A 576,716-nucleotide genomic window follows, 5' to 3' on the forward strand; every position below is an offset into this window, starting at 1 on the left:
GTAAATAGAGGTTCAGGTCGCAGGGGCCCTAGGTCGAATACGCCAGCGCTAGTGCAGTGTGTGGGCGTATTGGTTGACGTGGGCGAGTAAGTGGAGTACTCGGTAAACTGCCACCGCCGGCCTACCCCGGACATCTTGGTTTTTGTAAGGGTTCGCTGAAGACACTGATTTGAAGGTCAGAGGTAGTGAAAGCAACACCTGCAAAGATGGGGGCCAGTTGTTCAGGTAGGGGGCGATCAACCTCGGTTCGGGTTGGTTTAGTAAACCGGCCAATAGGGTCGGCAAGGTCTATAACAGACCAGGAGGTCCGAGATGGATCACACACAAAGGTATTGTGCAATGAATGGGAAAGAATGACTGTGCATGATGGGGAAAAGTTCCCACTGGTAGGCAGTTTTAGTCCCGAGGTGTTACAGAATCTAAGGAGAAGGATATGTCTCATTAAATCTGCAAAGAGACGGATCAAATATTATGATTGTTTACAATTATGGCAACAGGAAGGTGAAATACAAGGAGGATTAGCTTATACAGCTGACTCTCACTTTGGTAAGAAAAATATGGCAGCGAGAGAGAGGGGGAATACAGAGAATGGCACACTGGTGTTTGATAAACATGCACTTAGCAACTGTATTATAGATGATAAGAACAATTGTAATAAATGTAACAAGAATAATTGTAATACTGTTAAATGTACAACTATTAACCCATGCAAGTTGCACCCCATGTTAAACTTCCCTCAGGATTACCAGCAAGAAAGTGAACCTAGCACGATGTCGACATCTTTTCCAGCAGCCATCACACAAGACGTCCAGGTGGACACGACCAATTCGGTAAAGGCAATAATCAAACCCCCTAACGGAGGGTCAGGTGAGGTCGTGTCAACAGGTAAGTACGGTATTGTATGTTACTCACAGACAAATGCATCTTACACCGAAGAGTTAACACAAAATAGCATAATGGAACAAAATCCTGTCAGGGTGAACACAATCCCCAATGAAAGGACTAATAGTCACAAGGTCACTCCCATCAGAGACATTGCTATGCAATGTCCCTGGTCCAGGATGGAATTGATGACAATTATGTCTGAATTCCCTGATCCCAGGAGAAATCTAGCCGCATGTCAGAAGTACATTAGAGAGTTAGGTAATTCTGCAGAACCCACCAACAAAGGTTGGCGGGCAGTGCTGAGGGCATGTCTGCCCTCCAATGTTGACTCTGCAAAATTTATTACTGATTGTGAATTAGACACCGAAGTACCTTGTACGGAGGAACACAATCAGGAGAATATCAAGCAGATCAATCAACAGTTAGCAGTATATTTCCCATCCGATGTGGAATGGGAAGAAATCTTCTCCATAAGACAAAGAGAGGGGGAAATCACTTCTAATTACTTTCATCGGGCACTGCAGGAAATGGCTAGATACACTGGTATAGAAGATATTAAAACAAATGTACACTACAGGAAAGTAGCAGTTTATGTGTTAATAAATGGTTTAAAGGAAGTATTAAGAACGAGTATACAAGCCTCTCTACCTAACTGGAGAGATATCTCAGTGGCCGATTTGAAAGAGTCCGCTATTAATCATGACCGGAACATTAAAAGCAAGCCACAAACCCCTGTGAATAGGTCAAAAGTAAGAAGGTGTTACAACTGCTTAAGGGAAGGTCATGTTGCACGAGATTGTAGGTCTAAAAAAACACAAACAAGATATATACACCCCCTAGACAACGACATGACCATAATAGTCAAAGAACCAGGGAAACACAGGAAGAGCGGTTGATGGTGATGAACATCCAAGCATTAGAGGAGGCATCAAATCAACCAAAACCCCAGGCCATTGGCACATGGAGGAAACCAAGGATTTGTTATCTTTGTAAAAGAGAAGGGCATTATGCCAGTAACTGCAACAGCCCACATAAAGTCAGACCCCCTAGACAAGAACACGAGCAGAGTTACGACACTCGGAAGTATAATCGGGTATCACACATGTCAAATTTTGGTCCACACATATAATTTATGATTAGGAAAGTTGATCATTAACCTTGATAAAGCCTAAGGTAACAGTTAATAAATTGGGAGGTCATTCCTTGAAGACACAGGAATGACCGGGTAAGAATTGTAATGTATCTGTAAAATGTTTCTTTTTCCCCATCTCTGACGTTCACCGCAACAGCTCCAACATCACCTGACTACCTGACCTTTTCAGAAGTCTACCAAACCCCAGTATGACCTACCAGCATCGATGTATCCTGGCCAGATACAAAGGGTGGAGTATGGAAATACGGGCCCTCATTCCGAGTTGTTCGCTCGGTATTTTTCATCGCATCGCAGTGAAAATCCGCTTAGTACGCATGCGCAATGTTCGCACTGCGACTGCGCCAAGTAACTTTACTATGAAGAAAGTATTTTTACTCACGGCTTTTTCTTCGCTCCGGCGATCGTAATGTGATTGACAGGAAATGGGTGTTACTGGGCGGAAACACGGCGTTTCAGGGGCGTGTGGCTGAAAACGCTACCGTTTCCGGAAAAAACGCAGGAGTGGCCGGAGAAACGGTGGGAGTGCCTGGGCGAACGCTGGGTGTGTTTGTGACGTCAACCAGGAACGACAAGCACTGAAATGATCGCACAGGCAGAGTAAGTCTGGAGCTACTCTGAAACTGCTAAGTAGTTAGTAATCGCATTATTGCGAATACATCGGTCGCAATTTTAAGAAGCTAAGATTCACTCCCAGTAGGCGGCGGCTTAGCGTGTGTAACTCTGCTAAATTCGCCTTGCGACCGATCAACTCGGAATGAGGGCCACTGGTGGGAGAGACTATGCAAAGATACCATTGGACATGTAGATGTGACAGCCTGATGGTGAACGGAAGATCTGACAATGTTTTGTTGTTTATTGTTGGTTTATGTAACATATATATATATGAATTGTTCTCTCTCTCTTTTGTTTTTTTTCTTCTTTCTCATGTTCTCATACTTTACAGATGGTATGTCACACATCAGTTAGACAAATGGTAATGCAAGATTTTTGCTCCTTACAGAGAGATCGCTGATTTGGAAGGAATATTGTATCACCGGAGTGTTCGTTTGGAAGACTGAGAGACAGCACCTTTGAGATGACAACAGAACAAGAAGAACAACAAGACTAGAGAACTAATTATCGTAACAAGCAGGGCCGGTGCTAGGGTGTTCGGCGCCCCCCTGCAAACTATAAATTTGCGCCCTCCCATATTCCTTTGGCGCGCGACGGGAAAAGGGGTGTGGTCTCTGAAAGTAAGGGGCATGGCCACACAGTAGTACCCCCATTTAAAATTACGCCACAATGTAGCACAATCTTATTAATCTTATACGTAATGCCCCACCCGTAGTAGTAGCGTCCTTATACGTAATGCCCCACCCGTAGTAGTAGCGTCCTTATATGAAATGCACCCCAGTAGTAGTAGCATCCTTATACATAATGACCCCCCAGTAGTAGTAGCATCCTTATACATAATGCCCCCCGAGTAGTAGTAGCATTCTTATACATAATGCACCCACAGTAGTAGTAGCGTCCTTATACGTAGTGCACCCCCAGTAGTAGACGCGTCCTTATACGTAATACCCCCCAGTAGTAGTAGCGTCCTTATACGTAATGCCCTCCCGGTAATAGTAGCGTCCTTGTACATAATGCCCCCCGAGTAGTAGTAGCATTCTTATACATAATGCACCCACAGTAGTAGTAGCGTCCTTATACGTAGTGCACCCCCAGTAGTAGACGTGTCCTTATACGTAATACCCCCCAGTAGTAGTAGCGTCCTTATACGTAATGCCCTTCCGGTAATAGTAGCGTCCTTGTACATAATGCCCCCCCAGTAGTAGTAGCGTTCTTATACGTAGTGTACCCCAGTAGTAGTATCGTCCTTATACGTAATGCCCCCAGCCCCAGTAGTAGTAGTAGCGTCCTTACACGTAATGGCCCCCACAGTAGTAGTGTTGTTACACGTAATGCCCCCTGTAGTAGTAGCGTCCTTATACGTAATGCCCCCCCAGTAGTGGCGTTTGGGAATCCCAGGAAGCTGAAGCAGCCTCGCTGGGTCTCCATCCAACTTTTGCTGTGAAGCAGACACTTACAATTCCACACAAACACACTTCACACATATATACACACACATACACACCCACCATACACACAATTCACACATATATACACACACATACACACACCCACACACACACTTCTCTCTCACCCTCCACTTACCTAATCCAGTCTCCCTCTGTACAGCAGCCAGGCCCGTGTAGCTCCGCCCCCTTAGGCCCGTTTAGCCACGCCCCCTACCATCCCGTGTAGCTCCGCCCCCTTCTGTCACGTACTCGGCGGCGGCGCACACAGATGAGATGAGGGGAGGGGAGGAGGCGTATCATGCTGCAGGTGCCCGCTGCCAGTGCCTGTCATACAGTGACAGACACAGCAGTGGCAGCAGCAGCAGGGGGGACAGGACGGCGCAGCAGGGAAGGGATGCAGAGTAGGGGAAGCGCCTATCCGTCCCAGCGCCTCCCTGCACTGCATCCCTTCGCTGAGCGGGTAGCGCCGGGCCTGGTAACAAGTTTCTCTCCCCCTCAAACTATTTTTTTTTGTACCCCCATTACAAAATTCTCTTTCTCCTCCTGTAAGATGGACTCGCCCCAAGAGACTGCAGTCCGTGTTTTCCTGTTGACCATGATGTTGACCAGAGCAGTCTGTTTCGGTGAGAGTACCAGTGAGGTCGAGAAAGGATCCAGAATGGGTTTCTGATGACTGAGACGGAGGCGTAAATTTCCAATAGAAACACAATCACCGAGCAAAGGCGAGTACCAGAAAACGATCTAGCAGCCATGTTATTTGTAGACATTGTGAAGGATTGTTAGCTGAAGAGAATTGCATCTGTAGGCATTGTAATAACTTAGTTGAGCACGGGTGCATCAAGAAATGTCAGTCCAGTTTTAATGTCCACATGGACCGGCATCCATTGAGTGACTATCACTCCTTAGTGGGTAAAGTGTTAAATCAGACAGACTGTTGGGTATGCTCTCAAGTACCTCAAGGTCATAGCAAATCAGGACTAGTACCATTCCCATTAACGATAGGGGAGGTACTTGAGTTAAGTGGTGGGAGGCCGGTGGACAAGAGGTTTAATATCTCTAGTCCTCCTAGTTTGAAGCTCCACCAATATCATGTGGATAGGTCTTTAGTATGCTTTAACATTTCCAATCCCCGAAAGCCGGGAAATTGGGAAGTGTCATGGAATAACAAAACCATGACCTTTTCATACAGAGCCGATAGAATGCCTACAGATACAGAGCTCATACGCCACAGTGGAAAATATTTCCGATATAGGTACACCTTAGGAAGTAGGATCATGCGAGTTGGAGAAGTATCACCAGGATACTGTGCACAGATCGTACAAACTGATACGTGTACTAAACAGATGGGAGAATTAGGGTTAGGAGAGTTCACATGGAAAATTTGTAATATGGTTATGTCACACTCCGTCCCATATGTTCTCCCCGATGATGCATATTTCATATGCGGTAGGAAGGCGTATAAGTGGCTTGCCCCAAACTCAGAAGGGTTATGTTATATTGGAAAAGTACTGCCTGAGGTAATGACTGTATCCCACACTAAAATGAAAGATATTCACCGCAGTGCCCAAGCTCCTTATACTCACACTCATTACGAGCACATCGTTAAACGGCACCTGATAGAAAGAACAGAGCATCCGGCCTCTGACCTGATCCATGAATCCACCGGGATTCAATTCCTAATCGCGTTAGATATCACTCGCACCGCCAGAGGAGTGATAAATTACAAATATATATCTGCGCTTGCAAATTTATTAGACAATATCACCGAAATGTATGACGACACATTCAGGTACACTGGGAAAGAGTTACAAGCCTACAAAACAGAACTGGTTCAGCATAGGATGATTCTCAATTACCTCACAGCTGTGACAGGCGGGTATTGTGTTACCCTGGCAACTCAATATGGAATCAAGTGCTGCACGTATATTACAAACAGCACGGAGGACCCAGCCGAGGTCATAGACCAAAAGATGGATGACATCTTACAATTAAAGTGGGAGTTTCGAAGGAAACACAATCTCACACTCGCTGCTGTGGGTAATGAGCTGACCAGTTGGGTGTCATGGTTGAACCCACGAAATTGGTTCTCGGGCTTAGGAGAATGGGCCCAAGGTATTATTATGGATGTAGGGAAATTTTTTTTGTGTATTCTGGGAGTCGCCATATTGGTTGGCCTGATATTTAGATGCGTTCGGGTTTTAGCGAAGCGTAAAAGTAATACCAGGGTGATGAGTCTAAGGAACGAGGACACTGTACTAACAACAACTAATTTGATGTAGGACCCAACGATAGAGACAATGTTGTGATGAAAATGTGATTCCACGGTCCGTTTCTTTCACCCGTTTCTCCTTTGTTTTTCTCCAAGGTACAAAGACTCGCTTGGAAGAAGGATTTGAAGACCACATTTATACAAAGATTTTTTTTATGGACTATGTTGCCGGCCCCCAATATCCCTAGTGACTTTAATGAAAACGCTAGCCCAGAAATTTAGTGATTTAAAATTTTATGGACATTGAAACGGCTTTGCTCGCATTATAGCAAAAGCCCAAAGAGACTCCAGTCAACATGTACATCGAGACAAGACGCAAGACAAGACCTCAATCAACAAATGTATATTAAACTCACATAGTTTATGACTGCATTTACCATAATTGCTTCTTATCTTCATTTCTACAACCTTCAGGTAATGACACACATAGTCGATAGGAAATATAGGCACAGATATCAGCACTCGCATATTCCCCCCCTTCATGTATCATCAACTAAAATGTGCTCCCCCATTTTGTTACAACAAAAAGTCGAAAAGAGCTCGGTAAAGTTTGACAGCCCATCCACAGGCCCGTAATACGGGATAAGAAGGAATTCAAATGTATACTTCGCAATACCTCGAAGCTTGATTTAAAACACGTACGGCACAATGATACATGACCCCCTCAAACATGGACTCATACACACATGCTTCTACTATCTCACTAGGTCATACTTTTTTTCCCACCTTCTTCTCTTCTCCCTTACCCAATCATAGAAATGTATTACATATGACATATATTTTTCTCTTTTTGAACTGTTTTAGGAAGTGGCAGTTATTGATGACTGCCAAAGGGTGGACTGTCAAAGTCAGAAAAATATCACGCTGCACGTTGCCATATATGCACCTCATGCGCGTGCCTGCTGCACGTGCACATTCTCTCCCGTGCGTGTGGATATACGCAGCCGCGTGATGGCGCCTCGGCCATGCGCTCGAGCGCGTGGTATGTGCATTTACGGTAGAGTTTGTGTGCGTCTAGCGGGCGACTCAATCGTTTAATAATAAAACCAAATAGCTCGTTTTATAGATAATGTTCCCCTTAATGATAACTGTAAGTTTGGTTAATGTGACTTGTTCACGGACTTGGGAATCCCTCTTTGCGTGGTACAAAGGGGCTGATTAAGGTTGAACAGTGGTGTCTGGTACCTAACCGAAGAGTATTTTTATAGCAATAATCCGGTGTTGGTTAGGTAAAGATTAATCGCTCCTGCGTGTAGTTATGGCCATTAGTAGTTTCTGGACATATTCTATATTTGCAGTTCATTATCCATGCGGCGGGAATCCGGAGATTCCCACCCACCTGAGCTGTTTGAAATAGTCACAGCCCACCTGTTCAAACTAACCTATGACCTTTTGATATGATGCGAGGAGACATTCCTGTGTCCAATGAACAATGAGATTGTAGGTCCCTTTGTAGTATACTGTACTCAGTGTATATAAGATCAGCCAGCCTGAACAGCTCCCTCACTCTCCACAAACGGTTTTCATATTGACTAACTCGGGGCTGGTACCAGGCTGCGCTGCGATCGTTCCCAGTGTGTGTAAGTAATTCTCTGTGATTATCTCGCTCTTTGTTTGTATTGGCCACATTCTCTCTCTCTCTCTCTCTCTGTTTAGTTTAAGATTGTAACATTATTGTATATTTCTGTCTAGATATTCTGTTAGAATTATATGTTAGTATGTAGTGTATGACTTGTAACTGTTTTACCCCTTTTCGATATAACTAAAAGCTTGTTAGTAAAGGTGTTGGATCCTTAGCACGGTATTGTGTGTTCATTATATTGCAGAGGGTAATAGGAGCGTCTCTATCGCTCAAACAGCTTTAGTGTAAACAAGGTTAAGCAGCGTTATATAGCTACAGTGTTTCAGTACAAGGTCTACAGTATAAGAATATCCTTTCTGTGTGTTACATTCAAGGTTTACTGATTGTTATCTTGTGAGCGTCTGCGCCGCTCGTGATCTCCTCGTGGTCTCGAGCGTCCGCTACGCTGATAGCGTAGCATTACGGTAGTCGCTCGCCTATAGCGTGCTCGACTCCACGCATTAAGCTGTGAGCGAGCGTGCCGCATGTGCGTCTCGATCACGGCCTAGCGTATGCTACGCTAAATACGTTCCCTTACGGTACCCCATACGCCAATTGCGTACTGTGTCTCTTACCCATTATTGTGAAGTTATAAGGTAATCTAAATCAGCATTATCAATGGTCAGTGCCGAGAAGTCAGGAAATATTTGTATGCCTCCAAGCGTATCCGAATCAGACGCAGATCTGGCAGCTTGCATTATCCGTTCCTTGGTCGTGAAGAAGTGAACACGGAGGAGGGTATCCCGAGTGTAGGAGGCGGAAACCGACCGTGGTATCGGAAGCCGGTGAATGCGATCGATGAGAAGGTCTCTGTCATCCGCCCCAGGTAGCAGTTTGCGGAAGAGGGACATAGCATAGTCCAGAAGTTCCGAGTTGGCCACAGAGTCTGGGATACCTCGGATTTTAATATTATTTCTCCGCGACCTGTCCTCTATATCCGCCAGTTTGTCTTTATACGTCTCCATCTCAGCTTGTTGTCGGTCATGGGCCGAAATAAGGTCATTATGATAGGACACCAGTTCCTCCATTTTACGTTCAAGGTGGTCTGTGCAATCACCTAAAGCAATTAGCTCCACTTTAACTTCACAGATAGCCAGAGAGAGGTCTTGAGTGAGCTCAGATTTAAAAGTCGCAAGGACTTGACACAGAGTCTTGACAGTGAGAGGATCCGTAGAATTAGAGTCCACCCCAGGGACCGATAAGGAATGGCCAGAACTCTCCTTAGGACGGTCAGGTTGGCTTGATGGGATGGAGCTCCCGGCAGGAGACGAGGAGATACGAGCCCCTTTTTGATTAGAGAAAGCCACCGGGGGCGGGAGTGCGTCCTTAATTTTTTTAGGGGGCATCGTTAGAGGGCTGCAGTAGGAGTAGACGAGTGAAACTGGAAGGCCAATGCGTCACAGGCCCTGGAGGCAGAGTAGTATGCTGGTTCCAAACAGAAGCTACTATGAATGCATGAGGACCCCGGGTGGAGGCGTAGAGAGGACAGAGCACATCACATCCCTATTCAAACATTATTACATGCAGAGAGATCTTTTCAGGATCGGGGAGAAACGACAAATATGAGAAAGGCACAACAAATCCCAGCAAGGGGGTACTCACAGATCCAGTACAGGGTATTCCAGCATGAATCGGCAGCACTACCACATAATGGAATATACACCCCAAGGGAGATGTAGTAGAAAAAGCTGGAGGAGAGCCCCAGGCAGATATCACTGGTCCCGGTTTAGCTCAGGGTTCAGTTTCAGCCTCAGAAGGAGACAGAGCTGCAGAGATGCACAGACTGAAGAATCCAAAATGGGCGCTGGCTGTGAATGTCTCCTTCCCAGCTGGAGACAGAGGTGGATCCCAGGCACACAGGAGTAAAAGCACAAGGGCCCACGGGTCCTCGGCCTCTGGGAGCCCCCAGAGACCCCCCAGGAGCCTGCAGGGAGAGGTAGGAGCCGTCCGGCAGAGCCACGTCCCGTTTTCCCGGGTCCTGGAAGTCGCAGACATCTGGGAAGAAGACCGAGGAGATCTATCTAATTTAGGATCAAGCACTAAATTATAGTCGCCCAACATAAGCAGGGCACCCTGACGAACCCTCGCAATAGTCGAGCAAACTTTTCTAAGGAAGGGGACTTGGGTAGAATTGGGAGCGTAGAGAGATACAATCGTAACCATCTTATCCTCCAATTTTACAACTAGAATGAGGAAACGTCCATTCTTGTCAACTATCTGGGACAGCAGTTCAAACGAAACAGAGCTCCGAAAAAGAACAGCCACTCCATTGTGCTTGAAGGGGCCATTTGCAAAAAAGCCAACTGGGTATCTCCGGTCTCTCAGAGCCGGGGGACCTGCTGACGAAAAATGCGTTTCCTGCAAGGCAACTATGTCAGCTCTGTGTTTATGAAAAGTGGTCAAGGCTAGCCTGCGTTTATTGGGGGAGTTCAACCCTTTAACATTCAAAGAATATATGCGTACCATTGAAAATATAGAAAAAGCAAAAACATCTGACATCCCAAATTTTTTGGGGTGAGACAAACTAGAGAAAAAAGAGGAAAGGACAGGCAGGAAAAACCAAAAGGGCCCATTATATCGGGACCGCATTGCTACTGCAGGGGAAAGGTATGCAGTAGAAAAAGTATGGGGAGGTGGCGGTAGTATCACCACCCGGGGTACAAAAGGCACATGTATACATGGAGCAATAACGTATAGCCAAACTACAAGTACCAATAAGGGTACCAACAAGCACATCAACAAATAATGTAAGTGACTAGTGAGATACCCTCATGTGTACAGTAAGAAGAAAAAGAAAGATAAAAGAGATAGAATCAGAGGAAAATGCAGGTACACATAGTAATATAAACAGCAAATGAAGGAACCAAAAGCATACACATATATAACATATAAACTCATGTATCCGGTATGCATTATAAGGTGGACGGAGTCCCCAACCAAACATGAAGATCAACCAGGAACTACATTAATTGGAACATTGAATGCTCAGTCAGGTCGCAGACCACTCACGGGTAAGTGGCAGGCGAGGTTTCAATGTAGAGGACACTTTGACCGAAACATCCCAGTCATTAAGCAGCTTAACCCCAGCGTCCAGCGTGGCAACTACGTAGGAGGAATTCTCATGGGAAATCACCAATTTCACTGGGAAGCCCCATCTGTATCTAATGTCATGAGAACGTAGTGCCTCTGTGATAGGAGCCAGAGCTCTACGTTTAGAGATGGTCAGTGCCAAGAAGTCAGGAAATATTTGTATGCCTCCAAGCGTATCCGAATCGGACGCAGATCTGGCAGCTTGCATTATCCGTTCCTTGGTCGTGAAGAAGTGAACACGGAGGAGGGTATCCCGAGTGTAGGAGGCGGAAACCGACCGTGGTTTCGGAAGCTGGTGAATGCGATCGATGAGAAGGTCTCTGTCATCCACCCCAGGTAGCAGTTTGCGGAAGAGGGACATAGCATAGTCCAGAAGTTCCGAATTGGTCACAGAGTCTGGGATACCTCGGATTTTAATATTATTTCTCCGCGACTTGTCCTCTATATCCGCCAGTTTGTCTTTATACGTCTCCATCTCAGCTTGTTGTCGGTCATGGGCCGAAATAAGGTAATTATGATAGGACACCAGTTCCTCCATTTTACGTTCAAGGTGGTCTGTGCAATCACCTAAAGCAGTTAGCTCCACTTTAACTTCACAGATAGCCAGAGAGAGGTCTTGAGTGAGCTCAGATTTAAAAGCCGCAAGGACTTGACACGGGTTCACTACGATATGCCGGCGGTCGGGCTCCCGCCGACTAGCATACCGGCGCCGGGAGCCCGACCACCGGCTTACCGACAGTGTGGCGAGCGCAAATGAGCCCCTTGCGGGCTCGCTGCGCTCGCCACGCTACGGGCACGGTGGCGCGCTACGTGCACCACACTATTTTATTCTCCCTCCAGGGGGGTCGTGGACCCCCACGAGGAAGAATAAGTGTCGGTATGCCGGCTGTCGGGATCCCGGCGCCGGTATACTGTGTGCCGGGATCCCGTCAGTCGGCATACAGAAGACCACCCCTTGACACAGAGTCTTGACAGTGAGAGGATCCGTAGAATTAGAGTCCACCCCAGGGACCGATAAGGAATGGCCAGAACTCTCCTTAGGACGGTCAGGTTGGCTCGATGGGATGGAGCTCCCAGCAGGAGACGAGGAGATACGAGCCCCTTTACGATTAGAGAAAGCCACCGGGGGCGGGAGTGCGTCCTTAATTTTTTTAGGGGGCATCGTTATAGGGCTGCAGTAGGAGTAGACGAGTGAAACTGGAAGGCCAATGCGTCACAGGCCCTGGAGGCAGAGTAGTATGCTGGTTCCAAACAGAAGCTACTATGTATGCATGAGGACCCCGGGTGGAGGCGTAGAGAGGACAGAACACATCACATCCCTATTCAAACATTATTACATGCAGAGAGATCTTTGCAGGATCGGGGAGAAACGACAAATATGAGAGAGGCACAACAAATCCCAGCAAGGGGGTACTCACAGATCCAGTACTGGGGATTCCAGCAGGAATCGGCAGCACTACCACATAATGAAATATACACCCCAAGGGAGATGTAGTAGAAAAAGCTGGAGGAGAGCCCCAGGCAGATATCACTGGTCCCGGTTTAGCTCAGGGTTCAGTTTCAGCCTCAGAAGGAGACAGAGCTGCAGAGATGCACAGACTGAAGAATCCAAAATGGGCGCTGGCTGTGAATGTCTCCTTCCCAGCTGGAGACAGAGGTGGATCCCAGGCACACAGGAGTAAAAGCACAAGGGCCCACGGGTCCTCGGCCTCTGGGAGCCCCCAGAGACCCCCAGGAGCCTGCAGGGAGAGGTAAAAGCCGTCCGGCAGAGCCACGTCCCGTTTTCCCGGGTTCCGGAAGTCCGGCCCGGGTAGGCTTGAAAATTTAGTCCCCAGCTTCAGGGCAGAAGGTAGGCCGCAATCTGCAGGAGCCTCCAGGAGTGCTCCCCGATTCCGCGGACCTCATTAACCGGCCAGCGCACAGCAGCAGGAGTGGGGGAGAGGGCGCCAGGTTGAAAGGAGCAGAGATGGATGTGCAGGGAGGGAGAGAAGTGCCAGAAATCCTGCAGCTCTGCTGATACACTTCCACTCACAGCAGCAGCTAGGCCACGCCCCCAACTAGATCTTTTGAACAAGTGGTCGGGGTCGCATCTACAGATGTATCGGATCATAAATCTTTCACCTCAGGCCAGGATGTCTCTGTGGTGGCTGCAGTCCTCCAATCTGGTGGAAGGTTGGAGCTTCGAGATTCAGTATTGGATTCTCCTAACCAAGGATGCGAAGGGCACAGTTCCAGGGTAGGTGGTCACCCTACGCGGCCCTTCTTCCGATCAATATTCTGGAACTCTGGGCGATCTAAAATGCTCTGCTTCAGACCTGTCCTCTGCTTCAGAATCAGGCCATTTAGGTTCAATCGTACAACGCCACAGGGGTAGAATACATCAACCGACAAGGAGGAATAAAGAGCGGAGCTTGCATGCAAGAGGTGTCAAAGATACTCCTCTGGGCAGAAAGAAATGCAAAGGCAATAGCAGCCATATTCATTCCAGGAGTAGACAACTGGGAGGAGGACTTTCTAAGTCGACATGACCTCTACCTGGGAGAGTGGGGCCTCCACCCACAGGTCTTTCAACAGATTGCGAACCAGTGAGGTTGTTCGCAGATCGATCTGATGGCCTCTCGGCTCAGCAAGACGCTTTGGCTGTATTGTTCAAGGACCCTCAGGCAACAGCAGTGGATGCACTTACGACGCTGTAGTTTTACCAATTTGTATACTTGTTCCCTCCAATCCCGTTGCTACCAAGGGTGCTAAAGAGGATCAGAAGAGAAAGAGTTCAGGCAATTCTGATTGCCCCTGATTGGCCTCGAAGAGCTTGGTACGCAGACCTGGCCATGTCGATAGAAGATCCTTGGCCTCTGCCAATGCGAGAAGATCTTCAGCAAGGGCCTTTCGTCTATCAAGACTTACGGCGGCTTTGTTTGTCGGCATGGTGGTTGAGCAGAACACTCTAGCTTATAAAGGTATTCCGGACAAGGTTATTGCAACCATGATTCAGGCCAGGAAGGCAGTGACATCAAAACACTATCATCTTATCTGGAAAAGATTTGTCTCCAGGTGTGAAGGCCGAAAGTACTCCCCTGTGGATTTCAACCTGGGTCAGTTCTTACATTTCCTACAGGCTGGAGTGGACATGGGCCTACGGTTAGGCGCCATTAAAGTTCAGATCTCTGCATTGTCCATTTTCTTTCAGAAGAAGTTGGCAGCATTGCCGGAAGTAAAGACTTTCTTGAAAGGTGTCCTTCATATACAACCTCCCTTTGTGCCTCCGACAGCGCCCTGGGACTTGAACGTGGTTCTGGATTTTCTACAGTTCTCCTGGTTTGAACCATTGATGATGGTAGAAGACAGGTATCTTACATGGAAGATGGTGATGCTACTGTCCCTAGCTATGGCTAGGCGACCTTTGGAGTTGGGAACCTTATCATGCAGGAGCCCCTATTTGGTCTTTTACGACGACAAAGCGGAGCTCAGGACTCGCCAGCAGTTTCTGCCGAAGGTGGTTTCGGCATTTCATCTGAATCAACCAATTGTGGTTCCGGACAATTCTGACGCCTCTTCTAATCCAGTGACATTGGATGTAGTGAGAGCCTTCAAGAACTACGTCAAGAGGATGGCTCGGGTCAGAAAAACGGATTCCCTTTTTGTGCTCTATGATGCTCAGAAAAAGATTTGCCCTGCTTCGAAACAGTCGATTGCTCGCTGGATCAGGCTTGCTATCCAACAGGCCTATACTTCAGCAGCCTTGCCTGTTCCACAGTCTCTGAGGGCCCACTCTACAAGATCGGTGGGATCCGCCTGGGCGGCTGCCCATGGAGTCTCGGTTTTGCAATTATGCAGAGCGGCTACCTGGTTGGGGAGAAACACTTTTGTAAAGTTCTACAAGTTTGATACCCTGGCCAAAGAGGATACCCAGTTTGGGCAGGCGGTGCTTCAGATGTCTTCACAATTTCCTGACCATTCTGGAAGATTTGGGACATCCTCATCGTACTAAGTGAATCCCAGTATCCCTTATGGATGTCAGAGAAAATAGGATTTTAAATCACCTACCGGTAAATCCCTTTCTCATAGTCCATAAGGGATATTGGTCGCCGCCTCAGTGCGGATTTTTCTGCAGGTTGTTCTTGTATGAAAGTTGTCTATATCAGCTGTTGATGTTATATTAACTAGCTGCTGCTGGTCTGTTTCCTGTTGTGGTGTGCTGGTGTGTTAATCTCACCACTCGTTATCTTGTTATGATCCTTCTCTCAAGTATGTCCATCTCCTTCGGGCAGTTTACCTAGATTGGCTGTTTAAGGGGCATAGAGGGGAGGAGCCAGCACACCCTGTTTGAAGATTTTAAGTGCACCGGCTCCTTTGGACCCCATCTATACCCCATCATACTAAGTGAACCCCATTATCCCTTATGGACTACGAGAAAAGGATTTACCAGTATGTAATTAAAATCCTATTTTTATTCCACATGTAAAGTAGGTAGCCAAGGTTCCAGTGGACAACCCTCATGGAGGTCAGCAGTGAGGGAAATAGGCTTGGTCAGCTAAACAATGGACTGCTAAGCCCTCAGTATCCATGACAGAGAAGGTTCCAAACTCAGAAGGACATCAGTGCCTTCTCAAACTTGCCAGGAGATCACTGCCTTCCATCAATTTTCAGATTCAGACAGTGTTCAGAAAACTCATGGCTGTTATGGTTGCTTTCCTGAAGTTCGGGGAAGGGTGGGGGTGAGATGGTGACTATGGCTGACCTGTTGAGCAAAGCTCCCAAAGTCTTTCAATAGAATGTGGTGCAATGGGGAGTCATCGCGGATGAACCACAAGACTCTGCTCAAGGACTACATATCCAAAGCAATATTCAGTAGTCCGTCATTTGCAACTTTCCTATGATTTCCCTGCTCCTTCAGGTAGCAATGTTTTGCACTTGGGGTATGTTTACTAAAAGTTTCTACATCTGACAAGTGGTGGTGTTACCCATAGCAACCAGATTTTATAATTATTTACAATAAAATTGAGAAATTATCTAGAATCTGATTGGTTGCCAAACAATGTAACTCCAAGTCAATCACACTGCTGCATACCTCCTAACTGTCCCGATTTTCGCGGGACAGTCCCGTTTTTTGGGGACTGTCCCACCCGCGGGCCGCAGTGTCCCGCAGTGGGGGGGGAGGGGCAGTTGGGAGGCTCTGACTCTCGCTGCCCTGCTTAGCAGAGCAGTGGTGAATAGACGCTATTCACTTAAGTCAGAGGGAGAGGGGGCATGCCAGCGGCTCACAGAGCGCTGGGCATGCCCCCCCAGTGACGAAAACAGGGGCGTGACTCACGATCGCGGGTCCTCCAGTGAAGCAACGCCCCTTTTTCTTAGGTCACGCCCTTTTCCGGGAACGCGCGCGGCTTCGCCGCGCGTGTGTCCCTCCTTGAAAATAGGAAAAGTTGGGAGGTATGCTTCTGTGAAATCAAACTGTCCACTTAGGAAGCAACACTGATTGACAATCAATTTCACATGCTGTTGTGCAAATGGAATAGACAACAGGTGGAAATTACAGGCAATTAGCAAGACACCCCCAATAAAGGAGTTGTTCTGCAGGTGGTGACAACAGACCACTTCTTAGCTCCTATGCTTTCTGGCTGATGTTTTGGTCACTTTTGAAAGCTGGCAGTGCTTTCACTCTAGTGGTAGCATGAGACTGGAGTCTACAACCCACACAAGTGGCTCAGGTAGTGCAGCTCATCCAAGATGGCACATCAATGCGAGCTGTGGCAAGAAGGTTTGCTGTGTCTGTCAGCGTAGTGTCCAGAGCATGGAGGCGCTACCAAGAGACAGGCCAGTACATCAGGAGATGTGGAGGAGGCCGTAGGAGGGCAACAACCCAGCAGCAGGACCGTTACCTCCGCCTTTGTGCAAGGAGGAACAGGAGGAGCACTGCCAGAGCACTGCAAAATGACCTCCAGCAAGCCACAAATGTGCATGTGTCTACTCAAACGATCAGAAACAGACTCCATGAGGGTGGTATGAGGGCCCAACGTCCACAGGTGGGGTTGGGCTTACAGCCCAACACCGTGCAGCACGTTTGGCATTTGCCAGAGAACAACAAGATTGGCAAATTCGCCACTGGCGCCCTGTGCTCTTCATAGATGAAAGCAGGTTCTCACTGAGCACATGTGACAGACATGACAGAGTCTGGAGACGCCAAGGAGAACGTTCTGCTGCCTGCAACATCCTCCCGCATGACCGGTTTGGCAGTGGGTCAGTAATGGTGTAGGGTGGCATTTCTTTGGGAGGCCGCATAGCCCTCTATGTGCTCGCCAGAGGTAGCCTGACTGCCATTAGGTTCCGAGATAAGATCCTCAGACCCCTTGTGAGACCATATGCTGGTGCAGTTGGTCCTGGGTTCCTCCTAATGCAAGACAATGCTAGACCTCATGTGGCTGGAGTGTGTCAGCAGTTCCTGCAAGATGAAGGCATTGATGCTATGGACTGGCCCGCCCGTTCCCCAGACCTGAATCCAATTGAGCACATCTGGGACATCATGTCTCGCTCCATCCACCAACGCCACGTTGCACCACAGACTGTCCAGGAGTTGGCGGATGCTTTAGTCCAGGTCTGGGAGGAGATCCCTCAGGAGACCATCCACCACCTCATCAGGAGCATGCCCAGGCATTGTAGGGAGGTCATACAGGCACTTGGAGGCCACACACACTACTGAGCCTCATTTTGACTTGTTTTAAGGACATTTCATCAAAGTTGGATCAGCCTGTAGAGTGTTTTTCCACTTTAATTTTGAGTGTGACTCCAAATCCAGACCTCCATGGGTTAATAAATTTGATTTCCATTGATAATTTTTGTGTGATTTTGTTGTCAGCACATTCAACTATGTAAAGAACAAAGTATTTAATAAGAGTATTTCATTCATTCAGATCTAGGATGTGTTATTTTAGGGTTCCCTTTATTTTTTTGAGCAGTGTACTTTTCCCAGGTAACCATGGCTTTATGAAAAACTTCATCAGCAGTAGAAGCATTAGTACCACCATGTATCTCCCATTTGGGGCATCATTTCAGCATCCAGCACACGACAATGTGGGTACTTCTGAAAAGCCTGTTTTACACCTCTGAATCTCTAGGTTAGCCAGGTTTCATTGCCACTTATGTTTAGAAGTTGAAGCATCACTAACTCCTATTGTCCCTTTGGTGTTTATTCAGAGTTGAAAGCAAATTTAAAATAGCCAGTAACTTTGCACATGCACACTCTATGCTGCACTGTAAGGGGAAACATCGGGATGTAGAGATGGATCTGGATCCAGGGCGCCAACAGGTTAAAGTTTTAGCTGTCCCAGAATGCATTGGGGCCCTCCTCTATAACCCCACCTCCAGGCACTGTGAGCTCAGTTTTGTAGTTGGTGCCTGCAGTAGAAGGTCAATAAACAGGAGGGCAGCCCTGAAAGCTTTACAGAATACATTTTTTTAAAAGGGCTGGCAGTGCTGCAAGCCTGAGAGACTTCAGCGCTGCAGCTCCACCACCTTCCATGTGCGCTGAATACTCCCGCTGGCTTTCCTGGGTACTTGCGGTGGGGAACATTCACAGCACAAGGCACTTCTATGAGATGCTTCCCAGGATCGCGTGGCCGTCACCGGGGGGGCAGGTAAGGTTGAAATTGTGTTCATTTCGCAGTCTAGAGAGGCAGACCGCAGCGCAGGCGTGGACACTGTCACTGAGCAGGGACTCCACTAGACCACCAGGGCATTAGAAGCACAGGTCAGGTGTATTGACACCTGTTTTAAAAAGGCTCCATAGAACCTGGGGTGGAAGTCCAGCATAGGGGAGGTGGCGCTTGACCGGGAACCCCTCCCCCGGCCCAGGGCACCATCTCAAGTAGATTTTCCTGCCATTGGGCAGCCATCAGCAGCAGGTCTCTGGGATGCAGAACAAGCCTCTCTGTAAAGAAAACGACTGAACAAGGCTGTTTTTTTTTTTTTACGTACACTTAAGTATCCTACCTGATCATAAGGCAGTGCTAGTGAAGATAAGTGTTCATTGCAGTTACATTTTGGGCAAGTTTCCTACATTACCCCCCAGCCTCAGGGGCTGTGCTGTGATATAAGGGTCTTTTTGAAGCATTATTAACCATTTGTATACTGCATTGCATGTGACTAATTGCCTCTATGTGCTTTCTAGTTTTCATGTATATGTATCCCAGATATCGGACTCTGATATTCTATACCCTGGGCTAGGTGCATTTGGGTTAGAATTGCAGTTTTCACAGTGTTTATCTATATGTTTATATAAGTATACTACATCTGTGTTGCAGTCACATTATACCCTGTTCTGTCTATCTGTACTCGCACTGTGTTAGTCTACTTTGTTGCTCAGTACAATTATGTCTAGCAAAAAGGGCCACAAACAGGTTGCAGCCCTTGTATTAGGATTGTGCATAGTGTGCTCAGACGGGTTAACTGAGGAGGACATGGTACATGATAATCTCTATACTATGGGGGTAATTCCAAGTTGATCGCAGCAGGAAATTTTTTAGCAGTTGGGCAAAACCATGGCCCTCATTCCGAGTTGTTCGCTCGCAAGCTGCTTTTAGCAGCATTGCACACGCTAAGCCGCCGCCTACTGGGAGTGAATCTTAGCTTATCAAAATTGCGAATGAAAGATTCGCAATATTGCGAAAAGACTTCTCTGTGCAGTTTCTGAGTAGCTCGAGACTTACTCTTCCAGTGCGATCAGTTCAGTGCTTGTCGTTCCTGGTTTGACGTCACAAACACACCCAGCGTTCGCCCAGACACTCCTCCGTTTCTCCAGCCACTCCCGCGTTTTTCCCAGAAACGGTAGCGTTTTTTCACACACTCCCATAAAACGGCCAGTTTCCGCCCAGAAACACCCACTTCCTGTCAATCACACTCCGATCTCCAGAACGAAGAAAAAACCTTGTAATGCCGTGAGTAAAATACCAATCTTCATAGCAAATTTACTTGTCGCAGTGCGAACATTGCGCATGCGCAATTAGCGGAAAATCGATGCGATAAGAAGAAAATTACAGAGCGAACAACTCGGAATGACCACCCATGTGCAGTGCAGGGGAGGCAGATATAACATGTGCAGAGAGAGATAGATTTGGGTGTGGTGAGTTAAATCTGCAATCTAAATTGCAGTGTAAAAGTAAAGCAGCCAGTATTTACCCTGCACAGAAACAAAATAACCCACCCAAATCTAACTCTCTCTGCAAATTTTATATCTGCCACACCTGCACATGGTTTTGCCCAACTACTAAAAAATTTCCTGCTGCGATCAACTTGGAATCACCCCCTATATGTTATACACCTCCCACTCAGTCTGCAGCTCCTGTCCCCGTACAGGATCCTCCATGGGCAGCTTTCACCTCATTGTTGGGCACCCTGGTGGAGCGCCTGGCACGCCCTATGGGTCCGCCAATGGCACTGCCTCCCCAAATCGTCCCTATGGTTAATCTGCTGTTGGCAAATAATTTGTCTAACCAGCTACATATTTTAAACCAGAATCTGGCTAGACAGAAAGAGCCACATGTGTACCCATAGGGAGCTAAGCAGGCCACTTCTTCCTCTCAATCCACTATCCTTTCTGATTTTTCATCTGAAGAGGAGGGGGAGCATACAGCCCAGTCTGACACAGATTCTGGTGCTGCAGATAAGGCTCCTTTAACTGTTGATGGGGGTCATTCCGAGTTGTTCGCTCGCAAGTGGATTTTAGCAGATTTGCTCATGCTAAGCCGCCGCCTACTGGGAGTGAATCTTAGCATCTTAAAATTGCGAACGATGTATTCGCAATATTGCGATTACACACCTCGTAGCAGTTTCTGAGTAGCTCCAGACTTACTCGGCATCTGCGATCATTTCACTGCTTGTCGTTCCTGGTTTGACGTCACAAACACACCCAGCGTTCGCCCAGACACTCCTCCGTTTCTCCGGTCACTCCCGCGTTTTTTCCGGAAACGGTAGCGTTTTTTCCCACACGCCCATAAAACGGCCTGTTTCCGCCCAGTAACACCCATTTCCTGTCAATCACATTACGATCGCCAGAACGATGAAAAAGCCGTGAGTAAAAAACCTAACTGCTTAGCAAATTTACTTGGCGCAGTCGCAGTGCGGACATTGCGCATGCGCATTAAGCGGAAAATCGCTGCGATGCGGAGATTTTTACAGAGCGAACAACTCGGAATGACCCCCGATGTCCAAGCACTGATAGATGATATTAAGCATATTCTCCAACTCACTGAGGAGGAATCTACTACTAGTGCAAAGAAAACTAATAAGTTTAAAAGAGAGAAGGTGGTTAAAGCATACCTCCCAACTTTGTGTTTTTCCAAAGAGGGACACGCTCCTGAAAAAGGGGTGTGGTCTAAGAAAAGGGGAAGTGGCTTCGCGGGAGGACCCGCGATCGCGAGCCACTCCCCCGTTTTCGTCACTGAGGGGGCATGCCCAGCGCTCTGTGAGCCGCAGGCATGCCCCCTCTCCCTCGGACTCCCCTGAATAGACGCTGTGCGCATGCGCACAGCGTCTATTCAACGCTGCTCTGCTAAGCAGGGCAGCGACAGACAGAGACTCCCAACTGCCCCCCCACCGCGGGACACTGCGGCCCGCGGGTGGGACAGCGGGACAGTCCCCAAAAACCGGGACTGTCCCGCGAAAATCTGGACAGTTGGGAGGTATGGTTAAAGCTGTATTACCCCATTCTGATCATTTCTTGGACATCAGACGGGAACTCTGGAATACTCCAGGCAGAAAGTTTCCAGTCTCAAAAATAGACGTTATGGTAAGAACTTACCGTTGATAACGTGATTTCTCTTATGTCCACAGGATAACATTGGGATATGGTTGAGCGACAGCGGAAATGGCACCAACACGGTCACGAGCTTTCTGGCCTCCCAGGATGCATCGGGGCCTCACCATATAGTCCCGCCCACTAACTCAGTGAAATCAGTTCTTTCCACAGCGATTTAGGCAGGAGCATCAGGTAGAGACCTGTTTAGGCGATAAGAACACACATGCACACCCTTCCATACAAGAAGGAAGAGGTTTAGTGATTGTCTAGATCCTCAAATCAGGTGCGTCGGGGTGGGATCCCTGTGGACATAAGAGAAATCACGTTATCAACGGTAAGTTCTTACCATAACGTCTATTTCTCTGACTGGGTCCACAGGATTATCCACAGGATAACATTTGGATTCCCAAAGCCAATTTTAGTGGTGGGGACACTCCTGATTATTACACAGGAGGACCTTTCGCCCAAAGTCTGCGTCATGAAAGGCAAAAGTATCCAAGGCATAATGTCTGATGTATGTGTTTATGGAAGACCATGTGGCTGCCTTACATATCTGTTCTGCTGAAGCACCCTGTTATGCTGCCCATGAAGGACCTACCTTACGTGTAGCGTGTGCAGAGACATTAGCCGGAGTAGGGAGATCTGCATGAGAATGAGCTTCTGATATTACCATTCGGAGCCATCTCGCCAGCGTCTGTTTCCTAGCAGGCCATCCTCTTCTATGGAATCCGTAGAGGATGAAGAGAGAATCTGTTTTTCTGATGGCACTAGTACGATCTATGTAGATTCTTAAAACTCGGACTACGTCCAGCGACGCTTCTCCCGCAGATAGTCCCGGTACCTGAAAAGCTGGGACTACAATCTCTTCATTCAGGTGAAAATTTGAAACCACCTTAGGAAGATAACCAGATCTAGTTCTTAGAACTGCTCTGTCTGGAAAAAAACTTAGGAAAGCAAACTTACACGATAACGCTCCTAAATCTGACACTCTTCTGGCTGACACCATTGCCAGTAGAAAAAGCACTTTAGCCGTTAACCATTTAAGATCTGCTCTCTTAAGCGGTTCAAATGGAGGACCCTGGAGGAATTTAAGCACTAAATTCAGATCCCAGGGAGCTGCAGGAGGAACAAAAGGAGGTTGAATATGTACAACTCCCTGATAGAAAGTACATACATCCTGTAAATCAGCAATCTTTCGCTGAAACCATACAGTTAATGCTGATACTTGAATTCTCGAGGAAGCAACTTTCAAACCCTATATCCAATCCTGCTTGAAGGAAATCCAAAATCCTGGATACTTTAAAAGATCTTCGATTCAAATTTTTTCCAGTACACCTATGAATATAGGCTTGCCATATTCTATGATACATACAAGCTGAAGAAGGCTTTCTTGCTCCAAGCATAGTTTGGATTACTTGTTTCGAAAGTCCTCTCACTTCTAAGATAGAGGTTTGAACAGCCACGCCGTCAAAGACAGGCGATCCAAATGACTGTGGCAACAAGGACCCTGCATTAGCAGATCTGGACGTTGAGGGAGCAGTATCGGTGCTTCCACGGACATTCTTAGCAGATCTGTGTACCAATGCCTTCTTGGCCAAGCTGGAGCTATCAGAATTATTGCTCCCTTTGCTTGCTTTATTTTTCTCACTACTCCTGGGTAACAGAGATATTGGAGGGAACAGATACGCCAGATGAAATTTCCATCCTACTGACAGTGCGTCTACAAGGACCGCTCCCGGGTCCCTTGTTCTCGATCCGTACCTTGGAGTTCTGCCCATCTTAGAATGGGAGTTACCTCCGCCATCAGTCTCTTGCTGTGAGTTCCTCCTTGATGATTGAGGTATACTACTGCTGTCGCATTGTCTGAACGGATCTGGACCTGTCTTCCTTGCAGACTGCCCTTTGCCTGAATTAGAGCCATGTAAATTTTCTTATTTCCAACAGATTTATTGGCAGGCGACTTTCCCTTGCGGTCCATTTTCCCTGGAACCACAGGCTTCCGAGTACCGCACCCCAGCCTTGCAGGCTGGCATCTGTTGCCAGGACTTGCCACTCTTTTATCCAAAAGGGTCTCCCCTTGTTTAAATGGTCTGTCTGTAGCCACCATGCTAGAGACCTTTTTACGTTTACTGGAAACTTTATCATCTGCTTTTTTATCGTCTGATGATTTCCGTTCCATTTGGTCAGAATAAGGTGCTGCAATGGTCTGGAGTGGAATTGCGCATATTCCACCATGTCGAAGGTTGATACCATCAGACCCAACAGTCGCATTGCTGCATGGACTGACATTGTCTGGGCGTGCAACGCTTCCTGAGCCATGACCTGCACCTTGACTATCTTTTTCTCTGGTAAGAGAACCTTCTGTAGGCCTGAATCCAATATGGCCCCCAAATGAACCATCCGCTGTGACGGATTCAGAGACGACTTTTCCCAATTTATGAGCCACCCGTGTCTCTGTAAACAAACTATCGTCTGTTGGAGATGGCTCAGGAGTAAATCTTGCGAATGTGCTAAGATTAACAGGTCGTCGAGGTATGGGAATATTCTTATCCCGTTTGCGCAGACAAGCTGCCATAACCACCATGATCTTGGTAAACACCCTGGGTGCTGTTGCTAGCCCGAAGGGCAAAGCTTGGAACTGAAAATGTTCCTGGAGGATGGCAAACCTGAGGTAACAGTGATGAGACAGTGCTATAGTCACATGTAGGTAAGCATCCCGTACATCCAGAGATACCATGTAATCTCCCGGTTCCACAGCCAACATTATGGAGCATAATGTCTCCATGTGGAACTTCGGGATCTAAATGTATTTGTTCAACATTTTTAGATTGAGAATTGGTCGATATGACCCATTTGGCTTCTGGATCAGAAAAAGATTGGAGTAAAACACCTGTCCCCTTTGTGATGGAGGTACTGGGACAATCACACCAGACTGCAGTAATTTTTGGACTGCTTCTTGCAGGGCATTGGCCTTCGACTCTATACGAGACGGGCTGGTGCAAAAAAAATCTTTGAGGAGGCTGCCTCCTGAATGGGAACCCATACCCCTGAGATACCACCTTCTGCACCCAAGCATCTGTTGTTGACTGTTGCCATATGTGTGCAAAATGAAGGAGTCGGCCCCAACCCTGGAATCCTCCAGGCAGAGGCCCATCTCTTCAGGCTGATGGTTTCTGTTCAGGCTTGGAAGCTGGCCTTTTTGCTAGCCCACTACTTCCTACCCCTGGTTTTGAACTGGGGTTGTTTAGACTCCTCTTTAGCTTTCGCTTTGCTTTGCCAACGAAATGAGCGAAACTTTGAACCCTTGGACTTAGGGTTATAAGTAGCTGGAAATCTGACCTTCTTTGACTCAGCCTCTGATTCTAGGATATCAGATAATGGTTTCCCAAACACTATATTACCAATGAAAGGCAATGCTTCCGCAGCTGGAAATGGATAATAAGAATTCCATCTTTTCGGAATCTTATATTTCTTACTGGGCGTCGCCCAAGACTCATCCATCATTTCCGTCAGCTCATCTGACGCTGGGAATTCAGTTCTCACTGATTTTGTTCATTTGAACACAGATGCTATAGATTTTAACACTGTCTTAGCTGGCTCTTCCAAAGAGAGAACAGCCTTCACAGCATTAATAAGTTCAGCTACATCCTCTGAACTAAAACTCTGCGACTGATCATCATACGGAGTATTTTAATATACTGTATCATCATCTGTTGTATCATCTTGTGTAGTCTGCCACATAGACATATCTGTCTTAAGGGCCCTACACATTTCCCGATGCGCCGCCGAGGTGCCCGACGGGCGATACGGCCGACGAGCGACCCGGCGGCGGGGGGGCAGTGACGGGGGGAGTGAAGTTTCTTCACTCCCCCCGTCACGCGGCTGCATTGAAGTGCAGGCAAATATGGACGAGATCGTCCATATTGGCCTGCATGCACAGCCGACGGGAGACCAGCGATGATCGAGCGCGGGGACACGCATCGTTCATCGCTGGAGTCTCCACACTGAAAGATATGAACGAGTTCTCGTTCATTTATGAACGAGATCGTTCATATCTTTCAGAAAATCGGCCAGTGTGTAGGGCCTTTTAGTCTTACCTGTCCCTTGGTTGCTTGTAGAGGCTACTGGAACCAAGCCGTAGGAAGGGAGTTGCATGTATGGGTTAATAGTGTAACTTAACCCTGGAGGTGGTGCTACCGGAGTTAACCTGTCCGCTATTGAAGATAGAATCTTTGCGAACATATTCCATGGTGGCTCTGTTGGTGACTGAACCAACTCTTGTTTTTTACTTTGCTGAAAAGCAAAACAGTTCGCACACAATCCCTCATAAGTGACCAATTGGTCCATACCAATTAACCCTGTCTTACAAGATAAGCATGTTAGGGATGTAGGAGTGCTTGATAAATTCTCCTCGTCACTTTTGCCGCTCACAGACATGGTAATAATCTGTTAATGACTACACAATTTGTGACTGAAAATCACCTATATTTGAGTATATAGAAGTGAGATCAATCTGACCACAGTGCACCTGAATTGAGGGTCAGAACAGGACTGACATTACACAGAAAAGTCAGCACTCATACTAGCAGTCAGTCACATGTTAAAGCATTAGACATTGTCATATGAGAATACAACCCCCATTACAACTTATAAATAAGTAGGAAAATTGTACTTCTGTTTTTAACTGGTTCTTTTTTCAACATTACATGCAGAAAACACAGTAATATACAGATCTCATATGCAATAGGTACTAAAAATTAACAATTCAAACTTACAAGTAGAGAGAATTTTTAGTACTGTGTACCCTGCCTCCAGAGAGCGGGATACAGGGAGACTCACCACACTTCCATATCCAAGCAAATGCGCTCGTAAGACGCTGAGTGGATTCAGACGCTACTGATGTACACTACCGCTTTTGTATAACTGATAACGCACACAGTCGCTCCTGCGGACACGGACGCTCAGCGACTTCCACGTGTATGCAAACGCTAAGGCCTGCGACTCGGTCTAGGCGGGATCTCTAGTGTACACAACCACAGCGTCTAAGCTGCGACCGAGTACCCTCGTGGTAGTGTCTGAGCCGGAAGTGAGGTCATTCAGTTCATGAAACGAGAGACGCGCGGAAACTGGCCATGAACTCGGAGGAGGGACGGCCAGGAGAGCGTCTGAATCCCCCTGTTGACTTAAACTCTAAGGATCGCGGCCTCTACCTAGTCCTGGTGCCTATGATCCCTGGAGCGTATCGTTGTCGCACTCGAGATGTTTGGCGCATCAACACACTGTTTGTAGTCTCCACCAAATCAGTGTAGCTGTGTCCAGACTCCTCTAGTAAAAGGAAATCCATAGACTTACCTTCCCCCCATGCTCCGGCCACAGCCTGGTTACGTCTGCTGGACCTGCTAAAACATCCAACACAGACGCCCGTCGAGACAGCACTATTGCCGCGAAGGTAAGCATTGTTGCGACCAGGTGGGGATTTGTTCGAGCGACTTATTCCAGTATGCGTTTAAGACGCTGTTAGGACAAGTCGCTCAAAAAAATATAGTAAGTCTATAAAAATAAAATAATAAAATCTTGAGGCTGCATTATTCACCGCAGCCCTGTGACCATGCGGCTTCCTGCCGCACCAAGCAAAAAACTGATTTGACTGAGTCAGTGGGCGGGACTATATGGTGAGACCCCGATGCATCCTGGGAGGCCAGAAAGCTTGTGACCGTGTTGGTGCCATTTCCGCTGCCGCGAAACCATATCCCAATGTTATCCTGTGGACCCAACCAGAGAAATATACGTTATGGTAAGAACTTACCGTTGATAACGGTATTTCTCCTATGTCCACAGGTTTCCACAGGATAACATTGGGATATGATGGAGCGACAGCGGATTGGCACCAAACGATCACAAGCTTTCTGGCCTCCCAGGATGCAACGGGCTCGTCCATATAATCCCGCCCACCGACTCAGTCAAATCAGTTGTTTCCAAAGCATTTAGGCAGGAGCATTATGTAGAACCCTATTCAGGCGAGAAGAACACACATGCACACCCTTCCATGCAAGGGGGAAGAGGTTAGTGAGTATGAAGATTCTCAAATCAGGTGCGTCAGGGTGGGATCCCTGTGGACTTAAGAGAAATACTGTTATCAACAGTAAGTTCTTACCATAACGTATATTTCTCCACAGGATAACATTGGGACTTCCCAAAGCAATTTTTAGTGGTGGGGATGCTCCTGATTAGACAGGAGAACCTTAAGCCTGAATTCAGCGTCATGAGAGGCAAATGTATCCAAGGCATAATGTCTAATGAAAAGTGTTAATGGAAGACCATGTGGCTGCCTTACATATCTGTTCTGCTGAAGCACCATGTTGTGCTGCCCATGAAGAACCTACCTTACGTGTAGAGTGAGCACAGACATTAGCCGGAACAGGGAGATCAGCTCGAGAGTATGCTTCTGAAATAGTCATTCAAAGTCATCTTGCTAGCTTCTGTTTAGTAGCAGGCCATCCCCTCTTGTGAAATCCGTAGAGAATGAAGACTCTGTCTTTCTGATGGCACTGGTACGATCTACGTAGATTCTTAATGCACGGACTACGTCCAGTGACGCTTCTCCCGCAGAAAGTCCCGATACCTGAAAAGCCGGGACTACAATTTCTTCGTTAAGATGAAACTTAGATACCATCTTAGTAAGATAACCAGACCTAGTTCAGAGAACTGCTTTATCTGAATAAAAAAAAACAGAAAAGGAGATTTACATGACAGCGCTCCTAAATCTGATACTCTTCTAGCTGATGTCATAGTCAGTAGAAAGAGTACTTTAGCTGTCAACCATTTAAGATCCATTTTCTTAAGTGGTTCAAACGGAGCACCCTGAAGGGCTTTGAGGACCAGACTTAAATCCCAAGGTACTGCAAGAGGAACAAAAGGTGGTTGAATGCGCAGCATTCCCTGGAAAAAAGTATGCACATCCTGTAAGGTGGCAATTTTCTTTTCAAACCATACAGTTAATGCTGAAACATGAACTCTCAAGGAAGCCACCTTCAAACCCTTATCCATTCCTGCCTGAAGGAAATCTAAGATTCTGGATATTCTGAAAGATATTGGATCCATATTTCTTTCCCTGCACCAGTGAATATAGGCTTGCCATATTCGGTGATAAATGTGAGCAGAGGAGGGTTTCCTTGCTCTGAGCATTGTTTGACTTACCTGTTGTGAAAAACCTCTTGACTTTAGGATAGAGGTTTCAACAGCCACGCCGTCAAAGACAGCTGATCCAGATGCCGGTGATAACAAGGACCCTGGACGTTGAGGGAGCAGAATTGGAGCATCCATCGACATCCTCTGCAGATCTATGTACCAATGCCTTCTGGGCCAAGCCGGAGCTATTAGAATTATGGCACCCCTTGCTTGCTTTATTTTCCTCACCACCCTGGGTATCAGGTAGATTGGAGGAAACAGATATGCCAGATTAAATTCCCATTTCACTGACAGTGCGTCCACAAGGATTGCTCTGGGGTCTTTTGTTCTTGACCCGTATGCCGGAACTTTGTTGTTCAGACTGGACGCCATGAGATCTCTCTCTGGCAACCCCCACTTGTCTACTAGAGTCTGAAATACTTCCAGGTGTAGAGCCCATTCGGTTTCCTGAATGGTGTGTCGACTGAGAAAGTCCGCTTCCCAGTTTAGGACTCCTGGAACGAACACTGTGGATAATGCTGGAAGATGGAGTTCTGCCCACTTTAGAATGTGACTTACCTCCTTCATTGCTCTTTGCCTGTAAGTTCCTCCCTGATGGTTGAGGTACGCTACTGCCGTTGCATTATCCAAGTGGATCTGGACTGGTTTTCCTTGCAGAATGTCCTTTGCCTGGATTAGTGGCATTTATATGGTCCAGAGTTCGAACAGATTTATTGGCAGGCAACTTTCTTCTGTGGTCCATTGTCCCTGGAACCACAATTTTCCGAACACTGCTCCCCAGCCCTGAAGACTGGCATCTGTTGTCAGGATCTCCCAATCTGATATCCAAAAGGGTCTCCCCTTGTCTAGATGGGATGCCTGTAGCCACCAGGCTACCGACCTTTTTAACTTTACTGGAAGTACCATCATTTGTTTCTTTATTGTCTGATTTATTCCATTCCATCTGGTCAGAATCAGATGTTGCAAAGGTCTTGAGTGGAATTGTGCATATTCCACCTGTTAGCAGTGGCACGCGCCGGCTCCCGGTCGTTGCTAAGCAACGGGGCCGGTGTGCTACTTCCGCCTCTGATTCCCCGGCTGGTTGCACGGCAACCTGGGACGCCAAGCAGCCGCCCTGCACAGCGGTCCCGGCAGTTGCTTAGCGGCCGGGACGCTGTGCACCGCGCACCCAGAAGCAACTGGCGTAATCAAGACCCGGGGGCTGGGCTTTGCCTGATTGGTCTGTCAGGCTTTTTAAGGGAGTCAGACCAAGGTAGCCCCACCGGTGATAGCTTCTGGTGGAGCTGCTTCCTGTCCTGCAATGTTTCTATTCTGTGACCCTGTTATCCAGAGTTCCTGTTATCCAGAGTCCTGAGTCCCGGTATCTGGAACCCGTCAGTTGGAATCTTTCCTGCTTTCCAGTTGTGTGTGCCAGTGCCTGCGGCCTTGGGGTTCCTGTTCCCCTGCGTGTACCTATATCGGTGTTGTGAGTAGTTTCCCCTATCTCTTTGTTCCTGTCTTAGTTAGAGGTTCCCCTCGTTCTCTCTCGGGTTTCGCCTTGTGAATCCAAAACAGCCCCTAAGTGAATCATCCGTTGTGACGGAATCAGAGACGACTTTGCACAATTTATGAGCTATCCGTGTTTCTGTAGACAAGTTATTGTCTGTTGGAGATGGCTCAAGAGCAATTCCTGGGATTGTGCCAGGATTAAAAGATCGTCGAGGTATGGGAAAATCCTTATCCCCTGCTTGCGGAGATAAGCTGCCATAACCACCATGATCTTGGTAAATACTCTGGGGGCTGTGGCTAACCCAAAGGGTAATGCCTGGAATTGAAAATGTTGCTGGAGGATAGCAAACCTGAGGGAACACTGATGGGACAATGCTATCGGCACATGCAGGTGAGCATCCTGTATATCCAGAGATACCATGTAATCCCCTGGTTTCATGGCTCAAACTATGCAGCGTAATGTCTCCATGTGGAACCTTGGGACCCAAATGTATTTGTGTAACATTTTGAGATTGAGGATGGACCGAAATGACCCATTTGGCTTCTGGACCAAAAGTAGGTTGGAGTAAAAACCCTGCCCCCGTTGTGCCGGTACCTGAATAATTACCCCGGACTGAATCAATTTCTGAACTGCTTCTTGCAGGGCTCTGGCCTTCGGCTCTTTATGAGATGGGCTGGTGCAAAAAAACCTTTGAGGAGGCTGCTTCTTGAAAGGTAAAACATAACCCAGAGATACCACTTCTTGCACCCAAGCGTCTGTTGTCGACTGTTGCCATATGTGTGCAAACTGAAGAAGACGGACCCTACCTTGGAGTCCCCCAGGTGGAGGCCCGCACCATCAGGCTGATGGTTTCTGTTCTGGTTTGAAAGCTGGCCCTCTAGTGGCCCATTGCTTCTTTGCTTTACCAGACTTAATGTACTGGGTTTGATTTGATTTATTTTTACCTTTTATTTTAACTTGCCACCGAAATGGCCAAATCCCGAGCCCTTAGCCTTAGGGTTATAACTGGCAGGAAACATGACCTTCTTGGATTCAGCTTCTGATTCCAGAATATCTGTCAGTTCCTTACCAAAAAGAATGTTCCCAACAAAAGGCAAAGCTTCCAGAACCTTTTTGGATTCTGAATCAGCTTTCCATGTATGTAGCCAAATTGCTCTGTGAGCAGCTACCGTTAAGGCTGATGCTTTAGAAGCAATCATACCCATATCCATTGCTGCTTCTTCTAGGAATAGTGCAGCCTGTTTCATATGGGCTATATGGGACTCCTGCTCCCTAGTAGGTGCTGAGAGCCCATTTTCCAGTTCTTCAGCCCATTCAACTACTGCTTTTGCCAACCAGGCTGAGGCCATAGCCGGCCTTATGACTGCCCCTGACAGAGAAAATAGGTTTTTCAAAAAAGCATCAACTCTTCTGTCTGTGACATCATTTAATGACGTAGATGGCAAAGGCAGAATAGATTTTCGCACTAATCGAATGACGTGCATATCTACCTTAGGAGGCACTTCTCTTTATAAACAGTCCCCAGTTGGAAAAGGGTAGTAAGAATCCCATTTTTTTGGAATTCTATATTTCCTATGGGGCGTAGCCCAAGGTTCCTCCATAATTTCCGTCAGTTCCTCTGACCATGGAAACTCAACCCTAACTGTTTTGGGACGTTTAAACACGGGTGCCTTAGTTTTAATTACTGGCTCAGCTGAATCCCCTAGAGACAGAATAGTCTTCATTGCTCCAATTAACTCAGCTATATCCTCGGAGCTGAAACCCTCCATTTGTTCTTCATATGGTGAAGTAGAGTATATGGAGTCATCATCTGTTGTATCATTCTGTGTAGCCTGTGAATTTGATGATATATTTACCCTTGGTTTATCAGCTTGATTTGTAGAAGCTGTAGAGGCTGTACCATAAGATGGGAGCTGCATGTATGGGTTAATAGTGTACCCTATTCCTGAGGTTGAAGCTGCAGGGACCAACCTGTCAGTTATTCTGGATAAGGTTTGTGCAAACAAGGCCCAAGGTGGATCTACTTGTCGTTGAACAGGGATCTGCCTTGCAATCTGCTGAAACGCAAAACAATTTGCACATAACCCATCGTGTGCCAGAGTTTGAGTTGATAACCCACCTTGCAGGCTAAACATGTTATGAGTGTTGGTGTTACTGTTAATGTAACCTCGTCACCTTTGCCGCTCTTAGACATGATAAACAATCAGCTTTTTCACAGTATACTACACAATCTGTGACTGAAAACACTTTACATGTATAAAAGTGCCAATGTGACCCCAACCCAAGCATCAGCATTGAGGTTCAGAAGAAAACACTGACAAACTTATAAAAAGTCAGCAATCACACTAGCAGTCAGTCACATGTTATATATTAGTCATATATTTGTCAAATGAGCATATTATCAACTACAAACACATTTCAAGTATGTAGGAGTACATCTACTGTATTCTGTTCTATACAGTTATTTTAATGTATTCAGACGCAATTGCGGAGAAAACCACAGTACTGTACATAAACTCATATGCAATAGGCACTAAACTTAGCTATTCGTACTGACCAATAGTAGATAGAAATTTAGTGCTGTATAACCTCCGTAGAGTGGGATACAGGGAGACTTACCCCACTTCCAGGATTGATCAATACGTTAGCTAACGCTGAGTGGATCCAGATGCTACTAGTGTACACTGCCGCTCCGGTAACTTTTAGTGGACACAGACGCTCAGTGAACATTAGTGCATGCAGACGTGCATGGTCTCTTAGCGGCAAACTTTAGTGTATACAGACGCAGTGGCCTATGCTGCGATCGAGTCCCCCCGTGATAGCATCTGAGACGGAAGTGAGGCAATCAGTTCATGGCGGGAGACGCACGGTAACTGGTCATGAACTGGGGGGAGGGGCGACCAGGAGAGCGTCTGACTCCCTACTGCTGACATCAACCCTAGGGATCGCAGCCTCATACTAATCCTGGCGCCTTATGATCCCTAAAGCCTAGCGCTGGAGCCCCCGTGTTGGCGGCGCACCAGCTACTATTTGGTAGTCTCCTCCCAAAACAGTGCGGCTGTGTCCGTATTCCCCTTCTAAGCGGAACCGATGCCTTACCTTCTCCCCGTGCTCCGGCCACAGCCTGGTAATGTCTGCTGGACCTGCTAGTTACATCCGACACAGACGCCCGTCGAGACAGCACTTGTACCGTGGGCAAGTGTTGTTGCGACCCGGTGGAGAGTTGTTGGAGCGACTCTTTCCAATATGCGTGTAAGACGCTGTTAGGAAAGATCACTCAGAAAACATAGTAAGACTATAAAAATAAATCAAATAAAGCTTAGGGCTGCCAAGAAACAGCAGCCCTGTGTCCATGGTCCGGCTCCTGCCGCACCAAAAAAAAAAACTAATTTGACTGAGTCAGTGGGCGGGATTATATGGACAAGCCTGTTGGGAGGCCAGAAAGCTTGTGATTGTTTGGTGCCAATCCGCTTTCTCTCCATCATATCCCAATGTTATCCTGTGGAAACCTGTGGACCCTGCTGGAGAAAGGGCACCTGCTCATTATCCTGTGCCTGGGGACATCTGTAATAAATGGGAAAATCCACCTCCAGTGTATTCGCATGTCACTCACCTCGTGGTATCATCCGCTCTACCAGATACTACGGTCACTTCCCTAAGGGAACCGACTGATAAACATATTGAAGGTTGCCTGAAGTCTATTTACTCCCTTACAGGGGCTGTCCATAGACCTACTATAGCTGCCTCATGGGCAGGAAAGGCGATTGAGGCTTGAGTTCAAGCACTAGAGGATGAGCTGCCCATGCTTATATCTGAAGAAGCCAGACAATACCAGTGTCATATTAAAACAGCTTCTTATTACATTCAGGAAGCTTCCTTTTAGCCTTATGTGTTGGCCGCCAAGGCATCTGCTACATCTATTCTGGCGAGCCGAATTTTGTGGTTGAGGTCATGGAAGGTCGACCTGGATTCTAAGAAAACCTTAGACACCTGGGTAGGAGGCCGACTCCTGCACTTTGCCAGGGTTTGGCATATGACCACTTTGGACGCTTGGGTGCTAGAAATTGTCTCCCACAGTTACGTAATCCCCCTCACCAGTACTTTACCACGGGCCCGGTAAGGGTGCAGACTCTGCAAACGATGGTCAATTCCCTCCTTCATACAGGAGCGATTGTGCCAGTCCCTCAGTCCCAAAGGGGCAGAGGCTATTGCTTGACCCTGTTTCTTGTTCCAATCCCCAATGAGTCTCACCGGCCTATTCTCAACCTCAAATCATTGAACAAGTTTGTGAGGGTACCCAAGTTACGCATGGAAACTTTGCGCTCGATAGTTCTGGCTATGGAACCTGGAGACTTCATGGTATTCCTGGATATACAGGATGCATATCTGCCTATTCCTATTGCCAAGTCGCATCAGCAGTTCCTGCGGTTTGCTATTGGCAGCCTTCATTAGCAATTCCAGGCTCTGCCATTTGGACTGACTACAGCTCCTCATGTCTTTACCAAGATTATGGCTGTTATGACAGCCACCTTTGTTGGCAGGGAATACAAATTTTGCCATATCTGAACAATCAGCTGCTACTGGCGAAATCACAGGACGTTCTCAGTTATCTCCAACTGATGGCAACCTTCCTTCAAAACACACGGTTTACTGATTAACTGGAAGAAGTCCTCTCTGGTCCCGTTACAGAGTATCGTACACCTAGGGGCACTTCTGGATATGCACAGTCAGAGACTGTTTCTTTCTCCAGACAAGGTTCTGAAAATTCAGGACAGGATACGTCATTTCAGTCATTGTCCCAAGGTGTCAATACACTCGGCGATGCAAATACTCGGTCTGATGGTGTTATCCTTCGACATGATAGAGTATGCTCAATTTCATACCCGCCCTCTACAAAGGTTGATTCTTTCCAGATGGAATGGTCTGCCTGACCGGATCAGATTTCACATGATCTCATTGACTCCGGAGGGTCGGTTGTTATTGATCTGGTGGCTACAGGATCAGCAATTGAGTGTGGATCGACCCTTCTGGATCCCCAGTCTTCGAGGTTGGGGAGCGGTTACAGAGGAAGACTCGTTCCAGGGTTGTTGGACCAGGAAAGAATCTCTGCTTCCAATCAATATAATGGAGTTGAGAGCAGTGTTCTACGCTCTGTCTCTGGCTTGGCCTCTTCTGCAGAACAGGCCTGTTCAAGTACAGTCAGACAATGCCACAACAGTGGCGTATATCAACCATCAGGGTGGCACTCGAAGTTGCTAGGCACTGTTGGAGGTGCTAAAAATTCTTTGTTGGGAGGAATGCCATCTACCAGCCATATCGCAGTGTTCATTCTGGGTGTACTCAACAGGGAGGCAGACTTCCTCAGTCGTCAGGATGTTCACTCAGGAGAGTGGACCCTTCATCCTGAAGTATTTCAACTTCTGGTCGACAGATGGAGCCTACCAGACGTGGATCTCACGGCGTCTCCACACAATCATAAGGTTCCGATCTTCGGACCCCGAACCAGGGCCCCCCAGGCGATGTTCCTGAATGCATTGGCAGTTCCGTGGAAATTTTGTCTGTCTTACGTGTTCCCTCCAGTCTCATTCCTGCCCAGAGTTCTTCGGAAATGTTCAAACAAGAAGAAGGAAATCTCATTCTGGTCGCTCCAGCATGGCCCAGACGTCACTGGTTCCCAGATATCCAGGGACTATCGGCAGAGCGTACTCTTCTACTTCCTCAGTGACAGGACCTCCTACGGCAGGGCCCCTGTCTGCATCCAGACCTAGCCAAACTAGTTTTGATGGCGTGGTGCTTGAAGTTTCACTCCTGAGGACTAAAAGATTCTCAGAGGCTGTCATTCAAACTATGCTGAATGCCCGAAAGACGTCTTTTGCCAGAATTTATTACACAGTGTGGCATGCTTACTTTACTTGGTATGCTACTAAGAAATAGGACCGCTCGAAATTCAGAACTTCCAGACTTCTGGGTTTTCTTCAACGAGGATTACACTTCGTCTGGCATCTCTCAACATACAGATATCATCCTTGTCTGTATGGTTCCAGCACAAGATTGCCTCCATTCCTGATGTACATACATTCCTTCAGGGCGCAATATGTATTCAGCCTCCCTATGTCCCTCCAGTGGCCCCATGGGATCTTTCTATTGTATTGGAGGCTCTTCAAGAAGCTCAGTTTGAACCTCTAGAATCGGTGGACCTTAAGTGTCTCATGTCCAAGGTCTTGTTCCTGCTGGCTATTGCATCTGCAAGTAGGGTTTCGGACTTAAGTGCATTATCCCATCATCCACCCTTGTTGATAATTCACTGGGACAGGGCAGTTCTTCATACTCTGCCTAGTTATCTGCCTAAGGTGGTATCATCCTTCCACCTCAATCAGGAGATTATAGTCCCAGCCTTTTATCTCGCTGGACCTGTTGGCTAAAGAATGTTCTTTGGATGTGGTTAGGGCTCTCAGTGTCTATGTGGACTGTACAGCCTCCATTAGACTGTCTGATGCTCTCTTCATCCTTTTTGGATTTCACAAGAGGGACTGGCCTGCTAATAAGCAAACACTGGCCAGATGGATTAGAATGGTGATTGCACAAGCTTGTACTCAAGCTGGTCTTCCAGCTCCAGCTACGATCAATGCCCATTCTACTCAGTCTGTTGGACCTTCTTAGGTGGCATGCTGTGGGGCGTCCGCTGAACAATTGTGCAAGGCAGCTACGTGGTCTTCAGTGAACACGTTTCTTAGGTTCTATGCCTTTGATACGCTCGCCTTACAGGATGCTTCTGCACATTCCCTCCCTTGAGGTATGGCTTTAGAACACCCCCGATGTTTCCCTGTGGAAACCCTATGTACCCTGCTGCAGAATGTAAAAGTTATGGTAGACTTACCATTCTTATCTCTCTTTCTGCAAAGTACATAGGTTCCACAGGGCACCCACCTTGACGCACCTGGAATCTTTGGGTTTGTATGGCATTGTCCTCTGGTTACCCTCTCCTGTCAGAAGAATGTATTCTTGTGTGCCTAACATCTTCCTTCTCTCTTGCTGCTTCCTGCATTTGGACTGGGGGACTAGAGGAGGGCCCCAAAGCATCCTGGGACACCTAAAGCTTTACCCTGTTGGTGCCCTGGATTCAGATCCATCTCTACCCCCCGATGTTTCCCTGTGTACCCTATGCTATTTGCAGAAAGAGTTAATGATAAGTCTACCATAACTCATTTTGCATGCATATATGAATGCAGGGAAAATGCTGTCTGCTTTTGCAAGTAGCCCATAAATGCTGTACAGCACTGCAATTTAGATTTGAGTTTGGATACACGGGTCTCAAATCTAAAGCTCTCTGCACATTATAAATCAGCCCCACCTTCAGTGCAACATGGTTTTACAAAAGTGGAACGTTACTTGCTTTTTTGCTTTACTCCCAAGTCAGAATCAGCCCCTGTGTGTCCAACTCATGGATTTTAAGTATAGGCAGCTGAGTGTTTCTGCTTATAATCTACATTCAGGGGGCTGCTCTCATCTCTGCCGTTTTGCTCAGACAGAGCTGGTATTTTATTCCAAACCTATTTTTGGTGCATCTTCCAGTGATCTAATGAAGGAGAATTTGACTTTTACGATACATATCTCACATCACTATCTGTTTTGAGCAATCTCCTTCGTCCTTAGTTTCTCATATTGTCATCAAGATCATGGCTGCCAGAGGGTTCTAGTGGGTTGCAAAATTACAGAGTAGCAGTAATTTCTTCAACAATCCTCCATGGCAGCCATTACAATGGGATACCATCCCTGTCCAATAGTTTAGACAGAACATATTCTAGGGACCGCCCACCTGCTGGTATATAGTCTCACTCCTCCCCTTCTTCTGTCTTTTCTCCTGTCTCCTGTTACCTCTCACTAATTTACCCCTGTTTTCAGCAGCCTCTCACACTAATCTATCTTCACTTTTTTCACTATATATTTTTCACTTCAGTGTTGCCCTGGGGTCACTCAGCTGCTTCATTTTGGGGTGTCCCATGCCCTAGACTTGTACCCCCCCACCCCCCCGAAAAAAAAAATTAGGGACTTGCCCGACTAATGAGGCTTGACGCGGTGGGCAAGCCGTTACTTATGGCCATAACTATGCGAAGAACCTCGCTCAAAATGCTAAATTTTATTGCAATGATTATTATTAATAAATTAGTAGTGTTTGAATTGTGCACCTGCAACCTTTGTCTTTGTATGCAATGCCCAAATGAGGTAAGATCCTTTTTTAAAGGGGCTGGTTTTATTATGTTAGATAGTGATAGGCACTATTATTATTATTTTCAGTGTGCTTCCTGGAACTCCGGGACATAGAAAGAAAGTTGCTAAGAAACATTTATCCTTAACACGTACGTCCTGTGATAAAGTTCTCTCTGGGACTCGGGATAAAACGTTTTGAGAGGATTATGATGAAAATCCAGCTTTTATTTCTAATCAGCCTAATCATCTATATGAGTTCATGGCGTGGATGAAGAAATCATTCATCTCTAGACAGGAGCTAGATCTCAGACTAGCCTTAATTATGATGGTGCAGTTTCCACAGATGAATGATATTTCTAGTCAAGAATCTGGTGAGTTAAAGGAGGACAATAGAATGTTTAATATTGAGCTGGTTGAGAGTATGCTTAAGAATATCTATAAGACCATGAAATATAAAGAAAATTTGAAGCCTTGAGAGGGTCAGGACATGTTTGAAGATAGGACTAATAAGATGCTTCCCGGTGCAAAGTTATGGAAGAGTTAATTTCTAAAGAATGGCAAAACCTGGATTAGAGACAAGGGAAGCTGTGTCGTATAGACCGTATCTATCCTATTCGTGAAAAACAGTTCCCAGTTCTTTAATTGGTGTGTAGAGTCTAAGGTGGATGCTGCTGTAGCAGAATTAACTTCTAGAACCACTATACCTTGGGATGACAGTGCATCATCTTGTGACTCAATGGATAGAATGGAAAATTATTTTAGAACATAGCATGTCTCATCTGCTGTGTCTCTGAACTCTGGAGAGGCCATAGCCTCAGTAGCTAAGGCCCTTCGGTTACGGGGTTCTAGTATGCATAAGGATCTGGAGGAAGACTTCTAAACATCATACAATGAGAAATTATGCAGAAGGCCATACAATTCCAGTGTGAAGCATCTTTGGATGTGATTTATTTTTAAGCAAGCTCCATGGCAGCAGGTGTAACAGCAAAGAGGGCTTTATGGCTGCGAGTTTAGTCTGCAGATGCCCATTCAAAGAATAGGCTAGCTACACTGCCGTTTGAAGGTTCCTTATTGTTTGGTGCTAAGCTTGATACCATGATTCAAAGATTGTCCCGTGGAAAGTCAGTCAGGCTACCTCAAGATAAGAGGAATAGATCTTCTTTACCTACATCTTCCAGTATTAGAGGGGCTAAAGCTTATAGACCTGGTAGGCAGTTTGTCAGAAATTATGCCTTTGGAGTGTATAGGCAGTCCTTTTGCCAGCCATATAGAGGAACTAACACAAGACAATGACTACAGAAGTTCAGACCCAGTGGGGAAACACTTTTACGCTTTGCAGGAAGATTTCTGTTCAGGACAAGTGGGTGACCAATCTGGTTGCCAACAATTACCACATAGAATTTCTGAAAGTTCCAAAGCAAAACAGATTTGTGATCTCAAGACCTCCAACAATCAGTATTCAAGTAAAGACACTGGAGGAAAAAAAAAAAAAAGGCTGAAAACAACTATTAGATTCTCAGGCAGTAGAACCTGTACCTCCAACACAGAGAAGAAAAGGTTTTTACTCCTATTTATTCCTGGTTAAGAAAAGTACAGGCGGTTTCAGAACTATCTTAGACCTCAGAGACTTAAACAGCTTTATACAAGTGAAGCAAATTCACATGATTTTTTGGGATTCAATCGACCTTAAGGACGCGTACCATCATGTATCAAGAGAGACGAAAGTATCTAAGATTTTGTGTTTTGAAGGAACACTACCAGTCTACCTTTCTCCCGCTTGCCTAGCAACATCACTAAGAATTTTCACAAAAGGTCCTTATAACATTGACGCCTTGGGGTAAATTTACTAAGGTGGGAGTTTTTTAGAACTGGTGATGTTGCCCATAGCAACCAATCAGATTCTACTTAACATTTGTCTAGCTGCTTCTAGAAGATAATAGATACAATCTGATTGGTTGCTATGGGCAACATCACCAGTTCTAAAAATCTCCCACCTTAGTAAATTTACCCCCTTGTCTGGGGAAACAGAACATACAAGTTTAGCCTTATCTTAATGAAATTCTGATATCCGGAAGATCGAAGGAAATAATAGGATTTTAATACCTACCGGTAGATCCTTTTCTCTTAGTCCGTAGAGGATGCTGGGGACACCATAAGAACCATGGGGTATAGACGGGATCCGCAGGAGACATGGGCACTTTAAGACTTTGAATGGGTGTGAACTGGCTCCTCCCTCTATGCCCCTCCTCCAGACTCCAGTTATAGGAACTGTGCCCAGGGAGACGGACATTGAGGAAAGGAATTATTGTTAAACTAAAGGTGAGATAAATACCAGCTCACACCTCAACACGCCATACAACATGGCATTTAACAGAACTCCAGTCAACAGCATGAACAACGACAGCAACAGGCTGACTATAACATAGCACAACCCGTGTGTAAACATAACTAATAACTGCAGATAGAGTACGCACTGGGACGGGCGCCCAGTATCCTCTACGGACTAAGAGAAAAGGATTTACCGGTAGGTATTAAAATCCTATTTTCTCATACGTCATAGAGGATGCTGGGGACACCATAAGCACCATGGGGTTTATACCAAAGCTCTAGAACGGGCGGGAGAGTGCGGATGATTCTGCAGCACCGATTGACCAAACATGAGCCAGGGTATCAAACTTGTAAAATTTAGCAAAAGTGTTTGAACCGGACCAAGTAGCTGCTCGGCAGAGTTGTAATGCAGAGATCCCGCGGGCAGCCGCGCAGGATGAGCCCACCTTACTGGTAGAGTTGGCCTTCACTGATTTCGGTAACGGCAATCCAGCCGTAGAATGAGCATGCTGAATCGTATTACAGATCCAGCGCACAATAGTCTTCTTGGAAGCAGGCATTCCAATCTTGTTGGCAGCATACAGGACAAACAGAGCTTCTGTTTTCCTAAGTTGAGCCGTTCTGGCGACCTAAATCTTCAAGGCCCTGACAACATCGAGAGATTTTGAGTCCGCGAAGGCGTCAGTAGCCATTGGTACCACAATAGGCTAGTTCATGTGGAACGATGAAACCACCTTCGGCAGAAATTGTTGACGAGTCCTCAACTCCGCTTTATCTTCATGGAAGATTAAATAAGGACTCTTGTGAGACAAAGCCGCTAACTCAGACACCCGCCTTGCGGATGCTAAGGCCAATAGCATGACCACTTTCCAAGTGAGAAATTTCAACTCAACCTTCTGCAAAGGTTCAAACCAATGTGATTGAAGGAACTGCAACACCACGTGAAGATCCCATGGTGATACTGGGGGCACAAATGGAGGTTGGATGTGCAAAACTCCTTTCACGAAAGTCTGAACTTCTGGAAGGGAGGCCAATTGTTTTTGAAAGAAAACCGATAAGGCTGAAATTTGTACTTTAATCGAGCCTAACTTTAGGCCCGCATCCATACATGCTTGCAGGAAATGGAGAAAACGCCCTAGCTGAAATTCTTCCGTAGGAGCCTTCTTGGATTCACACCAAGACACATATTTTCTCCAAATACGGTGATAATGTTTAGACGTCACTCCTTTTCTAGCCTGAAGAAGTGTGGGAATAACTTCACTGGGAATACTCTTTCGGGCTAGAATCCGGTGTTCAACCGCCAAGCCGTCAAACGTAGCCGCGGTAAGTCGTGATACACGCACGGCCCCTGCTGTAACAGATCCTCTCGTAGAGGAAGAGGCCAGGGATCTCTTATGAGTAATTCCTGAAGATCTGAATACCAAGCCCTCCTTGGCCAGTCCGGAGCAATGAGGATCGCCTGAACCTTTGTTCTTCTTATGATCTTTAGCACCTTTGGAATGAGTGGAAGCGGAGGGAACACGTACACCGACAAACACCCATGGTGTTACCATCGCATCCACCTCTATTGCTTGAGGGTCCCTCGGCCTGGAACAATATCTCTGAAGTTTCTTGTTGAGGCGAGGCGCCATCATGTCTATTTGAGGAATTCCCCAAAGACTTGTCACTTCTGTGAAGACCTCTTGATGAAGACCCCACTCTCCTGGACCAATATTTACTAATATTCGTGTTTGAGTCGGTTTGTGTAGTGTTTAAACTCGTTTTGTATCGGGTGCATTTTCATGCAACTTTTTGAATCCATATACGCAAAGTTACGAAGCAGTCGACTTTATGGTTTTCGTGTTTTCCGATGTCGATGCCAGTCGGTTTTTTTTGCCACATTTACGGCCGTCATTGTCGTTTGCGTACGTGTTTTTGTTGTATTTGCTGTTTTTTTTCCTAAGTTAAACGCAACAGGGTTTGTTTGTTTTTTCCCGCGGCCACATTTTCACTTTGTTTCGATTTTCATCCCCGTTCGTGATTGGTTGTGTTTCAGATGGTAGGAGTGTCTGTGCACAACCATATAAATACGCCCCAAACCGTTCGCACCTCGTGGGTTTAGTTAGTAGTGAGGAGGAGGGAGGTTGTGCTGTGGAGGTAGGTGAATTTGTGGTTTGAAGAGGAGTGGTGGTAGCGATTTCTGAGTGTGGTATTGTGTTTGAAAGTCGTCTTGTCATTCTTGTTGTCTTGTATTTTGTGGTTTGGTCTCATTTTTAGTCCTAGTTATTTTTCTTTATAGTCCCGTGTGTGTGTGTGTGTGTGTGTGTGTGTGTGTGTGTGTGTGTGTGTGTGTGTTGTGTAGTGGTAGTGGTGGAGTGTGTTGTTTGTCTTTTTTTCCCCCCTGTGTTAACTGTTTAGACACACAATTATGTGTGACTCAGAGGTGGAGGGTGTGAGTGAGGGGGAGGAGGTCGGTCAGGTGGAGGAGGTGAGTGTTAGTGAGGTGGGTGAGGTTGCTGCAGCAGCCTCAAGTGATAGCGACAGTCAGAGTGCTCCGCAGCCACGCATTACTACTAAGACTGGGCGGAATGTTAAGTATAGTTTTGCTGAAAATGTGGCATTGGTGCGTGAGCTGATGAAGTATCAGAGGCAGCTATTTGGTCCTGAGTCCGCCAAGGTGCCAACACGGAGGAAGACGGTGTTGTGGGCGAAAGTAGTTGCCGCTGTCAATAGTGAGGGGGTGGTCAAGCGGACGGAGGACACGTGCTGCAAACGGTACTATGACATAAAGCGACGTGTCAAGTCCAAAATGGCCAAGGAGGCCAAGGAGGCTCGGAAAACCGGTGGTGGGCAGCCCTATATTGCAAGTTATCTGGAGTATGAGGTAGAGATGAGCGCCGGAAATTTTTCGGGTTTTGTGTTTTGGTTTTGGGATCGGTTCCGCGGCCGTGTTTTGGGTTCGACCGCGTTTTGGCAAAACCTAACCGAATTTTTTTTGTCGGATTCGGGTGTGTTTTGGATTCGGGTGTTTTTTTCCAAAAAACCTAAAAAACAGCTTAAATCATAGAATTTGGGGGTCATTTTGATCCCAAAGTAGTATTAACCTCAAAAACCATCATTTCCACTCATTTTCAGTCTATTCTGAATACCTCACACCTCACAATATTATTTTTAGTCCTAAAATTTGCACCGAGGTCGCTGGATGACTAAGCTCAACGACCCTAGTGGCCGACACAAACACCTGGCCCATCTAGGAGTGGCACTGCAGTGTCACGCAGGATGTCCCTTCCAAAAAACCCACCCCAAACAGCACATGACGCAAAGAAAAAAAGAGGCGCAATGAGGTAGCTGTGTGAGTAAGATAAGCGACCCTAGTGGCCGACACAAACACCGGGCCCATCTAGGAGTGGCACTGCAGTGTCACGCAGGATGTCCCTTCCAAAAAACCCTCCCCAAACAGCACATGACGCAAAGAAAAAAAGAGGCGCAATGAGGTAGCTGTGTGAGTAAGATAAGCGACCCTAGTGGCCGACACAAACACCGGGCCCATCTAGGAGTGGCACTGCAGTGTCACGCAGGATGGCCCTTCCAAAAAACCCTCCCCAAACAGCACATGACGCAAAGAAAAATTAAAGAAAAAAGAGGTGCAAGATGGAATTGTCCTTGGGCCCTCCCACCCACCCTTATGTTGTATAAACAGGACATGCACACTTTAACCAACCCATCATTTCAGTGACAGGGTCTGCCACACGACTGTGACTGATATGACGGGTTGGTTTGGACCCCCACCAAAAAAGAAGCAATTAATCTCTCCTTGCACAAACTGGCTCTACAGAGGCAAGATGTCCACCTCATCATCATCCTCCGATATATCACCGTGTACATCCCGCTCCTCACAGATTATCAATTCGTCCCCACTGGAATCCACCATCTCAGCTCCCTGTGTACTTTGTGGAGGCAATTGCTGCTGGTCAATGTCTCCGCGGAGGAATTGATTATAATTCATTTTAATGAACATCATCTTCTCCACATTTTCTGGATGTAACCTCGTACGCCGATTGCTGACAAGGTGAGCGGCGGCACTAAACACTCTTTCGGAGTACACACTTGTGGGAGGGCAACTTAGGTAGAATAAAGCCAGTTTGTGCAAGGGCCTCCAAATTGCCTCTTTTTCCTGCCAGTATAAGTACGGACTGTGTGACGTGCCTACTTGGATGCGGTCACTCATATAATCCTCCACCATTCTTTCAATGTTGAGAGAATCATATGCAGTGACAGTAGACGACATGTCCGTAATCGTTGTCAGGTCCTTCAGTCCGGACCAGATGTCAGCATCAGCAGTCGCTCCAGACTGCCCTGCATCACCGCCAGCGGGTGGGCTCGGAATTCTGAGCCTTTTCCTCGCACCCCCAGTTGCGGGAGAATGTGAAGGAGGAGATGTTGACAGGTCGCGTTCCGCTTGACTTGACAATTTTCTCACCAGCAGGTCTTTCAACCCCAGCAGACTTGTGTCTGCCGGAAAGAGAGATCCAAGGTAGGTTTTAAATCTAGGATCGAGCACGGTGGCCAAAATGTAGTGCTCTGATTTCAACAGATTGACCACCCGTGAATCCTTGTTAAGCGAATTAAGGGCTCCATCCACAAGTCCCACATGCCTAGCGGAATCGCTCCGTGTTAGCTCCTCCTTCAATGTCTCCAGCTTCTTCTGCAAAAGCCTGATGAGGGGAATGACCTGACTCAGGCTGGCAGTGTCTGAACTGACTTCACGTGTGGCAAGTTCAAAGGGCATCAGAACTTTGCACAACGTTGAAATCATTCTCCACTGCGCTTGAGACAGGTGCATTCCACCTCCTATATCGTGCTCAATTGTATAGGCTTGAATGGCCTTTTGCTGCTCCTCCAACCTCTGAAGCATATAGAGGGTTGAATTCCACCTCGTTACCACTTCTTGCTTCAGATGATGGCAGGGCAGGTTCAGTAGTTTTTGGTGGTGCTCCAGTCTTCTGTACGTGGTGCCTGTACGCCAAAAGTGTCCCGCAATTCTTCTGGCCACCGACAGCATCTCTTGCACGCCCCTGTCGTTTTTTAAAAAATTCTGCACCACCAAATTCAAGGTATGTGCAAAACATGGGACGTGCTGGAATTTGCCCATATTTAATGCACACACAATATTGCTGGCGTTGTCCGATGCCACAAATCCACAGGAGAGTCCAATTGGGGTAAGCCATTCCGCGATGATCTTCCTCAGTTGCCGTAAGAGGTTTTTAGCTGTGTGCGTATTCTGGAAAGCGGTGATACAAAGCGTAGCCTGCCTAGGAAAGAGTTGGCGTTTGCGAGATGCTGCTACTGGTGCCGCCGCTGCTGTTCTTGCGGCGGGAGTCCATACATCTACCCAGTGGGCTGTCACAGTCATATAGTCCTGACCCTGCCCTGCTCCACTTGTCCACATGTCCGTGGTTAAGTGGACATTGGGTACAGCTGCATTTTTTAGGACACTGGTGACTCTTTTTCTGAGGTCTGTGTACATTTTCGGTATCGCCTGCCTAGAGAAATGGAACCTAGATGGTATTTGGTACCGGGGACACAGTACCTCCAACAAGTCTCTAGTTGGCTCTGCAGTAATGATGGATACCGGAACCACGTTTCTCACCACCCAGGATGCCAAGGCCTCAGTTATCCGCTTTGCAGTAGGATGACTGCTGTGATATTTCATCTTCCTCGCAAAGGACTGTTGAACAGTCAATTGCTTACTGGAAGTAGTACAAGTGGGCTTACGACTTCCCCTCTGGGATGACCATCGACTCCCAGCAGCAACAACAGCAGCGCCAGCAGCAGTAGGCGTTACACGCAAGGATGCATCGGAGGAATCCCAGGCAGGAGAGGACTCGTCAGAATTGCCAGTGACATGGCCTGCAGGACTACTGGCATTCCTGGGGAAGGAGGAAATTGACACTGAGGGAGTTGGTGGGGTGGTTTGCGTGAGCTTGGTTACAAGAGGAAGGGATTTACTGGTCAGTGGACTGCTTCCGCTGTCGCCCAAAGTTTTTGAACTTGTCACTGACTTATTATGAATGCGCTGCAGGTGACGTATAAGGGAGGATGTTCCGAGGTGGTTAACGTCCTTACCCCTACTTATTACAGCTTGACAAAGGCAACACACGGCTTGACACCTGTTGTCCGCATTTCTGTTGAAATACTTCCACACCGAAGAGCTGATTTTTTTTGTATTTTCACCAGGCATGTCAGTGGCCATATTCCTCCCACGGACAACAGGTGTCTCCCCGGGTGCCTGACTTAAACAAACCACCTCACCATCAGAATCCTCCTGGTCAATTTCCTCCCCAGCGCCAGCAACACCCATATCCTCCTCATCCTGGTGTACTTCAACACTGACATCTTCAATCTGACTATCAGGAACTGGACTGCGGGTGCTCCTTCCAGCACTTGCAGGGGGCGTGCAAATGGTGGAAGGCGCATGCTCTTCACGTCCAGTGTTGGGAAGGTCAGGCATCGCAACCGACACAATTGGACTCTCCTTGTGGATTTGGGATTTCGAAGAACGCACAGTTCTTTGCGGTGCTTTTGCCAGCTTGAGTCTTTTCAGTTTTCTAGCGAGAGGCTGAGTGCTTCCATCCTCATGTGAAGCTGAACCACTAGCCATGAACATAGGCCAGGGCCTCAGCCGTTCCTTGCCACTCCGTGTGGTAAATGGCATATTGGCAAGTTTACGCTTCTCCTCCGACAATTTTATTTTAGGTTTTGGAGTCCTTTTTTTACTGATATTTGGTGTTTTGGATTTGACATGCTCTGTACTATGACATTGGGCATCGGCCTTGGCAGACGACGTTGCTGGCATTTCATCGTCTCGGCCATGACTAGTGGCAGCAGCTTCAGCACGAGGTGAAAGTGGATCTTGATCTTTCCCTAATTTTGGAACCTCAACATTTTTGTTCTCCATATTTTAATAGGCACAACTAAAAGGCACCTCAGGTAAACAATGGAGATGGATGGATACTAGTATACAATTATGGATGGGCTGCCGAGTGCCGACACAGAGGTAGCTACAGCCGTGAACTACCGTACTGTGTCTGCTAATATAGACTGGTTGATAATGAGATGTAGTATGTATAAAGAAGAAAGAAAAAAAAAAACACGGGTAGGTGGTATACAATTATGGATGGACTGCCGAGTGCCGACACAGAGGTAGCTACAGCCGTGGACTACCGTACTGTACTGTGTCTGCTGCTAATATAGACTGGATGATAATGAGATGTAGTATGTATAAAGAAGAAAGAAAAAAAAAACCACGGGTAGGTGGTATACAATTATGGATGGACTGCCGAGTGCCGACACAGAGGTAGCTACAGCCGTGGACTACCGTACTGTACTGTGTCTGCTGCTAATATAGACTGGATGATAATGAGATGTAGTATGTATAAAGAAGAAAGAAAAAAAAACCACGGGTAGGTGGTATACAATTATGGATGGACTGCCGAGTGCCGACACAGAGGTAGCTACAGCCGTGAACTACCGTACTGTGTCTGCTGCTAATATAGACTGGTTGATAATGAGATGTAGTATGTATAAAGAAGAAAAAAAAAAAACCACGGGTAGGTGGTATACAATTATGGATGGACTGCCGAGTGCCGACACAGAGATAGCTACAGCCGTGGACTACCGTACTGTACTGTGCCTGCTGCTAATATAGACTGGATGATAATGAGATGTAGTATGTATAAAGAAGAAAGAAAAAGAAAAAACCACGGGTAGGTGGTATACAATTATGGATGGACTGCCGAGTGCCGACACAGAGGTAGCTACAGCCGTGGACTACCGTACTGTACTGTGTCTGCTGCTAATATAGACTGGATGATAATGAGATGTAGTATGTATAAAGAAGAAAGAAAAAAAAAACCACGGGTAGGTGGTATACAATTATGGATGGACTGCCGAGTGCCGACACAGAGGTAGCTACAGCCGTGGACTACCGTACTGTACTGTGTCTGCTGCTAATATAGACTGGATGATAATGAGATGTAGTATGTATAAAGAAGAAAGAAAAAAAAAACCACGGGTAGGTGGTATACAATTATGGATGGACTGCCGAGTGCCGACACAGAGGTAGCTACAGCCGTGAACTACCATACTGTGTCTGCTGCTAGTATAGACTGGATGATAAATAATGATATAAAATATATATATATATCACTACTGCAGCCGGACAGGTATATATTATATAATGAGGGACCTGCTGGACACTGTCTGTCAGCAGAATGAGTTTTTTAATTTTTATAGAATAAAAAAACACCACACAAGTCACACGACGAGTGTACTTTTTCAGGCAGACAATCACAATATACTATACTGGTGGTCAGTGTGGTCAGGTCACTGGTCACAGTGGTCAGTGGTCAGTCACACTGGCAGTGGCACTCTGGCAGCAAAAGTGTGCACTGTTTAATATGTACTCCTGGCTCCTGCTATAACCTATAACTGCTCCCCAGTCTCCCCCACAATTAAGCTGTGTGAGCACAGTCCGATATTATACATAGATGATGCAGCACACTGGGCTGAGCACAGATATGGTATGTGAGTGTGACTGAGTCACTGTGTATCGTTTTTTTCAGGCAGAGAACAAGAACAGAACGGATTATTAAATAATAATAAATTATAAAACTGCACTGGTGGGTCAGGTCAATGGTCATCAGTCACTAGTATAACTCCTCCTAAGCTCCAGTAAGTAAATGAAGTGTCTCACTCTCCTATCTATTTTAATTTCTAAACGGAGAGGACGCCAGCCACGTCCTCTCCCTATCAATCTCAATGCACGTGTGAAAATGGCCGCGACGCGCGGCTCCTTATATAGAATCCGAGTCTCGCGATAGAATCCGAGCCTCGCGAGAATCCGACAGCGTGATGATGACGTTCGGGCGCGCTCGGGTTAACCGAGCAAGGCGGGAAGATCCGAGTCGCTCGGACCCGTGTAAAAAAACATGAAGTTCGGGCGGGTTCGGATTCAGAGAAACCGAACCCGCTCATCTCTAGTATGAGGAGCCCATGCGGAGTGTAATACCTCCAGAAGTTGTCTCTGCAACCCATGTCCGGGATTCAGATAGGCCCAGGAAGAATTGTGAGCATTTGCCTTTACTTTTTTTTTTGTAATGTGTGTCATGTGACGTTGCATATTACTCCCATCTTCAAGTGTGTGTCAGCAAATAAATTGTTTTGGTTAATGTTTTATATAAAAGCCAATGTAACATCTTACTTTATTGTATGTCATCTGTTTTTCAGACAGATATTTTGCATGTGTAGTTTGGACTTGGTGTGTCTCTGAATTGTCCTGCAATAATGTATTCCTTTTGGGCGTTTTGTTTTTAAAAATTGTGACTATGGCCCTCATTCCGAGTTGATCGCTCGCAAGGCGAATTTAGCAGAGTTGCTCACGCTAAGCCTACTGGGAGTGTATCTTAGCTTCTTAAAATTGCGACCGATGTATTCGCAATATTGCGATTACAAACTACTTAGCAGTTTCAGAGTAGCTTCAGACTTACTCGGCATCTGCGTTCAGTTCAGTGCTTGTCGTTCCTGGTTTGACGTCATAAACACACCCAGCGTTCGCCCAGACACTCCCCCGTTTCTCCGGCCACTCCTGCGTTTTTTCCGGAAACGGTAGCGTTTTTATCCACACGCCCCGAAAACGCTGTGTTTCCGCCCAGTAACACCCATTTCCTGTCAATCACACTACGTTCGCCAGAGCGAAGAAAAAGCCGTGAGTAAAAATACTATCTTCATTGTAAAATTACTTGGCGCAGTCGCAGTGCGAATATTGCGCATGCGTACTAAGCGGAATTTCACTGCGATGCGAAGAAAATTACCGAGCGATCAACTCGGAATGAGGGCCTATATTTTATATATAAGTGAGCCATGTTGATTTTTTTAGAAAAAAGTAGTTGTCATGTTAGAGGCTAGAGTACTGGAAAGTGGTTTGTAAACCACTTACATGTGTAATGTCATCTTTAGATAATGTTATTTATTTAATTTAAAGAACAATTTTTTTTTTGCTTGTATTTGTACCGTGACACCACACTGCAGTGCAATTTTTTTATAAATTGCAGCATTTTGTTTTTGCTCATATAGTGGTAATGTGTCTTTGGAGTGCCACATCACAGAGCAAATTAGATATTGCATCTGTAATATTTTTCCTTCCAATACAAAATTAAGTTGTGTGTTTTTTGTTTTTTTTAGAAAAAAACCTTTCCTTGAACTTGTGGCCTATGTCAGTGTCCTGTACATGTTTTCCTGTGTTGATGTTGCCATAGTGCATATGTGTTTTGTTTTTTTGTTTTTTAATTTCTGGTCCTTATGTTTGTTTTTAATAAAAACCAAGCATTTCTAAAAGAATAAATGTTTATAAGCATAATGGGTGGATGTATACACAATAGCATGATTTTTTATTATAATTCATTTTATACAGTGTCTGATAAAAGCAGTACTACTCGTCGGCCAGTAACTCCTATCACATCTGATGATGATGACGCTGCGGAAGCAGGTAAAGTGTCCATTGTAGTATAGGGTATGCTTGTAAAGGAATGGGCATAACAAAATTGCACTTTCATTAAAAGATCCATCAAAAGAAGTATGGAGCAGCAGAAGTGGCACTTCTATAAGACATCACAACAAGAAACCTGTGGCTGAAAAGAGAGCAAGGTCGTATGTCCCGGCACAAACACAGCAGGCTACCCCGCTACGAAGATTATCGTCCGTATGTTCTGTACCCCCACTCCAAATTTTGGACACACCTCCAAGACGTCATCCACACTCCCCTCATCTTGATTGTGAGTATCAAACTGAAAAAAATTTGTAAAATGTCAGAACATAATCAAAATCAGTCATAACCGCATTAAGTCAAAACACATCCAAAACTTAAATACTTACCGTAGTAAGTAAAAGCAGAAATGGAATCCAAACTGAATGGCCTTGTCCACTTGAGCCATACAGTATGACATTGGGTATAAGATGCTGCAACAAAAAAGCATGTTGGTTTGTTTGCAAAAAGTAAGTTTGTTTTTCCAAAAATCACATGTGTGCTTGAGTTAACATTGCAAAATACATATAAAAACATTACTATGTTTGTTTGAACAAAGCTATAAGGTAACACATTATGTATTCCAATGTGTTTTTATGGTGGAGTATGTGTGAGCTACAATAAAACTAAAGTGTTTGCTTTCACAATTAAGTAACCAGACAGATTTGCCTCAAACAGGCATATGTATGCATTTAAGCTATGAGTGATGATGTTGCTAGCCAGAATAGTTGAAAGCAACAGTGAATGACATGTGTTCCATGTGTAGTGATTTTTTTACATTTCACCAACATATGGATAGCTAACGGAGATTTGTTTAACATTTCAGCTTCGAGTCCTGGGAACAGCATCCCTCCGCAAACACCAACACAGTGACATGGAGGAGACAAACATCTTAGAAATGCAACCATTAATGCAAGGAATGAGCCCCCCAGCACCTGTGAGTACACCACCACAGCAAAGCACACCACCACCACAACACAGCCCAACAACACCAGGAACACAAGGCCCTGATCAGGTGTTTTGGACTATTTGGGCTAGACAGCAGGCCACTAATGAAGATTGCCTGCGTAAGCAGACACAAATGTTTGCAAGCCTACCATCTCACCTCAGAAGAATTCCAAGAAATCTGAGTAGACAAAATGAGCAAACAACCAGAATAGGCAATACCATGGAACTCATGCGTACAGACATTACACAGGTCATGGGCAACTTACAGCGCATAATGGAAGAACAGCACAGACAACAGCAAAGTTATATGAGCATTTTTCAAAACAATCAAAAGATTAATGAAAGTTTATTCCGAATAGTAGACAATCAAAATGCTGCTACACGTGAACTCAATGCCACCCTCACTAACCTGAATGAAACACTCAGATGCATGCACCAACAGCAAACAAGCAGCAGTTCTGGTACGACTACTCCAAATATCACGCCAGTCTCAACACCACCAAGACGGTCCACCAGAGCACGCCAACATGACAGTGCTAAAGGCAAAGGGCAGGACAAGCAGCCACCCAAAAAAACTTGAAAAAAAACAAGTTAGACATTTGTGATAAGTAACTCAAAATAGTTAGCAAGTGTTTTTGTTGCTTAAAAAAAATATAACACTTAGCTCCTTGACCCTTTTTTCAACATCATTAATTATAAGTGGGCCAAAAAAAAAAATAGTACGCACATTTATTCCTTAACATTTTTTTTGGGTATTGGAGGAGGGAAATGTTGATGGAGCCACACATACATGTTAGCAGGAAGTAAACTGACCACTTGATTTTTTTCTAATCATTACTCTTTCTAGATTCCAATCATTCTCTTTGCCTGCAGATACAATAATTGCCAGCCAGGCAGAATGTCTTTAGCAGGAAGTAAACTGACCACTTGATTTTTTTTCTAATCATTACTCTTTCTAGATTCAAATCATTCTCTTTGCCTGCAGACAATCCAAATTACAATGTTAGTGATACATATCTTAGCTATCTTATCTATAGAACATTACAAGAAGAACACAATTGAGTTGCGTAAAAAGCTTGTAATACTGTATGTTGCCTTTGTTTTGTTTGAAAAACATTGTCCAAATGAATGTCAGTATTGTTGGGACATGTTTGTGTGTGTTTTAAAATATTAAGCATGTTTTTACACATGATGCCGAAACAAACAAATATGTACTTTCCCATCGAAAAACAAAAACTGTGTATAATAATGTATATGGGTGGCAAACTGTGTATTTACTTACACATCATCAAGTTTACAGCATCAAACATTAGGAATTAAATTTTTCCTGATTACAGTAAGTTTGTGATTTTTTAAATATGATGGTGCATCACACATAGGGACACATGTATTCCTCAAGGCTAACATATTATATGTTGAGGAGTGTTTTTTTGAAACACAGGTTCTCAAACTCAGCCCTCAGGAACCCACACAGTGCATGTTTTGCAGGTCTACTCACAGAATCACAAGTGACATAATTAGCTCTACCTGTGAACCTTTTAACATATGTCTGTGAGTAATTCATACACCTGTGCTTCTACTGGGTTACGAGAAAAACATGCACTGTATGTGGTCCTAAGGGCCGAGTTTGTGAACCTGTGCATTAGGACGTTACACACAATGATAAAGTGAAATACTAAATGGATGATGTGGGCTTGTAAGAAATTAGCACTGCAAGTTTTCGATCACTTATCCAGACTTAATGCATGCCACTCATAATCTGTTGTTTTGAGATTAAAAATACACACAATACATATGCAGCATTTGTTTTTCATATAGCGAGGGTATGTTTGTATGTGTCAAGGAGACAGACACATTCTGAGTAATGGTTTTAGGAAAAAAAGACAAAACATCTATTTATGATTACACAACAAATGAAATAAGCAAACCCAGCTTACCTTAGAAATAGCAATTGATGATCTGTTGCCTAACCTGCCTCCCTACATCAGTACTCCAAGTATCACCAGATGTCTCTAATTCCTCTGCTTGCTGGCTGCTTTCTTCCTCCTCCTCAACATGTGGCAGATGTTGTTGCAAACACATGTTATGAAGAAAGCAGCAGCAGAACACAATTTGAGTCACCTTGGAGGGACTATACAACAAAAGGCCACCAGACTTATCCAGACACCGAAACCTAGATTTCAGCACACCAAAACATCTTTCTATCACATTCCGCGTGGACTTATGTGCATTATTGTAATTGTGTTCAGCAGGGGTATCAGTTCGGGACAATGGAGTTAGAAGCCAAGAGAAACAGCCATATCCTCCATCACCTAAAAGACAGATATAGTAACGTGATTCATGTTAAGATACAGCAACACATAAGTAACACACTGTGGGGCAGATGTATTAACCTGTAGAAGGCATAAGGAAGTGAAAAACCAGTGATATGTGCAAGGTAATAAAGGCAGCAGACAATCTGTTCCTAAATGTTAATTTACATATTGGAGCAGATTGGCTGGTGCCTTTATCACCTTGCACAGATCACTGGTTTCTCACTTCCTTATGCCTTCTACAGGTTAATACATCTGCACCTGTATTTGGACAAAGTATACGCAGGCCTACACATATCAAATTACATACCCAGCAGCCATCCATCTGGTATTTGTCCGTCCTCAAACTTATCAAAGAGGGATGACTGACTGAGGATGAAGGAGTCATGGCAGCCCCCAGGGTAACCAGCAACAACACTCATTATTTTGAGATTTGCATCACAAACCACCTGCACATTTGTGGAGTGTTCGAAATGGCGGTTTGTATATATGTGCTGCCTGCCCCTAGGTGGTCTCAGCTGAATGTGTGTGCAATCTATGGCTCCAAGCACATTGGCCATGCCAGCCAGCTCATAGAAATCTACCCTGACGGCATGCCACTGAGACTCCTGGGTAGGGAAGCACATTGATGCCTCGATGTGGGGCTGCAAAACAGCCAACACCTGTGTGAACATTTTAAAGAACAATAAACATGAGATTTTAGGACAGAACTGGCCACCGAGAAATTAAAACAAACACAAAACAGAAGAGGTCGTTAGGTATACATCACCTGTGTTAAGATTCTTGAAAATGAGGGCTGTGAGATTCCTATGACATCCCCAGACACAGCCTGAAAGCTGCCAGTAGCCATAAAGTGCAACACAGCCAGGAGTTTGTGCAGGCCTGAGACAGGGCGAGAGCGTGCTGTCTCAGGGTCTAGGCCCAGTTTGACAAGGTCATACAGACGGAAAATGTTGTTACGATTTAGACGGAACATCTGTATGACCTTATCATCGGACAATGCGTTCAAGTTTAAACGCCCCCTAAAAAAATGAGGCCTGCGCAGCCTCCGCAGAACCTGTACAACCTGCTGACCATGTTCAGTTTCTTGACCCTGGGTATTTACAGGCTGATGTCTGAGTCTGAGGAATCCCACAGCACACAAAAGATCACTGGCCCACAGTCCTGCTGCCATTTCTGAGTGTAGGTGTATTGAAATGGGCCTAACATCCTTTTATAGGCATCCTAATTCAGGTGTGAGTGATTTTTTATTTGCAACACATGTAAACACGACTGAAAAAAGCAGGTCTATTTTTTTGCCGCTTTTTTTTAACGTATCGCAAAAAAATAAGACCGCATTTGAGCACTCAGAGACTAACACCCAAATACGAATGAATAGTGAATTCCCGTATTCTATGAAATAACAGCCGCGTTTGACCGATGGTCTATTCATTCGTATTTCGGAACGTTGTCATTCAAACCATTACGAATAGACCAGACACTGCCGAGATTGGTGCTTAGTGAATTCCCGGATTGGGACTTAGAAAAAAAAACACAAATCGTCCAAACTCGGATTTTTAGTAAATACTGGCCCTGGATGGAGATCGTTTCTGCTGAGGAAGTCTGCTTCCCAGTTGTCCACTCCTGGAATGAAGATCGCTGACAGAGCGCTTGCATGTCTTTCCGCCCAGCGGAGAACTTTTGTGGTCTCTGCCATTGCCGCCCTGCTCTTTGTTCCACCCTGGCGGTTTATGTGCGCTACTGCTGTTATATTGTCCGATTGTATTAGGACGGGCAGGTTGCGAAGAAGACGTTCCGCTTGAAGAAGGCCGTTGTAAATGGCCCTTAACTCCAGACCGTTTATGTGTAGACCAACTTCCTGGCTTATACAAATAAACAGAGCCGAGGACCGCGCTTCTTGCTTCACTTGATATAGTAAGCTGCTTGTGGAGGGGTAAGAGGATTCCACTTTCCTCTCAATATAAATAGATAAAAAAACAAAAGTACCTCCCAGCGCTAATACAATCAAGTGTAATGTCAACTCACACCACCAAATCAATTGATAGTCTCTACCAATAATTGTACAAATATAGACCGGATAAAGTAAAGTATATTGTTTTATTAATAAAATTATGAATAAAAGATAATCATCTATTCAATGTACCTAATAAGAATAAAAATAAAAAGTGATTCCTAATACCGGTATACTATAACATGGACATACATACATACATACATACATACATACATACATACATATAACATAAAAAGGGCTAGTGACACGCCTTTTGGCGATTTACTCACTTTCCTGGCCTTTATAATTATATTCCAAAAGGTGTTCAGGTACTACTCCAGCACTATACCCAGTGACTGGAAGCTTATATTCAAGAGTCTCCTTGTTATGTGTAAAGTATTTTCATATATTGTTAAAAAATCCGTCCTCCTAATGGGCCACTTGAAATGCAGTCAAGAGATGGTCTCTATAAACTGCAGCTTTATATCCAAAAAGAGACTTACTGTGCTTTCTTGTAGCTGGAATTATAAAACATCAGGTGTCTGCCGGCAGACGTTTTACTGGTGCCTCTGCGATCTACTAGTTTCGCCTGTCTCAGCAGGCTTCATCAGGATGCCTGAGCACACCTCCTGACTCGTTTTTATGCTCCACTGATTATTCGTAGTCATGGTTACCCTGTCAGTATAGGTAACGTCATTTCCGCCCATCTCTTGCATGGGCTTCTTTTCACGTACATTGTTCCTTTGTCTCCCTGGTAACGGCCGCGTCATTTCCGCCCTTAGCACTTGGGCTTCTTTCGTACTCTGTGCCAGGTTGCCCGGGGAGCGGCCTCGTCACTTCCGCCCCTCTTGTAGGTCCTGCTGCTGCTCCCGCTTGGCGTCACTTCCGCCCTCTTCTCCAGCATAATGTAGTTGATGTAGTTTCCATAGGAACGTGACGTGACTTCCGTTTTTTCGTCGGGCTGCTTTCTTCATATTATTTCTGTATTTGTTCTTGATCATCACAATGTCCCCAGTTAGTAATTTAATATGGATACCAGTGATCATCCTTTAATGTCCGTTTTGTCCTTCATTCAGACTGTCAGTAATAGTCATGTTACCATAACCATTACTCCCATCGTCAGGCAGTCTTCTTGGTTATCACTCCAGATTATCGTTCATTATAAATGAAGGTAGTTATATTTTAATACATGTTGTACCCTTTATTTAAATTGGGTTTTAGATTGAATACACATGTAACACACATAAAACAAAAATACACATAAAACAAAGTGATAAAGTGTTAGGGTCTCCTTCTCTGTGCTGCCACGTCGTCATGGCAACCGGGAGACAAGTGCTAGCGGAGTAACCTGAGCGTAGCGGATACTCCGGTTCGGGTTTTTTGCTGTGCAGTGGTTACAGGCTCTGTGCACGGCAGGGGATCCGGTGCTGGTTTTTGTGCTCACAGTCTGTGAGGTCTGAGTGGGGCGTGGACAGCACCTGCTATATAAACCCTCTCCTCAGGTTAGGCAGATGCTGCTGAATCTTTGTTGGTTAGTCAGTACCTGAAAGCTAGCTAGTACTGTGTAAACTTTGTATTTGTTTGTTGCTTACTGCAAATAGGCCTTGGGATTTGGTATTACACTCTGCCAATCCAGACCTAGCAGTAAGACTGGAGTCAGTCGTTTAACCTGCTGGGGTTCTTTTGCTACTCTGTGAACCTAGCAAGTTTGCGGCTGTATTCTCAGACTTGCCTGCCAAAATCCTTTCTCACTGTGCAAGGTGTTCAGGTGTCAGTTTAGTGGCAGTAAACTGAACCAGTGCACTGCAAGTGAGGACTAGGATTGTGGAGACTCTCCTTGTGTCTATTATTCCATCTCTGACCAAGGAGTTTACTGCCACACCCGTTGGTAACCCTTTGGGGTTTTGCGGTTGCCCTTAGCAACAGCATTTCGGGTTCTCTACGTATTAAATCACTACATCTTGCTTCTTTCCATCTGAGCATTCCTAATATTAGGGAGACACCCAGTTTCTTAGCCTTTGGGCTTCTCTGTTCACTTTGTTTATTTTGTTACCCTATCACCTTCTGTGTATGTAATGTCATATTCCCCAGTCTGTCTGTGAGTTCATTTGTTTTGCATCTCTCACCGTTCAGACACCAGTACATTCCTGCTGGCACTGGTGTGCATAACATAAAGATTACATATAAAACTAAATGGAACAAAAAAATATAATAAAAATAAGGTTAAAATCAATTAATTGTGTTGCTATCTGCCTATATAATGGTTTTATTTTTCTTAATATATATTGTGACTCTATATCATAGTAAATTATTTATCCAGATGTTGATTATAATTTAATTGGTGGTGGTAAGTCTTTTTTGGAGGAAAAATGGTGGTCCTATTTATTTCATTATCCTTCTTTCAAGAAGGGATGAAGGTCCCAATCTATATTGAGGCCTTTAGGTATAAGCGTCCCAAGTTCAAAGATGGTTCTTGCTTCTTCCTTTAATAATAAACTGTCCCAGTCTCCTCCTCTCCATGCTTTTTTTATTAGTTTGATCCCAATAAAATTCAGAGATGAGGGATCACCATTGTGAATTTTTGTGAAATGTTCCGGGATACTGTGATTTTCTTTATTTGTTCTTATGTTATTGAGATGTTCGTTAATTCTAGTATGTAGACAACGGTAGGTCTTACCCACATACTGGAGTCCACATGGACATGTCAGCAAATAAATTACTCCTTTGGAGTTACATGTGATTTTATCCTTTATCTTGTATTCCTTGCCAGTGGTGCTTGATTTGTATTTCTGAGTGGGTTTCGTGGTTAGTTGCTTTGTTTTTCTACAGACTATACAATTATTGCATCTATAGAAACCCGTCTCCAATTCCTTCAACCAGGTCGTCTTCTCCTTATTCTCCTTTTCCTGGTAGCTTCGCACTATAGTGCTCTTGATTGTGGGCGCCCTTCTGTAAATTATTTTGGGTTTCTGGGGTAGAATGTCTCTCAACTCTTCATCTGTAGTCAGTATATGCCAATGTTTGTATATACTTTGTTCCAATAGTGTGCGCTGACTGGAATAATTAGTCAAAAAAAGCACATCCTCTCTCTCATTCTTGTTCTTATCTTTATATTGGAGGAGGTCTCTTCTATCCACTTTATCAACCTGATAAAGCTAAATATTTATCTTATTTAAAACCCTTTAAGAGGCCTAAGAACACTGTACGCTATTGACGTATGGAGTACCGTAAGGGTACGCACGTTGCGTAACAATCTCTTAGCCGTGGTCGAGACGCTCAAGCGTCACATTCGCTCACGGCCAAGAGATCACAGGCAGGCACGCTATTGGCTGCCGACTAACGTAATGATTCGCTATAGCGTAGCGGACGCTCGGGACCACGAGGAGATCACCAGCGGCGCTGACGCTCACAATGTTAAACCTTTATATCTAAACCATAAACAATGTATTATGCAGCAAAACCTTAGTGTAATGATAGAGTGTAGATGCAACCTTGTGTAGCCTGATTATCTTAAAAGCTGTTCGAGCGTCACCGACGCTCTGAAAATACTTAACACTATAAGAAATACACCGATACCGTGCTTAGGGTCTAACGCCTTATGTGAATGTTATTACTTGCAAAAAGAATAATACAATACAAGTCACACACTACAATATAACATAGACTAACTAACCAGATAACTACACAGGAAATACAATATAATACAATTACGTTTGCAGGAAAATTAAGAGAGAAAGGGGAGAAGAGAGAGAGAGAAAAATGGCCCACAATAACAAGAAATACAATATGATTGCGGAGAAAAACTTACGCACAAAGGGGAACGATCGCATGCGCCTCTGGACATCCAGCTCCCGATTATCAGCAATGAGAACCGTTGAAGAGTGAGCTGGATGTGATCGGCTTGTCTATTTATGCCCCACACACAATACAATTCAATGGTCCCTACAATCTCATTGTTCATTGGACACAGGAATTCCTCCTCGCATTATAACAAAAGGTCATAGGTTGATTCATACAGGTGGGCTGTGACGATTTCCAACTGCTCAGGTGGGTGGGAAACTAGGTTTCCCGCCGCATGGATAAGTAAGTGCAAATAATAGTAAATGGACATAAACTTCTTATGTCCATAACTATTCGCACGAGCGATTAATTCGCTTCAAACCAACACCGGAATATTGCTAATTAAATACTCTTCCGATGGATACTAAACACCACTGTATTACTCCTGTCTGACCCTTCGTATCAAACAAAGAGGGATTTCTCCGTCCATGAACAATCTACATTAACCAAACTTTCAGATTCTATCAAAGGGACCATAATCTACAAAGTACATTATATGGTGAAAATATGTAACGAAAGAGTCGCCCGCTAGACGCATACAATCTCTACCGTAAATGCGCATACCGTGCGCCTGCGGGTGCCCGCAACAGCGAGTATGCGCACGCACGGGAGAGTGCACGCATGCGCAGCAGGGACACATATGAGGTGCAAATATGGCAGTGTGCATCGTGATATTTTTCTGACTTTGACAGTCCACCCTTTGGCAGTCAACAATAACTGCCACTTCCTAAAACATTTCAAAAATAGAAAAATATATGTCAGGGGTTAATACATTTCCATGGTTGGGTAAGGGAGGAGAGAGGAGAAGGTGTGAAGAGGGTATGACCTAGTGAGATAGCAGAAGCATGTGTGTATGAATCCGTGTTTGGGGGTCATGTATCATCGTGCCGTACGTGTTTTAAATCAAGCTTCGAGGTATTGCAAAGTATACATTTGAATTCCTTCTTATCCCGTGGTACGGGTCTGTGGATGGGCTGTCAAACTTTACCGAGCTCTTTTCGGATTTTGGTTGCAACAAAATGGGGAGCACATTTTAGTTGATGATACATGAATGGGGGAATATGTGATTGCTGATATCTGTGCCTGTATTCCCTATCGACTATGTGTGTAATTACCTGAAGGTTGTAGAGATGAAGAAAAGACATAATTACGGTAAATGCAGTGGTATTCTATGTCAGGTTAATGAACATTTGTCGGTTGAAGTCTTGTTCGGTGTCTGTTGAATGCAGTCTTCTTTGTGCTTTTGCCAAAAGGCGTGTGGGCAAAAAGCTTGGTCAATGTCCATAGGCTTACAAAAGTGTTGGGCTAGCGTAATTTTAAAATTTCTAGGGAAACTGGGGGTCTATGGCATTGTTCATCAAATATCTGTGTATAAGGTTGTCAAAACTTCTTCTTTAATCCATCAGTTGTCTGTATACAGGATCATCAAATTCCTCGTCAAAAGTGGGTCTTTTTACCTTGGAAAAACCAGAAAAACAGGTGAAAGAAACGGACCGTAGAAATCGCATTTTCATCACATCATTGTTTCTACATTTGGGTCATAAATCAAATCCATTGGAATTACAATTTCCTCACTCCTTAAACTCATTACCCTGGTACGACGTTTGCACTTCATTAAAGCCTGACCGCATCTAAATATCAAGCCAATGGATATGACAACACCTAAGATACATAGAAGAAACTTCCCTACACCCATTATGACTCCTTGAGCCCATTCTCCTAAACCAGAGAACCAATTTCGCGGGTTCAACCATGACACCCAACCAGTCAGCTTATTACCTACAGCAGCAAGAGTGAGATTGTGTCTCCTGCGAAATTCCCACTTCAATTGGAGAATATCGTCCATCTTTTGGTCTATGACCTCGACCGGGTCCTCGGTACTATTCGTTATATATGTGCAGCATTTCACGCCGTACTGCGTTGCCAGTGTGACGCAATATCCGCCTGTCACTGCTGTGAGATAATTAAGAACCATTCTATGCTGGACCAGTTCTGTTTTATAAGCTTGAAGTTCTCTTCCAGTATACCTGAACGTGTCATCATACATTTCTGTGATATTGTCTAACAAATTTGCAAGCGCAGATATGTATTTATAATTCAACACTCCTCTGGCGGTGCGAGTGATGTCTAACGTGATTAGAAACTGAATCCCGGTGGATTCATGGATCATGTCAGAGGCCGGATGCTCTGTTCTTTCTATCAGGTGCCGTTTAACTACGTGCTCGTAGTGGGTGTGAGTATAAGGAGCTTGGGCAACACGGTGTATATCTTTCATTTTGGCATGTGATACAGTCATTACTTCAGGCAGTACTTTTCCAATATAACACAATCCTTCAGAGTTTGGGGCAAGCCACTTATACGCCTTCCTCCCGCATATGAAATATGCATCATCGGGGAGAACATATGGGACGGAGTAGGACATAACCATATTACACATCTTCCATGTGAAATCTCCTAACCCTAATGCTCCCATCTGTTAAGTACACGTATCAGTTTGTACGATATGTGCGCAGTATCCTGGTGATACCTCTCCAACTCTCGTAATCCTACTTCCTAGGGTATACCTATATCGGAAAGATTTTTCTCTACTGGCTATGTGGCGTATAAGCTCTGTATCTGTAGGCATTCTATCTGCTCTATATGAAAAGGTCATGGTTTGGTTACTCCATGACACTTCCCAATTTCCCGGCTTTCGGGGATTGGAGATGTTAAAACATATTAGGGACCTATCCACATGATATTGGTGGAGCTTCAAACTAGGAGGACTGGAGATATTAAACCTCCTGTCCACCGGTCTCCCACCCTTTAGCTCAAGTACCTCCCCTATCGTTAAAGGAAATGGTACTAGTCCTGATTTGCTATGACCTTGAGGTACTTGAGAGCATACCCAACAATCTGTTTGATTTAACACACTACCCACTAAGGAGTGATAGTCACTCAATGGATGCCGGTCCATATGGATATTAAAACTGGATTGGCATTTCTTAATGCACCCATCCTCAACTACATTGTCACAGAGCCTACAGATACAGTTTTCTTCAGCTAACAATCCTTCACAATTCCTTCTATTGTCAATGTTATCGGATCGTTTTCTGATACTCGCCTTTACTTGTTGATTAGGTTGCTCTTGGAAAACTACGCCTCCATCTTTGTCATCAGAAACCTTTCTGGATCCTTTCTCGACCTCCATGGTACTCTCGCCGGAACAGACTGCTCTGGTCAACATCATGGTCAACAGGAAAATCCGGATCACAGTCTCTTGTGGCAAGTCCATCTTACAGGAGGAGAAAAGAAGAAATTTGTAATGGGGTACAGAAAATCAGTTTGAGGGGGAGAGAGACTTGTTACGATAATTAAGTTCTCTAGTCTTTGTTGTTCTTCCTGTTCTGTCGTCATCTCAAAGGTGCCGTCTCTCAGTCTTCCAAACGAACACTCCGGTGATGCAATCTTTCTTCCAAACCAGCGATCTTTCTGTAAGGAGCAAAAATCTTGCATTACCATTTGTCTAGCTGATGTGTGACATACCATCTTTAAAACACGAAAACATGAGTGAGAAGAGAGAGAAAACAAAAAACAAAAGAGAGAGAGAGAACAATCCATATATATATATATATATATATATATATCACATAAATCAACAGTGAACAACAACAGGGGGAAAAACATTTTTCAAACATTTTAAAACATTGTCAGATCATCAGGCTGTCATATCTACATGTCCAATGGTTTCCTTGCGCAGTCCCTCCCACCAGCACCTCCATATTCCACTGTCTGTATCTGGCCAGAATACATTGATGCGGATAGGTCATGCTGGGGTTTGGTAGACTTCTGCAGAGATGCAATGTTTGAGTCCTACCAATAATCGTCAGAGATGGGGAGAGAGAAAAAGAAACATTTCACAGATACATTTACAACGTTTCACCCGGTCATTCCTGTGTCTTCAGGGAATGACCTCCCAATTTATTAACTGTTACCTCAGGCTTACCATCAGTCCTAATGATCACCTTTCCTGACTACATATCATGGGTGTGGCTCAAAATTCTTCCTATATGATCCCTGATTGTAATTTGGTGTGTCATTTTCATTGTCTAGGGGGTCTGACCTTACGTGGGATGTTACAGTTACTGGCATAATGCCCTTCTCTTTTACAATGATAACAAACCCTGGGCTTCCTCCAAGTGTCAGTGAAATGGGGCCTTGGTTGATTTGATGCCTCCTCAAACGCTCGGATGCTCATCACCATCAACCGCTTTCCCTGTACTTCCCTGCTTCCTTGGATATCATGGTTATGTTGTTGTCTAGGGGGTTTATATACCTTCTGTAAATTTCTTGATCTACAATCTCTTGCATAATGGCCTTCCTTCTGGTAATTATAACACCTTATCACCTTGGACTTACCCACAGGGATCTGAGGCTCCTTTGTTTCCCTTTGCTTGATGCTGGTTTGCTCATGCCCAACAGCAGAGTCCCTTAATGCAATTACTGATTTCTCTCTCCAGTATGGATTGGTGATCTGTATCCTTGTTCTCAACACTTCCTTTAAACCATCCATTAGCACAGATACTGCTACTTCTCTGTGCGGTGCACTTGTTTCAATGTTTTCTATACCCGTATACCTAGTCATGTCCTGCAATGCCCGATGGAAATAATTAGAAGTACTTTCCCCTTTGTTTTGTCTTATGGAGAAGATTTTGTTCCACTCGACAATGGCTGGGAAATATACTTCCAACTGTCGGTTGATCTGCTTAATACATTCCTGATTGTGTTCCTCCGTACAAGGTACCTCCGTGTCTAATTTACAATCAGCAATAAATTTCGCAGGGTCAACACTGGAGGGCAAACATGCCCTCAGCACTGTACGCCACTCTTTGTTGGTGGGTTCTGTGGAGTTTCCTAGTTCTTTAACAAACCTTTGACATGCTACTACGTTTTTCCTAGGATCAGGAAATTCAGACATAATTGATCTCAATTCCATCCGTGACCAGGGACGGCGCAATGCACTGCCCTTGACGGGAATAATTCCCTGATCGTCAGTCTTCCCATTGGGGACTGTGATCACCCTGACAGGACTAAACTCAATTACATCACCTTGCGTTGGTTCTACAATATGAGGTACATTTGTCTGTGCATGATATAAAACATTGTACGTACCTGTGGACACGACCTCACCTGACCCTCCGTTAGGGGGTTTGATTTTTGCCTTTACCGATTTGGTCGCGTCCACCTGGATGTCTTGTAGGATGGCTTCTGGAAGAGGTGCAGACATCGTTCTGGGCTCACTTTCTTGTTTGTATTCCTGAGGGAAGTTTGACATGGGGTGCAACTTGCATAGGTTAATAGTTGTACATTTAACAGTATTACAATTATCATCGTTATGTTTATTACACTTATTCTTATCATCTATACTACAGTTGCTAAGAGCGTTTTTATTGTTCAACCTTGTGCCCTTCTCCGCAACCATAATTCTCTCCATTGCCATGTCTCTCCTCCCAAGATAAGAGTCAGATATGTCAGTTAACTCTCTTTGCAATTCACTTTCCTGTTGCCATAACTGCAAATAATCATAATGTTTAACTCGTCTCTTTGCTGATTTAATGAGACATATCCTTCTCCTTAGATTTAGTAACACTTCTGGGCTAAAGCTACCTATTCTTGGGAATTTCTCCCCGTCATGTACAGTCATTTTCTCCCATTCATCACATAAAATTTCTGTGTGTCTTCCGTATTTTTCACACATTACATACCTTGCCGACCCGACTGGTCGGTTTACAGAATCAACCCGAACCGAGGTTGATCGCCCCCTTCCTGAACAACTGGCCCCCATAATTTGCAGGTGTTGCTTGCTCTACCTCTGACCTCTATATCAGGGTGTTCAGCAAACCCTTACAAAAAACCAAAATATTCAAAGATAGGTTGACGGTGAAGTTTACCGAGCACCTCACTCACTCGCCCACGCCGACCAATATGCCCACACACTGATATAGTGCTGGCGTACTCGACCCAGGGCCCCTATTAACCTTAGTTTACTGGAACATGTAGGTATGATCCGAAGAGCATTAACCCTTTCCAGTAAAGGTGGGGTTGTCGGATAATTCCTGAGTGACCAGCGAACTTCCCTTTTTGAAAAAATAAAAAATTACACAAATCACGTTAGAATGTACAAATAGCGTTTGTGACCGGGCTCGTACACAAATGGTACTGGTCAGGTTACTAACTAATGCACACAATTACGTGCGGTACAATCGTTCAGTACATAAGCAACTAATCTTATGTACGGAGCGACCAGTGGAATCGACATTCGGCAGCTGCGAATTCCTTCAGCCTGAGCTTTATTGGCCTATATGGGTGTTGCACCAACCCTTCTTGGTGTTGTGCCTTGTCTCTATAGCGGACTTCTTTGTACCTAGACCTCCTGGTCTGTTATATGACCTCCTGGTCTGACCTCCTGGTCTGCTATACCTCCTGGTCCGCTACACTCTAATGCTCAAATTTTATGTTTAACCAGAGATGCCTCCCTAGCCACCGTGCATGTCACTTACACGTATGTACCTTCACGAGAACTCGATGATTTCTGTGGTTCAATCCCCAAAATTGTAAAAACAAACACTCACTCACCACATATACACTTTTGTTTCTATTTCTATTTCTGCGCAGAAATTTTCTTTAGACCAGATGTGTTGTAAATTTGGAGAAGGATCTGTTAATTTAAATTTTGAATATTAAAATAGATTTGCGCTATTTATCGCCTGTTGCGCTATTTATCGCCTGTTGCGCTATTTATCGCCTGTTGCGCTATTTATCGCTTTAAAAATCAACACTATCGTGTGACTTGAGTTACGTGGGCGTACCCAGACGCTCCGTTGCGTAATTTACGCTGCGTGCGTCGGCCTTTGCGTACGCGAGTCTCAGCCCTTTGTTAGAGACACGTGTACACAAAACCAATGTCCACCGTAACACAATGTACACGTTTATCAATGTAGAGGATCCTCGATCATCTACTGAACCCCACACCAATCTCTCCTTGTACCTTTAGGTAGAGCTGCGTGTGTGCTTTACACTTTATCTCTTAATATATTACTTTTACACTTTAACTATGAAATAGCGACAAATCTCTCTTAGCACGTTTTATCAATTATAAAATGGCAAACAGGAGAGTGATATATGAAAATACACGAAAAAAATGCAGATATGCGTGTGTGCGTACGCAAGATAGAAAAAAACAGTTTTAAAAGACACTAGCGTGTTGTTCTTACCTCCGGTTCCGGATTCCCTCAGCACCCTTTACTAAGCGAAGCAGACGCTTATCCCGTCAGCACTGCGAAGAATATGATCTCCCGCCCTTTGCTGATGGATAATGTCTGCTGAAATTACCTAGCAGAGATATGTGAAGGACAGGACGAGCCGCCAATTGATAAAGCTAAATATTTATCTTATTTAAAACCCTTTAAGAGGCCTAAGAACACTGTACGCTATTGACGTATGGAGTACCGTAAGGGTACGCACGTTGCGTAACAATCTCTTAGCCGTGGTCGAGACGCTCAAGCGTCACGTTCGCTCACGGCCAAGAGATCACAGGCAGGCACGCTATTGGCTGCCGACTAACGTAATGATTCGCTATAGCGTAGCGGACGCTCGGGACCACGAGGAGATCACCAGCGGCGCTGACGCTCACAATGTTAAACCTTTATATCTAAACCATAAACAATGTATTATGCAGCAAAACCTTAGTGTAATGATAGAGTGTAGATGCAACCTTGTGTAGCCTGATTATCTTAAAAGCTGTTCGAGCGTCACCGACGCTCTGAAAATACTTAACACTATAAGAAATACACTGATACCGTGCTTAGGGTCTAACGCCTTATGTGAATGTTATTACTTGCAAAAAGAATAATACAATACAAGTCACACACTACAATATAACATAGACTAACTAACCAGATAACTACACAGGAAATACAATATAATACAATTACGTTTGCAGGAAAATTAAGAGAGAAAGGGGAGAAGAGAGAGAGAGAAAAATGGCCCACAATAACAAGAAATACAATATGATTGCGGAGAAAAACTTACGCACAAAGGGGAACGATCGCATGCGCCTCTGGACATCCAGCTCCCGATTATCAGCAATGAGAACCGTTGAAGAGTGAGCTGGATGTGATCGGCTTGTCTATTTATGCCCCACACACAATACAATTCAATGGTCCCTACAATCTCATTGTTCATTGGACACAGGAATTCCTCCTCGCATTATAACAAAAGGTCATAGGTTGATTCATATAGGTGGGCTGTGACGATTTCCAACTGCTCAGGTGGGTGGGAAACTAGGTTTCCCGCCGCATGGATAAGTAAGTGCAAATAACAGTAAATGGACATAAACTTCTTATGTCCATAACTATTCGCACGAGCGATTAATTCGCTTCAAACCAACACCGGAATATTGATAATTAAATACTCTTCCGATGGATACTAAACACCACTGTATTACTCCTGTCTGACCCTTCGTATCAAACAAAGAGGGATTTCTCCGTCCATGAACATTCTACATTAACCAAACTTTCAGATTCTATCAAAGGGACCATAATCTACAAAGTACATTATATGGTGAAAATATGTAACGAAAGAGTCGGCCGCTAGACGCATACAATCTCTACCGTAAATGCGCATACCGTGCGCCTGCGGGTGCCCGCAACAGCGAGTATGCACACGCACGGGAGAGCGCATGCATGCGCAGCAGGGACACATATGAGGTGCAAATATGGCAGTGTGCATCGTGATATTTTTCTGACTTTGACAAACCTCTTCTTTATTTTCCTTAAGAGTATTCCTATTATAATTTCTTTCTTCAAACTGTTTTATCAGGCCTGATGCTTGTACTTCATAATCTTCTTTCTTTGAACAGTTTCTTCTTATTCTTTTCATCTGGCCTTTAGGGATATTTGACAGCCATTTCGGATGGTGATTACTCCGAGAGTCCAAATAACTGTTGCAGTCTACTCTAATCCAGGAAGTTTATGCTGGTGTTACTAACTTCCTTCGTAAATTCCAGATTGAATTTATTATTATTAATCCTTATAATAAACTGCTCGAAATCTTCTCTCGTTCCATTCCATACAATGATCACATCATCAATATACCTTGCACATAATACAAGATTTGACAAATATTCATTGTTGGTCCATATAAATTCATTTTCCCACTGAGCAAGAAACAAGTTTGCATACGAGGGGGCAAAATTTGTGCCCATTGCCGTTCCCTAGGTCTGTATATAAAATTTATCACCATACCAGAAGAAATTATGGTTCAACGTGAACTCAATGCCTTCAAGGATGAAATCTATTTGTTCTTTTTTCATTTTTGATTCATTTATCATGATTTTCCGAATATTTTCCACTCCTTGTTCATGTTGAATTGAGGTATAGAGTGACTTTACGTCACATGTTGCTAATAGGAACTCTTTTTTTCCATGTGATACCACTCAGTATATTCAGAATTTGTGTGGTATCTTTGATGTAACTACGCTGTGTAGTTACCATTTTCTTAAGAAAGGTATCGATGTAACATGAAAGATGTGCCGTTAAAGATTGAATCCCCGCCACTATGGGTCTACCTGGGGGAGAGTTTGCATCCTTATGGATCTTTGGCAGACAGTAAAACACTGCCATCTTCGGATGTTCTGGATATAAGAACTTGTACTCATCCTTAGTCAGAATCCCCTTTTCCCATGCTTTTTTAAGGATTTTCTCCAGGTCCTTCTTATATCTCTCCACAGGGTTATTGTGTAGTTGATATGTTTTAGTATCACCCAAAAGTCTAATGCATTCTTCGTCATATTTCACTCGGTCCATTATGACGATGCCACCCTCCTTATCCGCTTGTTTAATAACAATCTCTTTATTTTGTTTCAATCTCTCCAACGCTTCTTTCTCTCTCTTGGCGAGATTGTATTTACCTCTGGGTACTATGTTTTCAGGATTTCTTTTTATGTCTTCTTCTACCATCTTTTGGAATGTGTTAAGGAGATGTCCTTTTAGATGTGTGGGGTAGAATGTAGATTTTTTCCTTCAGGTCCGTATGCTCAAAAGGATCAGGACTCCTACCCCTTTCCTTATTGTTATCTTGTTCTTTACGTTTAAAGAATTTTTTCAGAGTGATCTTCCTGATAAACTTTTGAAGGTCGATAATGGTATTAAATTTATTGAGCTGATTCGTCGGGGCAAACTTCAGTCCCTTTTCCAGAATTTCAGCTTCAGAGGTATCAAGTACATAACTACTTATGTTGAATATCCCCTGCGGTTTTTTCTGGTTTTCTTTGATCTTTTCTTTGGGCCGGTTCTTAACCTCTCCCCGCTTCCCTTGTTTGTGGATACCGAGCTTCTTTTTCGTCTCCTTCTTTTTCTTATTTCTGATTCTGGTTTTTTTTTCGGGATTGCTCCAAGATTCTGTGAAGAGTTGTTCCTCTGTGCTAGTTCTAAAAAAGCATCCAGGAAGGCTTCTGTATCCTCTACTTTTTCATCTTCCATTATTTTATGCTTATCTCCCATCCTCTCTTCTTTTTTACCCCTGTTATTCAGACGTTCCATAAGAGTTCTGGCGGATACATCTAGGGTTTCTTGGTAGTCCTCCCTTCCATTATTGTAACTTCTGATTAGGGTTTCTGTGGTAGGATATTCATATTTCTTATCTTTCTTTTCTGGATCTTTCTTTGTTGTTTGTCTCCCCATCTGATGGTATCTATTGCTCACCATCCTCGGTTCATATTCCTCCTCTCTCAATGATCTTCTTCTTTGTGGTGGCATCTTTTCCTTCTCCGGGTATCTTCGGTAATCTTCATATCTATTCCTTGACTTATTTCTATAGTCATCAAAATCTCTATCCACTCTTGTATGTGGGTATTTAATCCTTCCTCTAAACTGATCATCTCGTTTGGGGAGGTATTGATTTCTTTCCCATCTCTGGGAAACTTGATGATTATTCTGATATCCAAAAGGGGTTTTCTTCCTCTCTTCTATCACATTCTGTACTCTTCTTTCCATTTTCCAATTTCTATAGTCCCCTTTATAGTCCTCATAATCTCTGCCAAACTTTTTCTTCTTTTGTTCAATAACTTCTTGTTCAATCTTTTGTAGTTTGTTATTAGTAAGATTTTCCAAGTTCTTAAAATCATTTAGTTGTTCCATTGGCTTAAATTTCTTCCTTATATTTTTTATTTCCTCCTCTGTATTTTTTATTGTTTCCTCTCTATCTGCAATGATTAATTTCATCAAAGTAAACGAGCAAATGTCCAGGGTCTTGTTCCATTTCTTCAAAAATTCCCCGTTTCTTGATGTGAAGGAGGGAATTTTGTTTAATCTCAGTCCTCTTGGGATCATTTGCTTTTCAATATATTTCGCAAGAGTGGTGCTCTCCCACCATTGTTTTATTTCTTGTATTTCCAATTTCTCTAATCTCATATACAGTTCACAGAACGTACCTTCTGTTACTTCTAGGTTTGCTTGTGGGATTCTTCCTGGTATTGGTACAAGGTCATTTAGGACTCTCATACGTTCCTCCCTGCTGAGTGTCATGATGCAACTAGCTGCTGTCCTTGTATGTGGAAATAGTATACAAATAAACAGAGCCGAGGACCACCATTTTTCCTCCAAAAAAGACTGACCACCACCAATTAAATTATAATCAACATCTGGATAAATAATTTACTATGATATAGAGTCACAATATATATTAAGAAAAATAAAACAATTATATAGGCAGATAGCAATACAATTAATTGATTTTAACCTTATTTTTATTATATTTTTTTGTTCCATTTAGTTTTATATGTAATCTTTATCACTTTGTTTTATGTGTAACTTTGTTTTATGTGTGTTACATGTGTATTCAATCTAAAACCCAATTTAAATAAATGGTACAACATGTATGAAAATATAACTACCTTCATTTATAATGAACGATAATCTGGAGTGATAACCAAGAAGACTGCCTGACGATGGGAGTAATGGTTATGGTAACATGACTATTACTGACAGTCTGAATGAAGGACAAAACGGACATTAAAGGATGATCACTGGTATCCATATTAAATTACTAACTGGGGACATTGTGATGATCAAGAACAAATACAGAAATAATATGAAGAAAGCAGCCCGACGAAAAAACGGAAGTCACGTCACGTTCCTATGGAAGCTACATCAACTACATTATGCTGGAGAAGAGGGCGGAAGTGACGCCAAGCGGGAGCAGCAGCAGGACCTACAAGAGGGGCGGAAGTGACGAGGCCGCTCCCCGGGCAACCTGGCACAGTGTACGAAAGAAGCCCAAGTGCTAAGGGCGGAAATGACGTGGCCGTTACCAGGGAGACAAAGGAACAATGTACGTGAAAAGAAGCCCATGCAAGAGATGGGCGGAAATGACGTTACCTATACTGACAGGGTAACCATGACTACGAATAATCAGTGGAGCATAAAAACGAGTCAGGAGGTGTGCTCAGGCATCCTGATGAAGCCTGCTGAGACAGGCGAAACTAGTAGATCGCAGAGGCACCAGTAAAACGTCTGCCGGCAGACACCTGATGTTTTATGCTTCCAGCTACAAGAAAGCACAGTAAGTCTCTTTTTGGATATAAAGCTGCAGTTTATAGAGACCATCTCTTGACTGCATTTCAAGTGGCCCATTAGGAGGACGGATTTTTTAACAATATATGAAAATACTTTATACATAACAAGGAGACTCTTGAATATAAGCTTCCAGTCACTGGGTATAGTGCTGGAGTAGTACCTGAACACCTTTTGGAATATAATTATAAAGGCCAGGAAAGTGAGTAAATCGTCAAAAGGAGTGTCACTAGCCCTTTTTATGTTATATGTATGTATGTATGTATGTATGTCCAAGTTATAGTATACCGGTATTAGGAATCCCTTTTTATTTTTATTCTTATTAGGTACATTGAATAGATGATTATCTTTTATTCATAATTTTATTAATAAACAATATACTTTACTTTATCCGGTCTATATTTGTACAATTATTGGTAGAGACTATCAATAGATTTGGTGGTGTGAGTTGACATTACACTTGATTGTATTAGCGCTGGGAGGTACTTTTGTTTTTTTATCTATTTATATTGAGTGAAAAGTGGAATCCTCTTACCCCTCCACAAGCAGCTTACTATATCAAGTGAAGCAAGAAGCGCAGTCCTCGGCTCTGTTTATTTGTATATTCTATTTCCACATACGAGGACAGCAGCTAGTTGCATCATGACACTCAGCAGGGAGGAACGTATGAGAGTCCTAAATGACCTTGTACCAATACCAGGAAGAATCCCACAAGCAAACCTAGAAGTAACAGAAAGTACGTTCTGTGAACTGTATATGAGATTAGAGAAATTGGAAATACAAGAAATAAAACAATGGTGGGAGAGCACCACTCTTGCGAAATATATTGAAAAGCAAATGATCCCAAGAGGACTGAGATTAAACAAAATTCCCTCCTTCACATCAAGAAACGGGGAATTTTTGAAGAAATTGAACGAGACCCTGGACATTTGCTCGTTTACTTTGATGAAATTAATCATTGCAGATAGAGAGGAAACAATAAAAAATACAGAGGAGGAAATAAAAAATATAAGGAAGAAATTTAAGCTAATGGAACAACTAACTGATTTTAAGAACTTGGAAAATCTTACTAATAACAAACTACAAAAGATCGAACAAGAAGTTATTGAACAAAAGAAGAAAAAGTTTGGCAGAGATTAGGAGGACTATAAAGGGGACTATAGAAATTGGAAAATGGAAAGAAGAGTACATAATGTGATAGAAGAGAGGAAGAAAACCCCTTTTGGATATCAGAATAATCAAGTTTCCCAGAGATGGGAAAGAAATCAATACCTCCCCAAACGAGATGATCAGTTTAGAGGAAGGATTAAACACCCACATACAAGAGTGGATAGAGATTTTGATGACTATAGAAATAAGTCAAGGAATAGATATGAAGATTACCGAAGATACCCGGAGAAGGAAAAGATGCCACCACAAAGAAGAAGATCATTGAGAGAGGAGGAATATGAACCGAGGATGGTGAGCAATAGATACCATCAGATGGGGAGACAAACAACAAAGAAAGATCCAGAAAAGAAAGATAAGAAATATGAATATCCTACCACAGAAACCCTAATCAGAAGTTACAATAATGGAAGGGAGGACTACCAAGAAACCCTAGATGTATCCGCCAGAACTCTTATGGAACGTCTGAATAACAGGGGTAAAAAAGAAGAGAGGATGGGAGATAAGCATAAAATAATGGAAGATGAAGAAGTAGAGGATACAGAAGCCTTCCTGGATGCTTTTTTAGAACTAGCACAGAGGAACAACTCTTCACAGAATCTTGGAGCAATCCCGAAAAAAACCCAGAATCAGAAATAAGAAAAAGAAGGAGACGAAAAAGAAGCTCGGTATCCACAAACAAGGGAAGCGGGGAGGGGTTAAGAACCGGCCCAAAGAAAAGATCAAAGAAAACCAGAAAAAACCGCAGGGGATATTCAACATAAGTAGTTATGTACTTGATACCTCTGAAGCTGAAATTCTGGAAAAGGGACTGAAGTTTGCCCCGACGAATCAGCTCAATAAATTTAATACCATTATCGACCTTCAAAAGTTTATCAGGAAGATCTCTCTGAAAAAATTCTTTAAACGTAAAGAACAAGATAACAATAAGGAAAGGGGTAGGAGTCCTGATCCTTTTGAGCATACGGACCTGAAGGAAAAATCTACATTCTACCCCACACATCTAAAAGGACATCTCCTTAACACATTCCAAAAGATGGTAGAAGAAGACATGAAAAGAATTCCTGAAAACATAGTACCCAGAGGTAAATACAATCTCGCCAAGAGAGAGAAAGAAGCGTTGGAGAGATTGAAACAAAATAAAGAGATTGTTATTAAACAAGCGGATAAGGGGGGTGGCATCGTCATAATGGACCGAGTGAAATATGACGAAGAATGCATTAGACTTTTGGGTGATACTAAAACATATCAACAACTACACAATAACCCTGTGGAGAGATATAAGAAGGACCTGGAGAAAATCCTTAAAAAAGCATGGGAAAAGGGGATTCTGACTAAGGATGAGTACAAGTTCTTATATCCAGAACATCCGAAGATGGCAGTGTTTTACTGTCTGCCAAAGATCCATAAGGATGCAAACTCTCCCCCAGGTAGACCCATAGTGGCGGGGATTCAATCTTTAACGGCACATCTTTCATGTTACATCGATACCTTTCTTAAGAAAATGGTAACTACACAGCGTAGTTACATCAAAGATACCACACAAATTCTGAATATACTGAGTGGTATCACATGGAAAAGAGTTCCTATTGGCAACATGTGACGTAAAGTCACTCTATACCTCAATTCAACATGAACAAGGAGTGGAAAATATTCGGAAAATCATGATAAATGAATCAAAAATGAAAAAAGAACAAATAGATTTCATCCTTGAAGGCATTGAGTTCACGTTGAACCATAATTTCTTCTGGTACGGTGATAAATTTTATATACAGACCCAGGGAACGGCAATGGGCACAAATTTTGCCCCCTCGTATGCAAACTTGTTTCTTGCTCAGTGGGAAAATTAATTTATATGGACCAACAATGAATATTTGTCAAATCTTGTATTATGGGCAAGGTATATTGATGATGTGATCATTGTATGGAATGGAACGAGAGAAGATTTCGAGCAGTTTATTATAAGGATTAATAATAATAAATTCAATCTGGAATTTACGAAGGAAGTTAGTAACACCAGCATAAACTTCCTGGATTTAACAATTTTTATTGAGAACAATAAGATTGAGACAAAGACCTACAATAAGGAAGTAGACTGCAACAGTTATTTGGACTCTCGGAGTAATCACCATCCGAAATGGCTGTCAAATATCCCTAAAGGCCAGATGAAAAGAATAAGAAGAAACTGTTCAAAGAAAGAAGATTATGAAGTACAAGCATCAGGCCTGATAAAACAGTTTGAAGAAAGAAATTATAATAGGAATACTCTTAAGGAAAATAAAGAAGAGGTTGATAAAGTGGATAGAAGAGTCCTCCTCCAATATAAAGATAAGAACAAGAATGAGAGAGAGGATGTGCTTTTTTTGACTAATTATTCCAGTCAGCGCACACTATTGGAACAAAGTATATGCAAACATTGGCATATCCTGACTACAGATGAAGAGTTGAGAGACATTCTACCCCAGAAACCCAAAATAATTTACAGAAGGGCGCCCACAATCAAGAGCACTATAGTGCGAAGCTACCAGGAAAAGGAGAATAAGGAGAAGACGACCTGGTTGAAGGAATTGGAGACGGGTTTCTATAGATGCAATAATTGTATAGTCTGTAGAAAAACAAAGCAACTAACCACGAAACCCACTCAGAAATACAAATCAAGCACCACTGGCAAGGAATACAAGATAAAGGATAAAATCACATGTAACTCCAAAGGAGTAATTTATTTGCTGACATGTCCATGTGGACTCCAGTATGTGGGTAAGACCTACCGTTGTCTACATACTAGAATTAACGATCATCTCAATAACATAAGAACAAATAAAGAAAATCACAGTATCCCGGAACATTTCACAAAAATTCACAATAGTGATCCCTCATCTCTGAATTTTATTGGGATCAAACTAATAAAAAAAGCATGGAGAGGAGGAGACTGGGACAGTTTATTATTAAAGGAAGAAGCAAGAACCATCTTTGAACTTGGGACGCTTATACCTAAAGGCCTCAATATAGATTGGGACCTTCATCCCTTCTTGAAAGAAGGATAATGAAATAAATAGGACCACCATTTTTTCTCCAAAATAGACTGACCACCACCAATTAAATTATAATCAACATCTGGATAAATAATTTACTATGATATAGAGTCACAATATATAGAGGTTGAGTATCCCTTATCCAAAATGCTTGGGACCAGAGGTATTTTGGATATGGGATTTTTCCGTATTTTGGAATAATTGCATACCATAATGAGATATCATGGTGATGGGTCCTAAATCTAAGCACAGAAAGCAATGAAGGTAATTGTAGCTAGTATTTTTTATAACTTTGTGCATTAAACAAAGTGTGTGTACATTCACACAATTCATTTATGTTCCATATACACCTTATACACACAGCCTGAAGGTCATTTAATACAATGTTTTTAATAACTTTGTGTATTAAACATAGTTTGTGTACATTGAGCCATCAAAAAACAAAGGTTTCACTATCTCACTCTCACACAAAAAAGTCCGTAATTCGGAATATTCCGTATTTCGGAATATTTGGATATGGGATACTCAACCTGTATTAAGAAAAATAAAACCATTATATAGGCAGATAGCAACACAATTAATTGATTTTAACCTTATTTTTATTATATTTTTTTTGTTCCATTTAGTTTTATATGTAATCTTTATCACTTTGTTTTATGTGTAACTTTGTTTTGTGTGTGTTACATGTGTATTCAATCTAAAACCCAATTTAAATAAAGGGTACAACATGTATGAAAATATAACTACCTTCATTTATAATGAACGATAATCTGGAGTGATAACCAAGAAGACTGCCTGACGATGGGAGTAATGGTTATGGTAACATGACTATTACTGACAGTCTGAATGAAGGACAAAACGGACATTAAAGGATGATCACTGGTATCCATATTAAATTACTAACTGGGGATATTGTGATGATCAAGAACAAATACAGAAATAATATGAAGAAAGCAGCCCGACGAAAAAACGGAAATCACGTCACGTTCCTATGGAAACTACATCAACTACATTATGCTGGAGAAGAGGGCGGAAGTGACGCCAAGCGGGAGCAGCAGCAGGACCTACAAGAGGGGCGGAAGTGACGAGGCCGCTCCCCAGGCAACCTGGCACAGAGTACGAAAGAAGCCCAAGTGCTAAGGGCGGAAATGACGCGGCCATTCCTAGGGAGACAAAGGAACAATGTACGTGAAAAGAAGCCCATGCAAAAGATGGGCGGAAATGACGTTACCTATACTGACAGGGTAACCATGACTACGAATAATCAGTGGAGCATAAAAACGAGTCAGGAGGTGCGCTCAGGCATCCTGATGAAGCCTGCTGAGACAGGCGAAACTAGTAGATCGCAGAGGCACCAGTAAAACGTCTGCCGGCAGACACCTGATGTTTTATACTTCCAGCTACAAGAAAGCACAGTAAGTCTCTTTTTGGATATAAAGCTGCAGTTTATAGAGACCATCTCTTGACTGCATTTCAAGTGGCCCATTAGGAGGACGGATTTTTTAACAATATATGAAAATACTTTATACATAACAAGGAGACTCTTGAATATAAGCTTCCAGTCACTGGGTATAGTGCTGGAGTAGTACCTGAACACCTTTTGGAATATAATTATAAAGGCCAGGAAAGTGAGTAAATCGCCAAAAGGCGTGTCACTAGCCCTTTTTATGTTATATGTATGTATGTATGTATGTATGTATGTATGTATGTATGTATGTATGTATGTCCATGTTATAGTATACCGGTATTAGGAATCCCTTTTTATTTTTATTCTTATTAGGTACATTGAATAGATGATTATCTTTTATTCATAATTTTATTAATAAACAATATACTTTACTTTATCCGGTCTATATTTGTACAATTATTGGTAGAGACTATCAATAGATTTGGTGGTGTGAGTTGACATTACAATTGATTGTATTAGCGCTGGGAGGTACTTTTTTTTTTTTTTTCAACTTCCTGGCTTGACCATTTTCCCTGGAAGGTTTCCCCCTGTGTGACTGCTCCGCAGCCTCTGAGACTCGCATCTGTGGTTACTAGGATCCAGTCCTGGATCCCGAACCTGCGTCCCTCTTGGAGGTGAGAGCTGTGCAGCCACCACGGGAGTGAGATTCTGGTCTTGGAGGATAGGATTATTTTCCGGTGCATGTGCAGATGGGATCCGGACAACTTGTCCAATAGGTCCCACTGAAACACTCTGGCATGGAATCTGCCAAACTGAATGGCCTCGTAGGCCGCCACCATCTTCCCTAGCAACCGAGTGCATTGATGAATTGATACTCTCGCTGGTTTCAGAATTTGTTTGACCAAACTCTGAATTTCCAGAGCCTTCTCTTCTGGAAGAAAAAACAAGTTTTTTGGTAAGAACTTATCTTTGTTAAAACTCTTTCTGCGAGGTACACTGGGGTCCACAAGGATAGACATTGGGGTGTAGAGTAGGATCTTGATCCGAAGCACCAACAGGCTCAAAAGCTTTGACCTTCTTCCCAAGATGCATAGCGCCGCCTCCTATATCACCCCGCCTCCGTGCACAGGAGCTCAGTTTTGTTAACCAGCCCAATGCAGTAGCAAGTAAAAGAGACGACAACTGCAAGTTGCCACAAACACCACACTCTCCCAACAGGAGAAAGTGTCAGCGGCTATAGCCACACCAACCCAAAGAAGCTAAGTGCGTCAGGGTGGGCACCTTGTGGAGCCCAGTGTACCTCGCAGAAAGAGTTTTAACAAAGGTAAGTTCCTACCATAAAACTCGTTTTCTTCTGTGGGGTACACTGGGCTCCATAAGGATAGACATTGGGGATGTCCTAAAGCAGTTCCTTAAGGGAAGGGACTCACTGAAGCGGGCACAAGAACCCGGCGTCCAAAGGACGCATCCTGGGAAGCGGCAGTATCGAAGGCATAGAACCTTATGAACGTGTTCACTGAGGACCACGTAGCCGCCATGCACAATTGTTCAAGGGTCGCACCACGGCGGGCCGCCCAAGAAGGTCCAACAGACCGAGTAGAATGGTCCATAATGTGAGCAGGAGCTGACAGACCAGCCCTCACATAAGCATGTGCAATCACCATTCTAATCCATCTAGCCAAAGTCTGCTTGTGAGCAGGCCAGCCCCGTTTGTGAAACCCAAACAGAATAAAGAGAAAATCAGATTTCCTAGCAGAAGCAGTTCTCTTCACATAGATACGGAGAGCCCGTACCACATCCAAAGACCGCTCTTTGGGAGACAGATCAGGAGAGACAAAGGCCGGTAACACAATCTCCTGATTAAGGTGGAACGAAGAAACCACCTTAGGCAAATAACCGTGACGAGTCCTAAGAACCGCCCGGTCACGGTGAAATATCAGATATGGGGAACTACAAGACAAGGCACCCAAATCCGACACACTTCTAGCTGAAGCAATAGCCAGCAGAAACACCACCTTAAGGGAAAGCCACTTAAGATCAGCTGAACCAAGAGGTTCAAACGGAGACTCTTGTAACGCCTCCAAAACCACCGACAAGTGCCAATGAGCCACAGGAGGGACATAGGGAGGTTGGATACGCAACACACCCTGAGTAAAGGTATGCACATCAGGTAAGGTCGCAATATTTCTCTGAAACCACACCGACAAGGCAGATATTTGAACCTTGAGGGAGGCCAGATGCAGGCCTAAGTCCAGGCCCTGCTGAAGAAAGGCCAACAACTTGGCTGTACTAAACTTGGAAGCATCATAATTGTTAGATGCGCACCAAACAAAGTAAGAATGCCAGACCCTATGGTAAATCCGAGCAGAAGCCGGTTTCCGGGCCCGCAACAGTTTGAATGACCGCCTCAGAAAACCCTTTAGCCCTCAAGACGGAAGCTTCAAGAGCCACGCCGTGAAAGACAGCCGGGCTAGGTCCTGGTAGACACAGGGGCCCTGAACGAGGAGGTCTGGGCATTGTGGAAGTAGAATTGGACGCTCTGACGATAGACCCTGCAGGTCTGAGAACCAGTGCCGTCTGGGCCACACTGGAGCCATGAGAAGCAGAATTCCTCTTTCTTGCTTGAACTTCCGAATTACCCTGGGCAGGAGTGACACCGGAGGGAACACGTACGGCAGCCGAAACCTCCACGGCACCGCCAGCGCATCCACGAATGCTGCTTGAGGATCCCTTGTCCTTGCTCCGAAGACCGGAGCCTTGTGATTGTGTCGAGACGCCATCAGATCTACTTCTGGAAAGCCCCACTTTTCCACTAGGTGTTGAAACACTGCTGGGTGGAGGCCCCACTCTCCGGCGTGTACGTCCTGACGACTGAGAGTCTGCTTCCCAATTCAGGACTCCCGGAATGAATATTGCCGATATGGCCAGTAGATGGCGTTCCACCCATTGTAGAATCCGTGAGACTTCCTTCATTGCCAAACGGCTTCGAGTGCCGCCTTGATGATTTATGTAAGCCACTGTGGTGGCGTTGTCCAACTGTACTTGAACAGGACGGTTCTGAATTAAATGATGGACCAGGTTCAACGAACTGAAGACCGCCCGCAATTCCAGAATGTTGATCGAGAGGAGATCCACCGGCCCTGAAGGGAGTGTTGCTCCAGCACCGCGCCCCAGCCTCTTAGACTGGCAGCTGTCATCAACAGGACCCAGTCGGATATCCAGAAGGGACGGCCCCTGCACAATGTTGGTCCTGGAGCCACCAGTGCAGCGACAGATGGACCTCCGGAGTCAATGAGATCATGTGAGACCGGCCGTCCCACTTGGCTAGAATCAGCCTCTGGAGGGAGCGAGAATGGAATTGAGCATACTCCACCATGTCGAATGCTGACACCATGAGGCCCAGCACCTGCATCGCCGAATGTATCGACACTTGCGGACGAGAAAGGAAGCAACAAATCTTTTCCTGAAGGTTCAGGACTTTCTCCTGGGACAAGAACAACCGCTGGTTGTGAGTGTCCAATAGCGCTCCCAGGTGCACCATGCTCTGAGCAGGAACCAGGGAGGATTTCTTCCAGTTGATGAGCCACCCGTGGGCTTGCAGAAACTGGACAGTCATATTCAGATGACGTAGGAGACGTTCTGGGGAATTTGCCAGGATTAACAAGTCGTCCAGATACGGCAGGATCCTGATCCCTTGACGGCGGAGTACCACTGTCATCACCGCCATAACTTTGGTGAAGACTCGCGGAGCCGTAGTTAAACCAAAAGGTAACGCCCGAAACTGGTAATGGAGGTTGCCAATCGCAAACCTCAGGTACTGCTGATGTGACACTGCTATAGGAATATGCAGGTAAGCATCTTGTATGTCCAGGAAGACCATATAATCCCCAGGTTCCAAGGCCAGAACTATAGAGCGAAGGGTTTCCATACGGAACTTGGAAACTTTCACAAACATGTTCAATGCCTTGAGGTTGAGAATGGGCCGAGAAGACCCATTCGGTTTCAGGACTAGAAACAGCGGAGAATAGTACCACAGGCCCCTCTGAGCAAGAGGCACCTGTACCACCACTCCTGCATCCAGGAGGATCTGTACCACTGAGTGTAGAGTTTTTGCCTTTGTCTGGTCCAAAGGGACGTCTGTCAGGCAAAATCGATGAGGGGGACGGTTTTTGAAGGCTATGGCGTAACCTCGAGTGACGACTTCCCGTACCCAGGCATCTGAAGTGGTCTTCAACCATACCTGGGTATATCCTAGAAGCCGGCCCCCCACCCTGGGATCCCCCAGGGGGAAGCCCGCCCCGTCATGCGGCAGGCTTATCTGTCTTGGAAGCTGGCTGACGGGCAGCCCAGGCTATTTTGGGCTTTGGCTTACCAGGTTTGGAAGTGCGGGCCGGCTTGTGGTACGCCTTACCTTTTGCTTTACCTGAAGGACGAAAGGGGCGAAAGGAAGTACCTTTAGCCTTCGACACAGAAGGAGCGGTACTGGGCAGACAGGCAGTTTTGGCAGTAGCCAAGTCAGCCACTATCTTATTTAAGTCCTCCCCACACAGAATATCTCCCTTGAAAGGGAGTACCTCCAGGGTTTTTCTAGAGTCCAGATCCACAGACCAGGATCTCAGCCACAATATCCGGCGAGCCAGGACTGATGTAGTAGAGGCCTTGGCTGCTAGAATACCGGCATCAGAAGCCGCCTCCTTAAAATAGTGAGAAGCTGTGACAATATATGACAAGCATTGTCTAGAATGGTCAGAAGAGATTTCAGCTTCCAACTCTAGGGCCCATGCTTCAATAGCCTCTGTAGCCCATGTTGCTGCAATAGTGGGCTTTTGTGCAGCACCCGTGAGGGTGTAAATCGCTTTCAGACAACCCTCCACACGTTTATCCGTAGGCTCTTTTAGAGACGTGACGGTAGTGACAGGTAGAGCTGAGGAAACCACCATCCTAGCCACATGCGAGTCTACTGGAGGAGGCGTTTCCCAATTTTTAGACCGCTCTGGCGCGAGGGGATAGCGAGCCAGCATCTTCTCTTGAGGCACAAACTTCTTTCCTGGGTTTCCCCAGGATTCCTGATGTATATCCACTAGGTGGTCAGAGTGAGGTAAAACTTGTTTAACCAGCTTCTGACGCTTGAACCTATCTGATTTCTTAGGAGGGATCATCCGTAACCTGTAGAATCAACTTTTCTCTCACGTCCTAAGTGGATGCTTGGACTCCGTAAGGACCATGGGGATTAGCGGCTCCGCAGGAGACTGGGCACAACTAAAGAAAGCTTTAGGACTACCTGGTGTGCACTGGCTCCTCCCACTAAGACCCTCCTCCAGACCTCAGTTAGATTCTTGTGCCCGGCTGAGCTGGATGCACACTAGGGGCTCTCCTGAGCTCCTAGAAAGAAAGTATATTTAGGTTTTTTATTTTACAGTGAGATATGCTGGCAACAGACTCACTGCAGCGAGGGACTAAGGGGAGAAGAAGCGAACCTACCTAACAGGTGGTAGTTTGGGCTTCTTAGGCTACTGGACACCATTAGCTCCAGAGGGATCGACCGCAGGACCCGACCTTGGTGTTCGTTCCCGGAGCCGCGCCGCCGTCCCCCTTACAGAGCCAGAAGTATGAAGAGTACGGAAAATCGGCGGCAGAAAACTTCGGTCTTCACCAAGGTAGCGCACAGCACTGCAGCTGTGCGCCATTGCTCCTCATGTACACCTCACACTCCGGTCACTGATGGGTGCAGGGCGCTGGGGGGGGGGCGCCCTGAGGGCAATATATGACACCTTGGCTGGCAAATCTACATCATATATAGTCCTAGAGGCTATATAGATGTAAAATTACCCCTGCCAGTATTCCAGAAAAAGCGGGAGAAAGTCAGTTGAAAAAGGGGCGGGGCTTCTCCCTCAGCACACTGGCGCCATTTTCTCCTCACAGTGCAGCTGGAAGACAGCTCCCCAGGCTCTCCCCTGTAGTTTTCAGGCTCAAAGGGTTAAAAAGAGAGGGGGGGGCACTAAATTTAGGCGCAATATATGTATACAAGCAGCTATTTGGGGAAAAATCACTCAGTTATAGTGTTAATCCCTGCATTATATAGCGCTCTGGTGTGTGCTGGCATACTCTCTCTCTGTCTCCCCAAAGGACTTTGTGGGGTCCTGTCCTCAGTCAGAGCATTCCCTGTGTGTGTGCGGTGTGTCGGTACGGCTGTGTCGACATGTTGGATGAGGAAGGTTACGTGGAGGCGGAGCAGAGGCCGATAAATGGGATGTCACCCCCTGTGGGGCCGACACCAGAGTGGATGGATAGGTGGAAGGTATTAACCGACAGTGTCAACTCCTTACATAAAAGGCTGGATGACGTAACAGCTGTGGGAAAGCCGGCTTCTCAGCCCGCGCCTGCCCAGGCGTCTCAAAGGCCATCAGGGGCTCAAAAAACGCCTGTTACCTCAGATGGCAGACACAGATGTCGACACGGAGTCTGTCTCCAGTGGCGACGAGGTTGAGACATATACACAATCCACGAGGAACATCCGTTACATGATCTCGGCAATGAAAAATGTGTTACGCATTTTCTGACATGAACCCAAGTACCACATAAAAGGGGTTTTATTTTTGGGGAGAAAAAGCAGCCAGTGTTTTGTTCCCCCATCAGATGAATGAATGAAGTGTAAAGAAGCGTGGTTTCCCCCAATAAGAAACTGGTAATTTCTAAAAAGTTACTGATGGCGTACCCTTTCCCGCCAGAGGATAGGTCACGTTGGGAGATATCCCTTAGGGTGGATAAGGCGCTCACACGTTTGTCAAAAGGTGGCACTGCCGTCTTAGGATACGGCCACCTTGAAGGAACCTGCTGATAAAAAGCAGGGGGCGATCCTGAAGTCTGGATTTACAAACTCAGGTTATATACTGAGACCTGCAATTGCCTCAGCATAAATAGGGCTGCTGCAGCGTGGTCTGATACCCTGTCAGATAATATTAATACGCTAAGACAGGGATAATATTTTGCTAACATTGAGCATATTTAAGACGTTGTCTTATATATAAAGGATGCACAGAGGGATATTTGCCGGCTGGCATCCAGAATTAATGCAATGTCCATTCTGCCAGGAGGGTATTAGAAACCCGGCAGTGGACAGGTGATGCTGCCTGTAAAAGGCACATGGAGATTCTGCCTTATAAGGGTGAGGAATTGTTTGGGGATGGTCTCTGGGACCTCGTATCCACAGCAACAGCTGGGAAGAAAAATTTTTACCTCAGGTTTCCTCTAGAGATGAGCGGGTTCGGTTTCTCTGAATCCGAACCCGCCAGAACTTCATGTTTTTTTTCACGGGTCCGAGCGACTCGGATCTTCCCGCCTTGCTCGGTTAACCCGAGCGCGCCCGAACGTCATCATGACGCTGTCGGATTCTCGCGAGGCTCGGATTCTATCGCGAGACTCGGATTCTATATAAGGAGCCGCGCGTCGCCGCCATTTTCACACGTGCATTGAGATTGATAGGGAGAGGACGTGGCTGGCGTCCTCTCCGTTTAGAATAGATTAGAGAGACACTTGATTTACTAATTTTGGGGAGCATTAGGAGTACTCAGTACAGTGCAGAGTTTTGCTGATAGTGACCAGTGACCACCAGTTTTATTTATAATCCGTTCTCTGCCTGAAAAAAGCGATACACAGCACACAGTGCCTCAGTCACATACCATATCTGTGTGCACTGCTCAGGCTCAGGCCAGTGTGCTGCATCATCTATTATCTATATATAAATAATATTATATATATCTGTCTGACTGCTCAGCTCACACAGCTTATAATTGTGGGGGAGACTGGGGAGCACTACTGCAGTGCCAGTTATAGGTTATAGCAGGAGCCAGGAGTACATAATATATTATATAGTGAGTGACCACCAGACACACAGTGCAGTTTATTTAATATATCCGTTCTCTGCCTGAAAAAAGCGATACACACAGTGACTCAGTCAGTCACATACCATATCTGTGTGCACTGCTCAGGCTCAGGCCAGTGTGCTGCATCATCTATATATATTATATATCTGTCTGACTGCTCAGCTCACACAGCTTATAATTGTGGGGGAGACTGGGGAGCACTACTGCAGTGCCAGTTATAGGTTATAGCAGGAGCCAGGAGTACATAATATTATATTAAAATTAAACAGTGCACACTTTTGCTGCAGGAGTGCCACTGCCAGTGTGACTAGTGACCAGTGACCTGACCACCAGTATATATAATATTAGTAGTATACTATCTCTTTATCAACCAGTCTATATTAGCAGCAGACACAGTACAGTGCGGTAGTTCACGGCTGTGGCTACCTCTGTGTCGGCACTCGGCAGCCCGTCCATAATTGTATATACCACCTAACCGTGGTTTTTTTTTCTTTCTTTATACATACATACTAGTTACGAGTATACTATCTCTTTATCAACCAGTCTATATATTAGCAGCAGACACAGTACAGTGCGGTAGTTCACGGCTGTGGCTACCTCTGTGTCGGCACTCGGCAGCCCGTCCATAATTGTATATACCACCTAACCGTGGTTTTTTTTTCTTTCTTTATACATACATACTAGTTACGAGTATACTATCTCTTTATCAACCAGTCTATATATTAGCAGCAGACACAGTACAATGCGGTAGTTCACGGCTGTGGCTACCTCTGTGTCGGCACTCGGCAGCCCGTCCATAATTGTATATACCACCTAACCGTGGTTTTTTTTTCTTTCTTTATACATACATACTAGTTACGAGTATACTATCTCTTTATCAACCAGTCTATATATTAGCAGCAGACACAGTACAGTGCGGTAGTTCACGGCTGTGGCTACCTCTGTGTCGGCACTCGGCAGCCCGTCCATAATTGTATATACCACCTAACCGTGGTTTTTTTTTCTTTCTTTATACATACATACTAGTTACGAGTATACTATCTCTTTATCAACCAGTCTATATATTAGCAGCAGACACAGTACAGTGCGGTAGTTCACGGCTGTGGCTACCTCTGTGTCGGCACTCGGCAGCCCGTCCATAATTGTATATACCACCTAACCGTGGTTTTTTTTATCTTTCTTTATACATACATACTAGTTACGAGTATACTATCTCTTTATCAACCAGTCTATATTAGCAGCAGACACAGTACAGTGCGGTAGTTCACGGCTGTGGCTACCTCTGTGTCGGCACTCGGCAGCCCGTCCATAATTGTATATACCACCTAACCGTGGTTTTTTTTTCTTTCTTTATACATACATACTAGTTACGAGTATACTATCTCTTTATCAACCAGTCTATATATTAGCAGCAGACACAGTACAGTGCGGTAGTTCACGGCTGTGGCTACCTCTGTGTCGGCACTCGGCAGCCCGTCCATAATTGTATATACCACCTAACCGTGGTTTTTTTTTCTTTCTTTATACATACATACTAGTTACGAGTATACTATCTCTTTATCAACCAGTCTATATATTAGCAGCAGACACAGTACAGTGCGGTAGTTCACGGCTGTGGCTACCTCTGTGTCGGCACTCGGCAGCCCGTCCATAATTGTATATACCACCTAACCGTGGTTTTTTTTTCTTTCTTTATACATACATACTAGTTACGAGTATACTATCTCTTTATCAACCAGTCTATATATTAGCAGCAGACACAGTACAGTGCGGTAGTTCACGGCTGTGGCTACCTCTGTGTCGGCACTCGGCAGCCCGTCCATAATTGTATATACCACCTAACCGTGTTTTTTTTTTCTTTCTTTATACATACATACTAGTTACGAGTATACTATCTCTTTATCAACCAGTCTATATATTAGCAGCAGACACAGTACAGTGCGGTAGTTCACGGCTGTGGCTACCTCTGTGTCGGCACTCGGCAGCCCGTCCATAATTGTATATACCACCTAACCGTGGTTTTTTTTTCTTTCTTTATACATACATACTAGTTACGAGTATACTATCTCTTTATCAACCAGTCTATATTAGCAGCAGACACAGTACAGTGCGGTAGTTCACGGCTGTGGCTACCTCTGTGTCGGCACTCGGCAGCCCGTCCATAATTGTATATACCACCTAACCGTGGTTTTTTTTTCTTTCTTTATACATACATACTAGTTACGAGTATACTATCTCTTTATCAACCAGTCTATATATTAGCAGCAGACACAGTACAGTGCGGTAGTTCACGGCTGTGGCTACCTCTGTGTCGGCACTCGGCAGCCCGTCCATAATTGTATATACCACCTAACCGTGGTTTTTTTTTCTTTCTTTATACATACATACTAGTTACGAGTATACTATCTCTTTATCAACCAGTCTATATATTAGCAGCAGACACAGTACAGTGCGGTAGTTCACGGCTGTGGCTACCTCTGTGTCGGCACTCGGCAGCCCGTCCATAATTGTATATACCACCTAACCGTGGTTTTTTTTTCTTTCTTTATACATACATACTAGTTACGAGTATACTATCTCTTTATCAACCAGTCTATATATTAGCAGCAGACACAGTACAGTGCGGTAGTTCACGGCTGTGGCTACCTCTGTGTCGGCACTCGGCAGCCCGTCCATAATTGTATATACCACCTAACCGTGGTTTTTTTTCTTTCTTTATACATACATACTAGTTACGAGTATACTATCTCTTTATCAACCAGTCTATATATTAGCAGCAGACACAGTACAGTGCGGTAGTTCACGGCTGTGGCTACCTCTGTGTCGGCACTCGGCAGCCCGTCCATAATTGTATATACCACCTAACCGTGGTTTTTTTTTCTTTCTTTATACATACATACTAGTTACGAGTATACTATCTCTTTATCAACCAGTCTATATATTAGCAGCAGACACAGTACAGTGCGGTAGTTCACGGCTGTGGCTACCTCTGTGTCGGCACTCGGCAGCCCGTCCATAATTGTATATACCACCTAACCGTGGTTTTTTTTTCTTTCTTTATACATACATACTAGTTACGAGTATACTATCTCTTTATCAACCAGTCTATATATTAGCAGCAGACACAGTACAGTGCGGTAGTTCACGGCTGTGGCTACCTCTGTGTCGGCACTCGGCAGCCCGTCCATAATTGTATATACCACCTAACCGTGGTTTTTTTTTCTTTCTTTATACATACATACTAGTTACGAGTATACTATCTCTTTATCAACCAGTCTATATATTAGCAGCAGACACAGTACAGTGCGGTAGTTCACGGCTGTGGCTACCTCTGTGTCGGCACTCGGCAGCCCGTCCATAATTGTATATACCACCTAACCGTGGTTTTTTTTTCTTTCTTTATACATACATACTAGTTACGAGTATACTATCTCTTTATCAACCAGTCTATATATTAGCAGCAGACACAGTACAGTGCGGTAGTTCACGGCTGTGGCTACCTCTGTGTCGGCACTCGGCAGCCCGTCCATAATTGTATATACCACCTAACCGTGGTTTTTTTTTCTTTCTTTATACATACATACTAGTTACGAGTATACTATCTCTTTATCAACCAGTCTATATATTAGCAGCAGACACAGTACAGTGCGGTAGTTCACGGCTGTGGCTACCTCTGTGTCGGCACTCGGCAGCCCGTCCATAATTGTATATACCACCTAACCGTGGTTTTTTTTTCTTTCTTTATACATACATACTAGTTACGAGTATACTATCTCTTTATCAACCAGTCTATATATTAGCAGCAGACACAGTACAGTGCGGTAGTTCACGGCTGTGGCTACCTCTGTGTCGGCACTCGGCAGCCCGTCCATAATTGTATATACCACCTAACCGTGGTTTTTTTTTCTTTCTTTATACATACATACTAGTTACGAGTATACTATCTCTTTATCAACCAGTCTATATTAGCAGCAGACACAGTACAGTGCGGTAGTTCACGGCTGTGGCTACCTCTGTGTCGGCACTCGGCAGCCCGTCCATAATTGTATATACCACCTAACCGTGGTTTTTTTTTCTTTCTTTATACATACATACTAGTTACGAGTATACTATCTCTTTATCAACCAGTCTATATATTAGCAGCAGACACAGTACAGTGCGGTAGTTCACGGCTGTGGCTACCTCTGTGTCGGCACTCGGCAGCCCGTCCATAATTGTATATACCACCTAACCGTGGTTTTTTTTTCTTTCTTTATACATACATACTAGTTACGAGTATACTATCTCTTTATCAACCAGTCTATATATTAGCAGCAGACACAGTACAGTGCGGTAGTTCACGGCTGTGGCTACCTCTGTGTCGGCACTCGGCAGCCCGTCCATAATTGTATACTAGTATCCAATCCATCCATCTCCATTGTTTACCTGAGGTGCCTTTTAGTTGTGCCTATTAAAATATGGAGGAGAACAAAAATGTTGAGGTTCCAAAATTAGGGAAAGATCAAGATCCACTTCCACCTCGTGCTGAAGCTGCTGCCACTAGTCATGGCCGAGACGATGAAATGACAGCAACGTCGTCTGCCAAGGCCGATGCCCAATGTCATAGTACAGAGCATGTCAAATCCAAAACACCAAATATCAGTAAAAAAAGGACTCCAAAACCTAAAATAAAATTGTCGGAGGAGAAGCGTAAACTTGCCAATATGCCATTTACCACACGGAGTGGCAAGGAACGGCTGAGGTCCTGGCCTATGTTCATGGCTAGTGGTTCAGCTTCACATGAGGATGGAAGCACTCAGCCTCTCGCTAGAAAAATGAAAAGACTCAAGCTGGCAAAAGCAGCACAGCAAAGAACTGTGCATTCTTCGAAATCCCAAATCCACAAGGAGAGTCCAATTGTGTCGGTTGCGATGCCTGACCTTCCCAACACTGGACGTGAAGAGCATGCGCCTTCCACCATTTGCACGCCCCCTGCAAGTGCTGGAAGGAGCACCCGCAGTCCAGTTCCTGATAGTCAGATTGAAGATGTCAGTGTTGAAGTACACCAGGATGAGGAGGATATGGGTGTTGCTGGCGCTGGGGAGGAAATTGACCAGGAGGATTCTGATGGTGAGGTGGTTTGTTTAAGTCAGGCACCCGGGGAGACACCTGTTGTCCGTGGGAGGAATATGGCCGTTGACATGCCAGGTGAAAATACCAAAAAAATCAGCTCTTCGGTGTGGAGGTATTTCACCAGAAATGCGGACAACAGGTGTCAAGCCGTGTGTTCCCTTTGTCAAGCTGTAATAAGTAGGGGTAAGGACGTTAACCACCTCGGAACATCCTCCCTTATACGTCACCTGCAGCGCATTCATAATAAGTCAGTGACAAGTTCAAAAACTTTGGGTGACAGCGGAAGCAGTCCACTGACCAGTAAATCCCTTCCTCTTGTAACCAAGCTCACGCAAACCACCCCACCAACTCCCTCAGTGTCAATTTCCTCCTTCCCCAGGAATGCCAATAGTCCTGCAGGCCATGTCACTGGCAATTCTGACGAGTCCTCTCCTGCCTGGGATTCCTCCGATGCATCCTTGCGTGTAACGCCTACTGCTGCTGGCGCTGCTGTTGTTGCCGCTGGGAGTCGATGGTCATCCCAGAGGGGAAGTCGTAAGCCCACTTGTACTACTTCCAGTAAGCAATTGACTGTTCAACAGTCCTTTGCGAGGAAGATGAAATATCACAGCAGTCATCCTACTGCAAAGCGGATAACTGAGTCCTTGACAACTATGTTGGTGTTAGACGTGCGTCCGGTATCCGCCGTTAGTTCACAGGGAACTAGACAATTTATTGAGGCAGTGTGCCCCCGTTACCAAATACCATCTAGGTTCCACTTCTCTAGGCAGGCGATACCGAGAATGTACACGGACGTCAGAAAAAGACTCACCAGTGTCCTAAAAAATGCAGTTGTACCCAATGTCCACTTAACCACGGACATGTGGACAAGTGGAGCAGGGCAGGGTCAGGACTATATGACTGTGACAGCCCACTGGGTAGATGTATGGACTCCCGCCGCAAGAACAGCAGCGGCGGCACCAGTAGCAGCATCTCGCAAACGCCAACTCTTTCCTAGGCAGGCTACGCTTTGTATCACCGCTTTCCAGAATACGCACACAGCTGAAAACCTCTTACGGCAACTGAGGAAGATCATCGCGGAATGGCTTACCCCAATTGGACTCTCCTGTGGATTTGTGGCATCGGACAACGCCAGCAATATTGTGTGTGCATTAAATATGGGCAAATTCCAGCACGTCCCATGTTTTGCACATACCTTGAATTTGGTGGTGCAGAATTTTTTTAAAAACGACAGGGGCGTGCAAGAGATGCTGTCGGTGGCCAGAAAAATTGCGGGACACTTTCGGCGTACAGGCACCACGTACAGAAGACTGGAGCACCACCAAAAACTACTGAACCTGCCCTGCCATCATCTGAAGCAAGAAGTGGTAACGAGGTGGAATTCAACCCTCTATATGCTTCAGAGGTTGGAGGAGCAGCAAAAGGCCATTCAAGCCTATACAATTGAGCACGATATAGTAGGTGGAATGCACCTGTCTCAAGCGCAGTGGAGAATGATTTCAACGTTGTGCAAGGTTCTGATGCCCTTTGAACTTGCCACACGTGAAGTCAGTTCAGACACTGCCAGCCTGAGTCAGGTCATTCCCCTCATCAGGCTTTTGCAGAAGAAGCTGGAGGCATTGAAGAAGGAGCTAAAAGGGAGCGATTCCGCTAGGCATGTGGGACTTGTGGATGCAGCCCTTAATTCGCTTAACAAGGATTCACGGGTGGTCAATCTGTTGAAATCAGAGCACTACATTTTGGCCACCGTGCTCGATCCTAGATTTAAAGCCTACCTTGGATCTCTCTTTCCGGCAGACACAGGTCTGCTGGGGTTGAAAGACCTGCTGGTGACAAAATTGTCAAGTCAAGCGGAACGCGACCTGTCAACATCTCCTCCTTCACATTCTCCCGCAACTGGGGGTGCGAGGAAAAGGCTCAGAATTCCGAGCCCACCCGCTGGCGGTGATGCAGGGCAGTCTGGAGCGACTGCTGATGCTGACATCTGGTCCGGACTGAAGGACCTGACAACGATTACGGACATGTCGTCTACTGTCACTGCATATGATTCTCTCAACATTGATAGAATGGTGGAGGATTATATGAGTGACCGCATCCAAGTAGGCACGTCACACAGTCCGTACTTATACTGGCAGGAAAAAGAGGCAATTTGGAGGCCCTTGCACAAACTGGCTTTATTCTACCTAAGTTGCCCTCCCACAAGTGTGTACTCCGAAAGAGTGTTTAGTGCCGCCGCTCACCTTGTCAGCAATCGGCGTACGAGGTTACATCCAGAAAATGTGGAGAAGATGATGTTCATTAAAATGAATTATAATCAATTCCTCCGCGGAGACATTGACCAGCAGCAATTGCCTCCACAAAGTACACAGGGAGCTGAGATGGTGGATTCCAGTGGGGACGAATTGATAATCTGTGAGGAGGGGGATGTACACGGTGATATATCGGAGGGTGAAGATGAGGTGGACATCTTGCCTCTGTAGAGCCAGTTTGTGCAAGGAGAGATTAATTGCTTCTTTTTTGGGGGGGGGTCCAAACCAACCCGTCATATCAGTCACAGTCGTGTGGCAGACCCTGTCACTGAAATGATGGGTTGGTTAAAGTGTGCATGTCCTGTTTTGTTTATACAACATAAGGGTGGGTGGGAGGGCCCAAGGACAATTCCATCTTGCACCTCTTTTTTCTTTTCTTTTTCTTTGCATCATGTGCTGATTGGGGAGGGTTTTTTGGAAGGGACATCCTGCGTGACACTGCAGTGCCACTCCTAGATGGGCCCGGTGTTTGTGTCGGCCACTAGGGTCGCTAATCTTACTCACACAGCTACCTCATTGCGCCTCTTTTTTTCTTTGCGTCATGTGCTGTTTGGGGAGGGTTTTTTGGAAGGGACATCCTGCGTGACACTGCAGTGCCACTCCTAGATGGGCCCGGTGTTTGTGTCGGCCACTAGGGTCGCTAATCTTACTCACACAGCTACCTCATTGCGCCTCTTTTTTTCTTTGCGTCATGTGCTGTTTGGGGAGGGTTTTTTGGAAGGGCCATCCTGCGTGACACTGCAGTGCCACTCCTAGATGGGCCCGGTGTTTGTGTCGGCCACTAGGGTCGCTAATCTTACTCACACAGCTACCTCATTGCGCCTCTTTTTTTCTTTGCGTCATGTGCTGTTTGGGGAGGGTTTTTGGAAGGGACATCCTGCGTGACACTGCAGTGCCACTCCTAGATGGGCCCGGTGTTTGTGTCGGCCACTAGGGTCGCTTATCTTACTCACACAGCGACCTCGGTGCAAATTTTAGGACTAAAAATAATATTGTGAGGTGTGAGGTATTCAGAATAGACTGAAAATGAGTGTAAATTATGGTTTTTGAGGTTAATAATACTTTGGGATCAAAATGACCCCCAAATTCTATGATTTAAGCTGTTTTTTAGTGTTTTTTGAAAAAAACACCCGAATCCAAAACACACCCGAATCCGACAAAAAAAATTCGGTGAGGTTTTGCCAAAACGCGTTCGAACCCAAAACACGGCCGCGGAACCGAACCCAAAACCAAAACACAAAACCCGAAAAATTTCAGGCGCTCATCTCTAGTTTCCTCACATCCTAAGAAAGCACCGTATTTTCAGGTACAGTCCTTTCGGCTTCAGAAAAGCAAGCGGGTCAAAGGCTTTCTGCACAGAGACAAGGGAAGAAGGAAAAAAGCTGCACCACAGCCAGTTCCCAGGATCAAAAATCTTCCCCCGCTTCCTCTGAGTCCACCGCATGACGCTGGGGCTCCACAGGTGGAGACAGGTGCGGTAGGGGCGCGTCTCGGGAACTTCAGGGACCAGTGGGCTTGCCCACAGGTGGATCTCTAGGTTCTGCAAATAGTGATACAGGCTGGAGTTCGAGGCGACTCCCCCTCGCCGTTCCCTCACATCAGCCTTGCCGGCTGCCCTCGGAGAAAGGTAGTACTGGCGGCAATTCACAAGCTGTACTTCCAGCAGGTGAAAGCAAGGTACCCCTCCTTCAACAAGGCCGGGGTTACTATTCCAAAATGTTGTGGTACTGAAACCAGATGGTTCGGTGAGACCCATTCTAAAATTGAAAGCCTTGAACACTTATATACGAAGGTTCAAGTTCAAAATGGAATCGCTCAGGGCGATTATTGCAAGCCTGGAGAATTTCATGGTATCACTGGACATCAAGGATGATTACCTGCATGTCCCTATTTACCCTCTTCACCAGGAGTACCTCAATATTGTGGTACAGGATTGTCATTACCAATTCCAGACGTTGCCGTTGGTCTGTCCCCGGCACCGAGGTATTTACCAAGGTAATGGCCGAAATAATTATCCCGTACTTGGACGATCTCCTTATAAAGGCGAGGTCCAGGGAGCAGTTGTTCGTCGGAGTAGCACTATCTCGGGAAGTGCTACAACAGCACGGCTGGATTCTGAATATTCCAAAGTCGCAGCTGGTTCCTACGACGCGTCTACTGTTCCTGGGTATGATTCTGGACACAGAACAGGATAAAAAGGGTTTCTCCCGGAGGAGAAGTCCAAGGAGTTGTTGTCTCTAGACAGAGACCTCCTAATACGTATACAGGTGTCGGTGCATCAATGCACGCGAGCCCTGGGAAAGATGGTAGCTTCTTACGAAGAAATTCCATTTGCCAGGTCCCATGCAAGGATTTTCCAGTGGGATCTGTTGGACAGGTGGTCCGGGTCGCATCTTCAGTTGCATCGGCGGATAACCCTGTCTCCAAGGGTCAGGGTGTCGCTGTTGTGGTGGCTGCAGAGTGCTCATCTTCTAGGGGGCCGCAGATTCGGCATACAGGACTGGGTCCTGGTGACCACGGATGCCAGCCTTCGAGGCTGGGGGGCAGTCACACAGGGAAGGAACTTCCAAGGCTATGGAAAAGTCAGGAGACTTCCCTACACATAAATATTCTGGAACTTTGGGCCATTTACAATGTCCTAAGTCAGGCTAGACCCCTGCTTCAACACCGGCCGGTGCTGATCCAGTCAGACAACATCACGGCGGTCGCTCATGTAAACCGACAGGGCGGCACAAGAAGCAGGATGGCGATGGCAGAAGCCACAAGGATTCTCCGATGGGCGGAAAATCATGTGTTAGCACTGTCAGCAGTGTTCATTCCCGGAGTGGACAACTAAGAAACCTCCACCCGGGAGAGTGGGGACTTCATCCAGAAGTCTTCCAAATGATTGTACACCGTTGGGAAAGGCCACAGATGGACATGATGGCGTCCCGCCTCAACTAAAAGTTACAAAGATATTGCGCCAGGTCAAGGACCCTCAGGCGATAGCTGTGGACGCTCTGGTAACACCGTGGGTGTACCAGTCGGTGTATGTGTTCCCTTCTCTGCCTCTCTTACCCAGGGTAATGAGAATAATAAGAAGGAGACGAGTAAGAACTATACTCATTGTTCCGGGTTGGCCAAGAAGAGCTTGGTAACCAGAACTCCAAGAAATTATCTCAGAGGACCCATGGCCTCTGCCGCTCAGACAGGACCTGCTGCAGCAGGGGGCCTGTCTGTTCCAAGATGTACCGCGGCTGCGTTGACGGCATGGCGGTTGAACGCCGGATCCTGAAGGAAAAGGGAATTCCGGAGGAAGTTATCCCTACGCTATTTGAAGCTAGGAAAGAAGTGAACGCAAACCATTATCACCGCATATGGCGGAAATATGTTGCGTACTGTGATGCCAGGAAGGCCCCAAAGTAGAAATTTCAGCTAGGTCGATTTCTGCACTTCCTACAGTCAGAGGTGACTATGGGCCTAAAATTGGGTTCCATTAAGGTCCAGATTTCGGCTCTATCGATTTTCTTCCAAAATTGAACTGGCTTCACTGCCTGAAGTTCAGACTTTTGTTAAGGGAGTGCTGCATAGTCAGCCCCCGTTTGTGCCTCCAGTGGCACCGTGGGATCTCAACGTGGTGTTGGATTTCCTGAAGTCGCATTAGGTTGAGCCACTTAAATCCGTAAAGCTATAATACCTCACGTGGAAAGTGGTCATTCTGTGGGCCTTGGCGTCGGCCAGGCGTGTATCAGAATTGGCGCCTTGTCATACAAAAGCCCTTATCTGTATTTTATATGGATAAGGCGGAATTGAGGACTCGTTCCCAATTCCTTCCTAAGGTGGTATAATTTTTAATGTGAACCAACCTATTGTGGTGCCTGCGGCTACTTGGGACTTGAAGGATTCCAAGTTACTGGATGTAGTCAGGGCCCTGAAAAGTATATGTTTCCAGGACAGCTAGAGTCAGGAAAACTGACTCGCTATTTCTCCTGTATGCACCCAACAAGCTGGGTGCTCCTGCTTCTAAGCAGACGATTGCTCGCTGGATCTGTAGCACGATTCAACTTGCACATTCTGCGGCTGGACTGCCACACCCTAATTCTGTAAAAGCCCATTCCACGAGAAAAGTGGGCTCTTCTTGGGCGGCTGCCCGAGTGGTCTCGGCTTTACAACTTTGCCGAGCTGTTACTTGGTCGGGTTAAAACATTTTTGTAAGAGTCTACAAGTTTGATACCCTGGCTGAGGAGGACCTAGAGTTTGCGCATTCGGTGCTGCAGAGTCATCCGCACTCTCCCGCCCATTTTGGAGCTTTGGTATAATCCCCATGGTCCTTACGGAGTCCCAGCATCCACTTAGGACGTCAGAGAAAATAAGATTTTACTCACCGGTAAATCTATTTCTCGTAGTCCGTAGTGGATGCTGGGCGCCCATCCCAAGTGCGGATTGTCTGCAATACTTGTTTATAGTTATTGCCTAACTAAAGGGTTATTGTTGAGCCATCTGTTGAGAGGCTCAGTTATATTTTATACTGTTAACTGGGTATAGTATCACGAGTTATACGGTGTGATTGGTGTGGCTGGTATGAGTCTTACCCGGGATTCAAAATCCTTCCTTATTGTGTCAGCTCTTCCGGGCACAGTATCCTAACTGAGGTCTGGAGGAGGGTCTTAGTGGGAGGAGCCAGTGCACACCAGGTAGTCCTTAAGCTTTCTTTAGTTGTGCCCAGTCTCCTGCGGAGCCGCTAATCCCCATGGTCCTTACGGAGTCCCAGCATCCACTACGGACTACGAGAAATAGATTTACCGGTGAGTAAAATCTTATTAATAGCCTCCAAAAGATCAGGAACATCCACATGTGAACTACCCTCCCCAACAGCAGTATCTGTGTCAGAATCTGTGGGGTCTGTGTAAGCGCCATCTTCATCAGACGAGGTGTCAGTGACAGCAGTGGATTGTGAGGAGGTAAGAGCTCGCTTAGAGGACCCCATGGTCTTAGGCGAGCGAGGAATTTTTAGTAGTCAAGGACTGGTTCAATTTCTTCAATTGAGCAGACAAGTTATCTGCCAACGGCGGGTTAGCCGCGGGGACCACATACGGTTGAACCTGCATAGGAGGTCCCATAGGGGGTGTTAGTTTAGTAACTAGCATATTTAGAAGCGTGGAGAAAGTAGCCCACGGTGGGTCATTATGGACCCCCGTTGCCACAGTCCCACTGGGTGGGCAAGGAGCCCCCAGAACCAGAGCCCGTAGCTGCTATAGTCTCCTCATAGGGATCTATGACTTCAGCAACACCGGCAGTGTGTTCAGCCCAAGAACCATTACCTTCAGAAGCAGACATGATATAACTTGCAATATCAGGTAACACAGTACAATTGTCAGCAGCACAATACCTCATGCCCAAACCCCTGCGCAGTGTAGTCAGCACAAGCAGAGATACAGGAGAGATATGGTGACTAAAATCACAGAGAAAAATACGTATTAGAGTATATCTTGCGAATATCCTATATTATGTCAAAGTCAAAAATATTACATAGAGAGAACATACAAACCACACACACATTTAAGTCGATATACTTGCAAATATGCGCAGCGAGCACAGCAATATATGGAAACACACGCATTTGCTCGGACATGGCACGGAGAGGATTCGGCGCTTGTTTCATACAGTACATGGTTATAATAATGTCAAGCACCAGACATCATGGAGATTTAGAATTGGCTGATGAATTGATGTCATGAATATGTATTATCTGAACAGAACCAGATGCGCCCATCATGTTTGGTATTGAAGCAAGCAGAATGATGTGTGGGTTAGTTTGATGCTGGTTGTGAAGTTGTGGGACATTGCAGCGGATAGATATGATTATATGTATAAAAGCTGAGATCACTTTGTTGAGAACAATGGATGATCAAGCCAACCTTTTACTAAGATTTTCAGGGCTGAACCTGATTAACATATACAAAGGAGAGAGAGAGACCCCTCCCCTAGGAACAGACACACAGGAGGATAGTTCCTGTCTGGGGGGGTTGGGGGTCAGTTTTTGCAGGTGGCCTCAGAGAACAGATGTAATGAAGCTACACTCAGAACAAAGCTCCCAGAAGCATGGCTGGATCATCACCAGGCACCAAAGGCTAAGTATTGAATTCACATGGCTAGATAAGGAAATATAGACAGATTGCTTTCTGGTTTAAATAGGATATTGTAACTTGGTTGTGTGATTGTTGGGTGTTTGTGTGATAGATCTGGGAATCTGTGATGGTAGCTGGGACATTAGACAACCTGTAGCATAGCATTTGTGGTATTTGTTTGCCTATGGTGATTTAAAATAGATTGTGCTGGTTAGTTATAATATATCTTGTTAATCATAAATACCACCATGCAGTTACGTTTGAACATGTGCTGGTAGCAATGGCAGGCTGAGATGTGTGGTTACATTGTGATCTGGTCTTGTGATGAATATGCTCTGGTTATTGAGATACTGAAGTTGTTTGGAATGTGAAAGTGAATAAGATGGTTCTAGGAAGTTGGATTGAAATTGTGAAAGGTGATTTAGATGGTTTGGAATTGTAAAATCAGAACATATGCATTGTTCTGAGGCTTGGACAGTTTGGAATAAAATGGAGTCTTGTGTCTTCTGCTATGTGATTGTGGGGTAGCAGAGAGTGCCATGTGTTTGGACCTGCAAATCTAAAATGGCTGCTGCCGGGTATTTTCCCCTCCCCCTTTCAACCATGTGGTGCAGTCTTTGGAATCATGGGAGCTTTAATAAAATGGAGTCTAGCTTCTGTCCCATGCGGTATTGTAGGGTTAGGGACTGCCAGTATGGGTAAGGTCAAGTATTTTCTCCACAAAGATTCTCAGCATTGAATAACTGCGCAGCGATTGTTCCTCACATGTGTAAGCTTCGCTGCAACCATATTGATCTTCTTGTTATTGTGAGCCAATCTCTCTCTCTCTCTTCTCCTCTTTCTCTCTTATTTTCTCTTAAATAGTAATTGTATTATATTTCCTGTGTAGTTATCTGGTTAGGTAGTCTATGTTATATTGTAGTGTATGATTTGTATTTGTATTAATTCTTTTGCCAGTATATCATTCATAATATATATATTAGGCGTTGGACCCTGAGCACGGTATCTGTGTATTTCTTATAGTGTTAAGTATTCTCAGAGCGTCGGTGACGCTAGAACAGCTTTAAAGGTAATAAGGTTATACTGTGTTGCATTTACACTCTACCACTACACAGAGGTTTACAGTATAAGTACATTCCTTAAGGTATAGTTAAGGGAGTACCCTTGCGGTACTTTTTGCGCCAATTGCGTACTGTGTTCTTTAACCTTTAACGTGTTTTTAATAAGATAAATATTTAGCTTTGTTAATTATTATAAAACCTGACGCACCAAGCCCGCTCAGGTTATAGAATATAGGTATATCAAGGTGAGTGAGAGACACGCAATGGAAATCACACAGCAAGCTAATGCACACACATATAGTCACAGCTATACAATGCAGAGGTTATTACCAACAATAATACTGCACTGGACCAGTATATATATATATATATATATATATATATATATATATATATATATATATATATATATATAGCTCTATACATCAATAGATATACATCCAGTTCTTACTGTGCAGTGTTATATCACAGGGTACTTGTACCAGGGAACCCTGACTAAATGCACTCTCTTAACTAACACTGTCTAATTGACATGTAGAATACTTAAGTGTCATGTAAAGTCACAGCGCTGACAACCAGGCGGCTTTACAAAGGAGGATTTGCCCAAGCAGTCCCAGGAACAGTGTAGCTGGGGAAATGGCGCCCAAACACTGACAGGGAGTGAAGGAGAGACAGATATGCAGCTCCAGGGCGGGAACATTTACTGGAAATGGCGCCCTGGGGCTGGGGCTCTAGGTCTAAGCCTTATCCCCTCTGCTGGCAAAACACGCTACTTGTAAAAAGGTTTAGAGAGAAAACCTGACCTGCACCCATGCCCTGGTGATCTAGTTGGATCGCCCGCCTCCCACCGGCCGTGCCGGATCGCGATAAAGTGCGGGTCCCGCGAGCGGGACTTACTTTCCTCCTGCCGAAGTGCGGCCATGCGATCCCGGAGAGCCCCAGTCGTGTGTGACTGACTTGGAAGAAAACTGGAGCCTCCCAGTGTAGGTACCCGGCACCCAGGGCGCATTAGTGTACAGCGCCGCTGGGGGAGAGATGGAGCTGCAGCAGGTAATGTCTACTGACTTCTAACACAATCTGTGCCTCTGCTGCAGCCCTTGTAGTCTTCCTCAGAAAAAGTTTTTTCTAGAGCTGCTGTGAGCAGCTCTCCCTGTTACATGCTTGAACTGCAAGCATCAACTACAAAACTGAGCTCCTGTGCACGGAGGCGGGGTGATATAGGAGGCGGCGCTATGCATCTTGGGAAGAAGGTCAAAGCTTTTGAGCCTGTTGGTGCTTCGGATCAAGATCCTACTCTACACCCCAATGTCTATCCTTGTGGAGCCCAGTGTACCCCGCAGCAGAAACTCTCTGTAATTCCGTGTCCAGAATCATTCCCAAAAACAACAGCCGTTTCGTCGGATTCAACTGTGACTTCGGCAGGTTTAGGAGCCAATCATGTTGTTGCAGAACTGTCAGGGAGAGCGCAATGTCCTGCTCCAGCTTGTCTTTGGATCTCGCCTTTATCAGGAGATCTCCTTGCTTGCGAAGGAGAACCATCATTTCCGCCATTACCTTGGTGAAAATCCTTGGAGCAGTGGACAGACCAAACGGCAACGTCTGAAATTGGTAATGACAATCCTGAATAGCAAACCTCAGGTAAGCCTGATGCGGAGGATATATGGGGACGTGTAAGTAGGCATCATTTAGGTCGACCGACACCATGAAATCCCCTTCCTCCAGACTGGAGATCACTGCTCAGAGAGATTCCATCTTGAATTTGAATTTTCTTAGGTAAAGATTGAGGGACTTTAGGTTCAGAATTGGTCTGACCGAGCCGTCCGGCTTCGGGACCACAAACAGGCTTGAATAAACGCCGTCTCCCTATTGTGACGGGGGAACTCGGACAATGACTTGATTCAGACACAACTTTTGTATTGCATCACATACTACCTCCCTGTTCGGAATAGAAGCTGGTAAGGCTGATTTGAAAAAACGTCGAGGGGGAACGTCTTGAAACTCCAGTTTGTACCCCTGGGACACTATTTCTAAAATCCATGGGTCTAGGGCCGAACGAGCCCAGAATTGACTGAAGAGCTTGAGACGTGCCCCCACCGGTGCGGACTCCCGCAGAGGAGCCCCAGCGTCATGCGGTAGATTTGGCAGAAGCCGGGGAGGACTTCTGCTCCTGGGAACCTGCCACGGCCGGAGATCTTTTACCTTTTCCTCTATTAGCAAGGAAGGAATAGCCTCGGCCTTTTTTGTATTTATTTGGCCGAAAGGACTGCATCTGCAAGTGGTGAGCTTTCTTTTGCTGTGGAGGAACATAAGGCAAAAATGACGACTTACCTGCGGTAGCCGTAGATACCAAATCAGCGAGACCTTCACCAAACAATACACTACCTTTATGCGGTAGAGACTCCATAGCTTTCTTAGAGTCAGCATTCCACTGATGAATCCATAATGCTCTTCTAGCTGAGACCGCCATGGCATTGGCCCTTGATCCCAAAAGGCCAATATCTCTTGCCGCTTCCTTTAGGTACGCTGCAGCGTCCCTGATATAACCCAGCGTTAAAAGGAAATTATCCCTATCTAGGGTATCTATATCAGATGACAAGTTATCTGCCCACTTTTTGATAGCACTACTCACCCACGCAGATGCAATAGCTGGTCTGAGTAGTGTACCTGTGGTGACGTAAATGTCTTTTAACGTATTTTCCTGTCTACAATCCGCAGGATCCTTAAGGGCTGCCATGTCAGGAGACGGTAAAGCCACCTTTTTAGACAACCGTGATAGCGCCTTGTACACAATGGGAGGTGACTCCCACTTTTCTCTATCCCCAGAGGGGAACGGATATGCCATTTGAATCCTTTTGCGAATCAGAAACTTTTTGTCAGGATTTTCCCAAATTTTTTCAAAAGGGTATTCAGTTCATGAGAGGGAGTAAACGTTACCTCAGGTTTCTTTCCCTTATACATACAGACCCTAGTATCAGGAACAGCAGGTTCCTCGGTGATATGCAACACGTCTTTTATTGCCACAATCATGCTCTTTGCCAATTTTGGGTCTAATCTGGTATCGCTATAGTCGACACTGGAGTCAGTGTCCGTGTCGGTATCTGTGTCTGCTAACTGAGCAAACGAACGTTTGTGACCCGAGGGGGTCTGGACCTGTGATAACACATCCTCCACAGATTTCTTCCATACCTGGTTCTGAGACTCAGATTTATCTAATCTCTTATTAATAAGAGCCACATTAGCATTCAAAGCATTTAACACATTTACCCAATCAGGAGTCGGCGGTGCCGACAGGGTCACTCCCACAGCCGTTTCTGCCCCTTACACAGTCTCCTCCTGGGAAGAGCACTCTGCCTCAAACATGCCGACACATGTGTACCGACACCCACAGACACACTGGGCCAATAGGGGACAGACCCACAGTAAAGCCTGTCAGAGAAACACAGAGGGAGTTTGCCAGCTCACAACCCAGCGCTTATCCCGGTTCTGAAACCTTAATATAATGCCTCAGACCCTGCAGCGCTTTTATAATAACTTATTTTAGCACCAAATTTACTGTGCCCTCCCCCCCATTTTGCACCGTTACTTGAACAGCAGTGGTGAGGAAGGACCAGTGTCTCTGCAGCTCTGTGAAGAGAAAATGGCGCTGATGAGAGCTGTGAGGACTAAGCCCCGCCCCCTTCATGGCGCGCTTCAGCCCTCTATTTTTCAATCTAATTATACTGGCGGGGGTAAGAATTTAGTGCCTAGGCACTCTAATTGCACTTTGCCAGTCTCAAAAGAGGTTTTTAATGCTGCCCAGGGTGCCCCCCCCCGCGCCCTGCACCCTGTAGTGCCGCTGTGTGTGGGAGCATGGCGCGCAGCGCGATCGCTGTGCGGTACCTCAGAAGCGGTCACTGAAGTCTTCTATCTTCTTCTACTCACCTGTCTGACTTCTGGCTCTGCAAGGGGGGTGGCGGCGGGCTCTGGGAATGAACCCCTAGGCGTACCTAGTGTTCCAAACCCTCAGGAGCTAATGGTGTCCTGTAGCCAAGAAGCAGAGCCTTTAAACTCACTAGAAGTAGGTTTGACTTCTCTCCCCTAAGTCCCACGATGCATCGAGACTGTTGCCAGCAGTGCTCCCTGAACATATAAAACCTAACAAAGTATTTTCCGAGAAACTCAGTAGAGCTCATCAGTGTGCATCCAGTCGGCCTGGGCACAGATTCTAAACTGGAGTCTGGAGGAGAGGCATAGAGGGAGGAGCCAGTTCACACCCATTCAAAGTCTTAAAGTGCCCATGTCTCCTGCGGATCCAGTCTATACCCCATGGTTCTTATGGTGTCCCCAGCATCCTCTAGGATGTATGAGAAAGGGAGAAAGAATTTTAATTACTCAATACAGTTTCTTCAGTTCCACAGATGGGAGGTTAATTGGGAAAAGTAAATGGACTCTGGTAGAGAGGATTCCCGGTAGTACAAATAGATGCCAGGAGTTTCAATGTCACTTTGTAAGAAGAAAGATGCATAAATATCCAGCCTTTGGCTACATACAGGAGGGAAAATGTCAGTTTCTCTTTAAAATCAGGACTTTGTCTTTTGGGAATGATGGCATCTACCATACGTATAGTTCTTTGGGCCAAATGGAAAATGAGGCATCTTCAGTGGGATATACTAGAGTACAGCTGAAGAAATTATCCTTCAGAATTCCTGGTAAAATTGAATTAGAAGACAAGAACATCCCTGTCTTGGTGGACAGTGAGGGGTTGAAGAACAGAGCAACCTCTCTGGCTCAACCACAATTTTTAGTGATGAAACGGACACAAGCTCCTCAGAATGGGGGTTACATATCAACCGTCAAATGAAGCAAGGGAGTTGGACTCTAAAAGAAAAATCGAGGTCATCAAATCGGAGAGAGAGACAAGAGCAGTCTAAGAGGCAATATGTTTTCAAAATCAATTGATAGGGACCTTTCAGACAACGTGCCTGTAGTGGTGCACTCAAATCATCAAGGAGGTACAAGAAGCCACCTATTCATGCAGTAAAATGCAAAAATTGTGACATGGGCAGAAAATAATCTAACATCTTTGACAGCAATGCATGTGTCTGAGAAACAGAATGTATTGGCAGCCTTCATCAGCAGGAAAGATGTTCTTCCTAGAGAATTGAAACGTAAAGGCAAAGTATTCCAAATCATCGTGAACAAATTTGGAAGGGCAGATGTGGACTTGATGGTGATGCATCTCAACAGGAAGGTAGAAAACTTTAAGATATCTTAAATATCAGGCAGTAGATGGTCTCTCATTACAGTGGAAGTTCCAACTGGGTTATATCATCCCTCTATTTCCACTAATAACTCAGATTTTGAAGTTAAGAGAAGACCAGGTGAAGATGGTGGTGACTCTGCAGTTCTGGCCAAGAAGAGTGTCGAGCAACTACAATGCATTTCGCAGCACAGGAACCATGGACTCTTCAAATCAGGCTAGATCTTCTACATCAGGGGCAAGTGTGCTACCTGGAATCACAAAAACTCTACTGACAGTGGAGAATAATATGACTCTATTTTGGGGGCACACTTACATATTAACCCAGAACCTGTAGTGTCCAGCTTTTGTTTTGTTTTTTAAATAATAGTAAAGTTTAACCTTTATTGGTATGTGTTTAAATAACTGTTGGGTGTACGGGGCTTTTATTTAGGAAAAAAGTTTTGTTGACAGACAAACATGTATCAAATAACAGTTCACTCAAAGTGAAATATAAAAAAATTCTCAAGCAGTGTAATTGTGTCTTGCTTAATTGTAATTTTACCAAATTATGAAATCTCAATTGATTATTACAGGAAAGCATGGAACCCAAAATTTTTATGCTCAGTAATGCTCCATTCTTGTATACATACACAATCCAACTCGTGTATAGATTTGTTGGTTAGGATTACTGTTTAAGTACCATCTTATTCAAGTAGAGCACAAGCTAAACTTCCCATGCTAATTTATCGATAATGAAACAAATAGTGTATCCCGACGCAGATCGAAAATTAACAAATTGCAGGTATGAAACTGATAATCAAGTAGGTGGTCTCAAAATGATAACCAAGTATCTCAAATACTCTTGAGGACACCGTGATGTGAGCGTGAAATAAAACATGATTAGTGTATCACAGTGCAATTCCAGATTCACGAATTACAACATCCATGTATATGGTCTCACAATTGCAAGTGAATAATTATACTGCTTTAAGCTATGCCCTAGGATACACTCAGCACCCTTTCATTACACGGGAGAACAAGAACCTGTTAACTTAATTTAGATCATATACAGTTTATACATATGTCCAAAACATTTTAACCAGCATGACACCTCTCATTAAATCAGACTTGTACACAACCTAATGTAGTGCAGCTTCAATTTGTTAACTGAATAAGGTTGGTTTTTTGGTAGAGAGAAGGTCAGCATATCATGATTTCCAACTACTTCTGCTTTCTCACAGTCATGATCTCATCCCGCCTATGTTGAATTAGCGGATGAGATGAGAGCGTAGGCAGGATATGCTGGTGTGAAGGAAAGAGTGCCGTTCTACTGTTCCCGTTAGACTAGCTGTGATACCTTGATATTATAATTGCAGGGCATCACGCTGCAACGCAGAAATGAGAGATGGCTGGAAAAGGAAATGTACCTGTGCCAGCAGTGGGAGGTACAAGAGTGGAACGTTCGATAAGCGTGTAGATCCGTGTTTGTCTGGTTGGTGAAACGGCACCTTGATGCAAATTTCTTTTTCCAGTCATCTCTCATTTCTGCATTACAGCGTGATAAGGTAACAAGTGATAAGGTGGTATCCTGACCAGACATAGCTCCATCAAGGCCAATTCCCAAACATTGGGGCACCTTTGTCCCCTCGACAACCTTTAACTCTTTGATTGCACTCCGGTTCGGAGTGACTGCACTCTCTCCCACCATACCTGGACCCAAATTATACTTAGGGCCATTCTGCCCCCAAAACCGGTCCTGGAATTATTATTTGCAACCTGACTGACCTGTGAGTGGGGCTACCCAGTTTGGCTTTACCTTCAACCCTTCACCCACTGCCTTGCCCCATCCAGACTGGCTGAAATATACGTTATGGAAAGAACTTACTGTTGATAACGGTATTTCTCCTAAGTCCACAGGATAACAATGGGATATGAAGGAGCGACAGCGGATTTGCAACAGTCAAAGCTTTCCGGCCTCCCAGCATGCAATGGGCCTGTCCATATATCCACGCCCCCTGGCTCAGGCAAATCAGTTGTATTCCAAAGCAGAAGGCAGGAGCATCATATAGAACCCTAATCAGGCGAGAAGAACCAACATGCACACCCTTCCGTCCAAGAAGGAAGAGGTTATTAAGTAAAATAGGATCCTCAAATCAGGTGCGTCAGGGTGGGATCCTTGTGGAACCTGTGGACTTAGGAGAAATACAGTTATCAACGGTAAGTTCTTACCATAACGTAGATTTCTCCGGCAGGGTCCACAGGATAACAATGGGATTTCCCAAAGCAGTTTAGTGTTGGGGACGCTCCTGATGCATAGGAGAATCCTTCGCCCGAGTTCAGCATTTTGAGAGGCAATGGTTTAGGCACCACATTGTGTTGCCCAAAAAGGACCTACTTTACATGTAGAATGAACAGAGACATTAGCCAGAATAGGGAGATCAGCTTAGAGAATATGTTTCTAAAATCGTCCTCTGAAGCTATCTTGCCAGCATCTGCTTACCAGCCTGCCATCCTCTTCATGTGAAATCCATAGCGAATGAAAAGGGAATCTCTTTCCTGATGGCACTGGTATATTACATGTAGATCCCTTATGCACGGATCACGTCTAGTGATGCATCTCCCGCAGCGAGGCCCGGAACCTGAAAAACCGGGACAACATTTTCCTCGTTAAGGTGGAACTTACTCATCACCTTGGAAATATACCCAAACCTAGTTCTGAGAACTGGTTTAAGTGGATAAAGATCAGAAATGGGGAACAACATGACCATGCCCCTAAGTCTGATATTCCTCTAGCTGAAGCCTTAGTCAGTAGAAAACACATTTATGATCCATTTTAACCAATGGTTCAAACTGGGCAACTTGAAGAGCTTTAAAGGACTAACACTAATCCCACGGCACTGTAGGAGGAACTACCAGAGGCTTTATGCGCTGCATAACCTGGAAAAAAGTACGCACATCCTGTAAGTTGATTATTTAGTTTTGGAACCCTACAGTCAATGCCGACCCTTGCTTTTCCAAGGGAGTCACCTTCAAAGCTTTATCCATTCGTGCCCGAAAGTATGCTAAGACCCCAGAACTCTGAAAGATCTAAGATCCAACCTCACTGCAAGCCTGAACATAGGATTGCCATATTTGGTGATAAAGGAGAGCTAAGGAAGAGTTCCTTGTTCTGACCTCTTGTTTAAATCACCTGCTGCAAATATCCTGTTATCTTCAGGATAAATGTATCAAGGCCATGCCATCAAGGACCGTAGATCCAGATGTCTGTGATAACTAGGACCCTGCATCAGTAGTTCTGGACCTTGGGAGAGCAGAAATGAAGTATCCATTGCCATTCTCTGCTGGTTTTCCTGTTTAGCTTTCTCACCACCCTGGTAATAGGGTGATTGGAGAAACATAAAAACCAGAAGTCAGTCTCATCTCACCGATAAGACATCCGCAAAGATCACTCTGGGATCCATTGTTTTTAACCCCTATGTGAGCACTTTGTTGTTCAGACAAAAACTCCATGGAGATATGTCTCTGGCAAACCTCTCTAGTTCACCGAAATCCGGAACCCTCCGGGTGTAGAGCCCATTCATTTTCCTGAATGGTGTGTCAACTTGAGAAAGTCCGCTTCCCCATTTAAAATTCACGTAATGAAAATAGCGGACCCAGTTGAACAATGAAGTTCTGCCAATCTTAGTATGTCATCGCTTTTCGGCTGCGAGTTCCTTCCTGATGTTGAGGTACGCGCATAGTCCGCACGGCACTGTACTGGTTTTCCTTGAAGACTCTCCTGTGCCTACACCGATGTCCTATATGTGGCCCAAGGTTCCAACTTTGATTGGCATACAACCTACTTCTTTGGGAACACAACCTTCCCAACAACGTTACTCAGTGTCAGAATTTTTCCAATCTAATATCCAAAAGGATTTCACTTTGTCCAGCTGGGATGCCTGTTTCCACCAGGCTGACGACTTTCTTGCTTTTATCGTAAGTACCATTCCGTTTTCATTATGTGAAGCCTTCCATAATTACCTACAGCACCTTGTATTCCCAGGTGGTTCCTCCAAGTACCACCCCGGACAACACTGGCCATCTTCCACGATCCAATGAGATTGGGCACATTTAGTGTGTGTTACGTTCACTGTACTTGGTACTCCAGAGACAGGGTGACTGCTGCAGTAGGAACAGAGTTCAGCAGCAACCCCTACAGAAACCCTGACTCCGTGGTCTCTCCTACAGAGTCAGTCTACACCTGCGAGACTATGTTTGCTTGGGCCCACGGCAGCCGCGTTTGAAGGGTGGATTAGGTCTGCCCAACTCAGATGCCCCCTGGTCTTAGTTGGAGACAAGGCGTAAACCGAGATGAGGCGAGAACAAGGGGAACCTCTAACTAAAACAAAAACACAGGAGGTAGGGGAAAGATACTGAAAACTACAACAAAGGTATGTGTGGCGCGACCGCCAAGACAAACCGTAACAAAAGCGATGCTGTCCTGATACCAAACACGACACCTGTCGTATTTCGTCGAGGACTGCGATAGCGGAAACCTCTGCAGAAAACGCCAAAAGCAAAATAGAGAAAATGGTACGGTCAAGGCCGTAAGGTGCGGCAAAGCCGCTACTCACAACACCGGTAAAGGTGCACGCAGGTGAACAGGAACCTCAACGCCGTAGGCACTGGCACACAGGACAGGAAAGCCAGACAGATATCAATAACAGGCTCCGGACACCAGGACTCAAGGCTCAGGACTACAGGATCATTCCAGGGCAGGAAGCAGCTCACAAGAAGCTATCACTGGCGAGGCTGCCTGAACCTGGCTCCCATAAAAACGTCCTATTGACCTATCACAGGAGAGCCAGCAGACCAGCCTCCCCAGACCTAATTGCCCAGCTGTTGAGAGGCGCGCAGCGTCCCGGCTGTAAATACCAAATTGCTTTCTAACAAATATTTAAAATGCCCGCTCTAATATATATTGTAAACGCCTGCACCTCTTATTACCATGTGCCATGAATGTGCACTATACATAGCAAAACACTGCATCCCACAAGAGAAAACAATACACCCACACATTATCTGAGTTCCAAAGCTCATTGATGTATATATTTGTTATTAAAAAGATATGTATTCAATATAATCACAATGTACAAAGTTACAATTTATACAGTAAGCAGTTAATACAAAATACATACAGTTACAGGCCAGCATACCATACCATTCCCTCAATGCATCTTCCTCTTAATATATCTCTCTCGGCAAATAAATACAGGAACTGGTCTGGCAACATCTCCACCATCGTCTGGGACAAAAAAACTGGCAACTGTGTGTCTCTGTAATGTGTTATCTAGTTTTGGGGGAGGGAACTTTCTCATTCATGATGAGTTACTAGTCTGTTCGTATGCTAAACAGGTTCAGCCTTGAAGACATCAAAAGGGGCTGGCCTGAGCTTCCTGTCCACTACCTGTTTCTGTAAATGTCTATTGTCCTAATAAAAATGACTTTAGCTTTCATACATTTAGTCATAACTATTTGTTGCAATGTCCTACAACTTAACAACAAGTATCAAATGAATCTACACATTAATCTGCTTGCTTTAATACCAAATATGACAGGTGTATGTTGCTTCATTCCAATAATACACATACATGACATTACTCCATTATATAATTTTAAATCCTTATAATGTCTGGCGCTTGATAGTATTAAAATTATGTGCTGTATGAAATAAGTGTCGAATCCATCTCTGTGGCATGTCCGTGTAAATGTGTGTGTTACCATATATTGCTGTGCTCGCTGCGCGTATTTGCAAGTATAGCGACTTATATGTGTGGAGTCTGTATGTTCTTTCTATGTAATATTGTTGACTTCGACAGTCCACCCTTTGGCAGTAAACAATAACTGCCATCAATTATTAACATAAGAAAAAATATTTCAGACAATAATCTGTGACCTAGACACAAGTATGTATTAATTTTGCAAATCAGACACTTGACAATATTTGGGGAAGACAGGGAGGAGGATGAGACATCCTCTATATGCACTCGGCGGTCACGGGACCACTGGTTGGGTGTGGGACAACATTCAACCTATAGAGTATGCTGGGACAGTGCTTTGGCCTATAATGTCTGATTTGCGACAAACATTTCACACATACATGTACCTACGTCGTTGTACACTGATGTTTGGATTCGATTGAGGTTCTGCTGGGTACATGAAGAAGACAAAAACAAATCGTGAAAGTGACATAAAATTTTCATGTTCCACATATTCCTATTATTTTCTGAACATTGTTTCCATTTCTGGAACGTATGCTAGGTCTGTTTAATAATTGAACAAGGGTTATAAGTAGTGTCCTTCCTAAATAACATAAACCTTCGGAGTTCGGGAAGAGCCACTCAAACCTTTCGTCCACATATATTAATGAGCTCTTTATCTGCAATGTGTGAATAGCCATTGTCTGATTGTTCCCGATTACCTCCGAACTCCATAACTACTAGACCTTTGATTTTTCTCTGGCTTTAACAAACTGATTGGCTAATCCTGGGACCCAATAAGGAAATCACTCCTTCCTCCAGAACCAGTTCCAGTCCCACACTCAAAAATAGAATGTCCTGAAAAAAATGTTTGTCAGCGGGAAAGAGAGAAAAGAGAAATAGAACAAAAAACTCTTGTTCATAACAAATCAATTACAATGACTGGTCTTTCTGCAATCCTTTAGTACGCTCAGGTAGTGTTCAACAGTGCCGCCTCTCAGTCTTCACGGAACAGAGTCTGTGGTGATACTTTTGCAATCTCACTCCATTTATGAGTTCCTTCCGGACTACTGACTTTCCTGCAATGGGAATCGTGGACCCAAGTCTCTCTCTCGGCTACTTTCACTGGGATAGTGCTGTCAACAAAACTTGGTAGGGTTCTTCCCACCTATTAGGCAACCTGAGCGTAAGAACAATCACACAGTCTCTTGGTTCACAATCAAGACAGTATTTGGCATACCAGGAATCAACAGTTTCAAGTTCTTTTGTCAAGTTCTCAAATGCTGGCTCATCTCAATAAGGTACTGTACTGTCACCTCATTGGTGTATTTCTGATCATTGTGTGGATCAATCATGACATGAGGTTGTCTTCCAAAAACAACCCAAAAAGACACAAATACCAAAACAAAAACACCCTCTTCGAAATTTTCGAAGAGGGCGATTCGTTAAGTGAAGATCTGGGAGTGGTTCCAATGCTACATAATACTAGTGGCAGTATCTATGATCACAATAGTACAATTTCAAGCTTTGCTCCTACTTCTAGGGGTACCATTATCTACACACAAATTTCTGCACAATTTTTCTTTGCGGTAAACACAGCAGCATCCATGGCGGCAGGAAATGCCTCTACCCAGTTTGAGAAAACATCAGTGCACACCAATACATAACAATAATTCCTAAAGGGTGTTAACTGTACGAAGTCATTGTGTGTTTGCAATGTAGAGTACCATGGCCATAACTAAAAAAAAAGAAAGAAACATCTCTAGAGGAGAGAAAGAAGAAGAAAATGAAAAAGAAAAGGTCAGGTTTGCCATTCACCAACAGGCATATCAGTGTCTATACAAAATTTCCCTTCACCAGTATTCTCATTCTTCCTCCACCCTTTGTGCATGAGAAGGCACACTGACGTAATACTGGTGTTATCGTGCTGTTGAGATATACTTGGTTTGGGCAGAACTCTGAAGGACCTAGGCATGTGGAGTTTGAACTGTACTTGGGTCCATGTATTGTACCACCCTGTGTGAACGCAAAAGATGAAGAGGAAACTGTAGAGAAACAGAATAGAGGTTGGTGACAGGCCACACAACTGGACGGCAGAGATCCCATGATGTAAATACACAAGAGCTTAGGTTTCCAATTGAAGGTAGTAGCATTGATGAAAAAACAAACACTGAAATGTCAGAAAATGTACAGTACTTCCATGGGGGGGTGGGTTTGCATTATAACGAGGTGCTGAGTCCGGCGGAAATGAGAAATGGGGAATTCATTTAAAACCACAACTGTCAGCAGTAGGGAAACCCTTCAGATTTACTATGTTTTTGGTCAGTTTAAAAAAAAAAAAACCACACCCCATAAATTAAATGGTTTGCTCAGTAAACTACAAAGCAGCACTAGAACATAAGTAATAGAGTGGAAGGCAAAAATACAGTGCTGTGCCTTCACCAAAAGAAGCCAAGTAAGAGTACAAGGGGTTTATTTACTATCTCTGAAGAAACGACCGGTTTGAATGGTTGAGAAACGCGTCAGGAGTTAGGACTATTAACTACAATATACGCTGCACATCATCCCGGCTGTCTTCAATCCGTCCCGCTCAGAGCCACCTGCACAGGCTTCCCTGCTAAACGGAAAGCCGCGGCACTTACAATGGGGCTGACCGCAACCAGTTCCTTTCTATCAAGTGGTCTACAGACCTTTCAAGTAGCGCCTGCCCGGCGGCCCTGGAAGTGGACACTTGCAGCACCGTGGATCGTTGGTATTGGACTAGGCAGCTTCACGGACTGTTCCACGCCGTCCGTCCTCTATACATTACTTGTCAGAGAGCCACGCCGATTGGGATACTAGCATTATCCGTGGCTGTTTTCAATGTGAAGCCGCAGAAAAGTAAGACACTTACACCAGATGACGGCATTTATTCAAATGATAGTGTGAGTTGGCACTTCAGGTTTCTGTTATTCTTCAAATTGTGTGAAGAATCAATTCGTGATTTTAACATCATACCTAAATAGTAGTGATTTGGACTCACCTTAGTTGAAAGGGCAAGTATACTTCTTACCATCATTAACTACAACAGAAATAATAGGATTTTGGTTACCTACCGGTAAATCCTTTTCTTGTAGTCCGTAGAGGATGCTCGGGTCCACATTAGTACCATAGGGTATAGACGGGTCCACCAGGAGCAATTGGCACTTTAAGAGTTTAATAGTGTGGGCTGGCTCCTCCCTCTATGTCCCTCCTACCAAACTCAGTCTAGAAACTGTGCCCGAGGAGGCGACATACTTCGAGAGAAGGATTATACACAGATATTGGGGAGATTCATACCAGCTCACACTTACAAAGGCACATCAAGCCAACTAGCTTGAACTACTCAGCAACAGCTGAAACATTACTTACCAAATAACAATGTAGTACTCAACTAAACAAAGTTGTACTGAACCAAACAACATTTGCAGGAAAACGAAGCGCTGGGCGGGCGCCCAGCATCCTCTACGGACTACGAGAAAAGGATTAACCGGTAGGTAACCAAAATCCTATTTTCTCTTAGGTCCTAGAGGATGCTGGGGTCCACATTAGTACCATGGGGATGTACCAAAGCTACCAGAATGGGACAGAGAGCGCTGATTGACTGAACTTCTGATAAGAGGCCAAAGTATCGAACTTGTAAAACTTTGCAAACGTGTTTGACCCAGACCAAGTTGCAGCTCGGCAAAGTTGCACTGCCGAGACACCCCGGGCAGCCGCCCAGGAAGGCCCCACCTTACGAGTAGAGTGGGCCTTAACAGATTTTGGACACAGCAGTCCTGCCGTAGAATAAGCGTGCTGGATAGTAAATCTAATCCAGCGAGAAATAGGGACAATACAAGGACTTATCAGACAATCTGTTTATCAAAAAAACGCTACACAGGACACGGACATGCCCTGAGGTTAGAAGATTTTTTTTTTTCATACACAACGGAGGAAAGGGTTCTTCACAGTAAGAACAATAAAGATCTGGAAATCCCTACGAGAGAAGGTAGTAATGGTGGACTCACTAAATAAGTTCAAAAATGGATTAGATAAATTCCTGATAGATGCTGTAGCCTTGGATATTTATAAGTGATTTATAATTTAAAATACAGGTTGAACTCGATGGACATCTGGTCTTTTTTCAACCTCACCAACTATGTAACTATGTAAATAGTCTGCTTAGAAGCAGGACACCCAATTTTCTTGGTTTCATACAGGACAAACAGAGTCCGACTTCCTGTGACAAGAAGTTCTCTTCACATATATCTTCAGAGCCCTTACGACATCCAAGGACTTTGAAGCAATTGAGGAGTCAGTAGCCACTGGCACCACAATAGGTTGGTTGATATGAAATGCTGACACAACCTTCGGAAGAAACTGCTGACGAGTCCGGAGCTCAGCTCTATCTTCGTGGATGATCAAGTAAGGGATTTTACAGGATAAAGCCCCCAGCTCGGTCACACGTCTAGCAGAAGCTAAGGCCAACAAAGTGACGGCCTTCCATGTAAGAAATATGACCTCTACCTCCTGTAGAGGTTCAAACCAGTCCAACTGGAGGAACTGCAACACCACGTTAAAGGTCCCAAGGCGCCGTAGGCGGAACAAAGGGAGTTTGGACATGCAAAACTCCCTTCAAAAAGGCCTGAACCTCAGGGAAGGCAGCCAATTGTTTCTGAAAGAAAATGGATAGGGCTGAAATCTGGACCTTCACAGATCCCAACCTCAGACCCATATCCACTCTTGCTTGCAGGAAGACAAGGAAACATCCCAGTTGAAACTCCACCATAGGGAACTTCTTGGACTCACACCAAGAGACATATTTCTTCCAAATACAATGTTAATGTTTAGACGTTACCCCTTTCCTAGCCTGTATGAGGGTAGGAATAACCTTCGGAATGCCCTTCCGAGCAAGAATCAGGTGCTCAACTTCCATACAGTCAAAACGTAGCAGTGGTAAGTCTTGATAGGCGAACGGCCCCTGCTGCAGCAGGTCCTCCCGAAAAGGAAGAGGCCTCGGCTCTTCTTGCAGTAGATTCAGAAGGTCTGCGTACCAAGCCCTTCTTGGCCAGTCTGGGGCAATGAGGGTCGCTGGAACCCTTGTTCTCCTTATGAGCTTTATGATTCTTGGGATGAGTAGGAGTGGTGGAAACACATTCACTGACTGGAACATCCACGGAGACACCAGGGCATCCACTGCCTGTCGGTCCCTCGACCTGGCAGTGACCTTGTTGAGACGAGAGGCCAAAGATCTCTTATTTCCTTGAACACCTCCGGATGGAGTCCCCACTCTACTGGATGGAGATTGTGTCTGCTGAGGAAGTCTGCTTCCCAGTTGTCTACTCGTAGAATGAAGATTGCTGACAGCGCTAATGCATGCTTTTCTGTCCAGAGGAGTATTCTTGTCACCTCTGACATTGCCGCTCTGCTCTTTGTTCCGCCTTGTCGGTTTATGTAAGCCACTGTTGTTATGTTGTCCGACTGCACTTGAATAGCCCGATTTCTCAGAAGAGGGGCCGCCTGAAGACCGTTGTAGACGACTTAGTTCCAGGATGTTGATGGGCAGGCCGGCTTCCAGGCTTGACCACCGTCCTTGGAAGGTTACTCCTTGAGTGACTGCACCCCAGCCCCGAAGGCTCGCATCCGTGGTTAGAAGGACCCAGTCTTGAATCCCGAACCTGCTGCCCTCCAGAAGGTGAGGCAATTGGAGTGATATCCTGGCCTTTGGCGACAGACGAATTCTCTGGTGCATGTGGAGGCGAGACCCCGACCACTTGTCCAGGAGATCCGGTTGGAAGGTCCGAGCGTGGAACCTCCCTAACTGGAGAGCCTCGTAAGAGGCCCCCATCTTTCCCAATAGGCGAACACATTGATGAACAGACACCCGGGGTGACTTCAGGACATCCCGGACCATAGCTTGCATCACCAACGCCTTTTTATGAGGAAGAAACACCCTCTGCACTTCCGTATCCAGGATCATCCCCAGAAATGACAACCTCTGGGTTTTTTCCAAATGTGAATTTGGAAGGTTCAGAATCCAACCGCGACTCTGGAGCAGTCGTGTTGTGAGAACAATGGACTGCAGTAGCCTCTCCTTGGACGATGCCTTTAGCAGCAGATCGTCCAGATATGGAATGATGTTCACACCCTGCTTGTGGAGGAGAATCATCATTTCCGCCATCACCTTGGTAAACACCCTCGGTGCTGTGGAGAGTCCGAATGGCAGGGCCTGGAACTGAAAATGACAGTCCAGCAATGCGAAGCGGAGATAAGCCTGATGCGGCAGCCAGATCAGAATGTGGAGGTACGCATCCTTGATATCCAGTGATACCAGGAATTCCCCTTCTTCCAGACCGGATATCACCGCCCTGAGAGACTCCATCTTGAACTTGAATTCCTTTAGAAAGGGGTTCAATGATTTTAGGTTCAGAATGGGCCTGACCGAACCATCTGGTTTTGGTACCACAAAAAGGTTCGAATAGTAACCTATGGTCAGCATGTGAGGTGGTACTGGCACAATGACCTGTGCCTCTACCAGCTTTTGGACAGCGTCTTGTAGTACAGTGCTGTCCTCCAACAGAGTTGGTAAGCCTGACTTGAAAAAGCGATGAGGAGGGAGACTTTGAAATTCCAGCCTGTATCCCTGAGACACACTATCTACCACCCAGGGATCCAGGCCGTACGATACCCAGACATGACTGAATTGTCCGAGTCTTGCTCCCACTGGTCCCACCACCGGGGCGTGCAGTCCACCGTCATGCAGAGGACTTTGGCGTACCCAAAGCAGGCTTTTGTTCCTGGGAACCTGCAGCGGCAGGTTTCTCGGACTTAACCCGACCTCCCCTAAAAGAAGGTATTGGATGTTCTGGCCTTTCTAGGCTTGTTAGGCCGAAAGGACTGCATTGCAGATGAAGAGAAAGATTTCTTCGGAGCAGGTGCTGCTGAGGGAAGATAATGAGACTTACCCGCTGTAGCGGTGGATATCCACGCGTCTACAGCTTCCCCAAAGAGAGCCTGACCTGTATAGGGTAGGGAGTCCACACTTCTTCTGGATTCCGCGTCGGCCGACCACTGGCGCAGCCACAGTCCCAGACGATCTGAAACAGACATGGAAGAAATTCCCAGCCATGGAACCCAGGTCTTTCATGGATTCTACCATAAAACCTGCAGAATCATGTATGTTGCGTAAATACAATGCAACGTCATCCCTATCCATATTATCCAAATCCTCAAGTAAGGTAGCCGACCACTTTACGATTGCCTTTGCAATCCATGCAGTAGCAATAGTGGGACGTAATATGGCCCCTGAAGCAGTATACATTGATGTTATCAATTTTCCTATCAGCCGGCTCCTTTAAGGCGGTAGATCCTGGAACAGGTAAAACCACCTTCTTTGAGAGTCTGGACACAGAGGCGTCAACAATCGGCGGGTTTTCCCATTTTTTCCTATCCTCCTCAGGGAAAGGAAATGCCACCTGGACCCTTTTAAGGACCTGGAATTTTTTTCTCAGGATTTTCCCATGCTTTTTCAAATATAGCATTCAATTCTTTTGACGCAGGGAAGGTTAGCGAGGCTTTTTTTATTTTCAGTGAAAAAAGCCTCCTCAACCTGCTCAGGCATGGTATCATTAACATTTAACACATCCCTCATAGCCTCTATCAACAATTGCACTCACTTTGCAAGAGATGCAGACCCCCGCAACACATCCCCATCACCACCTGTAGTCAGAATAGTTATCCGTGTCATCTTGTGTGACATGCACAAGCGCACGTTTGTGGGGGTATATAGCGGGGCATCCTGACGTACCAGAAACAGGCCATACTGCCAAAGAGCTCTGTAATACCTGGGTGGCAGATTCATTACTTGCAACCCTGTCAGAAATCTGAGAAATCCAAGATTTGACAGAGGAAATCCACTCTGGTTCCCTTGCTGGTATCTGTGCTAAACCAGTGCTATCCTGATTACATGGAATGGGATCATCCTGGGAGGATAAATCCTCTGCAGCATATTACACAGTGTCCCTGGACATAGCTAAAGGAGACCACCAAACACTCCACACACACACACACACACACACACACACACACACACACACACACACACACACACGTGGGGGCAGAGTTTCCCCCCACAAGAATGGCAAGAGAGACACAGAGATCGGAGCCAACCCACACCACAGCGCTTTTAGTAAAGGGAGACCCCTTATCATCACTTACTGTGCTCCTTAATAGGAGACACAGTCGTCTTATAGCCTCCCCTCCCTTCTACAACCCCCTGGTACCGTGTACTGTTAGTTGGAGTTGCTGTGGAGGGATCTGTTCTTCCATCCAGCGCTGTGCAGGCAGGAAAATGGTGCTGGAATGCTGCTGGGTCCGCTCTGAGGAGAAGCTCCGCCCCCTTAATGGCGCTGTCTTCCCATTGTTCATAGATTATACTGGCCTGGGAAATGTGCTGGCTGAGATCCTCGGACCCAGACAGACTTGCTGACCAGTGTGGGGGTAAGCGCTGGCCCAGGGCGCCCCTCACAACGCCGCACCATATGCCTCTGAACCTTCATAAGAGCGCAGTTAATACTGCGCTCCCTCCCCGTTGCCATCTTCACACCGGCCCCCTGCTAGTTAGGGGGTTGGTGTCTCACTCACCACTCTTCAGCTCTGTAAGGGGTTGGCGGCATGCTGCTGGGGTGAACGGTACCCTGTGGCGGAGAACGATCTGACCCCTCTGGAGCTCAGTGTCCAGTCAGCGGAGTCAGTGGCTCAGACCCTGCAGGGCGGACACTGCTCCTCCCCTTAATCCTTCGCTGCAGGCAGGCTGTTGCCAACAGCCTCCTGTAAAAAAATAAACTCTAAAACTAACTTTAACTAAAAAAGCTCAGGAGAGCTCCCCTAGCTGTGACCGGCTCCTCCGGGCACATTTTCTAAACTGAGTCTGGTAGGAGGGGCATAGAGGGAGGGGCACAGCCCACACTCTCAAACTCTTCAAGTGCCAATGGCTCCTGGTGGACCCGTCTATACCTCATGGTACTAATGTGGACCCCAGCATCCTCTAGGACGTAAGAGAAATCATCTTAACGGTTATCTGGAATTATCCAATTATTGGAATATCAAAGCGGCACCACTAATTGAGGAACTGTTACTATTTAAGTCAGGCATGTCCAAACTGCGGCCATCCAGCTGTTGTGAAACTACATATCCCAGCATGCCCCGACACAGTTTTGCTGTCAGAGAATGCTAAAGCTGTGTCAGAGCATGCTGGAATGTGTAGTTTCTAAACAGCTGGAGGGCCGCAGTTTGGACATGTCTGATTTAAGTAGTCATATGTAATAATTGTCCCCCTCTCATTTCATTAATGAGTAACTTGGAGGACTTGAATTAATTTTATTAGTATTAAATTGCATTGTGTATTTTAGTTCAAATGGTGAATGTGCTTTTTATTGTAATACCAATCTAGTCTGTATAGGTTTTTTCTAACGGTTAATTCCTTTGAATAAATTTCTTAACACACCAATATTAAACTGCTTGCGCTCCATATTCTCTTTTTTTCTTTACTATCTGGCAGTTTCTAGAAGCCGCTGCTTCCCAGGATATTTTAGCCCAAAAATGTAAAAAGGGAAATACTTTTAATAACTTCGTAAATAAACCAAGATCTTCAATGCTTATAACAGAAGTTGACAATCGACGACCCTACAACTGTTTGCTGGCTACACACCTTCCGACGAGGCAACCCAGCATTGTGATAAAAACTATACATTGCATCGCTGTACACAATACACGATCCCCTGTACAATAGCGCAATACTATATATCATTACATGCCATACTTGCCTACCTGACCCTCTCCATGAGAAAGAAAATGCTCTGTTCCTGGACTTTCCTGGTAATGTATGATTGCCATCACCTGTGGTGAAACACCTTTCTTATCAATTAACTATTAACTAGCTCACCACAGGTGATGGCAATCATACATTACCAGGAAAGTCCAGGAACAGAGCATTTTCTCCCTCATGGAGAGGGTCAGGTAGGCAAGTATGTTACATGCTGCATGTAACTACACCGCATCATCCTTTTGGACATGCAGCTCATCCAATGGGATGATTCAATGAACGGGCAGGAATGACAGACTGGGAGTAAACACTAAACGATATGCACAATATATTGTTCCAATCCACGCCAGGAAGATATTGTATATTACATACCTCCCAACATGACCCTCTCCAGGAGGGACAGAATGCTCTGCTCCTGGACTTCCCTCTTACTTTATGATTGCCGGCACCTGTTTCAAACAGGTTAGTGGATAAGAAAGGTGTTGAAGCACAGGTGATGGCAATCATACATTAAGAGGGAAGTCCAGGAGCAGAGCATTGTGTCCCTCCTGGAGAGGGTCATGTTGGTAGGTATGATATTAGACCACAGGTTCTCAAACTCGGTCCCCAGGACCCCACACGGTGCATGTTTTGCAGGTCTCCTCACAGAATTGCAAGTGAAATAATTAGCTCCACCTGTGGACCTCTTCAAATGTGTCAGTGAGTAGTGATGTGCACCGGAAATTTTTCGGGTTTTGTGTTTTGGATTCGGTTCCGCGGCCGTGTTTTGAATTCGGACGCGTTTTGGCAAAACCTCCCTGGAAATTTTTTGTCGGATTCGGGTGTGTTTTGGATTCGGGTGTTTTTTTACAAAAAACCCTCAAAAACAGCTTAAATCATAGAATTTGGGGGTCATTTTGATCCCATAGTATTATTAACCTCAATAACCATAATTTCCACTCATTTTCAGTGTATTCTGAACACCTCACAATATTATTTTTAGTCCTAAAATTTGCACCGAGGTCGCTGGATGGCTAAGCTAAGCGACACAAGTGGCCGACACAAACACCTGGCCCATCTAGGAGTGGCACTGCAGTGTCAGGCAGGATGGCACTTCAAAAAAATAGTCCCCAAACAGCACATGATGCAAAGAAAAAAAGAGGCGCACCAAGGTCGCTGTGTGACTAAGCTAAGCGACACAAGTGGCCGACACAAACACCTGGCCCATCTAGGAGTGGCACTGCAGTGTCAGGCAGGATGGCACTTCTAAAAAATTGTCCCCAAACAGCACATGATGCAAAGAAAAATGAAAGAAAAAAAGAGGTGCAAGATGGAATTGTCCTTGGGCCCTCCCACCCACCCTTATGTTGTATAAACAGGACATGCACACTTTAACGAACCCATCAATACAGCAACAGGGTCTGCCACACGACTGTGACTGAAATGACTGGTTGGTTTGGGCCCCCACCAAAAAAGAAGCAATCAATCTCTCCTTGCACAAACTGGCTCTACAGAGGCAAGATGTCCACTTCATCATCAGCCTCCGATTCCTCACCCCTTTCGCTGTGTACATCCCCCTCCTCACAGATTATTAATTCGTCCCCACTGGAATCCACCATCTCAGGTCCCTGTGTACTTTCTGGAGGCAATTGCTGGTGAATGTCTCCACGGAGGAATTGATTATAATTCATTTTGATGAACATCATCTTCTCCACATTTTCTGGAAGTAACCTCGTATGCCGATTGCTGACAAGGTGAGCGGCTGCACTAAACACTCTTTCGGAGTACACACTGGAGGGAGGGCAACTTAGGTAGAATAAAGCCAGTTTGTGCAAGGGCCTCCAAATTGCCTCTTTTTCCTGCCAGTATACGTACGGACTGTCTGACGTGCCTACTTGGATGCGGTCAGTCATATAATCCTCCACCATTCTTTCAATGGTGACAGAATCATATGCAGTGACAGTAGACGACATGTCAGTAATCGTTGGCAGGTCCTTCAGTCCGGACCAGATGTCAGCACTTGCTCCAGACTGCCCTGCATCACCGCCAGCGGATGGGCTCAGAATTCTTAGCCTTTTCCTCGCACCCCCAGTTGCGGGAGAATGTGAAGGAGGAGCTATTGACGGGTCACGTTCCGCTTGACTTGACAATTTTCTCACCAGCAGGTCTTTGAACCTCTGCAGACTTGTGTCTGCCGGAAAGAGAGATACAACATAGGTTTTAAATCTAGGATTGAGCACGGTGGCCAAAATGTAGTGCTCTGATTTCAACAGATTGACCACCCGTGAATCCTGGTTAAGCGAATTAAGGGCTCCATCCACAAGTCCCACATGCCTAGCGGAATTGCTCTGTTTTAGCTCCTCCTTCAATGTCTCCAGCTTCTTCTGCAAAAGCCTGATGAGGGGAATGACCTGACTCAGGCTGGCAGTGTCTGAACTGACTTCACGTGTGGCAAGTTCAAAGGGTTGCAGAACCTTGCACAACGTTGAAATCATTCTCCACTGCGCTTGAGTCAGGTGCATTCCCCCTCCTTTACCTATATCGTAGGCAGATGTATAGGCTTGAATGGCCTTTTGCTGCTCCTCCATCCTCTGAAGCATATAGAGGGTTGAATTCCACCTCGTTACCACCTCTTGCTTCAGATGATGGCAGGGCTGGTTCAGGACTGTTTGCTGGTGCTCCAGTCTTCGGCACGCGGTGGCTGAATGCCGAAAGTGGCCCGCAATTCTTCGGCCACCGACAGCATCTCTTGCACGCCCCTGTCGTTTTTTAAATAATTCTGCACCACCAAATTCAATGTATGTGCAAAACATGGGACGTGCTGGAATTTGCCCAGATGTAATGCACGCACAATATTGGTGGCGTTGTCCGATGTCACAAATCCCTAGGAGAGTCCAATTTGGGTAAGCCATTCTGCGATGATGTTCCTCAGTTTCCGTAAGAGGTTGTCAGCTGTGTGCCTCTTATGGAAAGCGGTGATACAAAGCGTAGCCTGCCTAGGAACGAGTTGGCGTTTGCAAGATGCTGCTACTGGTGCCGCCGCTGCTGTTCTTGCTGCGGGAGGCAATATATCTACCCAGTGGGCTGTCACAGTCATATAGTCCTGAGTCTGCCCTGCTCCACTTGTCCACATGTCCGTGGTTAAGTGGACATTGGGTACAACTGCATTTTTTAGGACACTGGTGACTCTTTTTCTGACATCTGTGTACATTTTTGGTATCGCCTGCCTAGAGAAATGGAACCTAGATGGTATTTGGTACCGGGGATACAGTACCTCAAACAAGTCTCTAGTTGCCTGTGAATTAACGGTGGATACCGGAACCACGTTTCTCACCACCCAGGCTGACAAGACCTGAGTTATCCGCTTTGCAGCAGGATGACTGCTGTGATATTTCATCTTCCTCGCAAAGGACTGTTGGACAGTCAATTGCTTACTGGAAGTAGTACAAGTGGTCTTCCGACTTCCCCTCTGGGATGACGATCGACTCCTAGCAGCAACAACAGCAGCGCCAGCAGCAGTAGGCGTTACACTCAAGGATGCATAGGAGGAATCCCAGGCAGGAGAGGACTTCTCAGACTTGCCAGTGACATGGCCTGCAGGACTATTGGCTTTCCTGTGTAAGGTGGAAATTGACACTGAGGGAGTTGGTGGTGTGGTTTGCAGGAGCTTGGTTACAAGAGGAAGGGATTTAGTGGTCAGTGGACTGCTTCCGCTGTCATCCAAAGTTTTTGAACTTGTCACTGACTTCTGATGAATGCGGACCAGGTGACGTATAAGGGAGGATGTTCCTAGGTGGTTAACGTCCTTACCCCTACTTATTACAGCTTGACAAAGGCAACACACGGCTTGACACCTGTTGTCCGCATTTGTGTTGAAATAATTCCACACCGAAGAGGTGATTTTTTTTTGTATTTTGACCAGGCATGTCAATGGCCATATTCGTCCCACGGACAACAGGTGTCGCGGGTGCCTGACTTAAACAAACCACCTCACCATCAGAATCCTCCTTGTCAATTTCCTCCCCAGTGCCAGCAACACCCATATCCTCATCCTGGTGTACTTCAACACTGACATCTTCAATTTGACTATCAGGAACTGGACTGCGGGTGCTCCTTCCAGCACTTGCAGGGGGCGTGCAAATGGTGGAAGGCGCAAGCTCTTCCCGTCCAGTGTTGGGAAGGTCAGGCATCGCAACCGACACTATTGGACTCTCCTTGGGGATTTGTGATTTAGAAGAACGCACAGTTCTTTGCTGTGCTTTTGCCAGTTTAAGTCTTTTCATTTTTCTAGCGAGAGGATGAGTGCTTCCATTCTCATGTGAATCTGAACCACTAGCCATGAACATAGGCCAGGGCCTCAGCCGTTCCTTGCCACTCCGTGTCGTAAATGGCATATTGGCAAGTTTACGCTTCTCATCAGACGCTTTCAATTTTGATTTTTGGGTCATTTTACTGAACTTTTGTTTTTTGGATTTTACATGCTCTCTACTATGACATTGGGCATCGGCCTTGGCAGACGACGTTGATGGCATTTCATCGTCTCGGCCATGACTAGTGGCAGCAGCTTCAGCACGAGGTGGAAGTGGATCTTTCCCTATTTTAACCTCCACATTTTTGTTCTCCATTTTTTAATGTGTGGAATTATATGCCAGTATCAATAGCAATGGCCTACTACTATATATACTGCGCACAACTGAAATGCACCACAGGTATGGATGGATAGTATACTTGACGACACAGAGGTAGGTAGGTAGAGCAGTGGCCTTCCGTACCGTACTGCTATATATACTGGTGGTCACTGTCAGCAAACTGCAAAACTAAAATGCACCACAGGTATAGAATCTAGATGGATAGTATACTTGACGACACAGAGGTAGGTAGAGCAGTGGCCTTCAGTACCGTACTGCTATATATACTGGTGGTCACTGTCAGCAAACTGCAAAACTAAAATGCACCACAGGTATAGAATCTAGATGGATAGTATACTTGACGACACAGAGGTAGGTAGAGCAGTGGCCTTCCGTACTGTACTGCTGTATATACTGGTGGTCACTGTCAGCAAAACTCTGCACTGTACTCCTCCTATATAATACTGCTGGTCCCCAGTCCCCACAATTAAGCAATAAGCACAAATATTTGCATCAAGATTAATAAACGGAGAGGACGCCAGCCACGTCCTCTCCCTAACATTTCCAATGCACGAGTAAAAATGGCGGCGACGCGCGGCTGCTTATATAGAATCCGAATCTCGCGAGAATCCGACAGCGGGATGATGACGTTCGGGCGCGCTCGGGTTAACCGAGCCATACGGGAGAATCCGAGTATGCCACGGACCCGTGTAAAATGGGTGAAGTTCGGGGGGGTTCGGTTTTCCGAGGAACCGAACCCGCTCATCACTAACAGTGAGTAATTAATACACCTGTGCACCTGCTGGGTTACCTGCAAAACATGCACTGTGTGGGGTCCTGAGGACAGAGTTTGAGAACCTGTGTATTAGACAATAGAATGTACGTGTACCCAGCTTTAGGCTGTCAGAGCACACAGAGATTTGCAATTCTACATCATATATCTAGAGTGTCACAAGTAAAATTGGCATATAAAATTATTTTTAGGGACACTTTTGCTATTGAGCAGGTGCATGTAAGCGCATGATGCCACTATATCTCTTACCCCTTTCACATCGCAAAAATAACCCGGTATATTGCCGAGTTTGAGCCGTGTCAACCCGGTTTGAGGTGCAGTGTGAAAGCGCCATTATGAATTTACCGTATCAAACAACCCGGTATTTCAACCCGTGTAAAAAGAAGGATCCTACACGGTTCGGAACCGGTTCATTTGGCAGTGTGAAAGCCTCAGACCCGCTATATTCAACCCGGTAATCTTAAAAAGGAGGTGATAGGTTGTCTCCCTGCATGATGTCACCTGTCTGAACCCGGAAATATACAGGCAGCACGCTTTAAACAGTGTGTTTTTATTTTTACTACATTCACAGTGCTACAATGCTTGGAGAATATGGCAAACTGGAGTGAGGATGAGGTTAGGGAGCTGTTACGGATAAGAGGGGAGTCTGAAATCACCCACCAAATGACAGGTACTGTTAAGGATGCAATCACGTACAAAAACATAACAAAGATGCTTGCAGCCTCTGGATTCCACCGTACCTCCCAGCAGGTAATCAATAAACTAAAGGCCCTTAAAAGGAATTTCCATAAGGTCCACGACCACAACCGAAATAAAAGTGGTGCTGCCCGTATGGAGTGGCAATATTACGACCAGTGTGCCACCATATTTGGCCACACAGCACTTGCAACACCGGTTAGCTTATCCTCCAGCATAGCAGCAGCAGAAACAAGACAGGCCTGTGCTGCTTCCACCTGCAGCGTACAGGACCCAGACACCCGATCACCACCACCATCTCCACTACTCGTACTGGATGATACGCAACCGATGCAAACCACTATGCCTGACCCAGTTGTACAGGAGCCCAGCAGAACTGAAACCACTGATGCGCCAGAAGACACAGCGGCTGGGCCAAGTCAAATGGCCCCAATTGCACAAACGCAGCCTTTGCGTGGAAACAGTAAGTACAACAATCCTAAAAGCATAATAACTAACATTAACAATTAACGTAAACTAAACACAAACTAACAACTCTAAACATTAACGTCATTAAATCTTAACAATAAATGCATACAATTAAAAATGATAAATGTTGCAGAGTATATGCAGTGTGTAGGTGGAAGGAGGCCACAAACACGTTTGCGAACACTGCTATTTTATATAAGCTCTTTGCAAATTCCAATAACATAATTATTTGATTTGTGTCTGCAGTATATACTGTTCCGCCAAGGAGGCGCCGACCAAACAAAACGGAGCAAGCTGCAAGAATTATGACCACTGTCCTGGTGGAGAAATTAGAGCAGATGGACGCTGGCATGGCTGATCGAGAAGATGCACGTCTCAAGCGTTTTTTGCAGGCAGAGCAAGACATGAACACCACATTTATGACGCAGCTGATATCTATGCAGGAAACCTATAATAGGGATGCAAGAGAACGTCAGAGGGAAATGCAGGAATTTCAAATGTCCATATTTGACCGAATGTTCCAATGCATTGAAGGGCTGCACACAGTGCCACCAAACTACCCTCAACCGTATACCCAATATTACCCTGGCCCCCCCTACTATGATCATACCCCACCTCAACCAACGCCACACTATACCCATCCTCGACATAACCAACCTCAACAAACCCCACCTCCACTAACTCCAACTCACTATACCCATCCTCAACATACACAACCTCAACACACCCAATAACCTTCTGAAACGGAGACAACTACAGTCTCCTTTTTATCGTAATTTATCTTAAATGGTTATTGTTTTTAAAAAAAAGTTGGTTTTAAAATCATAGGAGTGTTTTTCCTACACTATTACTGGTTTGACTTTTATTACTGTAAAGATTTCACTACTTTATTTACCAAAGTTTTATACAAATTAAAATTCTAAGGTCTCTGACCTTTTGTTAATCTTTGGACTTGTCCTATTTTTACTTACAAACAAAATGCATGATACATCCATTTCAAATTGGATATTGATGTTGAACAATTGTTATCGACACAGTAGCAGAACGTCAACTAAACAGGTTTATTTTTTGTAGCAACAACAATTAACTGAATATACAAACTGAAAAAAATTAACGGAGTAATGAGTGAAGGTTGGCCATTATAGCAGACCTCATCTGTTCTGCACTTCCAGAAAGGTCGCCCAGATAGGCCTCACAATCAATTGCAGGTTACGCAGCAGAGGCCTGCACTGTCCACTCTGGTAGGAATTCCTCCCTCTGAAACTCACATAGGTTATGCAGAATACAACATGCTGCAACAATGTTAGGCATGATATTAAGGTCTACTTCATTGCGCTTCATAAGACAGCGCCAACGTCCTTTTAATCGTCCAAAGGCATTTTCGACCACCATTCTTGCTGAGCTCAGGGTGTGCGTATATGTAATTTGAATGGGGCTCAGCTGGACATGTTGGGTGAACCCCTTCATGAGCCATCGTCGTAACGGGTAGGCGGCATCACCAATTATGTGTACCGGGATCTCCACTCCGTCCACAAATTTGGAATTCTAGTAGGAATATAGATAAAAAAAAATAAGAATTTACTTACCGATAATTCTATTTCTCGTAGTCCGTAGTGGATGCTGGGAACTCCGTAAGGACCATGGGGAATAGCGGCTCCGCAGGAGACTGGGCACAAAAGTAAAGCTTTAGGACTACCTGGTGTGCACTGGCTCCTCCCCCTATGACCCTCCTCCAAGCCTCAGTTAGGATACTGTGCCCGGACGAGCGTACACAATAAGGAAGGATTTTGAATCCCGGGTAAGACTCATACCAGCCACACCAATCACACCGTACAACCTGTGATCTGAACCCAGTTAACAGCATGATAACAGCGGAGCCTCTGAAAAGATGGCTCACAACAACAAAAACCCAATTTTTGTAACAGCAACTATGTACAAGTATTACAGACAATCCGCACTTGGGATGGGCGCCCAGCATCCACTACGGACTACGAGAAATAGAATTATCGGTAAGTAAATTCTTATTTTCTCTGACGTCCTAGTGGATGCTGGGAACTCCGTAAGGACAATGGGGATTATACCAAAGCTCCCAAACGGGCGGGAGACTGCGGATGACTCTGCAGCACCGAATGAGAGAACTCCAGGTCCTCCTCAGCCAGGGTATCAAATTTGTAGAATTTAGCAAACGTGTTTGCCCCTGACCAAGTAGCTGCTCGGCAAAGTTGTAAAGCCGAGACCCCTCGGGCAGCCGCCCAAGATGAGCCCACCTTCCTTGTGGAATGGGCTTTTACAGATTTAGGCTGTGGCAGGCCTGCCACAGAATGTGCAAGCTGAATTGTACTACAAATCCAACGAGCAATAGTCTGCTTAGAAGCAGGAGTACCCACCATGTTGGGTGCATACAGGATAAACAGCGAGTCAGATTTTCTGACTCCAGCCGTCCTGGAAACATATATTTTCAGGGCCCTGACTACATCCAGCAACTTGGAGTCCTCCAAGTCCCTAGTAGCCGCAGGTACCACAATAGGCTGGTTCAGGTGAAACGCTGAAACAACCTTAGGGAGAAATTGAGGACGAGTCCTCAATTCTGCCCTGTCCGTATGAAAAATTAGGTAAGGGCTTTTATAGGATAAAGCCGCCAATTCTGACACACGCCTGGCCGAAGCCAGGGCCAACAGCATTACCACTTTCCATGTGAGATATTTTAAGTCCACAGTGGTGAGTGGTTCAAACCAATGTGATTTTAGGAACCCCAAAACTACATTGAGATCCCAAGGTGCCACTGGAGGCACAAAAGGAGGCTGTATATGCAGTACCCCCTTGACAAACGTCTGAACTTCAGGAACTGAAGCCAGTTCTTTCTGGAAGAAAATCGACAGGGCCGAAATTTGAACCTTAATGGACCCTAATTTTAGGCCCATAGACAGTCCTGTTTGCAGGAAATGCAGGAAACGACCCAGTTGAAATTCCTCTGTAGGGGCCTTCCTGGCCTCGCACCACGCAACATATTTACGCCAAATACGGTGATAATGTTGTGCGGTTACATCCTTCCTGGCTTTGATCAGGGTAGGGATGACTTCATCCGGAATGCCTTTTTCCTTCAGGATCCGGCGTTCAACCGCCATGCCATCAAACGCAGCCGCGGTAAGTCTTGGAACAGACAGGGTCCCTGCTGGAGCAGGTCCCTTCTTAGAGGTAGAGGCCACGGGTCCTCTGTGAGCATCTCTTGAAGTTCCGGGTACCAAGTCCTTCTTGGCCAATCCGGAGCCACGAGTATAGTTCTTACTCCTCTCCGTCTTATAATTCTCAGTACCTTGGGTATGAGAGGCAGAGGAGGGAACACATACACTGACTGGTACACCCATGGTGTTACCAGAGCGTCCACAGCTATTGCCTGAGGGTCCCTTGACCTGGCGCAATACCGGTCTAGTTTTTTGTTGAGGCGGGACGCCATCATGTCCACCTTTGGTTTTTCCCAACGGTTCACAATCATGTGGAAGACTTCTGGATGAAGTCCCCACTCTCCCGGGTGGAGGTCGTGCCTGCTGAGGAAGTCTGCTTCCCAGTTGTCCACTCCCGGAATGAACACTGCTGACAGTGCTATCACATGATTTTCCGCCCAGCGAAGAATCCTTGCAGCTTCTGCCCATGCCCTCCTGCTTCTTGTGCCGCCCTGTCTGTTTACGTGGGCGACTGCCGTGATGTTGTCTGACTGGATCAGCACCGGCTGACCTTGAAGCAGAGGTCTTGGTAGGCTTAGAGCATTGTAGATGGCCCTTAGCTCCAGGATATTTATGTGAAGTGATGTCTCCAGGCTTGACCACAAGCCCTGGAAATTTCTTCCCTGTGTGACTGCTCCCCAGCCTCTCAGGCTGGCATCCGTGGTCACCAGGACCCAGTCCTGAATGCCGAATCTGCGGCCCTCTAGAAGATGAGCACTCTGCAACCACCACAGGAGAGACACCCTTGTCTTTGGAGACTTGGCCTGGTTTTAGGAGATTTCTGACTAGCTCGGATAACTCCCTGGCTTTCTCCTCCGGGATAAAAACCTTTTTCTGGACTGTGTCCAGGATCATCGCTAGGAATAGAAGGCGTGTCGTCGGGATCAGCTGCGATTTTGGAATATTGAGAATCCAACCGTGCTGCCTCAACACTATCTGAGATAGTGCTACCCCGACTTCCAACTGTTCCCTGGATCTTGCCCTTATCAGGAGATCGTCCAAGTAAGGGATAACTAAAACTCCCTTCCTTCGAAGGAGTATCATCATTTCGGCCATTACCTTGGTAAAGACCCGGGGTGCCGTGGACAAGCCAAACGGCAGCGTCTGAAACTGATAGTGACAGTTCTGTACCACAAACCTGAGGTACCCTTGGTGAGAAGGGTAAATTGGGACATGTAGGTAAGCATCTTTGATGTCCAGAGACACCATATAATCCCCTTCTTCCAGGTTTGCAATCACTGCTCTGAGTGATTCCATCTTGAATTTGAACCTCTGTATGTAAGTGTTCAAGGATTTTAGATTTAAAATTGGTCTCACCGAGCCGTCCGGCTTCGGTACCACAAACAGTGTGGAATAATACCCCTTTCCCTGTTGCAGGAGGGGTACCTTGATTATCACCTGCTGGGAATACAGCTTGTGAATGGCTTGCAATACTGCCTCCCTGTCTGAGGGAGACGTCGGTAAAGCAGACTTTAGGAAACGGCGAGGGGGAGACGTCTCGAATTCCAATTTGTACCCCTGAGATACCACCTGAAGGATCCAGGGGTCCACTTGCGAGTGGGCCCACTGCGCGCTGAACTTCTTGAGACGGGCCCCCACCGTGCCTGAGTCCACTTGTAAAGCCCCAGCGTCATGCTGAGGACTTTGCGGAGGCGGGAGAGGGCTTCTGTTCCTGGGAACTGGCTGTGTGCTGCAGCCTTTTTACTCTCCCTCTGCCACGGGGCAGAAATGAGGAGCCTTTTGCCCGCTTGCCCTTATGGGGCCGAAAGGACTGCGCCTGATAATACGGCGTCTTCTTATGTTGAGAGGCTACCTGGGGTAAAAATGTGGATTTTCCAGCAGTTGCCGTGGCTACCAGGTCTGATAGACCTACCCCAAATAACTCCTCCCCCTTATAAGGCAATACTTCCATGTGCCTTTTGGAATCCGCATCACCTGACCACTGCTGCGTCCATAACCCTCTTCTTGCAGAAATGGACAGCGCGCTAACTCTTGATGCCAGTCGGCAAATATCCCTCTGCGCATCACGCATATATAAAAATGCATCTTTTAAATGCTCTATAGTCAGTAATATACTGTCCCTATCTAGGGTATCAATATTTTCAGTCAGGGAATCCGACCACGCCACCCCAGCACTGCACATCCAGGCTGAGGCGATTGCTGGTCGCAGTATGACACCCGTGTGAGTGTATATACATTTTAGGATATTCTCCTGCTTTCTGTCGGCAGGTTCCTTCAGGGCGGCCGTATCAGGAGAGGGTAGTGCCACCTGTTTAGACAAGCGTGTGAGCGCTTTATCCACCCTAGGGGGTGTTTCCCAACGTGCCCTATCCTCTGGCGGGAAAGGGTATGATGCCAATAACCTTTTAGGAATTATCAGTTTTTTATCGGGGGAAACCCACGCCTCATCACACACTTCATTTAATTCCTCGGATACAGGAAAAACTACAGGCAGTTTTTTCTCACCAAACATAATACCCTTTTTAGTGGTACTTGTATTATCAGAAATATGCAAAACATTTTTCATTGCCTCAATCATGTAACGTGTGGCCCTACTGGAAGTCACATTTGTCTCATCATCGTCGACACTGGAGTCAGTATCCGTGTCTGTGTCTGCCATCTGAGGTAACGGGCGTTTTAGAGCCCCTGATGGCGTTTGAGACCCCTGGACAGGCACAAGCTGAGTAGCCGGCTGTCTCATATCGTCAACTGTCTTTCGTAAAGAGCTGACATTGTCACGCAATTCCTTCCATAAGCTCATCCACTCAGGTGTCGACTCCCTAGGGGGTGACAACGCTATTATAGGCAATTGTTCCGCCTCCATCTCATTTTCCTCCTCAAACATGTCGACACAATCATACCGACACACCGCACACACACAGGGAATGCTCTGATAGAGGATAGGACCCCACTAGCCCTTTGGGGAGACAGAGGGAGAGTATGCCAGCACACACCAGAGCGCTATATATAGACAGGAATACCACTATATAACGTGCTTTTCCCTTTATAGCTGCTGTTATAATCAAACTGCGCCAAATTAGTGCCCCCCCTCTCTTTTTTACCCTTTTCTGTAGTGCAGGACTGCAGGGGAGAGTCAGGGAGACGTCCTTCCAGCGGAGCTGTGATGGAAAATGGCGCCCGTGTGCTGAGGAGATAGGCTCCGCCCCCTTCTCGGCGGCCTTTTCTCCCGCTTTTTGGTGAATTCTGGCAGGGGTTAAAATACATCCATATAGCCCTGGGGGTTATATGTGGTGTATTTTCGCCAGCCAAGGTGTTTTACATTGCTGCTCAGGGCGCCCCCCCCCCTAGCGCCCTGCACCCTCAGTGACCGGAGTGTGAAGTGTGCCTGAGGAGCAATGGCGCACAGCTGCAGTGCTGTGCGCTACCTTGTTGAAGACTGATGTCTTCTGCCGCCGATTTTTCCGGACCTCTTCTTGCTTCTGGCTCTGTAAGGGGGCCGGCGGCGCGGCTCTGGGACCGGACTCCGAGGCTGGGCCTGTGTTCGGTCCCTCTGGAGCTAATGGTGTCCAGTAGCCTAAGAAGCCCAAGCTGGCTGCAAGCAGGCAGGTTCGCTTCTTCTCCCCTTAGTCCCTCGATGCAGTGAGCCTGTTGCCAGCAGGTCTCGCTGAAAATAAAAAACCTAAAACTAAACTTTCACTAAGAAGCTCAGGAGAGCCCCTAGTGTGCACCCTTCTCGGCCGGGCACAAAAATCTAACTGAGGCTTGGAGGAGGGTCATGGGGGGAGGAGCCAGTGCACACCAGGTAGTCCTAAAGCTTTACTTTTGTGCCCAGTCTCCTGCGGAGCCGCTATTCCCCATGGTCCTTACGGAGTTCCCAGCATCCACTAGGACGTCAGAGAAATGTACGTTAGCAACAAGAAATTGGAATACAAATATGAGCAGACTCCTCCGTGATGGGCAGGCTGGTGGGCACATAGGAAGCATGTTTGAAGGTAACGACAACTAATTGGTCCCAATGTAAATTAAATTGCATTCATCTATTACCTGCTTGATTCATGAACATTGCGTCATTTTAACACATCTTTTCTTGGGCATGTTTTCAAAAGTATTAAAATTATTAAACAAAATCACCTCTCTTGGAAAAAGGTAGCCCCCTTGCTTGTCCTCTGCTAGCCGTTACAGATCAGAGTTAGCAAGCACTCGAGCGTCATGTGACCGTCCCGGCCAACCGATGAATACGTCTGTGAAGCGAATATAAAAATATATATTAAGTTGTAAATTAATTATAAACAATTAGCATTAAGAAAACACACTGACAAGAACATTACCAATACTTATGATCCACCACAGCTTGCAAAACAATGGAATGCCATCCCTTTCTGTTGTAGTCATCGGCAGGATTATCATAAGGTGCGATTATAGGGATGTGGGTACCATAAATTGCACCTGCACACTGCAGATATCCAGACTCCACAAATCCCTTAATTGTTTTATCCAAACGCTGGCCATGCGGAAGAAAAATAAATCTGTGGTATAGGTTGTCCACCAATGCTCTGGTCACCTCATGTACAATGGTGCAAACGGTAGATATCCCCACACCAAATAGGCAAGCAATTGTGCGATATTCACCTGGAGTGGCATACCACTGTAAGAGGTGCGGCTGCGCTTGTGGTGGTGCCTGCTGCCGTGCAGGTGTAGTTTCGGTACTCACCAGGCGCCGCTCTCTCTCACCTTCAGGTACCGGAACCTTCAACGGACCTGGCAAATCTTCCGTCGGATTCGGACACGACGACCTAGGAGGAAGGAGATTGCTGAGTGCCGTCCTCCTAACTGTGGACCGAAACGCCCTCCGACCCCGAGATAAATAGCGCTTTCGGGCTAGGTGAGGGTCATCCCAGGCGTCCGCCTCAGAGCCCGAATTTCACCTATTGGCACTCTAGCACCAGGTGGAAATTCTACCTTGCACCTGCGTGCAAGGCTCACCTTACGCCCTGAAGGAAGGGAGACAGATAGGGACACACACAGAAGGAACCCACAGACCGATGTTACTCACCGTCCTACGTCTTGTACTCCGATCTTCTCCACTTACAGGTCCCTGTAAGGAGGCAAAGAGAGAAACAGCCGTGCAGGGCCTCACTCTAACCTAGTGTGCATCCGCTACACTAACTACATAAACAAAGCCCTCAAACCGGCTCAAGTGTGGGTGGTGCAACACAAACTATGCACAAACTCTAAACAACACTTTGCCCTGCACGGTAACACACATACATATCAGAGTACAACATCAAATGGTGCGGTTCCTTTAGATCCCTACCTGCACTCTGGAGGGTGAGCGCCACACAGCCTACCCACCTCCTGTACCTTCCCTTATGTGGGCCTCAGGCCTGCCTACCTAAATACCTCAGGGTGGCCTGGGCCTAGCGCCCAGTGCCACCTTTATTCACCTCAGGGGAACTTATTCCCTGGGCCTAGCGCCCCCTGACTGCACACAGGCCGGAGGCCTGACTTCACCCACGGGCCTAGTGCCCGCCTAACTTGTCACCCGTTGGGTGACCTGGGCCTAGCGCCCAGGGTCACCTTATGTTACCCTATTCGGCCAGAATACACTAGGGCCTAATGCCCTCTAATGCCCCACAGGCCTATTGCCTGATATGCCCCTCGGGCCTAATGCCCGCCTAACCGTCCCACAGGCCTGTGGCCTGACTATTCCTAAGGGCCTAGTGCCCAACTGTGCCCCAGGCCTAGTGCCTGCCTATCCGGGCCGGGGGGGTTCCCCGGCTACTCGTGGCCACAGGCCTGGAGGACCCGACTAAATGCACCACGGGCCGGGAGGGCTCGACTACGTGCCCACAGGCCGGGAGGGCCTGACTGTGCCCACAGGCCTAATGCCCGAACACCCGGTGGTCTAGGGAGGAGAGAAGGGGGCACCTTAGAAGGGCCTACCTGCGGTGGAGAAGGCTGCAGTGGGGAACTGCACAGCTCAATTGCTTCCCACCACTGCAGCGCTTCTCGGCCTGGATGAACTCGCCGTCTCCTCGCCGCTGGACATCTTCTTCCAGGAGCCCGACGTCTTCCGGCCTCTTCAGCGGCCACCGGAGCTCTTCTTCCCACGGCCGTCGTCTTCTCCTCCGCGCCGGACTATCTTCTGCGCTCCGGCGCGACGACGACCTTCTCCGCTGCTCCCGCCCGGCGGCGTCTTCTGACTTCGCGCCCCCGCGCGCGGACCTATCTTCAGGCTCCCGCCCGGCGTCTGATGTCAGATGCCGGGGGCGGGGCCTATGACGCGGCGAGCGCCGATTGGCTCGCCGCGCCCCTCTCAGATTGGCTGCCGCTCCGGGAGCCGCGATTGGCTCCCGGAGGGCGCCAACATTCAAATGCCCCTGCAGCCTCTGGTCCGGTGCAGGGAAAAGGGTAATCCCTGCACCGGACACCCGCCGCCGCCACACACTGACAGGCGCTGGGGACAGACAAGCTGTCCCAGCGCTGTCAGAGACATTGTCCCGCAGGGGACACAGGCGCCCTGGCTGCTGCAGCTGGAATGTGTCCTGTAAAACAGGACACATTCCCACATTTCCCCCCCTTTTTCCTTTGTAGTCCCTACAAAGGTCTCCACGACGTCCATCGTCCGCGGGTCAGGGAATTCCGAGGTCCCTCCGGCGAGGTTGTGTCCGAGGGCCCAGCCCGGACGGGCTGTGACCCCACCTCCTTCCCCCTCTAGCTCCGGGTTCCTCTTCTTACCTCCTGACCTCCATCGGCAGATCCTCTGGGGGAGTGGCATCTCCTCACGGTCGCTCGACGTTGGCCACCAAGGGGACTCTTCCTCCACGGGGATAACAGTCACCCACTCCTGGCCTTTCAGATAGTCTGTGGCATCGTCCCTGTCTTCAGGGGGTGGTACCGACCACCACCCAACAGTGGAATCCTCCGGGGCATCCGTTTCCTCCCGGGCAACAACCACCATCTGTCGCATCTCCTCGTGGGGCATCTCCAAAGGTCCCATGTCTTCCTCTGGAACGGGTCCTCCCACGGCATCACGATCCTCTCCCCGTACGTCCGTCCATTTCGGCACTTCCGGCAGGTATTCTTGCTCCAGGACTATCTCCTCCTCTTCCCGGAGGGCATTCAACTGGGAGCACGACTCCACCCGATCCTGCCAGTCACTCTCGTCGGCGCTTCCGATGCCAGAGTCGTCCTCCATCTGTTCTTGGAGGGATTCGTCGGCGGACAGCTCACCGTAGTCCGAGTCCTCCTCCAAAATCTGGACTGGGGTATCATTTTCCTCCTCAGCGTACTTAGTCTCTTCCGCTGGTACCTCTGCTTCCTCAGCGTACTCCTTCGCTTCCGCTGGCATCTTTACTTCCTCAGCGTACTCCTCTTCCGCTGGCATCTCTAGGTACCCAGGACACACCTGTTCTGCACGTCCTGGGCGTGGACGGTTCCATCGCGGGGAGATTCCGGACGTCTCAGTCACTGGGTCTTCACGCTTTTCTTCGCAGCGTGGTCTCTTCACCTCCCAGTCGTCCACCTCCGCCTTATGCGGGAAAGGATTCTGCCTTACTGGGGTCACTCTCTTGGGACAAAGTAGGTCCGCGGCATCTTCCCAGGGGCACTCACTGGCCGCATGTCCTGGTCGCCGACACTTCCAACAAGGGAGGGCCACTGCCAACTTCTCCAAGACGGGTTCCTGGTCCACCTCCTTCACTGGGGAATCTTCACCCGTTGGTTCCGGCTCAGAGGAAATGGGCACCTGCGAACTACCTTCAAGCAGGGTCTTCCGCTCCATTTCCCTGGTTTCCTCCTCCCATCTCTGGGCGCGACCATCCGCAATCATCCGGTCTTCATTCCACGGACAATCGGGAAGCGCATGTCCTCTCGCCTCACAGAGCGCACACACGGGCTCTGCAGCCACCCGGTTCCAAAGTTGCTGACGAGACTCAGTCATCTGCTTCACCGTGGCCTCGTAGTCCGTCCTGTCTTCAGTCCATGGACATTCCAGGAGCCGATGTCGGGGATCTCCACAGCTTTCACACCAGGAATCAACCTCGTCTTGGCTCAACTCTTCGTCCCAGGGACAACTGTTATGCGCATGCCCGTAGTTTCCACAGAGCAAACACCAGGACTCCTTCGGTTGGCCCTTCTGACGTCTTCGGTCCGCTTCCTGGACCACCTTCTTTGGGGACGTCTCTCGCCAAGTACACTTGTCGGCAAAGTGCCCCGTTTGCCGACATTTCTTGCAGGGCGTCACCGCGGCCTTCTTGCGCCCCTTCTCCCGGCGCCCTTCCTTTTCACGCTGGACCGACCGCTGCACCATCTTCAGGAGGTCTGCCCCAGACACCGTCACCCAGTCGCTCTGGTCCGCACGCGTCCGTGGGTGGGTCTGTTCCGGAGCCATCCGCAGGGAGGTCTTCTTGGTGGCGTTCCACATCGTGTCCGTGATCCGGTATCCTTGATCCTGCCGACTACGCCACAATGTAAGAGGTGCGGCTGCGCGTGTGGTGGTGCCTGCTGCCGTGCAGGTGTAGTTTCGGTACTCACCAGGCGCCGCTCTCTCTCACCTTCAGGTACCGGAACCTTCAACGGACCTGGCAAATCTTCCGTCGGATCCGGACACGACGACCTAGGAGGAAGGAGATTGCTAAGTGCCGTCCTCCTAACTGTGGACTGAAACGCCCTCCGACCCCGAGATAAATAGCGCTTTCGGGCTAGGTGAGGGTCATCCCAGGCGTCCGCCTCAGAGCCCGAATTTCACCTATTGGCACTCTCGCACCAGGTGGAAATTCTACCTTGCACCGGCGTGCAAGGCTCACCGTACGCCCTGAAGGAAGGGAGACAGATAGGGACACACACAGAAGGAACCCACAGACCGATGTTACTCACCGTCCTACGTCTTGTACTCCGATCTTCTCCACTTACAGGTCCCTGTAAGGAGGCAAAGAGAGAAACAGCCGTGCAGGGCCTCACTCTAACCTAGTGTGCATCCGCTACACTAACTACATAAACAAAGCCCTCAAACCGGCTCAAGTGTGGGTGGTGCAACACAAACTATGCACAAACTCTAAACAACACTTTGCCCTGCACGGTAACACACATACATATCAGAGTACAACATCAAACGGTGCGGTTCCTTTAGATCCCTACCTGCACTCTGGAGGGTGAGCGCCACACAGCCTACCCACCTCCTGTACCTTCCCTTATGTGGGCCTCAGGCCTGCCTACCTAAATACCTCAGGGTGGCCTGGGCCTAGCGCCCAGTGCCACCTTTATTCACCTCGGGGGAACTTATTCCCTGGGCCTAGTGCCCCCTGACTGCACACAGGCCGGAGGCCTGACTTCACCCACGGGCCTAGTGCCCGCCTAACTTGTCACCCGTTGGGTGACCTGGGCCTAGCGCCCAGGGTTACCTTATGTTACCCTATTCGGCCAGAATACACTAGGGCCTAATGCCCTCTAATGCCCCACAGGCCTATTGCCTGATATGCCCCTCGGGCCTAATGCCCGCCTAACCGTCCCACAGGCCTGTGGCCTGACTATTCCTAAGGGCCTAGTGCCCAACTGTGCCCCAGGCCTAGTGCCTGCCTATCCGGGCCGGGGGGTTCCCCGGCTACTCGTGGCCACGGGCCTGGAGGGCCCGACTAAATGCCCCATGGGCCGGGAGGGCCCGACTACATGCCCACAGGCCGGGAGGGCCTGACTGTGCCCACCGGCCTAATGCCCGAACACCCGGTGGTCTAGGGAGGAGAGAAGGGGGCACCTTAGAAGGGCCTACCTGCGGTGGAGAAGGCTGCAGTGGGGAACTGCACAGCTCAATTGCTTCCCACCACTGCAGCGCTTCTCGGCCTGGATGAACTCTTCTGCCGCTGGCCCGTCCTGGCCAGCGGCGCCGCCGTCTCCTCGCCGCGTCCAGCCGCCGCTGGACATCTTCTTCCAGGAGCCCGCCGTCTTCCGGCCTCTTCAGCGGCCACCGGAGCTCTTCTTCCCATGGCCGTCGTCTTCTCCTCCGCGCCGGACTATCTTCTGCGCTCCGGCGCGCCGACGACCTTCTCCGCTGCTCCAGCCCGGCGGAGTCTTCTGACTTCGCGCTCCCGCGCGCGGACCTATTTTCAGTCTGACGCCGGGGGCGGGGCCTATGACGCGGCGAGCGCCGATTGGCTCGCCGCGCCCCTCTCCAATTGGCTGCCGCTCCGGGAGCCGCGATTGGCTCCCGGAGGGCGCCAACATTCAAATGCCCCTGCAGCCTCTGGTCCGGTGCAGGGAAAAGGGTAATCCCTGCACGGGACACCCGCCGCCACCACACACTGACAGGCGCTGGGGACAGACAAGCTGTCCCAGCGCTGTCAGAGACATTGTCCCGCAGGGGACACAGGCGCCCTGGCTGCTGCAGCTGGAATGTGTCCTGTAAAACAGGACACATTCCCACACCACCACAATGCTATAGCTAGCCTCCTGCTTGGCTCTATTGGTGACCTGAAGTTTGTGGTCTGTCTAGAGTGTGCTGGGGACATTAAATCCAAAAGATAGTGGAATGTGTGACATGAGATTCTGAAGCGACACTTCCACTGAACATCCTGAAAGTTCAGCACACTTTGCATAAAAACTTGCCCATGCTGCCGTTCTCTAGACCACAATTTTCGTTGAGTAGTGAGGTTAAGGTTGAGTATGGTGGTCACAGAAGCAGATATAAACGATCTCCTCCTACGCAGGTATTGTCGGCGACGAATGGCGGTGTCTCTCAAATACTGCAGCCTCCTCATAACATAGCTGCTGAACAAGCAACAGAATGTAAGAAGCCCAAATATCCTCTCACAGGCTGAATCCAAGAGCAGTACAGCTGAGACTATCATAAAGTCTATAGAGACATGTGCTGTGTCGGCCATGATTGCTGCACTACTGAGCACTCCCCAGCCCCTCCTTGTAATACCTTTCAAACCTCATCAATAGGAGACAGAAAAGTCCATTTATAATGACATCACAAATGTTTTCAAAGGGTGAACCGGGTTCAGTGTGAAAGGCGCCAACCCGGGAATAACCCGGTAATAACACGGCTCCAAACGGCGATGTGAAAGGGGTATAGCGTGTTCAGACCCGGGTCGGAAGCGTGTTCAAAAGCCGGTTCTTTACCGGGTTAGCGATGTGAAAGCGGTATCTGAGTACTTACTGGTCATCATTAGCATGTTTTTATATATATATACTATTATTATTATTTTAATTTAAGTTTCTCCACTTCAACTAACATTTTTATGGGTCAATCCAATCCAATTACCCACAACTTGCTATAGGAATGGCTTTGGAGGATGTGTCTCTTTTATTCTGGGATGAAAACCGATGATATGTAGTTGCGCTCAATCCAGAGAATTCCGGTACAACATCGCACATTCTTTACGCACCTCTTCAGACTGTTCCTCCGGCATTTTGCAATGCTATTAACTGAATTGTCCCCCTTAAGATCTGCACTACAGAACAGACGTTTAAGGATGACTGTAAGATGTGGATATTTTTGACGGCCAAAAAATAAACTATGAATAATTCGGGTATAAATCAGCTTAGCTCTGCAGCACAGGTTGCCTAAATCATTGACACATGTCTCCACCTGAGTGACAGCTCACTCGCCAATCACTGCGTTCCATTTATGCCACTTCTCGTACAATGAATTAAGCCCCAGCAGGTAAACTTTTTGCAGCCAATAGGATCGCATCGGGCATAACTGACTGTTCACTCCTCCAATCAACGATCGCTCCCTGCCATCCTTGGATGCCCTATGCTCCAAATTAATTCGGTGTCCCCGGTAATGTCGTGCGCCCTTCTCGCCAATCACACTCCCCTTCCTCCTCTAGCTGGATACGATTGACAAACGCATCAGCCAACCACCGGCGTTTGCCGCCTTCACCTTCTTAGATCGACTTTCGCCACACCCAATCACCAACCAGCCTGTCTTTCCTTTACCCTCGCCCACCAATCCGCACTTGTAAGGATCCCGCTGATTGACGCCTGGTTATCCAACGGCACACTCCTGCCCCGCCTCCCTAGCTCGCGTCCGAGTCCAATAGAAACCGCGAAAGGAGGCGGGCGGTATTGATCGACTGGTGCGCTCCCCAATGTCGTCGGCTCCTTCCCCTGACTGACAGTAGAGCCGTCCAGTGCCTTCTCAGAACACGTGAAGAGGGGGCGTGCCTCGGTTTCTCCGCGGAGGAGAGTGGAAGACAGGGGAAAGAGAGCAAACGAGCTAGAGAGGGGGGAGGCCGAACCCGCCGCCGCCATCTTGGATCCCACCGAGCAGTGGACGGAGAGCGAAAGAGGCAATAAATCAGTTCCCGGAGCCTATGCCAGTCCGCAGACCGTTTCCCCGCCCCGCCCTGGGAGTCCAGCTCATGGTTATTACAGTAGCACTGGGGACAAAACCAGTAACGTTGGGGAAATAGACCCAAAACAACCCTGACACCGGAAGCGGCTCCCCCCACCGTTCTGCATCCTCCTGGGGGCGGTGAGAGCTTCTCCTAAAGCACTTTGTGTCTCTTGTCTCCTGTGGCCTGCCCGGGCCCCTGCCTGAGTTCCCTCCCTGAGAGAGTGGCGGGTGCTGTGAGCAGGAGAGGCCTGGGCACAGGCAGATGGGATGTGAGTGGGGAGGATGGTGTTGCTGGGCTGCCTGGGTGATGTGCCCTTGTGTCACAGATGATGTGTGTATGAGGCTCCCCATCTGTCCTGCATGTCTGATTGCCCACATCTGCCCTGTCAAGGGGGAAAGGGTAGGGGAATAACAACTTATTTTACTTTGTGCCAACACCTTGCTCTGCCTTAGTCATCAGCCAAATGGCACCAGGGATACTAGTACTATTTTTATTTTGCACCTGGGTGGTTGGAAGCGTGTGGTCTGCATATAGTCATCAGCCGGCTTTGGTAACTATAGTGTTAAGACACATTGTCCTGCAGAGATGCCATAGCTGGCCTTCTACATAGCGTGTTTACGTAGGCCATCAGGCATGCCTACATAGGTCGTGTGGTCCAAATTAAAATTGATCAGTCAGTTTTACGGGTGCCAGTAAAATGCCATAGTTTTGACTTTTTACAGTGTCCTCTGAAACTATATATTATGTATGGGAGAGGAGAATAGGTAGTCTGCGTGGGCTGCTTTGGTATTCTTAGAAGAATAGGAGTTATTTGGGATCGCACGGTTAATGTGTGCTGTTTTCAAGTAAACCATCTTAAGATGTGGTCTCCATAATGAGGTTACCGGGATCTGTAATTAAGTCTGAATTCCCGCACATCTAGGACTGCATTGCTGTTAAATGCATTTTTTTTTTGCCCTGTTTAAAGATATAAAAGATAGTTAGAACATACATTACAAATATATGTACAATTTCCTATAAGCAGCTAGTTAAGCTGTTAATATTTAGCAGGTATTGTTGTCCTTGTATATAACATTGCAGTACAAACATAATCTTGACTACTGGATTAGTAATTTCTGTTTCCTCACATTTACTGCATGCAGTAATTTATCTTTGCTTTGTTTAATTGCAAATATGGCTTGAGATTATTGTATTTTTGTTTGCAGCCAAGCACCGTACTGTGTTACCTAAGGTTATTTTTTCTTAAAAAGTTAGATTTGCACAATTATCTCTTTGCAAAAACATTATGTAGAGAGATGCTACATACAGTTATGGAAGAATTGTTGATGCAAGAACTGGAAAGTGTTTTCCCTGGGGAAAATGTCTGGTTTTTAAACAGATGACACAGGATTGTATTGTCCATCTCTTGCATTACCTGCATTGTCTATTAAGGACAATTGGCTTATAAGAAAGTCACTGTTTATTTCTAATACTTGACTTGAAACATTCGGAAGAAACTAGCAAATGCCTCTTAAGTATCTGAGTTGGAAGTTCAGTCTATATAAAGAATTTTGGTTTCTAGGGTCACGCAGAATGTGTCTATTGTATCTGTGTAAATTCTGGCTTTTATAGGCGTTACAATTTCGTTTCCAATCCTATGTAATGCTTGTTTACCTCTTTCAGCATAATTGTGTCTCGATCCCGCATATATCTTGTGGCCGCTGGTCAGCTGACTTGGAATGGCATGAAGGTGTTTCCATGAAATCTAGTTTTGCAACGGTAGATCCCACTAGTGCAAAGACTTCCAGTACCCGTGCCCTCGATTTACTTGGCATTGTCCATTAAAGTGCAGGATAGAAAAGCTGTAGCTTTCAGGGCCATTACTGCCAGGTACTGAAGATGGAAAGGCAGGGGTGCAGAAAGAAGAATCCCTTTTATACTAGACTAACTCCACCCACAAGGGAGGCTATTTCTAGAGTTAACTCCTTGCAGTCCAGGGCATTTCATGCACCTAGGTTGATACCTCATGGGACACCATTTATGACCCATCAACTTATCTATGTAATGCTATACCCACCACACAACCCTGTTGACTGGATTACACCAATTTATCCAGTTGTAATCTGGTATTGGTGCTCAACAATTCAAATGCTAATCTCAACAAAAACCTACCAGTGCTTGAGTAAACTTGGCGCTTGGTTATTTACTATATTTGCAGCTGGAATGAAGCAATAGTTCAGGATACACCTGATGAAGGACCAGTTTAATGGAAAGTAACAAAATGTAATGTAAATAATACCTTATAATTATCAACTCAGTCCTTACATTTTAGAAACTTTTGGGAAACGTTTTTCCTTCTTCAAAAACATCTATTGGTCAACATGGAATCACACTCTGAGAATAACATTGAAATATACAGTTGTGTGATGTATGCTGCAATTTGGTTTAGTTAGTACACACATAACAGAAGCCATGATTTCTGTGCAATTTAAGGCAAAGTTTCTTTGTGTAACTTATACTAAGGTGTTCCAGCTAGCCCTCTGCATAGAGCAAGTGTCCCTACAGAGTTGTGTGTTGTTTGGTTATATAGAAAGCCACCCTAGACTCCTGCTCATAAAAATAAATAAATAAAAGAATACCTGGATTCCTCCTTGTAAACATGGGCATTACGAATTTAGTGTGGTCATCAGTAGTCAAATGTTTGTCTTGCAACTTTTTTTTAGGTTATCTAGTTAAGGTCCTTTTAAATTGAGTTACTGTCATGATGTGCCTTTATTCTTGAATAATATAGGAAACAAATCCTCATCCTTACAGTTGTCTGTAGCACAAAAAGGGGTCATTTAGTAAATTAATTCATTATATAGACATATTTAACAATTGTCGAACATTGATACTCTGCCATAAAATGTCACTACTGAGCAGTCAGCACCTGTTCTTGTAACCAGGGCTGCAGTGCCAGAGTTTGAGTGAACAGGCATTTACTATCATGCTTTGCAGGTAATAGACACCTGCAGAAGATTGTGCAAACATAAGAATAACATTGTTACTGTAAACATCTTCCACCGTAATAAAGGCAAGTGACAGCCTTTTCCTTTGTTGGGAATGCTGATACTCTTTTTGCCCCACCTTTTCCTGTGATGTTACATGTAAAAAGAGTTCTGGGTAATTTAAAGATCAACTTGATCACACCCGAACATTTTAGGGTGCATACACACGGTGAGATTCGGACTTATCCGATTCTCACCGTGCGACAGGGGGCCGGGTCGGCACTTAGCCAGTATCGCAAGCACATAATGAGTGTGCTTGCGATGCTGGCTATGTGCGATGTCAATCCTGACTATCTCTTCTATAGAGATAGCCAGGATTGACTTGCCTGCACAGCCTATTTTTTCTGCCGATGCCGACCGCCCGGGGCCGCGCATCTGCATCGGATCGGGATCGCAAGGTGACTGTCACCTTGCGATCTGCACTATCTTTTCTTCCGATTCTGACTATATAGTCAGAATCGGAAGAAAATATCTTACCGTGTGTACACACCTTAACTTGTCCATATGTCTGGCTGTTTGCAGCATACTGCATTATGGATTATGTGCAGTTCTTGTCTTCGGAGTTGTTCCATGTGTGTCTACCCTCCCACTTGAATTATTGTACTGAAGGGGCATATTTGCTGCATGTTAGATATTACCAAGAGGATTTCCCGCAAATTGTGGATTAAAACTGTGTTATACCGAGAGTAAATCGAAATCCTAGGTTTATGGGCATGCGTCTGCTCTTATTGTATATCCTTTTTTCTTTTTTTTTTTTTTGCAGTGTGTGTGTGTGTATCTATCTATCTATCTATCTATCTATCTATCTATCTATCTATCTATCTATCTATCTATCTCACTTCTAATTGGTCTATTTATTAAGCATTAAAAGAAGGATGGGTAGAGAACTTTCATAAAATACAACAGCCATATCATCTGCAGTTCTGATATTGAATGAAAAGTAACACAGCGCAGTTTTAGCTTTCTTCACAACGTAAACATGTTAGGCTTGTTGCAGAGTTGAATGCAAGTCTGTTTTGCGGATGTATGTTTTTGTTTTTTGGACGGCGCAGACTAGACCACTGTGGTTCATATTGAGTTGTGCGTATCTGTCGTATCTCCACTTGCAGGTGAATGGGTGTAAATAGGTATCTACGGTGCATTCACACACAAGCTTTGTTTGGAGGGAGTGTCGATAGAATTGCGGCCTGTGCAAAGTTGTCCTTACGCCTGTTTTCAGACAGATCATTTGCACAAAGGATAGGGCAGGTGTAAGTACTGATGGTGTTGGCTATGAAAACAAGAATTAGGATTAGGGCTGATTGGCATTTGTACCAAGTTCCTAATTTCACATTTTTATGCAATTACCAAAGTTCATGTATTGAGCGATCGCAATGCACATGCATCAAGGTGCTGCTGCGATCTCGCTCATAATGAGGATTTCATGGAGAAGTGATTGACAGGAAGTGACAGTTTGGAAGTGTTAACGGGGAGTGGTTGTAAAAATGCAGGTGTGTCATACCTGTTTTTGGGCTGTGTATTAGCTGCAATCCCTTACGTGCAAAAACATGGCGCCTGCGTCGCTACTGCTGTACAGCCTGCCTAGCCATAGGACTGCCCTTAAGCTCAATTTTGCATATAGGCTGCAAATGAGTTTGCAATGGCTTCTGTAGGTGTCTCTTCATTTCTGGGCGGCAGCTTTACTTGCGTAGCAGTTCTGTAGCCTACAAAATCGCAATTGCATTTGTGTACAAAAATGAATTAGGCCCCATGTGCGCAATATCAATCCGCCGCTGTACGTATGCTTACATTTAACTTTGCTTATGGTCTTTTCACTGTAACAGACTGAATTAGGTCAGCTCTAATCTGACCACCTTCCCTGTGCATCCCTATTAGATCCACCTTAAATAATATATTTGAAAGCATGTGTAGTATATTTGTTTTGACTCGCTGGCACATTAAACTAAGGCACAGCACACACTCTATTTAAAGTTTAGACATACACCAGCTTTATCAGAAACAAATTGTAGTTGTAGTGTTTTATTAGTTTGATTATCCTTGTATGCCTTAAGCTGGATACACACTAGACCGATATATATTGTTTGATTAAGCAATGAATTCTATATCCGTGATTGCAAAAAAAACACGATATAGTGCGTATTTTTCCCGATATTGAGGACCTGAGACTCAAAATGGGTGGGTCCCAGGGGACGCGCTCCACTGGAATTGGCTACAGGTTTAATGAATGATGTCTCCATTACCTGGCTGTAGAAAGGACCATAAAAGTGAAGGAGGAGCCAGCCAAGCAAGGGAGACATCATTCATTAAACCTGTAGCCAGACGTAGCCTGGCAACTGGCTGAGGAGGACGCGGTGACCCCTTACTCACTCACCTACCTGTAGTGCCAGCCCACCATGGGCAGTGTAGGTCGCGGAGCCGGGGGGTGCGCCCTACTGCCCTGTCATTCGACGGGACCTCAAGTCTGCAGGGGACGCGGCGGCACCTTACCCAGCTGCTGTGAGATGGGGACCAGAGACTTCCTGCATCTCTGCTGCCCACTGCCTCATGCATCGGCTGGGGGACCTGGCCTTGCTATCATCACCCAGCGTGGAGTACTGTCGACGGGACTTCCATGCGGGTGATGTACTGCTGTGATGACCGGGAGTGCAGATGTCCTGACTGCTTCTGCTGGGCTCCGGTGATGAGGTGCGGCTGCATCCCACTGTAACTCCCCTGCCTAGCCTGCCTGTGCTCCTCTCACGCTTTCTAGGTGCTGTACAGACACTACAGCCGAGGTGGTGGTGAGTCCTGGGGGTCAGATAGTGTGGACAGGCAGTGCTCCTGGTAACTACACTCCGTTACACACTCCCTTCCCCCCCCAATCTTATACGCTGTACAGTGTATCCCTTTGTATATAGTGCACTCTGTTATTTTCTGTTCACTCCCATTTTTTATTAATTTGTAAGGGACTGTTTGTATTGTCTCCGACTAAGCTAACTATACATACACTACTATCTGTGTATTGCCCTATCTCTCTCAGGCAGGTTTATTAATTTAAACCTGTAGCCAATCCTAGTGGAGCGCGTTCCCAGGGACCCACCTTATTTAAAAAGTACATATGCCGCCAGCAGGGAGCCACGCTCAGGGGTTAAAATGTTCTGCCTCCATCCGCCCACCCACTAGTCCCTCCCACGGCGAGCAGTAGCTGCAGCCTACGCCAACATTGGAGAGCTGCCGGAATCCCTATTCCCATGGCCTCAGCACCGCCCCACAGTTCTCCACAGACCACGCTGCTATGCCACCGGCGGAGGGGAGCTGGGAGGAGAGAGCCACTCGAGCGCATGCCCCCCTGGATCAGTGATCCAGACAGGCCGATGCCTCACGTCACGGAGACCCCCAACAGAGGCCGGGACTGCCTCCTCCTCCTTAACCAGAGTACTCTCTACCCCTAACCCACATACCCCAGCTGCGAACTACCCTTAGCCCCTAACTACCGCCAGCACTGCCTGCCCCTAGCCCCTTAGCACTATTCCAACTGCTGACTGTACTTACCCCCTCCCTACCTCCAACACTGCCTGCCCTTAACCCCTCTGCCCCCAGCTCTACCCTAACGTCTCCCTACCTCTACCTCCAGCTCTGAACAGCTTTTCCATACCTCTCCCACCCATAATCTGTGATGGGACCCAGAAACTGTTGAGTAGGACCCCATTTTTTAACGTAATGGGTCCCTGCGACCCACACACTTTTTCGCTCGTCGCAATTACTGGCGATGTTCATGGATATATTGCGGCGGCCCTGCAGCAAAGCCGATTCCGCTATATCTGCACTGTCTCTGTCTGGCAATGTGTACGGGTGACCTGCCGCCTGCCCGTACACTGGTTGCAGGGACCTCCGACACTGAATTTGCAACTGGGTGGGCAAATTCAAATGCTCGCCCAGTTATAATGTCTAGACCAACATATCGAGCAGCCGATTGGTTTGTGTATAGCTTATTTAATCTGCTGCTTGGTCGGTGCGACTGCCAGTCGTCCACTTCGTCACTGTGGTGTGTAAGAAGCCAAGTAATTCAAATCTTCTGCACTTATGCTTTGTGTCGCTAACCTGTTTATATTGTTCTTGGTATTGTCCTTTCTCTGACGTCCTAGTGGATGCTGGGAACTCCGTAAGGACCATGGGGAATAGCGGGCTCCGAAGGAGGCTGGGCACTCTAGAAAGATCTTAGACTACCTGGTGTGCACTGGCTCCTCCCACTATGACCCTCCTCCAAGCCTCAGTTAGATTTCGTGCCCGGCCGAGGTTGGATGCACACTAGGGGCTCTCCTGAGCTCTTAGAAAGTAATAGTCTTAGATTTTTTTATTTTCAGTGAGACCTGCTGGCAACAGGCTCACTGCAGCGAGGGACTAAGGGGAGAAGAAGCGAACTCGCCTGCTTGCAGCCGGATTGGGCTTCTTAGGCTACTGGACACCATTAGCTCCAGAGGGATCGACCGCAGGCCCAGCCTTGATGTTCGGTCCCGGAGCCGCGCCGCCGTCCCCCTTACAGAGCCAGAAGCAAGAAGATGGTCCGGAAAATCGGCGGCATGAAGACTCTGTCTTCACCAAGGTAGCGCACAGCACTGCAGCTGTGCGCCATTGCTCCTCTCACACACTTCACACTCCGGTCACTGAGGGTGCAGGGCGCTCTGGGGGGGGCGCCCTGAGGCAGCAATAAAAACACCTTGGCTGGCTAAAATACCTCAATATATAGCCCCAGGGGCTATATATGAGGTAAATACCCCTGCCAGAATTCCATAAAAAGCGGGAGAATAGGCCGCTAAAAAGGGGCGGAGCCTATCTCCTCAGCACACTGGCGCCATTTTTCCCTCACAGCTCCTGCTGGAAGGAAGCTCCCTGGCTCTTCCCTGCAATCTACAGTACCAGTAAGAGGGAAAAGAGAGGGGAGGCATTAAATTTGGCAGTATATATATTTTATTGAAAAGCAGCTATTAGGGACATAACTCAGTTAGTCCCTGTATATATATAGCGCTCTGGTGTGTGCTGGCATACTCTTACTCTGTCCCCCCAAAGGGCTTTTTGTGGGTCCTGTCCTCTGTTTGAGCATTCCCTGTGTGTGTGGAGTGTGTCGGTACGGCTGTGTCGACATGTTTGAGGAGGATAATGATGTGGAGGGGGAGCAGATGCCTTTAGCAGGGATGTCACCCCCTGGGGGGCAGACACCTGAGTGGATGAGTTTATGGCAGGAAATGAGTGCACGTATAGACTCCTTACATAAAAAATTTGACGACATGCCGACTGTGGGACAGCCGAGTCTTCAGCTCGTGCCTGTCCAGGTGTCTCAAAAGTCATCAGGGGCTCTGAAACGCCCGCTATCTCAGATGGCACAAGTAGATGTCGACACGGATACTGACACCAGTGTCGACGACGATGAGTCAAATTTAATGCCCGTTAAGGCCATTCACTGCATGATTGAGGCAATGAAAGAGGTGTTAAATATTTCTGATTTACATCCAGGTACCACAAAAAAGGGTATTATGTTTGGGGAGAAAAAAACTACCTGTAGTTTTTCCCCCGTCAGATGAATTAAATGAAGTGTGTGAAGAAGCGTGGGCTTCCCCTGATAAGAAATTGGTAATTCCTAAGAAGATACTAATGGCGTTCCCTTTCCCGCCAGAGGATAGGTTACGTTGGGAAACACCCCCTAGGGTGGATAAAGCGCTCACACGTTTGTCTAAAAAGGTGGCACTACCGTCCCAGGATACGGCCGCCCTTAAGGAACCTGCTGATAGAAAGCAGGAGGCGATCCTGAAGTCTGTATATACACACCTGAGTGTATATACTTATACTTAGACCAGCTATTGCGTCAGCATGGATGTGCAGTGCTGCCGCTGCGTGGTCAGATAAACTATCAGAAAATATTGACACATTAGACAGAGACACGATTCTGCTAACAATTGACCATATCAAAGACTCAGTCTTATACATGAGAGATGCACAGAGGGAAATCTGCCGGCTGGCATCTAAAGTAAGTGCATTATCCATTTCTGCTAGGAGATGCTTATGGACTCGCCAGTGGACTGGAGATGCAGATTCCAAAAGGCACATGGAAGTTTTGCCTTATAAAGGGGAGGAATTATTTGGGGATGGTCTCTCCGACCTAGTTTCCACAGCAACGTCTGGGAAGTCAGCATTTTTACCCCATGTCCCCTCACAGCCTAAGAAGGCGCCATTTTATCAGGTTCAGTCCTTTCGGACCCAGAAAAACAAGCGGGGAAAAGGAGGGTCTTTTCTGTCTAGAGGCAGAGGTAGGGGAAAAAGGCTGCAGCAAACAGCAGGTTCCCAGGAACAAAAGTCCTCCCCCGCTTCCTCTTCCAAGTCCGCCGCATGACGGTGGGGCTCCACAGGCGGAGCCAGGTACGGTGGGGGCCCGCCTCATGAATTTCAGCTATCAGTGGGCTCGCTCACAGGTGGATCCCTGGATCCTTCAAATAGTATCTCAGGGATACAAGCTGGAATTCGAGGCGGCTCCACCCCACCGGTTCCTAAAATCTGCCTTGCCGATTGCTCCCCCAGACAGGGAGGCGGTGCTAGCAGCGATTCACAAGCTGTATTCCCAGCAGGTGATAATCAGGGTACCCCTACTTCAACAAGGCCGGGGTTACTATTCCACACTATTTGTGGTGCCGAAACCGGACGGTTCGGTGAGACCCATTTTAAATTTGAAATCCTTGAACACATACATAAAAAAATTCAAGTTCAAGATGGAATCGCTCAGGGCGGTTATTGCAAGCCTGGACGAGGGCGATTACATGGTATCCCTGGACATCAAGGATGCTTATCTGCATGTCCCCATTTACCATCCTCACCAGGAGTACCTCAGATTTGTGGTACAGGATTGCCATTACCAATTCCAGACGCTGCCGTTTGGACTCTCCACGGCACCGAGGGTATTTACCAAGGTTATGGCGGAAATGATGATACCCCTTCGATAAAAGGGAGTTTTAATTATCCCATACTTGGACGATCTCCTAATAAAGGCACGACCCAAGGAACAGTTGTTAGTGGGAGTAGCACTATCTCAGGAAGTGCTGCGCCAGCACGGCTGGATTCTGAATATCCCAAAGTCACAGCTGGTCCCCACGACACGTCTAATGTTCCTGGGAATGATTCTGGACACAGTCCAGAAAAAAGTGTTTCTCCCGGAGGAGAAAGCCAGGGAGTTGTCTTCTCTAGTCAGAGACCTCCTAAAACCAAAACAGGTATCGGTGCATCACTGCACGCGGGTCCTGGGAAAGATGGTAGCTTCTTACGAAGCAATTCCATTCGGCAGGTTCCATGCCAGAATTTTTCAGTGGGACCTGTTGGACAAGTGGTCCGGATCGCATCTTCAGATGCATCGCTTGATAACCCTGTCCCCAAGAACCAGGGTGTCTCTTCTGTGGTGGCTGCAGAGTGCTCATCTTCTGGAGGGCCGCAGATTCGGCATACAGGACTGGGTCCTGGTGACCACGGATGCCAGCCTACGAGGCTGGGGGGCAGTCACAAAGGGAAGAAACTTCCAAGGACTATGGTCAAGTCAGGAGACTGCCCTTCACATAAATATTCTGGAACTAAGGGCCATTTACAATGCCCTAAGTCAGAAGCCACAAGAATTCTCCGATGGGCGGAGAATCATGTACTAGCACTGTCAGCAGTGTTCATCCCGGGAGTGGACAACTGGGAAGCAGACTTTCTCAGCAGGCACGACCCCCACCCGGGAGAGTGGGGACTTCATCCAGAAGTCTTCCAAATGATTGTAAATCAATGGGGTCATCCACAGGTGGACATGATGGCGTCCCGCCTAAACAAAAAACTAGAGAGGTATTGCGCCAGGTCAAGAGACCCTCAGGCGATAGCTGTGGACGCTCTAGTGTCACCGTGGGTGTACCGGTCAGTTTGTGTTCCCTCCTCTACCTCTCATACCAAAGGTATTGAGAATAATAAGAAAGCGAGGAGTAAACACAATTCTCGTGGTTCCGGATTGGCCAAGAAGAGCGTGGTACCCGGAACTTCAAGAGATGATCTCAGAGGACCCGTGGTCTCTGCCGCTCAGACAAGACCTACTACAGCAGGGGCCCTGTCTGTTCCAAGACTTACCGCGGCTGCGTTTGACGGCATGGCGGTTGAACGCCGGATCCTGAAGGAAAAGGGCATTCCGGAGGAAGTCATTCCTACGCTTATTAAAGCCAGGAAAGAGGTCACAGCAACTCATTATCACCGCATATGGCGGAAGTATGTTGCATGGTGTGAGGCCGAAAAGGCCCCAACGGAGGAATTTCAACTAGGTCGATTTCTGCATTTCCTGCAAGCAGGAGTAAATATGGGCCTAAAACTGGGCTCCATTAAGGTACAGATCTCGGCTCTGTCGATTTTCTTTCAAAAAGAACTAGCTTCAGTACCTGAAGTTCAGACATTTGTTAAAGGAGTGCTGCATATTCAGCCCCCGTTTGTGCCCCCTGTGGCACCTTGGGATCTCAACGTGGTGTTGAGTTTCTTAATATCACATTGGTTTGAACCACTAAAAACCGTGGATCTGAAATATCTCACGTGGAAGGTGGTTATGTTATTAGCCTTGGCTTCTGCCAGGCGAGTATCAGAATTGGCGGCTTTGTCCTGTAAAAGCCCTTATCTGATTTTCCATATGGATAGGGCAGAATTGAGGACTCGTCCCCAGTTTCTCCCAAAGGTGGTGTCAGCGTTTCACCTGAACCAGCCTATTGTGGTGCCTGCGGCTACTAGGGACTTGGAGGACTCCAAGTTGCTAGACGTTGTCAGGGCACTGAAAATATATGTTTCCAGAACGGCTAGAGTCAGAAAATCTTACTCGCTGTTTATCCTATATGCACCCAACAAGCTGGGTGCTCCTGCTTCTAAGCAGACTATTGCTCGTTGGATTTGTAATACAATTCAGCTTGCACATTCTGTGGCAGGCCTGCCACAGCCAAAATCTGTCAATGCCCATTCCACAAGGAAGGTGGGCTCATCCTGGGCGGCTGCCCGAGGGGTCTCGGCTTTACAACTTTGCCGAGCTGCTACTTGGTCAGGGGCAAACACATTTGCAAAATTCTATAAATTTGATACCCTGGCTGAGGAGGACCTGGAGTTCTCTCATTCGGTGTTGCAGAGTCATCCGCACTCTCCCGCCCGTTTGGGAGCTTTGGTATAATCCCCATGGTCCTTACGGAGTTCCCAGCATCCACTAGGACGTCAGAGAAAATAAGAATTTACTCACCGGTAATTCTATTTCTCGTAGTCCGTAGTGGATGCTGGGCGCCCATCCCAAGTGCGGTTTATCTGCAATACTTGTACATAGTTACTGTTAACTAAATCGGGTTATTGTTGAGCCATCTGTTGAGAGGCTCTGTTGTTTCATACTGTTAACTGGGTTTCATATCACGAGTTGTATGGTGTGATTGGTGTGGCTGGTATGAGTCTTACCCGGGATTCAAAATCCTTCCTTATTGTGTACGCTCGTCCGGGCACAGTATCCTAACTGAGGCTTGGAGGAGGGTCATAGTGGGAGGAGCCAGTGCACACCAGGTAGTCTAAGATCTTTCTAGAGTGCCCAGCCTCCTTCGGAGCCCGCTATTCCCCATGGTCCTTACGGAGTTCCCAGCATCCACTACGGACTACGAGAAATAGAATTACCGGTGAGTAAATTCTTATTATTAATATCTCAGAGCACTTTGGTTGTGTCGACAAGAGCCACCAATTATATTATGTATGGGATTTTAGCTATGTAACCGGGAGAGATTTCATTAGCAGTACTAATGGTAAAGAAATGAATGCCACAAACACTTTTGTGTATATATATTTATTTTGTTTGTATTGTCATTTGGAAATAGGTATTGATAACAGTGCTTGTTTTACTATGTATCTACAGTATACTACCTACATGCTGTGATATTGCCCTACTGGCCGGATATTACAGCTTGTGGCCAGAAAACAACCTAATCAGAATTAATCAGACCATTATTAAGCATGTTGATGATAGTGTATTATAGGTGCTATTGGCCTATGTGTGGCCATTTACACTAGTCATGCTATAAGTGACGCAGCCCCAGCAACTGAATGTTTGCATTACTTTCCTATTTGGCCACTGTCTGTATATGCAGCCTATTTGGACGTTGGTCCCATTTCCCAGCGTGTACTCTGAACGGCATAATCAGGCAACGTGTAGGCAGGCATGTCCAAACTGTGGCCCTCCAGCTGTTGAGAAACTACACATCCCAGCATGCCCTGACACAGCTTTAGCATTCTTTGACAGCAAAACTGTGTCAGGGCATGCTGGGATATGTAGTTTCTCAACAGCTGGAGGGCTGCAGTTTGGACGTGCCTGGTATAGGGTATTTTCACCACCATTTCTCTGACGTCCTAGTGGATGCTGGGAACTCCGTAAGGACCGTGGGGAATAGACGGGCTCCGCAGGAGACTGGGCACTCTAAAAGAAAGATTAGGTACTATCTGGTGTGCACTGGCTCCTCCCACTATGACCCTCCTCCAGACCTCAGTTAGATTTCTGTGCCCGGCCGAGCTGGATGCACACTAGGGGCTCTCCTGAGCTCCTAGAAAGAAAGTTTATTTTAGGTTTTTTATTTTACAGTGAGACCTGCTGGCAACAGGCTCACTGCATCAAGGGACTAAGGGGAGAAGAAGCGAACCTACCTGCTTGCAGCTAGCTTGGGCTTCTTAGGCTACTGGACACCATTATCTCCAGAGGGATTGACCGCATGGAACTGGCCTTGGTGTTCGTTCCCGGAGCCGCGCCGCCGTCCCCCTTACAGAGCCAGAAGCAAGAAGAGGTCCGGAAAATCGGCGGCAGAAGACATCAGTCTTCACCAAGGTAGCGCACAGCACTGCAGCTGTGCGCCATTGCTCCTCATGCACACTTCACACTCCGGTCACTGAGGGTGCAGGGCGCTGGGGGGGGGGGGCGCCCTGAGCAGCAATAAAAACACCTTGACTGGCAAATATCACAATATATAGCCCCAGATGCTATATATGTGGTAAATACCCCTGCCAGAATCCAGAAAAAAGCGGGAGAAAAGTCAGCGAAAAAGGGGCGGAGCTATCTCCCTCAGACACACTGGCGCCATTTTCTTTTCACAGTGCAGCTGGAAGAAAGCTCCCCAGGCTCTCCCCTGTAGTTTTCAGGCTCAAAGGGTTAAAAAGAGAGGGGGTCACTAAATTTAGGCGCAATATTATATATACAAGCAGCTATTGGGGAAATTTCACTCAGTTATAGTGTTAATCCCCACATTATATAGCGCTCTGGTGTGTGCTGGCATACTCTCTCTCTGTCTCCCCAAAGGGCTTTGTGGGGTCCTGTCCTCAGTCAGAGCATTCCCTGTGTGTGTGCGGTGTGTCGGTACGGCTGTGTCGACATGTTTAATGGGGAGGCTTATATGGTGACGGAGCAGATGCCGATAAATGTGATGTCGCCCCCTGTGGGGCCGACACCAGAGTGGATGGTTAGGTGAAAGGTATTAACCGACAGTGTCAACTCCTTACATAAAAGGGTGGATGACGTAACAGCTGTGGGACAGCCGGCTTCTCAGTCCGCGCCTGCCCAGGCGTCTCAAAGGCCATCAGGGGCTCAAAAACGCCCGCTCACTCAGATGGCAGACACAGATGTCGACACGGAGTCTGACTCCAGTGTCGACAAGGTTGAGACATATACTCAATCCACTAGGAACATCCGTGACTTGATCCCGGCAATAAAAAATAAAAAAAATGTGTTACACATTTCTGACATTAACCCTCTAAAAATGGGTTTTTATGTTGGGGAGAAAAAGCAGGCAGTGTTTTGTTCCCCCATCAGATGAATGAATGAAGTGTGTGAAAAGCGTGGGTTCCCCCCGATAAGAAACTGGTAATTTCTAAAAAATTACTGATGGCGTACCCTTTCCCGCCAGAGGATAAGTTACGCTGGGAGATATCCCCTAGGGTGGATAAGGCGCTCACACGGTTGTCAAAAAAGGTGGCACTGCCGTTTTAGGAACGGCCACTTTGAAGGTACCTGTTGATAAAAAGCAGGAGGCTATCCTGAAGTCTGTATTTACACACTCAGGTACTAGACTGAGACCTGCAGATAGTGCTGCTGCAGCGTGGTCGGTGACCCTGTCAAACATGAGAACATATTAAAGACGTCGTCTTATATATGAGGGATGCACAGAGGGATATTTTGCCGGCTGGCATCCAAAATGAATGTAATGTCCATTCTGTCAGGAGGGTATTAGAGACCTGTCACTGGACAGGTGATGCTGACTTTAAAAGGCGCATAGAGATTCTGCCTTATAAGGGTGAGGAATTATTTGGGGATGGTCTCTGGGACCTCGTATCCACAGCAACAGCTGGGAAGAAATATTTTTACCTCAGGTTTCCTCACAGACTAAGAAAGCACTGTATTATCAGGTACAGTCCTTTCGGCTTCAGAAAAGCAAGCGGGTCAAAGGCGCTTCCTTTCTGTACAGAGACATGGGAAGAGAGAAAAAGCTGCACCAGTCAGCCTGTTCCCAGAATCAAAATTCTTCTCTCGCTTCCTCTGAGTCCACAGCATGACGCGGGGGCTCCACAGGTGTAGCCAGGTACGGTGGGGGGACGTCTCAAAAATTTCAGCGATCAGTGGGCTCGCTCACAGGTGGATCCCTGTTTCATTCAAGTAGTATTTCAGGGGTACAAGCTGGAATTCGAGGCGTCTCCCCCCCGCCGTTTCCTCAAATATGCCTTGCCGACAACTCCCTCAGGCAGGGAGGCTGCGCTAGAGGCAATTAATAAGCTGTATTCCCAGCAGGTAATACTCAAGGTGCCCCTACTTCAACAAGGACGGGGTTACTATTCCACACGGTTTGGGGTACCGAAACCGCATGGTTCGGTGTGACCCATTTTATATTTAAAATCCTTGAACACATAAAAAAAAAAAAAAAAAAAAATTCAAGTTCAAGATGAAATCGCTCAGGGCGGTTATTGCAAGCCTGGACGAGGGGGATTACATGGGATCCCGGGACATCAAGGATGCTTACCTGCATGTCCCCATTTACCATCCTCGCCAGGAGTACCTCAGATTTGTGGTACAGGATTACCATTACTAAGTCCAGACACTGCCGTTTGGACTGTACATGGCATCGAGGGTGTTTACCAAGGTAATTGCCGAAATGATGATACTCCTTCGAAAAAAGGGAGTTTTAATTATCCCGTACTTGGACAATCTCCTTATAAGGGCAAGGTCCAAGGAGCAGTTGCTAGTCGGGGTAGCACTATTTTGGAAAATGCTACAACAGCACGGTTGGATTCTAAACAGTCCAAAGTCACAGCTGGTTCCTACGACACGTCTACTGTTCCTGGGGATGGTTCTGGACACAGAACAGAAATAAGTGTTTCTCCCGGAGGAGAAAGCCAAGGAGCTGTCATCTCTAGTCAGAGACCTCCTGAAGCCAAAACAGGTATCGGTGCATCATTGCACGCGAGTCCTGGGAGAAATGGTAGCTTCCTACGAAGCAATCCCATTCGGCAGGTTCCATGCAAGAACTTTTCAGTGGGACCTGTTGGACAAGTGGTCCGGATCACATCTTCAGATGCATCGGCTGATAACCCTGTCTTCAAGGACCAGGGTTATCTCTACTGTGGTGGCTGCAGAGTGCCCATCTTCAAGAGGGCCGCAGGTTCGGCATACAGGACTAGGTCCTAGTGATCATGGATGCCAGCCTTTGAGGCTGGGGGGCAGTCACACAGGGAAGAAACTTCCAGGGACTTTGGTCAAGTCAGGTGCCTTCCCTACACATAAATATTCTGGAACTGAGGGCCATTTACAATGCCCTGAGTCAGGCAAGGCCTCGGCTTCAAATCCAGCCGGTACTGATCCAATCAGACAACATCACGGCAGTCGCCCATGTAAACCAACGGGGCGGCACAAGAAGCGCGATGGCAGAAGCCACAAGGATTCTCCGATGGGCGGAAAATCATGTGTTAGCACTGTCAGCAGTGTTCATTCCCGGAGTGGACGACTGGGAAGCAGATCTTCTCAGCAGACACGACCTCCACCCGGGAGAGTGGGGATTTCATCCAGAAGTCTTCCAAAGGATTGTACACCATTGGGAAAGGCCACAGGTGGACATGATGGCGTCCCGCCTCAACAAAAAGCTATAAAAGATATTGCGCCAGGTCAAGGGACCCTCAGGCGATAGCTGTGGACGCTCTGGTAACACCGTGGGTGTACCAGTCGGTTTATGTGTTCCCCCCTCTGCCTCTCATACAAAAGGTACTGAGAATAATAGGAAGGCGCGAGGAGTAAGAACGATACTCGTGGTTCCGGATTGGCCAAGAAGAGCTTGGTACCCAGAACTTCAAGAACTTATATCAGAGGACCCATGGCCTCTGCCGCTCAGACAGGACCTGCGGCAGCAGGGGCCCTGTCTGTTCCAAGACTTACCGCGGCTACGTTTTGACGGCATGGCGGTTGAACGCCGGATCCTAAAGGAAAAGGGCATTCCGGAGGAAGTCATTCCTACGCTGATTCAAGCCAGGAAAAATGTAACTGCAAAACATTATCACCGCATATGGCGGAAATATGTTGCTTGGTGTGAGGCCAAAAAAGACCCCAACAGAGGAATTTCAACTAGGTCGATTTCTGCATTTCCTACAAGCAGGAGTGTCTATGGGCCTAAAATTAGGCTCCATTAAGATACAGATCTCGGCTCTGTCGATTTTCTTCCAGAAAGAACTAGCTTCAGTACCTGAAGTTCAGACATTGTAAAAGGAGTGCTGCATATTCAACCCCCGGTTGTGCCTCCAGTGGCACCTTGGGTTCTCAACGTGGTGTTGTGTTTCTTAAAATCACATTGGTGTGAGCCACTAAAAACCGTGGATCTAAAATATCTCACGCGGAAAGTGGTCATGTTATTGGCCTTGGCTTCGGCCAGGCGTGTATCAGAATTGGCGGCTTTGTCATATAAAAGTCCTTATCTGATTTTCCATATGGATAGGGCAGAATTGAGGACTCGTCCCCAGTTTCTCCCTAAGGTGGTATCAGCTTTTCACTTGAACCAACCTATTGTAGTGCCTGCGGCTACTAGGGACTTGGAGGATTCCAAGTTACTGGACGTAGTCAGGGCCTTGAAAAATTATGTTTCCAGGACGGCTAGAGTCAGGAGAACTGACTCGCTGTTTATCCTGTATGCACCCAACAAACTGGGTGCTCCTGCTTCTAAGCAGACTATTGCTCGCTGAATTTGTAGCACAATTCAGCTGGAGCATTCTGGATTGCCGTATCCTAAATCCGTAAAAGCCCATTCCACGAGGAAAGTGGGCTCATCTTGGGCGGCTGCCCGAGGGGTCTCGGCTTTACAACTTTGCCGAGCTGCTACTTGGTCAGGGGCAAACACGTTTGCTAAATTCTACAGGTTTGATACCCTGGCTGAGGAGGACCTTGAGTTCTCTCATTCGGTGCTGCAGAGTCATCCGCACTCTCCCGCCCGTTTGGGAGCTTTGGTATAATCCCCACGGTCCTTACGGAGTTCCCAGCATCCACTAGGACGTCAGAGAAAATAAGATTTTACTCACCGGTTAATCTATTTCTCGTAGTCCGTAGTGGTTGCTGGGCGCCCATCCCAAGTGCGGATTGTCTGCAATACTTGTATGTAGTTATTGCCTAACTAAGGGTTATTGTTGAGCCATCTGTTGAGAGGCTCAGTTATATTTCATACTGTTAACTGGGTGTAGTATCACGAGTTATACGGTGTGATTGGTGTGGCTGGTATGAGTCTTACCCGGGATTCAAAATCCTTCCTTATTGTGTCAGCTCTTCCGGGTACAGTATTCTAACTGAGGTCTGGAGGAGGGTCATAGTGGGAGGAGCCAGTGCACACCAGATAGTACCTAATCTTTCTTTTAGAGTGCCCAGTCTCCTGCGGAGCCCGTCTATTCCCCACGGTCCTTACGGAGTTCCCAGCATCCACTACGGACTACGAGAAATAGATTTACCGGTGAGTAAAATCTTATTTTCTCTTATTTGGTTTAGACCACAGGTTTCTCAAACTCGGTCCTCAGGACCCCACACAGTGCATGTTTTGCTGGTAACCCAGCAGGTGCACAGGTGTATTTATTAATTACTGACACATTTCAAAAGGTCCACAGGTGAGCTAATTATTTCACTTGTGATTCTGTGAGGAGACCTGCAAAACATGCACTGTGTGGGGTCCTGAGGACCGAGTTTGAGAACCTGTGGTTTAGACCATGGGTAAAAATAGTTTAAGTACAGATGAGGAGTTGAATATGAGTAAAGACATGGCAAAGAACAAGCATATGATCAGATTGACTAATGAATTTATACTTTATGCCTAACTTCTTTGGGATCTAGTCTCTAGATTGACAAGGCTTGGGTCGACAATGTCTAGGTCGACCACTATTGGTCAACAGTAAGTAGGTCAACATGGTTTCTATGTCGACAGGGACTCTAGGTCGACATGTACTAGGTCGACATGACAAAAGGTCGACATGAGTGTTTCACTGGGTTTCTCTGACGTCCTAGTGGATGCTGGGAACTCCGTAAGGACCATGGGGAATAGACGGCTCCGCAGGAGACTGGGCACATCTAAAGAAAGATTTAGGACTATCTGGTGTGCACTGGCTCCTCCCCCTATGACCCTCCTCCAAGCCTCAGTTAGATTTCTGTGCCCGGCTGAGCTGGATGCACACTAGGGGCTCTCCTGAGCTCCTAGAAAGAAAGTATAATTTAGGTTTTTTATTTTACAGTGAGACCTGCTGGCAACAGGCTCACTGCACCGAGGGACTAAGGGGAGAAGAAGCGCGAACCTACCTAAGTGGTGGTAGCTTGGGCTACTTAGGCTACTGGACACCATTAGCTCCAGAGGGATCGCACACAGGACCCGACCTCGTCGTCCGTTCCCGGAGCCGCTCCGCCGTCCCCCTTACAGAGCCAGAAGCAAGAAGGTCTGGAAAATCGGCGGCTGAAGACTTCTGTCTTCTCCAAGGTAGCGCACAGCACTGCAGCTGTGCGCCATTGCTCCTCATGCACACCACACACTTAGGTCACCGATGGGTGCAGGGCGCTGGGGGGGGGCGCCCTGAGCAGCAATAAATAACACCTTGGCTGGCAAACTGACACCATATATAGCCCCAGAGGCTATATAGGTGTATATTAACCCCTGCCAGAAATATTAAAATAGCGGGAGAAAGCCCGCCGAAAAAGGGGCGGAGCCATCTCCCTCAGCACACTGGCGCCATTTTCCCTCACAGCTTCGCTGGAAGGATCGCTCCCTGGCTCTCCCCTGCAGTCCTGCACTACAGAAAGGGTAAAAAAGAGAGGGGGGGCACAAATTTAGGCGCAGTATAATATATATATGCAGCTATATGGGGAAAACACTCTTTATAGGTGATATCCCTGTGGTATATAGCGTTCTGGTGTGTGCTGGCATACTCTCCCTCTGTCTCCCCAAAGGGCTTTGTGGGGTCCTGTCCTCTGTCAGAGCATTCCCTGTGTGTGTGCTGTGTGTCGGTACCGCTGTGTCGACATGTATTATGAGGAAAACGATGTGGAGGCAGAGCAAATGCCTGTAAATGTGTTGTCACTCCCTGAGGGGTCGACACCTGTGTTGATGGACTTATGGAAGGAATTACGTGACAGTGTCAGCTCCTTACATAAAAGGTTTGACGACCTAGGACAGCCGGCTACTCAGCTTGTGACTGTTCCAGCGTCTCAAATGTCATCAGGGTCTTTAAAACGCCCGCTACCTCAGATGACAGACACAAATGTCGACACTGATACCGACTCCAGTGTCGACGACGATGAGACTAGTGTACCCTCCAATAGGTCCACCCGTTACATGATTGAGGCAATGAAAAATGTATTACACATTTCTGATAGTACCCCAGGTACCACAAAAAAGGGTATTCTGTTCGGTGAGCAAAAACTACCAGTAGTTTTTCCTGCATCTGAGGAATTAAATGAGGTGTGTGAGGAAGCCTGGACTTCCCCCGATAAGAAATTGACGGTTATTGGCAGCGTACCCTTTCCCGCCAGAGGATAGGTCACGTTGGGAAACATCCCCTAGGGTAGATAAAGCGCTTACACGTTTATCAAAACAGGTGGCACTACCGTCTCCGGATACGGCCGCCCTAAAGGATCCTGCTGATAGAAGGCAGGAAGCTACCCTAAAAGCTATATATACACACACGGGCATTATATTGCGACCAGCGATTGCATCAGCATGGATGTGCAGTGCTGCTGCTGCGTGGTCAGATTCCCTGTCGGATAATATTGATACCCTGGATAGGGACAATATTTTGCTGAGGGGTGGAACTGTTGGGGATGGTCTTTCAGACCTCGTTTCCACAGCTACGGGCTGGGAAATCGACATTTTGCCACAGGCTACCCCACAGCAAAAGAAAGCACCGTATTATCAAGTACAGTCCTTTTGGCCCCATAAACACAAGAGGGCTCGAGGCGCATCCTTTCTGCTGAGAGGCAAAGGTAGAGGGAAAAAGCTGCAGCATACAGCCAGTTCCCAAGAGCAAAAGTCCTCCCCCGCGTCCGGTAAGTCCACAGCATGACGCTGGGGCTTCACAGGCGGACCCGGGTACGGTGGGGGCCCGTCTCAGAAATTTCAGCACACAGTGGGCTCTCTCACAGGTGGATCCCTGGATCCTTCAAGTAGTATCTCAGGGGTACAGGCTGGAATTTGAGACGCCCCCCCCCCGCCGTTTTCTAAAATCTGCCTTACCAGCAACTCCCTCTGTCAGGGAGGCAGTGTTGGTGGCTATCCAGAAACTGTATTCACAGCAAGTGATTGTCAAGGTACCCCTCCTTCAGCAAGGAAAGGGTTACTATTCCACAATGTTTGTGGTACCGAAACCGGACGGTTCGGTGAGACCCATCTTAAATTTAAAATCCTTGAACACTTATATCAAAAGGTTCAAGTTCAAGATGGAATCGCTCAGGGCGGTTATTGCGAGCCTGGACGAGGGGGATTACATGGTCTCCCTGGACATCAAGGATGCGTACCTACATGTCCCCATTTATCCCCCTCACCAGGAGTACCTCAGATTTGTGGTACAGGACTGTCACTATCAGTTCCAGACGCTGCCGTTTGGGTTATCCACGGCACCGAAGGTCTTTACCAAGGTAATGGCCGAAATGATGATACTCCTTCGCAAGAAGGGAGTTTTAATTATCCCGTACTTGGACGATCTCCTGATAAAGGCGAGGTCCAAGGAACAGTTGGTAGTGGGGGTAGCACTTTCTCGGGAAGTGCTACAACAGCACGGCTGGATTCTCAATATTCCAAAGTCACAGCTGGTCCCGACGACACGTCTTCTGTTCCTGGGAATGATTCTGGACACAGACCAGAAAAAAGTGTTTCTTCCAGTGGAAAAAGCCGAGGAGTTGTCATCTCTAGTCAGAGACCTCCTAAAACCGGGACAGGTGTCGGTACATCAATGCACACGAGTCCTGGGAAAAATGGTAGCTTCGTACGAAGCAATTCCATTCGGAAGGTTCCACGCAAGGACTTTCCAGTGGGACCTGTTGGACAAATGGTCCGGGTCCCATCTCCAGATGCAACAGCGGATAACCCTGTCGGCAAGGACCAGGGTGTCGCTGCTGTGGTGGCTGCAGAGGGCTCATCTACTAGAGGGCCGCAGATTCGGAATACATGACTGGGTCCTGGTGACCACGGATGCCAGCCTTCGGGGCTGGGGGGCAGTCACACAGGGAAGAAATTTCCAAGGACTGTGGTCAAATCAGGAGATTTCGCTTCACATAAATATTCTGGAGCTAAGGGCCATTTACAATGCCCTAAGCCAAGCAAGGCCCCTGCTTCAGAACCAGCCGGTACTGATCCAATCAGACAACATCACGGCGGTCGCCCATGTAAACAGACAGGGCGGCACAAGAAGCAGGAGGGCAATGGCAGAAGCCACAAGGATTCTCCGATGGGCGGAAAATCATGTGTTAGCACTGACAGCAGTGTTCATTCCGGGAGTGGACAACTGGGAAGCAGACTTCCTCAGCAGGCACGACCTCCACCCGGGAGAATGGGGACTTCATCCAGAAGTCTTCCAAATACTGGTAAACCGGTGGGAAAGACCACAGGTGGAATTGCGCCAGGTCAAGGGACCCTCAGGCGATCGCTGTGGACGCTCTAGTAACACCGTGGGTGTACCAGTCGGTTTATGTGTTTCCTTCTCTGCCTCTCATTCCCAAGGTAATACGAAGGCGAGGAGTGAAAACTATACTCGTGGTTCCGGATTGGCCAAGAAGGACTTGGTACCCGGAACTTCAAGAGATGCTTTCAGAGGACCCTTGGCCTCTGCCGCTCAGACAGGACCTGCTGCAGCAGGGGCCCTGTCTGTTCCAAGACTTACCGCAGCTGCGTTTGACGGCATGGCGGTTGAACACCGGATCCTGAAGGAAAAGGGCATTCCGGAGGAAGTCATCCCTACCCTGATCAAAGTCAGGAAGGATGTCACCGCAAAACATTATCACCGCATTGGCGAAAATATGTTGCTTGGTGTGAGGCCAGGAAGGCCCCAACGGAGGAATTTCAACTGGGGCGATTCCTGCATTTCCTACAAGCAGGGGTGACGTTGGGCCTCAAATTGGGGTCCATTAAGGTCCAGATTTCGGCCCTGTCGATTTTCTTCCAGAAAGAACTGGCTTCCCTGCCTGAAGTTCAGACTTTTGTCAAGGGAGTTCTGCATATTCAGCCTCCTTTTGTGCCCCCAGTGGCACCTTGGGATCTCAATGTGGTTTTGGAGTTCCTGAAATCACATTGGTTTGAACCACTTAAGACTGTGGATGTGAAATATCTCACGTGGAAAGTGGTCATGCTGTTGGCCCTGGCTTCGGCCAGGCGTGTGTCAGAATTGGCGGCTTTGTCCTATAAAAGCCCTTATCTGATTTTCCATATGGATAGGGCAGAATTGAGGACTCGTCCTCAGTTTCTCCCGAAGGTGGTATCAGCGTTTCACTTGAACCAGCCTATTGTGGTGCCTGCGGCTGCTGGGAACTTGGAGGATTCCAAGTTACTGGACGTAGTCAGGGCCCTGAAAATTTATGTTTCCAGGACGGCTGGAGTCAGGAAAACTGACTCGCTGTTTATCCTGTATGCACCCAACAAACTGGGTGCTCCTGCTTCTAAGCAGACTATCGCGCGCTGGATTTGTAGCACTATTCAGCTGGTGCATTCTGCGGTGGGACTACCGCAGCCTAAATCTGTAAAAGCACATTCCACAAGGAAGGTGGGCTCATCTTGGGCGGCTGCCCGAGGGGTCTCGGCTTTACAACTTTGCCGAGCTGCTACTTGGTCAGGGGCAAACACGTTTGCAAAATTCTACAAATTTGATACCATGGCTGAGGAGGACCTGGAGTTCTCTCATTCGGTGTTGCAGAGTCGTCCGCACTCTCCCGCCCGTTTGGGAGCTTTGGTATAATCCCCATGGTCCTTACGGAGTTCCCAGCATCCACTAGGACGTCAGAGAAAATAAGAATTTACTCACCGGTAATTCTATTTCTCGTAGTCCGTAGTGGATGCTGGGCGCCCATCCCAAGTGCGGATTGTCTGCAATACTTGTAAATAGTTATTGTTACACAAATCGGGTAATTATTGCGAGCCATCTGTTCAGAGGCTCCTTTTGTTATCATACTGTTAACCGGGGTTCCTATCACGAGTTATACGTGTGATTGGTGTGGCTGGTATGAGTCTTACCCGGGATTCAAAATCCTTCCTTATTGTGTCCAGCCCTTCCGGGCACAGTGTCCTAACTGAGGCTTGGAGGAGGGTCATAGGGGGAGGAGCCAGTGCACACCAGATAGTCCTAAATCTTTCTTTAGATGTGCCCAGTCTCCTGCGGAGCCGTCTATTCCCCATGGTCCTTACGGAGTTCCCAGCATCCACTACGGACTACGAGAAATAGAATTACCGGTGAGTTTTTCATTTTTTTTAACTTTTTCATACATTACGATCCATGTGGACTACAATTGGGAACGGTAACCTGTGCCGAGCGCAGCGAGGCACTTTGCCCGAAGCATGGCGAGCGAACACGGTGCACTAATTGGGGTTCCGGGTCACTCTGCGAAGAAAACAACACAAAAAAAACCAAACCTCATGTCGACCTTTTTTCATGTCCACCTAGAAACCATGTCGACTTACTGTCGACCAATAGTGGTCAACCTAGACACTGTCGATCTAAGTCTAGTCTATCTAACATACCACACACCATTTTTTTTATGTAGCCCTATTGCATTTTCAAATGGAGACTTAGGCTAAGTTTTCATTACCCTTAAATGTAATTGCAAAATTTCATCCACTAAATGATCCAGCATGTTCTACCAGTGACCTCTGTCACTCTTTGTAGTCAATCCAATATAGTGTTGTAGCATTCCGACTATGCCAGGGGTTCCAAACTATGGTCCTCAAGTCCAGGTTTTAACCATAGCCATACTTAAGTACAGGTGACTTAACTAGTAGCTCAGTTATTTTGATTTAACCATCTGTGCTGAAGCATGGATAGCACTAAAACCTGGACTGTTAGTGTGCCTTGATGACCGAGGTTGGGAAACACTGCTCTATGCCCTAAAATGTATGTATTGTATAATTCAGTGGTTCTCAAATTGTATCATGCAGCCCAAGAGTATCGGTTTTATTGATTACATTTAAGTAAATTGTGCTTATATGTCATCCTTTGGTTCAGTTACGTAGTAGTGGTGAACAAAGTTGCACTTCTGTTTGTCCACATATTTTGTGATTGGCAGCCGCATCCATCACATAGACCATAATTTTATTTGGTCCTGGATTACCAACTGTGGTGCCCTCCAGGGTGCCACAGCAGCCAGTTTTGGAGTCACTGGTATAAGGCACTAAGGGGCAGATGTATTAATCTGGAGAAGGCATAAGGAAGTGATAAACCAGTGATATGTGTAAGGTGATAAAAGCACCAGCCAATCAGCTCCAATATGTAAATTAACAGTTAGGATATGATTGGCTGGTGTCTTTATCACCTTGCACATATCATTGGTTTATCACTTCCTTATGCCTTCTCCAGGTTAATACATCTGCCCCTTCAGTTTGTTTATAACAATCAGTGGGGGTATTGCAGCTGTTTAAATAGTGTCACTTTGCTATAAGACCACTTTTGACCCATGTTTCTTAGCTGTTTAAAGTGAGAGTTGTCATGCAAAACTATATGGCCTGTGTGTTCTGAGATGGCATGGTGTGACTAGCGTTCTTAATGTATTCTGCATATGACAACCTAATAAGTTTGGCATTTGTTTTGTAGGTAAATGGTTTTCCAATGCACTTGGGAGAACAACTGTCAATGAGCCTAGTGTCACAACAGAAGGTGAGTTTGTGTAAGCATGTTACGGGTTCTTTATTAAAATACATTTTTATTACAGTTACTCTGCATTCACTATTTTCCATCTTTACAGTACTATAACACCACATAAGACTGTTCAATTATTTTCTGATAGGAAAATTAGAACCTATGAGTCATAATAAAATAGCTCTTTTTTGTATACAGTGTCAGTAAATATTAAAACATTCCCAATATATTAAACCTGAAATCTAATGTTTAAAGTTTATCATCACACACTTAGCCTTGCATGTAAAACAAAGTTAACTGCTATCGTTTGATAGTCCAAGGGGGCAACTGAATTATTTGGGCACCCACTGTCAGCAATTCAATTGTTGTGCCATTGGGGCGCAAATGCAGCGGACACCAACATTTCTGGCCACAGCCTTCTGAGGTGGCGAGCAGAAATGTGCATTGGACAAGTTTAGCCACTTTGCGCTCATCAGAAGTAATGGGTGCCCGATCGGAGCAACAGGTGAATCGAACCCAAGGGCGGTATTCAATTCTTCACCCCCTTCCACACCCATTCTGTTTCTGCTGATGGGCGTGGTATAATAATTTCAGCTCGCTACCCCCATGGTAGCGAGGGCACCCAATACGTTACGCAGCTAAACCTGTTTACTATGGGCGCGATATTCACGATAATGGGGATCACTTTAGAAAGGAGATTGGGCGTGATATATCATTTGAATACCACCCCAAGTGTCTTCAGGTAACTAAGGGGCAGATTTATTAAGCCTGGAGAAGTGATAAAGTGGAAGGTGATAAAGCACCAGCCAATCAGCTCCTAATTGTCATGTTACAGGCTGGGTTTGAAAAATGACAGTTTGGATCTGACAGACCGGTGTGTTATCACCTTACACTTTACCACTTCACCAGGCTTAATCTGCCCCTAAGTATAGAAAACATAAAGTCTCTGCAGAGAAATCTCTTCACAAGTTTCAGTTTGCCAGTTAGTTTAGAAGGGTTTGGGCTGAAATGCCGGTGCTCGGGATGGCGGCAGTCAAAATACCGGTCGCAGCATCCCAGATTGTTAGAATCCCGAGAGGGGTTGGGAAACAATTCTAATTAACCCCTCCTAACCCTCCCTTCCCGCAGCCTAAATCTAACCTCCTGACCGGATCATGTTTAAAACTACATCTGGATTATTATAATTTAAGGCTCTTTCACCAGTGTACTTTACATTACAAGTGATTTGTTGAACCAACACATGTATTTCAGCAGTTAACTCAAATACAGGTTTAGTATCCCATATCCGTATATTCCGAAATACGGATTTTTTTGAGTGACATTGAGATAGTGAAACTTTTATTTTCTGATGGCTCAATGTACACAAACTTTGTTTAATGCACTAACCTATTAAAAATATTGGGTAAAATGACCTTCAGGCTGTGTGTATAAGGTGTATATGGAACATAAATGCATTCTGTGCTTAGACTTGGGTCCCATCGCCATTATATCTCATTATGGGATGCAATTATTCCAAAATACGGAATAATCCGATATCCAAAATACTTCTGGTCCCAAGCATTTTGGATAAGGGATACTCACCTGTACTGTAAAAACCAGAGAGCTATAAAATGATTATACAGCACTGCATACAAAGTTATCTTTATCCTATACAAAAATATAATAGTAATTGTTTGGAGTGGCTGCTTATGCTAGATCGTGTGAACAGAGTAGATTGACGTATCCAGTTCTGTTACTATCCATCTGCACACACAATGGAAACCTCAAGCGTGTCTGGGACACAATCTGCTCTGCAGCTTTTTATTGATACCACTGATGAGGTTTTGGGTCCCATTCCCGGCACAAAGAAGACCTAGGGGTCTATTTACTAAGCCCTGGATGGAGATAAAGCAAACGGAGATAAAGTACCAACCAATCAGCTCCTAACTGTCATTTCTCAAACACAGCCTGTAACAGCTAGGAGCTGACTGGCTGGTACTTTATCTCGGTCTACTTTATCTCTGTTCATGGCTTAGTAAATAGACCTCCTAATCTGTTAGAGCTACTGCTCATTTTCAGAGTGTAAAGGTGCATATTCGCTGGGCTGAAAAGCGCTCAGTGCATACACACTGAGCGCTTTTCTCCCCTGCCCAACGATGTCAGCGGGGGTGAGCAGCTTTCCATAGCAGGACGCTATGGAAAGCTGTTCACCCTGCCGTTCATCTACTGGTTATACCAGTAGATGAACGGCAGCCACCAGCGATGAAGCGGGAGCGTACATCAGCGTTCATCGCTTGCTCATACACAGTGGGCGGCTTTGAGCTGAAAATAGCTCAACACACCAAAAGTGAGCTGCTTTCCACTCAAAATCACCCAGTGTGTATGGGCCTTAACTAGCAGCTTCCCAAAGTGGAAGCAACTGTTTTGTAATGCTGAGACAAAATACTGAGAAACGGCTGCTTCTTCTATGGGAAGGAGACTAGTTGGTAACCCTTAATTGCTCAGTCACTTGTTCTGACAATGTGATGTGCTTGAAGCCGCATGAGATGATAGTAGTATAACCTGAATCCACTTTGTATCACACTAGCTGTAATACTGAGCCTAGAGTAGGGAAATATCTAATTTTAACTGATTCTGATTTATTTTTCTCTATTTTGTGCAAGTAAAAATAATAGTAATATTTGGGGGGCATAATATTTGATTTAACAGGGTAACATTTAATTCCCATACTAGGTGTAAGTAGCTTCTAAAAGCATGATCTACGTTTAACACATTATCTGCCAGAGCCTTAGTAATTAATTGCCAAGAAATGACCTCAGCTGATAGCTATTTTCTCTTGCTTACAGCTTCAAGTGTAGGATCCTGCCTGCTAAGTAGGTAGGTATATTACAGCAGGTGTTCCTACTCCCAATATAGCAGTGTCCCGTTATTAATGAAAGGAAAGCTAAGTAGGATCCTTGTCTCTCTCTTTTTGTTAGGCTATCATCACTTATCTCTCAGGTCTGTGTGATCAAGTCACTCGGCTTCTGCTGAGCAAGAGGAAAGGTAAAAGCAGAGAAGCCAAGCATTAGCCAGTGTTCAGACTGAAAAGCAGAGCCTTACTATTCTGATACATAGCTCACGCATGTCATTTGCATAATAAATCAAATTTCAAGGAGGAAAATGACTGCCCAAATAAACATATCAAATTTTATTAGGGCATTGTATTACTGTCCTGTATGCAAAACAAACAACTTACAGACACATTGATAACATGGCTTTGAAAAAAATACTTACAGGTAAAATAAAAACCTAACCTTTGGTTTGGCAATCTGTTAATGCCTGCACATTGCAATAAAGTGTGTTTTCTGTTTCACAGCATCCTGCCTGTATAAAGTATGAAGAAAACCCATCTCTAGTGAAGGAAATATGGCGGATAAGAGAAAACTACAGGGTAAGTGTGAGTAAGATCTACAGTAAATTATTAAGAAGTAGTGTAAAGTTTGATTTATATTACTACCATTATTTTGTTATAGACCTATTATTGTTGATGCAAGCTGTAGGCATTTTGCTTAGGTAAAATTCATATATTTCATTATAGTTTTTGCTAAATCCTCTAATTTGTAGCTCTATTTAAAGTGCTTGTCAGTAAGATTTGTACAATGATGTCTCTGCAATGTGTTTACAGGGGGATGAGTGTAATGGGGTCTGTGCCTGATCAGTGAACAGTCACACTTACTAGTTAATAGATGATGCTAAAATAGTGTTTCTTTCTCTAACGTCCTAGTGGATGATGGGGACTCCGAAAGGACCATGGGGAATAGACGGGCTCCGCAGGAGACTGGGCACTCTAAAGAAAGATTTAGTACTACCTGGTGTGCACTGGCTCCTCCCTCTATGCCCCTCCTCCAGACCTCAGTTAGAATCTGTGCCCGGCCAGAGCTGGGTGCTTTTAGTGGGCTCTCCTGAGCTTGCTAAGAAGAAAGTATTTTAGTTTAGGTTTTTTTATTTTCAGAGAGCTTCTGCTGGCAACAGACTCTCTGCTACGTGGGACTGAGGGGAGAGAAGCAAACCTACTAACTGCGGCTAGGTTGCGCTTCTTAGGCTACTGGACACCATTAGCTCCAGAGGGATCGAACACTGGTACCTAACCTTGATCGTCCGTTCCCGGAGCCGCGCCGCCGTCCCCCTCGCAGAGCCAGAAGTACAGAAGCAGCAGAAGCATGAAGACATCGAAATCGGCGGCAGAAGACTCCTGTCTTCACTTATGGTAGCGCACAGCACTGCAGCTGTGCGCCGTTGCTCCCGCAGCACCCCCGCACACTCCGGTCACTGTAGGGTGCAGGGCGCGGGGGGGGGGGTGCCCTGGGCAGCAATTAAGGTACCTTTTGGCAAAATAACACATATCCAGTCAGGCACTGGATATATGTTCGAGCCCCCGCCATTTTTTACACATAGAAGCGGGACAGAAGCCCGCCGCTGAGGGGGCGGGGCCTTCTTCCTCAGCACACCAGCGCCATTTTCTCTTCACAGCTCCGCTGGAAAGACGCTCCCCAGGCTCTCCCCTGCAGTATCCAGGTGCAAAAAGGGTAAAAAGAGAGGGGGGGCACATAAATTTAGGCGCAAAACGATCACAAACAGCAGCTACTGGGTAATCACTAAGGTACAGTGTAATCCCTGGGTTATATAGCGCTGTGGTGTGTGCTGGCATACTCTCTCTCTGTCTCCCCAAAAGCCTTTGTGGGGTCCTGTCCTCAGTCAGAGCATTCCCTGTGTCTGTGCGGTGTGTCGGTACGTCAGTGTCGACATGTTTGATGAGGAAGGATATGTGGAGGCAGAACAAGTGCAGGTGAATGAGGTGTCGCCGCCGACGGTGCCGACACCTGATTGGATGGATATGTGGAAGGTGTTAAATGATAATGTAAGCTCCTTGCATAACAGGTTGGATAAAGCTGTAGCCTTGGGACAGTCAGGGTCTCAACCCATGCCTGATCCTACAATGCAGAGGCCGTCAGGGTCTCACAAGCGCCCACTATCCCAGATGGCTGACACAGATGCCGACACGGAGTCTGACTCCAGTGTCGATGACGATGATGCAAAGTTGCAGCCTAAAATGACTAAAGCCATCCGCTACATGATTATAGCAATGAAGGATATATTGCACATATCAGAGGAAAACCCTGTCCCTGACAAGAGGGTTTATATGTATGGGGAGAAAAAGCAAGAAGTGACTTTTCCCCCTTCACATGAATTAAATGAATTATGTGTAAAAGCGTGGGATTCCCCTGATAGGAAAGTAGTAATTTCCAAGAGATTACTGATGGCGTATCCTTTCCCGCCAACGGACAGGTTACGCTGGGAATCCTCCCCGAGGGTAGACAAGGCGTTGACACGCTTATCTAAGAGGGTGGCCCTGCCGTCTCAGGATACGGCCGCCCTAAAGGATCCTGCGGATAGAAAGCAGGAAGCTATCCTGAAGTCAGTTTATACACATTCTGGTACTCTACTGAGGCCAGCAATTGCTTCGGCCTGGATGTGTAGTGCTGTAGCAGCTTGGACTGATAATCTCTCGGAGGAGATAGATACCCTGGACAGGGACACTGTTCTACTGACCCTGGGACATATCAAGGACGCTGTCCTATATATGCGCGATGCCCAGAGGGACATTTGCCTGCTGGGCTCTAGAATAAACGCTATGTCCATTTCTGCCAGAATGGTCTTATGGACTCGGCAATGGACAGGGGATGCCGACTCTAAAAAACACATGGAGGTTTTGCCTTATAAGGATGAGGAATTATTTGGGGACGGTCTCTCGGACCTAGTTTCCACTGCTACGGCAGGGAAGTCAAATTTCTTGCCATATGTTCCCTCACAGCCGAAGAAAGCACCGTATTACCAAATGCAGTCCTTTCGTTCGCAAAAGAGCAAGAAAGTCAGAGGGGCATCTTTTCTTGCCAGAAGCAGGGGTAGAGGAAAAAAGCTGCACCATGCAGCTAGTTCCCAGGAACAAAAGTCCTCCCCGGCTTCCACTAAATCCACCGCATGACGCTGGGGCTCCACAGGCGGAGCCAGGAGCGGAGGGGGCGCGTCTCCGAAATTTCAGCCACCAGTGGGTTCGCTCACAGGTGGATCCTTGGGCTATACAAATTGTGTCTCAGGGATACAAGCTGGAGTTCGAAGTGACGCCCCCTCACCGTTACCTAAAATCGGCCTTGCCAGCTTCCCCCATGGAAAGGGGGGTAGTGCTGGCGGCAATTCACAAGCTATACCTCCAGCAGGTGGTAGTAAAGGTTCCCCTCCTTCAACAGGGAAGGGGTTACTATTCCACTATGTTTGTGGTACCGAAACCGGACGGTTCGGTCAGGCCCATCTTGAATTTAAAATCCCTGAATATTTATCTAAGGAAATTCAAGTTCAAAATGGAATCGCTCAGAGCGGTCATTGCAAGTCTGGAAGAGGGGGATTTCATGGTGTCTCTGGACATCAAGGATGCTTACTTGCATGTCCCCATTTATCCGCCTCATCAAGAGTACCTCAGGTTTGTGGTACAGGACTGTCATTACCAATTCCAGACGCTGCCGTTTGGCCTGTCCACGGCACCGAGAATATTTACCAAGGTGATGGCGGAGATGATGGTGCTCCTTCGGAAGCAAGGAGTTACAATTATCCCATACTTGGACGATCTCCTCATAAAGGCGAGGTCCAGGGAGCAATTACTGATCAGCGTAGCACACTCTCAGGAAGTGTTGCGGCAGCACGGCTGGATTCTGAATATTCCAAAGTCGCAGCTGATCCCTACGAAGCGTCTGCCCTTCCTGGGCATGAATCTGGATACAGGCCAGAAGAAGGTATTTCTCCCGGAGGAGAAGGCTCAGGAGCTCGTGACACTGGTCAGGGACCTCCTGAAACCAAAACAGGTGTCGGTGCATCACTGCACGCGAGTCCTGGGAAAGATGGTGGCGTCATACGAAGCCATTCCCTTCGGCAGGTTCCATGCCAGGATTTTTCAGTGGGATCTGTTGGACAAGTGGTCCGGATCGCATCTTCAGATGCATCGGCTGATCACCCTGGCCCCCAGGGCCAGGGTGTCTCTTCTGTGGTGGCTGCAGAGGGCTCACCTCCTCGAGGGCCGCAGGTTCGGCATACAGGACTGGGTCCTGGTGACCACGGATGCAAGCCTCCGAGGTCGGGGGGGCAGTTACTCAAGGAAGAAACTTCCAAGGGCTGAGGTCAAGCCAGGAGACTTGTATGCACATCAATATCCTAGAACTAAGGGCCATATACAACGCCCTAATCCAAGCGGAGCCTCTGCTTCGAGACCAACCAGTGCTGATTCAGTCAGACAACATCACTGCAGTGGCCCATGTCAACCGACAGGGCGGCACAAGAAGCAGGGTGGCGATGGCAGAAGCCACCAGGATTCTTCGTTGGGCGGAGAATCGCGTGCAGGCACTGTCAGCAGTGTTCATTCCGGGGGTCGACAACTGGGAAGCAGACTTCCTCAGCAGACACGACCTCCACCCGGGAGAGTGGGGACTTCGTCAAGAAGTCTTCACGCTGATTGCAAATCGATGGGAACTCCCACAGGTGGACATGATGGCGTCACGCCTCAACAAAAAGCTAAACAGGTATTGCGCCAGGTCAAGGGATCCTCAGGCGATAGCTGTGGACGCACTAGTAACACCATGGGTGTTCCAGTCGGTCTATATGTTTCCTCCTCTTCCTCTCATACCCAAGGTGCTGAGAATTGTAAGAAAAAGAGGAGTGAGAACAATATTCATTGCTCCGGATTGGCCAAGAAGGACTTGGTACCCGGAACTGCAAGAAATGCTCACAGAGGACCCATGGCCTCTGCCTCTCAGACAGGACCTGTTACAACAAGGGTCCTGTCTGTTCCAAGACTTACTGCGGCTGCGTTTGACGGCATGGCGGTTGAACGCCGGATCCTAGCGGAAAAGGGCATTCCGGATGAAGTTATTCCTACGCTGTTAAAGGCTAGGAAAGACGTGACAGCAAAACATTATCACCGTATATGGCGAACATATGTTGCTTGGTGTGAGGCCAGGAAGGCCCCTACAGAGGAATTCCAGCTTGGTCGATTCCTGCACTTCCTACAGTCAGGAGTGACTATGGGCCTAAAATTAGGGTCCATAAAGGTCCAGATTTCGGCCCTATCCATTTTCTTTCAAAAGGAACTGGCTTCACTGCCTGAGGTTCAGACGTTTGTTAAGGGAGTGCTGCATATTCAGCCCACTTTTGTGCCACCAGTGGCACCTTGGGATCTTAACGTGGTCTTGGGGTTCCTGAAATCCCACTGGTTTGAGCCACTTAAGACCGTGGAGCTAAAGTATCTCACATGGAAAGTGGTCATGCTGTTGGCCTTAGCGTCGGCTAGGCGTGTGTCAGAATTGGCGGCTTTGTCTTGTAAAAGCCCCTATCTGGTTTTTCATATGGACAGGGCAGAATTGCGGACTCGTCCGCAATTTCTACCAAAGGTTGTGTCTTCGTTTCATTTGAACCAACCTATTGTGGTGCCTGCGGCTACTCGTGATTTGGAGGATTCCAAGTTGCTGGACGTGGTCCGGGCTTTGAAGACTTATGTTAACAGAACGGCTGGAGTCAGGAAGACTGACTCACTGTTTATCCTGTAGGCATCCAACAAGTTGGGTGCTCCTGCTTCAAAGCAAACTATTGCGCGCTGGATCTTTAACACGATTCAGCAGGCTCATTCTGCGGCAGGATTGCCGCATCCAAAATCAGTGAAAGCCCACTCCACAAGGAAGGTGGGCTCTTCTTGGGCGGCTGCCCGAGGGGTCTCGGCATTACAGCTTTGCCGAGCTGCTACTTGGTCGGGTTCAAACACTTTTGCAAAATTCTACAAGTTTGATACCCTGGCTGAGGAGGACCTTGTGTTTGCTCAATCGGTGCTGCAGAGTCATCCGCACTCTCCCGCCCGTTTGGAGGCTTTGGTATAATCCCCATGGTCCTTACAGAGTCCCCAGCATCCACTAGGACGTTAGAGAAAATAAGATTTTACTCACCGGTAAATCTTTTTCTCGTAGTCTGTAGTGGATGCTGGGTGCCCGTCCCCAGTGCGGACTTTCTGCAGTACGTGTATATAGTTATTGCTTAATAAAGGGTTATGTTGTATTGGCATCCTTTGGTTGATGCTATGTTGTTTGTTCATACTGTTAACTGGGTAAGGTTATCACAAGTTATACGGTGTGGCTGGTATGAGTCTTACCCTGGATTCCAAAATCCTTTCCTTGTAATGTCAGCTCTTCCGGGCACAGTTTCCTTAACTGAGGTCTGGAGGAGGGGCATAGAGGGAGGAGCCAGTGCACACCAGGTAGTACTAAATCTTTCTTTAGAGTGCCCTGTCTCCTGCGGAGCCCGTCTATTCCCCATGGTCCTTACGGAGTCCGCAGCATCCACTACGGACTACGAGAAAAAGATTTACCGGTGAGTAAAATCTTATCTTATTTTTTCATCCACTAGGGATCACTGGAGTACTCTTGGGATATGGACGGTTTCCGTAGGAACAAGGCACTGAATATTAAAATTTAGAAGTCTCCTCCCCTCCATATCCCAGAGTACCTCAGTGTTTTTTCTGTGCTTCTCGTAGCAACAGGGCTTGGGTGGAGCTTAACCACACTACTTTGAATATTTTAATTTTTCAATTTTTTTTTCTACTTGTAAATTTTTTGCTCACAGCACATCCCTTCCCAGTTTCTGTAAAAACTTGGGTCCGGGATAGTGCCGCTGCACGGAGCAGCGCATGGCGTGTCGGTCCTCACAAAGAGCACCCTCACAGCCACACGCAGCTCACTCCCTGACTGCTGCTACAGCTGGACGGAGCTTACAGATAGAAGCCCCGTCACAGCCTTCGCCTCTGGAGTCAGGTATGCTTGGGGTACGGGGCGGTCAGCGCATGCTGCCGCCCCGCTGTGTGGGGACACTGTTCACTGACGCCTCTCACTGCGCCCGCACCCGCCTCTCCTGACAGGCCGCCCCGGCAACCGCTCCGAGCAGCGCCGCCTCCACCGCTGAGACCCGCTGGCCGCCGCTCACACCCGCCGGCCGCCGCTGTAGTACCGCGCTCCCCGGCTCCCTGCACCCTGATTGCGCTGGGAGTGAGATACCCGCGCCCCGGTAATTCCCGCTCAGACAGCGGTACACGGGCCACGGGGGAGGGAGCAGAAGGGGGGGGGGGGGGAGATGACATTAACGGAGGGCTGCATAAGGGGGGTGACATTGATAAAATAGGCTGTTAATCCTATATTACAGGGTTGGCTGCACTTGTTACATATACCCTGCACTGTGAGGCATGGGGGCCATTTTAATCTTGCTTCCTGTCTTCCAGTTTGTGATTCCAGAACGTTCCTGTACTACATCTCTACTCCATCGGAGGCGCAGGGGTGTTGGTGGGAATTTGGGATCAGTTTCATATAGTACTGTCCACGTGCACTACACTTTGCCAGATATATATATATATATAATGTTAGATGAGTTAAATAACTTAGAATCCACAGTACGTTTCACCGGGGTATGTGACTCCGAATCTATTAATTTTCTGGATGTGACAGTTTTTCGTATGGGAAAGAAATTGGGCACGACCCTATTTCGAAAGGAGACGGACAGAAACACGTTTTTATATGCAACCAGTAATCATCCACCCGCCCTTAAAGCAAGCCTCCCGATATCCCAGTTTATGAGGGTACTCCGCAATAATACGGATTCTGCAATGGCTGAGTTGCAGATTACACAGATGAAAGAGCGGTTCCTCGAGAGGGGATATAAGAAGACTGTCATAGAAGGCTGTCTAAATAAAGCACGGTTGAGACTGACTCAGAAACGAGATCGTCAACAAGGACGGATGATCTTTGTAACGCAATATGACGATAGGTCTCCCGTGATTGCTAAAACCATCAAAAAACATTGGCCGATTATTCAATCTGAGCCAAAATTTAAGGGTACTATGAATAAACTACCAATGATGGCCTACCGGCGTGGTAGGAACCTAAAGCAGATTCTGATGCAGCCGGGACGATCCTTCGTTCCCCGTGAAGACAGCACTTGGCTAAATTCTAGAAAACCTGGATGCTTTAAATGTGCGGGATGTGTAACGTGTCGATCATTACTACCTGGGAGCACATTTCCACATCCACACACTGGAAGCCCAATCAAGATCCGCTATAAATTGCACTGCAGAATGAGTTTTGTAGTTTACATGCTCTTATGCCCTTGTGGCTTAGCCTACGTTGGAATGACCACTTGCAGTTTTAGAGAACGAATGGCGAACCACAGGAGCTCTATTCATCAGGCAGTGGTCTCAGGACGGACGGATAAACCTGTGGCCCAACATTTTTTGACAGCAGGCCATCAAGTTTCCGCACTTAGATGCAGATTGATCGATTGGGTGCCAGACCCTATACGAGGTGGTGATCGAGCAATGATCCTAAAGAAACTGGAAGCCAGATGGATTTTTAGACTGGGGACACTGGCCCCGCATGGACTTAATGAGAACAACCCATTAGGGGTATTTTTGAGATAATTTTTATAGGACCAATGCACCTCTAAACAGTAGTTTTAGACAACACTCTTTGAGAAAAAGAAAAAAAGAACAAAAGTAATATAAAGAAGAAAAAATATTAATGTTATTTGTATAGTATTAAACTAAGGATATATATTAGGCTTTGGATAAGCCACAGGTGGATATATATAGATTTTCATCTGTTGATATAGATCATTAGTTTAATATTTTTTTAGTGGTTAAGTATTTGTATGTCATTTTGTCCGCGATGCTTCACCGGCTCCTTTCCCCTTTTTATTATTAATAAATCATGTTCTTGCCCTTTTAATAAATGAATTAATTACATACCCCTTTAATTATTGAATAATCATGTTTTTGCCCGTTTAAATTAATGAATAAGATTGACGCACAATTTGATAGTATCCTCTTCTTAAGGCCGCTAGAATATATCTACTGGTGTGGTTGCTAAGTGACCAATGTATACCCTAAGCTCTAACAGGTATATTGTTTTGCTGCTGTGATACACAGCCTTCTGTAATAGTACAGCGTCCTCCAGTTACCTAGTAACCAAGAGCGGAACGTCATTTCCGCTATCACGTGACCGAATGTCACGTGTTGCGGTTCACGGAACCCAGGAAACAGCAATGCGATCTCCGAGGGTGGGTTAAATCCACCCGGAGATAAAGGTAACTATAATGGGCAATGTGTATTCTGACTAATGATGTGATTAGATGTTGGCAAAAAACGCTAGCTGTAAGGCATAATGAGTAACACACAAAGCATTTTGAAGTAAGTTTAGCGTGGTTTGGGTGGCTCCGCCCACACGATGAGGTCACTATGACGCCGTATTGGCGCGAATTTTTGAATTTAGGGTATTTAAGGAGCCGGTGAGGCATGGCCAGATATGCTGCAGATGGATGAATGGATGGTTAAGACAGCTTTCTTTGAACACTATTGAATATCTCCTGATGATGGTCTGCAAGGACCGAAAACGTTTGAGATACCCTGTAAACTGGAAGGTATATTTGATACCATATAGGCTGTGAGGCACAGCTGAATCATGCTGTCAATATAAATAAATCTGGTGCATATTTGAATACTGAGACTGGTGAGTGCTCCAATTTCTTCTATATATAATTGGATGTTCGTGAGAATCTCTTTGGATGACACCCCAGCGGATGGACTATGATCTAAACGTGAGTGCGACCCATATACTTATATATATATATATAGAGAGACACCTTAGTACTATTTACTGAGTCGTGCAGGTTGTCTGTCTTTGTATGTTGTATTGTCTGTCTGCATAATGAGTAAGGCATCGGCAAAACCAAAAAAGCACTGCCATGTCTGTCCGAGTGTGTTACCGGATGGATCTACCACATGTACAGTATGTTTTGTGGATTCAGCTACGAATACAATCTCTGCTCCGCTGTCTAAGCCGGTTTCATCCCCGGACCCTCCATGGGCTATGCTAGCAGATGTCATGGCTGGATTGCAATCAGAATTGCCCGCTGCTCGACAGGAGCGGGAAGCGGCAAGATCTGAGTCTAGGGTGAGACCGCTAGGACTACCGTAGGGGTCTCAGCCTTGCCAACAGTCTAAGTCCATTTTGGGTAGTAGGGATAAATTTACTTTGTCTTATGATTTACCAGTTTCTGCTATGTTGCATTCTGACGATTCCATGCCAGACCTCACTGCGCAAGATGAGGGTGAGGAGGGCGAAGTGGACCAGCAGTCCGATAGTGAAGATTTTGACAGCAGAGCGATGCGTCAGTCTCTGAGGTTTACAGAATCTGTGGAGCCTCTGACAAATTATGAAGTCGTCTTTGCTAAACGACAGAGGACTCCGATGTGTTTTCCGGTTTCGGAATCTCTTAATAAGATGTTACTGGAAACACGAAAGAATCCGGATAAACGGTTTTCTATACCTCGCAGATTTAAGTCTAGTTGCCCGTTTCCGGAGTCTGTGACAGCGACATGGGAGAATCCGCCATTGATGGATTCGTCTGTGTCTAAACTTACAAAGAAATTAACCATACCAGTACCAACGGCTAATACGCTTAAAGACCCTTCAGACCGTAAAATTGAAGCTATGCTAAAATCCATGTATATAGCAGCAGGAGTGTTGCTTAGACCTGGGTTGGTTGGCATTTGGGTAACTAAGGCGCTCATGGTATGGATACCAGAACTCAAGTCTGCCCTACATGACGATCACCTTATACTTCTCGCTGATCAAATCTGGGAAGCTGCTGATTATCTATGTACAGCTTCTACTGATGTCTGTCAGCTCACTTCTCGCCTTTCATCGTCGCTAGTTGCAGCACGACGAGCACTCTGGCTGCGCTCTTGGCAAGCGGAGGCGGAGGTCAAAAGAGGTATAGAGGCGTTACCTTACGGTGGCGAGAAGTTGTTTGGTCCTGAATTGGACAACTGGATTGCTGAGGCCACGGGTGGTAAGTCTGTTTTCTTACCATTGCCTCCAACGGCACCTAGACGGAAATACTCTGGCCCGGCGTTCAAATCCTTTCGGCCTCAGCCCTTTCGAGGCCGTGGTAGGGGACCAGCCACGGCCGGTAGACGAGGTCGAGGGCGTGGTTTTGTTAGGGTCTCCTGCTCTGTGCTGCCACGTCGTCATGGCAACCGGGAGACAAGTGCTAGCGGAGTAACCTGAGCGTAGCTGATACTCCGGTTCGGGTCTTTTGCTGTGCAGTGGTTACAGGCTCTGTGCACGGCAGGGGATCCGGTGCTGGTTTTTGTGCTCACAGTCTGTGAGGTCTGAGTGGGGTGTGGACAGCACCTGCTATATAAACCCTCTTCTCAGGTTAGGCAGATGCTGCTGAATATTTGTTGGTTAGTCAGTTCCTGAAAGCTAGCTAGTACTGTGTAAACTTTGTATTTGTTTGTTGCTTACTGCAAATAGGCCTTGGGATTTGGTATTACACTCTGCCAATCCAGACCTAGCAGTAAGACTGGAGTCAGTCGTTTAACCTGCTGGGGTTCTTTTGCTACTCTGTGAACCTAGCAAGTTTGCGGCTGTATTCTCAGACTTGCCTGCCAAAATCCTTTCTCACTGTGCAAGGTGTTCAGGTGTCAGTTTAGTGGCAGTAAGCTGAACCAGTGCACTGCAAGTGAGGACTAGGATTGTGGAGACTCTCCTTGTGTCTATTATTCCATCTCTGACCAAGGAGTTTACTGCCACACCCGTTGGTAACCCTTTAGGGTTTTGCTGTTGCCCTTAGCAACAGCATTTCGGGTTCTCTACGTATTAAATCACTACATCTTGCTTCTTTCCATCTGAGCATTCCTAATACTAGGGAGACACCCAGTTTCTTAGCCTTTGGGCTTCTCTGTGCACTTTGTGTTTATTTTGTTACCCTATCACCTTCTGTGTATGTAATGTCATATTCCCCAGTCTGTCTGTGAGTTCATTTGTTTTGCATCCCTCACCGTTCAGACACCAGTACATTCCTGCTGGCACTGGTGTGCATAACATATTCAGCAGCCCAATACTCCTGTTGAAATTTTGTGGGAATATGGAGCATACCCCTCAAAATACTTTGCAACAGGTGGTCGATCAGGTGCAGGTCCTGACTCGACAATTTAATGATTTGTCCATTAAAATGCACACCTCGCAGGCCGCTGGCGGAGCTCCCGCAGCAGCAGTACCTTCAGGGGTTAATTAGCCGAAAGTAAATCTCCCGGATCGTTTTTCTGGAGATCGCTCGCAGTTCTTTTGTTTCAAGGAGAGCTGCAAGCTATATTTCCAGCTTAGGCCTCAGTCTTCTGGTGGGTATAGTGATTTCCTTGCTACAAGGAGACCCACAGGTCTGGGCATATGGGTTGCAGCCTGACTGTCCGTCGCTTAAAAGTGTTGATGCTTTTTTTACGGCACTGGGCATGTTGTATGATGACCCTGACAAGACGGCCTCAGCCGAGGCTCAGATTTCGATCCTTAAGCAAGGGCGAAGGCCAGTTGAGGTTTATTGTACGGAGTTTCGGAGGTTGGCCCATGATACCCAGTGGAATGACCCAGCCCTGAGACACCAGTACCGAAGAGGTCTTTCTAACCAGTTAAAAGACCAACTGGTACAATATCCCTTGCCTGATAGCTTGGATCAGCTCATGCAGTTATCCATTCGGGTGGATAGACGGCTGAGAGAGCGCAGGCTTGAAAGGGAGACCGAGGTTTCCTTCTTTCCCAAGGGAACCTCAGACTCTGAGGAATTTTCCGAGGAGCCTATGCAGATTGGGGCTACCCGCCTCTCCTCGCGTGAGAAGACGCGGAGGAGACAGCAGGGGTTATGTTTGTACTGTGGGAATAAAGGTCATGTGGTAGTATCATGCCCAGAAAAGCCGGAAAACTTCAGGGCCTGAGGGTGATGGGAAATATCCTGTCGGGCCAGAAGTCAGAATTTCCCAAGAAGACTTTTATCATTCCGGTGACCTTGAAGATCCTCGGTCAAACTGTCAAGACTGAGGCCTTTGTGGACAGTGGGGCCGACGGGGTTTTTATGGACCGCCAATTCGCCCTGAAACACTCTGTTCCCTTAGTACCCTTGGCATCGGAAATTGAGATTTGTGGGTTAAACGGGGAACCATTATCCCAGGGTAAAATTACCTCTTGCACTAGCCAGATTTCTTTGTCTACACTCTGAAAAATTGTCCTTTTATGTGACTGTCTGTACTTTTGCCCCATTGGTGTTGGGGTTACCCTGGTTAAGGGCCCACAATCCTCAATTTGACTGGGTCTCTGGGGAGATTCTTAGTTGGGGTACTGATCGCAGCTAAGTTTGCCAGGATGTTATGCAGATTTTGCGGACGTGTTCTCCAAAAGAGTTGCAGAGGTACTACCTCCCCATCGCCCCTATGACTGTGCCATTGATTTGTTACCGAATGCTAAGCTTCCCAAGAGCAGGTTGTACTCCCTGTCACGTCCTGAGACTCAGGCTATGGCAGAGTACATTCAGGAGAACTTGGCTAAGGGATTTATCAGACCTTCACAGTCTCCAGTTGGGTCGGGGTTCTTCTTCGTGGGTAAAAAGGACGGTTCGTTGCGACCCTGCATCGACTTCAGGGAATTGAACCGTATCACTATTAAAAACTCATACGCACTGCCTCTCATTTCGGTCTTGTTTGACCAGCTTCGTACTGCCACCATTTTTTCTAGGATTGACCTATGCGGTGCGTACAATCTAATCCGAATAAGAGAGGGGGATGAATGAAAGACTACCTTTAATACCCACTCAGGGCATTATGAATATTTGGTGATGCCTTTTGGGCTCTGTAATGCCCCGGCAGTCTTCCAGGACTTCATGAACGATGTGCTCAGGGAATATTTGGATAGATTCTTAGTTGTATACTTAGATGACATCCTAATCTTCTCCCATTCCCTGGAGGAACATCGGAAGCATGTACGCTTAGTCCTCCAGAAACTCAGAGACCACCGGCTTGGGGCGAAGCTGGAGAAGTGCGAATTTGAAGTTCAGCAAATCACATTTCTAGGATATATTATCTCCCCAGAAGGTTTCCAAATGGAGGGTTCCAAGGTACAGGCAGTCCTGGATTGGGTGCAGCCCACTAGTTTGAAGGCACTTCAGCGTTTTCTGGGCTTTGCGAAATTTTATAGACGATTTATCGCTGGATTTTCGTCTATAGTGGCGCCCTTGGTGGCACTCACTAAGAAAGGGGCGGATGTTGCTCACTGGTCTTGTGAGGCCAAAGCGGCTTTTGCCCGTCTCAAAAGGGCATTTGTCTCGGCCAAGGTGCTGCGACACCCAGATCCAGAGCGTCCTTTTGTGGTGGAGGTGGATGCCTCTGAGATGGGTATTGGGGCAGTGCTCTCTCAGATGGGGGTGTCTGATGATCGCCTTCATCCCTGTGCTTACTTTTCCCGTAAATGTTCGCCTGCCGAGATGAATTATGACGTGGGTAACCGGGAATTGTTGGCTATTAAGGATGCACTCGAGGAGTGGAGACACTGGCTTGAGGGGGCTAAGTTTGTGGTCTCAATTCTCACCGACCATAAGAATTTGGCATATTTAGAGTCAGCGAAGCGCCTCAATGCCAGGCAGGCACGATGGGCTTTGTTTTTTGCTCGCTTTAATTTTTTGATAACATATCGCCCTGGGTCAAAAAACATCAAGGCTAATGCGCTCTCGCGGAGTTTTGCTCCAATCCAGGAGACCACCGAGGAGCCATTGCCCATTGTGTCCCCATCATGTATTAAAGTGGGCATTACCCAGGACCTCTTGTCATTAGTCCTTAGAGCACAGGAGCAGGCTCCTCCAGACCTTCCGGTAGGTCTTTTGTTTGTGCCTCCTAGGTTAAGACAGCGAGTGTTCCTGGAATTCCATGCCAAGAAGTCGGCAGGTCACCCTGGTATTGCCAGAACTCGGGAGTTGCTATCTAGGGCGGTGTGGTGGCCCTCGGTGGCTAGGGATGTGGATCAGTGGGTTCGGGCATGTGACATCTGTGCCCGAAATAAGACTCCTAGAGGGGTTCCTGTTGGCCCATTACATCCACTCTCTATTCCATCTAAGCCATGGACCCACATTTCAATGGATTTTGTGGTGGACTTGCCCAGATCCTCGGGGATGACAGCCATCTGGGTTGTCGTTGACAGGTTTTCGAAGATGGCGCACTTCGTTCCATTGGTTGGGCTGCCATCGGCCAGACGCCTGTCTGAATTATTTATGCTGCATGTTGTGCGCCTCCACGGGTTGCCACTTGATGTGGTCTCTGACCGCGGATCCCAGTTTGTGGCCAAATTCTGGAGGGCATTTTGTTCCGATCTCCAGATTTCTGTCAGCTTGTCGTCAGGCTACCATCCGCAGTCTAATGGGCAGACTGAAAGGGTGAACCAGTCCTTGGAGCAGTTCCTCAGGTGTTATGTCTCCAAGTGTCAGACTGACTGGGTTGCTCATCTGTCCATGGCGGAATTTGCCTATAACAACGCGGCTCACTCTGCTACAGGGATCTCTCCCTTCCTTTGTGTGTATGGGCATCATCCTAAGGCCAATTCTTTTGACCCCCTGGACTCCACGCCTGGTGGTTCCTCTGTGGTTTCGGTCCTTAGAGATATTTGGAGGAAAGTGAAGAAAGCCCTTGTGTCTGTGTCATTAGTGACCAAAAGGGTTTTTGATAAGCGGAAAAGACCCTGCAGCTTCAAATTAGGGGACTTCGTCTGGTTGTCTACCAAGAATTTGAAGTTGAGACAGCCATCTCATAAGTTAGGCCCCCGGTTCATCGGTCCTTATAAGATCACTAGGGTTATCAATCCGGTGGCATTTCAGTTAGATCTACCCCGTTCTTTCGGTATCAATAAAACATTTCATTGTTCCCTTTTAAAACGGGCGATTAGTAATCCTTCTTCCAGTAGAAGACCTTCCCCTCTTCTGATACGTGGCCAGAGGGAGTTTGTTGTTGAAAGGATTCTTGACTCCAAGATGGTTCGGGGTCGGCTGTCATTTTTGGTGCACTGGAAGGGGTATGGCCCGGAGGAGCGGTCGTGGGTGCGCAGTTGTGATCTTCATGCCCCCAGACTGTTACGCTCTTTCTTCTCTCAGTTCCCCGATAAACCCGGTGGTAGGGGTTCTTTGACCCCTCTTCAGAGGGGGGGTACTGTTAGGGTCTCCTGCTCTGTGCTGCCACGTCGTCATGGCAACCGGGAGACAAGTGCTAGCGGAGTAACCTGAGCGTAGCTTATACTCCGGTTCGGGTCTTTTGCTGTGCAGTGGTTACAGGCTCTGTGCACGGCAGGGGATCCGGTGCTGGTTTTTGTGCTCACAGTCTGTGAGGTCTGAGTGGGGTGTGGACAGCACCTGCTATATAAACCCTCTTCTCAGGTTAGGCAGATGCTGCTGAATCTTTGTTGGTTAGTCAGTTCCTGAAAGCTAGCTAGTACTGTGTAAACTTTGTATTTGTTTGTTGCTTACTGCAAATAGGCCTTGGGATTTGGTATTACACTCTGCCAATCCAGACCTAGCAGTAAGACTGGAGTCAGTCGTTTAACCTGCTGGGGTTCTTTTGCTACTCTGTGAACCTAGCAAGTTTGCGGCTGTATTCTCAGACTTGCCTGCCAAAATCCTTTCTCACTGTGCAAGGTGTTCAGGTGTCAGTTTAGTGGCAGTAAGCTGAACCAGTGCACTGCAAGTGAGGACTAGGATTGTGGAGACTCTCCTTGTGTCTATTATTCCATCTCTGACCAATGAGTTTACTGCCACACCCGTTGGTAACCCTTTAGGGTTTTGCTGTTGCCCTTAGCAACAGCATTTCGGGTTCTCTACGTATTAAATCACTACATCTTGCTTCTTTCCATCTGAGCATTCCTAATACTAGGGAGACACCCAGTTTCTCAGCCTTTGGGCTTCTCTGTTCACTTTGTGTTTATTTTGTTACCCTATCACCTTCTGTGTATGTAATGTCATATTCCCCAGTCTGTCTGTGAGTTCATTTGTTTTGCATCCCTCACCGTTCAGACACCAGTACATTCCTGCTGGCACTGGTGTGCATAACAGGTTTCCAACAAACCAACGCCAGTTGTCAAGATGCTAAGGTCACCGACAAGCCAGTGGCATGACGGACTCCCAGCCCATCTTGGATCTCCAGTTGTGGGAGCACGCCCTCAGACGTTCCATTTGGCGTGGTTCCAGACGTCCACAGATGGGTGGATCCGCAATTTAGTGCTAAAAGGTTACAAAATAGAGTTCGACTGTCTCCCGCCACTGCAGTATTTCAAGACAGGACTGCCTGTGTCGGACGACAAAAGGGCGGTTCTGCAACTTGCCATTCACTCTCTGCTGGAGTCAGCAGTTTTGATTCCGGTCCCTGTACACCAACAAGGGCAGGGTTATTATTCCAGTCTGTTTGTGGTACCAAAGCCAGATGGCTCGGTCAGGCCAATATTGAACTTAAAGGGCCTCAATCAGTACGTCACTTACTACAGATTCAAGATGGAATCTCTGCGGTCGGTAATTGCAGGTTTAGAGCCACAGGAATTCATGATTGCGCTGGATCTCAAAGATGCGTATTTACACATTCCGATTTGGCCAACTCATCAGAGGTTCTTGCGGTTTGCAATCCGGCAGAACCATTACCAGTTTCAGGCTCTACCGTTTGGCCTCTCGTCAGCACCTCGGGTATTCACCAAAGTGATGTCTGTGATGATAGCTCATCTCAGATCCCTGGGAGTGATAATAGTTCCGTACTTGGACGATCTGCTCATCAAAGCTCCGTCTCAACAGATGCTCCTCCAACATGCGTTGCTAACGTACGATGTCCTAGTTCAGCACGGTTGGATTGTCAACTTCAAGAAATCACATCTGATTCCGTCTCAACGACTGCAATTCCTAGGTATGATTCTCGATACGGTAAATCAAAGAATTTACCTACCAGAACAGAAAGTACAGATCATTCGTCATCTGGTTCGATTGGTGCTCAAGCCACGCACAGTCTCGGTACATTTGTGCATTCGCCTCTTAGGCACAATGGTGGCGGCTTTCGAATCGCTTCAGTTCGGGAGACTTCACTCACGTCCTTTTCAACTGGATGTGCTCGCACAGTGGTCGGGCTCGCATCTGCAGATTCACCACAGGGTGAGGTTGTCGCCACGGGCCAGGGTATCTCTACTCTGGTGGCTCAATGTACACAATCTGACCGCAGGGAAACGGTTCGGCTCCTGGAATTGGATAATTCTAACGACGGACGCGAGTCTCAGAGGTTGGGGAGCTGTAGTTCAAAATTGTCAGCTCCAGGGTCTCTGGGCGGCTCCACGAAAGATTGCTGTCTATAAATGTCCTGGAACTCCGGGCAATTTACAATGCGCTACGACAAGCAGTGCACATTCTTCTGTCTCAGCCTGTCCAGGTGCAGTCGGACAATGCGACGGCGGTCGCATACATCAACAAACAAGGAGGAACGAGAAGCCGCATGGCAATGCGAGAAGTAGCTCGAATCCTCAATTGGGCCGAGCGTCACCAAGTGATGTTGTCGGCAGTGTTCATTCCGGGAGTGGACAACTGGGAGGCGGATTATCTCAGCCGTCGGGATTTTCATCCAGGAGAATGGGCATTACATCCAGAAGTGTTTCACATGTTGGTCCAGAGGTGGGGTTACCCTCAAGTGGACCTGATGGCATCTCGCCACAATCACCAAACGCCCCAGTATGTGTCCAGAACGCGAGATCCAAAGGCAGTGGCGGTGGATGCTCTCACCGTCGCGTGGCCGTACAGCCTCGTGTACCTGTTTCCACCGTTTCCGCTGCTCCCTCTGTTGCTAAAACAGATCAAAAGAGAGTCCGTCACAGTCATACTAGTGGCGCCTCATTGGCCTCGGAGAGCTTGGTTCTCGGATCTCCGAGGACTACTTGCAGACGAGCCTTGGCCGTTTCCACTTCGTCTGGACCTGTTACAACAGGGTCCGTTCCTTTACCCCTATTTAGCGCGGCTGCATTTGACGGGGTGGCTGTTGAGACCGCCCTCTTAAGGAGAGAGGGCATTCCAGAATCGGTTATACCAACCATGTTACGTGCTAGGAAGCCAGTTACGGCAGCTCATTATTACAGAATTTGGCGTGCCTATATAGGTTGGTGTGAGGATCGGAAGTTTCCGACATCATCTTTCAAGTTATCCCGTCTTTTGTTATTTCTACAGACGGGGTTAGATGGAGGACTTCGTTTATCTACACTAAAGGTGCAGGTATCTGCTTTGTCAATTCACTTTCAAAGACGTTTGGCTCTATTGCCGTCTGTACACACTTTTCTGCAAGGTGTCCTCAGAGTACAGCCTCCATTCATTCCACCTACAGCGCCATGGGACTTGAATCTGGTTTTAGATTTCTTACAGTCTTCATATTTTGAACCCTTACACCAAGTGGATATTAAGTTTCTCACTTGGAAAACAATTTTCCTACTAGCCTTGGCTTCGGCAAGGCGTGTTTCCGATTTGGGTGCCTTGTCATGCAAGCCACCGTATTTGGTGTTTCATGATGACAGAGCGGAACTTCGGACGAATCCCGCTTCCTACCAAAGGTAGTGTCATCCTTTCACATCAATCAACCAATAGTAGTTCCTGTGTTGACAGGAAATTCTGGAACCTTGGATGTGGTACGCACATTACGCATTTGTGTCCCGAACGTCTACAGTTCGTAAGACGGATACGTTGTTTGTTCTGTATGATGCTGCCAAGATGAGTTGGCCAGCTTCTAAGCAGACCTTATCCAGATGGATTAAACTGACCATACGTCAGGCTTACCTTCATGCTAGGTTACAGCCTCCTACATCAGTAACAGCTCATTCCACACGTTCTGTGGGAACTTCATGGGCAGCTGGTCGTGGGGCTTCTACGACGCAGCTTTGCCGTGCGGCTACCTGGTCATCAGTGCACACGTTTGTGCGCTTTTACAAGTTTGATACGTTTGCGGCATCAGCATCTAGCTTTGGCCGCCTAGTGTTACAGGTGCCAAACTGCTCTCCCGCCCACGGGGGAAGCTTTGGTGCGTCCCAAGAGTACTCCAGTGACCCCTAGTGGATGAAAAAGAAAATAGGATTTTGGTACTTACCAGGTAAATCCTTTTCTTTGAATCCATAGGGGGCACTGGACGCCTACCCAGAGCAGTTTTACCTAGTTTGCGGTAAGTTCAGGGAATCGTATGGTAACACATTCTCACCGACTGGTTCAAGTTTCAAGTTCTATCGGTTATTGTGCCAACTGTTTAGTTGTCGGTCACGTTATGTGTCAACTTTATTGTTGTCCGTTCTGTTATATGTAATTCTCCATTGTCAACCTCTCTATCGCTCCTGTTCGGCTCAGTAAAAAACACTGAGGTACTCTGGGCTATGGAGGGGAGGAGAGTTCTAAATTTTAATATTCAGTGCCTTGTTCCTACGGAAACCGTCCATATCCCAAGGGTACTCCAGTGCCCCCTATGGATTCAAAGAAAAGGATTTACCTGGTAAGTACCAAAATCCTATTTTCTCTTACGTCCTAGAGGATACTGGGGATCCATTTAGTACCATGGGGTATCGACGGCTCCACTAGGAGCCATGGGCACTTTAAGAATTTGATAGTGTGGGCTTGCTCCTCCTTCTATGCCCATCCTACCAGACTCCGTTAAGAAAATGTGCCCGGAGGAGGCGGTCACGTTGCTGGAAGCTCCTGAAGAGTTTTATGCATTTATTTTCTGTTTGTTATTTTCAGGCAGGACTGGATGGCACCAGCCTTCCTGCTTTGTGGGACTTAGTGGGGGGATTGTTATTTTCAGGCAGGACTGGATGGCACCAGCCTTCCTGCTTTGTGGGACTTAGTGGGGGGAATGGCAAAACCTCTTGAAGGGTTAATGGTTCCGTTCCTCGCCGACAGGGCACTAGCTCCTGAGGGAACTATTCGCAAGCCCCACCACGGCGAGCGTACATTCCCGCAGCACGCCGCAACCTCTAACAGAGCCAGAAGAGTGGTGAGTGCTAACCCAGCGCTCCGGTTAGCGGGTCGCCGGCCATTATGGCGGCATGAGGCTGCGGAGACGCACGGTTTCTAACGGGGTGGATTGCGTCTCCAGACACCGTACACAACTGCGTATCAGTACACTGTACACAGTACCCACACTGGCAAACAAAGCCTTAAAACGGTACTCTTTCCATTTTAAGCACAAATTACCTCAGCCAGTATAAAAAAAATAAAAGCGGGGAGACTGCGTGCCATTGAAGGGGCGGGGCTTCACTATGAGCGGATCCAGCAGCTCACCAGCGCCATTTTCCCTTTGCAGTGGACATAGATGCTGACTGACAGGGACGCGCAGCTCCTCCGGTGTGACTCCAGATTATCTAAACGGTACCAGGGGGTCATAGCAGGGGGGAGCGATTATTAGTGTACTAAGTCCCCAATCTGGGTACTTAGTCTGCGACCTGGCTAAGCTTGGCATTGGCAATAAGGTTGCGGTGTGCTGGCTCCAAAATACCTCTGTGTCTCCCTGGAAGGGCTCTTTGTGGGTTAATTGTGCTTTCTCTGACGTCCTAGTGGATGCTGGGTACTCCGTAAGGACCATGGGGAATAGACGGGCTCCGCAGGAGACTGGGCACTCTAAAGAAAAGATTAGGTACTACATCTGGTGTGCACTGGCTCCTCCCTCTATGCCCCTCCTCCAGACCTCAGTTAGAATCTGTGCCCGGCCAGAGCTGGATGCACTCTAGGGGCTCTCCTGAGCTTCCTAGAAAGAAAAGTATTTCTTAAGTTTTTTATTTTCAGTGAGATCTGCTGGCAACAGACTCACTGCTACGTGGGACTTAGGGGAGAGAAGCAAACCTACCTGCTTGCAGCTAGCTTGTGCTTCTAGGCTACTGGACACCATTAGCTCCAGAGGGATCGAACACAGGGCCCGACCTCGATCGTCCGTTCCCGGAGCCGCGCCGCCGTCCCCCTTGCAGAGCCAGAAGACTGAAGAAACCGGAGAAAATCGGCGGCTGAAGACTTCGGTCTTCATTAAGGTAGCGCACAGCACTGCAGCTGTGCGCCATTGCTCCCTATGCACACCACACACTCCGGTCACTGATGGGTGCAGGGCGCTGGGGGGGGGGGGGGGGGCGCCCTGGGCAGCAATTAGAGTACCTTACATGGCAAATTGGCATATAATACAGCTTTTAAGCTGTATATGTGCATAATCCCCCGCCATTATACAGATAAAAAAGCGAGAGAAGCCCGCCAAGAAGGGGGCGGGGCTATCTTCCTCAGCACATCGGCGCCATTTTCTCTTCACAGCTCCGCTGGAAGACAGCTCCCCAGGCTCTCCCCTGCAGTTTCCAGACATCAAGAGTAAAAAAAAAGAGGGGGGGGGCACTAAATTTAGGCGCAAAACTATATATAAAGGCAGCTATAGGGAAAATCGCTTTTGTTAGTGTAAATCCCTGATTATATAGCGCTGTGGTGTGTGCTGGCATACTCTCTCTCTGTCTCCCCAAAGGACTTTGTGGGGTCCTGTCCTCAGTCAGAGCATTCCCTGTGTGTGTGTGCGGTGTGTCGGTACGGCTGTGTCGACATGTTTGATGAGGACGCTTACGTGGAGGCGGAGCAGGTGCCGATAAGTGTGATGTCGCCCCCTGCGGGGCCGACACCTGAGTGGATGGATTTGTGGAAGGTATTAACCGACAGTGTCAACTCCTTACATAAAAGGTTCGATGACGCAGCTTTGGGACAGCCGGCATCTCAGCCCGCGCCTGCCCAGGCATCTCAGAGGCCGTCAGGGGCTAAAAAACGCCCGCTACCTCAGATGGCTGACACAGATGTCGACACGGAGTCTGACTCCAGTGTCGACGAGGATGAGACAAATATACAATCCACTAGGGCCACCCGTATGATTACGGCAATGAAAAATGTGTTGCACTTTTCTGACATTAACCCGGTTACCACAAAAAAGGGTATTATGTTTGGGGAGAAAAAGCAGCCAGTGACTTTTCCCCCATCTGATGAGTTAAACGAAGTGTGAAGAAGCGTGGGGTTCCCCAGATAAGAAACTAGTAATTTCTAAGCGGTTACTAATGGCGTACCCTTTCCCGCCAACGGATAGGTTACGCTGGGAGACATCCCCTAAGGTGGACAAAGCGCTCACACGCTTATCAAAAAAGGTGGCACTGCCGTCTCAGGATACGGCCGCCTTAAAGGAGCCTGCAGATAGAAAGCAGGAGGCTATCCTGAAGTCTGTGTATACACACTCAGGTACTATACTGAGACCTGCTATTGCTTCAGCATGGATGTGCAGTGCTGCAGCAGCGTGGTCTGATTCCCTGTCTGATAACATTGATTCCCTTGACAGGGACACTATATTGCTAACCATAGAGCATATTAAAGACGTGATCTTATATATGAGAGATGCACAGAGGGACATTTGCTGGCTGGCATCTAGAGTTAATGCGATGTCCATTTCTGCCAGGAGAGTATTATGGACTCGGCAGTGGACGGGTGATGCTGATTCTAAAAGGCACATGGAAATTTTGCCTTATAAGGGTGAGGAATTGTTTGGGGACGGTCTTTCGGACCTCGTATCCACAGCAACAGCTGGGAAGTCGACTTTTTTACCTCCGGTTCCCTCACAGCCTAAGAAAGCACCATATTATCAAGTACAGTCCTTTCGGCCTCAGAAAGGCAAGCGGGTTAGAGGCGCGTCCTTTCTGCCCAGAGGCAGGGGTAGAGGGAAAAAGCTGCACCATACAGCCAGTTCCCAAGAACAAAAATCCTCCCCTGCTTCCACTAAGTCCACCGCATGACGCTGGGGCTCCACATGTGGAGCCAGGTGCGGTGGGGGCCCGTCTCCGGAACTTCAGCGACCAGTGGGTTCGCTCACAGGTGGATCTCTTGGTTCTAAAAGTGGTATCTCAGGGATACAAGCTGGAATTCGAGACGTCTCCCCCTCGCCGTTACCTCAAATCAGCCTTGCCAGCTGCTCCCCAGGACAGGGAGGTAGTACTGGCGGCAATTCACAAGCAGGGCGGTTATTGCATGCCTGGAAGAGGGGGATTACATGGTATCACTGGACATCAAGGATGCTTACCTACATGTCCCCATTTACCCACCTCACCAGGTGTACCTCCGTTTTGTGGTACAGGACTGCCATTACCAATTCCAGACGTTGCCGTTTGGTCTGTCCACGGCACCGAGGGTATTTACCAAAGTAATGGCTGAAATGATGATACTCCTTCGAAAGAAGGGAGTTATAATTATCCCGTACTTGGACAATCTCCTTATAAGGGCAAGGTCCAAGGAGCAGTTGCTAGTCGGGGTAGCACTATTTTGGAAAATGCTACAACAGCACGGTTGGATTCTAAACAGTCCAAAGTCACAGCTGGTTCCTACGACACGTCTACTGTTCCTGGGGATGGTTCTGGACACAGAACAGAAATAAGTGTTTCTCCCGGAGGAGAAAGCCAAGGAGCTGTCATCTCTAGTCAGAGACCTCCTGAAGCCAAAACAGGTGTCGGTGCATCACTGCACGTGAGTCCTGGGAAAGATGGTAGCTTCTTACGAGGCAATTCCATTCGGCAGGTTCCATGCACAGATCTTTCAGTGGGATCTGTTAGACAAGTGGTCCGGATCGCATCTTCAGATGCATCGGCTTATCACCCTGTCCCCGAGGGCCAGGGTGTCTCTGCTGTGGTGGCTGCGGAGTGCTCATCTACTCGAGGGCCGCAGATTCGGCATACAGGACTGGGTCCTGGTGACCACGGATGCAAGCCTCCGAGGTTGGGGGGCAGTCACTCAGGGAAGAAACTTCCAAGGACAATGGTCGAGTCAGGAAGCTTCCCTACACATAAACATTCTTGAACTAAGGGCCATTTACAATGCCCTAAGTCAGGCAAAACCCATGCTTCAAAACCAGCCGGTGCTGATTCAGTCAGACAACATCACGGCGGTCGCCCATGTAAACCGACAGGGCGGCACAAGAAGCAGGATGGCGATGGCAGAAGCCACAAGGATTCTCCGATGGGCGGAAAATCACGTGATAGCACTGTCAGCAGTGTTCATTCCGGGAGTGGACAACTGGGAAGCAGACTTCCTCAGCAGGCACGACCTCCACCCGGGAGAGTGGGGACTTCATCCAGAAGTCTTCCAAATGATTGTAAATCGTTGGGAAAGGCCACAGGTGGACATGATGGCGTCCCGCCTCAAAAAAAAAGCTAAAAAGATATTGCGCCAGGTCAAGGGACCCTCAGGCGATAGCTGTGGACGCTCTAGTGACACCGTGGGTGTACCAGTCGGTTTGTGTTCCCTCCTCTTCCTCTCATACCAAAGGTACTGAGGATAATAAGAAAGAGAGGAGTAAGAACTATACTCATTGTTCCGGATTGGCCAAGAAGGACTTGGTACCCGGAACTACAAGAAATGATCTCAGAGGACCCTTGGCCTCTGCCTCTCAGACAGGACCTGCTACAGCAGGGGCCCTGTCTGTTCCAACACTTACCGCGGCTGCGTTTGACGGCATGGCGGTTGAACGCCGGATCCTGATGGAAAAGGGCATTCCGGTTGAAGTCATTCCTACGCTGATAAAAGCTAGGAAGGATGTGACAGCAAAACATTATCACCGCATATGGCGAAAATATGTTGCGTGGTGTGAGGCTATGAAGGCCCCAACAGAAGAATTTGAGCTGGGTCGATTCCTGCACTTCCTACAGTCCGGAGTGACTATGGGCCTAAAATTGGGATCCATAAAAGTCCAGATTTCGGCCCTGTCTATTTTCTTTCAAAAAGAACTGGCTTCACTGCCTGAAGTTCAGACGTTTGTTAAGGGAGTGCTGCATATTCAGCCCCCTTGTGTGCCCCCAGTGGCACCTTGGGATCTCAACGTTGTGTTGGATTTCCTAAAATCACACTGGTTTGAGCCACTTAAGACCGTGGAACTAAAGTATCTCACGTGGAAAGTGGTCATGCTGTTGGCCTTAGCATCGGCTAGGCGTGTGTCGGAATTGGCGGCTTTGTCATGTAAAAGCCCTTATCTGATCTTCCATATGGACAGGGCAGAATTGAGGACTCGTCCCCAATTTCTCCCTAAGGTGGTATCAGCGTTCCATTTGAACCAACCTATTGTGGTGCCTGCGGCTACTCGGGACTTGGAGGACTCCAAGTTGCTGGATGTAGTCAGGGCTTTGAAAATATGTTTTCAGAACGGCTGGGGTCAGGAAGACTGACTCGCTGTTTATCTTGCATGCACCCAACAAGCTGGGTGCTCCTGCTTCAAAGCAAACTATTGCTCGCTGGATCTGTAGCAAGATTCAGCAGGCTCATTCTGCGGCTGGATTGCCGCATCCAAAATCGGTAAAAGCCCATTCCACAAGGAAGGTGGGCTCTTCTTGGGCGGCTGCCCGAGTGGTCTCGGCATTACAGCTTTGCCGAGCTGCTACTTGGTCGGGTTCAAAGTCAAACACATTTGCAAAGTTCTACAAGTTTGATACCCTGGCTGAGGAGGACCTTGTGTTTGCTCATTCGGTGCTGCAGAGTCATCCGCACTCTCCCGCCCGTTTGGGAGCTTTGGTATAATCCCCATGGTCCTTACGGAGTTCCCAGCATCCACTAGGACGTCGGAGAAAATAAGAATTTACTCACCGGTAATTCTATTTCTCGTAGTCCGTAGTGGATGCTGGGCGCCCGTCCCAAGTGCGGACTCTCTGCAATACGTGTATATACCGTATTTTTCGGACCATAAGACGCACCTTTTCTCCCCAAAAATGTGGGGGAAAAAGTATGTGCGTCTTATGGAGCGAATAAGACGTTTGCAGGTAGCGGTGGCTGCCGGCGGGTCCTGGATGCTGCTGCTGCTGCGCCGTCATCAGCAGAGCGGCCACATCTCAGCAGCAGAGCCGGCGTCATGTAACTCCCCCCCACCTCCTCCCTCCTCAGACGCAGGGAACCACTGGTACTGTCGGGAAGCGGCGGCCGGCGGGTAGCGGCAGGTCCTGGATGCTGCTGCTGCGCCGTCATCAGCAGAGCGGCCACATCTCAGCAGCAGAGCCGGCGTCATGTGACTCCCCCACTCCCTCCCACCTCCTCCCTCCTCAGTAGACGCAGGGAACCACTGGTACTGTCAGTGTGTGTGTGTGTGTGTGTGTGTATGCTGGCTCTGATGTGTGTGTGTGTGTGTGTGTGTGTGTGTGTGTGTGTGTGTGTGTCTGTGTATGCTGGCTCTGACAGAAGGCTGCACTGTATTCTTGAGTCTGAGAAATCACAGAAATATCTCTGAGGTCAGAATATTTTTATTTCCAGTTTTCCTACTCTAAAAACTAGGTGCGTCTTATGGTCAGGTGCGTCTTATGGTCCGAAAAATACGGTAGTTATTGCTTAAATAAGGGTTATTGTTATGAGCCATCCGTTGAGTGAGGCTCAGTTGTTGTTCATACTGTTAACTGGGTAAGGTTATCACAAGTTGTACGGTGTGATTGGTGTGGCTGGTATGGGTCTTACCCTGGATTCAAAATTTCCTTTCCTTGTAATGTCAGCTCTTCCGGGCACAGTTTCCCTAACTGAGGTCTGGAGGAGGGGCATAGAGGGAGGAGCCAGTGCACACCAGATAGTACCTAATCTTTTTTTAGAGTACCCAGTCTCCTGCGGAGCCCGTCTATTCCCCATGGTCCTTACGGAGTTCCCAGCATCCACTACGGACTACGAGAAACAGAATTACCGGTGAGTAAATTCTTATTTTATATATATATATATATATATATATATATATATATATATATATATATATATATATATATATATATATATATATATATATATATATATATATATATATATATATATATAATATGTATATTTAAATGTGTATATTTATATTACAATTTATTATGAATGCTGAAGTGAAGTTACTCCTTCTCATGTGCTGGTCGCTCTGTTGATGAAGCTCTAGGTCGGCCGTGACAAGATGGTCTCGAATCCTCACGAGAAGTCCGAGTGTTTATTCTTCTCCCGCGGTGGATAGAATAAAGTGTATGTCAACTCCTGGTCTGCACGGGGCCCTGTCACAAAGGATCGTATTCAGGAAGCTAAGTGATATTTCTCTTAACGTCCTAGTGGATGCTGGGGACTCCGTAAGGACCATGGGGATAGACGGGCTCCGCAGGAGACATGGGCACTTTAAGAAAGAATTTTAGGTTCTGGTGTGCACTGGCTCCTCCCTCTATGCCCCTCCTCCAGACCTCAGTTTGATACTGTGCCCAGACGAGCTGGGTGCTTTTCAGTGAGCTCTCCTGAGTTCGCTGAGAGAAAGTATTTTGTTAGGTTTTTTATTTTCAGGGAGCTCTGCTGGCAACAGACACCCTGCATCGTGGGACAGAGGGGAGAGAAGCAGCCCTACTCTCTGAAACTAGGTCCTGCTTCCTAGGCTACTGGACACCATTAGCTCCAGAGGGATCGTACGCAGGCTCTCACCCTCGCCGTCCGATCCCAGAGCCGCGCCGCCGTCCCCCTCGCAGAGCCGGAAGACAGAAGCCGGGTGAGTATGAGAAGCAAGAAGACTTCAAATCGGCGGCAGAAGACTCCATTCTTCACTGAGGTAACGCACAGCACTGCAGCTGTGCGCCATTGCTCCCACACACCTCACATACTCCGGTCACTGTAAGTTGGGCACTGTATATATGTATGAGCCCCCGCCAAGAAAATGTATATTTAAGCTGGACAGAAGCCCGCCGTCGAGGGGGTGGGGCTTCTTCCTCAGTACTCACCAGCGCCATTTTTTCTCCACAGCTCCGCTGAGAGGAAGCTCCCCAGGCTCTCCCCTGCGGATTCACGGTAGAAGAGGGTAAAAAGAGAGGGGAGGCGCATAAATTAGGCGCAAAAACACAATAGAAACAGCAGCTACTGGGTTAACATTAAGTTACTGTGTTATTCCTGGGTTATAGCGCTGGGGTGTGTGCTGGCATACTCTCTCTCTGTCTCTCCAAAGGGCCTTGTGGGGGAACGGTCTTCAAAAAGGGCATTCCCTGTGTGTGTGGTGTGTCGGTACGCTTGTGTCGACATGTCTGAGGAAGGCTATGTGGAAGCAGAGCGGGAGCAAGTGAATGTGGTGTCTCAGCCGACGGTGCCGACACCTGATTGGATGGATATGTGGAAGGTTTTAAATGATAATGTTAATTCCTTGCATAAAAGGTTAGATAAAGCTGAAGCCTCAGGACAGTCAGGGTCCCAACCCGTGCCTGATCCTATGTCGCAGAGGCCGTCAGGGTCTCAGAAGCGCACACTATCCCAAATTGTTGACACAGATACCGACATGGATTCTGACTCCAGTGTCGATGACCATGATGCAAAGTTACAGCCAAAGTTGGCTAAATCACTCCGATATATGATTATAGCAATTAAGGATGTTTTGCACATCACATAGGAAACCCCTGTCCCTGACACAAGGGTTTATATGTATAAGGGAAAGAAACCTGAGATAACTTTCCCCCCTCACACGAACTGAATGAGTTATGTGAAAAAGCTTGGGAATCTCCAGATAAAAAAATGCAGATTTCCAAACGGATTCTTATGGCGTATCCTTTCCCGCCAATGGACAGGTTACGATGGGAATCCTCCCCTAGGGTGAACAAAGCTTTAACACGCTTATCCAAAAAGGTAGCCCTGCCGTCCCAGGATACGGCTACCCTCAAGGATGCTGCTGATCGCAAGCAGGAGGGTACCCTGAAGTCCATTTATACACATTCAGGTACCTTGCTCAGACCGGCAATCGCGTCGGCCTGAGTCTGTAGTGCTGTAGCGGCATGGACTGATACCTTATCAGAGGAGTTGGATACCCTAGATAGGGATACTGTTTTATTGACCCTGGGGCATATTAAAGATGCTGTCCTTTATATGAGAGATGCTCAAAGAGACATTAGTCTACTGGGTTCTAGAATAAATGCTATGTTAATTTCTGCCAGAAGGGTCCTGTGGACTCGGCAATGGACAGGGGATGCCGACTCAAAAAGGCATATGGAGGTTTTACCTTACAAGGGTGAGGAATTGTTTGGGGAGGGTCTCTCGGACCTGGTCTCCACAGCTACTGCTGGAAAGTCAAATTTTTTGCCATATGTTTCCTCACAGCCTAAGAGAGCACCGTATTATCAAATGCAGACCTTTCGATCACAGAAAAAGAAGAAAGTCCGAGGTGCGTCCTTTCTTGCCAGATGCAGGGGCAGAGGAAAGAAGCTGCACAACACAGCTAGTTCCCAGGAACAGAAGTCCTCCCCGGCCTCTACAAAATCCACTGCATGACTCTGGGGCTCCGCAAGCGGAGCTAGGACCGGTGGGGGCACGTCTTCGAAATTTCAGCAACAAGTGGGTTCACTCCCAGTTGGATCCCTGGGCAATAGAGATTGTGTCTCAGGGATACAAGCTGGAATTCGAGGAGATGCCCCCTCACCGATACCTCAAATCGGCCCTGCCAGCTTCCCCCCACGAGAGGGAAATAGTGTTAACTGCAATTCACAAATTGTATCTTCAACAGGTGGTGGTCAAGGTTCCCCTCCTTCAACAAGGAAGGGGTTATAATTCGACCATGTTTGTAGTCGCGAAACCGGACGGTTCGGTCAGACCCACATTGAATTTAAAATCCCTGAACATATACCTGAAAAGGTTCAAGTTCAAGATGGAATCGCTGAGAGCGGTCATCGCAAGCCTGGAAGGGGGGGATTTTATGGTGTCTCTGGACATAAAGGATGCATATCTTCATGTCCCCATTTATCCACCTCATCAGGCGTACCTCAGATTTGTGGTACAGGATTGTCATTACCAATATCAGACGTTGCCGTTTGGTCTCTCCACGGCACCGAGAATATTTACCAAGGTAATGGCGGAAATGATGGTGCTCCTGCGGAAGCAAGGAGTCACAATTATCCCATACTTGGACGATCTCCTCATAAAAGCGAGATCAAGAGAGCAGTTGCTGATCAGCGTAGCACTTTCTCTGGAAGTGTTACGGCAACACGGCTGGATTCTAAATATTCCAAAGTCGCAGTTGGTTCCTACGACTCGTCTGCCTTTCCTGGGCATGATTCTGGACACAGACCAGAAAAGGGTTTATCTCTCGATGGAGAAAGCTCAGGAACTCATGACACTGGTCAGGAACCTATTAAAACCAAAACAGGTGTCGGTGCATCACTGCACTCGTGTCCTGGGAAAGATGGTGGCATCATACGAGGCCATTCCCTTCGGCAGGTTCCATGCGAGGACTTTTCAATGGGACTTACTGGACAAGTGGTCCGGATCGCATCTTCAGATGCATCGGTTAATCACCCTATCCCCCAGGGCCAGGGTGTCACTCCTGTGGTGGCTACAGAGCGCTCACATTCTCAAGGGCCGCAGATTCGGCATTCAGGACTGGGTCCTGGTGACCACGGACGCAAGCCTCCGAGGTTGGGGTGCAGTCACACAGGGAAGAAATTTCCAAGGTCTGTGGTCAAGTCAAGAGACTTGCCTTCACATCAACATCCTGGAACTAAGGGCCATATACAATGCCCTACGTCAAGCGGAGACCCTGCTTCGCGACCAACCGGTTCTGATTCAGTCAGACAACATCACCGCAGTGGCTCATGTTAACCGCCAAGGCGGCACAAGGAGCAGAGTGGCGATGGGGGAAGCCACCAGAATTCCGCTGGGCGGAGAATCACGTAAGCGCACTGTCAGCAGTGTTCATCCTGGGAGTGGACAACTGGGAAGCAGACTTCCTCAGCAGACACGACCTCCACCCGGGAGAGTGGAAACTTCATCAGGAAGTCTTCGCACAGATTACAAGTCGGTGGGAACTGCCACAGGTGGACATGATGGCATCCCGCCTCAACAAAAAGCTACAGAGGTATTGCACCAGGTCAAGAGACCCTCAGGCGATAGCTGTAGACGCCCTGGTGACACTGTGGGTGTTCCAATCGGTCTATGTATTTCCTCCTCTTCCTCTCATACCCAAGGTGCTGAGGATAATAAGAAAAACAGGAGTGAGAACAATACTCATTGTTCCAGATTGGCCACGAAGGACTTGGTATCCAGATTTTCAAGAAATGCTCACAGAGGACCCGTGGCCTCTTCCTCTAAGACAGGACTTGTTGCAACAGGGGCCCTGTCTGTTCCAGGACTTACCGCGGCTGCGTTTGACGGCATGGCGGTTGAACGCCGGATCCTAGCAGAGAAAGGCATTCCGGATGAGGTCATTCCTACGCTGATAAAGGCTAGGAAGGACGTGACAGCTCAACATTATCACCGTATATGGCGAAAATATGTTGCTTGGTGTGAGGCCAGGAATGCTCCTACGGAGGAATTCCAGCTGGGCCGTATCCTTCACTTCCTACAGTCCGGAGTGAATTTGGGTCTAAAATTGGGTTCCATTAAGGTCCAGATTTCGGCCCTATCCATTTTCTTTCAAAAAGAGTTGGCTTCTCTACCTGAAGTTCAGACGTTTGTAAAGGGAGTGCTGCATATTCAGCCCCCTTTTGTGCCTCCAGTGGCATCTTGGGATCTTAACGTGGTGTTGAGTTTCCTGAAATCCCACTGGTTTGAACCACTCAAAACGGTGGAGTTGAAATATCTCACGTGGAAGGTGGTCATGCTATTAGCCTTGGCTTCGGCTAGGCGTGTGTTAGAGTTGGCGGCTTTGTCACATAAAAGCCCCTATCTGGTTTTCCATGCGGATAGAGCAGAATTGCGGACCCGTCCACAATTTCTGCCGAAAGTGGTTTCATCCTTTCATATAAACCAACCTATTGTGGTGCCTGTGGCTACTACTGACTTGGAGGATTCCGAGTTACTTGATGTGGTCAGGGCTTTGAAGGTTTATGTAGCCAGAACGGCTAGGGTCAGGTAAACAGAGTCGTTGTTTATCCTGTATGCTTCCAACAAGCTTGGTGCTCCTGCTTCAAAGCAAACTATTGCTCGCTGGATCTGTAACACGATTCAGCAGGCTTATTCTGCGGCTGGATTGCCGCTGCCAAAATCAGTTAAGGCCCATTCCACTAGGAGGGTGGGCTCTTCTTGGGCGGCTGCCCGAGGGGTCTCCGCATTACAGCTTTGCCGAGCGGCTACTTGGTCAGGTTCAAACACTTTTGCAAAGTTCTACAAGTTTGATACCCTGGCTGAGGAGGACCTTGTGTTTGCTCAATCGGTGCTGCAGAGTCATCCGCACTCTCCCGCCCGTTTGGGAGCTTTGGTATAATCCCCATGGTCCTTACGGAGTCCCCAGCATCCACTACGGACTACGAGAAATAGATTTACCGGTAAGTAAAATCTTATTTTTTATTATATGCTTTGATGATATTTGCATTACATACGCATGGGGGAGTGCTTGTATTCAGAAATGGTCGGTTACCTTGTTATCCGATATAATTACCCTGGGGAGAAATGGGATATTCCTTGGGTGTTATCTAGAACATTGCAGCTTGCTGCCATGCGACTACAAGAGGTATGCACTGACTCCGAGAAATACTGGAGTATCTTCCCTATGAAGGGATAATCTGGTTTGGGGATGACTTGGTTAAGTTGATCTCGGCACTTACCACTGGTAAGTCTACCTTCTTGTGCTATGTTCCATCACAACGGTTGGTGACGCATTTGTTGTGGGATGCAGTCATTTTGACCGGTTGGATACCGTTTTTATTCCCCTTCTTTGTAGGTAGAGGGAGGTGGAAAAGTAAGAGGTCTGCAGCCTTTTCAACTTCGCAGAATCTGATATCGTCCTCTGTTTCTACCACATCCACCGCAGGTCGCTGGGTCTATCTACTAGAGCCCACACCGGTGGGAACTCGTCTATTACTCTTCAGTCAGTCCTGGAATGGACTTGACACAGTGAGTTAAGAATAGAGTCCAAAGAGGGACATACTCGAGTTTTCCAGATGATTTCCCTCACTGAGTTTTCAAATAGATCTTACCAATTCTCCTCTGGAGAGGTAGTATGCGACGCCATACAAGAGTTGGGTCAGGATCAGGACATTGTCCTGCTGTCCCTGTCGCACACAAAAAAAAAAGCTGTTATTCAAGCTTTTTCGTGCTTCTGAGCCTGAACAGCTCGGTCAGAAGAATCCCAAAAAAATTGAACTACAAGATGGAATCTCTCAGGGCAGGGATCTCCAACCTGTAAAAGAAGAAAAAGGGTTTAAATGCGGTGTCATCCGCATTAAGTTTACCTGGTTTTGCTATTCAGGATTGTCATTGCCATTTCACCGGAGTGATGGCAGTATGATGGTTTTCCTTCTATAGTAAGAGCCATTATTATTCTGTACTGGGACGCTCTCATGCCTACGGCGAGATCAAGAAACAAGTGGTACAATTAGTTTTCTCTCTGACAGTTCTTCAGCACAAAGAATCGCTGATGATCCCAACGACGCAGAGGTCGGAGTTGGGAATAAGATTAGATACTGATCTGTTTAGAGTTTGTTTTTTCCTGTGGAAAGAGATCTGATGATCCAGAGTCAGATCAGATTTGCAACAGTGTAAACCCGTCGATACGTTCCGTTGATGCAGAAGATGGTTGCGGACTACGAGGCCATTCGGTGAGCAGGTCAAATGCCAGAGTTGTTTTTGCGGGACCAGTTGGACATGTGGTCCGGGTCTTACCTGCTCATGCACCTGAAAATAATCATATTTTCCTAGAATATATCTCCTGTGGGGGCTTCACAGTTCTCACCTCCTAGAGGGACGAAGGTTCGGGATCCAGGATTAGATCCTGGTGTCTGTGGATACAAGTTTCCGAGGCTGGGGAGCAGTTTTTCCAGGGGAAGAATTTCCAGGGGGAAAGGTCAAGCCGGGAAGCTTGTCTGCAATAAGCATTCTTGGATTAAGAGCTATTTACAACGGAACATCTTCGTGTTCTGCCCGTCTTAATTCTGTCGGACGACTAAACAGCAGTGGCGTAAGTAAGCCACTAGGGCAGAACGAGGAGCAAAGCGGAAATGGTAGAAGCCGCAAAAGTTTCCGATGAGCGGAAAGGCATGTAAATGGTCTATTAGAGGTCGTCGTTCCGGGTGAAGACAACAGAGAAATAGACTTCCTCAGCAGACACGATCTCCATACAGGAGAGTGGGGTCTTCATCAAGAAGTTTTCACAGAAGTGACAAGTCTCTGGGGAATTCCTCGATTAGACATGAGGGCGTCTCGCCTCAACAAGAAACTTCAGGGATAGTGTTCCAGGTCAAGGGACACTCAAGCTATAGCAGTGGACGCCCTCGTGACACCTTTGGTGTTTCAGTCGGTCTATGTGTTCCCTCTACTTTCACTCTTTCCGAAGGTGATAAACATAAGAAAAACAAAGGTTCAGGTGATCCTCATTTTTCCGGTCTAGCCAAGGAGGGCTTGGTATCCAGATCTTCAAGACTTACTCATATAAGATCCCTGGCCTCTTCCTCTACAAGAGGACCTGTTACAGCAAGGACCGAGCGTGTATCAAGATTTACCGGGGCTGCGTTTGACGGCTTGGCGGTTGAATGCCATATCCTTGCCCGAAAGGGTATTGCCGGTGAAGTCATTCCCACATTGCTTCAGGCTAGGAAAGAAGTAACGGCGAAGCTTTACCACCGTACTTGGAGGAAGTACGTGTCTTGGTGTGAATCCAAGAAGGCTCCTACGGAAGAATTTCAGCTGGGTCGTTTTCTCTATTTTTTGCAAGCAGGTGTGGATGCAGGCCTAAAGTTAGGCTCCATTAAAGTGCAGATTTCGGCCTTATCAATTTTCTTTCAAAAAGAATTGGCCACCTTTCCAGGAGTTCAGACTTTCGTGAAAGGAGTGCTGCACATCCAACCTCCATTTGTGCCCCCAGTGGCACCATGGGACCTTAACGTGGTGTTGCAGTTTCTTATGTCACACTGATTGGAACCTTTACGAAAGGTTTGGTAAAAATTTCTCACTTGGAAAGTGGTCATGCTATTGGCCTTGGCGTCCGCAAGGCGGGTGTCGGAATTGGCGGCTTTGTCTCACAAGAGCCCCTCTTTGATCTACCATGTGGATAGAGCGGAATTGAGAAATCGGCAACAATTTCTGCCTAAAGTGGTTTCTGCGTTTTCACAGGAACCAGCCTATTGTGGTGCCTGGGGCTACTTAAGCCTTGGCTGATTCGAAGTCTCTCGATGTAGTCAGACCTTTGAATATTTATGTCGCCAGAACGGCTCAGATTGGGGAAACGGGCGCTCTGTTTATCCTGTATGCTCCCAACAACAGTGGGGCCCCTGCTTCTAAGCAGACTGTTACACGCTGGATCTGTGATACGATTCGGCATGCTCATTCTATGGCTGGATTGCCGGTACCGAAGTCGGTGAAGGCCCATTCTACCAGGAAGGTGGGCTCTTCTTGGGGCAGATGCCCGAGGAGTCTCGGCGATTCAACTTTGCCGAGCGGCTACTTGGTCGGGTTCAAACACTTTTGCTAAGTTCTACAAGTTTGATACCCTGGCTGATGTGGACCTCAGGTTTGCTCAATCGGTGCTGCAGAGTCGTCCGCACTCTCCCGCCCGCTCTGGAGCTTTGGTATAAACCCCATTGTCCTTTTGGAGTCCCGAGCATCCTCTAGGACATATGAGAAAATAGGATTTTAATACCTACCGGTAAATCCTTTTCTCTTTGTCCATAGAGGATGCTGGGCGCCCGTCCCAGTGCGTACTGTATCTGCAGCTACTGGTTGTAGTTACACTCATGTGGTGTTTCTTTTCAGTCAGGTCTGTTGCTGCTGTTATTCATACCATGGCATGCGATATGTGATTATTGGTCGTGTTACACACAGGTTGTGTTACATTTTCGGTCAGCATATTGCTGTATGTTTTTTTTCCATGCCGTCAGCTGGTGTTCTATTGAATGCCACGTTCTGCGGCATGTTCGAGGTGTGAGCTGGTATGACACTCACCGTGTTTAAACAATAAATTTTTTCCTCAAAATGTCCGTCTCCTGGGCACAGTTTTCTAACTGAAGTCTGGAGGAGGGGCATAGAGGGAGGAGCCAGTTCAAAGTCTTATAGTGTGCCCATGTCTCCTGCGGATCCCGTCTATACCCCATGGTCTTTTGGAGTCCCCAGCATCCTCTACGGACTAAGAGAAAATGATTTACCGGTAGGTATTAAAATCCTATTTTTTAGAGTTAATTATTTTACAGGGAGGCTGCTGGCAACAGCCTCCCTGCTTCGTGGTACTAAGGGGGGGAGGGGGGGGAGTAGTGTCCGCCCTGCGGGGTCTGAGCCACTATCTCTGCTGACAGGTCACCGAACTCCTGAGGGGATAGATCGTTCCCCACCCTATTAAGGTGCACAGTCAGCGCTGATAGGGGGTCTCCCTTTATATTAAAAGCTCTGTGTGTGGGTTGGCTCCAATCTCTGTGTCTCTCTAGCATTCTTGGGGGTGAAACTCTGTCTGTCTGTCCTTCCCTGTGTGTGTGGAGTGTCTGTGGTCTCCATTAAGCTATGTCCAGGGACTCTGTGTCATATGCTGCAGAGGATATGCCCTCTCAGGATGATCCCATTCCATGTATTCAGGATTGCACTGGTTTAGCACAGATTCCAGCAAGGGAGCCGGAGTGGTTATCCTCTATCAAATCTATGATTTCTCAGACTTCAAATAGGGTTGCACAAAATTAATCTGCAACTCAGGCTTTACAGAACTCTATTGCAGTCTGGCCCAGTTCTGGTACATCAGGGCCACATATATGGGCCACGTATATTCACATAAACGTGCTCTTGCACAGATCATGCAGGATGATGCCGATTCTGATACTGCAGACGGCGACGGGGATGTGTTGCGGGGGGCTGCATCTCTTGCAAAAGGGGTACAGTTGATGATAGAGGCTATTAGGGATATTGAATGTTGAATATTGCTGATACAACACCCGAGCAGGTTGAGGAGGCTTACTTCACTGAAAATAAGAAAGCCTCGCTAACCTTCCCTGTGTCAAAGGAATTAAATGCTATATTTGATAAGGCTTGTGAAAACCCGGATAAACTATTCCAGATACCCAAAAGGGTTCTGGTAGTGTTTCCTTTCCCGGTAGAGGATAGAAATAAATGGGAAAACCCGCCTATTGTTGACGCGTCAGTATCCAGACTCTTAAAAAGGGTGGATTTACCTGTTCCAGGATCTACCGCCTTGAAAGAGCCGGCTGATCGTAAAATTGATAATAGGCTCAAATCCGTGTACACTGCTTCTGGGGCAATACTACGCCCCACTATTGCCAGTGCTTGGATTGCCAAAGCTATAGTAAAGTGGTCAGGCACGTTACTTGAGGTCATGGATACTATGGAAAAATGTGATGTTGAATTGTTTTTACGTAACATTCAGGATTCGGCAGGATTTCTGGTAGAATCCAAGACCTGGGTTCCATGGCTGTGGGAATTTCCTCCATGTCAGTATCAGCTTGTCGAGGACTGAGGTTGCGCCAGTGGTCTGCCGACGCGGAATCCAGAAGTGTGGAGACCCTACCCTACACAGGTCAGGCTCTCTTTGGGGAAGCGTTAGATGTGTGGATCTCCACGGCTATGGCTGGTAAGTCACCCTTTCTTCCCTCCGCTACACCTGCTCCGAAGAAACCCTTTTCTTCAGTTACATCACAGCCCTTTCGGTCTACCAAGCCCAGAAAGGCCAAACCGTCCACCACCTTCTTTCGGGGAGGTCGGTCCAAGTCCAAGAATCCTGCGGCTGCAGGTTCCCAGGAACAGAAACCTGCTTCAGGTACACCAAAGTCCTCCGCATGACGGTGGACTGCACGCCCGGGAGGTGGGGACGGTGGGAGCGAGACTCAGACATTTCAGTCATGTCTGGGTGTCCTCCGGCCTGGACCCCTGGGTACAAGATATTGTGTCCCAGGGGTACAAGCTGAAATTTCAAAAACAAAGGTTCCTATTCGAACCTTTTTGTGGTACCGAAACTGGATGGTTCGGTCAGGCCCATTCTGACATTCTGAACTTAAAATCACTAAACCCCTTTCTGAGGGAGTTCAAGTTCAAAATGGAGTCTCTAAGGGCAGTGATATCAGGTCTGGAGGAGGGGGAATTCCTAGTATCCCTGGATATCAAGGATGCATACCTCCACATTCCGATTTGGCTGCCGCATCAAGCTTATCTTCGATTCACACTGTTGGACTGTCACTTTCAGTTCCAGGCCCTCCCGTTCGGCCTCTCCACAGCACCGAGGGTATTCACCAAGGTGATGGCGGAAATTATGATTCTCCTCCGCAGACGGGGGGTGAACATAATTCCGTATCTGGACGATCTGCTGATAAAGGCATCGTCCAAGGAGAAGCTGTTACGGTCCATAGCACTCACGACCCAGCTTCTCAGGGAACATGGTTGGATCCTGAATCTTCCAAAATCACATTTGGAATCAACCAGGAGGTTGCCCTTTCTGGGAATGATCCTCGACACTGAGGTGCAGAGGGGGTTTCTACCAGAGGAAAAGGCGTTGGTGATTCAAACAATGGTTCGGGATGCCCTGAAGCCAGCCCGGGTGTCAGTTCATCAGTGCATTCGCCTTCTGAGGAAGATGGTGGCCTCTTACGAGGCTCTGCAGTACGGGAGGTTTCACGCTCGGTCCTTCCAACTGGATCTCCTGGACAAGTGGTCGGGATCTCATCTACACATGCAACAGAGAATACGTCTGTCGCCAAAGGCCAGGATTTCACTCCTCTGGTGGCTACAATTACCTCCCCTTCTGGAGGGCCGCAGATTTCGGGATTCAGGACTGGATCCTTCTAACCACGGATGCAAGTCTCCGGGGCTGGGGCACAGTCACTCAAGGGGTAACCTTCCAAGGAATCTGGTCAAGTCTGGAAGCCGGCCTGCCAATAAACGTTCTGGAATTAAGAGCCGTCTACAACGGTATTCTCCAAGCGGCCCATCTTCTGAGAAATCGGGCCATTCAAGTGCAGTCGGACAATGTGACAACAGTGGCTTACATAAACCGACAGGGCGTAAAGAAGAGCAGAGCTGCAATGGCAGAGGTAACAAGAATCATCCTCTGGGTAGAAAAGCACGCATTGGCGCTGTCAGCAATTTTCATTCCGGGAGTAGACAACTGGGAAGCGGACTTCCTCAGCAGACACGATCTCCATCCAGGGGAGTGGGGTCTCCATCCAGAGGTGTTCACGGAGGTAACAGATCTTTGGGGCGTACCCCAGATCGACATGATGGCCTCTCATCTCAACAAGAAGCTTTGGCGGTATTGTTCCAGGTCGATGGACCCGCAAGCAGTGGCGGTGGACGCCCTAGTGACTCCGTGGGTGTTCTGGTCGGTGTACGTGTTTCCTCCACTTCAACTCATCCCAAGAGTTCTAAAGCTCATAAGGAGAATTAGGGTTCAAGCGATCCTCATTGCTCCAGACTGGCCAAGAAGGGCTTGGTACGCGGATCTTCTGGATCTACTGCAAGAAGAGCCGACGCCCCGCCCTCTTCGGGAGAACCTGCTGCAGCAGGGGCCGTTCGCCTATCAAGACTTACCGTGGCTACGTTTGACGGCATGGAGGTTGAACGCCTGATACTAGCTCGGAAGGGCATTCTGAACAAGGTTATTCCTACCCTGATACAGGCTAGGAAAGGAGTAACGTCTAAACATTACCATTGAATTTGGAAAAAATATGTATCTTAGTGTGAGTCAAAAAAAATTCCTGCGGTGGAGTTTCAACTGGGACGGTTTCTCCTCTTCCTACAAGCTGGTGTGGATATGGGCCTGAAGTTGGGATCTGTGAAGGTTAAGACTTCGGCCCTATCCATTTTCTTTCAGAAACAATTGGCTGCCCTCCCTGAGGCTCAGACCTTTTTGAAGGGAGTTCTGCACATCCAACCACCCTTTGTACCGCCTACGGTGCCTTGGGACCTTAACGTGGTGTTGCAGTTCCTCAATCGGACTGGCTCGAGCCTCTACAGGAGGTTGAGGTCAAATTTCTTACGTGGAAGGCTGTCACATTGGGGGTCATTCCGAGTTGTTCGCTCGTTATTTTTTTCTCGCAACGGAGCGATTAGTCGCTAATGCGCATGCGCAATGTCCGCAGTGCGACTGCGCCAAGTAAATTTGCTATGCAGTTAGGTTTTTTACTCACGGCATTACGAGGTTTTTTTCTTCGTTCTGGTGATCGTAATGTGATTGACAGGAAGTGGGTGTTTCTGGGCGGAAACTGGCCGTTTTATGGGTGTGTGTGAAAAAACCCTACCGTTTCTGGGAAAAACGCGGGAGTGGCTGGAGAAACGGAGGAGTGTCTTGGCGAACGCTGGGTGTGTTTGTGCCGTCAAACCAGGAACGACAAGCACTGAACTGATCGCAGATGCCGAGTAAGTGTGGAGCTACTCAGAAACTGCTAAGAAGTGTCTATTCGCAATTCTGCTAATCTTTTGTTCGCAATTATGATAAGCTAAGATTCACTCCCAGTAGGCGGCGGCTTAGCGTGTGCAAAGCTGCTAAAAGCAGCTTGCGAGCGAACAACTCGGAATGACCCCCCTTGTTGGCTTTAGCTTCTGCTAGACGTGTGTCGGAGTTGGGGGCTTTGTCCTGTAAAAGCCCATACTTGATCTTCCACAAAGATAGAGCTACGCTCCGGACACGTCAGCAGTTTCTTCCAAAGGTTGTGTCGGCATTTCATATCAACCAACCTATTGTGGTGCCAGTGGCTACTGACTCCTCTATTGCTTCAAAGGCCTTGGATGTTGTGAGGGCTTTGAAGATTTATGTGAAGAGGACAGCTCGTCATAGAAAATCTGACTCTCTGTTTGTCCTCTATGATCACAAGAAAATTGGATGTCATGCTTCTAAGCAGTCGATTTCACGCTGGATCAGGTTCACCATCCAGCTTGCATATTCTACGGCAGGATTGCCGTGTCCAAAATCTGTTAGGGCCCATTCTACTCGTAAGGTGGGTTCTTCCTGGGCAGCTGCCCGGGGTGTCTCGGCTATACAGCTTTGCCGAGCAGGTGCTTGGTCTGGGTCGAACACGTTTGCTAAGTTTTACAAGTTTAATACTTTGTCCTCTGATGACCTCAAGTTTGGTCAAGCACTTTTGCAGAAGCCTCCACGCTCTCTCCCCCATTCTGGGAGCTTTGGTACATCCCCAGGGTGGGTGCTAATATGGACCCCAGGATCCTCTAGGACGTAAGAGAATATAGGATTTTAATTACCTAACTGTAAATCCTTTACTCGTAGCGCGTAGAGGATGCTGGGCGCCTGCCCAGCGCTTTTTTCCTGCAGTGGTTATATAGTTCAGTACTGCCTGGTTCCTAGGTAAGTTCTGCGTTCTTTACTGTTTCAGCTGTTGCGGAGTTTCCGGCAAGGATTTGCCTTGTTGTGTGAGCTGGTATGAATCTCACCACTATCTGTGTATTTCCTTCTCTCCAAGTATGTCATCTCCTTGGGCACAGTTTCTAGACGGAGTCTGGTAGGGGGGGCATAGAGGGAGGAGCCAGCCCACACTGTTAAACTCTTAAAGTGCCAATGGCTCCTGGTGGATCCGTCTATACCCTATGGTACTAATATGGACCCCAGCATCCTCTTCGGACTACGAGAAAAGGATTTACTGGTAGGTAATTAAAATCCTATTTCTCTGACGTCCTAGTGGATGCTGGGACTCCGTCAGGACCATGGGGATTAGCGGCTCCGCAGGAGACAGGGCACAAAAATAAAAGCTTTAGGACTAGGTGGTGTGCACTGGCTCCTCCCCCTATGACCCTCCTCCAAGCCTCAGTTAGGTTTTTGTGCCCGTCCGAGCAGGGTGCAATCTAGGTGGCTCTCCTAAAGAGCTGCTTAGAAAAAGTTATTAGGTTTTTTATTTTCAGTGAGTCCTGCTGGCAACAGGCTCACTGCAACGAGGGACTTAGGGGAGAAGAAGTGAACTCACCTGCGTGCAGGATGGATTGGCTTCTTAGGCTACTGGACACCATTAGCTCCAGAGGGATCGAACACAGGCCCAGCCATGGAGTCCGGTCCCGGAGCCGCGCCGCCGACCCCCTTGCAGATGCCGAAAAGTGAAGAGGTCCAGAAACCGGCGGCAGAAGACTTTTCAGTCTTCATGAGGTAGCGCACAGCACTGCAGCTGTGCGCCATTGTTGTCAGCACACTTCACACCAGCGGTCACTGAGGGTGCAGGGCGCTGGGGGGGGGCACCCTGGGCAGCAATGATAATACCTTGTTCTGGCTAAAAATACATCACATATAGCCCCTGGGGCTATATGGATGTATTTAACCCCTGCCAGGTCTCACAAACACCGGGAGAAGAGCCCGCCGAAATAGGGGGCGGGGCCTATCTCCTCAGCACACAGCGCCATTTTCCTGCACAGCTCCGCTGCGAGGAAGGCTCCCAGGACTCTCCCCTGCACTGCACTACAGAAACAGGGTAAAAAAACAGAGAGTGGGGGCACTTTTTTGGCGATATTGATATATTAAGCTGCTATAAAGGAAACAACACTTCTGTAGGGTTGTTCCTATATATTTATAGCGCTTGGGTGTGTGCTGGCAAACTCTCCCTCTGTCTCCCCAAAGGGCTAGTGGGGTCCTGTCTTCGATAAGAGCATTCCCTGTGTGTCTGCTGTGTGTCGGTACGTGTGTGTCGACATGTATGAGGACGATGTTGGTGTGGAGGCGGAGCAATTGCCGGTAATGGTGATGTCACCCCCTAGGGAGTCGACACCGGAATGGATGGCTTTGTTTATGGAATTACGTGATAATGTCAGCACGTTACAAAAATCAGTTGACGACATGAGACGGCCGGCAAACCAGTTAGTACCTGTCCAGGCGTCTCAGACACCGTCAGGGGCTGTAAAACGCCCTTTACCTCAGTCGGTCGACACAGACCCAGACACGGACACCGAATCTAGTGTCGACGGTGAAGAAACAAACGTATTTTCCAGTAGGGCCACACGTTATATGATCACGGCAATGAAGGAGGCTTTGCATATCTCTGATACTGCAAGTACCACAAAAAGGGGTATTATGTGGGGTCTGAATAAACTACCTGTAGTTTTTCCTGAATCAGAGGAATTGAATGAAGTGTGTGATGAAGCGTGGGTTAACCCCGGTAGAAAACTGCTAATTTCAAAGAAGTTATTGGCATTATATCCTTTCCCGCCAGAGGTTAGGGCGCGCTGGGAAACACCCCCTAGGGTGGATAAGGCATTCACACGCTTATCAAAACAAGTGGCGTTACCGTCTCCTGAAACGGCCGCCCTCAAGGATCCAGCTGATAGGAGGCTGGAAACTACCCTGAAAAGTATATACACTCATACTGGTGTTATACTGCGACCAGCCATCGCCTCTGCATGGATGTGCAGTGCTGGGGTGGTTTGGTCGGATTCCCTGACTGAAAATATTGATACCCTGGATAGGGACAGTATTTTATTGACTATAGAGCAATTAAAGGATGCTTTTCTTTATATGCGAGATGCTCAGAGGGATATTTGCACTCTGGCATCGAGAGTAAGTGCGATGTCCATATCTGCCAGAAGAAGTTTATGGACGCGACAGTGGTCAGGTGATGCGGATTCCAAACGGCATATGGAAGTATTGCCGTATAAAGGGGAGGAATTATTTGGGGTCGGTCTATCGGATTTTGTGGCCACGGCAACAGCCGGGAAATCCACCTTTTTACCTCAGGTCCCCTCCCAACAGAAAAAGACACCGTCTTTTCAGCCGCAGTCCTTTCGTTCCTATAAGAACAAGCGGGCAAAAGGACAGTCATATCTGCCCCGAGGCAAAGGAAAGGGTAAGAGAGTGCACCAAGCAGCTCCCTCCCAGGAGCAGAAGCCCTCCCCGGCTTCTGCAAAGCCCTCAGCATGACGTTGGGGCTTTACAAGCGGACTCAGGGGCGGTGGGGGGTCGACTCAAGAATTTCAGCGCACAGTGGGCTCACTCACAGGTGGACCCCTGGATCCTACAGGTAGTATCTCAGGGTTACAGGTTGGAATTCGAGAAGTCTCCCCCTCGCCGGTTCCTAAAGTCTGCTCTGCCAACGTCTCCCTCAGACAGGGCGACGGTATTGGAAGCCATTCACAAGCTGTATTCTCAGCAGGTGATAGTCAAGGTACCCCTCCTACAACAGGGAAAGGGGTATTATTCCACACTATTTGTGGTACCGAAGCCGGACGGCTCGGTAAGACCTATTCTAAATCTGAAATCTTTGAACCTGTACATACAAAAATTCAAGTTCAAGATGGAGTCACTCAGAGCAGTGATAGCGAATCTGGAAGAAGGGGACTTTATGGTGTCCCTGGACATCAAGGATGCTTACCTGCATGTCCCAATTTGCCCTTCACATCAAGGGTACCTCAGGTTCGTGGTGCAAAACTGTCATTATCAGTTTCAGACGCTGCCGTTTGGATTGTCCACGGCACCTCGGGTCTTTACCAAGGTAATGGCCGAAATGATGTTTCTTCTGCGAAGAAAAGGCGTATTAATTATCCCTTACTTGGACGATCTCCTGATAAGGGCAAGGTCCAGAGAACAGCTGGGGGACGTAGTAGCACTAACCCAAGTAGTGCTGCAACAGCACGGGTGGATTCTGAATTTTCCAAAATCTCAATTGACCCCGACGACACGTCTGCTGTTCCTGGGAATGATTCTGGACACGGTTCAGAAAAAGGTGTTTCTTCCGGAGGAGAAAGCCAGGGAGTTATCTGAACTTGTCAGGAACCTCCTAAAACCAGGAAAAGTGTCTGTGCATCAATGCACAAGAGTCCTGGGAAAAATGGTGGCTTCTTACGAAGCGATTCCATTCGGCAGATTCCACGCACAAACTTTTCAGTGGGATCTGCTGGACAAATGGTCCGGATCGCATCTGCAGATGCATCAGCGGATAACTTTGTCTCCACGGACAAGGGTGTCTCTTCTGTGGTGGTTGCAGAGTGCTCATCTGTTAGAGGGCCGCAGATTCGGCATACAGGACTGGGTCCTGGTGACCACGGATGCCAGTCTGAGAGGCTGGGGAGCGGTCACACAGGGAAGAAACTTCCAGGGAGTGTGGTCAAGCCTGGAGATGTCTCTTCACATAAATATACTGGAGCTAAGAGCGATTTACAATGCTCTAAGCCTGGCAAAACCCCTGCTTCAGGGTCAGCCGGTGTTGATCCAGTCGGACAACATCACGGCAGTCGCCCACGTAAACAGACAGGGCGGCACAAGAAGCAGGAGGGCAATGGCAGAAGCTGCAAGGATTCTTCGCTGGGCGGAAGATCATGTGATAGCACTGTCAGCAGTGTTCATTCCGGGAGTGGACAACTGGGAAGCGGACTTCCTCAGCAGACACGATCTACACCCGGGAGAGTGGGGACTTCATCCAGAAGTCTTCCACATGATTGTGAACCGTTGGGAAAAACCAAAGGTGGATATGATGGCGTCCCACCTCAACAAAAAACTGGACAGGTATTGCGCCAGGTCAAGAGACCCTCAGGCAATAGCTGTGGACGCTCTGGTAACACCGTGGGTGTTCCAGTCAGTGTATGTGTTTCCTCCTCTGCCTCTCATACCAAAAGTACTGAGAATTATACGGCAAAGGGGAGTAAGAACGATACTCGTGGCTCCGGATTGGCCAAGAAGAACTTGGTACCCGGAACTTCTGGAGATGCTCACGGAAGATCCGTGGCCTCTACCTCTAAGACGGGACCTGCTTCAGCAGGGACCGTGTCTATTCCAAGACTTACCGCGGCTGCGTTTGACGGCATGACGGTTGAACGCCGAATTCTAAGGGAAAAAGGCATTCCGGAAGAGGTCATCCCTACCCTGGTAAAAGCCAGGAAGGAGGTGATTGCACAACATTATCACCGCATTTGGAAAAAATATGTTGCGTGGTGTGAGGCCAGGAAGGCCCCGACGGAGGAATTTCAACTGGGTCGATTCCTACATTTCCTGCAAACAGGAATTTAGGAGTCTATGGGCCTCAAATTAGGGTCCATTAAGGTTCAAATTTCGGCCCTGTCGATTTTCTTCCAGAAAGAATTGGCTTCAGTTCCTGAAGTCCAGACTTTTGTAAAAGGAGTACTACATATACAGCCCCCGGTTGTGCCCCCAGTGGCTCCGTGGGATCTTAATGTAGTTTTGGATTTTCTCAAATCCCATTGGTTTGAGCCACTCAAATCGGTGGATTTGAAATATCTTACATGGAAAGTAACCATGCTACTGGCCCTGGCTTCAGCCAGGAGAGTGTCAGAATTGGCGGCTTTATCGTATAAAAGCCCATATCTGATTTTCCATTCGGACAGGGCAGAACTGCGGACGCGTCCTCAGTTTCTGCCTAAGGTGGTTTCAGCGTTTCACCTGAACCAGCCTATTGTGGTGCCTGCGGCTACTAGCGATTTGGAGGATTCCAAGTTGCTGGACGTTGTCAGGGCATTGAAAATATATATTTCAAGGACGGCTGGAGTCAGAAAATCTGACTCGCTGTTTATACTGTATGCACCCAACAAGCTGGGTGCTCCTGCTTCTAAGCAGACGATTGCTCGTTGGATTTGTAGCACAATTCAACTTGCACATTCTGTGGCAGGCCTGCCACAGCCTAAATCTATCAAGGCCCATTCCACAAGGAAGGTGGGCTCATCTTGGGCGGCTGCCCGAGGGGTCTCGGCATTACAACTCTGCCGAGCAGCTACGTGGTCGGGGGAGAACACGTTTGTAAAATTCTACAAATTTGATACCCTGGCTAAAGAGGACCTGGAGTTCTCTCATTCGGTGCTGCAGAGTCATCCGCACTCTCCCGCCCGTTTGGGAGCTTTGGTATAATCCCCATGGTCCTGACGGAGTCCCAGCATCCACTAGGACGTCAGAGAAAATAAGATTTTACTTACCGATAAATCTATTTCTCGTAGTCCGTAGTGGATGCTGGGCGCCCATCCCAAGTGCGGATTGTCTGCAATACTTGTACATAGTTATTGTTACAAAAAAATCGGGTTGTTATTGTTGTGAGCCGTCTGTTCAGAGGCTCCTACGTTTGTCATACTGTTAACTGGGTTCAGATCACAAGTTGTACGGTGTGATTGGTGTGGCTGGTATGAGTCTTACCCGGGATTCAAAATCCTTCCTTATTGTGTACGCTCGTCCGGGCACAGTATCCTAACTGAGGCTTGGAGGAGGGTCATAGGGGGAGGAGCCAGTGCACACCACCTAGTCCTAAAGCTTTTATTTTTGTGCCCTGTCTCCTGCGGAGCCGCTAATCCCCATGGTCCTGACGGAGTCCCAGCATCCACTACGGACTACGAGAAATAGATTTATCGGTAAGTAAAATCTTATTTTTCTCTAACGTCCTAAGTGGATGCTGGGGACTCCGTAAGGACCATGGGGGGGATAGCGGCTCCGCAGGAGACTGGGCACATCTAAAGAAAGCTTTAGGACTATCTGGTGTGCACTGGCTCCTCCCCCTATGACCCTCCTCCAAGCCTCAGTTAGATCTCTGTGCCCGAACGAGAAGGGTGCACACTAGGGGCTCTCCTGAGCTTCTTAGTGAAAGTTTTAGTTTAGGTTTTTTATTTTCAGTGAGACCTGCTGGCAACAGGCTCACTGCATCGAGGGACTAAGGGGATAAGAAGCGAACTCACCTGCGTGCAGAGTGGATTGGGCTTCTTAGGCTACTGGACATTAGCTCCAGAAGGACGATCACAGGCCCAGCTTGGATGGGTCCCAGAGCCGCGCCGCCGGCCCCCTTACAGAGCCAGAAGGCAGAAGAGGTCCGGAAAATCGGCGGCAGAAGACGTCCTGTCTTCAACAAGGTAGCGCACAGCACTGCAGCTGTGCGCCATTGCTCTCAGCACACTTCACACTCCGGTCACTGAGGGTGCAGGGCGCTGGGGGGGGGCGCCCTGAGACGCAATAAAAACACCTTGGATGGCAAAAAAATGCATCACATATAGCTCCTGGGCTATATGGATGCATTTAACCCCTGCCAGAATCCATAAAAAAGCAGGAGAAAAGTCCGCGAAAAAGGGGCGGAGCCTATCTCCTCAGCACACTGGCGCATTTTCCCTCACAGCTCCGTTGGAGGGAAGCTCCCTGGCTCTCCCCTGCAGTCACTACACTACAGAAAGGGTTAAAAAAGAGAGGGGGGCACTAATTAGGCGCAGTATTAACTATACAGCAGCTATAAGGGGAAAAACACTTATATAAGGTTATCCCTGTATATATATAGCGCTCTGGTGTGTGCTGGCAAACTCTCCCTCTGTCTCCCCAAAGGGCTAGTGGGGTCCTTTCCTCTATCAGAGCATTCCCTGTGTGTGTGCTGTATGTCGGTACTTTTGTGTCGACATGTATGAGGAGAAAAATGATGTGGAGACAGAGCAGATTGCCTGTAATAGTGATGTCACCCCCTAGGGGGTCGACACCTGAGTGGATGAACTGTTGGAAATTACGTGACAGTGTCAGCTCTGTATAAAAGACAGTGGTTGACATGAGACAGCCGGCTACTCAGCTTGTGCCTGTCCAGACGTCTCATAGGCCGTCAGGGGCTCTAAAGCGCCCGTTACCTCAGATGGCAGATATAGACGCCGACACAGATACGGACTCCAGTGTCGACGGTGAAGAGACAAATGTGACTTCCAGTAGGGCCACACGTTACATGATTGAGGCAATGAAAAATGTTTTACACATTTCTGATAATACGAGTACCACCAAAAAGGGGTATTATGTTCGGTGAGGAAAAACTACCTGTAGTTTTCCTGAATCTGAGAAATTAAATGAGGTGTGTGATGATGCGTGGGTTTCCCCCGATAACAACTGATAATTTCTATAATGTTATTGGCATTATATCCTTTCCCGCCAGAGGTTAGGGTGCGTTGGGAAACACCCCCTAGGGTGGATAAAGCGCTCACACGCTTGTAAGGGCTCTACCCTCTCCTGAGATGGCCGCCCTTAAGGATCCTGCTGATAGAAAGCAGGAGGGTATCCTAAAATGTATTTACACACATACTGGTGTTATACTGCGACCAGCAATCGCCTCAGCCTGGATGTGCAGTGCTGGGTTGGCGTGGTCGGATTCCCTGACTGAAAATATTGATACCCTAGATAGGGACAGTATATTTTTGCCTATAGAGCATTTAAAAGATGCATTTCTATACATGCATGATGCACAGCGGAATATTTGCCGACTGGCATCAAGTCTAAGTGCGTTGTCCATTTCTACCAGTAGAGGGTTATGGACACGTCAGTGGTCAGGTGATGCGTATTCCAAACGGCATTTGGAAGTATTGCCTTATTAAGGGGAGGAGTTATTTGGGGTCGCTCTTTCAGACCTGGTGGCCACGGCAACAGCTGGGTAATCCACGTTTGTACCCCAGGTCGCCTCTCAACATGAGAAGACGCCGTATTATCAGGCGCAGTCTTTTCATGGACAAGCGGGCAAAAGGTTCCTCATTTCTGCCCCGTGACAGAGGGAGAGGAAAAAGGCTGCAGAAATCAGCCAGTTCCCAGGAACAGAAACCCTCTCCCGCCTCTGCCAAGCCCTCAGTATACGCTGGGGCTTTACAAGCAGAATCAGGCACGGTGGGGGGCCCGTCTCAATGAATTTCAGCGCGCAGTGGGCTCACTCGCAAGTAGACCCCTGGATCCTTCAGGTGATATCTCAGGGGTACAAATTAGAATTCGAGACGTCTCCCCCTCGCCGTTTCCTAAAGTCGGCTTTACCGATGTCTCCTTCTGACAGGGAGACAGTTTTGGAAGCCATTCACAAGCTGTATTCCCAGCAGGTGATAATCAAGATACCCCTCCTGCAACAGGGAACGGGGTATTATTCCACACTGTTGTGGTACCGAAGCCGGACGGCTCGGTGAGACCGATTCTAAATCTAAAATCTTTGAACACTTACATACAGAGGTTCAAATTCAAGATTGAGTCACTCAGAGCAGTGATTGCGAACCTGGAAGAAGGGGACTACATGATGTCTCGGGACATCAGGGATGCTTACCTTCATGTCAAAATTTACCCTTCTCACCAAGGGTACCTCAGGTTTATGGTACAGAACTGTCACTATCAGTTCAGACGCTGCCGTATGGATGGTCCACGGCACCCCGGGTCTTTACCAAGGTAATGGCCGAAATAATGATATTCCTTCGAAGGAAGGGAATTTTAGTTATCCCTTACTTGGACAATTCCCTGATAAGGGTAAGATCCAGGGAACAGTTGGAGGTCGGTGTAGCACTATCTCAGGTAGTGTTGCGGCAGCACGATTGGATTCTCAATATTCCAAAATCGCAGCTGGTTCCGACGACTTATCTTCTGTTCCTAGGGATGATCCTGGACACAATCCAGAAAAAGGTGTTTCTCCCGGAGGAGAAAGCCAGGGAGTTATCCGAGCTAGTCAGGAACCTCCTAAAACCGAGCCAAGTCTCAATGCACAAGGGTTCTGGGTAAAATGGTGGCTTCCTACGAAGCAATCCCATTCGGCAGATTCCACGCAAGAACTTTCCAGTGGGACCTGCTGGACAAATGGTCCGGGTCGCATCTTCAGATGCATCAGCGGATAACCCTGTCACCAAGGACAAGGGTGTCCCTCCTGTGGTGGATGCAGAGTGCTCATCTTCTAGAGGGCCGCAGATTCGGCATTCAGGACTGGGTCCTGGTGACCACGGATGCCAGCCTGGAATATCCAGTGCTTATGGTCAAGCCTGGAGACATCACTTCACAAAAATATCCTGAAGCTAAGGGACATTTACAATGCTCTAAGCTTAGCAAGACCTCTGCTTCAAGGTCAGCCGGTGTTGATCCAGTCGGACAACATCACGGCAGTCACCCACGTAAACAGACAGGGTGGCACAAGAAGCAGGAGGGCAATGGCAGAAGCTGCAAGGATTCTTCGCTGGGCGGAAAATCATGTGATAGCACTGTCAGCAGTATTCATTCCGGGAGTGGACAACTGGGAAGCAGACTTCCTCAGCACGACCTCCACCCGGGAGAGTGGGGACTTCACCCAGAAGTCTTCCACTTGTTTATAAACCGTTGGGAAAAACTCGACAGGTATTGCGCCAGCTCATGGGACCCTCAGGCAATAGCTGTAGACGCTCTGGTAACACCGTGGGTGTACCAGTCAGTGTATGTGTTCCCTCCTCTGCCTCTCATACCCAAGGTACTGAGATTGATAAGATGAAGAGGAGTAAGCACTATATTCGTGGCTCCGGATTGGCCAAGAAGGACTTGGTAACCGGAACTTCAAGAGATGCTCACGGAGGATCCGTGGCCTCTACCTCTAAGAAGGGACCTGCTCCAGCAAGGACCCTGTCTGTTCCAAGACTTACCGCGGCTGCGTTTGACGGCATGGCGGTTGAACGCCGGATCCTGAAGGAAAAACGGCATTCCGGATGAAGTCATCCCTATCCTGATCAAAGCCAGGAAGGATGTAACCGAAAAACATTATCACCGCATTTGGCGAAAATATGTTGCGTGGTGCGAGGCCAGTAGGCCCGACGGAGGAAATTCAACTGGGTCGATTCCTACATTTCCTGCAAACAGGAGTGTCTATGGGCCTGAAATTGGGGTCCATTAAGGTTCAAATTTCGGCCCTGTCAATTTTCTTCCAAAAAGAACTAGCTTCAGTCCCTGAAGTTCAGACGTTTGTAAAAGGGGTACTGCATATACAGCCTCCTTTTGTGCCTCCAGTGGCACTTTGGGATCTCACTGTAGTTTTGGGTTCCAAAAGTCACATTGGTTTGAACCACTTAAATCTGTGGAGTTAAAATATCTCACATGGAAAGTGGTCATGCTGTTGGCCCTGGCCTGGGCCAGGCGCGTGTCAGTATTGGCGGCTTTATCCTGAAAAAGCCCTTATCTGATTTTCCATTCGGACAGGGCGGAATTGAGGACTCGTCCTCATTTTCTCCCTAAGGTGTTTTCAGCGTTTCACCTGAACCAACCTATTTGTGGTGCCTGTGGCTACTAGGGACTTGGAGGACTCCAAGTTGCTAGATGTTGTCAGGGCCCTGAAAATATATGTTTCCAGGACGGCTGGAGTCAGGAAATCTGACTCGCTGTTTATCCTGTATGCACCCAACAAGCTGGGTGCTCCTGCTTCTAAGCAGACTATTGCTCGTTGGATTTGTAGTACAATTCAGCTTGCACATTCTGTGGCAGGCCTGCCACAGCCAAAAATCTGTAAATGCCCACTCCACAAGGAAGGTGGGCTCATCTTGGGCGGCTGCCCGAGGGGTCTCGGCTTTACAACTTTGCCGAGCAGCTACTTGGTCAGGAGCAAATACGTTTGTAAAATTCTACAAAATTGATATCCTGGCTGAGGAGGACCTGGAGTTCTCTCATTTGGTGCTGCAGAGTCATCCGCACTCTCCCGCCCGTTTGGGAGCTTTGGTATAATCCCCATGGTCCTTACGGAGTCCCCAGCATCCACTTAGGACGTTAGAGAAAATAAGAATTTACTTACCGATAATTCTATTTCTCATAGTCCGTAGTGGATGCTGGGCGCCCATCCCAAGTGCGGATTGTCTGCAATACTGGTATATAGTTATTGTTACCAAAAAATCGGGTTATTGCTGTAGTGAGCCATCTTTTCTAGAGGCTCCTCTGTTATCATGCTGTTAACTGGGTTCAGATCACAAGTTGTACGGTGTGGCTGGTATGAGTCTTACCCGGGATTCAAAATCCTTCCTTATTGTGTACGCTCGTCCGGGCACAGTATCCTAACTGAGGCTTGGAGGAGGGTCATAGGGGGAGGAGCCAGTGCACACCAGATAGTCCTAAAGCTTTCTTTAGATGTGCCCAGTCTCCTGCGGAGCCGCTATCCCCCCCATGGTCCTTACGGAGTCCCCAGCATCCACTACGGACTATGAGAAATAGAATTATCGGTAAGTAAATTCTTATTTTCGTTCCTTTTGCCTGCAGGGAAGAGCTAAGGGTCAGGCTTCCTCACGGTAACAGGCCCCTTCCAAGGGAGCCGAGCCCTGCGCTAAACAGCCATGGGCCACCTGACGTCCAGCTCCCAAGCAGACTGAAAAGCCTGCCGAGTGATGGGGCGGGCCTCCCCCTGGGGGACCCCAGGGTGGGAGGTAGACTTCTGCGGTTTGCCCCGTTGTGTGTAGAGACCACGTTGGACACTTTGGTCAGGTACATCGTTTCTCAGGGGTACGCAGTATCCTTTCGGAAGCGTCCTCGTCTCAGGTTCTTTTCCACAGGTCTCCCAGCGGATACGGGAAAAGCATAAGATCTACAGGAATCTGTTTGTTCCCTTCTGGCCTCCAATGTGATTATCCCGGTTCCTCAGTCCCAGAGAGCTTAAATGGCTCACGTGGAAAACTGTATTTCTTCTGGCCATTTCATCTGCTTGCTGTGTTTCTGATCTCAACGCCTTATCCTAGCGCTCCCCTTTTTTTGGTGTTCCATTCGTGCGATCCTGTGGGACCCAGTTAGGTCACCTGCCTAAGGTGGTCTCCCGTTTCCACAGCAATCAGGAAATTGTGGTTCCGGCCTTTTCTGCCTCCTCGGTTTTGGAGGCTACACTAGACGTGGTGCGGGATCTCCGAATTTATGTCAACCTGACTAAGGACCTTCGCAGGTCTGACGCTTTGTTCGTCCTCTGACTCTCACAAGTGGGGATGGCCTGCTACGAAGCAGTCTATCGCTTGATGGCTCCATTTAACTGTCCATCATGCTTATACGGCAGCCAGTCTTCCTCTCCCTGTGTGGGTTACGGCTCATTCCACTTGTTCTGTTGGTCCTTGGGCTGCTAGCCGGGGAGAACAGTTCTGCAAGGCAGCTACGTGGTCCACTGGTGCCACTTTTGTCAGGTTTTATGCCTTTGCCACATTTGCGTCCCAGGATGCCGTCTTTGGGCGTTGTGTTCTCTGCGCAGTCCAAGAGCGTTCCCACCCTTGAGTGGACAGCTTTTGGATGTCCCAGCATTTATCCCTGTGCCGCCTTGTGGACGAAGAAGAAAATAAGATTTATGTTCTTACCTAGGTAAATCTTTCTTCGAGTCCATAGGGGGCACAGTCCCTTCACGCACCTGTCTTGCTTGACATTGTTCCTCTGTTAGTGGTTGTGTACAGTTAATGGCCGTGTATGGCTATGTCTGTGTGATAGTCTTCCTTCCTCCTTTCCCCGCTCCTGCCGGGGTATGCTAACTAAAAATTGGCAGTCAGCAGGCAGTGTATAGGAGAGAGGAGGTCTGAGGGCTGCTGGGAACCGTTCTGTAACTCTTTGGTGCCCGCACTCAGTCCTCAGCCTTCCTATACCCAGAGTTTATCCCAGAGAAGAAATAGATTTACCCAGGTAAGAACATAATTCTTATTTTTCCATACCAAGGTGTCTATTTACTAAGCTTTGGATGGAGATAAATTGGCCGGATATAAAGTACCAGCCAATCAGCTCCTAACTGTCATTTTTCAAACCCAGCCTGTGACATGGCTGTCAGGAGCTGATTGGCTGGTACATTATCTCTGTACACTTTATGTCCATCCAAGGCTTCGTAAATAGACCCCAAAATTCCGTTGTATGCAGATTCAGACTCTGCTGCACACATACAGGTTGAGTATCCCATATCCAAATATTCCAAAATACGAAATATTCCAAAATACAGAATTTTTGAGTGAGACTGAGATAATGAAACCTTTGTTTTCTGATGGCTCAATGGGAATGCGGTCAACATCCCGCTGGACGGGATCCCGGCGGTCGAAATACCGACGCCGGAATCCCGACCGCCACAATCCCGACATATTCTCCCTCCGTGGGTGTCTACGACACCCATAGAGGGAGAATATAATAGTGTGCCGAGCGTAGCGAGACACCGTGCCCGCAGCGTGGCGAGCGAAGCGAGCCCGCAAGGGGCTGCGTTCCGCTCGCCACCCCTGTCGGGATTCCGGCGTTGGTATTTCGACCGCCGGGATCCCGTCCAGCGGGATTACGTACTGATCCCGGCTCAATGTACACAAACTTTGTTTAATACACAGTTATTAAAAATATTATATTAAATGACCTTCAGGCTGTGTGTATAAGGTGTATATGAAACATAAATGAATTGTGTTTATGTACAAAAACTTTGTTTAACGCACAAAGTTATTAAAAATATTGTCTAAAATGACCTTCAGGCAGGGTTGGGAAAAAAACAGTTTTTTTTAAATAAAACAAACAAAAAAAATGCTTTTTTTGGTTTAAACCGTTTTGTGTTTTTGTTTAAGCCAATTTTTTTATATATTTTTTTTTGCATTAACGTTTTAATGAAAAAAAAAATGTAATCCTGTTTGTTATACAGGTTGAGTATTCCATATCCAAATATTCCGAAATACGGAATATTCCAAAATACGGAATTTTTTGAGTGAGACTGAGCTAGTGAAACCTTCTGTTTTCTGTAGCTCAATGTACACAAACTTTGTTTAATGCACAAAAGAATAAAAAATATTGTATTAAATGTCTTTCTGGCTGTGTGTATAAGGTGTATATGAAACATAAATGCATTCTGTGCTTAGACTTGGGTCCCATCACCATGATATCTCATTATGGTATGCAATTATTCCAAAATACGGAAAAATCCAATATCCAAAATACCCCTTGTCCCAAGCATTTTGGATAAGGGATACTCAACCAGTAAAACTGTGAAACATTGCTATGTATTAGAAACCTTGGTCAACCATGTTTCAATGCTTTCTAACATTAAGGGGTATATTCAATTGCGGTCAAATTCCGGCGTGAATTCGTCCGTTTTTGGATTCGACACAATTCGACAGTCGAAACCCTCCAGCCGGGACTCGAATTCGACATATTCAATAAATAACGGATTCGACAGTCCCGCTGTCGAAAAACGGACCAATTGACGAATAGTAGGCGGCCTAGATTCAACTTCATGTACAGGACAAAAGTGTTTAAATAAATCATAAAAAAAATTGCGTGGGGTCCCCCCTCCTAAGCATAACCAGCCTCGGGTTCTTTGAGCTGGTCCTGGTTGTAAGAATACGGGGGGGGGGGGGAATGACAGGGGTTCCCCCGTATTTTAACAACCAGCACCGGGCTCTGCAACTGGTCCTGGTGCAAAAAAAATACAGGGGACAAAAGACGTAGGGGTTCCCAATATTTTTAACACCAGCACCGGGCTCCACTAGCCAGAGAGACAATGCCACAGCCGGGGGACACTTTTATACTAATCCCTGCGGCCGTGGCATTAAATCCCCAACTAGTCATCCCTGGCTGGGGTACCCTGGAGGAGTGGGGACCCCTTAAATCAAGGGATCCCCCCCCTCCAGCCACAGGGGGGGGCCCGAGGCTGTCTCCCCCATCCAAGGGCGGCGGATGGGAGGCTGATAGCCAAGTCTCAAAAAAAAGAATAATGATTTTTGTAGCAGAACTACAAGTACCTGTAGTTCTACAAAAAAAATACCACCAAAAAAACACAACGCACCCCAACGCATCACTATGAGCGGATCCAGCAGCCCACCAGCACCATTTTCCCTCTGCAGCTCACATTGACAGGACTTGCAGGGAAGTGCAGCTCCTCCACAAAGACTCCACGTTTCCTCAGCAGTACCAGGGTGTCATAGTAGGGGTAGGGGGAGCGGTGTTAGAGTACTAAGCCCTATTAAGGAACTTAGTTTGCGACCCAGCTGAGCTTGGCTTTAGCATAAAGGGTGCGGTGTGGCTGGCTCCATATTCTCTGTGTCTCCCTGCGAGCTCTGTGTGGGTTAACTGTGCTTCACCTTTACTGTGTGTGAGTGTCCCTTCACATTACCATGCACAGCAGAGTGTTTGTCTTCCCCAGGGGATTCATTACAGTGTACCCAGGATAGTACACATTCACAGGCTAGTGGGTCTGAACCCGCATGATTGGATTCCCTTAAAGGGATGATCTCACATTTCTCTTACGTCCTAGAGGATGCTGGGGACTCCGTAAGGACCATGGGGTATAGACGGGCTCCGCAGGAGACATGGGCACCACAAAGAACCTTTAGTATGGGTGTGCACTGGCTCCTCCCTCTATGCCCCTCCTCCAGACCTCAGTTAGATTTTGTGCCCAGAGGAGATAGGGTGCAGTACAGGGGAGCTCTCCAGAGTTTCTCTGAAAAATAATTTTTGTTTTTTTTATTTTCAGGGAGCACTGCTGGCAACAGGCTCCCTGCATCGTGGGACTGAGGAGAGAGAAGCAGACCTACTTAACTGATAGGCTCTGCTTCTTAGGCTACTGGACACCATTAGCTCCAGAGGGAGTCGGAACGCAGGTCTCACCCCGCCGTTCGTCCCAGAGCCGCGCCGCCGTCCTCCTTGCAGAGCCGGAAGATAGAAGCCGGGTGAGTATAAGAAGAAAAGAAGACTTCAAGGCGGCAGAAGACTTTAGATCTTCACTGAGGTAAGCGCGCAGCGGTAACGCTGCGCAGCCATTGCTCCCACACACAGAACAGGCACTGATGGGTGCAGGGCGCAGGGGGGACGCCCTGGGCAGCAATAAACCTCTGGACTGGCATATAAGGGCACATTATGCTGCGGAGGCAGTAAATGGAGAGATCCCCCGCCATTTTTTTGAATATTGAAGCGGGACCGAAGCCCGCCGCTGGAGGGGGCGGAGCTTGATCCCTCAGCACTAACAGCGCCGTTTTCTTCACAGAAGCTGCAGAGAAGCTGGCTCCCCGGACTCTCCCTTGCTGAAAAGGGGGGGGGGGGGGGGCGGAGGGCATTTTTTAAGCGCAGTTAGTGTGTATACACATTGATTATATATAAAAAGCGCTATCTGGGTGTGTTCCAGTGTCAGTTGGCGCTGGGTGTGTGCTGGCATACTCTCTCTCTGTCTCTCCAAAGGGCCTTGTTAGGGAATTGTCCCCTTATAGATATTTCCCTGTGTGTGGGGGGGTGTCGGTACGCGCGTGTCGGCATGTCTGAAACGGAAGGCTCGTCCAAGGAGGAGGTGGAGCAGATGAGTGGTGTGTCTCCGTCGGCAACGCCGACTCATGATTGGATGGACATGTGGCATATGTTGAATGCAAGTGTGGCCTCATTACATAAGAGACTGGACAAAGCAGAGTCCATGGAGAAAGCAGGGAGTCAATCCACGGATTGGACTGGGTCACAGGGCCCTTCTGGGTCTCAAAAACGTCCCCTATCCCAAATAGTAGACACTGATACCAACACGGATTCTGATTCCAGTGTCGACTACGATGATGCAAGATTGCACCCAAGGGTGGCAAAAAGTAATCAGTGTATGATTATTGCAATAAAAGATGTTTTGCATATCACAGATGACCCCTCTGTCCCTGACACGAGGGTGCGCATGTATAAGGAAAAGAAACCTGAGGTAACCTTTCCCCCATCTCATGAGCTTAACGAGTTATTTGAAAAAGCTTGGGAAACTCCAGATAAAAAACTGCAGATTCCCAAAAGGGTTCTTATGGCGTATCCTTTCCCTGCACAGGACCCTGGAATCCTCTCCCAGGGTGGACAAGGCTTTAACACGCCTGTCCAAGAAGGTGGCGCTCCCGTCTCCGGACACGGCAGCCCTCAAGGATCCTGCTGATCGCAGACAGGAGACTACTTTAAAGTCTATCTATGCGCATACAGGTGCTTTGCTCAGACCGGCAATAGCATTGGCATGGGTATATATCGCAGTTGCAGCAGGGACAAATACATTGTCAGCTGACCTTGATACCCTAGACAGGGATACCATTTTATTAACCTTAGCCCACATTAAAGACGCAGTCTTATATATGAGGGACGCTCAAAGAGACGTTGGGCTGCTGGGTTCCAGAACCAATGCCATAGCTAATTCTGCGAGACGAGCTCTATGGACCCGCCAATGGACGGGTGATGCAGACTCAAAGAAGCATATGGAGGTTTTACCTTACAAGGGTGAAGTGTTGTTTGGGGATGGGCTCGCGGACCTGGTTGCCACAGCTACCGCGGGTAAATCTACCTTTTAACCTTTTGTTCCCCAACAGCAAAAGAAAACTCCACAGTATCAGATGCAGTCCTTTCGGTCGCATAAGTCCAGAAGAGGTCGGTGCTCCTCCTTCCTTGCCAGAGGTAAGGGTAGAGGAAAGAGAACACCTGCTTTGGCTAGTTCCCAGGAGCAGAAGTCCTCCCCGGCTTCTACAAAATCCACCGCATGACGCTGGGGCTCCCCTAAGGGAGTCCGCACCGGTGGGGGCACGCCTACGACTTTTCAGCCAGATCTGGATTCTTTCAGACGTGGATCCTTGGGCGATGGAAATTGTTTCCCAAGGCTACAAGCTGGAATTCGAAGAGGTGCCCCCTCGACGATTTTTCAAGTCTGCCTTGCCAGCTTCACCCCCGGAGAGGGAAGTGGTGTTAGCTGCAATTCAAAAGCTGTGTCAACAGCAAGTGGTGGTCAAGGTTCCCCTGGTCCAACAGGGAAAAGGGTATTATTCAACCCTGTTTGTGATCCCGAAGCCGGATGGTTCGGTCAGACCCATTTTAAATCTAAAATCCTTAAACCTGTACTTGAAAAAGTTAAAATTCAAGATGGAATCGCTCCGAGCTGTAATATCCAGCCTGGAAGGGGGGGATTTGATGGTGTCACTAGACATAAAGGATGCATACCTTCATGTCCCCATTTTCCCCCCTCATCAGGAGTACCTGAGATTCGATGTACAGGACTGTCATTACCAGTTTCAGACGTTGCCGTTTGGGCTTTCCACGGCCCCGAGGAATTTCACCAAGGTATTGGCGGAGATGATGGTGCTCCTGCGCAAGCAGGGAGTCACAATTATCCCATACTTGGACTATCTCCTGATAAAGGCGAGATCGAGAGACCAATTGCTGAAGAGCGTGTCGCTCTCCCTGAAAGTGCTGCAACAGCACGGTTGGATTCTCAATCTGCCAAAGTCACAATTGGTTCCAACGACTCGGCTATCATTCCTGGGCAAGATTCTGGACGCGGAACAAAAGAGGGTTTTTCTTCTATTGGAAAAAGCCCAAGATCTCCAGAACATGGTCAGAGACCTGCTAAAACCAAAAAGCGTGTCTGTTCATCAATGCACTCGAGTTCTGGGAAAAATGGTGGCAGCCTACGAGGCCATCCCCTTCGGCAGTTTTCATGCGAGGACTTTTCAGTTGGACCTTCTGGACAAGTGGTCCGGGTCCCATCTACTTATACATCAGCAAATAACCCTGTCCCCCAGGGCCAGGGTGTCTCCTGTGGTGGCTGCAGAGTGCTCACCTTCTAGAGGGTCGCAGGTTCGGCATTCAAGACTGTGTTCTGGTGACCACGGACCTCCGAGGATGGGGAGCAGTCACACAAGGAAGAAATTTTCAGGGACTATGGTCAAGCCAGGAGGCTTGTCTACACATCAACATACTGGAATTGAGGGCCATATACAACGGCCTACGCCAAGCGGAGAATCTTCTTCGCGACCTACCGGTTCTGATTCAATCAGACAACGTCACAGCCGTGGCTCATGTAAACCGCCAAGGCGGGACAAGGAGCAGAGTGGCGATGTCGGAAGCCACCAAGATTCTTAGCTGGGCGGAAAATCACGGAAGTGCTCTGTCAGCTGTCTTCATTCCGGGAGTGGACAACTGGGAAGCAGACTTCCTCAGCAGACACTATCTCCATCCAGGAGAGTGGGGACTTCATCAAGAAGTTTTTGCAGAGATAACAAGTCTTTGGGGAATTCCTCAAATAGACACGATGGCGTCACGCCTCAACAAGAAACTTCGGCGGTATTGTGCCAGGTTACGAGACCCTCAAGCAGTAGCAGTAGGCGCCCTAGTGACACCATGGGTGTTTCAGTCGGTCTACGTATTTCCTCCTCTTCCTCTCATCTCAAAAATGTTGAGAATCATAAGACAAAAGAGTGCAGACAATACTCATTGTTCCAGATTGGCCTCGAAGGGCCTGGTACTCAGATCTTCAGGAAATGCTCACAGAAGATCCGTGGCCTCTTCCTCTCAAGGAGGACCTGTTACAGCAGGGGCCATGTGTGTTCCAAGACTTACCGCGGTTACGTTTGACGGCATGGCGGTTGAACACCGAATCCTAGCTGGGAAAGGTATTCCGGAGGAAGTCATCCCTACTCTGATAAAGGCTAGGAACGAGGTGACGGCAAAGCATTATCACCGTATCTGGAGGAAGTATGTATCTTGGTGTGAAGCCAAGAATGCTCCTACGGAAGATTTCCATCTGGGCCGGTTTTTCCACTTTCTACAGACAGGAGTGGATATGGGCCTAAAGTTAGGCTCCATTAAAGTACAGATTTCGGCCTTATCTATATTCTTTCAGAGGGAATTGGCTTCTCTCCCAGAAGTCTAGACGTTTGTGAAAGGAGTGCTGCACATCCAGCCCCCCTTTGTGCCCCCAGTGGCACCGTGGGACCTTAAACGTGGTGTTAAGTTTCCTGAAATCTCACTGGTTTGAACCTCTTCAAACAGTTGAATTTAAATTTCTCACGTGGAAGGTGGTCATGTTATTGACCTTGGCATCTGCAAGGCGGGTGTCCGAATTGGTGACCTGGTCCCACAAGAGCCCATATTTGATTTTCCATGTGGATAGAGCAGAGTTGAGGACGCATCCTCAATTTTTGCCTAAGGTGGTTTCTTCATTTCATATGAACCAACCTATTGTGGTGCCTGTGGCTACGGGGGACTGGGAGGACTCCCAAGTCCCTGGATGTAGTCAGGGCCTTAAAGATTTATGTAGCCAGGACGGCTAGGGTTAGGAATACAGATGCTCTGTTTGTCCTGTATGCAGCCAACAAGGTTGGCGCTCCTGCTTCTAAGCAGACTATTGCTCGCTGGATCTGTAACAGGATTCAGCAGGCTCATTCTACGGCTGGATTGCCGTTACCAAATTCAGTAAAGGCCCATTCCACTAGGAAGGTGGGCTCTTCTTGGGCGGCTGCCCGAGGCGTCTCGGCATTACAGCTTTGCCGAGCAGCTACTTGGTCGGGTTCAAACACTTTTGCAAAATTCTACAAGTTTGATACCCTGGCTGATGAGGACCTTGCGTTTGCTCTGTCGGTGCTGCAGAGTCATCTGCACTCTCCAGCCCGGTTGGGAGCTTTGGTATACACCCCATGGTCCTTACGGAGTCCCCAGCATCCTCTAGGACATAAGAGAAAATAAGATTTTAAACCTACCGGTAAATCTTTTTCTCCTAGTCCGTAGAGGATGCTGGGCGCCCGTCCCAGTGCGGACTACATCTGCAAGACTTGTATATAGTTGTTGCTTTCATAAGGGTTATGTTACAGTTAGGATTGGTCTGTGACTGATACTGTTTTTTGTTCATACTGTTAACTGGTTGCGTATATTCCAGGTTATATGGTATGATTGGTGTGGGCTGGTATGAATCTTGCTCTTAGATTAACAAAATCCTTTCCTCATATTGTCCATCTCCTCTGGGCACAGTTCTCTAACTGAGGTCTGGAGGAGGGGCATAGAGGGAGGAGCCAGTGGACACCCATACTAAAGGTTCTTTGTGGTGCCCATTTCTCCTGCGGAGCCTGTCTATACCCCATGGTCCTTACGGAGTCCCCAGCATCCTCTACGGACTAGGAGAAAAAGATTTACTGGTAGGTTTAAAATCTTATTATTTCTAATAAATTATCCCATAATGAGAAAGAGACACAATACTTAAGACAGTCTATGGAGGACCTGATGACTAGAGATTTAGTTCCCATGCCAGCGTCTCAGACCCCTGCCATTTGTCCACAAAAGCATACTCTGGCCCAGCTCCTGCAGGCTGACACTGATGATGACGTATCAGACGCCGAGGAGGGTTAAGTGGACTCGTGTACGGGGGATACAGCCCTGTCACAAGGAATACAGGCCCTGATAGAAGCTATTAGAGAAGTCCTGCACATTCCTGACAAGGTGGCGGAGGTGGATGAGGAATCTTATTTTAATGTAAAATAAGAAATCCTCTACTACTTACCCTGCTTCAAAGGAGTTAAATTCTCTGTTTGAAGAAACTTGGGTTAATCCGGACAAGAAATTTCAGGTCCCTTAAAAGGTTACTCGCATCCTTCCTGTTTCCTCAGGATGATCGGAAAAAGTGGGAAAATCCACCGATTGTTGACGCATCGGTATCTAGGTTGTCACGTAAGATAGTCTTACCTTTCCCTGGGGCAGCCTCCTTCAAGGACACGGCTGACCGCAAAATTGAGACCACTCTCAGATCCCTGTACACAGCTGCTGGGGTGGCCCAGTTGACCCACTATTGCTTGTGCATAGATCACTAGGGCCATTGCAAATTGATCAGGTAATCTAATTGACGGGTTAGATTCCTTATCCAGGGGGGAGATCATTTTGCTCCTACAGCATATACGGGACTTTGCTAATTTTATGGTGGAGGCCATAAAGGAAATTTGGTTTGCTCAACGCACACACCACTGCCATGGCAGTGTCATCACGCAGGGGTGATGGCTACGCCAGTGGAGTGCGGATGCGGATTCCAGGTAAGGCGTGGAAGACCTACCATTCAAAGGTGAAGCCCTTTAAGGAGATGAACTGGATACGTGGATATCCAAGGCTACAGCAGGTAAGTCTACATATCTTCCTTCCGCAACACCCCCAGCTAGGAAAACCTACTCTGCTGCAACTCTGCAGTCCTTTTGGATAGCGAGATTTAAAAGTGAATCCAAAGGTTCTTCTACAGCCTTCAAAGGCAATAGAGGTAAACACAGAAAACCTGCAACTGCAGTTTCACAGGAACAGACCTCCGGTTCTGCTTCTTCAAAGCCTTCATCATGACGGTGGACCACACTGCCTGGAAGACAGACAGGTGGGAGCCCGATTAAGATATTTCAGTCACATATGGGCAACATCATGCCTGGATCCATGAGTCAAATATCTTATCGCCCAGGGCTACAGACTGAAGTTTCAGGAACTCCCACCTCACAGATTCTTCAAATCGGGCTTACCAGCTTCTACAGGCAGCAATTCAAAAACTGGTACAGACTCGGGTCATTGGCCCTCATTCCGAGTTGTTCGCTCGCTAGCTGCTTTTAGCAGCATTGCACACGCTAAGCCGCCGCCCTTTGGGAGTGTATCTTAGCTTAGCAGAATTGCGAACGAAAGATTCGCAAAATTGCGAATAGAAATTTCTTAGCAGTTTCTGAGTAGCTCGACACTTACTCTGCCACTGTGATCAGTTCAGTCAGTTTCGTTCCTGGTTTGACGTCACAAACACACCCAGCGTTCGCCCAGGCACTCCCCCCGTTTCTCCAGCCACTCCCGCGTATTTCCCAGAAACGGCAGCGTTTTTTCACACACACCCATAAAACGGCCAGTTTCCGCCCAGAAACACCCACTTCCTGTCAATCACACTCCGATCACCAGAACGAAGAAAAATCCTCGTAATGCTGTGAGTAAAATACCTAACTGTTGAGTAAAATAACTAAGCGCATGCGCTCTGCGAACATTGCGCATGCGCAGTAAGCGACTAATCGCAATATAGAGAAAATCGTCAACGAGCGAACAACTCGGAATGAGGGCCATTGTTCCAGTTCCACTTCAACTGCAAAACAAGGGTTATTATTCCAACCTGTTTGTGGTACCGAATCCGGACGGTTCGGTAAGACCCATTTTAAACCTCAAGTCACTGAAACCCGTTCTTACGGGTGTTCAAATTCAAGATGGAGTCTCTGATAGCGATGATCTCAGGTCTGGAGTAGGGGGGATTCCTGGTGTCGCTGGATATCAAGGATGCGTACCTTCATATTCCGATTTGGCCGCCTCATCAGGCTTATCTAAGGTTTGCATTACAGGACTGTCGCTACCAGTTCCAGGCCCTGCCATTTGGCCTCTCCACGGCACAGAGGGTGTTCACCAAGCAAGGAGTGAACATAATACCGTACCTGGACGATCTGCTGATAAAAGCACCATCCAGGGAGAGGTTGTTAGACAACATTGCATTCTCAACACGACTACTCCAGGATCACGGGTAGATTCTGGACCTGCCAAAATCTCACCTGGAACCAACACAGAGGCTTCTGTTCCTGGAGATGATACTGGATACGGAGGCACAGAAGGTATTCCTCCATTGGAAAAGGCATTGCTAATTCAATCGATGGTGCTGGATGCTCTAAGGCCGACCCGGATATTGGTGCATCTATGCATTCGCCTTCTGGGGAAGATGGTAGCCTCTTACGAGGCACTACAGTATGGAAGGTTTCACGCAAGGCCCTTCCAGCTGGATCTGTTGGGCAAATGGTCCAGATTGCATCTTCACATGCACCAGAGGATACGTCTGTCGCCAAAAGCCGGGATTTCTCTTCTGTGGTGGCTTCAGACTTCTCACCTGACCGAGTGCCGAAAGTTCGGGATTCAAAATAGGATTCTGCTAACCACAGACGCAAGCCTGACATCTAAAGCAATGCTCGTAACGGTCTTATGAATTATAGCTGATTTTCACTGAATGGTCTTCGGTTTACTGTTGTATCACATTCATTTACTTCCCCTACTTTTATCTGATGAATACCCTAGTGCTGTTGGCTTATTTGTTTTTTGCTTTAACATATTACTACTTTAAATAGTAATCCATAAGAACGTAAAACAATAGCTTTGCTTCAAGAAGTAAAAACTAGAAAGGTGGAGCGCTTGTTAATTTATACAATGAACGCACATACCTGCAAATAAATTATAGTTAGTAATGAATGTTTAAGCTCTTTTTTCGAAAAAGTGGTGGAACAGAGGTGATTGATATTGTTTTTCAATCATTCAGAATTGCCGGACAGTTCTTTCCCACGGGTAATACTCTCCCTGCTGTCCCTAATACCTTTTTGCGGCTTGTAGTCTTGTTGCCACGGCGTGCATCAGCGTGTGCCGTGGGTAGCGCTTGTCCAGTCTCTCCCGCTGTATCGGCTACTTCGTATCCGTAGTCCTCTTGCGGCGTGACAAGCGTCTCAGCATATCAGTGTTTGCGTTCACTGATTGATGTCCTCCGTTTCTGCACCTCAATGTCCAACGCGTTTCGGGTCATAGAACCCTTTAACTAGTTAAAGGGTTCTATGACCCGAAACGCGTTGGACATTGAGGTGCAGAAACGGAGGACATCAATCAGTGAACGCAAACACTGATATGCTGAGACGCTTGTCACGCCGCAAGAGGACTACGGATACGAAGTAGCCGATACAGCGGGAGAGACTGGACAAGCGCTACCCACGGCACACGCTGATGCACGCCGTGGCAACAAGACTACAAGCCGCAAAAAGGTATTAGGGACAGCAGGGAGAGTATTACCCGTGGGAAAGAACTGTCCGGCAATTCTGAATGATTGAAAAACAATATCAATCACCTCTGTTCCACCACTTTTTCGAAAAAAGAGCTTAAACATTCATTACTAACTATAATTTATTTGCAGGTATGTGCGTTCATTGTATAAATTAACAAGCGCTCCACCTTTCTAGTTTTTATTTGGTGATTTATATTAAGGGAGCTGCTATATATATATATATATATATATATATATACACAAGCGCGGTCATTTTTTACTATTTTGCTTCAAGAAGAATGACACCAAAGCTTACTATAGGCTAATGCCCTGTAATTCACGTTTCTCTCAAGTAGTTCGAAATTGCTTTGGGGAGATCAGAATCAAAGCTTGAAGAAACATACAGTGGAGAGAGATAAAGTACCACCCAGCTCCTGACATTTTTCAAACACAGGCTGTAAAGTGGCAGTTAGAAGCTGACTGGCTGGTACTTTATCTCTCTTCACTTTGTCCAAGGTTTCATACATCTCCGCCTCTGTGTGGAGACTTCACTGTGTTTCTACAAGAGTTTAGTGGAGCAGCTGGTTCTTACTGTTAATGCCACTTGATGCAATTGTCAGTTAGTCTGGCAAAAGTCACATTATGATGCACATACAGCAATATTGCTACCGATTACCCGCAAACCGACCCAAAAAACCGTCAAGTGGTTGGCCACAATATGAGCGTGATGAGAAATAACGAGCTGACTAACGTCATCAGGATAATTTTGGAGTATATCTGTAAATCTAGCCTTCAGGAGACCACTCTGGCAAATATATAAATGAAGCACAGTATGCTTCTATTACCAATAGACACCTGCTATGCCTGATAAAAAAAATAGGATTTTAATTAGCTACCGGTAAATCCTTTTCTCGTAGTCCGTAGAGGATACTGGGTTCCATATTAGTACCATGGGGTATAGAAGGGTCCACTAGGCGCCTTGGGCACTTTAAGAAATCAGTAGTGTGCACTGGCTCCTCCCTCTATGCCCCCCCTACCAGACTCAGTCTAAACTGTGCCCGAGGAGACGGACATATCCCGAGGAAGCATGTAACAGATCAGTGGTGAGATTCGAACCAGCACACACAAACAAGAGGAAAGCCGTGCTAACCAAACTGAACAAGAACAGCAACAGCTGAACCAACAATATTACTTAACGTAGTATCAGGGCAGGAAACGCGAAGCACTGGGCGGGTGCCCAGTATCCTCTACGGACTACGAGAAAAGGATTTATCAGTAGGTAATTAAAATACTATTTTCCTCCTACGTTCTAGAGGATACTGGGGTCCACATTAGTACCATGGGGATGTACCAAAGCTCCCAAACCGGGTGGGAGAGTGCTGAGGTTCATGCAGGACTGATTGACCAAACTGAAGGTCCTCAGAGGCCAAAGTATCGAACTTATAGAACTTTGCAAACGTGTTCGAACCTGACCAAGTAGCTGCTCGGCAGAGCTGTAAAGCCGAGACACCGCGGGCAACCGCCCAGGAAGAACCCACCGACCTAGTAAAGTAGGCCTGTACTTTAGGAACCAGCAAGCCTGCTGGATAGTAAGCCTGATCCAGCGAGCAATAGACTGCTTTGAAGCAGGAAACCCAAACTTTTTGGGATCATAGAGAACAAACAGTGAGTCAGATTTTCTGTGACGATCTGTCCTCTTCACATAGATCTTCAAAGCCCTCACAACATCCAGGGACTTTGAGATAGCAGAGGTGTCAGCACCGGAACCACAATAGGTTGGTTGATATGAAACGCAGACACCACCTTAGGAAGAAATTGCTGACGAGTTCTTAGGTCAGCCCTATCCTCATGAAAAATCAAATAGGGGCTTTTGTGGGACAACGCCCCTAGTTCGTACACACGCCTTGTGGAAACCAAGGCCAACAGTGTAACAATCTTTCACGTAAGAAACTTAACGTCAACCTCCTGTAACGGTTCAAACCAGTCCGATTGCAGAAACTGCAACATCACGTTAAGATCCCAAGGTGCCGTGTAAGACACAAAGGGTGGTTGGATGTGCATAACACCCTTCAAAAACGTCTGAACTTCAGGGAGGGAAGCCAATTGTTTCTGGAAAGAAATGGACAAGGCTAAAATCTGGACTTTCAAGGAGCCCAAACGTAGGCCCACATCCACACCTGACTAGAAAAAGGAGAAAACGTCCCAGTTGAAATTCCACTGTATGAAATTTCCTGTTTTCACACCACGAGGCATATTTTTTTCAAACACGATGGTAATGTTTAGACGTTACCCCCTTCCTAGCTTGGATCAGGGTTGGAATAACTTTGTTCGTAATACCTTTCCGGTGTAAAATCTGACGCTCAACTTCCTTGCCGTCAAACGTAGCCGCTGTAAGTCTTGATAGAAGATCGTCTCGCAGAGGCCATGGGTCCTCCAGGAGCAACACCAGTAGGTCTGCGTACCAGGCCCTTCCCGGCTAATCTGGAGCAATGAGAATTGCTTGAACCTTTTCCCTTTTTATTCTTTTGAGAATTCTTTGGATCAGTGGAAGAGGTGGGAACACGTAAACCATCTGGTAGACCCATGGAGTCACCAGAGCATCCACCGCCACTGCTTGTGGGTCCCTCGACCTGGAACAATAGCGCTTTAGCTTCTTGTTGAGACGAGAGGCCTTCATGTCTATCTGTGGAATTCCCCACCGACTTGTTAAGAACTCGAACACCTGCGGGTGAAGGCCCCACTTTCCTGGGTGGAAGTCGTGTCTGCTGAGGAAGTCTGCTTCCCAGTTGTCTACTCCCGGAATGAAGATTGCCGACAGCGCCACCCGTGTCTCTCTGCCCAGGGGAGAATTTTTGTTACCTCTGGCATTGCAGCTCTGCTCCTCATTCCGCCCTGTCGGTTTATGTACGTTACTGCCGTTACATTGTCCGACTGAACCTGAATGGCTTGATCTTGAAGAAGATGCAATGACTGTAGAATGGTGTTGTATATGGCCCTTAGTTCTAAAATGTTGATTGGAAGAATGGCTTCCTGACTTGACCATTTTCCTTGGAACTGTTCCCCTTGGGTGACTGCTCCCGTACCTCTGAGGCTTGCGTCTGTGGTTTGCAGAATCCAATTTTGAATCCCGAACCTTCGACCCTCGGTCAGGTGAGAAGTCTGGAGCCACCACAGAAGAGAAATCCCGGCTTTTGGCGACGGACGTATCCTCTGGTGCATGTGAAGATGCGATCCGGACCATTTGTCCAACAAATCCAGCTTCCATGCTGCAGAGCCTCGTAAAAAGCTACCATCTTCCCCAGAAGGCGAAAGCACTGATGTACCGATATCCGAGTTGGCTTCAGGACATCCCGCACCATTTACTGGATTACCAATGCCTTTTCCAACGGAAAGAATACCTTCTGTTCCTCCGTATCCAGTATCATCCTTAGGAACTGAAGCCTCCGTGTTGGTTGCAGGTGGGATTTTGGTAGGTTCAGAATCCACCCGTGATCCTAGATTAGTCGGGTTGAGAGGGCAATGCTTTGCAACAACCTCTCCCTGGAGGATGCCTTTATCAGTAGATCGTCCAGCTATGGAATTATGTTCACTCCCTGTTTGCGGAGGAGGAGCATCATCTTTGCCATGACCTTGGTGAACACCCTTGGTGCTGTGGAAAGGCCAAATGGCAGGGCCTGGAACTGGTAATGACAGTCCTGTTTTGCAATCCTTAGATAAGCCTGATGATGCGGCCAGATCAGAATATGAAGGTACGCATCCTTAAAATCCAGAGACACCAGGAATTCCCCTTCCTCCAGATCTGAGATCACCGCTCTCAGAGACGCCATCTTCAATTTGAATACCCGTAAATACGGGTTCAGAGATTTTAGGTTTAGGATGGGTCTTACCGAACCCTCCGGCTTCGGTACCCCAAACAGGTTGGAATAATGGTGGTAATTCCGAGTTGATCGCAGCCAGCAACTTTTTGCTGCTGCTGCGATCAACTAGTCCACGCCTATGGGGGAGTGTATTTTAGCTTAGCAGGGCTGCGATCGCTTGTGCAGCCCTGCTAAGCTAAAAAAATGTCATGCAGAACAAGAGTAGCCCTGGACATACTTACCCTGTGCTACGATCCCTCCGTTCTCCTGGACCAACCTGCGTTTTCTTCACCACTCCCCGAAAACGGCAGGCAACGGTCTGGTGACGCCCAGGAACGCCTACTTTCTGTCAATCTTCTTGCGATCGGCTTTGATGCTGCGGTGCGTACGGGTCTGGAATGCGCATGCACAGCGGCCGCACTGCGCACGTGCTTCGTTGCCCGGCGACAGTGGTCGCCAGGTTACGTCGCTACCAACCAAGCGCGTGTGCAGTGTGCCCGCTGCGCATGCGCATTCCAGACCCTTTCGCACTGCAGCGTCAAAACGCTGCGTGCGAACGGGTCGGAATGACCCCTAATAACCCTTGTTCTGTAGCTGAGGTGGAACTGGGACAATGACCTGGATCTGTACAAACTTTTGAATTCCCTCTTGCAGGATTGTACTTGCTTCCTGAGAAGCTGGTAAGCCTGATTTGAAGACTCTGAGGTGGGAGTTCTTGAAACTCCAGTGTGTATCCCTGGGTAAGAAGATCCTTGACCCAGGGATCTAGGCATGATGTTACCCAGATGTGACTGAAATCCTTTAAACCTGCTTGTTCAGGCAGTGTGCTCCGCTGTCATGCTGAAGGCTTTGAGGAAGCAGAACCGGAGCTCTGTTCCCAAGAACCTGTAGTTGCAGGTTTTCTGGATTCTCCTCGACCACTTCTGAAGGCAGTGGAGGAACCTTTGGATTTGTTATTAAATTTTGCTGTCCGAAAGGACTGCAACGTAGGGGCAGAATATGATTTCCTAGCCGGGGTAGTTGCGGAAGGAAGGTATGTCGACTCACCCGCAGTCGCCTTGGAAATCCACGTATCCAGTTCATCGACGAACAAGGCCTCACCTGGTTAGGGCAGGCTCTCCACGCTTCTGGAATCCGCATCTGCACTACATTGGCGTAGCATAAGCCTCTATCTGCTGACAATGCCATGGCCATAACACGTGCGTTGAACAGGCCAATTTCCTTCATGGCTTCCACCATAAAGTTTGCAGAGTCCTGAATGTGATGCAGTAGTAAATCAATTTCACTTCTATGCAGAGAATCTAAATCATCAATTAGATTACCTGACCATTTTGCAATGGCCCTAGATATCCATGCACAAGCAATAGTTGGTCTTTGGGCCACCCCAGCAGCAGCGTACAGAGATTTGAGTGTGGTCTCAATCTTGCGGTCAGCCGTATCCTTGAAGGAGGCTGCGCCTGGGACAGGTAAAATAATAGGCATTCACTATTGGTGGAATTTCCCATTCTTCCTATCATGTTGAGGGAAAGGAAATGAGGTGAGCAATCTACTAATACTGTGTCTCCTTCTCAGTATGGGAAAATTTATTTGAAATATTAGTAATCATCCCCCTTATGGAGTCCATCGAAGGAGGTTCGGACCCAGTAGCCTGAGCATGTACTGTCCTGAGTACACTGTATTGATCCCCCTGGGGAGGAAAAACATTCTGCAGTGCTGGAAACATCTTGGTTGGACATTGTAATGTGAGGTGTACACACACACACAGATATGCAGAAAGCACAATTCCACACAGAGCCCCTTACAGAGAGACAGGGGAATGAGAGAAACCAGCCACACAGTGCCCCTTTAGCTAACAAATATAGGGTATTAGTATGGATATAATCTGCTCCCCCCCTCTCGATAACCCACTGGTACCGCTGAGGTAGTCTGCAGTTGATGTCGAGGGACCGCGCTTCACTGCCAGCTTTTTCTGTGTGAGCTGCGGAGAGAAAATGGCGCTGTTGAGCTGCTGGATCCGCTCATAGTAAAGGCCTGCCCCCTTAATGGCGTGCGGTCTTCCCGCATTTTATACTGTCCTGAGGTACTTTTTTGCTTACAAGATGGTTAAGACCCCTGTAAGGCTGCATTGCCAGTGTTCTGGGTATCTGGTGACTGTCAGCTCACCCCTCAGTGCGATCACACTGCAGTGTGTACTGAAAGTCTGGAGCCACAGCCTTGCAGCGCTGCGCTCCATACCCATGTGCGCCATTTGCGCTGGCGACCCGCTTGCCGGGACGCCAGCGTTATACTCGCCACTCTTCTTACTTCTGGCTCTGTTAGGGGTGGCGGCGTGTTGCGGGTCTGTACACTCGCCGTGGTGGGGCTTGCGAATAGGACCCTCAGGAGCTCAGTGCCCTGTCAGCAGAGTAATGGGACCATTAACTCCTTAGGATGTGGGCCGTTCCCCTCCCCCCTTCCCCTCTAAGTCCCACGAAGCAGACAGGCTGCTGCCAAACAGCACTGTCTGAAAATAACAAACTGAAAAAATAAATATAGAAAACTCTTCAGGAGCTTCCCTAAGCGTGACAGGCTCCTCCGGACACATTTTCTAAACTGAATCTTGTAGGAGGGGCATAGAGGGAGGAGCCAGTGCACACTATTGATTTCTTTTTCATCCACTAGGGGTCACTGGAGTACTCTTGGGATATGGACGGTGTTAGCAAGGACAGGGCACTGAATATTCAAATTTCAGTAACTCTCCTCCCCTCCATACTCCCAGAATACCTCAGTGTTTTTTCGGTGCTCACATGGATAGGAGCACAAAGTGTGGAGCTCCTCCACATATTCTACTTTTAGATTTTTTTATTTTTTATACTTTTTTCTATTTACAATCCTTTCCCAGCTTACACAAAAGCTATGGGTCCAGGATTACAGAAGCTGCTGCGTGCAGCTCTTGGCGTGTCGGGCCTCACAATAGAGCCCCCTCACAGCCACAAGCAGCTCAGCTACCTTCAGCTGAGGCTGCAGAAGAGACTGGACGGAACTTGATCGAGAAGCCCCGTCAGAGCCCATGAGCACATAACTTCAGCAGTGCTGCAGAACGTCTTGCTGGAAAAGCCCGACAAAAAGGTATTTCTGAACGGGGCGGTCAGTCACGCTGCCGCCCCGCTGTGTGGGGGACTATTAGAGGGTAGTGTGTACCCCACCGCTCGGCTCCCTGCGCCGCTGCTCTCCCCCTCCCTCCCGCTTCAGAGCTCCGGGCCGCGAACGGCGGCTGGCGCGGCTCTGTCTGCCGGGGGAGGAGAGAGGGGAGACTGACCGCAGACGGTGCTTGCTGCCGCGGTCCGTCTGTGAGGGGGAGGTCGCGCGGCCGGCCGCCGCTCAGAGGGATGCGCTGCATGGCCGCTCCAAGCGCCGTTGTCAGCGCTCCCTGCCTGCTCTGCACAGGCCGCGGACAGCGTTCACTGCTGCCGCGGCCTGTCCCTGTAACGGCGCCAGCTCAGTCACTCAGAAGGGCACGCTGGGGGGGGGGGAGTGGCCGGCGGCTCTGCTCACTCAGACCGCGGACAGCGCTCAGGGCTGCCGCGGTCTGTCCCTAAAAACAGTCCTCGTAGTTACTGGGCTCATGCTGGACAGACAGGAGTTTCACTGCCCCTATTCCATGCAGCGCAGGGGTGGAGGGGGGGGGGGGGGTTGTGCCCACAGCAGCAGCAATAGACAGCTTTTGCTAAAGAAGGCTGTATTGTGTTATATATGCATAAGGGCACGTTTTATAACATTGAAATGCAATATGTTGTATGCTCTATGTAACTTTGACTATACATGGCTGGAGGCCATTTTTAACAATGCTTCCTGTTTCTTTTCTAGAACTTTCCTGTCCTACAAGACTGCTCCACCAGATGGCGCAGGGGTGTTAGTAGGAATTTTCACTCGTGCACTGCTCTTCAGCCATATACACACGTTAGGAATTTTACTGAGTCGTGGAATTTGTCTGGTTACATAATAGGTAAGGCGCCAGCAAAACGTCACTGCGCAAGATAGTGGGGATATTAACAGCCGGGCACTGTTAATTTCACCAGGGCGGTGCGTCAGTCTCTGAAGTTTACCGAGACTGAAGAAACTCTAATGCCTGATGGGGTAGTATTTACTAGACGAAACAGAGCTCCGGTGTGTTTTCCGGTTTCGGAATCTCTTAATAAGATGTTAGTAGAAACACAGAAAAAAACAAATAACCGGTTTTCTATACCTCGCAGATTTAAGTCTAGTTGCCCATTTCCAGAGTTTGTAACATCTACATGGGGGGAATCCGCCAATGGTGGATTCGTCTGTGTCTAAACTTACTAAAAATATTAACATTCCAGTAACAACTGCTACTACGCTTCAAGACCCGTCAGAGCGTAAACTAGAAGCTATGCTAAAGTCCATGTATACAGCAGCAGGAGTGTTGCTTAGACCTGGTTTGATTGCCATTTGGGTAACTAAGGCGCTAATGGTATGGATACCGAAACACAAGTCTGGTCTACATGACGATCACCTTATACTTCTCACAGATCACATCTGTGATGCTGCTGAGTATCTAGGTACAGCTTCTACTGACGTCTGTCAGCCCACTTCTCGCATTTCATCGTCGCTAGTTACGGCACGACGAGCACTCTGGCTGCGGTCTTGGCAAGCAGAGGCAGAGGTAAAGAGAGGTATAGAGGCGTTACCTTACGGTGGCGAGAAGTTGTTTGGTCCTGCATTGGACAAATGGATTTCTGAGGCCATGGGAGGGAAGTCTGTTTTCCTACCATTGCCTCCAACGGTACCTAGACGGAACTACTCTGGCCCGGCGTTCAAATCCTTTAGACCTCAGCCCTTTCGAGGCCGTGGTAGAAGAACAGCCACGCCTGGTAGACGAGGTCGAATACGTGGTTTTCAACAAACCAACACCTGTAATCAGGACGCTAAGGTCACCGACAAGCCAGTGGCATGACGGGCTCCCAGCCCTTCTCGGATCTCCAGTTGTGGGAGCACGCCTTCAGATGTTCCATTTGGCGTGGTTCCAGACATCCACTGATGGGTGGATACACAATTTAGTGTTTAAAAGGTTACAATATAGGGTTTGACTGTCTACCGCCTCTGCGCAAGACAGGACTGCCTGTGTCTGACGACAAGAGGGCGGTTCTGCAAATTGCCGTTCAGTCTCTACTGGATTCAGCAGTTTTGATTCAGGTCCCTGTACACCGACAAGGTCAGGGTTATTATTCCAGTCTGTTTGTGGTACCAAAGCCGGATGGCTCGGTCAGGCCAATATTGAACTTAAAGGGGCTCAATCAGTACGTCACTTACTACAGATTCAAGATGGAATCTCTGCGGTCAGTAATTGCAGGTTTAGAGCTACAGGAATTCATGATTGCGCTGGATCTCAAGGATGCGTACTTACACATTCCGATTTGGCCACCTCATCAGAAGTTCTTGCGGTTTGCGATACGGCAGAACCCTTATCAGTTTCAGGTTCTACCGTTTGGCCTCTCGTCAGCGCCTCGGGTATTCACCAAAGTGATGTCTCTGATGATAGCTCATCTCAGATCCCTGAGAGTGATAATAGTTCCGTACTTGGACGTTCTGCTCATCAAAGCTCCATCTCAACGGATGCTCCTCCAACATGCGTTGCTAACGTACAATGTACTAGTTCGGCACGGTTGGATTGTTAACTTCAAGAAATCACATCTACTTCCGTCTCAACGATTTCAATTCCTAGGGATGATTCTCGATATGGTAGATCAAAGAATTTACCTATCAGAACAGAAAGTCATCTGGTACAATTGGTGCTCGAGCCTCGCACTGTTTCGGTACATTTGTGCATTCGCCTGTTCGGCACAATGGTGGCGGCTTTCGAAGTGCTTCAGTTCGGAAGATTTCACTTGCGTCCTTTTCAACTAGAAGTGCTCGCACAGTGGTCGGGCTCGCATCTGCAGATTCACCAGAGGGTGAGGTTGTCTCCACGAGCCAGAGTCTCTCTACTCTGGTGGCTCAAAGTACACTAACAGCAGGGAGACGGTTCTGCGTCTGGAATTGGTTAATTCTAAAGACGGACGCAAGTCTCAGAGGAGCTGTAGTTCAAAATTGTCAGCTCCAGGGTCTCTGGGCGGATCACGAAAGATTGCTGTCTATAAATGTCCTAGAACTCCGGGCAATTTACAATGCGCTACGACAAGCAGTGCACATGCTTCGGTCTCAGGTTGTCCAAGTGTAGTCGGACAACGCGACGGCGATCGCGTACATCAACAAACAAGGAGGAACGAGAAGCCGCATGGCCATGCGGGAAGTAGCTTGAATCCTCAATTGGCCCGAGCATCACCAAGTGATATTGTCGGCAGTGTTCATTCCGGGAGTGGACAACTGGGAGGCGGATTATCTCAGCCGTCGGGATTTTCATCCAGGAGAATGGGCATTAAATCCAGAAGTGTTTCGCATGTTGGTCCAGAGGTGGGGTTACCCTCAAGTGGACCTGATGGCATCTTGCCACAATCACTAAACGCCCCAGTATGTGTCCAGAACGCGAGATCCAAAGGCAGTGGCGGTGGATGCTCTCACAATCGCGTGGCCGTACAGCCTCATGTATCTGTTTCCGCTGCTCCCTCTGTTGCTAAATCGGATCAAACGAGAGTCTGTCACAGTCATACTAGTGGCGCCTCATTGGCCTCGGAGAGCTTGGTTCTCGGATCTTCACGGGCTACTCGCAGACTATCCTTGGCCGCTCCCGCTACGTCCGGACCTGTTACACCAGAGTCCATTCCTTTACCCCGATTTAGCGCGGCTGCGTTTGACGGGGTGGCTGTTGAGACCGCCCTCTTAAGAAGAGAGGGCATTCCATCAACCATGTTACGTGCTAGTAAGCCCGTTACGGCAGCTCATTATTACAGGATTTGGCATGCCTATATAGGTTGGTGTGACGCTCGGATGTTTCCGACGTCATCTTTCAAGTTATCCCGTCTTTTGTTATTTTTACAGACTGGGTTAGATGGAGGACTGCGTTTATCTACACTAAAGGTGCAGGTATCTGTTTTGTCAATTTACTTTCAAAGACGATTGGCTCTATTGCCGTCTGTACACACCTTTCTGTAAGGTGTCCTCAGAGTACAGCCTCCATTCATTCCGCCTTCAGCGCCATGGGACTTGAATCTGGTTTTAGATTTTTTAGTCTTCATATTTTGAACCCTTACAACAAGTGGATATTAAGTTTCTCACTTGGAAAACAATTTTTCTCCTAGCCTTAGCTTCAGCAAGGTGTGTTTCAGATTGGGTGCCTTGTTATGCAAGCCACCGTCTTTGGTGTTTCATGATGACAGAGCGGAATTGCGGACGAATCCCGCTTTCTTACCAAAGGTAGTGTCATCTTTTCACATCAATCAACCAATGGCAGTTCCTGTGTTAACAGACGATTCTGGAACTTTGGATGTGGTACGCGCCCTACGCGTTTCGGTATCCCGACCGTCTACAGTTTGTAAGACGGATACGTTATTTGTTCTCTATGATGCTGCCAAGATGGGTTGGCCAGCTTCTAAGCAGACCTTATCCAGATGGATAAAACTGACCATACGTCAGGCTTACCTTCAGGCTAGGTTACAGCCGCCTACATCGGTAACAGCTCATTCCACGCGTTCTGGGGGAACTTCATGGCCAGCTGGTCGTGGAGCTTCTACGACGCAGCTTTGCCGTGCGGCTACATGGTCATCAGTGCACATGTTTGTGCGCTTTTACAAGTTTGATACGTTTGCGGCATCAGCATCTAGCTTTGGCCGCTTAGTGTTACAGGTGCCAAACAGCTCTCCCGCCCACAGGGGAAGCTTTGGTACGTCCCAAGAGTACTCCAGTGACCCCTAGTGGATGAAAAAGAAAATAGGATTTTGGTACTTACCAGGTAAATCCTTTTCTTTGAATCCATAGGGGGCACTGGACGCCCACCCAGAGCAGTTTTACCTGGTTGTGGTAAGTTCAGTGGATCATATGGTAACACATTCTCACCGATTTATCGGTTATGGTGTCAACTGGTTAGTTGTCAGTTACGTTATGTGTCAACTTTATTGTTGTCCGTTATATTATAATGTTATAGGTAATTCTCCATTGTTCATCCTCTCTATCCTGTTCGCCTCAGGAAAAAACACTGAGGTATTCTGGGAGTATGGAGGGGAGGAGAGTTACTGAAATTTGAATATTCAGTGCCCTGTCCTTGCTAACACCGTCCATATCCCAAGAGTACTCCAGTGCCCCCTATGGATTCAAAGAAAAGGATTTACCTGGTAAGTACCAAAATCCTATTTTCTTAGTGCCCAAGGCTCCTAGTGGTCCCGTCTATACCCCATGGTACTAATGTGGACCACGGTATCCTCAAGGACGTAAGCGAAAGTACTTATTGTCTTTAGTATAAACGGAGCAGTACCTCATTCAATAATAGTATTGTGAGCACAGAAGATCGTCAAGCTTGTTTAGGACTGCAGTTCCCCTCCAAATCCCTGAATCCAAGAGACTATAAGAAAGCTGTACAAAAAAGGTAGAAGAGGGGGCGCTCTATCGTGCATGAAAATGTTTATTCACAGACAAAATTAAAAGCCACAGACACTTGCAGGTGAAATGCTCGTACCAAATGATTAAACATTGTGGACTTAATATCACATGGTTTTATAGTGCACCACTCTAATGCAGCTGCATCTGACAGAACTTGCATACCGCGCCGCTGGCCGTGACCAGTGTGCTGTGGTCTGGTGACGGACAGCGGCGCAGTGTGCAGCTTCTGGCAGATGCAGCTGCATTGGTGGTTGGAGAGACACCAGAGTAGGGCAGCATAAAACCATGTGGTATTAAGTCCACAATGTTTAATAATTTGGTACGAGCATTTCACCTGCAAGTGTTTGTGGCTTTCAATGTTGTCTGTGAATAAACCTTTTCATGCACAATAGATGCCCCCCCCCCCCCCCCCCCGCCACCTTTTTTGTGTGTATATAATTGTATTGTATGAACACTCATCTGTAAAATAATGCACTTGCTAACAACAAACTCTAGGGTAGACCGCATACTGATCCTCTGTCTTTTCATGTGGCCTCTATCGCAGCATATGAGCTTGGAAGACAGCTGTTTGACAAATTCATGAATCCGATCCCACTGGCACTCGAAGCGGCAGTGCTTAGTCTTCACCTACAGCCAAGAGAGGCAATGAGAGATGATTGGAGGACACAGGAAAATATAAGCCATGGGCTTCAGCTCGTGTTGCGGCAATTGACTGGCCTGAAATACTAGATTGACAGTGTGCCTAATTCAGGAGTAGCTGGAGGTTCGGCACATAGTTCAAATGCCAATGTTCGATACTTTGCGCATGCTCCGCACACATACTGTCACCACCATTTTGGGGGAGTGTTGAGGCCAGGATATCCATCAGAAGACAGATTTCCTAGCCTCTTTATAGGATCTACAGTGGCTGGCTTGTGCAAATCCATGGGTTTTAATCATGGTGTTGCAGGTGAACCAATGAGTTCTAGGACACAGTACAGATCGCTAATGCAACCAGGAGGAATCTACTTATATCAGACGCCTCCTGCTGTATTACCATATTAGTGCAATTGCTGCTTCCATGCAAGCAGCAGCGATTGCACCTCCAACCACATCTGAATTGGGCCCAATGTTACAAGACTTTAAGCCTTTTTGTATTCCAGTTGTTTTCTGCGAAGCTCTTGTGAATAGCATGAGCATGGGACTAATGCAATCTGTAGAATGTCTTGTGTGAGATTGTGCCTATAGGGTGAAAGCATATGTGTGATTCTGCCACCTGTGTCTGGAAAGGCGGACTGCGAGATGTAACGTAAGCCAAGTACAGTAAAGGTGTATTTCTCCTTCATCCACTAGGGGACACTGGAGTGTATACGTTTATGCAAATGTGGCTCATGCAGACCTGCAGAAATATGTATATACGCCAGTTAGTGGGTGCAAATACACTGAAGGTGGTGATCTCTTGTAGTTAACCAGTTGCACGTGCAGCTGATGAGTCACAAAATATGTACAGCTCTGCATATTTTTTTTTTCTTCTTTCAGACTTGTATGAAAACTGGTCGGAGGTTCTTGTATACGTTTTCTGTGGCCTTGTTTTTGTTAAGTTTAATTGCATTGTTACGCCTTCATTCATTGTGGGCATATTGGGGCAGATGTATAAACCTGGAGGAGGCATAAGGAAGTGTTAAACCAGTGATAAATCCAAGATGATAAACGCACCAGCCAATCAGCTCCAATATGTAAATTAACAGTTAGGTGCTCATTGGCTGTTGCCTTTATCATCTTGGATTTATCACTTGTTTATCCCTTCCTTATGCCTTCTCCGGGTTAATACATCTGCCCCATTGTTCTTTATCAGTAGTAGAGCCTTCCTCTTTTTTGCAAAGCACATTATCCTTTTTTTCTGACTGCTTTCAGGTGAGATTGATCGGTGTTTGAAAAAGGTGTCGGAAGGAGTGGAGCAGTTTGAAGACATTTGGCAAAAGGTAAATATATATAATTGTTATGTCCTTTTGTTTATATTTCTTTCAAACTTGTTTTTATATAAAAGTTTCCAAAGGATAACATTTTGTTTAAAATCTTATCTGAAGCGCAGGGCCGTCTTAACAGCAGTGTAGGCCCCTGGGCACAGCAATGCACTGGGCCCCCTACCCATCCTCCAGCGGTAGGGGTGGGGGGTGCTATCAGTGCAGCTTTGATGTCCCACGGGCAGTAGGGGGTGTTCTATCTTCTGCTCAGCATGTAACAGTAATTTATGCTATTTACTCCTTTACTGCACAGATGGGGCTAAACTGTAGAAGGGGACATTGGGCTGAATGAAGAAGCCCTGGTACATGACCACCAGGGTGGTAGGGGGTGTTTAATACGTAGGGGAGGGGTGGATAGTGGAGTGGGCTTAGTATTTATCATTTTCCGGTGGGAGGGAAGCTTGCTGGACTGCAGATATCTCAAGTTCCTGAAAATATATTTCTTAGCTTTGAATGGGATACAAAACTAGAGAGTCTCACCTTTCAGAAGGTTCTGGGACTTGGGGATCAGAGTTCAGGAGCCGGAGCAATCCACCAACGAAAATCTAAAACTGCATATTAGGCATGTGTAGCTGGAGCAGGGGCCAGCTGCTGGAAGGCTGATATCTCTAGTTCTGGGCATAGTAGAGACAAGCTGCCAGTGTCCACTGAAAGCGGAGAGTCACAGCTTTTGGCTTATATCCTCAGAAATACTCTAAGTCAGACAAAACCCAAGATATCAGGCTGGGAAGAGCAATTATAAGGCTTATAAAGTCGACATTGCCATTAGGTCGACATGCATTAGGTCTACTTAGGCGTTAGACCGACATGTACTAGGTTGACAGGTCAAAAGACCGACATGAGATTTTTGACTGTTTTTGGTGTCGTTTTCTTCGTAAAGTGACGGGGAACCCAAATTAATGCACCGTATTCGCTCGCCATGCTTCGGGCAAGGTGCCTCGCTCCGCTACCGCTTTGATCTGTACAGATTACTGTTCCAATCGTAGTCCACATGGATCGTTAAGTATGAAAAAGTCCATAAAATGTGAAAAACTCATGTCGACCTTTTGACCTGTCGACCTAATGCATGCCGACCTAATGGCATTGTCGACCTAAGTTGGGTCGACCTAACGACCGTAACCTGTGTGGATAATACCTATGGCCAAATGTAATGGCTTCTGATTTGGCAAAGGTGACAATGGTAGTTTTTTTGTTTTTGTTTTTTGTTTGTTTTAGGCAAAACCAGGATGATTTTGCCATAAATCAATAAATTGCTACTTTATACCCCATACTAAAATCCCCAAACAAATCTGCACTTTACACTAATCGGAAGTTCTTGCATTTGGATGCCAGTTTTGTTTTATTATTGTTTGTTCCAATGGTAAAGTGACCTTGGGTGTCAATTCAATTATCTTACTCGGGTAAATCCGTGCGCGCAAGTGCATCTATACACACTTGTGGTAGCTCCCGACTTGATGATTTTTTTGTTCACAGCCCCACAGGGCTGCGTACAAAAATCTGCGAGTCCGGCCAAGTTGCTGCAGTTTCCGCGCAATTGCAATGGCAACTCGCAGTTAATTGACTTCCTTGGTGGTGTAGTAGAATGTGTTAAATGGTTAGGATGCTATATACCATGCTTTGAACTATTGAGGAAGGGAAATGTTATTCTTTATTAGTTGTCTTGTGTTTTTTTGCAGCTACATAATGCTGCAAATGCCAACCAGAAAGAGAAATATGAAGCAGACTTAAAGAAAGAGATTAAGAAGCTACAGGTAGGTTTTGCTGTTCAATAGATTATACACCAAACTTTCTCAGCTTTAGTCCCAACTAAGTCAGGAATTTATTATCTTTGCAAAGGATGCATTGTTTCCGCACAAGCGTAAATGGCTGGAATTTGTGCAGTTGGGCATCACTGTGTTGCCTGGCAGCACACGGCTTTGAAATGAATTCACCTTAATGGTGTGAATCGTACAGATACTGATTTGTCTTTTTGCTGATTTTATGAAAATTACTTTTTGTTTCTGGTACTCTATGTACAAAAAACATCCTGCCTTGATGTACTGCGCATTCTTCTTTCCGTTTGGAAAGATTTGTGATAACTTTTTTTGTCCTTACCCCCGTTACAGAGATTGCGGGACCAAATAAAGACATGGGTGGCATCTAATGAGATCAAAGACAAGAGGCAGCTTATTGAAAACCGGAAATTAATAGAAACGGTAAAATAAACCTGTGATATGTAGTCAGCTGTTCTCCTGTCTCTGCAATGTGAGATTGTGGTGTGTGTGTGTGTGTGTGTGTGTGTGTGTGTGTGTGTGTGTGTGTGTGTGTGTATACAGTACCAGTCAAAAGTTTGGACACACCTTCTCATTCAATGGTTTTTATTTATTTTAATTATTTTCTACATTGTAGATTAATACTGAAGACCTCAAAGAAAGAACACATACTGAATGGAATTTTGTTGTAAACAAAAAAGTGTTAAACAAATCAGAATATGTTTTATATTTTATATACCTCAAAGTAGCCCCCTTTTTCTTTGATGACAGCTTTGCACAGTCGGCGTTCTCTCAATCAGCTTCATGAGATAGTCTTTTGGAATGGTTTTCCAACATCTTGAAGGAGTTCCCAGAGGTGCTGAGGACTTGTTGGCTGCTTCCCCTTCACTCTGTGGTCCAACTCATCCCAAACCATCTCAATTGGGTTTAGGTCGGGTGATTGTGGAGACCAGGTCATCTGACGCAGCACTCCATCACTTTCCGTCTTGGTCATGTAGCCCTTACATAGCCTGGAGGTGTTTTTGGGGTCATTGTCATGTTGAAAAACAAATGATGGTCTCAGTAAACGCAAACCTGATGGGATGGCATGGCGCTGCTATGGAAGCCATGCTGGTTAAGTGTACTTTGAATTTTGAATAAATCACCAACAGCGTCTCCAGCAAAGCACCCCCACACTATCACACCTCCTTCTCCATGAGTCACAGTAGGAAGCACATATGCAGAAACCATCTGCTCACTTTTTCTGCAGAATGCTATGGTGGCCATGCTTGTTAAGTGTGCCTTGAATTTTGAATAAATCACCAACAGTGTCACCAGCAAAGCAGCCCCACACCATCACACCTCCTCCTCCATGCGTCACCATGTGAACCACACATGCAGAAACCATCCGCTCACCTTTTCTGCGTCTCACTAAGACACGGCGGTTGGAACCAAAAATCTCAGATTTGGACTCCTCAGACCAAAGTACAGATATCCACTGGTCTAATGTCCATTCCTTGTGTTTCTTGGCCCAAACAATTCTCCTCCTCTTGTTGTTCATCGTCAGTAGTGACTTTTTCGCAGCAATTTAACCATAAAGACCTGATTCACACAGTCTCCTCTGAACAGTTGATGTTGAGATTTGTCTGCTACTTGAACTCTGAAGAATTTATGTGGGCTCTAATCTGAGGTGCTGTCAAGTAGCGGTTTCTGAGGCTGGTAACTGTAATGAACTTATCCTCTGCGGCAGAGGTTACTGTTGGTCTTTCTTTCCTGGGGCAGTCCTCATGAGAGCCAGTTTCATCATAGCGTTTGATGGTTTTTGCAACTGCATCTGAGGATACAAAGTTCTTGAAATTTTCCGCATCGACTGACCTTCATGTCTTAAAGTAATGATGGACTGTTGTTTCTCTTTGCTGAGTTGAGTGGTTCGTGCCATAATATGGATTACAACAGTAGTCAAATAGGGGTGTCCACTGTGTACTAACCCTACCTCTGCACAACACAACTGATGGTCTCAAACACATTAAGAAGGCAAGTAATTCCACAGATTGACTCTTGACAAGGCACACCTGCTAATTCAAAACCATTGCAGGAGATTACCTCATAAAGATGATTGAGAGAATGCCAAGAGTGTGCAAATCTGTCATCAAAGCAAAAGGGGGCTATTTTGAGGAATATAAAATCTAAAACATCTTTTTGATTTGTTTAACACTTTGTTTACAACATAATTCCATATGTGTTCTTTCACAGTTTTGATGTCTTCAGTATTAATCTACACTGTAGAAAATAATTAAAATAAATAAAAACCATTGAATGAGAAGGGTTATCTAGCCCATACACTTGTGAGATATGAGGTACTTCGATTTCGACCGCATCTGTGAGATAAATCGAAGGATTGTATGCACATTTTAGGTACCTTGCGATGCGCGGGTGGAATATCGCGCTCAAGATGTGCTGCACTTAATATTAATCGAATCGCAGTGTGATCGCATGTGTTTTTAAAAACACATGCAATATATCGCACTGCGATAGGCACCCGCCGGCCGCTCCCACTCGGCGATGACGTGCCCTTCACCTGATTACCATGCAAACTATCACATAATCGCATGGTAATCACTTTTGGCAGTTCAGGTGCGATTTCATAGCACCTGAACTGCCGGTGCGATGTCGCGTCGCGGGACATCACACAAGTGTATGGGCACAATTAGACTGGTACTGCATGTACGTGTATGTATGTATGTGTATATATGTGTGTGTATATATATATATATATATATATATATATATACACAGGTTGAGTATCCCTTGTCCAAAATGCTTGGGACCAGAGGTATTTTGGATATCGGATTTTTCCGTATTCTGGAATAATTGCATACCATCATGAGATATCATGGTGATGGGACCTAAATCTAAGCACAGAATACATTTATGTTACATATACACCTTATACACACAGCCTGAAAGTCATTTTAGCCAATATTTTTTATAACTTTGTGCATTAAACAAAATGTGTCTACATTCACAAAATTCATTTATGTTTCATATACACCTTATACACACAGCCTGAAGGTCATTTAATACAATATTTTTAATAACTTTGTGTATTAAACAAAGTTTGTGTACATTGAGCCATCAAAAAACAAAGGTTTCACTTTCTCACTCTCACGCAAAAAAGTCCGTATTTCGGAATATTCCGTATTTCGGAATATTTGGATATGGGATACTCAACCTGTATATGTGTGTGTGTGTGTATGTATATATATATATATATATATATATATATATATATATATAATATTTTTTTCTTTGTAAAATACTATGTCTCTGGAAAATCTGACCTGCATGATGTGCACACAATATAAATGAATGTAATATTTACTGTACGACTTCCTCTAAATATACCTTTTTGCACACTTGGAAGATGTTGGCCACTGTCTGGGCACATATAAATATAGTATTAATGAAATCATGAATATACAATAAACTGCCAAGAGCTTGTTCCATGTGCCCCTAAGAAACGTTCTAAACCACCGCCATAATCCCAAGACATCTATCACCTTTCAAGGTATACATGTTCCTATGAGATTTGTGTCTCCGGTTCTTTGGCCCCACTTTTTGGAATTCCAGGAATATAATATTTTCCAACACATTTAAAAGTAGCTTTAGAAAACTCTTTAAGGTGAATGTGGTCTAGCTGACAGTACTAACTGTTGCACAATGTTGTCTATGTGACCAGTAGAATAACCAATTTCTCTATCATCCATAATGGTTACTGGGGACACTCATGCTGCTTTCAGATCGCAAATGCCGGATCCCACCCGGTAAGAGAAACGTGTCCTTACCGGGTGGGATCCGGCATTTGCGCTCCTTTGCTGGCTTTCCGACCCGGCAATATACTGGGTCGGTTGCCATAGCAGCGGGGGGCGCAGCAGCAGCAGGGGCGGGGGTGGAGGCGGCTCTGGGAGATGAGCTCATCTCCTGCGCCGCCTCTCCCTATGCTGTGAATGGGAGCCGTGTCGCATCGGAACTGCTCCCATTCACACTGCACCTGACCCGGTATTCAACCCGGTAATAACCCTTCTTTTTAACCGGGCTGAATTACCGGGTCCGGCGACCCGCTAATTCAGCAAAGGAGCTTTCACATCGCACACTGACCCGTTCGACACGGCAATACGCCGTGTCGATACCGGGTTATTTGTGCGATGTGAAAGGGGTATTAGTACGATGAGGTATAGATGGGGTCCAAAGGACCCGGTGCACTTTACATTTCTCTGACGTCCTAGTGGATGCTGGGGACTCCGTAAGGACCATGGGGAATAGACGGGCTCCGCAGGAGACTGGGCACACTATAAGAAAGATTTGGTACTACCTGGTGTGCACTGGCTCCTCCCTCTATGCCCCTCCTCCAGACCTCAGTTAGATTTCTGTGCCCGGCCGAGCTGGATGCACACTAGGGGTTCTCCAGAGCTCCTAGAAAGAAAGTATATGTTAGGTTTTTTTATTTTACAGTGAGACCTGCTGGCAACAGGCTCACTGCAACGAGGGACTAAGGGGAGAAGAAGCGAACCTACCTGCTTGCAGCTAGCTTGGGCTTCTTAGGCTACTGGACACCGTTAGCTCCAGAGGGATCGACCGCAGGACCCGTCCTTGGTGTTCGTTCCCGGAGCCGCGCCGCCGTCCCCCTTACAGAGCCAGAAGCAAGAAGATGGTCCGGAAAATCGGCGGCAGAAGACTTCAGTCTTCACCAAGGTAGCGCACAGCACTGCAGCTGTGCGCCATTGCTCCTCATACACACTTCACACTCCGGTCACTGAGGGTGCAGGGCGCTGGGGGGGGCGCCCTGAGCAGCAATAAAATCACCTTGGCTGGCAAAATAACCACAATATATAGCCCCAGAGGCTATATATGTGGTAATTACCCCTGCCAGAATACAGAAAAAAGCGGGAGAAAAGTCAGCCGAAAAAGGGGCGGAGCCATCTCCCTCAGCACACTGGCGCCATTTCTCCCTCACAGTTCCGCTGGAAGGAAGCTCCCTGACTCTCCCCTGCAGTCTACACTACAGAAAAGGGTAAAAAAGAGAGGGGGGGCACAAATTTGAGGCGCAGTAAATATTATAGCAGCTATAGGGGACATAATTCAGTTAGTCCCTGCATTATATAGCGCTCTGGTGTGTGCTGGCATACTCTCTATCTGTCTCCCCAAAGGGCTTTTGTGGGGTCCTGTCTCCTTTAAGAGCATTCCCTGTGTGTGTGTGTGTGTGCGGTGGGTCGGTACGGCTATGTCGACATGTTTGATGAGGAGACTTATGTGGAGGCGGAGCAGATGCCTATAAATGTGATGTCACCCCCTGCGGGGCAGACACCTGAGTGGATGGACTTATGGAAGGAATTACGTGCAAGTGTCGACTCCTTACATAAAAAATTTGACGACATGCCAAATGCGGGACAGCCGGCTTCTCAGCTCGTGCCTGCCCAGGCTATTCAAAGGCCATCAGGGGCTCTAAAACGCCCACTACCTCAGATGGCAGACACAGATGTCGACACGGATACTGATACCAGTGTCGACGACGATGAGTCAAATTTCATGTCCACTAGGGCCATTCGTTGCATGATTGAGGCAATGAAAGAGGTTTTACACATTTCTGATATAAACCCAGGTACCTCAAAAAAGGGTATTATGTTTGGGGAGAAAAAACTGGCAATAGTTTTTCCCCCATCTGAAGAATTAAATGAAGTGTGTGAAGAAGCGTGGGCTTTCCCTGATAAAAATTTGGTGATTTCAAAAAAATCACGTTTGTCTAAAAAGGTGGCACTACCGTCTCCGGATACGGCCGCCCTAAAGGAACCTGCTGATAGAAAGCAGGAGGCTATCCTAAAGTCTATATATACACACACTGGTGTTATACTGAGACCAGCTATTGCTTCAGCGTGGATGTGCAGTGCTGCTGCTGCTTGGTCAGATTCCCTGTCAGAAAATATTGACACCCTGGACAGGGACACTATATTGCTAACCGTAGAGCATATAAAAGACTCAGTCTTGTACATGAGAGATGCACAGAGGGAGATCTGCCGGCTGGCATCTAGAATAAGTGCATTGTCCATTTCTGCTAGGAGAGGCTTATGGACTCGGCAGTGGACAGGGGATGCAGATTCTAAAAGGCACATGGAAGTTTTGCCTTATAAGAGTGAGGAGTTATTCGGGGATGGTCTCTCAGACCTTGTTTCCACAGCAACAGCTGGGAAGTCAGCATTTTTGCCCCATGTCCCCTCACAGCCTAAGAAAGCGCCGTATTATCGGGTACAGTCCTTTCGACCCCAGAAAAACAGGCGGGGAAAAGGCGGGTCCTTTCTGTCTAGAGGCAGAGGAAGGGGAAAAAAGCTGCACCACGCAGCAGGTTCCCAGGAACAAAAGTCCTCCCCCTCTTCTTCCAAATCCGCCGCATGACGGTGGGGCTCCACAGGCGGAGCCAGGTACGGTGGGGGGCCGCCTCAAAAATGTCAGCGATCAGTGGGTTCGCTCACGGGTGGATCCCTGGATCCTTCAAGTAGTATCTCAGGGGTACAAGCTGGAATTCGAGGCGCCTCCCCCCCGCCGTTTCCTCAAATCGGCCTTACCGACAACTCCCTCGGGCAGGGAGGCTGTACTAGAGGCAATTCACAAGCTGTATTCCCAGCAGGTGATAGTCAAAGTACCCCTACTTCAACAAGGACGGGGTTACTATTCCACACTGTTTGTGGTACCGAAACCGGACGGTTCGGTGAGACCCATTTTAAATTTGAAATCCTTGAACACATACATAAAAAGATTCAAGTTCAAGATGGAATCGCTCAGGGCGGTTATTGCAAGCCTGGACGAGGGGGATTACATGGTATCCCTGGACATCAAGGATGCTTACCTGCATGTCCCAATTTACCTTCCTCACCAGGAGTACCTCAGATTTGTGGTACAGGATTGCCATTACCAATTCCAGACACTACCGTTTGGACTGTCCACGGCACCGAGGGTGTTTACCAAGGTAATGGCAGAAATGATGATACTCCTTCGAAAAAAGGGAGTTTTAATTACCCCGTACTTGGACGATCTCCTAATAAAGGCGAGGTCCAGGGAGCAGTTACTGGTCGGAGTAGCACTATCTCGGGAAGTGCTACAACAGCATGGCTGGATTCTAAACATTCCAAAGTCACAACTGGTCCCTTCCACACGCTTACTGTTCCTGGGGATGATTCTGGACACAGAACAGAAAAAAGTGTTTCTCCCGCAGGAGAAAGCCAAGGAGCTGTCATCTCTAGTCAGAGACCTCCTAAAACCAAAACGGGTATCGGTGCATCGCTGCACATGAGTCCTGAGAAAAATGGTGGCTTCGTACGAAGCAATTCCATTCGGCAGGTTCCATGCAAGGACCTTCCAGTGGGACCTCTTGGACAAGTGGTCGGGATCGCATCTTCAGATGCATCAACTGATAACCCTGTCTCCAAGGACCAGGGTGTCTCTACTGTGGTGGCTGCAGAGTGCTCATCTTCTAGAGGGCCGCAGATTCGGCATACAGGACTGGGTCTTGGTGACCACGGATGCCAGCCTTCGGGGCTGGGGCGCAGTCACACAGGGAAGAAATTTCCAGGGACTTTGGTCAAGTCAGGAGTCGTCCCTACACATAAACATTCTGGAACTGAGGGCCATTTACAATGCCCTAAGTCAGGCAAGGCCCCTGCTTCAAAACCAGCCGGTTCTGATCCAATCGGACAACATCACGGCAGTCGCCCATGTAAACCGACAGGGCGGCACAAGAAGCAGGGTGGCGATGGCAGAAGCCACAAGGATTCTCCGATGGGCGGAAAATCACGTAATAGCACTGTCAGCAGTGTTCATTCCGGGAGTGGACAACTGGGAAGCAGACTTCCTCAGCAGACACGACCTACACCCGGGAGAGTGGAGACTTCATCCAGAAGTCTTCCTACTGTTGGTAAACCGTTGGGAAAGGCCACAGGTGGACATGATGGCGTCCCGCCTCAACAAAAAGCTAAAGAGATATTGCGCCAGGTCAAGGGACCCTCAGGCGATAGCTGTGGACGCTCTAGTGACACCGTGGGTGTACCAGTCGGTTTATGTGTTTCCTCCTCTTCCTCTCATACCCAAGGTGCTGAGAATTGTAAGAAAAAGAGGAGTGAGAACAATATTCATTGCTCCGGATTGGCCAAGAAGAGCTTGGTACCCGGAACTTCAAGAAATGTTATCAGAGGACCCATGGCCTCTGCCGCTCAGACAGGATCTGCTACAGCAGGGGCCCTGTCTGTTCCAAGACTTACCGCGGCTGCGTTTGACGGCATGGCGGTTGAATTCCGGATCCTAAAGGAAAAGGGCATTCCGGAGGAAGTCATTCCTACGCTGATAAAAGCCAGGAAAGAAGTAACCGCAAACCATTATCACCGCATTTGGCGAAAATATGTTGCTTCGTGTGAGGCCAGGAAGGCCCCTACAGAGGAATTTCAGCTGGGTCGTTTTCTGCACTTCCTACAGTCAGGAGTGACTATGGGCCTAAAATTGGGTTCCATTAAGGTCCAGATTTCGGCTCTGTCGATTTTCTTCCAGAAAGAACTGGCTTCACTGCCTGAAGTTCAGACTTTTGTAAAGGGAGTGCTTCATATTCAGCCCCCTTTTGTGCCTCCTGTGGCACCTTGGGATCTCAATGTGGTGTTGAATTTCCTAAAATCACATTGGTTTGAACCACTTAAAACCGTGGATCTGAAATATCTCACGTGGAAAGTGGTCATGTTATTGGCCTTGGCTTCGGCCAGGCGTGTGTCAGAATTGGCGGCTTTGTCATGTAAAAGCCCTTATCTGATTTTCCATATGGATAGGGCAGAATTGAGGACTCCCCAGTTTCTCCCTAAGGTGGTATCAGCTTTTCACTTGAACCAACCTATTGTGGTGCCTGCGGCTACTAGGGACTTGGAGGATTCCAAGTTACTGGACGTTGTCAGGGCCTTGAAAATTTATGTTTCCAGGACGGCTGGAGTCAGGAAAACTGACTCGCTTTTTATCCTGTATGCACCCAACAAAATAGGTGCTCCTGCTTCTAAGCAGACTATTGCTCGCTGGATTTGTAGCACAATTCAGCTGGCGCATTCTGCGGCTGGATTGCCGCATCCTAAATCAGTGAAAGCCCATTCCACGAGGAAGGTGGGCTCATCTTGGGCGGCTGCCCGAGGGGTCTCGGCTTTACAACTTTGCAGAGCTGCAACTTGGTCAGGGGCAAACACGTTTGCTAAATTCTACAAATTTGATACCCTGGCTGAGGAGGACCTTGAGTTCTCTCATTCGGTGCTGCAGAGTCTCCCGCCCGTTTGGGAGCTTTGGTATAATCCCCATGGTCCTTACGGAGTCCCCAGCATCCACTAGGACGTCAGAGAAAATAAGAATTTACTCACCGGTAATTCTATTTCTCGTAGTCCGTAGTGGATGCTGGGCGCCCATCCCAAGTGCGGATTGTCTGCAATACTTGTATATAGTTATTGCCTAACTAAAGGGTTATTGTTGAGCCATCTGTTGAGAGGCTCAGTTATATTTCATACTGTTAACTGGGTTTAATATCACGAGTTATACGGTGTTATTGGTGTGGCTGGTATGAGTCTTACCCGGGATTCAAAATCCTTCCTTATTGTGTCAGCTCTTCCGGGCACAGTATCCTAACTGAGGTCTGGAGGAGGGGCATAGAGGGAGGAGCCAGTGCACACCAGGTAGTACCAAATCTTTCTTATAGTGTGCCCAGTCTCCTGCGGAGCCCGTCTATTCCCCATGGTCCTTACGGAGTCCCCAGCATCCACTACGGACTACGAGAAATAGAATTACCGGTGAGTAAATTCTTATTTTCTTCCAACAGGGTGTGCTGGCTCCTCCCGTCTATGCCCTTCCTCACAGCTCAATTTAGAAAAATGTGCCCTCAGGAAAGGATGCACACTCTGGAGCTCCAGAGTTTTTTTTTTTTCTTCAGTTCATTTGAAATGTTTGTTATTTTCAGGTAGGCTGTTGGGCAACAGCCTACCTGCACCGAGTGACGCTGATTGGGGACAGACACCGGCCTCCTGGAGGTGCTGAGTCGGATCCCGCTGACTGGACATCAGTCCAGAGGGTCAGTGTACCGCAGGCATTGCGCTCTCGCACACACACGCCGCACACCCCCAGCACAGAGACAGAAGAGTGTTGCCAGGGGTCCCACTAGAAGGTTCCCGCCGGTTCTTGGTGTAGAACAGACGCGGGGCGGGCATATGGACTCCCTCTGGGGGGATCCAATAACCCCCCCCCATCCCTGTGCAGATTGGCAGCGGCAGTCTGTTTAGGTGCTGGGAACGCTTTTTATACTAGTTTGGGGACTTTGCCAGTATAAATATGTATACAGCTCCAGTGCCATTGCAGTGGGCGGAGCTTCCCCAGAGCTGGACCAGCGGCTTCCTGGCGCCATTTCCTGCACTTTCAGCGTTGCTGCAGGACTGCCAGCTCCTCCAAGTGATACTCCTCGTCCAGACACTGGTACAGGGGTGTAGTTAAGGGGGAGAGCCCGCTGTGGGACCCTTATATTAGGCTCCTTACACACTGTATAACAAATTGCCTTGCATCTAACTTCTGCATTGTTCGTTTCAGGCTGTGTGCTGGTTCCTCCTCTCTGGGTCTCTCCACACATACTAGGCTGGGCAGGCTTGCTTGTACCTGTGTCTCTGTGTGTGAATGTAAATGTTCCCTGTCAGCATGGTAAAGAAAGCTGGGTGTAATTTTGGTCACACCAGGTTTTCTCCCTCCCCTGCAGATTCTCTCATGTGTGAGCAATGCAGTCAGCCTTCACAAGACGGTGGTGCTTCAGAGGGTGATTTGCAGGAACCAGTTTAGCTGAGTTCTATTAAAACTATGATGACTGACATGTCCAATGAATCAACTACTGCTGGACGGGAAAGGCAGCAGTTACAACAGTCTATGGCTGCTCTGACTAAAGATAGGACAGGCAGCAGACGTGTTTCCCCTCTATCATATCCATTACCCCAAAAAAGGAGGTTACCTGTCATCCTCTCTGAATCCTAGGAGGAGGTGCCAGTGTTGGAAGAGGGGGAGGAGTTGGAATCTAATACTGAGATGGATGATTCCTCTACTGCACAGGGTGTAGAGTCACTTATCATTGCTATAAGGGATTCTCTGCGCAGAAAAAAGTACTGGTCACATTTCCTGATTCAAAGGAATTGGATGATCTTTTCAGGAAGCCATGGGCTACTCCTGACAAGAAATTCCAGGTGACCAAGATATTGTTGGCCGCCTTTCCTTTTGCTCAGGAGGGGCGAAAACTGTGGGAAACTCCCCCTGCTGTTGATGCTTCAGTATCACGCCTGTCAAAAAAGACAGTGCTTCCGGTACCAGGGGCTACATCCTTAAGGTAACCTGCAGACCGTAAAATAGAGACCACTCTGAAATCTATTTATGTTGCAGCAGGGGCCTCCCAAAGGCCTGTTATTGCAGGATGTTGGGTGACTCACACCATACATACTTGGGCAGGTAACCATCAAGAGGCCTCACTGGGGATAAGTCCCTGGCTGAAATGGTGACGCTTATTCAACACATTCAGGAATCTGCCTGTTTCCTCTGTGAGACAATAAAAAGGATTGGCATTATTAATACCTCTACCATGGCGGTTTCAGCACGCAGGGCATTGTGGTTACGGCAGTGGGTGGCGGACGCAAAGTCTAAACAGAGTGTGGAAGCCTTACCCTTCACAGGTGATTGGCTGTTTGGAGGTGAGTTAGACACTTGGATTTCGAAGGATACCACTGGAAAGTCCACGTACCTCTGCAGCTCCACCGGCTAGACGCTCTTACACCGGGCCTTCCCCGCAGTCCTTTCGGTCTGCGCGATTTAAAGGAAAGGCCAGAGGTGCCTCAAATGCGGCACGAGGCTCCAGAGGTAAGTCGCGTAAGCCTGCCACCGCAGGATCTCAGGACCTGGGTGTCTGCTCCAAGCCCTCAGCATGACTGTGTCCCTCCGCTCCTGGGGGATCTCGGGGTGGGAGCTCGTCTGAGATTCTTCAGCTCCATTTGGAACGGCTCCTGCTAGGATGCCTGTGTAAAAGACCTGATCTCCCAGGCTACAAATTGAAGTTCGAGAGTTCTCCACCTAACAGGTTTTACAAATCGGGGTTACCGGCTTCAGAAGACATGCGCCTCACACTACAGGAGGCCATCCAGAAATTGGCTCGGGCCCAGGTCATTGTTCCTGTGCCACTTCAATAAAGGAGCGAAGGATACTAATCCAAACTTTTTGTGGTGCAAAAACCAGACTGTTCAGTGAGGCCCATTTTGAACCTCAAATCACTAAACTCATATCTGTGGGTTTTCCGGTTCGAAATGGAGTCTGAGAGTAGTGATCTAGCGCCTGGAGGAAGGGGAGTTCTTGGTCTCTCTGGACATAAAGGACGCTTACCTCCATATTCTGATATGGCCGCCTCATCAGGCCTACCTCAGGTTTGCTCTGCTGGAGGAACACTTCCAATTCCAGGTGTTGCCCTTCGGCCTCTCCACGGCCCCAAGGGTCTTCACCAAAGTGATGATGGAGTTGTCACGCCACAGTTGGATTCTGAATTTTCAAAAGTCTAACCTCGAACCGACCCAACGTCTCCAGTTCCTTGGAATGATCCTGGACACGGTGGCTCAGAAGGTCTTCCTTCTTGCTGACAAGGCAAAGGCACTTCAGGAGTTGGTTTTGAGCGGTTCTGCAGACAAACCAGGTCTCTGTGCATCTTTGTAGCGGTCTGCTGGGAAAGATGGTGGCCTCCTTCGAGGCCATTCAATTTGGCAGGTTCCATGCAAGAACATTCCAGCTGGATCTTCTGAAGAAATGGTCCGGTTCGCATCTGCAGATGCACCAGATTATACGTTTGTCACCACAGGCCAGGATTTCTCTCCTGTGGTGGTTGCAACCCTCCAACCTCTTGGAGGGGAGGAGCTTCGGCATCCAGGATTGGATTCTCTTGACCACAGATGCGAGCCTTCGCAGCTGTGGAGCTGTCACCCAAGTGGCTCAGTTCCAGGGCAGGTGGTCAAGCCTTGAAGCCAGTCTTCCAATAAACATTCTGGAACTCAGAGCCATTTATAATACTCTGCTCCAAGGGTCTCCTCTGCTTCAAGGTCGAGCCATTCAGGTTCAGTCGGACAACGCCACGGCTGTGACGTACGTCAGTCGGCAGGGAGGCACAAAAAGCAGGGCCTGCGTGTGGGAGGTTTCCAGGATCTTTCTCTGTGTAGAAAGGAATGCAACGGCATTCTCGGCCATATTAATTCCGGGAGTGGACAACTGGGAGGCGGACTTCCTCAGTCGTTACGACTTACACCCGGGAGAGTTGGGTCTCCATCCACAGGTCTTTCGACAAAACACAGCCCAGTGGGGCTGCCCGCAAATTGACCTGATGGCCTCTCGACTCGACTCAACAACAAGCTTCCGTGCTATTGTTCCAGGATGAGGGACCCTGTGGCAGTGGACGCACTGACGACGCCGTGGAATTAGCGGCTGGTGTACCTGTTTCCTCCGATTCCGTTGCTCCCCAAGATTCTAAAAAGAATCAGAAGAGAGGGAGTTCAGGCAATTCTCATTGCCCCCGATTGGCCTCGAAGAGTGTGGTATGTGGATCTTCTGGCCATGACAGTAGAAGACTCCTGGCCTCTGCCACTCAGGGAGGATCTTCTTCAGCAAGGGCCATTCGTCTACCCGGACTTACGGCTGCTTCGTTTAACGGCATGGCGGTTGACCGGAACTTTCTATCTGAGAAGGGAATTCTGGGCAAGGTTAGTTTAACCATGGTTCAAGCCAGGAAAACTGTCACGTCGAAGTATTCCCACCATATCTGGATACGATACGTCTCCTGGTGTGAAGGCCGGATGTATTCAACTGCGGATTTCAACCTGGGACGATTTTTGCAGGCTGGAGTGGATATAGGCCTGCGATTGGGCTCCATAAAAGTTGATCTCTGCCTTGTCCATTTTCTTTCAGAAGAATTTGGCTGCTTTACCTGAAGTCCAGATATTCCTGCAGGGTGTCCTGTGCATCCAGCCTCCACGGCACCTTGGGATCTAAACGTGTCCTTTTCTGCAGTCCTCTTGGTTTGAACCTTTGGTGTCGCTGAGGTCAAGTATCTTACGTGGAAGACGGTTATGCTGTTAGCCTTGGCTTCCACTAGACGCGTTTCAGAAATTAGTGCTTTGTCCTGTAGAAGTCCCTACCTGGTCTTTCATGAGGACAGAGTGGAACTCAGGACTCGTCAACAGTTCCTGCCTAAAGTGGTTTCTGCATTTCGCCTGAATCAGCCTATTGTGGTTCCGGCGGCTTCGGCCTCTTCCTCAATTCCTGAGTCCTTGGATGTGGTGCGAGCCCTGAAGATTTATGTCAAGAGGACAGCTGCTGTTCGTAAATCGGATTTCCTCTTTGTGCTGTATGATACGCGCAAGAAGGGTTGCCCTGCTTCAAAGCAGTCTGTTGCCCGTTGGATTAGGCTTACTATTCAACAGGCCTACACTTTGGCGACCTTGCCGGTTCCTCGGACTATCAAGTCCCACTCTACTAGGTCGTCTGGTTCTTCCTGGATGGCTGCCCATGGTGTCTCGGCTTTGCAACTATGCTGGGCCGCTACTTGGTCATGGACAAACACGTTTGTCAGATTCGACAGGTTTGATCCCCTAGCTACAGAGGATGTCCATTTTGGACATACGGTGCTACAAGCATCTCAGCATGTTCCCACCTGTTCTGGGAGCTTTGGGACGTCCCCACCGTACTAAGGGGATCATTCCGACCTGATTGCATGCTAGTATTTTTCGTTGCGCTGTGATCAGGTCAGAACTGCTCATGCGTATGCACCGCAATGCGCAGGCGCGTCGTACGGGTACAAAGCGGATCGTTGCTGAGCGATGGCTTTTACAAAGAATCCATTCGCACAGCCGATCGCAATGAGATGGACAGTGTGTCAACTGACCATTTTTTGGGAGTGGTTGGAAAAACACAGGCGTGTCGAAGCTTTTGCAGGGTGGGTGTCTGACGTCAATTCGAGGCAAGAACAGGCTGAAGTGATCGCGGCAGCTGAGTAAGTTCTGAGCTAAACAAATTTTGTGGTGCTCGGCTGCACATGCGATCGCACACTTGCAAAGCAAACATACACTCCCCTATAGGCGGCGACTATCTGTTTGCTGCGCTGCAAAAAATAGCTAGCGAGTGATCAACTCTGAATGACCCCCTAAGTGTCCTAATTATCCCTTATGGATGATGGAGAAAATAGGATTTTAGTTACCTACCGGTAAATCCTTTTCTCTTAGTCCATAAGGGATACTGGGCGCCCACCTATGTGCTTCGACTGTTCCTGCAAGTAATTGTTCTTGTGTGAATATTTTTATCAGCTGTTGCTGTTTCTGGTTTCGCTAGCCGTTGCTAATTTGTTTGTTCTGCTGTATGCTGGTTCGTTTATCTCACCACTAGTTGTATTGTCATGTTTCCTACTCGCAAGTATGTCTATCTCCTCCGTGCACAGTTTTCTGGACTGAGCTGTGAAGGAGGGCATAGGGGGAGGAGCCAGCACATCCTGTTGGAAGAAATATAAAGTGCACTGGTTCTTTTGGACCCCCATATATACCCCATTGTACTAAGTGTCCCCAGTATCCCTTATGGACTACGAGAAAAAGGATTTACTGGTAGGTAATTAAAATCCTATTTTTTATTGGGTGGAAGACTGTTTGGACCATTGGTGCTTTTTCTTCATCCTTTATACTCTCTTAATCTCATTTATTTTGGTAAAGAGCTTTCTATGCCTAAATGTTGGTGACTCAGATGTGGAATGAAAGTTCTAAAATAAGTGTAATGAGACCAGGGCTGTGTGATGAGGGTTAATGGCTGAGGAGTCACTGGCTAGTACCAGAGACAAATTTACACAATATATGAGCCCAAGGGTTAATGTGGATGTTATAGAAAGATGCAGCAGTACACTGTATATACTGCTGGAAATTTGGTGAGTTTTGATCAGAGATGTGCGGACAAGGTTGGCAGAGGAGGCACTGCCTCCCCTGCCATAGACTTTTTACTCCAGAGTTCTCACTACAAAAATGATTAGAATAATACCAAGAAGATATTTAAAATATATTTTTTGTATTTTTCATATAAGTTTGTATAGTAAATCTTTGGAATATGACAGGAAAGACTCTGCCTCGCTGCACATCACTGAAGGAGACCCACTTTATGATCTATGCATTGCCACAAATGAGAGTATTCTTTGTCCTCTGTATACTGTTCTGGAAAAGCTTCATTAAGTAGTCTGCACTCCTTTCATGGACTTGATTGTAATTAATCCTTGCCTGTCTGGTCAGAATTAGTTTGACACTCGCTGCTGCTGCTGCTTAGTACCACTAACTAATTTGAAATTCCCTTCAAGTAAGCCATATCCTTGTTTACAGCAAATGGAAAGGTTCAAAGTAGTAGAACGTGAGACAAAGACAAAAGCATACTCCAAGGAAGGTCTTGGGCTCGCTCAGAAGGTGGACCCAGCTCAGAAAGAGAAGGAAGAAGTTGGACAGTGGCTAACGGTAAGATTTACTGGTGCAGCATAGCTAGATGAGGTTTAATTAGAATTACTGTTGGTCAAACTTTGGTTAGGAAAATTGAGTCTATTAAAACTCAAATGTTTTTAACATCCAGTTGGGAGTCACTGGATACAATTTGTTAGAGATTGCAGAGCTATGAGCTTGGGCATTTTTTAAGTTTCCCTTGCCGGTAAGACCAGGAAACGGCTGTAAGGGAACGATGAATAAAATGATTTCTCTCCAGCCCTATGTGGGTACTTAGTATCTATGTGCAATGTTCTCTTCTAGCCTTTAAAGTCTGAGGGGTGCTTTTATCTATTCCACACAGAACACAATTGACTCGTTGAACATGGGTGTGGATCAGTTTGAAAGTGAGGTGGAGTCTTTGTCAGTACAAACGCGGAAAAAGAAAGGCGACAAGGATGTAAGTTTACTTTTGGTAACAAAATATGTCTAACAGAACATTAAAACACTAGTATTTTAATGTAATTCTAAATTGTCAACAATAAGTGTTCATCACCCACAGTAGTTGTCTTTTATCGTTTTGGTAGTTTTTGGGTTGATCTCTTAATACCAGAAGAGGGGTATTTACTTCTATTGTGCACTTTTTTTTTTTTTCTCTGCGGCACTATTGTGCCGGTCTCAGCAGAAGCAGGACAGGATCGAGGGACTGAAGCGGCACATAGAGAGGCATAGGTACCACATCCGAATGCTGGAAACCATTCTGCGAATGTTGGATAATGACTCAATCAATGTGGATTCAATCAGGAAGATTAAAGATGATGTAGAATACTACTTGGACTCTTCGCAAGATCCAGATTTTGAGGAGAATGAGTTCCTGTACGATGACCTTGATTTAGAAGACATTCGTAAGTGGCTTTAGAAACGGGATCCTGTCTTTAGGTCGACACTGTCTAAGTCGACCACTATTGGTCGATAGTAAGTAGGTCGACATGGTTTCTATGTCGACAGGGACTCTAGGTTGACACGAGTTTTTCACTTTTTTCATTCTTTTCATTTTATGAACTTTTTCATACTTTACGATCCACGTGGACTACAACTGGGAACGGTAACCTTGACTGAAGCATGGCGAGCGAAGCGGTGCACTAATTGGGATTCCCGGTCACTGTACGGAGAAAACGACACCAAAAAAACGAAACCTCATGTCGACCTTTTTTCATGTCGACCTAGAGTCCCTGTCGACCTAGAAACCCTGTTGACCTACTTACTGTCGACCTGGACACTGTTGACCTAAATCTAATCTACCTAATATACCACACCCTTTAGAAACAGATAATTGGGGAAACAAATGGCTTATAGTTCTCAGGTCTTGTCTTGCATCATCCCCTATATACAAATAACTCCTTGTGAGAGCTAAGAAATATTCTTGTCTGCCTCCATTTCATACATTTCAAGTTCTGGAACCAAACTACAATATCTTTAATATACATTTTAAAGAGTGTTTTTAGAACCCAATGTATGCTGAGAGCATACTGTAATTTGACCTTCCCTGGTCTGTACCCCAATCTTTATTACTACTTTATTTTAGAATAAGCCGCACTGTGCATCTGGTGTGAATGTATGGGAGAGTCATCAGTAACTGGTGAATATTGAGTAATAGGCATGGACTGCTGAATATGTGGCTTTAATTTTAGTGCTCCTTCTGTTCTATTCAGCCAGGTATTTTATGTAAGTCATTTGTGTTGCCCTTGGATATGACACAACCAATTGTCCTGCATTATTGGAAAACACTGTAATCCGATACCGAGACTGTCATACCAAAGTACGTTCAAAATTAACAACTGGGGGAATTCAACTGAAGCCTAACAGATTTGCCCAGCTGAATACTGTGCTTAAGGCAGCGGGATCTCGCTCAAAAGTGTTTGTTAACCCATAGGGTAGTTATGTACTTTTGAGCGAATCCGGGTGCGATGTGGGGCTGCCATTGCCAGCATTTAATCATTGCGGCAACGGCAATTCTCACCCTCAATTCAATTCCCCAAGTCAGATATAAATCTTTTGCAGTACTGTTCTGTTATTATTGCTAAAGACAAAAAAAACAATCCTCTCTCCTGTTATGTACTCCTGTTGATGGTGGCAGACTTTCTATAGAACATGTAGCAAACCTTCATTCTTGATAGTGTGGTTTAGCAAACTAAGGTTCTGACAACAGGTCTTATAGAGAAATGACCTCTCATCAACATGGACATATTCTTATGCAGCTTGTTTTTGCTTGCTTTTTTTCCCCTCTTCCAGCACAGGCGCTGGCAGCTACTTCCCCACCAGGCCACAGTCACATGGAGGATGAGATATTTAACCAATCTAGCAGCACTCCTACCTCCACCACATCAAGCTCTCCTATTCCACCTAGTCCTGCCAATTGCACCACAGTAAGTTCCTGCACGTGTTCATTTTTTTAGATACTAAAATAACATGGATGCAGGCATTGTTGAAATGTTCACATTGAACAAATCTGCATCCGCAAAATGTCAATATGTTCACAAACTTGATATGTCAAATGTCAACATTCTGCAAAGACCGGAGGGTTAGGCACTGGGAGGGGAGAGGCAGTTGTGGTCCGGCTTCGGGAGGGGGGTTGGGATTAGGGTTTACTCCCCACCAAAACCACTGCAGGATAATCCGGAAGTCTAAGTGAAGGCAACACCATATCAGGGGGTTGGATACGGTATACCGGCTGATGGGATGCCGGCTGTTAGGATCCTGACAGCGGCATCCTGATAGCCATAATACAGGCAGCGTGCGCAGCGAGGCAACGCTTCGGGCACGGTGGTGAGCTTAGCTCGCCACGGATTCTATTCTCCCTCGGCTGGTGGCGTGGACCCAAGTGGGAATATCAGAGGGGCGGTCTGCATTTTACCGGGATCCTGAACGGCAGGATCCCGACAGCCGGTATATTAAATACATCCCATATCAGGAAAATCAGCGTTACAACACAGGGAAAATGTCAACATTTCTCTAGCATCCATAAGGGATATTGTGGACAGATTAGTACGATGGGGTATAGACGGGGTCCATAGGAGCCAGTGCACTTTAAATCTCTTCAACTGGGTGTGCTGGCTTCTCCCCTCTATGCCTCCTACAGGTCAGTTTAGAAAAAAGTGCCCTCAGGAGAGGATGCACACTCTGCAAGCTCCAGAGTTTTTTTTCAAATTCTTTTAAACATTTATTTCTTTCGGTATGCTGTTTGGGCAACAGCATACCTGCTCCATGGGAGTTAGGGGAGGGACGGTCACCAGACTCTTGAGGTGCAGAGCCGCTTCCCTGCTGCAGGACCACCGTCCTGAAGGGCTGCTTGTTCAGCGGGGCATGGCGCCTTGGCTGTCGCCACCGCAGCATGCCGCACACCCCTAACGCTGCCTGAAGGTGATCATCGGTGGTGAGTACACACCGGGGACCCCGCTAGGAGGGCCCCCAGGTTCAGTATGTGGCAGACGCGCGGGTGAGGCGTACAGGTCCCTCCTGGGGGGGGGGGGGGGCCCGCTGTAGCCCCTGCGTGAAACTGGCTAATATACCTTGTACCAAGCATTTATGTGAGGCTACAAACACTTAGGAGACATGGCCAGTATACAGATTACACAGTAGCTCCGGCGCCATAGCGAGGGGCGGAGCTACATCAGACCGGGCTCAGCAGCATTCTGTCGACTTCCTCTGCAGCAGCAGCCTCACACATGTCCTCCATAACTGTCACACACTGGATCACTGGTACCGGGTGTAGAGGGGGAGAGCTGCTATATTGTGCACAAATATCATCCCTCTGAGGGAATTTCAAAGACAGTCTGACTGTTTATATGTTTATGTGAAATGCGGACAGTCTCACTGGGAGTGTGCAGCGTTGGGTGCGCTGGTGTCCTCTCTCTTGTGTCTCCTCACATGCAATAGGGCAGGCTGGTATTGTATTTCAGGCTGTGTTGTATGTGTATTATACCTGTTTTTCTTTTTCACAATGGTAAAACAGACGTTATGCAGTGTGTGCAATGCTAGATTTTCCCCTAGCTCATCTGGCTCAATTTCATGTGAGCAGTGTAATTCAGTCATCACAAAATGCTGATAATGTGGGGGAGAGTCAAGAGCCCTCCTGGCTGGGGGCTATAAAAACTATGATGTCTGATATGTCATTTCAGCTCACTGCAAATGCCAATAAGACGCAAGAACTGCAACAAGCAGTGGCAAATCTAGCTGCTAAACATCCCCCCTGTCCACTACAGGTGCACAAAAACGTACTTTACCTGCACTTCGATCAGATACTGATGATGATATACAGGATGATGTGGACCCCATAAGCGGGGATTCCACCCCTACACAGGGTATTGAACCCCTCGTATTGGCTATTCAGGATGTGTTAAAGCTTCCCCTGGAGGATGCTAATAATCCGCAGTTATTTTTCCTCCCACAAGACAAACTGACAGTCACATTTCCTGACTCCAAGGAATTGGATGATTTATTTAAAATAGCCTGGAAGAATCCAGATAAGAAATCTCAGGTGTTCAAACGGTTTTTGCATACATTCCCCTTTGCCCTTGAAGGCAGGAAATTCTGGAAAGAGTCTCCAGCAGTAGACGTCTCAGTCTCTCGCCTTTATAAAAAGACTGTACTCCCTGCTCTGGGCTCCTTTACGGTAAAGGACCCGGCAGATAGGAAAATTGAGACCACCCTGAAATCTATCTATACTGCTGCAGGTGTAGCTCAAAGACCGGTCTTTGCAGGCTGCTGGATGACACATGCAATTCATTCCTGGGCTACTCAAATTCAGCAAGGTCTTTCGGGTGATATGACCTTAGTTACTACTGTAACTTTTCTAAAACACATTCAGGACACGGCTAGAGTCCTCTGTGACTCCCTTAAAGAGATTGGAAATATTAATGCTAGAACCACGGCTATGGCTGTGTCTGCGCGCAGAGCCATATGGTTGCGTCAGTGGATTGCTGATGCTGACTCCAAACGTAATGTGGAATCTCTTCCCTTTACAGGTGAATGGCTTTTTGGAGGTGAATTGGACGCATTGATTTCCAAAGCTTCTGGTGGGAAATCCACATTTCTCCCTTCGGGGGCTCCGCCTGCTAGGCGTACCTACCCGGGACCATCTACTCAATCCTTTCGGTCCTCCAGATTTTGATCTAGGGCCAGGGGGGCCTCCAACGCAGCTAGAGGCTCCAGAGGTAAACCTAAGAAAGCCGTTGCCAGATCTCAGGACCCCAGAGCATCAGTTCTGCTTCCGCAAAGACTTCAGCATGACGGTGCCCACCCACCCCAAGGGGATCTCGTGGTGGGCGCTCGGTTACGTCACTACAGCCACATCTCGGACGGTTCCTGCCAAGATGGGTAAGGGACCTTATCTCTCAGGGTTACAAGCTGGAGTTCGATGGTGCTCCTCCCTAACGATTTTTCAAATCAGGCTTACCAGCTTTGGAAAATATGCGTGGTACGCTACTACTGGCCATAAACAAGCTGGTCCAGTCCCAGGTCATTGTTCCAGTACCCCTACAGCAACGAGGACAGGGTTACTACTCCAGTCTATTCGTAGTACCAAAACCAGACGGGTCTGTGAGAACCTTGAATCCTTACCTGAACGTTTTCAAATTCAAGATGGAATCTTTGAGAGCAGTGATCGCAGGCCTGGAACAATAGGAATTCGTAGTGTCCTTGGATATCAAGGACGCTTACCTCCATATCCCAATTTGGACTCCTCATCAGGCCTATCTGCGGTTCGCCCTACTGAACGATCACTAACCGTTTCAGGCGAAACCCTTCGGCCTGTCTACAGCTCCGAGGGTGTTCACGAAGGTGATGACGGAAATTATGTTTCAGCTCAGGGTCCAGGGGGTCAACGTAATTTCATACCTGGACAATCTCCTGATAAAAGCGTGTTCCAGGGAGCTTCTGTTGTTCCATATAGATCGCACTGTCCAACTTCTGTCTCACCACGGGTGGATCCTCAATCTACAGAAATCCCACCTGGAACAGTCTCAACGGCTTCTGTTTCTGGGGATGCTCCTGGATACTGTAGCACAGAAAGTGTTCTTCCCAGAGGAAAAAGTGAGAACACTTCGAGAAATGGTTTGCATGGTGCGCCGACCTGCTCGAGTATCCATTAAGCTTTGCATAAAATTGTTGGAAAAGATAGTGGCCTCATACAAGGCGATACAGTTCGGAAAGGTTTCATGCCAGACCGTTCCAATTGGATATCATGAACAAGTGGTCCGGTTCCCATCTTCAGATGCACCGGATGATTCGGCTGTCACCCCAGGCCAGGATATCACTCCTGTGGTGGCTACAGTCCTTCCAACCTGCTGGAAGGTCGACACTTTGGGATTCAGGATTGGATCCTCCTCACGACGGATGCAAGTCTGAGAGGATGGGGAGCTGTCACTCAGGGGGTGCAGTTCCAGGGCAGGTAGTCTGCCCAAGAAGCCCTCCTTCCGATCAACATCCTGGAACTTCGGGCCATCTACAATGCTCTGATTCAGGACTCCCCTCTACTCTGGGATCAGGCGATACAGGTTCAGTCGGACAACGCCACGGCTGTGGCGTACATCAATCGACAAGGGGGGGACAAAAAGCAGAGCCTGCATGCGAGAAATGTCAAGAATACTCTTCTGGGCGGAAAGAAATGCAAGAGCACTGTCCACAATCTTCATTCTGGGGGTGGACAAGTGGGAAGCAGACTTCCTCAGTCACCACGATCTCCACCCAGGGGAGTGGGGACTACACCCTCAGGTGTTTCAACTGATTATCGACAGGTGGGACTGCCCACAGATCGACATGATGGCCTCTCGCCTCAACAAGAAGCTTTGTTGCTATTGCTCGCGAAACAGAGACCCTCAGGCGAGCGCAGTGGATGCGCTGACGATGCCTTGTCCTTACCAGCTGGTCTACCTATTTCCTCCGATTCTGTTGATCCCCAGGGTACTCAAGAGGATCAGGCATCAAGGAGTGCAGGCAATCTTGATTGGCCCCGAAGAGCGTGGTACGCGGCTCTTCTAGACATGTCTGTAGAGGACCCTTGGCCTCTGCTGCTAAGAAGAGATCTTCAGTGAGGACCGTTCGTCTAACCGGACTTACGGCGGCTACGTTTGACGGCATGGAAGTTGAGCGAAACATCCTAGCTCGCAAAGGGCTTTCCAAAAAGGTCATTGCCACTATGGTGCAAGCCAGAAAACCTGTGATGTCAAAACACTATCATATCTGGCGGAGATATGTCTCTTGGAGCGAGGAACGCAAATGTCAATCTGCGGAATTCCACTTGGGAAGATTCCTTCATTTCCTGCAGGCTGGAGTGGATAAAGGCTTACGTCTTGGATCCATTAAGGTCCAGATTTCAGCTCTTTCTTCTAGAAGAAATTGGCTCTCCTGCCAGAAGTTCAGACCTTCTTGCAAGAGGTGCTTCATATACAACCTCTGTTTGTGCCGCCTATGGCACCTTGTGATTTGGATGTGGTGGTACGCTTTCTACAGTCCTCCTGGTTTGAACCTCTGATGTGGTGGTACGCTTTCTACAGTCCTCCTGGTTTGAACCTCTGACGGTGGAAGACGGTGATGTTACTGGCCCTGGTTTCTGCTAGACGTGTCTCAGAATTACGGGCCTTATCGTGTAAAAGTCCCTATTTGTTCTTTCACGAGGACAGAGCGGACCTCAGGACTAGACCGCAGTTCCTGCCGAAGATGGTCTCCGTGTTTCACTTGAATCAACCTATTGTTATTCCGTCCAGTTCTGGCACTTCTGCCCCTCCGGAGGCATTGGATGCAGTGCGAGCCTTGAAAATCTATGTCAAGAGGACGGCTCGGATCAGAAAGACGGATTCCTTGTACGTGCTGTATGAGGCGCAGAAAAAGGGTTTCCCTGCTTCAAAGCAGTCTATTGCTCGTTGGATTCGGCTTACTATTCCACAGTCTGAGGTCCCACTCTACGAGATCGGTGGGGTCATCCTGGGCGGCTGCCCGTGGTGTCTCGGCCCACCAACTGTGCGGAGTTGCTGCCTGGTTGGGGAAGAACACCTTTGTGAAGTTCTACAAATTTGATACCCTGGCCAAAGAGGGTACCCAGTTTGGGAAGGCGGTGCTGAAGATGTCTCTGCACGTTCCCGACATTTCTGGAAGCTTTGGGACATCCCCATCGTACTAATCTGTCCCCAATATCCCTTATGGATGCTAAAGAAAATAGGATTTTAAATACCTACCGGTATATCCTTTTCTCGTAGTCCTTAAAGGATATTGGGTGCCCGCCTCTGTGTGGTGACTTTCTGCAGGTTCTCTGTTATGTGTTTCTGTTCAGCAGTTGCTGTTACTGTTGCCAACCGTTGCTGGCCCGGTTATGTTTTGGTGTGCTGGTGTGTAAATCTCACCACACTTATTATTATGTTCCTTTTCTCCAGTATGTCATTCTCCTTCGGGCGCTGTTTACCTATAACTGATAGAGGGGAGGAGCCAGCACACCCAGTTGAAGATATGTAAAGTGCACTGACTCCTTTGGACCCGTCTATACCCCATCGTATTAATCTATCCCCAATATCCCTTATGGACTACGAGAAAAGGATTTACCGGTAGGTATTTAAAATCTTATTTTTAATCATGTTGACATAATTGTCCATGTGGGCAATGTTGACATTACGACTATGTTGACATTTTCATGTGAATATAATGAGGCATATTCAGTTAGCCGTGGTGGTGTCGGGCATTTACCACGCGGCATGAGAAAAGGCTATTCAATCAAACGGCCTTTACCCAGCGCCTAAAATCAGGGATTACGTGGAATCAGTGAGTTTCCGCATGGTAAACTGCGGGGTCAGTGGGTTTTTGTGCATGAACCTCCAGTTGTGGCATTTTCTCAAGGAGTTTTCCTCTCAGCTCCTGAAGCTACGAGGTTCAGACTGTCCTCGGGGTGAATCCTCACTAATTGGATCGGGTCGGCATGGTAATAGGCATGCGGCTGATTGAATATGCCCCTATGAATGCTGAACTGATGAATGTCGATTAAAATATACCACATCCTAATAAAAGGGATATCTAAAATATCTCCTTGTGATACTAGCACTTTAGGATTGTTTCTCTTACGTCCTTGGGGATACTGGGAATCCAATTAGTACCAATGGAGAGACTCCAGATTACCTCCGCGCTACCAATCTGGGTACTAAGGGGTACATTTACTAAGCAGTGATAAGAGCGGAGAAGTGAGCCAGTGGAGAAGTGCCCATGGCAACCAATAAGCACTGAAGTAACATCTATAATTTGCATACTATAAAATGATACACAGCTGCTGATTGGTTGATGGGGAAACTTCTCCACGGGCTCACTTCCCCGCTCTTATCACCGCTTAGTAAATGTACCCCTTAGTCTGCGACCCGGCTAAGCTTGGCATTAGCAGTAAGGGTACTGTGTGCTGGCTCCATACTATCTCTGTGTCGCCCTGAAAGGGCTCTTTGTGGGTTAATTGTGCATTTAACCTCTTCCTGTATGTGTGTGTGCGCTGTCACTGTCACAGTATGTCAGACAAAGAGTGTGTTTCATGTAAGGCACCGTATTCCTCTTCTCCAGGGGGTTCACTGCTGTGTACCTCCCCAGACTAGCGGGGCAGAACCAGCTTGGCTGGATGCCATTAAGGATATGATTTCCAATATTTCTACTAAATTGTCCCGCAATGAGAAAGAGATGCAATACTTAAGACAATCGATGACTGAGTTTATGAAAAGAGACTCAATACCCAAACCAGCATCTCAGTCCCCTGCCATTTGTCCGCAAAAACGTACTTTGGCCCATGTCCTGCAGTCTGACTCTGATGATGGGTCAGACATGGAGGAGGGGGAGGTGTACTCAGAGGTGGGGGAGGCTACTCTGTCTCAGGGAATAGAGGCTCTCATAGAGGCTATCAGAGAAGTTCTGCATATCCCTGATAAGGTGACAGAGGAAAGTGAGGAATCTTATTTTAATATAGAAAACTAGATAAATTGATCTCCAAAGCTACTGTGGGGAAGTCCACATATCTTCCTTCTGCAGCTCCCCCAGCCAGGAAGGCTTACTCAGGTTCCAATTTACAGTCCTTTCGAATGGCCAAGTTTAGGGGCAAAACCAGAGGTTCTTCTACAGCCACCAGAGGCGCTAGAGGTAAACCACGCAAACCAGCAACTGCAGGTTCTCAGGAACAGAGCTCAAGCTCTGCTTCCTCAAAGCCTTCATCATGACGTTGGACTGTGATGCCTGGAAGACTGGCAGGTGGGGGCCTGACTAAAATTCTTCAGTCACATCTGGACAAGTTCGTGCCAGGATCCCTGGGTCATAGATCTTATTTCCCAGGGCTACAGACTGGATTTCCAGGAGCTCCCACCTCAGAGATTCTTCAAATCAGGCTTACCAGTTTCACAAGAAGCAAGAGTAACCTTACAAGAAGCTATTCAAAAACTGTTACAGACCCAGGTCATTGTTCTAGTTCCACCAGGGGTACTATTCCAACTTGTTTGTAGTTCCGAAACCAGACTGTTCGGTAAGACCGAATCTGAACATGAAGTCGTTGAACCCGTACTTACGAGTGTTCAAATTCAAGAATGAGTCTCTGAATATCAAGGATGCGTACCTTCACATTCTGATTTGGCCGCCTCATCAGGCTTATCTATGGTTTGCATTGCAGGATTGTCACTACCAGTTCCAGGCCCTGCCATTTGGTCTCTCCATGGCACCGAGGGTGTTCATCAAAGCGATGGCACAGATGATGCTTCTACTCCGCAAACAGGGAGTGAACATAATTCCGTACCTGGACGATCTTCTGATACAAGCACCGTCCAGGGAGCAGTTGGACAGCATTGGCCAACCAGACTACTCCTGGATCGCGGGTGGATTCTGAACTTATCAAAATCTCACCTGGAACCGACGCAGAGGCTTCTTTTCATGGGAATGATACTCGACACAGAGTCTCAGAGAGTGTTCCTTCACTTGGAGAAGGCTATGGTAATCCAGTCGATGGTTCAGGCTGTCCTGAAGCCAACCCAGATCTCTGTGCATCTGTGCATTCGTCTTCTGGTGAAAATGGTGGCCTCTTACAAGGCGCTTCAGTACGGAAGGTTTCATGCAAGGCCCATCCAGCTGGATCTGTTGGATAAATGGTCCGATTCGCATTTTCACATGCACCAGAGGATCTGTCTCGCCAAGAGCCAGGATCTCCCTTCTGTGGTGGCTCCAGACTTTTCACCTCGTCGATGGTCGGAGGCTCGGGATTCAGAATTGGATTCTGCTAACTACAGACACAAGTCTCAGAGGTTGGGAAGCCGTCACCCAGGGGGGTGCACTTTCAAGGAAAATGAACAAGTCGGGAAGTCGTCCTTCCAATCAACATCCTGGAACTCAGGGCAATCTACAACTCCCTTCTGCAGGCCTAACCTCTACTTCAGAGTCAGGCCATTCAAGTCCAGTTGGACAATGTGACGGCGGTAACATACATAAACCGACAGGGCAGAATGAAAAGCAGAGCAGCAATGTCAGAGGTGTCAAGAATTCTCCTCTGGGCGGAAAAACACGCTGTGGTGTTGTCAGCGGTCTTCATTCCGGGAGTAGACAACTGGGAAGCAGACTTTCTCAGCAGACACAACCTGCACCCGGGGGAGTGGGGCCTCCACCTGGAGGTGTACCGGTGGTTGACACTTCGGTGGGGATATCCACAGATCGACATGATGGCCTCTCGACTCAACAAGAAGCTCAAGCGGTATTGTTCCAGGTCGAAGAACCCACAAGCAGTGGCTGTAGACGCTCTGACAACTCCGTGGGTCTACCAGCTGGTGTATATGTTTCCTCCACTTCATCTGATCCCAAGAATTCTAAAGAGAATAAAAAGGAAAAAGTTTCAAGCAATACTCATTGCTCCGGACTGGCCGCGAAGAGCCTGGTACGCGGATCTTATCGAGATGCTGATCGAAGATCTATTGCCTCTACCTCTTCGTGAGGATCTTCTGCAACAGGGCACGTAGGCCTAGCAAGACTTACCGCGGCTACGTTTAATGGCATGGAAGTTGAACGGCTGATTCTAGCGAGGAGAGGGATTCCTGACAAGGTTATCCCGACTATGATCCAAGCCAGGAAGGTGGTAACGTCTAAACATTACCACGTATTTGTAAGAAATATCTCTTGGTGTGAGAGCAGACAATATTCTGCTGTGGAATTTCATCTGAAACGTTTCCTGCTTTTTCCGCAGTCGGGAGTGGATGTTGGCCTACGCCTAGGCTTCATAAAAGTCCAGATTTCGGCCTTGTCTATTTACTTTCAGAAACAATTGCATCTCTTCCTAAAGTCCAGACGTTTTTGAAAGGTGTTTTGCACATCCAGCCTCTCACGGCACCTTGGGATCTCAATTTGGTATTGCAGTTCCTCCAATCGGACTAGTTTGAACCGTTACAGGAGGTTGACTTAAAGTACCTTATGTTTAAGACTGTCACACTGTTGGCCTTGGCTTCAGCAAGACGTGTGTCTAAGCTAGGGGCTTTGTCTCACAAGAGTCCCTACTTAATTTTCCATGAGGACAGAGCTGAACTCAGAATTCATCAGCAATTTCTTCCTAAGGTGGTGTCCGCGTTTCACATCAACCAACCTATTGTGGTTCTGGCTGTTACGGACACCTCTGCTACTTCAAAGTCTTTGGATGTTGTGCAGGCTTTGAAGGTGTATGTAAAGAGAACAGCTCGTCACAGGAAATCCGACTTGCTGTTCGTTCTCTATGATCACAATAAAATTGGGTGTCCTGCTTCAAAGCAGTCTATTGCACGCTGGATTAGGCTCACTATCCAGCATGCTTATTCCACGGCAGGATTGCCGGTTCCAAAATCTGTACAGGCCCACTCTACTAGGTCGGTGGGTTCTTCTTGGGCTGCTTCCCGGGGTGTTTCGGCTTTACAGCTCTGCCGAGAAGCTACTTGGTCAGGTTCGAACACGTTTGCAAAGTTTTACAAGTTCGATACTTTGACCTCTGAGGACCTTCAGTTTGGTCATTCAGTTCTGCAGTAACCTCAGCACTCTCCCACCCGGTTTTGGAGCTTTGGTACTTCCCCATGGTACTAAATGGATTCCCAGTATCCCAAAGGACGTAAGAGAAAATAGGTTTTTAATTACCTACCAGTAAATCCTTTTCTCGTAGTCCGTAGGGGATACTGGGCGCCCGCCCGGTGCTTCGTTCTTCCTGCACTGTTACTTGGTTAAGTATTGTTGGTTCAGCTGTTGCGGTTCCTGTTTAAAGTTGGGTTAGCACAGCTTTCCTCTGTTTGTGTGTGCTGGTTCGGAATCTCACCACTATCTTTATCCTTCTCTCAAAGTATGTCCGTCTCCTCGGGCACAGTTTCCTAGACTGAATCTGGTAGGAGGGGCATGGAGGGAGTTGCCAGCACACACTTTCAAATTCTTAAAGTGCCCAAAGCTCCTAGTGGACCCGTCTATACCCCATGGTACTAAATGGATTCCCAGTATCCCCTACGGACTACGAGAAAAGGATTTACCGGTAGGTAATTAAAATCCTATTTTTGAATCTTGTAGGAAAACTCTGAAGATGACAAGAAAATTCGAGGCAGGTCTACGGACAGTGAAGTTAGTCAGGTGAGTTGTGCAATCCTGTTTCTGTCTTTTATCACCTTCATATATGTGTTTTTATGCTTTTATCTTGTACACCAATACTTTGTTATCTTGTGTGTTTGTGGATTTATTTACTTTTGTTAACATTTTACATTTTGTACCACTGTCATTTACTCTTGTTTTTTTATTTTTTTTTAATTCTTTCTTAGTGGAAGTCTTCATGTCTTAGTAATGTTTAGCATTAATGTTGTAAACATCTGAGTAGCTAAGGGCCTGTTGACCAACCCAATTCTATTTAATTTCTAGCTCTGAATATCTGCCTTTATGAACTTGGCTAAAATGTAAAATTTGTTTTGCAAGTGTAATGCTTGGGAAAACATGGGTATATTTAGTGATAGTGTTAAGCAGTCTCCTCGCCATGTCCTGTCTTCATTTTAATAAACAATCACCTACCTGGGTTAGATGACAGCTTACTACCAAATAGAGTGGTAGATTTATCAGAGCTCGGAGAGAGTTAAAGTACGAGCAATCATTTCCTCAGTGTTTATTTTTCAAGTACAGTGGTATAAATGTAGTATAGCAGCACTTATCATGCCGCTATTGCTCATCCGGTTTCTCCTCTTATTGAGGTGAAGCAGGAAGCTACACGGACGAAATGCTGCCGCAGTGGGGCGTGACACCCCCCCACGGAGATTCCTGCCAGAGCCACAGCTCATCAGTCTGTGGCAAATGCTCACTCTGTCTTACTCCCCAGTCAGCTCCACTGCGAATTAGCGAAATCTTGCAACCATCGCAAGATCTCTCATGCACAGCGGGGCGCCCAGCAGCAGCTGCCGCCGCAGGTTAGCAAGCATATTGGCATGTAATTCCTGACAATACGTGAAAAAAGATTAGCAGCAAATGCACACTTATCATTTTGTCTGGATTTACCTTCACCATACTATAGTATGGTGATGGGGAAATCGTTAGATGTTTGCGGATACTGTAGAGGAAAGTGATTTTTCTCTGTTTTATCTGCTTTCATGCATGCCAAGGTCAGGTGTTTCAAATGACGCTGGTAATACCACTTCTTACATCTCCCCTAAAGCCTCTAGAGTGACAGCAGCTGATTGGTGTGTACTTTCTCTCTCTCTCCAAGCTTTGATAACTCTGGGGTCTATTTGTGAAGCAGTGAAAAGTGTGGAGAAGTAAGCCAGTGAAGAAGTTGCCCATGACAACCAATCAGTATTGAAGTAACATCTATAATTTGCAAACTATACAATTGTACGGAGCAGCTGATTGGTTGTCATGGGCAACTTCTCCACAGGCTCACTTCTCCAGTCTTTTCACTGCTTCATGAATAGACCACTCTGTCCCAAAATGTTCAGCAGCGTAGTAACCTTTGCTAAATAATTTTCCAATTCTGGCCTGACCAACCTGTGGTTCTCCAGCTGTTGTGAAACTACACATACCAGCATGCCTAGTCACAATGATAGCATTCCCTAATAGCAAAACTGTGGCAGGGCATGCTAGGACTTGTAGTTTCACAACAGCTGAAAAGCCACAGGTTGGCCAGATCTGTTCCTTTTCATAGCAAATATTTTTATGATCATCTCTAAGAAGTCATGTCATCAGTAGCTGCACTGTATCTATGTAGAATATCCATGTCAAGAAGAGGGAATAGAAAATAGGCCTAAATATATAAACTAGAATAAAGCAGTGAGTTAGTAGTAAGGGTTCTAATCATTTATGTAAGCATAGTTACTAAAGTGTGGATTTATAAAAGTGGAGATGTTGCTTATAGCAAGCAATCATGTTCTGGCTCTTATCTTCTAGAAAGCGCTAAATAAATCATAAGCAGATTCTGATTGGTTGCTATGGGCAACATCTCCACTTCTATAAACCCGCACTTTAGTAAATATACCCCTTGGCGTGTCTGTCCATCTGCTTTCTGTCCACATGGAACAGTTACAGAGATTACAGCACAAATAGAAGAGGCAGAGTTTACTCTAGCAGTTACACTATGAACAGCTGTTGGCAAGCCATAGCCAAGATTACAAATGACCATGTTGTCAGACATACGTTTTGTTGGATTGACTTCAATATCCTCAACAGCTTTGGAACAATTGATGCAAATGGATCAGGCTAGGTATTCTCCTGGCTTTTCCTGCTGTGTTTCCGGAGTGTTTTGTGGTAGAAGTCACTTCCAGGATTGTTCTATAGGATGCACACTACCACAAAGTCTATAAATGTAGTGTGTTCTTTTGCAGAACTGAATTTCAGTTCATGCAGAGAATTTTGGATATTCCTAGCATTATAGTGTATATATATGTTTCCTTAAAGTGTAGCAGGGTGTTTCCTTTTTTAGTCACCAGCAAAGAACGGTTCTAAAAGTATCCATAACAACCATCATCCGCAGTCCCCTGCAGTGACTCCAAGTTACCAAATAGGAAGCAGTTCCAGCACGTCGTCGTCTCTTGGAAATGGGCCGGGTACAAACAGCAATGGCGCAGTATCGAACAGCAGCAGTACGAGCAGCAACAACAGCAAAAACAACCCATCCAGTGGACACACGTCTGGTACACCTACACCTTATGCACAGGCAGTAGCTCCTCCACCATCTACTACAAACACATCGCAGCCTAGGCCACCCAGTGTCCAGCAGAACACAAGCAAGCAAAACGGAGCAACAAGTAGGTCTAAGGGTCATTCCCATTGCCCTGTTGTTTATATAGAGATACATATAGAGGTTGAGTATCCCATATCCAAGTATTCCGAAATACGGATTTTTTTTTAGTTAGATTGAGATAGTGAAACCTTTGTTTTCTGATGGCTCAATGTACACAAACTTTGTTTAATATATAAAGTTATTAAAAATATTGTATTAAATGACCTTCAGGCTGTGTGTATAAGGTGTATATGAAACATAAATGAATTGTGTGAATGTAGACACACTTTGTTTAATGCACAAAGTTATAGAAAATGTTGGCTAAAATTACCTTCAGGCTGTGTGTATAAGGTGTATATGAAACATAAATGCATTCTGTGCTTAGATTTAGGTCCCATCACCATGATATCTCATTATGGTATGCAATTATTCCAAAATACGGAAAAATCCGATAACCAAAATACTGGATAATCTGGTCCCAAGCATTTTGGAGAAGGGATACTCAACCTATGCTGTATTAATGCAAACCTGTCACCTGTTCGCATGTGTGTGTATATGTATGTGTGTATGTATGTGTATATATATATATATATATATATATATATATATATATACACATAGTGTATGTATGTATGTATGCCTATTAATATGATGGCAGAGATAATGCAGCCTTTGATATGCATTGCCAAATCCTATATGCAGAGTCTATAAACTGGTATATTATCACCTTTTTGGGTGTTATTCTTAATCGTATGCTAGGGAACTTCAAAAATGTCAACCATTTGCAGTATGTTAGTAGTGGTATTGTATCAAGGCTTACCCTAGTCATCTGCTAACTGTATACTGTGACTGCTAGAGATCAGTGTCTGCGTCATATGTGTAATATGCAGTAAAAATATTTTGGGTCTGAGTCGGACGTGAGTGGCTGTGCAGACGCATCTCATGTGGTTCGGCATAGTGCACATGTTCTGTAGAAAGAAATCTGCGCATGTGTTGGATCTGGCATACACACAACAGGGATTGGAAGTGCAGTTGGGTTGATCAGAACACTCTTTCCGTGACATGGATGTTTCTGCTTGGTCATCAAGAAAACGCACAGAACTTTTTGTTTAGTGGGAGTGTTGTAGGTGTGTAAGCAAGTTTCAGTATGTGCGAACAGAGATGGTACTCCTGTCTCAGACAGATCTCTTGCCCCCAGTATGGAGTGGGTGCATGTCCAGATAACGATAACGATGACAGTTGCAGCTGCAGACAGGAAAACAGCGGAAGGGACGACATTCCACACGCAGGCCCATGGTTGTTCAGCGTACATGGTGGATTCTCTCATAAACTAGTAAACAGGCTCATACAGAGAAGCAGTCGCAGATGTCTGACTCCAAATCAGCTCCTTTTTCTCAAAACCTTTATCAGTTAGCAATTTTACTGCTAAAGAGTATTCTAAATCATTTATGGTAAGGGGGCCAATCCGTTCCTCGGGTACACCTAACCTTTCACATTTCTCTGTCATCCATCTGGGTGGCGCTGCGCACTTACTGCTGGGTTAGAGTGTGTGAGTATGGCGTTTGGCACCATCAACCCCCTGGTCACAGGGACAAACCCTCAGTTTGTTTTGTGCCTTGGAGTACAGGCACAGTTTTTTTGCTGTCAACTTTTAGCTAGGTTTCTTTTCTTTTGATTTAAGTCTTATGCTTAGTCCCCGTGTACAGCCGACAAGCATATAGGTAGTGAGGTTAGTTAGAAAAGGCTTGTGGAGCCGGTCTCTCACTCCATTTGGCCTCTGGAGAGTCACCAAACCTCTGAGTCACTGGGTCTCTTCCCTCCATAAAATTGAGGAGGTTTTCAGGGTCCGGTAGGACAACCAAAACCCACTTTATGGCGTTAAGCTGGAACTACTACTATTATTATTTTCTCTATCGTCCTAGTGGATGCTGGGGTTCCTGAAAGGACCATGGGGAATAGCGGCTCCGCAGGAGACAGGGCACAAAAAGTAAAGCTTTCCGATCAGGTGGTGTGCACTGGCTCCTCCCCCTATGACCCTCCTCCAAGCCTCAGTTAGATTTTTGTGCCCGGCCGAGAAGGGTGCAATCTAGGTGGCTCTCCTAAAGAGCTGCTTAGAAAAGTTTAGCTTAGGTTTTTTATTTTACAGTGAGTCCTGCTGGCAACAGGATCACTGCAACGAGGGACTTAGGGGAGAAGAAGTGAACTCACCTGCGTGCAGGATGGATTGGCTTCTTGGCTACTGGACATCAGCTCCAGAGGGACGATCACAGGTACAGCCTGGATGGTCACCGGAGCCTCGCCGCCGGCCCCCTTGCAGATGCTGAAACAAGAAGAGGTCCAGAATCGGCGGCAGAAGACTCCTCAGTCTTCTAAAGGTAGCGCACAGCACTGCAGCTGTGCGCCATTTTCCTCTCAGCACACTTCACACGGCAGTCACTGAGGGTGCAGGGCGCTGGGAGGGGAGCGCCCTGGGAGGCAAATGAAAACCTATTTGGCTAAAAAATACCTCACATATAGCCTCCGGGGGCTATATGGAGATATTTAACCCCTGCCAGAATCCACTAAAGAGCGGGAGACGAGCCCGCCGAAAAAGGGGCGGGGCCTATCTCCTCAGCACACAGCGCCATTTTCCTTACACAGCTCCGCTGGTCAGGACGGCTCCCAGGTCTCTCCCCTGCACTGCACTACAGAAACAGGGTAAAACAAGAGAGGGGGGGCAAAATAGTGGCAAAAATTATATTATAAAAGCAGCTATACAGGGAGCACTTATTATAAGGCTATCCCTGTCATATATAGCGCTTTGGTGTGTGCTGGCAAACTCTCCCTCTGTCTCCCCAAAGGGCTAGTGGGGTCCTGTCTTCGTTAAGAGCATTCCCTGTGTGTCTGCTGTGTGTCGGTACGTGTGTGTCGACATGTATGAGGACGATATTGGTGTGGAGGCGGAGCAATTGCCAAATATGGGGATGTCACCTCCTAGGGGGTCGACACCAGAATGGATGCCTTTATTTTTGGAATTACGGGATAGTGTCAACACGCTAAAGCAGTCGTTTGACGACATGAGACGGCCGGACAATCAATTAGTGCCTGTCCAGGCGCCTCAAACACCGTCAGGGGCTGTAAAACGCCCTTTGCCTCAGTCGGTCGACACAGACCCAGACACAGGCACTGATTCCAGTGGCGACGGTGACGAATCAACCGTATTTTCCAGTAGGGCCACACGTTATATGATTTTGGCAATGAAGGAGGCGTTACATTTAGCTGATACTACAGGTACCACTAAACAGGGTATTATGTGGGGTGTGAAAAAACTACCTATAGTTTTTCCTGAATCAGAAGAACTAAATGAGGTGTGTGATGAAGCGTGGGTTGCCCCCGATAAAAAGATGCTAATTTCAAAGAAGTTATTGGCTTTATACCCTTTCCCGCCAGAGGTTAGGGCGCGCTGGGAAACACCTCCTAGGGTGGACAAGGCGCTCACACGCTTATCTAAACAAGTGGCGTTACCCTCTCCTGAGACGGCCGCACTTAAAGATCCAGCAGATAGGAGGATGGAAAATATCCAAAAAAGTATATACACACATACAGGTGTTATACTACGACCAGCTATAGCGACAGCCTGGATGTGCAGTGCTGGAGTAGCTTGGTCAGAGTCCCTGATTGAAAATATTGATACCCTGGATAGGGACAATGTTTTACTGTCTTTAGAGCAAATAAAGGATGCATTTCTTTATATGCGTGATGCACAGAGGGATATCTGCACACTGGCATCACGGGTAAGTGCTATGTCCATTTCGGCCAGAAGAAGTTTATGGACGCGACAGTGGTCAGGCGATGCGGACTCAAAACGGCATATGGAAGTTTTGCCGTATAAAGGGGAGGAGTTATTTGGAGTCGGTCTATCAGATTTGGTGGCCACGGCTACAGCCGGGAAATCCACCTTTTTACCTCAAGTTACTCCCCAACAGAAAAAGACACCGACTTTTCAACCGCAGCCCTTTCGTTCCTTTAAAAACAAGAGAGCAAAGGGATATTCATATCTGCCACGAGGCAGAGGAAGGGGGAAGAGACAGCAACAGGCAGCTCCTTCCCAGGAACAGAAGCCCTCCCCCGCTTCTACAAAAGCCTCAGCATGACGCTGGGGCTTCTCAAGCGGACTCGGGGGCGGTGGGCGGTCGTCTCAAGAATTTCAGCGCGCAGTGGGCTCACTCGCAGGTAGATCCCTGGATCCTGCAGATAATATCTCAGGGATACAGGTTGGAACTAGAGACAGATCCACCTAGCCGTTTCCTGAAGTCTGCTTTACCAACGTCCCCCTCCGAAAGGGAGACGGTCTTGGAAGCCATTCACAAGCTGTACTCTCAGCAGGTGATAGTCAAGGTACCTCTTCTACAACAAGGAAAGGGGTATTATTCCACTCTATTTGTGGTACCGAAGCCGGGTGGCTCGGTAAGACCTATTCTAAATCTGAAGTCCTTGAACCTGTACATAAAGAAGTTCAAGTTCAAGATGGAGTCACTCAGAGCAGTGATAGCGAACCTGGAAGAAGGGGACTTTATGGTATCCTTGGACATCAAGGATGCGTACCTCCACGTTCCAATTTACCCCTCACACCAGGGGTACCTCAGGTTCGTCGTACAAAACTGTCACTATCAGTTTCAGACGCTGCCGTTCGGATTGTCCACGGCACCTCGGGTCTTTACAAAGGTAATGGCCGAGATGATGATTCTTCTTCGAAGAAAAGGCGTATTAATTATCCCATACTTGGACGATCTCCTGATAAGGGCAAGGTCCAGAGAACAGCTAGAGATGGGATTAGCACTGTCTCAAGAAGTGCTAAAACAGCACGGGTGGATTCTGAATATTCCAAAATCCCAGTTAATGCCAACAACTCGTCTGCTGTTCCTAGGGATGATTCTGGACACGGTTCAGAAAAAGGTTTTTCTCCCGGAGGAAAAAGCCAAGGAGTTATCCGAGCTTGTCAGGAACCTCCTAAAACCAGGAAAGGTGTCTGTACATCAATGCACAAGAGTCCTGGGAAAAATGGTGGCTTCTTACGAAGCAATTCCATTCGGCAGATTCCACGCAAGAATTTTCCAGAGGGATCTGTTGGACAAATGGTCAGGGTCGCATCTTCAGATGCACCAGCGGATAACCCTGTCTCCAAGGACAAGGGTATCTCTTCTGTGGTGGTTGCAGAGTGCTCATCTATTGGAGGGCCGCAGATTCGGCATACAGGATTGGATCCTGGTGACCACGGACGCCAGCCTGAGAGGCTGGGGAGCAGTCACACAAGGAAGAAACTTCCAGGGAGTGTGGACGAGCCTGGAAACGTCTCTTCACATAAACATTCTGGAACTAAGAGCAATCTACAATGCTCTAAACCAGGCAGAACCTCTGCTTCAGGGAAAACCGGTGTTGATCCAGTCGGACAACATCACGGCAGTCGCCCATGTGAACAGACAGGGCGGCACAAGAAGCAGGAGTGCAATGGCAGAAGCTACAAGGATTCTTCGCTGGGCAGAGAATCATGTGATAGCACTGTCAGCAGTGTTCATCCCGGGAGTGGACAACTGGGAAGCAGACTTCCTCAGCAGACACGACCTTCACCCGGGAGAGTGGGGACTTCATCCAGAAGTCTTCCACATGCTGGTAACCCGTTGGGAAAGACCAATGGTGGACATGATGGCGTCTCGCCTCAACAAAAAACTGGACAGGTATTGCGCCAGGTCAAGAGATCCGCAGGCAATAGCTGTGGACGCGCTGGTAACGCCTTGGGTGTACCAGTCGGTGTATGTGTTTCCTCCTCTGCCTCTCATACCAAAAGTATTGAGAATTATACGGCAAAGAGGCGTAAGAACGATACTAGTGGTTCCGGATTGGCCAAGAAGGACTTGGTACCCGGAACTTCAAGAGATGATCACGGAAGATCCGTGGCCTCTACCTCTAAGGAGGGACTTGCTTCAGCAGGGTCCCTGTCTGTTTCAAGACTTACCGCGGCTGCGTTTGACGGCATGGCGGTTGAACGCCGGATCCTAAAGGAAAAAGGCATGCCGGAAGAAGTCATTCCTACTTTGATTAAAGCAAGGAAGGAAGTAACCGTGCAACATTATCACCGCATTTGGCGAAAATATGTTGCGTGGTGCGAGGATCGGAGTGCTCCGACGGAGGAATTTCAACTGGGTCGATTCCTACATTTCCTGCAATCAGGATTATCTATGGGTCTCAAATTGGGATCTATTAAGGTTCAAATTTCGGCCCTGTCGATTTTCTTCCAGAAAGAATTGGCTTCAGTCCCTGAAGTCCAGACTTTTGTTAAGGGAGTGCTGCATATACAGCCTCCTGTGGTGCCTCCAGTGGCACCGTGGGATCTCAATGTGGTTTTGGACTTTCTAAAATCTCATTGGTTTGAACCACTAAAAAATGTGGATTTGAAATATCTCACATGGAAAGTGACCATGCTACTAGCCCTGGCTTCGGCCAGGAGAGTGTCAGAACTGGCAGCTTTATCTTACAAAAGCCCATATCTGATTTTCCATTCGGACAGGGCGGAACTGCGGACTCGTCCGCATTTTCTCCCTAAGGTGGTGTCAGCATTTCATCTGAACCAGCCTATTGTAGTGCCTGCGGCTACAAGTGACTTGGAGGACTCCAAGTTACTGGACGTTGTCAGAGCATTGAAAATATATATTGCAAGGACAGCTGGAGTCAGAAAATCTGACTCGTTGTTTATATTGTATGCACCCAACAAGATGGGTGCTCCTGCGTCTAAGCAGACGATTGCTCGTTGGATCTGTAGCACAATCCAACTTGCACATTCTGTGGCAGGCCTGCCACAGCCTAAATCTGTAAAGGCCCACTCCACAAGGAAGGTGGGCTCATCTTGGGCGGCTGCCCGAGGGGTCTCGGCATTACAACTTTGCCGAGCAGCTACGTGGTCAGGGGAGAACACGTTTGTAAAATTTTACAAATTTGATACTCTGGCTAAGGAGGACCTGGAGTTCTCTCATTCGGTGCTGCAGAGTCATCCGCACTCTCCCGCCCGTTTGGGAGCTTTGGTATAATCCCCATGGTCCTTTCAGGAACCCCAGCATCCACTAGGACGATAGAGAAAATAAGAATTTACTTACCGATAATTCTATTTCTCGGAGTCCGTAGTGGATGCTGGGCGCCCATCCCAAGTGCGGATTATCTGCAATAATTGTACATAGTTATTGTTAACTAATTCGGGTTATTGTTGTAGGGAGCCATCTTTCAGAGGCTCCTCTGTTATCATACTGTTAACTGGGTTTAGATCACAAGTTGTACGGTGTGATTGGTGTGGCTGGTATGAGTCTTACCCGGGATTCAAAATTCCTCCCTTATTGTGTACGCTCGTCCGGGCACAGTACCTAACTGAGGCTTGGAGGAGGGTCATAGGGGGAGGAGCCAGTGCACACCACCTGATCGGAAAGCTTTACTTTTTGTGCCCTGTCTCCTGCGGAGCCGCTATTCCCCATGGTCCTTTCAGGAACCCCAGCATCCACTACGGACTCCGAGAAATAGAATTATCGGTAAGTAAATTCTTATTATTTCTCTGACGTCCTAAGTGGATGCTGGGACTCCGTAAGGACCATGGGGAATAGCGGCTCCGCAGGAGACTGGGCACAACTAAAGAAAGCTTTAGGACTACCTGGTGTGCACTGGCTCCTCCCACTATGACCCTCCTCCAGACCTCAGTTAGGATACTGTGCCCGGAAGAGCTGACACAATAAGGAAGGATTTTGAATCCCGGGTAAGACTCATACCAGCCACACCAATCACACCGTATAACTCGTGATACTATACCCAGTTAACAGTATGAAATATAACTGAGCCTCTCAACAGATGGCTCAACAATAACCCTTTAGTTAAGCAATAACTATAAACAAGTATTGCAGACAATCCGCACTTGGGATGGGCGCCCAGCATCCACTACGGACTACGAGAAATAGAATTACCGGTGAGTAAAATCTTATTTTCTCTGACATCCTAAGTGGATGCTGGGACTCCGTAAGGACCATGGGGATTATACCAAAGCTCCCAAACGGGCGGGAGAGTGCGGATGACTCTGCAGCACCGAATGAGCAAACTCTAGGTCCTCCTCAGCCAGGGTATCAAACTTGTAGACTTTTGCAAAAATGTTTGAACCCGACCAAGTAACAGCTCGGCAAAGTTGTAAAGCCGAGACCCCTCGGGCAGCTGCCCCAGAAGAGCCCCTTTCCTCGTGGAATGGGCTTTTACAGATTTAGGGTGCGGCAGTCCAGCCGCAGCATGTGCAAGTTGAATCGTGCTACAGATCCAGCGAGCAATAGTCTGCTTAGAAGCAGGAGCACCCAGCTTGTTGGGTGCATACAGGATAAATAGCGAGTCAGTTTTCCTGACTCCAGCCGTCCTGGAAACATATACTTTTCAGGGCCCTGACTACGTCCAGTAACTTGGAATCCTCCAAGTCCCAAGTAGCCGCAGGCACCACAATAGGTTGGTTCACATGAAAAACTGATACCACCCTAGGAAGGAATTGGGAACGAGTCCTCCATTCCGCCTTATCCATATAAAATACAGATAAGGCCTTTTGTATGACAAAGCCGCCTCTTCTGATACACGCCTGGCCGACGCCAAGGCCCACAGCATGACCACTTTCCACGTGAGGTATTGTAGCTCCACGGATTTAAGTGGCTCAACCCAATGCGACTTCAGGAAATCCAACACCACGTTGAGATCCCACGGTGCCACTTGAGGCACAAACGGGGGCTGACTATGCAGCCCTCCCTTAACAAAAGTCTGAACTTCAGGCAGTGAAGCCAGTTCTATTTTGGAAGAAAATCGATAGAGCCGAAATCTGGACCTTAATGGAACCCAATTTTAGGCCCATAGTCACCTTCTGACTGTAGGAAGTGCAGAAATCGACCTAGCTGAAATTTCTCCTTTGGGGCCTTCCTGGCCTCACAGCACGCAACATATTTCCGCCATATGCGGTGATAATGGTTTGCGTTCACTTCTGTCCTAGCTTTAAATAGCGTAGGGATAACTTCCTCCGGAATGCCCTTTTCCTTCAGGATCCGGCGATCAACCGCCAGGCCGTCAAACGCAGTCGCGGTACGTCTTGGAACAGACAGGCCCCCTACCTGGTGTGCACTGGCTCCTCCCACTATGACCCTCCTCCAGACCTCAGTTAGAATCTTGTGCCCGGCCGAGCTGGATGCACACTAGGAGGCTCTCCTGAGCTCCTAGAAAGAAAGTATATTTAGGTTTTTTATTTTACAGTGAGATCTGCTGGCAACAGACTCACTGCAGCGAGGGACTGAGGGGAGAAGAAGCGAACCTACCTAACAGGTGGTAGTTTGGGCTTCTTAGGCTACTGGACACCATTAGCTCCAGAGGGATCGACCGCAGGACCCGACCTTGGTGTTCGTTCCCGGAGCCGCGCCGCCGGCCCCCTTACAGAGCCAGAAGCAAGAAGTGTTCCGGAAAATCGTCGGCAGAAGACTTCTATCTTCAACAAGGTAGCGCACAGCACTGCAGCTGTGCGCCATTGCTCCTCATGCACACCTCACACTCCGGTCACTGATGGGTGCAGGGCGCTGGGGGGGGGCGCCCTGAGGGCAATATAAGACACCTTGGCTGGCAAATCATCACAATATATAGTCCCAGGGCTATATATGTGATAAATTACCCCTGCCAGAATCCATAAAAAAGCGGGAGAAAAGTCAGCCGAAAAAGGGGCGGGGCTATCTCCCTCAGCACACTGGCGCCATTTTTTCTTCACAGTGCAGCTGGAAGACAGCTCCCCAGGCTCTCCCCTGTAGTTTTCAGGCTCAAAGGGTTAAAAAGAGAGGGGGGGCACTAAATTTAGGCGCAATATATGTATACAAGCAGCTATTGGGGGAAAAATCACTCAGTTATAGTGTTAATCCCTGCATTATATAGCGCTCTGGTGTGTGCTGGCATACTCTCTCTCTGTCTCCCCAAAGGACTTTGTGGGGTCCTGTCCTCAGTCAGAGCATTCCCTGTGTGTGTGCGGTGTGTCGGTACGGCTGTGTCGACATGTTGGATGAGGAAGGTTACGTGGAGGCGGAGCAGAGGCCGATAAATGGGATGTCGCCCCCTGTGGGGCCGACACCAGAGTGGATGGATAGGTGGAAGGTATTAACCGACAATGTCAACTCCTTACATAAAAGGCTGGATGACGTAACAGCTGTGGGACTGCCAGCTTCTCAGCCCGCGCCTGCCCAGGCGTCTCAAAGGCCATCAGGGGCTCAAAAAACGCACGTTACCTCAGATGGCAGACACAGATGTCGACACGGAGTCTGACTCCAGTGTCGACGAGGTTGAGATATATACACAATCCACTAGGAACATCCGTTACATGATCTCGGCAATGAAAAATGTGTTACACATTTCTGACATGAACCCAAGTACCACATAAAAGGGGTTTTATTTTTGGGGAGAAAAAGCAGCCAGTGTTTTGTTCCCCCATCAGATGAATGAATGAAGTGTGTAAAGAAGCGTGGGTTCCCCCGATAAGAAACTGGTAATTTCTAAAAAGTTACTGATGGCGTACCCTTTCCCGCCAGAGGATAGGTCACGTTGGGAGATATCCCCTAGGGTGGATAAGGCGCTCACACGTTTGTCAAAAAAGGTGGCACTGCCGTCTTAGGATACGGCCACCTTGAAGGAGCCTGCTGATAAAAAGCAGGAGGCTATCCTGAAGTCTGTATATACACACTCAGGTTCTATACTGAGACCTGCAATTGCCTCAGCATAAATAGTGCTGCTGCAGCGTGGTCTGATACCCTGTCAGATAATATTAATACCCTAGACAGGGATAATATTTAGCTAACATAGAGCATATTAAAGACGTCGTCTTATATATGAAGGATGCACAGAGGGATATTTGCCGGCTGGCATCCAGAATTAATGCAATGTCCAGGTGATGCTGCCTTTAAAAGGCACATGGAGATTCTGCCTTATAAGGGTGAGGAATTGTTTGGGGATGGTCTCTGGGACCTCGTATCCACAGCAACAGCTGGGAAGAAATTTTTTTACCTCAGGTTTCCTCACAGCCTAAGAAAGCACCGTATTTTCAGGTACAGTCCTTTCGGCTTCAGAAAAGCAAGCGGGTCAAAGGCGCTTCCTTTCTGCACAGAGGCAAGGGAAGAAGGAAAAAGCTGCACCACAGCCAGTTCCCAGGATCAAAAATCTTCCCCCGCTTCCTCTGAGTCCACCGCATGACGCTGGGGCTCCACAGGTGGAGACAGGTGCGGTGGGGGCGCGTCTCTGGAACTTCAGGGACCAGTGGGCTTGCCCACAGGTGGATCCCTAGGTTCTGCAAGTAGTATCACAGGGATACAGGCTGGAGTTCGAGGCGACTCCCCCTCGCCGTTACCTCACATTAGCCTTGCCTGCTGCCCTCGGAGAAATGTAGTACTGGCGGCAATTCATAAGCTGTACTTCCAGCAGGTGAAATCAAGGTACCCCTCCTTCAACAAGGCCGGGGTTACTATTCCAAAATGTTGGGGTACCGAAACCAGACGGTTCGTTGAGACCCATTCTAAAATTGAAATCCTTGAACACTTATATACGAAGGTTCAAGTTCAAAATGGAATCGCTCAGGGCGATTATTGCAAGCCTGGAGAATTTCATGGTATCACTGGACATCAAGGATGCTTACCTGCATGTCCCTATTTACCCTCTTCACCAGGAGTACCTCAAAATTGTGGTACAGGATTGTCATTACCAATTCCAGACGTTGCCGTTGGTCTGTCCCCGGCACCGAGGTATTTACCAAGGTAATGGCCGAAATAATTATCCCGTACTTGGACGATCTCCTTATAAAGGCGAGGTCCAGGGAGCAGTTGTTCGTCGGAGTAGCACTATCTCGGAAAGTGCTACAACAGCACGGCTGGTTTCTGAATATTCCAAAGTCGCAGCTGGTTCCTACGACGCGTCTACTGTTCCTGGGTATGGTTCTGGACACAGAACAGGATAAAAAGGGTTTCTCCCGGAGGAGAAGTCCAAGGAGTTGTCGTCTCTAGACAGAGACCTCCTAATACAAATACAGGTGTCGGTGCATCAATGCACGCGAGCCCTGGAAAAGATGGTAGCTTCTTACGAAGAAATTCCATTCGCCAGGTCCCATGCAAGGATCTTCCAGTGGGATCTGTGGGACAAGTGGTCCGGGTCGCATCTTCAGATGAATCGGCGGATAACCCTGTCTCCAAAGGCCAGGGTGTCGCGGTTGTGGTGGCTGCAGAGTGCTCATCTTCTAGGGGGCCGCAGATTCGGCACACAGGACTGGGTCCTGGTGACCACGGATGCCAGCCTTCGAGGCTGGGGGGCAGTCACACAGGGAAGAAACTTCCAAGGCTATGGAAAAGTCAGGAGACTTCCCTACACATATATATTCTGGAACTAAGGGCCATTTACAATGCCCTAAGTCAGGCTAGACCCCTGCTTCAACACCGGCCGGTGCTGATCCAGTCAGACAACATCACGGCGGTCGCTCATGTAAACCGACAGGGTGGCACAAGAAGCAGGATGGCGATGGCAGAAGCCACAAGGATTCTCCGATGGGCGGAAAATCATGTGTTAGCACTGTCAGCAGTGTTCATTCCCGGAGTGGACAACTGAGAAGCAGACTTTCTCAGAAGACACGACCTCCACCCGGGAGAGTGGGGACTTCATCCAGAAGTCTTCCAAATGATTGTACACCGTTGGGAAAGGCCACAGGTGGACATAATGGCGTCCCGCCTCAACAAACAGCTACAAAGATATTGCGCCAGGTCAAGGGACCCTCGGGCGATAGCTGTTGACGCTCTGGTAACACCGTGGGTGTACCAGTCGGTGTATGTGTTCCCTTCTCTGCCTCTCTTACCCAGGTTAATGAGAATAATAAGAAGGAGAGGAGTAAGAACTATACTCATTGTTCCGGGTTGGCCAAGAAGAGCTTGGTACCCAGAACTCCAAGAAATTATCTCAGAGGACCCATGGTCTCTGCCGCTCAGACAGGACCTGCTGCAGCAGGGGGCCTGTCTGTTCCAAGACGTACCGCGACTGCGTTTGACGGCCTGGCGGTTGATCGCCGGATCCTGAAGGAAAAGGGCATTCCGGAGGAAGTTATCCCTACGCTATTTAAAGCTAGGACAGAAGTGAACGCAAACCATTATCACCGCATATGGCGGAAATATGTTGCGTGCTGTGAGGCCAGGAAGGCCCCAAAGGAGAAATTTCAGCTAGGTCGATTTCTGCACATCCTACAGTCAGAAGGTGACTATGGGCCTAAAATTGGGTTCCATTAAGGTCCAGATTTCGGCTCTATCGATTTTCTTCCAAAATAGAACTGGCTTCACTGCCTGAAGTTCAGACTTTTGTTAAGGGAGGGCTGCATAGTCGGCCCCCGTTTGTACCTCAAGTGGCACCGTGGGATCTCAACGTGGTGTTGGATTTCCAGAAGTCGCATTGGGTTGAGCCACTTAAATCCGTGGAGCTACAATACCTCACGTGGAAAGTGGTCATGCTGTGGGCCTTGGCGTCGGCCAGGCGTGTATCAGAATTGGCGGCTTTGTCATACAAAAGCCCTTATCTGTATTTTATATGGATAAGGCGGAATGGAGGACTCGTTCCCAATTCCTTCCTAAGGTGGTATCAGTTTTTCATGTGAACCAACCTATTGTGGTGCCTGCGGCTACTTGGGACTTGGAGGATTCCAAGTTACTGGACGTAGTCAGGGCCCTGAAAAGTATATGTTTCCAGGACGGCTGGAGTCAGGAAAACTGACTCGCTATTTATCCTGTATGCACCCAACAAGCTGGGTGCTCCTGCTTCTAAGCAGACTATTGCTCGCTGGATCTGTAGCACGATTCAACTTGCACATGCTGCGGCTGGACTGCCGCACCCTAAATCTGTAAAAGCCCATTCCACGAGGAAAGGGGCTCTTCTGGGGCAGCTGCCCGAGGGGTCTCGGCTTTACAACTTTGCCGAGCTGTTACTTGGTCGGGTTCAAACATTTTTGCAAAAGTCTACAAGTTTGATACCCTGGCTGAGGAGGACCTAGAGTTTGCTCATTCGGTGCTGCAGAGTCATCCGCACTCTCCCGCCCGTTTGGGAGCTTTGGTATAATCCCCATGGTCCTTACGGAGTCCCAGCATCCACTTAGGATGTCAGAGAAAATAAGATTTTACTCACCGGTAATTCTATTTCTCGTAGTCCGTAGTGGATGCTGGGCGCCCATCCCAAGTGCGGATTGTCTGCAATACTTGTTTATAGTTATTGCTTAACTAAAGGGTTATTGTTGAGCCATCTGTTGAGAGGCTCAGTTATATTTCATACTGTTAACTGGGTATAGTATCACGAGTTATACGGTGTGATTGGTGTGGCTGGTATGAGTCTTACCCGGGATTCAAAATCCTTCCTTATTGTGTCAGCTCTTCCGGGCACAGTATCCTAACTGAGGTCTGGAGGAGGGTCATAGTGGGAGGAGCCAGTGCACACCAGGTAGTCCTAAAGCTTTCTTTAGTTGTGCCCAGTCTCCTGCGGAGCCGCTATTCCCCATGGTCCTTACGGAGTCCCAGCATCCACTACGGACTACGAGAAATAGATTTACCGGTGAGTAAAATCTTATTTATTATGTTTCATCCTTTGAACGTCCCCTAACGGCTGTCTGGACATGCGGTATAGCTGCTGTTGTCACTGTTATAGTGGGGGGAGGAAGGACACGGCGCGCGGGTAGTGCACCAGTGCCACTATAGCCTCTGCTATTTTCCCCGTGATGAAGCTGCCGAAGAGATGGACTGGCAGACGGAACTCACTAAGGGGGCCATGTACCTGATCCTGTGTGGGCACACTGGGACAGACCGGTGCCATGTTAGCCGGGCAGTATAGCGCCGCTTACCTATTCTTGTTTGGGCGCTCTAGGACAGACTGGCGCCATTTTGGCTAGCTGTTCCTGGACTGAGAACGGTTTCAGCACGCTGAGGGACGCTCTGTGGAGTTTTTGCTGGCTCACCCTCACACTACACAGGTGGGCTCACAGCAAGTATTACAGGGCTAGATCAGTGTTCTGTATCAGCCTTACTCTGTCTTTCTCCTTTTATTATTCCTACTGTTCTATATAATGTAGTGCTAGATCAGTTTACTGACTCAGCCTCTTTGTACTTGTCTCTGTTACTGAGAGGACAGCTAGTTATACAATTTGGTGGATTCGCTCTAATTTCTTTCCTGGCCAGTAAGCCAGACAAATCAGCTAAGGGAAGAGCAGGCTCAGTTGTATACTGTTCACAGTGTGGATGCAAGCTTTCAAAAGGTTGAACAGACCCAGTTGCTCTCTGTACTGCTTGCTCGGGGGCACCGATTGTGGAGAGACCGGGAGGTTCTACAGACCAGTCAATACCTCAGTTGGCCAGGAATATGGCGAACGCCATAGTAAATCTACGTTGGTCGCAGTCAGGCTCTGCCTCAGCGGAGTCTACTGAAGAGCCTCCTTGGGCTAGAAGTATGGGAAAATGCCTCTCAGATTTAGCACAGTCTTTAAACAAAATAGTGGCCTCTACAAGTAACACTCCTAAGACGTCGGCCACCTCCTTCTATAACCTTTCCTGGTGAGGAACTGGACTCCGCTGCTTTCTCTTCGGAGGAAGGTGAATTAGACCTGGAGTGGGAGGGCGCATGAGGAGGTGACTATAGGTTCTGAAGTCTGGCTGTTGATAGACGCTATAAGCCAGACTCTTAATCTACGGGAGACAGTGGCAGAGACTGGTTCATCCTCTGTTTAAGTGACAGGAGAAACAGGTTGCAGTTTTACCTTCTTTTTCGTATTTTGACGATACCTTAAAGGAGGCTTGGCTCAAGCTAGATTCCAAATTTCAGGCTCCCAAGAAATTGAGATATCTGTATCCATTTGCAGAGGAGGACACTTAACCTTGGGAAGTACCTCCGAAAGTGTATGCTCCAATTACTCTTCTCTCAAAGGCAACAGTGATCCCTTCTGTACAATCAGTAACGCTGAAGGATCCTACGAATAAGAAGACAGACGCAGTCCCTAAATCCATGTTTGCATTGTCAGGAATATCTCTGTGTCCTATCCTTGTGGGTGCTTGGGTCCTTAAGGCAGTGGACACATGGATGACACAGGTGGTGACAGGAATGCAGTCCGATGATCCATCAGAGACTATTCGGTTGTCTGAACAGATTTCAGAGGCGCTCGCATATGTAGGGGAAGCTTTACTGGATTCAGCCTCCTTACAATCGCGCGTCTCTGCATTGGCCGTGACGGCAAGGAGGCCTCTTTGGCATTACACAAACGGCAGTTCCTTTTGAAGGAGAATTTCTCTTTGGTTTGGAACTTACCGAAATTATCTCAAATACAATGGGTGGTAAGAGCCCTTTTTTTTCCGGTGGCTGCTCCAAAGCTAAATCCTATACAGTTTGCACCTTCGGACACAGGGCAGGGGCAGTTTTCAGTCCTTTAGTGGATTTTCCAGGCCACCACGCAAAAGGACTGAGGAGTTCAGGGAGCACGAAAACCAGCTACCAAACCAGCCAACAAGACTACAGCATGACTGTTCGACACTTGCTCAGGAGTACCTGGTGGTCGGGGCCCACTTTCTCCGGTTCAGGGAAGTTTGGCTCCCAGACGGTTTTTCTCTACACCCCTTCCTCAAGACTCTTTCAAGTTTCAAGCTCTTATTCAGGCGGTTTCAGCTCTTTTAGAACAAAGAGTAGTCCTTGCAGTTCCAAAACACCAACAAGATCAAGGCTTCTATTCAATTCTTTTTTCTCATAAACAAACCAGACTGTTCGTTTTGACCAATACTTAACCTGAAATGCTTAAATCCTTATCTGTATGTGGAAATATTCAAGATTGAATCCATTTGTTCAATCATCTGTGCCATGGAAACAGAGGCATTTTTGGCTTCCATCGACATCAAGGATGCCTACCTTCACATTCCCATTTGGCAGGGTCATTAACATCTTCTGAGTTTTGCAGTGGGTCCTTGGCATTTACGATTTCAAGCTCTCCCATACGGCCTTTCTATGGCCCCTCGGGTTTTCACGAAGGTTATGGCTCACATGATTGCGGTGCTGAGATGTCAGGGAGACTATATAAGCCCCTACTTAGATGACCTGTTGCTGAAGGCTCCTTCAGAGTCTACCCTTCGACTCCAATTTCAGCTCATGATAGACACTCTTCAGCAATTTGGGTGGATACTGAATTTTCCCAGTTCACACTTGTTCCCTCTCAGAGGATGGTATTTCTAGGCCTACTTTTCGATGACAAATGTCAGAGGAATTTTCTCCCATAGGACAACATCCAGGATCTATTAGCCAGGGTCAAATCTCTGTTACAGTTGCCACTGGTCTCAGTCCTCCGGTGCATGCAGGTCTTGGGCAATATGGTGGCGGCATTCGAGGCTGTGCCTTACTCCAGGTTTCATGCTCGAGTCCTTCAGTAGCAGATCCTACGTTGTTGGTCGCGAACGGGACCACATCTGGTAGACAATTGATTCGCCTGTCTGTTCAGACCTGGCAGTCTCTACTTTGGTGGCTTCAGGCCTCCAATCTGACCAGGGAGTCTCCGTTAAACCTTTGGACCTGGATGATCGTCACAACGGACGCCAGCCTTGTGGACTGGGGAGCTGTATTTCAATTTCACCATTTTCAAGGTCTCTAATACAGGTGGGAGTGTTCACTTCAAATCAACATTCTGGAATTGAGAGCGATACGATATGCACTACTGCAGATACAGTCCCTCGTCCAAGGACATGCATGCAGTGAGCATTCAGTCGGTCAACACAACAGCAGTAGCCTATATCAACAAACAAGGCGGAACTCGCAGCTGGAAAGCCATGAGGGGAGTATCGCATATTCTCACTTGGACGGAAAACTGGATTCTAGCCATCTCTACGATATACATTCCAGGAGTGGAAAACTGGGAAGCGGATTTCCTCAGTTGACACACTGTTTATCCGGGAGAGTGTGAACTTCACCAGGAGGTATTTCTATTTCTGGTGTCTTTTTGGGGCAAACCAGACATAGATCTCATGGCGTCTCGATTGAACAAGAAACTCCAGCGATATGGATCCCGATCCCAGGATCCTCAGGCGGTTCTGATAGATGCCATGACGGCTGCATAGACATTGTCTCTGATACGTATTTCCACCTCTTCCTTGTAATCCACGTCTGCTTCAACACATTCAACGAGAAGGTCTTCCAAACATTCTTGTGGCACCCAATTGGCCTCGGCGAAAGTGGTACACTCTTCTTCGCAGCATAGTGACCGTGGACCCTTACTGTCTGCCGCTGCGACCAGACCTCCTCCTTCAAGGACTTTGTCGCCACCATGATTTACCTTGTCTGGCTTTGATGGCATGGTTCCTGAATCTTTCCATATTAAGGACTAAGGGCCTGTCTGGGCTGTGGTGAAGACATGCTTCAGGCTAGGAAACTCGTGACTTCTAGGATCTATCACAGGGTTTGACGTATTTATATAGCCTGATGTGAAAAATGTGGGGTTCCTGTCTGTGTTTTTCGCTTGCAACGTCTTTTATTTTTCCTTCAGAATGGGCTAAGGGTCTTAGCCTGTCTTTTCCGCTTTGTCTGTTCTCTTTCAGAAGAAATTGGCTGTCCTCCTCCCAGAGGTTCAGACTTTTCTACAAGGTGTCCTGAGAATTCAGCCTTCATACGTTCCTCCGGTCCCTCCGTGGGATCTGAATTTGGTTCTTACGGCTCTTCATCATGCTCCTATTGAGCCTTTGGTTTCTGTCGAGTTACTCTTCCTTACTCCTAAGGTGGTGTCTTTATTGGCTATTGCGTCCGCTCGACATGTATCAGAGTTGGTGGCGCTTTCAAGTAAGCCACCCTTGTTGGTTTTGCACGACGACTGAGTCATCCTACGTACGAAGCATTCCTTTCTTCCGAAGGTTGTTTCGGCCTTCCACATAAATCAGGACATTGTACTTCCTGCATTTACACCGGATTCTTCATCCGCTGAGGATCGTCAGTTGGCTTTATTGGATGTTGTCAGAGCTTTACGCATTTACTTAACTCGTACGGAGTCTATTTGCCGTACGGAGTCTATTTGCCGTACGAATTCTTTATTGGTTCTCATCGACGTGCCGAAGCGAGGTTGGCCAGCCTCTAAGAACACTATAGCTTGTTGGATTACTTCAGCTATCCGTCAGGCTTACATGTCTTCTGATGTTCCAGTTCCTGATCCTCTGAGTGCCATTTGACTAGGGCTGTTGGGGCCTCCTGAGCGGTTCGCAGGGATGCCTCTGTTGAGCATCTGTGTAGGGTGGCAACCTGGTCGTCTGTGCATACCTTCACAAAATTCTATTGTTCCATACTTTTGGTACGGGGGATGGCTCTGTTGGGTGTCTGATATTACATGTGGCCTGATTTGGAGTCAGACATCTGCGACTGATTCTCTGTATGAGCCTGTTTACTAGTTTATGAGAGAATCCACCATGTACGATGAACAACCATGGGCCTGCGTGTGGAATGTCGTCCCTTCCGCTGTTTTACTGTCTGCAGCAGCAACTGTCATCGTTATCTGGACATACTGGGTGCAAGAGATCTGTCTGAGACAGGAGTACCATCTCTGTTCGCCCATACTGAAACCTGCTTACACACCTACAACACTCCCACTAAACAAAACAGTTCCGTGCGTTTCCTTGATGACCAAGCAGAAACATCCATGTCACGGAAAGAGTGTTCTGATCAACCCAACTGCACTTGCAATCCCTGTAGTGTGTATGCCAGATCCAACACATGCACAGATTTCTTTCTACAGAACATGTGCACCTATGTGTACCTATTCTACAGATCTACAGGTGACCTGGAAAACATGAGAATGAACTGTTAGGGGTCCTTTAGGACCGGTTTGACCATCCATGATCTCTGGGGTACATTTTCTAAATATGTATATATGAAAAAGAGGAACAAAATACAACTGTAATAGGTAAAGTGGCCTACAATAATAGCAAGCACAATGGGGGTAATTCCAGGTTGATCGCAGCAGGATTTGTGTTAGCAGTTGGGCAAAACCATGTGCACTGCAGGGGAGGCAGATATAACATGTGCAGAGAGAGTTAGATTTGGGTGTGGTGTGTTCAATCTGCAATCTAATTTGCAGTGTAAAAATAAAGCACCCAGTATTTACCCTGCACAGAAATAAAATAACCCACCCAAATCTAACTCTTTCTGCACGTTATATCTGCCTCCCCTGCAGTGCACATGGTTTTGCCCAACTGCTAAAAAAAAATCCTGCTGCGATCAACTTTGAATTACCCCCAATGTCCGTAGAATAACACGGCAAATGCCAGAAGGGCGCGTCTAGTCATACAGAGAGCGGGGCTGGCTGAGCAGCGCAGTCTCCCGGGTGTCTGCTCGGCTGCCCGCCATTGTTGGGTGCCCTGTGCTGCATCTTACACTCAAACAGAAAATGCACTTCACGAGGCGACACTTGTATGTGTGTGTGCAACTGGGTCTGTATACAAAGCATAACAAACTTGGCCAGGAAAAAAGCAGCGACCGCTGCATCTTAGCACTTTGTGTACAGATAAAGACTCTGTCGCACACAGAAATATAAAGTGTCACATTTATCAGTAAAGTACCATGAAGCTGTTTTTTTCCTATCCACCTATGACTAATGGGCCCTACACACTGGCAGATAAAACAGAACGATATGAACGTTCTCGTTCATAAATGAATGAGAATTCATTCATATTGTTCTGTGTGTAGGCACCAACGATTAAATATGCGCGGCCCCGCGCTCGTTAATCGTTGGTGCCCCGTCGCTTGAGCATGCAGGTCAATATGGACGAAATTGTCTATATTAGCGTGCAGTGCTATGGAGCCGGGTGACGGCGGGAGTGAAGAAACTTCACTCCCGCCGCCGGGTCGCCCTTCGGCCGTATACGCCGTCTGGCAGCTCAGCGGCGGATCGCTATGTGTGTAGGGCCCATTAGTCACATTTTCGCAACAAAGATCAGAAAAAGGACTGTTTAGCGCCACTACAGAAATTGTGTATGAGAGCATTTCTGTATGACTATATCCTGGTTGAAACCTAGAATAACATGGCTCATGTGAAAAAGTAAAGGCCTACAGTTATTTCTAAATATTTATGAACTGTCATTCAAAATATTATTTTGGGGATATAATGGGTAAACCAGGCATACCCAACCTCGGTCCTCAAGGCGCACTAGCAGTGCAGGTTTTAGGGAGATCCAGGCTTCAGCACAGATGATTAAATCAGAATAACAGCTATTAAGTCACCTGTGCTCAAGCATGGATATCACTAAAACCTGGACTGCTAGTGTGCCTTGAGGACCGAGGTTGGGAATGCCTGAGGTACACAGTGTAATTTATCTGTCTGAAACAATAACTTTTACTACTGGAGCAGTGGTTCGCAAACTCCGCCCTCAGGATTCAAAACAGGTCATGTTTTCCAGGTTATCTTGCAGATGCACAGGTGTATTCATTACTTACTGAAACATTTACAAGCAAAGGTGGAGCGGATTATTTCAATTGTATTTTGTAAGGAGATCTGAAAAACATGAACTGTTTGGGGTCCTGAGGACCAAATTTCAGAACCATGCACTACACTAGAGCCGTATTTTTACTATGCAGTGTGCTCACACTCAAGTGCCTGTACTTTTATGTTTCTCAGTGGAACACCTGCAATTAGTGACTGAGTGAACTGAGGACATACTAATTATTGGTGGAACTAATATGTAATCTGGTTTCATACGTTTACCATGCAGCAAAAAGACACACAGACCTCATAACACCCTAATTAATGTATAATTTATCATGGGGCCACACCCTTTCCCAGTGACCCAGTTTCTAGCCACACCCACTGATCGGCCACACCCCTTTGCCACAGGTTGAAATGCTCATCCTGATGATCAGCACAGCATGTAGACTGAGAGTGTGTGTGGAGCTCATACTGGCTGCCCTGTCCGCAGGGGAGACAGGAAAATGTAACCTCAATGAATAACACAGTGGGAGAGAATGTAATCTTGCCACTGATGAAGTCTCTTATCTCCTTTCCAGGTTACAGCTCTGTAGTAGCAGAAAATTCTACAGATACTGCACTTAGTAATAGCAGCCAGTTACAATCAAGCCAGTCTGTGATTCACAACCCACCAACAAGCACTGCGTGAGTACAGCTCAGATTGCTAAGTCACTGACCATCTGTCCCGCCCTGTCTTTTATGTGTTCATCTTCCCAATAAGTATATTATGCCCTTCCACTGCTTTGTGGGGAGGCTTAAATATTGTATTTCTAACATTCCGTGATTATTCTTTAGATGAAATGTGTCTATTTCATTGTTATGTTTTTGATACATTCAGTAACATGGTGTTTAACACTTATACAGTGTTGTGGGAGTAATTTTTTATTTTAAATAATGATTCATTTTGTGAGATCGGTATAACCCTTGCTGTTTAGCACAACCTGTGACTTAATTAGGCCTGTAATATATTATCCCTATGTTTAGCAGGATCCTGTTGTAGCTTAAAGTAACTCTCTAACCTTTTGATCAAAGGATGTGTGTTAAACACATCATATAAGCTGCTGACTGCAGTATCCTGAGGCAGGTAGGAGATGGATGGATCTATTGCGCACTAAACTGGTGATGCATTCTAGTGACAATATAGCAAATAAAGACTAATTTCCAAATAAACACAAGCAACATTGAATTATTTTATTCAACATAGAGCTATTTCATTTTCATTATTTGCTGCTTAAGGATAGTTTGTTATGCCCTTTGGTTTACAAGTGACCTTGTCGAAACCTATTGAATTATTATTCTACAAAAAAAGTGTCTTATTTGATAGGAAAGTGCAATTTTAGAATGTTGATTGTAGCTCTCCTTTTGTAGGTACTGTGTTAATGCCCTCCAGATGAGAGAGAGAAATGGCTTTGTCTGTTGTAAACTCTTCACTGTGAAATTTGTTTTTCCTTTCTCTTAGGAAAGAGACAAACAGTATCTCCCAGCCATCCAACAGCAGTAATACCAGCACTGGGCCCAGTTTACTTATACCCTTAATTGTAAATCCTCCTAGTTCGCCAACGCCCAGCTACAGTGACCCTAAACCCAGCCAGCCATTGCTGAACGGGCCACCTCAATTCAGCTCCATGCCAGAAATCAAGGTGACTTATTTTGCTGCCTCCTATAACATGTGAATACCTATATGAAATTAGACCTACTTTAAGTGGAAATGTTCTTTGTAACTGTGTTCCTAGTCTGGTCCACTGTAGGACATGGGGAGAAACAAGCGTCTCAATGCAGTCTCCCTGCTTACTGTGAATAAAACTGTAAAGCCAAGTTGTTTACTATACAATACGCAAATCTCTAGCACCCTCATAATGTGACTAATTTCCCCATTCTTCTAGGCACCAGAGCCTTTAAGTACACTGAAATCTATGGCTGAACGGGCCGCTATTGGAACAAGCTTAGAAGATTCAGTCCCTCTCATTTTGCCTGAACGGGGTAATTATTCCGATTTCTATGTGCTGTAAATAGATGGTATTTAAATGTTATACCATTATGGTCTGTCTTGTGTTTAAAGTTTTGTAGCAGACTATTTAAGTTCTACTGTACAATATGCAAAAGCCAATCAAGGCTTGCCAAGTCAGTGTTGTGGGGTGCTGAGGGAATTAATACCGTTTGGCCGTCTACTGCATGTCCCTGACTGCAGTGCTGCTGACTTGGGCGGGCAGTGGCCATCTTGCAGCTTCTAATTGGATGGTCAGGGTCCTGACTGGAGCTGTACCCGCACACACTGTTACTGCACTTGAATAAAACCAGTTATCCTAAATCAGGCCTGGCCAACCTGTGGCTCTCCAGATGTTGTGAAACTACACATCCCAGCATGCCCTGCCACAGTTTTAGCATTACCTAATAGCAAAACTGTGGCAAGGCATGATGGGATTTGTAGTTTTACAACAGCTGGAGAGCCACAGGTTGGCCAGGCCTGTCCTAAATGATGTGGGATGCCCCATTACTCATGTGTGGCTCTGACCCCTGCATTACCTACTTGATAATACAACCGAGGATTTGATGAGTTGATTTTGTTTGCTTATTAGCCAATTAACATGATAGTGAGCTCATTCATATTCTGTGTTAACTTGAATCTCGAGCAACATTTCAGTGAAAACCCAATCAAAAGTTGTTCAGTAGTTCTTGAGTTTATCGTGAGCGTACATACCAATGAACAATTTTATTAGATAGATGTAAACTGGGTGTGTCTGAGCATTCCTTGTGGGGGTTGCCTGCTCCCTCTTCCCTCCTGTGTATATACAGACTGTCACGGCTGGTCTTTTATTGGTGGTGGGGCATTCAGATGCGTTTGAATTCTCCTGCACCTGGGTTTCTAAAATTCTTCTGTTGTCTCTTACGCTTACATTTGTGTTCCTTCTAGAAATCTTGATCACTACAACCACGGCGCAGCCTCCTGCTACTCAGCCCTCAACACAGCTTTCTGAAGTGAACATCCCGCTTTCATTGGGGGTGTGTCCTCTGGGCCCTGTGCCCCTCACCACAGATCAGCTTTACCAGCAAGCAATGGAAGATGCAGCATGGCATCATATGCCTCACCCGTCAGATTCAGAAAGAATACGGTATATGCTAATGCATGCTTTATAACGGAATGCTATTGAATCAGAATCCGATCAGTTACAAGTGATACTATATTTGTTGTTGTATCAGTTACATGTTTAGTAACTACACATGGTATCTTTGCTATCGTCAGTCACATGTATGTTTTTAATGATTCTTTTCCTGAACTTCCTTTATTTGCATATACTGTTCTTTAACAGGCAATACCTCCCACGAAATCCGTGTCCAACGCCCCAATATCATCATCAGATGCCCCCGCCTCACTCAGACACCGTAGAATTCTACCAGCGACTCTCCACAGAAACACTCTTCTTTATCTTTTACTATCTGGAGGTATGATGCAATACAAAGGGCCATGATATTTATATGCACAGTATTTGTCTCCTCCATTCTTCCTGTAACGGAAGAAAAAATGTTTAGTAACGTCACCGAATGAGGGAATATTTTGTGCACTCTGTCACATACGTGGAAAGAATAGTAACTGGGATGAAGATCAATGTCCTCTTGTTTATATTAGGTGTGTGTTTTACATCGCCCTCCTGTGCAGAGTATGTCACTGAGAAATGTTATAACTGTTAGGAATTTTAGAACCTATACAGACTCTGTTGGTACTCTAAATCCAACTGCTTTAGATGGTCAGACCACCGTGACTTGAACATGCTAGCTATCTTTCAAACACATTTAGTGGCAATAGATTTGGAGTGGGTACATACAGACCACTGCCACGGTATTTGTGCGATTTTACAGTGTTTCAGAACAATTTTGGCATCAAGGAAATGTGTAGCTGTGTATAGAGTCTGCTTCTCGTTCAGAAAACTGTTTAAGTACCATCATATGGGGGCAGATGTATTAAGCCTGGAGAAGTGATAAAGCAGTGATAAGTGCAAGGTGATAACGCACCAGCCAATCAGCTCCAATATGTAAATTTACATATTGGAGCTGATTGGCTGGTGCGTTATCACCTTGCACTTATCACTGCTTTATCACTTCTCCAGGCTTAATACATCTGCCCCGTGAGTGTTTTCCAAGTGTTTATTTAAATATAGAATGGAGTCATTTCCAATGACTTATCTTCCTCACTGGTATCACAGATCCCTATAATGTAGGAGTGTATTCCTTCCACTCCCAGTTTCTCACTTGAAATAACCCTTTTATTTCTTATTAAAGATTTTCCCTACATTATACCAGTATGTTATGATGGGGCCTTGTGGTTGTATACACTGACATTGGTATAGCAAATAATAGTCTGAAGTTTAAGCAGGTTGCCCACTATTGGACAACCCCCATTGCTTAATGCCAGAGGTTCTCAAATACATTCCTCAAGGAATCACAATGGTCCGGTTGCTAGGTATATCCATGTCTCAGTACAGATGGTTAAATCAAATTGACTGAGTTGCTAATTAAGTCACCTGTGGCCAAGCATGAATAAACTTAAAACCTGGACTGTTGGGGTGCCTTAAAGAGTGCGTTTTGAGAACCCCTGCTTTGTTATGTTCTGTCGTGTAAGGATCTCCGGGACCACCACCCCACACACTCACTGTATCCAGGAGCCAAATTGCCACTTACAGAAGTGCACTCTTGCCTAAACTGGGCTGACTGGATTGAGTAATGTAAACGGCAGTGGCGGTCTTCAGGCCAGGTCCTGGCTCAGATAACAGCTGGTATGCCAAGGGAGGAGGGAGTGCTCAGAAGTGGGCAAACCTTCTAATGTCAAAGATTAAAAATAATTTGCTACAAAATGTTTTGTATGAAACAACAAGTAAAAAATTAGTGCCTTGAAATAGGTTTCTAATGATGATGTAAAATGTACAAATGTATACCGTCGCCTATCTGTCAGCGATTAATTGGTTTCCTATGTATAGATGGGTTGGGTATGGGTGACCGGCGCTTGGGATCCTGCCGGTCACCATACCGACGCCAGAAGCCCGGGGTGTGGTGGGGTTTGATGAGCGCAACAAAGCCCTTTGCGGGCTCGGTGGCATGCTGTGCTTGCACACAGGTTCTATTCCCACTCTATGGGTGTCGTGGACACCCATGAGTGGGAATAGTCCCTGACAGTCGCCAAGCCGACTGTCAGGATTTTGTGTCTGCGATATGTAGTGACCGTTGACATAATTACATCCCGTATAGATAGTGTCTAGATACAGTCAATTTGTTGACCCCATATGATGGACAGGTATAAAGTAGACAGTGCTTAAAGTTGACATGACAATGATTGACACAATTTTTTTTTTTTTTTTTTTTTTTTTTGGTGCACGTGTTTTTAAACTCTTGCTTCATTTACCATCTACATGGACTACCACTGGGGGTAAATTGCATTTTGCACCTTGCGGGAAGCATGGTGGGTCTATGCTTGCACTAATTGTGGTCACATGATGAAACATAGAAAATGACATGCAAAAAACCTTTAAAAAAAAAAAAAAAACTTGTCTACCTATTGACCCTGTCAACCTAACGCATGTCAACCATATGGGACTGACTCGCTTTCTGTGGCGGATTATTGTTCTATATTCTGCCATCCCTAACCACTTCTGCAGATAGTGATTTTTATGTGTATGTTGCATTATTAATCTCTAATGAGCATAACGTGTGCTTCCAGGTGTGCGACTGTATATAAAAGGAAACCATTACCTAGATTTGTAGTCTCTGTATAGGCACACTGTAGTGGGTTTTCTATTTTGTGTATAATTCCCTTGCTCCTTATGTGCAGGTTTGGCAGTTTGTTTCTATAAAGTATCTCTAGTTTTCTTAGCCAGTCTAGTTATGTACAAAGCCTATGTAACTACAGATGGATCCGGTATGATTTACCGGTGGTCGGGATGCTGGCTGTCAACATACCGACTTCGGAATCCCGGCCGCCAGTATGCTGGCAGCATGGGGCAAACGCAGAGAGTCCCTTTGCGGGCATGCTCGGTGGCTCGCCACAGGATCTGTTACCACTCGATGGGTGTCGTGGACATCCACGAGTGGGAATAGTCCTCTATTGCCGGCTGTCGGGATTCCAGCAGCAAATTAAATGAATCTCCCACAGATGTGTTCTCATACGGGTGTGGTATGAGTTGCCGGCGGCCAGCATACCAGCGCCGGGATCCCGACCGCCGGCTAGCCGACAGCGGGGCGAGCACAAATGAGCCCCCTGCGGGCTCGCTGCACTCGCCACGCTGCGGGCACGGTGGCTTGCTATGCCATCTATTCTCCCTCCAGGGGGGTCGTGGACCCCCAAGAGGGAGAAAAGGTGTCTGTATGCCGGCGCCGGAATACTGTGCGCCGGGATCCCAACAACCGGTATACTGAATGCCACCCTCCTCGTACACCTATGCATGTAGTGTGACATGCCTGGCTTGGCTTACATTCTATGCCATGGGTAACGACTCCTGGACTTCTGTACTGAATTTGCCATGTTCGCATTGTAGCGACATAGAATCGTTCAGTCAGATTGTTTATTACCAGTTATTTATATCGCGCACGCACATATTCAGAGAATATTTGGCCATTCATATCAGTCCCTGCCCCATTGGAACTTAGTCTATATTCCCTACCACATGTACAAGCACACACATTCACGCTAGGGTTAATTTTGTTTGGAGCCAATTAACCTACCAGCATATTTTTGGATGGAGCGCCACGATGAGTGGAGCATGGCAGCTACAATGCCAGTGTAAGTATCCAGGGCACTTGTGCATTGTAGGTTTGTCACATTACTGGTGCGAATAAGACCCATATTTTGTGCAAGTGTGTGGCAGGACGAACAAGCAACTTGGGGCCTAATCCAGACCTAATCGCAGCAGCAAATTTGTTAGCTAATGGGCAAAACCATGTGCCCTGCAGAGGGGGCAGATATAACATGTGCAGAGAGAGTTAGAGTTGGGTGGGGTGTGTTCAAACTGAAATCTAAATTGCAGTGTAAAAATAAAGCAGCCAGTATTTACCCTGCACAGAAACAATATAACCCACCCAAATTTTACTTTTTCTGCACATGTTATATCTGCAGTGCACATGGTTTTGCCCATTAGCAAACAAATTTGCTGCTGCGATATGTCTGAATTAGGCCCTTAGTTGGGGCTATTTGGTGCAGTTTCAGGATAGGTGTATGCGGACACATCTGTATGAGGAATTTTATTTTCTTCTTAAGAAGCACTTTGGTTAGGGTAGCATAGAAAAGCATTCTCTATACGTAGATACAGTGACTGCTATTCGGTAGCAAAGGCACTGCTCTATGATCGCATGACCTGGAGCAATCTGTGGCCTGATGCTGACGTAGCTACTACATCTGTGTTCACCACGTGCAGTCTTACTAGATTTCCTCTCTCCTGAGCATATGGGACCTAGAAGAACTGCTGTAATAAAAACTACTCTGCTTTAATTATGTGCTAGCTTTCCTCAATTAGCTGTGTATTTACATGGCTGGTGTGATTATTGTTCACATCCACTACATGGTGAAATAGTGATGGCTTGGGGAGCATTACAACAGCCTCTTGGTGGTGTCCCAGGTAAATGGAAAAGCCTAAGAAGCATCGCTATCTTGCTGAGGGTCTGAGATGCCTATCCACAGGACTAAAGTGGTTTCTGGATGGTCTCTGCACCAGATCCATCATAATTTGAGTACTTATTGCAAGTAAAGACACAATGTGACATGAACATATAGCAAAGACTGCATATTAGGAAGGTGAATAATATATATGAAATAATAGGAGTGGTGCTAATGTTTAAATCTGTTCACTGGTTTGTCGCACTCTGGAGCAGGACAGCATGTTAGGAGCGAAGCTTAGCAAGCAGCATTAGATGATGGCTAAGCAAATCTGTGCGGGAATGCACTTTGTGGATTGGTGGGTTCATACCCAGGGATGAGGCAGTAATGTTACAGAAACTGAGGTGACCGCATTCTTATAGGCCCTACACACTGGCCGATTTTTTGAAAGAGAACTCGTTCATATCTTTGTGTGTGGAGGCTCCAGCGATGAACGATGCGCGTCCCCGCGCTCGTTCATCGCTGGTCCCCCGTCGGCTGTACATGCAGGCCAATATGGACAATCTCGTCCATATTTGCCTGCACTTCAATGCAGCCGGGTGACGGGGGGAGTGAAGAAACTTCACTCCCCCCGTCACTGCCCCCCCGCTGCCGGGTCGCTCGTCGGGCAGCTCGGCGGCGGGTCGGCCAGTGTGTAGGGCCCTTCAGAACACCCTTCTAATGATGTAGGAAGAGCTTCAGTAGGTAAAGCCGGTGGGCGGGATCCCAGCCACCGGTATGCCGGCAGCAGGGGCGAGCCAAGGACACCTATAGTGGGAGAAAATCCTGTGGCACTGGGATTCCGGTGTCTGTATTTCACTGCTAGTCGGGATTCTGGCGTCGCCATTGTGACGTCCGGGATCCCGACTAGCAGTATGGTGACCGCTTCCCTTTAACACACCTCAACTGATTTGCATTTGATTTTTGTGTAAAAATAATCACTACTATAAACTAGAGTAATAGCCATCTGTACTATGCATGCCAAGGAGCATCGACTGCTCTAGAGGCTCAGTGATATCCACTAAGGCTGTTTGTTTTTTCCCTTACCTTTTTTATTTAAACCAATTTTGCTTCTACATTTCCACAATCCCTCTAGCAGTATGTGTGGAATAAGTGCCTGTGCTTCCTGACATGTACTGTACAATCCCACTAGCAGTATGTGTGGAATAAGTGCTTGTGCTTCCTGACATGTACTGTACAATCCCACTAGCAGTATGTGTGGAATAAGTGCCTATGCTTCCTGACATGTACTGTACAATCCCACTAGCAGTATGTGTGGAATAAGTGTTTGTGCTTCCTGACATGTACTGTACAATCCCACTAGCAGTATGTGTGGAATAAGTGTTTGTGCTTCCTGACATGTACTGTACAATCCCACTAGCAGTATGTGTGGAATAAGTGTTTGTGCTTCCTGACATGTACTGTACAATCCCACTAGCAGTATGTGTGGAATAAGTGTTTGTGCTTCCTGACATGTACTGTACAATCCCACTAGCAGTATGTGTGGAATAAGTGCCTGTGCTTCCTGACATGTACTGTACAATCCCACTAGCAGTATGTGTGGAATAAGTGCCTGTGCTTCCTGACATGTACTGTACAATCCCACTAGCAGTATGTGTGGAATAAGTACCTGTGCTTCCTGACATGTACTGTACAATCCCTCCTAGCAGTGTATGTGGAATAAGTGTCTGTGCTTCCTGACATGTACTGTACAATCCCTCCTAGCAGTGTGTATGGAATAAGTGCCTGTGCTTCCTGACATGTACTGTACAATCCCTCCTAGCAGTATGTGTGGAATAAGTGCTTGTGCTTCCTGACATGTACTGTACAATCCCACTAGCAGTATGTGTGGAATAAGTGCCTGTGCTTCCTGACATGTACTGTACAATCCCACTAGCAGTATGTGTGGAATAAGTGCCTGTGCTTCCTGACATGTACTGTACAATCCCACTAGCAGTATGTGTGGAATAAGTACCTGTGCTTCCTGACATGTACTGTACAATCCCTCCTAGCAGTGTGTGTGGAATAAGTACCTGTGCTTCCTGACATGTACTGTACAATCCCTCCTAGCAGTATGTGTGGAATAAGTACCTGTGCTTCCTGACATGTACTGTACAATCCCTCCTAGCAGTGTGTATGGAATACGTACCTGTGCTTCCTGACATGTACTGTACATTCCCTCCTAGCAGTGTATGTGGAATAAGTACCTGTGCTTCCTGACATGTACTGTACAATCCCTCCTAGCAGTGTATGTGGAATAAGTGCCTGTGCTTCCTGACATGTACTGTACAATCCCTCCTAGCAGTGTATGTGGAATAAGTGCTTGTGCTTCCTGACATGTACTGTACAATCCCTCCTAGCAGTATGTGTGGAATAAGTGCCTGTGCTTCCTGACATGTACTGTACAATCCCTGTAGCCCTCTTGAAATAACTGTATCTATATGGTCTTTGTCATTTAGGGCACTAAAGCACAGTATTTAGCAGCTAAAGCTCTGAAGAAACAGTCTTGGAGGTTTCACACCAAATACATGATGTGGTTTCAGAGACATGAAGAGCCCAAGACAATAACAGATGAGTTCGAACAGGTTTGTGTCTTTCAACACTGCAATTGAGTGGTTCCCACAGACAATGATGAATTGACCTTCATATTGTAAACCTCTTAAAACCCCCTAACCGTCTATAGGGTTGTCTTCTCCTACCCCTGCCGTCATCCTACGGCGGTGTTACAATTTATAGGATAGTTATTTTAGAATTTGTCACCAGGTTTAATAATTTCCTAGTACATGGTACTTTGTGCAACTCTGGGGGATATTCAGTTGTCCCCGAAGTGTGCCCGCCGGCATCACTAATCAGGGACTTCTCTTCACCTGGAGGCAGGCAGTGAAAAATCTGCGATAACCAATCCTATTGGCCCTGTTTCTTTCGCAAAAACTTGTAGGTCTGGGGAACGTATCCTGGATCCTATGTGTTATTGCGAAAAACATGGGGTATAACTGAATATCCAAATGTGATATAACCCCCCCCCCCCCCCCCCCCACACTTTTTTTTTTTTTTTTTGTCTGAAAATTGAATATCCCCCAAAGTGTTCTTTTGTAACACCTGTTTGACAGGCAGAGTGCTGTGAACATTTTATTCTGCGTCGACCTGTCAAACTACAGCATGCACTACAGTATGTATTGTGTAAAGTTTGTGCTTTGTGACAGGTTCTTGGTTGCTCTTTTAATAATTTTAGGCTAGTGGTCCAGTTGGTGGACCTTTCTCACTTAGCTGCCGATATGTGGTGAGCATGCACTGTCATTGCCTCAGCTTCTCAAAGATGTTTCCTATAACCAGTTAGTAAACGGTCCTTGATCAGGGAGCAGCAGAAAGAAAACCGACAAGTCTCAGGCAGCATATGTACTCGTACAGTCTGGTGTTACATCAGTACAGCGCCTATTGGAGATCCCAAAACAAAGATATAATTTATATAGCGCCGTAGTGTTCTAAAGAGAATCATTCACAGTTGTGCATTATATTTGTGGTTTACTGTATTTGTTTTTAATGTCTACCACTTGTATGGCGCTGCATACACCTTTTATCACCTGATGATAAAGTCATCCGTTCTTGTTCCATTGTTCTAAATTCCCTACCACAAACACACAATGGGGTACATTTTTGTCAGATGTTAATTAACTTACCATTGTGTGTTTGAACTGTGGGTAGAAACCAGAGCACTCAGAAGAAACCCATACAAACTCCCTAATTGGGCTCTGGTTGGAATTAAACCCATGACCCCAGTGCTGTGCAACTGCAAAGCTAACATTATGCTGATTTCATCTCCCAAGCTGTAAATGACCTAGAACTACAGTATATGCTTAAGACTGTGGCAGTTTCCCAAACTCTGCCATTACCGCCCATGCTTGAGTCCAGGTGGTTAAATCAAATTGACTAAGGTACTAATTAAGTCACCTATGTTATGGCTATCCTTAAAACCTGGACTGAAATGGCAGAATTTGGGAAACTGGGTTAAAAGATCTCTTTAGATTTTCCAGGTATACGTACATATTACTAGAGGATTCCTCTTTATAATGCCACAAAAGTATATTCAAATGTATTTCATTATGATGCCAACTTCTGAAATGCCAGGTTATTTTGCATGTGGGGGTTTATGATTTAGCATTGCTAAGTTCGCAGTTTAAGAAACCAGGCCCGCTTCATCAGTCTACATTTAATGCATATGAGAAATATGTCCAGGCTCTACAGTAATTGGTGTATAGCGTTCAGGTACACCACTTTTGCATATTATGCTTTATACGATTTGTGAAACTAAAACCCTCCATTCTTCCTTCTGCAGGGGACATATATTTACTTTGACTATGAGAAATGGGGCCAGAGGAAGAAAGAAGGATTCACATTTGAATACCGTTATCTGGAGGATCGTGATTTACAATGACCTCTCAACACACTCTGCCTTCCAGTGTCACGTGGGCAAGCCGCAACCGGGGGGAAAAGAGGGGAGGGGCAGAAGTCTCTTCAGTCTCATTCCCAAGAAGAGTTGGGAGGAGGGGAAATTTGGACAAACACTTTAATGCATGCAGTTACAAAATTCTATTAAAAATGGATTAAGATTGTGCGTGATGGTGGAGAGCAGATGAGAACGTGATATACACCTGACATCTCACAAAGACCCTCTTCATTTTTCAGAAGGCTACAAGGGGTGAAAATGTCGACAGTCAATTTTTAATGTATTTGGTTCAAATTTAAACGAAAAAAAAAAATGAACAAAGTGCATAAAAGTCTGCAAGAGGAAGGAAAATTTGTTCTTCCCCCTCCTGGATATTTCTGCAGGCGGGAAGTTTTCGTCCCTCCTTCCTAGAGGGATTTCTACTGGCTGCCATTTGTTTTTGTTTTTCTCTTTAAAAAAAATATTTTTTTTTATTTTGTCCTTTTTGGCAGATACTGGATCTTATTTTTTTTTGTTTGTTTTGATAACAAGTGCATCAAGGTTTAAAGTGTTTTTATTTTTATTTTTTTTCCCCCCTGCCACTTACCCTCTCCCTCTCCTATCCTCGATACACGTATCTGTACCGATGGAATTAATGGTATGGAAAGCTGGTTTAAAATATTTTTCGTAACCTATTTTCATTTTGGAAAATATTTATGAATAAATAGTTTTATATGATGTCTTCTCATGCAAGAATATTAATGTGGCTCATATTCTTTCCAGCAGATGATTACAGGTTAAAGCGAAAAATATGGTACGTACTGTACAAACGGTAGCCCCATTATGTGTCCTTTCTCAAACTGCACAATGCTGATTGGCTGCGATTATCTTCCCCCCCCCCCCCCCTGCTTATGGTTGCCTACTGTAGTCTCTTAGGGTTTATATGTGTAAAAGCTGATTAGCAATTACATGAATGCGTCTATTGTTACTGTATTATAAGTAGGTAGAGCTGAAATAACAAAGCAGTCTCTACTGTGCTGGCTTCTGCAGAGTGTGCTGTAAGTTGATCTGGCATCTATTTTGAAATAATTAAACTCATTGCTTAGCAAAACTCTATACAGCAACACCACTGTAATACAAACTGGTATAGATGTACATTTATATCGGATGAACAAAATATATTCACCTTAACATTTACCTGCCCCCTTATCCACTCTGATTGGTGGATGGCCAGTGTGCTGCAGCCACATGATGAATAGCTTGGAAGTAGGCAGAGGATGATGCTCCCATGTATGTAAAATACAAGGAGTGGGTAGGCAGGATTCTCTGTCTGCCTCTCAGCTGCCACACATTCATGTTATGTATGGATCAGCCACTAATCCACCCCCCCGGTACCATGTTCTGAAGCAGGCGATGTGTTCTGGGACCATGTAAAATCATGATACCACAGGCAGAATACTCTTAAATTATAATGGAGCATTGCTATGACTAGTATCCTCTTTATGTACTGTTGTATGGGGACTTTATGCCTCTTACTATATACAAACTACATTACTTGGAGAAAATTAGATTTTAAACCTACCGGTAAATCTATTTCTCCTAGTCCGTAGAGGATGCTGGGGACTCCGTAAGGACCATGGGGTAAAGACGGGCTCCGCAGGAGATAGGGCACCTAAAAAGAACTTTGACTATGGGTGTGCACTGGCTCCTCCCTCTATGCCCCTCCTCCAGACCTCAGTTAGAGAACTGTGCCCAGAGGAGATGGACAATACAAGGCAGGATTTAGCAATCCAAGGGCAAGATTCATACCAGCCCACACCAATCATACCATGTAACCTGGAACATATGTAACAAGTTAACAGTATGAACAAACGACAGTAACGGTCCAAGACCGATGTCAACTGTAACATAACCCTTATGTAAGCAACAACTATATACAAGTCTTGCAGAGTTTCCGCACTGGGACGGGCGCCCAGCATCCTCTACGGACTAGGAGAAATAGATTTACCGGTAGGTTTAAAATCTTATTTCTCTGACGTCCTAGTGGATGCTGGGAACTCCGTAAGGACCATGGGGAATAGCGGGCTCCGAAGGAGGCTGGGCACTCTAGAAAGATTTATGACTACCTGGTGTGCACTGGCTCCTCCCACTATGACCCTCCTCCAAGCCTCAGTTAGATTTTGTGCCCGGCCGAGGTTGGATGCACACTAGGGGCTCTCCTGAGCCTTTAGAAAGAAAGTATAGAAATTAGGTTTTTTATTTTCAGTGAGACCTGCTGGCAACAGGCTCACTGCAGCGAGGGACTAAGGGGAGAAGAAGCGAACCTGCCTGCTTGCAGCCAGCTTGGGCTTCTTAGGCTACTGGACACCATTAGCTCCAGAGGGATCGACCGCAGGCCCAGCCTTGGTGTTCGGTCCCGGAGCCGCGCCGCCGTCCCCCTTACAGAGCCAGAAGCAAGAAGAGGTCCGGAAAATTGGCGGCAGAAGACATCAGTCTTCACCAAGGTAGCGCACAGCACTGCAGCTGTGCGCCATTGCTCCTCACACACACTTCACACTCCGGTCACTGAGGGTGCAGGGTGCTGGGGGGGGGGCGCCCTGAGAAGCAATAATAACACCTTGGCTGGCAAAAATACCACAATATATAGCCCCAGAGGCTATATATGTGGAAAATACCCCTGCCAGAATATAGGAAAAAGCGGGAGAATAGTCCGCGGAAAAGGGGCGGAGCTATCTCCTGCAGCACACTGGCGCCATTTTTCCCTCAGCTCCGCTGGAAGGAATCTCCCTGGCTCTCCCCTGCAGTCTACACTACAGAAAAGGGTAAAAAAGAGAGGGGGGGCACTAAATTTAGGCGCAGTATACATTTATATAGAAAAAGCAGCTATAGGGGACATAACTCAGTTAGTCCCTGCATTATATAGCGCTCTGGTGTGTGCTGGCATACTCTCACTCTGTCCCCCCAAAGGGCTTTTGTGGGTCCTGTCCTCTGTTGGAGCATTCCCTGTGTGTGTGTGCGGTGTGTCGACATGTTTGATGAGGATAATGATGTGGAGACGGAGCAGATGCCTTTAGAAGGGATGTCACCCCCTGCGGGGCAGACACCGGAGTGGATGAGCTTATGGATAGAAATGAGTGCACGTATAGACTCCTTACATAAGAAATTTGACGACATGCCAAATGTGGGACAGCCGACTTCTCAGCTCGTGCCTGTCCAGGTGTCTCAAAGGTCATCAGGGGCTCTGAAACGCCCGCTACCTCAGACCGCAGACCCAGATGTCGACACTGATACTGACACCAGTGTCGACGACGATGAGTCTAACCTGATGCCCACTAAGGCCATTCACTGCATGATTGAGGCAATGAAAGAGGTGTTACACATTTCTGATATAACTACAGGTACCACTAAAAAGGGTATTATGTTTGGGGAGAAAAAACTACCTGTAGTTTTTCCCCCATCAGATGAATTAAATGAAGTGTGTGAAGAAGCGTGGGCTTTCCCTGATAAAAAAAATTGGTAATTCCTAAGAAGGTACTAATGGCGTTCCCTTTCCCGCCAGAGGATAGGTCACGTTGGGAAACACCTCCTAGGGTGGATAAAGCGCTCACACGTTTGTCTAAAAAGGTGGCACTACCGTCTCCGGATACGGCCGCCCTCAAGTAACCTGCTGATAGAAAGCAGGAGGCGATCCTGAAGTCTGTATATACACACTCAGGCATTATACTTAGACCAGCTATTGCGTCAGCATGGATGTGCAGTGCTGCCGCCGCGTGGTCAGATAAACTGTCAGAAAATATTGACACACTAGACAGAGACACGATCCTGCTAACCATAGACCATATCAAAGACTCAGTCTTATATATGAGAGATGCACAGAGGGAAATCTGCCGGCTGGCATCTAAAGTAAGTGCATTGTCCATTTCTGCTAGGAGAGGCTTATGGACTCGCCAGTGGACAGGAGATGCAGATTCTAAAAGGCACATGGAAGTTTTGCCTTATAAGGGTGAGGAATTATTTGGGGATGGTCTCTCGGACCTAGTTTCCACAGCAACGTCTGGGAAGTCAGCATTTTTACCCCATGTCCCCTCACAGCCTAAGAAGGCGCCGTTTTATCAGGTTCAGTCCTTTCGGACCCAGAAAAACAAGCGTGGAAAAGGCGGGTCTTTTCTGTCCAGAGGCAGAGGTAGGGGAAAAAGGCTGCAACAAACAGCAGGTTCCCAGGAGCAAAAGTCCTCCCCCGCTTCTTCCAAGTCCGCCGCATGACGGTGGGGCTCCACAGGCGGAGCCAGGTACGGTGGGGGGCCGCCTCAAGAATTTCAGCGATCAGTGGGCTCGCTCACAGGTGGATCCCTGGATCCTTCAAATAGTATCTCAGGGGTACAAACTGGAATTCGAGGCGTCTCCACCCCACCGGTTCCTAAAATCTGCCTTGCCGATTGCTCCCTCAGACAGGGAGGCGGTGCTAGCGGCAATTCACAAGCTGTATTCCCAGCAGGTGATAATCAAGGTACCCCTACTTCAACAAGGCCGGGGTTACTATTCCACACTATTTGTGGTGCCGAAACCGGACGGTTCGGTGAGACCCATTTTAAAATTTGAAATCCTTGAACGCATACATAAAAAAATTCAAGTTCAAGATGGAATCGCTCAGGGCAGTTATTGCAAGCCTGGACGAGGGGGATTACATGGTATCCCTGGACATCAAGGATGCTTACCTGCATGTCCCAATTTACCATCCTCACCAGGAGTACCTCAGATTTGTGGTACAGGATTGCCATTACCAATTCCAGACGCTGCCGTTTGGACTGTCCACGGCACCGAGGGTATTTACCAAGGTTATGGCGGAAATGATGATACTCCTTCGAAAAAAGGGAGTTTTAATTATCCCGTACTTGGACGATCTCCTAATAAAGGCGAGATCCAAGGAACAGTTGTTGGTGGGAGTAGCACTATCTCAGGAAGTGCTGCACCAGCACGGCTGGATTCTGAATATCCAAAAGTCACAGCTGGTTCCGACGACACGGCTACTGTTCCTGGGTATGATCCTGGATACAGTCCAGAAAAAAGTGTTTCTCCCGGAGGAGAAAGCCAGGGAGTTGTCATCTCTAGTCAGAGACCTCCTGAAACCAAAACAGGTATCGGTGCATCACTGCACGCGGGTCCTGGGAAAGATGGTAGCTTCTTACGAAGCAATTCCCTTCGGGAGGGCCGCAGGTTCGGCATACAGGACTGGGTCCTGGTGACCACGGATGCCAGCCTTCGAGGCTGGGGGGCAGTCACACGGGGAAGAAACTTCCAAGGACTATGGTCGAGTCAGGAGACTTCCCTTCACATAAATATTCTGGAACTAAGGGCCATTTACAATGCCCTAAGTCAAGCAAAATCCCTGCTCCTACACCAGCCGGTGCTGATCCAGTCAGACAACATCACGGCAGTCGCCCATGTAAATCGACAGGGAGGCACAAGAAGCAGGATGGCAATGGCAGAAGCCACAAGAATTCTCCGATGGGCGGAGAATCATGTACTAGCACTGTCAGCAGTGTTCATTCCGGGAGTGGACAACTGGGAAGCAGACTTCCTCAGCAGACACGACCTCCACCCGGGAGAGTGGGGACTTCATCCAGAAGTCTTCCAGATGCTGGTAAACCGTTGGGAAAAACCACAGGTGGACATGATGGCGTCCCGCCTCAACAAAAAGTTAAAAAGATATTGCGCCAGGTCAAGGGACCTTCAGGCGATAGCTGTGGACGCTCTAGTGACACCGTGGGTGTACCAGTCGGTTTATGTGTTCCCTCCTCTGCCTCTCATACCAAAGGTATTGAGAATAATAAGAAAGCGAGGAGTAAACACAATTCTCGTGGTTCCGGATTGGCCAAGACGAGCGTGGTACCCGGAACTTCAAGAGATGATCTCAGAGGACCCGTGGCCTCTGCCGCTCAGACAGGACCTGCTACAGCAGGGGCCCTGTCTGTTCCAAGACTTACCGCGGCTGCGTTTGACGGCATGGCGGTTGAACGCCGGATCCTGAAGGAAAAGGGTAATAAGCGTAGGAATGACTTCTTCCGGAATAAAGCCAGGAAAGATGTTACGGCAAAGCATTATCACAGCATATGGCGGAAATATGTTGCATGGTGCGAGGCCAAAAAGGCCCCAACAGAGGAATTTCAACTAGGTCGATTTCTGCATTTCCTGCAAGCAGGAGTGAATATGGGCCTAAAACTAGGCTCCATTAAAGTACAGATCTCGGCTCTGTCGATTTTCTTTCAAAAAGAACTAGCTTCAGTACCTGAAGTTCAGACATTTGTGAAAGGAGTGCTGCATATTCAGCCCCCGTTTGTGCCTCCTGTGGCACCTTGGGATCTCAACGTGGTGTTGAGTTTCTTAAAATCACATTGGTTTGAGCCACTAAAAACCGTGGATCTAAAATATCTCACGTGGAAAGTGGTCATGTTATTGGCCTTGGCTTCAGCCAGGCGAGTGTCAGAATTGGCAGCTTTATCATGTAAAAGCCCTCATCTGATTTTCCATATGGATAGGGCAGAATTGAGGACTCGTCCCCAGTTTCTCCCTAAGGTGGTGTCAGCGTTTCACCTGAACCAGCCTATTGTGGTGCCTGCGGCTACTAGGGATTTGGAGGACTCCAAGTTGCTAGACGTTGTCAGGGCCCTGAAAATATATGTTTCCAGGACGGCTGGAGTCAGAAAATCTGACTCGCTGTTTATCCTGTATGCACCCAACAAGCTGGGTGCTCCTGCTTCTAAGCAGACTATTGCTCGCTGGATTTGTAGTACAATTCAGCTTGCACATTCTGTGGCAGGCCTGCCACAGCCAAAATCTGTAAATGCCCATTCCACAAGGAAGGTGGGCTCATCTTGGGCGGCTGCCCGAGGGGTCTCGGCTTTACAACTTTGCCGAGCAGCTACTTGGTCAGGGGCAAACACGTTTGCAAAATTCTACAAATTTGATACCCTGGCTGAGGAGGACCTGGAGTTCTCTCATACGGTGCTACAGAGTCATCCGCACTCTCCCGCCCGTTTGGGAGCTTTGGTATAATCCCCATGGTCCTTACGGAGTTCCCAGCATCCACTAGGACGTCAGAGAAAATAAGAATTTACTCACCGGTAATTCTATTTCTCGTAGTCCGTAGTGGATGCTGGGCGCCCATCCCAAGTGCGGATTGTCTGCAATACTTGTAGATAGTTATTGCTAACTAAAGGGTTATTGTTGAGCCATCTGTTGAGAGGCTCAGTTGTTTTCATACTGTCAAACTGGATATAGTATCACGAGTTGTACGGTGTGATTGGTGTGGCTGGTATGAGTCTTACCCGGGATTCAAAATCCTTCCTTATTATGTCAGCTCGTCCGGGCACAGTGTCCTAACTGAGGCTTGGAGGAGGGTCATAGTGGGAGGAGCCAGTGCACACCAGGTAGTCATAAATCTTTCTAGAGTGCCCAGCCTCCTTCGGAGCCCGCTATTCCCCATGGTCCTTACGGAGTTCCCAGCATCCACTACGGACTACGAGAAATAGAATTACCGGTGAGTAAATTCTTATTTTTCTCTTACGTCCTAGAGGATGCTGGGGACTCCGTAAGGACCATGGGGTTTATACCAAAGCATCCAATCGGGCGGGAGAGTGCGTATGATTCTGCAGCACCGACTGAGCAAACGCTAGGTCCTCATCAGCCAGGGTATCAAACTTGTAGAATTTAGCAAAAGTGTTTGACCCCGACCAAGTCGCCGCTCGGCAGCCGCCCAAGATGAGCCCACCTTCCTAGTGGAATGGGCCTTAACCGAATTTGGTACTGGCAATCCAGCTGCAGAGTGAGCCTGCTGAATCGTATTACAGATCCAGCGAGCAATAGTCTGCTTCGAAGCAGGAGCGCCAATCTTATTGGCTGCATACAGGACAAACGGAGCCTCTGTTTTCCTAATTCTAGCCGTCCTGGCTACATACATTTTTAAGGCCCTGACTACGTCCAGGGATCTGGAATCCTCCAGGTCACTTGTAGCCACAGGCACCACAATAGGTTGATTCATATGGAACGAAGAAACCACTTTAGGCAAAAATTGCGGACGTGTCCTCAATTCAGCTCGATCCACATGAAAAATTAAGTAGGGGCTCTTGTGTGACAAAGCCGCCAATTCTGACAATTCTGATGCTAAGGCCAACAACATGACCAGCTTCCAGGTAAGAAATTTCAACTCAACCTTGTTAAGCTGTTCAAACCAGTGTGATTTTAGGAACTGCAACACCACGTTCAGGTCCCATGGTACCACTGGGGGCACAAAAGGGGGCTGGATGTGCAGCACTCCCTTTACAAACGTCTGGACTTCTGGAAGAGAAGCCAATTCCTTCTGAAAGAAAATCGAGAGGGCCGAAATCTGTACCTTAACAGAGCCTAATTTCAGGCCCATATCCACTCCTGTCTGTAGGAAGTGGAGAAGATGACCCAGATGAAAATCTTCGTAGGTGCATTCTTGGTCTCCCACCAAGACACATACTTTCGCCAGATACGGTGATAATGTTTTACCGTCACCTCCTTCCTAGCCTTTATTAAAGTAGGGATGACCTCTTCCGGAATCCCCTTTTTTGCTAGGATTCGGCGTTCAACCGCCATGCCGTCAAACGTAACCGCGGTAAGTCTTGAAATACACAGGGCCCCTGTTGCAACAGGTCTTCCCTCAGAGGAAGAGGCCAGGGATCTCCTGTGAGCATCTCTTGTAGATCCGAGTACCGAGGCCAGTCTGGGACAACGAGTATCGTCTGTATTCTTCTTCGTCTTATGATCCTCAACACTTTCGTGATGAGAGGAAGAGGAGGGAACACGTAGACCGTCTACTGCTACTGCCTGAGGGTCCCGAGCCCTGGCGCAATACCTCCGAAGTTTTTTGTTGAGGCGTGACGCCATCATGTCTATTTGAGTAGTTCCCCAAAGACGTGTTACGTCTGCAAAGACTTCTTGATGAAGTCCCCACACTCCTGGATGGAGATCGTGTCTGCTGAGGAAGTCTGCTTCCCGGTTGTCCACTCCCGGAATGAAGACAGCCGACAGAGCGCTTACATGATTTTCCGCCCAGCGAAGGATCCTGGTGGCTTCCGCCATCACAACTCTGCTTCTTGTCCCGCCTTGGCGGTTCACATGAGCCACTGCTGTGACATTGTCTGATTGAATCAGAACCGGTAGGTTTCGAAGAAAACTCTCCGCTTGTCGAAGGCCGTTGTAAATGGCCCTGAGTTCCAACACATTGGTCAGACCAGGAGTCCTGTCTACACATCAAAGACCCTGAAATTTTTTTCCCTGTGTGACCGCTCCCCATCCTCGGAGGCTCGCGTCCGTGGTAACCAGGATCCAATCCTGAATTCTGAACCTGCGACCTTCCAGGAGGTGAGCACTTTGCAACCACCACAGGAGGGACACTCTGGTCCCTGGGGACAGAGTTATTTTCCGATATAAGTGCAGATGGGACCTGGACCATTTGTCCAGAAGGTCCCATTGAAAAGTCCTTGCATGGAACCTTCCAAAGGGAATGGCCTCGTAGGCCGCCACCATTTTCCCCAGAACTCGAGTGCATTGGTGAACTGACACCCTTTTCGGTTTTAGCAGGTCTCTGACCATGTTCTGGATGTCTTGGGCTTTCTCTATTGGGAGGAAGACCTTCATTTGTTCCGTATCCAGTATCATACCTAGGAACGGTAGTCGAGTTGTCGGAATCAACTGTGACTTCGGTAGATTTAGAACCCAACCGTGTTGCTGGAGCACTCTGAGAGAGCGCCACACTGCTCAGCAATTTCTCCCTTGATCTCGCTTTTATCAGGAGATCGTCCAAGTATGGGATAATTGTGACTCCATGCTTGCGCAGGACCACCATCATTTCCGCCATTATCTTGGTGAAAATACTCGGGCCGTGGAGAGTCCAAACGGCAACGTCTGAAATTGGTAATGACAATCCTGTACAGCGAATCTCAGATATTCCTGATGGGGGGCATATATGGGGAAATGAAGGTACGCATCCTTTATGTCCAGAGACACCATAAACTCCCCCCTCCTCCATGTTGGCTATTATCGCTCTGAGAGATTCCATTTTGATTTTGAATCTTTTTATGTACAGGTTTAGGGATTTCAGATTCAAAAATAGGTCTGACCGAACCGTCCGGTTTCGGGAACACAAATAGGGTTGAGTAGTAACCTCTTCCCTGCTGGTGCAGGGGAACCTTGATTATCACTTGCTGTATACACAGCGTTTGAATTGCAGCTAACACTATATCCCTTTCCGATGTGGAAGCTGGTAGGGCCGATTTGAAAAATCGGCGCGGGGGCACCTCCTCGAATTCCAATTTGTAACCCTGGGAAACTATTTCCAACACCCAGGGATTCAGGTCCGTACTGACCCAGGCCTGACTGAAAAGTCGAAGATGTGCCCCCACCGGTGCGGACTCCCTCAGGGGAGCCCCAGCGTCATGCTGTGGGTTTTGGAGCAGCCGGGGAGGACTTTTGTTCCTGGGCACCTGCTGAAGCAGGTGCTCTCTTGCCTCTGCCCTTACCTCTGGCGAGCAAAGAGGATCCCCGACCTCTTTTGGACTTGTGCGACCGAAAGGACTGCATCTGATAGGGTGTTACTTTCTTTTGGTGTTGGGGATTATATGGTAAAAAATTTGATTTACCTGCTGTAGCTGTGGAAACCAGGTCCGTCAGCCCATCCCCAAACAATACATCACCCTTATAGGGTAGTACTTCCATATGTTTTTTGGAATCCGCATCACCTGTCCATTGGCGAGTCCCTAAGGATCTTCTCGCTGAGATAGACATGGCATTGGCCCTAGAAGCTAGCAATCCAATGTCCCTTTGAGCATCCCTCATAAATAAGACTGCGTCTTTAATATGGGCTAGCGTTAACAATATAGTATCCTTATCATCAAATTGATCTGTCAGCTCATCTGTCCAAGCTGCAATTGCGCTACACACCCATGCCGATGCAATTGTCGGTCTTAGCACAGCACCCGTATGAGAATACACTTTAAGGTAGTTTCTTGCCTGCGATCTGCAGGGTCCTTAAGGGCTGCTGTGTCAGGAGACGTTAGCACCACTTTCTTGGACAAGCGCGTCAGGACCTTGTCCACAGTGGGGGGTGATTCCCAAATCTCCCTGTCCTGCTTAGGGAAGGGGTATGCCATATAAATTCTTTTGGGGATCTGCGGTCTCTTATCCGGAGTCTCCCAAGCTTTTCCAAAGAAATCATTCAATTCATGAGATGTGGGAAAGTTAATAATCTGTTTCTTTTCCTTAAACGTGTACCCTTGTGTCGGGGACCGAGGGTTCATCCTCAATATGCAACACGTTCCTTATTGCCACAATCATACACTGAATAGTTTTAGTCACCTTAGGGTGCAATTTTACTTCGTCGTAGTCGACACTGGAATCAGAATCCGTGTCGCTAGTAGTGTCTTGTGTTAAGGGACGCTTTTGAGACCCCGACGGCCCTGTGAGTCGGTCCAATCCGAGGATTGACCCCCTGATGTCCCCCCTAAGTCAGCCTTATCAAGCCTTTTATGTAAAGATGCCACACTTGCATTCAACATATGCCACATGTCCATCCAATCTGGAGTCGGTATAACCGACGGGGACACACCACTCATTTGCTCCACCTCCTCCTTGGAGAAGCCTTCCGCCTCAGACATGTCGACACACACGTACCGACACCCCACACACAGGGATTAACCTATAAGGGGACAAAACCCCAACCAGGCCCTAAGGAGAGACAGAGAAAGAGTATACCAGCGCTTAAAAACACTGGAAAAAATATGACCAGATAGCTCTTTTCTATATACAATATGCCAATTCCCACTCACTGCGTCGCTAATGTGCCCCCCTCCTCTTTTTTCCAGCCTGTAAAGTTCAGCAGGGGAGAGACCAGGGAGCCAGCGTTTTCTTCATGCAGCTTCTGTGGAGAAAATGGCGCTGGTTAGTGCTGAGGATCAAGCCCCGCCCACCCGACGGCGGGCTTCGGTCCCAGTGATTTTTCAATAAAAATGGCGGGGGATCATAGATTCACTGCCTCCGCAGCCTAATCAATCTGCATTTGCCCAAATGTGAGGTTTATTGCTGCCCAGGGCGCCCCCCCCCCCCCCCCCCCCCCTCTGCACCCTGCACCCTTCAGTGCTGCTCTGTGTGTGTGTGACTGGGAGCAATGGCGGCAGCTTACCGCTGCGCGCCTTACCTCATGAAGATCTGATGTCTTCTGCCGCCTAAGATGTATTCTGCCTTCTCATCCGGCTTCTATCTTCGGCATCTGTGAGAAGGACGGCGGCGCGGCTCCGGGACGAACCCCAGGTGAGACCTGTGTTCCGACTCCCTCTGGAGCTAATGGTGTCCAGTAGCCTTAGAAGCAGTGCCCAACTTGACAAGCCAGCTCTGCTTCTCTCTCTTCCTGAAAATAAAAAACCTAACAAAATTCTTCTTCAACTGAAAACTTTGGAGAGCTCTCTGCAGTGCACCCATTCTCCTCTGGGCACTAGATCTAACTGAGGTCTGGAGGAGGGGCATAGAGGGAGGAGCCAGTGCACACCCATAGTCAAAGTTCTTTTTAGGTGCCCTATCTCCTGCGGAGCCCGTCTATACCCCATGGTCCTTACGGAGTCCCCAGCATCCTCTAGGACGTAAGAGAAAGATATACTTGTATTGAAGTGTGATGTCTCCACTGAGCCATGCCATCAGGGAATGATTACAGCAGTGATTTTCATCTGAAAATACACTGCATAAGAATAAGTGTCAGAGCACATCCTTCGTTTTATGAAGGAGATGTTTTCACATAGTGCACCCAGCTCACCCCTCTGCTGCTACTCTGACCTCTGATCTCCTCAGGATGTGTTCCTGCTTGCTCGTGCTCCTCTGCTGTCTTCCCAGTGCACTCTGCACAGCCAGTGTAAGATATTTGGGGTCACTGTCCTGGCTCAACAGCTGAAAACCATTGACTGCAATGAACATTTTACCAATGTGTGTTACAAAAAAAGAAACTGTATCAGGTAAGGTTTAAAATATTAAACCTAAAGAACAGTTTAGGTTTCTGGATCTTTAAGAAGCTTAGAAACAACTTATTGCATTTTACAATAGTCTTCCAGTGGGGTAAAGGTAAGTGTGTGGGAGGCACTGAAATGAGGAAAACCTCAGCTGTACAGATTCGATACATACTGGCATCTTGTTACATCTATTGTTTTTCTCCTGTTTACGTGCAGTTAACTAGTGTTATAAAAGGAGAGTTATGGTAGACTTACCACTGTTAAGTCTTTCAGCGAGGTACATTGGGTTCCACAGGTAAACATCGGGGTGTAGAGTGGATCTTGATCCAGAGCCACCAACAGGCTAAAGCTTTAGGCTGTCCCAGGATGCATTGGGGCCTCCTCTATAATCCCGCCTCCAGGCACTGTGAGCTCAGTTTTGTTAACCAGTCCAATGCAGGAGTAGGTAAAAGAGACGGCAGATGTTAGTCACATAGAACCACATTCTAACGACAGCAGAAGGGACCAGCGGCTAATGCCATACAAACCCATAGAAGCTAGGTGCGTCAGGGTGGGCGCCCTGTGGAATCCAGTGTACCTCGCAGAAAGAGTGTTAACAATGGTAAGTCTGCCATAACGCTACTTTTCTGCAGCAGGTTACATTGGTTTCCTCTGGGATGTCATAAAGCAGTTCCTCAAGGGAGGGGACTTGCCCTAGCAGGTATGAGAACCCAGCGTCCAAAGGAAGCATCATGGGAGGTGGAAGTATCAAAGGCATAGAACCTAATAAACGTGTTCATAGAGAACCATGTAGCTGCCTTGCACAATTGTTATGCGGATGCGCCATGACGGGCCGCCCAAGAAGGTCTAACAGACCGAGTAGAATGGGCATTAATAGCAGCAAGAGCTGGGAGACCAGCCTGCGCATAAGCTTGTGCAATCACCATTCTAATCCATCTGGCCACGGTTTGCTTATTCGCAGGGCAGCCACGTTTCTGGAAACCAAACAAAACAAAAAGGGAATCTGACCTCCAGATAGAGGCAGTCCTCTCCACATACATAGGGAGAGCCCGTACCACATCCAAAGACCTCCTCTTTGGAGGACGAATCAGAAGAGATAAAGGTTAGAACCACAATCTCTTGGTTAATGTGAAAAGATGATACCACTTTAGGTAAATACCCTGGGCGAATTCTAAGAACTGCCCGGTCACAATGAAATATTAGAAAGGGTGGATGACAGGACAGTGCGCCTAAGTCCAACATCCTTCTTGCAGAGGCAATAGCTAGTGAAAACAAGACCTTTGCTGTGAGCCATTTAAGGTCCACCATATCAAGTAGTTCAAATGGAGATTCTTGCAGGGCATTCAGGACAACAGACAGATCCCACGGAGCCACAGGAGGGACATAGGGAGGCTAAATCCGTAAGACACCCTGAGTCGGGTATAGACGCAATTTTTCTCTGAAACCATACAGACAAGGCGGATATGTGAACCTTGAGGGAGGCCAGACGAAGGCCTAAGTCCAGGACTCTGCAGAAAAAACAGAATTCTGGTAGTTCTGAATCTGTATGCATTATTATTCTTATCAGCACACCAGGTGTAGTAAGAATTCCAGACCCTGTAATAAATCTGAGCAGATGCCGGTTTGCGGGCTTTTAACATAGTTTGGATGACCGCCTCAGAAGCCTTTGGCTCTCAGGAGTGATGCCTCAAGAGCCATGCCCTCAAAGTCAGACTGCCAGGGCTGGATAAAGACAAGGGCCATGTACGAGGAGCTCTGGGTGCTGAGGAAGTAGAAGAGGACGCACTGTCGATAGACCCTGCAGGTCTGAGAACCAATGCCCTCTGGGCCACGCTGGAGCGACTAGAAGTAGAAATCCTCCTCCTTGTTTGAACTTCCGCAGGAGTGACCCTGGAGGGAATATGTAGGGCAGCCGAAAGTTACATGAAATTGCCAGTGCATCAACGAACGCTATTTGAGGATCCCTGGTCCTTGAACCAAAGACCGGAACCTTGTGATTGTGTCGAGACGCCATCAAGTCTACGTCTGGTAGGCTCCACTTTTCCACTAGGAGTGTGAAAGACTTTCGGATGAAGACTCCATTCTCGGCGTGCACGTCCTGGCGACTGAGGAAGTCCGCTTCCCAGTTTAGGATGCCCGGAGTGAACACTGCCAATATCGATGGATTTTTAACCCTTCCATCATAGCCGTGCGGCTTCAAGTGCTGCCTTGATGGTTTAAGTATGCCACCATAGTGGCATTGTCTGGCCGTACTTGAAGCGGCCTGTTCTGTACCAGAGGCAGGGCAAGAGTCGATGCATTGAACACCGCCCGCAACTCCAGAATGTTTATTGGGAGGAGTGACTCCTCCTTGATCCAGCGACCCTGAAAAGTGTTGCTCCAACACCGCACCCCATCCCCTCAGACTGCCATCCATTGTCAGCTGGACCCAGGGACGGCTCAATTGCTGGTCCTGTAGCCACCAAGTCAGAGACAGACGAATCTCCGGAGTCAAAGTGATGTGAGATTTGATCCGATGAGGTAGGCCATCCCACTTGGAAAGGATTAACATCTGCAGAGGGCGAGAATGAAATTGAGCGTACTCTACCATGTCGAATGCCGACACCATGAGACCAAGTACTTGCATCACTGAGTGTATCGACACTCTGGGATGACAAAGAAAGCATCTTATCCTGTCTTGAAGTCTCAGGACTTTTTCTGAGACAGAAACAGTCTTTGACTGTGTGTGCGTCCAGAAGTGCCCCCAGGTTCACCATGCTCTGAGCTGGGACCAGCGAGGATTTCTTCCAATTGAAGAGCCACCCGTGGGCTTGTAGGAAGCTTACCGTCAGTTGTAGATAACGGAGGAGGACATTGTGGGAGTTTGTCAGAATCAGCAAATCGTCCAGATACAGCAGGATCCCTATTCCCTGGTGACAGAGATGGGCCGTCATTACAGCCATGACCTTGCTGAAGATATGAGGAGCCGTAGCCAGTCCAAATGGCAGAGCCTGGAACTGATAGTGGAGGTTACCAATAGCAAACCGCAGATACTGCTGATGCGACATGGCATTAGGTATATGCAGGTACGCATCCTATATATCCAGGGATACCATATAGTCTCCGGGTTCCATAGCCAGTATAATCGAGCGCAGTGTTTCCATACGGAACTTGGACACTCTCACAAACTTGCTCAGTGATTTGAGGTTAAGTATAGGCCGATAAGACCCATTGGGTTTCGGAACTAGAAACTGGGTCGAGTAGTAACCTCTGCCTCTCTGGGCCAGAGAAACCGGCACTACCCCTCCTATATTCAGGAGAGAACTCACAACCTTTTGCAAAGATTGCGCCTTTAATAATAATAATAATAATAATATACTTTATTTGTCATTAACAAAATCAACAACGAAATGTCAATGAAAATACAATCAGAGCCTCACAATGCTATAAGATAACAGTAACATTATGCCACATTTTGGAAAACATTTGCACACAACCTAATGATCATTTAATAGCCGGACAGCAGTTGGAAAAAAGCTGTTTGACATGCGGTTTGTATGAGCGCGGATACTCCTGAACCGTTTTAAAGATGGCAAGCTTTTGAAGATCAAACAATTTGGATGACTCTCATCAGTGAATATACTCCTAGCTTTCCTTAATACATTTCTAGTATACAAGTCCTTCATACTTGGCAGAGGCACCCCTGTGATACTGGCAGTTTTAACCACCCTCTCGAAAGCTATTCGTTCCGCTACAGTGCAATTTCCAAACCACACTATCATCCCGTACGTTAAAACACTCTCTACAATACTATGATAGAACCTAACTAAAGTGCTTGTGCTTAAACAAACAGCTCTAAGCCTCCTCAAAAAGAAAAGGCGTTGCTTAACAGATCTGAAGGGATAACCGTGGTGCAAAACTGGCAAGGGGGATGTCTCTTGAAGGAGACTGCGTACCCGTGAGAAACAGCTTCTTGAACCATTAACCAGACCTGGGTGAACTACAGAAGTCTGTCCCCCTGGGGGAGGCCCGCCCCGTCATGCGGCAGGCTTGTCTTGTTTAGAAGCAGGCTGACGGGCCGCCCAGGACTGCTTTGCCTTGGGCTTAGTGGTTTTGGGAGCACGAGATTGTCTTGGGTATGCCTGACCTTTTGCTTTTCTTTGAGGCTGAAAGGAACGAAAAGTGGTACCTTAAGCCTTCAGTGCAGAAGGATTAGTACTTCGGAGAAAGGCAGACTTAGCAGCCACCAATTCAGACACCATTTTGTTTAGGTCTTCCCCAAACAAGATGTCCCCCTTTTAAAGGGGAGTACCTCCAAGGTCTTTTTGGAGTATAGAGCCACCTTCCATGATCTTAACCACCGAATACTTCGCGCCTGGACAGACGAAGGAGACGCCTTGGTTGCCAACACACCTGCCTCAGAGGATGCATCCAAGTATTGTCTGGCATTGTCAGATATATCCTCAGGCAGCTCTTCCTCTAATGCCTGAACCCATGCTTCAATTCCTTTTGCAGCCCAAGAGGCCGCAATAGTGGGTCTATGTACAGCACCTGTAAGGGAGTAAATAGATTTCAGGCATCCCTCCACACGCTTATCTGTCGGTTCCTTCATTGAAGTGACAGGCAGAGTGGGTGACATGAGAATCTACCGGCGGTGAATTTTCCCACTTGTTACATAACTCTGCAGGGAGAGGATAGTGAGCCAAGCCCCGTTTAGACAGGGAATTTCTGCGCTGGATTAGACTAGGGCTCCTGCTTGAAGTCCACCAAATGGTCAGAATGGGTTAATAGATTTTGTTAACCACCTTCTGCCGTTTAAACATATCAGTTTTCTTAAGCACAGTAGTAGAATTCTCATCAGTGATTTGTAGGATTTGATTAATAGCAACCATGAGGGCAGGGACATCAATTTGCAATGGAGAATGATTCAGGGTCTGACAGGACAGTATGCTCCCCCTCCTCTTCAGATGAAACATCTGAGAGATTTGTGGATTGTGAGGAGGAAGCAGCCTGCTTAGATGACCCAGAAACACTAGCGTGACCTGGAGTAGATTTTTGTCTGACCAAGGAATGATTTAATTGCTGCAACTGGTTAGACAAATTTTCCGCCCAATGCGGATTAACCATAGGGACAATTTGTGGCTGTAATGGCACAGCTGCGCCCATAGGGGGTGTAAGGCATTCCACCTGAGTACCCAGTAGGTTTGTGAATGCAGCCCAGGGTGGCTCCTGATTGGTTACAGGAGCTGCGGACTGACTGTGAGATGTATGATACATAGTACACAAACCATCATACACAGCTTACCCCTCTGGAAAATCTTTGGCGCATGATGCAGGAGCGTCCACAGACTTACTGCCCTTCTTGTTAGACATTGTACACAAGTGAAACAACAGAGCAAATTAGTATGATAAAGCCAGACAGAGTACAATACCTGCGAATAAATCCGTTAGTATGAGACTGTAGACAGTACACAACACCAGCAAATAAATCCGGTATTATGTGACTGAGTACACAGTAGAATACATGTAAATAGGTAAATACTGTGACACATCTAGGCCCCTAGGGTACAGAATATAGTGATAGATAATAAGAATTTACTTACCGATAATTCTATTTCTCGGAGTCCGTAGTGGATGCTGGGGTTCCTGAAAGGACCATGGGGAATAGCGGCTCCGCAGGAGACAGGGCACAAAAAGTAAAGCTTTACTAGGTCAGGTGGTGTGCACTGGCTCCTCCCCCTATGACCCTCCTCCAGACTCCAGTTAGGTACTGTGCCCGGACGAGCATACACAATAAGGGAGGCATTTTGAATCCCGGGTAAGACTCATACCAGCCACACCAATCACACCGTACAACTTGTGATCTAAACCCAGTTAACAGTATGACAACAGAAAGGGCCTCTTAAAGATGGCTCCTTAACAATAACCCGAATTAGTTAACAATAACTATGTACAAGTATTGCAGATAATCCGCACTTGGGATGGGCGCCCAGCATCCACTACGGACTCCGAGAAATAGAATTATCGGTAAGTAAATTCTTATTTTCTCTATCGTCCTAAGTGGATGCTGGGGTTCCTGAAAGGACCATGGGGATTATACCAAAGCTCCCAAACGGGCGGGAGAGTGCGGATGACTCTGCAGCACCGAATGAGAGAACTCCAGGTCCTCCTTTGCCAGGGTATCAAATTTGTAAAATTTTACAAACGTGTTCTCCCCCGACCACGTAGCTGCTCGGCAGAGTTGTAATGCCGAGACCCCTCGGGCAGCCGCCCAAGATGAGCCCACCTTCCTTGTGGAGTGGGCTTTTACAGTTTTAGGCTGTGGCAGGCCCGCCACAGAATGTGCAAGTTGAATTGTGTTACAAATCCAACGAGCAATCGACTGCTTAGAAGCAGGTGCGCCCAACTTGTTGGGTGCATACAATATAAACAGCGAGTCAGATTTTCTGACTCCAGCCGTCCTTGCAATGTATATTTTTAAGGCTCTGACAACGTCCAACAACTTGGAGTCCTCCAAGTCGCTAGTGGCCGCAGGCACCACAATAGGTTGGTTCAGATGAAATGCTGATACCACTTTAGGGAGAAAATGCGGACGAGTCCGCAGTTCTGCCCTATCCGAATGGAAGATTAGATAAGGACTTTTATAAGATAAAGCCGCCAATTCAGATACTCTCCTGGCAGAGGCCAGGGCTAGTAACATAGTCACTTTCAATGTGAGATATTTCAAATCCACCTTTTTCAATGGTTCAAACCAATGGGATTTGAGGAAATCTAAAACTACATTTAGATCCCACGGTGCCACCGGAGGCACCACAGGAGGCTGTATATGCAGTACTCCCTTGACAAAAGTCTGGACCTCAGGGACAGAGGCCAATTCTTTTTGGAAGAATATTGACAGGGCCGAAATTTGAACCTTAATGGATCCCAATTTGAGACCCATAGATAATCCTGATTGCAGGAAATGTAGGAAACGACCCAGTTGGAATTCCTCCGTCGGAACCTTCCGATCCTCGCACCACGCTACATATTTTCGCCAAATGCGGTGATAATGTTTCACGGTGACTTCCTTCCGTGCCTTAATCAAGGTAGGAATGACTTCTTCTGGAATGCCTTTCCCTTTTAGGATCTGGCGTTCAACCGCCATGCCGTCAAACGCAGCCGCGGTAAGTCTTGAAAAAGACAGGGACCCTGCTGTAGCAGGTCCCTTCTCAGAGGTAGAGGCCACGGTTCGTCCGTGAGCATCTCTTGAAGTTCCGGATACCAAGTCCTTCTCGGCCAATCCGGAACCACTAGTATTGTTCTTACTCTTCTTTGCCGTATGATCTTCAATACCTTTGGTATGAGCGGCAGAGGAGGAAACACATACACTGACTGGTACACCCAAGGAGTTACCAGTGCGTCCACAGCTATTGCCTGTGGATCTCTTGACCTGGCGCAATATTTGTCCAGTTTCTTGTTGAGGCGAGACGCCATCATGTCTACAATTGGTCTTTCCCAACGGTCTATTAACATGTTGAAGACTTCTGGATGTAGACCCCACTCTCCCGGATGAAGATCGTGTCTGCTGAGGAAGTCTGCTTCCCAGTTGTCCACGCCCGGGATGAACACTGCTGACAGTGCTATCACGTGATTCTCCGCCCAGCGAAGAATCTTGGCAGCTTCTGCCATTGCACTCCTGCTTCTTGTGCCGCCCTGCCTGTTTACATGGGCGACCGCCGTGATGTTGTCCGACTGAATCAACACCGGCTTTCCTTGCAGGAGAAGTTCCGCCTGGCTTAGAGCATTGTAGATTGCTCTTAGTTCCAGAATGTTTATGTGAAGAGACTTTTCCAGACTCGTCCATACTCCCTGGAAGTTTCTTCCTTGTGTGACTGCTCCCCAGCCTCTCAGGCTGGCGTCCGTGGTCACCAGGATCCAATCCTGAATGCCGAATCTGCGGCCTTCTAATAGGTGAGCCTTCTGCAACCACCACAGAAGTGACACCCTTGTCTTTGGTGACAGGGTTATTCGCAGGTGCATCTGCAGATGCGACCCTGACCATTTGTCCAACAGATCCCTTTGGAATATTCTTGCATGGAATCTGCCGAATGGAATTGCTTCGTAAGAAGCCACCATTTTTCCCAGGACTCTTGTGCATTGATGTACTGACACTTTTCCTGGTTTTAGGAGGTTCCTGACCAGATCGGATAACTCCTTGGCTTTTTCCTCTGGAAGGAAAACCTTTTTCTGAACCGTGTCCAGAATCATTCCTAGGAACAGCAGACGAGTTGTCGGGATTAAATGGGATTTTGGAATATTCAGAATCCACCCGTGTTGTCTTAGCACCTCTTGAGATAGTGCTAAAGCTGTCTCCAGCTGTTCTCTGGACCTTGCCCTTATTAGGAGATCGTCCAAGTATGGGATAACTAATACGCCTTTTCTTCGAAGAAGAATCATCATCTCGGCCATTACCTTGGTAAAGACCCGAGGCGCCGTGGACAATCCGAACGGCAGCGTCTGAAACTGATAGTGACAGTTTTGAACAATGAACCTGAGGTACCCCTGGTGTGCGGGGTAAATCGGAACGTGTAGATACGCATCCTTGATGTCCAAGGATACCATAAAGTCCCCTTCTTCCAGGTTCGCTATCACTGCTCTGAGTGACTCCATCTTGAACTTGAACTTTTTTATGTAGAGGTTCAAGGACTTCAGATTTAGAATAGGCCTTACCGAGCCATCCGGCTTCGGTACCACAAATAGAGTGGAATAATACCCCTTTCCTTGTTGTAATAGGGGTACTTTGACTATCACCTGCTGAGCGTACAGCTTGTGAATGGCTTCCAACACCCTCTCCCTTTCGGAAGAGACGGTTGGTAAGGCAGACTTCAGGAAACGATGAGGAGGATCCGTCTCTAATTCCAACCTGTACCCCTGAGATATTATCTGCAGGATCCAGGGGTCTACCTGCGAGTGAGCCCACTGCGCGCTGTAATTTTTGAGACGGCCCCCCACTGTCCCCGAGTCCGCTTGAGAGGCCCCAGCGTCATGCTGAGGTTTTTGCAGGAGCCGGGGAGGGCTTCTGTTCCTGGGAAGGAGCTGCCTGTTGGTGTCTCTTCCCTCTTCCTCTGCCTCGTGGCAGGTACGACAAGCCCTTTGCTCTCTTATTTTTGTAGGAGCGAAAAGGCTGCGGTTGAAAAGTCGGTGCCTTTCTCTGTTGGGGAGTGACTTGAGGTAAAAAAGTGGATTTCCCGGCAGTAGCCGTGGCCACCAAGTCTGATAGACCAACTCCAAATAACTCCTCCCCTTTATACGGCAAAACCTCCATGTGACGTTTTGAATCCGCATCGCCTGTCCACTGTCGTGTCCATAAGGCTCTTCTGGCTGAAATGGACATAGCACTCACCCGAGATGCCAGTGTGCAAATATCCCTCTGTGCATCACGCATATAGATAAATGCATCCTTTATTTGTTCTAACGACAGTAAAACATTGTCCCTATCTAGGGTATCAATATTTTCAATCAGGGATTCTGACCAAACTACTCCAGCACTGCACATCCAGGCAGTTGCTATAGCTGGTCGTAGTATAACACCTGCATGTGTGTATATATTCTTTTGAATAACTTCCATCTTTCTATCTGATGGATCCTTAAGTGCGGCCGTCTCAGGAGAGGGTAACGCCACTTGTTTGGATAAGCGTGTGAGCGCCTTGTCCACCTTAGGGGGTGTTTCCCAGCGCGCCCTAACCTCTGGCGGGAAAGGGTATAATGCCAATAACTTTTTTGAAATTATCAACTTTTTATCAGGAGCAACCCACGCTTCATCACACACGTCATTTAATTCTTCTGATTCAGGAAAAACTGTTTGTAGTTTTTTCACACCATACATAATACCCTGTTTTACGGTATCTGTAGTATCAGCTAAATGTAACGTCTCCTTCATTGCCAAAATCATATAACGTGTGGCCCTACTGGAAAATACGTTTGAATTTCTACCGTCGTCACTGGAATCAGTGCCCGTGTCTGGGTCTGTGTCGACCGACTGAGGCAAAGGGCGTTTTACAGCCCCTGACGGTGTTTGAGGCGCCTGGACAGGCATTAATTGATTGTCCGGCCGCCTCATGTCCTCAACTGACTGTTTAAGGGAAGATAAACCATCACGTAATTCCACAAATAAAGGCATCCATTCTGGTGTCGACCCCCTGGGGGGTGACATCTGCATATTTGGCAATTGCTCCGCCTCCACACCAATATCGTCCTCATACATGTCGACACCACGTACCGACACACACCGCAAACTCACAGGGAATGCTCTAATGAAGACAGGACCCACTAGCCCTTTTGGGGAGACAGAGGGAGAGTCTGCCAGCACACACCACAAAGCGCTATATATACAAGGGATATCCTTATATTAAGTGCTCCCTTATAGCTGCTTTAATATATATATATATAGCCATTAATGTGCCCCCCCTCTCTGTTTTACCCTGTTTCTGTAGTGCAGTGCAGGGGAGAGACCTGGGAGCCGTTCTGACCAGCGGAGCTGTGACAGAAAATGGCGCCGTGTGCTGAGGAGATAGGCCCCGCCCCTTTTTCGGCGGGTTCTTCTCCCGCTATTTTTCCAGTCAGGCAGGGGTTAAATATCTCCATATAGCCCCTATGGGCTATATGTGAGGTATTTTTAGCCTTGTATAAGGTTTATATTTGCCTCTCAGAGCGCCCCCCCCCCAGCGCTCTGCACCCTCAGTGACTGCCCAGTGAAGTGTGCTGAGAGGAAAATGGCGCACAGCTGCAGTGCTGTGCGCTACCTTATGAAGACTGAGGAGTCTTCAGCCGCCGGTTTCCGGACCTCTTCACGCTTCAGCATCTGCAAGGGGGTCGGCGGCGCGGCTCCGGGACCGGACTCCACGGCTGGGCCTGTGTTCGATCCCTCTGGAGCTAATGGTGTCCAGTAGCCAAGCAGCAAATCCACTCTGCATGCAGGTGAGTTTACTACTTTCCCCCTAAGTCCCACGTTGCAGTGATCCTGTTGCCAGCAGGACTCACTGTAAAGAAAAAAACCTAAACTAAACTTTCTCTAAGCAGCTCTTTAGGAGAGCCACCTAGATTGCACCCTTCTCGTTCGGGCACAAAATCTAACTGGAGTCTGGAGGAGGGTCATAGGGGGAGGAGCCAGTGCACACCACCTGACCTAGTAAAGCTTTACTTTTTGTGCCCTGTCTCCTGCGGAGCCGCTATTCCCCATGGTCCTTTCAGGAACCCCAGCATCCACTTAGGACGATAGAGAAATATCTGTGAAACACAAAGTGAAACCACACAGCAGATACAGGCACACACAGTCACAGGCAATTATTACAACAATAAAACTGCACTGGATTAGTATATGTATGTGTGTGTATATAATATATATATATATATATACACACACACACACACTGCTCAAAAAAATAAAGGGAACACTAAAATAACACATCCTAGATGAATGAATTAAATATTCTTATTAAATACTTTGTTCTTTACATAGTTGAATGTGCTGACAACAAAATCACATAAAAATTATCAATGGAAATCAAATTTATTAACCCATGGAGGTCTGGATTTGGAGTCACACTCAAAATTAAAGTGGAAAAACACACTACAGGCTGATCCAACTTTGATGTAATGTCCTTAAAACAAGTCAAAATGAGGCTCAGTAGTGTGTGTGTGGCCTCCACGTGCCTGTAAGACCTCCCTACAACGCCTGGGCATGCTCCTGATGAGGTGGCGGATGGTCTCCTGAGGGATCTCCTCCCAGACCTGGACTAAAGCATCCGCCAACTCCTGGACAGTCTGTGGTGTTGGTGGGTGGAGTGAGACATGATGTCCCAGATGTGCTCAATTGGATTCAGGTCTGGGGAACGGGCAGGCCAGTCCATAGCATCAATGCCTTCGTCTTGCAGGAACTGCTGACACACGCCAGCCACGAGGTCTAGCATTAGGAGGAACCCAGGGCCAACCGCACCAGCATATGGTCTCACAAGGGGTCTGAGGATTTCATCTCGGTACCTAATGGCAGTCAGGCTACCTCTGGCGAGCACATGGAGGGCTGTGCGGCCCCCCAAAGAAATGCCACCCCACACCATTACTGACCCACTGCCAAACCGGTCATGCTGGAGGATGGTGCAGGCAGCAGAACATTCTCCTTGGCGTCACCAGCCTCTGTCACATGTGCTCAGTGAGAACCTGCTTTCATCTGTGAAGAGCACAGGGCACCAGGGGCGAATTTGCCAATCTTGGTGTTTTCTGGCAAATGCCAAACATCCTGCACGGTGTTGGGCTGTAAGCACAACACCCACCTGTGGACGTCGGGCCCTCATACCACCCTCATGGAGTCTGTTTCTGATCGTTTGAGTAGACACATGCACATTTGTCGCTTGCTGGAGGTCATTTTGCAGGGCTCTGGCAGTGCTCCCCCTGTTCCTCCTTGCACAAAGGCGGAGGTAGCGGTCCTGCTGCTGGGTTGTTGCCCTCCTACGGCCTCCTCCACGTCTCCTGATGTACTGGCCTGTCTCCTGGTAGCGCCTCCATGCTCTGGACATTACGCTGACAGACACAGCAAACCTTCTTGCCACAGCTCGCATTGATGTGCCATTCTGGATGAGCTGCACTACCTGAGCCACTTGTGTGGGTTGTAGACTCCGTCTCATGCTACCACTAGAGTGAAAGCACCGCCAGCTTTCAAAAGTGACCAAAACATCAGCCAGAAAGCATAGGAGCTGAGAAGTGGTCTGTGGTCACCACCTGCAGAACAACTCCTTTATTGGGGGTGTCTTGCTAATTGTCTATAATTTCCACCTGTTGCCTATTCCATTTGCACAACAGCATATGAAATTGATTGTCAATCAGTGTTGCTTCCTAAGTGGACAGTTTGATTTCACAGAAGTGTGATTGACTTGGAGTTACATTGTGTTGTTTAAGTGTTCCCTTTATTTTTTTGAGCAGTATATATTTTATATATATATATATATATATATAAATAAAACAGCACAGGCTTAGACTGGAGGTATATATCAGAATACTCGTACAATATATCCTGTAACAGGTATGCTTTTTCTTAACGCTGTCTGTATAAAGACATGTAGAATACTCAAGTGTTTGTAAGGTCACAGCGCTGTTTACAGGCGGCTTTACAAGGGAGACCTTGCCCAGCAGTTCCAGAGACTAGCTGCAACTATGCTTATAAGATGGCGCCCAGCGTCTCGGACTGAGGGAGAGGATGAGGCAGCCCAGGGCGGGAAAAACAGCAGTAGATGGCGCCCTGGGCCGGGGAGAGGGTACAGGTCAAGCGCCAGCTCCCCTATGCTAGACTTCCACCCCAGGTACTACCGAGCCTTATTAAATGGGGTGTTAGTACACCGGACCTGTGCTCTATTGCCCTGGTGGTCTAGTGGGGGTCCCTGCTCGGTGATGGTGTCCACGCCAGCAACCCGACTCCCTAGGTCGCGGATGGAACGCGATCTAAGGGCAGGTCCCACCTGGGGGACCCTCTTACCTCCTCCCCGTAGCAGCCACGCGAACCAGGAGAGCGACCGTGTGTCTAAAGCCGGCGCGTCTCCGCCACAAGTACCCGGGAACAGACCGCGGGAGTATGCAATGCCCTTTGGGAGGTGATGGAGCTGCAGCGCTGAAGTGTCACCATGACATACAGCGCTGACAGCCCAGTTTTAAAGAAATGTTCTGTCAGAAAAAGCTTTTTCAGGGCTGCCCAGTGCAGCCCCCCTGTTAAGTTACCTACTGCTGCAGACACCAACTGAAACTAAGCTCATAGTGCCTGGAGATGGGGGTTATAGAGGAGACCCCAATGCATATTGGGACAGCCTAAAGCTTTAGCCCAGGCATTCCCAACCACGGTCCTCAAGGCACACTAGCAGTGCAGGTTTTAGTGATATCCAGCCTTCAGCACAGGTGACTTAATTGGTAGCTGAGCTATTTTGATTTAACCATCTGTGCTGCAGCCTGGATATTACTAAAACCTGCACTGTTGGTGTGCTTTGAGGACCGTGGTTGGGAATGCCTGCATTAGCCTGTTGGTGCCTCTGGATCAAGATCCACTCTACACCCCGATGTTTTACTGTGGCAGCCAATGTAACCTGCTGCAGAAACCATTTTAAAGACACAACTGTTTGGAGAGAGTTAAAATTGTGAGCTATAAAGCACCAACTAATCAGCTCCTGTAAGGTAGAAGCTGATTGGCTGGTACTCTCACAATTTTACCTCTGAGCTTGAGTTTTGATAAATCCTCCCGTAACAAAAGTGTGGTTGTAGCCATACAGAACTCCACTCATCTTTTACAGCCCCTCCGCCTGACACAGCTCCATTACTTGCAGTAGTCTTAAACTGTTAACACACCACATTCTCCCTAGTTTAACTCTGGCTTACAGAGTACGATGATTAAATCAAAGTGCATATGAACTAATAGTTTCTAAGTAAAGTGATATTACAGGAAAATTTTATTTTCTCTCTCTCTCTCTATATATATATATATATATATATATATATATTTCTCTGACGTCCTAGTGGATGCCGGGGACTCCGTAAGGACCATGGGGAATAGACGGGCTCCGCAGGAGACTGGGCACTCTATAGGAAGATTTAGGACTATCTGGTGTGCACTGGCTCCTCCCCCTATGACCCTCCTCCAAGCCTCAGTTAGATTTCTGTGCCCGGCTGAGCTCGATGCACACTAGGGGCTCTCCTGAGCTCCTAGAAGAAAGTATAGTTTAGGTTTTTTATTTTCAGTGAGACCTGCTGGCAACAGGCTCACTGCAACGAGGGACTAAGGGGAGAAGAAGCGAACCTACCTAAGTGGTGGTAGCTTGGGCTTCTTAGGCTACTGGACACCATTAGCTCCAGAGGGATCGAACACAGGACCCGACCTCGTCATCCGTTCCCGGAGCCGCGCCGCCGTCCCCCTTACAGAGCCAGAAACAAGAAGGTAGTCCGGAAAATCGGCGGCTGAAGACTTCTGTCTTCTCCAAGGTAGCGCACAGCACTGCAGCTGTGCGCCATTGCTCCTCATGCACACCACACACTGCGGTCACTGATGGGTGCAGGGCGCTGGGGGGGGGGCGCCCTGAGCAGCAATAGTAACACCTTGGCTGGCAAAACTAACACCATATATAGCCCCAGAGGCTATATAGGTGTATATTAACCCCTGCCAGAAACGATAAAATAGCGGGAGAAAGCCCACCGAAAAAGGGGCGGAGCCAACTCCCTCAGCACACTGGCGCCATTTTTCCCTCACAGCTCCGCTGGAAGGAAGCTCCCTGGCTCTCCCCTGCAGTCCTGCACTACAGAAAGGGTAAAAAAGAGAGGGGGGGGGGCACAATTTAGGCGCAGTATATATATGTTATAGGCAGCTATAGGGGAAAACACTCTGTATAGTGATATCCCTGTGTTATATAGCGCCCTGGTGTGTGCTGGCATACTCTCCCTCTGTCTCCCCAAAGGGCTTTGTGGGGTCCTGTCCTCTGTAAGAGCATTCCCTGTGTGTCTGCTGTGTGTCGGTACTGCTGTGTCGACATGTATGATGAGGATAATGATGTGGAGGCGGAGCAAATGCCTGTGAATGTGATGTCACCCCCTGCGGGGTCGACTCCAGTGTGGATGGACTTATGGAAGGAATTACGTGACAGTGTCAGCTCCTTACATAAAAGGTTTGACGACATAGGACAGCTGGCTACTCAGCTTGTGCCTGTCCAAGCGTCTCAAATGTCATCAGGGGCTATAAAACGCCCGCTACCTCAGATGACAGATACAGATGTCGACACGGATACCGACTCCAGTGTCGACGATGATGAGATGAGTGTACCCTCCAATAGATCCACCCGTTATATGATTGAGGCTATGAAAAATGTATTACACATTTCTCTGACGTCCTAGTGGATGCTGGGGACTCCGTCAGGACCATGGGGATTAGCGGCTCCGCAGGAGACGGCACAAAATTTAAAAGTTTGACCACTAGGTGGTGTGCACTGGCTCCTCCCCCTATGACCCTCCTCCAAGCCTCAGTTAGGTTTTTGTGCCCGTCCGAGCAGGGTGCAATCTAGGTGGCTCTCCTAAAGAGCTGCTTAGAAAAAGTTTTATTAGGTTTTTTATTTTCAGTGAGTCCTGCTGGCAACAGGCTCACTGCAACGAGGGACTTAGGGGAGAAGAAGTGAACTCACCTGCGTGCAGGATGGATTGGCTTCTTAGGCTACTGGACACTAGCTCCAGAGGGACGATCACAGGTACAGCCTGGATGGGTCATTGGTCTCGGCACACTTCACACCAACGGTCACTGAGGGTGCAGGGCGCTGGGGGGGGCGCCCTGGGCAGCAATGAGAAATACCTATTCTGGCTAAAATACATCACATATAGCCCCTGGGGCTATATGGATGTATTTAACCCCTGCCAGGTTTTCAGAAAAACCGGGAGAAGAAGCCCGCCGAAAAGGGGGCGGGGCCTATTCTCCTCAGCACACAGCGCCATTTTCCTACACAGCTCCGCTGCTAGGAAGGCTCCCAGGCTCTCCCCTGCACTGCACTACAGAAACAGGGTAAAAACAGAGAGGGGGGGCACTTATTTGGCGATATTAACAATATTTGAGCTGCTATAAGGGGAACACACTTATTTAAGGTTGTCCCTATATATTTATAGCGCTTGGGTGTGTGCTGGCAAACTCTCCCTCTGTCTCCCCAAAGGGCTAGTGGGGTCCTGTCTTCTATCAGAGCATTCCCTGTGTGTCTGCTGTGTGTCGGTACGCGTGTGTCGACATGTATGAGGACGATGTTGGTGTGGAGGCGGAGCAATTGCCTGTAATGGTGATGTCACCCCCTAGGGAGTCGACACCAGAATGGATGGCTTTATTTATGGAATTACGTGATACTGTCAGCACGCTGCAAAGGTCGGTGGACGACATGAGACGGCCGGCAAACCAGTTAGTACCTGTCCAGGCGTCTCAAACACCGTCAGGGGCTGTAAAACGCCCTTTACCTCAGTCGGTCGACACAGACCCAGACACGGACACCGAATCCAGTGTCGACGGTGAAGAAACAAACGTATTTTCCAGTAGGGCCACACGTTATATGATCACGGCAATGAAGGAGGTTTTGCATATCTCTGATACTGCAAGTACCACAAAAAGGGGTATTATGTGGGGTGTGAAAAAACTACCGGTAGTTTTTCCTGAATCAGAGGAATTGAATGAAGTGTGTGATGAAGCGTGGGTTACCCCCGATAGAAAACTGCTAATTTCAAAGAAGTTATTGGCATTATACCCTTTCCCGCCAGAGGTTAGGGCGCGCTGGGAAACACCCCCTAGGGTAGATAAGGCGCTCACACGCTTATCAAAGCAAGTGGCGTTACCGTCGCCAGAGACGGCCGCCCTCAAGGATCCAGCTGATAGGAGGCTGGAGAATACACTAAAAAGTATATACACACATACGGGTGTTATACTGCGACCAGCAATCGCCTCAGCCTGGATGTGCAGTGCTGGGGTGGCTTGGTCGGAGTCACTGACTGAAAATATTGATACCCTGGATAGGGACAGTATTTTACTGACTATAGAGCATTTAAAGGATGCATTTCTATATATGCGAGATGCACAGAGAGATATTTGCACTCTGGCATCAAGAGTAAGTGCGATGTCCATATCTGCCAGAAGAAGTTTATGGACGCGACAGTGGTCAGGTGATGCGGATTCCAAACGGCATATGGAAGTATTGCCGTATAAGGGGGAGGAATTATTTGGGGTCGGTCTATCGGATCTGGTGGCCACGGCAACAGCCGGGAAATCCACCTTTTTACCTCAGGTCACCTCCCAGCAGAAAAAGACGCAGTCTTTTCAGCCGCAGTCCTTTCGTTCCTATAAGAACAAGCGAGCAAAAGGACATTCATATTTGCCCCGAGGCAAAGGAAAGGGTAAGAGACTGCAGCAAGCAGCTCCTTCCCAGGAGCAGAAGTCCTCCCCGGCTTCTGCAAAGGCCTCAGCATGACGCTGGGACCTTACAAGCGGACTCAGGGGCGGTGGGGGGTCGCCTCAAGAATTTCAGCGCACAGTGGGCTCACTCACAGGTGGACCCCTGGATCCTGCAGGTAGTATCTCAGGGTTACAGGTTGGAATTCGACAAGTCTCCCCCTCGCCGGTTCCTAAAGTCTGCTTTGCCAACGTCACCCTCCGACAGGGCGACGGTATTGGAAGCCATTCACAAGCTGTATTCTCAGCAGGTGATAGTCAAGGTACCCCTTCTACAACAGGGAAAGGGGTATTACTCCACGCTATTTGTGGTACCGAAGCCGGACGGCTCGGTAAGACCTATTCTAAATCTGAAATCTCTGAACCTGTACATACAAAAATTCAAGTTCAAGATGGAGTCACTCAGAGCAGTGATAGCGAATCTGGAAGAAGGGGACTTTATGGTGTCCTTGGACATCAAGGATGCTTACCTTCATGTCCCAATTTGCCCTTCACACCAAGGGTACCTCAGGTTCATGGTACAAAACTGTCATTATCAGTTTCAGACGCTGCCGTTTGGATTGTCCACGGCACCCCGGGTCTTTACCAAGGTAATGGCCGAAATGATGATCCTTCTTCGAAGAAAAGGCGTATTAATTATCCCTTACTTGGACGATCTCCTGATAAGGGCAAGATCCAGAGAACAGCTGGAGGTCGGAGTAGCACTAACCCAAGTAGTGCTCCAACAGCACGGGTGGATTCTGAATTTTCCAAAATCCCAACTGATCCCGACGACACGTCTGCTGTTCCTAGGGATGATTCTGGACACTGTTCAGAAAAAGGTATTTCTTCCGGAGGAGAAAGCCAGGGAGTTATCCGAACTCGTCAGGAACCTCCTAAAACCAGGGAGAGTGTCTGTGCATCAATGCACAAGAGTCCTGGGAAAAATGGTGGCTTCTTACGAAGCGATTCCATTCGGCAGATTCCATGCACGAATTTTTCAGTGGGATCTGCTGGACAAATGGTCCGGATCGCATCTGCAGATGCATCAGCGGATAAAATTGTCGACAAGGACAAGGGTGTCTCTGCTATGGTGGTTGCAGAGTGCTCATCTGTTAGAGGGCCGCAGATTCGGCATACAGAACTGGGTCCTAGTGACCACGGATGCCAGCCTGAGAGGCTGGGGAGCGGTCACACAGGGAAGAAACTTCCAGGGCGTGTGGTCAAGCCTGGAAACGTCTCTTCACATAAATATACTGGAACTAAGAGCAATCTACAATGCTCTAAGCCTGGCAAAACCTCTGCTTCAGGGTCAGCCGGTGTTGATCCAGTCGGACAACATCACGGCAGTCGCCCACGTAAACAGACAGGGCGGCACAAGAAGCAGGAGGGCAATGGCAGAAGCTGCAAGGATTCTTCGCTGGGCAGAAAATCATGTGATAGCACTGTCAGCAGTGTTCACCCCGGGAGTGGACAACTGGGAAGCAGACTTCCTCAGCAGACACGATCTTCACCCGGGAGAGTGGGGACTTCATCCAGAAGTCTTCCACATGATTGTGGTCCATTGGGAAAGACCAATGGTGGACATGATGGCGTCCCGCCTCAACAAAAAACTGGACAGGTATTGCGCCAGGTCAAGAGACCCTCAGGCAATAGCTGTGGACGCTCTGGTAACACCATGGGTGTACCAGTCAGTGTATGTGTTCCCTCCTCTGCCTCTCATACCCAAGGTACTGAGAATTATACGGCAAAGGGGAGTAAGAACGATACTAGTGGCTCCGGACTGGCCAAGAAGGACTTGGTACCCGGAACTTCAGGAGATGCTCACGGAAGATCCGTGGCCTCTACCTCTAAGAAGGGATCTGCTTCAGCAGGGACCGTGTCTATTCCAAGACTTACCGCGGCTGCATTTGACGGCATGGCGGTTGAACGCCGGATCCTAAGGGAAAAAGGCATTCCGGAAGAGGTCATCCCTACCCTGGTCAAAGCCAGGAAGGAGGTGACTGCACAACATTATCACCGCATTTGGAGAAAATATGTTGCGTGGTGTGAGGCCAGGAGGGCCCCGACGGAGGAATTTCAACTGGGTCGATTCCTACATTTCCTGCAAACAGGATTGTCTATGGGCCTCAAATTAGGGTCCATTAAGGTTCAAATTTCGGCCCTGTCGATTTTCTTCCAAAAAGAATTGGCTTCAGTTCCTGAAGTCCAGACTTTTGTAAAAGGAGTACTACATATACAGCCCCCGGTTGTGCCCCCAGTGGCACCGTGGGATCTCAATGTAGTTTTGGATTTTCTCAAATCCCATTGGTTTGAGCCACTCAAATCGGTGGATTTGAAATATCTTACATGGAAAGTAACCATGCTACTGGCCCTGGCTTCAGCCAGGAGAGTGTCGGAATTGGCGGCTTTATCGTATAAAAGCCCATATCTGATTTTCCATTCGGACAGGGCAGAATTGAGGACGCGTCCTCAGTTTCTTCCTAAGGTGGTATCAGCGTTTCACCTGAACCAGCCTATTGTGGTGCCTGCGGCTACTAGCGATTTGGAGGATTCCAAGTTGCTGGACGTTGTCAGAGCATTGAAAATATATATTTCAAGGACGGCTGGAGTCAGAAAATCTGACTCACTGTTTATACTGTATGCACCCAAAAAGCTGGGTGCTCCTGCTTCTAAGCAGACGATTGCTCGTTGGATTTGTAGCACAATTCAACTGGCACATTCTGTGGCAGGCCTGCCACAGCCTAAATCTGTCAATGCCCACTCCACAAGGAAGGTGGGCTCATCTTGGGCGGCTGCCCGAGGGGTCTCGGCATTACAACTCTGCCGAGCAGCTACGTGGTCAGGGGAGAACACGTTTGTAAAATTCTACAAATTTGATACCCTGGCTAAGGAGGACCTGGAGTTCTCTCATTCGGTGCTGCAGAGTCATCCGCACTCTCCCGCCCGTTTGGGAGCTTTGGTATAATCCCCATGGTCCTGACGGAGTCCCCAGCATCCACTAGGACGTCAGAGAAAATAAGAATTTACTCACCGGTAATTCTATTTCTCGTAGTCCGTAGTGGATGCTGGGCGCCCATCCCAAGTGCGGATTGTCTGCAATACTTGTACATGGTTATTGTTACAAAAAAATCGGGTTGTTTATTGTTGTGAGCCATCTTTTCAGAGGCTCCTACGTTTATCATACTGTTAACTGGGTTCAGATCACAAGTTGTACGGTGTGATTGGTGTGGCTGGTATGAGTCTTACCCGGGATTCAAAATCCTTCCTTATTGTGTACGCTCGTCCGGGCACAGTATCCTAACTGAGGCTTGGAGGAGGGTCATAGGGGGAGGAGCCAGTGCACACCACCTAGTGGTCAAACTTTTAAATTTTGTGCCCTGTCTCCTGCGGAGCCGCTAATCCCCATGGTCCTGACGGAGTCCCCAGCATCCACTACGGACTACGAGAAATAGAATTACCGGTGAGTAAATTCTTATTTTCTGATGATACCCCAGGTACCACAAAAAAGGGTATTATGTTTGGTGAGAAAAAACTACCAGTAGTTTTTCCTGCATCTGACGAATTAAATGAGGTGTGTGAGGAAGCGTGGACTTCCCCAGATAAGAAATTGATCATTTCTAAACGGTTAATGGCTGCGTACCCTTTCCCGCCAGAGGATAGGTCACGCTGGGAAACACCCCCTAGGGTAGATAAAGCGCTGACACGCTTATCAAAGAAGGTGGCACTACCGTCTCCGGATACGGCCTCCCTAAAAGAACCTGCTGATAGAAAGCAGGAAAGTACCCTAAAAGCTATATACACACACACTGGCATTATATTGAGACCCGCTATTGCATCAGCTTGGATGTGCAGTGCTGCTGCTGCGTGGTCAGACTCCCTGTCGGAAAACATTGATACCATGGATAGGGACAATATTTTGCTAACGATTGACCATATAAAAGACGCGGTCTTATACATGCGTGATGCACAGAGGGATATTTGCCGGCTGGCATCAAAAATAAGCGCTATGTCCATTGCCGCCAGACGGGGGTTATGGACTAGGCAATGGTCAAGTGATGCCGACTCCAAGCGGCACATGGAAGTTTTACCCTATAAAGGGGTGGAACTTTTTGGGGAAGGTCTTTCAGACCTCGTTTCCACAGCTACTGCTGGGAAATCGACTTTTTTGCCACAGGCTACCCCACAGCAAAAGAAAGCACCGTATTATCAGGTACAGTCCTTTCGGCCCCAGAAAAATAAGCGGGCTAGAGGCTCATCCTTTCTGCCGAGGGGCAGAGGAAGGGGGAAAAAGCTGCAGCACACAGCTAGTTCCCAGGAGCAGAAGTCCTCCCCTGCGTCCGGTAAGTCCACAGCATGACGCTGGGGCTGCTCAGGCGGAATCGGGAACGGTGGGGGCACGTCTCAGGTTTTTCAGCACACAGTGGGCTCTCTCACAAGTGGATCCCTGGGTCCTTCAAGTAGTATCTCAGGGGTACAGGCTGGAATTCGAGACGTCTCCCCCCCCCCGCCGTTTCCTAAAATCTGCCTTGCCGGCAACTCCCTCTGCCAGGGAGGCAGTGTTGGTGGCTATTCAAAAACTGTATTCACAGAAAGTGATTGTCAAGGTACCCCTCCTTCAGCAAGGAAAGGGTTACTACTCCACAATGTTTGTGGTACCGAAACCGGACGGTTCGGTGAGACCCATCTTAAATTTAAAAGCCTTGAACACATATCAAAAGGTTCAAGTTCAAGATGGAATCGCTCAGGGCGGTTATTGCGAGCCTGGAGGAGGGGGATTACATGGTATCCCTGGACATCAAGGATGCGTACCTGCATGTCCCCATTTACCCTCCGCACCAGGAGTACCTCAGATTTGTGGTACAGGACTGTCACTATCAGTTCCAGACGCTGCCGTTTGGGTTATCCACGGCACCGAGGGTCTTTACCAAGGTAATGGCCGAAATGATGATACTCCTTTGCAAGAAGGGAGTTTTAATGATCCCGTACTTGGACGATCTCCTGATAAAGGCGAGGTCCAAAGAACAGTTGATAGTGGGGGTGGCACTTTCTCAGGAAGTGCTACAACAGCACGGCTGGATTCTAAACATTCCAAAGTCACAGCTGGTCCCGACGACACGTCTTCTGTTCCTGGGAATGATTCTGGACACAGACCAGAAAAGAGTGTTTCTTCCACTGGAAAAAGCCGAGGAATTGTCATCTCTGATCAGAGACATCCTAAAACCAGGAAAAGTGTCGGTACATCAATGCACACGAGTCCTGGGAAAAATGGTAGCTTTGTACGAAGCAATTCCATTTGGAAGGTTCCACGCAAGGACGTTCCAGTGGGACCTGTTGGACAAATGGTCCGGGTCCCATCTCCAGATTGCAACAGCGGATAACCCTATCGGCCAGAACCAGGGTGTCGCTGCTGTGGTGGCTGCAGAGGGCTCATCTACTAGAGGGCCGCAGATTCGGAATACAGGACTGGGTCCTGGTGACCACGGATGCCAGCCTTCGGGGCTGGGGGCAGTCACACAGGGAAGAAATTTCCAAGGACTGTGGTCAAATCAGGAGATTTCTCTTCACATAAATATCCTGGAGCTAAGGGCCATTTACAATGCCCTAAGCCAGGCAAGACCCCTGCTTCAAAACCAGCCGGTACTGATCCAGTCAGACAACATCACGGCGGTCGCCCATGTAAACAGACAGGGCGGCACGAGAAGCAGGATGGCGATGGCAGAAGCCACAAGGATTCTCAGATGGGCAGAGAATCATGTGTTAGCACTGACGGCAGTGTTCATTCCGGGAGTGGACAACTGGGAAGCAGACTTCCTCAGCAGGCACGACCTCCACCCGGGAGAATGGGGACTTCATCCAGAAGTCTTCCAAATGCTGGTCAACCGGTGGGAAAAACCACAGGTAGACATGATGGCGTCCCGCCTCAACAAGAAGTTGAAAAGATATTGCGCCCGGTCAAGAGACCCTCAGGCGATAGCGGTGGACGCTCTAGTGACACCATGGGTGTACCAGTCGGTTTATGTGTTTCCTCCTCTACCTCTCATACCCAAGGTACTGAGAATAATAAGAAGGCGAGGAGTGAAAACCATACTCGTGGTTCCGGATTGGCCAAGAAGAGCTTGGTACCCGGAACTTCAAGAGATGCTTACAGAGGACCCTTGGCCTCTGCCGCTCAGACAAGACCTGCTGCAGCAGGGACCCTGTCTGTTCCAAGACTTACCGCGGCTGCGTTTGACGGCATGGCGGTTGAACACCGGATCCTGAAGGAAAAGGGTATTCCGGAGGAAGTCATCCCTACCCTGATCAAAGCCAGGAAGGATGTCACCGCAAGACATTATCACCGCATTTGGCGAAAATATGTTGCTTGTTGTGAGGCCATGAAGGCCCCGACGGAGGAATTTCAACTGGGTCGATTCCTGCACTTCCTGCAAGCAGGGGTGACGTTGGGCCTCAAATTGGGGTCCATAAAGGTCCAGATTTCGGCTCTGTCGATTTTCTTCCAAAAAGAACTGGCTTCACTGCCTGAAGTTCAGACTTTTGTCAAAGGAGTACTGCATATTCAGCCTCCTTTTGTGCCCCCAGTGGCACCTTGGGATCTCAATGTGGTTTTGGCATTCCTGAAATCACATTGGTTCGAACCACTTAAGACTGTGGATTTAAAATCTCTCACGTGGAAAGTGGTCATGCTGTTCGCCCTGGCGTCGGCCAGGCGGGTTTCAGAATTGGCGGCTTTGTCTTGTAAAAGCCCTTATCTGATTTTCCATATGGATAGGGCAGAATTGAGGACTCGTCCTCAGTTTCTCCCAAAGGTGGTCTCAGCTTTTCACTTGAACCAACCTATTGTGGTGCCTGCGGCTACTAGGGACTTGGAGGATTCCAAGTTGCTGGACGTAGTCAGGGCCCTAAAAATTTATATTTCCAGGACGGCTGGAGTCAGAAAGACTGACTCGCTGTTTATCCTGTATGCACCCACCAAGCTGGGTGCTCCTGCTTCTAAGCAGTCTATTGCGCGCTGGATTTGTAGCACTATTCAGCTGGCGCATTCTGCGGTAGGCTTACCGCAGCCTAAATCTGTAAAAGCCCATTCCACACGGAAGGTGGGCTCATCTTGGGCCGCTGCCCGAGGGGTCTCGGCTTTACAACTTTGCCGAGCAGCTACTTGGTCGGGGGCAAACACGTTTGCAAAATTCTACAAATTTGATACCCTGGCTGAGGAGGACCTGGAATTCTCTCATTCGGTGCTGCAGAGTCATCCGCACTCTCCCGCCCGTTTGGGAGCTTTGGTATAATCCCCATGGTCCTTACGGAGTCCCCAGCATCCACTAGGACGTCAGAGAAAATAAGAATTTACTCACCGGTAATTCTATTTCTCGTAGTCCGTAGTGGATGCTGGGTGCCCATCCCAAGTGCGGATTGTCTGCAATACCTGTACATAGTTATTGTTACAAATATCGGGTTTTGTTGTGAGCCATCTCTTCAGAGGCTCCATTTGTTATCATACTGTTAACCGGGGTTCCTATCACGTGTTACATGGTGTGATTGGTGTGGCTGGTATGAGTCTTACCCGGGATTCAAAAATCCTTCCTTATTGTGTCAGCTCTTCCGGGCACAGTTCCTAACTGAGGCTTGGAGGAGGGTCATAGGGGGAGGAGCCAGTGCACACCAGATAGTCCTAAATCTTTCTATAGAGTGCCCAGTCTCCTGCAGAGCCCGTCTATTCCCCATGGTCCTTACGGAGTCCCCAGCATCCACTACGGACTACGAGAAATAGAATTACCGGTGAGTAAATTCTTATTATATATATATATATATATATAAAATCACACTTGTGTAATTTTAGCTTGAATCTCTTGCTATTTTATAGCAGGGGAAGGGTTTGCGTAGCATTTTATCAACAGGCCTGAAATCACTATATGGATCAGATGCTTACTCTAGCCTGGTCTGTGTGAGAATAGAACATGTGGTTTACTGTAGGAGTGGTGTTAGGGCACCAGTGATATATTTTTGCTACATATGGGCCCTCATTCCGAGTTGATCGCTAAGAGTCATCGCATCGCAAATGTCCGAAATGTAAGTATCTGCGCATGCGCAAATGCGTGATTACGCATGCGCGACGACATACGTACGACAACTGTGCAAAATTACTTTGGAAAAAAAAAACCGTAACTGCCAAACGAAAACGAGGAGTGGCGTGGGCGTGGCGGAGGCGAGACTTCGCAATGCTCCGACATGGGCGTGAAAGTGGGCGTACTGTGTGGGAGTATGCAACTAGCATTGGGCGTTGTTTTCGCAAATAAACATTGTCGCTGTTAAAACTAACATAGGAAACCGTAGCACCATTCACGCAGCAGCAGAGTAGGTCTGCAGTTACTCTACATTTGCGAAGTAGTGGTACAAGTGTGTATGCAGTAATTAGCAGTTAATTGGAGAGCACATTCATCTGATGTCCAATTACTTGTTAATTACTGAGCACATGAAAGTTACCAACCACCAATTGACTGAACACACATTACATGTTTATTCTACTCACATATTAATCTCACACACTGTCAAATAAGGTTGTTATTTGTGTTTACCTTGGTGTGTAAGCATTTTGTTGAAATGTTTTAATGTGTGTTAGACTACTAAATACAAACAAGTTACATTTTTAGATAAAGTTATAGAATTCTGCTACATTCTTATCAATTAACCAACAGCCACATAATGCAGCATACACTATGATTTAGTTTTAAAAGTCACACTAATATATGTTTATAATATCTGACAATGTTTTCAATGATGTCATGTTGACCAAAGATATTTAATCAAGTTGTCGTGTCTGTTTTATTAATATGGACATTAAAGTGTGGTGCAAAGCATACCTTTTTTTTTAAATTATTTTGAATTTTAAGGAGAATTAGCAGATTGGTCACCAAGTGTCTATATGTTGACCTAATCTTTTGTTAACTAAGATTTTGCTAATGCATTACCTTCAAGAAATTGCACACATTTGTAATATGTTTTTTTTATTACGGGAAGAATATTACACAACATTTAAACATGGCTCCACATGAGTCTCACAGGCAGAGATAGACCAAGCACCAAGCAGATGGCACTGACAATAATTAGATAGCAGAACTCAGTACTCTGCAAATTTCTGCTTCTGACAAAAGTATCTTTTAAATGCATAAATTAAACATATTACACACCCTGCCACACACAAATTTGATACCAAATGAAAAAGAATTAGTATCCACCACACAAACACAACAATACACAGCACACTAGTGAGAGGAAGATGGCTCTGTTGTTTGTTAAAAGAAACTCACAGGCTACAATTCCTCCAAACAGAAAAAAGACATTTCACTAAGAGGGAGTGATCCATTCTGGCCACACAAGCCAACTCCAAAATAACATAGAGGCAACTACAAAAACATGGGTGCTGCCCATCTGGAGAGACATCACTTTCTTCTTTTTCTCCCCGCCTGAGGCTGATCTTCTTTGCTTGGTCTGCGGAGTGACCTTCGTTGGGCCTGCCCAGTGGCCTGTTCTTCCTGGGCAGGGGCAGGGGAGGGAGCCGATGTGGTTGGCTCTCTGCCACTGTGGGCAAGGGAGACAGCGATGGCCTGGAGCCCTTGCAAGATGTTATTTGCAAGGGTTTGGTTTGAGGAGGCCAGTTGTTCTTGGGCCTGCCTGATCTCTGCCAGACCTTGGCAGAGTTGAGCAACACCTTGCTCAACACAGGTTCGGATCTCAGTGAGCCGGACAGCTATCTGGCTTACCTCCCGGATGACCCCGTCTTGAAATGTGTTTAGGCTCTCACCATACCTAGCAATTTCAAGCAGGATCTCCGGGATAGCAGAGGGTTGGGTGGGGGGGCCAGTAGGAACCTGCATAGGTGGGTTTTGTTGGCCCACACTGCCAGACCCACTAGGTCCCTCCACCTCAGCCTCAACCACATAACCGGCCTGTGACTCAAACTGTTCACCCCCCTGTGCTGTGTTTTGTGCCAAGCAAATAGAAGAATGTGTGGGGAAAAAGTTGGAGTATAAATTAGTAAAAGATTCTAAATACAGTTCAAATTACAGACAAATAAATGTGTAAACTTACCTTCCAAGTCATGTCCCGTCAGAATCTCAGGCAGGTCCGTGTCCATATGAGACACCCCTTGGCCCTCCTCATAACTGACACAGTCCATCGCCATCTCCTCCAAGTCAGTATACTCCACAGCGACAGGTGGTCCACCCCCTGTAGCCCTTGAGGCATTCCACTCCGCAGCCCTCTTTGCCTTCAGGCGGGATTTGAAGTCAGCCCACCTACATATGTATTGTGAAAGAGGGACAAAGTTGAGTATTATTATTGGTTGTAGAAAATATATAGCACACATGTTATGCTTGTGTTTGCTAGACAGAACATGATATGTAACTATATTTTTTGAACAACTTAGCACAGAAAATGGATTGTCAAGATGCACTTACCGTCGTCTCACTTCCTGTGATGTTCTGACGACAGAGCCAACTTCATTCACAGATTTTGTGATGTCTCTCCATATGCGTTCTTTTGAAGCAGCACCCATGTTTTTTGGCCCTCTATGTATTTTGGCCATGGCCTGCGTGACCAAGACACGCAACTCCCTCTTAGTGAATGCAGGCTGTCTTTTTTTCCGTCTGGAGGTAGCCTGTGAGGTTTCTTCTTGTTGTTCATCTCCATCTTCCTCCTCACTAGCAGCTTCTGTCTGCTGTGTTTGTGTGGCTAAAGTCAATTCTCCCTCAGTTGGCTCACTATGTGTGTGTGGCAGGGTATCCACACTCAATTGTTGAGGTTCAGAAGCAGAAATTTGCAGAGTACTAGGTCCTGCCTCCACATCCGCAGAGGCGGATTCTAACAAGCGCCTTTGCCACTCTAAGCGTTGTTTCTGCAATGCCATCTGCTGCTCTGCAATGCGGTCTAGCTCTGCTGCGATTTGCTCACGAGAAGCCATGTTTGTGATGACGTGTACGCCGAGGTGTGTGCGCTTATATACCTACGTGCGAATAGTTAATTCACACAGGTGTACACTATTAATCTGGTGAATGATTGCACTGCTTATTTAAGGGCCGAGTTTGCACGCTGTGAGTGTAGGTAGTATGGAGTTTCATTTGTTTGTTGGCTTGTGCGTGAAGGTGCTAGTGGAATTTGCAGAGTGAGTAATTGTCAAGCATACCTTTGTCCTTTCGTTTGCGTTTGGAATATAGACAGTGTTGCATTGTTTATGCAATTTTTGGTTTGTGAGTATTGTGGAAATGTTATTGTTAATTTTTGGAAGTCAAAGTGTTTTATTAATGTTTTTTTGTTTAATTATTTAATCCTATATATATTTGGCAAGTCCATTTGTGAAAATAAACATGTGCTTATTATTTGTGACTATCATTTGTGTTCTCTTGTAGGTGCTTGTTTTTGGGTCATATAACCCTTTGCTATTTATTTGGATTGGTGTGCTAGGGAACACCAAGTTTTCCTTTCTTTTGGAGCAGGTAAGTGTCCTTGGCCTGTATTGGTGGCTGTTTGTTTTAATGTTCTGTATGTTATTTGTGACTATCATTTGTGTTCTCTTGTAGGTGCTTGTTTTTGGGTCATATAACCCTTTGCTATTTATTTGGATTGGTGTGCTAGGGAACACCAAGTTTTCCTTTCTTTTGGAGCAGGTAAGTGTCCTTGGCCTGTATTGGTGGCTGTTTGTTTTAATGTTCTGTATGTTATTTGTGACTATCATTTGTGTTCTCTTGTAGGTGCTTGTTTTTGGGTCATATAACCCTTTGCTATTTATTTGGATTGGTGTGCTAGGGAACACCAAGTTTTCCTTTCTTTTGGAGCAGGTAAGTGTCCTTGGCCTGTATTGGTGGCTGTTTGTTTTAATGTTCTGTATGTTATTTGTGACTATCATTTGTGTTCTCTTGTAGGTGCTTGTTTTTGGGTCATATAACCCTTTGCTATTTATTTGGATTGGTGTGCTAGGGAACACCAAGTTTTCCTTTCTTTTGGAGCAGGTAAGTGTCCTTGGCCTGTATTGGTGGCTGTTTGTTTTAATGTTCTGTATGTTATTTGTGACTATCATTTGTGTTCTCTTGTAGGTGCTTGTTTTTGGGTCATATAACCCTTTGCTATTTATTTGGATTGGTGTGCTAGGGAACACCAAGTTTTCCTTTCTTTTGGAGCAGGTAAGTGTCCTTGGCCTGTATTGGTGGCTGTTTGTTTTAATGTTCTGTATGTTATTTGTGACTATCATTTGTGTTCTCTTGTAGGTGCTTGTTTTTGGGTCATATAACCCTTTGCTATTTATTTGGATTGGTGTGCTAGGGAACACCAAGTTTTCCTTTCTTTTGGAGCAGGTAAGTGTCCTTGGCCTGTATTGGTGCCTGTTTGTGTTTTGTAAAATATTTTTTTTTTTTTTTTTTTTGGCCTTTTGGCTAAACCAATTTTTTTTTTACCAGGATTGATCTGCAAAGTAGTGTTTGTCTTTCCTGGTCTAGCTACTAAATGCCTATTATTTTTTGTTTGTGGTTTTTTATTGGTGTTAGTGAAGTTTTTTATGCAGAGAAATGTACCCATATTTTTTTTTTGGAAATTGTAAAAATAACATATGTATTTTTAATTAAATTTGTTCTTTATTTGTTATTTGCCAATTTTTTTTACATTTTGGACATGAATTCAACACAGAAAAAATGTACGCTCCTGCAGTAAGTTGACACCACATTTGTCAAACCATTTTATTGTAGTATATTTGTCAAACTTTAGTTTTGTATTCTTCATCTTTGTTTTTTTTTTTTTTTTTTTAAAGTGTGTGATGTCAATATATATTGCAGCAGAAGCCCTACCTCCCCAACCCACGCCAGCACTCCCACCCCAACCGCAAGCCCCACAACCGGCTCCTCATCAACCAAGGCAACGGAGGCGTGCTAGGCCACCAATTTTCCGAACCCGTGTCCTACTTTTTGGGATGCCAGATGATGTGGTGGTGCGTAGATACCGGCTGCCACCACATCTAATCCTAGACACTCTCTCCATAATAGAGAGTGATCTGGAGTCTGAAATTCGGTATCCTACAGCAATACCACCATTGACACAATTCCTTGCAGTGTTAAATTTTTTGGCTACAGCCTCATATCAGCATGTTGTGGGAGACCTGGTTGGCATGTCGCAGGGCCAGTTCAGTAAGGTCCTGCGGCGTGTCTGCCAGGCTTTCCTAAAGCGGGTGAAGCAGTTCATTGATATGCCTTTGGATGTTGGTGCCCTAGATGTGGTGAAGCGGCAATTTGCGGAAGGTGGTAGTCGCTTCCCACATGTTATTGGGGTTGTGGATGGCACACATGTTGCTATTCAGCCACCAAGACATAATGAAGAAATTTTTAGAAACAGGAAACTGTTTCATTCTCTGAATGTAATGGTTGTTTGTGGGCCATCCCTCCAGATCCTTTCCCTGAATGCAAAGTTTACTGGAAGTTCCCATGATGCATATGTCATTAGACAATCAGGGATATGGCAGAGATTAAGATCAAGTCAACGAGCAGACATGTGGTTATTGGGTGAGTTTTTGCTTTAATTTTTGAAACAAACAAAAATAACTTGACAAATATACTATTTTGAAATATTGGATTATCTACCAACAGGAGACCGTGGATATCCTTGCACCCCCTGGCTCATGACTCCTTACCGTAATCCCAGGCCAGGACCACAGATGGCATTTAACTCCGCGCTTACTGCCACTAGGCAGCTGGTGGAGCGCACAATTGGTGTCCTTAAAGGGCGGTTTCGTGTGCTCCACCGCACTGGTGGCGACATCATGTATTCGCCGGAGATGGCAAGTAAAATAGTGGTCCTGTGCGCAATACTACATAATATCGCGGTAAGGAGTAGTGTAGAGCTTCCTCAGGCAGAGGAATTGCCTGATGAGGAGCCAGGGGTTGGTCTACGCTTCGGTGGGGGGAGTGTGACACGGAGGGGGAGCCAAGTGAGGGCAAGAATTGTTGCAGAATATTTCAGGTATAGTGTTTTTATATTTTATATTTGCAGAAATAATACAACACAGTATGCTTATGTTTTTTAAACCATGATTGCATTTTGTATGATCTTGTAAAGTGATTGGGTAAGGCTTTTGTTGTGTTGGAATGGGTAATTGTTTTTTTTATCAAAAACCAAAAACACGTAAAGCTTACAATGTTTTTTTAGTAATTTAAATACTGTAATGTTAATAAATAGTGTACTTATTTATTTTATATCCTCAAATCCTGATTCTGGAACCAAACACACAAACAAATGATACTCAATGTTTCACACTTTGTGACTGTCCAGCTGAATGATCACACGAACTGTGGTGAGTACACAGATATGTATAGTAATTTTATCTAAAGTCTGTGTCTCTGTGTGTGTTTTGTTTTCTTAAATTTGTGTTCAAAACATTTTCGCTTCTGCTAATGCGAATTTCCGCTCGTGCCAAATAACACTCTGCTCTTCACAGCATTGCTTAGAGCAATAAAGTTATTAGAAATGACAACATAGATTTTTGACCAATCACATGCTAACAGACACTATAAATATATGCCCAAATAAGGAAAACGCCATTGCCATGATGCGTGCAGCACCGTTCACCAGGCGGGAGCTCCGCGTGCTGGTTGCGGTGATGGACCGCCGCGTAGGCCGCGTTGGGCGCTTCATCCCCAATCGGGTGAAGCGCGAGGCCTACGCGGAGGTCCGCCGCCTGCTGCGGACTCGCGTCCGCAGCAGGCGGACAATCATCCAGCTAGAAAGGAGGTGGAGTGATCTCCGTAGGAGGACTCCAGATTTGTTGGCGGAGATCCGCCAGCAAATTCGGGCTCTGCATACACGAAGTAAGTTACCTTACATAATGTTTTTGTTCAAAATTGTGCTACTGTGTTTTTTTCCAAGTTTAGGGCTTCCGGAATTTATGGTTCCATTGTTCAATACAATGTGCACTGCAGGGGAAGCATATGTAACATGTGCAGAGAGAGTAATTTTTGGGTGGGGTATGTTAAATCTGCATATAAATTTGCATTGTTAAAATAAAGCAGCATGTATTTACCCTGCCCATAATTACTCAAACCAACAAGATCTAACTCTCTCTGCACATGTTATATCTGCCACCCCTGCAGTGCACATGCTTTTGGCCAATTGCAAACGAAATTCCTGCTGTAATCCCCTTGGAATTTCAATCATTTTACAGTAAATGGTAGGCTAATTGCAACCTGCTGTGCCCTTTTTTGGAAATTATGACACTGTGTGTGGTTAGGGAAAACAGTACTGACTGTAGCAAAGTAACACCAAACAAGTGCATGTTTCAAAAAAATAAGAAGCAGGCAGGAAAAAGAACCAAAAAACTTGATCAGTGCTGGCTATATAATAAGGTTCCTGGAATAGTAATCTGGTGATGTTGCCTAGACCAATCACTATGACTCAATTGACTAGATGAAGGAATGAGCTTCAAAGTAAAAATTTGGACTCATTTTGTTTGCTGTGGCCAACATGAAGAGGATCTTAACATGTTTGCTTTGCTATTACAAAAAAAAACACATTTAACATTGAACAGAACATTGAGAAAAGAAATTGATTACTAAGTAATTTCTCATGTTTACAAAATTTGTACACAATTATCATTCTAGGACAACAACAACGGCAAAACTCACCACCCCCTTCCCCTTCCCACTCCCCCTCACCTTCACACTCCCCCTCCCCTTCTCACTCCCCCTCCCCTTCTCACTCCCCCTCCCCTTCACAGTCCCCCTCAGCTTCCCAGTCCACCTCATCTTCCCAGTCCACCTCAGCTTCCCAGGCCCCATCAGCTTCCCTGGCCCACTCCACTTTCCATTCCCCTTCTCACCACACCTCTCCATCTCTTTCTGGGACCCCTTCTCCTCCTTCCCATACCCCTTCTCCTTCTAATTCTACATCCCAATCTGAACCCCCCACACCCTCTATTGCCTTAACTTTCTCTCCGCCCCCCTCGCCCTCTCAATCAGACCCCCCCTCTGAAATTGGCAACCAAATCCAGCCTCCTTCCCCCATCCAGCCTCCTGCCCCAATCCCTCCTCCTTCCCCAATCCCTCCTCCTTCCCCAATCCCTCCTCCTTCCCCCATCCAGCCACCTTCCCCCATCCAGCCAACATCCCCACCCAGTGAATGGGCAGAGGAAGCCCCTGCAGACCGGTCCGGGAGTCTTGAGGTTGCCGTGGAAAGTAAGTTTTGTTTTATAATGAAAAAAATGATTACCCACTTACACTTACAATGTCAAAACATGCAGTGTTGTACTGTTCGAATTCTTGGACCCTGGTCAAATATTTGAAAATTTCATCATGGTGTACATGTTGCCTTGACATATTTGTGAGTGTCATTATATGTACAGTGTGTATGTGTGCAATGTTTTGTGTGTCCACTCTAGGTTGACACTCATTAGGTAGCCAGGGTTGCCAGGAGAACAGGGTTTATATGTGTTAGTTTTTCTGGTAAACAGTTAGACCTGAGTGGAGTTTAGTATGTTGTTTGCCTTTTACACTTGGGCCTGTGTAGTCTGAATATTTACACTTACAAATCACATGCTTCACTTTGTTATGCAGCCTAATGACACACTGTTTTTTTGTGTGAAAGTTACATTCTCAAAATTACTAATTGTTCTACTCAAACCTGTTTGCACTTATTTAGTAAGGGCAGCTTTCAGGGAGTGTGGGAATGCTATGATATGTTGGCCTTCTGAAGATGTGGATATGCAGTGTGATGATGCAGGACCAACCCCCTAAAAATAAAATACAAATAAAACAACAAATGGGAATGAATGCCAACATGGTGTAACATTGACGAAGATGGTAGTTATCTTTAACATGGGATGTCGGACATAGCAACCAATAAGATTATACTTTAAAAATTGGGATCCACTTCTACAATATAATAATCATATTTTTGCTTGATTGCTATGGGCAACGTTCCATCTTAAATATAACTCACATAGTAGTAAATTTAACACATGGTCTGGAACACTTTAAAATCTGATAAAAAGGCTGAGCAGGCTTGTGTGTTCTGCTAATGATTGTACCATAAAACAGGCAGGATGTAGTAACTTTGCCATTAAAGCAGGCCTGTCCAAACTGCGGCACTCCAACTGTTGAGAAACTACACATCCCAGCATGCCCTGACACAGCTTTGCCATTCCCTGACCACAAAACTGTGTAAAGGCATGCTGGTATATGTAGTTTCACAACAGCTGGAGTCCAGCAGTTTGGACATGCCAGCATTTAAGTGTGCTTTGCGCCTTGCTTGGATAATAATTAATGTAATTAAGTTATTAATGTTTGTGTTGCATCTTAATTTCAGATGTTGCAGTTGGAGATCCTACAAGTTTATCCGGGATTCTTTACACCATGCGCCTACACCTGCAAGGAATAATGACTTGTGTTGACCAATTGCAAAAATTTGCTTGATTTTGATTATTTGTTTTAAAAATAAAAAAAATATTAACCAAAAAAAAATAAAAAAGTTGATTAAAGTTAACCGGGTGTTGTGTTTATTAATGCAAAAAAGGATCAGCAGATTGGCAGGCAGAATTTGTTAGCCAAAAAAATTACACACATCTAACGTTACATTTTTAACCAAAAATACAGGAGATTATTGTGTTAAGAAACATGTAAAAACCTTCATTCACAAACAACACCTTTTTAAATAAAAAAAAAAGTGAAAAAAAAAAACTATTTTACACTTTTACATGTTGATGGGCAATTATGGCAACAAAGTGTTAATCTGGTTTTTTTTACAGACTTAATTGTTTAGGAACATTATCAATCATTACACTAATTGGGTTCGTAATTGAAAAGGGCTTGTGGACTTTAAAAGGAAAGGTGTAATTTCACTTAATAGCCAAAAAAAACTTTTTGGTGCGTTTTACCTTAAAAGTGTGCAATTTTACGGTAAAATGTGTAAATCTACTCAAACTTAGTATTTTTACGATTAAATATGTGTTATTGCGATGGTTTCGCAATGCTGCGATGGTTTCGCATTACTGCGATGTCATTTGGCGTACGCCCACTTTGTGTAATGCTGCGTGCGAATTTGCTAAAATACGTTGAGGGCGGAGGTTCGCAAATTTACTACATTAACGCAACTTTGCGAATATGTTGTGCGACCGAAAAACTTAGCGATCAACTCGGAATGAGGGCCATGTATAATTAGTCCCTGTGATTTGTTTTTAACATCACAACTAAAGGTTAAACATCTGAATTCCATGACCACTTTGCATTTGATAAATGTATTTCTCTAACGTCCTAGTGGATGCTGGGGACTCCGTAAGGACCATGGGGAATAGACGGGCTCCGCAGGAGACTGGGCACTCTAAGAAAGAATTAGTACTAATGGTGTGCACTGGCTTCTCCCTCTATGCCCCTCCTCCAGACCTCAGTTAGAATCTGTGCCCGGACAGAGCTGGGTGCTTTTAGTGAGCTCTCCTGAGCTTGCTAATAAGAAAGTATTTTAGTTAGGTTTTTTTATTTTCAGAGAGCTTCTGCTGGCAACAGACTCTCTGCTACGTGGGACTGAGGGGAGAGAAGCAAACCTACTAACTGCGGCTAGGTTGCGCTTCTTAGGCTACTGGACACCATTAGCTCCAGAGGGTTCGAACACAGGATCTTAACCTTGGTCGTCCGTTCCCGGAGCTGCGCCGCCGTCCCCCTCGCAGAGCCAGAAGACAGAAGCCGGCAGAAGCAAGAAGACATCGAAATCGGCGGCAGAAGACTCCTGTCTTCACATGAGGTAGCGCACAGCACTGCAGCTGTGCGCCATTGCTCCCACACTACCCACACACTCCGGTCACTGTAGGGTGCAGGGCGCAGGGGGGGGGGGGGGGGGCGCCCTGGGCAGCAATTATGATACCTCTTGGCAAAAGTCACATATATACAGCTGGGCACTGTATATATGTATGAGCCCCCGCCATTATTTTTACAGAGAAAGCGGGACAGAAGCCCGCCGCTGAGGGGGCGGGGCTTCTTCCTCAGCACTCACCAGCGCCATTTTCTCTCCACAGCTCCGATGATAGGAAGCTCCCCAGGCTCTCCCCTGCAGTCTCCAGGTAGAAAGAGGGTAAAAAGAGAGGGTGGGGCACATAAATTTAGGCGCATAAATCAGTTATACAGCAGCTACTGGGTAAACACTAAGTTACTGTGTAATCCCTGGGTTATATAGCGCTGGGGTGTGTGCTGGCATACTCTCTCTCTGTCTCCCCAAAAGGCCTTGTGGGGGTCCTGTCCTCAATTAGAGCATCCCCTGAGTGTGTGCGGTGTGTCGGTATGATTGTGTCGACATGTTTGACGAGGAAGGCTACATGGAGGCAGAACAGGTGCAGATGAATGTGGTGTCTCCGCCGACGGCGCCGACACCTGATTGGATGGATATGTGGAAGGTGTTAAATGATAATGTAAACTCCTTGCATAAAAGGTTGGATAAAGCTGAAGCCTTGGGACAGTCAGGGTCTCAACCCCTTGCCTGATCCTACAGCTCAGAGGCCGGCAGGGTCTCAAAAGCGCCCACTATCCCAAATTGTTGACACAGATATCGACACGGATTCTGACTCCAGTGTCGATGGCGATGAGGCAAAATTGCAGCCTAAAATGGCTAAAGCCATCCGCTACATGATTATAGCAATGAAGGATGTGTTGCATATATCAGAGGAAAACCCTGTCCCTGACAAGAGGGTTTATATGTTTGGGGAGAAAAAGCAAGAGGTGACTTTTCCCCCTTCACATGAATTAAATGAATTATGTGAAAAAGCGTGGGATTCTCCTGGAAAGTGCTGATTTCCAAAAGATTACTTATGGCGTAACCTTTCCCGCCAACGGACAGGTTACGCTGGGAATCCTCCCCTAGGGTAGACAAAGCGTTGACGCGCTTATCCAAGAAGGTGGCCCTGCCGTCACAGGATACGGCCGCCCTAAAGGATCCTGCGGATAGGAAGCAGGAAGGTATCCTGAAGTCTGTTTATGCACATTCCGGTACTCTACTGAGGCCAGCAATTGCTTCGGCCTGGATGTGTAGTGCTGTAGCAGCATGGACAGATACTCTGTCTGAGGAAATAGATACCCTGGACAGGGAGACTATTTTACTGACCCTGGGGCATATCAAAGACGCTGTCCTATATATGAGGGATGCCCAGAGGGACATTTGCCTACTGGGCTCTTGAATAAACGCAATGTTGATTTCTGCCAGAAGGGTCCTGTGGACTCGGCAATGGACAGGTGATGCCGACTCTAAAAAACACATGGAGGTTTTACCTTATAAGGGTGAGGAATTGTTTGGGGACGGTCTCTCGGACCTAGTTTCCACAGCTACGGCTGGTAAGTCAAATTTTTTACCATATATTCCCTCACAGCCTAAGAAAGCACCGTATTACCAAATGCAGTCCTTTCGTTCACAAAAAAGCAAGAAAGTCAGAGGTGCATCCTTTCTTGCCAGAGGCAGGGGTAGAGGAAAGAAGCTGAACCATACAGCTAGTTCCCAGGAACAGAAGTCCTCCCCGGCTTCCACTAAATCCACCGCATGACGCTGGGGCTCCACAGGTGGAGCCGGGAGCAGTGGGGGCGCGTCTCCAAAATTTCAGCCACCAGTGGGTTCGTTCACAGGTGGATCCCTGGGCTATACAGATTGTGTCTCAGGGATACAAGCTGGAATTCGAAGTGATGCCCCCTCACCGTTACCTAAAATCGGCCCTGCCAGCTTCCCCCAGGGAAAGGGAGGTAGTGTTAGCGGCAATTCACAAGTTATATCTCCAGCAGGTGGTGGTAAAGGTTCCCCTCCTTCAACAGGGAAGGGGTTACTATTCCACAATGTTTGTGGTACCGAAACCGGACGGTTCGGTCAGACCCATTTTGAATTTAAAATCCCTGAACATTTATCTGAAGAAATTCAAGTTCAAAATGGAATTGCTCAGAGCGGTCATTGCAAGCCTGGAAGAGGGGGATTTTATGGTGTCTCTGGACATCAAGGATGCTTACTTGCATGTCCCCATTTATCCACCTCATCAGGAGTACCTCAGGTTTGTGGTACAGGACTGTCATTACCAATTCCAGACGTTGCCGTTTGGTCTGTCCACGGCACCGAGAATATTTACCAAGGTAATGGCGGAAATTATGGTGCTCATTCGAAAGCAAGGAGTTACAATTATCCCATACTTGGACGATCTCCTCATAAAGGCGAGGTCCAGGGAGCAGTTGCTGATCAGCGTAGCACACTCTCAGGAAGTGTTGCAACAGCACGGCTGGATTCTGAATATTCCAAAGTCGCAGCTGATTCCTACGACGCGTCTGCCCTTCCTGGGCATGATTCTGGACACAGACCAGAAGAAGGTGTTTCTCCCGGCGGAGAAGGCTCAGGAGCTCGTTACTCTGGTCAGAGACCTCCTAAAACCAAAACAGGTGTCGGTGCATCACTGCACGCGGGTCCTGGGAAAGATGGTGGCGTCATACGAAGCCATTCCCTTCGGCAGGTTCCATGCGAGGATCTTTCAGTGGGATCTGTTGGACAAGTGGTCCGGATCGCATCTTCAGATGCATCGGCTGCTCACCCTATCCCCCAGGGCCAGGGTGTCTCTTTTGTGGTGGCTGCAGAGTGCTCACCTTCTCGAGGGCCGCAGGTTCGGCATACAGTACTGGGTCCTGGTGACCACGGATGCAAGCCTCCGAGGATGGGGGGCAGTCACTCAGGGAAGAAACTTCCAAGGGCTGTGGTCAAGTCAGGAGGCTTGTCTGCACATCAATATCCTGGAACTAAGGGCCATATACAACGCCCTGAGTCAAGCGGAGCCTCTGCTTCGGAACCAACCGGTGCTGATTCAGTCAGACAACATCACCGCAGTGGCCCATGTAAACCACCAGGGCGGCACAAGAAGCAGGGTGGCAATGGCAGAAGCCACCAGGATTCTTCGTTGGGCGGAGAATCACGTGCAAGCACTGTCAGCAGTGTTCATTCCGGGAGTGGACAACTGGGAAGCAGACTTCCTCAGCAGGCACGACCTCCACCCGGGAGAGTGGGGACTTCATCAAGAAGTCTTCACGCAGATTGCAAATCGATGGGAACTGCCACAGGTGGGCATGATGGCGTCCCGCCTCAACAAAAAGCTAAAAAAGGTATTGCGCCAGGTCAAGGGACCCTCAGGCGATAGCTGTGGACGCACTAGTAACACCGTGGGTGTTCCAGTCGGTCTATGTGTTTCCTCCTCTTCCTCTCATACCCAAGGTGCTGAGAATCGTAAGAAAAAGAGGAGTGAGAACAATACTCATTGTTCCGGATTGGCCAAGAAGGACTTGGTACCCGGAACTGCAAGAAATGCTCACAGAGGACCCATGGCCTCTGCCTCTCAGACAGGACCTGTTGCAACAGGGACCCTGTCTGTTCCAAGACTTACCGCGGCTGCGTTTGACGGCATGGCGGTTGAACGCCGGATCCTAGCAGGAAAAGGCATTCCGGATGAAGTTATTCCTACGCTAATAAAGGCTAGGAAGGACGTGACAGCAAAGCACTATCACCGTATATGGCGAAAATATGTTCCTTGGTGTGAGGCCAGGAAGGCCCCTACAGAGGAATTCCAGCTGGGCCGGTTCCTGCACTTCCTACAGTCAGGAGTGACTATGGGCTTAAAATTGGGGTCCATAAAGGTCCAGATTTCAGCCCTATCCATTTTCTTTCAAAAAGAACTGGCTTCCCTTCCTGAGGTTCAGACGTTTGTTAAGGGAGTGCTACATATTCAGCCCCCTTTTGTGCCACCAGTGGCACCTTGGGGTCTCAACGTGGTGTTGGGTTTCCTGAAATCCCATTGGTTTGAGCCTCTTAAGACCGTGGAGCTAAAGTATCTCACGTGGAAAGTGGTCATGCTATTGGCCTTAGCTTCGGCTAGGCGTGTGTCAGAATTGGCGGCTTTGTCATGTAAAAGCCCCTATCTGGTTTTCCATATGAACAGGGCAGAATTACGGACTCGTCCGCAGTTTCTGCCGAAGGTGGTGTCATCCTTTCATTTGAACCAACCTATTGTGGTGCCTGCGGCTACTCGTGACTTGGAGGATTCCAAGTTGCTTGATGTAGTCAGGGCTTTGAAGATTTATGTAGCCAGAACGGCTGGAGTCAGAAAAACTGACTCGCTGTTTATCTTGTATGCATCCAACAAGCTGGGTGCTCCTGCTTCAAAGCAGACTATTGCTCGCTGGATTTGTAACACGATCCAGCAGGCTCATTCTGAGGCTGGCTTGCCGCATCCAAAATCAGTAAAAGCCCATTCCACAAGGAAAGTGGGCTCTTCTTGGGCGGCTGCCCGAGGGGTCTCGGCATTACAGCTTTGCCGAGCTGCTACTTGGTCGGGTTCAAACACCTTTGCAAAATTCTACAAGTTTGATACCCTGGCTGAGGAGGACCTTGTGTTTGCCCATTCGGTGCTGCAGAGTCATCCGCACTCTCCCGCCCGTTTGGGAGCTTTGGTATAATCCCCATGGTCCTTACGGAGTCCCCAGCATCCACTAGGACGTTAGAGAAAATAAGATTTCTCTAACGTCCTAGTGGATGCTGGGAACTCCGTAAGGACCATGGGGAATAGCGGGCTCCGAAGGAGGCTGGGCACTCTAGAAAGATTTAGGACTACCTGGTGTGCACTGGCTCCTCCCACTATGACCCTCCTCCAAGCCTCAGTTAGATTTCGTGCCCGGCCGAGGTTGGATGCACACTAGGGGCTATCCTGAGCCCTTAGAAAGAAAGTATAGTTTTAGGTTTTTTATTTTCAGTGAGACCTGCTGGCAACAGGCTCACTGCAGCGAGGGACTAAGGGGAGAAGAAGCGAACTCGCCTGCTTGCAGCCGGATTGGGCTTCTTAGGCTACTGGACACCATTAGCTCCAGAGGGATCGACCGCAGGCCCAGTCCTTGGTGTTCGGTCCCGGAGCCGCGCCGCCGTCCCCCTTACAGAGCCAGAAGCAAGAAGAGGTCCGGAAAAACGGCGGCAGAAGACATCGGTCTTCACCAAGGTAGCGCACAGCACTGCAGCTGTGCGCCATTGCTCCTCATGCACACTTCACACTCCGGTCACTGAGGGTGCAGGGCGCTTGGGGGGGGGGCGCCCTGAGCTGCAATAAAAACACCTTGGCTGGCAAAAATACCACAATATATAGCCCTAGAGGCTATATATGTGGTAAATTCCCCTGCCAGAATCCAGAAAAAAGCGGGAGAATAGGCAGCGGAAAAGGGGCGGAGCTATCTCCCTCAGACACACTGGCGCCATTTCTCCTTCACAGATCCGCTGGAAGGAAGCTCCCTGGCTCTCCCCTGCAGTCTACACTTCAGAACAGGGTAAAAACAGAGAGGGGGGGCACTAAATTTGGGCGCATTACATATATAATATAAAAAGCAGCTATAGGGGACATAACTCAGTTAGTCCCTGCATTATATAGCGCTCTGGTGTGTGCTGGCATACTCTCACTCTGTCCCCCCAAAGGGCTTTTGTGGGTCCTGTCCTCATTCGGAGCATTCCTTGTGTGTGTGCGGTGTGTCGGTACGGCTGTGTCGAGATGTTTGATGAGGATAATGATGTGGAGGCGGAGCAGATGCCTTTAGAAGGGATGTCACCCCCTGCGGGGCAGACACCTGAGTGGATGAGCTTATGGAAAGTAATGAGTGCACGTATAGACTCCCTATATAAGAAAATCGACGACATGCCAAATGTGGGACAGCCGTCTTCTCAGCTCGTGCCTGCCCAGGCGTCGCATGGGTCGTCAGGGGCTTTAAAACGCCCGCTACCACAAGCAGACCCAGATGTCGACACTGATACTGGCGCCAGTGTCGACGACGATGAGTCAAACCTGATGCCCACTAAGGCCATTCACTGTATGATTGAGGCAATGAAAGAGGTGTTAAACATTTCTGATATAACTACTGGTACCACTAAAAAGGGTATTATGTTTGGAGAGAAAAAACTACCCGTAGTTTTTCCCCCATCAGATGAATTAAATGAAGTGTGTGAAGAAGCGTGGGCTTTCCCTGATAAAAAATTGGTAATTCCTAAGAAGGTACTAATGGCGTTCCCTTTCCCGCCAGAGGATAGGGCACGTTGGGAAACACCCCCTAGAGTGGATAAAGCGCTCACACGTTTGTCTAAAAAGGTGGCACTTCCGTCTCAGGATACGGCCGCCCTCAAGGAACCTGCTGATAGAAAGCAGGAGGCGATACTGAAGTCTGTATATACACACACAGGCATTATACTTAGGCCAGCTATTGCGTCAGCTTGGATGTGCAGTGCTGCCGCTGCTTGGTCAGATAAACTGTCAGAAAATATTGACACATTAGACAGAGACACGATCCTGTTAACCATAGACCATATAAAAGATTCAGTCTTATATATGAGAGATGCACAGAGGGAAATCTGCCGACTGGCATCTAAAGTAAGTGCATTGTCCATTTCTGCTAGGAGAGGCTTATGGACTCGCCAATGGACAGGAGATGCAGATTCTAAAAAGCACATGGAAGTGTTGCCTTATAAGGGTGAGGAATTATTTGGGGATGGTCTCTCGGACCTAGTTTCCACAGCAACGTCTGGGAAGTCAGCATTTTTACCCCATGTCCCCTCACAGCCTAAGAAGGCACCGTTTTATCAGGTTCAGTCCTTTCGGACCCAGAAAAACAGGCGTGGAAAAGGCGGGTCTTTTCTGTCTAGAGGCAGAGGTAGGGGAAAAAGGCTGCAACAAACAGCAGGTTCCCAGGAGCAAAAGTCCTCCCCCGCTTCTTCTTCCAAGTCCGCCGCATGACGGTGGGGCTCCACAGGCGGAGCCAGGTACGGTGGGGGGTCGCCTCAAAAATTTCAGCGATCAGTGGGTTCGCTCACAAGTGGATCCCTGGATCCTGCAAATAGTATCTCAGGGGTACAAGCTGGAATTCGAGGCGTCCCCACCCCACCGGTTCCTAAAATCTGCCTTGCCAATTGCTCCCTCAGACAGGGAGGCGGTGCTAACGGCAATTCACAAGCTGTATTCTCAGCAGGTGATAATCAAGGTACCCCTACTTCAACAAGGCCGGGGTTATTATTCCACACTATTTGTGGTACCGAAACCGGATGGTTCGGTGAGACCCATTCTAAATTTGAAATCCTTGAACACATACATAAAGAAATTCAAGTTCAAGATGGAATCGCTCAGGGCGGTTATTGCAAGCCTGGACGAGGGGGATTACATGGTATCCCTGGACATCAAGGATGCTTACTTGCATGTCCCCATTTACCATCCTCACCAGGAGTACCTCAGATTTGTGGTACAGGATTGCCATTACCAATTCCAGACGCTGCCGTTTGGACTGTCCACGGCACCGAGGGTATTTACCAAGGTTATGGCGGAAATGATGATACTCCTTCGAAGAAAGGGAGTTTTAATTATCCCGTACTTGGACGATCTCCTAATAAAAGCGAGGTCCAAGGAACAGTTGTGGGTGGGAGTAGCACTATCTCAGGAGGTGCTGCACCAGCACGGCTGGATTCTGAATATCCCAAAGTCACAGCTGGTTCCGACGACACGACTACTGTTCCTGGGTATGATTCTGGATACAGTCCAGAAAAAGGTGTTTCTCCCGGAGGAGAAAGCCAGGGAGTTGTCATCTCTAGTCAGAGACCTCCTGAAACCAAAACAGGTATCAGTGCATCGCTGCACGCGGGTCCTGGGAAAGATGGTGGCTTCTTACGAAGCAATTCCCTTCGGCAGGTTCCATGCCAGAATCTTTCAGTGGGACCTGTTGGACCAGTGGTCCGGATCGCATCTTCAGATGCATCGCTTGATAACCCTGTCTCCAAGAACCAGGGTGTCGCTACTGTGGTGGCTGCAGAGTGCCCATCTTCTAGAGGGCCACAGGTTCGGCATACAGGACTGGGTCCTGGTGACCACGGATGCCAGCCTTCGAGGCTGGGGGGCAGTCACACAGGGAAGAAACTTCCAAGGACTATGGTCGAGTCAGGAGACTTCCCTTCACATAAATATTCTGGAATTAAGGGCCATCTACAATGCCCTAAGTCAAGCAAAATCCCTGCTCCTACACCAGCCGGTGCTGATCCAGTCAGACAACATCACGGCAGTCGCCCATGTAAATCGACAGGGCGGCACAAGAAGCAGGATGGCGATGGCGGAAGCCACAAGAATTCTCCGATGGGCGGAGAATCATGTACTAGCACTGTCAGCAGTGTTCATTCCGGGAGTGGACAACTGGAAAGCAGACTTCCTCAGCAGACACGACCTCCACCCGGGAGAGTGGGAACTTCATCCAGAAGTCTTCCAGATGCTGGTAAACCGTTGGGAGAAGCCACAGGTGGACATGATGGCGTCCCGCCTCAACAAAAAGTTAAAAAGATATTGCGCCAGGTCAAGGGACCCTCAGGCGATAGCTGTGGACGCTCTAGTGACACCGTGGGTGTACCAGTCGGTTTATGTGTTCCCTCCTCTGCCCCTCATACCAAAGGTATTGAGAATAATAAGAAAGCGAGGAGTAAACACCATTCTCGTGGTTCCGGATTGGCCAAGACGAGCGTGGTACCCGGAACTTCAAGAGATGCTCTCAGAGGACCCGTGGCCTCTACCGCTCAGACAGGACCTGCTACAACAGGGGCCCTGTCTGTTCCAAGACTTACCGCGGCTGCGTTTGACGGCATGGCGGTTGAACACCGGATCCTAAAGGAAAAGGGTATTCCGGAAGAAGTCATTCCTACGCTTATTAAGGCCAGGAAAGATGTTATGGCAAAGCATTATCACCGCATATGGCGGAAATATGTTGCATGGTGCGAGGCCAAAAAGGCCCCAACAGAGGAATTTCAACTAGGTCGATTTCTGCATTTCCTGCAAGCAGGAGTGAATATGGGCCTAAAACTAGGCTCCATTAAAGTACAGATCTCGGCTCTGTCGATTTTCTTTCAAAAAGAACTAGCTTCAGTACCTGAAGTTCAGACATTTGTGAAAGGAGTGCTGCATATTCAGCCCCCATTTGTGCCTCCTGTGGCACCTTGGGATCTCAACGTGATGTTGAGTTTCTTAAAATCACATTGGTTTGAGCCACTAAAAACCGTGGATCTGAAATATCTCACGTGGAAAGTGGTCATGTTATTGGCCTTGGCTTCAGCCAGGCGAGTGTCAGAATTGGCGGCTTTATCATGTAAAAGCCCTTATCTGATTTTCCATATGGATAGGGCAGAATTGAGGACTCGTCCCCAGTTTCTCCCTAAGGTGGTGTCAGCGTTTCACCTGAACCAGCCTATTGTGGTGCCTGCGGCTGCTAAGGACTTGGAGGACTCCAAGTTGCTAGACGTTGTCAGGGCCCTGAAAATATATGTTTCCAGGACGGCTGGAGTCAGAAAATCTGACTCGCTGTTTATCCTGTATGCACCCAACAAGCTGGGTGCTCCTGCTTCTAAGCAGTCTATTGCTCGCTGGATTTGTAGTACAACACAGCTTGCACATTCTGTGGCAGGCATGCCACAGCCAAAATCTGTAAATGCCCATTCCACAAGGAAGGTGGGCTCATCTTGGGCGGCTGCCCGAGGGGTCTCGGCTTTACAACTTTGCCGAGCAGCTACTTGGTCAGGGGCAAACACGTTTGCAAAATTCTACAAATTTGATACCCTGGCTGAGGAGGACCTGGAGTTCTCTCATTCGGTGCTACAGAGTCATCCGCACTCTCCCGCCCGTTTGGGAGCTTTGGTATAATCCCCATGGTCCTTACGGAGTTCCCAGCATCCACTAGGACGTTAGAGAAAATAAGAATTTACTCACCGGTAATTCTATTTCTCGTAGTCCGTAGTGGATGCTGGGCGCCCATCCCAAGTGCGGATTGTCTGCAATACTTGTAAATAATAAGATTTTACTTACCGATAAATCTATTTCTCGGAGTCCGTAGTGGATGCTGGGGTTCCTGAAAGGACCATGGGGAATAGCGGCTCCGCAGGAGACAGGGCACAAAAAGTAAAGCTTTTTCAGATCAGGTGGTGTGCACTGGCTCCTCCCCCTATGACCCTCCTCCAGACTCCAGTTAGGTACTGTGCCCGGACGAGCGTACACAATAAGGGAGGATTTTGAATCCCGGGTAAGACTCATACCAGCCACACCAATCACACCGTACAACCTGTGATCTAAACCCAGTTAACAGTATGATAACAGCGGAGCCTCTGAAAGATGGCTTCCTTCAACAATAACCCGAATTAGTTCACAATAACTATGTACAATTTATGCAGATAATCCGCACTTGGGATGGGCGCCCAGCATCCACTACGGACTCCGAGAAATAGATTTATCGGTAAGTAAAATCTTATTTTCTCTATCGTCCTAGTGGATGCTGGGGTTCCTGAAAGGACCATGGGGATTATACCAAAGCTCCCAAACGGGCGGGAGAGTGCGGATGACTCTGCAGCACCGAATGAGAGAACTCCAGGTCCTCCTTAGCCAGAGTATCAAATTTGTAAAATTTTACAAACGTGTTCTCCCCTGACCACGTAGCTGCTCGGCAAAGTTGTAATGCCGAGACCCCTCGGGCAGCCGCCCAAGATGAGCCCACCTTCCTTGTGGAGTGGGCCTTTACAGATTTAGGCTGTGGCAGGCCTGCCACAGAATGTGCAAGTTGGATTGTGCTACAGATCCAACGAGCAATCGTCTGCTTAGACGCAGGAGCACCCATCTTGTTGGGTGCCTACAATATAAACAACGAGTCAGATTTTCTGACTCCAGCTGTCCTTGCAATATATATTTTTAATGCTCTGACAACGTCCAGTAACTTGGAGTCCTCCAAGTCACTTGTAGCCGCAGGCACTACAATAGGCTGGTTCAGATGAAATGCTGACACCACCTTAGGGAGAAAATGCGGACGAGTCCGCAGTTCTGCCCTGTCCGAATGGAAAATCAGATATGGGCTTTTGTAAGATAAAGCTGCCAATTCTGATACTCTCCTGGCAGAAGCCAGGGCTAGAAGCATGGTCACTTTCCAAGTGAGATATTTCAAATCCACCTTATTTAGTGGTTCAAACCAATGAGATTTTAGAAAGTCCAAAACCACATTGAGATCCCACGGTGCCACTGGAGGCACCACAGGAGGCTGTATATGCAGCACTCCCTTAACAAAGGTCTGGACTTCAGGGACTGAAGCCAATTCTTTTTGAAAGAAAATCGACAGGGCCGAAATTTGAACCTTAATAGATCCCAATTTGAGACCCATAGACAATCCTGATTGCAGGAAATGTAGGAATCGACCCAGTTGAAATTCCTCCGTCGGAGCACTCCGATCTTCGCACCACGCAACATATTTTCGCCAAATTCGGTGATAATGTTGCACGGTTACTTCCTTCCTTGCTTTAATCAAAGTAGGAATGACTTCTTCCGGCATGCCTTTTTCCTTTAGGATCCGGCGTTCAACCGCCATGCCGTCAAACGCAGCCGCGGTAAGTCTTGAAACAGACAGGGACCCTGCTGAAGCAAGTCCCTCCTTAGAGGTAGAGGCCACGGATCTTCCGTGATCATCTCTTGAAGTTCCGGGTACCAAGTCCTTCTTGGCCAATCCGGAACCACTAGTATCGTTCTTACGCCTCTTTGCCGTATAATTCTCAATACTTTTGGTATGAGAGGCAGAGGAGGAAACACATACACCGACTGGTACACCCAAGGCGTTACCAGCGCGTCCACAGCTATTGCCTGCGGATCTCTTGACCTGGCGCAATACCTGTCCAGTTTTTTGTTGAGGCGAGACGCCATCATGTCCACCATTGGTCTTTCCCAACGGGTTACCAGCATGTGGAAGACTTCTGGATGAAGTCCCCACTCTCCCGGGTGAAGATCGTGTCTGCTGAGGAAGTCTGCTTCCCAGTTGTCCACTCCCGGGATGAACACTGCTGACAGTGCTATCACATGATTCTCTGCCCAGCGAAGAATCCTTGCAGCTTCTGCCATTGCACTCCTGCTTCTTGTGCCGCCCTGTCTGTTCACATGGGCGACTGCCGTGATGTTGTCCGACTGGATCAACACCGGTTTTCCCTGAAGCAGAGGTTCTGCCTGGCTTAGAGCATTGTATATTGCTCTTAGTTCCAGAATGTTTATGTGAAGAGACGTTTCCAGGCTCGTCCATACTCCCTGGAAGTTTCTTCCTTGTGTGACTGCTCCCCAGCCTCTCAGGCTGGCGTCCGTGGTCACCAGGATCCAATCCTGTATGCCGAATCTGCGGCCCTCCAATAGATGAGGACTCTGCAACCACCACAGAAGAGACACCCTTGTCCTTGGAGACAGGGTTATCCGTAGGTACATCTGAAGATGCGACCCTGACCATTTGTCCAACAGATCCCTTTGGAAAATTCTTGCGTGGAATCTGCCGAATGGAATTGCTTCGTAAGAAGCCACCATTTTTCCCAGGACTCTTGTGCATTGATGTACAGACACCTTTCCTGGTTTTAGGAGGTTCCTGACAAGGTCGGATAACTCCTTGGCTTTTTCCTCCGGGAGAAAAACCTTTTTCTGAACCGTGTCCAGAATCATCCCTAGAAACAGCAGACGAGTTGTCGGCATTAACTGGGATTTTGGAATATTCAGAATCCACCCGTGCTGTTTTAGCACTTCTTGAGACAGTGCTAATCCCATCTCTAGCTGTTCTCTGGACCTCGCCCTTATTAGGAGATCGTCCAAGTATGGGATAATTAATATGCCTTTTCTTCGAAGAAGAATCATCATCTCGGCCATTACCTTTGTAAAGATCCGAGGTGCCGTGGACAATCCGAACGGCAGCGTCTGAAACTGATAGTGACAGTTTTGTACAACGAACCTGAGGTACCCCTGGTGTGAGGGGTAAATTGGAACGTGGAGATACGCATCCTTGATGTCCAAGGATACCATAAAGTCCCCCTCTTCCAGGTTCGCTATCACTGCTCTGAGTGACTCCATCTTGAACTTGAACTTCTTTATGTACAGGTTCAAGGACTTCAGATTTAGAATAGGCCTTACCGAGCCATCCGGCTTTGGTACCACAAAAAGAGTGGAATAATACCCCTTCCCTTGTTGTAGAAGAGGTACCTTGACTATCACCTGCTGAGAGTACAGCTTGTGAATGGCTTCCAAAACCGTCTCCCTTTCGGAGGGGGACGTTGGTAAAGCAGACTTCAGGAAACGGCGAGGTGGATCTGTCTCTAATTCCAACCTGTACCCTTGAGATATTATCTGCAGGATCCAGGGATCTACCTGCGAGTGAGCCCACTGCGCGCTGTAATTTTTGAGACGACCGCCCACCGTCCCCGAGTCCGCTTGAGAAGCCCCAGCGTCATGCTGAGGCTTTTGTAGAAGCCGGGGAGGGCTTCTGTTCCTGGGAAGGAGCTGCGTGTTGCTGTCTCTTCCCTCGACCTCTGCCTCGTGGCAGATATGAATAGCCCTTTGCTCTCTTATTTTTAAAGGAACGAAAGGGCTGCGGTTGAAAAGTCGGTGCCTTTTTCTGTTGGGGAGTGACTTGAGGTAGAAAGGTGGATTTCCCGGCTGTAGCCGTGGCCACCAAATCTGATAGACCGACTCCAAATAACTCCTCCCCTTTATACGGCAAAACTTCCATATGCCGTTTTGAATCCGCATCGCCTGTCCACTGTCGCGTCCATAAAGCTCTTCTGGCCGAAATGGACATAGCACTTACCCGTGATGCCAGTGTGCAGATATCCCTCTGTGCATCACGCATATAAAGAAATGCATCCTTTATTTGTTCTAACGACAGTAAAATATTGTCCCTGTCCAGGGTATCAATATTTTCAATCAGGGACTCTGACCAAACTACCCCAGCACTGCCCATCCAGGCAGTCGCTACAGCTGGTCGTAGTATAACACCTGCATGTGTGTATATACTTTTTTGGATATTTTCCATCCGCCTATCTGATGGATCTTTAAGTGCGGCCGTCTCAGGAGAGGGTAACGCCACTTGTTTAGATAAGCGTGTTAGCGCCTTGTCCACCCTAGGAGGTGTTTCCCAGCGCTCCCTAACCTCTGGCGGGAAAGGGTATAATGCCAATAATTTCTTTGCAATTATCAGCTTTTTATCAGGGGCAACCCACGCTTCATTACACACGTCATTTAATTCTTCTGATTCAGGAAAAACTATAGGTAGTTTTTTCATACCCCACATAATACCCTGTTTAGTGGTACCTGTAGTATCAGCTAAATGTAACGCCTCCTTCATTGCCAAAATCATATAACGTGTGGCCCTACTGGAAAATACGGTTGAATCGTCACCGTCACCACTGGAGTCAGTGCCTGCGTCTGGGTCTGTGTCGACCGACTGAGGCAAAGGGCGTTTCACAGCCCCTGACGGTGTTTGAGTCGCCTGGACAGGCACTAAATGATTGTCCGGCCGCCTCATGTCGTCAAACGACTGCTTTAGCGTGTTGACACTATCCCGTAGTTCCATAAATAAAGGCATCCATTCTGGTGTCGACTCCCTAGGGGGTGACATCCTCATATTTGGCAATTGCTCCGCCTCCACACCAATATCGTCCTCATACATGTCGACACACACGTACCGACACACAGCAGACACACAGGGAATGCTCCTAACGAAGACAGGACCCACTAGCCCTTTGGGGAGACAGAGGGAGAGTTTGCCAGCACACACCAAAAGCGCTATATATATATCAGGGATAGCCTTATAATAAGTGCTCCCTTATAGCTGCTTTGTTATATCAAAATATCGCCATAAATTTGCCCCCCCCTCTCTGTTTTACCCTGTTTCTGTAGTGCAGTGCAGGGGAGAGACCTGGGAGCCGTCCTGACCAGCGGAGCTGTGAGAGGAAATGGCGCCGTGTGCTGAGGAGATAGGCCCCGCCCCTTTTCTGGCGGGCTCGTCTCCCGCTATTTAGAAAAATCAGGCAGGGGTTAAATATCTCCATATAGCCTCTAGGGGCTATATGTGAGGTATTTTTAGCCTTTATAGGTATTCATTTGCCTCCCAGGGCGCCCCCCTCCCAGCGCCCTGCACCCTCAGTGACTGCCGTGTGAAGTGTGCTGAGAGGAAAATGGCGCACAGCTGCAGTGCTGTGCGCTACCTTTAGAAGACTGCAGGAGTCTTCAGCCGCCGATTCTGGACCTCTTCTGACTTCAGCATCTGCAAGGGGGCCGGCGGCGCGGCTCCGGTGACCATCCAGGCTGTACCTGTGATCGTCCCTCTGGAGCTTGATGTCCAGTAGCCAAGAAGCCAATCCATCCTGCACGCAGGTGAGTTGACTCCTTCTCCCCTCAGTCCCTCGCTGCAGTGATCCTGTTGCCAGCAGGAATCACTGTAAAATAAAAAACCTAGCTAAACTTTGTCTAAGCAGCTCTTTAGGAGAGCCACCTAGATTGCACCCTTCTCGGCCGGGCACAAAAATCTAACTAACTGGAGTCTGGAGGAGGGTCATAGGGGGAGGAGCCAGTGCACACCACCTGATCTGAAAAAGCTTTACTTTTTGTGCCCTGTCTCCTGCGGAGCCGCTATTCCCCATGGTCCTTTCAGGAACCCCAGCATCCACTAGGACGATAGAGAAAGTTATTGTTAACAAAAGGGTTATTGTTGAGCCATCTGTTGAGAGGCTCAGTTGTTTTCATACTGTCAAACTGGATATAGTATCACGAGTTGTACGGTGTGATTGGTGTGGCTGGTAAGAGTCTTACCCGGGATTCTAAATCCTTCCTTATTATGTCTGCTCGTCCGGGCACGGTGTCCTAACTGAGGCTTGGAGGAGGGTCATAGTGGGAGGAGCCAGTGCACACCAGGTAGTCCTAAATCTTTCTAGAGTGCCCAGCCTCCTTCGGAGCCCGCTATTCCCCATGGTCCTTACGGAGTTCCCAGCATCCACTACGGACTACGAGAAATAGAATTACCGGTGAGTAAATTCTTATTTTTACTCACCGGTAAATCTATTTCTCGTAGTCCGTAGTGGATGCTGGGCGCCCGTCCCAAGTGCGGACTTTCTGCAATACATGTATATAGTTATTGCTTAATAAAGGGTTATGTTATGTGGCATCCGTTGAGTGATGCTCGTTTGTTGTTCATACTGTTAACTGGATGTGTTATCACAAGTTGTACGGTGTGATTGGTGTGGCTGGTATGAGTCTTACCCTGGATTCCAAAATCCTTTCCTTGTAATGTCAGCTCTTCCGGGCACAGTTTCCTTAACTGAGGTCTGGAGGAGGGGCATAGAGGGAGGAGCCAGTGCACACCATTAGTACTAATTCTTTCTTAGAGTGCCCAGTCTCCTGCGGAGCCCGTCTATTCCCCATGGTCCTTACGGAGTCCCCAGCATCCACTACGGACTACGAGAAATAGATTTACCGGTGAGTAAAATCTTATTTTTATGGGTATAGTTTGCAACTCGCTAGACCCTAACCCAGAGGTTCTCAAATGCGGTCCTCAAGGCACCCCAACAGTCCAGGTTTTAGGTATATACATGACTCTGCACAGACGGTTAAATCAAACTGACTGAGGTGCTAATTAAGTCACCTGTGTTAAAGCATGGATATACTTAAAACCTGGACCGTTGAGGTGCCTTGAGAACCTCTGCCCTAACCTATGCCTGGTTTATATTTCTACTTATTATCACTGGGACTAGAAAGCAAATGCTATTGTCAGATTGCTATGTCATAATGCCAGCTAGAGGGGGAGTGTCTACATTGTGTAAATATAAACACAGCATAGTACAAAGGGCACGCTAATGGTGTGTACACACGGTGAGATTTTTTTCTTACGATTTTGACTATATAGTCAAAATCGTAAGAAAAGTTAGTGCAGATCGCAAGGTGTTATGCCACATGCGATCCCGATGCGCGGTCCCGCCAGGTTGGTATCGCAAGAAAAGATTGACTTGCCTGCACAGTCTATCTAGTTCATCTCACATGTCAATTAAATCTCACATAAGCCAAAATCTCACATAAGCCAAAATCGTAAGCACACAGTCCATATCTCAAGAAAAGTTAGTCAAAATCGGTGGTGCTGGGCTCCGGGGAGATCAGGGGAAATCACAAAGTGAAAATCGGGCATAGCAAGGATCTCACCGTGTATACACACCCTTACTCTTAAGGTCCATACACACTATATACATACTATATAGTCAAAATTGCTCAGAAAGTTAGTGCATATCGCTCTGTGTGTACACAGCCAGCGATAGCGATGCGTGTCCCCGCCAGGTCGCTATCGCTGCTAAAAATAGACTGTGCAGGCAAGTTAATTTTGGCTAGGTCGCTGAAAAAAAAAAAGCATCCCCTTGCTTAAATGAGTTAGCCAAAATCGCCCATAGCCAAAATCGCTGGTAAAGTTATTCAAAATCTCCTACAGCCAGTTCAAGGGAAATCGCTCAGTCAAAATTGCTCATAGTTAAAATCTCTCCGTGTGTATGCACCTTTACTCAAGAGCTCTGACCTAAAATACACTCAGTATCTGGCTGCAGAGTCACTTAAAAGCCTATTACTAGACTTAATATAAAAAAATATATACAGTCTGGGCCATAAATTTTGGGACATCGACACAATTCTCATATTTTGGACTCAATACACCACCACAATGGATTTGAAATGAAACAAACAAGATGTGCTTTGACTGCAGACTTTATTTACATCCAAATCAGATAAACGGTGTAGGAATTACAACGGTTTCTATATGTGCCTCCCACTTTTTAAGGGACCAAAAGTAATGGGACAATCGTCTCAAAAGCTATTTCATGGACAGTAGTGGGCTATTCCCTCGTTATTTCATCATCAGTTAAGCAGGTAAAAGGTCTGGAGTAGATTCCAGGTGTGACATTTGCATTTGGAATCTGTTGCTGTCGACTCCTAATTCAGACCTGAACGCCGCAGCAAATTTGTTAGCAAATGGACAAAACCATGGCCCTCATTCCGAGTTGTTAGCTCGCAAGCTGCTTTTAGCAGCATTGCACACGCTAAGACGCCGCCTACTGGGAGTGAATCTTAGCTTAGCAAAATTGCGAACGAAAGATTCTCTAAATTGCGAATAGAAATTTCTTAGCAGTTTCTGAGTAGCTCGATACTTACTCTGCCACTGCGATCAGTTCAGTCAGTTTCGTTCCTGGTTTGATGTCACAAACACACCCAGCGTTCGGCCAGACACTCCCCCGTTTCTCCAGCCACTCCCGCGTTTTTCCCAGAAACGGCGTTTTTTCACACACACCCATAAAACGGCCAGTTTCCGCCCAGAAACACCCACTTCCTGTCAATCACACAACGATCACCAGAACGAAGAAAAAACCTCGTAATGCCGTGAGTAAACTACCAAACTTCTTAGCAAATTTACTTGGCGCAGTCGCAGTGCAAACATTGCGCAATTAGCGGAAAATCACTGTGATGCGAAGAAAATTACAGAGCGAACAACTCGGAATGAGGGCCCATGTGCACTGCAAGTGGGGCAGATATAACATGTGCAAAGAGTTAGATTTGGGTGGGTTATATTGTTTCTCTGCAGGGTAAATACTGGCTGCTTTATTTTTTACACTGCAATTTAGATTTCAGTTTGAACACACCCCACCCAAATCTAACTCTCTCTGCACATGTTATATCTGCCCCCCCCCCCCCCCCTTTCCTGCAGTGCACGTGGTTTTTCCCATTAGCTAACAAATTTGCTGCTGTGATCAGGTCTAAATTAGGCCCAATGTTTCTTGATAAAGTACTTTATGGCAGGGTTTTCTAAACTCTGCCCTCTAGACACAATAAAGCTTGGTACATATGAGCGCATTTGTAATTTTGAGCCAAATTAGAACAACAAAATTGTCCACATAGTCTTGTGTATACACACTATTGCGTATAAGGGGGGAGGGGAGAAGGGAATATTGTTGCACAGGAGACTAAATTTAGGTAAATTCTACTATTAATTTCAAGTGTTGAATATTTGTCACAGAAAACCCCTAATGTCAATTTATATTATATATGAATATATAAATAGGGGGTGCTACCACAGATCATGCAATAAATGTAAAGGGAAAAAAGAAGAAGAAAAGGATCTGTTTCCGGTGCACACAGATTTAAAAAATAACTTTTATTATGACCTTAAAATGCAGAGAAGAATATACTATTTCATCCGAGTCTTCTCAGATGAATTGATGCGAAATATTAAAAAACAGAAATACAGTAGTGTGTAAATTGACAAGACTATGGGGGTCATTCCGAGTTGTTCGCTCGCAAGCTGCTTTTAGCAGCTTTGCACACGCCGCCTACTGGGAGTGAATCTTAGCTTAGCAAAATTGCGAACGAAAGATTAGCAGAATTGCGAATAGACACTTCTTAGCAGTTTCTGAGTAGCTCCAGACTAACTCGGCATCTGCGATCAGTTCAGTGCTTGTCGTTCCTGGTTTGACGTCACAAACACACCCAGCGTTCGCCCAGACACTCCTCCGTTTCTCCAGCCACTCCCGCGTTTTTCCCAGAAACGGTAGCGTTTTTTCGCACACACCCATAAAACGGCCTGTTTCCGCCCAGAAACACCCACTTCCTGTCAATCACATTACGATCACCAGAACGAAGAAAAAACCTCGTAATGCCGTGAGTAAAATACCTAACTGCATAGCAAATTTACTTGGCGCAGTCGCAGTGCAAACATTGCGCATGCGCATTAGCGACTAATCGCTCCGTTGCGAGAAAAAAATAACGAGCGATCAACTCGGAATGACCCCCAATGTGTGATAGAAAGGAAAAAATAGATATAAAAACCTCCGGCTGAGCGTCTTTTTATGTGTCTATTACCAATCTGAACTGTCTCATATAGTTGATTTATAATATATTCTAACTTGACAGTACTACAATAGTATATTTAATATGATACAAATGTTTGCGTCTGGGTTTACTCAAAATATTTTCAAATATGACTCAAATGTTACTCTTTTGGTTTTCCCAGACTGATAGATCAATGTGTTACAATGTTGTTCTATTAGCTCATCTAAGAAATTCTGGCTCTCTGCCCAGATTATTAGTATAATAGATACTCAAGAATAACTGACAGTCTCCTTCCAGAGAGTTATAGGGAAAAAACGATCCATACAGTATATTCCCGTATTAGTAATAGTACATTAATGTGGATATATCCGCTCAATTTTGTCAAGAAATAAACGTGGAATTACTGGTACATACTCATATGTGTTGATAATTTAATAAGTTTTATCTAAATGTCCACATGTGGACATCTCTCACATAGAGTGTCAGATGTCCTCTTTGGATAATCGAATCCCCGAAACAGAACAGGATTAAGCCACCTCACAGTGTCATGGGTGGGCTCTCATATCAGGAGAGTAGAGATTTTTTCAAAATATTGAGAGCATCCAATCCTTGACTGCTATGTTATATCTCTCACGTATAGTGTCAGACGTATTAATACCACTAGCAGTCAGTGTGCTCTTTATTCGAAAGTAAGAGTTTTTCTAAGAGCTTCTATCCTGTTCATGTTCCATCCGTCTTTCATATCTAGTGCCAGGAGACAGATATAATAACTAGCACATTCAGTGCACTATAGAGGATTTTAAATATATAAATGATTTTACCTCTCACTCTTGGTGTCAGGTATGTTCCGTTTACATATGAGTATGTATCCTAGCCCACTTATAGTTGAGCATATATTTTTTTACATACTACAGTAGGGACAAAATGTAATTTTCAATACTAGACCCCTTTTAAACTCAAATCATTTGTATTTATAAAGATGGCCTACCCTATCAATTGTCAGTGGTGCTCATCTAGTATGCAATTCAATATCCACAACAAAACGGGGGTGAGTATGAGTAGATCGTTGTTATCATAGTGTATATATATCAATTAGCATCATATAATTTCCCTCTCCCTGCGTTGGTTAGTGTATGTTGTATCTATAAGGGAGTATATTCATACAGAGAAAGCAGTATCCACATATATAATACCCCTATAAGGAGGGGGAACAGTATACAATTATAATCCGTATCGGATAGTTGTTTAGTCTATATATGTATGTATAACTGTTTATATGAATTGCTGGGCAGAAGGAGACATTCAGAATGCACGTGTCATGTTGGTGCCGTGAGCTTTAATCAGTATCTATGATACACATATGCTAAGGAGTATGGGTAACTCTCCAAGGCTTCGTATCCTGTAGACACTCCTAAATGATTTTAGCACATATATATATCACATGTGAGTAGCTCACTCATTCATACAGATATATCAGCATCCGTTATATAGATTCAAACAGATTATCAAAAAGATATCTCACGAATTATCACTCCCATGCATTTGGATCAGCATGTTTATTACATAGTAATTTGATTGGTAGTTCTGTGCATGCTGTATGAGAATGCACGACGCTGGAGCTTCCAGCATATATGCCGTGCCGTACGCGGCTTTTTAGTTTCAAAGATGAGCAAACATGATTTAAATATACATTGGTTAGATATTAGACTAGACACGTAGGACACCCAGCCGGTCCGTCCTACGTACATTTCGCAAAAGGCTTAGTCAGGGTAACCCGAGACGGGGGAAGCGTAATCCTTTTATGTGGTCCGCATCCAATCGTCGTTTCTCACGGACTTTCAAAATTAGGTTGGCGCCAAGAGCCGCTGGAGTTTGATGTCTTGCCGTGTCTGGGATCTCGTCATTCAAACACAGGGCTGGAACCTTATTAATGGATCCGTCAGCATGCTTACTATGCTATAGCTGACCTAATTGTCGGGTGATGATCCCGTCCACTAGCTATAAATGGTTCCATTCATTGGTTTGCATAGTGGCTACCTTGTATCATATAAACATAAAGAGTATGTAAAAGACCATTATTGTGTGAAAATATTCTATATTAATTATATTACTCCTATAGTCATTTCTTTGCACCTTGATGTTTAACATTAGGGAATAAAAATACATAAATAAATATAAGGATAAATGAAAATAATAAATAGATATAAAAATAGGCGTATAGCATTGGAGAAAATAAATAAATATATATATATATATATATATATAATTAGTAATGATAATGATAACAATAATAATAAATATGCATTTGTATTGGTTATATATTGGGATATTTATAATCAAATCCACTGTGAGTATATTGATAGATATAATTTTGCATATATGTCTCATACCCATCTAAATGGCAGACAGTGATATATAAGGATGACAAATCTAAGGGTGTTATTTAATGGTGTGACCAATAAATAGGAAAAAGAAAAAAAAAAAAGAGAAGAATATTATGTAATAAGTGAAATGTGTTTGAGTATTATATAAATAATATAAAATATAGTGAAAATAAAGGAATACGGAATATTATTGTATCCCTATGTACCATATTCAATCAGAGTGACCAAAAATGTATTAAGTGATTGGTGTGTAACATTATCGAGTGACGTGCAGTATAAAGTGAATAAAAAAATAAAAAACAGGATAGAACAGGATAGAAGCTCTTAGAAAAACTCTTATAGGCCCTACACACATGCCGATATTCTGAAAGATATGAACGATCTCGTTCATAAATGAACGAGAACTCGTTCATATCTTTCAGTGTGGAGACTCCAGCGATGAACGATGCGCGGCCCCGCACTCGTTCATCGCTGATCTCCCGTCGGCTGTGCATGCAGGCCAATATGGACGATCTCGTCCATATTTGCCTGCACTTCAATGCAGCCGGGTGACGGGGGGAGTGAAGAAACTTCACTCCCCCCGTCACTGCCCCCCCGCCGCCGGGTTGCTCGTCGGCCGTATCGGCCGTCGGGCACCTCGGCGGCGCATCGCCGAGTGTGTAGGGCCCCTTACTTTCGAATAAAGAGCACACTGACTGCTAGTGGTATTAATACGTCTGACACTATACGTGAGAGATATAACATAGCAGTCAAGGATTGGATGCTCTCAATATTTTGAAAAAATCTCTACTCTCCTGATATGAGAGCCCACCCATGACACTGTGAGGTGGCTTAATCCTGTTCTGTTTCGGGGATTCGATTATCCAAAGAGGACATCTGACACTCTATGTGAGAGATGTCCACATGTGGACATTTAGATAAAACTTATTAAATTATCAACACATATGAGTATGTACCAGTAATTCCACGTTTATTTCTTGACAAAATTGAGCGGATATATCCACATTAATGTACTATTACTAATACGGGAATATACTGTATGGATCGTTTTTTCCCTATAACTCTCTGGAAGGAGACTGTCAGTTATTCTTGAGTATCTATTATACTAATAATCTGGGCAGAGAGCCAGAATTTCTTAGATGAGCTAATAGAACAACATTGTAACACATTGATCTATCAGTCTGGGAAAACCAAGAGAGTAACATTTGAGTCATATTTTAAAATATTTTGAGTAAACCCAGACGCAAACATTTGTATCATATTAAAGATACTATTGTAGTACTGTCAAGTTAGAATATATTATAAATCAACTATATGAGACAGTTCAGATTGGTAATAGACACATAAAAAGACGCTCAGCCGGAGGTTTTTATATCTATTTTTTATTTTCTATCACACATAGGGCCATATTCAATTAGCAGTGATAACAGACTTTTCACGTGAAAAGTCCGGTTTTCGGGTGAAAAACCGGACTTTTCACGTGAAATGCAATTACAGCCTATTCAATTATCCTGGAAAATTTATCGGTGATCATGTTTTCACTAATTTCACTTCACCTTCTCTGAAGCAGGTGAAAAGTTGGGATAAGTCACTATTTTAAGGTAAAAATGTTTGGATATGGTACAGAACTCCTGGGACACCCCCCTTTATGACTAATTAGGCACGTTGAAGTTTTTAATTATTTTTAATTGGCCAATAATGACATGTCATTTTTGGGGTGAAAAAGTAAAAAGTGATGGAAATTGGGGTTCAAGGTATGGGACAGGTATATTGGGGTGCTTTATGAGTGGGACAGGTGTTTTTTAGGCTTGCAGATGGGAGTAATCGGTCTGTTTCCACTTTTTTTTTTTAAGTACCCTAAAATGACCCAAATATATACTTATACCCATTTTCATGTACCCCAAATTTAATGAGAGCATTTATTTTGCTCAAAAAAAACTTGCTTTCTATCATTTTTTTGCATTAAAAAAAAAATGCATATAACCGCCATTTCACACAATTTAAGTCCCCAAAAACTCTCTAATGTGATCTCTAACACACTTCTTTTCTGTTTTCCTATGTTAGTTTAGCATTTTTTGGGGTACAGGCCGATTTCCCCATTTTCACCTGCACTTTTCACTGCAAGAATTTTCACGTGAAACCCGGTCGGAATTGAATAGGTCGAAAAATGGAGCGTTTTCGCGGCAATTTTCGCGAAAAATTTTCGGGTGAAAAATTGCCGCAAATTTGCGAAAAATTGAAAGAAAAAAAACGGAGCGTTTTCGCGGCACTTTTCGGCCAGTTGCCGCGAAAAATTTTCGGACGAAAAATTGCCGCGAATTTGCGGATAATTGAATACCCTAGATAGTCTTGTCAATTTACACACTACTGTATTTCTGTTTTTTAATATTTCGCATCAATTCATCTGAGAAGAGTCGGATGAAATAGTATATTCTTCTCTGCATTTTAAGGTCATAATAAAAGTTATTTTTTAAATCTGTGTGCACCGGAAACAGATCCTTTTCTTCTTCTTTTTTTCCCTTTACACACTATTGCGCGCTTCCATGCAATGTTTATCTCTAACGTCCTAGAGGATGCTGGGGACTCCGTAAGGACCATGGGGAATAGACGGGCTCCACAGGAGATAGGGCACTTTTAGAAAGCTTTGGATTCTGGGTGTGCACTGGCTCCTCCCTCTATGTCCCTCCTCCAGACCTCAGTTTTACACTGTGCCCAGAGCGAGATGGGTGCACTGCAGGGAGCTCCCCGGAGTTCTCTGCCTAGGAAGCATTTTTGTTTGGATTTTTTCTACATTTTCACAGGGAGCACTGCTGGCAACAGGCTCCCTGCATCGATGGACTGAGGAGAGAGGGGCAGATCTTCTTAATTGATAGGTTCTGCTTCCTCGGCTACTGGACACCATTAGCTCCAGAGGGGGTGAACGCAGGTTCTTACTGGGAATCCACCCCCAGAGCCGCGCCGCCGTTCTCCTCACAGAGCCAGAAGAAACGAAGTCAGAAGACGTCTCAGGCGGCAGAAACCTTCAGAGCTTCACTGAGGGAACGCACAGCACTGCAGCTGTGCGTCATTGCTCCCATACAGCTCACATACTCCGGTCACTGTAAGGGTGCAGGGCGCAGGGGGCGCGCCTTGGCCAGCAATATAACACCTCTCTTATGGCAAAAGACAATATACATGTACAGGTGGGCACTGTACATGTATATAAAAGAGCCCCCGCCATTTTTTAATAACTTTGAGCGGGACTGAAGCCCGCCGCTGAGGGGGCGGGGCTTCTCCCTCAGCAGCGCCATTTTCTCTCCACAGCACCGCTGAGAGGAAGCTCCCGGACTCTCCCCTGCTTACACACGGTGAAGGGGTGTTTAAAAGAGAGGGGGGGGGGGGGCACATAATTGGCGGATAACATATTATACTGTGCGGCTGGGGAAAAACATTTTGTTTTGGTCTCCAGGGTCATTGCGCTGGGGTGTGTGCTGGCATACTCTCTCTCTGTCTCTCCAAAGGGCCTTAAAGGGGATACTGTCTTCAGAAAACAGTTTCCGTGTGTGTGTGTGTGTGTGTGTGTGTGTGTGTGTGTGTGTGTGTGTGTGTGTGTGTGTGAAGTGTGTCGGTACGCGTGTGTCGACATGTTTGACGAGGAAGGCTCGCTTAATGTGGAGGGGGAGTGCTTGAATGTCATATCGCCGTCGGCAGCGCCGACACAGGAATGGATGGATATGCTGAATGTCTTAAATGCAAATGTCAATCTATTGCATAAAAGGTTAGACAAGGCTGAAGCTAGGGATCAGTCAGGTAGCCAGACCATGCCTGTCCCTGTGTTGCCAGGACCTTCGGGGCCTCAGAAGCGCACCATATCCCAGATCGATGACACAGATACTGACACGGATACTGACTCTAGTGTCGACTATGAAGATGCAAAATTACAGCCGAAGGTGGCAAAAGGTATTCGGTACATGATTATTGCCATTAAAGAGGTTTTGCATATTACTGAGGAACCCCCTGTCCCTGACACGAGGGTACACATGTATAAAGGGAAAAAGCCTGAGGTCACCTTTCCGTCCTCATTTGAGCTGAGCGAATTGTGCGAAAAGACTTGGGAATCTCCAGATAGGAGACCACAAGTTCCCAAAAGGATTCTTATGGCGTATCCTTTTCCACAAACGGATAGGATACGATGGGAATCTTCGCCTAAAGTAGACAAGGCGCTGACACGCTTATCCAAAAAGGTCTGGGTCCTGGTGACCACGGACGCAAGCCTCCGAGGCTGGGGAGCAGTCACACTGGGAAGAAATTTCCAAGGTCTCTGGTCAAATCTAGAGACTTGTCTCCACATCAACGTCCTGGAGTTGAGGACCATATACAACGCCCTGCGTCAACCGGAGGAATTGCTTCGGGAAAAACCGGTTCTGATTCAGCCAGACAATGTCACGGCAGTGGCTCATGTAAACCGCCAAGGCGGAACGCGAAGCAGAGTGGCCATGGCAGAAGCGACCAGGATTCTACGCTGGGCGGAAGGCCATGTAAGCGCACTATCAGCAGTGTTCATCCCGGGGGTGGACAACTGGGAGGCGGATTTCCTCAGCAGGCACAACCTGCATCCGGGAGAGTGGGGACTTCATCAAGAAGTCTTCGCACAGATCACGGATCGGTGGGGTCTACCTCAGATAGACATGATGGCGTCATACCCAAGGTGTTGAGAATAATAAGAATAAGCAGGGTCAGAACAATCCTCATTGTTCCAGATTGGCCACGGAGGACTTGGTATCCGGAGCTGCAAGAGTTGCTCACAGAAGATCCGTGGCCTCTTCCTCTAAGGCAGGACCTGCTGCAGCAGGGGCCCTGTCTGTTCCAAGACTTACCGCGGCTGCGTTTGACGGCATGGCGGTTGAACGCCGGATCCTAGCGGAAAAAGGGATTCCGGAGGAGGTCATTCCTACCCTGATCAAGGCTAGGAAAGACGTGACGTCGAAACATTATCACCGTATATGGCGAAAATATGTTTCTTGGTGTGAGGCCAGAGCTGCTCCTACGGAGGAGTTCCAGTTGGGCCGTCTGCTTCACTTCCTTCAAACGGGAGTGAATTTGGGCCTAAAATTAGGGTCCATAAAGGTTTAAATTTCGGCCTTATCCATTTTCTTTCAAAGAGAATTGGCTTCTCTTCCTGAAGTACAGACTTTTGTGAAGGGCGTGCTGCATTTTCAGCCTCCCTTTGTACCTCCGGTTGTCGCCTTGGGACCTAAACGTGGTATTAAGTTTCCTCAAGTCACCTTGGTTTGAACCACTCAAAACAGTGGAGTTGAAATCTCACTTGGAAAGTGGTCATGTTGTTGGCCTTAGCTTCTGCAAGGCAGGTTTCGGAATTGGCGGCTTTATCATATAAAAGCCCATACCTGATTTTTCGCGTGGATAGGGCAGAGTTGAAGACTTGTCCTCAATTTCTGCCCAAGGTGGTCTCATCTTTTCATATGAACCAACCTATTGTCGTGCCTGTGGCTACACGGGACTTGGAGGATTCAGAGTCCCTGGATGTGGTCTGGGCTTTGAAGATTTATGTGACCAGAACAGCTAGGATCAGGAAGACCGAAGCTCTGTTTGTTCTGTATGCGGCCAACAAGGTTGGCGCTCCTGCTTCAAAGCAGACTATTGCTCGCTGGATCTGTAACACGATTCAGCAGGCGCATTCTTCGGCAGGATTGCCATTGCCTAAATCGGTTAAGGCCCATTCCACTAGGAAGGTGGGCTCCTCTTGGGCACTACAACTGTGCCGAGCTGCTACTTGGTCGGGGTCAAACACCTTTGCAAAGTTCTATAAGTTTGATACCCTGGCTGAAGAGGACCTCCTGTTTGCTCAATCGGTGCTGCAGAGTCATCCGCACTCTCCCGCCCGTTTGGGAGCTTTGGTATAATCCCCATGGTCCTTACGGAGTCCCCAGCATCCTCTAGGACGTTAGAGAAAATAATATTTTACTTACCGGTAAATCTATTTCTCGTAGTCCGTAGAGCAGGCATGTCCAAACTGCGGCCCTCCAGCTGTTGAGAAACTACACATCCCAGCATGCCCTGACACAGCTTTAGCATTCTCTGACAGCAAAACGGTGTCAGGGCATGCTGGGATATGTAGTTTCACAACAGCTGGAGGGCCGCAGTTTGGACATGCCTGCCGTAGAGGATGCTGGGCGCCCGTCCCAACTGCGGACTTCTTCTGCAAGACTTGTATATAGTTATTGCTTACATAAGGGTTATGTTATAGTTGATCGGGTTTGAACCGAGGCTATGTTATTGTTCATACTGTTAACTGGGTAGTTTATCACAAGTTATACGGTGTGATTGGTGTGGCTGGTATGAATCTTGCCCTTAGATTTACAAAAATCCTTTCCTCGTACTGTTCATGTCCTCTGGGCACAGTTTCTCTAACTGAGGTCTGGAGGAGGGACATAGAGGGAGGAGCCAGTGCACACCCAGAATCCAAAGCTTTCTTAAAGTGCCCTATCTCCTGCGGAGCCAGTCTATTCCACATGGTCCTTACAGAGCCCCCAGCATCCTCTACGGACTATGAGAAATAGATTTACCGGTAAGTAAAATCTTATTTTTTGCATCTTCTCATCTGCCTGCAGTGCAGGCAGATCTGAAGACATCTTTAACGACCACATGCTCCTGGATGTTGCCACTGAACGATATATCGTGTAACATAAAGAGGTGCGGAAACTTTGGCCTCCAGAGGTTGAACTACACACCAGCTTGCTTTGCTACAGTTTAGTTCTTTGGCCATGGTAAAACTGTTGCAGGGCATGCTGGGATGTGTAGTTCAACAACAGTTGGAGGGCTGAAGGTTCCCCATCCCTGGTGTAACATATCGTTCAATGTATACGGCCGATCGGCATCGTTCCATCAGTCGTGCCAATGGCCAAGATCCAGGATTGTCTAGTGCAGGCCTGGCCAAGCTATGGCTCTCCAGATGTTGTGAAACTACACATCCGAGCATGCCCTGCCACAGTTTAAGCATTCCCTAATAGCAAAACTGTGGCAAGGCATGATGGGACTTGTAGTTTTATAACAGCTGGAGAGCCACAGGTTGGCTGGCCCAGGTCTAACGTATACCCAGCTTCGCAGTCCCAGGTTTTAAAGGTCTTGTGCACAGATCCTATTATCAAACCAATACCAATTTCAGACAGAAAGTGGTGTAAGTACTGGCATTTGCAGCATGTTTTGTTTTTGTTTTGTTTTTTTGGGGGAGCAGCTTTTAATCCCTTTCACACAGAAAATCATATTGCTGGGTCAATCATTTGGTCAGGTTTATTTTGTCCCAATTTTGCATGTCTAAATGTTGGAAGTTACGCATCTTCTGTCTCTGTAGTGTAGTAATACTGGTTTCCGGTATGAATGGTCGACAGTCATTAGGTCGACATGGACAAATGGTCGACGCATGAAAATTGTCGACACATGAAAAGGGTGACAGGAGTTTTTTTTTAACTTTTTTGGTGTCGTTTTCTGTGTAAAGTGACGGGAAACCCCAATTAGTGCACCGTGTTCCCTCGCATGGATTGCTTCGCTCGCCATGCTTCAGGCAAGGTGCCTCGCTGCGCTCGGCACAGGTTACCGTTCCCAATCGTAGTCCACGTGGTTCGTAAAGTATGGAAAAGTTCCACAAAAGAAAAAAAATTGTGAAAATCTCATGTCGACCATGTGTCCATGTCAATGTCGACCAATAGTGGTCAACCTAATGACTGTCGACCATAACATGGTCGACCATCCAAACGGATACCGTAATACTGCAGGTGGTAGCACTGTCATTTAAATAGAAGTCATTTACACTTGTGTTCCACTAAAGCCCCACACACACTAGACGAGATTTTTAAAGATCTCGCTCAGAATGGCCGATCTGAGCGAGATCTTTCACAATCTCGTCTAGTATGTACACTAGATGTCGTTAACGATGTGCTCCCGCGCATCGTTAACGACCCCCTCCCTAGTCCGAACATGTACGGACGAGGGAGGTCCTCATTAACGACCGCGCTGTTGTCGTCCCTGCTGTCACTGCCTGTCTTGGCGGCATCGGCAACTGTGTATGCACTTGCCGATGCCGCCGCCAATATTGGCGTTGGCAGGTATCGCATAGTGTGTATGGCCCTTAACAAGTACACAGGAGGATGTTCTTCCTGCAATAATAGGATTTTGGTTACCTACCGGTAAATCCTTTTCTCGTAGTCCATAGAGGATGCTGGGGTCCACATTAGTACCATGGGGTATAGACGGGTCCACCAGGAGCCATTGGCACTTTAAGAGTTTAATAGTGTGGGCTGGCTCCTCCCTCTATGCCCCTCCTACCAGACTCAGTCTAGAAACTGTGCCCGAGGAGACGACATACTTCGAGAGAAGGAATTACACAGATAGTGGCGAGATTCATACCAGCTCAGACAAACATGCAAATCCAGCCAACATGCCGGAACAACTCAGCAACAGCTGAAACAGTAAATAACGCAGAACTTACCTAGGAACCAGGTAACAGTGAATCATAAAACCAATGCAGGAAAACGAAGCGCTGGGCGGGTGCCCAGCATCCTCTACGGACTATGAGAAAAGGATTTACAGGTAGGTAACCAAAATCCTATTTTCTCTTACATCCTAGAGGATGCTGGGGTCCACATTAGTACCATGGGGATGTACCAAAGCTCCCAGTACGGGAGGGAGAGCGCGGAGGCTCTTGCAACACTGCTTGATCAAACTTGAGGTCATCAGAGGCCAAAGTATCGAACTTGTAAAACTTGGCAAACGTGTTCGACCCAGACCAAGTAGCTGCTCGGCAGAGCTGTACCGCTGAGAAACCCCGGGCAGCCGCCCAGGAAGAGTCCACTTTACGAGTAGAGTGGGCCTTCACAGATCTTGGACACGGCAATCCTGCCGTGGAATAAGCATGCTGGATAGTGAACCTGATCCAGCGGGAAATCGACTGCTTAGAAGCTAGACATCCAATTTTCTTTGGATCGTAGAGGAAAAACATAGAGTCACTTTTCCTATGACGAGCTGTCCTCTTCACGGAAATCTTCAAAGTCCTCACTACATCCAAGGCTTTGAAGTAATTGAGGAGTCAGTAGCCACTGGCACCACAATAGGTTGGTTGATGTGGAAAGCCGACACAACCTTCGGTAGGAACTGTGGATGAGTCCTAAGTTCCGCCCTGTCTTCATGGAAGATCAGATAGGGGCTTTTACAAGATAAAGCCCCCAATTCCGACACGCGTCATGCAGAAGCCAAGGCCAACAAGGTGACCGCCTTCCACGTGAGAAACTTGAGATCAGCCTCCTGTAGAGGCTTAAACCAAGTAGATTGCAGGAACTGCAACACCACATCAAGATCCCATGGAGCCACAAAGGGAGGCTGGATGTGCAGAACCCCTTTCAAAAAGGTCTGAACCTCAGGAAGAACAGCCAATTGCTTTTGGAAGAAGATGGACAAGCAGAGATCTGGACCTTGATGGAGCCCAGTCTCAGTCCCATATCCACCCCTGCTTGCAGGAAAAGGAGAACACGTCCAAGTTGAAACTCCATCGCCGGAAACTTCTTGGCCTCACACCAAGAAACATATTTCTTCCAAATGCGATGGTAATGTTTAGACGTTACCCCCTTCCTGGCCTGTATCAGGGTAGGAATGACCTCACTCAGAATACCTTTCCGAGCTAAGATCTGGCGTTCAACCGCCATGCCGTCAAACGTAGCCGCCATAAGTCTTGATAAGCGAACGGCCCCTGCAGAAGCAGATCCTCCCGAAGAGGTAAAGGCAGTGGATCTTCCAGCAGATCCGAGTAGCCCTCCTTGGCCAGTCCGGAGCAATGAGGATTGCCAGGACCTTTGTTCTTTTCACGAGCTGAAGAACCTTTGGTATCAGAGGAAGTGGAGGGAACACATATACTGACTTGAACACCCACGGTGTTACCAGTGCATCCACCGCCACTGCCTGTGGGTCTCTTGACCTGGAACAGTACCTCCGTAACTTCTTGTTGAGGAGTGAGGCCATCATGTCTATGTGGGGAACCCCCCACCAACCGGTTACCTCCTCGAACACCTCCGGATGGAGGCCCCACTCTCCTGGATGGAGATCGTGTCTGCTGAGGAAGTCTGCTTCCCAGTTGTCTACGCCCGGAATGAAGATTGCCAACATCGCCACCGCGTGCCTTTCTGCCCAGATGAGGATTTTTGACACCTCTGACATGGCAGCCCTGCTCTTCGGTCCGCCTTGTCGGTTTATGTAGGCCACTGTGGGCACATTGTCCGACTGCACCTGAACAGCCCGATCCTGTAGAAGGCGTGCTGCTTGCAGAAGGGCGTTGTAAACGGCCCTGAGCTCCAGGATGTTTATTGGTAGAAGTGACTCTTGATCCGACCATCGTCCCTGAAAGGTTTCCCCCAGAGTGACTGCTCCCCAACCTCTTAGACTTGTATCTGTGGTTAGAAGGATCCAGTCATGAATTCCGAACCTTCTCCCTTCCAGAAGTTGCGGAAGTTGCAGCCACCAGAGGAGTGAAATCCTGGCTTTCGGAGACAGGCGTATCCTCTTGTGCATGTGTAGGTGAGAGCCCGACCACTGGTCCAATAGGTCGAGCATGAAACCTGCCGTACTGCAGAGCCTCCTAGGCCGCATCCATCTTCCCCAGGAGGCGTATGCATTGATGAACAGATACCCGGGCAGGCTTTAGGACCTCCCGGACCATTGTTTGAATCACCAATGCTTTCTCCACCGGGAGAAATACCCTCTGCACTTCCGTGTCAAGGAACATTCCCAGGAAAGACAGACGCCTTGTCAGCTCCAGATGAGACTTTGGAAGGTTCAGGATTCAACCGTGCCTCCTGAGCAGCCATGTCGGGAGTGCGATGGAACGCAACAACCTCTCCCTGGACGACGCTTTGATCAGGAGATCGTCCAGATATGGAATTATGTTCACCCCGTTTGCGGAGGAGAACCATCATCTCCGCCATCACCTTGGTGAAGATCCTTGGTGCTGTGGTGAGGCCAAACGGCAGCGCCTGTAACTGATAGTGATCGTCCATCAGCGCAAACCTGAGATATGCCTGATGCGGCGCCCAAATGGGAATGTGGAGGTAAGCATCCTTGATGTCCAGGGACACCAGAAACTCCCCCTCCGACAGTCCTGAGATGACAGCTCTCAGAGATTCCATCTTGAATTTGAACTCCCTGAGATAAGGGTTCAAAGATTTTAAGTTTAGAATAGGCCGTACCGAACCATCCGGTTTCGGTACCACAAAAAGGTTCGAATAATAACCCTTGTTCCACTGCTGAAGTGGAACCGGAACAATGATCTCTGACACAACCAAATTTTCTGATGGCCTCCAGAAGAACTGTCATGTCTGCCAGCAGGCTGGCAAGCCTGACTTGAAGAAACGGTGAGGCGGGGGATCTTGAACTCCAGTTTGTACCCTCTGGACACTATATCCAGAACCCAGGGGTCCAGACCCGACGACACCCAGACGTGGCTGAACTGCCGGAGTCTTGCCTCCACCTGACCTTCCTCCAGGCCTAGCTGTCCACCGTCATGCGGAGGACTTAGGGGTATCAGAAGCGGGCTTCTGGGTCTGGGAACCTGCGGGAGCAGGTTTCTTTCCCTTGGCACGACCACCTCTGAAGAAGGTGTTCGAAGGCTTATTCTTTCTAGGCCTCGCGGGCCGAAAGGACTGTGACGTGGTAGAGGAAAAAGGCTTCTTCGTAGCCCGTGCACCTGAGGGGAGGAAAGGAGACTTACCCGCGGTAGCCGTGGCAATCCACGCATCCAGCGCCTCCTCAAAGAGAGCCTGACCTTTGTATGGTAGGCCCTCCACACACTTCCTGGATTCCGCGTCTGCAGACCAGTTGCGCAGCCAGAGACCTCTGCAAGCCGAGACAGACATAAAGGAGATCCCCGCAGCCATGGAACCCAGGTCCTTCATGGAATCCACCAGGAACCCTGCAGAATCCCGAATATTACGTAAAAATAAATCAACGTCACCTTTGTCCAGCGTAGTCGATTCCTCCTGCAGAGTGATTGACCACCTGGCAATAGCTTTAGCAATCCAAGCACAGGCTATAGTAGGCCGCAATATAGCCCCTGAAGCCGTGTAAATGGATTTCAGCGTAGCATCCACCTTGCGATCTGCCGGGTCCTTCAACGCGGTAGATCCCGGGACCGGTAATACCACCTGTTTGGACAGCCTGGAGACAGAAACGTCGACTATCGGCGGTGACTCCTATCTCTTCCTATCTTCCTCAGGGAAGGGAAAGCCACCAAGACCCTCTTGGGAATCTGGAATTTCTTTTCCGGAGTTTCCCATGCCTTTTCAAAGATAGCATTCAATTCTTTGGATGCCGGGAAGGTGAGGGGGGCTTCTTATTATCCGTAAAGAAGGCCTCTTCCACCTGTTCCGGAGCTGTGTCCGAAATATGTAAACATCCCTAACAGCCTCAATCATCAACTGCACCCCATGGCAAGTGATGCTGTCCCCCTCAACACATCCCCGTCACCATCTGCAGCGTCAGAGTCGGTGTCCATGTCATCCTGCATAATTGCAAGCGCCCTTTTATGAGAATGTACCGCAGGGGACCCCGAGGAGGCAGTATCAGACCATACCACCATAGAGAACTGGAGGACCTGAGTGGCATGCTCAGTCCTAGCAACTCTATCAGAAATCTGAGAAATATTCCCCCTCAGAGAGACTTACCATTCTGGCTCTTTAGCTGGGATCTGTGCTAAAACAGTGCAATCCTGATTACATGGAATGTCCTCCTGGGAAGACAAATCCTGTGCAGCATATGAAAAAGTGTCCCTAGACATGTTGTCACACACCCTCAAACACCCCACAAACACACAGGGTACTTGGACAGACAGAGTCCCCACCCCAAGAATGGCAGAGAGACACAGAGATTGGAGCCAACCCACGCACAGCGCTGTTAGAGTATAGGGAGAACCTAAACCCGCGCTGACTATGTCCCTTAATAGGTGACACAGCCTAACACAGTCTCCCCCCCTTCTACAACCCCCTGGTACCGTACAGATAGCTGGAGTCGTGCAGGAGGGACCTGGCATCCACTGGCAGTAAGCTGCAGGCTGTACAATGGCGCTGAACGCTGCCGAGTCCGCTCTGAGGAGCTCCACCCCCTCAATGGTGCTGTCTTCTCGCTCAATGGAGATTATACTGGCCGGAGGAATTCATGCTGGCATGGATCCGTAGACCCCGACAGGCTGCTTGTGGTCAGTGTAGGGTCCGGAGCTGGCCAAGGGAGCCCCCCCAGCGCCGCAACGTAGTACCACTGAGCCTTCCAGGAGCGCAGTTAAGACTGCTCTCCTACCCTCTAGCCGCCATCTTCACACTGTCCCCCTGCTTGCAAGGGGGGACAGTGACTCACTCGCCTATCTTCAGCTCCCTGAGGGGGTGGCGGCTGGCTGCCGAGGCGAGCGTTCCCCTGCGGCGGGGCACGATCAGACCCCTTTGGAACTCAAAGTCCAGTCAGCGGGGGCAGTGGCTCAAGACCCCGCAGGGCAGATACTGCCCCCCCTCCCTCAGGCCCACGCTGCAGGGAGACTGTCGCCAGCAGCCTCCCTGTAAAAAAATAAACTCTGAAATAAAGAAAAATAACTTTTCCTAAGAGAACTCTGTAGAGCTCCCCTAGCTGTGGCCGGCTCCTCCGGGCACATTTTCTAAACTGAGTCTGGTAGGAGGGGCATAGATGGAGGAGCCAGCCCACACTGTTAAACTCTTAAAGTGCCAATGGCTCCTAGTGGACCCGTCTATACCCCATGGTACTAATGTGGACCCCAGCATCCTCTAGGACGTAAGAGAACTGTAAGGAAGCCACATTTATAATACCTAGGCACTTATTACTGAAGTGTATTATCTGTAAAAGAGAAATAAATATAGGCTTGGGTCTGCCTTGTCACACTGGAGAATTTTAGGTTACAAGGTGTGGCTTCCTTATCAGTTGATACAACATATAATTAAAAGTTATGTGAGACCTCAAATGTGAACAATGCAATCTTGGTAAAGGATAATTTGTACACAACATCTATGAACCTTTACAATGCTCACAAACGCACATAGTTGTAGCGTTGGCGTGTGAGCCCTGTCTGCTCTGGGGTGATCCAACCAAGTGCTTGCAGACATCACTGAACCCTATGTAATTCAGAATTTTTGGGTTATAGAGTTGTAGTTGACAATTGACCGAAACACCAAAATAGTGTTTGTGGCGTTTTATTATAAAAATGACTTAGTCTGGATGTGGGGTCAATGATTAATTTTTAAGTGTGCGAATATAACACTATCAGTAAGAAATGCAGACAGGTTTCTTCCTTTAAGGTTTAGTAACTTTATGGCTTACAGAAGTTACAAATTTGTATTATAATATCACAACTCAGGGAGGACAGAGTGGCAGTACCACACTAATCTTTTGGTTGTATGAGCCACAGTCTCCACTAAACTGCAAACATTAACAGTTTTACCAATCATCTAACTATAGACTTTCTATGGCAGTAGTGGACATACATACTACCTTTGTGGCTACAAAATTTAAATTGAAACAAGTGATCTAGTGTTCATATATTACAACAGTTTAAAAAATGTTAATTATTTTTATATAAATTAAAGTTTATATTTGCTGATGACAGACACATGGACATATTCAAGAATAACTGCAGAACGGACATCACATACATGTATAAGCTGATAGAGGTCTATTTAGTCCCCAAATCGCCACTGCTCTTCCCGCACTTTGGGCTTTCGTGCCAACTGTGGGTTGAACTGAGAATTGTATCGCCGCTTTCTGTCATCCATCTCCTGTTCTGGAGGTTCCTTCTTACCCGACAGCAAAACTTTGGCACGTGCCTTCTCGGCAGCTTCTCTCTTCAAGCGCTCTTGTCTTAGCTGTTCAATGGATGGTGTGGATACCCTACATAGAACACAAACAGTAAGGTAGGCATTCTCCTTCACTAGGCTTGCCATAGTATCGCTTTAATCCAAGACAGCTATGATATACACAGGTTCTGTGGCTGATTAAGACCAAGTAAAATGCAGTAAATTAGCTGGCCACAGAATCTGTGTAAACCATAACTGTCTTTGAGTAAAGGGTTATTATGGCAAGCCTTCCCTTAGCAGATTGCTAGCATTAAGGGGCATATGTACTGTAATAGGGTCTGCGTTTGCCAGGGTTGCAGGGTGCCAGCTGATCTCAGCTTTTTATTCCTTTTATTTTAAAGCGGCAATCATTTACAAGGGTTCCCACGCCTCCGGCAAACGTGGACCCTATTACATATGCCCCACAGTCTTCAAGGACATACCTATTCATGTTCTGCAGGCCGCTATTCAGTTCAACTATACAATAGCAAGTGTGATGCTTAGTCTTATATTAGTTGAACTTCGGTTAACATATGTCAAACGGCCGAGTGTTTCACTACGGCATCTAGGAATATTGTAACAGCAGTCTATGGGCCAAATGGTAAGGAGTGGGCTTGCCATGTTGGCGGTGCAGATCGTCATAACTTCTGACCTTACAACGGTTCTGCTGTAACATAGTTCTCGGTTTTCTACTATTACGACCCGTAGGGTGCTTTGGGTTGGTTTTGTTTTTTGAGCAGGCCAAGGCTAGGTCAAAACAAGTAATAGGAGCGTTGCCTTATTTAGTCCTGAATATACAAATGCAGTTCTCACGCTACTGAAAGGAAAGCTTTGGAAATCATTGCCATTACGGACTTTCAGCCCATCTTGGTTCTTCAATGGTAGGAACACGCTTTTACAGTTTATCCTTTGGCGTGGTTTTTAGACATCCAGACATGGGTGGTTCCGACAATTTAGTGGTCACCATTGCGGTGTTCATAACAGGCCTGCCAATGTCAGTAGACAAGTGAGCAGTTCAGCACACCGGTATTCAATCTCTCTTAAATTAAGCACTGGAGCCTGGCACTTTAAAAACCTTTATTGTATGTATGTATGTATGTATGTATGTATGTATGTATGTATGTATGTGCTGGCTCCTCACCTCTATGCCCCTCCTACCAGTTTAGAAAAATGTGCCCAAGGAGCCGGGTGCATTTCTCTTGTGGAGCTCCAGAGAGTTTCCTTTATTTTTTATTTTAGTTCTTTTATTTTCAGGTACTGGTTGGCAACCAGTCTACCTGCTTCATGGGACTTAGAGGTGGGACCAAACCAACCTCCTGAGGGTTAATGATTCGTATTCCCAGCTGACAGGACACTGAGCTCCTGAGGTGCTGTTTCACACACCATACTGTGTGTGCCCATGCCAACAGCTAGCCGCCATCCTCTAACAGATGGCGTAGATAGTCAGGTGCGGTGAATGTTATCACCGGGGTCCCGGTTAGCGGGTCCCCGATGTGGTTTGGCGGCATGTCACGGGCCACGAGCTGCAGTGCCCGCCGCGGACTACACTGGCTCAGCGGGCTTAGGCTTTGTGTGTACTGTTTTCTAATACCAGCCAGTATAAACATTTGTGGGACCGAGCGCCATTACAGGGGCGGGGTTTCCTGGAGAGCGGGACCAGAGGCGGGAAGGCGCAATTTCCTGCTGCTGCGGATCATCAAGGCTGCATGCACGCTGATCCTCCACGGACCCACACTGTTGCAGACTCTGTACTGGTACCAGGAGGTCATAGCAGGGGAGGAGCACATCAGCGGTAGCGCCGCTGCACATCTATAGGGTTAGATACATATTTTCACACACTGCGCTGCTATGTTTTGTGTACTGGTCTCAGTTTCTCTGTGTCACTCCAGGGCTCTCTAGGGTCTGTGTGGGGGTGTTTTTTCAGTGAGCTGCGCTGTATTACACTTTGTACAATGTCTGTTGACATGGTTGTGTGTGCTACTTATAACTCTACCCCTTCTTCAGCGGGGTCCCTCATGTGTGAACAGTGCTCCTTATCTCCACAGGGACACAGTTCAGAGGCACCTGACTAGCTAGATACCTTTAAAAGCACGATTCAGAATGTTGATTGTATGGCCAAAACAGCAGATACCAGAAAAGTATCTCAGCCCCCTCTGTCGGTTTCACAAGTAGCTCACTGCCACAGGTGCTCCAGTCTGATTATGATCAGGATGATGATGATGATGATCAGGATGATGATGATGATGATGATGATGATGATCAGGATGATGATGATGATGATGATGATCAGGATGATGATGATCAGGATGATGATGATGATGATCAGGATAGCTCTCTGTCCCCAGGGTTGGAGGCCATCATTTATGCTGTAAGAGAGTTTCTTCTCATTCCAGATCAGGAAGCAGAACCAGATGAGGAGTTTCTTCTGATGGACAAGACCTTGGCTATCCAGGCTATGGTCCGCTCAGTGCTCCATCCTCGCAAGGTGTCCATTCATCTTTGCATACGCTTGCTGGGCAGGATGGTTGCCGTCTACGAGGCAATCCAATATGGCAGATTTCATGCCCGGCCATTTCAGCTGGATCTGCTGTACAAATGGTCAGGGTCTCACCTTCACATGCATCAGGAAGTGATCTTATCGCCAACAGCCCGGATTTCTCTATTATGGTGGCTACAAGTTCCTCACCTGGTAGAAGCCAGGAATTTCAATATCCACTTGTGGTTTCTACTCATAACGGATGCCAGCCTCCGGGGTTGGGGGGCTGTGACCCAAGGGGCCCAGTTCCAGGGGATATGGTCAGTTCAGGAATCTGCTCTGCCGATAATCATCCTGGAACTCAGGACGATTTACAATGCTCTCCTGCAAGCTTCCCACCTCCTGGAGGATCAGGCGATCCAGGTTCAATCGGGACAACACCACTGCGGTGGAGTACATAAACCGACAAGGGGGAACAAAAGGCAGAGCGGCGATGCAAGAAGTGTCAAGAATACTAGTCTGGGTGGAGGCCAATGCAAGGGCCATCTCAGCCATATTCATTCCAGGAGTGGACAACTGGGAAGCGGACTTCCTCAGCAGACACTACCTCCATCTGGGGAAATGGAGCCTACATCACCAGGTGTTTCAACAAATAATTCACCGGTGGGGCTGTCAGCAGATAGATCTAAAGGCTTCTCGTCTCAACAAGAAACTATGCCGTTACTGTTCCAGAATGAGGGATCCGCAGGCTGTAGCAGTGGACGCGCTGACGACACCTTGGACGTACCAGCTTGTGTACCTGTTTCCTCCTCTACCGCTAATCCCAAGGGTTCTAAAAAGACTAAGAAGGGAATGTGTTCAGGCAATTCTAATTGCCCTGGATTGGCCTCGATGGGCTTGGTACTCAGACCTCCTAACCATGGCTCTGGAGGATCCCTGGCCTCTGCCGCTTCAAAAGGATCTTCAACAAGGTCCGTTCGTCTATCCAGACTTACAGCGGCTACGTTTGACGACTTGGAAGTTGAGAGGGAGAAACTAGCAAGAAAAGTCCTTCTCTCCCGGGTTATTTCCACCATAGTCCAGGCCAGGAAGATGGTTACGTCTAAACATTATAATTGTATCTGGTAAAAGTATGTTTCCTGGTGTTAAAGTGGAAAGGTTTCTCCCGTGGAGTTTGAATTGGTCGTTTTCTCTTTTCTGAAAGTGGGAGTGGATATGGGCCTACGTTTAGGCTCCATCAAAGTCCAGATATCGGCACTTTCTATTTTCTTCCAGAAACAACTTGCCATGTTGCTGGAAGTATAAACTTTCCTTAAAGGAATTCTTCATATGCAACCGCCCTTTGTACCTCACACGGCTCCGTGGGATCTCAATGTGGTTCTGTCCTTTCTTCAATCGGACTGGTTTGAACCCTTACATAGGGTGTAGTTAAAATTTCATACCTGGAAGGCGGTTATGTTATTAGCATTGGCGTCTGCCAGACATGTCTGTGAATTGGGTGCCTTGTCCTGTAAGAGCCCTTATTTGATTTTTCATGTAGACAGGGCGAAACTCAGGACCCAACCTCAGTTTTTGCCAAAAGTGGTTTCAGCTTTTCATGTGAATCAACCCATTGTGGTTTCGGTGTTGTCTGACACTTCCATTGGTCCAGAGTCCTTGGATGTGGTGAGGGCTCTGAAGGTTTATGTCAAACGGACTGCTCGTCATCGGAAATCTGATTAGCTGTTTGTACTTTATGATGCCACCAAGATTGGTCGTCCGGCTTCTAAGCAATCAATTGCTCATTGGCTCAGGTTGACCATTCAACAAGCCTATACTTCGGCAGCTCTGCCCTTGCCGACGTCTATTCAGGCCCACTCTACGAGATCTGTGGGCTCTTCCTGGGCGGCTGCCCGGGGTGTCTCGGCCTTGCAGTTGTGCCGAGCTGCTACTTGGTCTGGTTCGAACACTTTTGTTAAGTTCTATCGGTTCGACACCTTGGCCAAGGATGACCTTCAGTTTGGTCAGGCAGTGTTACAGGGGTCTCAGCACTCTCCCACCCGTTTGGGAGCTTTGGGACTTCCCCATGGTACTAAAGTACAGATCCCCAGTATCCACTAGGATGTAAGAGAAAATAGGAATTTAATACCTACCGGTAATTCTTTTTCTCGTAGTCCGTAGTGTATATTGGGCGCCCGCCTCAGTGCTTCGATTCCTGCTTACCTGAGTAAGTGTTTGGTTGGCCCGCCGTTGCGGTCCCCTTATATTGTTGGGATAGCCTTGCTATCCTGGATAGGTTGGTGTTGCTATCCTCTGTTCTGGTTAGCGCCCTCCTTTTTCGGTTATGGTTGTGTGTTGGCTTAGTGCCTCACCGCAGTTGTACCTGTTTCTTCTCTCGTGGTATGTCCGTCTCCTCGGGCACAGTTTCCTAGACTGAGTCTGGTAGGAGGGGCTTAGAGGGGAGGAGCCAACACACACACACACACACACACACACACACACACTAAAGGTTTTTAAAAGTGCCACGCTCCAGTGGACCCGATCTATACTCCATGGTACTAAAGTACAGTTCTCCAGTATCCACTACGGACTACGAGAAAAGTAATTACTGGTAGGTATTAAATTCCTATTTTCAGGCACTACCGTTTGTTCTGTCCTCAATGCCTACAATATTCACAGGGGTCATGTCTGTGATATTAGTTAATCTCAGATTCCTGGGAATGATAATATGTTAATTCGTACTAAAATTACCTTATCATCAGGCTTCATCTCAACAAGTGATCATTCACAATGTCTTACAAAAGTACAATGTCCTAGTGCAGCAATTGTTGTTCAAACTACAGCCCGTCTCGATGCACTTGTGCTTTTGATTGTTAGGAAAGATGGTGCCGTATTTCAAAGCTATCCAATTCCGTATATTTCACTCACGTCCTTTTCAGCCGGACCTCCTCACACAGTGGTCAAGGTCTCATGTAACAAATTCATCTGTTGTACCAAGGCCCAGAGTTGTTCTACTCTGGTGGCTCCACACAAAATTCTCTCAGGAGGGAACAGTTTCGGTGTCTGGAATTGGAAAATTTTAAGACGAAGGTAGATCTCTGACGGTTGGGAGCAGGGTCCCTGTTTCTTTACCCCGATTTCGCGCTGCTGCGTTAGCTTCGTTGAAACCCCTCTCAAGACAAGAGGGCATTCCAGAATCTGTTATACCAGCGATAGGTCATTCCGCAGTCGGTTATACAAAGCATATTACGTGCTAGGAAGACAGTTACAGTGGATCACAGGATTTGGCGAGCTTATATTAGTTGGTGTGAAGCTCGGAAGTTACCGACATCTTTCAAGTTATCCTGTCTTTTGGTATTTTTACAGACGGGGTTAGATGGAGGACTACATTTAGCGAAACTAAAGGTGCAGGTTTCTGCTTTGTCAACTTTCTTTCAGCGCTGTTTGGCTCTTTTGCCAACAGTGCATACATTCCTGCAAGGTGTCCTTAGAGTTCAACCTCCGTTTATACCACCTACAGCTCCATGGGACTTGAATATATTTTTTAGGCTTTTTGCAGTCCTCAATTTTTAAACCCTTAGAACAAGTGAATGTTAAGTTTCTAAATTGGAAAACAGTTTTTATATTAGCATTAGCTTCGGCAAGGTATGTTTCTGATTTAGGTGCGTTGTCATGCAAACCAACGTCCACCGTATCTGGTGTTTCATGATGACAGAGCGGAACTTCGGACAAATCCCACTTTTCTACCAAAGGTAGTATCTTCTTTTCACATCAATCAACCAATCATAGTCCTGTTTTTCAGAAGGTTCAGGAACTCCAGCTACTTTGGATGTGGTTCGTGCGCTTTGCATTTATGTAGCTCGAACACCAACAGTACTTAAAACAAATACATTGTTTGTTCTCTATGATGCAATCAACATAGGTTGGCCAGCTTCCAAGCAAACCTTGGCTAATGGATTAAACTGACCATTCGTCAAGCTTACTTTCATGCTAGCCTACAACCGCCTGTACCCATTGTAGCACATATTCCACGCGTTCCGTGGGAACATCATGGGCAGCAGGTTGTGGGGCTTCCACGACACAACTTTGCCATGCAGCTACATGGTCGTCAGTGCACGTTTGTGCTTTTACAAATTTGATACTTTTGCGGGATCAGCATCTAGCTTTGGCCGTCTAGTGTTACAGGTGCCAACCAGAGACATCACTAGGGTTGGTGTCACCCCCCATTGACCTGCTACTGTATCACACCACACGGAATCCTTAGTTATGTTTTTGTACTAGTTTTACTTGTAAATCATAATTCCTGTATATCGCTGAATACAATAGCAATAGTAGTGACTTAAACAGCTAACAGAATTAACATTATACCTTTAACTTATAATACCATATGCACAGCCTAAATTTAATAACATTTACGTAAGAGTTATGCAAATTAGACTCTACGCCTAAATTATTAGACTTGACAGTTTCATGACTTACTGGCCACACACTTAAGGTGTATACACACTGTGAGATAATAAGAATTTACTCACCGGTAATTCTATTTCTCGTAGTCCGTAGTGGATGCTGGGAACTCCGTAAGGACCATGGGGGATAGCGGGCTCCGAAGGAGGCTGGGCACTCTAGAAAGATTTATGACTACCTGGTGTGCACTGGCTCCTCCCACTATGACCCTCCTCCAAGCCTCAGTTAGGACACTGTGCCCGGACGAGCTGACATAATAAGGAAGGATTTAGAATCCCGGGTAAGACTCTTACCAGCCACACCAATCACACCGTACTACTCGTGATACTATATCCAGTTTTACAGTATGAAAACAACTGAGCCTCTCAACAGATGGCTCAACAATAACCCTTTAGTTAACAATAACTATTTACAAGTATTGCAGACAATCCGCACTTGGGATGGGCGCCCAGCATCCACTACGGACTACGAGAAATAGAATTACCGGTGAGTAAATTCTTATTTTCTCTGACGTCCTAGTGGATGCTGGGAACTCCGTAAGGACCATGGGGATTATACCAAAGCTCCCAAACGGGCGGGAGAGTGCGGATGACTCTGCAGCACCGAATGAGAGAACTCCAGGTCCTCCTCAGCCAGGGTATCAAATTTGTAGAATTTTGCAAACGTGTTTGCCCCTGACCAAGTAGCTGCTCGGCAAAGTTGTAAAGCCGAGACCCCTCGGGCAGCCGCCCAAGATGAGCCCACCTTCCTTGTGGAATGGGCATTCACAGATTTTGGCTGTGGCAGGCCTGCCACAGAATGTGCAAGCTGAATTGTACTACAAATCCAGCGAGCAATAGACTGCTTAGAAGCAGGAGCACCCAGCTTGTTGGGTGCATACAGGATAAACAGCGAGTCAGATTTTCTGACTCCAGCCGTCCTGGAAACATATTTTCAGGGCCCTGACAACGTCTAGCAACTTGGAGTCCTCCAAATCCTTAGTAGCCGCAGGCACCACAATAGGCTGGTTCACGTAAATCGCTGACACCACCTTAGGGAGAAATTGGGGACGAGTCCTCAATTCTGCCCTATCCATATGGAAAATCAGATAAGGGCTTTTACATGATAAAGCCGCCAATTCTGACACTCGCCTGGCTGAAGCCAAGGCCAATAACATGACCACTTTCCACGTGAGATATTTCAGATCCACGGTTTTTAGTGGTTCAAACCAATGTGATTTTAAGAAACTCAACATCACGTTGAGATCCCAAGGTGCCACAGGAGGCACAAATCGGGGCTGAATATGCAGCACTCCTTTCACAAATGTCTGAACTTCAGGTACTGAAGCTAGTTCTTTTTGAAAGAAAATCGACAGAGCCGAGATCTGTACTTTAATGGAGCCTAGTTTTAGGCCCATATTCACTCCTGCTTGCAGGAAATGCAGAAATCGACCTAGTTGAAATTCCTCTGTTGGGGCCTTTTTGGCCTCGCACCATGCAACATATTTCCGCCATATGCGGTGATAATGCTTTGCCGTAACATCTTTCCTGGCCTTAATAAGCGTAGGAATGACTTCTTCCGGAATACCCTTTTCCTTTAGGATCCGGTGTTCAACCGCCATGCCGTCAAACGCAGCCGCGGTAAGTCTTGGAACAGACAGGGCCCCTGCTGTAGCAGGTCCTGTCTGAGCGGTAGAGGCCACGGGTCCTCTGAGAGCATCTCTTGAAGTTCCGGGTACCACGCTCGTCTTGGCCAATCCGGAACCACGAGAATGGTGTTTACTCCTCTCTTTCTTATTATTCTCAATACCTTTGGTATGAGAGGCAGAGGAGGGAACACATAAACCGACTGGTACACCCACGGTGTCACTAGAGCGTCCACAGCTACCGCCTGAGGGTCCCTTGACCTGGCGCAATATCTTTTTAACTTTTTGTTGAGGCGGGACGCCATCATGTCCACCTGTGGTTTTTCCCAACGGTTTACCAGCACCTGGAAGACTTCTGGATGAAGTCCCCACTCTCCCGGGTGGAGGTCGTGTCTGCTGAGGAAGTCTGCTTCCCAGTTGTCCACTCCCGGAATGAACACTGCTGACAGTGCTAGTACATGATTCTCCGCCCATCGGAGAATTCTTGTGGCTTCTGCCATCGCCATCCTGCTTCTTGTGCCGCCCTGTCGATTTACATGGGCGACTGCCGTGATGTTGTCTGACTGGATCAGCACCGGCTGGTGTAGGAGCAGGGATTTTGCTTGACTTAGGGCATTGTAGATGGCCCTTAGTTCCAGAATATTTATGTGAAGGGAAGTCTCCTGACTTGACCATAGTCCTTGGAAGTTTCTTCCCTGTGTGACTGCCCCCCAGCCTCGAAGGCTGGCATCCGTGGTCACCAGGACCCAGTCCTGTATGCCGAACCTGCGGCCCTCTAGAAGATGGGTACTCTGCAGCCACCACAGTAGAGAGACCCTGGTTCTTGGAGACAGGGTTATCAAGCGATGCATCTGAAGATGCGATCCGGACCACTGGTCCAACAGGTCCCACTGAAAGATTCTGGCATGGAACCTGCCGAAGGGAATTGCTTCGTAAGTAGCCACCATCTTTCCCAGGACCCGCGTGCAGCGATGCACTGATACTTGTTTTGGTTTCAGGAGGTCTCTGACTAGAGATGACAACTCCCTGGCTTTCTCCTCCGGGAGAAACACTTTTTTCTGGACAGTATCCAGAATCATACCCAGGAACAGTAGTCGTGTTGTCGGAACCAGCTGTGACTTCGGGATATTCAGAATCCAGCCGTGCTGGTGCAGCACCTCCTGAGATAGTGCTACTCCCACCAACAACTGTTCCTTGGACCTCGCTTTTATTAGGAGATCGTCCAAGTACGGGATAATTAAAACTCCCTTTTTTCGAAGGAGTATCATCATTTCCGCCATAACCTTGGTAAATACCCTCGGTGCCGTGGACAGTCCAAACGGCAGCGTCTGGAATTGGTAATGGCAATCCTGTACCACAAATCTGAGGTACTCCTGGTGAGGATGGTAAATGGGGACATGCAAGTAAGCATCCTTGATGTCCAGGGATACCATGTAATCCCCCTCTTCCAGGCTTGCAATAACCGCCCTGAGCGATTCCATCTTGAACTTGAATTTTTTTATGTATGTGTTCAAGGATTTCAAATTTCAAATGGGTCTCACCGAACCGTCCAGTTTCGGTACCACAAATAGTGTGGAATAGTAACCCCGGCCTTGTTGAAGTAGGGGTACCTTGATTATCACCTGCTGGGAATACAGCTTGTGAATTGCCGCTAGCACCGCCTCCCTGTCTGAGGGAGCAATCGGCAAGGCAGATTTTAGGAACCGGTGAGGTGGAGACGCCTCGAATTCCAGTTTGTACCCCTGAGATACTATTTGAAGGATCCAGGGATCCACCTGTGAGCGAGCCCACTGATCGCTAAAATTCTTGAGGCGGCCCCCCACCGTACCAGGCTCCGCCTGTGGAGCCCCACCGTCATGCGGCGGACTTGGCAGAAGAAGCGGGGGGAGGACTTTTGCTCCTGGGAACCTGCTGTTTGTTGCAGCCTTTTTCCCCTACCTCTACCTCTGGATAGAAAAGACCCGCCTTTTCCACGCCTGTTTTTCTGGGTCCGAAAGGACTGAACCTGATAAAACGGCGCCTTCTTAGGCTGTGAGGGGACATGGGGTAAAAATGCTGACTTCCCAGACGTTGCTGTGGAAACTAGGTCCGAGAGACCATCCCCAAATAATTCCTCACCCTTATATGGCAACACTTCCATGTGCCTTTTAGAATCTGCATCTCCTGTCCACTGGCGAATCCATAAGCCTCTCCTAGCAGAAATGGACAATGCACTAACTTTAGATGCCAGTCGGCAGATTTCCCTCTGTGCATCTCTCATATATAAGACTGAGTCTTTTATATGGTCTATGGTTAACAGGATCGTGTCTCTGTCTAATGTGTCAATATTTTCTGACAGTTTATCTGACCACGCAGCGGCAGCACTGCACATCCAAGCTGACGCAATAGCTGGCCTAAGTATAATGCCTGAGTGTGTATATACAGACTTCAGGATCGCCTCCTGCTTTCTATCAGCAGGTTCCTTGAGGGCGGCCGTATCCGGAGACGGTAGTGCCACCTTTTTTAACAAACGTGTGAGCGCTTTATCCACCCTAGGAGGTGTTTCCCAACGTGACCTATCCTCTGGCGGGAAAGGGAACGCCATTAGTACCTTCTTAGGAATTACCAATTTTTTATCAGGGAAAGCCCACGCTTCTTCACACACTTCATTTAATTCATCTGATGGGGGAAAAACTACGGGTAGTTTTTTCTCCCCAAACATAATACCCTTTTTAGTGGTACCTGTATTTATATCAGAAATGTGTAACACCTCTTTCATTGCCTCAATCATGCAGTGAATGGCCTTAGTGGGCATCAGATTAGACTCATCGTCGTCGACACTGGTGTCAGTATCAGTGTCGACATCTGGGTCTGCGGTCTGAGGTAGCGGGCGTTTTAGAGCCCCTGATGACCTGTGCGACGCCTGGGCAGGCACGAGCTGAGAAGTCGGCTGTCCCACATTTGGCATGTCGTCAAATTTCTTATGTAAGGAGTCTATACGTGCACTCATTTCTTTCCATAAGCTCAACCACTCAGGTGTCTGCCCCGCAGGGGGTGACATCCCTTCTAAAGGCATCTGCTCCGTCTCCACATCATTATCCTCATCAAACATGTCGACACAGCCGTACCGACACACCGCACACACACAAGGAATGCTCCAACAGAGGACAGGACCCACAAAAGCCCTTTGGGGGGACAGAGTGAGAGTATGCCAGCACACACCAGAGCGCTATATAATGCAGGGACTAACTGAGTTATGTCCCCTATAGCTGCTTTTTCTGTATAATTTATACAGCGCCTAAATTTAGTGCCCCCCCCCCCCTCTTTTTTTTACCCTTTTCTGTAGTGTAGACTGCAGGGGAGAGCCAGGGAGCTTTCTTCCAGTGGATCTGTGAAGGAGAAATGGCGCCAGTGTGCTGCAGGAGATAGCTCCGCCCCTTTTCCGCTGCCTATTCTCCCGCTTTTTTCTGGATTCTGGCAGGGGTATTTTCCACATATATAGCCTCTAGGGCTATATATTGTGGTATTTTTGCCAGCCAAGGTGTTATAATTGCTTCTCAGGGCGCCCCCCCCCCCCCAGCGCCCTGCACCCTCAGTGACCAGAGTGTGAAGTGTGTGTGAGGAGCAATGGCGCACAGCTGCAGTGCTGTGCGCTACCTTGGAGAAGACTGATGTCTTCTGCCGCCGATTTTCCGGACCTCTTCTTGCTTCTGGCTCTGTAAGGGGGACGGCGGCGCGGCTCCGGGACCGAACACCAAGGACTGGGCCTGCGGTCGATCCCTCTGGAGCTAATGGTGTCCAGTAGCCTAAGAAGCCCAATCCGGCTGCAAGCAGGCGAGTTCGCTTCTTCTCCCCTTAGTCCCTCGCTGCAGTGAGTCTGTTGCCAGCAGGTCTCACTGAAAATAAAAAACCTAAGTCTATCTTTCTTTCTAAGAGCTCAGGAGAGCCCCTAGTGTGCATCCAACCTCGGCCGGGCACAAAATCTAACTGAGGCTTGGAGGAGGGTCATAGTGGGAGGAGCCAGTGCACACCAGGTAGTCATAAATCTTTCTAGAGTGCCCAGCCTCCTTCGGAGCCCGCTATCCCCCATGGTCCTTACGGAGTTCCCAGCATCCACTAGGACGTCAGAGAAATTTTAGTCAATATCGCTCATCTTCCCCCTTATTAACTAGCTATTAACTAAATTAATTAGCTATTAACTAAAAAATATCACAGTATGTGTGCTGCAAACAACGGCTGATGTGCGTTCCCAGGGGACAATAACGACCTCCTCTGTTGGCTATACATGCAGCTCAATCTGACAATATAGTCAAAAGCTGCATGTATGGGCATCACTCAATGATATAGCCTGCGTATTGCTTAGTGTGTACGCACTATATCGGGGGGCCCGGGATGTGACTAGGCTACTGCGGCTGGCGGCATACTGGTGGACAGGATGCCACTGTCAATATACTGACGGCTGGCATCCCGACTGCCGGTAAATCCTACTGAATCCGATAAGAGATGCCAGCAGTGTACATTTCTGTGCACAAGCGGTGGCTCAGTCATTATATTTTCTTATAGACACTGACAATGAAATTGCAGCTGCGCGTGAACCTGTGTCCACTTCTGAATCAGGGCCTTAGTGCCTTCTGCATACAAGACACTAAGGTCACCAGAGTTTATAACAGAAACCCAGCTATACAGCCAATTGAACCTTTAATGCTCTGTGACAGATCTGACCATTTGCTTTCTCTGTGGAAGCTTCTGCCATCACACGTGAATAACATGGGCACTGTTAACTTAAAATATTATGAGTAATATTTAGTGTAAAGGTACTTACAAGATTTGGGGGTCTATTCATGTAGCAGAGAAAAGCCCTGTTTTGCGTTAAACAGGGCTTTTCTCTGCCTACTGCAATTCACAGAGCGGGTTACCGTGGAGAAGTCTCTGACTTCTCCAGCGGTACCCCCGCTCTGTACCTGAATCGCATCACCATACCTTTGTATGTTGAGTGCGATTCATGAAGCTGCGGGCTTCTCCATGGAGTTCAGGTTCGCCATCTCAGGACTGCGTAACCTGAACTGGGGTGCGGAGACATCAGAGAAGCTCAATGCTACCCTGTCTCTGCTCGGCACCTGACGCTGGCTTCACCCCTCGACCTCCCAGCAACCACTGCGGCCTGCCGGGAGGTCAACAACCTGCGCATGCGCAAAGGGACCTGCCGCTGGACTCCGCGCATCGCAGGGAGGGACCGCTGGAGATGACCTCACCGCAGGAGCCCCAGACACCGCAGCGCATCGTCGGAAGGGTGAGTATAAATGAATTGCTACTTATTACAGCTATACATCGCATCGAAGCGATGCGATGTATAGTGATAAGTAGCAATTCTGTTTTCGTTTTCTTTATGAATAGACCCCCTGATCTGCTGTTTAATTTCAAAGCGTTCAAATGGGTTAGCTGTTAACTAACTGTAAAAATTATCAGTGGGGTCAATCCAATAAGGTGCAAGTTGGCTTGTGCAAACTGTTTTCAGGCAAAACTTGCACTGATATGTACAATGCAATTACACACTAGCTTTGCTTCTTTCAGAGAAAATTCACGTATCGTGTACACTCCACTGACGGTGTGAATAGGTAGGGAAAATCTTTGTTCTAAGGAAAAAATGTCAGGACTTGCTTCAGAACCCCTTGGCAAACCCCCTCTAATGATTGCTTAGGAATTTGGAAATCTTCAATTAGCTTACCAATAATTACATGTCATTTTGGGGGTTATAAAAAAAAAATGGCCTCAAATTACATCAAAATCAAATTTTCATTAGATTATGCACCCCAAATTTAATTAAAGTATTTCTCCCAAAAATATTGGCATCTGATTATTTAAAAAAAAAAATTAATACCGCCTCAAATTACCCCAAAAGCACCTTTTCTGCCTTTTTTTTTTTTGTAGGATTTTTCGTTTAATTCCTTTTTAAGTAAATTAAATTAGTAAGCTTCTTACAGTTAATTACTTTACTTAGTTAAAAAAAAATGCACAAATCAGCCATGTGACACCTTTTAAAAGTGTCCATTACTCTCCTTATGCTCAGTAACTTTAATCTAGATTAAAGGTTCTCAAACTCGGTCCTCAGGACCCAACATAGTGCATGTTTTGCAGGTCTCCTCACAGAATCACAAGTGAAATAATTAGCTCCATCTGTGGACCTTTTAAAATGTGTCAGTGAGTAATTAATACACCTGTGCACCTGCTGGGTTACCTGCAAAATATACACTGTGTGGGGTCCTGAGGACCGAGTTTGAGAACCACTGATCTAGATGATTTTGCTAACAAATTAGCAGTGCTAATAGCTGCAGGGTGCCTTTCAAGCCACAAGCAGGGCCCTGTGCACTGTGCAGCAACACTGCTCGCACAACCCCTAGTTATGACCCTCGTCCTCGATAGTAATAATTTTAGTATTTTTTTTATGAATTGCTGGCAAGTCAGATAATGTATTCATAAATGTTTTCTTTGAATTGTGCAATATATAAAAGCACTTCATGAACACAGTTTTCTGTTGTGTCGTGTTGCTCGTACCTCCGTTCCTCATTCCTTTTCTCTTTCCTTTTTTTAAGCTCTTTTCTTTCTGAGTATTTTCTTTTTTCTCCAGTTTTCTTCTGCAGGTATTTTTCCACTTCATTCATAGGATCCAGCTTTCCTTTCAGCTTCTCATCCTTTATAGTATCCTCACTTTCCTTCCTGGAACGGGATGGGGCCTCCTGGTACCAAGGACGACAGGTCTGGGCTTCTGATGCACTTTGTCCCAAGTATGTGAGAATTCCTAAAGCTTTTTCTTGGCGTTCCTGCATACATTGAATGAATAAGGTTATCTCAATAAATGTTTTCTACTGAACACGGAAAGGAAAATACAAAATAACAGGTAGCGGAAATGATACCTTTTCTTTCCGTTTCTCTTCCTCGTACTCTTTGTTTCCGCGGTTGGTCCCTTTGCCTTCCTCCACAGCTTGGAAGAAGTTAACATGGCCGGAATCTTGGCTTACTTCCACCACCGCTGTCCTGCTGGATGTGTCTGGTAACGACAGGCGAGCCTTTTTACGCAGGAAATCAGTGCGTGCCTAATATAAAAACAAAGCAGATCATTTACAGCTCTCTTAAAAAGGAAAATATGACTTTAAGAATATAATAAGATTTTAAACCTACCGGTAAATCTTTTTCTCCTAGTCCGTGGAGGATGCTGGGAACTCCGTAAGGACCATGGGGTATAGACGGGCTCCGCAGGAGACATGGGCACTATAAAGAACTTTTAGTATGGGTGTGCACTGGCTCCTCCCTCTATGCCCTTCCTCCAGACCTCAGTTACAGAAACTGTGCCCAGAGGAGATGGACAACATGAGGAAAGGATTTTGTTAATCTAAGGGCAAGATTCATACCAGCCCACACCAATCACACCATATAACCTGAAATATACGCAACCAGTTAACAGTATGAACATAAACAGTATCAGTCAAAGACCGATTCCAACTGTAACATAACCCTTATGTAAGCAACAACTATATACAAGTCTTGCAGATTTAGTCCGCACTGGGACGGGCGCCCAGCATCCTCTACGGACTAAGAGAAAAAGATTTACCGGTAGGTTTAAAATCTTATTTTCTCTTACGTCCTAGAGGATGCTGGGAACTCCGTAAGGACCATGGGGTTTATACCAATGCTCCAAACCGGGCGGGAGAGTGCAGATGACTCTGCAGCACCGACTGAGCAAACGCAAGGTCCTCATCAGCCACTGTATCAAACTTGTAGAATTTTGCAAAAGTGTTTGAACCCGACCAAGTAGCTGCTCGGCAAAGCTGTAATGGGCTTTTACCGAATTTGGTAACGGCAATCCAGCCGTAGAATGAGCCTGCTGAATCGTGTTACAGATCCAGCGAGCAATAGTCTGCTTAGAAGCAGGAGCGCCAACTTTGTTGGCTGATTACAGGACAAACAGAGCCTCTGTTTTCCTAACCCTAGCCGTCCTGGCTACATACATTTTTAAGGCCCTGACTACATCCAGGGACTTGGAGTCCTCCAAGTTCCCCGTAGCCACAGGTACCACAATAGGTTGGTTCATATGAAATGAAGAAACCACCTTAGGCAAAAATTGAGGACGAGTCCTCAACTCCGCTCTATCCACATGGAAAATCAAATAGGGGCTCTTGTGGGACAAGGCCGCCAATTCGGACACCCGCCTTGCAGATGCCAAGGCCAATAACATGACCACCTTCCCCGTGAGAAATTTTAATTCAACCGTTTAAAGAGGTTTTAGGAAATTTTAGAAAACTTTTTAGAGATTTTAGGAAACTTAACACCACGTTAAGGTCCCACGGTGCCACTGGGGGCTGGATGTGCAGCACTCCCTTCACAAACGTCTGGACTTCTGGGAGAGAAGCCAATTCCTTCTGGAAGAATATAGATAGGGCCGAAATCTGTACCTTAATGGAGCCTAACTTCAGGCCCATATCCACTCCTGTCTGTAGAAAGTGGAGAAAACGGCCCAGATGGAAATCTTCCGTAGGAGCATTCTTTGCTTCACACCAAGATACATACTTCCTCCAGATACGGTGATAATGTTTTGCCGTCACCTCCTTCCTAGCCTTTATCAGAGTAGAGATGACTTCCTCCGGAATACCTTTCCCAGCTAGGAATCGGTGTTCAACCGCCATGCCGTCAAACGTAACCGCGGTAAGTCTTGGAACATGCAGGGCCCCTGCTGTAACAGGTCCTCCCTGAGAGGAAGAGGCCACGGATCTTCTGTGAGCATTTCCTGAAGATCCGAGTACCAGGCCCTTCGAGGCCAATCTGGAACAATGAGTATTGTCTGCACTCTTTTTCGTCTTATGATTCTCAATATTTTTGAGATGAGAGGAAGAGGAGGGAACACATAGACCGACTGAAACACCCATGGTGTCACCAGGGCGTCCACCGCTACTGCCTGAGGGTCCCTTGACCTGGCACGATACCTCCGAAGCTTCTTGTTGAGGCATGACGCCATCATGTCTATTTGAGGAATTCCCCAAAGGCTTGTTATCTCTGCAAAAACTTCTTGATGAAGTCCCCACTCTCCTGGATGGAGATCGTGTCTGCTGAGGAAGCCTGCTTCCCAGTTGTCCACTCCCGGAATGAAGACAGCTGACAGAGCGCTTACGTGATTTTCCGTCTAGCGAAGAATCCTGGTGGCTTCCGCCATCGCCACTCTGCTCCTTGTCCCGCCTGTGACATTGTCTGATTAAATCAGAACCGGTAGGTCGCGAAGAAGATTCTCCGCTTGTCGTAGGCCGTTGTATATGGCCCTCAATTCCAGTATGTTGATGTGTAGACAAGCCTCCTGGCTTGACCATAGTCCCTGAAAATGTCTTCCTTCTGTGACTGTCTCCATCCTCGGAGGCTCGCGTCCGTGGTCACCATAAACCAGTCTGAATGCCAAACCTGCGACCTTCTAGTAGATGAGCACTCTGCCGCCCCCACAGGAGAGACACCCTGGCCCTGGGGGACAGGGTTATTTTCTGATGTATTTGTAGATGGGACCCGGACCACTTGTCCAGAAGGTCCCACTGAAATGTCCTCGCATGGAACCTGCCGAAGGGGATGGCCTCGTAGGCTGCCACCATTTTTCCCAGTACTCGAGTGCATTGATGAACAGACACTCTTTTTGGTTTTAGCAGGTCTCTGGCCATGTTCTGGAGGTCCTGGGCTTTTTCCAATGGGAGAAAAAACCCTCTTTTGTTCCGTGTCCAGAATCATGCCTAGGAATGATAGCCGAGTCGTTGGAACCAATTGTGACTTTGGCAGATTGAGAATCCAACCGTGCTATTGCAGCACTCTCAGGGAGAGCGACACGCTCTTCGGCAATTGGTCTCTCGATCTCGCCTTTATCAGGAGATCGTCCAAGTATGGGATAATTGTGACTCCCTGCCTGCGCAGGAGCACCATCATCTCCGCCATCACCTTGGTGAAAATCCTCGGGGCCGTGGAAAGCCCAAACGGCAACGTCTGAAACTGGTAATGACAGTCCTGTATAGCGAATCTCAGGTACTCCTGATGAGGGGGATATATGGGGACATGAAGGTATGCATCATTTATGTCTAGTGACACCATAAAATCCCTCCCTCCCTTGGATATTACAGCTCGGAGCGATTCCATCTTGAATTTGAACTTTTTCAAGTACAGGTTTAGGGATTTTAGATTTAAAATGGGTCTGACCGAACCATCCGGCTTCGGGAACACGAACAGGGTTGAAAAGTACCCTTTTCCCTGTTGGACCAGGGGAACCTTGACAATCACTTGCTGTTGACACAGCTTTTGAATTGCAGCTAACACTACTTCCCTCTCTGGGGGTGAAGCTTGCAAGGCTGACTTGAAAAATCGGCGAGGGGGCACCTCTTCGAATTCCAGCTTGTAGCCTTGGGAAACAATTTCCATTGCCCAAGGATCCACGTCTGAAAGAACCCAGATCTGGCTGAAAAGTCGAAGACGTGCCCCCACTGGTGAGGACTCCCTCAGTGGAGCCCCAGCGTCATGCGGTGGATTTTGTAGAAGCCGAGGAGGACTTCTGCTCCTGGGAACTAGCCGAAGCAGGCGTTCTCTTTCCTCTACCCTTACCTCTGGCAAGGAAGGAGGAGCCCCGACCTCTTCTGGACTTATGCGACCGAAAGGACTGCATCTGATACTGTGGAGTTTTCTTTTGCTGTTGGGGAACAAAAGGTAAAAAGGTAGATTTACTCGCGGCAGCTGTGGAAACCAGGTCCGCGAGCCCATCCCCAAACAACACTTCACCCTTGTAAGGTAAAACCTTCATATGCTTCTTTGAGTCTGCATCACCCGTCCATTGGCCGTCTCGCAGAAATAGCCATGGCATTGGCTCTGGAACTCAGCAGCCCAACGTCTCTTTGAGCGTCCCTCATATATAAGACTGCGTCTTTAATGTGGGCTAAGGTCAATAAAATGGTATCCCTGTCCAGGGTATCAAGGTCAGCTGACAAGGTATCTGTCCACGCTGCAACTGCACTACACACCCATGCCGATGCTATTGCCGGTCTGAGCAAAGCACCTGTATGCGCATAAATAGACTTTAAAGTAGTTTCATGTCTGCGATCAGCAGGATCCTTGAGGGCTGCCGTGTCCGGAGACGGTAACGCCACCTTCTTGGACAGGCATGTTAAAGCCTTGTCCACCATGGGAGAGGATTCCCAACGTACCCTGTCCTGTGCAGGGAAAGGATACGCCATAAGAACCCTTTTGGGAATCTGCAGTTTTTTATCTGGAGTTTCCCAAGCCTTTTCAAATAACTCGTTAAGCTCATGGGATGGGGGAAAGGTTACCTCAGGATTCTTTTCCTTATACATGCGCACCCTCATGTCAGGGACAGAGGGGTCATCAGTGATATGCAAAAATAGGATTTTGGTACTTACCAGGTAAATCCTTTTCTTTGAATCCATAGGGGGCACTGGAGTACTCTTGGGATATGGACGGCTTCTACAGGAACAGGGCACTGAATATTTAAATTTAGAACTCTCCACCCCTCCATATCCCAGAGTACCTCAGTGTTTTTTACTGAGCCGAACAGGAGCTATAGAGAGGTTGACAATGGAGAATTACATATAACATAACGGACAACAATAAAGTTGACACATAACGTTACTGACAACTAAAAAGTTGACACTATAACCGATATAACTTGAAACTTTGAACCAGTCGGTGAGAATGTGTTACCATAAGATCCCCTGAACCTACCACAAACCAGGTAAAACTGCTCTGGGTGGGAGTCCAGTGCCCCCTATGGATTCAATGAAAAGGATTTACCTGGTAAGTACCAAAATCCTATTTTCTTTTTCATCCACTAGGGGTCACTGGAGTACTCTTGGGACGTACCAAAGCTTCCCCCATGGGCGGGAGAGCTGTTTGGCACTGTAACACTAGGCGGCCAAAGCTAGATGCTGATGCCGCAAACGTATCAAACTTGTAAAAGCGCACAAGCGTGTGCACTGATGACCATGTAGCCGCATGGCAAAGCTGCGTCGTAGAAGCCCCACGACCAGCTGCCCATGAAGTTCCCACAGAATGTGTGGAATGAGCTGTTACTGATGTAGGTGGCTGTAACCTAGCATGAAGGTAAGCCTGACGTATGGTCAGTTTAATCCATCTGGATAAGGTCTGCTTAGAAGCTGGCCAACCCATCTTGGCAGCATCATAGAGAACAAACAACGTATCCGTCTTACAAACTGTAGACGTTCGGGATACATAAACACGTAGTGCGCGTACCACATCCAAAGTTCCAGAATCTTCTGTTAACACAGGAACTACTATTGGTTGATTGATGTGAAAAGATGACACTACCTTTGGCAAGAAAGCGGGATTCGTCCGAAGTTCCGCTCTGTCATCATGAAACACCAAATACGGTGGCTTGCATGACAAGGCACCCAAATCTGAAACACGCCTTGCCGAAGCTAAGGCTAGGAGAAAAATTGTTTTCCAAGTGAGAAACTTAATATCCACTTGTTGTAAGGGTTCAAAATATGAAGACTGTAAGAAATCTAAAACCAGATTCAAGTCCCATGGCGCTGTAGGTGGAATGAATGGAGGCTGTACTCCAAGGACACCTTGCAGAAAGGTGTGTACAGACGGCAATAGAGCCAATCGTCTTTGAAAGTAAATTGACAAAGCAGATACCTGCACCTTTAATGCAGATAAACGCAGTCCTCCATCTAACACCGTCTGTAGAAATAACAAAAGACAGGATAACTTGAAAGATGATGTTGGAAACTTCCGAACTTCACACCAACCTATATAGGCACGCCAAATTCTGTAATAATGAGCTGCCGTAACTGGCTTCCTAGCTCGTAACATGGTTGGTATAACCGATTCTGGAATGCCCTCTCTTCTTAAGAGGGCTGTCTCAACAGCCACCCCGTCAAACGCAGCCGCACTAAATCGGGGTAAAGGAACGGACCCAGTTGTAACAGGTCCGGACGTAGTGGGAGCGGCCAAGGATCGTCTGAGTAGTCCGCGGAGATCCGAGAACCAAGCTCTCCGAGGCCAATGAGGCGCCACTAGTATCACTGTGGTGGACTCTCTTTTGATCCATTTTAGCAACAGAGGGAGCAGCGGAAACGGTGGAAACAGGTACACGAGGCTGTACGGCAACGCGATTGTGAGAGCATCCACCGCCACTGCCTTTGGATCTCTCGTTCTGGACACATACTGGGGCGTTTGGTGATTGTGGCGAGATGCCATCAGGTCCACTTGAGGGTAACCCCACCTTTGGACCAACATGTAAAAAACTTCTGGATTTATTGCCCATTCTCCTGGATGAAAATCCCGACGGCTGAGATAATCCGCCTCCCAGTTGTCCACTCCCGGAATGAACACTGCCGACAATATCACTTGGTGATGCTCGGCCCAATTGAGGATTCGAGCTACTTCCCGCATGGCCATGCGGCTTCTCGTTCCTCCTTGTTTGTTGATGTACGCGACCGCCGTCGCGTTGTCTGACTGCACCTGGACAGGCAGAGACCGAAGCATGTGCACTGCTTGTCGTAGTGCATTGTAAATTGCCCGGAGTTCCAGGACATTTATCGACAGCAATCTTTCGTGATCCGCCCAGAGACCCTGGAGCTGACAATTTTGAACTACAGCTCCCCAACCTCTGAGACTCGCGTCCGTCGTTAGAATTATCCAATTCCAGGCGCCGAACCGTTTCCCTGCGGTTAGATTGTGTACTTTGAGCCACCAGAGTAGAGATACCCTGGCCCGTGGCGACAACCTCACCCTGTGGTGAATCTGCAGATGCAATCCAGACCACTGTGCGAGCACATCCAGTTGAAAAGGACGTGAGTGAAATTTTCCGAACTGAAGTGCCTCGAAAGCCGTCACCATTGTGCCTAAGAGGCGAATGCACAAATGTACCGAGACTGTGCGTGGCTTGAGCACTAATTGTACCAGATGACGAATAATCTGTACTTTCTGTTCTGGTAGGTAAATTTTTTGATTTACCGTATCGAGAATCATACCTAGGAATTGAAGTCGTTGAGACGGAATTAGATGTGATTTCTTGAAGTTGACAATCCAACCATGCAGAATTAGTACATTGTACGTTAGCAACGCATGTTGGTGGAGCATCTGTTGAGACGGAGCTTTGATGAGCAGATCGTCCAAGTACGGAACTATTATCACTCCCAGGGATCTGAGATGAGCTATCATCACAGACATCACTTTGGTGAATACCCGAGGCGCTGATGAGAGGCCAAACGGTAGAGTCTGAAACTGGTAATGGTTCTGCCGTATTGCAAAACGCAAGAACCTCTGATGAGGTGGCCAAATTGGAATGTGTAAGTACGCATCCTTGAGATCTAGCGCAATCATGAATTCCTGTGGCTCTAAACCTGCAAATACTGACCGCAGAGATTCCATCTTGAATCTGTAGTAAGTGACGTACTGATTGAGACCCTTTAAGTTCAATATTGGCCTGACGGAGCCATCCGGCTTTGGTACCACAAACAGACTGGAATAATAACCCTGACCTTGTTGTTGTACAGGGACCGGAATCAAAACTGCTGAATCCAGCAGGGATTGAATGGCAATTTGCAGAACCGCCCTCTTGTCGTCCAACAGAGGCAGTCCTGTCTTGAAAAACCGAAGTGGCGGGAGACAGTCGAACTCTATTTTGTAACCTTTTAACACTAAATTGCGGATCCACCCATCTGTGGATGTCTGGAACCACGCCAAATGGAACGTCTGAAGGGGTGCTCCCACAATTGGAGATCCGAGATGGGCTAGGAGCCCGTCATGCCACTAGCTTGTCGGTGACCTTAGCGTCCTGACGACTGGTGTTGGCTTGTTGGAAACCACGTCCTCGACCTCGTCTACCAGGCGTGGCTGTTCCTCTACCACGTCCCCCGAAAGGGCTGAGGTCTAAGGGATTTGAATGCCGGACCAGAGTATTTCCGTCTTGGTACCGTCTGAGGCAATGGTAAGAAAACAGACTTTCCTCCCGTAGCCTCAGAAATCCATTTGTCCAATTCAGGACCAAACAACTTCTCGCCACCGTAAGGCAACGCCTCTATACCTCTTTTGACCTCTGCCTCCGCTTGCCAAGAACGCAGCCAGAGTGCTCGTCGTACTGTAACTAGCGACGATGAAATGCGATAAGTGAGCTGACAGACGTCAGTAGAAGCTGTACATAGATACTCAGCAGCTTCACAGATTGATCAGCGAGACGTATAAAGGTGCCAACCAACCCAGGTCTAAGCAACACTCCTGCTGCTATATACATGGACTTTAGCATAGCTTCTATTTTACGGTCTGAAGGGTCCTTAAGCGTAGTAGCCGTTGGCACTGGTATGGTTAATTTCTTTGCAAGTTTTGACACAGACGAATCCACCATTGGCGGATTCTCCCATGTACATGTCACAGATTCTGGAAACGGGTAACTAGACTTAAATCGGCGAGGTATAGAAAACCGTTTATCCGGATTCTTCCGTGTTTCAACTAACATCTTATTAAGAGATTCCGAAACAGGAAAACACATTGTAGATTTTTGTCGTTTAGTAAATACGACTTCATCATTTGTCAGCGGCTCCTCAGTTTCTGTAAACTTCAGAGACTGACGCACCACCCTGATGAGATTATCAATGCCTGGGCTGTCAAAATCTTCACTATCTGACTGCTGGTCTAATTCGCCCGCCTCACCCTCATCCTGCGCAGTGAGGTCTGGCATAGAATCGTCAGAATGCAACATAGCAGAAACTGGTAAATCATAAGAAAAATGATATTTATCTCTTCCACCCAAAGTGGACTTGGACCTTTGGCAAGGCTGAGACCCCTCCGGTAGTTCTGGCGGTCTCAACCGCGACTCAGATCTTGCCGCTTCCCGCTCGTGTCGAGCGGCGGCCAATTCTGATTGCAACCCAGCCATGACATCTGTTAGCATAGCCCATGGAGGTTCCGGGGATGAAACCGGAGCGGAAATTGTATTCGTAACAGAATCCACAAAACATACTGAACATGTGGTAGATCCATCCGATAACACACTCTTACAGACCTTGCAGTGAAACTGCTTTTTAGATTTGGCTGGTGCCTTACTCATTATGGAGACAGACAATACAATATACAAGGACAGACACTTGCACGACTCAGTAAAAGTGTACTATGGAGTGTATAATATTATATATATATATATATATATATATATATATATATATATATATATATATATATATATATATATATATATATATATATATATATATATATATATAGCTGCAGTGCAGTGCACGTGGCCAGTACTATATGAAATCTGATCCAAAATTCCCACTAACACCCCTGCGCCATCCGGTGGAGTAGAGATGTAGGACAGGAACGTTCTGGAATCACAAACAGGAAGCATGGTTAAAATGGCCCCCATGCCATGCTTACAGTCCTAATCACAGTGCAGGGTATACTCCTTATAACCTGTAACTATTGCAGCAAAGTAACCTGTTAATATAGGCTTAACAGCCTATGTAATTATTGCTGTAACCCACGCAGCCCTATGCTGATGTTACGCATGCCGCCTTACTTTCCCCCCCTTCTTCTCCCTCCCCTGTGGCCCGGGTACCGCTGTTGGAGAGCGGTCCTGGAGCGGCGGCCGGCGGGTCTTAGCGGCGGAGGAGCGGTCATGGCGGCGCTGATCGGAGCGGTTGTGCTAATGCTCGTATAGCGGCGGACGGAGCGGCTGGGCGGGCGGCCTGTTAGGAGCGGCGGGTGCGGGCGGCCTGTTAGGAGCGGCGGGTTTCCCCACACTGCGGGGCGGCAGCGTGCGCTGACCGTCCCGTACCCCCAGCATACCTTGACTCCAGTAGCGATGGCTGCGACGGGGCTTCTATCTGTAAGCTCCGTCCAGCTCTTGCAGTAGTCAGTGGGCTGCGTGTGGCTGTGAGGGTGCTCTTTTTGAGGACCGACACGCTATGCGCTGCCTCCGTGCAGCGGCACTATCCCGGACCCACGTTTTTTTTATAAACTGGGAAGGGATGTGCTGAAGATTGTAAAAAGTAAAAATCAAAAAGAAAAAAATATTCAAAAGAAGTGTGGTTGAGCTCCACACAAGCCTTGTTGCTACTTTGAGCAGAGAAAAAACACTGAGGTACTCTGGGATATGGAGGGGTGGAAAGTTCTAAATTTAAATATTCAGTGCCCTGTTCCTGCGGAAGCCGTCCATATCCCAGGAGTACTCCAGTGACCCCTAGTGGATGAAAAAGAAATATCTTTTATTGCAATAATCATATACTGAATACTTTTTGCCACCCTTGGGTGTAATTTTGCATCATCCTAGTCGACACTGGAGTCGGAATCCGTGTCGGTACCAGTATCTGCTATTTGGGATAGGGGACGTTTTTGAGACGCAGAAGGGCCCTGTGACCCAGTCCAATCCGTGGATTGACTCCCTGCTTTTTCCCTGGACTCTGCTTTGTCCATTCTCTTATATAATGAGGTCACACTTGCATTTAACATATGCCACATGTCCATCCAATCATGAGTCGGCGTTGCCGACGGAGACACACCACTCATCTGCTCCACCTCCTCCTTGGACGAGCCTTCCACTTCAGACATGCCGACACGCACGTACCGACACCCCCCCACACACAGGGATATATCTATAAGGGGACAATTCCCCAACAAGGCCCTTTGGAGAGACAGAGAGAGAGTATGCCAGCACACACCCAGCGCCAACTGACACTGGAATAAAAACCCAGGGGAGCCAGCTTCTCTGCAACATTCTGTGGAGAAAATGGCGCTGTTAGTGCTGAGGGATCAAGCTCCGCCCCCTCCAGCGGCGGGCATCGGTCCCGCTCCAATATACAAAAAATGGCGGGGGGATTTTTTCATTTACTGCCTCCGCAGCCTAATGTACCCTGTTGCCAGTCCAGAGGTTTATATTGCTGCCCAGGGCGCCCCCCCAGCGCCCTGCACCCATCAGTGCTTTCAGTGTGTGTGTAGTGTGTGGGAGCAATGGCGTGCAGCGTTACCGCTGCACGCTTACCTCAGTGAAGATCTGAAGTCTTCTGCCGCCTTGAAGTCTCCTTTTCATCTTATACTCACCCGGCTTCTATCTTCCGGCTCCGCGAGGAGGACGGCGGCACGGCTCTGGGACGAACGGCGGGGTGAGACCTGCGTTCCGACTCCGTCTGGAGCTAATGGTGTCCAGTAGCCTAAGAAGCAGAGCCTATCATTTAAGTACGTCTGCTTCTCTCTCCTCAGTCCCACGATGCAGGGAGCCTGTTGCCAGCAGTGCTCCCTGAAAATAAAAAAACCTAACAAAATTATTTTTCAGAGAAACTCAGGAGAGCTCCCCTGTAATGCACCCTATCTCCTCTGGGCACAGGATCTAACGGAGGTCTGGAGGAGGGGCATAGAGGGAGGAGCCAGTGCACACCCATACTAAAAGTTCTTTATAGTACCCATGTCTCCTGCGGGGCCCATCTATACCCCATGGTCCTTACGGAGTTCCCAGCATCCTCTGGGACGTTAGAGAAATTTATATATTATGTTATTTTTCCCAAAGATAGAGCATTTTGGGGGCAGATGTATTACCTGGCACTCATAGTGCCTGTATTTCTTTTCCTGCTTCACCTCTATACCGAGGTGAAACAGGAAACACTAGTGACCAGATGTATGAACATTCTGTTTGCCGGAGTGAGGGAGTGAAAACTATCCCCTGCAGCGACCCCTGCCAGCCTCCACAACACAGCAGCTTAGTGCAGATGCGCTGTCTCTGCCCCCGGACGTCTCCAGTGCACATGCGGAAGATCTAGCCACTATCACAAGATCTGCCGTGTACAGCCCTGGTCCAGCAGCTGCTGCCTGGTAACAACACCTGCACCTGGTGAAATCGATAGCTGCAGGTGTCGGAAAAGGTAATTGTCCTTGCTCATGGGAGCACTATTTTAAATATAGCAGCGCCGGTATAGTGTGAATATCAATGGAGGGGTGAGTGATGGAAGGGGGAGGAGTGGCACATTTAATAACTACTTCCAGATTTTAAGTCCTGTTAAACAATACACTCCATCCCCCTCTCGCCCAAAGTACCAGTGTGACTGTCCCTTTACTGAGCATGCGCAGTTCTCACCTCCTGCTCTGCGAGCTCCGCCCTCTTCTTCCGCACGCGCTCCTCCTCCGCGGCCTGAGCCTCGTCCTTCCGCACCCGCGCGACGTTGTCCTTGTTGCGCACGTGCCAACTCTTCTTGGGTAGAATGTTCATCTTCACGCGCACGCTCAGCAGTCAGTTAATCCGTGTGACTACACGCCGCTTCCCCACCTCTGACAGACAAGTCGCCCGGGCTCCTGGCCGCAGCGATACTACGGCGCGGTGTACATCGCTGCTATATGAGTATTCGAGCAAGTTTGTTTCCTGGCTGTTGTATACATACCCGATGCCTCCACACTAGCGACGTTCGCGATTGGATACGGCTTTCAACGTCATACTAATGCGCCGGCCTCTCCAGATTCCTGATTGGTGCAGATGTCTAAAAGACGTGCAGTACGTGAGGTTAAGCGATCATGTGTATTTCCTTGAGTGGCCATTTTTGACGATGGAAAGCTGGAATATATTCATTGTGGTTACTTTTCAACCCCAGTAACGAGATTCAGACGAGAGACACGGGCACCACCGTGACTTGTGTTATACGCTTTATATTCGCTTTATATTCCTTTTTGTATTCATATGGATGTCACACAGTGTAAGTTATAGTGCAGCTGCTAGGACAGGCACTGCTATACGTAAAAGAAATGTACTGATTGTTCAGCCCACGCCACCTGTTTCTTGTTTAGAAAAAAAAAAAAAAAAAAAAAAAAACATATATCAGTAGTTATATTTGTTGTTTCTCAGATCCTGTAATTTCATACCCTCCAACATCTTACACATAAAAATCGGTACAAATAAGAAAAGGGGGCGTGGACACACCCCTTTTCCCTATAGGTTGAGGCTCCTTTTCCTATACTTTCAATGGAAGTTTGGAGAGCCACAAATCGGTACAGACCATAAAAAAAGGTTCAGTTGGAGGGTATGTAATTTCCCCCCAGATTGCTACCCCGATCCATCATTCTGACCATATATTACAGATTTGTTTTAGTGAACTGCAGACTTTTGCCATCCGAAGTCTGGATCGCACACCATGAAAGTGCCTATACTGTACATCACCTCAGTTGGTTATCTTTTTTTCTAGTCATGTGTGGAAAATGTAAATAGTCGGCAGCGCTACTAGTACTTCACCCTCACATTTCACCGTTATAAAAATGGTACAGGTGCCACAGATAAAGGGGGCATGGCCATAGGGGACTATACTGTGGGCTGGAGGCTGCTCGCGCTGGCTATTTACTTCTATACTGTGAGTGTGTACACTTTGAAGTTTATCTCTATATATCACTGGGGGCTAGGTGCCAGCCGGCGCTGACTGGTTACTGTTATAGCAACAGTAACCAGTCATCGCCGGCTGGCGCCCAGCTACCAGTGATATATAGGGATGAACTTCAAAGAGTACACAATTACAGTATAGCAGTAACAAGCCAGCGCCAGCTACTCTGCACTAGCGTGAAGACATCACGTCAGAGCACAGACGGCCATAGAAGGGTGTCACTGAGCAGCGCTGTGGCAGTCAGTCTCCCCAGAGTGCTGCTAAGAAATCCGAACACCTCACCCATGACTCGGTACAAAACTGTACGGGAGTGTTTGCCAGTACAGACCATATAAAATGGTACGGTCCCGGCTATAACAGTACAGTTGGGGGGGGGGGTGCTACTTCCTGCTGCCCTCATTCTACTTCTGAGCTACCACCACATTGATGACTTTTCTTAATAGTTAAAAATGAGAAAAATGTGTGTGGTTCCCCTTCCCAAAGTATAACCAATCCCGGGCTCTATGTGCAGATCCTGGTCAAAAAAATACGGGGGGGGGGGGGGGATGTGTAGGGGTCCCCCATTTTTAATGAACCAGCACCGGGCTCTTGGAGCCAGTCCTGGTTCTAAATATATGGGGTACAAATTAAGTAGAGTTCCCCTGTATTTTTACAACCAGCACCGGGCTCCACTAGTAGGGGAGTAATGCCACAGCAGGGGAGACACTTCATGGAGTCATCCTGGCCGAAGCATTCATTCCCCCTAACTAGTCAGCCCAAGCCAGGGATTCCTGGGGAAGTGGGCACCCGTGGTATCAGAGCAGTGTGCACTAGATCCGATCCTAACGGATCTACATGGCGGGGACGCCCGCTAACCTGAAGTGCACCAAACACACATCATTTGTGCCTTACCAGTAATAAAAGTTATCCGTAGCTCAATCAAGAGTTATAAGCACTCTGGGAAAGGGAAAAGTAGTCCTTATGGATGCTGACTGTGACAAGTTATTAATTTTGAGTGCAAAACACACTGTTATCATGTGACATTGTGACTAACTATAAGCCGGTGTAGTACCCGACAATAATGATTAGCACTATCAAATTTTATTAACAGTAATATTCTCCACAAGCACAGAAATGCATGCGCAATGATAGTGTTGTCATGATTATTTGGCTGCATGAAATTCATGTGTAAAAAACACTGTGACCATTAGGGAAATACAACAATATCAGAAGTATTAACACAAAATGGTGTACACTCATGATATTAGAGTCACAATTTAGATAATTTACGTGACCATTATGGATACTTAATTACGGATGTTTATTTAAGTGCAACCAGTTGGTGTCATAGTACATCATATACTAGATATTTATTATCCACACTGTGAACTACAGTATGCACCATTAAAATTTCAATCTAGCACAATACATCAGTACTAATGTGTGTGATTTATTGGTAGTACGCACAAGGTAACTCGTAATATATATATATATATATATATATATATATAAGGCAAATAAGAGACGTGACACAAATAATAATTTTAAATCTTTATTCACATATTCATATATTTCTTTCACAACTTTTTCTTCACTTCGCTTTGATAGCCAATTTTAGGCTAACGATAGAATAAATAAATAAACGACATTATTTATATGCCATACAGGCGTTTATTTGACCTTGAAAAAGTTGCTCATATGCAACGAAACGCGTTGGTGAGACCTGCTTGACTGTGTTAACTCCCTTCCTGTGGACACTCTGGACCTGGACCAAGTCCCCGTTGGAAATTTCCATTGGACCATACAAGGACATTCCTATTCCATCGTGGGAAGCCACTCTCCGCCACACGACGAGGAACAGCCTTTTGCGGACGCAGATTTGCTTAAATACCTCTGGAGATGTTGGTGGTAACTATGATCAACGGATAGGACATTGGGCCTTACAAATCAAAGGGGACTTTTATAGGAACAGGTTCATTGCACCAGGCACTTTCATTAAGATCATCCGATATTGGGAGTTATGCAACCTATCATTCTCTTTATTGTTTTTATACAGAGCGTTTATTTGGTATTGACCACCCATATGCATTGCATTTGATTTTTTATGCTCATATATATATTTCTTATTAAATTGTGAATTTACTTGTGATCCACCTTTGCATTTGTGACCAATTAGCGCTATTATTTTTTGTATTTGCTATTGTATTTAGGGGTCTGACCAACCCCGGTTCCTATAGCTGCTGTGGTGAACCTCACATCTAGCGCCTGAGAGTAGTTGTACCTTAGGGTATTTCTTTTCTTTGCTTGCATTAGGCGTTTATTTGAGTTTATTTCATTGATACCTGATTTTAAATGAATAAAATTTATTTTCTCTTACGTCCTAGAGGATGCTGGGGACTCCGTAAGGACCATGGGAATAGACGGGCTCCGCAGGAGACATGGGCACTTTAAGAAAGACTTTAGATCTGGGTGTGCACTGGCTCCTCCCTCTATGCCCCTCCTCCAGACCTCAGTTTACTACTGTGACCAGAGGAGACTGGGTGCATTTCAGGGAGCTCTCCTGAGTTTCCTGTCAGAAAGCATATTTGTTAGGTTTTTTTATGTTCAGGGAGCCTGCTGGCAACAGACTCCCTGCATCGAGGGACTGAGGGGAGAGAAGCAGACCTACTTCTGTGAGTTTCAAGGCTCTGCTTCTTAGGCTACTGGACACCATTAGCTCCAGAGGGAGTCAGAACACAGGTCTCACCCTGGAGTTCGTCCCGGAGACGCGCCGCCGCCTCCCTCGCAGAGCCGGAAGATAGAAGCCGGGTGAGTATGAGAAGAAAAGAAGACTTCAGAGGCGGCAGAAGACTTCATGATCTTCACTGAGGTAAAGCACAGCACTGCAGCTGTGCGCCATTGCTCCCATACACCTCACACACGGCAGTCACTGTAAGGGCGCAGGGGGGGGGGGGCGCCCTGGGCAGCATGTAAACCTCTTTTCTCTGACGTCCTAGTGGATGCTGGGAACTCCGTAAGGACCATGGGGAATAGACGGGCTCCGCAGGAGACTGGGCACTCTAAAGAAAAGATTAGGTACTATCTGGTGTGCACTGGCTCCTCCCTCTATGCCCCTCCTCCAGACCTCAGTTAGAATCTGTGCCCGGCCAGAGCTGGGTGCTCCAAGTGGGCTCTCCTGAGCTTACTAGTAAAGAAAGTATTTATTAGGTTTTTTATTTTCAGTGAGCTTCTGCTGGCAACAGACTCACTGCTACGTGGGACTAAGGGGAGAGAAGCAAACCTACCTGCTTGCAGCTAGTTTGTGCTTCTTAGGCTACTGGACACCATTAGCTCCAGAGGGTTCGAACACAGGCACCTGTCCACGATCGTCCGTTCCCGGAGCCGCGCCGCCGTCCCCCTTGCAGAGCCAGAAGAACAGAAGCTTGAAGACGACGAAATCGGCGGCTGAAGACTCCTGTCTTCATTAAGGTAGCGCACAGCACCGCAGCTGTGCGCCATTGTTCCCAGCACACTTACACACTCCGGTCACTGTAGAGTGCAGGGCGCTGGGGGGGGGCGCCCTGGGCTGCAATTTAAGTACCTTTGGCATAAAAAAAATACATATATACAGTCTAGCACTGTATATATGTAAAAAACCCCGCAATTTTTTTACATGGAAAGCGGGACAGAAGCCTGCCACTGAGGGGGCGGGGCCTTCTTCCTCAGCACACCAGCGCCATTTTCTCTTCACAGCTCCGCTGGAAGCAGCTCCCTAGGCTCTCCCCTGCAGTATCCAGGTACAAGACGGGTTAAAAAGAGAGGGGGGGGCACATAAATTTAGGCGCAAATAAGACAAAAAAAGCAGCTATTGGGTAAATCACTTATTAGCAGTGAAAATCCCTGTGTTATATAGCGCTGTGGTGTGTGCTGGCATACTCTCTCTCTCTGTCTCCTCAAAGGACTTTGTGGGGTCCTGTCCTCAGTCTGAGCATTCCCTGTGTGTGCGGTGTGCCGGTACGGCTGTGTCGACATGTTTGATGAGGAAGGTTACGTGGAGGCGGAGCAAGGGCAGATAAGTGTGGTGTCGCCCCCGTCGGGGCCGACACCTGATTGGATGGATATGTGGAAGGTCTTAAATGACAATGTAAACTCCTTACATAAAAGGTTTGATGACGCTGCAGCCTTGGGACAGCCGGGGTCTCAGCCCGCGCCTGCCCAGGCGACTCAGAAACCGTCAGGGGCTCATAAACGCCCTCTATCTCAGATGGTTGACACAGATGTCGACACGGAGTCCGACTCCAGTGTCGACGATGATGAGGCACATTTACAGTCTAAAATGACCAAGGCCATCCGATACATGATTATTGCAATGAAAGATGTATTACACATTTCTGAGAGTAACCCTGTTAATACCAAGAGGGTTTATATGTTTGGGGAGAAAAAGCAACCAGTGACTTTTCCCCCATCTGATGAATTAAATGAATTGTGTGAAGAAGCGTGGAGTTCCCCTGATAAGAAATTAGTGATTTCTAAGAGGTTACTGATGGCGTACCCTTTCCCGCCAACGGACAGGTTACGTTGGGAAACATCCCCTAGGGTGGACAAGGCGCTGACACGCTTATCTAAAAAGGTGGCCCTGCCGTCTCAGGATACGGCCGCCCTTAAGGAGCCTGCGGATAGAAAGCAGGAAGCTATCCTGAAGTCAGTGTATACACACTCTGGTACTCTACTGAGACCTGCTATTGCTTCAGCCTGGATGTGTAGTGCTGTAGCAGCGTGGACAGATACTCTGTCAGACGACATAGATTCCCTCGACAGGGATACTGTTTTGCTAACCCTGGGCCATATCAAAGACGTCGTCTTATATATGCGGGATGCTCAGAGGGACATTTGCCTGCTGGGCTCTAGAATTAATGCTATGTCCATTTCTGCCAGGAGGGTCTTATGGACTCGGCAATGGACAGGAGATGCTGATTCTAAAAAACACATGGAGGTTTTGCCTTATAAGGGTGAGGAATTGTTTGGGGACGGTCTGTCGGACCTCGTGTCTACAGCGACAGCTGGAAAGTCGACTTTCTTGCCTCAGGTTTCCTCACAGCCTAAGAAAGCACCGTATTATCAAATGCAGTCCTTTCGTTCCCAAAAAGGCAAGAGGGTCAGGGGCGCATCCTTTCTTGCCAGAGGCAGGGGTAGAGGTAAGAAGCTGCACCATGCAGCCAGTTCCCAGGAACAAAAGTCCTCCCCTGCTTCCACTAAGTCCACCGCAGGACGTTGGGGCTCCACAGGCGGAGCCAGGTGCGGTGGGGGCGCGTCTCCGAAACTTCTGCAGCCAGTGGGTTCGCTCACAGGTGGATCTCTGGGCTATACAAATTGTATCTCAGGGATACAAGCTGGAATGCGAAGCGACTCCCCCCCGCCGTTACCTCAAATCAACCTTGCCAGCTTCCCCCATGGAAAGGGAGGTAGTGCTGGCGGCAATTCACAAGCTGTACCTCCAGCAAGTGATTGTCAGGGTCCCCCTCCTTCAACAGGGGAGGGGTTACTATTCCACAATGTTTGTGGTACCGAAACCGGACGGTTCGGTGAGACCCATTCTGAATTTAAAGTCCTTGAACACTTATATAAAGAAATTCAAGTTCAAAATGGAATCGCTCAGAGCGGTTATTGCAAGCCTGGAAGAGGGGGATTTTATGGTGTCGCTGGACATCAAAGATGCTTACTTGTATGTCCCCATTTACCCACCTCACCAGGAGTACCTCAGATTTGTGGTACAGGACTGTCATTACCAATTCCAGACGTTGCCGTTTGGCCTGTCCACGGCACCGAGAATATTTACCAAGGTAATGGCCGAAATGATGAAACTCCTTCGGCAGAAGGGAGTTATAATTATCCTGTACTTGGACGATCTCCTCATAAAGGCGAGGTCCAGGGAGCAGTTGTTGATCAGCGTAGCACTCTCTCAGGAAGTGTTACTACAGCACGGCTGGATTCTGAATGTTCCAAAGTCGCAGCTGATTCCTACGACGCGTCTGCTTTTCCTGGGCATGATTCTGGACACAGAACAGAAGAAGGTGTTTCTCCCGGTGGAGAAAGCCCAGGAATTAGCATCTCTGGTCAGGGACCTCCTGAAACCAAAACAGGTATCGGTGCATCACTGCACGCGAGTCCTAGGAAAGATGGTGGCTTCATACGAAGCCATTCCCTTCGGCAGGTTCCATGCAAGGATTTTTCAGTGGGATCTGTTGGACAAGTGGTCCGGATCGCATCTTCAGATGCATCGGCTGATCACCCTGTCCCCGAGGACCAGGGTGTCTCTTCTGTGGTGGCTGCAGAGTGCTCACCTTCTCGAGGGCCGCAGGTTTGGCATACAGGACTGGGTCCTGGTGACCACGGATGCAAGCCTCCGAGGATGGGGGGCAGTCACTCAGGGAAGAAACTTCCAAGGGCTGTGGTCAAGTCTGGAGACTTCTCTACACATAAATATACTGGAATTACGGGCCATTTACAACGCCCTGAGTCAAGCAGAGCCCCTGCTTCAAAACCGGCCAGTGCTAATTCAGTCAGACAACATCACGGCAGTCGCCCATGTAAACCGCCAGGGCGGCACAAGAAGCAGGATGGCAATGGCGGAAGCCACAAAGATTCTGCGATGCGCGGAGAATCACGTGCAAGCACTGTCAGCAGTGTTCATTCCGGGAGTGTACAACTGGGAAGCAGACTTCCTCAGCAGACACAACCTCCACCCGGGAGAATGGGGACTTCATCAAGAAGTCTTCCAACTGATTGCAAACCGATGGGAACTGCCACAGGTGGACATGATGGCGTCCCGCCTCAACAAAAAGCTAAAAAGATATTGCGCCAGGTCAAGGGACCCTCAGGCGATAGCTGTGGACGCCCTAGTGACACCGTGGGTGTACCAGTTGGTATATGTGTTTCCTCCTCTTCCTCTCATACCAAAAGTACTGAGAATAGTAAGAAAGAGAGAAATAAGAACAATACTCATTGTTCCGGACTGGCCAAGAAGGACTTGGTACCCAGAACTGCAAGAAATGCGCACAGAGGACCCATTGCCTCTGCCTCTCAGACAGGACCTGCTGCAACAAGGGCCCTGTCTGTTCCAAGACTTACCGCGGCTGCGTTTGACGGCATGGCGGTTGAACGCCGGATCCTAGCGCAAAAAGGCATTCCGGATGAAGTTATTCCTACGCTGATAAAGGCTAGGAAAGACGTGACAGCAAAGCATTATCACCGTATATGGCGGAAGTATGTTGCTTGGTGTGAGGCCAGGAAGGCCCCTACAGAGGAATTCCAACTGGGTCGTTTCCTATGGGCCTAAAATTGGGGTCCATAAAGGTCCAGATTTCGGCCCTATCCATTTTCTTTCAAAAAGAACTGGCTTCACTGCCTGAGGTTCAGACATTTGTTAAGGGAGTGCTGCATATTCAGCCCCCTTTTGTGCCACCAGTGGCACCCTGGGATCTTAACGTTGTGTTGGATTTCCTGAAATCCCACTGGTTTGAGCCACTTAAGACCGTGGAACTAAAGTATCTCACGTGGAAAGTGGTCATGCTGTTGGCCTTAGCATCGGCTAGGCGTGTGTCGGAGTTGGCGGCTTTGTCATGTAAAAGCCCATATCTGATCTTCCATATGGACAGGGCAGAATTGAGGACTCGTCCCCAATTTCTCCCAAAGGTGGTGTCATCGTTTCATTTGAACCAACCTATTGTGGTGCCTGCGGCTACTCGGGACTTGGAGGACTCCAAATTGCTGGACGTAGTCAGGGCTTTGAAAATATATGTTTCCAGAACGGCTGGAGTCAGGAAGACTGACTCGCTGTTTATCTTGCATGCACCCGACAAGCTGGGTGCTCCTGCTTCAAAGCAAACTATTGCTCGCTGGATCTGTAACACGATTCAGCAGGCTCATTCTGCGGCTGGATTGCCGCATCCAAAATCGGTGAAAGCCCATTCCACAAGGAAGGTGGGCTCTTCTTGGGCGGCTGCCCGAGGGGTCTCGGCTTTACAGCTTTGCCGAGCGGCTACTTGGTCGGGTTCAAACACATTTGCAAAGTTCTACAAGTTTGATACCCTGGCTGAGGAGGACCTTGTGTTTGCTCATTCGGTGCTGCAGAGTCATCCGCACTCTCCCGCCCGTTTGGGAGCTTTGGTATAATCCCCATGGTCCTTACGGAGTTCCCAGCATCCACTAGGACGTCAGAGAAAATAAGAATTTACTCACCGGTAATTCTATTTCTCGTAGTCCGTAGTGGATGCTGGGCGCCCGTCCCAAGTGCGGACTTTCTGCAATACGTGTATATAGTTATTGCTTAACTAAGGGTTATTGTTATGAGCCATCCGTTGAGTGAGGCTCAGTTGTTGTTCATACTGTTAACTGGGTAAGGTTATCACAAGTTGTACGGTGTGATTGGTGTGGCTGGTATGAGTCTTACCCTGGATTCAAAATTTCCTTTCCTTGTAATGTCAGCTCTTCCGGGCACAGTTTCCCTAACTGAGGTCTGGAGGAGGGGCATAGAGGGAGGAGCCAGTGCACACCAGATAGTACCTAATCTTTTCTTTAGAGTGCCCAGTCTCCTGCGGAGCCCGTCTATTCCCCATGGTCCTTACGGAGTTCCCAGCATCCACTACGGACTACGAGAAATAGAATTACCGGTGAGTAAATTCTTATTTTCTGGCAAAATAGGATATATACAGCTAACCACTGTATATATAAAGAGCCCCCGCCAGTATATTTGAGCGGGACAGAAGCCCGCCATCGAGGGGGCGGTGCTTCTTCCTCAGCACTCACCAGCGCCATTTTTTTCTCCACTGCACTGCTGAGCGGAAGCTCCCCGGACTTTCCCCTGCTTATACCACGGTAGAAAAGAGGGTTTTAAAGAAGAGGGGGGGCACATAATTCGGCGCAGATAATATATAACAGCGCTACTGGGTAAAACATTAAATTACTGTGTTTTTTTCCTGGGTCATATTGCGCTGGGGTGTGTGCTGGCATACTCTCTCTCTGTCTCTCCAAAGGGCCTTGTGGGGGAATTATCTTCAGATGAGCATTCCCTGAGTGTGTGGTGTGTCGGTACACGTGTCGACATGTCTGAGATAAAAGGCTCTCCTAAGAAGGAGATGGAGCAAATGTGTGTGTGTGTGGTGTCTCCGTCGACAACGCCGACACCTGACTGGATATGTGGAATTAAGTGGTGAGGTAAATTTATTGCACAAAAGATTAGAGAACAGACAGGGGGGTACATTTACTAACATTCGTAATTCCCGAAAATAGGTCAAAGTTCAATCACGAATGACATCGACAGTGTAAAACTGCAACTTTTTGAATTTATTACGATGGATTTACTAAGCTGTCGTATTCGGGTTTTTCTTTTCTTCCGATGTCGATGTCATTCGTTTTTTTTTACCTAATTTTACGGCAGTGATTAGCAAAACACTGCCGTTTTTTTTTACAATCAATCTCGGCCGGATCTGTGTGATCCGTGCTGGGGTTCTTTTATTTTTTTATTTTTAATTAAACAATGTAAAATCCCCAAAAAAAATGCGTGGGGTCCCCCCTCCTAAGCATAACCAGCCTCGGGCTCTTTGAGCCGATCCTGGTTGCAGAAATATGGTGAAAAAAATGACAGGGGTTCCCCCATATTTAAGCAACCAGCATCGGGCTCTGCGCCTGGTCCTGGTCCCAAAAATACGGGGGACAAAAAGAGTAGGGGTCCCCCATATTTTTAAAACCAGCACCGGGCTCCACTAGCTGGACAGATAATGCCACAGCCGGGGGTCACTTTTATACAGCGCCCTGCGGCCGTGGCATCAAAAATCCAACTAGTCACCCCTGGCCGGGGTACCCTGGGGGAGTGGGAACCCCTTCAATCAAGGGGTCCCCCCCCCCCAGCCACCCAAGGGCCAGGGGTGAAGCCCGAGGCTGTCCCCCCCCATCCAATGGGCTGCGGATGGGAGGGCTGATAGCCTTTGTTGTAAAATAAAAGATATTGTTTTTAGTAGCAGTACTACAAGTCCCAGCAAGCCTCCCCCGCATGCTGGTACTTGGAGAACCACAAGTACCAGCATGCGGCGGAAAAACGGGCCCGCTGGTACCTGTAGTACTACCACTAAAAAAATACCCAAAAAAACACAAGACACACACACCGTGAAAGTATAATTTTATTACATACATACACACATACATACATACATACTTACCTTATGTTCTCACGCAGGTCGGTCCTCTTCTCCAGTAGAATCCAAGGGGTACCTGTTGAATAAATTCTACTCACCAGATCCAGTGGTCCAGGCTCCTCGGCAAATCCAGGGATAATCCACGTACTTGAATAAAACAAAAAAACGGTTGCCCGACCACGAACTGAAAGGTGACCCATGTTTGCACATGGGTCACCTTCCCACGAATGCCAGAAACCCACTTTGCCTTCTGGCTAAGTGGGTTTCTTCAGCCAATCAGGGAGTGCCACGTTGTAGCACCCTCCTGATCAGCTGTGTGCTGCTGTCCTCACTGACAGGCAGCACACGGCAGTGTTACAATGTAGCGCCTATGCGCTACATTGTAACCAATGGTGGGAACTTTCTGCTCAGCGGTGACGTCACTTTAGGTCAACCGCAGGGCAGAAAGTTCCCATCATTGGTTACAATGTAGCGCATAGGCGCTACATTGTAACACTGCCGTGTGCTGCCTGTCAGTGAAGACAGGAGCACACAGCTGATCAGGAGAGTGCTACAACGTGGCACTCCCTGATTGGCTGAAGAAACCCACTTAGCCAGAAGGCAAAGTGGGTTTCTGGCATTCGTGGGAAGGTGACCCATGTGCAAACATGGGTCACCTTTCAGTTCGTGGTCGGGCAACCGTTTTTTTGTTTTATTCAAGTACGTGGATTATCCCTGGATTTGCCGAGGAGCCTGGACCACTGGATCTGGTGAGTAGAATTTATTCAACAGGTACCCCTTGGATTCTACTGGAGAAGAGGACCGACCTGCGTGGGAACATAAGGTAAGTATGTATGTATGTGTGTATGTATGTAATAAAATTATACTTTCACGGTGTGTGTGTCTTGTTTTTTTTTGGGTATTTTTTTAGTGGTAGTACTACAGGTACCAGCGGGCCCGTTTTTCCGCCGCATGCTGGTACTTGTGGTTCTCCAAGTACCAGCATGCGGGGGAGGCTTGCTGGGACTTGTAGTACTGCTACTAAAAACAATATCTTTTATTTTACAACAAAGGCTATCAGCCCTCCCATCCGCAGCCCATTGGATGGGGGGGGACAGCCTCGGGCTTCACCCCTGGCCCTTGGGTGGCTGGGGGGGGGGGACCCCTTGATTGAAGGGGTTCCCACTCCCCCAGGGTACCCCGGCCAGGGGTGACTAGTTGGATTTTTGATGCCACGGCCGCAGGGCACTATATAAAAGTGACCCCCGGCTGTGGCATTATCTGTCCAGCTAGTGGAGCCCGGTGCTGGTTTTAAAAATACGGGGGACCCCTACTCTTTTTGTCCCCCGTATTTTTGGGACCAGGACCAGGCGCAGAGCCCGATGCTGGTTGCTTAAATATGGGGGAACCCCTGTCATTTTTTTCACCATATTTCTGCAACCAGGATCGGCTCAAAGAGCCCGAGGCTGGTTATGCTTAGGAGGGGGGACCCCACGCAATTTTTTTTTAAAAAATAAGCACTTTCCCACCCCTTCCCACTGATATACATGCACGGATCTCATGGATCCGTGCATGCCTATCCAAACACGAATAAAAAAAAAAGTTCTGTTTTTTTTTAGCACTTTTTTACGAGTTGTAATTTTTCACGGCAGTGTTTGTTCTTTTTTTGCTTTGCACTTCTTAGTAAATGACCGAGATTCATACTTAAACAGCCGCGTTTTGACCGATGGTGTATTCATTCGTAATTTTTTACCTGAACTAGCAAAAAATTACGAATGCCCTCATCACTGCCGTGATTAGTGTTTAGTAAATGACCGAGATTAACCGAGATGACACTTTGAAGAAAAAACGGCATCTCGGTCAAAATCGGGAGCTTAGTAAATATACCCCAGGGAATCTACCCATGTCTGTCCCTATGTCACAGGGACCTTCAGAGTCTCAAAACGCCCACTATCCAAAATAATAGACACTGATACCGACACGGAGTCTGACTCCAGTGTCGACTACGATAATGCAAAGTTACAGCCAAAACTGGCAGAAAAGTATTCAATAATAAGAATTTACTTACCGATAATTCTATTTCTCATAGTCCGTAGTGGATGCTGGGGACTCCGTAAGGACCATGGGGAATAGCGGCTCCGCAGGAGACTGGGCACATCTAAAGAAAGCTTTAGGACTATCTGGTGTGCACTGGCTCCTCCCCCTATGACCCTCCTCCAAGCCTCAGTTAGGATACTGTGCCCGGACGAGCGTACACAATAAGGAAGGATTTTGAATCCCGGGTAAGACTCATACCAGCCACACCAATCACACCGTATAACCTGTGATCTGAACCCAGTTAACAGCATGATAACAGAGGAGCCTCTAAAAGATGGCTCACAACAATAATAACCCGATTTTTGTAACAATAACTATGTACAAGTATTGCAGACAATCCGCACTTGGGATGGGCGCCCAGCATCCACTACGGACTATGAGAAATAGAATTATCGGTAAGTAAATTCTTATTTTCTCTAACGTCCTAAGTGGATGCTGGGGACTCCGTAAGGACCATGGGGATTATACCAAAGCTCCCAAACGGGCGGGAGAGTGCGGATGACTGCAGCACCAAATGAGAGAACTCCAGGTCCTCCTCAGCCAGGATATCAATTTTGTAGAATTTTACAAACGTATTTGCTCCTGACCAAGTAGCTGCTCGGCAAAGTTGTAAAGCCGAGACCCCTCGGGCAGCCGCCCAAGATGAGCCCACCTTCCTTGTGGAGTGGGCATTTACAGATTTTTGGCTGTGGCAGGCCTGCCACAGAATGTGCAAGCTGAATTGTACTACAAATCCAACGAGCAATAGTCTGCTTAGAAGCAGGAGCACCCAGCTTGTTGGGTGCATACAGGATAAACAGCGAGTCAGATTTCCTGACTCCAGCCGTCCTGGAAACATATATTTTCAGGGCACTGACAACGTCTAGCAACTTGGAGGCCTCCAAGTCCCTAGTAGCCGCAGGCACCACCAATAGGTTGGTTCAGGTGAAACGCTGAAACCACCTTGGGAAGAAACTGAGGACGAGTCCTCAATTCCGCCCTGTCCGAATGGAAAATCAGATAAGGGCTTTTTCAGGATAAAGCCGCCAATTCTGACACGCGCCTGGCCCAGGCCAGGGCCAACAGCATGACCACTTTTCATGTGAGATATTTTAACTCCACAGATTTAAGTGGTTCAAACCAATGTGACTTTTGGAACCCAAAACTACATTGAGATCCCAAAGTGCCACTGGAGGCACAAAAGGAGGCTGTATATGCAGTACCCCTTTTACAAACGTCTGAACTTCAGGGACTGAAGCTAGTTCTTTTTTGGAAGAAAATTGACAGGGCCGAAATTTGAACCTTAATGGACCCCAATTTCAGGCCCATAGACACTCCTGTTTGCAGGAAATGTAGGAATCGACCCAGTTGAATTTCCTCCGTCGGGCCTTACTGGCCTCGCACCACGCAACATATTTTCGCCAATTGCGGTGATAATGTTTTTGCGGTTACATCCTTCCTGGCTTTGATCAGGATAGGGATGACTTCATCCGGAATGCCTTTTTTCCTTCAGGATCCGGCGTTCAACCGCCCTGCCGTCAAACGCAGCCGCGGTAAGTCTTGGAACAGACAGGGTCCTTGCTGGAGCAGGTCCCTTCTTAGAGGTAGAGGCCACGGATCTTCCGTGAGCATCTCTTGAAGTTCCGGTTACCAAGTTCTTCTTGGCCAATCCGGAACCACGAATATAGAGCTTACTCCTCTCCATCTTATCAATCTCAGTACCTTGGGTATGAGAGGCAGAGGAGGGAACACATACCCTGACTGGTACACCCACGGTGTTACCAGAGCGTCTACAGCTTATTGCCTGAGGGTCCCTGGACCTGGCGCAATACCTGTCGAGTTTTTAATCATGTGGAAGACTTCTGGGTGAAGTCCCCACTCTCCCGGGTGGAGGTCGTGCTGAGGAAGTCTGCTTCCCAGTTGTCCACTCCCGGAATGAATACTGCTGACAGTGCTATCACATGATTTTCCGCCCAGCGAAGAATCCTTGCAGCTTCTGCCATTGTCCTCCTGCTTCTTGTGCCACCCTGTCTGTTTACGTGGGTGACTGCCGTGATGTTGTCCGACTGGATCAACACCGGCTGACCTTGAAGCAGAGGTCTTGCTAAGCTTAGAGCATTGTAAATGTCCCTTAGCTTCAGGATATTTATGTGAAGTGATGTCTCCAGGCTTGACCATAAGCCCTGGATATTCCTTCCCTGTGTGACTGCTCCCCAGCCTCGCAGGCTGGCATCCGTGGTCACCAGGACCCAGTCCTGAATGCCTAATCTGCGGCCCTCTAGAAGATGAGCACTCTGCAACCACCACAGGAGGGACACCCTTGTCCTTGGTGACAGGGTTATCCGCTGATGCATCTGAAGATGCGACCCGGACCATTTGTCCAGCAGGTCCCACTGGTGCGTGGAATCTGTCGAATGGGATTGCTTCGTAGGAAGCCACCATTTTACCCAGAACCCTTGTGCATTGATGCACTGAGACCTGGTTCGGTTTTAGGAGGTTCCTGACTAGCTCGGATAACTCCCTGGCTTTCTCCTCCGGGCGAAACACCTTTTTCTGGACTGTGTCCAGGATCATCCCTAGGAACAGAAGACACGTCGTCGGAACCAGGTGCGATTTTGGAATATTGAGAATCCAATCGTGCTGCCGCAACACTACCTGAGATAGTGCTACACCGACCTCCAACTGTTCCCTGGATCTTACCCTTATCAGGGAATTGTCCAAGTAAGGGATAACTAAAATTCACTTCCTTCGAAGGAATATCATCATTTCGGCCATTACCTTGGTAAAGACCCGGGGTGCCGTGGACCATCCATACGGCAGCGTCTGAACTGATAGTGACAGTTCTGTACCATAAACCTGAGGTACCCTTGGTGAGAAGGGTAAATTTTGACATGAAGGTAAGCATCCTTGATGTCCCGAGACATCATGTAGTCCCCTTCTTCCAGGTTCGCAATCACTGCTCTGAGTGACTCAATCTTGAATTTGAACCTCTGTATGTAAGTGTTCAAAGATTTTAGATTTAGAATCGGTCTCACCGAGCCGTCCGGCTTCGGTACCACAACAGTGTGGAATAATACCCCGTTCCCTGTTGCAGGAGGGGTATCTTGATTATCACCTGCTGGGAATACAGCTTGTGAATGGCTTCCAAAACTGTCTCCCTGTCAGAAGGAGACATCGGTAAAGCCGACTTTAGGAAACGGCGAGGGGGAGACGTCTCGAATTCTAATTTGTACCCCTGAGATATCACCTGAAGGATCCAGGGGTCTACTTGCGAGTGAGCCCACTGCGCGCTGAAATTCATTGAGACGGGCCCCCCACCGTGCCTGATTCTGCTTGTAAAGCCCCAGCGTATACTGAGGGCTTGGCAGAGGCGGGAGAGGGTTTCTGTTCCTGGGAACTGGCTGATTTCTGCAGCCTTTTTCCTCTCCCTCTGTCACGGAGCAGAAATGAGGAACCTTGTCCACGAAAAGACTGCGCCTGATAATACGGCGTCTTCTCATGTTGAGAGGCGACCTGGGGTACAAACGTGGAATTCCCAGCTGTTGCCGTGGCCACCAGGTCTGAAAGACCGACCCCAAATAACTCCTCCCCTTAATAAAGCAATACTTCCAAATGCCGTTTGGAATACGCATCACCTGACCACTGACGTGTCCATAACCCTCTACTGGTAGAAATGGACAACGCGCTTAGACTTGATGCCAGTCGGCAAATATTCCGCTGTGCATCACGCATATATAGAAATGCATCTTTTAAATGCTCTATAGGCAAAAATATACTGTCCCTATCTAGGGTATCAATATTTTCAGTCAGGGAATCCGACCACGCCAACCCAGCACTGCACATCCAGGCTGAGGCGATTGCTGGTCGCAGTATAACACCAGTATGTGTGTAAATACCTTTTAGGATACCCTCCTGCTTTCTATCAGCAGGATCCTTAAGGGCGGCCATCTCAGGCGAAGGTAGAGCCCTTACAAGCGTGTGAGCGCTTTATCCACCCTAGGGGGTGTTTCCCAACGCACCCTAACCTCTGGCGGGAAAGGATATAATGCCAATAACATTTTAGAAATTATCAGTTGTTATCGGGGGAAACCCACGCATCATCACACACCTCATTTAATTTCTCAGATTCAGGAAAACTACAGGTAGTTTTTCCTCACCGAACATAATACCCCTTTTTTTTGGTGGTACTCGTATTATCAGAAATGTGTAAAACATTTTTCATTGCCTCAATCATGTAACGTGTGGCCCTACTGGAAGTCACATTCGTCTCTTCACCGTCGACACTGGAGTCAGTATCCGTGTCGGCGTCTATATCTGCCATCTGAGGTAACGGGCGCTTTAGAGCCCCTGACGATCTATGAGACGTCTGGACAGGCACAAGCTGAGTAGCCGGCTGTCTCATGTCAACCACTGTCTTTTATACAGAGCTGACACTGTCACGTAATTCCTTCCAACAGTTCATCCACTCAGATGTCGACCCCCTAGGGGGTGACATCACTATTACAGGCAATCTGCTCCGTCTCCACATCATTTTTCTCCTCATACATGTCGACACAAAAGTACCGACATACAGCACACACACAGGGAATGCTCTGATAGAGGACAGGACCCCACTAGCCCTTTGGGGAGACAGAGGGAGAGTTTGCCAGCACACACCAGAGCGCTATATATATACAGGGATAACCTTATATAAGTGTTTTTCCCCTTATAGCTGCTGTATAGTTAATACTGCGCCTAATTAGTGCCCCCCTCTCTTTTTTAACCCTTTCTGTAGTGTAGTGACTGCAGGGGAGAGCCAGGGAGCTCCCCTCCAACGGAGCTGTGAGGGAAAATGGCGCCAGTGTGCTGAGGAGATAGGCTCCGCCCCCTTATCGGCGGCCTTATCACCCGTTTTTCTATGTATTCTGGCAGGGGTTAAATGCATCCATATAGCCCAGGTGCTATATGTGATGCATTTTTTGCCATCCAAGGTGTTTTTATTGCGTCTCAGGGCACCCCCCCCCCAGCGCCCTGCACCCTCAGTGATCGAAGTGTGAAGTGTGCTGAGAGCAATGGCGCACAGCTGCAGTGCTGTGCGCTACCTTGTTGAAGACAGGACGTCTTCTGCCGCCGATTTTCCGGACCTCTTCTGCCTTCTGGCTCTGTAAGGGGGCCGGCGGCGCGGCTCTGGGACCCATCCAAGCTGGGCCTGTGATCGTCCCTCTGGAGCTAATGTCCAGTAGCCTAAGAAGCCCAATCCACTCTGCTTGCAGGTGAGTTCGCTTCTTCTCCCCTTAGTCCCTCGATGCAGTGAGCCTGTTGCCAGCAGGTCTCACTGAAAATAAAAAACCTAATCTAAAACTTTCACTAAGAAGCTCAGGAGAGCCCCTAGTGTGCACCCTTCTCGTTCGGGCACAGAGATCTAACTGAGGCTTGGAGGAGAGTCATAGGGGGAGGAGCCAGTGCACACCAGATAGTCCTAAAGCTTTCTTTAGATGTGCCCAGTCTCCTGCGGAGCCGCTATTCCCCATGGTCCTTACGGAGTCCCCAGCATCCACTTAGGACGTTAGAGAAATATGATTATTGTAATAAAAGATGTTTTGCATATCACTGATGACTCATCTGTCCCTGACACTAGGGTACACATGTTTGAGGGGAAGAAAGCTGAGATAAATTTCCCTCCTCTCATGAAGAAAAAGAGCGGGAATCTCCAGACAAGAAACTGCAGATTCCCAAAAAGAATTCTCAGGGAGTATCCTTTCCCTACTAGGGCCAGGATACGATGGGAATCTTCCCCTAGGGTGTACAAGGCATTGACACGTTTACCCAAAAGGTAGCGCTGACTTAACAGCTATCCTCAGGGATCCTGCAGATAGCATGCAGTAAAAGTACTTTGAAGTCCATTTACACACATTCTGGTACACTACTCAGACCGGCGTGGGTTTATAGAGCTGTAGCAGCGTGGACAGATACCTTATCAGCGGAGATTGACACCCTAGATAAGGATACCATGTTATTGACCCTAGGATATATATATATATATATATATATATATAAACTAATAAAAAATAATCAGATGCGCTCAGTCAGAATAAAAAGTCTTAAGCCAGTACAGCTTAAAAGTCACTTCTCTAATCAGAGGAGAGTGGGTGCACCAATGTCCTTCTTTTAATGGAACCGCAGCTCCCCCGCCGTCACAAATAACCCGGAATTCCACGGGAACACAGATATCTAAAAAGAAAGACAGGGGGGGCGCTCCATAGTGCAGAGTCAATTTTTAATTTTAAAAGCACACAAAACACTGCGGTTTAAAACACAACGATAATTGCCCGTACCAGAACAAAATCCGCTGTGGGCTTAATACCACATGATTTAAAACACATATGCCCCCGGCAATTCTCCAAACCTCCGGCAGATCTCCTGAGACAGGACCTCAGCCCCGTGCCGCTGGACCGCTGAAAACAGCCGCCGCACGTCGGGACACCGTCACCCGTCGATAGCCACCGAGGCAGGAGGGGGCACGACCACACATGTCAGCAAGCCACTTTTAAATCATGTGGTATTAAGTCCACAGCGGATTTTGTTCTGGTACAGGCAATTATCGTTGTGTTTTAAACCGCAGTGTTTTGTGTGCTTTTAAAATTAAAAATTGACTCTGCACTATGGAGCGCCCCCCCTGTCTTTCTTTTTAGATATATATATATGTATATATATAAAAGATGCTGTCTTATATATAAGACATGCCCAAAGAGACATTGGTCTACTGGGTTCTAGAGTCAACGCTATGTCGATTTCTGCTAGACGTGTCCTGTGGAACATGCAATGGACAGGTGATGCCGACTAAAAGAGGCATATGGAGGTTTTACCTTACAAGGCTGAGGAATTGTGTGGAGAAGGGCTCTCGGACCTGGTCTCCACAGCTATAGCTGGTAATTCTGATCTTTTTCCTTATATTCCCTCACAGCCTAAGAAAGCACGACATTATCAAATGCAGTCCTTTCGGTCGCAGAAAAACAAGAAAGTACGAGGAGCGTCCTTTCTTACCAGAGGTAAGGGCACAGGGCACAGCTAGTTCCCAGGAACAGAAGTCCTCCCCGGCCTCTACTAAATCCACATGACGCTGGGGCTCCGCTAAGGGAGTCCGCCCCAGTGGGAGCACGTCTTCGACTCTTCAGCCACATCTAGTTCACTCACAGGTGGATCCCTGGGCAATAAAAATTTGTTTTCAGGGTTACGAGCTGGAATTCGAAGAGGTGCCTCCTCGCCGGTTTTCCTTATCGGACCTACCGGCTTCTCCCCCAGAAAGGGAGATAATATTAAATACAATTCACACATTGTATCTCCAACAGGTGGTGCTCAAGGTTCCCCTCCTGCAACAAGGAAGGGGATATTACTCAACCTTGGCTGTAGTCCCGAAACCGGTCAGACCTATTTAAAATTAAAATCTCTGAACCTATACTTGAAAAGGTTCAAATTAAAAATGGAATCGCTCAGAGCTATCATCGCCAGCCTGGAAGGGGGAAATTTTATGGTGTATCTAGACATAAAGGTTGCATACCTTCATGTTCCCATTTATCCACCCCATCAGGCGTACCTGAGAATTGCGGTACAGTATTGTCATTACCAATTTCAGGGTAATTGGCCGAAATGATGGTGCTCCTACGCAAGCAAGGAGTCACAATTATCCCATACTTGGACGATCTCCTAATAAGGGCGAGATCAAAAGAGCAGTTGTTGAACAGCGTGTCACTTTCGCTGAAGGTGTCACAGCAACACGGCTGGATTCTCAATATCCTGAAGTCACAGTTGGTTCCTATGACTCGTCTGCCCTTCTTGGGTATGATTCTGGATACGGACCAGAAAATAAGATTTTACTCACCGGTAAATCTATTTCTCGTAGTCCGTAGTGGATGCTGGGGACTCCGTAAGAACCATGGGGAATAGCGGCTCCGCAGGAGACTGGGCACAGCTAAGAAAGATTTAGGACTACCTGGTGTGCACTGGCTCCTCCCACCATGACCCTCCTCCAGACCTCAGGATACTGTGCCCGGAAGAGCTGACACAATAAGGAAGGATTTTGAATCCCGGGTAAGACTCATACCAGCCATACCAATCACACCGTATAACTCGTGATATGATACCCAGTTAACAGTATGAACATAACAGAGCCTCTCAACAGATGGCTCAACAATAACCCTTTTAGTTAACGATAACTATATACAAGTATTGCAGACAGTCCGCACTTGGGACGGGCGCCCAGCATCCACTACGGACTACGAGAAATAGATTTACCGGTGAGTAAAATCTTATTTTCTCTGACGTCCTAGTGGATGCTGGGGACTCCGTAAGGACCATGGGGATTATACCAAAGCTCCCAAACGGGCGGGAGAGTGCGGATGACTCTGCAGCACCGAATGAGAGAACTCAAGGTCCTCCTCAGCCAGGGTATCAAACCTGTAGAATTTTGCAAACGTGTTTGCCCCTGACTAAGTAGCAGCTCGGCAAAGTTGTAAAGCCGAGACCCCTCGGGCAGCCGCCCAAGAAGAGCCCACTTTCCTCGTGGAATGGGCTTTTACAGATTTAGGGTGCGGCAGTCCAGCCGCAGAATGTGCAAGTTGAATCGTACTACAGATCCAGCGAGCAATCGTCTGCTTAGAAGCAGGAGCACCCAGCTTGTTGGGTGCATACAGGATAAATAGCGAGTCAGTCTTCCTGACTCCAGCTGTCCTGGAAACATATACTTTTCAGGGCCCTGACTACGTCCAGTAACTTGGAATCCTCCAAGTCCCAAGTAGCCGCAGGCACCACAATAGGTTGGTTCACATGAAAAACTGATACCACCTTAGGAAGGAATTGGGAACGAGTCCTCAATTTCGCCTTTCCCATATAAAATACAGATAAGGGCTTTTTTCAATTCTGATACACGCCTGGCCGACGCCAAGGCCCACAGAATGACCACTTTCCACGTGAGGTATTATAGCTCCACGGATTTAAGTGGCTCAACCCAATGCGACTTCAGCAAATCCAACACCACGTTGAGATCCCACGGTGCCACTGGAGGCACAAATGGGGGCTGACTATGCAGCACTCCCTTAACAAAAGTCTGAACTTCAGGCAGTGAAGCCAGTTCCATTTTGGAAGAAAATCGATAGAGCCGAAATCTGGACCTTAATGGAACCCAATTGTAGGCCCATAGTCACCTCTGACTGTAGGAAGTGCAGAAATCGACCTAGCTGAAATTTCTCCTTTGGGGCCTTCCTGGCCTCACAGTACGCAACATATTTCCGCCATATGCGGTGATAATGGTTAGCGTTCACTTCTTTCCTAGCTTTAAATAGCGTAGGGATAACTTCCTCCGGAATTCCCTTTTCCTTCAGGATCCGGCGTTCAACCGCCATGCCGTCCAACGCAGCCACGGTACGTCTTGGAACAGACAGGCCCCCTGCTACAGCAGGTCCTGTCTGAGCGGCAGAGGCCATGGGTCCTCTGAGATCATTTCTTGGAGTTCTGATTAACAAGCTCTTCTTGGCCCACCCGGAACAATGAGTATAGTTCTTACTCCTCTCCTTCTTATTATTCTCATTACCCTGGGTAAGAGAGGCAGAGAAGGGAACACATACACCGACTGGTACACCCACGGTGTTACCAGAGCGTCCACAGCTATCGTCTGAGGGTCCTTGACCTGGCGCAATATCTTTGTAACTTTTAGTTGAGGCGGGACGCCATCATGTCCACCTGTGGCCTTTCCCAACGGTGTACAATCATTTGGAAGACTTCTGGATGAAGTCCCCACTCTCCCGGGTGGAGGTCGTGTCTTCTGAGAAAGTCTGCTTCTCAGTTGTCCACTCCGGGAATGAACACTGCTGACAGTGCTAACACATGATTTTCCGCCCATCGGAGAATCCTTGTGGCTTCTGCCATCGCCATCCTGCTTCTTGTGCCGCCCTGTAGTCTACATGAGCGACCACCGTGATGTTGTCTGACTGGATCAGCACCGGCCGGTGTTGAAGCAGGGTCTAGCCTGACTTAGGGCATTGTAGATGGCCCTTAGTTCCAGAATATTTATGTGTAGGGAAGTCTCCTGACTTTTCCATAGCCTTGGAAGTTTCTTCCCTGTGTGACTGCCCCCCAGCCTCGAAGGCTGGCATCCGTGGTCACCAGGACCCAGTCCTGTATGCCGAATCTGCGGCCCCCTAGAAGATGAGCACTCTGCAGCCACCACAACAGCGACACCCTGGCCTTTGGAGACAGGGTTATCCACCGATGCATCTGAAGATGCTACCCGGACCACATGTCCAACAGATCCCACTGGAAAATCCTTGTATGGGACCTGGCGAATGGAATTTCTTCGTAAGAAGTTACCATTGTCAAAGTCAGAAAAATATCTCTATGCACACTACCATATTTGCACCTCACACAGGTCCGTGCTGCGCATGCGTACGCTCTCCCGTACGTGCGCATACTCACAGTCGCGGGCACCCGCAGGCGCACGGTATGCGTATTTACGGTAGAGTTTATGTGATCGTAGCGTGCGACTCAATCATTACATATTTTCACTATATAATGTATTTTGTAGATCATGGTCCCTTTGATAGATTCTGAAAGTTTGGTTAATATAGAATGTTCGTGAACAGAGAAATCCCTCTTTGTATTGTACGAAGGGTCTAACAGGGGTCATACAGTGGTGTTTGGTACCCATCGGAAGAGTATTTAAATAGCAATATTCCGGTGTTGGTTTGGAGCGGATTAATCGCTCGTGCGAATAGTTATGGACATAAGAAGTTTATGTCCATTTACTATTATTTGTTCTTATTTAGTCATGCGGCGGGAAACCCAGTATCCCACCCACCTGAACAGTTGGAAGCAGTCACAGCCCACCTGTATGAATCAACCTATGACCTTTTGTTATAATGCGAAGCCGAATTCCTGTGTCCAATGAACAATGAGATTGTAGGGACCATTGAATTGTATTGTGTGTGGGGCATAAATAGGCAGGCCGACCATATCCAGTTCACTCTCTTCAACGGTTCTCATTGCTGATAATCGGGAGCTGGATATCGAGGCGCATGCGATCGTTTCCCCTTGTGCGTAAGTGTTTCTCCGCAACTATATTGATCTTCTTGTTATTGTGGGCCAATTTCTCTCTCTCTCTCTCTCTTCCCCTCTTTCTCTCTTATTTTCCCTTAAATAGTAATTGTATTGTATTTCCTGTGTAGTTATCTGGTTAGGTAGTCTATGTTATATTGTAGTGTATGATTTGTATTTGTATTAATTCTTTTGCAAGTATATCATTCATAATATATATATTAGGCGTTGGACCCTGAGCACGGTATCTGTGTATTTCTTATAGTGTTAAGTATTCTCAGAGCGTCGGTGACGCTCATACAGCTTTTGAGTTAATAAGGTTACACTGTGTTGCATTTACACTCTATCATTACACTAAGGTTTTACTGCACAATACACTGTTTATGGTTTAGATACAAAGGTTTAACATTGTGAGCGTCAGCGCCGCTGGTGATCTCCTCGTGGTCCCAAGCGTCCGCTACGCTATAGCGAATCATTACGTTAGTCAGCAGCCAATAGCGTGCCTGCCTGTGATCTCTTGGCCGTGGGCGAACGTGACGCTTGAGCGTCTCGACTACGGCTAAGCGATTGTTACGCAACGTGCGTACCCTTACGGTACTTCATACGTAGATAGCGTACAGTGTTCTTAGACCTCATAAAGGGTATTATATAAGATAAATATTTAGCTTTATCAATTGCGGGCTCGTCCTGTCCTTCACATATCTGCACTAGGTAATTTCAGCAGACATTATCCAGCAGCAAAGGGCGGGAGATCATATTCCTCGTAGTGCTGTTTGGATAAGCGTCTGCTTCTCTTAGTAAAGGGTGCTGAAGGAATCCGGGAACCGGAGGTAAGAACAACACGCTAGTCTCTTTTAAAACTGTTTATTTTTCTGTCTTGCGTACACACGCACGCACACATATATATCTGCATTTCTTTTTTTCATTTGTGTATTTTCGTATATCACTCTCCTGTTTGCCAGTTTTATAGTTGATAAACGTGCTAAGAGAGATTTGCTGCTATTTTATAGTTTATGAGTAAAAAGGTAATATAGTTAAAGTATAGACAAACACAGCTGTGCCTGAGAGACAAGGCGAAGTCAGTGTGGTGCGTGGTAGATGATAAAGGATCATCTACATTGATAAACGTATAAATTGTGTTACGGTGGATCTTTGCTTTGCGTACACGTGTCTCTAACAAAGGACTGAGACTTGCGTACGCAACCCAAGGGCCGAAGCACGCAGCGTATATTACGCAACGGAGCGTACGGGTACGCCCACGTAACTCAAATCACAAGTGTTAATTTTTTTCAACTCGATAAATAGCGCAACGCGGTAAATAACGCAAGGCGATAAATCGCGCAAATCTATTTTAACATTCGAAATTTAAATTAACAGATCCTTCTCCTAATTGGTAACACATCTGGTCTAAAGAAAATTTCTGCGCAGAAATAGAAATAGAAACAAAAGTGTATATGTGGTGAGTGAGTGTTTGTTTTTACAATTTTTGAGGTTGAACCACAAGAAAAGTCGAGTTCTCGTGAGGTACATGCGTGTAAGTGACGTACATGGTGGCTAGGGAGGCATCCCTGGTTAAAACATACAATTTGAGCATTAGAGTGTAGCAGACCAGGAGGTCATACTGTAACAGACCAGGAGGTCATAGCAGACCAGCAGGTTTAGGTACAGCAGACAAGGAAGTCCGCTATACAGTCCACAGGCACAACACCTAAAAGGGTTGGTGCAACACCCATATAGGCCATACAAGCTCTGGCTGAAGGAATTCGCAGCCGTAATTTTCGATTCCGTTGGTCGCTCAGTACATAAGATTAGTTGCTTATGTGCTGAACGATTGTACCGCACGTAATTGTGTGCATTAGTAAACCTGACCGGTACTATTTGTGTACGAAGGTCATAAACGCTATTTGTACATTCTAACGTGATTTGTGTAATTTTTTTTATTTTAAGGGAAGTTCGCTGGTCACTCAGGAACTATCCAACAACCGATACTTGCTGGGGAACGCGCCCCAGTAAATAAAGGTTCACAGGGGCCCTAGGTTGGGTACAACAGCTCTGGATACAGTGATTGTGTTACTGGCCAACGTGGGCGAGAAGTGAGTGGAGTACTCAGTAAACTTCACCGTCAGCCTATTTTGAACATTTTGGTTTGCGTAAGGGTTGGCTGAATAAAGCAACACCTTCGAACTATGGGGGCCACTTGTTCAGGTAGGGGGCGATCAACCTCGGTTCGGGTTGATTCAGTGAACCGACCAGTCGGGTCGGCAAGGTACGTAATGTGTGAGAAATACGGAAGTCACACAGAAGCTTTATGTGATGAATGGGAGAGAATGACAATACATGACGGGGAGAAATTCCCAAGAGTAGGTAGCTTCAGCACAGAAGTGTTAACGAATTTAAGGAGAAGGATATGTCTCATTAAATCAGCAAAGAGACGAATCAAGCATTATGATTATTTACAGTTGTGGCAACAGGAGGGTGACATACAGAGAGGATTGGCTCAGGCGGCGGGATCTGGCTCGATCAGAAAACTGATAGCCACGGCCCCACCGCCACCATATATATCGGGAGAAAAATTGGTTGCGGAGAATGACGCATTAAGGTGTAACAAACAAACACTTAGCAACTGTGTAAATGTTAAAGATAATGTTAACCAATTAACCAATGCAAGTATTAACCCGTGCAAGTTGTACCCTGTTTTGAACTTTCCTCAGGAATGTGATCAAGAGGACGAATCGGCAACAATTTCAGCGCTCTCTCTAGCAGCCACCATAGCAGAGACCACAGTAGGCACAGCTCCACCCCCGAGATTAGTAACAAAGGCCCCTAGCGGAGGGATAGGTGAGGTCGTATCAACGGGTAAGTACGGCACCATACACAATGCTGAAACTATTTCACCACAGCCTGTAGAATCTACACAGAATGAGGTTGTTAGAGTTAATCCTGTTAAGGTAATAGTAGTTCCAAATGGGAAAACAGACACTTCAGGAGTCACTCCTGTTAGGAACATTGCCATGTACAGCCCATTTTCCCGAATGGAATTAAGGACCATAGTGTCGGAATTCCCTGACCCTAGAAAAGACTTAGTTGCCAGCCAAAAATACATCAGAGACCTAGGTAACACTGTAGAGCCCAACAATAAAGACTGGCAGATATTGCTGAGAGCATGTTTACCCTCCAATGTCGACGCAGCTCAGTTTTTAGCTGACTGTGGATTAGATCAGGATGTACCTCTTACAGAAGTGTACAACAAAGACAATGTAAAAAGAATAAGTTTACAGTTAAAGGAGTATTTTCCAGCCGTAGTTAAATGGAACAAAATATTCTCCATTAAACAGAAGGAGTCAGAAACAGCTGCAGAGTATTTTCACAGAGCATTATCAGAAATGGCAAAATACACAGGCATAGAGGACATTAAAACAAACATAAACCATCGAGAAGTAGCAGTATCGGTACTGATGGATGGTTTAAAAGAGTCATTGAAGACTAGGGTACAGACCACACAACCATGTTGGCGAGGTCTGTCTGTGGCTACTTTGAGAGAGGCTGCTATTGATCACGATAGGAACATCACCAGACACAGGGAACAACAAGGTGATAAGTTAATGGCAGTAAGTATACAGGCCCTGACCACAAGGCAGCCTTTGTTTATATCACCAAACCCTGTGGGTAAGTCAAATGTGGTTACTTGTTATTCTTGTCATAAACAGGGACACATGGCACGAGATTGTAGAGTGAAGAATTCACGAAACTCATACCAACCCCCTAGACAACAACACGACACACGACATTGGGATCAGGGTCCGCAGAAACGGAGTTATGAGCCACATGCAGGGGAAACAAAAAGATATCCCCCGAACAGAGACTGGCAAGCCTCTGGTAGCTCCCAATTAACTCCATCACAAGTAGTTGCTGCCAGCGGGATTCAGGGAGGTCACCATACCCAATAGGGGTGTGGCCATACCTGTAATCTGCAGCCAGTAAAATTGATTGCAAGCCTTGGAAGTGAACCAGAAATTGCAATCAATGTAGCTGGTAAATCATTAAACTTTCTTGTAGACACAGGGGCGGCCAAATCAGTGATAAATTCGACAGTGGGCATGAGAACCACTGGTAAGACAATTCCAGCCATACGGGTAACGGGAGTAGTCCAGCACTACCCTGTTAGCAAACCAGCCGAGATTACAGTAGGGCCTTTACATACCAAGCATTCCTTTTTGCTGGCTGCATCGGCACCGACTAATCTCCTGGGAAGAGACTTACTGTGTAAAATGGGGTGCGTCATTTATTGTACTCCTGAAGGTGTATTCTTGGACATACCTGAGAATCACGCTCAGGAAGTACGAGACATGTTAGACTCCCCATCAAAATTAATGTCACATACCATTATGACAAATAGGACTCCCTCCCAAGTAGAAGAAATTACATCTCAGATACCAGAGTCACTTTGGACTAAAGATGGACAGGACACTGGATTAATGGCAAACGTAGCTCCGGTAGTTGTACAAGTAAAAGATGGTAGGATAGCTCCAAAAATCCCACAGTACCCTCTGAAGCCAGAGGTGGAGTTAGGAGTGTATCCCGTAATAGAGCGCTTGCTACAACAGGGCATTCTGGTAAGAACGTCCAGCACTGCCAATAGTCCCATCTTCCCTGTTAAAAAGAGTGGGGGGAGGGGTTACCGGCTAGTGCAGGATCTAAGGGGGATTAACAAAATAGTTGAGAGTCAGTTCCCCGTAGTGCCAAATCCAGCTGTCATCCTAATGCAAATCCCTCCCACTGCGAAATTTTTCACTGTTATTGACCTCTGCTCCGCTTTCTTTTCGGTACCTCTGCACCCTGACAGTCAATATTTGTTTGCATTTACATACAGAGGAGTCCAATACACATGGACTCGATTACCACAAGGATTCATAGATAGCCCAAGTATATTTTCTCAGGCTTTGCATGATTGTTTACAGTCTTTCCAACCAGTGAGTGGATCAGTATTAATACAGTACGTGGATGATCTACTACTGTGTTCTGATTCATTGGAAGCATCCCTGAAGGATACGAAACAGCTCCTGTTTCATCTTTCAGACACAGGACACAAGGTTTCCAAAGACAAGTTGCAATTATGCCAAACTAAGGTAAAATATTTGGGACACTGTCTAACACAAGGACTGAGACACCTGACCGCTGATAGAATTCAAGCAATTAGAGACATGACTCTGCCACAAACCCAGCAACAGATCAGAACATTTTTAGGAATGTGTGGGTATTGCCGTAACTGGATCCCAGGGTTTTCCATTCTAGCGTTACCCTTGCAGGAGATGGTCTCCTCAAACAAACCTGATCGGATTTCGCATACAGACGAGTCTGAGACAGCATTTGAGAGACTTAAACAGTGCCTAACGCAGGCACCAGCACTAGGTATGCCAGACTATGGGAAACCCTTTGAACTATACGGAACAGAAAGTGCTGGTTGCGCGGCAGGCGTACTAACCCAAAAGCACGGTGATGCCAGCAGGCCGGTAGCATATTACAGCGCTCAGCTAGATACGGTAGCGCGATCCCTCCCCACATGCTTGCGAAGCGTTGCTGCGATAGCATTGCTAGTAACGAAAAGCGAAGACGTCGTGCTAGCTCACAACCTCACAATTCATACACCACATGCAGTGTCAGCCTTGTTAAATTCTGCCCAAACCAGACACGTCTCATCAGCGCGGTTTACAAGATGGAAATTGGCACTAATGGCCCCCGTAAACATCACCATAAGGAGATGCAGTGCATTAAATCCTGCAACATATCTCCCAGGTGTGCCTGGACAGGCACAAAGGGTGGAGGATGAGAGTGGTGGGGAAGGAGAATTTAATACAAAGGAAGACACACATGATTGTATGGAATATTTGACCCAAAATTTTACCGCAAGGCCTGGCATCAGTGACAACCCACTGGAAGATGTAGAACTTACATTCTACACGGACGGTAGTTGTCATAGACAGTCAGACTCGGGAGACTTGTGTACTGGATACGCAGTCGTAGATGACCAAGGCACCATAGAAGCGGAACCGCTAGGCCCACCTCACTCAGCCCAGGTTGCCGAACTGGTCGCCCTAACCAGAGCATGTGAATTGGCTAAAGGCAAATCAGCCAATATCTACACCGATTCTAGATACGCATTCGGGGTAGTCCATGATTTCGGAGCCCTATGGCGCCTCAGAAATTTCATGACGGCAGCTGGTACACCGGTAGCGCATGCAGCTCACATAAAAAGGTTTCTAACAGCGATACAGGAACCCGACAGAGTGGCTGTTATCAAATGTAAAGCACACACATATAGCCAAGACCCAGTATCACTTGGTAACAGCCGAGCAGACGAAGCTGCTAAATTAGCAGCTGCTACCCCCAGACAGACAGACACCACACAACTGATGGTATTTAATACCATCAACACACAGAAGTTGTGTGAGATGCAAAATTTGTGTTCCACACAGGAAAAGGCAGTCTGGAAGGCAAAAGGATATGGCCAGGAGTCCTCAGGACTCTGGACGGATGGACACGGTAAACCAGTGGCCCCCAGAGCATACCTTCCATGTTTAGCTGAGGCAGCTCACGGGCTGACTCATCTGGGCAAGGAAGGGATGTGCAAGTTGGTAAGAGCATATTGGTGTGCCCCAGGATTTTCATCTCATGCGAGTAAAAGGGCAATGTCATGCCTTACCTGTCTGAGAAAGAACATCGGAAAGGCAATACCTACAGAACCATCTCATATCCCACCTGCAGGCAGCCCTTTCCAGGTAATACAGATTGACTTTATTCAATTACCCCCTTGTCGAAATTTGAAATATGTACTTGTTTGTATAGATGTTTTCTCAAATTGGGTCAAAGCATTTCCGGCGGCCACAAATACCGCTATGTTTACTGCTAAGAAAATTGTGCAGGAATTTGTATGTAGATACGGTATCCCTAGAATTATCGAAAGTGATAGGGGTACCCATTTTACAGGTGATGTCTTTCAAGGAATGTGTAAATTGATGGGAATTGATAGCAAGCTGCACACTCCATACCGTCCACAGGCGAGTGCGAAAGTGGAAAGAGTGAACAGCACTATTAAAAATAAACTGAGTAAAGTGATGGCAGAGACAGGATTGACATGGCCAGAAGCTTTACCCATTGTACTGTACAGCATCAGGTCCCCTCTTAATCTGTCTCCCTTTGAAATCTTGTTTGGTCGACAACCGCATGTTATGATTAACCCTCAGGATGATTTGAAGTGTAACAATGAAGTGACTGTAAAATACTTGATTAACATGAGTAAACAGTTAAGGAATCAAAATGATAATCTGAAGTTAGTGATTCCTGATTTACCAGATAGTAATTGTCATGACATTGAACCTGGGGATAATTGTAATGATACGGAATTTTCTACGCTCAGGTTGCCTTATTGACAGATGGGAAGGACCATACCAGGTCTTATTGACTAGCACTACAGCATTGAAGGTTGCTGAGAGAGAGACTTGGGTTCATTCGTCCCACTGTAAAAAGGTTGCTGATCCAGAGAGGCCCCGTGATAAGGAACAGACGGCAGAGGTTGTATCACTGGAGTGTCTGTTCCAGGAGGATTGAGGCGGCACCTGAGCATTGAAAATCACAAGACCAAAAGCAGTTGTCGATCCCCTGTTCCCTTTTATTGTTTTTCTCCAACTTCCCATCCCCTCTCCCTCAAATTATTTTTTCCCCCTTCTCATTCTTCTCCGTTTTCCTCCTACAAGATGGACTTGCCCCAAGAGACTGTGATCCGGATTTTCCTGTTGACCATGATGTTGACCAGAGCAGTCTGTTCCGGCGAGAGTACCATGGAGGTCGAGAGAGGTTCTGGAATGGGTTCTGATGACAGAGATGGAGGCGTAGTTTTCCAAGAACAACATAATCAACAAGCAAAGGCGAGTATCAGAAAACGATCCGATAGCATTGACCATAGAAGGAATTGTGAAGGATTGTTAGCTGAAGAAAACTGTATCTGTCGGCTCTGTAACAATGTCATTGAGGATGGGTGCATAAAGAAATGCCAATCCAGTTTTAATATCCATATGGACCGGCATCCATTGAGTGACTATCACTCCTTAGTGGGTAGTGTGTTAAATAAAACAGATTGTTGGGTATGCTCTCAAGTACCTCAAGGTCATAGCAAATCAGGGCTAGTACCATTTCCTTTAACGTTAGGGGAGGTACTTGAGTTAAGTGGTGGGAGACCGGTGGACAGGAGGTTTAATATCTCCAGCCCTCCTAGTTTGAAGCTCCACCAATACCATGTGGATAGGTCCCTATTATGTTTTAACATCTCCAATCCCCGAAAGCCGGGAAATTGGGAAGTGTCATGGAGTAATCAAACCATGACCTTTTCGCATAGAGCAGATAGAATGCCTACAGATACAGAGCTTATACGCCACATAGCCAGTAGAGGAAAATCTTTCCGGTATAGGTATACCTTAGGAAATAGGATTACGAGAGTTGGAGAGGTATCACCAGGATACTGTGCACATATCGTACAACCTGATACGTGTACTAAGCAGATGGAAGAATTAGGGTTAGGAGATTTCACATGGAAGGTGTGTAATATGGTTATGTCCTACTCCGTCCCATATGTTCTCCCCGATGATGCATATTTCATATGCGGGAGAAAGGCGTATAAGTGGCTTGCCCCAAACTCTGAAGGATTGTGTTATATTGGAAAAGTACTGCCTGAAGTAATGACTGTATCACATGACAAAATGAAAGACATACACCGTGTTGCCCAAACTCCTTATACTCACACCCATTACGAGCACGTAGTTAAACGGCACCTGATAGAAAGAACAGAGCATCGGCCTCTGACATGATCCATGAATCCACCGGGATTCAGTTTCTAATCGCGTTAGACATCACTCGCACCGCTAGAGGAGTGTTGAATTATAAATACATATCTGCGCTCGCCAATTTGTTAGATAATATCACTGAAATGTATGATGACACGTTTAGGTATACTGGTAGAGAACTTCAGGCTTATAAAACAGAACTGGTACAGCATAGAATGGTTCTTAATTACCTCACAGCAGTGACAGGCGGATATTGTGTCACACTGGCAACACAATACGGCGTGAAATGTTGCACATATATTACGAATAGCACCGAGGATCCGGTCGAGGTCATAGACCAAAAGATGGACGATATTCTCCAACTGAAGTGGGAATTTCGCAGGAGACACAATCTCACTCTTGCTGCTGTAGGTAATGAGCTGACTGGTTGGGTGTCATGGTTGAACCCGCGAAATTGGTTCTCTGGTTTAGGAGACTGGGCTCAAGGAGTCATAATGGATGTTGGGAAGTTTCTCCTATGTATCTTAGGTGTTATCATAACGATCGGTTTGATATTTAGATGCGGTCAGGCTTTAATGAAGTGCAATCGTCGTACTAGGGTAATGAGTTTAAGGAGTGAGGAAACTGTAATTCCAATGGACTTGATTTATGACCCAAATGTAGAAACAATGATGTGATGAAAATGCGATTTCTACGGTCCGTTTCTTTCACCTGTTTTTCCGTTTCCTCCAAGGTAAAAAGACCCACTTGGACGAGGAATTTGATGAGCCGATATACAGACAACAGATGGATTAAAGAAGAAGTTTTGACAACCTGACACACAGATTTTTGATGAACTATGCCATGGATCCCCAGTTTCCCTAGAAATTTTAAAATTACGCTAGCCCAACACTTTTGTAAATCTATGGACATTGACAGCTTTTGCTCGCACCTTATGGGCAAAAGCACAAAGAAGACTGCATTCAACAGACACCAAACAAGACCTCAATCGACGAATGTACATTTACTTGACATAGAATACCACCGCATTTACCGTAATTATGTCTTTTCTTCATTTCTACCACCCTCAGGTAATGACACACATAGTCGATAGGGAATACAGGCACAGATATCAGCAATCACATATCTCCCCCATTCATGTATCATCAACTAAAATGTGCTCCCCCATTTTGTTACAACCAAAGCCGAAAAGAGCTCGGTAAAGTTTGACAGCCCATCCACAGACCCGTACCACGGGATAAGAAGGAATTCAAATGTATACTTCGCAATACCTCGAAGCTTGATTTAAAACACGTACGGCACGATGATACATGACCCCCAAGCACGGATTCATACACACATGCTTCTGCTATCTCACTAGGTCATACCCTTTTCCTACCTTCTCCTCTCCTCCCCTACCCAACCATGTAAATGTATTAACCCCTGACATATATTTTTCTCTTTTTGAAATGTTTTAGAAGGTGGCAGTTATTATTGACTGCCAAAGGGTGGACTGTCAAAGTCAGAAAAATATCTCTATGCACACTACCATATTTGCACCTCACACAGGTCCGTGCTGCGCATGCGTACGCTCTCCCGTACGTGCGCATACTCACAGTCGCGGGCACCCGCAGGCGCACGGTATGCGTATTTACGGTAGAGTTTATGTGATCGTAGCGTGCGACTCAATCATTACATATTTTCACTATATAATGTATTTTGTAGATCATGGTCCCTTTGATAGATTCTGAAAGTTTGGTTAATATAGAATGTTCGTGAACAGAGAAATCCCTCTTTGTATTGTACGAAGGGTCTAACAGGGGTCATACAGTGGTGTTTGGTACCCATCGGAAGAGTATTTAAATAGCAATATTCCGGTGTTGGTTTGGAGCGGATTAATCGCTCGTGCGAATAGTTATGGACATAAGAAGTTTATGTCCATTTACTATTATTTGTTCTTATTTAGTCATGCGGCGGGAAACCCAGTATCCCACCCACCTGAACAGTTGGAAGCAGTCACAGCCCACCTGTATGAATCAACCTATGACCTTTTGTTATAATGCGAAGCCGAATTCCTGTGTCCAATGAACAATGAGATTGTAGGGACCATTGAATTGTATTGTGTGTGGGGCATAAATAGGCAGGCCGACCATATCCAGTTCACTCTCTTCAACGGTTCTCATTGCTGATAATCGGGAGCTGGATATCGAGGCGCATGCGATCGTTTCCCCTTGTGCGTAAGTGTTTCTCCGCAACTATATTGATCTTCTTGTTATTGTGGGCCAATTTCTCTCTCTCTCTCTCTCTCTCTCTTCCCCTCTTTCTCTCTTATTTTCCCTTAAATAGTAATTGTATTGTATTTCCTGTGTAGTTATTTGGTTAGGTAGTCTATGTTATATTGTAGTGTATGATTTGTATTTGTATTAATTCTTTTGCAAGTATATCATTCATAATATATATATTAGGCGTTGGACCCTGAGCACGGTATCTGTGTATTTCTTATAGTGTTAAGTATTCTCAGAGCGTCGGTGACGCTCATACAGCTTTTGAGTTAATAAGGTTACACTGTGTTGCATTTACACTCTATCATTACACTAAGGTTTTACTGCACAATACACTGTTTATGGTTTAGATACAAAGGTTTAACATTGTGAGCGTCAGCGCCGCTGGTGATCTCCTCGTGGTCCCGAGCGTCCGCTACGCTATAGCGAATCATTACGTTAGTCAGCAGCCAATAGCGTGCCTGCCTGTGATCTCTTGGCCGTGAGCGAACGTGACGCTTGAGCGTCTCGACTACGGCTAAGCGATTGCTACGCAACGTGCGTACCCTTACGGTACTTCATACGTAGATAGTGTACAGTGTTCTTAGACCTCATAAAGGGTATTATATAAGATAAATATTTAGCTTTATCACCATCCTTCCCAGGGCTCGCGTGCATTGATGCACCGACGCCTGTATACGTATTAGGAGGTCTCTGTCTAGAGACGACAACTCCTTGGACTTCTCCGGGAGAAACCCTTTTTATCCTGTTCTGTGTCCAGAACCATATTCAGGAACAGTAGACGCGTCGTAGGAACCAGCTGCGACTTTGGAATACTCAGAATCCAGCCGTGCTGTTGTAGCACTTCCCGAGATAGTGCTACTCCGCCGAACAACTGCTCCCTGGACCTCGCCTTTATAAGGAGATCGTCCAAGTACGGGATAATTATTTCGGCCATTACCTTGGTAAATACCACGGTGCCGGGGACAGACCAACGGCAACGTCTGGAATTGGTAATGACAATCCTGTACCACAATTTTGAGGTACTCCTGGTGAAGAGGGTAAATAGGGACATGCAGGTAAGCATCCTTGATGTCCAGTGATGCCATGAAATTCTCCAGGCTTGCAATAATCGCCCTGAGCGATTCCATTTCGAACTTGAACCTTCGTATATAAGTGTTCAAGGCTTTCAATTTTAGAATGGGTTTCACCGAACCGTCTGGTTTCGGTACCACAACATTTTGGAATAGTAACCCCGGCCTTGTTGAAGGAGGGGTACCTTGATTTCACCTGCTGGAAGTGCAGCTTGTGAATTGCCGCCAGTACTACCTTTCTCCGAGGGCAGCAGGCAAGGCTGAGGTGAGGTAACGGCAAGGGGGAGTCGCCTCGAACTCCAGCCTGTATCCCTGTGATACTATTTGCAGAACCTAGGGATCCACCTGTGGGCAAACCAACTGGTCCCTGAAGTTCCCGAGACGCGCCCCTACCGCACCTGTCTCCACCTGTGGAGCCCCAACGTCAAGCGGTGGACTCAGAGGGAGCGGGGGAAGATTTTTGATCCTGGGAACTGGCTGCTGGTGCAGCTTTTTCCTTCTTCCCTTGTCTTTGTGCAGAAAGGAAGCGCCTTTGACCCGCTTGCTTTTCTGAAGCCGAAAGGACTGTACCTGAAAATACGGTGCTTTCTTAGGCTGTGAGGAAACCTGAGGTAAAAAAAATTTCTTCCCAGCTGTTGCTGTGGATACGAGGTCCCAGAGACCATCCCCAAACAATTCCTCACCCTTATAAGGCAGAATCTCCATGTGCCTTTTATAGGCAGCATCACCTGTCCACTGCCGGGTTTCTAAAACCCTCCTGGCAGAATGGACATTGCATTAATTCTGGATGCCAGCCGGCAAATATCACTCTGTGCATCCTTTATATATAAGACGACGTCTTTAATATGCTCTATGTTAGCAAACTATTATCCCTGTCTTAGAGTATTAAGATTATCTGACAGGGTATCAGACCACGCTGCAGGAGCACTATTTATGCTGAGGCAATTGCAGGTCTCAGTATATAACCTGAGTGTGTATATACAGACTTCAGGATAGCCTCCTGCTTTTTATCAGCAGGCTCCTTCAAGGTGGCCGTATCCTAAGACGGCAGTGCCACCTTTTTTGACAAACGTGTGAGCGCCTTATCCACCCTAAGGGATATCTCCCAACGTGACCTATCCTCTGGCGGGAAAGGGTACGCCATCAGTAACTTTTTAGAAATTACCAGTTTCTTATTGGGGAAACCCACGCTACTTTACACACTTCATTCATTCATCTGATGGGGGAACAAAACACTGGCTGCTTTTTCTCCCCAAAAATAAAACCCCTTTTATGTGGTACTTGGGTTCAAGTCAGAAATGCGTAACACATTTTTCATTGCCGAGATCATGTAACGGATGTTCCTAGTGGATTGTGTATATGTCTCAACCTCGTCGACACTGGAGTCAGACTCCGTGTCGACATCTGTGTCTGCCATCTGAGGTAACGGGCGCTTTTTTGAGCCCCTGATGGCCTTTGAGACGCCTGGGCAGGCGCGGGCTGAGAAGCCGGCTGTCCCACAGCTGTTTTACGTCATCCAGCCTTGTAAGGAGTTGACATTGTCGGTTAATACCTTCCACCTATCCATCCACTCTGGTGTCGGCCCCACAGGGGACGACATCCCATTTATCGGCCTCTGCTCCACCTCCACGTAACCTTCCTCATCCCACATGTCGACACAGCCGTACCGACACACAGCACACACACAGGGAATGCTCTGACTGAGGACAGGACCCCACAAAGTCCTTTGGGGAGACAGAGAGAGAGTATGCCAGCACACACCAGAGCGCTATATAATGCAGGGATTAACACTATAACTGAGTGATTTTTTCCCCAATAGCTGCTTGTATAAACAATATTGCGCCTAAATTTAGTGCCCCCCCTCTCTTTTTAACCCTTTTAGCCTGAAAACTACAGGGGAGAGCCTGGGGAGCTGTCTTCCAGCTGCACTGTGAAGAGAAAATGGTGCCAGTGTGCTGAGGGAGATAGCTCCGCCCCTTTTCCGTGGACTTTTCTCCCGCTTTTTTATGGATTCTGGCAGGGGTATTTATCACATATATAGCCTCTGGGGCTATATATTGTGATATATTTGCCAGCCAAGGTGTTTTTATTGCTGCTCAGGGCGCCCCCCCAGCGCCCTGCACCCTCAGTGACCGGAGTGTGAAGTGTGTATGAGGAGCAATGGCGCACAGCTGCAGTGCTGTGCGCTACCTTGGTGAAGACCGATGTCTTCTGCCGCCGATTTTCCGGACTCTTCTTGCTTCTGGCTCTGTAAGGGGGCCGGCGGCGCGGCTCTGGGACCGAACATCAATGGCCGGTTCCATGCGGTCGATCCCTCTGGAGCTAATGGTGTCCAGTAGCCTAAGAAGCCCAAGCTACCACCAGTTAGGTAGGTTCGCTTCTTCTCCCCTTAGTCCCTCGCTGCAGTGAGTCTGTTGCCAGCAGATCTCACTGTAAAATAAAAAACCTAAAATATACTTTCTCTCTAGGAGCTCAGGAGAGCCCCTAGTGTGCATCCAGCTCAGCCGGGCACAGGATTCTAACTGAGGTCTGGAGGAGGGTCATGATGAGAGGAGCCAGTGCACACCAGGTAGTCCTAAATCTTTCTTAGCTGTGCCCAGTCTCCTGCGGAGCCGCTATTCCCCATGTTACAGCATCCACTAGGACGTCAGAGAAATGGGTTTACCTTCAAGATAGAGAAGGCCCAGGTACTCATGACTCTGGTCAGGAACCTGTTGTAACCAAGACAGGTGTCAGTGCATCCTGCTCTCGAGTCCTGGGAAAGATGGTCGCATCATACGAGGCCATTCCCTTCGGAAGGTTCCATGCGAGGACTTTCCAATGGGACCTACTGGACAAGTGGTCCAGGTCACATCTACAGATTCATCAGTTGATCACCCTATCCCCCAGGTCCAGGGTATATCTCATGTGGTGGCTGCAGAGTGCTCACCTTCTAGAGGGCCGCAGGTTCAGCATTCGGGACTGGATCCTGGTGACCACGGACGCGAGCCTCCGAGGTTGGGGAGCAGTCACACAGGGAAGAAATTGCCAAGCTCTTTGGTCAAGTCAAGAGACTTGTCTTCACATCAACATCTTGGAACTAAGGGCCATATACAACGCCCTACGTCAAGCGGAGACCTTACTTCGCGACCAGCCGGTTCTGATTCAGTCAGACAAGGTCACCGCAGTAGCTCATGTAAACCGCCAAGGCGGCACAAGGAGCAGAGTGGCGATGGTGGAAGCCACCAGAATTCTTCGCTGGGCGGAGAATCATGTAAGCGCACTGTCAGCAGTGTTCATTCCGGGAGTGGACAACTGGGAAGCAGACTTCCTCAGCAGACACGACCTACATCCTGGAGGGTGGGGACTTCATAAGGAAGTCTTCGCACAGATTGCAAGTCGGTGGGGATTGCCACAGATAAAGATGATGGCGTCCCGCCTCAACAAAAAGCTACAGAGGTATTGCGCCAGGTCAAGAGACCCTCAGGCAGTAGCGGTAGACGCCCTAGTGACACCGTGGGTGTTCCAGTCAGTCTATGTATTTCCTCCTCTTCCTCTCATGCCCAAGGTGTTGAGAATAATAAGAAAAAGAGGAGTGAGAACAATCCTCATTGTTCCAGATTGGCCACGAAGGACCTGGTATCCGGATCTGCAGGAAATGCTTACAGAAGATCCGTGGCCTCTTCCTCCAAGACAGGACCTGTTGCAACAGGGGCCATGTCTGTTCCAAGACTTACCGCGGCTGCGTTTGACGGCATGGCGGTTGAACGCCGGATCATAGCGGAAAAAGGCATTCCGGATGAGGTCATTCCTACGCTGATAAAGGCTAGGAAGAACGTGACATCTAAACATTATCACCGTATATGGCCAAAATATGTTTTTTGGTGTGAGGCCAGGAATGCTCCTACGGAAGAATTCCATCTGGGCCGTTTCCTTCACTTCCTACAAACTGGAGTGAATTTGGGCCTAAAATTAGGCTCCATTAAGGTTCAGATTTCGGCCCTATCCATTTTCTTTCAAAAAGAATTGGCTTCTCTCCCAGAAGTTCAGACTTTTGTGAAGGGAGTGCTGCATTTTCAGCCTCCTTTTTGTACCTCCGGTGGAGCCTTGGGACCTTAACGTGGTGTTAAGTTTCCTTAAGTCACACTGGTTTGAACCACTTCAAACGGTAGAGTTAAAATATCTCACTTGGAAGGTGGTCATGTTATTAGCCTTGGCTTCGGCTAGGCGAGTGTCGGAATTGGCGGCTTTGTCACATAAAAGCCCCTATCTGGTTTTCCATATGGATAGAGCGGAATTGCGGACCCGTCCTCAATTCCTGCCAAAAGTGGTTTCATCCTTTCATATGAACCAACCTATTGTGCTTCCTGTGGCTACGCGTGACTTGGAGGATTCCGAGTCCCTTGATGTGGTCAGGGCTTTGAAAATTTACGTGGCCAGAGCGGCTAGAGTCAGAGAAACAGATGCACTGTTTATCCTGTATGCGACCAACAAGATTGGTGCCCCTGCTTCAAAGCAGATTTTGCTCGCTGGATCTGTAACACGATTCAGCAAGCGCATTCTACGGCTGGATTGCCGTTACCAAAATCGGTCAAGGCCCATTCCACTAGGAAAGTGGGCTCTTCTTGGGCGGCTGCCCGAGGGGTCTCGGCACTACAGCTGTGCCGAGCTACTACTTGGTCGGGGTCAAACTCCTTTGCAAAGTTCTATAAGTTTGATACCCTGGCTGAGGAGGACCTCCTGTTTGCTCAGTCGGTGCTGCAGAGTCATCCGCACTCTCCCGCCCGTTTGGGAGCTTTGGTATAATCCCCATGGTCCTTACGGAGTCCCCAGCATCCTCTAGGACGTAAGAGAAAATAAGATTTTAAACCTACTAGTAAATCTTTTTCTCGTAGTCCGTAGAGGATGCTGGGCGCCCGTCCCAAGTGCGGACTACTTCTGCAATACTTGTATATAGTTATTGCTTAAATAAGGGTTATGTTTTAGTTGCATCAGTTTGAACTGATGCTATGTTGTTTCATACTGTTAACTGGGTAGTTTATCACAAGTTATACGGTGTGATTGGTGTGGCTGGTATGAATCTTGCCCTTGGATTAATAAAAATCCTTTCCTCGTACTGTCCGTCTCCTCTGGGCACAGTTTCTCTAACTGAGGTCTGGAGGAGGGGCATAGAGGGAGGAGCCAGTGCACACCCAGATCTAAAGTCTTTCTTAAAGTGCCCATGTCTCCTGCGGAGCCCGTCTATCCCCATGGTCCTTACGGAGTCCCCAGCATCCTCTACGGACTACGAGAAAAAGATTTACCGGTAGGTTTAAAATCTTATTTTAACAGCAACTCATTCTCTTTTGTAATCTTTCATATTACTATAATTGGTGGGTTGCACCCAATAGGGACATTTAAATAATACAAGGAACTATAATTATCCTAATTACTGAGTCCCAAGTTCCCCAACCAAAACTATTTATATCCTGGTGCTGAAAATCTCATTGTTCTCTCTACCAGTTTCAATATAAACCAAGCTCCAGAATGCTTGGAGCCATTGTATGCTTACCATACTATCCATTTAAACTGAGATACACATGAATTACACAGTTTCTGTGGCTGAATAAAACCAGGTGAAATATAGGCTTTAAGTCACCCATAGGACCCAGTGTCCCAATTTAAAGGAATAGTATGGTAAGCCTAAGCTAGTGTGTAACACCACTTTGGGTGGCGTTACCCAATAGAAGCCTTCTCTTCACAACTCCCCCAGTCGGATCCCTCCCAGCATGCGCAGAGGGTTTCCCAGGTCCTAAATCCAGAAGTCCACACACCACAAAGGACAGCTTTTATTGGGAGAGCTGTCCTTTGCAACACCTATCACATTTGTAAATTCATATGCGATTAGTATGTACGTGGATGCACGATGCGGATGCAATGCTTAGTACATCCCGCCATGAGCAGATTGATGGGGAGAAGCTAGGCTCCATGCCCCTGCACCTGTAAGAGAAACAAATATCCTGTCTGCCATCGATGGTGGGAGCTATTGAATCTGCACCATCGATGGTCATCCCGCTTCCCAAATGTATGTACAGCTGTGTCCTGATGCATAATTTCTGCAGTTGTGCCAAACAGCCCCTGTTGGTGTTCCGGGTAAGGGTTCCTGTAAGAGACTGCTAGCGGTGGGTCTTTTTTGCCGAAAAAATTAATTTGATATGCAACACTTGTATATATGTGTGTGACTGAGTCTCTGAATCTGTATAAGAAGTGCTACGATGCAACGTCTGTGGCCGTATTTTCTTGCCAGGTTTATTTTGTGCTTTGCATACACATACCTCCCAACTGTCCCACCCGCGGGTTGCAGTGTCCCGCGGGTGGGGGGGGCAGTTGGGAGATCCCCCCCTGCCACTCGCTGCTCTGAGCAGAGCAGTGGTGAATAGATGCTGTGCGCATGCGCCCAGTGTCTATTCACGGCAGAGAGGAACAGGAGGCATGACCAGCAGCTCTCTGAGCGCTGTTCATGCCTCCATAATGACGAAAACGGGGCGTGGCTTGCGATCGCGGCACTTGTCGTGAGGCAACGCCCCCTTTCCGATAGACCACGCCCCCTAATTTCCTCCTTGCTGCGCTCCAATGTTGGGAGGTATGCATACAGACTCTGTCATACACAGATATACAATTGAAGCATATTAAATGAATCAGTACAATTTACTCATGCGTCCTAATCGCATCACATTAAGATGCATTTTTTGAAAAAACAAAACAAAACAAAGGTGCCCAACGCTAGCACTCATATTGAGGCTAGATGTATGAGGACACATCTATATATGTGTGTGTATGTATATACACCCACACACAGATACTTCAACAACAACAAAAAGGAGCCGAGATGTTCTGGATTATGTAGTTGATTGTAAAAATAAATCAAACAATTGTATTGCTTGCTCCATTTTTTGTCATGACAGTGCATAATTCCAAATTTAGTTTACGCATCGTTTGATGGTGTTAATGCCTTTTAATTATCTGGTCATGCAGAATACATGAGTCGGGGAATCAGATGTAGAAGTCAGCAGGCCCTTTTAGTCTGGGTGCCCGGGTGTGGATCATTGGGTCGTCCACACTTAGGCTGACAGTGTCTAGGTCGACCACTATTAGTCGACAGTAACTAAGTCGACACTTGAAATAGGTCGTCACAAGCATTAGGACGACGTGACAAAAGGTCGACATGAGTTTTTTGTTGGAAAAAAAAAATTAGTGTCATTTTCTTCATGGAGTGACCAGAAACCCCAGTTAGTGCACCACTTCGCTCGCCATGCTTCGGGCAAGGTTACCGTTCCCAGTTGTAGTCCACGTGGATCGTAAAGTATGAAAAAATTGTGAAAAACCCATGTCGACCTTTTGTCATGTTGTCCTAGAACATGTCGACCTAGAGACCGGATACCAGGTGCCCACCAGTGTTTGATTTGCATGTAAAAACACTAATCTAATCCCATTTCAAGTGCAAAAGTGTTTGTCATGCAGTTTTGAACCAGCATTATTATTTGTGTTTGTGAGTTCATCTAATGTCAATCCAGTAATTTGGACGCTTTCACCTTGTCATGTTTAGAAAGCACACCTGAGCATAAATTAAAACACGAGTTGGTATGCTGACATTGTAACTAAAAACAGTGGGTTTCATTGTCAGACCAATTTTCATGCAGTGTACTAGTATTAAATATCTTAGCAAAAGTGACTCCAAAGAGTTATGGGGGTCATTCCGAGTTGATCGCTCGCTAGCAGCTTTTAGCAGCCGTGCAAACGTTATGCCGCCGCCCACTGGGGAGTGTAGTTTCAGAGTAGCTCTGAACCTACTCAGCGCTTGCGATCACTTCAGTCTATTCGTGTCCGGATTTGACGTCATACATGCACCCAGCGAACGCCCAGCCACGCCTGCGTTTTTACAAACACTCCCTGAAAACGGTCAGTTGACACCCAGTAACGCCCCCTTCCTGTCAATCTTCTAGCGGCCGCCAGTACAAAGAAAATCTTCGCTAGAACATGAGCACAACCACAAAGGGCTTTGTACCCATATGTCGCACGTGCGCATTGCGGGGCATACGCATGCACAGAAATGCTGTTTTTTCACCTGATCGCTGCACATGCGAAAATTGGTAGCGAGCGATCAACTCTGAATGACCCCCTATGGGTATTGGATATCTGGCTCGTGAAATTTGTCCAGGCCTGATCTAATCTTGGAGTGAGGAATGAGTGCAGACAGTAAAGCTGGGTACACACATATTTGATCCTTGGCTGTTCGGGGTAATTGAGCGGTATGTATCCAGCTGTGACCCCCTGTGAGGCATTGGGCGGCAGCAGTGAGTTAAGCTGGTCTATGGGGATCTAGAGGTCAGCTGTACAGCAGATAAGATGTGACCTACTGAGCCCGACCATTGCAGGAGCTAAGCCGTTTCTATTGACTACCGCTCCTGCATCGTCACTGCATACACACCTATACAATCATCGGCCGTTCACCCCATATCGGGAGGTGTGTACCTAGCTTAATTAAGCAAATAATGCAATAGCCTGTTGCTATACAAGTCACACATGACACTCAAAAGGCCTTTTCGGTTGAATCTTTATATTGTAGAAATTGGACCATGTTGGATCACAACAAAATAAGAAAAAATTGTCAGAAGTGCTTGAATATGCCTTTATTTCATGATCAAAACTGTAATCTATTTTGTAGTAAAAATAACAAATACCGCTATAACTACTGAATTGTATATGCCAAATTGTGTGTTTGTGGGACCGACCATGTATCTTGACAAATGTACTGTGTTAAAAATAGAGATGTGCACCGGAAATTTTTCGGGTTTTGTGTTTTGGTTTTGGGTTCGGTTCCGCGGCCGTGTTTTGGGTTCGACCGCGTTTTGGCAAAACCTCACCGATTTTTTTTTGTCGGATTCGGGTGTGTTTTGGATTCGGGTGTTTTTTTCAAAAAACACTAAAAAACAGCTTAAATCATAGAATTTGGGGGTCATTTTGATCCCAAAGTATTATTAACCTCAAAAACCATAATTTACACTCATTTTCAGTCTATTCTGAATACCTCACACCTCACAATATTATTTTTAGTCCTAAAATTTGCACCGAGGTCGCTGGATGACTAAGCTAAGCGACCCTAGTGGCCGACACAAACACCTGGCCCATCTAGGAGTGGCACTGCAGTGTCACGCAGGATGTCCCTTCCAAAAAACCCTCCCCAAACAGCACATGACGCAAAGAAAAAAAGAGGCGCAATGAGGTAGCTGTGTGAGTAAGCTAAGCGACCCTAGTGGCCGACACAAACACCTGGCCCATCTAGGAGTGGCACTGCAGTGTCACGCAGGATGTCCCTTCCAAAAAACCGTCCCCAAACAGCACATGACGCAAAGAAAAAAAGAGGCGCAATGAGGTAGCTGTGTGAGTAAGCTAAGCGACCCTAGTGGCCGACACAAACACCTGGCCCATCTAGGAGTGGCACTGCAGTGTCACGCAGGATGTCCCTTCCAAAAAACCCTCCCCAAACAGCACATGACGCAAAGAAAAAAAGAGGCGCAATGAGGTAGCTGTGTGAGTAAGATAAGCGACCCTAGTGGCCGACACAAACACCGGGCCCATCTAGGAGTGGCACTGCAGTGTCACGCAGGATGGCCCTTCCAAAAAACCCTCCCCAAACAGCAAATGACGCAAAGAAAAAAAGAGGCGCAATGAGGTAGCTGTGTGAGTAAGATAAGCGACCCTAGTGGCCGACACAAACACCGGGCCCATCTAGGAGTGGCACTGCAGTGTCACGCAGGATGTCCCTTCCAAAAAACCCTCCCCAAACAGCACATGACGCAAAGAAAAAAAGAGGCGCAATGAGGTAGCTGTGTGAGTAAGATAAGCGACCCTAGTGGCCGACACAAACACCGGGCCCATCTAGGAGTGGCACTGCAGTGTCACGCAGGATGTCCCTTCCAAAAAACCCTCCCCAAACAGCACATGACGCAAAGAAAAAAAGAGGCGCAATGAGGTAGCTGTGTGAGTAAGATAAGCGACCCTAGTGGCCGACACAAACACCGGGCCCATCTAGGAGTGGCACTGCAGTGTCACGCAGGATGTCCCTTCCAAAAAACCCTCCCCAAACAGCACATGACGCAATGAAAAAAAGAGGCGCAATGAGGTAGCTGTGTGAGTAAGATAAGCGACCCTAGTGGCCGACACAAACACCGGGCCCATCTAGGAGTGGCACTGCAGTGTCACGCAGGATGTCCCTTCCAAAAAACCCTCCCCAAACAGCACATGACGCAAAGAAAAAAAGAGGCGCAATGAGGTAGCTGTGTGAGTAAGATAAGCGACCCTAGTGGCCGACACAAACACCGGGCCCATCTAGGAGTGGCACTGCAGTGGCACGCAGGATGGCCCTTCCAAAAAACCCTCCCCAAACAGCACATGATGCAAAAAATTAAATTAAGAAAAATTAATTAATTAATTAAATTAAGAAAAATTAAAGAAAAAAGAGGTGCAAGATGGAATTGTCCTTGGGCCCTCCCACCCACCCTTATGTTGTATAAACAGGACATGCACACTTTAACCAACCCATCATTTCAGTGACAGGGTCTGCCACACGACTGTGACTGAAATGACGGGTTGGTTTGGACCCCCACCAAAAAAGAAGCAATTAATCGCTCCTTGCACAAACTGGCTCTACAGAGGCACGATCTCCACCTCATCATCATCCTCCGATATATCACCGTGTACATCCCCCTCCTCACAGATTATCAATTCGTCCCCACTGGAATCCACCATCTCAGCTCCCTGTGTACTTTGTGGAGGCAATTGCTGCTGGTCAATGTCTCCACGGAGGAATTGATTATAATTTATTTTAATGAACATCATCTTCTCCACATTTTCTGGATGTAACCTCGTACGCCGATTGCTGACAAGGTGAGCGGCGGCACTAAACACTCTTTCGGAGTACACACTTGTGGAAGGGCAACTTAGGTAGAATAAAGCCAGTTTGTGCAAGGGCCTCCAAATTGCCTCTTTTTCCTGCCAGTATAAGTACGGACTGTGTGACGTGCCTACTTGGATGCGGTCACTCATATAATCCTCCACCATTCTTTCAATGGTGAGAGAATCATATGCAGTGACAGTAGACGACATGTCCGTAATCGTTGTCAGGTCCTTCAGTCCGGACCAGATGTCAGCATCAGCAGTCGCTCCAGACTGCCCTGCATCACCGCCAGCGGGTGGGCTCGGAATTCTGAGCCTTTTCCTCGCACCCCCAGTTGCGGGAGAATGTGAAGGAGGAGATGTTGACAGGTCGCGTTCCGCTTGACTTGACAATTTTGTCACCAGCAGGTCTTTGAACCCCAGCAGACTTGTGTCTGCCGGAAAGAGAGATCCAAGGTAGGCTTTAAATCTAGGATCGAGCACGGTGGCCAAAATGTAGTGCTCTGATTTCAACAGATTGACCACCCGTGAATCCTTGTTAAGCGAATTAAGGGCTCCATCCACAAGTCCCACATACCTAGCGGAATCGCTCTGTGTTAGCTCCTCCTTCAATGTCTCCAGTTTCTTCTGCAAAAGCCTGATGAGGGGAATGACCTGACTCAGGCTGGCAGTGTCTGAACTGACTTCACGTGTGGCAAGTTCAAAGGGCATCAGAACCTTGCACAATGTTGAAATCATTCTCCACTGCGCTTGAGACAGGTGCATTCCACCTCCTATATCGTGCTCAATTGTATAGGCTTGAATGGCCTTTTGCTGCTCCTCCAACCTCTAAAGCATATAGAGGGTTGAATTCCACCTCGTTACCACTTCTTGCTTCAGATGATGGCAGGGCAGGTTCAGTTGTTTTTGGTGGTGCTCCAGTCTTCTGTACGTGGTGCCTGTACGCCGAAAGTGTCCCGCAATTCTTCTGGCCACCGACAGCATCTCTTGCACGCCCCTGTCGTTTTTTTTTAAATTCTGCAACACCAAATTCAAGGTATGTGCAAAACATGGGACGTGCTGGAATTTGCCCATATTTAATGCACACACAATATTGCTGGCGTTGTCCGATGCCACAAATCCACAGGAGAGTCCAATTGGGGTAAGCCATTCCGCGATGATCTTCCTCAGTTGCCGTAAGAGGTTTTCAGCTGTGTGCATATTCTGGAAAGCGGTGATACAAAGCGTAGCCTGCCTAGGAAAGAGTTGGCGTTTGCGAGATGCTGCTACTGGTGCCGCCGCTGCTGTTCTTGCGGCGGGAGTCCATACATCTACCCAGTGGGCTGTCACAGTCATATAGTCCTGACCCTGCCCTGCTCCACTTGTCCACATGTCCGTGGTTAAGTGTCAAGGCCTCAGTTATCCGCTTTGCAGCAGGATGACTGCTGTGATATTTCATCTTCCTCGCAAAGGACTGTTGGACAGTCAATTGCTTACTGGAAGTAGTACAAGTGGGCTTACGACTTCCCCTCTGGGATGACCATCGACTCCCAGCAGCAACAACAGCAGCGCCAGCAGCAGTAGGCGTTACACGCAAGGATGCATCGGAGGAATCCCAGGCAGGAGAGGAATCGTCAGAATTGCCAGTGACATGGCCTGCAGGACTATTGGCATTCCTGGGGAAGGAGGAAATTGACACTGAGGGAGTTGGTGGGGTGGTTTGCGTGAGCTTGGTTACAAGAGGAAGGGATTTACTGGTCAGTGGACTGCTTCCGCTGTCACCCAAAGTTTTTGAACTTGTCACTGACTTATTATGAATGCGCTGCAGGTGACGTATAAGGGAGGATGTTCCGAGGTGGTTAACGTCCTTACCCCTACTTATTACAGCTTGACAAAGGCAACACACGGCTTGACAAATGTTGTCCGCATTTCTGGTGAAATACTTCCACACCGAAGAGCTGATTTTTTTGGTATTTTGACCAGGCATGTCAATGGCCCTATTCCTCCCACGGACAACAGGTGTCTCCCCGGGTGCCTGACTTAAACAAACCACCTCACCATCAGAATCCTCCTGGTCAATTTCCTCCCCAGCGCCAGCAACACCCATATCCTCCTCATCCTGGTGTACTTCAACACTGACATCTTCAATCTGACTATCAGGAACTGGACTGCGGGTGCTCCTTCCAGCACTAGCAGGGGGCGTGCAAATGGTGGAAGGCGCATGCTCTTCACGTCCAGTGTTGGGAAGGTCAGGCATCGCAACCGACACAATTGGAGTCGGACTCTCCTTGTGGATTTGGGATTTCGAAGAACGCACAGTTCTTTGCGGTGCTACTGCTTTTGCCAGCTTGAGTCTTTTCATTTTTCTAGCGAGAGGCTGAGTGCTTCCATCCTCATGTTAAGCTGAACCACTAGCCATGAACATAGGCCAGGGCCTCAGCCGTTCCTTGCCACTCCGTGTGGTAAATGGCATATTGGCAAGTTTACGCTTCTCCTCCGACAATTTTATTTTAGGTTTTGGAGTCCTTTTTTTACTGATATTTGGTGTTTTGGATTTTACATGCTCTGTACTATGACATTGGGCATCGGCCTTGGCAGACGACGTTGCTGGCATTTCATCGTCTCGGCCATGACTAATGGCAGCAGCTTCAGCACGAGGTGGAAGTGGATCTTGATCTTTCCCTAATTTTGGAACCTCAACATTTTTGTTCTCCATATTTTAATAGGCACAACTAAAAGGCACCTCAGGTAAACAATGGAGATGGATGGATACTAGTATACTTATGGATGGACTGCCGAGTGCCGACACAGAGGTAGCTACAGCCGTGGACTACCGTACTGTGTCTGCTGCTAATATAGACTGGATGATAATGAGATGAAATCAATATAATATCACTAGTACTGCAGCCGGACAGGTATGTATATTTATTATGTAATGACTGATGACGGACCTGCTGGACACTGTCAGCTCAGCAGCACCGCAGACTGCTACAGTAAGCTACTATACTATAGTAGTATGTACAAAGAAGAAAGAAAAAAAAAAACCACGGGGAGGTGGTATACAATTATGGATGGACTGCCGAGTGCCGACACAGAGGTAGCTACAGCCGTGGACTACCGTACTGTGTCTGCTGCTAATATAGACTGGATGATAATGAGATGAAATCAATATAATATCACTAGTACTGCAGCCGGACAGGTATGTATATTTATTATGTAATGACTGATGACGGACCTGCTGGACACTGTCAGCTCAGCAGCACCGCAGACTGCTACAGTAAGCTACTATACTATAGTAGTATGTACAAAGAAGAAAGAAAAAAAAAACCACGGGGAGGTGGTATACAATGATGGATGGACTGCCGAGTGCCGACACAGAGGTAGCTACAGCCGTGGACTACCGTACTGTGTCTGCTGCTAATATAGACTGGATGATAATGAGATGAAATCAATATAATATCACTAGTACTGCAGCCGGACAGGTATGTATATTTATTATGTAATGACTGATGACGGACCTGCTGGACACTGTCAGCTCAGCAGCACCGCAGACTGCTACAGTAAGCTACTATACTATAGTAGTATGTACAAAGAAGAAAGAAAAAAAAAACCACGGGGAGGTGGTATACAATTATGGATGGACTGCCGAGTGCCGACACAGAGGTAGCTACAGCCGTGGACTAACGTACTGTGTCTGCTGCTAATATAGACTGGATGATAATGAGATGAAATCAATATAATATCACTAGTACTGCAGCCGGACAGGTATGTATATTTATTATGTAATGACTGATGACGGACCTGCTGGACACTGTCAGCTCAGCAGCACCGCAGACTGCTACAGTAAGCTACTATACTATAGTAGTATGTACAAAGAAGAAAGAAAAAAAAAAAACCACGGGGAGGTGGTATACAATTATGGATGGACTGCCGAGTGCCGACACAGAGGTAGCTACAGCCGTGGACTAACGTACTGTGTCTGCTGCTAATATAGACTGGATGATAATGAGATGAAATCAATATAATATCACTAGTACTGCAGCCGGACAGGTATGTATATTTATTATGTAATGACTGATGACGGACCTGCTGGACACTGTCAGCTCAGCAGCACCGCAGACTGCTACAGTAAGCTACTATACTATAGTAGTATGTACAAAGAAGAAAGAAAAAAAAAAAACCACGGGGAGGTGGTATACAATTATGGATGGACTGCCGAGTGCCGACACAGAGGTGGCTACAGCCGTGGACTAACGTACTGTGTCTGCTGCTAATATAGACTGGATGATAATGAGATGAAATCAATATAATATCACTAGTACTGCAGCCGGACAGGTATGTATATTTATTATGTAATGACTGATGACGGACCTGCTGGACACTGTCAGCTCAGCAGCACCGCAGACTGCTACAGTAAGCTACTATAGTAGTATGTATAAAGAAGAATGAAAAAAAAAACCCCACGGGTAGGTGGTATACAATATTATATATATATATATATATATATATATTAAACTGGTGGTGGTGATTGATTATTAAACTGGTGGTCAGGTCACTGGTCACACTATCAGCAACTTGCAAGTAGTACTCCTAAGCAGACAATCACAAAATATATTATACTGGTCTGGTGGTCAGTGTGGTCACAATGGCAGTGTGGCACTGACTCTGGCAGCAAAAGTGTGCACTGTACGTTATATGTACTCCTGAGTCCTGCTCTCAGACTCTAACTGCTCCCCACTGTCAGTGTCTCCCCCACAAGTCAGATAATTAATACAGTCACACTATCTAATCTATATCACTTCAGCAAGTAGTAGTAGTATAGTAGTACTCCTCCTAATAATGCTCCCCAAAATTACTACTACTGTGTCTCTCTCTACTGTCTCACTCTCTTCTCTAAACGGAGAGGACGCCAGCCACGTCCTCTCCCTATGAATCTCAATGCACGTGTGAAAATGGCGGCGACGCGCGGCTCCTTATATAGAATCCGAGTCTCGCGATAGAATCCGAGCCTCGCGAGAATCCGACAGCGGGATGATGACGTTCGGGCGCGCTCGGGTTAACCGAGCAAGGCGGGAAGATCCGAGTCGCTCGGACCCGTGTAAAAAAACCTGAAGTTCGGGCGGGTTCGGATTCCGAGGAACCGAACCCGCTCATCTCTAGTTAAAAATAGACAAACTGGATTTTTTTTTTCCACATGTTGCATATATCAGATAGAGATAGATAGATAGATAGATATCCACCGTAGACATTTCCTCCACCATTCTAATTATATTCTGCTGCACAATTTTAAAATGAAGTGTAATATCTTCCACAGTCCATTACTAGATTGTATGTTATGTTATTATTGTCATTCCCAACATCGGATGTTAGGGAAAGCCAAAGGTAGGAAGTACCATTCTCATTAGAGATTGCACAAGACTGGAGCGAATGTGACTGTTAGTGGAGTTTGGGACAGTTGTACGGGCGTACTAGAGTGCCTAATATAAAAGTTGGGAGTAGTGTAGTCTCTATAAAGAGATGGGTATTCAGAGAGTCTGTGTGCTGTTGCTGTTGGATCAACTGTCCATTGAGGCTACACATGTGAATGAATTATTCCGGTGGTTCGATTTATAAAAATATTTTAATTAAACACAAATTACCATATTACATATAAATTCAGACAATGCATCCGCTTAATAAAAACTGAATATTCTATGGAGCATAGTGGTTTGTTGAGTACTGAAGAAGAGATGTAGTTATGTAACCGGATGTCAGGAGACCGTCGGTCACTATACCGGAGCCGCGATCCCGATCGATTGGCATGCCGACTGACAGGGACTATTCCCACTCGTGGGTGTCCACGACACCCATAGAGTGGGAATAAAACCTGGGGCAAGTGCAGCAAGCCACCTGCAGCATGGTGAGTGCAGCGAGCCCGTTGTTGCGCTCGCCCCCCCTCCGGTAATCTAAAGAGCAGGATCGTGGCATTGGTATGGTGACCGACGGGATCCCAAACGCCACTCACCTGTACCCAACTCCTCAAGAACACAGTCAATGCCACAGTATGAGCTGCCTTCCGGAGACAGACTGCTCAGCAATGATATTTACGTAACAGTACGGGCCACTGCCAAATGTAACAATATAACAGTTGTTACTAAATAACTATTCATGTTCTTGCAAATAATAGGATTGTAATACCTACCGGTAAATCCTTTTCTCTTAGTCCGTAGAGGATGCTGGGGACACTTCAAGAACCATGGGGCACAGACAGGATCCGCAGGAGACATGGGCACTCTAAGACTCCGAATGGGTGTGAACAGGCTCCTCCCTCTATGCCCCTCCTCCAGACTCCAGTTATAGGAACTGTGCCCAGGGAGACGGACATTTCGAGGAAAGGATTTATTGTTAAACTAAGGTGGGATACATACCAGCTCACACCACAAACACGTCGTACAACATGGCATTTAACAGAAATCCAGTCAACGGCATGAACAATGTCAGCAACAGGTTGACTACAACAGAAACACAACCTGTGTGTAACATAACCAAAACTTAGTAAGCAAGAACTGCAGATAGAGTCCGCACTGGGACGGGCACCCAGCATCCTCTACGGACTAAGAGAAAAGGATTTACCTGTAGGTATTAAAATCCTATTTTCTCATACGTCCTAGAGGATGCTGGGGACACTTCAAGAACCATGGGGTTTATACGCTCTAGAATGGGCGGGAGAGTGCGGATGACTCTGCAGCACCGATTGACCAAACATGAGGTCCTCCTCAGCCAGGGTTTCAAACTTATAAAATTTCGCAAAAGTGTTTGAACCCGACCACGTAGCTGCTCGGCAGAGTTGTAATGCCGAGACCCCTCGGGCAGCCGCCCAGGATGAGCCCACCTTTCTGGTAGAATGGGCCTTCACTGATTTCGGTAACGGCAATCCAGCCGTAGAATGAGCATGCTGAATTGTATTACAGATCCAGCACGCAATAGTCTGCTTAGAAGCAGGATTTCCAATCTTGTTGGAAGCATACAGGACAAACAAAGCTTCAGTTTTCCTAAGTGGAGCCGTTCTGGTGACATAAATCTTTAAAGCCCTGACCACATTGAGAGATTTTGATTAGGTAAAAACATCAGTAGCCACTGGCACCACAATAGGCTGGTTCATGTGGAACGATGAAACCACCTTCGGCAGAAATTGTTGACGAGTTCTCAACTCTGCTCTATCTTCATGGAAGATTAAATACGGACTCTTGTGAGACAAAGCCGCCAACTCAGATCCCGTCTTGCGGATGCTAAGGCCAATAACATGACCACTTTCCAAGTGAGAAATTTCAACTCTACCTTCTGTAAAGGTTCAAACCAATGAGATTGAAGGAACTGCAAACACCACATTAAGATCCCATGGTGCCGATGAGGGCACAAAGGGAGGTTAGATGTGCAAAACGCCATTCACAAAAGTCTGAACTTCTGGAAGGGAGGCCAATTCTTTTTGAAAGAAAATTGATAAGGCCGAAATTTGTACTTTTATGGAGCCTAACTTAAGGCCCGCATCAACACCTGCTTGCAGAAAATGGAGAAAACGCAACTGCTGAAATTCTTCCGTAGGAGCCCTCTTGGATTCACACCAAGACACATATTTTCTCCAAATACGGTGATAATGTTTTGCCGTTACATCTTTCCTAGCCTGAAGAAGTGTGGGAATGACTTCACTGAGAATACCCTTTCGGGCTAAGATCCGGCGTTCAACCGCCAAGCCGCCAAACGTAGCCGCGGTAAGTCGTGATATACGCACGCCCCCTGCTGTAACATCCTCTCGTAGAGGAAGAGGCCATGGATCTCCTATGAGTAATTCCTGAAGATCTGGATACCAAGCCCTCCTCGGCCAGTCCGGAACAATGAGGATCGCCTGAACCCTTGTTCTTCTTATGATCTTTAGCACCCTTGGTATGAGTGGAAGCGGAGGGAACACATACACCGACTGAAACACCCATGGCGTCACTAGCGCGTCCACAGCTATTGCTTGAGGGTCCCTCGACCTGGAACAATATCTCAGAAGTTTCTTGTTGAGGCGAGACGCCATCGTGTCTATTTGAGGAATTCCCCAAAGACTTGTCACTTCTGCGAAGACCTCTTGATGAAGACCCCACTCTCCTGGATGGAGATTGTGTCTGCTGAGGAAGTCTGCTTCCCAGTTGTCCACTCCTGGAATGAAGATTGCTGACAGAGCGCTTGTATGTCTTTCCGCCCAGCTGAGAACTTTTGTGGCCTCTGCCATTGCCGCTCTGCTCTTTGTTCTGCTCTGACGGTTTATGTGCGCTACTGCTGTTATATTGTCCGACTGGATTAGTACGGGCAGGTTTTGAAGGAGACGTTCCGATTGAAGAAGACCATTGTAAATGGCTCTTAACTCTAGCACGTTTATGTGTAGAGTCTGTAGACAAACTTCCTGGCTTGTCCATCTTCCCTGGAAGTTTTCTCCCTGTGTGACTGCTCCCCAGCCCTGGAGACTCGCATCCGTGGTTACTAGGATCCAGTCCTGGATCCCGAACCTGCGTCCCTCTAGGAGGTGAGAGCTGTGCAGCCACCACAGGATTGAGATTCTGGTCCTGGAGGACAGGATTATTTTCCGGTGCATGTGTGATGGGATCCGGACCACTTGTCCAACAGGAAACAAAATGGTGTTGAATACACCGTTGGCGCTACCACCTTCTAGGTGAAAGTCACGTGGTAATCTTGATCAATAGTCCCAAAGTAAATCTTATATCTCAATCGCAGTATTCCTTCTTATAGATATTTGATTCTTCTCCAATTTCAAAATATTTCAAGGTTTCCTTGTATGGAGATTCTGAAACCGGCGAGAGTGTCGATCCATCAATGCACTCGTTTGCTGGGAAAGATGGTGGCGGCCTACGAGGCCATTCAATTTGTCAGGTTCCATGCCAGAGTGTTTCAGTGGGACCTGTTGGACAAGTGAATATGTGAGCATGACAGAAAATAGCGCTTGGTGGAAACAAAGCAGCCCAGGTGTATTCTGGTGACTCCCAATCACCAAAAAAACTAATAAGAAACAAAATGGTGTTGAATACACCGTTGGCGCTACCACCTTCTAGGTGAAAGTCACGTGGTAATCTTGATCAATAGTCCCAAAGTAAATCTTATATCTCAATCGCAGTATTCCTTCTTATAGATATTTGGTTCTTCTCCAATTTCAAAATATTTCAAGGTTTCCTTGTATGGAGATGTTGTTAACATGAAAAAGGAAAAAATAGCGCATACAGTGTAGTATTTCAGAACAAAGGTGAATTTATTACATTATAAAATACATAAAAGTGTTCTTATCCAATTTAAAAGTGACAACTTCACTCTATGATAAAATTGGAACCGTCTGACCGAACTGTCCGGCTTCGGGACCACAAACAGGCTGGAATAAAAGCCTTCTCCCTGTTGAGACAGGGGAACCCTGATAATGACCTGATTTAGGCATAACTTGTATTGCATCGCAAACAACCTGCCTGTCCGGAAGAAAATAGGATTTCTCTGACGTCCTAGTGGATGCTGGGAACTCCGTAAGGACCATGGGGAATAGCGGCTCCGCAGGAGTCTGGGCACATCTAAAGAAAGCTTTAGGATCACCTGGTGTGCACTGGCTCCTCCCCCTATGACCCTCCTCCAAGCCTCAGTTAGATTTCTGTGCCCGACGAGAAGGGTGCACACTAGGGGCTTTCCTGAGCTCTTTGTGAAAGTTTTAGTTTAGGTTTATTATTTTCAGTGAGACCTGCTGGCAACAGGCTCACTGCATCGTGGGACTAAGGGGAGAAGAAACGGATTCACCTGCGTGCAGAGTGGATCGGGTTTCTTAGGCTACTGGACATTAGCTCCAGAGGGACGATCACAGGTTCAGCCTGGATGGGTCCCGGAGCCGCGCCGCCGGCCCCCTTACAGAGCCAGAAGAGCGAAGAGGTCCGGTGAAATCGGCGGCAGAAGACGATCCTGTCTTCAGATAAGGTAGCGCACAGCACCGCAGCTGTGCGCCATTGCTCTCAGCACACTTCACACTCCGGTCACTGAGGGTGCAGGGCGCTGGGGGGGCAGCGCCCTGAGACGCAATAAATCGATAAAAACCTTATATGGCTAAAATAAATGCATCACATATAACTCCTGGGCTATATGGATGCATTTAACCCCTGCCAAAACATACAGAAAAACGGATGATAAGGACACCGAGAAAGGGGCGGAGCCTATCTCCTCAGCACACTGGCGCCATTTTCCCTCACAGCTCAGTTGGAGGGAAGCTCCCTGGCTCTCCCCTGCAGTCACTACACTACAGAAAGGGGTTAAAAAAGAGAGGGGGGCACAAATTAGGCGCAGTATAAACAATACAGCAGCTATAAAGGGAAAAACACTTATATAAGGTTATCCCTATATATATATAGCGCTCTGGTGTGTGCTGGCAAACTCTCCCTCTGTCTCCCCAAAGGGCTAGTGGGTCCTGTCCTCTATCAGAGCATTCCCTGTGTGTGTGCTGTGTGTCGGTACGTTTGTGTCGACATGTATGAGGAGAAAAATGATGTGGAGACGGAGTAGAGTGTCTGTAATAGTGTTGTCACCCCCTAGGGGGTCGACACCTGAGTGGATGTACTGTTGAAATTGCGTGACAGTGTCAGCTTTGTATAAAAGACAGTGGTTGACATGAGACAGCCGGCTACTCAGCTTGTGCATGTCCAGACGTCTCATACAGGGGCTCTAAAGCGCCCGTTACCTCAGATACAGACGCCGACACGGATACTGACTCCTGTGTCGACGGTGAAGAGACAACCGTGATTTCCAATAGGGCCACTCATTGCATGATTGATGCAATGGAAAATGTTTACACTTTTCTGATAATATGAATACCACCAAAAAAAGGGGTATTATGTTTGGTGAGGAAAAACTTCCTGTAGTTTTCCTAAATCTGAAAAATAAAATGAGGTGTGTGATGATGCGTGGGTTTCCCCCCGATAACAATTGATAATTCTAAAAAGTTATTGGCAGTATACCTTTTCCCGCCAGAGGTTAGGGTGCGTTGGGAAACACCCCCTACAGGGGATAAGGCGCTCACACGCTTGTAAGAACAAGGGCTCTACCCTCTCTTGAGATGGCCGCCCTTAAGGATCCTGCTGATAAAAAGCAGGAGGGTATCCTAAAATGTATTTACACACATACTAGTGTTATACTGCGACCAGCAATCGCCTCAGCCTGGATGTGCAGTGCTGGGTTAGCGTGGTCGGATTCCCTGACTGGAAATATTGATATCCTAGATAAGGACAGTATATTATTGCCTATAGAGCAATTAAAAGATGCATTTCTATATATGCATGATGCACAGCGGAATATTTGCCGACTGGCATCAAGTATAAGTGCGTTGTATTCTACCAGTAAAGTGGTCAGGGATTCCAAACGGCATTTGGAAGTATTGCCTTAAAAAAAGGGGATGTACCCTAGGTCGCCTCTCAAAATAAGACGCCGTATTATCAGGTGCAGTCCTGGTTGGCAAGCGGACAAAAGGGTTCCTCTTTTCTGCTCGTGACAGAGGGAGAGGAAAATGGCTGCAGAGATCAGCCAGTTCCCAGGAACAGAAACCCTTTTCCGCCTCTGCCAAGCCCTCAGTATGACGCTAGGGCTTTACAAGTTCAGGCACGGTGGGGGCCCGTTCTCAGTGAATTTCAGTGCGCAGTGGGCTCACTCGCAAGTAGACCCCGGGATCCTTCAGGTGTTATCTCAGGGGTACAAAATTGGAATTCGAGACGTATTCCCCTCGCCGTTTCCAAAAAGTCTGTTTTACCGACGTCTCCCGCTGACAGGGAGGCAGTTTTGGAAGCCATTCACAAGCTGTATTCCCAGCAGGTGATAATTAAGGTACCCCTCCTGCAACAGGGAACGGGGTATTATTCCACACTATTGTGGTACCGAAGCCAGACGGCTCGGTGAGACCGATTTTAAAATCTAAAATCTTTGAACACTTACATACAGAGGTTCAAATTCAAAATTGAGTCACTCAGAGCAGTGATTGCAAACCTGGAAGAAGGGGACTACATGATGTCTCGGGACATCAAGGATGCTTACCTTCATGTCAAAATTTACCCTTCTCACCAAGGGTATCTCAGGTTATGGTACAGAACTGTCACTATCAGTTCAGACGCTGCCGTAGGGAGGGTCCACGGCACCCCGGGTCTTTACTGAAGTAATGACCGAAATGATGATATTCCTTCAAAGGAAGGGAATTTTTAGTTATCCTTTACTTGGACGATTCCCTGATAAGGGTAAGATCCAGGGAACAGTTGGAGATCGGTGTAGCACTATCTCAGGTAGTGTTGCGGCAGCACGATTGGATTCTCAATATTCCAGATTCGCAGCTGGTTCCGACGACTTGTCTTCTGTTCCTAGGGATGATCCTGGACACAGTCCAGAAAGAAGGTGTTTCTCCCGGAGGAAAAAGCCAGGGAGTTATCCGAGCTAGTCAGGAACCTCCTAAAACCAAACCAAGTCTCAGTGCATCAATGCACAAGGGTTCTGGGTAAAAATGGTGGCTTCCTACGAAGCAATCCCATTCGGCAGATTCCACGCAAGACTTTCCAGTGGAACCTACTGGACAAATGGTCCGGGTCGCATCTTCAGATGCATCAGCGGATAACCCTGTCACCAGGGACAAGGGTATCCCTCCTGTGGTGGTTGCAGAGTGCTCATCTTCTAGAGGGCCGCAGATTCGGCATTCAGGACTGGATCCTGGTGACCACGGATGCCAGCCTGCGAGGCTGGGGAGCAGTCACACAGGGAAGGAATATCCAGGGCTTATGGTCAAGCCTGGAGACATCACTTCACATAAATATCCTGAAGCTAAGGGCCATTTACAATGCTCTAAGCTTAGCAAGACCTCTGCTTCAAGGTCAGCCGGTGTTGTTCCAGTCGGACAACATTACGGCAGTCACCCACGTAAACAGACAGGGTGCCACAAGAAGCAGGAGGGCAATGGCAGAAGCTGCAAGGATTCTTCGCTGGGCGAAAAACCATGTGATAGCACTGTCAGCAGTTTTCATTCCGGGAGTGGACAACTGGGAAGCAGATTTCCTCAGCACGACCTCCACCCGGGAGAGTAGGGACTTCACCCAGAAGTCTTCCACATGATTATAAACCGTTGGGAAAAACTCGACAGGTATTGCGCCAGGTCAAGGGACCCTCAGGCAATAGCTGTAGATGCTCTGGTAACACCGTGGGTGTACCAATCAGTGTATGGGTTCCCTCCTCTGCCTCTCATACCCAAGGTACTGAGATTGATAAGATGGAGAGGAGTAAGCACTATATTAGTGGCTCCGGATTGGCCAAGAAGGACTTGGTAACCGGAACTTCAAGAGATGCTCACGGAGGATCCGTGGCCTCTACCTCTAAGAAGGGACCTGCTTCAGCGGGGACCTTGTCTGTTCCAAGACTTGCCGCGGCTGCGTTGACGGCATGGCGGTTGAACGCCGGATCCTGAAGAAAAAAGGCATTCCGGATGAAGTCATCCCTATCCTGATCAAGGCCGGGAAGGATGTAACCGAAAAACATTATCACCGCATTTGGCGAAAATATGTTGCGTGGTGCGAGGCCAGTAAGGCTCGACGGAGGAAATTCAACTGGGTCGATTCCTACATTTCCTGCAAACAGGAGTATCTATGGGCCTGAAATTGGGGTCCATTAAGGTTCAAATTTCGGCTCTGTCGATTTTCTTCCAAAAAAGAACTAGCTTCAGTCCCTGAAGTTCAGACGTTTGTTAAAGGGGTACTGCATATACAGACTCCTTTTGTGCCTTCAGTGGCACTTTGGGATCTCAAGGTGGTTTTTGGGTTCCAAAAGTCACATTGGTTTGACCCACTTAAATCTGTGGAGTTAAAATATCTCACAGAAAAAGTGGTCATGCTGTTGGCTATGGCCTGGGCCAGGCGCGTGTCAGAATTGGTGGCTTTATCCTGTAAAAGCCCTTATCTGAGTTTCCATTCAGACAGGGCGGAATTGAGGACTCGTCCTCAGTTTCTCCCTAAGGTGGTTTCAGCGTTCACCTGAACCAAACCTATTGTGGTGCCTGCGGCTACTAGGGACTTGGGGGACTCCAAGTTGCTAGACGTTGTCAGGACCCGGAAAATATATGTTTCCAGGACGGCTGGAGTCAGGAAATCTGACTTGCTGTTTATCCTGTATGCACCCAACTAGCTGGGTGCTCCTGCTTCTAAGCAGACTATTGCTCGTTGGATTTGTAGTACAATTCAGCTTGCACATTCTGTGGCAGGCCTGCCACAGCCAAAAATCTGTAAATGCCCACTCCACAAGGAAGGTGGGCTCATCTTGGGCAGCTGCCAAGGGGTCTCGGCTTTACAACTTTGCCGAGCAGTTACTTGGTCAGGAGCAAATACGTTTGTAAAATTCTACAAATTTGATACCCTGGCTGAGGAGGACCGGGAGTTCTCTCATTGGGTGCTGCAGAGTCATCCGCACTCTCCCGCCCGTTTTGGGAGCTTTGGTATAATCCCCATGGTCCTTACGGAGTTCCCAGCATCCACTAGGACGTCAGAGAAAATAAGAATTTACTTACCGATAATTCTATTTCTCGTAGTCCGTAGTGGATGCTGGGCGCCCATCCCAAGTGCGGATTGTCTGCAATACTGGTACATAATTATTGTTACCAAAAAATTCGGGTTATTGCTGTAGTGAGCCATCTTTTCTAGAGGCTCCTCTATTATCATGCTGTTAACTGGGTTCAGATCACAAGTTGTACAGTGTGACTGGTGTGGCTGGTATGAGTCTTACCCGGGATTCAAAATCCTTCCTTATTGTGTACGCTCGTCCGGGCACAGTATCCTAACTGAGGCTTGGAGGAGGGTCATAGGGGGAGGAGCCAGTGCACACCAGGTGATCCTAAAGCTTTCTTTAGATGTGCCCAGACTCCTGCGGAGCCGCTATTCCCCATGGTCCTTACGGAGTTCCCAGCATCCACTACGGACTACGAGAAATAGAATTATCGGTAAGTAAATTCTTATTTTTGGTACTTACCAGGTAAATCCTTTTCTTTGAATCCATAGGGGGCACTGGAGTACTCTTGGGATATGGACGGCTTCCGCAGGAAACAGGGCACTGAATATTTAAATTTAGCACTCTCCACCCCTCCATATCCCCGAGTACCTCAGTGTTTTTTACTGAGCCGAACAGGAACTATAGAGAGGTTGACAATGGAGAATTACATATAACCTAACGGACAACAACAAAGTTGACACATAACGTTACTGACAACTAAACAGTTGACACCATAACCGATAGAACCTTATAATTTGAATCAGTCAGTGAAAATGTGTTACCATAAGATCCCCTGAGCTTAATACAAACCAAGTAAAACTGCTCTGGGTGGGCGTCCAGTGCCCCCTATGGATTCAAAGAAAAGGATTTACCTGGTAAGTACCAAAATCCTATTTTCTTTTTCATCCACTCGGGGTCACTGGAGTACTCTTGGGACGTACCACAGCTTCCCCCGTGGGCGGGAGAGCTGTTTGACACTTGTAACACTAGGCGGGCAAAGCTAGATGCTGATGCCACAAAACGTATCAAACTTGTAAAAGCGCACACAGGTGTGCACTGAAGACCATGTAGCCGCACGGCAAAGCTGCGTCATAGAAGCTCCACGACCAGCTGCCCATGAAGTTCCCACAGAACGTGTGGGATGAGCTGTTACTGATGTAGGCGGCTGTAGCCTAGCATTAAAGGTAAGCCTGACGTATGGTCAGTTTTATCCATCTGGATAAGGTCTGCTGAGAAGCTGGCCAACCCAACTTGGCAGCCTCATAGAGAACAAACAACGTATCCGTATTACGAACTGTAGACGTTCGGGATACATAAACGCGTAATGCGTGTACCACATTCAGAGTTCCAGAATGTGCTGTTAACACAGGAACTACTATTAGTTGAATGATGTGAAAAAATGACACTACCTTTGGTAAGAAAGCGGGATTCGTCCGAAGTTCCGCTGTGTCATCAGGAAACACAAAATACGGTGGCTTGCATGACAAGACACCCAAATCTGAAACACGCCTTGCCGAAGCTAAGACTAGAAGAAAAATTGTTTTCCAAGTGAGAAACTTTATATCCACTTGCTGTAAGGGTTCAAACTATGAAGACTGTAAGAAATCTAAAACCAGCTTCAAGTCCCATGGCGCTGTAGGTGGAACGAATGGAGGCTGTACTCTGAGGACACCTTGTAGAAAAGTGTGTACCGACGGCAATAGAGCCAATCCTCTTTGAAAATAAATTGACAACGCAGATACCTGCACCTTTAGCGTAGATAAACGCAGTCCTCCATCTAACCCCGTTTGTAGAAATATCAAAAGACGGGATAACCTGAAAGATGATGTTGGAAACTTCCGAGCTTCACCCCAACCTATATAGCCACGTCAAATTCTGTAATAATGAGATGCCGTAACCGGCTTCCTAGCTCGTAACATGGTTGGTATAACCGATACTGGAATGCCCTGTCTTCTTAAGAGGGCGATCTCAACAGCCACCCCGTCAAACGCAGGCGCGCTAAATCGGGGTAAAAGAACGTACCCTGTTGTAACAGGTCTGGACGTAGTAGGAGCGGCCAAGGATCTTATGCGAGTAGTCCGCTGAGATCCGAAAACCAAGCTCTCCGAGCCCAATGAGGCACCACTAGTATGACTGTGACGGACTCTCCTTTGATCCGTTTTAGCAACCGAGAGAGTAGTGGAACCGGTGGAAACAGATACACGAGGCTTTACGGCCACGCGATTGTGAGAGCATCCACCGCCACTGCCTTTGGATCTCTCAGTCTGGACACATACTGGGGCGTTTGGTAATCGTGGCGAGGTGCCATCAGATCCACCTGAGGGTAACCCCAGCTGTGGACCAACATGTGAAACACCTCTGGAGTTAATGCCCAGTCCTTGGATGAAAATCCCGACGGCTGAGATAATCCGCCTTGCAGTTGTCCACTCCCGGAATGAACCCTGCCGACAATATCACCTTATGGTATTCTGGCCAATTGAGGATTCGAGCTACTTCCTGCATTACTATGCAGCTGCTCGTTCCTCCCTGGTTGTTGATGTATGCGACTGCCGTCGCGTTGTGTGACTGCACTTGGACAGTCTGAGAGCGAAGCATGTAGTGCATTGTAAATTGTGCGGAGCTCCAGGACATTTAAAGACAGCAATCTGTCGTGATCCGCCTAGAGACCCAGTCGCTGACAATTTTAAACTACAGCTCCCCAATTTCTGAGGCTCTCACCCAGAGTAGAGACACCCTCGCCCTTGGCGACAACCTCACCCTGTGGGGAAACTGCAGATGCGAGGGCAACCACTGTGCGAGCACATGCTGTGGAAATGGACGCGAGTGAAAACCTCCGAACTGAAGCGCTTCGAAAGCCACCACCATTGTTCCTAATAGGCGAATACACAAATGTATCGAGAGTGTGCGTGGCTTGAGCACTAATTGTGCCAGATGGCGTATAATCTGTACTTTCTGGTGTAGTAGGTAAATTCTATGATTTAACGTATCTGGAATCACACCTAGGAATTGAAGTCGTTGAGACGGAATTAGATGCGATTCCTTGAAGTTGACACTGCAACCGTGGTGTACGTTAGCAGCGCAAGTTGGAGGAGCATCTGTTGAGACGGAGCTCTTATGAGCAGATCGTCTAAGTACGGAACGATTGTCACTGCCAGGGATCTGAGATGAGCTATCATCACCAACATCACTTTGGTGAATATCCGTGGCACTGACGAGAGTCCAAACGGTAGAGCCTGACACTGTTAATGGTTGTGGCGTATTGCAAAACTCAAGAACCTCTGATGAGGTGACCAAATTGGAATGTGTAAGTACGCATTCTGGAAATCAAGTGCAATCATGCAATCTTGTGGCTCCAAATCTGCAAATACTGACCGCAGAAATTCCATCTTCAATCTGTAGTAAGTGACTTACTGATTGAGACTGTGACGGAGCCCTCCGTTTTCGGTACCACAAACAGACGGGAATAATAACCCTGACCTTATTGGTGTACCAGGCCTGGAATTAAAAACTGCTGAATCCAGCAGAGACTGAATGGCAATCTGCCAAAATGCCTTCTTGTAGTCCGACAGAGGCAGTCCTGTCTTGAAAAAGCGCAGTGGCGGGATACCGCTTTCTTTTACCACTAAATTGCGGATACATCCATCAGTGGATGTCTGGAATCCCTGCTAATGTACCGTCTAAAGGCGCGCTCCCACAATTGGAAATCCGAGATGACCTGGGAGCCCGTCAAGCCACTGCTTGTTGGTGACTTTAGCGCCCTGCCGTTACAATTTCTGTACTACAGCCTTGAAAAGACTGAAGTCTAAAGGATATAAACGCCGGACCCGAGTATTTCCGCCGTATTCTTTTGACCTCTGACTCCGCTTGGCCAGAACGCAGCCAGAGTCGTTGTTGTGCTGTAACTAGCGACGATGAAAAGCGAGAAGCGAGTTAACATCCTGCAGCAGAAGCTGTACATAGATACTCAGCAGCTTCTCAGATTTGATTATCTAACGTGAACGTCATTGTTTCCATACATAGAGCGCCTTAGTGACCCAAATGTATCTTGGGTCTTTATAAGGATTGACACAGACGAATTCACTCATGGCCGATTCTCCAATGTAGATGTCACTGTGTGGAAACGGGTAAATATAGTTAAATCTGTGAGGTATAGAACGGGTAATTTGCTTATTTTGTGTTTTTACTAACATCTTAGTAAAATATCCTAAATAAGAAGCCCATTGGAGATCGCTGTCGTTTAGTAAATACGACTGATTATATGTTAGAGGCTCCTTATTCTCTGTAAACTTCAGAGACTGACGCATAATCAATGTCTGGTTGTCAAAAACCACACTGACTGTTGGTCTAATGTACCCTCCTCACCCTTATTTAGCGCCGTGAGGTTTGGCATAGAATTAACAGACTGCAACATAGCAGAAATGTTAAATTATAAGACCAATTAAATTAACACCCTGTTACCCAAAGTGAAGTTGGACCTTTGCAAAGGCTGAGACTCCTCCGTTAGAACTGGCGGTGTCACTCGATCTTGCCGCTCCTGTCGAGCGGCGGCCAATTTTAATTGCAACCCAGCCATTACATTTGCTTAACATAGGATCTGGGTATGAACCGGCTTCTGGAATGGCAAGCTACAAAAAAACTTACTGAACATGTGGTAGATTTATGTACAGTAAAACTTCTTTTTAGTCCTTGCTGGTGCCGTACTCATTATGCAGACAGACAACACAATAGCCAAAGACAGACACTTGCATGACTCAGTAAAATTATTACTTAAGGAGTGTAATATACATATATATATGGCCGAAGTGCAGTTCACATGGCCAGCCTATATGAAATCTGAACCAAAAATTCCCACTAACACCCCTGCGCCTCTGGTGGAGTAGAGATGTAGGGCAGGAACGTTCTGGAATCACAAACAAGAAGAAACAGGAAGCATGGTTAAAATGGCCCCCATGCCATGCTTACACTGATAATTACAGGACAGGTTACCAATACCTGCTGCAGTGTTAATATAGACTCAATAGTCTATTATACAGTGATAATCACAGGCAGGTTACAATACATGCCTCCAGTGTTAATATAGGCTCAATAGTCTATTATATAGTGGTAATTACAGGACCGGTTACCAATACATGCCTGCTGACTGCAGTTTAATATAGGCTCAATATTAATACAACCTATGTCTATTCTTCTCATTAAGATTTTCTCCCATGCAGCAGCGCCGTAAGCAGACTTGCCCCCCCCCCCTCCCCCTGTGCTCCCTGCAGCGCTGTCTCAGCGGGGAGCGTTTCCGGGAAGCTGTTCATTGCAGGGAGGCGGGGAACGTCCGAGGAAACAATAGACAGCGGAGTTCGGTTGGCCGGAGCGGGCCGGAGCGGCGCGTAGCGGCTTCCGGTGTCGTTAGCCGAGCTGCGTCTTCCCCTCCTAGCGCTGGTACTTTCAAAGACGTACCGCGCTGACTGATCGGCTGTGGCCGGCGGACGGAGCGGCTGGGGCGGACGGACGGATTGGCTGGGAGTGGCGGGCTGTATGAGCGGCGGATGCGGGCGGCATTTTAATACGGACCCCACACAGCGGGGCGGCAGCCTGCGCTGACCACCCCGCTCCCCCCCAGCATACCTTGTGTCCGTAGGGAGGGCTGCGACGGGCTTCTTGTAAGCTCCGTCCAGCTCGTGCAGCAGTTCATGGCTGTGACGGGGCTTCTTCCTGTAAGCTCCGTCCAGCTTGTGCAGCAGTTCATGGCTGTGACGGGGCTTCTTCCTGTAAGCTCCGTCCAGCTTGTGCAGCAGTTTATGGCTGTGACGGGGCTTCTTTGTGTAAGCTCCGTCCAGCTGTAGCAGCAATCAGTGAGCTGTGTGTGGCTGTGAGGGTGCTCTTTGTGAGGACCGACACGCCATGCGCTGCTCCGTGCAGCGGCACTATCCCGGACCCATGTTTTTAGTAGAAACTGGGAAGGGATGTGCTAGTAGTAGAAAAAAAGTAAAAATTAAAATCAAAATTCAAAGATAAGTGTGGGAACCCACACAAGCCTCTGTTAGTGCATGAGCACAGAAAAAACACTGAGGTACTCGGGGATATGGAGGGGTGGAGAGTGCTAAATTTAAATATTCAGTGCCCTGTTTCCTGCGGAAGCCGTCCATATCCCAAGAGTACTCCAGTGACCCCTAGTGGATGAAAAAGAAAAGCTGGTAAGGCCGATTTGAAAAATCGGTGAGGGGGAACGTCTTGAAACTCCAGTTTGTACCCCTGGGACACTGTTTCTAAAACCCATGGGTCCAGGGCCGAATGAGCCCAGAATTGACTGAAGAGCTTGAGACGTGCCTCCACCGGTGAGGACTCCCTCAGTGGAGCCCCAGCGTCATGCGGTTGATTTGGCAGAAGCCGGGGAGGACTTCTGCTCCTGGGAAACTGCGATGGCTGGAGGTCTTTTACCTTTTCCTCTTCCCCTATTAGCGAGGAAGGAATAACCTCTGCCTTTTTTATATTTATTTGGCCGAAAAGGACTGCATCTGAAAATGGCCTCCTTTTTGTTGTGGAGGAACATAAGGCAAAAAGATGACTTACCCGCGGTAGCCGTAGATACCAATTCAGTTAGACCGTCCCCAAACAAGACACCACCTTTATACGGGAGTTACTCCATAGCTTTCTTAGAGTCAGCATCAGCATTCCATTGATGAATCCACAATGCCCTCCTAGCTGAAATTGCAATGGCATTGGCTTTTGCTCCCAAAATGCCAATATCCCTCGCCGCCTCCTTTAGGTAGGCCGCAGCATCCCTGATATAACTCAGAGTTAACAGGTTACTATCCCAATCTAGGGTATCTATATCAGATGACAAGTTATCTGCCCACTTGTCAATAGCACTACTCACCCACGCCGATGCAATGGTTGGTCTGAGCAGTGAACCTGTGGTGACGTAAATGGATTTTAACGTATTTTCCTGTCTACGATCTGCAGGATCCTTAAGGGCTGCCGTGTCAGGAGACGGTAAAGCCACCTTTTTATACAACCGTGACAGAGCCTTGTCCACAATGGGGGAAGACTCCCACTTTTCTCTATCCCCAGAGGGGAATGGATACGTCACCTGAATCCTCTTGGGAATCAAACTTTTTGTCATGATTTTCCCACATTTTCTCAAAAAAAGAATTCAGTTCATGAGAGGGAGGAAACGTTACCTCAGGTTTCTTTCCCTTATACATACAAACCCTACTATCAGGAACAGCAGGGTCCTCAGTGATATTTAACACGTCTTTTATTGCCACAATCATGTACTGAATATTCTTTGCCAACTTTGGGTCTAATTTGGCATCACTATAGTCGACAGTGGTGTCAGTGTCCGTGTCGGTATCTGTGTCTGCCAACTGAGCAAATGAACGTTTATGTGACCCCGAGGGGGTCTGGATCTGTGATAACACATCCTCCACAGATTTCTTCCATGCCTGATTCTGAGATTCAGATTTATACAATCTCTTATTAATAAGAGCCACATTAGCATTCAAGGCATTCAACACATTTACCCAATCAGGAGTCGGCGGTGCCGACATGGTCACTCCCACAGCCGTTTCTGTCCCTAGCACAGTCTCCTCCTGGGAAGAACACTCAGCCTCAGACATGCCGACACACGTGTACCGACACCCACTGACACACTGGGCAGATAGGGGACAGACCCACAGTAAAGCCTGTCAGAGAAACACAGAAGGAGTTTGCCAGCTCACAACCCAGCGCTCAAACCCAATACTGAAGCCTTAATATAAAGCCCAGACCTGTATCTAGCGCTTTTATAACTTTTATATAAGCCAAATTAACTGTGCCCCCCCCCCCCCCTGTTTTGCACCCTTTTACTTGGTACAGCAGTGTGGAGGCAAGGACCAGCGTCTCTACAGCTTTCTTGTGAAGAGAAAATGGCGCTGAGAGCTGTGAGGGCTAAGCCCCGCCCCCTCAATGGCTCGCTTCAGCCCGCAATTTTATAATATAAAAACGCTGGTGAGGTTCAGGATTTTGTGCTTTGGCACATCTTATCCACTTTGCCAGCTTGTATGAGGATTTTTTATGCCGCCCAGTGCGCCCCCCGTCCTCCCCCGCACCCTGTAGTGCTGCTGTGTATTTGAGCATGGCGCGCAGCGCGATCGCTGTGCGGTACCTCAGAAGCCGTCACTGAAGTCTTCCATCTTCTTCTACTCAACTGTCTTCTGGCTCTGCAAGGGGGGTGACGGCGGGCTCTGGGAGTGAACCCCTAGGCGTACCTAGTGTTCCAAACCCTCAGGAGCTAATGGTGTCCTGTAGCCAAGAAGCAGAGCCTTTGAACTCATAAGAAGTAGGTCTGACTTCTCTCCCCTAAGTCCCGCGATTCAGGGAGACTGTTGCCAGCAGTACTCCCTGAAAATAAAAAACCTAACTAAGTCTTTTCAGAGAAACTCAGTAGAGCTCCCCTGTGTGTGACCAGTCTCCCTGGGCACAATTCTAAACTGGAGTCTGGAGGAGGGGCGTAGAGGGAGGAGCCAGTTCACACCTATTCGGAGTCTTAGAGTGCCCATGTCTTCTGCGGATCCTGTCTGTGCCCCATGGTTCTTGAAGTGTCCCCAGCATCCTCTAGGATGAATGAGAAAAGTTGGTTATAATAATAAAGCTGCCAATCGTTCCAGGTTCAGGTGTGATATACTGAGTGACGATAGCAAGGACTGTGTGTCCATAGTTTATTTAAACAGAATGTATATTCATGTTTCCACCTGGGATATAAATTATGGTGACTGGAACCAGAGTTTTATATTAAATTGATTTTGGCTGTTCGAGTTCCACCATTAATGGCACTCACTAATACTCACTACACCCGGTCCATATGTCTCTTGTGCCTGCGGTCACATAGACTGTGGCAATAGGTGTCGGTGCACTCCTCCTTTAACGACCCATATTATGATGATGCCGTGCAGGTAAAGGATATTTCCCCAAGTGTCATAATTGTGACACGCACAGTGACAGGTGGTCGGCAATGTACAGCCTGCATCCTCCACCTTTGAGCTCACACCCATAAGGGTGAGGTGATAGTCCAATCATACCTCCTAAATAGTGGTCGGCTTTATGCTACTATGCATCGAAACTTGTGTACATTTTTTGTATCTGTCTTAAAAATGTTTTTACCTGTATACCAAGAATAATTATTCAGCTATGGAAAATAAGAATTTACTTACCGATAATTCTATTTCTCATAGTCCGTAGTGGATGCTGGGGACTCCGTAAGGACCATGGGGAATAGCGGCTCCGCAGGAGACTGGGCACATCTAAAGAAAGCTTTAGGACTATCTGGTGTGCACTGGCTCCTCCCCCTATGACCCTCCTCCAAGCCTCAGTTAGGATACTGTGCCCGGACGAGCGTACACAATAAGGAAGGATTTTGAATCCCGGGTAAGACTCATACCAGCCACACCAATCACACCGTATAACCTGTGATCTGAACCCAGTTAACAGCATGATAACAGAGAAGCCTCTGAAAGATGGCTCACAACAATAATAACCCGATTTTTGTAACAATAACTATGTACAAGTATTGCAGACAATCCGCACTTGGGATGGGCGCCCAGCATCCACTACGGACTATGAGAAATAGAATTATCGGTAAGTAAATTCTTATTTTCTCTAACGTCCTAAGTGGATGCTGGGGACTCCGTAAGGACCATGGGGATTATACCAAAGCTCCCAAACGGGCGGGAGAGTGCGGATGACTCTGCAGCACCAAATGAGAGAACTCCAGGTCCTCCTCAGCCAGGATATCAATTTTGTAGAATTTTACAAACGTATTTGCTCCTGACCAAGTAGCTGCTCGGCAAAGTTGTAAAGCCGAGACCCCTCGGGCAGCCGCCCAAGATGAGCCCACCTTCCTTGTGGAGTGGGCATTTACAGATTTTTGGCTGTGGCAGGCCTGCCACAGAATGTGCAAGCTGAATTGTACTACAAATCCAACGAGCAATAGTCTGCTTAGAAGCAGGAGCACCCAGCTTGTTGGGTGCATACAGGATAAACAGCGAGTCAGATTTCCTGACTCCAGCCGTCCTGGAAACATATATTTTCAGGGCACTGACAACGTCTAGCAACTTGGAGGCCTCCAAGTCCCTAGTAGCCGCAGGCACCACCAATAGGTTGGTTCAGGTGAAACGCTGAAACCACCTTGGGGAGAAACTGAGGACGAGTCCTCAATTCCGCCCTGTCCGAATGGAAAATCAGATAAGGGCTTTTTCAGGATAAAGCCGCCAATTCTGACACGCGCCTGGCCCAGGCCAGGGCCAACAGCATGACCACTTTCCATGTGAGATATTTTAACTCCACAGATTTAAGTGGTTCAAACCAATGTGACTTTTGGAACCCAAAACTACATTGAGATCCCAAAGTGCCACTGGAGGCACAAAAGGAGGCTGTATATGCAGTACCCCTTTTACAAACGTCTGAACTTCAGGGACTGAAGCTAGTTCTTTTTGGAAGAAAATTGACAGGGCCGAAATTTGAACCTTAATGGACCCCAATTTCAGGCCCATAGACACTCCTGTTTGCAGGAAATGTAGGAATCGACCCAGTTGAATTTCCTCCGTCGGGCCTTACTGGCCTCGCACCACGCAACATATTTTCGCCAATTGCGGTGATAATGTTTTTGCGGTTACATCCTTCCTGGCTTTGATCAGGATAGGGATGACTTCATCCGGAATGCCTTTTTTCCTTCAGGATCCGGCGTTCAACCGCCATGCCGTCAACCGCAGCCGCGGTAAGTCTTGGAACAGACAGGGTCCTTGCTGGAGCAGGTCCCTTCTTAGAGGTAGAGGCCACGGATCCTCCGTGAGCATCTCTTGAAGTTCCGGTTACCAAGTCCTTCTTGGCCAATCCAGAACCACGAATATAGTGCTTACTCCTCTCCATCTTATCAATCTCAGTACCTTGGGTATGAGAGGCAGAGGAGGGAACACATACCCTGACTGGTACACCCACGGTGTTACCAGAGCGTCTACAGCTTATTGCCTGATGGTCCCTGGACCTGGCGCAATACCTGTCGAGTTTTTAATCATGTGGAAGACTTCTGGGTGAAGTCCCCACTCTCCCGGGTGGAGGTCGTGCTGAGGAAGTCTGCTTCCCAGTTGTCCACTCCCGGAATGAATACTGCTGACAGTGCTATCACATGATTTTCCGCCCAGCGAAGAATCCTTGCAGCTTCTGCCATTGCCCTCCTGCTTCTTGTGCCACCCTGTCTGTTTACGTGGGTGACTGCCGTGATGTTGTCCGACTGGATCAACACCGGCTGACCTTGAAGCAGAGGTCTTGCTAAGCTTAGAGCATTGTAAATGTCCCTTAGCTTCAGGATATTTATGTGAAGTGATGTCTCCAGGCTTGACCATAAGCCCTGGATATTCCTTCCCTGTGTGACTGCTCCCCAGCCTCGCAGGCTGGCATCCGTGGTCACCCGGACCCAGTCCTGAATGCCTAATCTGCGGCCCTCTAGAAGATGAGCACTCTGCAACCACCACAGGAGGGACACCCTTGTCCTTGGTGACAGGGTTATCCGCTGATGCATCTGAAGATGCGACCTGGACCATTTGTCCAGCAGGTCCCACTGGAAAGTTCTTGCGTGGAATCTGCCGAATGGGATTGCTTCGTAGGAAGCCACCATTTTACCCAGAACCCTTGTGCATTGATGCACTGAGACTTGGCTCGGTTTTAGGAGGTTCCTGACTAGCTCGGATAACTCCCTGGCTTTCTCCTCCGGGAGAAACACCTTTTTCTGGACTGTGTCCAGGATCATCCCTAGGAACAGAAGACACGTCGTCGGAACCAGGTGCGATTTTGGAATATTGAGAATCCAATCGTGCTGCCGCCACACTACCTGAGATAGTGCTACACCGACCTCCAACTGTTCCCTGGATCTTACCCTTATCAGGGAATTGTCCAAGTAAGGGATAACTAAAATTCACTTCCTTCGAAGGAATATCATCATTTCGGCCATTACCTTGGTAAAGACCCGGGGTGCCGTGTACCATCCATACGGCAGCGTCTGAACTGATAGTGACAGTTCTGTACCATAAACCTGAGGTACCCTTGGTGAGAAGGGTAAATTTTGACATGAAGGTAAGCATCCTTGATGTCCCGAGACATCATGTAGTCCCCTTCTTCCAGGTTCGCAATCACTGCTCTGAGTGACTCAATCTTGAATTTGAACCTCTGTACGTAAGTGTTCAAAGATTTTAGATTTAGAATCGGTCTCACCGAGCCGTCCGGCTTCGGTACCACAACAGTGTGGAATAATACCCCGTTCCCTGTTGCAGGAGGGGTACCTTGATTATCACCTGCTGGGAATACAGCTTGTGAATGGCTTCCAAAACTGTCTCCCTGTCAGAAGGAGACATCGGTAAAGCCGACTTTAGGAAACGGCGAGGGGGAGACGTCTCGAATTCTAATTTGTACCCCTGAGATATCACCTGAAGGATCCAGGGGTCTACTTGCGAGTGAGCCCACTGCGCGCTGAAATTCATTGAGACGGGCCCCCCACCGTGCCTGATTCTGCTTGTAAAGCCCCAGCGTATACTGAGGGCTTGGCAGGGGCGGGAGAGGGTTTCTGTTCCTGGGAACTGGCTGATTTCTGCAGCCTTTTTCCTCTCCCTCTGTCACGGGGCAGAAATGAGGAACCTTTTGCCCGCTTGTCCACGAAAAGCTGCGCCTGATAATACGGCGTCTTCTCATGTTGAGAGGCGACCTGGGGTACAAACGTGGAATTCCCAGCTGTTGCCGTGGCCACCAGGTCTGAAAGACCGACCCCAAATAACTCCTCCCTTAATAAAGCAATATTTCCAAATGCCGTTTGGAATACGCATCACCTGACCACTGACGTGTCCATAACCCTCTACTGGTAGAAATGGACAACGCGCTTAGACTTGATGCCAGTCGGCAAATATTCCGCTGTGCATCACGCATATATAGAAATGCATCTTTTAAATGCTCTATAGGCAAAAATATACTGTCCCTATCTAGGGTATCAATATTTTCAGTCAGGGAATCCGACCACGCCAACCCAGCACTGCACATCCAGGCTGAGGCGATTGCTGGTCGCAGTATAACACCAGTATGTGTGTAAATACCTTTTAGGATACCCTCCTGCTTTCTATCAGCAGGATCCTTAAGGGCGGCCATCTCAGGCGAAGGTAGAGCCCTTACAAGCGTGTGAGCGCTTTATCCACCCTAGGGGGTGTTTCCCAACGCACCCTAACCTCTGGCGGGAAAGGATATAATGCCAATAACATTTTAGAAATTATCAGTTGTTATCGGGGGAAACCCACGCATCATCACACACCTCATTTAATTACTCAGATTCAGGAAAACTACAGGTAGTTTTTCCTCACCGAACATAATACCCCTTTTTTGGTGGTACTCGTATTATCAGAAATGTGTAAAACATTTTTCATTGCCTCAATCATGTAACGTGTGGCCCTACTGGAAGTCACATTCGTCTCTTCACCGTCGACACTGGAGTCAGTATCCGTGTCGGCGTCTATATCTGCCAACTGAGGTAACGGGCGCTTTAGAGCCCCTGACGGCCTATGAGACGTCTGGACAGGCACAAGCTGAGTAGCCGGCTGTCTCATGTCAACCACTGTCTTTTATACAGAGCTGACACTGTCACGTAATTCCTTCCAACAGTTCATCCACTCAGGTGTCGACCCCCTAGGGGGTGACATCACTATTACAGGCAATCTGCGCCGTCTCCACATCATTTTTCTCCTCATACATGTCGACACAAAAGTACCGACATACAGCACACACACAGGGAATGCTCTGATAGAGGACAGGACCCCACTAGCCCTTTGGGGAGACAGAGGGAGAGTTTGCCAGCACACACCAGAGCGCTATATAAATACAGGGATAACCTTATATAAGTGTTTTTCCCCTTATAGCTGCTGTATAGTTAATACTGCGCCTAATTAGTGCCCCCCTCTCTTTTTTTAACCCTTTCTGTAGTGTAGTGACTGCAGGGGAGAGCCAGGGAGCTTCCCTCCAACGGAGCTGTGAGGGAAAATGGCGCCAGTGTGCTGAGGAGATAGGCTCCGCCCCTTTTTCGCGGACTTTTCTCCTGCTTTTTTATGGATTCTGGCAGGGGTTAAATGCATCCATATAGCCCAGGAGCTATATGTGATGCATTTTTTGCCATCCAAGGTGTTTTTATTGCGTCTCAGGGCGCCCCCCCCCAGCGCCCTGCACCCTCAGTGACCGAAGTGTGAAGTGTGCTGAGAGCAATGGCGCACAGCTGCAGTGCTGTGCGCTACCTTGTTGAAGACAGGACGTCTTCTGCCGCCGATTTTCCGGACCGCTTCTGCCTTCTGGCTCTGTAAGGGGGCCGGCGGCGCGGCTCTGGGACCCATCCAAGCTGGGCCTGTGATCGTCCCTCTGGAGCTAATGTCCAGTAGCCTAAGAAGCCCAATCCACTCTGCACGCAGGTGAGTTCGCTTCTTCTCCCCTTAGTCCCTCGATGCAGTGAGCCTGTTGCCAGCAGGTCTCACTGAAAATAAAAAACCTAAACTAAAACTTTCACTAAGAAGCTCAGGAGAGCCCCTAGTGTGCACCCTTCTCGTTCGGGCACAGAGATCTAACTGAGGCTTGGAGGAGGGTCATAGGGGGAGGAGCCAGTGCACACCAGATAGTCCTAAAGCTTTCTTTAGATGTGCCCAGTCTCCTGCGGAGCCGCTATTCCCCATGGTCCTTACGGAGTCCCCAGCATCCACTTAGGACGTTAGAGAAATAATGATTTAAATTCTTTTATAATCTGGAGTGACTATTTTTTGTAAAAGGGTAATTCTTTCTTTCTATATATAGCCAGTTCCTTTCCTGGCTTGTCCCTAAAGGTGGATACACACTGGAAGATATATCTGCCGATCAATTGATCAGCAGATATATCTATGGACGGATCGGGCAGTGTGTTGCGCATACACACTGCCCGATCCGTCGGGGACTGACGTCATGAACTGGGCAGGCGTGTACACACGCCCGCCCAGTTCAGCTGTCAATCACCGCCGGTTGCCGCAGCATGTGTACGGGTGGTCGGCCGACCGCCCGTACACACACAGTGATGCGCCAATATATTGGTAGATATATTGGCCGTCGGCTGTGCTGCGGGGCCGACGCGATGTCTGTGAATGACGGAGTTCACAGACATATCGCCCGTACACACTGGCCGACGAACCCGCAATATATCGGCCGTTCAAGAGAACGGCAGATATATCGGCCAGTATGTGCCCACCTTGGGGGTAATTCCAAGTTGATCGCAGCAGGAAATTTTTTAGCAGTTGAGCAAAACCATGCGCAGTGCAGGTGAGGCAGATATAACATGTGCAGAGAGAGTCAGATTTGGGTGTGGTGTGTTCAATCTGCAATCTAAATTGCAGTGTAAAAATAAAGCAGCCAGTATTTACCCTGCACAGAAACAAAATAACCCACCCAAATCTAACTCTCTCTGCACATGTTATATCTGCCTCCCCTGCAGTGCACATGGGCCCTCATTCCGAGTTGTTCGCTCGGTATTTTTCATCGCATCGCAATGAAAATCCGCTTAGTACGCATGCGCAATGTTCGCACTGCGACTGCGCCAAGTAACTTTGCTATGTAGAAAGTATTTTTACTCACGGCTTTTTCATCGCTCCGGCGAACGTAATGTGATTGACAGGAAATGGGTGTTACTGGGCGGAAACACGGCGTTTTATGGGCGTGTGGCTGAAAACGCTACCGTTTCCGGAAAAAACGCAGGAGTGGCTGGAGAAACGGTGGGAGTGCCTGGGCGAACGCTGGGTGTGTTTGTGACGTCAACCAGGAACGACAAGCACTGAACTGATCGCACAGGCAGAGTAAGTCTGGAGCTACTCTGAAACTGCTAAGTAGTTAGTAATCGCAATATTGCGAATACATCGGTCGCAATTTTAAGAAGCTAAGATTCACTCCCAGTAGGCGGCGGCTTAGCGTGTGTAACTCTGCTAAATTCGCCTTGCGACCGATCAACTCGGAATGAGGGCCATGGTTTTGCCCAATTGCTAACAAACTTGCTGCTGCGATCAACTCAGAATTACACCCCTTAAGGGGAACAACTAAAAGTTGGCAAGTATGGTCTATTTACAGTTTAAGCTGTAACAAATCATAAGTCTTTGAGGCTAAGCAACTAAAAATATATATATTTTTAATATATATACATTTTTCGCCAACAATTTATAGTACAAATAATGTAAAACCAGGGCAGCCAATGAATTTGTAGATTCTATGATATCTACAAACAAATGTGCAAAATAGCATGCTGTACATATTTTTCAGAAAGGTATAAAAGCAGGACACACCTACCCATAGCAACTACGCTCCAACTCTACTGGGAGAGCAGGAGGTTTTTTTAAACTTTCTTCTGCTGAAAACTTCTAATGCAAACACCATATTAACATCATAATAATGGCAATAAAGCAGGGTTTAATCATTTTACATCACCATTATCGCTCCAGAACAAGGATCCATTATTTTTTTTTGCATTGCTTTTTCAGTCGGATTTCCCGGCGCCGCCTCTCCCTATTTTGTAAACGGGTCCCGGAACGGCTCGACCCGGGAATCCGTTTACACTGACCCGGTATTCAACCCAGGAATAACAATGCTTATAACCCGGGTTGAATTACCGGGTAAGGCAACCCGGGAAATCGGACATGGCGCTTTCACACCGCACACTGACCCGTGTCGACCCGGCAATATGTCGGGTCGATGCCGGGTTATTTGTGCGGTGTGAAAGGGGTATCTCTGTGCAGGTTTTATCTATGTTATTTGTCAACTGTGTTCAGTTATACATTACAGTAGGTAACTATGCTCAAGTTACATCAATTTTTACAAGTGATTCTGAAATACGGGTGGTCTTCTGTTTGCCGGCGGTCGGGCTCCCGGCGCTCAGTATACCGGCGCCGGGAGCCCGACAGCCGGCATACCGACACTTATTTTCCCTCGTGGGGGTCCACGACCCCCATAGAGGGAGAATAAAATAGTGTGGCGCGCGTAGCGCGCCACCGTGCCCGTAGCGTGGCGAGCGCAGCGAGCCCGCAAGGGGCTCATTTGCGCTCGCCAAGCTGTCGGTAAGCCGGCGGTCGGGCTCCCGGCGCCGGGATGCTGGTCGCCGGGAGCCCGACCGCCGGCCAGCCGTAGTGAACCCCTGAAATACTCATAACAAATGAGGACCGAGCCATACAAGACACTGGCCTCTGAAATCATCAGTTTCAGTGATGTAACTAGGCTGACATGGACAAATATAGTGTATCCATGTAGATATAATGACCCATTAGAAACTGGCATTTCTTTCTGAAGAGATATATTACTTTTTTATTTAAATATCTCTTTAACGCTTTATTCTATCTATAAGATTAGTGGTGTTTCCTGTTAGATGGAAACTTGGTTGCAGCTAACAGGGAGAACCCATGTAGAAAACAGGTGACTGTAGGGTTTAGTGTTACTAGTGATTGGGTTTATTAGGAGTCCCTGGCAATGAGGCCTCTAGTGGGGATCGGTAGGTGTACCGGCGGAAGGGATGCTGGCGGTCACAGTACCGATCCCGGCATCCGATGGTCACGATCCCAACAGAGGTGAGATAAGTAATCTATCCCTCTAATCCTCCCTTACCGCAGCCTAAACTTCCCCTTAGTGCCTAAACCTAACCCCACCCCACCCCCCTTTGGTGCTTAAACCTAATGCCCCCCTTTCTGCAACCAAATTCTAACCGTCTCCCATTTGTGCCTAAACCTAACCCCCACACAGTGTGTCTAAACCCTCCCCCACCCACTTCCCAGCAGTCTAACAAACCCCTAAGTCCCCCTGCCAACTATAGTGAGAAATGCATAGCAGTAGAGTAGAATCAATTCTATTTGTTGGTGATTTTGTATATTTATGTGGCACCGTTTTAGAAGAACTTGCTGGGATTATTAGACAATAAAGGCAGAATGCTCTTGCTGCCCTCTGATTTGCAACCTCACAATACCCATGCATGTTGTACTGGTCAGATTATGTCACCTGTGCAAGTAACCAATCAGCAGCATGTATGGTAGCAGTGGTCTCATTGGCTGTCAGCACAATTGTTCACTAAAATAAAACATCTGATTTATAATCACTGTAAGTTGTTAGCACAATGTATCTTAATATACTGATTTATGTAGTTGAACATAATTTTCCGATTTGTAACTGCACTGGAGTCTGCTGTTTACTGATATGCCCCATTCAGAAATGTCTTCCTGCTTTTTTCCTAGGGACATAGAGAAGGATATATTATTAACAAGCATCTAATAATATAACTATGGTGGTTATTTACTAAAACAGATTAAATGGACAGCAATTCATAGCAACCATCAGCAATTAGCTTTTATCTGTCTAGTACAGCGGTCGGCAACAAGAAGCACGGCGAGACTTCACCAGCAGTCCCCAGTGCTGTGCTACACTCTAGTTTATCTCTGCTTCCTTGTGAAGCAGAGATTAGGACTGAACCCCATGTTTACTCTTACTATCTGCTTTATAAGAAAGTCATTGCGATTTCTAGGCTATGGAGCTTCTAATGGTAGCAAGTGAAGCTGCCGCCCAGAAATGAAAAGAGACTCCCACTGGAGCCATTACAAACTCATTCGCAATTGCGTGCACATTTACAGCCAGTGTATACACAAAACGAGGAACATCGGGTCTATGGGTTGGTCTGTGGCTATGCAGACTGGACACTGCAGTAGCAGCGCAAGCGCAACATTTTTGCACCCATGAGCTTGCAGCTGATGGCAGATATAAGCCCCAAAACGGCCATGACACACCTGCGCTATCCCAACTACTCCTTGTAAACTCCCCATTAACACCTTCAAACGGTCACTTCCTGTCAATCACTTTCTAAAGATCTCCTCATTGCGAGCTGGTTCACAGCGGCACCTTGGCGCATGCCCATTGCGATTGCATGTGATCTCCTCTGTAAACCACAGGGATGTCGCACAGCAGATCCAGTCAGAGGGGGTCTCTGCACCACATGCTCTCCCTCTGTGCTGGCACCTGAGTAAGGGCAAGTGTATGTACTGTGGGGGTCATTCCGGGTCGATCGCTCGCTACGGATTTTCACAGCGCAGCGATTATGGCAGAATGGGGCTAATCTGTGCATGCGTATGCACCGCAATGCACAGGCGCGTCGTACAAGTACAAAGAGCTTTGTGGTTTTGCACAGGTTCTAGCGACGCTTCCAGTCGCACTGGCGGACGCAAGGAGATTGACAGGAAGTGGGAGTTTCTGGGTGTCAATTGACTGTTTTCTGGGAGTGTTTGAAAAAACGCAGGCGAGGCCGGGCGTTTGCTGGGCGGGTATCTGACGTCTATACCGGGACCTTCGTCGCAGCAATCATCGCACAGAATAGGTAACTACAGGGCTGCTCTTGTTCTGCACAAAATGTGTTTGCTGCCACTCAGCTGCACAGGCGTTCGCACTCCTGCAAAGCGAAAATACACTCCCCCGTGGGCTGCGACTATGCGTTTGCACGGCTGCTAAAAGTAGCTAGCGAGTGATCAACTCTGAATGAGGGCCTAAAGGTCACTATATCTGCTTGTGAGTGTAGAAGATTGAGTGCCATTTAAAAGGTCTGGGTGGCATGTGGGGAGGTGTGAGAGATGTGTTGGGGATGTTCAAGTGGCATGTGAAATATTGGAATTGAGGGTAAGGTTCAATCGTTGTGATGGTTGAAAGGCTTTGAAGTATGTCAGGTTGTCCATCACTGATCTATGATGGCATGGATAATAGGCCCTACACACTGGGCGATATCACTCAAAGATGTGAACAATCTCGCTCGTTCATCGCTGGTGCCCCATCGGCTGTGCATGCAGGCCAATATGGACGATCTCGTCCATATTTGCCTGCACTTCTATGGAGCCGTGTGACGGGGGGTGAAGTAACTTCACTCCCCCCTCACTGCCCCCACCTCCATCGGGTCGCCCGTCGCCCGTATCCGCCGTCGGGCAGCTTGGCGGCGGATCTTTAAATGTGTAGGGCCCTTAAGATGTCGTTAAAATGTATACTTTGCAAACCCCCTCATAAAGTAGATACAAATTTGTTCACTGTGTTGTTTAGGGAGAAAAAAAAACACACCAATATCCTCTTCCTAGAAGTAAGGGGTGAGGAGCCTTTTTCTACACTAGTATGTCTGTTTAAGCTGTTCCCTTCCTCTGCTATGAATAAGGAAGACATCTGTAAAAGTAATGGCAACAGAAAAGCAATACTACTTAGTTTTAGGTGTACATTTGATAATGCAAATGTACTGTATATCTAATGTTCAGTAAAGTATTTATGGCGATAGGTCTAACCATTCATCAGTGTGTCTATCTCAACATGTACTCCTCAAGTCTGGATTAAAAGAGGCTAAATCAATTAAGCATGTGGTGGCCGTTGGAAGTGTTGGCAGATGTCTTTCAAATCATGCAAGACATTAGACATTCCATGAACTAGCCACTGAATATGATTATTTCTCATTGAATAGCTGTAACAGTACATCCAGGTGTACCTTCATATCCAGCTAAAACAATGTAAACTTACCATGAGCAGTTGGCTTTTCAGAATGGTAACTAGTTTTCTGTATGAACTTCTCAGTGCCATAAGGTAGAACATGAAAATGCTATAGGTGCCAGGGATTAGAGAAGAGACATGTTAGGCTAATAAGCAGAGGCATCTGATACTTGACTTAATTTTCATCAAGGACTCTAATAATCTCACCATGAAACGATGAAAAGAGGGATAGCAAATGCCTGTGAGCCAATGAACAGAAAGAAATTCCTTGCAACCGTTGGGAGGGACTGAACTGATGTGGTGATAGTTTGCCAAATAGTCACCTGACCTCTGAAGGGACCACATGCTTTTGATGGAGTCATACTGTTCAAAAAGGGAAATTGACAGTTTCAACATACAGTAACCTTTTTGTTTTGTTTTTGTCTTTTGGCATAGTTTTAAATATACAATTGGGAAAACTTTACCAGGTAACCAGTATTCACAACCTACCATGCACCTTATCACAATGATCAGAGCCTTTTCTTATGCAAGATTAGGACAGTTTCAACATACAGTAACCTTTTTGTTTTGTTTTTGTCTTTTGGCATAGTTTTAAATATACAATTGGGAAAACTTTACCAGGTAACCAGTATTCACAACCTACCATGCACCTTATCACAATGCTCAAAGCCTTTTCTTATGCAAGATTAGGACCATCACATAGAAAATTAGAAATAAGGGAATGTTGAAAATTATAGGCTATATATATATATATATATTTACTTACAAGGATCTGCACTCACATCCAGGATCAGGCACAGCGGGGTGCTCCACAAAGGCAACAATCAACTTGTTCCACTTATATAAAAATAATGACTTATTTTGGTCAGAAGAGGGCACTCACCAATAATAAAAGTCCAAATATCTTTATTAAGTCATCAAATTTCCAAAAAAGTATGTCGACGTTTCGATCCCTCAGGGTCTTTGTCAGGTATTTCTATTATATATATATATATATATATATATATATATATATGCCGAGAAATTTTGAAAGAAGCAGGGAGCGCCAATAGTGCATTAAAAGTGTAACAATTTATTTATAACACATCCAAATACGATGATCAAATAAAACCCGTACCATAAAAGGCGGTTAAACCACCGCTTGTATAACCAGCATGAAATTATCCCACAATACAACTTAGCATACGTGATTCAGTATCCATACGTCAGACCACGCCCATACGCGTTTCGTCATCAGACTTCGTCAGTGGGCTTGGTCTGAAGTCACAATCTCATTATTTAAATACACCCTGCAGCACTCTGATTGGCCTATGCAAGATGTCTTAGAACAGCTACAAATCATCTATACAGCAGCTGATCCATATTAAACCAATGGATTCATTTATCAAATAGTACATTTTATACGTGTCTAAACGATTAGGAGAGAATTCATAAAGGCATCAAAGTACATGAATATGTACGGAATATTAAAAAATAAAACATATCTAAAAAATTTTTTTGTTTGTTGAAATGTAATCATGTAAATGCAGTATAAAAATATTAATGCACTCTAATAGGTAATATTCACACTACCCATAGACACATTGTTATTCATAAACCAATAACTATATTAGAGTAAAATAAGCAATATTCCAAACTTCTATATATCACATACTGACCAACCCTATATTCATTGTACTCTTGTTACCATTGGCAACCACAGCAGGGTAATTAAGCAGACAGGAGTTTTTCCCAACACCAACAGGTTTAGATGATGGACTAATTATAATGGCACAGCAACTATGCACATACTAAAAAGCCTCTTGTTTGTATCGTATATATCGACTCAGGAGGAAATTAAAAGGTCAGTTCAAGCATCTTATAAAGAATTTTTTTTTTTTTTTAGTTTGAAGCATGTTATTAGAGCAAATGATACTAATAGGGACACCACATGAAACTGGCTATTTAGGCCAGCTACACACTTAACGGAGAGATGTAACCTATTTGAGAAACGAAGTCTGAACTCAGACAGCGCATCGCACAGCTCCGACCATTATATTCAATGGTGGGAACTTAGCGGCTAGCGGTGAGGTCACCCGCCGGTCAGCGGCTGACCGCGGGTAACCCCACCGCTGACGGCAAAGTTCCCACCATTGAAACGAATGGAGCGGCTTTGCGATGCGCTGTCTGACAGCTCAGACAGTGCACAGCCAATCAGGTGAGCGCCACGGAAGTAGCGCTTCCTGATTGGCTGAAGGGACTTCAGTGACAGGAGTCACGTGATGTCCCGGCATTCGTGGAAAGGGGTCTCATGTGAAAGCATGGGACCCCTTTCAGTCCGGCATGGAACGGGTGTTCGTTTTGTTTTTTTAACAAGTTCGTGGATTATCTCTGGACGTGGATGTACCTCTGGACGCTGGATGGTGAGTATAATTGTTTTCACAGGTACCCTCGGATCGTCGGAGACCGTGGCAGTCGGCGTGTCAACATAGGTAAGTATGTGTGTGTCGGCAGTGTGTAATAAAGTTTTACTTGTCACGGTGTGTGTGTCCTGTTTTTATTTGGGTATTTTTTTTCCAGTAGAACTACAGGTACCAGCGGGCCCGGTTTTCTCCCGCATGCTGGTACTTGTGGTTCGCCAAGTACCAGCTTGCGGAGGAGGCTTGCTGGGACTTGTAGTACTGCTGGAAAAAACAATATTCTTGTCATTTTACTCAAGGCTATCAGCCTCCCATCCGCAGCCTTTGGATGGGGGGGACAGCCTCGGGCTTCACCCCTGGCCCTTGGGTGGCTGGGGGGGGGACCCCTTGATTGAAGGGGTCCCCACTCCCCCAGGGTACCCCGGCCTGGGGTGACTAGTTGGATATTTAATGCCACGGCCGCAGGGCACTGTATAAAAGTGACCCCCGGCTGTGGCATTATCTGTCCAGCTAGTGGAGCCCGATGAAAAATACGGGGGACCCCTACTCGTTTTGTCCCCCGTATTTTTTGCACCAGCACCAGGCGCAGAGCCCGGTGCTGGTTTTAAAAATACGGGGGATCCCTGCCCAATTTTTCCCCGCATTTTTAGAACCAGGACCAGCTCGAAGAGCCCGAGGCTGGTTATGCTTTGGAGGGGGGACCCCACGCCATTTTTTTGGGGGGGGTTTCCCGTTTTTCCCCGTTTTTTTAAATCGCGGCAAAATCCGGCAAATCGGCCGATTTTCGCCCGCGGGACTGTCGAATCCGTTTTTCATTGAATATGGTGAATTCCGGCAGCCACCTGCCGGAATTCACCTGTCGAATTGTGTCGAATTAAAAAACGGCGATAATTTGCCGCGATTCGCTGTGAATTGCATATACCCCATAGTCCCTAGTGTCAAGGACTAGGTCTAAAAACTCTATTTTTTCTTTTTGTAAATTGGATGTAAATTGGATGTAAATCAATTACAGGGCCAAGACTACTTCCCGAAACAGGGGTCTTTTTTAGGGAAACGAGGAGAATTCATGAGACAAGAGAGGGAACAAGGGTTGAGTCAGGTACCGCTACGCATGTGGGGAAAAAGAATCAGAGACGAAGAGGGAAGAGAGGAGGACAGAGCGCCCCACAAAAAGGCTCTAATGCAGCCCCATTAGTTAAGGAAAAAGTGGGTATTTTTAACCTTTCAGACGTGAAACTCACGGCCACAGATGTAAATGTATTACAAAAAGGTTTATCTTTTGCGCCCACGGCAGGAGTAAATAAATTTAGCTTATATATGGATCTTAATCTCTATGTACGTAAAATGACCTTAAAGAGACATTACATAAGACAAGGTAATAAGTCCCTGGCTCCCCTAAAAAATCATATAAGTGAGGAAATGTTGAATGTCTCAGGGTTGAAAAAAAGGTCCACTTTTTACCCGGTAGAATCACGAGGTACTCACCTTGATCTATTTGCTCAGTTGGTCAAGAAAGATTTTGACAAAATTAATGAAAAGGGTAAAATAACTTCAAATCTGACGAAAATAGAACAGTTGTCCTTAGATAAATTAAAGGGAAATACGGCACTAGTAATCAAGCAGGCCGATAAGGGGGGAGGCTTGGTTCTATTGAATCGATCTGACTATGAAGCTGAAATGTACAGGCTATTGTCAGACTCCGCTTCATATTTTAAGTTAAAAAATGACCCCACTAAAGAATTTTTGTCAGAACTCCTTGATTTATTGAAAGAAGGTTGCAAAAAGGGAGTTTTAAGTGAGGCAGAATTTGGATATTTGTGGAATGAACATCCTAGGATTGCCACAATATATTATTTACCTAAGATCCATAAAAATCAAACTAACCCCCCTGGTCGCCCCATAATATCGGGGATTGACTCTCTTACCTCCCGTGTGTCCGAATATGTAGATATTTTTTTAAAGAAATATGTCCCTTTATTAGAGACATATGTAAAAGATTCAACCCACATTTTACAGTTATTGGAGAATATTGTTTGGTGTGATGACTATAGGTGGGGAACAATTGATGTTACCTCACTCTATACTTCAATACCACATGAAAAATGTCTATCTTGTTTGGAAGAGATTTTGAAGAGTGACCTTGAGATGAATACGTCTAGAGTACAGTTCCTCTTAGATTGTATCAAGTACATTTTTAAACATAATTACTTCACCTTTTTGGAAGAATCCTTTATACAGGTATGTGGTGTGGCGATGGGGACGATTTGTGCCCCCAGTGTCACCAATTTGTACATGGGTGAGTGGGAAAAGGGTTATATACTAGCTAATAATCCCTTTTTCAATAAAATCGTCATGTTCAAACGCTATATCGATGACGTCTTGGTCATTTGGCGTGGAACAAATGACGAATTCAATGAGTTCGTACAGTATTTAAATATCAACGAATTCAATCTTCGATTTACATCCAATTTACAAAAAGAAAAAATAGAGTTTTTAGACCTAGTCCTTGACACTAGGGACTATGTGTCTACTAATTCTATAGAAACTTTCACGTTCTTTAAAGAGGTAGATAGTAATAATTATTTGGATTTCAACAGCTGCCATTTAAAAAAATGGAAGAGCAATATACCTTTCTCTCAACTAATACGTTTGAAAAGAAACTGTACTTCAATAGTTAAATTTGAGGAACAAGCTTTAGAGTACAAAAGGAGATTTTTAGAAAAAGGTTACCCTCTGTCCTTGATCGAAGCGGCCATCAAAAAAGCGAGGGCGCTGGATAGAACAGAACTTATTAAGTATAAAAAACGCGATGATAAGAATTTAGTCAAAAATGAGAAGATGTTTTGTCCGTTCGTGACTCAATTCAATTCATCTAACTATGAAATCCAGAAGAGCCTTCAACGAAATTGGCATATCTTGCAAATGAATCCGGTATTATCACAACATATACCAGTAAGACCAGATATGGTGTTTAGATGAGCAAAGACTTTAAAAACTCATCTAGCACCTAGTTTGTTGCCTGTTTTGGACAAGAAGGATGACTGTCCATCCAATAGTACCCTATTGCCCAGAGTGGAAGGATTTTATACATGTGGCAAGTGTAAAGTGTGCCAGTATGGGTTAAAAGGTACGAAAACCCTTAAGTGGTTCAAATACGGATAAAAAGTTCAGAATAAATAACTTTATTAATTGTAACACTACATATGTTGTATATCTGCTGGAATGTGGGTGCAGGATGCGTTATATTGGCAAGACGAAGAGAGTGCTAAAGTTGAGAATTTTAGAGCACCTAAGAAACATCAGGAACAATGTAGAAAATCATAGTGTTCCACGTCATTTTAAACAGCATCATTGCAGCAAGCCAGCCTCATTAAAATTTATAGGGCTGGAACACATACCACTTGACAAGCGTGGCGGAGATAGAGAAAACATATTGGAATAAAAGAGAGACATTCTGGATATTTACATTGAACACTTTGCATCCAAAGGGATTGAATGAGGGGTATGAACTTACTCCGTTTCTCAAATAGGTTACATCTCTCCGTTAAGTGTGTAGCTGGCCTAAATAGCCAGTTTCATGTGGTGTCCCTATTAGTATCATTTGCTCTAATAACATGCTTCAAACTAAAAAAAAATAAAAAAAATTCTTTATAAGATGCTTGAACTGACCTTTTAATTTCCTCCTGAGTCGATATATACGATACAAACAAGAGGCTTTTTAGTATGTGCATAGTTGCTGTGCCATTATAATTAGTCCATCATCTAAACCTGTTGGTGTTGGGAAAAACTCCTGTCTGCTTAATTACCCTGCTGTGGTTGCCAATGGTAACAAGAGTACAATGAATATAGGGTTGGTCAGTATGTGATATATAGAAGTTTGGAATATTGCTGATTTTACTTTAATATAGTTATTGATTTATGAATAACAATGGGGTATATTTACTAAGATTCGTAATTTCCGAAAATAGGTCAAAGTTCAATCACGAATGACATCGGCAGTGTAAAACTGCAACTTTTTGAATTGATTACGACTAATTTACTAAGCTGTCGTATTCGTATTTTTCTTTGCTTCCGATGTCGATGTCATTCGTGTTTTTTTACCTAATTTGACGGCAGTGATTAGCAAAACACTGCCGTTTTTTTTTACAATCAATCTCGGCCGGATCTATGTGATCCGTGCTGGGGTTCGTATTTTTTTTTTTTTTTAAATTAAACAAAGTAAAATCCTAAAAAAAATTGCGTGGGGTCCCCCCTCCTAAGCATAACCAGCCTCGGGCTCTTTGAGCCGATCCTGGTTGCAGAAATATGGGGGAAAAAATGACAGGGGTTCCCCCATATTTAAGCAACCAGCATCGGGCTCTGCGCCTGGTCCTGGTCCCAAAAATACGGGGGACAAAAAGAGTAGGGGTCCCCCGTATTTTTAAAACCAGCACCGGGCTCCACTAGCTGGACAGATAATGCCACAGCCGGGGGTCACTTTTATACAGCGCCCTGCGGCCGTGGCATCAAAAATCCAACTAGTCACCCCTGGCCGGGGTACCCTGGGGGAGTGGGGACCCCTTCAATCAAGGGGTCCCCCCCCCCCAGCCACCCAAGGGCCAGGGGTGAAGCCCGAGGCTGTCCCCCCCCATCCAATGGGCTGCGGATGGGAGGGCTGATAGCCTTTGTTGTAAAATAAAAGATATTGTTTTTAGTAGCAGTACTACAAGTCCCAGCAAGCCTCCCCCGCATGCTTGTACTTGGAGAACCACAAGTACCAGCATGCGGCGGAAAAACGGGCCCGCTGGTACCTGTAGTACTACCACTAAAAAAATACCCAAAAAAACACAAGACACACACACCGTGAAAGTATAATTTTATTACATACATACACACATACATACATACTTACCTTATGTTCCCACGCAGGTCGGTCCTCTTCTCCAGTAGAATCCAAGGGGTACCTGTTGAAGAAATTCTACTCACCAGATCCAGTGGTCCAGGCTCCTCGGCAAATCCAGGGATAATCCACGTACTTGAATAAAACAAAAAAACGGCTGCCCGACCACGAACTGAAAGGTGACCCATGTTTGCACATGGGTCACCTTTCCACGAATGCCAGAAACCCACTTTGCCTTCTGGCTAAGTGGGTTTCTTCAGCCAATCAGGGAGTGCCACGTTGTAGCACTCTCCTGATCAGCTGTGTGCTGCTGTCCTCACTGACAGGCAGCACGCGGCAGTGTTACAATGTAGCGCCTATGCGCTACATTGTAACCAATGATGGGAACTTTCTGCCCTGCGGTTGACCTAAAGTGACGTCACCGCTGAGCAGAAAGTTCCCATCATTGGTTACAATGTAGCGCATAGGCGCTACATTGTAACACTGCCGCGTGCTGCCTGTCAGTGAGGACAGCAGCACACAGCTGATCAGGAGAGTGCTACAACGTGGCACTCCCTGATTGGCTGAAGAAACCCACTTAGCCAGAAGGCAAAGTGGGTTTCTGGCATTCGTGGAAAGGTGACCCATGTGCAAACATGGGTCACCTTTCAGTTCGTGGTCGGGCAGCCGTTTTTTTGTTTTATTCAAGTACGTGGATTATCCCTGGATTTGCCGAGGAGCCTGGACCACTGGATCTGGTGAGTAGAATTTCTTCAACAGGTACCCCTTGGATTCTACTGGAGAAGAGGACCGACCTGCGTGGGAACATAAGGTAAGTATGTATGTATGTGTGTATGTATGTAATAAAATTATACTTTCACGGTGTGTGTGTCTTGTGTTTTTTTGGGTATTTTTTTAGTGGTAGTACTACAGGTACCAGCGGGCCCGTTTTTCCGCCGCATGCTGGTACTTGTGGTTCTCCAAGTACAAGCATGCGGGGGAGGCTTGCTGGGACTTGTAGTACTGCTACTAAAAACAATATCTTTTATTTTACAACAAAGGCTATCAGCCCTCCCATCCGCAGCCCATTGGATGGGGGGGACAGCCTCGGGCTTCACCCCTGGCCCTTGGGTGGCTGGGGGGGGGGGGACCCCTTGATTGAAGGGGTCCCCACTCCCCCAGGGTACCCCGGCCAGGGGTGACTAGTTGGATTTTTGATGCCACGGCCGCAGGGCGCTGTATAAAAGTGACCCCCGGCTGTGGCATTATCTGTCCAGCTAGTGGAGCCCGGTGCTGGTTTTAAAAATACGGGGGACCCCTACTCTTTTTGTCCCCCGTATTTTTGGGACCAGGACCAGGCGCAGAGCCCGATGCTGGTTGCTTAAATATGGGGGAACCCCTGTCATTTTTTTCCCCATATTTCTGCAACCAGGATCGGCTCAAAGAGCCCGAGGCTGGTTATGCTTAGGAGGGGGGACCCCACGCAATTTTTTTTGGCAAAAAAAAGCACTTTCCAACCCCTTCCCACTGATATACATGCACGGATCTCATGGATCCCTGCATGCATCTCAAATCACGAATAAAAAAAGCAGGTCTGTTTTTTTTTAGGACTTTTTTACGAATTGTAATTTTTCACGGCAGTGTTTTGGTTTTTTTTGCTTTGCACTTCTTAGTAAATGACCGAGATTCATACTTAAACAGGCGTAATTTGACCGATGGTGTATTCATTCGTAATTTTTTACCTGAACTAGAAAAAAATTACGAATGCCCTCATCACTGCCGTGATTAGTGTTTAGTAAATGACCGAGATTGACCGAGATGACACTTTGATGAAAAAACGGCATCTCGGTCAAAATCGGGAGCTTAGTAAATATACCCCAATGTGTCTATGGGTAGTGTGAATATTACCTATTAGAGTGCATTAATATTTTTATACTGCATTTACATGATTACATTTCAAACAAAAATTTTTTTTATATATGTTTTATTTTTTAATATTCCGTACATATTCATGTACTTTGATGCCTTTATGAATTCTCTCCTAATCGTTTAGACACGTATAAAATGTACTATTTGATAAATGAATCCATTGGTTTAATATGGATCAGCTGCTGTATAGATGATTTGTAGCTGTTCTAAGACATCTTGCATAGGCCAATCAGAGTGCTGCAGGGTGTATTTAAATAATGAGATTGTGACTTCAGACCAAGCCCACTGACGAAGTCTGATGACGAAACGCGTATGGGCGTGGTCTGACGTATGGATACTGAATCACGTATGCTGAGTTGTATTGTGGGATAATTTCATGCTGGTTATACAAGCGGTGGTTTAACCGCCTTTTATGGTACGGGTTTTATTTGATCATCGTATTTGGATGTGTTATAAATAAATTGTTACACTTTTAATGCACTATTGGCGCTCCCTGCTTCTTTCAAAATTTCTCGGCAGGATCATTACCCGTTCGGAATCGGGTCTCTGGTGGGGAAGCGACAGCTGGAAATCCCAGAGGTGCACACTGATAAAGACTAATCGACCAGTGAGACTGGGTGTCAGTGACTGTGAGAAACTGTTGATTCTTGTTCAGCCTGGGACTTGTAGTTCCACGGGACTTTTAACTTTTCCTTGTCCTTTGCGCTCATACATTTTTCCATATATATATATATATATATATATATATATATATATACATACATACACACACACACACACACACACACACACACACACACACACACACTCGCAGTACTGTGTAAAAGTTTTAGGTGTGGAAAAAATGCTGCGAAGTAAGAATGCGTTCAAAAATAGAAGTGTTAGTTTTATTCCTCAGCACACCGGCGCCATTTTCTCTTCACAGCTCAGCTGGAAGGAAGCTCCCCAGGCTCTCCCCTGCAGTATCCTGGTACACAAAGGGTAAAAAAGAGAGGGGGGGGCACATAAATTTAGGCGCAAAACTGTGTATATAAGCTGCTATAGGGGAAAAATCACTCAGTATAGTGTACATCCCTGTATTATATAGCGCTGTGGTGTGTGCTGGCATACTCTCTCTCTGTCTCTCCAAAGGGCCTGGTGGGGGAACTGTCTTCAAATAGAGCTTCCCCTGTGTGTGTGGTGTGTCGGTACGCATGTGTCGACATGTCTGAGGTAAAAGGCTCCTCTAAGGAGGTGATAGAGCGGATATGTGTGTGGGAGGGTGTCTCCGTCGACAACGCCGACACCTGTTTGGATATGTGTAAGTGCTGAGGTAAAATTATTGCACAAAAGGTTAGGGAACAGAAAGGAAATCTACCCTGGTCTGTCCCTATGTCACAGAGTCCTTCAGAGTCTCTCTATGTTCACTATCCAAAATAACAAAGTATCGACACGGAGTTTAACTCCACTGTCGACTACGATAATGCAAAGTTACAGCCAAGAGGGCTAAAAGATATTCAATATATGATTATTGGAATAAAAGATGATTTGCATATCACTGATGACTCATCTGTCCCTGACACGAGAGTACACATGTTAAGGGGAAGAATGCTGAGGTAAATTTCCCTCCTCTCATGAGGAAAAAGAGCGGGAATCTCCAGACAAGAGACGGCAGCTTCCCGCAAGAGAATTCTCAGGCTGTATCCTTTCCCCACTAGGGCCAGGATGTGTTGAGAATCTTCCCCTTGGGTGTCCTGTTTGCACTAGCTATTCTCAGGGATCCTGCAGATAGTGTGCACATTCTAGTATACTACCCAGACCGGCGATTGTGTCGGCATGGGTTTATAGCGCTGTGGCAGCGTGGACAGGTACCTTATCAGCAGAGATTGAGACCCTAGTATGCATATAAATATTTTAAGATGCTGTCTTAAGTGATAGATATATAATTATAAAGCATGCCCAAAGGGACATGAGTATACTGGGTCCTAGAGACAAAATCTATGTCGATTTCTGCTTGACGTGTCCTGTAGAATATACATAGGACAGATGATGCCGACTTAAGAGGCATATGGAAGGCTGAGGATTGTGTGGAGAAAGGTTCTCGGGCCTGGTCTCCACAGCTATAGCTGGTAATTCTGATATTTTGCCTTATATTCCTGCACAGCCTAGGAAAGCACGACATTATTAAATGCAGCTTTTCGAATAAAGAAACAAGAAAGTCTGAGGTGCGTCCTTTCTTGTCAGAGCCGGGGGCAGAGGAAAGAAGCTGTACAACACAGCTAGTCCCCAAGAACAGAAGTCCTCCCCGGCCTCTACAAAAATCCACCGCATGTCGCTGGGGCTCCACAGGCGGAGCTAGGCCCGGTGGGGACTAGTGATGAGCGGATTCGGTTTTACTCGGTTTTACTCGGTTCTCAAAACCGAATCTTATTGGCTCACTGATGTCACGTGTTTTGGATAGCCAATAAGATTTGGTTTTGAGAACCGAGTAAAACCGAATCCGCTCATCACTAGTGGGGACACGCCTTCGTAAGTTCAGCCACAAGTGGGTTCACTCCCTGTTAGATCCCTGGGCAATATAAACTGTATCGCCGGGATACAGGCTGGACTGTGAGAAGATGCCCCCTCACCGAGGACCCGGCGGGCTTCCCCCCAAGAGAGGGAGCCAGTGTTAACTGCAATTCGTAAATTGTATCTTCACAAGGTGGTGGTCAAGGGTCCCCTCCTTCAACAAGAGGGTGTTATTATTCGACCATGTTATAATCCCGAAACCAGACGGTTCGGTTAGACCCATTGTGAGGATACCGGGTGACCTGGGTATCCTGGGGTTCAGGGATCACACTGTGGAGCCGGTTATCATGAAAACAAGGTGATCTTTATTCAGGGAGACCCAGAAATCCAGTGAACAGCAAGCAGGGTTATACTAATAATGTCCACTCAGAGTTCAGCAAAGTCCTTACCAGCTGCTGTATATTTCCTCCAGTCCTGGGCAGTAATGACAGCTGTAGCAGGGCACACAGAGTGGCTGGTCACTGATGACACTGAGAGGGGACGACACCCCAACCTCCAGTGAGTCTAGCTGTGCACCATCACCTCCACACACACACAGTCTCCTTCTCCCAGCCACTTCCTCACTCCCACAATTCTCCCTTGCTGGTTTCTTCTCTCTCCTCCTTTCTGATTGGTGGATCATGCTGTCAGTCTTTCCAGAGGGGAAGGAGGAGGGATTTTCTACAAGGAACACTGCCCTGCTGTCTGCTTCTGGGATACTTCCTGTGTGTGACTTCTGCAGACTGAGGGCTTCAATTTAAGAACTCTTTCCTTTTTAACATGAAAGCAAGTCCTAGACATCCCTTTCCCTGGTCTCCTCACATACCTCCCCCTTCTTAAATCGAGGCGACAGACATGATCCCAATGTTGGAGTCCTGACTGTTGTCTCGGCCCGAAGGTCTGCGAAGTCTGGCATTTGTTTCCTCACGTCTGGATTACCCGTCAGCATTGTGATGGTCTCGTCCCTTTTTGTGAGAAATAGAAAAGTTGAAACCTTGTAACGCCAAACTCCACCTCAACAACCTCCCATTTTCCCCTGAGGTTCTATTTAGCCAATTTAATGGGTTATGGTCAGTAATAATAGTGAATTCTTTACCATAGAGATAAGGTTGTAGTTTCTTTAAGGCCCAGACTATGGCTAGACACTCCTTCTCAATAGTGGCATAGGCTATCTCTCGGTCAGCTAGCTTACGAGATAGATACACAATTGGGTGTTCCCTACCATCTTCTCCCACCTGGCACAACACTGCCCCAAGTCCACACCCCGAAGCGTCTGTCTGCACAATAAACTTTTTATCGTAGTCAGGGGTAGCCAACACTGGGGCTCGAGTCAGCGTGTCTTTTAAGATGGTGAAGGCTTGCTCACACTCAACAGTCCATTCGATCTTCCGAGCATATCTCTTTTTGGTCAAGTCCGTTAGGGCCTTGGCCACGGTGCTGTAATGTGGTATGAATTTTCTGTAATAGCCAGCAACCCCAAGGAAGGCCCGCACTTGCTTCTGGTTGACAGGTCGGGGCCAGTTGACAATAGCCTCCATCTTTGCCGGTTCTGGTCTAATAGATCCTCCTCCAACCCGATGTCCTAGGTACTGAACCTCAGCCATCCCCATCTGACATTTATCTGGGCGTATGGTGAGCCCGGCCTGTCTGATCCTTTTGAGCACTTCTGCCACATGAGTTAAATGGTCTGCCCAGGTATGGCTGAAGATGGCGATATCATCGAGGTAGGCTTGTGCAAAGTCTTGACATCCCTCCAGTAGGTCATTCACCATTCGCTGGAATGTGGCAGGGGCGTTCTTCATCCCGAAAGGCATGGTAGTACACTCAAAGAGTCCTATGGGCGTGATGAAGGCAGAACGCTCCTGGGCTTCTTTGGTAAGTGGGATTTACCAGTAACCCTTGCTTAAGTCCAGCGTTGAGACGAACTTGGCCCCTCCAATCCGGTCCAGTAGCTCGTCGATACGGGGCATAGGGTAAGCATCAGTTATGGTTACTTCATTCAATTTGCGATAGTCCACGCAAAACCGTGTAGTCCCGTCTTTCTTGGGAACCAACACGACCCCAGCGGCCCATGGGCTTTTAGATGGCACAATGACCCCCAAAGCTAGCATCTCTTTGATCTCAGTCTTTACCTGTCTCATAACATCTGGGGTCATTCGGTAAGCGACTTGTCGGATGGGCTTACTGTTCCCAGTGTCCACGTGGTGAGTGGTCAGGTGAGTTCGACCAGGTTGACATGAAAACTGGGCTTGTTCAGCCTCTAAGATCCTCTGCATCTCTTGCTGCTGTGTCGTATTCAATTGTGGTCCCACCTGGACTGATTCCACCCCCTTATTCTCTTTAGCAGCTCCCAAAAGGTCAGGCAATGGATCAGTTTCTGGTGTCTCCATTGGAGGGCAACATACCATCATGGCTGCTACTTGACGATCTCTATAAGCTTTGATTCTATTTATATGGAAGGTGCGTAGGCGCTTCCCTCCCTTATCCAGGGCGATCACATAATTGACCGGTCCGGTGCGCCTTACCACTGTATACGGTCCATCCCAGGTGGCTTGCAGTTTGTTTCTACGCACTGGGATAAGCACCAAGACCTTTTGCCCTGGATTCAACTCACGGTCTTGAGCGTGGGCATCGTACCATTCCCTTTGTTTCTCTTGTGATTCCCGGAGATGCACTTGGGTTAATTGTAGCAATCTTTTCATCCGATTCCGCATGTTCTCTACATATTGTAAAATGGGCTGCTGGTGTTCTTGGAAAGTTCCCTCCCAACTCTCTTTGACCAGGTCTAGGGGCCCACGCACTTTCCGGCCGTACAGAAGTTCAAACGGGGAATATCCGGTAGATGCTTGTGGAACTTCCCGATAAGCAAATAGAAGCTGTTGCAGGGCTCTCTCCCAGTCCCTCCCCTCGGACTGTACGTAAGCTTGTAGGAGTCTTTTCAGCGTTCCATTGAATCGTTCACATAGTCCATTGGTCTCAGGATGATAAGGGGTGGTCCGAAGAGGCCGAACCCCCCACTTTTCCCACAGGGTTTGCATTAGTTCACCTTGGAATTGAGGCCCTTGGTCTGTGATGACTTCCTGTGGATATCCGACCCGACTGAATATGTCAGTCAGTGCTTGCGCAACATGTTCCGTGTCAATGGATGACAGGGCCACGGCTTCAGGGTAACGTGTTGCAAAGTCCACCAGTGTTAAGATGTACTTTTTGCCCGTGTGACTGGGAATAGCTAATGGTCCAACTAGGTCTATGGCAACACGGGCAAAGGGCTCCCCTATAATAGGTAATGGGTGCAGAAAAGCTTTCTGTTGGGGCTTTCCCAGTCTCTGACAGGTATCACAGGTGTCCCGATACTGCTTAACGTCTCTAGAAATCCGTGGCCAGAAGAAATTCCGCAACAGTCGGGCCAATGTTTTCCGGGTGCCAAAATGGCCAGCTGCAGGGATGTCGTGGGCAAGAGCTAGTAATTGTGCTCTGTATTGTGTAGGTACCACCAACTGTTTAGTAGGCATGACTGCTTCCTGTCCGGGCCGAGGGATGACCACTCGGTACAGTAATTCCTCTTCCCACACTATCTTACTTCCATCAGCTGTTTCCAACCCCAGTTCGGCTGCGCTCCTCAATTTGCTCAGGGAGGGGTCAGTCCGTTGGGCCTGTCGGAACTCACTCCGGTCCACCTCCCCCAAGTCTACCTCTAAAGTACTGGATAATGAACTAGAGTCACTCACCATTGTCTGGGTGGGCTGGTTCTGGTCCATATCTGTAGCCTGGGTCACCTCTCTTCGTGTTTGGCTTCTGGTTACCACCTGGACGAAGTGTGTCACTAGTCCTTGTCCCAGATCATTCCCGAGGATTACCTTGGCTGGTAGCCCCTTGAGTACTCCGACTTCCACGATTCCTTGGTCAGCTCCCCAGTCCAGATGTATCTTGGCAACTGGGATATCGGCCTGTTGTCCCCCGGCAGTGGCAATTCGCACATACTGTCCAGGTATCACCTGGGAGGCAGGAATCAGGTCCGGCTCAATCAACGTGAGTGAGGCCCCAGAGTCTCGTAGGCCCTGTACCTGCTGGTTCTCCACTATCACAGTCTGTAGGTGCCCTCGCATGTTCCAGGGAGTAGCCTTCTCCTCCCCCAGAACCAAGTCCACAATATATACCCCACCCATCATCCCATCCATATCTGACTGGACGACCTCCTCACCATTATCCTCCGTGGGGTAACATACCACAGAGACTGGAGCCTGTCTAGCCCCAGGGAATGGCCCTCTTGTGCGTGGACAGTCCCTAAGCAAGTGCCCTGGTTGATTGCAGCGATAACACTTCCGAGGTTCTGGGTTAGCCACTCTGAATCTGGATGGCTGATAAGTGATGTTTTTGATAGGGCCTCCTTTATTACTATCTTTGACTTGCGGTTCTTTATCAGAGAGCTTCTCCACTCGTGGGGTTCTTGTACCGCCTGCTGCACTGAAGATTCTCCATTGCGGACGATTGGCTATATATTCATCAGCCCATTCCGCAGCTTGTTCAGGTGTACTGGGCTTCCTGTCTGCGACCCACTCCCGTACCTCTGGTACCATCTTAATCATTAGCTGTTCTACCACAATTAAGTTGACAATCTGCTCCACAGTGGAGGCCTGTCTTCCTTCAAGCCATTTCCCACAGGCTTGCCGTAGCTGACTAGCAAACTCTTGGTAGGAATCAGTTCCACCTTTATTCAGTGTCCTGAATTTAAGACGATAAGATTCTGCAGTTATCTGGAACTTAGCAAGCAATGCTTTCTTTATAAAGGCATAGACTCCACATTCCTGGGGGGTTAGGGCCCGATAAGCTTCAAGAGCCCTGCCAGTGAGACTTGGCCCCAAGTACTTTGGCCAGTCAGCTGGCTCTATTCCATGCACCCCCATGAGATTTTCAAAGATCTGGAGGTGAGTGTCAATGTCTGTTTCATTTTCCCGAAATGTGGGAACATCCTTAAATCCCAAGCGTCGCTTCTCTTGTTCAAAACTTCGGGGGGACTCCGGAATTCCACTGCCAGCAGGAATTTGTACTCCTAGTATAGCTTGGATCACTCCAGCTCTCTCCTGTGGGGTCGCACCTTCGCCTAGCGCCCCCAGCAAGCTCTGCAGTATGGCAGGAGTGGCATTGGTCAACTCTGGTAATTTATTGGATGAATTACTACTACTGCCTGTTGGTCCCTCTTCATCATCACTCAGGTGGTCAGGATCCTCTGGGTGCCCCCGATCCCACTCCAGCAACCGAAGTACCAGAGTTTCCCTGGTCTCAGTCCCATCATAAGTAATTCCCTTCATCCTGCAAAATCCTTGTAGGTGAGGTTTCCGAGCTGTACGGTAAAACTTCTCCTGCTCTCTCATTGCATTCTCCCCTTGACTGCTGGCCACAACTGCTGGCTGACTCTCCATGCTGATACTTTGTGTATTAGCTCCCTGGAAACTCTCTCCCTGGAAACACTACAGGAACTGTGTGATATCCCACCGCTGCCGCCAAATGTGAGGATACCGGGTGACCTGGGTATCCTGGGGTTCAGGGATCACACTGTGGAGCCAGTTATCATGAAAACAAGGTGATCTTTATTCAGGGAGACCCAGAAATCCAGTGAACAGCAAGCAGGGTTATACTAATAATGTCCACTCAGAGTTCAGCAAAGTCCTTACCAGCTGCTGTATATTTCCTCCAGTCCTGGGCAGTAATGACAGCTGTAGCAGGGCACACAGAGTGGCTGGTCACTGATGACACTGAGAGGGGACGACACCCCAACCTCCAGTGAGTCTAGCTGTGCACCATCACCTCCACACACACACAGTCTCCTTCTCCCAGCCACTTCCTCACTCCCACAATTCTCCCTTGCTGGTTTCTTCTCTCTCCTCCTTTCTGATTGGTGGATCATGCTGTCAGTCTTTCCAGAGGGGAAGGAGGAGGGATTTTCTACAAGGAACACTGCCCTGCTGTCTGCTTCTGGGATACTTCCTGTGTGTGACTTCTGCAGACTGAGGGCTTCAATTTAAGAACTCTTTCCTTTTTAACATGAAAGCAAGTCCTAGACATCCCTTTCCCTGGTCTCCTCACACCCATATTGTATTAAAATCCCTGAACATATACCTGAAAAGGTTCAGGCTCAAGATGGAATCGCTAAGAGCGGTCATTGCAAGCCTGAAATGAATCGGGACATAAGGGATGCATACCTTCGTGTCCCCATTTATCCACCTCATCAGGCGTACCTCAGAATTGCGGTACGGGATTGTCATTACCAATTTCACCCAGGTAATGGCGGATATGATGGTGCTCCTGCGGAAGCAAGGTGTCACTATTATCACATACTTGGATGATCTCCTCATAAAAGCGAGATCAAGAGAGCAGTTGCTGGACAGCGTATCACCTTCTCTGGAAGTGAAACGGCAACACGACTGGATTCTATATATTCCGAAGTCGCAGTGATCCTAGACACAGACCAGAAGAGGGTTTATCTCCCGATAGAGAGAGCTCAGGAGCTCATGACACTGGCCAGGAATCCATTGAAAACCAAAACAGGTGTCAGTGCATCACTGCACTCGAGTCCTGGGAAGGATGATGGCATCAAACGAGGCCATCCCCTTCGGCTGGTTCCATGCAAGGACAATGGAACTTACTGGACAAGTGGTCCGGATCACATCTTCAGATGCATCGGTTAATCACCCTATCCCCCAGGGCCAGGGTGTCTCTCCAGTGGTGGCTGCGGAGTGCTCACCTTCTCGAGGGCCGCAGATTCGGCATTCAGGACTGGGTCCTGGTGACCACGGATGCAAGCCTCCGAGGGTGGGGGGCAGTTACACAGGGAAGAAAATTCCAAGGTTTGTGGTCAAGCCAACAGACTTGCCTTCACATCAATATCCTGGAACTAAGGGCCATATACAACGCCCTAAGTCAAGCGGAGTTCCTGCTTCGCGACCAACCGGTTCTGATCCAGTCAGACCGCAGGGGCTCATGTAAACCGCCAGGGCGGCACAAGGAGCAGGGTGGCGAGGGTAGAAGCCACCAGAATTCTTCGCTGGGCGGAGAATCAAGTAAGCGCACGGTCAGCAGTGTTCATTCCGGGAGTGGACACGACCTCCACCCGGGAAAGTGGTGACTTCATCAGGAAGTCTTCACGCAGTTTTGCAAATTGATGGAAACTGCCTCAGGTGGACTACATGGCGTCCCACCTCAATAAAAAGATAAAAAAGGTTTTACGCTGGGTCAAGGGACTCTCAGGCGATAGCTGTGGTCGCACTAGTAACACCGTGGGTGTTCCAGTCGGTCTATATATTCCCTCCTCTTCCTCTCAGACCCAAGGGCTGAGAATTGTAATAAACGGAGGAGTGTGAACAATATTCTTTGCTCCGGATTGGCCAAGAAGGACTCGGTACCCGGAACTGTAAGAAATGCTCTCAGAAGACCCATGGCCTCTGCCTCTCAGTCAGGACATGTTGCAACAGGGACCCTGTCTGATCCAACACTTACCGCGGCTGCGTTGGACGGCATGGCGGTTGAACGCCGGATCCTAGCGGAAAAGGGCATTCCGGATGCAGTTATTCCTACGCTGATAAAGGCTAGGAAAGACGTGACAGCAAGACTTTTTCACTGTATATGGCGAAAATAGGTTGCTTGGTGTGTGGCCGGGAAGGCCCTACAGAGGAATTCCAGGGGGGTCGATTCCTGCACTTTCTACAGTCAGGAGTGACTATGGGCCTAAAATTAGGATCCATAAAGGCCAAGATTTCGGCCCTATCCCTTTTTCTCTCAAAAAGAACTGGCTTCACTGCCTGAAGTTCGGACGTTGTTACAGGGGTGCTGCATATTCAGCCCCTTTTGTGCCTCCAGTGGCACCTTGGGATCTTAACGTGTGTTGGATTCCTAAAATCCCACTGGTTTGAGCCACTTAAGACCGTGGAGCTAAAATATCTCGCGTGGAAAGTGGTCATGCTTTTGGCCTTAGCTTGGACTAGGCGTGTGTCAGAATTGGCGGCTTTGTCATGTAAAAGCCCATATCTGATCTTCCATATGGAAAGGGCAGAATGGAGGACTCGTCCCCAATTTCTCCCTAAGGTGGTATCATCGTTTCATTTGAACCAACCTATTGTGGTGCCTGCGGCTACTAGGGACTTGGAGGATTCCAAGTTGCTGGACTTAGTCCGGGCCCTGAAACTTTATGTTTCCAGGACGGCTAGAGTCAGAAAAACTGACTCGCTATTTATCCTGCATGCACCCAACAAGCTGGGTGCTCCTGCTTCAAAGCAGACTATTGCTCGCTGGATCTGTAGCACGATTCAGCTTGCACATTCTGCGGCTGGACTGCCGCATCCTAAATTAGTAAAAGCCCATTCCACGAGGAAGGTGGGCTCTTCTTGGGCGGCTGCCCAAGGGGTCTCGGCTTTACAACTTTGCCGAGCTGCTACTTGGTCGGGTTCAAACACTTTTACAAAATTCTACAAGTTTGATACCCTGGCTGAGGAGGACCTTGAGTTTGCTCATTCGGTGCTGCAGAGTCATCCGCACTCTCCCGCCCCTTTGGGAGCTTTGGTATAATCCCCATGCTCCTTACGGAGTACCCAGCATCCACTAGGACGTCAGAGAAAATAAGAATTTACTCACCGGTAATTCTATTTCTCGTAGTCCGTAGTGGATGCTGGGAGCCCGTCCCAAGTGCGGACTCTCTGCAATACATGTATATAGTTATTGCTTAACTAAAGGGTTATTGTATGAGCCATCTGTTGAGAGAGGCTCAGTTATTGTTCATACTGTTAACTGGGTATAGTTATCACGAGTTGTACGGTGTGATTGGTGTGGCTGGTATGAGTCTTACCCTGGATTCCAAATCCTTTCCTAGTAATGTCAGCTCTTCCGGGCACAGTTTCCCTAACTGAGGTCTGGAGGAGGGGCATAGAGGGAGGAGCCAGTGCACATCAGATATAGTACCTAATCTTTCTTTTAAGAGTGCCCAGTCTCCTGCGGAGCCCGTCTATACCCCATGGTCCTTACGGAGTACCCAGCATCCACTACGGACTACGAGAAATAGAATTACCGGTGAGTAAATTCTTATTTTTTCACACTATGAGATCAGCACTCACTGCCACCATAACTCTGGGCTTCATCCCAGGCCTTGAGTGACCCGTTTGTTGGAGGGTTCTCACTTCTCAAGGAGTTCCAGGCATGGGTTGACCAGTTTGGGGCAGGATAATGTGATGGCAGGAGGACCCTGTGATGCGTATCTCCCTGCTATGGCATTATCCACTGTCTGGTTGAGCTCAATACGGAGGGGACCCCGTGCCGGTATTCCACCTGAGTTTCCAGTACCAGAACGTGCTCATAGGTCTGGGTCTGTTTATTACTTTTTTCCCTAAAATTTAACAACCCTAGAATACACCAAAAGACAGCATATATCATACTAACTTGTGCAGTGCTTTGTATTGAACTAAAACCAGCTGAAATCAGATATACAAGAAATCGATGAGTATCACCAGTGGAAGAAAACAGACACTCAAACATGCTATTTAATGAATTTGTGATTTTGAGTCTAAAACTTTCCAACGATGTTCAGTGTATTTGTTTAAAAGTCACCTTTTTCTATTTAATTTTCATAAGTAAATACAACTATAAACCTAGTGATGAATTCTAAGATGGCCATAACCTTTTGTTAATTTGTCATGTATGGCAATATGAAGTGTATATTATTATTAATGTTTGAAGTTTCTTTGTTTTTGTTGTTTCAAATACTTACGAAAATACGCTATACAGGACTGGTACCCAAGATAAGCCAAGACCCAGAAGCAACACCAACAGGAAAAAAAAGTTTGCACTGGACGCCCGAAACGTTCGATCAGCTGGCCGGCAGTTGCTGAAAAGTGTTAGCTGCAAGAAAGAGAAATAAACGTTTGATCAGCTGGCCAGCAGTTACTGAAAAGTCTTAGCTGCAAGAAAGAGAAATAAACATTCGATCAGCTGGCCGGCAGTTGCTGACAAGTCTTAGCTGCAAGAAAGAGAAATAAACATTTGATCAGCTGGCCGACAATTGCTGACAAGTGTTAGCTGCAAAAAAGAGAAATAAACGTTTGATCAGCTGGCCGGCAGTTGCTGACAAGTGTTAACTACAAGAAAGAGAAATAAACGTTTGATCAGCTGGCCGGCAGTTACTGAGTGACAAGTGTTAGCTGCAAGAAAGAGAAATATAAAGTTTGATCAGCTGGCCGGCAGTTGCTGACAAGTGTTAGCTGCAAGACAGAGAAATAAACGTTTGATCAGCTGGCCGGCAGTTGCTGACAAGTGTTAGCTGCAAGAAAGCAAAGAAAATAAAACACATTGCTAATAATTTGAAAATTATATTACAGCAAAATAGATAAAATGAATGTTTAGATTTTTAAGCTATACTTTTTTTTTCTACAGTAGAATGTGAATTGTTTGAAAGCACATTGTGACCTTACCCTCTTCATGTAGAAAATGATGAAGTATTTTATTGTATTGAGCAGTGGAAGCAATGGACAGAAGAAGGTACCAATCCAGCAAACTGTTTGACCGTAGATAATATCCAGAACACACTGGGGGACCAGAAATTCCTGCTGACCCCATAACTGGATGGGCTTACATGAGCAGTGGTCAACCATCATTCTGCAATAAGATATGAGACAGGATAGCTGAATGTAATGTATTTTATAATATATTAGTAGATGGGAAGTGTACTGAAATACTTCTATCAATGACTGCAACAAATACACCCCACACCATTTTTAAGCTGGGTACCCACCAGACAAAAGCGATGCGATATTACGAGTTATTATTATTACCAGTTATTTATATAACGCACACATATTCCGCAGCGCTTTACAGAGAATATTTGGCCATTCACCTCAGTCCCTGCCCCAGTGGGGCTTACAATCTATATTCCCTACCACATGTACATGAGCACACATTCACACTAGAGTTAATTTTGCTGGGAGCCAATTAACTTACCAGTATATTTTTGGATTGTGGGAGGAAACCGGAGTACCCGGAGGAAACCCACGCAAGCACGGGGAGAATATACAAACTCCACACAGTTAGGGCCATGGTGGGAATCGAACCCATGACCTCACTGCTGTGAGGCAGTAATGCTAACCATTACACCGTCCGTGCTGCCCATACATCATACCACCACACACTCTACACAGTCTGCAGTGCTACAGCACTGTTACATGCTGCATATAACAACTCTGCATTGGCCATGAAATCGTCCCATTGGACATTCAACACATCCAATGGGACAATTCAACGAATGATGGCAGTTAACCACGGATTAGGCATACACACTATATGATTGAAAGTACCAGTATTGCACGATATATCGTAGTGTGTGTACCCAGCTTTATGCTGTACCAATAAAAGCTCACAAAAGTCATGAAGCACAGCACAATATATGTAACATGCATCAAGCCTTGGACAGAGAGTGGGGAAATTTGCCCAAAGCAACCAGTGTTTCTGCCATTTCATAGACTGTGCTAGATAAATGACAGAAGCTAATTGGTTACTTTGAGCAATTTCTCCACTTCATCCGTCTCCAAGGCTAGATACGTCTCCCACTATGCCAGTTAAGCCTGCATAGGTTGCTGCAAGATAAAGGAGCTCTGTCATCAATAATAGCTGTGTAAAACTTGCATCTATCAGTAAATATGGTATAGGTAGCATGTTGGATAAACTTGGTTTAAGTGACTTATCAGAACACGTCCAAACTACAAGACAAAGCTAAGGCTGGGTACACACTACAATGATCTGGGAAAGTGGCAGACATCATGACCGGCAGGAAGAGATGTTGGTCGTCCATAGACACAACAATATAGTGATATATCATTCATGGCCACATTCAACTGTATGCTGTCAGCCATTGGGTCGTTCCATCAGCCATGCAGCACAGCAGATGGGACGACCCCAATGAGAGCACACAGTGGGGCATATACACTACCCTATGACCATGATATGTGGCTTGGCGAGTACTAATGCATACAGTAAATAACGTCAAGAGGCAGCACATGTTCTCCAGGATCTGCTACTACACTTCAAACTCTCCAAACTCATTAGGAAACCAGGAGAAAGGATCCAAATTCTATCTCACGCCAACTATTGCTCCAGTCACATCAGTAGCTGGGAGGTACAGCATAGGCTGTCCACGCTATACCAGTGTATATCTGTAATTACTGGAATGACAGCTGGAGTTTCTGGCAAATACATGGTTGGCTTTAAAGCGGAGGAATAAAAAGTCATACCATGTAGTAAGATAAATAATCCTAAGGGTAATCAACAATTTGCACTATAGTGGTATCCAAGTGACTGCAAGGGGTGTAGTATGGTATGCCGGTGGCTGGACTCCCGGCGGCAAGCATACTGGCACCGGAATCCCGACCACCGGCATACAGACAGCTGGGCGAGTGCAAATGAGGCCCTTGCGGGGCCGCGCTATCTATTCTTCCTCCAGGTGGGTTATGGACCCCCAAGAGGGAGGAAAGGTGTCGGTATGCCGGGTATACTGTGCGCCGGGATCCCGACAGCCTGCAAACTGAAGACCACCCGACTGCAAGGGCTCAATCCTATTAGCCACAATGCAGATATACAGTAGTACCACCAGATTAGCGGATTTTTGCTTGCAGCCCCATAGGGCTGCATACCAAAGTCTGCAAATCTGTGGCAAGATAGGCCCACAAGGGATGTGAGTTCCGATCCCGTTGCCAGTGTCTACACACCATCGCAACAGAAACTTGCCTCCCTGTAAGGTGCGGGTGAATTAACTGCATTGACTCCTAAAAGTTGATGCAAAGGATTTTAAGATATTTGTCCTCTTTTGTAATACAGCACATAAAGTAGTGCAAAGGTGTGGAATTTCATGCTAATCAATTTTTATGGCGAAACAGCCTGTTTTGCAAACCTTTCTGCAGAATATAAATCTGTAATTGTATATTTGCAGTTCTCATAGTCATAGTCTTTAAATAGAGGTGGTCCATTCATTCTGCTCTGGGGCAGTAGCAGGGATACAACCAGCACAGTAAAGTACTGCAAGTGAAACTGAACTGCGTAACCTGGAAGTTTATTTACTTGTAAAAACTGTTGCTTGTCAGCATGTTTAAATCCCAAATTTACAATGTCAAAGATTTTAAGTAGCTAGTCAAATCCATTATCACTGTTTCCACCTTATACCGTATATATAACATATATATATATATATATATATATATATATATATGGTGATGCACTGGACAGTTGTCTTCCTGATGTCCCTGTATGATGTCCTGAAGAAGGTCACGTGATGACCGAAACGTCGACACACCGTCTTTATGTCTCTGTGAGTTATTAATAAATACCTGTTGGAATCTACTGGTGAGTGCCTGCATACCCAAATTTCTGTATACTGGCCTATGGGCCTTTGTGGAGCACCCCATCGTTGATCTTATCAAGTCTGGAGTGTGGACTTTACCGTATATATATATATATATATATATGTTCTGATCCACGCACACTATCTTTCAGACTTGTAAGGATTACATGTAATGCCAGCTCATCCACTCCAGCCGGGAGTCACAGATTTCTAGAAAGCATCAGAATAAGGAAAGCGCACTAGTGAATAATCTTAAATAGGAACACTTTTGCTTGTGTAAATATCCACGTACATGTAAGTTAAAAACGTTGCACTTAGCCACGTATCCCTGATGTCCACCGCTGAAAGCAGTTCAATCTTATAGTGATGTTCTTTTCCACGGAGATAGCCGTCAGCTCTGCTGCTCGACGGGTGACTAAACTTAGTCCGCAATGGTAAGCCAAGCCTAACACGTTTCGTCACAGGATGACTTCGTCAGGAGCTGCATTTAATCTTGATTTGGTGTATTAAAGTAATTTATATACTAACAATATTTCTCTTACGTCCTAGAGGATGCTGGGGTCCAATTTAGTACCATGGGGTATAGACGGGTCCTTTGGGAGCCACTGGCACTTTAAGAGTTTAATAGTGTGGGCTGGCGCCTCCCTCTATGCCCCGCCTGCCAGATTCAGTTTAGAAAATGTGGGGAGCTCCTAGGAGTTTTCTTTGTTTTTTATTATTTAGAGTTAGTTAGGTTACAGGGAGGCTGCTGGCAACAGCCTCCCTGCTTCGTGGGACTTATGGGGGGGGGGGGGGGGGTGTAGGAACCAACTTCGTAAAGACGAAAAAAAAAAAAAAAAAAAAAAAAAAAATAAAAAAATAAAAATAAAATCCACATCAAATGTGAATAGCGCTTTCTCATTTTTTCGTTTTTTCTGTTTCTTTATCAGGGGCGAAATACCAATTGCCCCTGAGAAAGCTGCTTACGCACTTGTTTAAATCATAGCGCCTGGTATTTTCTCTTGAACTTCGTAAAGAGTTAATGGTTCTCTACTCTGCTGACAGGACACTGAGCTCCTGAGGGTGATGATCACAAGCCCACGAGGCGACCGCTCACTCCCGCAGCACGGCTGCCACCCCCTAACAGGGCCAGAAGAAAGAAGAGTGGTGAGTACAGCGCCGGCATCTTGGTTAGCGGGTCGCCGGTGGGTATGGCGGCACAAGGGTGGGAGTGCAGCACTGACAGGTTGTGCTCCAGGAAGGCTCAGCAACACTCTGTGTAGGCGCTGTGAGGGGCGTCCGGAGGGGGCTAAGGGGTCACGTGCCCCGGGCGCCGGACTTGAGGGGGGCGTGGAGAACTCTTCCCAGCTCCCTCACCCACTTGCTCCTCCCCACGTGCCCGCCACTATCACCTTCTGCAGTCGTGTATGACATGGTCCCGCCACGGTCCTGTCGCTGCTGCAAAGTCTCCTTCTCCCTCTGCTTGTGCGGCCACTGGACTCCGGAGCCTCCCTCTGCCCTCAAGCCCTGCAGCGCCTCCGCAATTTCTCCTGCCTGGCTGCCTGACTGCTTGCCAGGACCTCCGGAGAGAAGCTGTAAGAGGACAGAGCCAGCAACAAGGTAATCACATACCCCACTTTGGGATGAGGCAAGTGGGCATTGTGAGCGGGGAGGCTTTACAATATATGTATATATAGTACGTGTGTGTGTGTGTGTGTATATATATATATATATATATATTCATTTTTATTTTTGAATTTTGTAATATTTATATTTTATTTATTTACATTATTTTTTATTTTATTTAGTTAGTTATTTATTGTTATATATATATATTTATTGTTATATATATATATATATATATATATATATATATATATTTTTTATTTATTTATTTATTTATTTTGGGGGGGGGGGGGCATTAAAGTACCGCCTTGCCCCGGGTGCTGAAAATACTAGTTTCGGCCCTGTCTAAGGACTCTGTGTTCTGTGTTGCAGAGTGTTTATCTTCTCCTGAGGAGTCTATTCCATGTACTCAGGGCTGTAATATACTGTCTCAGCCTTTTGAATCCAAACCCCCATGGGTGGATTCTTTAAGGGGGATGATATCCCAGATTTCTACTAGGATGTCCCACACTGAAAGGGAGACGCAGGTTTTGAAAAAATCTGTGGCGGGCTTAAAGTATTCAGACCCTACTACTATGGGCCCACCTACATACCCTCAAAAACGTACACTTGCCCAAATAATGCAAGTTGACACTAATACCGACTCTGATACTGGGGACAGTGATGGGGATATGCAGGGGGGAGATGCAACCCTTGCTAAAAGGGTGCAATTGATGATTGAAGCAATTAGGGATATGTTGCATATTTCTGAGAAAGTGCCTGAGCAAGAAGAAGAATCTTATTTTACAGTAAATAAGAAATCCTCTCTTACCTTCCCTGCTTCTAAGGAATTAAACTCCTGGGCCAGTATTTACTAAAAATCCGAGTTTGCCCGATTTGTGTTTTTTTTTCTAAGTCCCAATCCGGGAATTCACTAAGCACCAATCTCGGCAGTGTTTGGACTATTCGTAATGGTTTGAATGACAACGTTCACAAATACGAATGAATAGACCATCGGTCAAACGCGGCTGTTATTTCATAGAATACGGGCATTCACTATTCATTCGTATTTGGGTGTTAGTTTCTGAGTGCTCAAGTGCGGGTCTGTTTTTTTCCGATTCGTTAAAAAAAAGCAGCAAAAAAATAGACCTGCTTTTTCCAGTCGAGTTTGGATAACCATGCACGGATCAGTGAGATCTGTGCATGGTTATCTATGGGAAAGGGTCTGTTTAGTGTAAAAACGGGGAAAAAAATTGCGTGGGGTCCCCCCTCCTAAGCATAACCATCCTCGGGCTCTTTGAGCCGGTCCTGGTTGAAAAAATATGGGGGGGGAAATGACAGGGGTCCCCCCATATTTAATCAACCAGCACCGGGCTCTGCGCCTGGTCCTGGTTCCAAAAATACGGGGGACAAAAAGCGTAGGGGTCCCCCGTATTTCTGAAACCAGCACCGGGCTCCACTAGCTGGGGAGATAATGCCACAGCCGGGGGACACTTTGATATCGGTCCCTGCGGCCGTGCCATTAAAACCCCAACTAGTCACCCCTGGCCGGGGTACCCTGGAGGAGTGGGGACCCCTTCAATCAAGGGGTCCCCCCCTCCAGCCACCCAAGGGCCAGGGGTGAAGCCCGAGGCTGTCCCCCGATCCAAGGGCGGTGGATGGGGGGGCTGATAGCCAAGTGTGAAATTGTGAATATTGTTTTTAGTAGCAGTACTACAAGTCCCAGCAAGCCTCCCCGCAAGCTGGTACTTGGAGAACCACAAGTACCAGCATGCAGTGGAAAACCGGGCCCGCTGGTACCTGTAGTACTACTACTAAAAAAATACCCCAATAAAAACAGGACACACACACCGTGACAGTACAACTTTATTACATACATGCACACCAACATACACACATACTTACCTATGTTCCCACGAGGCTTGGTCCTCTTCTCCATGTAGAATCCTAGGGGTACCTGTGAAAAAAAATATACTCACATAATCCAGTGAAGAATCCGGCCTTTGAATAATCCACGTACTTGGCCAAAAAAAAAAACGGAAACCCGACCACGCACTGAAAGGGGTCCCATGTTTACACATGGGACCCCTTTCCCCGACTGCCAGGACCCCCCCTGACTCCTGTCAAAGAGGGTCCCTTCAGCCAATCAGGGAGCGCCACGTCGTGGCACCCTCCTGATTGGCTGTGTGCTCCTGTAGTGTCTGTCAGGCAGCACACGGCAGTGATACAATGTAGCGCCTATGCGCTCCATTGTAGCCAATGGTGGGAACTTTGCGGTCAGCGGTGAGGTTACTTTCGGTCAACCGCTGTAATAAAGTTGTACTGTCACGGTGTGTGTGTGTCCTGTTTTTATTGGGGTATTTTTTTAGTAGTAGTATTACAGGTACCAGCGGGCCCAGTTTTCCACCGCATGCTGGTACTTGTGGTTCTCCAAGTACCAGCTTGCGGGGGAGGCTTGTTGGGACTTGTAGTACTGCTACTAAAAACAATATTCACAATTTCACACTTGGCTATCAGCCCCCCATCCACCGCCCTTGGATAGGGGGGACAGCCTCGGGCTTCACCCCTGGCCCTTGGGTGGCTGGAGGGGGGGACCCCTTGATTGAAGGGGTCCCCACTCCTCCAGGGTACCCCGGCCAGAGGTGACTAGTTGGGGTTTTAATGGCACGGCCGCAGGGACCAATATCAAAGTGTCCCCCGGCTGTGGCATTATCTCCCCTGCTAGTGGAGCCCGGTGCTGGTTTTAGAAATACGGGGGACCCCTACGCTTTTTGTCCCCCGTATTTTTGGAACCAGGACCAGGCGCAGAGCCCGGTGCTGGTTGATTAAATATGGGGGGACCCCTGTCATTTTCCCCCCCATATTTTTTCAACCAGGACCGGCTCAAAGATCCCGAGGCTGGTTGTGCTTAGGAGGGGGGACCCCACACAATTTTTTTCAGAATTTTAAAGACTTTAATCAACTTTTTAAGGTACACAATGAAGCCCTGCACGGATCTCACAGATCCGGCCGGGATTCCTTGTGTTTTTTCAGGCAGTGTTTTACTCATCACTCCCGTAAAACACTGCCTGATATTACGAACCACATCGACATCGGAAAAAACGATTGTGCAAAACTCGGCAGCTTAGTGAATGATCGTGTCAGGATTCAAAAAGTTGCAGTAAAATGCACCCGATACCATTCGAGTTCAAACACCCTTCAAAACGGCCAAAACACGAATATTAGTAAATATTGCCCCTTGTTTTAAAAGTCCTGGGAAAACCCGGAGAAAAAATTCCAGATTCCTAAAAGAATTCCCATAGCTTTTCCTTTCCCTGAAGAGGACACGAAAAAGTGGGAAAACCCACCTATAGTTGACGCTTCTGTATCTAGATTGTCAAAAAAGGTGGTTTTACCTGTCCCCGGTTCAACCGACTTAAAGGAACAGGCTGACCGCAAGATTGAGACTACACTCAAATCACTATACACGACTACAGGCGTGGCATTAAGGCCCAATATTGCTTGTGCATGGATTTCTAAAGCTAAAGTAAAGTGGTCAGGCACATTACTTGAGGATTTAGATACTATGGTTAGCAGTGACATTGACTTGTTTTTACGTCACATACAGGATTCTGCACGTTTCATGGTGGAGGCCATGAAGGACATTGGCCTGCTTAATGCAGGGGCTACTTCCATGGCAGTCTCGGAACGCAGAGGACTCTGGCTATGCCAATGGACTGCGGATGCGGAATCCAAGAAAAGTGTGGAGAACCTACCCTTCACAGGTCAGGCCCTGTTTGGGGAAGTTGTGGATGCGTGGATATCCACGGCAACTGCTGGTAAGTCGGCCTTTCTTCCCTCCGCAGCTGCACCGTCTCAAAAGTCTTATCCTACGCCTGCACTGCAGTCCTTTCGGACTGTTAAATTTAAAAAATCCACCCCCCCCACCCCCACACACACACACACACACACACACACACCTTCTTTAGAGGAGGTCGGGGAAAGTCCAGAAAACCTGCTCCAACAGGTTCCCAGGAACACAAACCAGGTTCTGCTTCCTCAAAATCTTCAGCATGACGGTGGACCTCCCAGCCTGGAGATTGTACACGTGGGAGTGAGACTAAAAGATTTCAGTCACGTCTGGGCGTCATCTTGCCTGGATCCCTGGGTGACAGATATTGTTGCCCAGGGGTACAGATAGTTTGAGGAACTCCCACCTCACAGATTCTTCAAATCAGGCTTACCAGTTTCGCTGACAGAAAGTGCTATTCTACAGGAAGCCATGCAAAAATTGGTACGAACAAATGTTATTGTTCCAGTTCCACCTCATCTAATAACCAAGGGTTATTACTCAAACCTGTTTGTGGTACCGAAACCGGACGGTTCGGTAAGGCCTATTTTGAACCTGAAGTCATTGAACCCTTACTTGAGGGTTTTCCAATTCAAGATGGAGTCTCTGAGAGCGGTGATCTCAGGTCTGGAGGAGGGGGAATTCCTAGTATCCCTGGATATCAAGGATGCGTACCTTCACATTCCGACCTGGCCGCCTCACCAGGCCTATCTACGGTTTGCACTACAGGACTGTGACTATCAGTTCCAGACATTACCATTCGGCCTCTCCGCAGCACCGAGGGTGTTCACCAAGGTCATGGCGGAGATGATGCTCCTCCTCCGCAAACAGGGAGTGAACATAATTCCATATCTGAACGATCTGCTGATAAAAGCATCTTCCAAGGAGAAGCTGTTGCAGAATATTGCACTCTCAACTCAACTACTCCAGGATCATGGGTGGATCCTGAACTTTCCAAAGTGACATTTGGAACCGACAAGGAGACTGCCCTTCTTGGGGATGATACTCGACACCGAAGTGCAGAGGGTGTTTCTACCAGCGGAGAAAGCGTTGGTGATCCAATCAATGGTCCGGGATGTCTTGCGTCCAGCCCGGGTATGGGTTCATCAGGGCATTCGCCTTCTGAGGAAGATGGTAACCTCCTACGAGGCTCTACAGTACGGAAGATTCCATGCAAGGTTCTTCCAGCTGGATCTCCTGGACAAGTGGTTGGGATCACATCTTCACATGAACCAACGGATATGCCTGTTGCCGAAAGCCAGAATTTCACTCCTCTGGTGGCTGCAAACTTCTCACCTGCTCGAGGGCCACAGGTTCAAAATTCAGAATTGGATTCTTCTAATCATGGATGCAAGCCTCAGAGGTTGGGGAGCAGTCATCCAAGGGAAAAACTTCCAAGGAAGGTGGTCAAGTCAGGAATCTGTCCTTCCAATAAACATTCTGAAACTAAGGGCCATATACAACGGCCTTCTCCAAGCGGCACATGTTCTGCAAGATCGAGCCATTCAGGTTCAGTCAGACAATGTCACAGCAGTGTCCTACGTAAACAGGCAGGGTGGAACGAAGAGTAGGTCTGCAATGTCAGAGGTAACAAAAATCCTCCACTGGGCAGAAAGGGATGCGCTGGCGCTGTCAGCGATCTTCATTCCGGGAGTGGACAACTGGGAAGCGGACTTCCTCAGCAGACACGATCTCCATCCAGGAGAATGAGGCCTCCACCCGGAGGTGTTCGCAGAGGTAACAAGCCGATGGGGTGTACCTCAAATAGACATGATGGCCTCTCTCCTCAACAAGAAGCTTCAGAGGTACTGTTCCAGGTCACGAGACCCACAAGCAGGGGCAGTGGATGCCCTGGTGACTCCGTGGGTGTTCCAGTCAGTGTATGTGTTCCCTCCACTTCCACTCATCCCAAGGGTTCTCAAACTAATAAAAAGATCAGGAATTCCGGCGATCCTCATAGCTCCAGACTGGCCAAGAAGGGCTTGGTACGCGGATCTTCTGGCATTACTGCTGGAGGATCCAAGGCATCTTCCACTTCGCGAGGACCTTCTACAATAGGGGCCGTTTGCCTATCAAGAATTACCGCGGCTACGTTTGACGGCATGGAGGTTGATTGCCAGATCTTAGCTCGGAAGGGCATTCCAAACAAGGTTATTCCTACACTGATCCAAGCTAGGAAGGGGGTAACGTCTAAACATTACCATCGGATTTGGAAAAAAACATGTCTCTTGGTGTGAATCCAAGAAGTTTCCTACGGTGGAGTTTCAGCTGGGACGTTTTCTCCTCTCTCTATAATCAGGTGTGGATGTGGGCCTACGCTTGGGCTCAATCAAAGTCCAGATTTCGGCCTTGTCCATTTTCTTTCAACAATAATTGGCTGCTATCCCTGAGGTTCAGACTTTCTTGAAAGGAGTTCTGCACATCCAACCACCCTTTGTGCCTCCTACGGCGCCTTGGGATCTTAATGTGGTGCTGCAGTTCCTGCAATCAGATTGGATTGAACCTTTACAGGAGGTGGACGTAAAGTTTCTTACTTGGAAGGCGGTCACACTGTTGGCATTGGCATCTGCAAGACATGTGTCAGAATTGGGGGCATTGTCGCACAAGAGCCCCTACTTGATTTTCCATGAGGATAGAGCTGAGCTCAGAACGTGTCAGCAATTTCTTCCAAAGGTTGTGTCTGCTTTTCATATCAACCAACCTACTTTGGTGCCAGTGGCTACTGACACCTCAATTAGCTCAAAGTCCTTGGATGTTGTGCGGGCTTTGAAGATATATGTGAAGAGAACTTCTCGTCACAGGAAATCGGATGCTCTATTTGTCCTTTATGATTCCAACAAGATAGGGTGTCCAGCTTCTAAGCAGACAATTTCTCGCTGGATCAGGCTTACTATCCAGCATGCTTATTCGACGGCAGGATTGCCGATTCCAAATTCTGTTCAGGCCCACTCTACTCGTAAGGTGGGTTCTTCCTGGGCGGCTGCCCGGGGAGTCTCGGCTTTGCAGAGCAGCTACTTGTTGAAAAATATTGCATAAAATCTAACTTTCATTAATTACCATTAAAAGCTGTTGCCACCAACCAGGACTGGGACAAAAACATACACACATAAATACAAAAATGACAAAACAATAGAAAACAACAAAAAAAATGACAAAAAAACCACACCTAGGTTTGCGTGTGGTATGAACACGCCATGGGGAGATATGCCTGACGCAGTCAGGGCCAATATGATAAATACTGACACTAGTTCCTGCAACAGTTAGCCTTAACAGTCCTCTAACAGAAGGAGACAAATAGTGGGCTGGTATAGTCGGCTAACACAGGAAACAGAAACACTGTAGATAGATTTACCAACAATACTTCAGTCTCTTGTAATGAATGCTACTGGCGTAGAGTAAATAAGTAACAATGATGGTTTAGTGTGTGTTCAAACTTCATAGTAAGTGCAGTCTCCCCATAGATTGCATGTCATTGGTTCCTATAAAGAGGTAGTAGCGAAATAATCATAGTATTTATTCAGGATCTAGGATATAAATATCCATAATATAAACAAAAAATAATAATAATAATCTTGTAAATGTTACAGTGCAAATACTGTTAATTTTCTCAGTGCAGTAAACCGGTAAGCCTTATATTAGTAAATAATTTCTTGGTATCGAGTATCCACTATAAAAAACACCCTGATCCGTATCTCAGGTACAGGCAGGCTATTACTAATTGAAGTTGTCTGGGCAGACGTATCTAGTATGCCTCAAAAACAAGCTGTAGCAAAAAATATATATATATATATCACTATTGCTCTTCATATATATCCATCATTTCAATATGCAGGAATCAATGTAACCAGGGTAAATATCCAATCTATCCCCTGACACATGTGTCATATTGGTGTCTCACTGAGGAAGCCAGAAAGCGAAACAGCTGTCTGAGGAGACTCAGTGCAGTGCAGCCAGAGCCGGAACCACACACCCTGATATCCACGCGCAATCTTAGGTACCTTTCCATTCGAGTGACAGCCGGCGGGTCCACATGGTGGGTAACGGATCCTGCAATACCCTGCGGCATCAGGACCGTTATTACCATTAGGGTCCCAGCACTGTTACCAAACTACTTTCTTCCAGGCACTATAGGCAAAAAAGAGGTACCGCTCACCTTGCATCAATGTATTTACACATGCAAGGAAGCAGCATACACTCATAAGGGGATTGGTGCTCTTTATTTCATCTTACTGATAACATGTATCTTTAAATCTCCCTTTCTTCAATGCTCTCTCATTGTCGCAAGGAGAACTCAGAGGACTTCCTGCGCTGTTACATCAGGGTGCCCGTGGGTGATCTTTTCAAAAGCAGAAGCATTCTACCTGTTTCTAACCCTTAGGTGCAGATGGGACACGCTCATTCACTGTATTAATGCATGTCACACTGTGAACAGTAGCCACCCCACTACATCTATGATAGGAGTGCCTTTTTCTTCCCCTTTTCTGCAATCTGCAGCAGCTCATTTGCTCTTCACCTCTCTAATTCACCAATATGACACATGTGTCAGAGGATAGATTGGATATTTACCCTGGTTACATTGATTCCTGCATATTGAAATGATGGATATATATGAAGAGCAATAGTGATATATATATATATATTTTTTTTTTGCTACAGCTTGTTTTTGAGGCATACTAGATACGTCTGCCCAGACAACTTCAATTAGTAATAGCCTGCCTGTACCTGAGATACAGATCAGGGTGTTTTTTATAGTGGATACTCGATACCAAGAAATTATTTACTAATATAAGGCTTACCGGTTTACTGCACTGAGAAAATTAACAGTATTTGCACTGTAACATTTACAAGATTATTATTATTATTTTTTGTTTATATTATGGATATTTATATCTTAGATCCTGAATAAATACTATGATTATTTCGCTACTACCTCTTTATAGGAACCAATGACATGCAATCTATGGGGAGACTGCACTTACTATGAAGTTTGAACACACACTAAACCATCATTGTTACTTATTTACTCTACGCCAGTAGCATTCATTACAAGAGACTGAAGTATTGTTGGTAAATCTATCTACAGTGTTTCTGTTTCCTGTGTTAGCCGACTATACCAGCCCACTATTTGTCTCCTTCTGTTAGGGGACTGTTAAGGCTAACTGTTGCAGGAACTAGTGTCAGTATTTATCATATTGGCCCTGACTGCGTCAGGCATATCTCCCCATGGCGTGTTCATACCACACGCAAACCTAGGTGTGGTTTTTTTGTCATTTTTTTGTTGTTTTCTATTGTTTTGTCATTTTTGTATTTATGTGTGTATGTTTTTGTCCCAGTCCTGGTTGGTGGCAACAGCTTTTAATGGTAATTAATAAAAGTTAGATTTTATGCAATATTTTTCAATGAGTGCCCCCCAAAAAACGAGAGTCTTTTCCTCTTCTTTTTTGGTATACTAGTGTTCACTCTCAGGGGTGCACCTCCACATGAGTTACTGCTCCTTCAGTATCCTTCAATGAAGTTAATCCTTCATTGAAGGATACTGCTATAGTATCCTTCAATGAAGGATTAAATTCTAAACTACTGTATTTTTTTCCAATTCATTCAGTGGCATATCATATTTCACCACCTGTGCTCTAGTTTCCCATATCCCCTTTCTCCCTCTACATTAAGAGCAGCTACTTGGTCAGGGTCGAACACGTTTGCTAAGTTCTACAAGTTCGATACTTTGGCCTCTGAGGACCTAAAAGTTTAGTCAATCTGTTCTGCAGGAACCTCCGCACTCTCCCTCCCATACTGGGAGGTTTGGTACATCCACATGGTACTAAATTGGACCCCAGCATCCTCTAGGACGTAAGAGAAAATAGGATTTTAATTAGCTACTGGTAAATCCTTTTCTTGTAGACTGTAGAGGATGCTGGGCGCCCGCCCAGTGCTACGTATTCCTGCATAGTTACTTGGTTCAGTATTGTTGGTTCAGCTGTTGCTGAATTGTTCCAAGTTGGTTAGCTTGGCTTTCCTTTTTGTTATGTGTGAGCTGGTGTGAATCTCACCACTATCTGTGTATTTCCTTCTCTCGAAGTATGTCTGTCTCCTCGGGCACAGTTTCTAGACTGAGTCTGGTAGGAGGGGCATAGAGGGAGGGGCCAGCCCATACTATTAAACTCTTAAAGTGCCAGTGGCTCCCAAAAGACCCATCTATACCCCATGGTACTAAATTGGACCCCAGCATCCTCTACGGACCACGAGAAAAGGATTTACCGGTAGGTAATTAAAATCCTGTTTTTTCCCACTGGATACCACACCTATTGATAATTGGGAAAATTGCTTTGTTACTGATAATTGTCACAGTTCCAATATGTCCTTTTGTATGCTAGTTTAGTAATAGTAATATGCTAGTTTAGTAATGTCTGACTAGATTGCTTAGAAATTAAGCAAACATTGCTCCGTGTGTAGGGGTGCCCGCAACAGCGATGTGTGACCCCGCGCGTCACTATCGCTGGCTCTAGATTGGGCATACATGCCCAATCTAGTGGATCGCTCACTTCGCTGGGTGAAGTGAGCTTTTTTTTTAAAAAAAATTCTCCCTCGCTCAGCACACAGCGCACACATCGCGCTGTGTGCTGAGCTTGAGAGATGTGTGCTGAGCAATCTATGCTAGATTGCTCAGAACACATCTCCGGGACAAATCTCTCCGTGTGTACGGGGCTATACTCAAAAGATGCAGCTGCTGGTATTTGGAGCCACAGTATCAGCAGTCATCCATGCAGCCTTGATGAGGTTAATGAGGGAGGAGATTGTCATGCTGTTATGAGCCAAGCAAGTTCCATGGGACAAGCTCACTGATTATATATACAAATATATATTTAAAGAAAAATATGACATATGTAAAATATTTATAAAATGCAATTATTTCTTACTTCCGAGGAAAATCCACCAACAGTATCACCACTAAGACAGTTAGAAAATCAAAGATCATCAGCTTATACATCTCCTGACCCACGCGTGTCTCCCAGCACTGCAAGAGACAAGTTCACAATTAACTAGCTGTAGTAGATAAAATGAAAAGAAAAAATCATATTAGAAATGAACTTGCAATAGAATTCAAATGTAATTTTATCACAGGGAGAGAGGCAGCCATTTTGTGAATGAACCAACATGTGGAATTTTTGCTTGATTCCAGGACATTTGGGAAGTGTGACACACAATTGTTTCACAATGACCATGCCGACATTCATAATGGGTCAACATTCATCATGTAAACATGTTCGCAATGTCAACATCTGAAATGTGTACATTCTGAAGATGTTGATGGTTAGGATTTGGCTATGCCAGGGAGGGTTAGGGTTGGGTTGCAGGGGAAGGTTAGGGAGAGACAACTTACCAAAGGCTGTTCCTCAGATGCATGTGCTGGAACTGCATGTCACATGATCGCTGGGACCCAGAAGATAACGCTGGAGCCACTACTGTCACAGAGACCAGGTATGTAACCTCTGGACCACCAGGGATGTCCCGGAGGGCATGCCCCCATTTCCATGGAAACACACGGTTGGACAGGGGCACGCGGCGTGGCACACAGGGGCATTCCGCGAGTCAGGGGGCATAGACTTGCAGCACGCCCCCATTTCTATGGAAACTCACAGTTCGGTTGGGGGAGGGGCAGCCAAATCAGAGAGCCAGAGGCAATCTGGCCCTCGTACTACCTATAACTTGTCATGGTTTTTGTTATTTCTGATTAATATAATTTGGCTACTCATTATTATTATTATCCTTTATTTATATGGCGCCACAAGGGTTCCGCAGCGCCCAATTACAGAGTACATAAACAAATAATCAAAACAGGAAAACATCAATTTACAGTTGAAGACAATATAGGACAATACAGGGTAAATAAACATAGCTACATCAGCAGATGACACTGGAATAAGCATCAGGTGGCAGAAGACTGCTGGATGTGGTGCAGTTGAAGATTATTAAAGTAAGACAACGGATAAGAACATGAGGGAAAAGGGCCCTACTCGTGAGAAGCAACACCACAGCTAATCAGAATTAGAGCAGGATGTACTAAAGCAAAGTGCGGCCAAAACCCCCAAAACTGAAGTTTTCTGAATTTTTAATTGTCCGCAGGTCCAATATGTACCAAGCTCAGAAATGCAATAGTTACTGCAGCTTGGACCCGTTAGGTAATGCCATCTACAGATGGCGTTGCCTAACAGAAGTTTATTTTCGCAGACAACCTTGAGAGGGGTCAAATTGGATCTCTTCGAGTGTCCCCCCCCATCAAGGAACACTACTGTGTGTTTGAAACAAGAGGAGAATAGTTCTGGATCATTGGATCCTTCAGAGGCCCCACCAGATTTCAGGAACCACACTCTAGATATTTATAGAATTTCATGCAAAGCTGAATATGTATTTCATTTAATGTGATTTTTACCTCAGAAATTACTTAAAAAGCTGTGTCAGTGTTTGCAATTGATACTTTATTCTATTATTTTTTCATTTATTTTTAGGATTTGGGTTTTTATGTGTTAAAAAAAAATCTGGTTGTAAACTTACTTTGTTATCTCCATAATTATATCCACAAGTTTTGCAGTTTTCATCGTCTTTGTTCCCATTGCAGGTTATATTATTCCATAGAGAATATAGCAGCATTCCCAGACTGGCAAGGCGGAGGAATACACATCTAGAAATAAAGCAGCATAAAATGTGAGGGAGAATTGAAGGCCAATCTACCAATATGCACATATAGGGGAATTCAATTAAGTGCCGGAGATTTAAAAAACCCGGTGGCACAAGGTTTTTTGCTATAGAAATCGGGGCGGGTGCTCTGTCTGCTGTATCTGAAAGGGGTGCTCTGCTGTTTCAGTCCAGGTGGGGTTCTCTGTCTGCTGTATCTGAAAGGGGTGCTCTGCTGTATCAGTCCAGGCGGGGTGCTCTGTCTGCTGTATCTGAAAGGAGTGCTCTGCTGTATCAGTCCAGGCGGGGTGCTCTGTCTGCTGTATCTGAAAGGGGTGCTCTGCTGTTTCAGTCCAGGTGGGGTTCTCTGTCTGCTGTATCTGAAAGGGGTGCTCTGCTGTATCAGTCCAGGTGGGGTTCTCTGTCTGCTGTATCTGAAAGGGGTGCTCTGCTGTATCAGTCCAGGCGGGGTGCTCTGTCTGCTGTATCTGAAAGGAGTGCTCTGCTGTATCAGTCCAGGCGGGGTGCTCTGTCTGCTGTATCTGAAAGGGGTGCTCTGCTGTTTCAGTCCAGGTGGGGTTCTCTGTCTGCTGTATCTGAAAGGGGTGCTCTGCTGTTTCAGTCCAGGTGGGGTTCTCTGTCTGCTGTATCTGAAAGGGGTGCTCTGCTGTATCAGTCCAGGTGGGGTTCTCTGTCTGCTGTATCTGAAAGGGGTGCTCTGCTGTATCAGTCCAGGCGGGGTGCTCTGTCTGCTGTATCTGAAAGGGGTGCTCTGCTGTATCAGTCCAGGCGGGGTGCTCTGTCTGCTGTATCAGTCCAGGCGGGGTGCTCTGTCCGCTGAATCTGAAAGGGGAGCTCTGTCTGCGGGGCTGGCAACAGAAATCTCTGGGCCCGATACACTGATCTCTATGGGATCCCCCCCCCCCCCCCCCCCCCCCACACACACACACACACACACCATACCACCACCGCACATACACATCCCCTAGCGTGTGCCGATACATGTATCACCAAATATAAGACATTCAAATACTGTAATTGTGCAGTGCAAGTACAAAAGAATTCAAACAACAAGCTGTGTCAATGCCCAACCTTTAAGCGTGTGGGATCCCTGTGGTCCGAAGACCAACAATAGTGTCCTGATGTGCAGAATCCTAACAGCTGCTAAGTATTCTAACCCTTCCGTTTTACCCCCTTAACCCTACCTACCCTTAACATAACACCCCCAGCAGCCTAACCCTCCCTCCTTAGTGCCTAACCCTCCCTTTTTATTGCCTACCCGTAACCCTCCCTTCCTGCAGACTAACCCTTCCCTTAGTGCCTAAATCTAACCTCCCCCCAGCCCCGTAGACTAACCCTCCCCGGCATACTTACGATGTCGGTATCCCAATATCAGTCTTCTGAGCAGTGTCAGGATTCCAGTGTCGGTATTCCGACTGATAGCATCCCAAACACTGATATGCTAACCGGATCCCAACACAGTAACCATGGCACTAATGCAGTATATAAATGAAACAACAGTGCACAAAAATACATAAATAACAATGTACAACAATGTACCTTAAAATTAACAAATTACATACATTTGATACCAGTGGAAAAGGTGTGAATATCTATACAAAAAAATGGAATGATCTGAAAAAAAAAAATTAAATAAAGCAGAGAGAGAGAATGGAAAGGAAATATAATAGTAAAATTACACTGTCACTTACAACACTGTTTCTCTAACTTCCTAGGGGATACTGGGATGACATTAGTACCATGGGGTATAGATTGGGTCCATTGGAGCCTGGCACTTTAAGAAATCATTAGTGTGTGCTGGCTCCTCCCCTCTATGCCCTTCCACCAGACTCAGTTTTGAAAAATGTGCCCAAGGAGCTAGGGGCATTCCTCTGGAGTGCCAGAGAGTTTTCTTCAAAACTTTTATTTAGTTAAATATTTTCAGGCAGCACTGGTTGGCAACCAGTCTGCCAGCATTGTGGGACTTAGGGGGGGGGGGGGGGGGGGGGGGGACCGAACCAACCTCCTATATGGTTAATGGTTCCTATCCCCGCTGACAGGACATTAAGCTCCTGAGGTGCTGTTTCACATGCCCCCAGGGTGTGCGCACACGCCGGCAGCATGCCGCCACCCCTAACAGATGCCGAAAACGTGGTGAGTACTAATACCGGGGTCCCGTTTAGCGGGTTCCCGGTGAACATGGTGGCATAAGGGCGTGACGGTCACCTGGCTGCAGGCTGCGGTGCCCGCTGTGGACACTGGCGCTGAGGTAAATGGGGTTATTAAACTCTATTGTACACTATATTCATTGTTATACAGCCAGTATAATCTAATAAGGACCGTGTGCCATTGAGGGGGTGGGGCTTCCTGGAGAGTGGGCCCAGAGGCTAAAAGCTGCCATTTCCTGCTGCTGCTGACTGCCAGGCTGCATGCAAAAGCTGCTCCTCCACAAACCCCGCTGAATCACCAATTGTACTGGTACCAGGGAGCTTTATACAGAGGGGTGGAGCATATAGGTTATTTTAACACAAGCTGCCTTACTAAGGCTCTGAATTATACCCAACAGAGCACTGCTTTGCCTAAGGTATTGTTTGCTGGTCCCAATCCTCTCTGTGTCACTCCATACAGGCTGTCTGGGATTACTGCGTTATTTCACTTTCTGTGTTTGTCACTGCACTGTGTTATTTCACTGAACTCTGTGTTTCTAAAAAACAGAATGTCTAGGAAAAAAGACTGTGTCCCCCTCATGTAACACTAAGTTTTCCCCTTCACCAGGGGGTTCTCTCCTATGTACCCAGTGTTCTCTACCCTCACAAGGTAGTAGTGTTCAGGAACCCGAGTGGTTAGAATCATTCAAAGGAATGATTACTAATATAAATACAGAGTTGGCTACTGCCAGACAGGAAAGGCAGACCCTTAAAAAAATCTATAGATGATTTTTTGATCAAGGCTGCTGACCACAGACAGGCTCCACAGGCCCCCCCTGTTGGTCTCTCATAAACGCACGCTCCCACAAGTGCTCCAATTTGACTCTGATACTGACAGGCCAGATCTGGATGAAGGGAAGGTGGATGTGGAAGGTAACAATACTCTGTCTCAGGGTGTTGAGGCTCTGATTTATTCTATTAGGGAAGTCCTCAACATACCGGATAAGGAGACAGAATCTTAGGAAGAATTGTTTTTTTTTTAATGTGAAACCAAAATCCTCTGCTACCCTTCCTATCTCCAAGGAATTAAACTCCCTCTTTAAAGAGGCATGGCTCAATCCTGACAAAAAATTCCAAACTCCCAAACGGTTACTAAATTCTTTTTCTTTTCCACTTGATAGGAAAGTATGGGAAAATTCCCCGTGCGTGGATACTTCAGTGTCCAGGCTGTCACGTAAGATTTTGCTGCCTGTATCTGGGGCTCTCTCTCTCAAAGACCCAGCTGACCGCAAAATTTAGACTACACTCAAATCAATTTATACAGCGGTGGGCGTAGCACAGAGGCCCACTATAGCTTGCAGCTGGATTACAAGGGCCATGGTAAAATGGTCTGATAATATAATAGAGGAGTTTGACACTCAGGAAGAGATCCTGACTCTACTACATCATATCCAGAATGCTGCAAATTTTATGAGTGAGGCAATTAAAGAAATAGGCCTCATCAATGGCCGTGCCACAGCGATGGCGGTCTCGGCTCGCAGGGCTCTGTGGCTGCGACAATGGTCAGCGGATGCTGATTCCAAGAAAGGTGTGGAGAATCTTCCTTTTACAGGAGAGGCCTTGTTTGGGGAAGAACTGAAGAAGTGGATTTCTCAAACGACTGCGGGTAAGTCTACCTATCAGTGGTCTGCTGCGCCTCTTGCTAGACGTTCCTACCCTGTGCCCTCTCTGCAGTACTTTTGTGTGGCCAGATTTAGAGGCAGAGCCAGAGGTGCCTCAAATGCTGCCAGAGGAAATTGAGCTAAGTCCCGTGAACCAGCGGCTGCTAGATCTCTGGACCAGGCCTCCGGATCCTCATCCACTACGCCCTCCGCGTGATGGTTGGCCCCAGCAGCAAGGCAAATTTCAGGTGGGTGCTCGCCTTCAACACTTCACCCATGTGTGGGTGAAACCTGCCGGTACCCTTACAGTTTGGAAGTTGAGAGGGAAATTCTAGCCAGAAAAGGTCTTCCCTCCAAGCTTATTTCAACTATGGTCCAGGCCCATAAGGTGTTCACATCAAAACATTACCACCGTATCTGGAAGAAATATGTTTCTTGGTGAGAGGGTAGAAAATATTCTCCTGTGGAGTTTTTCAACTTGACCGTTTTCTGCTCTTCCTGCAAGTAGGCGTGGATATGAGCCTACGGTTAGGCTCTATCAAAGTTTAGATTTCGTCTCTCTCCATCTTCTTCCAGAAACAGCTGGCGGTACTTCCGGAAGTACAGACATTCCTGAAGGTTGTTCTTCGCATTCAACCACCCTTTGTCCCTCCCACGGCTCTGTGGGATCTCAATGTGGTCTTGACCTTTCCCCAGTCGGACTGGTTTGAACCCTTGCAAAGGGTGGAATTGAAATATCTTACTTGGAAGACTGTCATGTTACTGGCTTTAGTCTCTGCAAGACATGTGCCAGAATTGGGGGCCTCATCCTGTAAGAGCCCGTATTTGATATTTCACAAGGATAGGGCGGAGCTCAGGACTCGAAGGTGGTATCGGCCTTTCACATTAATCAACCAATAGTGGTTCCGATACTGACACATCGGTTGTTCCAAAGTCCTTGGACGTTGTGAGAGCTTTGAGGATTTACATCAAGAGGACAGCTCGTCACAGGAAGTCTGAATAACTTTTTGTCCTTTATGATGCTACCAAGATTGGATGTCCTGCTTCTAAGCAGTCCATTGCTTGTTGGCTCAGGTTGACCATTCAACAAGCCTATTCCTCGGCAGCATTGCCGCTGCCGAGTTCTGTTTAGGCCCACTCCACATAGTCGATGGGCTCTTCCTGGGCGGCTGCTCGGAGCGTCTCAGCATTACAGTACGTGCAGATTCTTGGTCTGGTTCAAACACGTTCGTAAAGTTCTACAGGTTCGACACCTTGACCAGGGGTGCACTCTCCCACCCGTTCTGGGAGCTTTGGGACTTCCCAATGGTACTAACGTCATCCCAGTATCCCCTAGGACATTCAAGAAAATAGGAATTTAATACCTACCGGTAATTCCTTTTCTCGTAGTCCATAGGGGATACTGGGCGCCCGCCTCAGTGCTTCGTGTTTCGGCCTACCTGGTTGTAAGTGTTCTTGGTTGGGTCTGCTGTTGCTTTCCCTGTTCCTGTTTGTTTAGCGTTGCTATCCTTTGTTATAGTTAGCGTAGCTATCCTCTGTTCTGGTTAGCGCTGCTATCCTTTATTGATGTTGTGTTTTGGTTCGTTGCTTCACCGCTTCGTAGTATATTTCCTTCTCTCATCGTATGTCCGTCTCCTCGGGCACAGTTTTCTAGACTGAGTCTGGTGGAGGGGCATAGAGGGGAGGAGCCAGCACACACTAATGATTTCCTAAAGTGCCACACTCCAATGGACCCGATCTATACCCCATGGTACTAATGTCATCCCAGTATCCACTACGGACGAGAAAAGGAATTGCTGGTAGGTATTAAATTCCTATTTTCTCTGTCACTGATAATGCTGGCTGCTGCCAGCCAGTGTCCCTCAGTCTTCTTGATTGCTGCATCATTAGTGGGGAGCAGGGCAGAGTATCTGCAGTTAGTGCATGCAGCTGCTGTGTGGAGCCAGCAGTGCTGCATCTTGTGCCCGCTACCATTTGCTTCTTTCTGCAGCACAGCGGCTCTTCCTAAGTGGCCGCAGCTGCAGGGATAGAAGGGCCGGCATGGGTGCAGTATAATGACGTCCACAGACCTGGTGATGGGGGGTAATGGAGGTAACCAGGAAGGAGGGGGGTGTTACCTGCGCTTGCTTGGGGTCTTGTTTTTACTTGAGCAACGCCAGATGTGCGGCTGGTGCGCTCAGTCTGTATTTCTCATCTAGGTGATGCGGCGCTGCTTTGTGTCTCACTGGATCACGAGGCCCCTCTGATCCACGGGACCCTTTTTGTACCCCCCCCCCCCGTCGCCAGGCCTGTCTGTCTGTTGTATCTGAAAGGGGTGCTCTATCTGCTGTATCTGAAAGGGGTGCTCTGCTGTATCAGTCCAGGTGGGGTCCTCTGTCTGCTGTATCTGAAAGGGTGATCTGTGCATCCATCCAGGGGCTCCGTCTCAGTGTAAAGTTCAAATAAAAACCGCTAAAAACAAAAAGCCTAAAAACATAATTATACATTTTTTTGTTTGTTTGTGCTGTACCCAGTGTACTATACAATTTATATTTTATTTTCATAAGTACTGTGACACTGCTGGTCAGACCGCAGTATATTATTATTTTGTACTCATACACGTATTATGCGACACTGTTTGTGGAGGTCAACCGCAGTGTTCGATTAATATTTCTGATGCACACATGTATTGTGTGATGCAGTAGGTGAAGGTGGTACCACAGTAATATATTTTATTTCCTACTCATACACATATTGTGCGACACTGTTGGTTAAATTAAACCGTAGCGTTAGATTATCATTGCTAACTCTTAAACGTATTGTAGGACGCTTTGGGTGAAGGCGATAACACAGTAATATATTTTATTTCCTACTCATACACATATTGTGTGACACTGTTGGTGAAGGTCAACCGCAGTGTAGTATATTTTATTTTGTACTCATACATTTATTGTGTGAGGTGGTACCACAGTGATATATGGTACCACATGGTGAAGGTGGTACCACATGGTGAAGGTGGTACCACAGTGATATATTTTATTTCTTACTCATACACGTATTGTGCAACACTGTTAGTGAAGGTCAACCACAGTGTAGTATATTTTATTTCATACTCATACATGTTTTGTGTGACACGGTTGGTGAATTTAAGCTGCAGTGTTTGATTACTATTTCTGACTCATACACGTATTGTGCCACATTGTAGGTGTTACATTTTTTGTACAAATTGTGTGTGCTGTACCGCACTTAGGGGGTCATTCCGAGTTGATCGTAGCTGTGCTAAATTTAGCACAGCTACGATCATTCACACTGACATGCGGGGGGATGCCCAGCACAGGGCTAGTCCGCCCCGCATGTCAGTGCCGCCCCCCCCCCCCCCACAGAAGTGCAAAGGCATCGCACAGCAGCAATGCCTTTGCAGTTCAAGAGTAGCTCCCAGCCGGCGCAGCTTTATCATGCTGGCCGGGAGCTACTCGTCACTCACGTAATGCAGCCGCCGTGGCTTGCCCACCCAATGGTCCAGACATGCCTGCGTTGGCCAGACTGCACCCCCTAAACGGCGGCTTAACGCCGCTGTACAGCCCCCTCCCACCCAGCAACTGCCTCTGCCTCCGAGGCGATAGCTAGGCAATGACAGCTGGCATGCGCCGGCGCACTGTGGCGCCGACGCATGCGCAGTTCCGACCCGATCGCTGCGAGAAACTGCAGCAAGCGATCGGGTCGGATTGACCCCCTTAATTTGTTGTGTTGGATAGATATGGAAGATGAACAATTGAGAAGAGAGCAGGAAGCGCTAGTGGTGCAGGTGTTGCCAGCAGTCATGATGATACAAGTCCGTCAACGTCATCTACTAAGGCCGATGCACAAGGGCATAAATGGCTTAAGTCAGGGCATGTAAAGTCAAAGAAGCATTATAATTTTACAGTGGCAAAGAAAAAAACATCAACAATAAAAGTTAGCTACAGACAATAATGGAATTATCAACATGTCATTCACCACACGCAGTGGCAAGGAAAGGCTAGGGTCTTGACCTTTATTTATGGCTGGAGGTACTGCCCCTTTTGATGATGTAAGCCCTTCTCTCTGTAGAAGGGTCAGAAAAATTATGAAAATAAAACTCTTTAGGGCACAGGAACCAACTGTGTGCTCAGAAAAATCATAAATCCCTGAGGAGAGTCCAAGTGTGTGCGCAGGTGCCATGTGTGAGCCTGACCTTTCCAATACTGTACTCGAAGAGGAGGCTCCTTCTACCATTTGTGCTCCCTCTGCAAATGTGGGGATGAGCAGCACAAGTCAACATGCTGACATAGAAATTAAGGATGCTTCTGTGGAAGTGCACCAGCATGAGGAGGATATTTGTGTAGCTGGCGCTAATGAGGATGTTGTTGTGTAAAGCAGGCACCAGTGGAAACAGATGTTGCCCATGATATAAAAAATAGCTAGATGCCTGGGCAAAAGACAAAAAAATCCACCTCTTCTGTGTGAAATTATTTTTACCCATATCTGGACAACAAGTATCAAGCTATTTGTAGCCTTTGTAAAGTCATAGTAAGTAGAGGTACGGATGTTAACCACCTAGGAACATTATTTATTTATTAACAGTTTCTTATATAGTGCAGCATATTCCGTTGCACTTTACAATTAGAACAACAGTAATAGAACAAAACTGGGTTAAAACAGACAGACATAGAGGTAGGAAGGCCCTGCTCGCAAGCTTACAATCCTCCCTGTTACATTACTTACAGTGCATTCATCAAAAGTTATTGTCAAATTTAGAAACTTTGGTTAAAGAAAAAAAAAAAAAAAGTAACAGGCAGTCCAGTGTCACCCACAGTAACTATTCCCTTCTCTCTGTTAGATCCAAGGGCCTGCAATCTCCAACACCTTCATCATCAACATCCATAAGCATGATCAGAAGTAGGAAAAATTGCTGCTAAAAAGCGCCAATGAAAGGGTTATAAATATTAATTGTTGATCTCACGTTTGCTGCTGTAAAAGGCAATGTGTATGCCTTTAGTCACATGTAGAAACAAAGGGATAAAGAACAGCAGCGCTCGTGGGAAACAAAACGTCAAAAATAAGTGCAGAGCTGATAAAATGAAATAATTTAATATGACATTTTAACATCACACAATAAACACATAATAAAACTGATTGAATAAGGATTACTTATTCACTGGATGACCGCACTGAAGTTCAGAAGTTGAGAAAAAAACGTTAAACCAGTCTGCAGAGTCTTAATTGCTATGATGAGTAACCAGACTGTGGTTGTTATCCTTAATATGCAGGCAGACTGGAAACAATAATATCAGGTGCCAACTTGTAGCATGTGCCGTGAATAATAAAAATTAAATGTTACAGAGTATCTCACCACATGGATATACAGTATAATATCATTTGGAGTTGAATGGTGAGGCTCCCGGAGTGACTTGTTAGGTAGCAATATAGTGTCCACGCACTGAGTAGCTGGTGTATAACACGGCAGATGGAAGGTGCAGTACCAAGGCAGGTATTTGATTACCTCTCCCGTGGGCTGGCAGACCCGAGTGTCCTCGGGTAAAGTCCGCTGTTATGCCCACTATTGTGATGTGAGGGAGGGATGAGCCCATGAACTATCCCGCTGGCCTAGCTCCTCCCCCTTGCGTCGTAACTCCTCCCCCCTACGGAAAAGGTCCCTTAGCCCACTTGATTCTAGCATCTACCATGAGCCCATAGCAGGTTTACCAGAATGCACCGGAAAACAGCCAGTGTGCTGCTCTCAAATGAGGTAGGCGTGCCGCTTCAATATTGGGGGGAGTGCTGGTGATGGAGCTGTAACAGCCGTGCGGATGTCCCAGTGACAAAAAAGAGGGAGGAGTCCTGACTAGTTTCGTCACGGAACACGTGACTTTTTCAAAGGCATACCTCCCTGAGCCCTTGTTTTTTCAATATATAGCCCTTAACAGCTTACATCACATATGGAGCTCGTTAACGATATTATCAGTGAAATTAACCCTATTAGTATCAGCTCTGCACAAAGCTGTTTCTCAGTAGTCAGATAGTGAAAAACCATATATATATATATATATATATATACACACAAATCAAAATAAATCATATAGAGAAAATAATACCAAGAATAAAATTAAGTATTGTGTTTGTAAGGAGAACAATAAAGGGGGAGATGGTTCCCGTATAGTATCGGAGCCAAAAGAGAAAAAGAAAGACTATGTGTCTTTTCTGGGGCACCCTTTTGATGATAAATGAAATGATGAGTTCTATTTAAAATATAACTTTTATTGTCGACCTTCTTAAAATATTGACTATAAGGCAAAAGGAAGGGTGGGGGGGGGGGGGGGGAAGGGAAAGGTAATACTGATTACAAATAGTGGAATAGCTATGTTATAGTCTAAATAAATCGATCAAAGGAATATTGTCTAAACATATCACTAATATAATATCGATGACAGTTAGGCTTATTGGTTCTGTGAGCGAAAATATATGGGTGTCTCCAAAAAATTATTGTATAAATCTTATGTATTGTTGTGAAGTTTTCTCCCTGGAATTGTAACAATTAGACATATAGTGAAAAATATCACCGGAAGAAAACATCAAAACAAAAAACCAAACGATATATTATGCCTGGCTCAACTCAAATTCCTGAGTGTATCTGGGATTTTCAAGTAGAAGGGGAAAAGAAGAAGGAAAGTGATTCTTGGTCCTGTGTCCTGGGTTTGGATAAAAATACCTGCAGTACCCGGTATTCCCTGGTGGTTTCTCAACCAGGTACTGACCTGGCCCACAGTGCTTGGCTTCCAAGATCAGACGAGGTTGGGCATACTCAGTATGGTCTGACCGCAGGCAGGGCCGGTTCTATGTTTTGTGGCGCCCCGGGCAAAATATGGGGGGCGTGGCTTCAATTGGGGGCGTGGTCAACGCTCTGAAAGAAAAAAGAAAAAGAAATAAAAAGTATACTTACCATCCCCGTTCCTGATCCAGACCCCCTCCGCCGGCGGCGCCGCTCTTCTGCTCTCCTCTTCGATCTATGGGAGAGACGTTATTACGTCTCTCCCATAGAACAGCATAGACACTAGAGGTCAATTATGACCCCTAGTGTCTGTGCCACTGTGCTGTGCGGTGCGCGATGATGTCATCGCGCATCGCACAGCAAAGGTCCTCTAGACGAAGGGAAACTAGACCGTAGCGTCTAGTTTCCCTTCATGGAGAGGACCTTTGCTGTGCGGTGCGCGATGACGTCATCGCGCACCGCACAACTAAGGTCCTCTCAATGAAGGGAAACTAGACGCTACGCGTCTGGTTCCCTTCCAAGCGGGGGGCACAGCAGGGCACTGCGGGGGGCACAGTGGCGGTTCTTGCCCTGGTGCGGCGCCCTCCGGATGGCGCCAGCGCCCTCCGGAAGGCGGCGCCCCGGGCAAAAGTACCGCTTGCCCGTGGCAAGAACCGCCACTGACCGCAGGTAGATATATCCCACACCTGATGACACCAGGAACACTGTATCTTAGATTCTGGGAGGATTTCCCAGAGTTTTCTTGTAAAAGCCCATGGTGTTATGAGCGCTCCTGAATCTGGAACAGGTAGTATCAAATGTTCACTGATATTCTCCCACACTTGAAGAATGGTGTGAGGTCTGTGTTTATAGGACTTTCAGCTATCAATATATGGGATTCAAGACTCACCTCTGAAAAGAGGTGGCACCTTAACAGTCCAATTTTGAAGCCAAGACCCGGCAGACCTCACACCAAATGGAATAGACAACAGGTGGAAATTATAGGCAATTAGCAAGACACCCCCAATAAAGGAGTTGTTCTGCAGGTGGTGACCACAGACCACTTCTCAGCTCCTATGCTTTCTGGATGATGTTTTGGTCACTTTTGAAAGCTGGCGGTGCTTTCACTCTAGTGGTAGCATGAGACAGAGTCTACAACCCACACAAGTGGCTCAGGTAGTGCAGCTCATCCAGGACGGCACATCAATGTGAGCTGTGGCAAGAAGGTTTGCTGTGTCTGTCAGCGTAGTGTCCAGAGCACGGAGGCGCTACCAGGAGACAGGCCAGTGCATCAGGAGACGAGGAGGAGGCCGTAGGAGGGCAACAACCCAGCAGCAGGACCGATACCTCCGCCTTTGTGCAAGGAGGAACAGGAGGAGCACTGTCAGAGCCCTGCAAAATGACCTGCAGCAAGCCACAAATGTGCATGTGTCTACTCAAACGATCAGAAACAGACTCCAAGAGGGTGGTATGAGTGCCCGACGTCCGCAGGTGGGGGTTGTGCTTACAGCCCAACACCGTGCAGGACGTTTGGCATTTGCCAGAGAACACCAAGATTGTCAAATTCGCCACTGGTGCCCTGTGCTTTTCACAGATGAAAGCAGGTTCTCACTGAGCACATGTGACACACGTGACAGAGTCTGGAGACGCCTAGAAGAACGTTCTGCTGCCTGTAACATCCTCCAGCATGACCGGTTTGGCAGTGGGTCAGTAATGGTGTGGGGTGGCATTTCTTTGGGGGGCCGCACAACCCTCCATGTGCTCTCCAGAGGTAGCCTGACTGCCATTAGGTACCGAGAGAAGATACTCAGACCCCTTGTGAGACCATATGCTGGTGCGGTTGGCCCTGGGTTCCTCCTAATGCAAGACAATGCTAGACCTCATGTGGCTGGAGTGTGTCAGCAGTTCCTGCAAGACGAAGGCATTGATGCTATGGACTGGCCCGCCCGTTCCCCAGACCTGAATCCAATTGAGCACATCTGGGACATCATGTCTCGCTCCATCCACCAACGCGACGTTGCACCACAGACTGTCCCGGAGTTGGCGGATGCATTAGTCCAGGTCTGGGAGGAGATCCCTCAGGAGACCATCCGCCACCTCATCAGGAGCATGCCAAGGCGTTGTAGGGAGGTCATACAGGCACGTGGAGGCCACACACACTACTGAGCCTTATTTTGACTTGTTTTAAGGACATTACATCAAAGTTGGATCAGCCTGTAGTATGTTTTTCCACTTTAATTTTGAGTGTGACTCCAAATCCAGACCTCCATGGGTTAATAAATTTGATTTCCATTGATAATTTTTGTGTGATTTTGTTGTCAGCACATTCAACTATGTAAAGAACAAAGTATTTAATAAGAATATTTCATTCATTCAGATCTAGGATGTGTTGTTTAAGTATTCCCTTTATTTTTTTGAGCAGTGTATATACATATAGAGGAATAAATAATCTGGTGGAAAGGGGGTAGAGATGCAGGTGGAGAGGAAGGCAGAGATGCAGGTGGAGAGGATGGCAGAGACGCAGGTGGAGAGGATGGCAGAGACGCAGATGTGGAGGAAGGCAGAGACGCAGGTGGAGAGGGGGGTAGAGATACAGGTGGAGAGGGGGCAGAGACGCAGGTGGAGAGGGGGCAGAGATGCAGGTGGAGGGGGCAGACATACAGGTGGAGAAAGGGCAGAGACGCAGATGGAGAGGGGGTAGACATACAGGTGGAGAGGGGGCAGAGACGCAGGTGGAGAGGGGGCAGAGATGCAGGTGGAGAGGAAGGCAGAGACGCAGGTGGAGAGGAAGGCAGAGACGCAGGTGGAGAGGATGGCAGAGACGCAGATGTGGAGGAAGGCAGAGACACAGGTGGAGAGGGGGGTAGAGATACAGGCGGAGAGGCGGGTAGAGATACAGGTGGAGAGGGGGCAGAGAAGCAGGTGGAGGGGGGCAGAGACGCAGGTGGAGAGGGGGCAGAGACACAGGTGGAGAGGGGGCAGAGACGCAGGTGGAGAGGGGGCAGAGACGCAGGTGGAGAGGGGGTAGACATACAGGTGGAGAGGAAGGCAGAGACGCAGGTGGAGAGGACGGCAGAGATGCAGGTGGAGAGGGAGCAGAGACGCAGGTGGAGAGGGAGTAGACATACAGGTGGAGAGGGGGCGAGACGCAGGTGGAGAGGGGGTAGACATACAGGTGGAGAGGGGGCAGAGACGCAGGCGGAGGGGGGGCAGACATACAGGTGGAGAGAGGGCAGAGACGCAGATGGAGAGGGGGTAGACATACAGGTGGAGAGGGGGCAGAGACGCAGGTGGAGAGGGGGCAGAGACGCAGGTGGAGAGGAAGGCAGAGACGCAGGTGGAGAGGAAGGCAGAGACGCACGTGGAGAGGAAGGCAGAGACGCACGTGGAGAGGATGGCAGAGACGCAGATGTGGAGGAAGGCAGAGACACAGGTGGAGAGGGGGGTAGAGATACAGGTGGAGAGGTGGGTAGAGATACAGGTGGAGAGGGGGCAGAGAAGCAGGTGGAGAGGGGGCAGAAACGCAGGTGGAGAGGGGGCAGAGACGCAGGTGGAGAGGAGGCAGAGACGCAGGTGGAGAGGGGGCAGAGATGCAGGTGGAGAGGGGGTAGACATACAGGTGGAGAGGAAGGCAGAGACGCAGGTGGAGAGGACGGCAGAGACGCAGGTGGAGAGGGAGCAGAGACGCAGGTGGAGAGGGAGTAGACATACAGGTGGAGAGGGGGCAGATACGCAGGTGGAGAGGGGGTAGACATAAAGGTGGGGAGGGGGCAGAGACGCAGGTGGAGGGGGGGCAGACATACAGGTGGAGAGAGGGCAGAGACGCAGATGGAGAGGGGGTAGACATACAGGTGAGGAGGGGGCAGAGACGCAGGTGGAGAGGGGGCAGAGACGCAGGTGGAGAGGAAGGCAGAGACGCAGGTGGAGAGGAAGGCAGAGACGCACGTGGAGAGGATGGCAGAGACGCAGGTGGAGAGGGGGTAGAGATACAGGTGGAGAGGGAGGCATAGATAATGGTGGAAAGGGGGCAGATGACAGGGTAGGAGCAAAAATTGTGTCAGGGGGCGGAGCATGTTTACAGGAAGAGCTGTGACCCCTGTGATAACTGCCGTATTGTGAAATTCCTGTAAACCAAGTAGTAGACCTCTATCCTAAACAGTCAATTACTCACCACCACCCCCCAGGCATCCCCACTGGACTCTACTCACCTACTGCTGATCTAGCTTCAAAAGTTCTGAACTTCTGACACTGACATTGTGCCTGCGGAGCTGCAAAACTTCCAACGGGTGCGGGAGGCGGGGCTTTGTTTAGAAGGGTCCTGGAGGCAGGGCTTCTGACGGGTGCAGGAGACTTACTATCTGACGGGTGCGGGAGGCGGAGCTTCCGACGGGTGCGGGAGGCGGAGCTTCCAACGGGTGCGGGAGGTGGGGCTTTGTTTGGAAGGGTCCGGGAGGCAGGGCTTCTGACGGGTGCTGGTCGGAGACTGACTGACGGGTGCGGGAGGCGAAGCGTCTAACGGGTGCGGAAGGTGGAGCTTCTGACGGGTGCGGGATGCGGAGCTTCCGACGGGTGCGGGAGGCGGAGCTTCACACAGGTCCAGGAGATGGTGCGGCTGGCCCATCTCCTGGACATAGGAGGAGGGACTTTTGTTGGCTGGCTGGGGTCAGGAAGGGGAGTGAGTTGGGCTAGTGGTGGCAGGAAAAACTTTTCCTGTCAGCACTGGTAGGTAGCACTGCAGGGGATCCTGTGGGCCTATTTTCAATGGGGGGCCTGGAGCTGCAGCTCCATCCGCCCCATCGTTAATCCGTCCCTGCAGACTGGCCTCGCAGAGGTTGGTACTCGGACCTGAGGGGACTCCTGACAAAAGATCCTTGGAGGTTGCCTCAGAGGGAGGTCCTCTTGTCACAAGGCCAATTCCTTCACCCAGACCTGAACCGACTACATTTGACGGTGGGGTTCTTGAGACCAGAATTCTTAGAGACAGGGGTATTCCGAAATTGGCTATCCCTACTGTGTTAGCAGCAAGGAAGCAAGTCACTGTGACACATTATTATAATATGGAAGAAGTACATAGACTGGTGTCAGTCTAAGGGTTGGAATTCCAGAGAGTTCCGCCTCAATAATTTTTGGCGTTTTTTCCAGAATGGTTTAGATGGAGGTTTGAGGTTGGGGTCCTTGAAGGTGCAAGTCTTGGCCCTCTCTATTCTGTTCCAACAACGTCTGGCATCCTTACAGGAAGTCCAGACATATTTACAAGGTGTTCTGAGGATTCAACCACCTTTTCGTCCTCCCATGGCCCCATGGGATTTAAATTTAGTGCTCAAATTTTTGAAATCTGCAGTTTGAGCCTTTGGAAAAGGTTGCTCTTAAATACATATCCTGGAAGGTAACCTCGCTTCTAGGTCTGGCATCGACAAGAAGGGTCTCAGAGTTAGGGGCTATGTCATGTAAAAGTCCTTTCCTTGTTTTTCATGAGGACAGAGCAGAGCTCCGTACCAAAGTGGAGTTCCTCCCTAAGGTGGTTTTGGGTTTTCACATCAACCAGCCCATCGTGGTCCCCTCCTTCCAAGAATTTGCGGAGGGCGACTTGTCTTTGGAAGTGGTCAGAGACTTGAGGGTTTATGTTCAAGCTACAGCCTCTATTAGAAAGTCTGCACCTTGTTTGTTCTGTATGATGGGCCCAAGAAGGGTTGGCCAGCTTCAAAGCAGACTCTAGACCAGGGCTGGCCAAACCGGTCCTCGAGATCTACCAACAGTTCATGTTTTCCAGGCCTCCTGGAGATCTGTAGAATTGTCAGTTAGGAATGAATGCAGCACATCTTAATTAGTAATGACTACACCTGTGCACCAGCTAGGTGGTCTGGAAAATGGGAACTGTTGGTAGATCTCGAGGACTGGTTTGGCCAGCCCTGCTCTAGACAGATGGATTCGATTTACTATCAAGCAGGCTTCTATCTCTGGTGGTAAGAGGGTCCCTTTTCGGTTAGCTGCTCATACCATCAGATCATTTGGGGCTTCATGGGATGTGGCTAAAGGAGCCTCTACTGCCCAGCTTTGCAGAGCTGCAACATGGTCTTCAGCACACGTTCACTAGGTTCTACAAGTTTGATATGTTTGCATCTAGGGATTCCAGGTTTGGACTTTTGGTTTTACAGGCTTCGGACAGCACTCCTGACCATGGGAGTATCTTTGGGATGTCCCCAGCTGTCTAAAAGAGTTCCAGTGTCCCCTAGTGGATGAAAGAGAAAAGAAGATTTTGGTATTTACTGATAAATCCATTTATCTGAATCCACTCGGGGACACTGGACGCCTGTCTTAGTGCTGTCAGCCTGCATGTTTTTTATTATTATGTTAATGATTCTTAGTTGCTGTTTGACCTGTTGTTACGGTTGGTTCCTCTTCATAGGGCTTTGGTTTTTCATGTTCCATCTTCTCTCTGTCAAATTTTTCAAACTGAGGGATGGGGGACACGAAGGGGGAGGAGCCAGCTGTGCATACATTTTTTATTTAAACTGTGCCACCCCCGGTCTGCAATACTTCACACCCCAGCTGTCTAAAGGAATTCCAGTGTCCCCGAAAGGATTCAGAGAAATGGATTTATCGGTAAGTACCAAAATGCTCTTTTCTGCAAAGTACAT

At 47.1% G+C, this 576,716-nt stretch overlaps 5 protein-coding genes and 1 long non-coding RNA gene across 17 annotated transcripts in view; 3 read left to right on the top strand and 3 right to left on the bottom strand.

Moving 5' to 3' along the window:
- Nucleotides 1–129,812: 129,812 nt before the first annotated feature.
- Nucleotides 129,813–141,365, bottom strand: LOC134966261 (uncharacterized). The gene is made up of 2 exons (XM_063942867.1): nucleotides 136,084–141,365; nucleotides 129,813–130,315 (listed from the first exon to the last, which is right to left on the bottom strand). The coding sequence occupies exon 1, from the start codon at nucleotides 140,375–140,377 to the stop codon at nucleotides 138,323–138,325; it is 2,055 nt and encodes a 684-aa protein (XP_063798937.1). The 5' UTR covers nucleotides 140,378–141,365; the 3' UTR covers nucleotides 129,813–130,315; nucleotides 136,084–138,322.
- A 2,624-nt stretch (nucleotides 141,366–143,989) lies between these two features.
- On the top strand, nucleotides 143,990–323,871 carry CNOT3 (CCR4-NOT transcription complex subunit 3). Of its 9 annotated transcripts, none has more exons than XM_063942857.1 (19): nucleotides 143,990–144,430; nucleotides 170,627–170,689; nucleotides 174,009–174,089; nucleotides 254,937–255,004; nucleotides 256,702–256,797; nucleotides 257,152–257,241; nucleotides 273,237–273,365; nucleotides 273,691–273,786; nucleotides 274,012–274,231; nucleotides 275,619–275,752; nucleotides 286,881–286,940; nucleotides 289,264–289,588; nucleotides 311,635–311,740; nucleotides 312,555–312,735; nucleotides 312,979–313,075; nucleotides 314,007–314,205; nucleotides 314,404–314,536; nucleotides 321,170–321,295; nucleotides 323,044–323,871. In XM_063942857.1, exons 3-19 carry the CDS (start codon nucleotides 174,059–174,061, stop codon nucleotides 323,140–323,142), a joined length of 2,190 nt encoding a protein of 729 aa, XP_063798927.1. In that variant the 5' UTR covers nucleotides 143,990–144,430; nucleotides 170,627–170,689; nucleotides 174,009–174,058; the 3' UTR covers nucleotides 323,143–323,871. The 9 variants fall into 9 exon arrangements, with proteins under 9 accessions (XP_063798927.1, XP_063798924.1, XP_063798933.1 ...); XM_063942854.1 differs by having other exon boundaries at nucleotides 143,991–144,430; nucleotides 274,009–274,231; XM_063942863.1 differs by having other exon boundaries at nucleotides 143,991–144,430; nucleotides 274,009–274,231; nucleotides 289,315–289,588.
- On the bottom strand, nucleotides 314,510–437,972 carry LENG1 (leukocyte receptor cluster member 1). 2 transcript variants are annotated; one of them, XM_063942870.1, is made up of 4 exons: nucleotides 437,658–437,972; nucleotides 425,455–425,634; nucleotides 425,096–425,361; nucleotides 314,510–314,598 (listed from the first exon to the last, which is right to left on the bottom strand). In XM_063942870.1, the coding sequence occupies exons 1-4, from the start codon at nucleotides 437,787–437,789 to the stop codon at nucleotides 314,517–314,519; spliced, it is 660 nt and encodes a 219-aa protein (XP_063798940.1). In that variant the 5' UTR covers nucleotides 437,790–437,972; the 3' UTR covers nucleotides 314,510–314,516. The 2 variants fall into 2 exon arrangements, with proteins under 2 accessions (XP_063798940.1, XP_063798939.1); XM_063942869.1 differs by lacking the exon at nucleotides 314,510–314,598 and adding an exon at nucleotides 409,474–410,076 and having other exon boundaries at nucleotides 437,658–437,968.
- On the top strand, nucleotides 366,332–370,291 carry LOC134966262 (putative nuclease HARBI1). Its single transcript, XM_063942868.1, has 6 exons — nucleotides 366,332–366,422; nucleotides 366,751–366,770; nucleotides 366,872–367,616; nucleotides 367,701–368,073; nucleotides 368,383–368,404; nucleotides 369,708–370,291. Exons 2-5 carry the CDS (start codon nucleotides 366,756–366,758, stop codon nucleotides 368,384–368,386), a joined length of 1,137 nt encoding a protein of 378 aa, XP_063798938.1. The 5' UTR covers nucleotides 366,332–366,422; nucleotides 366,751–366,755; the 3' UTR covers nucleotides 368,387–368,404; nucleotides 369,708–370,291.
- Nucleotides 437,973–438,003: 31 nt separating the features above from the next.
- LOC134966266 (uncharacterized) lies at nucleotides 438,004–441,070 on the top strand. Its single transcript, XR_010188611.1, has 2 exons — nucleotides 438,004–438,267; nucleotides 440,589–441,070. It is a non-coding gene; the product is annotated as an uncharacterized LOC134966266 (long non-coding RNA).
- A 76,563-nt stretch (nucleotides 441,071–517,633) lies between these two features.
- The window catches only part of TMC4 (transmembrane channel like 4), a 194,820-nt gene continuing 135,737 nt past the window's right edge, over nucleotides 517,634–576,716 (bottom strand). For all 3 annotated transcript variants that reach the window (XM_063942866.1, XM_063942865.1, XM_063942864.1), the window contains 7 exons: nucleotides 559,406–559,532; nucleotides 557,770–557,867; nucleotides 542,528–542,711; nucleotides 541,828–541,958; nucleotides 520,569–520,724; nucleotides 520,392–520,470; nucleotides 517,634–518,088 (listed from right to left, as the gene is read on the bottom strand). In XM_063942866.1, the coding sequence (XP_063798936.1) occupies nucleotides 518,047–518,088; nucleotides 520,392–520,470; nucleotides 520,569–520,724; nucleotides 541,828–541,958; nucleotides 542,528–542,711; nucleotides 557,770–557,867; nucleotides 559,406–559,532 (817 nt within the window). In that variant the 3' untranslated portion in view covers nucleotides 517,634–518,046. The remainder of the gene's footprint in view (nucleotides 518,089–520,391; nucleotides 520,471–520,568; nucleotides 520,725–541,827; nucleotides 541,959–542,527; nucleotides 542,712–557,769; nucleotides 557,868–559,405; nucleotides 559,533–576,716) is intronic.

This window comes from Pseudophryne corroboree, chromosome 10 (assembly GCF_028390025.1).
Source record: "Pseudophryne corroboree isolate aPseCor3 chromosome 10, aPseCor3.hap2, whole genome shotgun sequence".
NCBI classification, from domain to species: Eukaryota; Metazoa; Chordata; class Amphibia; order Anura; family Myobatrachidae; genus Pseudophryne; species Pseudophryne corroboree.

What these genes read in the sequence shown, in the direction of transcription:
- CNOT3 (XM_063942854.1), top strand. Translation starts at nt 174,059, where the DNA reads ATGGCGGATAAGAGAAAACTACAGGGTAAGT. An exon ending in GTCCTGCCAATTGCACCACA is followed by an intron (nt 275,753 to 286,880) that starts GTAAGTTCCTGC and finishes TGAATCTTGTAG; the next exon opens with GAAAACTCTGAAGATGACAA. An exon ending in GCTCCATGCCAGAAATCAAG is followed by an intron (nt 312,736 to 312,978) that starts GTGACTTATTTT and finishes CCATTCTTCTAG; the next exon opens with GCACCAGAGCCTTTAAGTAC.
- LOC134966262 (XM_063942868.1), top strand. An exon ending in AGCAGACATGTGGTTATTGG is followed by an intron (nt 367,617 to 367,700) that starts GTGAGTTTTTGC and finishes ATCTACCAACAG; the next exon opens with GAGACCGTGGATATCCTTGC.
- LENG1 (XM_063942869.1), bottom strand. Translation starts at nt 437,789, where the DNA reads ATGAACATTCTACCCAAGAAGAGTTGGCACGTGCGCAACAAGGACAAC. An exon ending in AAGAGAAACGGAAAGAAAAG is followed by an intron (nt 425,362 to 425,454) that starts GTATCATTTCCG and finishes CAATGTATGCAG; the next exon opens with GAACGCCAAGAAAAAGCTTT. An exon ending in AAAAGGAATGAGGAACGGAG is followed by an intron (nt 410,077 to 425,095) that starts GTACGAGCAACA and finishes TGTTCTATGTAG; the next exon opens with GGTATCCACACCATCCATTG.
- LOC134966261 (XM_063942867.1), bottom strand. Translation starts at nt 140,377, where the DNA reads ATGTGGAACGCCACCAAGAAGACCTCCCTGCGGATGGCTCCGGAACAG.